General features: G+C 35.2%; 1 protein-coding gene across 5 annotated transcripts; it reads left to right on the plus strand.

The window, feature by feature from the left end:
* The first annotated feature begins 102592 nt into the window (after positions 1 to 102592).
* Positions 102593 to 463116, plus strand: CDH18 (cadherin 18). Of its 5 annotated transcripts, none has more exons than XM_055245947.2 (11): positions 102593 to 102877; positions 188568 to 188862; positions 214777 to 214896; positions 321943 to 322110; positions 343419 to 343606; positions 362896 to 363149; positions 391305 to 391441; positions 412877 to 412998; positions 430834 to 430951; positions 450834 to 451085; positions 460670 to 463116. In XM_055245947.2, the coding sequence occupies exons 1-11, from the start codon at positions 102650 to 102652 to the stop codon at positions 461158 to 461160; spliced, it is 2373 nt and encodes a 790-aa protein (XP_055101922.1). In that variant the 5' UTR covers positions 102593 to 102649; the 3' UTR covers positions 461161 to 463116. The 5 variants fall into 5 exon arrangements, with proteins under 5 accessions (XP_055101922.1, XP_055101925.1, XP_055101926.1 ...); XM_055245950.2 differs by having other exon boundaries at positions 450940 to 451085; positions 460670 to 460771; XM_055245951.2 differs by having other exon boundaries at positions 450943 to 451085; positions 460670 to 460771.
* Positions 463117 to 576716: the final 113600 nt, after the last annotated feature.

The following is a 576716-nucleotide window of genomic DNA, read 5'->3' on the forward strand; positions in this document are numbered from 1 at the left end:
GAAGTATTTTTTGAAACTGAAAATCACAATAATTACAGTACCTGTATCTATATGTACAATATTATTACATCTATATTCATTTCTAACCTATTTTTTAACTTATTTGTCAATTTCTATATTTTATTTTTAAATCTTGAAACATGAAATTTCTATTCACATAAAATAAGTAAATGAATTGCACATATATTTGAGAAGATTTTAAGAGGAGAGTGTTCTAAAGATAAGTTTAGGGCTATTTTGTTTAAAACTTCAAGAAATATATTCAGAATCTCAACATTTTACCCAAAATGTAAAATTTGTGTTATACCAGAGCTTCTAGTTTTTATTTTTTTCTTTAAAGAAAAACATGATATCTAAGAAGCAAAATTGTGGCATATTTGTAGTATCTATTAATTATAATGAAAGCCTTAGAGTACCTATTTGACAGCTCTTTTTGCAAAAGTGTACAGCACATTATTTTTAATCATTGTATTGCTTCAAAAATTTTAAATTCATGGTATACAGTGTTTAAAAACATAAAATTCAGAGTAGTTCAGGTTAAAGGACTTTCTGTTTGAACATTCCCATGGTTTTCCTCAACATTTTGTCCTAATTTTTAGCCAGAGAAACAAACATCATTTATAATTAATTATTTTTTTTAAAAAAGAAAATGCTCTTTAACTTTCAAAACATTTCTTGTTGAAAAACGAAGCTAAAACCAAAACAGGCTGTTGCACTTTTTATACCTAAGGGGAAATTTAAAAAACTAAGAAGGTAACAAATGACTCAGAAAAACACATTTTAAAATACACTGGAATCAATTGTGTGACAGAAAGAGCATAAGCAACTTTCGGTGTTACTGAGAATAACAGAATTATTAAAACTTAAAGCCTCAGTGTTACGATGCTGTGCTGTATCACGCTAATTATATATGGATTTTTTAAATATGAGTTTTCATCACTATGATTGTACAGAACTTCTTATATGTGATCTACAGAAACTGGGAAAATAACAGCTATTTCAATCATCCAATCTGGAACAACAGTGCTAACAGGTGTGACTAAACAATTAAGTGAAACGCATCAGGAACAAAAAAAAAAAAATCAGAAGTTTGGAAATGAGCATTGAGAAGACATTGGGACAGAGGGAGAGAGAGAGAAAGAGAGAGAGTTCCTGACTGTACTTAAAAGCTAGCTCAGTGCTTATGAACAACCAATACAATAAGATTCTTTATTTTCCGCAATAAAAAAATAAAAAAAGGTTTTAGATACAAAGGGGATAATGAGTCACTTAACAAAGAAGATACATTCTGAGAAATGCGTTGTTAGGTGTTTTTTTGTCCTTGTGTTAACATCACAGAATGTGCTTAAAGAAACCCAGATGGTACAGCCTACTACACACCTAGGCTATATGGTATTGCGTATTCCTCCTAGGCTACTGACATGTACAGCATGTTCCTGTACTAATTTCTATGGGAAATTGCTATACAATGGTATTGGTGTATCCAGATGTATCAAAACATAGAAAAAGTATGTACAATAAAATACAGTATTAATGCCATAATCTTATAGGACCACTGTCATATAAGTGGTCTGTTGGTGACCAAAACCTCAATATGGAGCACGGAAATGTAACTGAAATAGCCTAGCTTACTTAAGAATGTCTATAGAAAATATAGGGAAACATACTAAAAGTAGTCAAGTCAAAGCCTATTAATACTCATCTTTCCAAGTTGCGACAAGTAAATGTAAAGTTGCCTTGAGATGTAAGAAGCTGGTCATGAACAAGTGTACTTCTAATGAACTGTAAGAGTCCTTAAAGTTTTTGAGGGTATTTTCTTCTGGAGGTGCCAGACAAAGAGTCAGCTAACAATGAAAGAACATCCCCTGAAATAACAATTTACTTCCTTTTTCTCAGCTTCCAAACTAAAAGTGGTATTTGAAGACTGAGACATAATCATAGGCCAAGAAAACAAACTTTTCAAAACCTCCTTATACATAAGGACATATGCTAAATAAACATGATGTATGGATCCCATTGTTTTCCTCTCCTCTTTTTATCTGGGTTTATTTTAACAAAGCAATCAGGACTTAGGATAAAATAAAATATGAAAGACCATAACTAGCCTACTTTGATAGATCTAGAGCTTTTTGACTCTATTATTCTGTGCAAGGTTACTAATAAAATAAAATCCATTGTCTAAACATTTGCAAAAAGATGATAACTATAGATAAAGGCAATCCTCAGTGTGACCACATAGCATTGCTGAGGGAGTTAACTAAGACCCCTGTATCTTTACATCAAAGCCAAATTTAATCAAAGACCCCCTAGTGCATATTCTCAGTGCATGTAAAAGCTCTTTTTTAGTTTTATGAAATGGAAGTAAAAGTGGGCATTTAAAAAACGTTTAAACATGAGAACAAAGCTGGAGGCATCACGCTACCTGACTTTAAACTCTACTACAAGGCTACAGTAACCAAAACAGCATGGTACTGGTACCACAACAGAGACATAGATCAATGGAACAGAACAGAGCCCTCAGAAATGATGCCGCATAGCTACAACTATCTGATCTTTGACAAACCTGACAAAAACAAGAAATGGGGAAAGGATTCCCTATTTAATAAATGGTGCTGGGAAAACTGGCTAGCCATATGTAGAAAGCTGCAACTGGATCCCTTCCTTACACCTTATACAAAAATTAATTCAAGATGGATTAAAGACTTATATGTTAGACCTAAAACCATTAAAATCCTACAAGAAAACCTAGGCAATACCATTCAGGACATAGGCGTGGGCAAGGACTTCATGTCTAAAACACCAAAAGCAACGGCAACAAAAGCCAAAATCGACAAATGGGATCTCATTAAACTAAAGAGCTTCTGCACAGCAAAAGAAACTATCATCAGAGTGAACAGGCAACCTACACAATGGGAGAAAATTTTTGCAACCTACTCATCTGACAAAGGGCTAATATCCAGAATCTACAATGAACTCAAACAAATTTACAAGAAAAAAACAACCCCATCAAAAAGTGGGCAGAGGACATGAACAGACACTTCTCAAAAGAAGACATTTATGCAGCCAAAAAACACATGAAGAAATGCTCCTCATCACTGGCCATCAGAGAAATGCAAATCAAAACCACAGTGAGATACCATCTCACACCAGTTAGAATGGCCATCATTCAAAAATCAGGAAACAACAGGTGCTGGAGAGGATGTGGAGAAATAGGAACACTTTTACACTGTTGGTGGGACTGTAAACTAGTTCAACCGTTGTGGAAGTCAGTGTGGCGATTCCTCAGGGATCTAGAACTAGAAATACCATTTGACCCAGCCATCTCATTACTGGGTATATACCCAAAGGGCTATAAATCATGCTGCTATAAAGACACATGCACATGTATGTTTATTGCGGCACTATTCACAATAGCAAAGAGTTGGAACCAACCCAAATGTCCAACAACGATAGACTGGATTAAGAAAATGTGGCACATATACACCATGGAATACTATGCAGCCATAAAAAATGATGAGTTCGTGTCCTTTGTAGGGACATGGATGAAACTGGAAAACATCATTCTCAGTAAACTATCGCAAGGACAAAAAACCAAACACCGCATGTTCTCACTCATAGGTGGGAATTGAACAATGAGAACTCATGGACACAGGAAGGGGAACATCACGCTCCGGGGACTGTTGTGGGGTGGGGGGAGGGGGGAGGGACAGCATTAGGAGATATACCTAATGCTAAATGACGAGTTAATGGGTGCAGGAAATCAACATGGCACATGGATACATATGTAACAAACCTGCACATTGTGCACATGTACCCTAAAACCCTAAAGTATAATAAAAATAAATAAATAAATAAATAAATAAAAAATAAAAACGTTTATGTTTGCAGGCCAAAAAAAAAAAAAACGTTTAAACATTTCCTCTGGCCTGCTTTAGGCTTCATTGTTAGCAAGAATTGTTTAGGGAACCATCTGTCTGTGAATGGCCTCTCCATACCTGTTAGAAAGGTAAGGCTTGTGCATAAATATAACAGAAACATTTAGGAAAGGTAGAATGAGAACCCACTGGGTTATCATTATCCCTAAAAGAGGGATGCTTAGACCCAGAAATCTGAAATGCAGTTGACGGTTATATATAAACTCAGACTTATGTCATTGGACATCCATGAGGGATACAGAAATCATCCAGCACATTGTCTTTCTCACATCCAATGTTCATAAAATAATTCATTTATTCTTTTATTTCCTTTCTTCCTTCTTTTCTCTCTCTCTCTTTCTCTTTCTGTCTTTTGTTTCTTTCTTTCCTTTCTTCTCTTATTTATTGTATTCTTTGATAATACATTTGTACCACTTGTTGTCCTAAGTACTAGGATTTACAAGTGGGGAAAATAATCCTGATTGTCATGGAATTTATATCTTTTGGGACTATCGGAACTGGAATGAAGAATATTAAAATTTAAGATGCTCTTAGACATCCAAGTAGGTATGAATTGTTGCAAGTTGAACATTTTAGTCTAGTTCGAGGGATAGATCCAAACTAGAGATAAAACTGGCAAGTCAAACTATATGTTTGTTATTTAAAGCCACAAGAGTACATTTTATCTCTTTCCTAAATGACAAAAAAGGAAAAAACCCTAGAAAATGGTCCTCTTCACCATTTTAAGGATCAAGGGAGGCATCAGAAACGGAAGCTAAGATGTGCCAGAAAGTAAGAAGAAAATTCAGAGTGTTTCAATAACTAGGAAGAAAACAATAAGGAGAAATTTGAATGCTTCTATTTGGTCATAATGGATGAAAGCAAAAATTACGCCGGGCGCGGTGGCTCACGCTTGTAATCCCAGCACTTTGGGAGGCCGAGGCGGGCGGATCACGAGGTCAGGAGATCGAGACCACGGTGATAACCCCGTCTCTACTAAAAATACAAAAAAATTAGCCGGGCGTGGTGGCGGGCGCCTGTAGTCCCAGCTACTTGGAGAGGCTGAGGCAGGAGAATGGCGTGAACCCGGGAGGCGGAGCTTGCAGTGAGCCGAGATTGTGCCACTGCACTCCAGCCTGGGCGACAGAGCGAGACTCCGTCTCAAAAAAAAAAAAAAAAGCAAAAATTAACTATTGGATTGAACAATGGAGGTTGCTGATCTTGCCAAGAGCGTGTTAGGTGGAGTTATGATGGCAAAACACTGATTAAAATTGGTGCAAAAGAGAAAATTTGAGATACTAAATATAGGTAACTCCAAAAGTTTTGCTTTCAAGGAAAAAATTGGGACAATAGCTGGAGAAGGAATTTAGGTCAATACTGAATACATTCATATACTAGTAAAAATATGTAAAGAAAAGGAGAAAAATAATGATGGATGAGGAAAGGAGTACAAGTGATGGGATCCTTTTCTTGAGAATATAAGTGAAATGGAACTTAATGCACAAATAAATTACATGAAATTGCACAAGAGCACAGATATGTCTACTGGTAAATTTTTAAAAGAGGAAGAAGGCAGATAATACTAGAGGAGGTGTAAGGAGGTGGGCAAATGTGGTAGAGCAAGCTTATAAAAATTTCACTTATGGTTGTCTCTTCCTATCCTGGTTAAATGGGAAATACGATCATCAACCTAGAATAAGGATTAAAGGGGAGAATTGGTGAAGGTTTAAGATAGTTCAAAGCACGACAGTACCAGCCAGTAGAGAAGGATATTGAATAAAGACCTGCATTACAGTTATGATTAGGAATATATACCTATAAGGTATTAGGTATTATTATTACCTATTACTGTATGTAATACAGTATTAGAAGCCTATGTTAAGGGCCACATATTTAATAAGAAACAACTAAAAATTACTGTGTGGATTCTTTTTCAGTCATTTTCAGTTGTATGTACAGATACATGGAGTAGACAGAGTTGTACTTTATCAGTGTCACAATTTAGTCTAATGGTATATTTAGGTACGTAAAGAGTTAATTAGACAAGTGGTTTGAGCATGTATGCAAGGGAATATTTTTAATAATTAGGCATGGGATGAAGAAAAAAGGCAGACAGGATGGATATAAAGTACTATGAAAAGGTAGTAGGATCACTGGACTTTTGAGTCAGGGACGGATAAAGATTTGTTAAAAATTAGTATAACAAAGTGAATGAACTGCAAAGATTGGAGAAGGTGGGGAAAAGGTGATGCTTGTAAATTCAAGATGTGTGTATTGTGGGGAGAGGGGTGGATTGTAATTATTGTTAAGACAAGGCCTAGTGGATGACCGTTGTACTGTTGCAGAGAGGGAATGAGATAGGGGATAGACAGCTATCTTTGATGAAGAGGAAGTAAAGAAATTGAGAAACCCAGCGTGTTAGGAGGGGCATCTACATAGATTTATGATGGGATTGTTGGGATTGTTGTAGAGAATATCTGAGTGAGATTGTTTTTTAAAAAGGAGCTAAATAACATGCATACTTTAATAAGTTTAGATTCTCTGCAAAATATGTCTGCACGTGAGTATAAAACAACCTTTCCCATGTTGATACATTTCTGTGAAAAGCTTTGTGCATTCCAGTAGTGTGGGCTTGTGTGTTTATTGTTTTCTCATCCTCCAAGTGCCAGTGTGTCAATTCTCAGAGAACTATAAGATATCCCATATGCCACATATGGAATCTACAGTTCATTCTCATTGGTTTGGAAAGTGGTGTATTCAAGTTTTTCTTTTAGTTCATACATGTTCTTTCAATAAATTTAACTTCTTATAAAAATATACTTTAGTGGAGTGAAAGATTGAGTGAAGAGAACAGAGTGAGGAAGTTGGAGTGATCTTCGCTTAAAGATAGAGAGGTGGCATAGGATAGAAGGAAGAATGAGAGGAAAAGGGGAAAATGACACTTAAAAGGCAGGGAAATTTAGATATGTATAGAGAGAGATGAACACTCAAAAAGCCAGTTAAAGAGATACCTAAGCAAAGGGAGAGATGGATATAGGAGTTAATATAAAGCAGAGAGATATATAAAGGACTTGGAGAAAGAGAAAGAAATTTGGAGCAAGTCTTGTATTTCATTCTGTGTTAAGCAAAGGAAAATATTAGTTGTTGCATTTTCTCATTTCTATATATGAAAAGTTTTTTTTCACTTCTCATGCATTTGCCCAATAAACAAATATTAATAAGATAACCTTTGTATCTGATTTCTAACCAGACACCACCAACAATTTTTAGACTTTCTACTTTGAAATGCTGTGTCTCTGAGAAGTTAAAGGAGTCAGTACTTGTATTTATAGCAGAAAAATTGTTATTAGGTAGTAACAGCAATAGCCCTAAATATTTAGGGCTCAATTTTAACCACATTACAGGGAAAATATTTATTCCAATTGTTTTAACGCATGTTCACTTCAAAGGAAAGTAAAATTTCATTGTTGGAGTCAGAAATGACTTTTATTTCATTTAGGAACTGTAAGACAGAAAAAAATTAGCTGTAGATATGTGTTAGCATGTTAACTAAGTTGACACTATTTTGACAGATGAAATCACAACTGAGATTAGATTGAGAAGACATAAAATTGCCATTGAAGAATCTTGTATTTGAACTAAGAGGAAGAATTTTATTAATCAAATAGATAATATGAAGGGTTATGATATTCTTAAATCATTCTTAAATGTGACAAAATTAGTGATGTAATTTTTTTAAATGCTATACCTGATGTGAGCTCACTGGCATTGTTTGACTAATACTATTTATCTGCTTAAGTATTTCAATATTTGAGTACATCATGAACCAACCCATGTAACATATATCTAAATCATATCTGCCAAGATGTAGCAACTGAGAGTCTTGATCACACTTCCATTCTCAAGTTTATAAGGACTTATAATTCTTTATTATGTGTTTCCAACTGAGTTTCTGTTACTAAACTGCAGAAACATCTTAAGACTTTGGTTTATTTGGTTTGGCTGTTCCTTGATTTTTTAATTTGTTTTCCTTTGTAAGTGAAGACATGATCATCTTTAAATATATTACGGATCTTATGCACTACAAGCAAGGGCAGTTTCATAAGCTTAAAGATAGAGTTTATGATTCGTTTTCAGCCAGCTGTTTCCTTGACAGCACACTAGGCCTCTTGCTATTGAGCTGTTCTGAACTCTGCACTTGCTACCTTACCCTTTTATTTCTCTTCTCACGTAAAAGTGTCCCCTGGAGCTTTACGGAGCCTCTCCCATGGTAACCACATGATCAATATTTCCTCCTTGATTGATATGACTGTAGAACACAAAATGCTACTGTGGAAAATATAGGAGAGCCTTCTCTGTTGCTTTTCACATTTCCATAATGTGAGAGAGATTTGTTTTTAATTTTCATTTTAGTAATGGTTATTTCCATCTCCAAGTCATTTTTCTTCTCTTTTCACCTTTTTCTTTAGTCCTGTGTTGTAACTCTGCTTCTTCAGTGTGTACGCGTATGTTTCTCCTTGCTCGCTCTCCATTTAGCTTTTTAACACAGTCCAGAGGCAATATTTGATAGTAATTAAGAATGCATATTTTGGCAGTAGATTCCCTGAGTTGGAATCCCAGGGTTACTAATTAGGGATATGTGTATGTGACCTTTAGTATGTCACTTATCCTCCCTCTGTTCCATTTTCTTCATCCATATGCTGAGAATGATAATTATAAGCTGTGACCCTTAAGGTTCTTTAAAGATTAAATGAACTAGTGTTTCAAAGAGCTTTGAATATTTGCCTAACTTATGCTAAACCTTTTATCAATGGGTGTTAGCTGCCATTCTTGTCTTTTACCCTGTCACTGTCATTATACATCTGAACCTATTTTTTCTTAGTTTCTACTTCAGCCTCTACAGGAGCCTAAATAAACATTTTTCCTGCTGCAGAAAGCCATTGTGTTTTAATTTTCAGTAAATCATTGGAAATACAGTCATCCAATGATGACCATTTATGAATATAAAATGAAAGTTCAACATATATAAATAAGTTGGGCTGATTCCGTTTACTATAATGAATGCAAATAAGAGGTAAAGCCTAGCCTACAAAAATCAACTTAAGATGGTGACATTCACACACCAACATTTAAGGCATTGATGTATTGAGGCCTTTTTTTGTGTTTAAAGTCCTTGCGAGTCACATCCTAAATACCATGCAGAATAGTCCCAAATTCTGATTTCTATATATTATTAGGGAGGCATAACACATGTACATCAAAATTAAAAATTGTTTGACAAAGCCAGTTGCAAGGGTATGAAAATACTCCAAAGGTGTCCATAATGCCTCCTGTCTACTCTGGGCTGATACCATCTAAATATTTATTCTTCATCTCAACATTTCGTATTTCCTCCTTGTGATTTCTTGCACTAATTTTGCACAGAAAATGTTTGATTCAGTCTTGAAGAGTCAGTCTGTTTCCTAATGCTTGCTGTGTCCTCTGCATATAGTAGTGCTCTTCTATGGAGCATGGAGCATTTAGGTGCCATCAATACCTATGTCTGATGCCAAACTAAACCTAAGTGATTAAGCCATTTGATTAAAAGGACTGTCTTTTGTGTTGTCTAATACTGAGGAGAGGAAGAAGTGATGACTCATAACCATGAGATTGCTAGTCATGAAGATGAGTCAGGGCCAGTTTTCTTTTCCATTGATCATATAAAACATGAACACGTGTACTTTGCAGTCCTAGAGACTTTCATTAATTACGAAAAGTTAGAAAATTTTGTTTACAATATTTATAAACTCTCAAGGAATATTATGGAAGCTTCACTCCCATGATGTAATTAAGGTTGAAAACAACGTGTATGTGTGGCCAAAATCTGAAAAACAATAAAACGAAAATGATTTAGGTCTCTTCCAACCCTGTCTCCAGGAATGCCTCTGACTAAATTTCTTCATCTGTATAATGGGATATTGCTAGTCCTCATCTATGACTGTTGTAGGGACTAAATAAGATAACATATGTGAAGAGCTTAGCAGTGCCTGAGCCCCACTATGCAGCCAATGCATTTATTCAGAGATCCTGAGGGCCAAGATTTAAGTTCAGCTGATGATTTGCGACACTACACACTCTGGGCTGTTTTCTTCCTAGGTTCATTCCTGCCAATCCTCCCAGTGTTCTGATCTCTTTTGCCACTCTTAGCCCATTGTTCATTTGTTTCTTGTAACACATTCTAAAGCTCACACAGCAGTATTGTGTATCCTGTAAGGATATGCATGCTACATTCCTGTATTGTGTAGCATGTATGGATATACATGCTACGTTCCATGTACTGATAGAACTTTCAGGATGATCATTTATTTCTTCCAAGTGAAATTTATACATATTTGGTGATTTCTAAATCAGATACAAAAGTAAGTCATCTTGACCATGTGTAGGATTCCCATCTTTTATTTTGTTTAGCAAAGTCTCACATAGTTTTTGTATAATGCTTTCTGTGTGCCGGGCCTTGTTTTAAGTGTTTGCAAACATTAATTCATTAATGTCAGTAGTTTCTAGTACAAAAAATACAAATAACATGTGGCTGAGCAGCATATTGAGAAGAATTCTGTTTTAATAATACTGCTTTTAAATGTTTTGGCACAATTTAATTTGGTCTAAGTGTCTTTGGACTGCAGCCATTGAAAGCCAGGGCGACTCTCTGCAGGTAATTTGAGGGATCTTTTGTCCTCACAGTGTCTGGTTCTTGTTTGAGGTTCTCCATGACAGTGAATCAGGATGGAGCCCTGGCAGGCTGTGTTTTTCAGAGCTCTGCATGACCAAAGAGCAAGTTGTGTAAACTAATAGATTTACCTCAAATAAACACAACAAGATGGAATGGATTTAATAGACATGGAATCTCTTGTAGGCTTAGCAGCCAAATTCTCTATTTAAAGACTCAGAATCACAATGAAGCAAAATTTGGAAAAGGCTTATGCCATCTCCAGGGTCTGTCAGAACAGAGAGTGCAATTTACTTGCAAGCTCCCTAAATGAATAAATGTAACATCATATTGGTTGTTTGGTATTCTGGGAATAAACTGAGACCACATTTCTCAGGCTTCTTCTGACACATATTAGATTGAGAAATTTTTTCTTTAAGAAATGAAATATTTTTATACATAATCTCTAAAAAAATTACATGTCTGCATTAGAAAATAGCTGACCTGCAGTTACATTCATAAAAATATCATTTTGCTAAAATAATATACGTCATAATAATTTATATATGTATGCTTTCATACTTTATTTCAGAATCATACGTCTTTGTTATTAAAGGAAATATGTTATTATTATTAAGATACTGTCTATATACATTTAAAAAGTCAGTACAGTGTGGTCAGTTAAGAGTTCAGTATCTGGAGTTGGAGACTTTTGAGATAAATTTCTGACGCTTTGTAGCTTTTTGAATTTGGCAAGTTACTTAACCTCATCTTTTAAGTGAGGGCAAGAGTCAAAACTACCTCATAGAGTGTTGTGAGAATGAAATTAGTTAATATATTCTCACCCAAACATGGAAGAAGCTCATGCCGCCTGCTGTGTCCTGAGTAATGATGTCCTTGCTCTCTGAATGTCATCTCCTGTCTTGTGCAACCATTTCTAACACTTTATGAGCAGGTTAGCATAGCGTACAAGCAGGATAAAATCTCAAACCCTTCAAAGTTATTGACCATATGGTAAGCACCCAATAAATGTTATCTAGAATTACTATTATAAATATAATCAAAAGGAGTCATAAAACAAGAAGTACTTAACGTAAAAATTCTCCACACTGTCAAGACCAACAGTACGTACAGCAACTGACTAAAACAATTCTGTAGCAATTCTTTAATGCTTATTTTTTCTTTATAAATGACAGAATGTTTAATTTAATTAGACTATGGTTTAACTATTTGACTCCTTCATTGAGTTATACTCTTAGGCAAACCTTTTCTATCCTGAAAATACAAGTTATATATTTATACCTAGATACATATTTACATCTATATATAGGTATGTTTTGTTTCTAGGCATGAAATTGTGAAATTTCTAGGCATAGCTTTTCAGAAAAAAGCAAAATTGGAAATTGAAACACTGATTTGTATTTGGGTAGCAGAAGAAAATTTCATGCCTTACCAAATCACTTGTAGACTGTCTAATGGAAAATAAATCAAAACAATGAAATCATACGTGAGAGTCCATTTTATTACCTATAATATATATTACATTATTTAGTTAGAAAGATGAAGCTGTTTTGACTGATACGAAAATTAAATACTGGAATTTACGAATCAAAATGTTAGCCTTATATTAACTTCAGTCTCCTTTTGTTTTGTTTCACTTTCTTTTTACAAAATTGAGAATATTTTGATTACCAAAGATAAGTAAGTACATGTAGTTCCTGTTTTAAGAACTCACATAGCAAATTCAGATAGAAACACCTTTGCCCTGAGGTTTGTACAAAAGTTGGTTACCTGGATAATACAATGAATTGATGGTTGCTGATGTGTTAAAAGTTGTCATAAAACATATTTGACATTTTATTTGTTTTATAGTTTTAAAAGTATTTCAAGCACGTTACCAGTGAAATTAAAATCACTGATTTATTAAGCCCCTAAAGCTCATTCAGACTTCAGTGAATACACAGTTGACCCTTTAACAACATAGGCTTGAACTGTGTGGTCAACTTATATGCAATTTTTTTTCAATAAATACATGGAACAAATTTTTGGAGATTTGCAACAATTTGAAAAAAATTTGCAGATGAACCACGTAGCTTAGAAGTACCATAAAAATATTTTTAAAGTTGGTATGTCATGAATAAAAAAAAATTGATACTATTCTATTTTATTATTTGCTACTATAAAATAAACACGAATCTATTATAAAACTTAAAATTTATCAAAACTTATGCACACATGGACCATACATGGTGCCATTCCCAGTTGAATCAACAAATGTAAAGATACAGAATTAAATCATAACCGCATAAAAGAAATGATAGTACATACTGTACTACTGTAGTAATTTCAGAGCCACTTCCTGTGGCTTATTTCAGTGAGCTCAATTGTTGTGAGTATCCACTTAAAATACAGTGTGATAGGAGGCTGAGGTGGGTGGATCACAAGGTCAGGAGTTCAAGACCAGCTTGGCCAAGATGGTGAACCTTTGTCTCTACTAAACATACAAAAATTAACCAGGCGTGGTGGCAGGCACCTGTAATCCTGGCTACTCGGGAGGCTGAGGCAGAGAATCGCTTGAACCCGGGAGGCAGAGGTTGCAGTGAGCTGAGATCATGCCACCGCACTCCAGCCTGGGTGACAGCAAGAGTCTGTCTCAAAAAGGAAAAAAAAAAGAAAAATGCAGTGCGATGCTAATCATCCCCACGTGATGAGTTCGTCTCACCAATAAATTGCAGATCACAGTAAAAAGTGGTGTCTTGCGTTCTTGCATATTTTTCATCATTTTTACTGCAATACTATAAACCTTGAATAACACCATAAGATCCACAGGGAGTGCCACTAATGATCCTGGAAGTATTTCCAGAAACAAAGCCCTCACATTACAATGAAATCTTATATGAATTGCTTTATATGTACTGTAGCTTGAGGTCTGCTGCTGTGGGTGCCCTCCTCTTCAGGAAGACTCATCTTGTAAATGAGTGATGTAAACTTACCTTATCGATAAATGCAGGAAAGTACTGTACATGTGTCTTCTCTTCCTTATGATTTTCTTAACATTTTTCTTAGCTAGCTTTATTGCAAGAAAACAGTATATATTCCATATAACATACAAAATAGGTCTTCTCTGACTGTTTATGCTACTGGTTCACAGCAGACTGTCATTCGCTAAGTTTCTGGGGGTTGCAAAGTTATATGTGGAAATTTGATGGCTTAGCATAGGTACCCCAATCCCTGCCTTGTTCAAGGGTCAGTTGTATTTTAAATGCCAGTTTGTCAAATACAGAAGAGGACACAGGATGCTGAAGCTTAATTCCACCTAAAGTGCTGATCTATTTGCATGCTGTGGATGCTTCCTGGGCTCCACAGTTCTCCTTGGTCACTCTCTGCTCTGTGTTCTTATACTCAGCCAGGTGCCTCCATTCACATGACCTGTCTACTTCATAGAATTCACTGGCATTTTACCTTGTAGCAAATGATTCATAATGCCCTATCAGTCAAAATTTAAAGTCCTATTGTTTTGTTTGTTTGTTTGTTTTGAGACAGAGTCTTGCTCTTTCGCCCAGGCTGGAGTGCAGTGGCGTGATCTGGGCTCACTGCAATCACCGTCTCCCAGGCTCAAGTGATCCTCCCACCTCAGCCTCTGGAGTAGCTGGGATTATAGGCACCTGCCACCACTCCCAGCTAAACCGCAGAGATGGGGTTTTGTCGTGTTGACCAGGCTGGTCTTGATCTCCTGACCTCAGGTGATCTGCCCTCCTCAGCCTCCTAAAGTGCTGGGATTATAGGCATGAGCCACCACAACTGGCCAAAGTCCTATTTTAAAAAAGCTAAAGAAAAATAAAAAGTAATGCAAAAGAATATCTTAAAAAAATAGAGAGTGGCACTGAGGAGGAGAGGAGAGGACAGACTGCATGCTGCATTGTTGATTTAGGGACAGGATTTCTGTGCCAAAGGAGCTTGACTCTCAAAGCTTACCTTTCCCCTAATTGTTGCCCTTTTCAACTGAATATAGTTTTTGTTTAATAATGTGTTTATGATAAATTCATAGTTGAAAACTATGATATTTATAGCTTTACTCATTGTACGGGTTATATTCCATGCAATAAAATGTAAGCCAGCTATGACAATGCTTCCAAGAAAGTACCTGTCTCATAGTTTCACTAAAACACACACTCTTCTTGCCTTTTCAGCACACAGTACAGCTCCTCTGATTGCCGCATCTCACTGGGGGATGGCGTGGCACTTGATCTGCAGCCACTTTTCCACAAGAGGTGAACAACAGCTTTAGGCAGTTGTCACAATTTCTGCAGCCTAAATGTGAATCTTCCACAAGCTATCTTTTTGAGAAGAGTACATTTTGATATAATAGGAAATCCTTTAAGTTTGGGTGCAGATTTTTAAAAGAGCTTTGAGCACAATATTTAGGGCTTTACAAATAACCACACCGTCTGTTTACATATTATTTAGCTCAGTTGTTTGTCCTGAGTTAGAGATATTATTGTAAGAAATATAAGGAGGAGAGACTATTCAGCTTCTCCATGACTACTCCATAAGGATGTATTCTTATATTTTAATTAGATGCCAGAGTCTAGAATCGTATTCTCTGCATTTTTTCTGCTACCCATGTGAAATTGGAGGTGCACTAAGAATGGAAAAGCAAATTTAATCCGTAGGTAAATGACAAAGATAGTTAATGGAAATGATCTCTTCTAGATGTCTATTGATGTGTAACAACTGCTCCATACTTACTGGTATCAAGCAACAACTTTTATTTTTATGCTTAAAAGTTTCTGTGAATCAAGAAATCAGACAGGGCTCAGAGAGGATAACTTGTCTCTGTTTCATGTTTTCTGAAGCCTTATAAGGAAAAAATGTAAAAGTCTCAGGGTTATCTAATTGGTTGGCTGCTGAAATCTTCTGGAGGCTTCATCATTCACATATCTAGGCTTGGGGCTGAGATAGTTTGAAAACTGGGCTTAGATGTGCCTGCCAATTAAAGAGCCTCATGTGTCTTGGGTATCCTTACAACATGACAGTAGTAGGGTTTACATGATGTCTCAGGACTAAAAGACACAGTGTCACTTATAATGTACCCTATTGCTTGAAGAAATCACAGGTCTGACCAGATAGAAATAGATGGTACACAGACGTCTCTTTATCATTAGAGGATGATCACATAATTCAAATTAAAAATGCCATTGAATCTAAATTTTTTAAAAGGATATTGGAGAGGAGATATTAAACTAAGATATAATTTGTTTTCAGGTAAGTCAATTTCCTTCCCTTCCTCTAAAAATAGCTTGAAATGCAGGAGCGTCTTGAGTAGGCAACCAAGAAGAAGATGTATGATTTTTCTTGTTCAATTCTTTTATTTTTCAATAATTATTCATGTGTTCTCCAGTAGAATAATGGAAAAATAAATGTTTCAAAGGCTAGTAAAATTAAACACAGGGAGTTTAAACGAATGTCCAGGGATGAAAGAACAATTCCCAGGTATAGAAAAAAGATTAAAAGTAAATTCACCCAAGTACAGAGCAGCTCAGTGATTTGACATTTTTTCTGTCACAAGCCAACAAAGATCTTGTTAACAGCAGATAGAGAAAGGAGGTTTGGGTTGATTTTCATGTCAAAAATATAAATCTGACAAGATCAAGATATAATATTAAGCTGCATGATAGCATTTAACACTTATATGACAGGCTTACCTCTTGTAATATCCACAAAATTCTTTTGGTGAAATAAGTTTCATGCTCCTATATTTAACATTTGTGAACATTTTGATCATTTTTTCAAAAGCACTATTTTGTAGTAATTTCAAGCTAATTTAACCATTTCACAACCTGATGGATAAAAATATTAATATTGCTTCAGTTCACCTAGCTAAAGCAGAAACATGCATAACACAAGAAATGGTTTTGTTTAAACCCCTCTATTAAATTATTATCACTGGCAGTTTATTTTATATTAGAGGGATTGGATTAATCGCTCAAATGAAAAAATTCAGTCTCCTTGCAAACTGAGATTCGTTTTGACAACTGACTGAGAGAAAAATCATTCATTCATGAAACTTAATTCAGCAATGCTTTCCATTTTCCAACCCCTCCACCTTCACATTCTCAGAAATGATCTGATGTTGGTATTAACTTTCTCCATTACTAAAACCAAAGAGATGTGTGACAGACCTACCCTCTAGGCCAGAGGCTTTCAAAGGTTTTTGATTTAGAATCCTTTATACTTAAAAAAAAAAAAAAAAAAATCATTGAGTTAGCCTTTGGTTATATGGGTTATATCTGGTGATATTTATTGTATTAGAAATTAAAACTGGGGAATTATGAGAATTTCTCTCTTCATACTTGATTACCAACATAGTTTTAAAAATTATCTTTACTATTTATCAAGTGAAAAATATGCTAATTTTGAACTTTTCTACTTATGACTGATATTGCATATCCCTTTTTAAGATTTTGTGTTTCTTTATTGGTAAAATCTTATATACTTGTCTCATTTTTATATTGAGATTTGAAGTTTTCCTCATTTTTACAGGATTTATACTTTTCAATATAATTAACAATTGACTTTGATATGAATTACAGATATTTCTCCATTATGTCTTTAATTTTGGCTTTTTTTTTTTTTTTCTGAGATTGAGTCTCACTCTGTTGCCCAGTGCAGTGGAGCGACCTTGGCTCACTGCAAGCTCCACCTCCCGGGTTCACACCATTCTCCTGCCTCAGCCTCCGGAGTAGCTGGGACTACAGGTGCCCGCCACCACTCCTGGCTAATTATTTGTATTTTTAGTAGAGACGGGGTTTCACCTTGTTAGCCAGGATGGTCGCGATCTCCTGACCTCGTGATCCACCTGCCTTGGCTTCCCAAAGTGTTGGGATTACAGGCGTGAGCCACTACGCCCGGCCTGTTTTGTTTTTTTAATGTGAATGTTTTGAAATGTATATAATCAGATTTATCAGTCTTTAATTTGTCACATCCAGTTCATAATTACAATTTTTTTCTGACTTTAAGGGACAAAAAGTTTGTTCTATTGTTTCCTCAAGTGCATTTTTTTGTGTCTAGCTTTTTGGTCTTTCCAGAATTTATTTTCATATCATGGTTGAGGCAGTAATCTAATTTTATTTTTTTCTACATGACTAACCAAGTATCACAATACTATTTTTTAAATGACTCATCTTTCCCTTATTGCTTGGAAATGATATGTTTGTCATGTACTCAATCCCCCTGTGGTGATGTGTGTGTGTGTGTGTGTGTGTGCGCGCTCTTGTGGGTGTACATATATATTATGCTTACTTTGTCCTCTACCCCTAAACTTCAGAGATGAGAAAAGTAAGGTTAAATGGGGCTGGGCACAGTGGCTTACGCCTGTAATCCCAGCATTTTGGGAGACTGAGGCGGGTGGATCACGGAGTCAGGAGCTCAAAACTAGACTGGCCAACATGGTGAAACCCCTTCTCTACTAAAAATACAAAAATTAGCTGGGCGTGATGGCAGGCACCTGTAATCCCAGCTACTCAAGAGGATGAGGCAGGAGAATTGTTTGAAACCGGGAGGCAAAGGTTGCAGTGAGCCGAGATCGTGCCATTGTACTCCAGACTAGGCGACAGGGCAAGACTCCGACTCAAAAAAAATAAATAAATAAAAAATAAATAAGGTTAAATGTCTTGTCTAATCTGTGTCATTTAATAAACATCCTTTTGTAGGAATGCAAATCGGATAATTGGTGATTCTAAAGGAATTGATGGTAGTGACAGCAGTGACCTTACTGCATAGCTTGGGCCAAAACTGTTGTCTGTTCATATCCAGTTTTCAAGTCCTACTTGTTCCTATGTTATTCCCAATGAATTAACATCTGTTTCTGTTATTGATTATTTAGAATGGCTGAAATTAAATGATTGGTTTACTTATTAATTTCTAGTGTCTAAATTATATAATAAAGTCAAAATAGGATTTTCTCTAAGATATGAATTATAACTTTGAAATTTCAAAGATAGCATAATTTTAACCAGGTTTTAACAAAATAATGTTATAGTACTGAAAATATTATGGGATTCAAAAACAGTGTTTCCTAATGTTGTGTCTGCTATTACTTTAACATGTTCTTGAAAGATAAAAATTGAGCCATAAAGTGATCTGTTAATACAGATTTTGCAATTTATTAGGTCTTGTTCTTCCTTTATAGTATAGAAGTGACTACTATCTAGATATAGTACAAAAGAGAAGATAATTAACATAGATATGACACTTTAATATGGTTAGTCTTTTGCAGGACTGCCTCTTCTTTCAACTTTTTTTATTTGTATATGAAAAACCCTAATGCAGAAAGCCAATTGTATGTCCACACTATGTAATAATCCCTGTCTCTTTCTTATTATATGATCACCATTATTTGTTTGCTCACAGTGAATTGAAATTTCATCACATATTCAAAGTAGAAATGACTGTTATTTCTTCCATCAAATAAGTTGATATCTGTAAAATATTAAATAGTATAAGTGGTCCTCTACTACAAAGACAAATTCCGTATCTACTACCCTTATAATTTATTTCAAGTTACAACATTTCTGATATCAAATGTGTAGGTTTTCCACATCAAGCAATTCTCCAATCCTTTGCAAACATCAGCTGGATGTTCCACAGTTTAATTTGTTTCTGATAGTAGCTACCCGACGTTAGCACAGATCCCACAGGTTATGGGCTTAGTCCACAAAATTGCTCCAAACTTCAGATACCTGTCACAAGTAGTCAGTATTCAGCTGTCCAACTTGGCTGCAAATTGGGAGTTCCTACAGCCTATTCCTCAAGCTCAATAATTTGCTAGAACCATTCACAGAGCTCAAAGAAATATTTAATTGATGTTGACCTATTTATTATACATATAATAAGGATTATAATATCATAGATGATACAAATGAACAGCCAGATGAAGAGGGACATAGGGCAGGCCTGACTGGGTTCTGAGCACAGGCGCTTATGAGTCTGTGTAGTGGGGGTGCAGCACCCTTCTGGCACATTGATGCATTCACCAACCTGGAATCTCTCTGAACCCTTTCAGTTAGGGTTTTCTATGAGGTTTCTGTTACATAGTCAGAGTTGATTAAATCACTGGCCATTAGTGATTTACTCAATCTCCAGCCATTCAACCATTTCCAGTCTGGGTGGGGCTGAGAGTTCTAATCTTCTGTTCATATGTTTGGTTCCTCTGGCAACCAGTCCTCAATCTAAAGCTATCTCTAGGTTTTTATCCACCAGACATCTCATTAGCATAAACTGGGATGTGCATGAAAGAGGTTTCTTAAAATTATAAAGATACACTTATCACCTCTGTCATTCAGAGGTGAAATTCCAAGAGTTTTAGAAGGAAAGTGTGTCAGAAACCAGGAATGACAACTAAATATGTATTTATTATTATATCAAAATATCACAACTTACTTCATGCTTTTGATATCCCTATTTTTTCAAAATGGAATTTTAATAAAGTAGCTATAAAATACATCTCTCATAGCATTTAGTTGTAAGTATTTGTTTATCCATTATCTACTAGAATTATTGCAGTTCATTTTTGTTGAAGGACATAGTGCCACTATTAATGTCCTGGTGGACAAATGTGATTTCTGCATTAATATGTCCATGGATCTTAAAATATTACAATGTGACCTTAGCACATGTCATGATGTCATGATGAATTATGTTTATTCATTTGCAGAGAAATTGTCGTGGCATGTTTTATGTTACCTGGATTTTTCCAAAGTTCCTATGTATGATAAGTTTTGAAGCATTATTTCTTATATATAAAATAATTAAGTCTGATGATGGAGTGCAATTAAATTCAATCAGTAAAATGCTAATCCACTTTTTAAGATAAATGTGTGTTCACATTATCTTGAAGTGTATTAACTTGTGACAGTCAAATTGTTGTCATGTTGGAAGTTCTTCATTTTTCAAAGTTATCCTGTTTAAAGTCAGAGATTAAGGCTGATGTTGACATAATTTGACAGAGTACATTTGTGGCACAGGATGTGCATAAGTGTTGATCAGTACATAAAATTCACTTTGCCTGAAAGATCACCTGAAATACTAAAACATTAAGAGACATATTTTTTACAAAATTATAATATTGCCCAGTTTTCTAAGCAATAATGCTCAGAAAGAATGATGAGTTCCTGAAGACGGAGGTTACCTTACTCATCTGCCACATCTCACGTCTCTGCTTCAGCTACCCAGGGATTTATTGGTATTTGCCCAATAAGGATTTATTACTACTTACCTGTCATAGAGGTATAATTCAAATTTGTTGTGCTACATCAAGGAGCTAAATAATAAAAATGGAATTTTTGACCACATTATGTTATGCAATCTAGCTTAGCACATATTTTTAGAGTATCAACTTTCAAAATACTCTTCGAGTTACTGAGGAAGTGTGACAATAAATAATGCAATGCTCTACCTTTTAAGAGTTCACAATAGGTTCTTGCCTTAATATGATGTGTATTACTGTGCATCTGCATCCATTAGCTCTGGTTGACCCATGAGAGATACACGGAATGAATACCACTTGCTATCTTTATATAGATGAAGTTGCACCTAAGAGACTGGAAGCAATGCTTTCCACATCTCAGGACCATTAAGCAGGGACACAAAAATGCAAAACCAGGCAGTTTTACTCTTAATGTAGAGTGTTTGCTACTCTTTTAGACCATATTGCAAGAAACTAACATACCTAGTTGCTATAAGTAGTTTAAACTTTAAGGACCATGGTTCTAAAAGCACATGCAAATATGACTCTAAAACCTTCACTGATCAGAAAAGAAAAAAAAAAAGTTTGGGGGAAAGAAAAAATTGAGAATAGGAGGAGAACGTCAGAAAGCCCAGAATAACATTTTACACAAAAGATCCCCCAATGGTTAAAGTACATGGAAAAATGGATTCTGTTTACTATACACCAAAAGTTTTCCTTTTTTGAAAAATCCATGATTTGTGAGTTCTTAGAAAATAATTTTTAGAAGTCACTATGTATCACTTTTCTCAAACTGAACTCATTTACAAAAATATGCTATCATGAAACTAGTAAAATGAAGTTAATATTTAGACATGATGTATGTTGAGTTCAAACATGCAGTTAACAGATTTTTTCAAAATAATTGAAGGACAATTTAAAGAAATGTAGATTGCACCAGTTTTTAATGTATCATAATTTTAATGGAATATTTGCAAAAATGCTTATAGAATCAGTGACATCTTGATTAATGGGGCATGTTCCACAGCTCTTTAATTGGCCTTAACTGTATAAAACAGAATCTTAGCAGCAAATTTTGTTGAAGCCTTATTTATAAATATCCAAGTTAACCAAAGTAGCTACATTTATTTTATATGTTGGGTGAGAAGATCAAAAAATTAAACGCCCTTCACAGACTTTATAATCATTGCTAGAACTTAACAGAAAAAAATATGTAAGAATAAATGTCAAATTCCAATTTAAAAAATAAAACACTATTGTGTATCTACTAAATTTCAGGCATTATTGCAGAGACTTGGGCTACCTCAGTGACATAGGGGGCCCTACTGCTGCATTCACAGGTCACAGATCTTATGCTGTATCTTAGAGACACAGAAAAAGAAATGTAAACAATATTTGGAAGGCAATAGAGATGTGCAGGTTAGAAAATGTGGAGAAGGAAGAGGAGGATGAAGTTGGTTTTTGGTGTGACTGTGGATCCACAGGCTGTAGTCTTCAATATCAAGATCAAGTGATGTCTCACTGAGAAGGTGGGGATTGAGCAAGAACTGGGATGAGAAGAGGGCATAATCCCTGTGGATACTGGAAGTTTTCTTGCAAAAGAATAGCTACAGTTGTGCCTAAGGGGAAAGGACTGACTGGTAAGCATGGAGTTTTTAAGGAAACTAGTAAGACAGAAGGTCAGAGAAGTAACTAGAGGCCAGATCTTGCCGTGCTCTATGGGCTGGCATAAAGGACGTGTGGCTCTTGATAATTTTAAGCTGAGGAAGGATAGAATCTGATTTCTGGTAAAAGGATCCCTTTGGCTTCTGTGTTAAGATTAGACAGTGGAAGGGGACAAGGTGAAAGCAGAAAGGTCAGTTAGAAAGCTACTGTGAGGTGCCAGACAAAGAGGGAAGTCTAGAATCTGTCAATAATGGCCGGAGCAACTTAAAGGATTTGACATTAATACATCTGAGTATTAGTACAGAACTTTAAAATAAGGGAAGGAGTAATTTTTAGAGTCCAACACATACGTTCAGTTAGTAGATTAATTAGAAAATACCTGTTTATTGGATCCTAACTATGATCAGGTCGCTGGACCACGCATTTAGTAAGCGTTGCCTCCTTTAATAAACATATATACAAATAGAAAATTAGAAAAACAAAACATGAAAGAAAATTAAAAGAAAAAAAACACCTATCCATCTATCTATGTTGCCTGCCATTTCAGACAGATGATTTATCTTGTAAACAAACAATGATATAAATGTATGTTATAAATTCATTATAATACTGTAAATGAATTTTCTCTTCCTTGTGATTCAGTAACATTTTCTTTCAATAGCTTACTTTATTGTACGAATACAGTGTAGAAATATATAACATTCAAAAATGTGTTAATTTACTGGTTAAATTATCAGGAAGGCTTCCAGTCAACAGTAGGCTGTTAATACTTAAGTTTTGGAAAGTCAAAAGTTATATTAGGATTTTTGACTGTGCAGGGGTTGGCGCCTCAACCCCCATCTTGTTCAAGGGTCAACTATAAAAGCAAAGCAGTCTGAGGTCTCAAACTTTGCCAACAGAAGAAAGAATGTAAATTGCTAATGAGGGAAGAACTTGAAGAAAAGAAAGACAACTGAGCAATGAACTGGGAAGTAGTAGTGGAAGACAGCACTGTCTTTCAAAAGCAAATTAGTAGAAGAGTCTCTGAAGAGACTAAGAAATCAAAGACAGATTCAGGCAAAAAATGCCATTTTTAATATATTTCTTAAAAGAAAGCAGTATGTTTTAGTGGAACATGAAAATTCCCTCATACTACTTATTTTCTAAAAGAGTGTTAAGCACAAATAATTCTTTCCTTATGGAACTCTATCACATAGGACATTTAGTAAGGTTAATTCTTTCCTTCAGGGAGGAAATAAAGTAATTAAGGTTAGTAGTTGGAAAAAAACTATTTTGATAATATCACCACAAAAAAAAATTGTTAAGTTACCACCTTCCTTCTATTATCATATTACAAATTTTGGGGAGAAATTTTTTTTGTATTTGTGCGTTTCTTTCTAGAAGTGTTGTCTCCAGCTCTTAGGAAACTATTTACTTGATGTTTCATTTTGTTTCCTTTGGCAAATGGTGATGGATTCCTGGGCCCTAAAGAAGCCAATATTGCTAGGTGCTCAAAATGCATAAAATTCAAATTGATTATTTGATTCTTTTATCTTGCTAGAAATTCATATTTCTCACTACATTTACAATCAATCGCATACACTAAAAGCCAAACATTTAGTAGTGTGTGGATATATACATATACACTTACACATACATATATGTAAAGGGAGTATATATACACATATATGTACAATATAAATATGTATACAATTTAGTAGTGTGTATGCATTTATATATCCACACACGTATGTGTGTATATAGATAGATAGGTCCAAATATAAAAATAAGCAAAAAATTGACTACCTGACCTAATAATGTCATGCTAATTGCATTTTCTTTTTTTTTTTTACTGGGAGTATAGAGGGTGTCTCATGGCTCTGGAGAGAGCATATAATTTTATGCAGTTGATTTAGGCCCAGAGATTTTACATTACTGTAAATGCATACAATGGGATGGTTTTCTTTCATTCAGCAGTAAAAGATACTAAAGGTTATGCTATTTTTACCCTACTGCATATAAGACACTATTAAATTTTGTATCAAACAACATACATGTATCCTAGAACACCACTTTCCCCCATTGACTATATCATTCCATCTTATTTTGCATCTCAAAAAGGAAACAAAATAAGCTTAGTCACCTATTTTGTTTCCTTTTTGAGAGCTAAGTAACCTCAATACAAGCCTACTATCTGCTCTATGATTCTAATGGTCCCATTTTTTAGAGAATCATATTTGATAGAAGCTAAAAGAATTGCATCGTTTCCATATTATTTTTCAGCATACTTATTCCACTGCACATGAAGGTAGTTTTGCTTTATTTCTCATCCCTGTAATACTGTCAATTCCTTCCTCATCACCTAAATCTGCACCTTCCTAGCCTAATTGAGGAACAGAAGAGTTCTCAATGGTGGCATAATTATCGTGTATTAAGGAGATAACATTTTAATATGTTACTTCAGATGTTTCTCTAGAGTTTCAGACTTCTGGGCTGTGGAGGTCTCCCCTCCGTCTTAGCTCAGCATCACTCTCTTTTTTTTAGATACACATCATGTCTAATTTAAGTACACATATCTCTGAAGAACCACTTTCTATTCTTACAGGCACGTGCACCTAACCTCGTGATATCTTCTTGAACTGCCATGAATACATACCTACTCTCTGATTTCATATCAGATTTGCAACGGTGATAGAAAAACTGTTTAGTTTGTTACTTGTTTGTTTGTTTTGACCAAAGAGTCTGGGAAAAGTCAAAGTGAACTGAAAATTTACAACCTTGGGAACTCAGCATTTGTGATCGAAGTTTCTAACTCTTGTTGCAAGTTTAATATCTTCTTCGCTTTCCTGTTTTACCCCTACACACCAATTTCTTCTAAAAAACACAAGGATAACCATTACGTCAACAGATATGCTTTATTTGTGTTTTTCTTTCTAGAGAAAAACATATATGAGAAAAAAGAGTATGAAAAGCCTATTTATTAATCTTATCTCACTTAAATTATTCATGTTTTTAGAGGTTCTTATAATCATGACTAATATGAGGGCCTGATTCTTTTTTAGTATAAAATACAAAAGTATCTAGTGTACACACTCAATACGTCAGTTTTTGCTTTTAAAAAATCGGTACCTCTTTTCTATCATTTTTCTTGATTCTTTCTTTCTCTCCACAGTGATGGGTAGAAGGAATTGATTTTCTTTAAAATACCCATATTCTTTCTTCCCCTTTTCTGACCAAATGCTTCTAAGGCTCCTCACAGTCTCTAAGAAATGGCTAACTCCTCCGGCTGGCATTCAAGACCCTTGAGAATCATCCAGACCCCGCTGCTTCCTCAACCTCAGTGTCCTATCTTTGCTTTGAGTTGTCCTCATTGGCTAGTGTCTTCTCCCTCTTAGAAAGCCCTGCCCTCTCCTATTGTGACTCTTGACACAGAGCATTTTTAGCTTCCCTTCTTGCCTCCTGCATTTCATTTGATGTCACTATTCTTCAGGCTAAACTCAAATCTTTCTGCCTTTAAGCAGTTTTTCGTCATTCTTCTATGCACACATTATCTTTCCCATAGCATCAGTTGCCTATGAATTTGTAAGATGAAATAGCTCATTAGCAGAAAAATAAATAAATAAACTCTTCTTCTTCACTTGCAAATGGAATAACATTCATGGGGTAAAAAGGAAGCCCGAAATAGACAAACTAGTAGATTATCACTCAACTAAGTTTTGTTCAGAAAATGGTTTGATTTTATTCTCTACATTTGATAAGATTCCCCACTCCAGTTTGATATCTGGCCTCATTGCTCCAATACAATGATTCTGTTTCAGGGAAACATGTCCTCTGTGTCACTAAATCCATGGATGCTCTTCAATTTTTATCTCCCTTAAATTCCCAGAGCCTCAGTCCCTGATGTATTCATTTATCTAATTTAAGGAAACTTCATGTAATGTGAATGAAACACACCTCTCTTCCTTAGCCCCTTCCTCTGAGACTGATTTGTTTCCATTGGCTTTGCTTTTACGAAGCTGTTAAGTGTTTTTTTTTTTTTTTTTTAATTGTTAATAGCTAAATGATTTGCGTCTCTATTTTTTCTTCCTCTGTGCTCTCCTCCTGAGCACTTTCACACATGCCTTTAATTATTACCTGGAATCGATGACTCCCAAAGTGTAACATGTAACCTAGATGACTCCTCAGATTTCCAGAGCTGTCAATCTTGCTGCTTCAATGATATCACTACTTAACATCTCAACAGCAGCTTATCTTCCCTTTGACCACATCTAAAGGTGTAATTATCCTCATCCACCAACCCAAATATAGGCTGTTCCATGGTTCCCTGTTTTATGCCTTATGCAAAAGCTCAAGCAAGTTATCTAAAAATAACACTTTGAAACTCACTCCCTATTCTTCTATTCAGTTCACCTCTTTTATGGATATTGTCTAAGTAGGTGTGAACTACTATAACAAAATACCACAGAGTAGGTGGATTAAACCACCAACATTGATTCTCACAGTTCTAGAGAATCTCACAGCAAGAAGATGCTGGTGGATTTGGTTCCTGGTGAGGGCTCTCTCCCTGGCTTGTTGACAGCTGTCTTCTCTCAGTGTCCTCACATAGCAGGGAGAGGGAGGTTTGGTGTCTCTTCCTCTTTCCATATGGGAACTATTATCATCATGGGAACATCACCGTCATAACCTCATCTCAACCTAATTACCTCCAAAAGGTGCCATTTCCAAATATCATCCAATTGGCAGTTAAAACTTCCGCATATGAATCTGGGGGTGAGGGTGTGTGGATAGCACATGACCATTCAGTGCATAACAGATATTATCTCCTAATAATATAGTCTTTCCCCTTCTCTCTAACTCTACCATCAACACCCTCTTCTAAACCACTATTCTATCTTATTTATCTGGACTCATAATCCCCTCCTCTTCCCTTGCTAAACAGAGGGAAGGAAGAGCTTTTAATAAGAATGAGAATCGATCAGGATGCTCAGCCACCAAATACCTTTCTATGGCTTCTCACTGTTCAGGAAGAGGAGTATAATCCAAAATAGAAAGTCAGGCTGACACTCACTTAGGTCTCCATACTCCATGCCCAACTTACCCTCTCTGCCTAGCTCCTTGCTCTTTCAGTGGCAGCCATGGTAGCCCTTTTTCAGTTTCCTATTGTTTACAGGCGTTGAAAGATGATCTAATCTCTCTCTACCTGAAAATTTTCCCCTACCTCCAGTCCACTTACTCAGTAGATACCTACTTAGCTTTAACACATCAGCTCAGATGTCACTTCAGAGTGAATGCCTTCCCCAGGCCAGAGTAAGTACTACTTTTTATGTCCTTACTGTATATATCTTTTCCAGAATTTAGAGTATTTATAATAATTATTATTTATGCAGTTATTCGATTCATGTCTTTACCCCACCTCCTAGGCTATAGGCTCCAAAAGAGAAGGGCCTTTTTTCACTGGGTACCCATTTCATCTCTAATGTCTAGGACACATGGTAAGACTTAGATAACTATTTTTTGAATAGGTGATTATCATGTACAGCCTTCAGACACATTTTTATTTTTATTTGATGTTTGTGCTACAATGAATTCTTAGAGTACTTATTTTGTTTCATAGTTTCTTTCCCATAATGCCTATAAATCTTATTAATTATTAATAGAAGTAAAGAAAGATTGATTGATTGCCTAGAAATATCTCTGACCATATGCATTTGTGAATCCATTATAAGTGAACTTACATATAAGGGTGCAACTGAATAGAGCTAAATTCTGAAAATAGGAAAAGCAGATAAATCTCCACAACATCAGTTCATAATACAGAACTTAATGGAGCGTAGATCCCTGCTGCTGTGTCCTTAAGGAAAATGTGCTTGTTTGCACTCTGGGGTAATATAAACCTGTACAGAGTGGCTTTTGTTTAGGTAGCTGAGAAACTTTAGAAGAATGATTGTGGTGTTGCTGACTAATTTGGGCTCTTGTTCACTAGAATATATATCATAATATATTATATATTCTCAATAAATGTAAATAACACAAATTTGCAAATAGCTCTTTCCACATTTCCTCCTTATCACCTCCCATTTTGGCCACAGTTATTGAGCCACATTGGGGCTGATTTATTTCCTGAAAAGAAAAGAAAATATCCATTTTTGAAGGTTAACTGATACATTAACAGAAGAGAAAAATCTACTTGGGAGACCCATAAAGGATGTTTATTATGGCAAGAACGAACTCACAGACTAAACTGAAGTTAATCTATGTTCTTGGGTAAGAAAGATGAAAATGACATACAATTCAATGCATACGTATTTTTTGAGTTTGAAAGTGTAGTAATTACTCACCAAAAAAGAATAAAGGAAAACACCAGTAATCATCACATCATACTGATTTTATTTGGCTTACTGAATCTGTTACCAAATACATTTAATCTTCTTTGTCATTAGTATAATTTCCTGCAAACCTGAAGGAAATGATAGTGCCAAATAAGAATAATGATTGCAGACAGACATCAATATGTACAGATTTTTTTGCCATTTCACCTACTGGGCAACTTTGGCTTCAGACTTCTAATGCGGTAATAATTATTAATATAATAAAAGCATTCACCAGAAGTTTCCTACATAGCAGAAGTGGCTGGCTGGGCGCGGTGGCTCATGCCACTTTGGGAGGGTGAGAAGGGTGGATCACCTGAGGTCAGGAGTTTGAGACAAGCCTGGCTAACATGGTGAAACCTCATCTCTACTAAAAATACAAAATTAGCCGGGTGTGGTGTCATGTGCCTGTAATTCCAGCTACTCGGGAGGCTGAGTCAGGAGAATCGCTTGAACCCGGGAGGCAGAGGTTGCAGTGAGCCGAGATCACACCACTACACTTCAGCCAGGGCAAGGAGCAAGACTCCGTCTCAAAAAAAAAAAAAAAAAAAAAAAAGTGAAGGAAACTACTTTACTTGCATTGTTTTCTTTGCCTTCCCAAAAGGACACTTTTAAAAATATATTGTGGAGCTGCTGACTAATTGGGATTTCAGTTCACCAGGAAATGTGTCATAGCAGTTTGCATTTCCTCCATAAATGTGGAAAATGTAGAAAACACCTATTTCTCCTCTCTGCACTGTCACTATTCTCATTTTTTAGCTAATGAAAGTAATGTATCTGAGGATAGCAGATGTGCCCCCAAGGAAGTGAGCAGTGTAGAGCTTATATGGCTGGTCCTGTGGCTGGGCCAAAATATGAAATCAAGTCTAACCAACTGACTCCAAAAGTTTGGCTCTTATCCACTGCACTGATCTACATCTTAATGTAAATGTCCTAATAAAGAGACATTAATATTTTTATTCCATTTTAGATTTAGGGAAACCTGCACTTTACCAAGCAGATTTCAATATTAGATTCTACGTTAGCATTCAAGCCTGATGAAATATAATTAATCATTATGAATGTCCATCCTTATACCACTTCTTACTTGGAAGCAATGGAAATCTCAGCTCAGATGAAAATAGGCCATATGACAGATCACTTGTTTTCAACATATTTTGCATGCACAGATATTTCTTACTGTATAAGAAATAGTTGTCAAAACCTGGAAAAAGATGAATAAATTCTAAAACATTTTTCTAACAGTTCAATATCCCCCACTTGCCAGGAAGAAAAGTTTATAAAACTATACAAATTATTTTTAGAAGGATAGAATTTTATTGTGGAAAATATTAATGTTTCTTATAATTATTTGAAATTCAAGTTTGTCTATATTTTTCTTAGTATACCTTTTTCTCCCTCCTGCCTAACTCATCATAGTACATATCTAACTTTAATTTAAGATTATTGGAGATGTTCATATAATAAAAACATTTTTAATTGAATGAGATTAAAGTTTTCATTTCTATCTATAAACAGGAAGCATGTCATTGTCAATACTAGAATATGCCAAAATTCTCTTGCTTTGAAACGTAAAAGTGCCTGAACTTCACTTTCCGTTGAAAGAGTAATCATATTAGTTCCACTGGCTTTTTCCGCCTCAAAACAAAGTAAATGAATGATTAGGTATTTCTGATAATTTTTATAATGATAGTAAATAAGCCTTCTGAATATGATTTTTACTTCCTTAGCAAGAAGAATACAAACACAAAGCAAATAGAAGACTAGCCTTTTAATGTTGCTAGGAAACGTCATTGAGAAATAATAAAGGGAAATTATACATTAGTCAGAAATGTCTGATTAACTCTTTCATATCCCCATTTAAAGATTTTTAAAGTATATATACCAGGTTACTAAATGTAAGATGTTATTTTAAGTCAAAAGCTGGAAATATTGCTGCTAAATATTGAATGAGTGGTTGATGGAAAATTATGTTTGTAAAGATCAAGAAAGTAATCTTTGAATTTAGAAAATTCAGTAAATTAACTGCAGACAACATATAATGATGTGATAACATTTTATAGAAATTAATGTCATGAATATGTCTTTCCTAAATTTTTCAGATCAGCTGAAATTGTAGGTGAAAAAAGGTCAGTAAAAATATTATTTTCATTAGCCTTATGAGGCTATTTAAATTTTTATAACTCAGATTGAGCATCCTTAATTCAAAAATCCAAAACATGAACTGTTTCAAAATCAACTGTTTGAATACTGACATAACACCAGAAGCAGAAAATTCCACACCTGGACTCATGTGATCAGTTGCAGTCAAAATTTTGTTTCATGCTCAAAATTATTACCAATGTTGTATTAAATTAACTCCAGGCTATGTGTATAAGGTGTATAGAAAACATAAATGAATTTGCTGTTTATACTTGGGCCCCATCCCCAACATATCTCATTATGTATTTGCAAATATTTAAAAACAAAACCCCAAATCCAAAACACTTCAGTCCCAAGCATTGTAAATACGAGATACTCAACTTGTACTGTGATTTTTAACCCGAATACAAAGTGTATTGTTTCTCAATCTACAGACACGGGTTTGATGGACAGCATTTCTCAAACATACATAACCATGAATTTTTTTATATGGAGATATCTTTCATTATTGACATTTTAAGAAGCCTAATTATATAATGGTTGCCACAAAGATAACCATAAAACAGGAATTGTACTTTTTTTTTTTTTTTTTTGAGACGGAGTCTCGCTCTGTCGCCCAGGCTGGAGTGCAGTGGCGCGATCTCGGCTCACTGCAAGCTTCGCCTCCCGGGTTCACGCCATTCTCATGCCTCAGCCTCTCTGAGTAGCTGGGACTACAGGCGCCCGCCACCACGCCCGGCTAATTTTTTGTATTTTTTAGTAGAGACGGGGTTTCATGGTGGTCTCGATCTCCTGACCTCGTGATCCGCCCGCCTCGGCCTCCCAAAGTGCTGGGATTACAAGCGTGAGCCACCGCGCCCGGCCTTTACTTTTAAGTTAATTGACAATTTTCAGCAATCATCATGTTCTTTTTACATTTTAGATACCTTAGAGTAGACAAAACACTATTGTTTTATTATTTGTCATTTAACACTGAAAGTTATCTTTCTTTTCATTAAGCTCTATTTACCTATAAAATGATACATCATTTTGGTTAGCAGCTTATGATAGCTGATATATATGACAGCTTAGAGAGAAAGAGACACAGACTTGGGCAGGTGATAGTTGTGTCTTGATTGGTTGTGGGTTTTATTTATTTGTTATTATCATGGCCCAATCATGGGTATATTTATATTAGTCTTTAATAATTGACCTTAGAATGTTGCAGTGCTAAACCATATTTTCTGTTTACACAGCACTCTTGCTATTTTGAATAGGTGAATGAGCAGGTATACTTTTCTGAATACATTTGTCAGAATTACACAAGTTTGAACAGCACTTCAAACCATCTTGTACGAAGACTTTGTAACTTGGATTCTGTGGGTCCTTCGTTTTGATGCTAATATATGCGATAAGAAGAAGCCAAGAAGAAATGATTACAATGAGTATGTTATCAAGGTGCAGAACATCTTCACTAGTAATATTGTTACATTTAGGTTATATCTTTAATATAATTATTATCTTATACATTTTAAATAGATAGATGACATAAAAATAGATATAGATCCAGTATAGACATATTCAATTTAATAAATTGAAAATCATCATTAGGTATCTTTACATGAATCTTTAAACTTTAACCTGTATTACACATTTAGATGTAATATTAATGGGAAGGATCTGGGGTAGAAGGTGTTTATTTGAAGGCTCCTTTTTAAAATTATGAGACCTACGTAATTAATGTCTACGGATTGCATTTACTCGTCCTATGAAATCCCTGCTGTCATGGAATTCATGTCAAGTTTCTTTTTTTAACCTCTTTCACTAGATATGGGAACTGTGGACATCCAGTTTCCATTTTTCATATAATTAGCTAATCACTAATGAATGGATTAGTTTTTCACTATCTCTGCAGATTATGCAATTGAAGTTTGATTTCGGAAAACACACATTGTTGAAAAGTATGTTTGTTAATGGCTAGAGGAGAAAATGTAACTTGTTAACTAGCTTCAGGATATCTAGAAAGAAAAGATGGTATTACTGAGGATGGCTAGCTCACATCTAAAGTTGTTCTCAATTCAGAATTTTTTTTAGTATTATCCATTGCAGTAAATTCTGTATCAACTCAGCCATGACTTGTCAGTCTTCCCTTTGATTCTCTGTCAGCCTTCATTTTAGATCATTTGCAAATCCTCCTGATTTTTTTTCTGATTTTTAAAATTGATTTTAATAAAGTTGTTTCACAGCCTGAGACTCACATGCTCCATGCTAAGTCACCCCCAACTGACACTTCCTATAGCCTAACAATTATTTTAAAGGTTAAAAACAAGTATATATAAGTAAAGAAATAATATTATCATCATTTTTTTTAGCTTACCTGTAACTAGTGTTGACCAATTCTTTTTGATGAATGAAGGTAAGAAAGTTTTTAAAAAGTGGCTATTATATTAAACTACAAATCATAAGTATACATATAAATTATATATATTTTAATGAATTGGATATGGATCTAAATGTTTTATAAATCATTGATCATACAATTTCCCTTCCAATATTTTAAATAAAATATTAATAAAAATAAAGTATTTGCAAGCCATTTCCAAATTGCAATCAGGTTGTGCTCTACAAGTTCATTTGTAATCCACTGTTAGAATTTGGAACATATTTCTCCATAAAACCTGCATGATGAATGTGGTTAGGATACAAAGCCAACCTGCAAGATTCTACTTAAATCAAAATGTAATTAAAATGTAGCAACAGTATTATTGCAGAACTTAGTCATTATTTATCCAGCTGCTTCTTTGGAAAACAGTTTCCAGTTTCTAACTTGGAAATTGGAATGCTTGAACTTCATTTTTCTTTTCACATCTCTAGTTATTTGCAGAATTCTCCCAGCCTTACTCTAACCCCACCTTTCAGAAGCTCCTACTTCAATAATATAAATTGAGGTTCTTTATCAGTATGGAGAAACATCTCTCAGCAAGAAACCATTTGCAGTTACAAGATCCTCATAAATCCCATGGTTATCTCTCACACATGCGTTTAAGACTCTATTCTGTTTTGTGGTCATTTTTTGAATATCTGCATTTTTCAAGAAAGCAAATCTGCAACTGTCATGATATTTTTGGAGAAATTAAGGACCTTCCTCCTCCTGTTCCCACAATGTGAAGATATGTTTTTATAAATTTGGGAAAGTAATACATGTGCTAAGCTAGATCAAAATCAAATTATAATACTTCTGTATCAATATATGATAAAATTGAATATAGCAAGGTACTTCAAATCATAAATCCAACACTTGTTTTTTAGATGAGAAAAGCAATCACCAAATATAGTAGTCATTTAGCCAAGTTTATGTATCTAGTTAATTTACAGAGCTGCAGTTAAACACAGAGTGATGACGTTCTTTCACATTACCCAAGAACTTATGTATAAAGAGATTTGTGGGTTTCTTTTTCTCCGATAATAACATTTCCCTAAGGTAGGCATAGATACTTAAATCTTATATCCTCAAGTGTCTCTCCAATTCCCAGTCTTAACAACTTCCCACAAACTGTCCCCTCCCCTCCCCTCCCCTCCCCTCCCCTCCCCTCCCCTTCCCTCCCCTTCCCTTCCCATCCCTTCCCTTCCCTTCCTTCTTTTTTTCTTTTGATGGAGTCTAACTCTGTCGCCCACGCTGGAGTGCAATGGCGTGATCTTGGCTCACTGCAACCTCCGCCTCCCGAGTTCAAGTGATTCTCCTTCTTTAGCCTCCCGAGTAGCTGGGATTACAGGCGCCCACCACCACGCCCGGCTAATTTTTGTATTTTTAGTAGAGACTAGGTTTTGCCGTGTTAGCCAACCTGCCCTTGAATTCCTGACCTCAGATGATCTGCCTGCCTTGGCCTCCCAAAGTGCTGGGATTACAAACGGGAGCCACTGCGCCTGGCCTGATGTCTGATTTCGTATATGCTATTAGTTTATGTGGCTTTATTTTATAGGTCTTCTTATTAAACGGAAGCATTAAATTATCTAGTACAAGAAGAATCCAAGTATCATGTGTTGCAATTGTGTTATGCAACATATAAGGAAATCGCTGCTGAAACATTGTAACTTTTTCTGGAATGCAGCCGTAGTTGTCAGCACGCACTTTGGAAGTGCTGTGTCCCATGAAATAATAGACACATTTTTTTGTTTTTCTCCCAGAGACAAGTGGAATCTCCTTCAGGTGCTCGATTGAGTATTATCCATATGCTACAAAGTGCTGCTCAGAGGATTTATATTTATAGTCCTTGAGAAAAAAAAAAAAATAGCCACTTTGCTTGTTACTGAAGGGACTGGCATGAGGGCTGAGGCTCATCAAATATATATATACGTATATATATATATATATATATACACATATATATATGTATACACACACACACACACACAGAGTCATTATTTTGAGTGGTAACTACTAAAATAATGTTACATATTGATCTCTTTATACTAAGTATCAGCTTGTTCCTTTTCAAAAAGCACTTAGAAGCTCAGAGATAACAGGGTACTCTCTCTTCCAAGCATTATTCTGGAGGGAGGGAGGAAAGAACACTGTTTCAACTGGTAAGGTTAATAACCTACAAAAAAATTCTAATTTTCTGGTAGTAGAAATTCTAAAGCTAAAAATATTATGACCTAACACTTCCCCTTTAATTTAATTAACTAATTAAAAATTAACACTTCCCCTTTAATTAAAAATTAATTTAATTTTTAAATTTAAAATGTGGAATACTTTGTTATGATGTAGAGATGTTTGTCATTATATGACTGGATTTATAGTTTTGGCTTGTGTAAGTTTTGAACAAGTTTGGAAGGTATATTTAAATTGTTCCAAAGTAAACTGTGATTGGGCAAAGCTGTTGTATAGAGATATAGAATAATTATTTAAATTAAATAATGTATTTTTATATTTTGAATATTTTAACAAAGTTTTAAAATAATAATACTTTATAATGCAAATGATAGTAAAAACTCATAAGACTCTATATGTCACTTATATATATTACTTTTCTTATGCCCATTTACTTGATACAATACGGGGTGCTTCATAAGAGTTAAACAATGGAATTACCTTGCAAGATATAGATAGATAAGGCCCACTTTAGAGAGTGGGAAACCAAAGTTCTGAAATATAAAGTGACACATGCAGTGGCAAGTGGGCATCCAGCCAAGATTATGTTGCCAAATTCTGCATTCTTTCTACCTGTGTTAGTTTCCCCCAAACTTGGCAGTTTGAAACAATAATGGTTATCTCACACCTTTTCAGAGGGTCAGAAATCTGGCAACAGCTTGGCTGGGTTCTTGCTCGTAATCTCACACAAGATTGCCGTTGGCTGGAGTTGCTTGTCCTTATCTGGAGGTTTAGCTGGGGCTAGAGTATCCACTTCCAAGTACACTCACACGGTTTGTGTACAGGCTTCTGTTACTCACTGCTTGCACAGCCCCTCAGCACCTGAGCTCCTCTGTAGGGCCACTCCCACAAGGGCAGCTGGCTTCCCTGGGAAAAAGCCATTTCAAGAGGGAGGGAGGGAGAAAGGAAGAGAGACCCAAGATGAAAGCTGCGGTCTTTTGTAAGGATCCCAGAAGTGATTTGCCATCCGTTCAGCCATATTCTCTTATTAAAATGGAGCCACTAAATCTAACTCACACTCAAGGGATGAAGGATGAATCTCGACCATCTCAGTGAGGCTGGATTAAAAATGTGTCGTTCTATTTTTAAGGCTACCATGCTACCGTTACAGACTGCTTCCATATATGTTTTGTCACATGTAAAGTACCACATTTATTCATTGAGTATTACGAATATATTAAAATTGATGTCAGTATTGCTCTCACATTTTTATAAGAACAGGTAATGAATTAGCATGTGATGATGTACATGTTTTTTTGATACAAGAAAAAATGGTAGAGTTATTTAACGTAATGATACGCATGGTAAACATTTATTTAGAGTATCATGATGTTTTCAGAGACAAAGGAATTTAGTATTATTTCTATTAAAATAATTCTATTATTATTTAGTTAGCTATTGAATGAGATGCTGAGATGTATATTAAGTCATTTTATACATTATATATCATAAGTGAAAAAAGTATTCAATAATTGGGTGGTAATGGTGAGTTACTATTTATTTCACAAATTGCCATATATGGAAAATACAAATATTGAGTTTCATTTTGAGTCTAACATTTTATTTTAAAAATATCTGCATCTAATATTATAAGTTATATCAGGAAATATATTCTAACTTTATGGTTCATAGATATTTTAATGCCTATGTGAACATGTACTTTTAGAACATTATTAAATATATTTCTAAGATACATCACATCATACCTGAAGACTTATTTGTTCCCAACTCAGTGAAAAGTCCAGACCTTTTGAAACTTGGGACTATCCATAGTAGAGTTTTAAGACATTCTCAAAAGCTAATTTTGCTTCCAATGTAATTAATGTAAGGGATTCAAATGTAAGTGGATAAATTAAGGGATTATTAGTTTGGCTCATAAAGAAAGATGTCTTGGAGACAATGAACAAGAAAACTAGTCATGCAACAGAAATGACAATGTTGAATTATGTATTTTCTTCTGTTATTGATATTGAAATTTATAAAATTATTAAAAGTTTATTCTTCACTAAAATTATCAATGGCATTTAAAACATAATTACATAAGAGTAAAATAAAATATCTACTTTTAAAAGTATAATACATTGATTTATATTTAAAGTAGTCAGAATTATATCAAAACATCATTCCCAAAAGTCTCTCCACTATATTAATAATAATGAAAATAGTAATAATATAAACTACAATTTTCTCAAGATCAGATATATCATTGTCACCAAATCCAACGTGACAATTTAATTTTCCAAATTTTATAAAGAGTAAGTTAAATCTCAGAGAAGTTAAATAGATTTCCTAGGGCACAAGGCCACACTAGCCAAGTCAGGCTTTCGACCTGCTTTGCTTGACTCCTAAGTTGTTAGTTTTTTCTGCTTAGACCATGATATTCTTGGAAGGCTCATGTTTACTGATATTTTTAAAAATTCCTGTTTTTATTCAAAGAGGAGAAAAAGGCAGATTTCCACTGAAAACATAATAGCTTATAAAATCTTAGTACTAAAGTTTATTTTTAAAACTCAGGAGAACAAATAATTGAAAATAGTAAGACAAAAGTAACCATAAGCAAAACACTAATGTTTTATAATTGTTAAAAATTGGTATACATCCATTCATACTTTTAAAAATTATGTATATTTAAGTGGAATTATACCATACATAATTTTTGAAAGCTTGGCAATATCTTGCTTATTATTTCTCAACTTTTAAAATTTATTATTGACATATAATAAGTGTACATATGTATGAGGTGCAAGATGATGTTTTAATACATGTACACATTGTGTAATTGTCAAATTATTTTTTGATACATGTATACATTGTGCAGTGATCGAATCAGGGTTTGATACATGTGTACATTGTATAATCATTAAATATCCATCAGTTTAAACATTTATCATTTATTTGTTATGAGAACATTCAAAAACCACTCTTCTAGCTATTTAACATATATGCTATTGTTAACACTAGTCATACTACTATGCAATAGAATGTCAGAATTTATTTCTGACTGTAATTTTATATGTACCCATTGACAGATCACTTCCCTCCCTTGCTCTTTCCTCCCCTCCCCTTCCTCTGGTAACCACTCTTCTACTCTCTATATCTGTGAGAACAACGTTTTCGATTTCACATTTGAGTGAGATTACCTGATATTTGTCTTCTATGCCTGCTTATTTCATTTAATATCATTTTATTTAAATTGTGATAAGAATGCATGACTATAGTTCTACTCTTACCACAAATTTTTAACTGCACAATACAGTATTTTTACCTATAGGAACAGTGTTGTACAGCAGATCTCTAGAATGTACTCATCTTGCATAATTGAAATTTTGTACTTATTGAAGAGTAACTCCCTGTTTCCCCCTCTTCCAGGCCCTGGAAACCACCTTTTTACTCTCTGTTTCTGAACTTGACTATCACAGACACCTCGTATAAGTGGAATCAGGCAGTATTTGTCCTTTTGTAACTGGCTTATTTTACTTCCCATAATGTTCTCAAGGTTCACCAACATTGTGGCATATGGCTTTTCTTCTTTATGGCTATTATTCTGTTATATGTATATACTACATTTTCTTCATTCATCCATCAATGGACATTCATGTTGTTTTCACATATTGGCTATTATAAATAGTGCTGCAATGAGCATAGGAGTGCTATTATTTCTTTGAGATCATGATTTCAGTTTTGTGGTCCAGAAATGAAGTTGCTGGATTCTATGGTAATTGTATTATTAATTTTTGAGGAGCCTCCTCATTCTTCTCCATAAGCAGCTGCATTATTGGAAATTCCCACCAGCAGTTTACACAGAGTCCAAGTTATTGACATCTTTGCCAACACCTATTTTTTTAAATAATTATCATAATAGATGTGAGACAATATGTTTTGTTTTTTTTTTTTTTTTTTTTTTGAAATGGAGTCTCGCTCTGTCACCCAGGCTGGAGTGCAGTGGCACAATCTTGGCTCACTGCAACCTCCACCTCATGGGTTCAAGCCATTCTCCTGCCTCAGCCTCCTGAGTAGCTGGGACTACAGGCACCTGCCACTATGCCTGGCTGATTTTTCTATTTTTAGTAGAGACGGGGTTTCTCCATGTTGGTCAGCCTGGTCTCGAACTCCTGACCTCAGGTGATCCACCTGCCTTGGCCTCCCAAAGTGCTGGGATTACAGGCGAGAGCCACCGTGCCTGGCCTGAGACGATATCTTATTTTGGTTTTGATTTGCATTTTGCTGATTATTAGCAATGCTGAGCAAATTTTCTTATACCTTTCAGCCACATATGTGTGTCTTTTTTGAAGAAATTACCATTCTAGTATTTTGCTCACTTTTTAATTGGGTTATTTGGTTATTTGCTCTTGAGTTGTAGGAGTTCCTAATATATTTTGTAATGAGCCTTTTAACAGATATATGATTTTCAAATATTTCTCCTATTTCATAAGCAGTCTTTTAATTTTGTTGATTGTGTCCTTTGCTGTGCCAAAGCTTTTAAGTTAATGTATCCCCAGTTGTACACAATTTTATTTTTTTTGCTTATATTTTTGGTGTCATATCCAAGAAATCACTGCCAAGCCCAATGTCATGAAACGTTTCCCCTGTGATTTCTTGTAAAAATTTAATTTGTAACCTGCTGTTTCACTTAGTAATGATTTCTTCTTATTTTCCACATAATTAAGAATTCATATACTGAATGATTTTTACTCACTCCATATTATTCCTTTACATGGACATACCCTTTTTTTAAAAAAACTAACCCTTTATTAGTAATCCCTTCTGCTAAATTTTCAATAAGTAGAGCTGGATGAATCCCTCTAAATGTATTCATGAAGAACATCCTTGATTAATTTTATAAAAGGCACTCTGAAATTTGGAAAATATTGCCTGTATATCACTATTAACCAATTAGAAGACATGATAAATTAAAAAGTTTTTTTTTTAACTATAGGAACAATGATTGAACTACATGTAAAATAGGAAAATCATGTGACCACCAATTTTGTATGACCTACATTAAATAAATACTGAAAAGCTGTTCTTAAAGGAGTAAATATTACATAATGTAAAGATATGGCATACTCTTGGATATTAAAATACTATTGAGAAATAAATAACAGAGAAAATAATACAGAGATAAATAAAATAATATAGAGAAAAATAATTCCCAAGTATATAAATGCATTGCAATCTCTTTAGTATGATTTCCGGAACTAAAGAACATTCAGAATAGGTACAGAAAGAAACACATTTTTAAAAATTGAAGCATCACATGCATATAGAAAAGCATACATATCATAAGTATGGCTCAATGACTTTTCATGGAGTAAACTCACCCATGTTCCTTTCATCCAGATAAAGAAACAGAATTGCATCAAAATACAAAACTATCCTTTGCTAATTACTGCTCACCCCCTACAAGGTTCCTGACTTCTACTTTCATAGATTAATTTACCAGATTTTGAATTTCAAATAAATAGTCTTGTTCACTATGGACTCTCTTTTTTTCTTTCATTTAGCACCATTCATAATGGTGCATATAGTTGTAATTATTTCATTATTATTTCTGTATAATATTGATATGTATGAATACAGGAGTATTTATTCAAATGATGAACATTTGGCTTTTTTTCAGTTTAGTATTATTGTAAAAATTGTTGCTGTAGGTATACGTGTATGTGTCTTTGGAAAAATATATGTACTTATTTCTGTTGGCTTCATCAGTAGAATTATTGAATCATAGGGTATATGTATATTCAGTTTTATTAGATATTGCAGAGTAGTTTTTCATATTGCATACACCAACTTAAATGTGTGGGCAATGTAAGAAAATTATAGTTTGTCCACAACCTGACTAATATGTAGTATTATGTGACTTTTAAATTTCACCTGTTCTGCTGAGTATATAGTAGTATCACCTTGTGGTCTTCATTCACATATCCTTGATAATTAATCAATTTCATCATTGTTTTATATGTTTAGCAACAATTTGGGATATCACTCTAGTGAAGATATTTGGTTTAAACTTTTTGCCCATTTCTTTTTTTCATTGTGGCTTTTTAATTGTTTTGCAGAAACTCTTTATATGAGCAATTTGTCATATAAATTGTATGGCAAATATATTATTTCACCCTTAGATTGTTTTTTCATTCTATTAATGGGTGTTTCTTTTAAGGAATTATATTTCTTAGTTTAATATATTTTACCTTAACATATTTCCTTATGATTAATATGCTTTTCTGCATTGCTTTTAAGATATCTTTGCCAACACTAAAGTCATGAAGACATTCTACTGTTTGTTTCTAACAGTGAAACAGCTCTATCATCCTTTAAATTAAATTTTAATTTTGAGATAAGTATAGATTAACATGCAAATCTAAGGTAACACAGAGAAATCCCAAGTACCATTTAACCCATTTTATCTAATTTCCTAACCTTCTATCTTGTAAAGTTATAGTGCAATATGAAAACCAGAAAACTGGTAGTGATATAGTCCACCAGTCTAACTCAGATGTTCTTAATTTTACATGTACTCATTTACGTATGTATTTATTTGTGTTTCTATGCAATTTTATCACATATATAGTAAGTTAGTAACAGATTTCCATGAATTCAGTGGCTTAAAACGCTAGAAACTGATTTTCACTGTTCTGGATGCCAGAAGTCCAAAGTCAGTATCACTAAGCCAAATTCAAGGTGTTTGCAAGGCTGTGCTCGCTTTGGAGGCTCTAGGGAAGAATCTGTTCTTTGGCCTTCCAGCTCCTGGTGGCTGGTGTCATTGCACGCCAATCTCTACCTCTGAGATCACACAGCCTCATCTTTATGTGCGTACCTAGCCCCTTGCCTCTCTCTTAGAAGGATGTTTATGATGATATTTAGGTCTCACCCAAGTAATCTAGGATAAGCTTTTTATTTTATTTATTTATTTATTTATTTTTTTGAGATGGAGTTTTACTCTTGTCACCCATGCTAGAGTGCAATGGTGTGTTCTCGGCTCGTTGCAACCTCGGCTTCTCGGGTTCAAGCGATTCTCCTGCAGAGTAGCTGGGATTACAGGCTCCCACCACCATGCCCTGCTAATTTTTTTGTACTTTTAGTACACAGGGGGTTTCACCATGTTGGCCAGGCTGGTCTCAAACTCCTGACATCAGGTGATCTGCCCGCCTCGGCCTCCCGAAGTGCTGGGATTACAGGTGTGAGCCACTGCATCCGGCCAAGGTCTTTATTTTAAAATTTTTAATTTAACCACATCTTCAAGGACCTTTTTTTTTCCCCCAAATAATGCAACACAGGTTACAGGGATTGAAGCATGGATGTTTTCTGGGGACCTTTTTTTGGTCTTCCACGTTTAGATTTATGTAGCTACCATCACAGTCAAAATACAGAACAGCCCCTTTTACCATGTCTACCTCAGTCTCAACTGCTTTTCACCAGTCCCCTAACCCCTGGAAATTACTTACCTGTTTTCCAACTCTGTATCTTTGTCATTTTAATCATGCTATATAAGTAAAGTCATCTAATATGTAACCATTGGGGTTTGGCTTATTTCATTTAGCATAATTCTCTGGAGATTCTTCCTAGTGTTGTGTTTATAAATAGTCTATTTTCTTATTGCTGAGCCATTTTGTTGTGGTATGGCTGTATGGTTTATTTAGTGATTCACCTGTGGAAGGACATTTCAGTTATTTTCAGATCCAGGTTATAACAAATAACTCTGCTATCAACATTTGTGTAGAGGTCTCTGTGTGAACATAAGTTTTCATTTCTCTGGGATCAATGCCCAGGAGTGAAATTGCTGGGTCATTTGGAACTGCTGGGAGGTTTAGAACTTGATCATTTTTAACTCTCAGGCCCTTTGCTCTTTTAAGACTCACAGTCTTACAGCTAAGACAAATTCAAGTAAGCCCAATGCTTTCATCAGAAAAACTACTCCTTTATAAAAATTATGACCTTAAACAAGATCAAGCTCAGCATTTGTGGCTTCTTCTTATACTCCCTGGCAACACAGACTTTTATTGAAAGCCTTACCAGTTTGCAAGACATTCCATGAAAAATCTACCTATGTCAGCTCAAGTTTCTTCTCAGGGAGAATCTCAGTTCTGTTCTCTGATTGACACTATAATAATAACTTCAGCTGGATTCTTCCCATAAATTCAGCCAACATGCCTCTATCCCAGCAGTGAATGTAATCCAGATTTAGGCCAAAATATCTACTACGTAGAGCAGTGTTCAAGTGAGCATTTAGATCCAAGGTTCCATTAAAACGGAAATATTAAATAGGCAACCTAAAACCTAGGCATTTGCAATGAGAACAAAGACACAGGAGCAAATCTTCAGCAAAGACGGAATTATCTGTGTACATCAGAGAGAAAAATTCACCTTCAGGAAGTCTCAGGACTTAAAGACTAACCTCATCATTCTTCTTGAGACCCTAAGAAATTCTTCAGGCAAGTGTGACATAGAGATAAATTACTCTTTGGTGTTCACTAATATTGAACAAGTCTGAGAAAAGATAGAAATGTTCAGAGGTCAAATGTTACTGACTTTCTAGCCCCAAATGCTTGTACAAACAGCTACGAAGATAAATGGGAACTCATTTGTAAAATGTTGTATGACAACCAAAACAAATGCAATTTTATTCAGCTCACAATGCACATATGGTTCTTAATTTTCTATAATAATAGAAAACATCTTCACAAAAATATAAAGAATAAGTTGCTGTTACAGGAAGTTCAGTATATGTTTATTTTAATAATTTAAATAATCCAATTTATGAACTTAGAAGTCTTTTTTTTTAGGTAGCCAGACATTTACTTAATCCTAGTGACTTACTATCTTGTCATTTTCTTAATATGTCATTTGTTTACTATGTCTATTTCTCATATTAAATATGTATTAGAATACTCAGCAGACATGTGAAATGTATCTATTTAACTGGTTAAAGTATCCTGAATTTTGTAGAAAAATCTGTATTCATATGAACGTATCACTTCTGTTAACAATGGCATTCAAATATTCAAGTGGTTATTAACATTTTTTATATGTTTACATTGAAATACTGTAGTCTTTCACCTAAAAGAGGAAGTTTAAAAACTAAAATAGATCCAATTTTAAAATATCAGTGGATTTTTTTCTAGCGATTCTTGATTCTTTAATGTGTTTGAGGGTTATTAGAAATTATGGAGCCCTTGCATCTCTCTAAAAAAGAAATAAATATAAAATCTCTTACTTTTCAATCAGTACACTCAGTCTATTTTAAGATAAATAATTTTTAAAATGCAAGAAAAGCAAAAAGATAGCGGGTATGCAAGGTACTAATGATAGGTTTGACAATGCAAATTACTTCTGTAAAATCATAGAACATGCTTGTTTATTTTCCCACCTCTGATCTTTAATATAGGAGTTTTTCAATATGAGATAATGAGTTAAAAATAACAGAAGGCTAAATATATGTTTTCACTGCAAATCAATTTCCACCAAATTTTAGCAACAATAGCTTCCTAAAGGAGAATTTAGGTGAGCAAAAATAACAAACAAGTACTGAAAAGTCACATTAACTTCCATAAATCGTCCTTAAATATTCTCTACCACTCAGTACAAATAAGCAAGACTGAAGTTCCCCTACAGTTGTGCCCTCCCTCGTATTCCCCCTGAATCTGTTGTAATATGAGGCTCAAACAATCTTGTAGGAGAGAGAGAGAAAGAGAGAGAAAATGAATGTATGTACATGTGTGCAAATAACCTCTGCTTACAAACTAGGAATGCTTTTTAAAGTCATTATCAAGCTGTGTCGGTCTATGTGGTCCTAAACATACAATTTGTTCCTTTCTTTTTAAAGTCCCTCTGTGTGATTCAGCAATTTCTTCTGTCTAGAAATAATGTGGATATATGCAAATGCTGTTTGGGGAAAACTTTTCTCACTATGGTACTAATTCTAGTGTACTTATTAACACAATTTGTATCAATATTAACATACACAAATATATTTTATATTGTATCAGTTTCTTTTTGCTGCATAGCTTAGTACAATCAGGCTGCTATAGCAAAATGCCCTGAATTATCTAGCTTACAAACAATAGTAATTTACAGTTTTGGAAGCTGGGGTATCCGTAACTCACCTCCTGGTACCTTCTCCTGTGTCCTCAGAGGCAGAAGGGCAGAGGGAGCTGTTTGGGAGGCCTCTTGTATAAAAGCACTAATGCCTTCACTCTCATGACCTAATCACCTCCCAAATTTCCCATCTCTCACTGCTATCACTTTGGGAATTAGGTTTTAACATATTACTTTTGGGGAGACAAAAGCATTCAGGCCATGACACTGCATAACAAATTACTCCAAAACTTGACAGCTTAAATTACAACCAATGTTTAATATGTTGCATCACTTTTGTGGGTCAAGAAATTAGAAGTCACATAGCTGGGTGGTTTTAGTTCAGGGTCTCCTATGAGGTCACTTTCAGGAAGTGTTGGCAGGGAAGTCATTTTCTGAAATCTTGACTGGGCCTAGAAAATGAGCTCGCCCATATGTTCTGGGAGTTGGTACCTTTCTATCTGGGCCTCTGCTTGAATGTCCGTGTGATTTGATAGCTGGCTTTCCACAGAGTGAACAATCCAAGAGAACACAAGGTGAAGACATTTTGGAAGTCACCCTCCATGATTTCTACATTATTCTTGTTGGTCACAGGTTGACCCTACTCTATGTCAAAGAGGACTATGCAGGTATATCAATACCAGGAGGAAATGCACATGAGGGTTACAGATCGTTGGAGACTGTCTCTTAGCTAAACAAGTCATTCCAGTGTTAAGAATTTTAGACAATATAATTGATGATTATAAGGGTAATAACATTACAAAGTTGATGCCCTATGCAAATTCTTGTTTCCAACCCTCTCTCAATATGAAAAAGTAAAATTGAATTTCCTTATTTATTATTTTAACATATCAAAAAGTAATGAGTATCATATATCACAGCATTATTTTTCCTCCCAAAGGTAAACTAACATTAGCTAGAGCACTTTAAAGATATACTTGTCCTTTATTAACCAAGCAAGTAGAATTTTAGCTCTGTGGATACTTTAGCTACGTCAGACAGTGTCTTCTAACTTTCATTTTCAATAGTGTTAAACCTTAATTATTTCTATTGTTTCCTATTGCATTAAATTTTCAAATTAAATCTAGTTTTTCTTTTGCATTTTTATCATCCCTGACACCTACCAAATTGCACTTTTACTACTCATCCTCATTTCCCACAAAGTGCTAGGACTAAGAGAACAGAAAAGTGAGCTTGAAACACAGCCAAATACAAAGTCAGCAAGACAATGCCCTTAAAGACATCTCATCTGTGGCAACTCTTCATTCGATCTTTGTTTCTCGAAGTGTCCTTCTCTCCTGCTTTGCTCCTAGGAAACGCTTTTAAACATGAAATGTGTAATTACATTCCATTCTCTTAGTAAATGTGTGAGTCAGTTAGAAAGCAAACGTATATAATAGGAAGATGGGATCTGCCCAGGCTGGAGGTTTGTATCATTTCCAAAGCTGATGTTTCTATTCCGAAAACAGAGTATCTCAGCCTGGGGAGAAATTCAAAGGTTACATGGATCTCACACCAATCTGGGGCTGGAATCTTCTCCTAAATATAATCCAGTTAATGTTGTTTGAGGCACTTATAACAGGGAATTCATTATCTCCTGAGAGAGATAATGCGGGAATCTTGACCAATTTGGGGCTGTTATAAGTTGTTTTGTGAGTTATTACTTAAACTGAGTAAAAGAATTATAAATTATCTTTTACGTGATTATCTTTCATTTTGTGCATAACAATCGCTGAAGCAACACTAATTCAAGTTGAAGGGTTCTAGTTTCCACAAAATATTTTTTGTAAGGATTCAGGATTATGCTCTTAGCCATGAATCTTTGATTGAGGAAAGGTTTCTACTCACACGTTAGCCCTATCCCCATTCCTCTGCCATCCAGACAAGAATTCTGAAATAAATAAAATTATACCGATATTAGAAAGTGAAACTATAAAATCAGCACATTTTATTTTGGAGATGCACTGTCACTTTAACGAGATAGAAAGATTCTTAGATCCACAGATAAAGGCATATTGAAGACTATATCATTTAGAACAGGGATAGATAAAATGGAATGATACAGAGAGCAGACCAGGCCAAAGGATGCCAGTGCCAAGGGTAGAAATTCACAAGGAAGAAAGAATTACAGAATGAATTTTGGATATTATAATCTTACTAAGGATGTTATCCACTATTGTGGAAATAGATAGTTCACCCATTAATAGTAAAGTTTTCTATTATGTAACTAAATCTTCTTTTTCTGATTCCACATTCACTCAGAAACTGGTTTTAAATTGGTTTTCTACGCAGATCTATCTATAAGAAGTGACCATTGTGGTTATTCTGGAAAAAGTATTGCAACCTATACGACATTTAAAATACATTGATGTTCAGTCTGGCCGACATGGTGAAACCCTGTCTCTAATAAAAATACAAAAATTAGCCAGGCATAGTGGTGGGCGCCTGTAATCCCAACTACTCGGGAGGCTGAGGGAGGAGAATCACTTGAACCCAGGATGCGGAGGTTGCAGTGAGCCAAGAATGTGCCACTGCACTCCTGCCTGGGCAACAGAGAGAGACTTCGTCTCAAAAAAAAAAAAAAAAATACATTGGTGTTCTGGGCTAATGCTGTTCTGAGTTTGATTAATGTGAAACGTCTGCATTTTCTGTGCAGTGTCAAAATTGTGTTGTTTCTCAGCAAGCTGAGTATCTTTGAATGGAGCTTAGCCATTGGACATTTATGTATTCAATGAGACCATTGTAGCAGGCAGAATTATACTCCCCCAAAGATTTCCACATCCTAATCCTCAGAACCTCTAAATGCACTACATGGAAAAAAAGTACTTTACAGACGTGATTAAGGGTCTTGAGATGGGAGATTCTCCTGGTTTATCTGGGTGGGCCCGAAGTAATCACAAGTGTTGGTAAAACAGAGAGAGGAGATGTGACAGTCCAAGAAGGTGGAGTGATGTGCTCTGATATGGCAGAAGGGGCCACAAGCTGAGAAATGCAGGCAGCATCCAGAAGCTTGTAACAGCACAGGAAACAGGTGACCCCCAGAACCTCCAGGAACATGAATCTGCCAAGACTATTTAGCCTGTTAGACTCATTTTGGACTTCTGAACTCCAGAACTGTAAACAAATTAATTTGTTTTGTGGTAAGCTACCAAGTTTGTGGTAATTTGATTATACTAGAGATTGAAAACAAATACAGTAATTCATATTCAGAAGATTCTTAGATGGTAACCATTTGGCCTTTTCCTGTTAATAGCCTCATCTTGCATTGCAGGATTTTTCTCATGTGTACATATTTATGTGATATCACATGTAATTCTCTTCTGGAGACAACAGTATTTTGGACACAATCTGATATCTCTCCTTTATTGTTATTAGATAATGCATTTTATGAGTCCATTTTGAAATCACGACTTTTTTTGGCTGTGACCATATATGTCTTTAGGCCTTTTAAAAATTAATATAAATTGCTAGATCTCATTTTTCTAATCAGAGATCCTTTGATTTTAAAAGTCAAGTACTATAAAAACCTTCCCCTAAGGAAAACCCTAGGCCTGGTGGCATCAGATGTAAATTCTTTACAATATTTTAATTTAAAATAACAGCGTTTTAAGATAGATTCTTCTGCAGAATAGGACAATAATGGTTTATTGAGATTAACTGATGATATTATAACAAAAGAAAAACAAAAGCCAGAGTCTTCCCTAAATATAAATTCAAAAATCATAAAAAATATTAACACAAAAATACAAGAGCTATAAAAAATAGCTAGGCTGAACTTATTTCTGAAACACATGGTCATTTAAGTTTGAAACTCAATAAATTTCAAAAATTTTATAGGACATAGGAGAAAAATTACACATTTCTCTCAAGAGGTACAGAAAAAAATTGGCTAACATTTAATGTCAATTTATTATAAAATTATTAGCAAACTAGATATACAAATGGCCTTCCATATCCATGAGTAGTACATTCTTGGATTCAACTACCTATAGATAGAAAATACTCAAAAAAACCTGATGGTTGGCTTTGTACAGAAAATGTACAGACTTTTTTGCTGTCATTATTCCCTAAAAAATACAATAGAACAACCATTTACATAGTATTTATATTTATTAGGTTATAAGCAATCTAATGATGATTTGAAGTATACGGGAGGATATTCATATATTATGTGCAAATACTATGCCATTTTATATCACAGAGTTGAGCATGCGCAGATTATGGTACCCCTGGTGGGTCCTGGAATGAATCCCTCACAGATACCAAGGGAAGCTGTAAAACAGCATTTCCTTGTCCAGGTAAAAATGTGTTGAAAGCAAACTTATTTATTGGCAAAAATAACTAAAACATTCTTCTAGAAATCAAGAACAAGTAAAAAAAAAAAAGTCTGTTACCAGGACTTCTATTTAAAATTGTACAGGAGGCCTCTGCTAGTGCAAAGAAAATGAAATATGAGTGTAACATCTAACGAAGAAGAAATTTTTAAACGTGATATTTAAAGGAGGATGACTATGTACATAAACAATTCCACAGATTCTACAGATTAATAATTGAAATTAGTAAATAATTTTATCAGATTTTCTGTTAGAAAGCCACAATGCAAACACTAATTTTATTTCTATAGACCAGCCCCAAATTAGAAATGTAAAATTTAAAATACCACATATATATAAATTTATATACATTTATAAATTTAACACACCATATATATGTGTATGTTTATCAGGAAACATTAAATACTTAGAAATAAATCTAATGAAAGATATCTAAAACTTACACACATACAAAATTCCTAAAACCATTACTGAAAAAAACAAAGAAGACATAAATAAAAGGAAATATATACCATGTTAAGGATTTAAGTGTTCTGAAGATGTGAATTCTTTCAAAATAGTTCTGTAGCATCCATTTAAAAAAAATAAACTGTCAGTGTGTGTGCACATGTATGTTTTTGTGTGCAAGCTAATTGTAAGATGTATGTGAAAATGTAAATGGCCAAAGATAGCAAAAATAATCTTGAAGAAGAAAAGGTTAGAGGGCTAGCACTATTTTACATCAAAGCTAATTATAATGCAACATGGTAAAACAGTGTGATAGAAATCTCGGAAGAGACAAATAGAATAATGGAATAGAATGGAGAGATTAGAACCTACCTATACAAATACTGCCATATAATTTGTGATATAGGTGGTGGCCACACCATGCAATTGTGTATGCATGGCCTTTTTAACATACGTTTCTGAATCAACTGAATATTCAATTCACAAAAAATTGAACCATGACCTTTGTCTCATACCATATACAAAAGTAAGACCCTGGGTGTGGTGGTTCACATCTGTAAATCTCAACCCTTTGGGTGGCTGAGGCAGGAGGCTTGCTTGAGTCCAGGAGTTCAAGACTAGTCTGGGGAGCAAGGTGAGACCCAGTCTTTACAAAAAAATTAAAAAAAAAAAAAAAAAGACGTGGTGGTGTGCACCTGTAGTCACAGCTACATTGTGAGGCTGAGGCAAGAAGATCACTTGACCCCAGGGGGTTAAGGCTACAGAGAAATATGATCATGCCACTGCACTCCAGGCTGAAGACAGAGTTAGACACTGTCTCTAGAGGAAAAAAAAAAAAAAAAAAAGTCCCAGATGGATTGTAGAGCTAAAGGTGAATATTAAAAGAATACAACTTTTGGGGGAAAAGACACATGAGAATAACATCATGATTTTGTTTCTTAAATAGAACATAAATCACTATTAAAGAAAAGTTAATAAATCTATTTTAATAATCTATTCATCAAAACAGATCATGAGGAGAGGGATAAAGCACAGGAGACATATCATACACACACATATATATATAATATTATATATATTAGGCAATGCGGTTATCTCAGAATATAACTCAGAGAAACCAATGAGATAAGGAGAAATAGCTACATTGGAAAGCTGTTTGGGAATAAACTGGTAGTGAGTGTGCACTGTTATGTTTTTGGTATAAGCTAATTACACGTTGTATGTGAAAATGTAAGTGGCCAAGGATAGCAAAAAAAAAAAAAAAAAAATTCTTAGCCATTCTTCTCTTAGCTCTGTGTATGTATCACATAAATAATGCATATATGTGTGGGCATCCGAAGCCAAGTATATGTGTATTTATGGTGACCTTATTTATTGTGGTCCCCAACTAAATCAACCCAACATGCATCAATAACACTATGCATAAATAAATATTGGTAATTCGTCATATGCAATCATATATAGCAATGTAAAGATCAATCTACTGCTATGTTTTATGAAATGGATACATCCCACACACATAATGATGAATGAACAAATCCACACAAAAAGAATAGTGTATCATATGACATAATTATTTCCAGTTTATTGACAGTAGAGTTAGGTTACCTTTGTTGAAAACCAGTGACCGAAGTGGACACGTGTAGACATCCAGATACTGGTGATGTAATTTTTGAGCTGGATGCGATTACACAGATGTTCTCACTTTATAAACATCACTGAAGTGTATATTTAAACAGGTGTGGCCACCCTGCTATATATGTGGTATATTTCTATGAAAGTTTATTGCAATAAAAGATACATTACTGGAGTAACACACATACTCAAAAGAGAAAGATTGATTGCGAGGAAACACAGCAAATCTCAGGAACATCCTAAGTCAGAAAATAAAGATTTAACTGGCTTGTGGAGACTCGGACTGGATGTCAGAAATTAGGGTTGCTTCTTCATATTTGGCAACTGAAATGATTGCCTCTTGTCTCTGTTTCTGTCCTCTCTGTGATTTTGATTCTTTTTGCCAGCTAGCTTTCTTTGCTTACTCATGCAATCTCCTCTACTGCATAGCTTTTAGCTTGCATGTGGCTTTGACTCACCATGTCACCAAAGCTAAATCAGGTACTGGGTGCGTTTTCATTTTAAGTACTGCAGTCATCTAATGTACTTCACCAAGCAGAGTCTAAATTCTAGATCCAAGAAAGATTATTGTCAGCTGGCTTTATTCAGGGTCCAATTCTGAGCCCAGTGTCAAGTAATAAAGATTGAGTGGTGTGATAATTAGAGATGCCCCAACCAAAGTATGTGAGTTAATCAGTTTTATTGTTGTTTTACTTTTTTGCTTTAAGAAGAAACATGTGGTTGTGAAAAATTCATTGAAATTCTTTGCTACCTCTGTGGTCATGGAAATAAAATGGCATGATACAGAAGTTCTCAAACTTTTTGATCTCACACACTCTCAAATTTATTGAGGACCATGAAGAGATTTTGTTTCTGTAGATTAGATCTATCAACACTCACCATATAAGAAACTAAAACTAAGAAATTATAAACACATTCCATTTAATTTTCTAAAATAACAATAACAACTCATTGCATATTAGCATGTCACCTGTTGTTATGAAAAATACCTGTATTTAAAAATAATAGTAAGAAGAGCTGCATTGTTTTACATTTTTGCAAATAAAAATTAGCTGAGTGTCATGGTGCATGCCTGTAGTCCTAACTTGCTCAGGAGGCTGAAATGGGAGGATCACTTGAGCCCAGAAGCTCTAGGCTGCAGTGAGCTATGATTGCACCACTGTACTCCAGGCTGAGCAAACAGATCAAGACCCTGTAGAACTCTGTTTTCTAAAGCCAGATCTCTTGCTCTTAACTACAGTTTGTTATCTTTGTTTGGCAATTTAAGAGGTAAACAACAAATGTTAATGCATTTTTTAACCGACATATTTTACACTAATATAAAACCTAACGAGTTATACTTAGATGTATGAAATCACATTACAGATTTACTGTCCCTTTTTAGACATCATGCCAAATGCTGTATGCAAATCTGATTTGCTTGATAACAGCTAGTACTCTTGACAGCATTTAAAATAAACTGGATGTCATTATAACTTAACGGTCACACCAACCTTCCAAAGTACATGCTGTTTTAATATACACTGTACAAGTTAAGATGAAGGATTTAGAGATTAAGTCACTTGGCCTCAGCCAGAGAGATAGTCAAAGATAGAGCTAGATTTTGAACTTTGATATGTTGGCACCAGAGTTCATTCCCTTAATCACAAAGTTATCTAACTTTGAAATCATTTTTCACCTATACTATGGAAGGCAGTGGAAAAAGGAAGCAGAAGGTGGGATAAATGTATGTTCTTTAGTGATAAATTATTATTTTTTTGAACTGCTGTAACATCTCAAACTACCAATATCACTTTGCAAAAATGCATAATGTCCTGATAATGTGAAATATTAATTATAATCAATTAATTATAATGTCCCTAGCTTGCTTTTGTTCTGTTATTTATAAATGCTATTATTTAATAACCTCGCTGTACTACATATCATACTAGTTCAGGGGAAAGAGAAAGAGAGATTGTTTAAAAAATTTTTTTAAAGATTGAAATTTCTTACTTAAAGTTGCTAGAAATAATCCTGTCCTTTCAAGCAACAATAAAATGATAAAATAGCATAAAAGATGATTCACACCAATACTTTTTTTAAAACACAGAGTTGTTACAATTATTTAAAACGTTTATATTATTTTAAAACACAGAGTTGTTATAAGTATGTACAACATTTATAGTATTTATTTCCCATATTTCTTTTAATGTATGTATCTGTTATAATTTAAATAATAATATTGTACAATATACTTATATACTCTTTTGGATGATTTATGTATTTTTTATAATTTTAATATTTTGTATAGGAACTCTTTGTGGTAAGAAATGAAATGATAGATTTCAACTTAAAATAGAAATTAGCCTCAAGGGTAAAATAATGCTGTGTTAGGCAGTATTTAATAATTTTCCATATTTCTAATTTATTTCAGGACTGTTTAGTTCTCCTTTTATTGTTCTCATTCTGTTCCATTAATAGGTCTTAAGTTTACCTCAGAGACTCAACTGCCAAAATCATCAAAGTTTTAGTGAAAACAATTTTGTTAACAGTCTTTTATAGCAAGAAATGAGCTGAAGCAGGCGACCTTGCTGCAAAATTTGTTTTCAGACTTTTTAGTAGAACATGGGGCTCTAACTGTAGCTATAATTTTAACTTCCCATTGACTGTCAGTTGAAAATATATAGAAAAAGATGTGCTATTCAAAGAAATCTCCATAAAAGGCTTAAAGATTATACATTTCAACATATCCAACTGACAACCCGTGCTTTACTGCACATAAAAATAATCACACATTAAAAAGATTAAAAACACTTTATGGCCTGTAAAACACATATCAAATTGTATTCTTTAAGTCATGTTTCAGAAAGTAAAATGTAATTTAAACGAAGATGATATAATAGTTTAATATTATAGATTATATATTAGCATTATACTAAGAAAAAGTATTTTAATATTGAAAAGAGTAAGCACATTGCTTCAGTAAACTCTCATCTATCCTTGCATATTTACAAGTTGAGATTTAGTTCTGCATTTAAAAGTAAAAATTCAAGTAGAATACACATTTTGCCTTAAAAACAGAATGTCAAACCCCTTTTTATTTCAGATCAAATTCACCTGGCATTTTCAAATTCTAGCTAATATTCAGAATATAATCTTTACATTTAAGACATGATGCTGAACAAATAAAATGTAATATTTAAACTATATAAACAAATATAAAAGAGAAACAATCACTTTGAAAATGTAATACTGGACAAAACAATTACGGTTCTTTTTCTAAATCTTTAGAAATGAAAGGGCAAAACTCATGCTTAGAAGTCAAATATATCACAAAGCCCTACCAAAATAAATAAAAACATGTTGATGTAGTAAACAATCAATGGATAGTCATTGTGTGAAAACCTGTATGACCAAGAGTAGGTTTTAGTGTATAACTGCTTGTGATTTCGTCAAAGTGACTTGAGTGTTTTACTCTAATGGTATCACAGAGTCTAACACAAGTTGAACTCAATCTTCGTTTCAAAGAACTGTTTATATCATTTCACAAGACCAATGATGCTAAGCATTAGCTTCCTAACATTAGATTCCAAACTGTCATAAGAATCATCTGAAAAGCTTATTTAAAATGTAGTTTTCAGCCAATGCCAACAGATTTTGTTTCTGTAAGGCAAGGTCAGTGGTCTCGAGGCAGCATTTGGGGCTGTCTGAAGCATGTGGCAAGCAGAGTATCTTGCACAGATTATTTCTTCTGTTTCAGGGTTAAACTACCTTGAAAAGCCCAAGCATACCTTTCCTTTAAAGGGCTAAATATATTTAATAGCATATATTATTCTTGTTATTAATTTGAAAGTCATCTAGTCATATAAATATAGTAGTAATTTTATAAAGTTAACAAAAATGCATCCAAAGATGTCTTGATACCTGATAACTTACAGTTAAATTTCATATTTCTTTCTTGTTTCATTTATCAGTGAGGATGTAAATATAGTAATATCTATTCCATAATCATACATATGTATTTTTTCTGGCATTCTCTTAGGGCATTAATTCTAAGGTGACAGTGATTACATATTAATGAAAAATTTTCTGAGACTTCTTTCTAAGGTTTGGTATCTTCATTCACATCACAATTAGCACATACTGATGCCATGCCTTCACTGCAGTAATACTTCAGAGAGTTTGGATACAAAACTATTTTTGAAACTAAAGTAAAACAGTGAAATGAATCTTTGTCCTTAGTATTTTTAATATGTAATAATCCAAACTATTATTTTAATTTAGAAAATACTCAGAATATTTCCAATTTTTAAACAATGTGTATGAAATTCTTTATCTCTTAAGATTCATGTGACTTAATGATCCTAAGAAAATTAAACTTTCTGACATAACTTTAAAAATAAAACAGCCACAAGATAATGGGGCTTGTATGTTATGCTTGCATTTTATAATAAAAATGAATTTATTACTGAATGTACATCCACCTAAATGTTATATACAATGAATTACGAAAAATAATAAACTATTCCTATACTCAGAATATTTTCTACATGAAGTAATGAGACACAGAGTCAAAGAATCGCAAGGAAAGAATTGTAAATTGTGAACATCGCTTTTGAGTTGGCAATTTTCTTCCCAAAAATGAATAAAATAATACTGTAAGACATGTATTATGAGTTGCACAGATGACTTTTGAACATAGACTACTAATGGAAGGAGATCAAACCTGGCAATAATTCACAAAGATAATATGTTGTTGAAAATTTTAATAGTCACATTTGTATATGACATCATCTAAGTTGAGATATTCAAAATACATTACAATTAGTAGAGGTACACCATGAAGTTCCATGTAAAAAAATACCAAAAAATTGTTCCCCTGTTGAACTACAGGATAGTTCAACATGGTTTTAATAGAATACAGAATGAACATGTATAAGATGTAATTAAGCCCATCAGGTAGGGAACCAGCAGAATAATAAAGGTAATTCAAAAGGCATTTGAGGCCAGGTGCGGTAGCTCATGCCTGTAACCCCAGCACTTTGGGAGGTCGAGGAAGGTGGATCACCTGAGGTCAAGAGTTCGAGACCAGTCTGGCCAACATGGTGAAACCCTGTTTCTACTCAAAGTATGAAAATTAGCTGGGCGTGATGGTGCATGCCTTTAATCAGGTACTCGGGAGGCTGAGGCAGGAGAATCGCTTGAACCCAGGAGGTGGAGGTTGTAGTGAGCCAGGATCACGCCATTGCACTCCAGCCTGGGTAACAAGAGTGAAACTCCATGTCAAAAAAAAAAAAAAAAAAAAAAAAGGCACTTGAAGACCTGGGTATTTATCAGCATTTGAATAATGAACATTAGACTAGAGTAAATCTGTTTGGCCAGATACAAAACTGATGTTCTGCATGAAAATAAAACCATGACCTTTGATGTTATAGTTTCTACTAGGCTGAACCATTTGCATTTGTCTTGACAAAAAAAATCTATTTATTATTGTAACTCAACAGAGTATTGACCTTTAATCAATAGTGGGTAGCACATAAGACAAAGAAATATTTGTCTAGATATTTACATAACTTTTGGACCCTCTATTAAAATAAGGCATTGAAAGGACTTACTCTCTTCCCTTTTCCTCACTTCCAAATGTTAGTAATTTTTCTTTTTAATATTGTATCTGCCCTCTGCCTTTATACATGTCCCTTCATAATATGATTGTCTAGTTTATGGCACCATTTAATAAACTCTCTCACCTCTCCTTTTGCCAGAATAACACTTCCCTGGAGAGCAGGAAGTAATTAAGTGTGTGAATTCAAAGGGGCTCCCTGCAGGGCTATAGGCTTCACACTAAGTAAGAGTAAATAGAAATTGTTTGCAGTGTCAACAATTCCAGCCAACAGAGTCAATAAGAATTTAGAGATAAGATTAACAATAGATAAGTGACTAAATGGGAAACATTCCTTTTGAGAGTTAATGGCATCTTTATTTGGAAAGTTTCTGAGATTTTTAGTGTTTCTCTATGAGCATACAAGTGTTTCAAACAGATTTTTCAAACTAATTTTAGATTTTGGATGTTGCATTGAAAATCCCTTCATGCTTTGAACAGACATAATTAAATGCTATTTAATGTGCCCTTCAAAATGAGATACTTGAATAATTTACTGTAGTTCATTCCACAGTGCTGAAGTCCAGAGCAATGATTACACCAAATGGATCTCTTGACATTTTTCACAGCACTTCATTTTCAAAGTAGTTAGTCTTGTACACACGCGTATCAACCAAAAATATTGCAATTCAGAGGAGCTCTTCAACTGTCAAATCTATCCTTCTTCAATGCTTAATTCACTTGAAAGCTAAATCCTATAGATTTGATGGTTATCTAAATGAGTGTAATTACTCTTCATCTTAGGGTTTCTAAAAATGCTTCTTCTTGTTTAAAATTACTCGATTTGCATTCACCTCTGTATATGTAAATGGTATTTGTTGTTTGGAAGCCGAATTTAAATAAAATTTAATTTAATATACTTAAGTTTCTAATATAGCTAGGCCTCTGCTTGTGGACTTTTTTTGGTAACTTTTGAATGACTTCATGTCTTATATCCATCTAAGGGAGTTTCAGTGTGTGGTTTGTGGGTCAGTTAGATAGTTGAAAAGATAAGAGATAGAAGTACATATAGGGGTTTACCTGAACGTGATGATTTGTTTGAGTATTTTCCCAAAATAGAAGCCTGGTTCATACTACACTCTGGGAACATATTATTTCTACAATGTCAAATGTATGTTTACATGGTATATATAATGCCCCTAAATAGAAATACATTAGGATTTGGCTTTGTTTACATAGTTTTCTATAATTTGCCTGGTAGGACAGAACAGGATTTCAAGCAAACAATTCATTAAGTCACCTTTAAAAGATATAAATAAGTATTTTCTTAACATGTATATAGACATGACATCAAATGAGACCCTGAGAGGAGGCCACAACAGAATAATTCAAGCATGTTAGGCCCAAACTAGGAGACTCCAACTATGTCTTTGAAAGAAACAACTAATCAAACAAATCAAATAGATTTAATTAAATATCTGTGATCTCTCTCTGATGCACACATATCTCATTTCCTATATAAGCCTTTCGTATTTTGTTATTTCTAAATACTTCAACTGAAACTTACCAAGTGCTTGCTACAATCACAGTGTTGTTCCAATTATTTTAATGAATACTTTATATCTACTACTGTAGGTATGCTTATACCAATCCGTGTTTTTAAGTTTTATTTAATTCACACCCAAGGAAATAATAAAGCAGATATTTCAATGAATTTACCCAGTATCATACAAGTAATAGATATCAGAACTTAGATTTAAACAGTGAACTAGAACATTTAGGTCTTTATTTTTCCCTTTTCATCATTTCCTTATAAATATGGGAATTGCTGTAAAGTCAGTATTTAATGTATTAATACGTACTCCCCCATACTAGAGTTAAGAAAAACAAGTAGTTATTTGGCCAACTTCTTTTTAAAGGCTTACAAGTCTTGTTATTTACCTTAAGAATTGACACAACCTTTTGATCACTTAGGGCATTCTTACCACCCCATAAAAATCTCTCTTTGCAACATTACACTTGCTTTTTTAAAAAATTGATTCTGCTTAGATTAAAGCACTAAGTGTAACAAGCCAGTTAAGATAACTTTAGCTGAAGAAAGCTTAGAAAGCTTAGATTAGAGTATCGTTCATTGGACTTGAAAGAGGCTTTAAATTATATAATTTATATTTTGTTTATAAAAATGAGAGTATATAATGGTAGACATTTCAATGCATGAATAAATGAAAAATTCTTAGTAATAAGCTAGAGACATTTTTTAGCCTCTATTTGATCTCCTGGAATAGTATTTACTGTTTCAAAGTTTGAAACATTCGAAAACTAGTTCTAAAAATTAGGTCTTTAAAAATTGAAATTTTAATTTTTACTTTGTGCCACACAAAAAGATTTTTTTTATAAAATGACTTTCCGGTATGAGAGTACATTTATCATAGACTCATGTAATATAAGTTACTATTTCATTACATTTTTGTGCTACTTACAAATTATGTAGTTGTAGTTAAGTTGCTTAATGTTTATGAGCCTCGATTTTTTTCATGGATAAGATGAGCCTCTGTGATACCTCTCTATTTGAATAATTGTAAGGCTTAAATGAGAGAATGAGAGAATGGATATAAACTGTCTAGTACTGTGCCTGCCACACTGTAGGAACTTTGTTTCTTTTAGGTAGATAAATTATCTCCTTTCCATCAGCCACAGAAATAACTCAGGAAGCAGACAACATTCACAGGCTTTTCTTCTCTAGGTGGAACCATTGTACCAGGGCAGCATGAAAAGATCTATTGCCTAAGTTCCTAATAATTGTTTGTGTGCCGTATTTTTGTATTCTGACATTGTAACAAAGAATGATATAAATATGTTCTAGTAGTAACTCCAATTCGTATATTTTAGAATTATAGTTGAAGGTCTGCCATGTCATGTGTTTTAAGCATGTAAGTTTTATACAGTTAGCAATCTAATCACAATAGGATAACATCTGGCTGTCTCAAAAATATTGGCAATCACAGAAAATTAAAACAATTAAACTTATAAAGAATAAGTTGGAATTCCCCTCAAATTCCCATACTTAAAGGGAAAAGTATTTTGGAAAACCTTTTTTCTCCTTTTTATCCACCTAGGTTTTCAAAAATGGGAACGTATTGAACCCTTTGTTCTACAACTACCTTCTTACAACGAAGTTAGTATGCTGTGCTCTCCAAGTCAATAATGAAAGTGGTGATGAATCATCATAATAACATTATTAACAATAGCTAGTTTTACTGAGCACCTAATATATGTCAGATATTATATGAAATGCTTTACACGTATTATGATATATGAGATGCAAAATGATTTTGTGAATAGCTATCATTTTGATTCCTAAACAACAACTCCCAGATCTTAAGTGAAGTAGGTAGCACAACTTGTCCTCAAACATCTGTCTTTTAAGGCTGAAGAACATGCTTCTATTTTCCTACATTGGTGCCTTTGTATGACGCTGAAATTCTCTTTGCTGTAATCTCAGTTACATAATTCCATTTACTTGTTTTAGGCCCTACTTCCAAGCTGTAATGTTCTAAGAGGAAAGGACCAGTTCTATTTTTTCAATCTATGTTACTATAAACATAAATGTCTCACACATAGCCAGCTTTGAATAAGTCAATAAAAAAATTACATGACACCCTTTTAATAGCTACACTGAATTCTTTCATGTGCACATGCTGTGAAGTATGTAACTAGCCCCTTTTCATCTATACTTTTAGGTGCTTATAATCTCTACCTTTATGACTATCCTCGTATTTACATTCTTGTGCAATTGTTCACATTTTTCTTGTTAGGAAAAAAATCCCCAAATTAGAATTGCTCAATCAAAACATACCCCCATTTAAAATTCAAAGCATACTGTAAAGTACAGTTACTTAGGAAGATTTTTCCAGTATTGCCTTCACAATGTTGAATAAAAGTAACGATTTGCCCCACTTTTACCAACATGTAATATAGTGTTTTTTTTACAGTTTGAAAGTTTTTAGCCAAAATGAAATCTTACCAAAACTGTAGCACACTTGCTTCGTGGTACAGTAATACTGCTAAAAGGCAAATCTCCACGTCTCCATGGCTTAACACAGGTGATTTGAAGTCTGTTGCACATGGTGAGGGTTTTTGTTTTCATAGTTGTTGGGGGATTCACTCTTCTACTGTGTCTCAGCCTTCTTCAAAGGCCTCAATTTTTTCTGTGTGTTCATCCACCAGATGGGTAGAGCAAATGGAGGATTGATCACAAGGGAAGATTTTATGAGCCATGCCAAGAAGTGAGTTAATCATTTCCACACGGATTTCCTTGGCCAGAATTGAGTTGTATAGCCACTTTTAACTTCAAGCAAGGTTAGGAAGTTAGCAAGCTCTGTGCCCAGGAAAACCAGAGCATTGGTTGAGCAAACAATGAACCAATCCCTACCTGAGTTTTCCCTTCTGGTCAATAAATAACTGAATCTTCATGCTTTACATAACACCTACTTATGCCACCCTGAAAAAGACAAACATATATCCCATATGTAAAAGTTAAAGATTCTTGAATAATAGTCTTCTCCAAATGGTCAGGATCTAAAAGGCAATCCCACTCCAGCCCTACAGATATCCCAAATCAAGGGCAGAACTGAGACAGGGTAACCACAACAAAAATTCCCTCCTGGGAAAAGGAGAAATAAGAAATAAATGGATGTTTCCAGTTCATATCAATATTTAAATACTCCTGGGGATGAGACACTGATTTTTCCAGATAACAGGAACTCACTGGCCCATTATTGTTTATAAACCGTCTAGTTGTACCTTATAGTTGATATTTCTTGCACTTTTTTTCTTCCATAACTACATCTGGAGTAGGCAGTGAAAAATAAGCTGTTCTTTGGGACTGACTACTACAAGCCTCAGGATCCAAAGGTTTATCTGAGACTCAAGTTTTCGAAATGTTATCGTCCAGGATCATTATTTCTTTGTCAATAAGATTTCTTCACAAATGGGTAGGCTTTTGATTGATTTTTTAAAAAAATCAGTCCCATATGATAGTAAATGCTCCTGTGGGAGGGTTTTATGGACCACGCCTGAATGTAGTTTTTACTACTTTTAACCATGTTCCTTTGGCAAGGACTCAGCGATTATAGCCAAACCTGGATGGCCAGGAGCAGACAATTTTGGTAAACATCAGCCTATTGTTGCCTTAATTATTGGGGAATAAAAAAAATCTCTATATTAGGGAATTACTTTGATTCATTTTAGTTGCCCTGTTGAAATTTGGATGTAGTCTGTATATATAAAAAAAAAAAGTTACAATTAAAAAAAATTACCAAGGAATAAAACTTAAAAATATAAAAAACTTGTATCTTCCAGAATTCTTTATTTTTCAATGACAATTAAGAAACTATAATTTGGCTACAATATTTTAAAAATAGAAAGAATTGAAATGTAATTATGAATAAAACACTGATAAAAATTAAGGAAAAAGTTAACAAATTCTTTCTAGATTCAACAATTTAAAAGATTCAATTCTATTTCGATTACTTGTGTTTAAAAATAGGCAAAATTATGATTTTATGTGTATGTATATGTATATATGTATATATATATAAATTATTTCTGCTTTATGTATCAAAAATTATTTCTTATGTTTTGAAGGTACAAAACAAAAATGATAATGCATCATTTTAACTTGGGTTTCCAATGGCTTCAAATCTTTATAATCTATGTCTATATCTATCTATCCATCTATCTATAGACCTATCTATCTATCTATGTATACACATGGAAGAAATAGAAGAATATTTTCAGGTACAAAGCCTGGGATTCCCCAGTTACATAGGTAAAAGGCAAAAGTGAAAGCTAAGTTTAGTCACTTCTCTCTCAGTTGCTGACTTTTCTATTAGTTGGGGCCCATCAAATCCTATTAGTCAAATATTATTAGGTCGAAATATCAAACCCTTAATTACTTTAACACTTATGTAGTAAGCATCTCCCATATGTGAGACAAAGTGTGATTTAACAGGGATTCAAGAATGAAAAAAGTCAGGCACCTACTATTAAGAGGATTATGGTTGGATGCAGTGTCTACCAAATGGTGTTTCCAAGATGGGAAGAATTATCACCTGTGAACTCATTAGACCAGCATCCTCTCAGACTCCACTAGCCGTCTGTTTTTAACAAGCCTTCTGGGTGATGCAATCTAAAGATTGACTATGGCTGGTCTAGTGCTGTCCTTTTTTTTTTTTTTTTTTTTTTTTTTGAGACAGAGTCTCGCTCTGTTGCTCAGGCTGGAGTGCAGTGGCACGATCTCGGCTCACGGCAAGCTCTGCCTCCCAGGTTCACGCCGTTCTCCTGCCTCAGCCTCCTGAGTAGCTGGGTCTACAGGCGCCTGCCACCATGCCCGGCTAATTTTTTGTGTTTTTAGTAGAGACAGGGTTTCACCGTGTTAGCCAGGGTGGTCTTGATTTCCTGACTTTGTGATCCACCCACCTTGGCCTCCCAAAGTGCTGGGATTACAGGCGTGAGCCACTGCTCATGGCCTAGTGCTGTCCTTTAAGGGCACTTATGGTGTGTGACAGAATATGCTCCCCACTACCTCTTCTGCTCCATCCTAAGCATTTTTCTAAATTACAACCAGAAACTTAAAATGTGTAAAAACTGAACTACAGCACTTCATGCTCCATTTACTAGTGTTATGCCCTCTACACATTACAAAAATAAGTATTCCTATAAATGAGTTGCAGCAGAGAAGGTCTTGCGAGCATTCAGTAAGCAGACACATAAAAATAAAATGATATAGTAAAATTCAATTCAATTTACCTCTCTTTAAATCGGTTCTTTATTTTTCTAAAATGTATTAAAGACATTTTCTACTAATAAGGAACAAATCTAAATTCAAGGTCAAGACCGTAAGAGGAAGAAAGCAAGTCTATTATAAACCATGATGTTAAATGTAGACTATAGGATTGAGAAGGAGATTTCACTGTTATCTTTGAACAAAGATTAAAAACAAAGTATGATTAGTTATGTTAGGATGGTTACTATAGAAACCTATAAAAGGCTTTGTTATAGTTTCATGAAGTTGTTGTTGAAGATATTATTAAAGACCTTAGAAATCCTAAACTTAATAGCTTAAAGGAGTCAGGCAGATAACTTAAATAAGCAATTAGAATCAGATGTAATAAAATGAGGACTGCCTTATGTAGTCTGCGGTGATGTGGAGAACAGGCCATTCTGAATTCATAATGCATTTCCCAGGTCAGAGAGGTCAATGCCAAACAAAATATAGATCACATTTCACCAGATCTTAACATTTCTCAAGAGAAGATAGAAACTTGGACATTTAGGTAAAATCTACACATGCTTTAATATTTTAAAATAATTTATATTTTATAACATTGTGTTGGAGAAATGACATACTTCTGAGTGAATACATGCCCTTGGGCACCTGCCAGTATACAAATTACGTGTTGCAACATGTTCTTTGTGGAAACTGAAGAGAAAATTGTTTCTGCTTTGTGTATCAAAAATGATTTTTTTGGCCGGGCATGGTGGCTCACTTCTGTAATCCCAGCACTTTGGGAGGCCAAGGTGGGCAGATTCCCTGAGCTCAGGAGTTCACAACCAGCCTGGGCAACATGGTGAAACCCCATCTCTACTAAAATACAAAAAATTAGCCGGGCATGGCAGCATGTTCCTGTAGTCCCAGCTACTCAGGAGGGTGAGGCAGGAGAATTGCTTGAACCCGGGAGGCAGAGGTTGCAGTGAGCCAAGATCATGCCACTGCACTCCAGCCTGGGCGACAAAGCAAGACTCTGTCTCGAAAGAAAAAAAAAGGTTTTTTTGATATTTTGAAGATACAAAATGTAAAGTTGATAATGCATCATTTTTAACTTAGGTTTCCAAAGGCTTCAAATCTTTAGCTTCCGTTTTTTATCAACTACTAGGGAATGTATACGTCATTAAGGGTTTCATTCTATGTGCCTTTTCATTTTCAACTTCTTGCCTTTCCTATGCCTCTTCTCTTCCATCGTGCATTATTTTTATGTTGTGTTTTATGGTATGGTTAACACAACCAGAATTTCCCTCACCGACTATGTTTTTCTTCAGATGATAGTGCCTTCATTCCCTTTGCCGTAGCCACCACTGATGAGCTGTTACTATTACAGGCCCATTTTAGATTTTCAATGAGATATGAGATCAGGACAAAGATGGTACTTTAAGCTGAGCCGTGCCTTCTCTTGTTCTTGAGCCATGCTTATTCAGGCTTTTTTTTTTATTCTCACAAGATAATTACCTGAATTTCAAAGTCCTCTGCATCCATATACATGATCTTTTCCCCAAGTTTCCCATAAGGTACCATGGTACCTAGGTTGACAAAACTAGCCATGACATGTAACCAGAATAAACACTTCCTTGTGGCAACATAAAAGTTAGCACTTACTTTGAGTCCCAGACCAGATTCCCCTTCACTATTTATATACTTCTCTCTAGAACCTCTGTCCTTTGATAAGATTATCCTTCATTGCACTTATCCAATTATCTTAGATAGACTCTTAAATCTTTGGAACTCAGAAGATCAATACCATTGGGAAAGATTAAGTACAAACATCGGGATTCTCATCTCCAGAGAGGTCCTCTAGGCCTGTATACTTGAGGGATTGGGCATATATTAATTTTCTATTTTGTGTAACAAATCACCATGGTTTTATGCTCCTGAAACATATTTATTATATCTCAGTTTTTATTCATTAAGAGTCAGGCTTAACTGGCTTAACTGACTTAACTGACTTAACTGAAGCTCTGCTCAGGATCTCACAAAGCTGCAATCAAGTTGCCAGCTGGGCTGTGTTCTCATCTGGAAGCTTGACTGGGGAAGAATCTGCTTTCAAGCTCATTTAGGTTATTGATAGAATTCTTTTTTTCTGGCTGCAGAACTCATGGCAGCTTGCATCTTCAAGGCCAGTAGGATGCTTGTCTGACCTCATGGAGGGCCCAATCCTTCTTTGAATGGCTTTTATATGATTAAGCCAGGCCAATGAATGAGAATCTCCCTCTTGATTGCCTCAGTCAACTGATTTGAAACCTCAATTAAATTTGTAAAATTTTAAACATTTACTATATAAATAAACCGTTTTCATCACTTATTGACTAGAAGCCAGCTACAGGTTCTGCCCTTAGAGGAGGGAGAATATACAAGTATGTAGCTCACATACCCTAAGGTCACCTTAGGGTATTTCTTCCAAGGGAGCTTCTGATCTCTACCTGAATACATTTCGATACCTGTGATGACTAATCTCACTTGCCAATAGAATCTTAGCAGCAGGCTGTTTACCAAATGTAACTTAGTTTTTTATCTTCATTTGAATAAGACTTTGAACACATTATGGTATAGGATTATAATTAAATGATGACATAATAGTGTAAACTCTAAGGAAATATCTATAAAACAAAGAGTTTCCACTAAGTGAAAGGATTTGGTTCACCAGTTTCCAATGGGAGACAAGATTTCTCTAACACCAGATTGAAAAAGAAACTCACATGTCATTTTGTTGATAGGCATAAAGTATAGTGTTATTAACATTAATCCTAACTAAAGTGTATTGATACTTACTGGACCTCTTAGTAAGGTTCACACAAGCTTCATGGCTATAATTGCTGTGTTCTTGCCAAAGGAACATGGCTGAAAGTGCAAAAACTACATTAAGGCCTGGTCTATAAAAACTTCCCACAGGATCTTGCATCCTCTCTTTTCCCATCTGTTGGCTGAATGCGGAAGACATTCATGCCTCAGAGCAGGGGAGACATACAAGATGGAAGGAATCTGGTCTCTAATTGACAGTATGAAGGAGACTTATCCTTGTCTCATTTTATTTTTTATAAAAACCCAAAATAGCTTTTCATATTAGGAAATATTAATAGGTTAGAAAACATGCACACATTTAGGAATATGCTATATCCTAAAAAAGTTTGGAATCAAAGTTTCTTTTCTCTGGGGTCTACATTCAAACACTGTGTGCTACTTCATTTTGCTTTGCTTTGCTGTCATTGTGACAAAGAAATCAAAGGGGTCTTGAATAGAAGTTTATAGAAATAAAAAAAAATCTGATAAGCTTATGAATAGATAAAAATAGACTTTAGAATAGTGTATGAATTGAGCTACATAATTGTAAAACAAAGTAGAAACAGGCTCAGCTTTTTATTTGCTATTTTAATATTTGGTGAGTGCTGGTTCTATGACAGGTAGTGCCTTAAATTCTGAAAATACAAAAAGGATGCTATCATTCTCACTATTAGTGAATTTAAAAAAAAGCTTAGAAATTTGGATTTTGGAGGTACTTAATTCTGAGATACAACAGCAGCTCTTCCACTCACAAATTTTAGAACTTTTGATGAGTTATATGACCTCTGCACATCCATGGATAAAATATTAGTAGTACTCATCTCATAGAAATATTATAAAGCTTAGATAAGATAATACAGGTTAAGTGTTTAGTGTCCTGCATCTGATATAGTGATCAAATGATGTCAGCTAATGATGATGATAATAATAATAAATGGAAAATCTAAAATGTATGCTATGTTGTAGAAGCGCACAAAGAAAAGATGACTGAATTCACAGTGAAGGCCACAAACTGGTGGTCCACATGGGTAAATATCTGGCCCAGAGGTGTGTATTATTGAGCTAACATAATTTCTACATTTATGCAGAGTAACAATACACTGAACCCTTGGACCACGTAGCATGTAATCTCCACCGTCTACATTCACACTGCTGGTTTTTCTATATTTGCCTAGACCTTTAAGCATTTTGAGTTATAACTCTTGAAATAGAAGTCATTAATGGTTTTCAATGGTGCCTAGACCTCTAGCACAAGAAAACATAAACTTATTCAAGGGAGGTGTGGCTCCAGTTGAAGAAATCTTATTCTCTGCAAGCATTTGGGGAAGTCTCAGCATCTTATAACACAAGGATACTCTATAGATAAGCAAGAGAATATCATACAGATATCAAAATTAGTCATAGCTAAACATCAAAGGTGACATTAAGTGCACTCATAAAAATATATAATGGTGAAAAAATTAATATAACCTTCTGATTTTGCAATATCTACAGACAACTATCTTTTCTCCCCAAACTGTATTAGGATAGCACAAAGTAGAACAAGTTTAGAGCAACAAAATATATCCTCCCATGTGTAACTACTGACATGTATTTAGACAGTGAGAATCCACTGTCTTTTTTTGACAAGAATTACATGACCTGTAAGGGACTAAAATGATGTTGACATTCCTCACAGTGTTATGTAACTGACTCAAAGTAAGGACATGGAATATAATGGTTGTCAAAAAGAGCTGTGAATCAACTCATCTCTCTTACCTATTTAAGATCTCACACATATTTGTCTAAAGCGTATTTTTGTACTACTAGTAATGATATGTTCATTTGGTTTATAAAATGGCAAAGCTTCAGTCCTTTATAATACTGGAGCTTAATGGTAGAACATTTTATATGATGTTTACAACTTGAATTTCCCACATGACAAATTAGAAATAAATAACATTAAAAATTGTATAACTTTGAAATTGCAACGTTGATATGTTAGTTGTTCTAGTAAGACTTACAAGAACTGTGAACTGGTATGAAAAGTAGGCAGAGATTTGCCTTACTAGAATTTTGGGAGTTGGTATAACAGAATTATCTAGAAATGTGAATTGAAACAGAACTACTCATTAGCTGTCCCAAATACTTTAGCCCCAATAATGTAAATACAGCATCGTCTAATAATAGATTGAGCAAAGCTACTAATGCCTTATATAAAGTAACTTTGTAGCTGAAAAAAATGGATGATCTCATTTAATCCTCACAGTTTCTTCCAAGAACAAGAAGTCATAAAGTGACATTGGAAGTTTTTTTGAGGCATTTCTGTGTAGAATTATTATTATTCAAACAGTACAATTAAATATGTTGCAAAAGAAGATTTTTATTTTCTTGATAGAGAAAATAAAAACGAACTCATTGTATATAATGCTTATACTTAAAATATGCCTATTATGTTCATTTTAGTGGATCGTTTTATCCAGTCAAATTATAAGATGCTCAAAATTAGCCATTGGTTCTCAGGGTGGGTACAATGAAATTAACACCAACTTGTCTTGAAAACTGCGTACCAAATCTGTTTTGGGTAAATTATTACATGGTAGGGAAAAGTACCTGAGATACCTTATATTATTTGAAACTCAGATTATTTTTTTGAAAACAGGCATGATGATTAATGTGTTTACCCCTTAAACATGGGATGGTAATGCTGAGTTTTAATGCACGTGCTTAATTAATAAATTAATTAATGTCCTGCATATCTCCAGAAACTAAGAAGGCATTCTAGTGTGCATATGGCACAGTACAATAAATTAAACCAAAATTATTTTATTTTATTTAATTTCCTCCGTACATTGCCTTCATAATGGCTCTGTCACTTCTAACTATTTTGTCCCTTAATGATGTTATAGTCATATTTCATAAGTGTCTGTCTGCTTTCAGTTATACAATCTTTTATTTTAAAGTCCAATAGAAAATATCAAGCTCAAAAATGAAATGAAGTCTATTTTTCCTTAGCCCATCCTTGCTCCTCTGGTTTCTTCTTCTCTTTTCCCTCTCACATTCCCCACACTTGTAGCACAGACATGAGCTGGGACCTTCATTCCTTGGCTGAATGGGGAGTTGTATGGTCTTTTATGCTATTTTCTGAACTCCGTACACTCCAGGATTGAGCACTGGGGAGGAATGCGCATGAACATAGGGTTCATTTTATAGAAATGAGTTCCTTCTTATATTGAGGGATATCCCTAAGGTTTTTATGGTTCAGTCTCTTTCCATGTGAGGAATCTGAGGAGTTGGTGGTCTCAACTCATATGTCATGCGTATTTTCCACGAAGTGGTAAGTTTCAGTCTGACGTCAAACCATAATTTGTTTTTAAATCAATGCACTATAGGTAAGGGATAAAGCCCTATAATAAAATACAATAAATTCAATTTTAAGCATATGTTTCATAGTGTATTCTAGTATGCATCTCTCTGAGGACCTGGAGTATGACAGATTTTTATAGTATATCTCTTGATAGTGATTTTCTGAGTTTAAGGTTATTAATTATAATGGCTTCTGTAGTTTGTTCCACTTGGATCAGTACCCACTCCATCCGAAATAAAGCTGAAGAGCTGGATCCCCACAGAGATAGGAGGTGGTGGTGAAATTGGGAGAGGGATGGAGGAAACTTTGCAGATAATCATTCATTATTATATTTATTCCTCTAACACATACTAATATTATTCCATTTCACTTGAAATGTAGTAATTTATATATAGGTCTGTTAGTCCATTCTCACCCTGGTGTAAAGAACTGCCTGAGACTGGGTAATTTATAAAAGAAAGAGGTTTAATTCACTCACAGTTCCCCATTCTTACAGTCATGGCAGAGGGGGAAGCAAACACATCCTTCTTCATATGATGGCAGGAAGGAGAAGTGCTGAGCAAAGCGGGCAAGGCCCCTTATAAAACCATCAGATCTCGTGAGAACTCACTCACTATCACAAGAACAGAAGCATGGGGGTAACCACCTCCATGATTCAATTACCTATCACAGGGTCCCTCCCACAACATGTGGGGATTATGGGAACTACAACTCAAGACGAGATTTGGGTGGGCAAACAGCCAAACCATGTCAGTAGGTAACATAATTATAATAATATGGAACGCCAAAATGTGTATTTAGAAACACTGATTTTTTGCAATCAGTAAATTTGTGTTGGTTGTATCATTATATGTATATCTTATTATGCATTTAGAGTCTGATATTCTAAAATAAGACCCTTTCCAATAAAATTACATCAATCAAGCAATATGCCATTCATAAAATCAGCAAGTAAGTCATCATTGAATGGCCTATATTCCAACTTTTTGCTTTACCTAAAAGCTTTGAGGTATGTAGCAAATGTCACTTATTCTGTGATGCTTATAAGATGTAAAAATATAGATGGATAAGTAGATATTGATATAAATATTAAGTATTTCCCTTTTGCTTTATTGTGTGTTCTTTAGCTTCTATTTATTTTATATCTGTATATCTAATTCCATTTGATTCAATATAAACTTTATGTCAGTTATATTCCTGCCAGGGTCAGATTATGAAGGTAAGATTTAGTTCCTCCTAACGTGTCCCACATATACTTTTTAAATTGTCAAATAAGTGATAAGAAGTAAAATAAAATCTAATATTTTTCTGATATCAATTCAATAGTCTGTAGAGTTATTAAATGTCATATTATATTACAGAAATGTTTTCTTTGCAGGGGATGAGTGGGTGTTGGCTAAGAGTGCATTATTTATTCATTTATTTTTGAGACGGAGTCTTGCTCTATCACCCAGGCTGGAGTGCAGTGGCGCGATCTCAGCTCACTGCAACCTCCACCTCCTGGGTTCAAGCAATTCTCTGCCTCATCCTCCTGAGTAGCTGGGATTACAGGTGCCCACCACCACACCCGGTTAATTTTTGTATTTTTAGTAGAGACTGGGTTTCAGCATCTTGGCCAGTCTGGTCTTGAACTCCTGACCTTGTGATCCGCCTGCTTCGGCCTCCCAAAGTGCTGGGATTACAGGTGTGAGCCACCATGCCCAGCCAAGAGTGCATTTTTTTAATGCCCTAACTGCATGCTTGAATTGCCTATTGAGTGGAATGACTATATTGCCCAAATCCAGTTACTTTCAAGAGTGGAAAGGGGAGATATTAATCATTGTGCCAGGATGGTAGAGACAAAATGAGACTGTTCTGGACGAACTGAGATGTGAGTGCCCTACTGAGAAATCTTGCCCCAGAATAGGGATTTCTTTTTCTGCACCTTTCCCTGGCACTTTAATTAAGCTGCCCTCCTTACTTTGTGCCAGATAGTTTCGCCACGCCTTCTTGCTTTCTTCATCTTGTCTTTGCACCTGCAGTGTTCTCTTCCTTCTTTATCTGACAAATCCCAGTTGCATGTAAAGTTGTAAAAACTTCTTCAGAATTCCTTCCTTGATTCTTCACTTTCTTGTGCCCCTGAGCAAAAGACTGCCTTTCTTCTGCATTGAGGCTGAATGGAAAAGTCACTAAAAGCCTGCTGAGTTTTCCTAGATGCTGGGTTCTGTAAGGACACATTTTCTTCTTGACGGGATAATAATTTGATTATACTGATTATGTGTTCTTCATGCACAATCCCCATTCCAGGCTGATTGCTCTCAGAGTTTTATTATAGAAACGCCTCAAGGCATACTTCATTTTGTAGCGAGAAAATGCTTTATGTGTTTTAAGAGACTTGGTTTCTGTTTTCAGGAGCGATATTGGTGACCTCTAATCCACAAGTTTATGCCTTAAACAATGAGCAGGGCTTTTTTTGTTGTTTTTCTTTCCCTACATATCCAGATTTGACAAAAATATCGCTGGCCGAGGATGGGAGGCGAATATAAGTGGAGGCATCATGTTAGACATTGGTGGGAATTTGAAAAATGCTCCTGATCCCTGAATCAGGTCCAGACAATACAGCTAAGGAATCAAATACATTTAATGATCAAAAGCAGAGAGAACTTAATGTACTCCCTAGTTAGAACCTGGGGAAACAAGTTCTGTCCATGAAACACCACCACACCCTAGCAGCAAGAGAAAATAAATGGCAGTATTGCATAAACAACAAAGAGGGTTGGAGGGAACCGCCCTCTTCCCCAGTCTCCTGCAGCTCAAGAGAGCTGGTAGAGATTAACTGAATTTCCCAAACCCCTGAAAGGGGCAAAGAAGTAGCCCAGAGATGCTGATGAGCATTAAGCACCTGGGTGGTCCTGGGTGCTGGGACTGAATTGCCATGTGGGATTCTCAGTGGGAACGAGCAGGGATGGTTGTCTCTGTAGGGGAGAGATGACTTCCTGGGTACTGACACTCTTGGTACTCCTCCACCGCCCCCACCTGTCACATCTAGAAGAGTAAAATACTGAAATGACTATTTAAATTTGCCCGAATAGAATTTACCAGCATTTGAATAATTCAATATTGAAATAGAGATTGAGGTTTTTTTTAAGTAGCAAAACTATAATTTTTGTGCATCTTGTTGTAAAATGTACATCAAGCAGCTTTTCAAGTTGAAAGAGAAAGGAAGCATCAAGCACTCACAAAATTGAGGTACTTACAATTTGCCAGGTCCCATGCTTGGTATTTGACATCTATTATCTCATTTATTCTTCCAGATAACTCATTTATTTACAGTCTTATTCAGAGTTCCCACAGAAAGTGTGGCTTTATTTAAGGGCTTGCATGCAGTTGGTTTATTCTGGAAAGTGAAATCATCCTCAGGAACTTGGGAGGGCCCTGGGAAGAATGACCTAGGGCAGAAAGAAAGACAAGTAAAAAGGTATCTGTGCATCTGGTCATTGTGGGCAGCAGAGGTTTCACCCATTGAGGAGCTAGGAGATTGTGGAGGAAATTCTTCAGACTTGTCTGTCCAGGGAGCCAAAGAAGGGAGTATTTTCCATCAGTTAATGTTTCCTCATTGGTCGTTGGTTATGTAGTCCCTTGCACATCCAAATTTGTGCATGTACTGAGCTGGTTCCCATAGGGTCACACGTAAGAGTGGCAAAAAAATCGTTAGCTAGAAAATGAGATACATGCTGGGCATTGAAAGAAAGATGCTGCTTGGGTTACATTTGAGCACAGCTGGTTGCCATACATGAGCCAGAATAAAATTAGGCCTAGAGGATGTGAGGTGTGGCATAAAAGTCCCAAGATCCAGGCCAAGATTTGCACGTGTGTGACCAGGATGATCGCATGGGATTCTGTGATCAGAAGGGTCCTGCAATTGAGGTTTAATGCTCTGTGCAAAGTCTTATGAATGTTGTCTTTGAGTTTGTGTTTTGTAAGTGCAGTCAGATGGGATAATGGAGCCCGCACTGGGATTTGGATCATCTCCTCACACTGAGTCTCACTTCTCACAGCCTCCCTATGTTGTTCTTGCCTGGGTTGGTGGCTGCCCAGTCTCTTTCCTCTGGTGACCTGATTATTAGGCTTTATGCCTCCCTTCTGCATCCTGGGGCCACTGCCACCTGCTGCCAGGGGCAATAACCAGGTTGCATTGGTGGGTAGAGAAGGGAGGATCATGTTCTATTATTGCAGTTTCTCTTAGTGGGGGCTGAGCATGGGCGCAAGAAAAGTTCAGGGTCAAGCCCAATTAACGGTGTCGTGGGGAGGAGGATGAGGCCATGACTGTCCTCTCCCCTGTGTCAGTGCCATGGGGAATTTGACAGGAGGCTTAATGAGATCCTCAGAATACTGACAATCTAGATACCAAGTACAGCTTAGTGTGGAAGAGATTGCCAGTATTTGGGATTCACTCACCTGTAGTGTGTTGGGTCAATAGGAAAGGGACACTGACTTCCCCACTGTATTAACCTTGTTTTCTAGTTTGTGTATCTGATATTTTGACATCACAGACATTGTTGACTAGAAAGGGACAGCCCCTCCCAGGGTTAGCAGATTCTAGAGATAGCAAAATAGTCTCTGCCTTTTATACTTAAACTAACCAATCCCCCAACCCACATGCTTTATCCCACTCTCACACTGGGTAACACCAGTTTCTCTTTCCATACCTTAATTATCTCAGGGCCAGGCATAAGACCACCAGGGACAACCCCTATTCTCTGGAGCCCACTGAACTTATTCAAATTAGTCAATCCTAAATCTGTTTTGCCTGCTTACCCTGTTCTCCCATTTTTTCCCCCATTAGAAAAACCACAGTGCAATCTTTCCTATAGTTTTTCTTGCTTTCTCTCTGCCTGTGACCAACCAATCCTGGGGCTCTGTCATGTGACCTTGCCAGGGATGGCCTGGCATACCCCCTTCTCCTGGCAACTATGCATAATAAACTGTCTTTTCAGGGTCAGGTGTCTCCTCATCTGTTGATCTCACCATACCTGATTTAAAAAATAAAATCCCACTGGCTGGAGCCAGTTTGTGTTTTTATTTTGGACTAGGACCTGCGGTTAGTAGCAAATTCTTATTTGAATCTTTGAAGCTGGATAATACATTATCAATGAATTAGACATAGGTGGAAAATGAAGAGAAGCCCGTGAGATCAGTAGAAACATGTATATCAGGGTAGCCCAATAGAGCAATGAAGAACATGCCCATGGGGGACAGCAGCCACTATTTCAAATGTTGGTATTAATCTAATAAGTTGAGAGTAAATTATTACTATACATTTGAAATGAGACAAATACATTACAGAAACATTCAAAATAATCTAATTAATGATCGATTTCTTTGTTTGAAATGTTTATATATGTTTGTAGCACTGAGGAAAGTGTTCTGTCAGGTGTCTCACAATTCTTTTGCACTATATTTTATTATCTCAAAAACACACCTTTGTGTCCATAAGATGGGGAAACTGTATCAACTGTTCCTGTTCATTCAATCCCTCAAAAGCTGTGATGTATGCCAAGTTGAGCAGCGGTCATCTGTTAATACAAACATACGATTCAAAGCCACCAAAACAAGGTAATATACTATCCCACCAGAGGTAAAATCATAATGTTACATTTTACTGAAGGTCATTTATGAAATAGGAGGATTCTCACCTAATGGTGAACAGCTTACATTATTTAACTTCTTCTTGGGTAAACATACCTCAGTACTGCAGGCAAAATGGTATAAGCACAACAAAACCTCAGGGTTAGACAGAGTCTGAGTCCCGTCACTTAATAGAGGTGACTTTAAGCATGAGACTTAAGCCTATCTATATTCATGTTTCCTGAATGAAGAATTTGCTACTAACCGCATTCAGGAAACATGAATATAGATAGGCTTAAGTCTCCTGCTTAAAGTCACCTCTATTAAGTGAGGGGACTCAGACTCTGTCTAACCCTGAGGTTTTGTTGTGCTTATACCATTTTGCCTGCAGTACTGAGGTATGTTTACCCAAGAAGAAGTTAAATAATGTAAGCTGTTCACCATTAGGTGAGAATCCTCCTATTTCATAAATGACCTTCAGTAAAATGTAACATTATGATTTTACCTCTGGTGGGATAGTATATTACCTTGTTTTGGTGGCTTTGAATCGTATGTTTGTATTAACAGATGACCGCTGCTCAACTTGGCATACATCACAGCTTTTGAGGGATTGAATGAACAGGAACAGTTGATACAGTTTCCCCATCTTATGGACACAAAGGTGTGTTTTTGAGATAATAAAATATAGTGCAAAAGAATTGTGAGACACCTGACAGAACACTTTCCTCAGTGCTACAAACATATATAAACATTTCAAACAAAGAAATCGATCATTAATTAGATTATTTTGAATGTTTCTGTAATGTATTTGTCTCATTTCAAATGTATAGTAATAATTTACTCTCAACTTATTAGATTAATACCAACATTTGAAATAGTGGCTGCTGTCCCCCATGGGCATGTTCTTCATTGCTCTATTGGGCTACCCTGATATATATGTTTCTACTGATCTCACGGGCTTCTCTTCATTTTCCACCTATGTCTAATTCATTGATAATGTATTATCCAGCTTCAAAGATTCAAATATCATCTTCCTTCTGGTAGTGCAACAATGTGTCATTACAGCCAGAACTGTTTCTGAACCCTTAGTTCTAAATGTGATTTCTGCTTACTCATCATTTTCAATGCCTAGTCAAATAGCACAATTTTTGCATGTAGAATATTGAACTCTTCATGTTTCCTCCCACCCACTATAAAGAAAACCTTCACTTTCAGAAATTTTCCACAACTTAATAATTGGAAGCACAGTTTTTTCAGTTGTTCACCTCACAATTATTGGAGCCATCTTTGAATCATCTCCTTTTTTCACTCCACATATTGGATTTACTAATAAGCTCTCTTAGTTTGGCCTTTAGAATATATATATAGAATCTTTCCCTTCTCACTATCTCAAGTCCAAGGTACCACTGTCTCTACTCTGTCAATTGTTTTCCACATTTCTGCCTTTGTCCCTCTTTATTCTCAACAAAAATCCAAAGACTTCCTGAGGAAAAGTAAATGATGTCACCTCCCTGCTTCAGATCCATCCCACACAAAACCAAAGCAAAGTTCACACGGGGATCCTTCTCTGTTTGCCCTTTCTTACCTCTGGACTTTGTCTCCTTACACAGCCCCCTCTGGTCTACCCAGCCCAGCCTCCTCCCGGCTCCTGGGTACACCACTTGGGGCCTTTGCCTATTCCTGTCCTCAGCCTGGTTCTCTGTCCCCAGATATACAAAAAAACCCATCTGTACCTCTTACAGCACCTAAATTGATGCCAAAGGAAAAATTAAAGTCCAATCGTTAATTTATATAAATATTCTCTCGTCCAATGGGAGGCAGTTACTACTACTGAATTTGCAAGTTTGTACAGAAATGCATGAGGCGCTGAGACCTTCACTTGCTAAGAATCTAGATCCCCAATGGGAACACTTAATAACATTCTGTAAGATAGTATACTTTGTTTCTGTTAAAAATGATGAAATAATGATTTTCTTTACTCTTTTAGTTATCTCAACTCGTGCATTCATGAGATATAGAATAAAATCTTAGTCCTACATTCAGATGGAATGAACTTTTGGTTTTCATCAAGATTTACTAGACAAACTTAGAGGTATTTAGAGAGAAAATTATGAGTGAAAAAGAGAAACAGGTAATTTAGGAAACAATTTCTTTTAAATTGTATGCTAAGTATAATAAAAGATGTTCAGAAGAATATTTTCAGTTATATGTATTTAGGTTCACTTTTTTTTCAGTATCTCTTTCCACAAGAATCATGTATAATGGTAATTATCTTTATTAAGAAGCTAATTTATTTATAAATTACAGTGGGCTGTTTACATAACTTAAGCTAATATGAAACTAATACTGAAAAATATTGGTCTAAGTCTTTGAAAATCCTTCAACTTAAAAATTCATGTGCAGAGCCTTGAAGCATAGATATACTATGTACCTTAAAGTATATTATATATTTGAGGGACAAGTCAGACCAATATAAAAATGACATATTTTTTTAAAAAACTAAATGATATGAACTAAAACTATCCGCAAGTATATGGAAATTCCCAAAAAGTGCCATAATAGTAAAAAAAAAAAAAAAGAAGAAGAAGAAGGCAATGAGAAAGAATAAGGGAAGACTATTTAGAAGTGATGGGTTTGAGATAAACTTGGAAGGATTTGGAGATGTAGAATGAAAATAAGATAAGGATAAAACATAAGCAAATAAGTGATCATCAAGTGATCACAGCTCATATTAGCAACACTGGATGCAATGGACAGAGCAGAGCAAAGGGTCTGGTTGAGGAATATTAAAAAATAAGGCTATTCACTGTCCAGTCATATTCTGAAGGTTCTCAATTCCAGGCAAAAATGAATTTAAATTGCCAATGGTTGGAATCACTTAAAATTATTCAGTGGATGATAATAAACAAATTGCTATAAAGTTCCAGTTAGGACTGAAAATGTGAGAAATGCCTGATGGGATACATTTATTCTTAAGAATATTCTTAAACACACACACACACACACATATACACCCAAATCAAACAAATAAATTAATAAGATAGAAAGAAACCTTAGGAGGTGATGGATATGTTTATGGTGTGACAAAGAGTCAAACACTGTAAAGTATCTGAAGAGGTTTATTCTGGACCAAATGTGAATGACCAGTGGCCCAAGATACAGTCTCAGGACATCCTGAGAACATGTGCCCAAGGTGGTTAGGCTACAGCATGGTTTTATACATTTTAGGGAAACATGGACATTTATCAATACATTTAAGATGTATGTTAGTTTGGTCCAGAAAGGCAGGACAAGTGGAAATGGGGACTCCCAGGTCCCAAGCAGATTTAAAGATTTTGATTGGCAATTGGTTGAAAAAGTTATTATGTAAAGACCTGGAATCAATAGAAAGAAATGTCTGGGTTAAGATAATGAGTTGTGGAGACAGGTTTCACAGGCTTCAGAGCTCTTATCAGACCTAAAAAGTTGCTGGACCCAGTTATTCTCTCCTAGATCAGGAAAAAGACTTGGAAAGGGAAGGAGATTCTCTACAGAATTTAAATTTTCCCCACAAGAGACAGCTTTGCAGGGTTATTTCAGAATATGTCATAGAAATATATTTGGGGGTGAAATACTTTGATTCCTTTCAGGGCCTGGTATTTGTCATCTGATGCTATACCAGGGTCAGCTGGAATTTGGTGTTTTACTGCTACAAAAAGTCTGTTTTGTCAGTCTTAAGATCTGTATTTTAATGTTAATGCTACCCAACTGTGCCTGAATTCCAAAGGGAGGAGAGTATGAGGCACATCCCACCCCCCCACTTCCCATCATGGCCTGAACTAGTTTTTCACATTAACTTTGGAATGCCCTTGGCCGAGGTGAGCATCCATCAGTCAGTTGTGGGGCTTAAAATTTTATTTGTGGTTTACAATGGCATTGATTTTGGTGATGGTTTTTTTGGGTATATACTTTTCTGTAAACTCATCAAATTGTATGCATTAAATACAAGCCACTTTTTATACATAATTAATATCTCAATAAAATAGTCTCTTTTTTCATTTTTCATGCTCAGTTTAAATTTAGCTGTGCACCTTATATTTTATCAGGCAACCCTAGTTGTATGCTCATTGTGCTTTAATAGGTCTAATATATTGTATACTTTCTGAAGTAGCAATTAATAGAAAAAAGTAGTATCTAACAAATGAGTTTTTCTGCATTTTGTGACATTGCCATAATCTTTTGCTTTAATATTTGCACTGTTTGTCTTTAATAATTTCATTTTAGATCAAATGAATGAGTTCTATTGCAAGAACATTTTACAGTTTGGTAAGAATCATGGATTGATATAGTATAACTTAAAACAGGACCAATTAATTTTGAAATGTTCATCAAACTTTATCTTCACTTTCTCACAGCATAGACGTTACTAATTGTATGAATCTACTTATTTCTGATAACCAGAGATTCCTAATACAATACCCATGAGGAAAAAAATTAAAACATAATTTCCGAGTTTGTTTATATGCTCCTGATCTGTAATGATATTGGTGCTATCTAGCCACCACTTGATTTATTATTTAATTTATCAAAAAGTCCCTAAAATAGTTTATGACCAACCTAAACATCCCTTTGCAGGTCTTTTTCCTGATCTGGGAGAGAATAACTGGGTCCAGCAACTTTTTAGGTCTGATAAGAGATCTGAAGCCTATGAAACCTGTCTCCACAACTCATTATCTTAACCCAGACATTTCTTTCTATTGATTCCAGGTCTTTACATAATAACTCTGTCAAACAATTGCCAATCAAAATCTTTAAATCTGCTTAGGACCTAGAAGCCCCCATTTCCAGTTGTCCTGCCTTTCTGGACCAAACCAATATATATCTTAAATGTACTGATAAATGTCCATGTTTCCCTAAAATGTACTTTGCTTTGAGTTAACATTATCATGTATCGGAAATGAATAAGCCAGGAGAATTATGCAGTGATAATGTGAACTTGCTGCAGATTTTGAATTCTCACAAACAAGGAAATCAAATGACTATTAATATTATACTAACCTAAATATCATACCACTTAATATTAGATAGATTTTTAGGTATTTGTCTATTTATGCTCTTTAAATAAATTGGTCAAGATTTTAAAAATAATCTCCGACTTGAAAGTGGTTTTCTTTAACAGAGAAAATAACATTTTTCATGTAGAATTTTTATTTCCCTAATCGAACTGAGGTATAAAATATAGCATTGAGTCTGAATTTCTGAAGTTTGCTTAAGAGACACAGGAATTTGGAAATTGCCTTATTAACATATATTCTGTTGTTGATACTTTAGTTAAGCTGGTCAGATATTCAATTTATATACTTATTTATCATAAAGAAAGTCATGATTCACAATGCAGTGTCATTTATAAACCTGATCCTGAATGCTACTTCCCTAGTAGTCTGATTTATATTTTTTTGTTAACATTCTACCAAGCAGACATATATATGACTGTTTCTGAGTATGTCTGTGTCTCAACTACTGTACTATATGTGTTAAAGGCATTATTTTTTAAATGATTATAACATCCAGTCTATGTCAGCTATATATCATCATTTATACTGAAGAAGTTGAGATGCAAATAAGTCAATTTACTAGCCTATGGTCACATCTCTCATAAGTGGTAAATTGGCCTCACACACACAAAATCACACTGTTTAACTTTTATGCTTTCCAGTTGTGACTAGTGACAGAAATACTTGCTTCAACGTTTTTTTTTTGGTATTCATTTATTATTTTAGAGACGGGGTCTCTCTCTGATGCCCAGGCTGGAGTGCAATGGTGCAATCATGGCTCACTGCAGCCTCAAAGTTCTGGGCTCAAGTGATCCTCCTGCCTCAGCCTTGGTCCCAAGTGGCTGTGGATTGTAGGCATGCGCCACCACACCTCGCTAATTTTCTTTTCAAGTTTTTGTGGAGATGGGGTCTCACTGTGTTGCCCTGGCTGGTCTCGAAATCCTGGCCTCAAGTGATCCTTCTGCCTCAGCCTCCCAAACTGTTGGGATTACAACCGTGAGCGACCTTGCCCAACCTGCCTCAAGTTTCTAATTTGGAACTATTTTACTACTTTTAGAAAGAAAAAAATAATTGAGTTGGTGAGTATATTCATTTGCTAGGGCTGCCATAACAAATACCAAAGACTGGGTGGCCGAAACAACAGAAATTTATTTTCTCACAGTGCTTGAAGCTGGAAGTCCAAGATCAAAGTCCCGATGAAGTTTTCTCCCGAAGTTTCTCTACTTAGCTTGCAGATTTTTTTTTTTGCTGCCTCTTTACATAGAAAAACAAATTCCTTCTTTTTATAACACTCGTCAGATTGAAGTAGGGCTCATGCTAGCAACCTCATTTTAACTTGATAACCTCTTTGAAGGCTTTATTTTTAAACCCATTCACATTCAGAGGTTCTGGAGATTGAGACTTCAACATGTAACAGTGATACTTTAAAAATCTTTTTATCCATTACCCCAACATTGAAGTCAGAGTAATTCAAGGATATCTAATATTGGAAAGATGTGTAATCCATCGTCATTAGAAATTAGAATTCAAATTTGTACATGTGCCCAGTCTTTTATGTTTTCTTGATGGAATATTGCTCATAATTTTTCATCAAAACAGTTAGGGTACACTGTCATCTTGGGTGTATAAAATTTTAGGGCAGTACATTGTAAACATTAGTACCATAATCAACTGTAGAACTTGGAAAAACACAGACACCTAGCCCTATCTTCAGAGTTTTAGTAGGTCTTGAATTGAGCCTGGGAATTTGCATTTCCAATCAGCTCTCAGCTGAAGCTGATGCTGCTTGCCAAAATGTAAGTAGCACAGTTCCAAAGCATGCACGCTGACTCAAGTTACTTTTTATTGCTCTTTCTTCTGAGAAATGTGATGATTTCACTTAACATGTTTATTGAAACAAAGTAGAAGCTCTAGATAATTATTAGGAAGTCTTTTGCTGTGAGCATTCCCTTGGCTTTAACTAAGCACATGGAATTTCTCTCAATAGAGAAAATAACTGCCTTTTCTGCCATTTTTTTCTAAATCCTTCCCTTTTTCTAAAAACCATCTTGAAAATATCTTAAATGAGTTATTTTGAAAAAGATAAAGTTTTTTTCCCTTTGTTTCAAGTCTGACTTTCCAAATATAGTAACTTCTTAATCTACATAATAGTTGATAAGCTCTTATTTGTTTTAGTGGCATTAAATCAACATGCAATTTTATCTGTTGTAGCTAAAAAGGATAATAATTATTAAACCATTACTACTGGAAAACATATTGCATTTTGAGGATCAAGCACAGCTGGGAGCTTCTCACCACCTCAAGCACCAGCTGCTCCATTTTCTGTCATTTGTTCAGAATTATTTACACACATGGATGAGTGAGCAGAGGGATGGGGAGGTGCCAAACAGTCTTTTTATTTCAAATTTGTTGACTTTTTATAGATAATAAAAATGTATTACTTAAAACAAGGAAAAACATAAAAATAAAATGTACACAGAGAAAAGGCTCCTTCCTATCCAATACACTCTCCCTGATTCTCATCCACCCCCAAATCGAAGATACTATAAATTTATCATATATTCTTTTGAAAATGGTTATGCATAAAGAAGGAGATATAAATGGCTATTTTATCTCATTTTAAAAATAGTAGCCCACTAGATGGGCCTTGCAGTCTTTCCCAGCTCTGAAAGTCTGTGAATCATTGGTACCCAAAAGGTGATTCATTTTAAATCATCTTCTTATAAACACATAGGAAACAGAAGAGCAGAGGAACAAGATGAAACAGAGATATGAAATAAAGTTCGGGGAACAATGCAGAGATTCAGTGAATGCTACGTTCGGTCCTGGGACACACCTAGTCAATATCGGTTATTACTTAGCCACAAAAAAGAATGAAATCTTGTCTTTGCAGCAGCATGAGTGGGACTGGAGGACATTGTGTTAGTCGTAATAGCCAGGCATAGACAGACAAATATCTCATGTTCTCATTTATTTAGGGAACCAAAAAAAAAAAACTGAACTCATGGAGATAGGAAGTAGCATGATGGTTATCAGAGGCTGGAAATGATAGTGGGAAGAGGGGGATAAAGGGGGAATGGTTAATGGATACAAAAATATAGTTAGATAGAGTGAATATGATCTAGTATTAAGTGGCACATTAGGGTGCTAAAAAAATTAAAAAGCTAAAATAAATAAATAAAAATAGTAGCCCACTATACACTCTTATGAAACTTGTTATCTTTAAACAATGTCTTGGAGCTCATTCCATATTCATGAGGAGCTGCCTAGTATTCTATTAATGGACCCACTGTAATCCTTTTTACTAGTCATCTGTAAATGTTAACAGGTGAATTTTATGGTACCATAACATTTCCATTTTACATAGTGCTAACTATTACATAAATAGCTACATATGTCATTTTCCATGAATATGATTAAATATTATAAACATTGTTCTTCATGAGACATGAAAAGAACATGCTGACCACCTTTTATTCTTGTTTTCTACTGAAATTATATATTTTAGCAATCTGTAGATCAGATTCCTAGAAGTAGAATTTATTAGCCATCAAATATAAAGTTTGAAATTTTGATAGAAATAGATTTCCCTCAAAATGATTGGCCTGTTGTTTATAACTATAAGCCCTGTGTAAGGGTTCACATCTCCAGTCACAGTCTTGCCAAATCAGATATCAGACCTTTAGATTTTCTTATAATCTGTTGAATGAGAAATGGAATGCCAAAATTATCCTAACGTCCATGTCTTATGAGTAAGGTTGATGGTATTCGTAATATGTTTAAAAGCCCTTCCACAATTATCCTAATGTCCATGTCTCATGAGTAAAGTTGATGGTATTTGTAACATGTTTAAAAGCCCTGCATGCCTTCTCTGTGAGTTGTTGGGTGGACACTGCCAGATTTTGTAGGGTGGCATTATTAGGCACTTTGCCTACTTTGCTTATCATATTTGTGCCACATAGACATTTTCCGTTTTTATGAAGTGGTTTTTAACAATATTTTCTTTTATGATTTCATAGGCTAAAAAAGGAGTTCTCCCACGATCCACCCTCATATATTTATAGTTGTCCAGATCAGTTGGTTTACACAATGTAAGCATTTTCTGTCTTGTCAGAGAGAGATTGCTTTCAGTGAAGCTGCTGTGTTTGTGTTATTGTGGGTACAATCTTGCCTCCTCTGGTGAATGATACTAGGTCCAGAAAGGTTTGCAGCCAAACTTGTATCTCCTCCACTCACCTAATTTCCAACTGCACACAAGATTTCAGACCTGAGCATGCACTCTCACCTTTAGAAAGTGTATTTTTGCTGTGATTTACTCCTAATAACTTCAGTTGCTTCTGAAGTCTCTTTCAGTGGCTTCTTGCCCTCGTTTTGTTCCGTGTGGCACAATAAAAACTACTCTGGTTCATTTCTGTAGTTTTTGGAAGCCCTTCCATGTAACTTAGATTGTAAGAATAAGTCTCATTATGGACTGAGTGTTTGTGTTTTCCACAAATGTATATGCTGAAGGCTGAACCCCCAGGGTGGCTGTACTTGGAATGAGGCCTCTAAGCAAGTAATTATGGTTAAATGAAGTCATAAGATCAATCTGCTCTAATAGAATTGGTGTCCTTAATAGAGATACAGCAGAGAGCTTCCTCTGTCTCTGCCTGAGAACATACATGGAGGAAAGGCCATGTGGGGCATAGGGAACAAGTGGCCATCTGCAAGCAAGGAAGAGAGACCTTATCAGAAATCAAGTCAGCCAGAACCTTGATATGGGACTTTTAGTCTCCAGAAGAGTGAGAAAAAACATTTCTGTTATTTAAGCCACCTACTCTATTGTGTTTTGTTATGGCATCCCCAAAAGACTAATACACATGCCTCTCACAGTTTTACTGGGGGAAGCATTGCAAGTATTTTTTTTTATTCTTTATTTTTCACAATCTTGTTGTACTCATTGATTTTTAGTAAAATTCAATGGGATACGGAAGTAATGCTGATGTACACATCCAATTTCATATCAGATGTTTCTGGGATAATTCCATTTATAAGTGCAGTTTTCAATACTCCTGAAGGCCACTGGTTGCTCTGGATTATACAGGAAGAATACATGTGTTCTGTTTGGCCAAATGGATTCCTAGAAAACAGTATTCGAATTCTCACTTGTAAAAATCAGTTATTGGAGAATGAGTAGGTAGAGTATGGGTTTTCATAAGTGTGAACAGGACAACTCAGTAAGTTTTTCAGTGAGAAAATAAAAAGGGAATATTTGCAAACTCCCTAATTTATCACCAAAACAGTGGCATCATGGTATGTCATGGCTTATGCTATCTAGATAATGAAAAGTAGATAGTATTTGGTAAGAGTTTCAATAAAGCTATTCAGCGGATGTGAAACAGAAGGACTTTAGAAACCTCATGACTTTCTATTTGGATGTGTGTGCACACATATACATCCTCATGGCCCAGACCTACAAGCAAATGCTTCACAAATGTCTGGGTGCCCTCCCTAAAAGTAAACAATGAGAATGGTTACTGTTTTACTGTTGATGCTAATAATAATATTATTTCTAAGTACACTTCAGAGGCTGATGCAGGCTAGGCTCTTGGAGATATCTCATATAACAATTTATTCATACTGAGCAGTTGTCATTATGCTCTTTTCCAACATGAGAACTCAAGAGTCTAGCAGAAGTTTGACTTGCTTAGGTAACACCAGTCAACTAATAATGAGTGGTGAACCAAAACTGAAACGGAAATCAACTTGACCCCAAAGTCCTGGTTACTACCTGGTTAATCTACCACCTGGTCAATCCAGATAGTCTCTCCAGGAAGGACAAATTGTGTAATGAATGATTTTTCTATTTTGGTAATTTACGAAGTTGACATGATACGGGTGAGATATTGCAAATAATCCATTTTATTTCTATTTGACCTTTTCTGAGATGCATTTAATTATCCACGTACACAAAACAATGCTGTTAGAAACACATTCTATACATACATTTCCTTTGTTTCTTATGTACATAGAAAACTCTATTTTATCAGCTAATGAACTAAAAGCCTGGCTTTCTCTGGAGTTTAAACATGCAGATTTTAAGTTAATCTTTTGAACCAAAAGAGATTATTGTCTACTTGACGCTATATATGCTTTTCAAGGGGAATACACACACACACACACACACACACACATATATTCCCCAGTAAGATATTGAATATTAAATTATTTTACATTCATACAATATGTGGTATGTGGTAGTAAAAAATAAGTTAAGTATACAAGAGACATAAAATACGTTTATAACTGTGGCAAAAAACAATTAGATAATATTAATATGACTCAGTGTAAATAATGATCAATTTAGCTTTCTTCTTTCATTTATTCTGCTTGTTGATACAACTGTTAATTATTTTATTTATTTATCTCCAGGACTATATATGCATATTCATTTGGAAGGTAGAAGGGAAGAAGGGAGTTTTGGGTTTTTTGGGTTTTTTTTTTTTTTTTGGCTTTTCTTTTTATATTCAATTTTATTGTTATTTATTTTTTATTTTATTACATAAACTAGTAAAACTTTTATAATAAGAGCAAATAATAGAAACATAATAATAAATATTTTAAGAACAAAAATATAGACCTAGAGAATATACTTTTAATTCTCTGGAAAAGCAGATATAAAAACCTTCTAAATATTCCCGACAAAGTTATATCCCCTGAAAAGCCTTTATTTTTATAGGACCACAGTGCAGCAGTTATATTAACAACATGGCAAATTCCCCATGTAAATGGATCTTCAAATTATCTAATAATACTCTCGAGGACATTATACTGTTTTGTTGTTTTTGTGAATCTTATTATTACTTTTCACTAATATTCAACCAAGTTTTACCTTAATACCCAATAAAAGTTCATTGGAATATCCACCAGGACCTTTTTGCATCCAGGAGATATATTCAGTCTTTTGAATGACTATGTTATGCAAATATGTTGCCTTATTTTCTCCCTAATTGTTAAAAGCTATAAAGTAGCATGAACAGAATGATGTCAGAACTGGATATATGTACAGCACATTGCAAATAAAATCTCAATGAGTTCTCAGATAGGAAAAGTAAAAACCTGTTACTTTTCTAAGCCACCTCAGAAAATTAGATAGTTTATGTATGTCCTTCTATTAATATCTCAAAATTTAGTAACACCTTAAAAAATTAGGGTTAATTTTCCATTTATAGGTCTGGGAGACTGAAAGCAAAATAGATGACTAAGGTCCTCTACAATCTCCCTACTTTCTTTCTGTTTGCCACAGATCAATTTATCAAAATACAATTTATCGGTCGTATAAGAAACTTCACTATACGGAGGTTGATCCTAGAGTTTATCCTAGTTTGCAAGGACAGAAGAATCCGACTCATTTAAACTGTAAGCTTCTTATCTCATTGAGGCTATTAGAAGACATTTGAATATGCGTGACTTTGATTTTTCTAAGCTGGTGGAAAGATAATGATAATGTGGTAGAAATAAAAATCACGTCTACCCTAAACATTATTTGTAGTTGATTATAATCATGCATACATTTACTTTATAATTTTAAGATTGTATACTAGTTATAATAAAAGGTATTAAATTTCATGCCTCATTTTTATCTTTACATTTTATGAATGGGACAAAAAGTACCATGTAATAAAAATAAATATGAGTCAAATGCTGAAATGGTGTATCTACATAGCACAAATATTACATACATTTTAAGGGCTTATTATTAATCAGGAAGATTTATCAGTCTTTTATCTTCTTTCACTTCGTATAATTCTAGCTATGACTTAAATACTGTTGTCATATTCATTCAGCACTCAGGGAACTGAAATTTTTTGATATTAACTTATGTCTCAAAGGCCATGACACAAGGTTACAAAAGCATCATGATTCAAAATCATGTCAATTTAAATCCTGTGTTAGAAAAAGATGCTGGACTAAAACAGAACTGTACTCAAATTTCATCTGAGACAAATGACTTCAATGCTATATCTTAGTATCTTCAACTCGAAAATGGTCATAAAACAACTTTAGTAAGATAATGATTTTAAGCATCTAGTGGAGTATATGGAATATAGAGTGCCTCTGTGTGTGTGTGTGTGTGTGTGTGTGTATGTATATATATGTTTGAAATGCTAATTTGTATACTTCATACATAAATATTAACATAAATTCAACAAGAAGCGTACATTTATGGTGTCTGGGTATTGTATGAATAAATATATTGATTTAATTGGTGGTTCAATTCTTTCCTCCTTAAAACTCATTGTTCTCTAGGCTTCTATGCTACCCCATCTTTCCGAACCCCATTCACTGCACATTTCTTCTTTTTATTTATAGGCTCCTGATCCTCTACTATTAACTCTAGATGTTTAATGCCCAGAACTGTACCCTATGCCCTATACTCTTCGCTATGTTAATCTCTGCCAACATGATCTTGTTACTCCATGAATTTAACTTTGCAAGGGATCCTGCTGACTCTCATGCCAATACCTTCAGTCCTGACCGTTCCACTGAGCTGAGACTAGTTTAATTGGCTGCAAGCTCCACATTTCCTTTCAAATCCCTTATGAATAGCAAACATTTACTAAATTTGAAGACAGAGCTATTTATTTGTAAATAGTAGATTTATTTGTTACTTCCTACCTTTTCTGAGAGTTTGTGAGTTGTATTCGTCTTTTAATCCATCTATCATAAAGTTTAACACATAGCTTTAGCTTTTATATAGGCTATATTATATACATATATATGTGTGTGTATATATACACATATATATAATATAGCCTATATAAAATGTATATATACACATTATATACATATATGTATATAATATAGCCTATATAAAATGCTATATATAGCATTTTATATGCTATCATCTATATATATAGCATTTTATATGATATATATGTATAGCATTTTATATGCTATCATCTTTATCTTTGCTACCATCATTTCTCACCTGCACTTCTGCAGTAGTCCTCAAACCAGTCCTACATTACCTCTTTTAATCTTCTTGGTGCCCTATATTGCATTCTCCCCATGGAAGCTAGAATGACTTTTAAAATCATTTTATGTTATACACTTCTCAACCCATTGCAGTGTCTTCCTATTTCAATTAGCATGAAATCCATTATCCTGAGTTATATTAACAATATGGTAGAATAGAAAGCCCCAGGCTCTTCTTACTTCCCATGGAGACATTATTTCAACAATACATGGACCAATTCTCTTTCAGATAAATTTAGAAACTGGTTAAGAGGCTCCTCCTCCATATCAGGTGAGTGTGAAACCAGCTGAATCTAAGCTGATAGGAGTGTGTGGCACCCTCTCATCATAATACCTCACCCTGGTAAAGCATCATGTGGTCTGAAGGAAACTGTAACCTCCTGGTTTCACACCAGTTAAGGAAAGAGAGCTATTGGACCATGTGTCCAACATTCTAGCTTGTCATGGAAGCTACCTGAGAAACTGATTTTTGTCTCACTTGTCTCAGAGCACTGATGGAATTGGATGTACTTTTCATGCCTAATGGCTCCTGAGAAAATTAAATAACCAGGCAGTTTCCTGCCTGCTCCAGAAGACTTGTGCCACAGAAGACAGAGGCTGATACAACTCAGTGGCCTCTGCCTCAAGGGATAAAGAGAAGAGTAAAGAGTATGTCAAATATTCTACCCTTATCAAGGGGCTGCCTAAGGCCCTGCCTTTTGTATAGCCCACTGAAAGCACTGATGGGCCCACCATAATCTGGATGTATGGGAGCCAGTGAGAACAAAAGAGAGTCAAGCATTGTGCTGGTTCTTCAGTGGATGTGTGGTACACCATATAGACACCAGAAAGAGCAAGAAATTATGAGATCTCGAAAAAGGGAAATCAGAAGATTCCTCTAATTAGGAATATACACACATAAGTCAAAAGAAGACATGTCTACAGAGAAAGTTTGAGTGATCTGCAGAATCTCAGTTTAGTTGGAGAAAGTCGTTTTCTGTAGGAAACCATTTTGTAAAGACTGGAATATATTTATAAAAACACCACTCATGTCTTTTTCTGTTTGGAACATTTTATCAAACTTACCCAGTAATTGAAATTTAGGAGTGCAATGCCTCAGAGTTACACTTAATGTGGCTCCTATGGATTACATTTTTAAGAAAAACTACTTATAGTTTTAACTTCAAAGTTGGTCTCACTCAATATTTCACGTGTAACTCTGGAATATGTATGGCATGCTGAAAATTTTAACCCAATTTTCTTACAAATGTGAATAATGACATTAAGTATTATATTTTAAGCAAGCCACCAAGTTTCTATATAAATTAAGAAAAATGATTTATCCCAAAAAAGGGGAGTCATATTTCTTGTTTTATAGGAGAGGTAAGCTAGTATACTGTATAAATTATTAAAGAATACACTCTAAAGAAAAACTAAATTATTTCAATTCCATTGTAGGTTTATTATTATACCTAATATTGAATTTATTTGGGGGTATACATCAATTTGAGGCCGGCATTCATGTGGTTACTTTGTAAAATGTGTGTTTCCAAAAATGTTTTCAAAACTTATATGAGAAACATTTTAAAATTATACATATACTGTACATTACATGAATAAAAACCATTAGCCCTTACTAAGAAGAAATGCACAGTGTTAAATATTACCAAGATATTAATGAATACTGTCTCTTAATCATTTTTAGTTTCTTTTAAAAAATATAAATCTAAATTATAGTTAAGATAGTTTCTTTCTATCCAGTTCATGGAATAATTCAAAGAATTAAAAAAAATAACAAATACACATAAATGATGCATGTAACATTATATCTCTTGCAAAGAGCAGGCTACTCTTACTGTATTAGGACATTCTTGCGTTGCTATGAAGAAATACCCGAGACTGGATTATTTATAAAGAGAACGGGTTTAATTGGCTCATGGCTCTGCAGGCTATACAGGGAGCATGGCAGCATCTGTTTCTGAAACTGTCTTAGGAAACTTCCAATCATGGTGGAAGGTGAACAAGGAGCAGGCACATCCCATGGAAAAAGCAGGAGCCAAGAGAGAGAGCGGGGAGATGCCGCACACTTTTAATCAGATCTCAGGAGAACTCACTTATTTTTGTTAGGGTAGTACCAAGAGGATGATACTAAACCATTTATGAGAAACCACTCCCATGACCCAATCACCTCCCACCAGGCCCCACCTCCAACACTGGGGATTGCAATTCAATATGAGATTTGGGTGGGGACACAGATCCAAACCGTCTAACTTATTTAAGGGATGTACTTTGACTTTCATTTTTCCAGAACCTGTGGTATATTTTGACTGAGCCATCCAGGTACTCTTGACCCCCCCTAATTTTTGATTAATTCTTCCAAAGATTTTGTGAGGTTATTACACCCATTTTACATACGAGAAACTTTACCCAAAGTCACATAAGTAATAAATGGGAAATTAAAAACTTATACCAATGCAAACATGGGTTTCTTTGCTCATTCAATTTAGTCTTGACCATGAGCACCAGTCTGTGCTAATCACACAAGATATAGACATTTGAGTTAAATTTTGGCAGAGAGTTACAGTCTAGTTTGAAAGACAAACAAGTAAATGAATTTGTGCCATATCATGTGATCCATGGGACCACAGAGAGAGAACAAGAATCTTGGAAATAGATTGGATGAGCTCTGAAGGTTCACTTGGGGAATGGTAATGTAATGGCTAGTCATTACAACAGATAAATGAACTTTTTATTTAGAAGAAAGAGCTTATTCAAGTGCATAGAGGTCTGGAGATGAAGGCATAGTCAGGAAACAGTAAGCATAGTAAGTTATGAGTGGGTCATGATATTTCCTGGATAAACATTGATGAGTGGGGAAGTAGAAAGGAGTCAAATATTGAAAGGTTGTGAATTTCATATAAAAGATTTGGGGGTTCTATCTTGGAATTATTTAAAAAATTGGGAAACTTCAAGCAGGGATGTGATAATATTATATGTAGCTCAAGAATAGATTTAAAAGGGAGAGTTAAAATTTCGTATCCTAACACCACTCTAGCTGCACAAAACTTAAATTGATTTGTCTATTTCCCATTTACTTACTCTCTCGTTCATCGAGTGTTTACTTATTGGCTACAATATAAAAGACACTTTAACGGCCAATGCAAGAGATGGAAAATACACCAGACGTGGTGTGAAAACTGAAAAAAATCTGATACAAAAGAAAAATAAAATATTACCTATAGAAATAATTAGAATAATGATCTGCCATAGTAAGAAAGGATTAGATACATGCTATGGTAATTTAAAGGAAAGAACAGTTACACTGAGCTGTGTTACCTAAACTTTCAAGTGCAGAATTTGAGATTTTACCCTAGATGCAAGCTAACAAGTTAGGCTGCCATAGTTTTATGGATGCTTGCAAAAGATACGAGACTCCTGGGTCACAGACAGAAGATTTTATTTCCCATAGCACAGCAGACAGCATAAATTCTCCTTGCTTCTCACATCCTGTGAAGTAACATGAAGCAGCCCAGATATATGTCACACACACATTCTATGTAGGTGACATCTGAGAAACTCTGAGCTTTAGAATCCTAAATATTTACAGGATCTACTAGCACACTTTCCCCAGCTTTGTCTTGGAGGAAGATGTTATCTTTATAATCTAGCCAGAAAACAAATCTGCCCTCTGTCCCCCAAAAAGGTTCTATCTGTCTTCCAAGGCTGTTTGTTGTATTAACATCCTCGAAAAAAAAAAAAAAATGCAATAAAGCTGTCAATGCCTCTTGTCCAGAAGGTGTGCAGAAATGCAAAAGACCCAAGGAGAATTATCTCCCCAAACTCAGAATCCTTTGTAGACTGTGGAGGATATATTGAATTAAACGGAGTTTGGAGACTATGATTTTCAAGGCAAACATAGATGAATCAGCCATGCCAGAAAGTAATGCCTGCACATACACATGCATTCTTTTCATTGCTCTCTCCATAAAACTTAAATATTTCCAACAGGAAAACACAATATGCAAAAGTTCATGCTTTGTGATTTATTTATTGTTTTAACAGTTTATTATCTTTCAGAGAAAACCATGTCTTAAGATAATTTTAAATATATTTAGCTGTTTTATATATATGTATGCATGTGTATGTATATCTATATATGCATATATACATTCCTGCTTTCAGCAAATGTAATTTATTTTACCCAAATTAATCAAAACCCTAAGGTTATAACACTATCTTGAAATGGTCAAAATGAAATTGAACACATAGATTTGGAAATCAATCTGGAAATAATGCTTGCAACAAATTTAGATGAGACTCTCTACTATTCCATGTGGTTTATGGATATCTGCATTTTAACAGTAAGCAAGAGATACTTAAGCCAAGGGACACAGATGGAGAAGAATAAAATTAATTATTAAACTGACAAGTTGTTGATTGAGATTAAACAAAGCTATAGAGAAAATCGTAAAATTTGAGAGTAAAAGACAAGAAGGCAAAGCAAAAATTCAGAAGCCAATGCCATTGGAAATTGAATAAGAATTAATCTTAGAATGATAAAGTGATACTGTTACTGCTAATCATTAGGTACCAAAATAATGGAAACCATAGCTTCAAGGTCAGACACAAACCTGAGGATGTATCTTGCCATCAATGGGAGTTATGCCTGTAACCACCAATTCAAAGATAATTCTAAGCATTTAGAGGACAGGTATATAGGTTAACATTCTGAGGATGAAAAATATATATATAGTTTGGTAGCAAATAGTTAATTATTTGTTAAACCTGAAAAAAAAAACCTATGAGCTTTTATTCAATACCTTTTATTCAATACCTGTAACTTTCACCTTATGTAAGTACCCCAGCAATCAATAATAATGAAAATTTTATATATTTAAATCTGTCTGACAGTATGATGGATTTAAATAATTCATCCTGGAGAAAGTAAGTTTCTATTATTTTCAAAATTAATCATCTTCTCCAGAAAAACAGTCTTATCATTTGATGGATATACATTTTGACAGTTGACAAGTCACTTTCTGTATATGAGCCTCATGATCTCATTGGCATGTCCTTCTCCACATAAGAGGTCCTTATATATCTCATAATGAAGGTCGTTCCAAAAAGCAAGATCTTTCTATCAAAGTGTATCTTCTTTGACACTTTCTATTTAAGATAGGCCTGTTCTACACAAAACCAGCTAATATTCCTACCAACAATACATAATACTACATTTTAGAAGTTAATGGCAATTATAATTCTATGTTTGTTGAACAGGAGAAATGATACATCATCCCACCCATATGGAGAATGGAATGACCCATTCATGAAATAAGGTAGCCAGAATATTTTTTACACTGACAATTTTTAAATCAATAAAAAAAACAAGGGAAAACTGTTTTTAAAAGCCAGCAGAAAATATTCTCGAGATCTCCTTGAGTGTAGGGTTTATGAATTAGGAACCAACTGGGTAACAAAATTCAGTCGAGGACTCTAGTGACAAGTAATAACATTTGGAGTACATATGAGAATTATTTTTATTATTGAGAATGTTATTTCCTCAGAAATCTCTGAAGGAATGCCTGTACTGAAGAGCTATGTATAGCTAAGGATATAATCTTTAGTGATTTGAGTAACTGAGCACACTAAAGAAAGTCATGTGAAAGTGATACAATTATTAAATACTAAATACAAAGATTTAGGAAAGTGAACATTTTTAAACAGAATTCAGTGAAAAACCTTGATTTACTTATTTATCTATTTATTTGTTTATTTTGAGAGAGAGTCTTGCTCTGTCCCCCAGGCTGGAGTGCAAGGAAGCAATCTCGGCTCACTGCAACCTCTACCCTCCAAGTTCAAGGGATTCTCCTGCCTCAACCTCCAGAATATCTGGGCTTAACAGGCATGCATCACCATGCCCAGCGAATTTTTGTATTTGTAGTAGAGACGGGGTTTCACCATGTTGTCCAGGCTGGTCTTGAACTCCTTACCTCAAGTGATCTGCCTGGCTTACCTTTCCAAAGTGCCGGGATTACAGTCCTGAACCACTGGGCCCAGCCGAAAGCCCTTGATTTATAAACGAGAAATGTGAAACTCAGAGAATGAAGTGCTAATACAAGTGTGACAGTATTCCAGTAAATGAACAGTTGAGGTCACATCTCTTATCTTGCAGTACAGTTTTATTAACTTTACTAATGAAAGAGAATAGTTACAGAGGAAAGCGATGAGTCTCAGGAAGCAGTGTTGAATCACTTAGATTCATTACTTAGCAGAAAGCAGAGGTCTATATTATACATTATTTCACATAATGCATTATTTGGAAACTTATTTTTTGGATTATTATAATAGTAATGCTTTTCATTAGAGAAGGTTCTTTTCTTCAAACACCAGAAGTCAACTCTGGGCATAAAAAGCAGCAAATAAATTTGTTTGAACTGTGTTGGATATCTGTTGAATTGATGAGGGTGTTTACAAATCAGGTTTAGGGAGAAGTAGGAAACAATGGAATTTAGACAGCTAGAAAGCATATCAAGTACTTGCCACTAGAACAATGTAGCTAGACCCCTTTAATTTATGCCACTGGATTCTGTCTGTCATATCTGCAGAACTCACCACTACTATACTTAGGTCTTGAAATAATTGCTCGCTGCTGTGGAAAATTTCTCAACTGTTCCTACATCTTTCCATCGTTTGAGCATATCATTTATGTGCCTATGTCACTGATGAAATTTCTAATGAAAGGATGTAGAAAGAAAGAATTTGGTGCCTGTATTAGTCTATTTTCACACTGCTATGAAGAAATACTCAAGACTGGGTAATTTATAAAAGAGAGAGGTTTAATTGACTCACAGTTCCACAAAGCTAAGGAGGCCTCAGGAAACTTACAATATTGGTGGAAGGAGAAACAAACATGCCCTTTTTCACAAGTCTACAGGAGAGAGAATGCAGAACAAAAGGGAAAGAGCCCCTTATAAAATCAGATCTCATGACAGCGCATTATCATGAGAAGGGCATGCAGGACTAGTCCCCAGGATCCAATCACCTCCTATGAGGTCCCTCCCCCAAAATGGGGATTACAATTCAGATTGGAATTCAAGATGAGATTTGGGTGAGGACACAGAGCGAGACCATATTATTCCACTCCTGACCCCTCGCAAATCTTGTCTTTTTCACATTTCAGAGCATGATTGTACCTTCCCTACAGTCCCTCAAAAATCTTAATTCTTCCCAGAATTAACTCAAAAGTCCAAGTCCAAAGTCTCATCTGAGACAAGGCAAGTCACTTCCACCTAGGAGCCTATAAAATCAAAAGCAAGTTAGTTCTTTCATAGATACAATGGAGATAGAGTCATTGGATAAATGCTCCCTGAAATGGGAATAGTTTTGAATAAGAATCAGTCTTAGAATTTTTCTCCAATGGGAGAAATTGGCCAAAACAAAGGGGCTACAGGCCCCATGCAGGTCTGAAATCTAGCGGGACATTCATTAAATCTTAAAGCTCCAAAATAATCTCCTTTGACTCCATGTTTCACATGCAGGGCACGCTGATGCAAAGGGTGGGCTCCCATGGCCTAGGGCAGCTCCACCCCTGTGGCTTTTTAGGATACAAGCACCTACTCTGGCTGCTTTCACAGCTGGCATTGAGTGTCTTCAGCTTTTTTGATGCACAGTGCAAGCTGTTGGTGGATCTACCATTCTGGTTTCTGGAAGACAGTGGGTCTCATCTCACAGCTTCACTAGGCAGTGCCCCAGTGGGAATTCTATGTCGGGGGTCCGACCTCGCATTTCCCTTCTGCACTGCTCTAACAGAGTTTCTCCATGAGGGCTCCACCCCTGCAATAAACTACTGCTAGCCATCCAGGTGTTTCTATATATCCTCTGAAATCTAGGTGGAGATTCCCAAACCTCAATTCTTCACTTCTGTGCACCTGCAAGCCCAATGCCATGTAGAAGCCACTTGGCGCTTCCAAGCACTCGATGGAAGGTTTGGTGCTTGCACCCTCTGAAGCAACAAGCTGAGCTGTACCGTTGTATCTTTTATTCATGGCTGAGACGCAGGGTACCAAGTCTCAAGACTGCACAAAGCAGCAAGGCACTGGGCCTGGCCCAGGAAACCATTTTTTCCCTCCTAGGACTCTGGGCCTTTGATGGGAGGGGCTTCCATGAAGGTCTCTGACATGCCCTGGAGACATTTTCACCATTGTCTTGGTGAATTATATTTGGCTCCTTGTTACTTATGCAAATTTCTGCAGCTGGCTTGAATTTCTCTCCATAAAGTGAGTTTTTCTTTTCTATCACATTATCAGGCTGCAAATTTTCCAAAGTTTTATGATCTGCTTCTCTTTTAAACATAAGTTCCAAAGTCAGACCATCTCTCTCACGTTCAGAGATCCACAGATCTCTAGTACACAGACAAAATGGCACCAGTCTCTTTGCTAAAACATAGCAAGAGTGATCTTTTCTCCAGTTCCCAAAAAATTCCTGATGTCTATCTGAGACCACCTCAGCCTGGACTTCATTGTCCACATCATTATCCATTATCAGTATTTGGGTCACAACCATTCAACAAATGTCTAGGAAGTTCCAAACTTTCCCACATCTTCCTATTTTCTTCTGAGCCCTCCAAACTGTTCCTACTTCTTCCTGTTATCCAGTTCCAAAGTCACTTCCACATTTTTGAGTATCTTTATAGCAGCACCCCATTCTACTGGTAAAAATGTATTGTATTAGTTCATTTTCATGCTCCTATAAAGAAATACCCAAGACTGGGTAATTTATAAAGCAAAGAGGTTTAATTGACTCACAGTTCCACTTGGCTGGGGAGGCCTCAGGAAACTTACAATCAGGGCCAAAGGGGAAGCAAACATGTTCTTCTTCACAAGGCAACAGGAGAGAGAAGTGCAGAGTAAAGGGGGAAGAGCCCCTTATAAAACCATCAGATCTCGTGATAACTTACTCACTATCAAGAGAACAGCGTGGGGGAACAGCCCCCATGATCCAATCACCTCCCATGAGGTCCCTTTCCCAAAATGGGGATTACAATTCAGATTACAATTCAAGATGAGATTTAGGTGGGGACACACAGCCAGACAATATCAGTGCCTAAGTGATTAGTGGTGAAAGTTAGGGCTCAATTTATCAGAATTCACATATTGGAATGGTCCATGAAAGCAGAAGGGTCTTTGAACACTGCTCAGTCATAAAATGGAAAATGTCTACCATATATTTCTATTGTATTGGTCTCAATCAGTGGTTTATTTTATTATTATTTGCATTTCAATTTTTTCTAATCTATGCAGAGATGAATTTCTTGCAGTAATGCGGAAAAATTTTATATTTGGACTTTTGTCCTCTTATTATGTAGCAAATAAAATTATCTCCATAAGTACTGTAGTGATGTTTACATTTGTCCTTTTATTCTATAGCACAGTATGTATCTCTTTTTATAATTGTCATGATAGAGATTCATAAACATATAAAACATATGTAGATCAAAATGCATTTATATATTTTTGGAATAACTCACAATCAGTACTGTAAAGAAAACACTCGTTTTACATATCTGTAATGCATTACAAAAGCCACTGTCTTCACCTTGTACTCATAAATTATGCTTTGTTAAACAACTTAGCATGAAGGGCAATGATGTTAATTTTATTTGAAAATCACACCAAATGGTGTGAAAGTATTAAAATAACAACACCTTCTATGTCTTCAACAACTTGGCTTCTAAGAAGAAAAGCTAGATAAAGTTTCCTTTTTTTTTTGAAATTCATGATTTGAAAATAAGAATCTCTTGGGAAATAAAAAGTTTAACATAAATTTATTCGAATACTTTACTACAAATGTTGGAAAGAATGTTAAATACAGTTATTCCAGTCACAAATTTTAATAAATGAGGGCAGTGAGACTGAAAAAAAGAGATGGTTCACATAAATTCATATAGTAAGTAAACTATCAAAAAATAAAACCTGTGATTTCTGACTCTCTTTCCAATGCTCTTGCCATTTTGGAGCTAGAGTAGTATTGCTCTCTCATATTTTAGGAGAGTTTTGAAGTTGTTTTGATTTAAACCAGAGGGAAGGATACCTTTGCTTTCAGAAAACATTTGAAAACATAAATTTTATATTTGTCAAATGACAAAAATGAAATTCCAATTATTCTAATCCCACACAATTGTTGCACAATGGTGAAGTAAGCACTATTATTAACCCTCATTTAAGGAGAGAAATACTCAGAGAAAAATGCCCTGCTGTTGAGTCTCATGTGACTTTTTTCCTTCGTGACCAAATCTGTGTAGCATCTTTCCTCAACTGTGTAAGAGAATCATGCTGTAACCAATTATTTGTATTCAGTATTATAAATTAATTATACTGTCATGTCAATTTGTTATTTATTCAGATCTACATTTCAGCTTGTGCTGATTTGCACGGATGAATTGCATGCAATGAGAAAGTGGTTTATAATATTTTTTACTAAATGAAATATCCATATTCTTGAATCAATGTAATCTTCCTAAATATATATTCAAGCACACATATATAATACTACAGCAAAACTTGATGCAAAATTTATATTCTTTAAATAAACTTATAATTTCAGTCATTCTTTTTATTTTATTGTATTTTTTGAGATGGAGTTTCATTCTTGTTGCCCAGGTTGGAGTACGATGGCATGATCTCTGCTCACTGCTCACTGCAACGCCCACCTCCTGGGTTCAAGCGATTCTCCTGCCTCAGCAACTCCAGTAGCTGGGATTACAGGTGTGCACCACCACGCCCACCTAGTTTTGTATTTTTAGTAGTCACAGGATTTCACCATGTTGGCCAGGCTGGCCTCAAACTCCTGACCTCAAGTGATCTGCCTGCCTCAACCTTCCAAAGTGCTTGGATTACAGTCGTGAGCTACCGCACCCAGCCCAAATTTCAGTCATTCTTGTCTCTCCCATATCCTGTCATTAGTTTTTCAGAAATGTTTTTCATGTTTTACTTTGTTGCCCAATCATAGTATAACCTACACCCACGTCTTCAACGTGTTTTTTTTTTCTTCTCTTTTTTTTTTGAGATGGAGTCCCACTCTGTCTCCTAGGCTGGAGTGCAGTGGCGCGATCTCAGATCTCGGCTCACTGCAAGCTCCACCTCCCAGGTTCATGCCATTCTCCTGCCTCAGCCTCCTGAATAGCTGGGACTACAGGTGACCGCCACCACGCCCAGCTAATTTTTTTTTTTTTTTTTTTTTTTTGCATTTTTACTAGAGACGGGTTTCACTGTACTAGCCAGGATGGTCTTGATCTCCTGGCCTCGTGATCTGCCCACCTCGACCTCCCAAAGTGCTAGGATTACAGGCGTGAGCCACCCCACCTGGCCTTCAACTTTTTTTATTTTAAAAATCGAAACATTTTTCCTCTGTTTATTTACCGCTAATTTTTTTTCTTTCTTTAATCCTGTCTTTAGATAATTGCTAGAATTATGTGTACTAGAAATCAAGCCTAGTAATGTAATTCCCAAACTTGAAAATCTGCCTTGTCTGTGTGTGAAGTCCGGACCCCAGGTAGATATGCAGGACCTATCAAAATTTACACAATCTGTAATTCAGCCAATTGACATTGTCACTCACACTCAACTCTGCCAATCTGTTCCCTAAACCTGGAGTAATTTTAAGTTGCATTCATTTTATTTCGGCCACCTTTTTCTTTGATCTTTTATTTTCTTCCATTTTACTTATTGAGCACTTTAAATACCTATTTGATTGCTTTTGTGGTCTGTGTCAATTTTTCAGCCCTTGGGATATTTTGCCAAAATTTGATGAGTCTTATACAGTAGGTAATTAATGTGTAGTGTATATAACAAATTTGTATTATGTCTAACAAAAACAAGAATTATACATATATTTGTAATTGAGAATTAATGGTACAGACAGGAAGGTTTATGTAAAAATGCATGTAGACATATAGGTGTATAGGTTTGTGGATGTGTCCTAAAGATTTTGCATATGTTCTTTGCCTATCAGTATCACATTGCAAAATAGTATCATTTGTATTCAGAGCAAATAGTTTAAAAAAACATGTTTTGTAACACATATAATTTTCTCTTTCCATTAGGTTGAAAATGGTTGCTTGTGTTCAACTACTGTGAAGAGTTGGAATCAGACAACTACAGCTTTGATTTTCCAAGTGGTTCAGAATGTAAATATGATCTGACCTTTCCCTGATGGACAGTTAAATCATGGACATGCTAAACAATTTACTTTGGACTGTCCTTCCTAAAGATGCTCTGGCTTCTCTCTTGAATGCTCACTAAGCATTTATAGCTGACAAGGAAAGGAAGGAAAACTGTGAACTGGAAAGTTATCTTACAATGAAAGTTACGAGCACATCTTGCATCTGTCCAGTCCTAGTGTGTCTCTGTTTTGTGCAGAGGTGTTATGGAACTGCCCACCACAGCTCCATCAAGGTGACGAGAAACCAAACCAAACACATTGAAGGTGAAACCGAAGTCCACCATCGTCCCAAAAGGGGATGGGTATGGAATCAGTTCTTTGTTTTAGAAGAACATATGGGACCAGATCCTCAGTATGTTGGAAAGGTAAGTTTTTGTTTATTTTGCTGTTTTTTCTATCTTAGAAACTGTGGGGTAAGATGAGCTGATGTTGGAGATATATTTGAAGAGATAGACAAATGAAGAAAATTATGTTATAGAGCGAATTATGCTATAGAAACTACTACTTATACTAGAGAGCTCAAAATAATAATTGTAAAAAGAAAACATTATTCATCATATTATACCTCTCTAAACATTGGCCCGTACATACAAGACTGCATATTCATAACAAGCATATTACTTTTTCTGTTCTGTCTTGTAAATTGGAAAGACTTAATGGAACACACAATAAAGTAAGTAATTTTTTCTTTATTACCTTGAAGGTATATTGAAATTCACATGTCACTTATTGGCACACTGATATTTACTGCTATTTTCATATATTACTCCTGCACATGTGGCTAAAAAGAAGACACGAAAACATCACACATATTTTCTAATATCATAATTAAATATTAGAAAATATATAATATTCTCTATTAATTTTTAGAGATATACTCTTAAGTTAGCGTTTAAAATCATATGAATATTTTTCCAACCCCAAAGTTAATTTTCATAAAAACATTGAAATCTTTTAATATAGATTAAGTGTGCACTGGATATATGGGCTTTGAAAAAATATCACCATAGAATGAAGTTAACAAAATGATCAGTAATTTCAGGTCAAGTTCCCTTTCTCTCAAAAATGCAGACAAGAAAATTTAATGGCTGATCAAACTGTTCAGGAAATTTTGTGGTCAGTAACATGGGAGAGTTTAAGCATGTGTCATCTAGGCTCTAGGACTGAGAACGAAGTGGGTATTGGAGAGGCCTTCTTCTGATTAATTACTGGTCTTTGGAAGTAGCCACACTTTAGTTTGCTCAGAACCTATGGGAGAAACAGCAAGCACAGCAGTAGAATATCCATGACTGCCGGCTCAGTGGCTTCTATCCCCCGATTGATGATTTATTCTCACTTTAGCACTGTTAGTACTAAAAAAAATAGTATTCCATCTAAGCCGTGGTGCTTCCCTAATGTGTAGGCAGTACAGGATCACAAGCCATCTGTTCCACCCCTTGTCCAACAGGGACTGGGTTACAGCTGCATTTTCTATACAAGGCAGGAGCTGTGGAGTCAGAATATAGAACATAAAAAAAGATCTAAAACAATTGTATCATATTCGAATATGCATATTAAAATGAGACAGAAGAACTGTCTTCATTGTATGCTTTTTTTCCCTACCAAGTATTTCATAAAATAAATTTTTTAAAATGTAATAACATCAAAGCATAATAGATTAGTAGAAATTTGTCTGGGTTATGAACCTCAAAATCCTTTTTTTAAAAAAAAAATTATACCTTTACATTCTGGGATACATGTGCAGAACATGCAGGTTTGTTACATAGGTATACACGTGCCATGGTGGTTTGCTGCACCCATCAACCCGTCATCTACATTAGGTATTTCTCCTAATGCTATTCCTCCCCTAGCCCCTGACCCCAGACAGGCCCTGGTGTGTGTTTTTTCCCACTCTGTGTCCATGTGTTCTCATTGTTCAACCCCACTTATGAGTGAGAACATGTGGTGTTTGGTTTTCTGTTTCTGTGTTAGTTTGCTGCGAATGATGGTTTCCAGCTTCATCCATGTCCTTGCAAAGGACATGAACCCATCCTTTTTTATGGCTGCATAGTATTCCATGGTATAAATGGATCACATTTTATTTATCCAGTTTATCATTGATGGGCATTTGGGATGGTGCCAAGTCTTTGCTATTGTGAACAGTGCTACAATAAACATAGGTGTGCAAGTGTCTTTATAGTAGAATGATTTATAATCCTTTGGGTGTATACCCAGTAATGGGATTGCTGCATCAGATGGTATTTCTGGTTCTAGATCCTTGAGGAATCGCCTTACACCTTATACAAAAATTAACTCAAGATGGATTAAAGACTTAAACGTAAGACCTATAACCATAAAAACCCTGGAAGAAAACCTATGCAATAACATTCAGGATGTAGGCATGGGCAAAGACTTCATGACTAAAACACCAAAAGCAATGGCAATAAAAGCCAAAATTGACAAATGAAATCTAATTAAACTAACGAGCCTCTGCACAGCAAAAGAATCTATCATCAGAGTGAACAGGCAACCTACAGAATGGGAGGAAATGTTTGCCATCTATCCATCTGACAAAGGGTTAATATCCAGAATCTACAAAGAACTTAAACAAATTTGCCAGAAAAAAACAAACACCTCCTTCAAAAAGTAGGTAAAGGATATGAACAGACACTTCTCAAAAGAAGAAATTTATGCAGCCAACAAACACATGAAGAAAAGCACATCATCACTGGACATTAGAGAAATGCAAATAAAAAACACAGTGAAATACCATCTAACACCAGGTAGAATGGTGGTCATTACAAATTTAGGAAACAACAGATGCTGGAGAGGATGTGGAGAAATGGGAATACTTTTCCACTGTTTTTGGGAGTGTAAATTAGTTCAGTCAAAATCCTTTTTCTATATCCTTTCCATCCTTGAAATTAGCACAAGAAAAGAATCATTAAAATTGCCCTTTTTGGAATAAACCAAGAGGAAAACTATTTTATTATTTAAAATATTTTATGATGCATATTTCTTAAAATTTTAATATAACTAAGAAACAGAAAAAAAACTTTCTGGAAAAGGGAGGGAAATTCAGACAACTTGTTTTTCAGGCTCACCTAGTTTTAGTAAAAGATGAAGCCTCAACAGGAAGATCAGTTCTAAACAATCTTTCTGGAATTGAATGAACATATGGTGCCAATGAACATATGGTTGAGAGCTCCTCACGTATCAGGAGGTGATGGAGGTTTGTGATACTATTCAGGTTTGTGGAGGTTCTGTGAAACTGTTATCTATTCTGTTGTCTGTAGTATGGATGGACAAATGCACAGGTATAAAAGGTCAAACATGAAAGTGTGTCCTCTTATTCTTCATTTGACCCAGGGACACCTCACTCATAGTCTTTCTACTTTATTCTAATTTGCCTTTATGGGCAATTCTAACTTAATTGTACAGATTTTTTTTTCTCCCACACACCCCCTGTAACATAAATGCTTAACTAAAAATTAAAAACTAAAAGCTGCAAAGCTCAGCAATTACTATATGCTTAAAATAATTCCCTTCTGTGCCATTATTTTAACTTGCTTAGAAAATTAATTTAACCTCACATTTATAAATACATTCATAGTGAACCAATTATTTTCATAGTACTCTTTTTTATTTCTTCTAAAAAACAAAAACAAACAAACAAACAAACAAAAACGGGATACATGTGCAGAACATGCAGGGTTGTGCCATGGTGGTTTGCTGCACCTATTGACCTGTCTTCTAAGTTCCCTCCCCTCACCCTCACCCCCAACAGGCCCTGGTGTGTGTTTTTTCCCTCTCTGTGTCCATGTGTTCTCAATGTTCAACTCCCACTTGTGAGTGAGAACATGTGGTGTTTGGTTTTCTGTTCCTGTGTTAGTTTGCTGAGGATGATGGCTTTCAGCTTCATCCATGTCCCTGCAAAGGACATGATCTCATTCCGTTTTATGGCTGCATACTATTCCATGGTGTACATGTACCACATTTTCTTAATTTAGTCTATTATTGATAGGCATTTGGGTTGGTTCCATGTCTTTGCTATTGTAAATAGTGCTGCAATTAACATATATGTGCATGTGTCTTTATAGTAGAATGATTTATAGTCCTTTGGGTATATATCCAGTAATGAGATTGCTGGGTCAACTGGTATTTCTAATTGTAGATCCTTGAGGAATTCCCACACTGTTTTCCACAATGGTTGAACCAATTTATATTCCCATCAACAATGTAAACGTGTTCCTATTTCTCTAGGGCCTTGCCAGCATCTACTGCAATCAAATTAGAACACAGAATTTAAAAACTCACTCAAAATCATGCAATTTCAATTTCATGCAACCTGCTCCTGAATGACTCCTGGGTAAGTAATGAAATTAAGGCAGAAATCAAGAAGTTATTTGAAACCAATGAGAACCATGAGACAACACACCAGAATCTCTGGGACACAGCTAAAGCAGTGCTAAGAGGGAAATTTATAGCACTAAATGCATATATCAGAAAGCTAGAAAGATCTCAAATCGACACTCTAACATCACAATTTAAAGAACTAACGAGGCAAGAACAAACTAATACAGAAGCTAGCAGAAGACAAGAAATAACTAAGATCAAAGAAGAACTGAAGGAGATAGGGGCATAAAAACCCTCCAAAAAAAGTCAATGAATCCAGGAGCTGTTTTTTTTTTTTGAAAAAATTAACAAAATAAATAGACTGTTAGATAGACTAATAAAGAAGAAGAGAGAGAAGAATCAAATGGATATAATAAAAAATGATAAAGGAGATATCACCACTGTCCCCGCAGAAATACAAACTACCATCAGAGAATACTATAAACACCTCCATGCTAGTAAACTAGAAAATCTAAAAGAAATGGATAAATTCCTGGATGTATACACCCTACTAAGACTAAGCCAGGAATAAGTTAAGTCCCTGAATAGACCAAAAACAAGCTCTGAAATTGAGTCAGTAACTAATAGCCTACAAATAATAATAAAAAAAAAATCCCAGGACCAGATAGATTCACAGCTGAATTCTACCAGAAATATAAAAACGAGCTGGTACCATTCCTTCTGAAACTATTCCAAGCAATTGAAAAGAAGGGACTCCTCCCTAACTCATTTTATGAAGCCAGCATCATCCTGATACCAAAACCAGGAAGAGACACAACAACAATAACAAAATCTTCAGGCCAATATTCCAATGGACATCAATGAGAAAATCCTCAGTAAAATGCTGACAAACTGAATCCAGCAGCACATCAAAAAACTTACTCACCCAGATCAAGTTAGCTTCATCTCTGGGATGCAAGGCTGGTTCAACATATGCAAATCAATAAATGTAATCCATCACATAAACAGAACCAAAGACAAACACCACATAATTATCTCAATAGATGGAGAAAAGTCCTTTGATAAAATTTAACATCCGTTCATGTTAAAAACTCTCAATAAACTAGGTATTGATGGAACATATATCAAAATAATAAGAGCTATTCATGACAAACCCACATCCAATATCATACTGAATGAGCAAAAGCTGGAAATATTTCCTTTGAAAAGTAATACAAGACAATGATGCCCTCTCTCACCACTCCTATTCAAAATAGTATTGGAAGTTCTGGCCAGGGCAATCACGCAAGAGAAAGAAATAAAGGGTATTCAAATAGGAAGAGTGGAATTGAAGTTGTCTCTGTTTGCAGATGACATGATCTTACATTTAGAAAACCCCATCATCTAAGCCCAAAATTTCCTTAAGCTGGTAAGCAACTTCAGCAAACTCTCAGGATACAAAATCAATGTGCAAAAGTCACAAGCATTCCTTTACACCAACAATAGGCAAGGAGAGAGCCATGAATGAACTCCCATTCACGATTGCTACAAAGGGAATAAAATACCTAGGAATACAGCTAACAAGGCATGTGAAGGACCTCTTCAAGGAGAACTACAAACCACTGCTCAAGAAAATAAGAGAGGACACAAACAAATGAAAAAACATTCCATCCTCATGGATAGGAAGAATCAATATCATGAAAAACGCCATATTGCCCAAAGTAATTTATAGATTCAATGCTATTCCCATCAAACTACCGCTGACATTCTTCACAAAATTAGAAAAAAACTATTTTAAATTGCATATGAAATCAAAGAAGACCCTGTATAGCCAAGAGAATCCTAAGCAAAAAGAACAAAGCTAGAGGCATCACATTACCTGTCTTCAAAGTATACTACAAACCTACAGTAACCAAAAAAGCAGGGTGCTGGTACCAAAACTTATAGAGCAATGGAGTGGAACAGAGACCTCAGAAATAACACCACACATCTGCAACCATCTGATCTTCCACAAACCTGACAAAAACAAGCAATAGTGAAAAGATCTCCTATTCAGTAAATGATGCTGGGAAAACTGGCCAGACATATGCAGGAAACTGAAACCGGACCCCTTCCTTACACCTTATACAAACATTAACTCAAGATGGACTAAAGACTTAAATATAAAACCCTAAACCATAAAAACCTTAGAAGAAAACCTAAGCAATACCATACAGGACATAGGCATGTGTTAAGACTTCATGACAAAAAATGCCAAAAGAAATTTCATAGCACTCTTGTATAAAAAATAGAATTATTGTGATTACTGTGAACATGAGAAGGGATAACTCCAAAAAGCTGAAAAGTATCTTTTCTATTCCTCCCTGTCACAGAAATGCCAGCAAACATTTTGTCAACAGACATAAAATAATACTCATAAAATGCAGTTCTGGTATTAAAAGAATGTTTTTTAATAGATGAATTAGGTAAGATTGTTCCAAATTATCTTTGAACTTGATTGAAATTTTTGTATCTATAGTTATATATTTTACATTATAAAATAATATTAAGTAGACTTGAAAAAATTTCTACCTTTATTTTAGATTCAAAGGGCACATGTGCATTTTTGTTACATGTGTATATTGTGTGATGCTGAGGTTTGGGGTGTGATCAAACCCATTACCCAGGTAGTAAGCACAGTAATCAATAGGGAGTTTTTCAACCCTTCCTCCCCTTTCTACTTCACCCCCTCTTATAGTGCTCTGTCTAATGTTTGTATCTTTATATCCATGAATACCTTGTGTTCGGCTCCCACTTACAAGTCAGAATACATATTTGAATTTCTGTTTCTGTGTTAGCTTACTTGGGATAATGGCTTCCAGTTGTATCCACATTGCTGCAAAGGACATGATTTTGTTCTTTTTTATGGCTGTGTAGTATTTCATGATGCATATTTATCACATTTTCTTTATTTAATCCACCATTGAGGGACACCTAAGTTGTTGAATCCGTGTCTTTGCTACTGTGAATAGTGCTGCAATGAACATACGGGTGTATTTGTCTTTGTGTTAGAACAATTTATTTTGGGGGAGGGGGTATATATCCATTAGTGGGTTGGATAGTTGGAACAGTAGTTCTATTTCTAGTTCTTTGAGAAATCTCTAACCTGCTTTCCACAGTGGATGAACTAATTTACATTCCCACCAAGAGTGTATGTGTTCCCTTTTCTCCACAGTCCTGCTAGCATCTATTATTTTTTAACTTCTTAATGATAGCCATTCTGACTAGTGTGAGATGGTATCTTATTGTGGTTTTGATTTGCATTTCTCTGATAATTAGTGGTGATAAATATTTTTAACATGCTTGTTGGCTATTTATATGTCTTCTTTTGAGAAGTGTCTGTTTATGTCCCATTTTTAATGGGGTTGTTTTTGGTTTTTCTTTTATGTTCCTTACAGACTCTAGATATTATACTTTTGTGGGATGCAGTTTGCAAAAATTTTCTTCCATTCTATAGTTTGTCTCTTTACTCTGTTGATAGTTTCTTTTGTTTTGCAGAAGCTCTTTATTATGACCAGATGTTACTTGCCAATTTTTGTTTTGTTTTGTGATTGCTTTTCAGTACTTAGCCATAAATCATTTGCCAAGGCTTATGTCAAGAAAGACATGTCTGTGGTTTTCTTCTAGGATTTGTGTAGTTTGAAGTCCTGCATTTAATTCTTTACTTCATCTTGAGGTAGTTTTCATATATGAGAAGAGATAGGGGTTCAATTTTCTTCTTGTGCATGTAGATTGCAAAGTATCCCAGCACCATTTATTAAATAGGGAATCCTTTCCCCATTGATTGTTTTTGTTGACTTTGTCAAAGATCAGGTGGTTATGAGTGTGTGGCTCTATTTTTGTGTTTTGCATTCTGTTCCATTAGCCTATGTTTCTGTTGTTGTACCATTACCATGCTGTTTTAGTTACTGTAGCCTTGTAGTATAGCATAGAATGAAGTCGAGTAATGTGATGCCTTGGGCTTTGCTCTTTTTGCCAAGAATTGCTTTGGCTATTTGGGCCTTTTTTGTTATTGTTGTTCCACATACATTGTCTAGTAGTTTTTTTCTAATTCTGTGAAAAATAACATTGGTGACTTTAAACAATTTATGTTAAATCTGTAGATTGCTTGGGAGTAGTATGGCCACTTTAATGATAATAATTCTTTAAATCCATGAACATGAAATGTTTTCCCATTTATTTTGCATCATATCTGATTTCCTTCAGCAGTGTTTTGTAGTTACCCTTGTAGAGGTCATTCACTCATTCATTAGATGTTTCTCTGTGCTTTTCATTATTTTTGTTGCAGCCATTGCAAATGGGATTATTTTGTTGTTTTGATTTTCAGCTTGAACATTATTGGTATCCAGAAATACTACTGCCTTTTGTACACTGATTGTATATCTCAAAACTTAACTGAAGCCCTTCATCAATGGTAGGCACTTTTTGGTAGAATCTTTAGATTTTCTTGGTATACAATCATATGATTATTGAAGAGAGATGGTTTGACTTCTTTTCCTACTTGGATGCCTTTTATTTCTTTCTCTTGGCTGATTTTTCTGCTAGGAATTATAATACTATATTGAATAGCAGTGGTGAGAGTGGGTAGCCCTGTCTTGTTCCAGGTCAAAAGCTTACTGAACACCTTTTGTCTGTTCAGTAAGACATTGGCTATGGGTTTGTCATAGCCGACTCTTTATTATTTTGAGGTGTATTCCCTGAAGACATAGTTTCATGAGTGTTTTTATCATGAGAGATTTTGGATTTTATCAAAAGTTTGTCTTGTGTCTATTGAAATAATCGTATCTCTTTTGCTTTGAATTCTATTCATGTACTAAATCATATTTATGGATTTGTGTATGTTGAACCAATCTTGCATCTTAGGAATAAAGCTTACTTGAGTGTGGTGAGTTAACTTTTTGATGTGGGGCTGGATGTAGTTTACTAGTATTTTGTAAAGGATTTTTGCATGTAGGTTCATCAGGGCTTTGGCCTGTAGTTTTATTTTTTCATTATTTCTTTGCCGTATGTTCATATCTGGATAATGCTGGCATAGTAAAATGAGCTAGCAAGAAGTGTCTCCTCTTTGATCTTTTGGGATAATTTTTGTAAAATTGGTAGCTCAAAGCTCTTTATACATCTACTAGAATTTGGCTGTGAATCCATCTGGCCCACGACTGTTTTTGGTTGATCGGTTTTTAATTACTGACTCAATTTTGGGACTTATTATTGGTCTGTTTGGGATTAAAATTTCTTGGGAGGTTGTATTTCCAAGAATTTATCATTTTCCCATTGATTTTCTATTTTATTTCCATAAAGCTGTTCATAATAGTCTCTGAGGTTCTTTAGCATTTCTGTGGGATCAGTTGTAATGTCACCTTTGCCATCTTTACTTGTGCTTCTTTGGATCATCTCTCCTTTTTTCTTTCTTAATCTAGCTAGTGATCTATCAATTTTGTTTATCCTTTCAAAGAAGTAACATTTGGATTTGTTGATTCTTTGTATAGATTTTGGTTCTTAATTTCATTCAGTCCCGCTCTGATTTTATTTTTTATTTTTAATTTTTATTTTAGGTTTGTTATATAGGTAAATTGTGTGTCACATGGGTTTGGTGTACAGATTATTTCATTACCCAGGTAATAAGCATAGTACCTGATAGGTACTTTTTCAATCCTCATCCTCCTTTCACCCTTCACTCTCACAAAGACTCCAGTATCTGTTGTTCCCTTCTTTGTGTTTATATGTACTCAAAGTTTAGCTACCACTTATAAATGAAAACATGCAGTATTTGATTTTCTCTTCCTGCATTAGTTTGTGTCAGGTTATGACCTCCACCTCTATCCATGTTCCTTAAAAGGACATGATCTCCTACATTTTCAAGGCTGTGTAGTATTCCATGGTGTATATGTGCCAAATTGTCTTTATCCAGGCTACTGTTAATGGGCATTTAGATTGATTTCATAACTTTGCTATTGTTAACCGTGCAGTGATAAACATATGCATATATGTGTGTTTATGGTAGGATGATTTATATTCCCTTGGGCATATACCCAATACTTGGATTGCTGGGTGAAATTGTACCTCTGCTTTAAGTTTTTAGAAAAATTGCCACACTGATTTCCACAATGACTAAACTTATTTACATTCCCATAAGCAGTGTATAAGTTCTCCCTTTACTTCATGACCTTGTCATCATTTTTTATTTCTTGACTTTAGTAATAGCTATTCTGACTGTAGTAAGATGGTATCAAATTGTGGTTTTAATTGGCATTTATCTAACGATTAGTGATGTTGTGTGTTTTTTCATATGCTTGTTGGCTGGGTGTATGTCTTCTTTTGAAAAATGTCTATGTCTTTTGCTCACTTTTTAATGGAGTTCTGTGATGTTTCTTCTTTCTAATTTGTTTAGTTTTCATATAGATTCTGGATATTAGACCTTTGTGTGATGCATAGTTTCAAAATATTTTCTCCCATTGCATAAGTTGTCTGTTAACTCTGTTGATAGTTTCTTTTGCTGTGCTGAAGCACTTTAGTTTAACTAGGTCCCATTTGTCATTTTTTGTTTAGTTGCAATTGCTTTTGGCAGCTTCATCATAAAATCTTTGCTGGGACCTATATCCAGAATGATATTCCTTAGGTCATCTTCCAGGGTTTTTATAGCTTTAGATTTTATATTTAAATCCTTAATTCATCTTAAGTTCATTGTTGTAAATGATGTAAGGAAGGGGTCTAACTTCAACCGTCTTCATATGGCTATACCATTATCCTAGCACTATTTATTGAATAGTCAGCCTTTTCCCCATTGCTTGTTTTTTGTCGACTTTGTCAAAGGTCAGATGGTGGTAGGTATGTGGCTTTATTTCTGGCCTCTCTATTCTGTTGCGTTGATCTTTTTGTCCATTTTTTTGTACTTGTACCATGTTGTTTTGGTTACTATAGCCTTGTAGTATAGTTTGAAGTTGAGTGACATGATGCCTGCATCAAGCTATTCAAGCTCTTTTTTGGTTTCATATGAATTTTCAGATAGTTTTTGCAAATTCTGTGAAGAATGAAATTGACAGTTTGATAGCAATAGCATTGAATCTGTAAACTGCTTTGGGCAGTATGGCCATTTTAACAATATTAAGTATTCCTATCCATGAGCATGGAATATTTTTCCATTTGTTTATGTCATCTCTGATTTCTTTGACTATTGTTTTGAAATTCTCATTGCCAATACCTTTCACCTCCCTGATTAGGTGTATTCCTATAAAATTTATTATTTTTGTGACTATTTTGAATGAAACTGCATTATTGTTTTGGCTCTTAGCTTAGACATTGTTCTTGTATATAAGTGCCACTGATTTTTGTACAATGATTTTTCATCCTGAGATTTTGCTTAAGTTTTTATCAGACCTAGGAGCTTGTAGACAAAGACTATAGAGTTTTCTAGGTATATGATTATATCGTTTGCAACGAGAAATAGTTTGACGTCCTCTCTTTCTATTTGGATGGTTTTTATTTCTTTCTCTTGCCCGAATGCTCTGGCTAGGACTTCCAGTACTATATTGAACAGCAGTGGTGTGAGTGGTCATCTTTGTTTTGGTCTGTTTCTGAAGGGGAATACTTCCAGCTTTTGCTCATTCAGTATGTTGATCACTATGGGCTTTTCATAGATGGCTCCTGTTATTTACTTATTAATTAATTATTTTTTTTTTTTGAGAGGGAGTCTTACTGTGTCACCTAGGCTAGAGTGCAGTGGCATGATCTCCGCTCACTGCAAATTCCGTCTCCTGGGTTCAAGTGATTCTTCTGTCTCAGCCTGCTGAGTAGCTGGGATTACAGGCACATGCCACCACACCCAGCTAATTTTTGTATTTTTAGTAGAGACAGGGTTTCACCATGTTGGCCAGGCTGGTCTCAAACTCCTGACCTTAAGTGATCCTCCCGCCTTGGCCTCCCAAAGTACTGGGGTTACAGGCATGAGCCACAGCACCCAGCTGGCTCCTGTTATTTTGAAGTAAGTTCCTTCAGTGCCTAGTTTGTTGAGGTTTCTTTAACATGAAGGATGTTGTATTTTACCAGAAACCTCTTCTGCATCTATCGAGATGATAATTTGGTTTTGTATTTACTTCTGTTTCTGTGATGAATCACACTTATTGATTTGCAATGTTGAACCAATTTTGCATCCCAGCCATAAAGCCTACTTGATCATGGTGGAATAGCTTCTTGATGTGCTGCTGGATTTGGTTTGCTAGTATTTTTTGAATATAAAAAGTTTCTGAATATAAATTTATCAAGAATATTGGCCTGCAGTGTTGTTGTTGTTGTGTATCTGACAGATTTTTGTATCAGGATGATGCTGGCCTCATAGACTGAGTTAGGGAGAAGTCCATCCTCCTCACTTTTTTCAAATAGTTTCTATAGGAATGGTATGAACTCTTCCTTATACATCTTTTCAGTTGTGAGTCTGTGTGTTCATGGAGTTTTTCTGGTTGGTAAGACTCTTATTACTGATTCAATTTCAGATTCCATTATTATTGTATTCAGGGATTCAGTTTCTTTCTGGTTCAAATTTAGGAGGTTGTATATTTCCAGGAATTTATTCATTTCTTTTAGGTTGTCTAGTTTGTGTGCATGGAGGTGTTCATAGTAGTTTCTGAGGGTTTTTTGTATTTCTGTGGGGTCATTGGGAATGTACCCTTTGTAATTTCTAATTGTGTTTATATAGATCTTTTCTCTTTTTTACTTTATTAGTCTAGCTAGAAGTCTATCAATGTAATTTACTCTTCCAAAGAACCAACTTCTGGATATGCTGATGTTTTGTATGGTGTGTCACATATCAGTTTCCTTCAGTTCCGCTCTGTTTTTGGTTATTTCTTATCTTCTGCAAGCTTTGTGGTTGGTTTGCTCTTATTTCTGTGTCAGATTCTTAATTTGATATCTTTCTAACGTTTTGAAGTGGGCACTTAGTACTATAAACTTCTCTCTTAATACTGCTTTAGATGTATCCCAGATATTCTAGTATGGTGTATCTTTTTTCTCATGAACATCAAACAATTTCTTGATTCTGACTTAATTTCATTGTTTACTCAAAAGTCATTCAGGAATAGCCTGTTTACTTTCCACATCTTTGTATGATTTTGAGCAATTTTCTTAGTATTGATTTCTATTTTTATTGTGCAATGATCCAAGAGTGTGTTTGGTATGATTTCAGCATTCTTGAATTTGCTTAGGGTTGTTTTATTTTTTATTGTGTGGGCGATTTTACAGTTTGTGTCATTTGTAGATGAGAAGAATTTACAATCTGTTTTTCAGGGGGGTGGAGAGTTCTGTAGATATTTGTTAAACTCATTTGGTCAAATGTCAAGTTTGGGTCCCAAGTATTTTAACAGTTTTTTTTTTTTTTTTTTTTTGCCTTGATAACTTGTCTGATATTGTCAGTGTGGTGTTGAAGTCTCCTACTATTACTGTGGTGTTATCTAATTCTCTTTGTAAATTTTTAAGAACTTGCTTTATGAACTTGGGACCTCCTGTGTTGGGGTATTTATATTTAAGATAGTTAAGTCTGCTTGTTGAACTGAACCCTTTCCAATCACTTAATGCTTTTTCTTTTTGCCTTTTTTGTTCATTGGTTTAAAGTCTGTTTTGTCTGAAATTAGAATAACAACCCTCACTTTTTTTTCTGTTTGCCATTTTCTAGGTAGATTTTTCTCCATCCCTTTACTTTGAGCCTATGGGTATCGTTGCATGTGAGAAGGGTCACTTCTTGACTGCATGGAGTTGAGTCTGTTTCTTCATCCCACTTACCACTCTGTGCCTTTTAACTGGGGCATTCAGCCCATTTACATTTGAGGTTAATATCGATATGTGCAGGTTTCATCCTGTCATTTTGTTGTTAGCTGGTTATTATGCAGATTTGATTGTGTAGTTGCTTTATAGTGTCAGTGATCTATGCACTTAGTGTGGTTTTGTTCTGGCTGGTAATGGTATTCCCCTTCCATCCATGGCATTCCCATAAGGACCTCCTGTAAGGCAAGTCTGGTGGTAATAAATTTTCTAAGCATTTGCTTGTCTGAAAAGAGCCTTATTTCTCTTTTGCTTATGAAGCTTAGATTGGCTGGATATGAAATTCTTGGTTGTAATTTCTTTTCTTTAAGAATGCTAAATATAGTCACCTAGTCACTTCTGGCCTGTAGGATTTCTGCTGAAAGGTTCACTGTTAGCCTGATGAGTTTCCCTTTGTAGGTGACCTGCCTCTTCTTTCTGGTTGCCTTTAACATTTTTTATTTCATTTCAAACTTGGAGAATCTGATGACTGTGTCTTAGGGAATGGTCATCTTTATAGTACCACACAGGGATTCTCTGCCTTTCTTGGATTTGAGTGTTGGGCTCTTTAGCAAGGTTGGGGAAGTTTCTGTGGATAATATCTTCAAATCTGTTTTCCAAGTTGCTTGATTTCTCTTCCTCTCTTTCAGCGAGCCACTGAGTCATAGATTTGGTCTCTTTACATAATCTCATATTTCTTGGAGGTTTTGTTCATTTTTCTTATATTGCTTTTTCTTTTTTTTCATGCCTGTTACTTCAGAGAACCAGTCTTTGAGCTCTGAGATTATTTCCTCAGCTTGGCCAATTTTGCTGTTAATACTTGGGATTGTATTATGAGATTCTTGGAGTTTTTCAGCTCTGTTAGTTCCGTTTGGTTCTTTCTTAAAATGGCCATTTCATCTTTTATCTCCAGTATCATTTTATTATATTCCTTTGATTCCTTGGAGTGGGTTTCAACTTTCTCCTGAACATTGATGATCTTCATTCCTCCTATCCATGTTCTAAATTGCATTTCTGACATTTCAGCTATTTCCTCCTGGTTAAGAACTCTTGCTGAAAACTACCATGGTCATTTGAAGCAAGAAGACACTCTGGCTTTTTGAGTTGCTAGAGTTCTTGTGCTAGTTTTTTTCTCATCTGTGTTGGCTATTGTTCTTTCAATCTTTGAAGTTGCTGTCCTTTGGATAAGTTTTGTTTGCTTTTATCTTCTTTGATACCCTTGAGAGTTTGATTATTGTATAAGGTGAGTTCTATTGACAAACTCTGAATCTAGTTTGCCCCTGGGTCTTGAACATACTCCTTCCAATTACTGTCTCTGTGTCCATCTTTCTTTTGTTAGGTGTTCTGGTCTATGCAGCTCCCGCAGACAGGGGCAACAGTTGGCAGACAGGCTGTATCCTTGCGGTGTCAGCCCTAATCTGCTGTCCAGTGCTTCCCAGGGGAACGTGTGGTTGCACCTGCCTGCAGAGTTCAGGCAGAAGTGGGACTACTGGGCTGGAAGCTCTAGTGGGTGTAGCCCATCTAGCTTTGAGAGGCAGGAACGGATAGAATTACCCATCCTGCTGTCTGTGTGTTTTTGAGGCAACAGGAGGCTGTGTCCCTTGGCAAATATAAGCAGAAATAAGACCAGTGTGCTAGAAGCTATAGCTGGCATTGCTTGCCTGGCTCCAAGAGGCAAGGGTGGGTTGAGTCACCCACCCTGCCATCTGGATGCTTCCTGGGACAACAGGAGCCTGTGCCCACTTGCTGAGTTCACACAGAAGTGGGAATGCTGGACTGGAAACTCTAGCAGGCACTGTCTACCTGGCTACCAGTGGCAGGGGTGGGTGAGGTCACCTGCCCTGCTATCTGGGTGCTTCCTGGGACAACCAGAAGCTGTGCATTCTAGCTGAGTTCACAAAAAAGTAAAACCACTGGGTCAAAAGGTCTAGCAGGTGCTTCCCACCTGGTTACCAGTGCCAGGGATGGGTGTGATTATCTGCCTTGCTGTCCAGGTGCTTTCTGGGACAATAGAAGGTTGTACCCACTGTACCCACTGGTTGAATCCATACAGATGCAAGGACCACTGGGCCAGAAGCTCTAGCAAGTGTTGCCCACCCAGCTACCAGTTGCAGGGTTGGATGGGGTCACCCACCCTGTCATCTGGGTGTTTTCTAAGACAACAGAAGGTTGTGTCCTTTGGCTGGGTTCACACAGAAGTGGGATTGCTGGGCCTGAAGCTGGTGTGAAGCCCCATCCAGCTAGGAGGAGTGAAGCAATCTTACTACTCACAGGCACCAAAACTGGGGCCTCTACTGGGGATATGGTGCTGGTGCTCATCTGCTTTGGGACCCAAAGCTTGTAAAAGTTTCATTGAACTCCAAAGTTGCCATTTCAAAATTTCCGGGTGGCTCTCTGCCTGTCTAGAAAGCTGGTAGTGGGGAAGGCATGGGGAACTTGGGAGGATTCTCTCATTTCCAGTCTTATACAAGCTCCTGTGGAGAATACGAATCCCCTAGGAGCTCTGATCACTCACCCTTTCCCATACTGGGGAGGTTCTCCTGTCTCCATGGTGAGCCCAGACAGGCTGGTGTCTAGCTCTACTCCTCTCTGCTCTCTGTGTCACTTTGCTGCCTTGATGGGTCCCAACGTGGTTTCTCAGATGAGCAGCTTGCAGGGTCAGTATTCACTAGCCTGTTTTGCTCCCCCTCTGTGAGAGGAGCACACATGAGCTTCTTCTAGTCTGCCATCTTCTATCCAATTATTGGACCGTGTATATTATTCCACTATGCCTTAGCATCTACATCAAATGTGAATTCAACACACTGCAGAAACTTTTGATGTTAGCTATTTCTTTAGTTCTGTTAGTTTTGGGAGTCTTTTATTTTTTATTTTTTTGTATTTCTATTTCCTCTAGTTGTGATGATGAGGTTATTAATTAATTTTGTTATTTACTCAAAAGTCATTCAGGCGCAAGTTGTTTAACTTTCATGTAATTGTGTGGTTTTGGGAGATCATCTGGTTTTGATTTCTATTTTCATTCCTCTGTGATCTGAGTATATGTTTAACACACTGCTGATACTTTTGAATTGACTGAGACTTGCTTTATGACCAAGCATGTGGTTGATCTTAGAGTGTGTTCTGTGTGTAGACCAGAAGAATGTGTATTCTGTGGTTGTTGAGTGAAATATTTTGTAGGTGTCTATTATCTCTAATTGGCTCAGTGTCAAATTTATGTTCAGAATTTGTTAGTTTTCTGCCTCAATGATCTGTCTAAAGCTGTCAGTGGGGTGATAAGTCCTCCACTATTTTATTGTGGCTAAGTCTTCTCTTAGGTCTAGAAGTACTTGTTTTATAAATCTCGATGCTCCAATATTGAGTGCATGTATATTTAGGTGAGTTATGTCTTCTTGTTGAATTGTGTTGTGGGAAGTCAGGGACCCCGAACAGAGGGACCAGCTGAAGCCATGACAGAAGGACGTGGATTGTGAAGATTTCATGGACATTTATTCGTTTCCCAAATTAATACTTTTATAATTTCTTATGCCTGTCTTTACTGCAATCTCTGAACATAAATTGTGAAGATTTCACAGACACTTATCACTTCCCCAATCAATACACTTGTGATTTCCTATACCTGTCTTTACTTTAATCTCTTAATCCCACCATTTTTGTAAGCTGAGGAGGATGTATGTTGCCTCAGGACCCTGTGATGATTGCATTAACTGCACAAATTGTTTTGTAGAGCATGTGTGTTTGAACAATATGAAATCTTGGCACCTTGAAAAAAGAACAGGATAACAGCAATGTTCAGGGAACAAGAGAGATAACCTTAAACTCTGACCACCAGTGAGCTGGGCAGAACAGAGCCATATTTCTGTTCTTTCAAAAGCAAATGGGAGAAATATCACTGAATTCTTTTTCTCAGCAAGGAACATCCCTGAGAAAGAGAATGCGTCCCTAAGGGTGGGCCTCTAAAATGGCCCCCTTGGGTGCAGCTGTCTTTTATGGTCGAGCTGTAGGGATGAAATAAGCCCCAGTCTCCCATTGCGCTCCCAGGCTTATTAGGATGAGAAAATTCCCACCTAATAAATTTTTGGTCAGACCAGTTGTCTCCTCTCAAATCCTGTCTCCTGATAAAATGTTATCAATGACAACGCATGCCCGAAACTTCATTAGCAATTTTAATTTCACCCTAGTCCTGTGGTCCTGTGATCTCACCCTGCCTCCATTTGCCTTGTGATATTCTATTACCTTGTGAAGCACGTGATCTCTGTGACCCACACCCTATTCATACACTCCCTCCCCTTTGAAAATCACTAATAAAAACTTGCTGGTTTTGCAGCTTGTGGGGCATCACGGAACCTACCGACATGTGATGTCTCCCCCAGACGCCCAGTTTTAAATTTCTCTCTTTTGTACTCTGTTCCTTTATTTCTCAAACCAGCCGACACTTACGGAAAATAGAAAAGAAACTATGTGAAATATCAGGGGTGAATTTCACCCAATATCTGGCTGAATTTCCCCAGATAGAGTTGAACCTTTTATGATTATGTAATGCCCCTTTTTGTCCTTTCTTATTGTTGTTGGTTTAATCTGCTTTGTCTGATTTAAGAATAACAACACCTCCTCTTGTTTCCATTTACATGACAGATTTTTCTCTATCCCTTTACTTTGATCCTGTGGGTGTCATTACATGTGAGCTGGATCTTTTGAAGCCAAAAGATGGATGGTCTTGGTTATTCATCCAAATTGCCACTCTGTGTCTTTTAAGTGAGAGTGTTTAGAGCATTTACATTCAAGATTAATTTTGATATTACATTCAAGGTGAAGTTTTGATCCTGTTGTGATGTTGTTAGCTGTTTATATCATAGTCTCAAATTGTATAGTTGCTTTTAAGGGTCTGTCACTAAGTACTTAAGTGTGTCTTTGTGGAAGCAGGTATCATTATTTTGTGTTGATATTTAGAACTCTCTTCAGGATTTCTTGTAAGGCTGGTCTAGTGGTAGGAAATTCCCATAGCAGTTGCTTGTCGAGAAAAGATTTTTTTTTCTTTACTTACGAAGCTTAGTTTGCTGGGATATGAAATTCTTGTTTGGAATTAATTTTCTTTAAGGATGCTTAAAATAGGGCCCTGATCTCTTCAGGCTTGTAAGGTTTCTGCTGAGAAGTCCACTGTTAGCCTGATGGGGTTCCCTTTGTAAGTGATTGACACTTTTCTCTAGCTTCCTTTAAGATTTTTTCTTTCACTTTGACCTTGGAAACCCTGATGACTATGTGCCTTGTGGGTAGTCATCTTGTGTAGTGTCTCACAGAGATTTTCTAGATTTTATTTTACATTTGCTTGTCTACCTCTCTAGCAAGATTGGGAAAATCTCTGTTAACTATATCCTCAAATATGTTTTCCAAGTTGCTTACTGTCTCTTCATCTCTCAGGAATTGTGGGTTTGTTCTTTTTACATAATCACATGTTTCTCAAAGTTATTGTTCATTTTAAAAATTCTTTTTCCTTTTTCTTCTTTTGTTGTTTTTTGTTTTTTGGTTAACTGGGTTGATTTGAAGGACCAGTCTCTGAGCTCAAAAATTCTTTTCTAAGCTTGGTCTAGTCTATTGTTGTGGCTTCAAACTGTGTTTTGAAATTCCCTGTAGTACCTTTTTCAATGCCAGAAGTTCAAGTATGTTTCTTTCTTAAAATGGCTACATCATTGTTGTACTCTAGGATCATTGTACTGGCTTCTTTGGATTGGGTTTCAACTTTCTCTTGAATCTTGTTGAGCTTCCTTGCCATCCAAACTCTGAATTCTATGTCTGTCACTTCTGTCATCTCAATCTGCTTAGAATCCATTCCCGGGAAGCTAGTGTAATCTTCGTAGGTAAGCGAATACTCCAAAGATTAAATTAATGGAGTTTTTGTGCCAATGTCTTCTCCTCTGAGACGAGTAATGTTTCTTTATTTTTTTGAAGTTTCTGTCACTGCGATGAAGCTTTTTGGTTTTATTTTTATTTTTTTTCCTGTTGTGTGTTTGATTGAGATGAATGTTATGTATTATGGATTGGTTGTGTTTCTTTGTGCTTTTAGAGTCCAAGGCTCTGTATGGGTTCCTTAGTTGTAGCTGGCTCCCTGCCTTGGGTTTCACAGGTGATCCAGGTAGAGAAATTTATTTTTATTTGGTGGTACAATTCAGGGTGAAATCCAGTGATGAGACCCTCACCAACTCCATTCCTGGGCCTTGGGAGGACCCCTTCCAAACACTGGTGCTAGGTCCCCATTTTTTTAGGCTCAAACAGGTCCCTGGTAGGCTGCAGGGGCTACTTGAGTCAAAGGTTAGTCCACCAGGGGACATGCCATTCCCTGGGGACCTTTTGGTCCTCTGAGTTTGGCAGAGTCAAAGTGGGTTGTGGGATATGTCTACAAGTGGTCTGTTTATGCGGTGGGCCCAGGGTGGAGGATCCCTAGACAAGAAAGTGGTGCCATTGGTGTGTAGCTGTTGTGGCACTTATGGCCCAGGATATTTTGCCCAACAGATGGCTGTGGGAACTGCCCAGCTCTCACTCCCCCGTTGGTTTCTCCCTCTGTTGTCTACTCCAGGAGCAGATCTGAAAAGCTAGTTTTGCGCCAAACCTTCTGTGCCCGGATTTCTAGGTCATTCTAGGTGTTCTGGGCTCTAGGGCTGCCTTAGGGAGAAATTGCAGCTGGCCAACTTGCTACACTCTTTCTTGTCTGGTTTTGTGGAGAGAGGAATGACCAGCTCCCATGCCAGCACACAAACCCATACGTCAGACATTGGTTTCAACGTTCTGAGAGTGGGGGCTCATTGCCAACTTGAGCACAAGCCCCAGATCTTACCTCAATACTCCTGGGTGTTTTGCTCAAACCCTGGAGGGTTGGGACTAAGCCCAAAGCTTTGATAGCTTTGTCCTCTGGGACCCCTGACTCTACTGGGGAGGGACAAACTGCTCTCAGGCCACTGGAAAAACACTCAACTGGGGCAATGGAGGCTGTGCTGTGTGCCTCCTCTTATGGGAGTGGCCAGGCAGGGGCCTCGGGAGGGGCCAGCTAAAAAGGGCTTTTGCAAATCAGATGCACCGTGGTCCTGTGGGAAAGGCAGCCCTGTTCTCCCAACCTGGCCGTTCACAGGAGCCAGAGCCACTCAGAGCAGGATGGACAGCCTTGGGGTATGGACACCTATGGTTGTGTTTTGCAGCAGCTGCCACCCACACAAAACCTTTTGGGCTCTGTGCAAGCTTGAGCTCAGCCTCTGCCTCCTCTCTGGGAAGTTCCCCTTGCCAATTCAAATATCTATGGGGTTCATGGGATCTCTTATAGCTGGGATCCCAGAGGTCTACAATGGGAATGTGGTGCCTCACAGTTCCTTCACTCACCCCTTCCTTAGGACCTGATCAGGACTGGGAACCATTCTTGACACTTGGAGACTCCATATAGGCTTCCTAGCTTCGTCCCTATTCACTCTCAGTGTCCGCATCACTTCTCCATTGACTTTGAGTGTTTTCTCTCAAAAGATCTGTTCAGAATGTGATGGTTTACTCGATATTTTAGCTTTTCTTGTTGGAAGAGACATCTCCTGGCTGTGTCTAGTTGGCCATCTTATTCTACTTCACTAAATTTTTAATAAGAGTTCAAGCCCAAGTATTTTGATATGTACTAGCTTCCCTTATGTTTCTTATAATAATTTTTAAACATTTTCTCAATGATTAGATTTATTATGATATAATTAATTCTGTTGACATTAGTCAATATATATTATTCTTTACTAATATATATACATGTGGCTAAGGCCATGATTTTAGAGCACTTTGTAATAATAAATTATAAATTGTATACAGAGGCATAAACACATATATGTATATATACATGTATTACTTATATAAATATATGTGATAATCCATAAGTCAGATTTTTTTTTCCAAAATGTAATTGCCATTAGAGTTCAAGTATCCAAACTAGCAGAGGAATATATCTCATAGATCTGATTACTTGTTAAAGATCTTTTAAAATAATTGAAGGAATAGGATAAGAAAATAATAGTAGCAAATTTTGTAAAAAGTAACTGATTTTCTCCTGAAACGAATTATAGTCATGTGCCACATAACGACATTTCAGTCAACTATGGACAGCATATATGATGGACTATAGTGCATATTTTATTGTACTGTTTTTATGTTTAGATATGCATATACTTATTATTGTGTTACAATTATCTACAGTATTCAGTACAGTAACATGCTATACAGGTTTCTAGCCTAGGAGCAATAGGCTGCACCATATAGCCTGTGTGCCTGTGTGGCTATTGCATCTCGATTTGTGTGAGTATACCCTATGAAGTTCACGAAAATACAGAATTGCTTAATGATGCACTTCTCAGAATGTATTTCCATCATTAAATGAAGCACGACTGTATATAATAATTAGTCACTGTAATTTTAAAACAATTTGCTCGTTCCTTTTAAAAAATCATGTAAAAACTCACAGACTAGCTAGTCTATTTTTCATTTTTCAAAAGTTGAATAGTGCTGAATGAATCATGTTGTAAATAAGAGTATAATTTTACTTAAGGTATTACACATATCCTACAATTCATGTCATACACCATAATGATCATTATAATAGACTTGTCTTCATGAGATAATAATAATTACTGAGTGAGGAGCTAAGCTTGAGTTACAACTCATCTATTTACTTCCTGTATTACAATTGATGTCTCTTTAATTCCTTGCATCTTTGTAAAATTGAAAAATACTGTTGACATTTTGATTACTAATTGAAATATATTATAAAGTTTGGTTTATGGTTTAGATCAGGGTTCAGTTAAGCTACATTCTGTGTGTCAAAGCTAGCCTATTGTCTGTTTTTGTATTGCCTACACACAATTCTGTTTCCTTTTTAAATTTTGGGAAAAAAATGGAAAGAAAATAATATTTTGTGATACCTGGAATTTATATAAAATTTATATTTTAGAGTCCATAAATAACATGTTATGGGGACATAGACACACAAATTTATTTATGTATTATCTATGGCTAATTTCATGCCATAACGGCAGAACTGAGTAGTTGCAACAGAGGGAGTAAGACTCACAAATTCAAAAATATTCAGTATTAACCATTCACAGGAAATGTTTTTGAGCTCCTGGGTAAGAAGTCTACCTCAAAAAATATACTCTAAATGTCTTGGAATCAGGTTCTGAAATTACTGTATCTTTATACACACAGTACCTGTCATGGTGCCTGCCTAGTAGAATGATCAAATGTCGTAATCCACCTGAAAGTTTGCCACAAACTATAAACTTTGATAGTCACATTAATGATTGCAATGATTATTTAAAATGATTAAACAAATTCTGTCTTATTAATCAGTATTTTTATTGATGAGTTTTTGGAAGTCTCTACCTCACTGCTTTCACTGATGTACTCACCCCTCTCCCATTATTAACTTAATGAGTATTTATTGTCTCGTTGCTTTTTGCTGTGACATGCAATAATGTAATGAATGTCCTTGTACACATATAATATAGCACACATACTGGTATATCTGTAGGAGAGATTTCTGTAAGTGGGATTCTGATTCAAAGATAAGTACATTTAATTTTGATAGCTAGCACTAGAACCTCCTCCACAGACATTGTAGTATCTCCCTTTGCCAATGATGTGTAAGAGTGTCTGCTTCTTTACAGAGATAACAACACATAGGGTTGTTTTTAAAACTTGGAATTTTGCAAATATGATAGGTGAAAAAAAGATATCCCCATGTACTTTAAATTTATATTTCTTGTATTATGAGTAAAATTAGTGACCTTTTCCAATTTTGAGGAGATGCAATTATTAACTGGCTATTTATGGCCTTTATTTTACATTATTTTTCTAGTCTAACTTATCAACCCTATTAATTCTTTACATAATAGGTACAGTAGTTCTTTCTCAGTGATATAAGCTATCAATAATTTTTCACAGTTACCATTTGTCTTTTAACTTTGTTCATGATGTTTTGTTTAATAAAATTATTATTTTAATATAGTAATTCTTTGCACTCTTTTGACTGAAATTATATTTTCTTTGATCTAGAACTTTCTAAGACATGAGGGTACTGGTCTTCAGAGTTAATAGCAGTTGAGAAAAATGAATTCCTTAGCCCTTTTTATCTTCGGTTTAACACGTGTATTAGAAATTTTTTTTATTAAATAAAAAAGAATGATGCAATAGTGAAATTGCTTATCTTAGGGACCAGAAATTATAATTTAAAATACACCTGACTTCCTATTTTTAGTCATTAGCTATTGACTAGATTGGATTTATGTTTCATATTTACCAATGAAATATTCTAGAGGTGAAGGTTGTTATTGTGAAGAGTGTGGATTATTAATGTAATATGTTAGGAATATTTAAACATTTGTAATTGATATAATTTAACGAAGGAGACATTTAAAATTATGTCTGTTTTGCTAAAGCAAAGCTGCTGGCAATATGCTTCATAAATTTCAAGTGCTAAGTCCTTGTGATTAGCTAGATGTTGTGCTCCATAAATACATATTATTTTCATTTTAAAAACACCATAGATGATGTTTTTAACTGAGTAAAAGTCTTGCTTAAGAAAATTAAGAAAGTCTATGTTTATTTCCAAGTATTTGTAAGTGGATCTTGTCCACATTGCACTATTTGATCATTAAAGAGGATAGGAATAAAAATTAAAAAGAATAGGTAAGAGAACAAATAGTGTGCCACATTGTTTAGGCTAAAATATTCTAATCTATTACCAATGTTGCCTTAGAATCTTGGCTATATTGACATTAAAAATAGTTGATTAATAAAACTTAATAAAAACATTGTTTTCTGAATAAAGAAAAGAATGACATTCTCTATCTTCACTGTATTTATGGTGTATCTGTTTATAACTGTTAGAATTTTCTCTAGATGTAAATCATATGATGAAGATATTGCTTACATCTGTTAAGAACTTGGTTACTAAAATTCTCCCACTCACTCATCTCTTTACCTGTGTCCTATCATGTGTGAATAAATAGGTTGGATTTCTTTAAGGGTAAGGAAAAAATTCCAGTGAAATAAAAAAACTGAGAAACTGTTTTGCTGAATTCCTCAAGTAATAGAAAGGCACAATGCTCAAAACAGTTAAGAGGCCTCTTCGTGTTCATAGGATTAGATACGGAGGTGTCAAAAAAATTGAGATATCCAATTCTTTAATGAAAGTCAGTTTCCATTATAGAGGGCATGAAATTCCTCTCTCATCATCAGTATCACTGCCCTTATTCTATATTTTTCATTACTTAGAAGATAACCTTCACTTTTTAATATGAAGATATTTAATAGGTATTTTCAAATTAAAGAAATGAATTTTAGGTTAAAGAGAGAATAAATCATGTAAAAGGAAATAGAAAGTTTCAAGCTTTTTAGAAAAAAAAAAGATAGCTTTTATGTCATCATAAACTCTGAATTAAAAATTAAATGTACAACAAGAAAAGGTCCCAGTTGTCATCCAATATTGTCAAGATGATAACACATAAACATTTTTTCATAGCTTCCTTGAAATGGGAAAGCTTTTATATCAAAACATGACATCTGAATCTTATACAAATGACAACGTGATGATATGATGTCATGTAAAATTAATTATAGCACACAATCCTATGTCAATATATAACTTTTCCAGTAGTCATCATGAAAATTTAATGATTTAGATACAGTCCTCCAACAAACTGGATGCAGAGAAAATGAATTTTATTTGATGTATATTATATTTAGTTTGTAGTAACTTAGGAGATTTTTTAATAAATCAGATTCAATTAAGGTTAATTATGTTTTTAGAGGATGTGATATTTTATTTGAAAAATTTAGCAAATGTTTAATGAATGCATTTCCTAAGTCTACACTGACAAATTTTTAAAGTTCAACAATACACATTATGGGCACAGTGTATATATTTATTCACACTGTGAACTTTATATTATCATACAAACAGACTACTCTACCTGTTTGTGTGTGTGTGTGTGTGTGTGTGTGTGTCAATTTTGCTGAACCAGAGGTGACTTTGGTGCAAGAGGGCATTTGGCAATATTTGGAAACATTTTTTTTTCAGGGCTTAGTTGTCTATTAGTTACAATTGGCCTAGGAAAATGTTTTAATGCATTTTTATCAGAATAAAAAATGAAAATGAATATTATTCAACCTGCATTCTATTATTCTTTCTATCAGTTTTCTTTGTAAATCAAATTTATTTTTTAATTGATAAAAGGAACTACAAATGCAAAAGGGTACGGGGTTGGTGAAAGTTTTAACGCCTTCCTGGGATTTGGTTTTAAATGACTAAAAGTGTAGTGCTCCTGGTATTTAGTTTGTAGAGTCCAGGGATCCTGCTAAATATTCTATAACACATAGAACAACCAGCCACCAACAAATAATCATCCAGCCCAAAATTGCAATAGTGCCAAGGTTGAGAAATTATGTGTATATTGCATTTGTATGTATATGCAATTTGTGTGCATATGCAAGAGTGTATTTTTTAGAGCATAATTCATGCCTGGAAGGCCAAACCCAAACCAATAGTATTATCTATTGTTTCTGTGAGTGTGGGAGTAACATTCTTTAAGCAACAAGGGAAATATTTGATTTGCTCATATTATTGGGTATTTTTACAATGAAAGTTCATTTGTTATATTACTTTAATAATAAAATAATTTTTGAAACATAGTCTATTGAGAGTTGAATGTTAAAATCATGCTAGCAAGAGAGTCTCTTTCTTCTCCCATATTAAATTTATTTTTTTAAAAATCTGCACACACACAAAAAGACAATATTCTCCTATCCTCCTGATCCCTAAGGTTGTTACGTCTTCGAGATAATACACCTGGTTATACTACTAGAGGCTGGTTTTGACTTATTTTGGCTTATTTTATTTGTTCTCAATAGACAACACACACGTAAATGAAAGCTTCCAAAGAAATCATAGATTTTTCCACATTTGATAATATGAAAATTATATTTTGGCACATTAGTGTTAATAATTATCATAACAATGTAGTTTTGAAATAGAATTAGATATTCAAAATATGTATATTCAGTATATTTTAATGGTTTATGGCACTCTCAATTCAAATGTGTTTAAATATCCTGGCTTTCCCTTTGTGGAATAGATGATAAAATTGTTTACTATGACTACAGGTGTCAATATTCTTGTAATTTTGTAATTTCCCTTTCTGAAGTTAAGTTCTGAAATAGTTCAGAATTAGAGGTTCAGTCAGTTTCTATATTTTATTATAGAAAGGATTACCTAGGTATGGGAGAATGTTAAGTGCCCAATAGTTGTCAATTACACATTTTAGGATTTATTTATTTATTTAATTTATTTATTTTATTTATTTTGAGATGGAGTCTCGCTCTGTCAACCAGACTGGAGTGCAGTGGCGCGATCTCGGCTCACTGCAAGCTCCACCTCCCGCGTTCATGTCATTCTCCTGCCTCAGCCTCCTGAGTAGCTGGGACTACAGGAGCCTGACACCACGCCCAGCTAATTTTTTGTATTTTTTTTTTTTTTTGAGACTGAGTCTTGCTCTGTCGCCCAGGCTGGAGTGCAGTGGCGTGATCTCCACTCACTGCAAGCTCCGCCTCCGGGATTCCCGCCATTCTCCTGCCTCAGCCTCTGGAGTAGCTGGGACTGCAGGCGCCTGCTGCCACGCCCGGCTAATTTTTTGTATTTTTAGTAGAGACGGGATTTCACCGTGTTAGCCAGGATGGTCTCGATTTCCTGACCTTGTGATCCGCCGGCCTCAGCCTCCCAAAGTGCTGGGATTACAGGCTTGAGCCACCGCGCCCGGCCTAGGATTTATCTTTTAAGGTAGGTACTAGTTTATCAATCAACGTCTTTTGGTTGAAAACAATTTATTAGCTAGCTTAATCAGAAATATAAAATAAAATGTAAAATAAGAAATGTATTTTATTGACAGTGTAAACATTCTTGCTTTGCGTCTTACTGGATTACCTCGATGAATGACAGTCGACCTGTGCCAAATGACTGAAGTCTGGATTTCAGAATTACTCGCTGGGAAAAGGCTGAATTACCATAATGGGTTTAGACCAGTGCTCGCCAACATAACTGTCTGCAGTTATGGTCATGTTGTACATCTGCACTATTACGATAGTCACTAGCTACATGTGACTACTGCACGTTTGAAATGTGGCTAGTGCAACTGAGAGGCTGAACGTTTAGATTTCATTACTTTAAATTTAAATACGTGTCTAAGGTATCAGTTACAATATCAGACAGTACTTGTTTAGACTAATTAGGAAGAAAATGTAGCCACATTTGCAAAATGGATCTAAAGCTATGAGTCTGTAAAGGTCACATAAACTCATATGCGTGTGGGGCATTATGAATCTAATACCTAACTCTAGTATGTAAAAACGTTACGAAGACTGGGAGAGTTAAGCCAGACTCACTTCGTCTTGGTTTTCAGATAGCATGCATTGTTATTGTTCACTATATTTATAAATGTGCGAGTTTGTGAAGTATTTGCACCCAAAGGCATGGTTCAGTAGATCACCTTCTTGACTGTAACAGAATCCGGCTCTGAGTAATTTAAGCATAAAAGTGACTTTTTGGATGGATTTTGAATAGTTTTCACAACTGGCAGAAAGGCCAGTGAGGAAGGATGAAAATAAAACAGAAACCGAGGGAGGCTGAATAGCTGAAAGTGCAGCCACGCTGACACCTTAGGAACAATTGGGCCAGACCATTGCCCATGACACCTCTGTCACCAGACTTAAACTATTGTTGCTGCTACTACTTTGTTCTTGATAACACAACCGTAAATAATATTTTTCCCTTGGTCTTTGTGTCACTTGGTCAAATTTCAGAGCTCCAGACAAGAGCATTTTTTGGCCCAGCCTAAGTCATGAGGCAGTGATCTGGCAGCATTAAATAAGGAAGAGGCAAAATCTGCCCCTTGAAGGTTTCATACCAAAAGTTTCACAATAGAGTACTGATTTTTCAAAAGTAAGATGGGTGTACATGAAAGACACACATACACACACACACACACACAAACACATATGCCCAGCATATACCTAGTATAATGCCTAAACTCTTTGGGAAATTTTAACACATTTGAATTTTACTTTGTTATTTTATCCATTATGCCATCAAGATATACTAAATATAATTCATTTTATTTTAAAGTAAGCAGCATCTCAGAAGAATTAGAGGTCACTACCTTTCTTTTTTAAACTTACTCCAGTGTCCACCAACCTGTTTTGAAAAAGAGATTTTACGTGTCAGGTTATATATATAAAACTAAATGTAATGATTCATAAACTTGTTCTGGAACATCTTGTCTGCTCGGTAATTGCTTGTTCAGTTCATTAGCTACTTTGCATGCTTGAGTTCTTTCTATTGTTATATCAAAATTATGAGAAGTATTAAACACATTTATAGTATTTGAGGCAGCATAAAGTCTTTTTAATTAAAATAAAAGAACAAGCAGAAAGAAAATGATATGAGGGAGTCATATATATTTCGCTGAGGATTACATTTCTCTTTTGCATATGATTTATGTTATGAGTTTATGTTAATTTTTTTTACTTTTTAATGTAGGATTGCCATTGTTATGCTTGTTCTTTGAACCCTCTTATTAGTGTTCCATTGAATTAAATTGATGAGGGTGATTTTTCAATTTTGTTACTATTTTAGTAAACATTTAGACAGAATGATAAAATAATATCTAATTACATATCAATTATTGGCATAAACAACATTAAGTAAGTAAATATTTGTATGGTGTTGGGGGGAACTGTCAATACGTAATGCAGCTGTGGGAGACCAAAAGCTCTTTCTGGAGAGCTGTTAATTTGCATATAAGTTGTTTTTTATTCTGCACTTTGCAGCTGCAGTTTTCTTAGTGTCTGTAAAGAATGTTGAAAACAAAGAAATAAGAATATGCTAAATTTGGGCTGATATGTTAAACACAAAGCTCTGAGCTGGTGTATATTCCCTTGGGAAAAATATGAATAAAGTATGTGTCTGTTGTTTTCAACCTTGTTTGGATGTTAGAATCACATCAGGAGATTTAAAAAAATTCTGATGCCCAAATCGTACATTCAGATCAATTAAGTAAGCCAATCTGAAAATAGGAGTTGGATATCAGTATTTTCTAAAGCTACTGAAATTATACTGAATTAATATCTAACTTTGAGAACCACTGGTCTTTAGACTGATTTTATTAACAGTATGATATATAAGGGTACCTTGAATGAAGTGACACGGACCTTTGACAGTGTTAGACTTTACTACATTGTTTCAATGACTAACACCTGTAAAACACTGATTAACATAATGAAACGTACATGGACTTAGTCTTTTTGCCTGGTTTTGAGTAATGCTGAGGAAGAAATTTCTAAATGAAAATATTCTTTTAAAAAAAGATACTGTTAAAGGAAATCAAGGATTTTTTTTCTCTACGCATGTCTTCATGCCACCCTTATTATTGTATTATGTTAATTTTTATTTTTGTTGCTGTTGTTTTGAGACGGGGTGTCATTTTGTTGCCCAGGCTGGAGTGCAGTGGCACAATCTCAGCTCACTGCAACCTCCACCTCTCAGATTCAAGCAATTCTCCTGCCTCAGCCTCCTGCGTAGCTGGGACTGCATGTGCACGCTGCCACACCCGGCTAATTTTTTGTATTTTAGTAAAGACTGGTCTTCACCGTGTTGCCCAGGCTGGTCGCGAACTCCTGAGCTCAGGCAATCTGCCCAGCTCGGCCTCCCAAAGTGCCGGGATTATGTTAATTTCTATTCTTATGAATGTAATACATGCCTGTCGTGGAAAAATAAAATAGTAAAGAAGTACTCTCCATTTTTTTTCCTACCATTTTCTACTCAGAGCCCTTCGTTACAGATAAAAACCAACCTATAATAGTTTAGTATTTTTGTTTTAACTGGAGTCTATTTCATCTTGATTTTCTGCTGTGGTATGTGAGAATCCAATGGTTTACACAAATCCTACCTCTTTTTCCCTTGTCCTTATAGTGTTTTATCTTTAATTTTATAGTTCTTCCTTTGATTGCCTTTTCAATATGTATAAAATACTGATACATTTATTCTTGTCCTCATTAACTAATAGGTTACAATGACTTTCCATGTTTTTGGATGAGGATACAGAAAACCCCTCTTTGGGTTTATAGGACATTGAGATAAATGAGGAGAATTTGAGTTCCCTTCATCGCTGACTCCTTCAGTTATCCGAGACATCTTAATTAATATTGTTATTAAAAAAATTACATACTTTTTTTCCAAGAATAGGCACAGTTGTTGGCAGAGGTTTATGACTACCTGCTAAATGCTCTGGTTGGAGACATTAAGTACTTTTTCTATAAATATTTTCCATTAACCTTTATCTTTTAGAGCTATCTCGCCCCCACCTGCCATTATGCTTGGAATGTTTGACTCCTAAGCTTCTCAGGAAAAATGCAAAATGGGTCAAAGAGTTGCACAGCAGAAGCCTTTCAATAATGTTTTTAAGGATATGGTTTCTTTTGTCCTTCTCTATCTTTATCAATCATTTATTACTTTATTTCTAATTTGTCTTTGGGGAACTTATTGAACTATCTATTGTGTTGAGAGCAAACCCTACAAACTTTACTTTGTGGAATGTTTAAATCTTTTAAATCCTTTTAATAATTTAATGGGACTTCAGAAAGAAGAAAAAATATAAAGCTTGTGCTCCATCTTCCATCTTGAACAGAAAAACTGGGGAAACTCACATCAAGACGAATGTACCTGTTTGTGTTATAATGCTTCTTGAAAAATGGTAGTTGGTTTGAAAAGTTTGCATGTGCTAAGCATTGGGGCTATCAAGCACATAAAAGATAATGCATGATACGAACCTCATTTTCAGTGTCAACTAATCACCAATTTTAGCTAACATATTAAACTTCATTGTTCTTCATTGTGTTAGATATTAGACAACAGGAAAAAAATAATCCTCTGGAATAGTAGTGCAGCAGCAAAGTTATCTTTTTAAGGATTTATTGAGGTATAATAGATATACAAAAATTACTCCTAATGTATACATTTAAATAATTTTAGACATATACTTGTACCCATGACATCACCACAATCAACAGCAAACAAGTTACTAAACACATTCATCACCCTCAAAATTTTCCTTATGTGTGTGTGTGTGTGTGTGTGTGTGCATGTGTGTTGAGAATATTTAACATGGGAACATTCCTATTAACATGTTTTAAGGTGAACAATGCCATATTGTTAACTATAGATACTATGTTGTACAGTAGATCTCCAGAACATACTTATATAATGAAAACTTTATACCCATTGAACAAAACACTTCACACCCATTGAACAAAAACTTCACATTTCTCCCTTCCCCCAGCCCATAGCATCCACAATTCTATTGTATGCTTCTATGAGATTGATTATTTTAGGTATCCCATATAAGTGAAATAATGTAGTATTTGCTCTTCTGTGACTAGCTCATTTTGCTAAGTGTAGTGTCTTCTACGTTCATCCATATTGTTGCTAATGGTGACATCAGCATCATGAAGAGATACCTGCATGCCTATGTCCATTTTGGCATTATTTGTAATACCTAAAATATGGAAACACCCAAATGTCCATCAACAGATAAATGGATAAAGAAAATGTAGTATTAATATATAATAATGTATTGTTTAGCCTTTAAAAAGGTATCTTAATTTATGTTAATATCAGTACAACTGTGTTTACATATGCCATATAATAATTAAATATTCCACACAATTTCCCTAATTTCCAAAGTTATGTTATATCAGGTATGCTTTATAATCTATTTATCTAAACATCCAATAATATATTTTAATCAATATTTGAATTAAATAATTAGTGGAATAAAAACACTAAGCTTTAAAACACTAAGATTTATCTTGTAGTTTTAGAATGAGTGGAAATTGATTTTCAACATCTAATGTAATTTAAAATTAATTCTGTTAAAAGCATGGAGATAAATGGTAACTTTCTGAGATTTTTTTCTAAAACTTGCTTCATTATATGAAGTATGAGGGAATAAAAGCATTTATTTTTGCTAGTAAGCAGAGCCTCATTTTATTCATACCCCCCACACCCCACTACCCAAGTCCAATTCAAAGATAAAAATGCTTATCAGGTATGAGTATTTCCGAAGTTCTGGAAATTCATCACAGATTATTTACATTGTTTCAATTGAGCATAATTTTTAAATGAAGATTTTTATTGAGATAAATGAAAATTCACATTTATTTGTAAAATATAATATGCAGACAACCTTTGCAAATTTTCCCAATACCCCTCATTGGTAATATGTTACAAAACTAGATTTTAAGAGTTTGATATTACAACCAGGATGTTATCCTTGATAAAATCCAACAACCTTATTCAGATTCCCCCATGTCTCCTTGTCCCATTTTATGTGTATATGTCGGTATTAAATTGTATAACAATGTTATCTACTGCCTAGGTCCGTGTATCCCCAACATTATAGTTATGATACTGAACAGTTGCAACACCACAAGGATCTTTCATTGGCATTTTATAACCATACCCACTTGCACCTTTGTCAAAAGTCAGCTGAAGATATTTGTGGAGTTCTATTTTGGGTCATCAGTTCTGTCCCATTAATCTATGTTTCTCCCTCCAACACCACACATCTTGTTCACTGTAGCTGTATCACCAGCATTAATATCAAAGAGTAATTCTTATGATTTTCTTCCTCATCAAGAGTGTTTTAATTAATTGAAGGCCTATGTCTTTCCAAAGAATTTTTACAATAGACTTGCCTATGTTTATAAAAAAAAATTCAAGCTGGGATTTTGAAAGGCATTGCATTCAACCTATAGATTTAGGAAGAATTGACATTTTACTCTTTTGTGTCTCCCAGTTAATAAATATAATATCTTAATTTATTTGGTTTGTTTCTGATTTCTTTCATTAGTATTTTGTAATTTTCAGCATTCACTGCATAAAACATTATTTATATGTTTTATTACATGTGTCAGTAGTTCTTTGTAGTGATTGTAAATGCAATTGTTTTAATTTCAGTTTCTGAATAGTCATTGTTAGTATTGATTGTGTTTGATGATATTCTGTCCTACCAACTTGTTGAACTCACTTAGTTGTACGAGGTTTAGGTTATTTCTTTGTTTTGTTTGTTTGTTTGTAGATTCACTGGGATTTGCTATACGGAAAATAACATTATCTAAAAATAGAAATAATTTTATTCTGACTTTATGATCTTTAAGTATTTTATTTTCTTTTTCTGCCTTATAGTTGCACTGGCTAGAAGTTACTTTGTTGGATAAGAGTTACTAGAGCAGACATGTTTTTCCTTGCTCCAAATTGTATTTTGTCTGATATTAATTCAATCATTCCACTTTTATAAAAAATAATATTTACATGGTATAGTATTTTCCATTATTTTACTTTCAAAATCTACCTGTGTCATTGAATTTGAAGTAATTTTTTTAAAGGCAGCATACACTTGACAGTAATTTGTGTGTTCAGTGTGCCTTCTCTAATTATTTTATTTAAATCATTTATATTTAAGATAATTAGTGATATGTTAATGAGGAGTGCTATTTTATTATATGTCTTACATTTGTTTTCTCTGTTTCTCATTTCTTTGTTTCTTTTTTATGCTATTCTTTGTGTTATGTGAACATTATTAAAGATTCTGTCCTAATTAATTTATTCTGTTTTTGAGTGTACTTCTTTGTATATTTCTCACTGTGGTTGCTTTAGGGGATTCCACATACATAGGTGACTTTTAACCATCTACACATATCAACACTTTACTATTTTGAAGGAAGTATGAAAGCTTCACTTCCATTTTGGTTCTGTGACTTTCTTCACTTACAGCCTTGGATATCATACAGTGTTTTAATTTTTGTTTCAATATTTAAATATGATAGATAAAACTCATGAAGTAAAGAACAGCCTATTGCATTTTTTCACTTTTCTGCTCTTCCCCTTGTTGCTTCAGTTTCAGTATTCTTTTGTGTGTCATTTCCTTTCTATTTGAAGAACTCCCTTTAGCCAACCAATAAGGTATGTCTGATATCAACAGATCCTTTTAGTTTGCCTTTATCTGAGAATAGTTTTATTTTCCTTCATTCTTGAAGAGCATTTCTGCCAGATGCAGAATTTGTAGCTGACAGTTCTACTCTTTCAAAACTTGCAAAATATTGCACCAGGTTTTTTAAGTCTCCATGGTTTTACATGCGAAATCTACTGTCATTTGAATTGCCTTTCCTTTCAGGTAATGCATCATTTTACTCTGGCTGCTTTCAAAACATGTTCTTTTATATTTTTAGTTTTCAAAAGATTAATTATGTTAAATCTTGTTGTGTATTTGTTTGAATTTAACCTGTTTGGAATTCTCTCAGCTTCTTGGATCTGTAGGTTTTGATTTTCACCAAATCTGGGAAAAAGTTTTCGGTCATTATATCTTTAAAATTCTTCTAGCATCAATCATTTTTCCATTTTATCCCAGAATTTTAGTAATAGAAATATTGGAACTTTTTTATTGTCCCTTGTGTCCCTGAGACAGTTTTTCTCTCTGTTTTGCAGACTGGGTGAACTTTATTGTTCTGTTCTCAAGTTAACTGATTCTATTCTGTCATTTCCACTCTATTACTCAACCTATCCAGCAATGTTTTCATTCCTGTTATTTTGTTTTCTTGTTCTATAATTTCTACTTAGTTATTTTTAAAATAACTTTTATTTTTTGCTGAGATTATGTATATTTCACTTAGTTCAAAATAAGTTCTTAATGTATTAATGAAGCATTTTTACAGAAGCTGCTTTTAAACCCTTGTCAGATATTTCCAGTAATTGATCCATTTTGGTGTTGGCATCTATTGATTATTTTTTTTTCATTTAAGTTACAATTTTCTTGGTTCTTGGTATAGTAGATGATTTTCTTTTTAGTTCCCAGACATTTTTCTTATTATGATAGAAGATTCAGAGTCTTGTTTAAATTAGTCTTGTTAAAGCCTATTTTAAGTCACTCACCAAGTTTAGGTTTAGCATGTGGGGCTTGGCCTAATTCTTGTGGACTGTGATTTAAATGGCAGGATATTTTCAGTGCCTATGTGGTGTTATTTCAGTCTTACTAAGTTTATCTGGAGCCACTGGTGCTGCATGATGGCACAAAATGGGTTTCCCTTAGGCCGTTCTGTGGATGTTGCTTGGTGGAGCCATCATGTGGAGCAATTCCATTACTGCTGAACTTCAGTTTTCCTGCTGTACTTGGACAGGGTTTTCCTGGTGTCCTTGGACAGTTCTTGGACAGGGATGGGGAATCATGACACCATGAAGTCAAACATGCTCCTGGACCAGGTTAACTGTTGTCAACTCTTTCCAGCTAACCTGCCTCAGTAGTTCTTAGTGATAAAGGAAGTCTCATAATTTATGAAGAAGCAGAATGCTTCTACTGACTGTTTATTCTTGGTGGGGCTCCCAAGCAATGTCCCTTGTCAAAGTTGTCATGTTTGCCTGATGTTTTCAGAGACACTTCTGTTTGAAATGGGTAAGCTCATTTCTCTGCAAGAAACTGAGCTGCCTTTTGCTATCAGGTTGTGGGACAGGAAGCACTAGGCCTGGGTAGCCTTTTTCTGTTGGTTCTGACCTATTGCTCCAGATCCAAGGCTGCAAACAAGCTTGCCTTCTTTTTCATACCTTTCAGAAATCACTTACATTTGACCCTTGTGTGACTTCCAGGGTTTATAATTGTACTAGTCAGGAAGGAATAGGGAAAAATGAGTGTATATCATTTTATCTGAACTAGAAGTCTAGAACGTATTTTACACATTGAGTTATTATATTTAACAGTGTGAAGGTCTTATTTATCAAATTATATCACTGAAGGGGATTTATACCTGTATACTTCATGCATGGCTTTTAAAAAATAAATGGTACTCACATATGCTATTAAATATATTATAGGTCAGTTATAGTTTATATTAGGGTTCTACAGAAAAACAGAACCTATAGAATATTAGGGGAGAAGAAGAAAGAGAGAGAGGGAGAGAAAAAAAGAGACTGATTTATGGGAATTGGTTTACATTGTTAGTGGAGGCCAGGAAATCCCATTATCTTCTGTCTCAACATTGGAACCAGGACAGCTTGCAATGTCATTCAATACAAGTAAGAAGTCCTGAGAATCAGGAGTGCCAATTTTGGAGAGCAAGACTGATGGATGTCCCAGCTATGACATAAAGAACTCACCCTTTCTCCATCTTTTTCTTCTATTTGGTCTCTCAATTGATTGCATGGCTCCCACCCATGTTGAATTAAATCCTAATCCCAAATACTGATATAAATACTAATATCTTCTGGAAATACTCTCACAGACACATTCAGAAATAACATTTTACCACCTCTCTGGACATCCCTTAGCCCAGTCAGGATGATACATGAAATTAGTCACCACATAGTTAGTTATATTTCATGATGCAATGCTTTTGTAGCACTATTTCAAATAAAACAGAATTCACTAGATTATGGTTGAATCTTGATAATTTAACTTGAAATTTTCGAGAGGATATTAATTATTTAATTCATAAATAATCAAATATTTTTCAAGAGGGTATTTCAACTTGAGCCACTTTTTTATTTGTAGCATCTTGGAACTTAAGATATGGAAAATTATATTACCAAACTTATCATTTTTATACAGGTGATTCCTTCACACATGTACAGAAGTTTATCTAATCCTTCTCTTCAAATTGTATAGCTATAGAGATTAATCCCCTCCCAGAATATATTGAAGCTGGAGTCAGGTTATCTACCCTGCTTCCACAATCCCTTATTCTCAGGCCCTCTCTTAACTTTCAGGAGTACAGTACGAGGACCCTGGTTTTTATTTGTTTTGTTCTCTATCTTTCCAAAGGCTAAGCTGTACACATATTATATCTGTTTTCTTATCTTTCTAAGTTTCATTCATTAAACTCTTCATTTTCTTGTTTCTAATAGCAACAAAATCCACAATGAATTTTACAGTGTAAAAGGCAACTAGAAAGATTGTATTCTAAAATTTGTGTGAGTAAGCCATGATACGTTTGACCCCTGGCATCCCTGGACTATATCTGATTTCCCATAATAAAATACAATGTACATTTAATAATGAACCTTATGATAACCTTAGCTCTGGGGCAACAAATATTTGCTTCTGATGCAGTTCCAGGAATATTGATAAAAAAGGCTTAAAACGCCTCTTAATAGATTACAGATTGTTCCATACAACTGCTTTAATGGTTATACTACTTATTTTGAAATTAGAAAAATGTTAATTAGTGGTGACTACATTAGTTTAGCTCTAGGCTTAAGGTGGGTAATAAGTGAAATATTTTTACCAAAAAAATAACAGCCATGAATCACTATCTGAACTTAGACTCCTTTATCCAAGTTATGCACTTTGTCTTTAGAAGAAAACAGCAAAATATTGGTAGTAGGGTAGGTGAAGATTTATAGAATCATAGGGTTTTCTGTCATAGTAGATGGAGGAGGAGGAGTATTAGCTCTAGAAGAACAGGTATTATCATTCATTGATTACCCAGGGTCAGACTCTACTGTCATCAAATTATTTCACTGTCCCAAATGCCAAGCTATAAAGGCTATGACAACAATGGTAATACATTTGGAAGACTCATGCTTGCTATCTAACATAATCACAAATGCCTCTATGCCTAGTTGTCTAAATAACTTGTCCTTCTTTTAAAGTAGAAGTAAAGTTCTACCATAGCTGGTTTATCTTTATGGAGGAGTATAAAAAATGTTGGTCTGCACTATTGTACGGTTTTTTTGTATGTTATTTGTAACTCTATATTATGATACTTTTTTCATGCTTTTTGCAGTTGTTTAACAAATAAAGTTGTTATCATTCATTAATGGGTCAGATTGCTTTGGTGCAATGACAATACTTCTAAAAGCCCTGTAACATAAAATTACCTTTATTTCTAATTGAGTTAGGATTCTCCAGGGAAATTGAACCAAGGTATATATGGATCAACAGATAGATAGATAGAAAGATGGATAGGTAGGTAAGAGGAGATTTACTGTGGGAATTTGCTCACATGATTATGGAGACTGAGCAATCCTACCATGTACTGTCTGCAGACTGGAGAACCAAGAAAGCAGGTGGTGTCATCTGAACCTAGTCTGAAGGCCTGGCAACTAAGCCAGCCAATAATGTAACTCCTAATCCAAGGCCAAAGACTTGAGAGCCAGGAAAGCTACTGGTGTAAGTCATGAAGCCTGAAGGCTCAACATCCAGGAACTCCGATGTCTGAGGGCAGGAGAAGATGAATGCCCCAGCTCTAGAAGAGAGAGAACAAGTTCACCCTTCCTTTGCTTTCATTGGTCTATCTGGACCCTCAAAAGATGGGATAGGGCCTGTCCACACTGGGGAGGGAGGATCTTTTTTACTCTACTGATTCAAAGAAACATTCTCATAGACACATCTAGAAATAATGTTTTATCAGCTCTGTGGGCCCTCCTTAGACTAGTCAAGTTGACATGTAAAATTAGCCATATATCAATCAATTGAAACTCAGAAACCTAACATATTGCTGCTTACCTATCATCATATGTGGTAAAAAGAAATACATTTTAAATTTGGTAACATTCTTCTAAAAAGTAGTCTGTTGTGGAACACTGTGTAATAAAGCAAAAATGGAATAAGAGCTGTGGAAAGGTGGAAAAATATCTTAGTGAATTTTTCAGAGTATTAACTTACTTCAGCTAGTGTAAATGAATAAGTAAATCCATTTCTTTTCCTCCTATTTCTGTCACATTTCTTGTGAGAATCTGACTCACATTCAGAGTTTGAAATGGAAAATAAAAATAGAGCGCTGTTTGGCTTCTGCTGTGTCAGATAATTACTTTCCAAATTCTGTAACTGAAAGCCATTTGGGACTGGAACTGTGTTTTTGTTCCTGTGAAACAGAAATTCTGTCATGTGCAGCTACAGGATTTGACTGATATTGCTAGAAGTTACCTTTCCACTCAGCGAGCATGAGTGACTAGTTCATCCAGTTACAAGTGATGAGAAAGCTGCTAAAGGAAAGATATTTCCAGAAAGTTAACATATCCTTACATAATACAATTATATATGTAATACATTTCTCATTTTGAATATACGTACAGCATATGACTTTATCAAGAGAAATCTTTTTTCTTTCTACCCCTACTAAATATGTGCTGAACAGATGTGTGTGTGTGTGTTTAAAAGTCGAATTGCAAGAATATCATTAGTTTTCCTAGGAGCCCACACATCTATGTTCCGTGAGTACCTGCTCACTGTCATGTCTCTGGAATTTTACACATATTAATATTTACTACCACATGCACTGCCACTCTCATTTTCAAATGAGGAAACCAACTCTTTAGATGTGCTCTGTCTGGTGCTGATTGAAAGATTTATATTTCTAATCTCAAACTCTTTTATGAGGCTTCTGATTCCTGTAGTTTAGATAGACAGTATACATACTTGGAGGCTTTGCTGCAATCTCAAAATTAACCTGAACAAAACTGGACTCTAAGTTTTGGACTCTAAGTCACCCTCCCAGTAACTCATATCTGGTTTCCCCACAGCCTCTTCTTTCCAGTAATTATCCCTCCATCCACCTGGTGTTCAAGTAACACACCTGAGAATCGTTCTTGACACCTCCTTCATGCTCACCTCTCCCTAAACCCACTGTGTTAGTGAGTCTTGTCAGCTCCTCATCTGAAATGTATCTCAAGTCTGTCTGGTTCTTTTCTTTTCAACCTTCTCCACTCTAATTTATTTGCCATCGTTTTTCACCTGACACACTGCAATACGCTCTTAGTCGGTATCCTCCTTTCCCCTATGCACCATATAAACTCTTCCTTATCCAGCATCCAGATTGATCCTTTATAAACAGATACCTGGTCATGTCATTCTAGCACTTAAAATCCTTCAGAGGCTTCCAAGTGCATCTAGATTAACTCCAAATCCTCAACACAGATGAAGCAACATGAACCACTACTCCTTTTAGCTTTTAGAGCTCTACTTGCTCTTTATCTCTTCTCATAGACACTCCTATTGTTACTTTATAGAATTTACCAAATTCATATTTTAATTATCTATGTGTCAGAAGCTGGATTCATCACTAGATTCTAAATTGCTTAAATGCACATACAATATACCTTTCGTTCATCATTATGCCACTGTATAGACAGCAAATAGCCAAGCACTCGCACATAGTATATAATCTAAAAATCATTAAATATAGAGAGGAAGGAAGGAATGAAACAGAATTTCAAAATTTATACATGCAGTAATAAAAAAATCAGAATTGAAAGTGCATCCTTGTCTCCATTGTTTGTGATGTCATCCCTTATAGTATATTGACTAGGAAAGTTTAAGAAGATTAGATTTTTGAAAACTAGAAAGGTTTAGACAGAAGCATAAACAAGTCTCTTGATAGCATTGGTGTTATGAGCATATAATCAGCTCATGAAAGAGCTTGAAATAGTCGAAACCAAATATAGTGCAATGAGCCCTGTGATGGGGACATTTATGGTATATTTATATATGTATTACACACACAAATGAATAATAATAATGGCAATTATGTTTACTTGTGATATATAAAATTGTATATGTTATTTGCATACACATATTATATATAAAATGTATACGATATATACTGTATTATATACTGTATATTTGTTATTCATATATATAATTATTACTATTGCTTATTGTTTTTACTTACATTGCTAATTTATAACTCTAGATAGAGCTTTGAAACAAGTACTACTATTGGCAAACATCAATTCTAAGACAATAACTTCAGCAGTTCAAAGAGTGGGAAAAGGCCAGTGAGCTTGTGCTTTTTCTGTAATTTTTACATATATTTATTTGCAATAGAAGTTCATATTGTCTTCTCTTCTTGCCTATTTGTCAATTTTATATTCTTAATAATTGATGTATTTTTTGTTGTCATCAAAGGGATATTGCAAGCAATTTTTATTGTGTTTTGTCTATAAGATGTAGCCAAGTTCTATTGACTTATTTTTCTGTTTCCTTGACTTTTGGTTTCTACTTGATTAATGGCTGTGGAACATGGAAGAACTGAAATTATAAATTTCAGTTATTATTTCAGTTATAAATTATTAACAGTCACTTCTAGTCTAACATTTGCTGAGTAATTATCATATGCAAGGCAGTATTCTAATTCCTTCATATGCATTAATTCATATCTGTCTCATTGAAACACTTTGAGGGATGTAGTACCATTATTTTTACTTTACAGATAAAATAACTGAAACCGAGTAAGGTTAAGTAACTTGCCTAAGGTCATACAACTTACAAAGAAAGCAGTCAGCTTTTGCAGACATGGTGTGGCTTCACAGCCCTAGGAGATTAATATTTTGTAAAGGCAATTGCCCTGTGACAATTAGTGGGGAAAGAACAATCATCATTTCAACTTTACAACACTCCAGACTGTTCCCTTGATGCTTGAACTCCAGTGAGAATACAGAAAGGTGGAGAAGATGGCATGCACGCTTCATGTACAGGTGGCTCTTCCCTCAAAAACAAGCTCTTCGCCCTTGAATGCAAATTTACTGGCACCCCGAAAACAATCCCCTATCGCTAACTAATAAGGCAGCAACTACTAAAACCAGAGTTAGGGAAAATAGAAGAGAAAGGCCATGGTGAACCCTGGGATATGAATATATGTAAAAAATCGATTCCTAAGGGTTCAAACCTCCTTTAACAACAAGTCACCATTTCAAATTGTTACTATAATGTATTGGTATTTAATGCCATTCATGTGAAGGAGGGCGTAATCCTTCATTAACACCATTGAATGTTTTGGATATTTTCATTTTACAAAATTATGTGTCTTCTATAACTTGAGTACTGGACATCAATCTTGTCAATGATAGAACACTAATATATAATCTTGTAAGAAGCCCACCTTATGAAAGCCAACAGGACATGTGAGATGGATCTCATAGGCAGACATGCTAAGGGCAAGTTTGAGTGGATATACATTATGGCAAATTAACAGCATCCATTTCATAGTCAAGTGAAATGTGGAACTAGCCAAGAATATATTCTTAGATTAAAATGTTGTAAGAACCTCACATTCCACCAACTACATGTATTTTTAAATTCCTTTCTCATTAAACACTTGAAGTCTCTTTGTTTGTTTCAAGTTGTCTCCATTATTACCATCTTGAAAAGTCAGTTTATGTGTGTTTAATGTAGAAAAATTCCAACATTTACTGTAATTGCTTAATTACCAGTTCTCAGCACCTTAATAATAACAGGACATTTGAGGATTTGAAAATAACAACAATGTTTAATTTTTCAGCTGCTTATTCACACCCTGTTACAAGCAAAATGGCAAACACATGCAACAGGTTTTCCCATTGGCATTAGTTAATTTTAGGCAGAGATTTTTATAGATCCAACAGAGTAAGAAAGAAAGAGAAAGAAAAGGGGGAGATTACTTTCCACAATCTAGTAAGTATTAATAGGTGCTTTATCCAATAAAAGTAAATATTACTTATCTGATATACTTCTGAAGGAGTTAATTATTCTTTCTTCAGTGGTTTTATGAGTATATATAGACATGTATACTTATATATACATGTAAACATATATATATATGTAACTGTAAATTACTGCTATTCATTGGACACTTGGTGGTGGCATCTTACATCCATTATTTTTTAAATTCTATCTTGGATTTTCATCTGATTTTGCTTTTGTACTTGGTTTCTCTCTCTCTTCTTGCTTGATTTGTTTACTTTGTTTAGTTGTTTGTTTATTTATGTCTCATGATTAACTTTTATCTTTTCTGTTTGTTATGTGGTCTTAGATCCAATCTTGGGTCACAATAGCTTAGTCTTCTTATATACACATGTATCTTCCTATGGAAACACATGCATGTAGTTTCAGATAACTATAAAAATAATGCTGTTTTATATTAAAAGATTAAAAGACTTGCTCATTCATTAAACAATTTTTTTTTTTTTTGAGACAGTCTCACTCTGTTGCCCAGGCTGGATTGCAATGGTGTGGTCTAGGTTCACTGCAACCTCTGCCTCCCAGGTTCAAGCGATTCTCCTGCCTCAGCCTCCCTAGTAGCTGGGACTACAGGCATGTGCCACCACACCTGGCTAATTTTTGTATTTTTAGTAGAGACGGTTTCACTATGTTGACCATGCTGGTCTCAAACTCCTGACCTTGTGATCCACCTACCTCGACTCTGCCAGGCACTGTCCTAATTTGATATATACAAAAATAAAATGACACTGAGTTCACGCCAAAGCAAAGATATCTCAGAGTTGTGGCATAGTTGTGAAGAGACAGCTAGCTCTCCACAAAGATTCTTCTTCCTTTCTATAGAGGTACCTTCACAGCGGGCATTTCCCAGTCCTACTTCTAGTTGTATCAGTTTCTCTCAAATGACCCATCTGTAGGGGATCTTGTCCTCTCTCATTTCTTTCTTTGGCTTGTGAAATTTAGTTTCCACCTAAGGGTCTGGAGATCCCAGAGGTTAGCAAAGCTGCCAACATGGAGGTAGTTGGAACAGAATCCATTACTGTACAACCCCAGCACCCCTACCCCAACACCCCCCCAGCCATGTCTAGCACACAGACACTGGACTTTGTGCAAGTTAGAAGAACTGAAGAATGGCTTTCTGGTGGTAGCCCACTAAGATTCTAGGATTTTCTCTAGGTGCACATTAATACTGTGTCCAGTGTAAAATCTGTGGTTAAGTGTCATGTCAATGAAGAGTGTGGTGAGGACATGGAAGAATTAGAGTTCAAATATATATTATCAGAAACATTGAAGAATGATACTTTAGAGCTAGTGAAAGCCTATTCTATGATATTATTTTTATCTTTTAGGTCTAGTACTCTGTATATTCAAGGAAGCTGATTGAAGATATAGGTCAATATTTGTAGAGCTGATTTATCCATATTGGAATAGCAGCCTTAAAGCTCATTAACAAATTAGAAAATATTTTCACTTCAGTAGTTTAGCCTAAAAATGGAGGTGAAGCAATTACTTTATTTCTCTAAAACCAAATACAAAATAAACTAACATATCAAATAGCAAGTTTGGGGTGTACTGCTTTTAGAAGTAAAAAAATTGAATATTCATTATTGTTGAGTTATTGGACTTTACTGAAGTACAAAACCAGAAATTGAGAGGCATTATTGCTGAGTTTCTGGACTTAAATATAAAATTATTCATTATTGCTGAATATAAATGTGAGAACTATGTTAGTGATGGCATGCTACAATATAAAGATTTCTATTCATGCTATTCATTTTTATATCATGAGTAATATATGTATGCATTGTAGGAATGTTTTTAAAATTCAGAAATAAAATGAAATAATAGTTTGTAAATCACCTTTTGTGCCATTTCAGAAATATGTCTCATTACTGCACTCCTACTGCTACTTCAAAGTTCAATAGTTGGCCTAATTTTATTTTTACCATCACTTCCCTTGTCTCTCTTTAATCAGTCATTCAACTTAATAAACATTTACTGAACATGTAAATTAAATTAGTTTTAGTCTTTCAAGATTTTAACAATAACTACCATTTATTCAGCATCTACTACAGCCTAAGATAAGTGTTTTTATATATTATATACATTTTATTTTATATGTCAACTCATTTAATCTTCATGAAACCTCTATGATCTACCTATTTTATTCTGCATTTTACAGATGCATATATATGTGTATATATATATATATATATATTTTTTTTTTGAGACAGAGTTTTGCTCTTGTTGCTCAGGCTGGAGTGCAATGGCATGATCTCAGCTTACTGCAACCTCTGCCTCGTGAGTTCAAGCTATTCTCCTGCCTTAGCCTCCCGAGTAGCTGGAATTACAGGCATGCACCACCATGCCCAGCTAATTTATTGTATTTTTTGTGGAGACGGGGTTTCTCCATATTGGTTAGGCTGATCTCGAACTCCCAACCTTGGGTGATCCACCCACCTCGGCCTCCCAAAGTGCTGGGATTACAGGCGTGAGCCACCGCACCTGGCCTACAGGTGCATATATTGAGTGGCTACTATGTGCTGGGCAGTGTACTAATTGTGTAATTAGCTTTATGTCCCTCAACCTGAAAAATATTATGTGATGGCTCAGTCCTGAAAGCTAGAGACATGTATTCATTTAACAAATATTTATTATTTCATATTCTGTGACAGATACCATTCTTTTGTAGACTAAAAACTCAAACTCTGTAAAATATTTAAAGAGGTTTACGTTCAGCCAATATGAGTGACTATGTGCCCCAGGAATAGTCTCAAGAAGTCCCGAGAATGTGTGCCTGAGGTGGTTGGGTTACAGTTTGGTTTTATATATTACAGAGATGAAGAAAAAAGGCATGACATCTCCAAGCTCTAGGACTGGGGGACAGAAGCTTACAGGTCATTGGTGGATTCTAAGATTTTCTCATTGATGGTTGAATGAGTTAAGATTTATGTAAAGACTTGAAGTCAGTAGAAAAAAATTGCTTGAGGTAAGATAAGGTGGGTTGTGGAAGCCAAGGTTCTTCTTATGTAGATGAAGCCTCCAGGTAGCAGGCTTCAGAGAGAATAGATGGTAAATGTGTCTTTTTAGATTTTAAAAGGTGTCAGACTCCTAGTTAGTCTCTCCTAGATCCAAGAAAGGCCTGCTGTATTAATGAAGATTCTCCACAGATGCAAATTTCCCCCATAAAGGATGGCTTTGCAAGGTCATTTAAAAATATATCAAAGAAATATATTTTGGGATAAAATATCTGTATTTCCTTCAGTGTCTTCTATCATGTGATGTCATACCAGAGTCAGGTTGGAATTTGGTATCATATTGCCATAAAGAGTCTCTCTTGTCAGTCTTATGATCTCTGTTTTCATGTTAATATGGGTCAGTTGTGCCTGAACTCCCAAAAAAAGGGGATATAAAGAGATGTGTCTGATTTCCTTTTCCTTTGTGGCCTGGAATTTAGTTTTTTAGGTTACTCTGGGATCCTGTTGATCAAGAAAGGATCCATTCAGTTGGCTGGGGGGCTTGGGATTTCATTTTTAGTTTATACTTTCTATAGCAGTAAAGAAAATACAGGATATCTTTAGGAAACTTATATTCCAATAGGAAACAGATAAGAAACAAATAAAAAGCACCATATAGTATAACAAAAAATGATAACATGTGGAAAATATTAAGCAAGGGAGAGGGATATGTGCTTCTGGAACCAGAGATGCTATTTTTAATATGATGTTCAGAGAAGAATCCGCTAATACATGATCTTTACACAGAGATTTGAAGGGAAGGAGCCAAGCACATATTTGCCGTGAAGGCAATGCAGGCATATGAAATAGAAAGTTAAAAAGCCCAGAGGCTGGACTCTGATTAGAGAAATGTGAATTGAGACAAAATTAGGTTAGAGAGGCTGTGCAGAATCAGCTAATCTAAGTCTGCATTGAAAGTTATTGAAAGAAGCTACACCCGCCCCGCTTGGACTCTAACTTTGCTGAGATCTTTCATTTTTGAGCGCATTAATTTCACAGTTTAACATCTACCTTTGTATACCTTTATACAGTGTATAGCTTAAATCTGTAACAGCTGAAGAAATGGATTGGTATTCTGACGAAGGGAAAGGTACTACAGGGGAACAGTAAAGTGAAAGACTTAGTTAAAAACTGAAGAAAATAAGTCACATTTATTAAATGGGTGGTGGCCATGGTGGTTGGGGAGATGTGTGTGAAACTACAACCTCTCTGAAGTCCTTGACGTTCTTTTTCATATTTACCACTGAATTATAGGATACATTGTGAATATTTGCAAGCTCTAAAAAATGAAGTAAGATTACTTTGCTAGGTTTTAAATGTGGAATTTTGCATTATTTAATAAAGTTATAGATTCTCATGTTCTATAATGTACTTGTAAGAAAAAAATCACGTGCACAAGAATGAATGCATAAAAAATTTCAAGCATTGTTTTATAGCCAAAAAATTGAAACAATCAAAGAAAAGGAGATGGAATTTTAAAAAAGTGGCATGCCTGTGTAATAGAATGTTACATAATAGTCTTGGTATAGCAAAGATCATATCCAAGAGTCTAATTTTCATGTCTCAACATGACCAATATCGGAAAGATAGTGTTAACTAAAAATTTCAAGTTGTAGAAAGAGTTACTTTGCCAGATCATGGTAAGAGGATTTCTTGTTTTCTAGAACATAAGATTCTAACTTTTCTAGATGTTTCCAAGTTATCATCTGTTCTACAAGTTTTGAACATACTCATAAACCGTTTGAATGTTTCCCTCTTCTTATTTTTGTGTATATTTTTATTCATTTAACTATATTGTAATCTTTAAAAATCATAGGCTATACATTTCTAAAAACACAATTTTGCTCAAAAAGTTGTCCAGTTTTTTGCACATGGCATATAACTAAAATGTATTAAATGAATTATGGAATGAAGAAATGGATTTACTTTTTTGTACAAAATTTTAAAATAAAATGTTTTTACTCATCTATAAAATGAAGAAAATAATATCTACCTATGGGATTTTTGTATATAAAGGGCAGAGGAATGTATCAGGTACAGAGTAGGCATTCAGTAAATAATACAGGGCATTTTAATGTTGGTAATGTAATTTAAAATGTGTAGTAGCCACTACTACTCATGAAGAGTTTGTATGAGTCCCACATTCCTACAGTAAATGTTTTCTTGTCTTATAGAATATAAATGAGAATTAATAGTTAGTACTCAATATCAGACATTGTATTAATGTTGCAGGATAATCATAACACATGGCGATGAGACTCCACCTCATAGCAAGCCCCAACGAAAGACACAAATTGTTCCTTAAAAAATGTAGGGAGGGAAGAGGGTAGAAACTACAAACCACGTATGTCCCCATGTGGTGACAGAGCTTTCCTTGAGAGAAGGAATGTTTGGCTTTATCATCCAGGAATTTCTCGTTGAAATAAGTTTAGAATATAAGAGCAATCACTAGTGTGCTCAGGTGACTACGAGATGCAGTTATTTAAAATCCTGTCAGGCATATTTTTATTACTTTTGATGCTTTGAAAGCAGAAAAATCTAATATATTAAAATGGAAATACGTGACTTTTATAAATGTTAATTGATGTCCTTCATTATTTTATTCTGTTTGATCCATTCTTTCCACATCCACAGCTCTCTGTAGAACCCATTTCAGAGAGGTTAAGAGACTTCTTATCTAATTGTACCTTATTAATATTTGGTGGAACTGGGATGTGAAAAGAAGCCTATCACAATCTCAAGTTCATGTTCTTTCCACTGCTGTATCCTGCCTCGTGTTACATAATAATGCAGCAGATTAATTTCTAATTGTGACACATGGACCAGCAAAAAGGCTTTATCAGGATTTGTTCATGTTAATTAGGCAGAAACAAAGTTAATGCAGCTTAGAGCAGCAAAGAACTTTCATTCAAATACATTTTACATCTGTGAAATGGATGTCATATTTCAAAGTCTCAGACTACACAAAGTATTAAACTTCTCCCACGGGTGGAGAGACATTTGGTGAAATCAAATACTTTATATCCACAAATATTGATATATTATTGCTTTGTGTAGGCCACACGAAATAAAAATCTAGTCCTCATTAGCTTTTCTGATATACTGAGTAATGTCTTAAGTGGTAGAAAGATTTAGAATGTCTTCTCCATGCAGAGTTTTTATCAAAACAAGAAGAAACATTTACATCATGAGCAGTAGAATTTGGCCAAGTATACCTAAGAATTAGGGAGTATTGCTATCTTCTCATTTTACAGTGCAGGAGACAAATCAGAGAGTCTAAGCAACTCATTCCAGATCACAGCATAAATGAGTCTAAGTGCGCTCATGTAAATGCAGAAATTCTGCCACCAAAATTAGGCTCCCAGTCACCGTCGTGCTGCCCTGCCTCCATTGTAGACTAATTTTTCCTTAAGTATACGTCTTTTCATTACATACATTGGAATTTGCTTTTCTCCACATCACAATCCACCAAGCCACACTACACCACACAGGAAAATCCCTTTTGCCTTACTCATCTCTGTGGAAAAGTGTGATATGGTTTGGCTCTGTGTCCCCATGCAAATCTCACCGTGAATTGTAATCTCCATAATCCCCACGTGTCAAGGGCGGAACCAGGTGGAGGTAATTGAATCATGGGGCTGTTTTCTCCCACACTCGCCTCATGATAATGAGTGGGTCTCAGGAGATCTGATGGTTTTCTAAGTGTCTGGCATTTCCCCTGCTTGCACTCATTCTCTCTCCTGCCACCCTGTGAAGAGGTGCCTTCCACCATGATTGTAAGTTTCCCGAGGCCTCCCCAGACATGTGGAACTGTGAGTCAATTAAACATCTTTCCTTTATAAATCACCCAGTCTCTGGCAGTACCGTATAAAAGTGTGAAAACAAATTAATACAGGTGTGTTTGCTTTTTTTTTCTTTTTGTGTCCCTATGTCCCTATTATATCTCATGTTAGTCTAACACTTAAATTGAAAATAGATTTTTTGACCAGAACATATATTTTTCTTTCCAGAAAATAAATGATTATAAAGCCAAAGAGGAAACTGATTTACTGGATAGTAGAAATATGATATCTGTACATGTTAATTAAGGATGCCTTTGACACAGCAGAAATTATCCAAAAATTACGGATGTCAAAAACTTAATGTTTTCTCTCACTTTTCAGTCAAGACAAGGGACTGCCACCAATCTTCCCTTCTCCATTATTATCGTGTTTTCCATTTTCACCTGAATTTCTCTCTGGACTCAGACTATTGTGAGTGTTTAATTTGTATGCTAGAAACTCTAATGTTGAGAAAGAAAAAAAAATATGAAAATACCAAATCATTTAATAATCATTCTTTACTCAGTAATAAAACCTATTAAAGTGGTTTCAGTAAAACATAGTTTTATATAATAAAAAAAACCCCACAAGATTAGTTAGAACTTATTCCTCAATAATTTTGACTCTTACATAGTGCCTGGTTTTGGGAAAATTTCAATACTGCTTACACCTGCTCTTTGTTATTTTCTCTTTTGTTATGATTATAATTAATCCTTAAAGGAGTACACTTTTAGGTCATACACATATTTCCATTTTCTAATGTCTTTTGTAGGGCTAGTGGTACATTTTTTTTGTACTTACATGTAAATTTTAAATGAGTGTTTTTTTTCTCTGTGATTTTATTTCACACAGAAATTGAGGAAATTAAAAATGTCAATACTCTTATAATTGCATTCATCTTTGATGATTGCAAATAATTTACTATTTTTTTCTTTGCAATAACAATATTCACTTTATGTATGCTAATGAATGATGCATCATTTACTTTTGAACTATGGGCCTATATTTAGCCATAATTAATATTGTGAAAAATATTAGTGAACAAAATTTTAATTGTAGTTTTAAATTGGTTATAGAAATAAATCTAGCCTTACTCATATTAGATTCATTGGAATAACACATTTATTTGTGAGTTTTTCTTTGCTTCTACAGGCATTTTAAATATTTGACTTGCTGTATTTAATTTCATATTATTCTATAGGAAACCACTTCAGCAGGCCTTATTTGATCACCTGTGGCATTATTCTTTGCTAAGAAGTATAAACTCCTTTCTTAGTGTTATAACAGTTTCCATTACCAAACCTTTGTCCAAAGCCAATAGAAAATCTGACTTGAAAGTAAGGAGGCATTATTAAAAATCTGAAAATTGTGGCCATATACAAAAGTTAAAGAAGGGAAAAAATTATAATAAAACTAGAGGAAAATATAAATACATTTTGTCTCTAGTAAATTTGCAGCTGGTAATGGAAAATCATTTTGCTCTCAGGGAAGATTTTGAAGCAGACATGAAAAAAGAATCAACATGAACCAGGCTGTGATGTTATGCTGTTTGGGAGATTAGATAACCAAGGGGGAAAAAGAAGTATCTAGAAGCAGTGTAAAGGATTTCCAAAATATTTTTTTCTTGTCCTTTTTTGTTCCTAATTTAGACTAAACAGATATATTTAAATATTTTGTGAACAATAATGTAGAAGAAAGTGACAGTAGGATACAATTTATTGATAAAATCAAAACATAAAATTAACATATGAAAGTAAGTGAGATGCTGATTTACAAAGAATGGAAAAATGGTGTCAGGAAAAATAATAGCATAATAAGGACTCTTTGCTGTCTCTTATTGACAAGGAAATACATAGACAATTAGATTTATACAGTTAGGTTCAAGATCTAATACAGCAGGTAAGTTTGTATCCGTAACCATGTTTAGTTAAGTGATGAATACTTTCTGTATTTGTGAAGGTGGAGGTGGTGTATAAAGACATGAATGACTTCAGTTGAAGTTATGCACTCTTCTGTGGATGGAGCTCACTATATGGAATAAACAGACACTGCCCTATTCTAAGAAGGTTATAATGAAGGGTATATTAAGCTAAGAAGGTTACATAAGGAATAACAATAACAGGCCCTTCCTACATACTTGCCAAGAATGCCTGAATTCTTAGCATGATATATAATTTTAAAATTCACATTGTTATATGGAAGCATGCATTAATTGATATATTATTCACATAAAATGGACTAAACTTGTTAGTCTGTGTCTTATTTTGAGGCCAAATGAACATGGGTTCAAATATGAGCCACCTGTTACAGGCTAATGACCCTGATGAGAGACTGCTAGTTGTACCCAAAGTCTCATTGCCAACCGTTGAACATTTTAGTAATAACATCTTCTACACACTTGTCTGTAAAGAAGCCCCATGCAACCTTCTATGTAGCTGTGTATAACCATGACCAAATTTTACCCACTGGGATGTTGGTGTAAGTAAGATGTGCAACTTTGGTACAGGACATTAAGAAAAAAACTGTGGCAAATTCTGAATTCCTTCCACTTTGTCTGTGTTTCTTTTTCTCCCTCTTGGCTGGAACAGAGCAAAATCAGGAAAGAAAGTCTTACATCCAAACATGGAAGCCATGAATTGAGGATGGCAGATCTGCCTTGGTAACAATAGATTGCTTACCACTGCTCTCTAATGAGAGAAAGAATTCAGCTTCAATTGTATTTTATTGTCTATTTGTTACAATAATTTATTCTCCACTTAAAACAATAAAGTAACTCAATTTTCTTAATGTCTCCACTATTAGGTTTCTTCATTAGAAAAAATAAAAGATAAAACCAATTTGCAGTGTTGCAATAGTTAATCTGGGACATTATTCAACTTATCTTCAGTGATTATTCTATAAAATTAATATATAGATGCATGCGTTGTAGAATCCTCAATGTGAATCTCTCTCTGCTATTAATTTGTTATCCTACCTCGATCAGATTATTGATCTTTCCATAGTCTCAGTTTTCCCTCTATTAAATGGCATAGTATCTACCTCATGTATTAATATAAAAATTGTTAAAGTATTCTCACATATATTATTAAACTTATTTTATATAATGCAAATTGTATTTTATTCCTAGCCAGGTGGATGAAATCTTGTGTGTGTGCAGAGACATAATTTGTGAAAGAGAGTTTTGAATATCCTTCCTGGCCAGTAAACGAAGCCAGCCTCAGATCCAGTGCAAGGAGGAGGTATCTGAGCATAATACGTGTAGAAAAAGGAAACAGGAGCTGCAGAGCTAGGCTAAATTTCCTCACATTCTCCTGTCCAGGGATGAGATATCAGCATGAGGACATGGGCTCCTATTGGCTATCCAGTTCATGAAGGAACAAGGAAAGGCTTACATTTTTTTTATTATGGTTTTGTGGTGTCCACTGTATTTTTTGGGTCTCCATCCAAAATTATTCATTAGTTTGACTTTGCACAATAACAAGAGTCCATACCACATGGTGACAGTTTCCTGAGTCTTGTTTTAAGGCTAGTAAAGAGGAAAACCAGAGATTATTTATGTAGTATGTCTATCTTTCTAATTTTATTTGTTACTAGGATACAGAGATAAAATCATTTTTCATCTTGATCATGTATTCCATCATCTGGCTAAGGTCATTTATAAGTTCTTGTAGTATTTTTGTAGATTGAATACAATTTTTACATAGGCACTAGTATTTGTGAATTCGGGTAGTTCTGTTTCTTCTTGTCTGATAAAGACACTGTTAATTCATCTTTTGTTTTAGTTTCTTGGCTAAAACTTCCATCAAAATATGAAATACAAGAGGTGAAAGCAGATATCTTTGTTGTGTTTCAGATATTGGTGGGGCGGGGGGGAGGTGGGAAGTTCAGTCTCCCATATTTAATCATGTAGGTTCAGTGTAGTTTTTTCATAGATGCTCTTTTTCAGGTTAATTATGTTCCGTTTTGTTTCTACTTTGTAGTTTTTGTAACAAATGGAGTTGGGTTTGGCAAAGGTGTTTTGTGTCTATTGAGATTTTTGTGGGGGAAAGTTTAAACTATAAATTGATTTCTTAATACATACAGGGCTATTCAGGTTATCTTTTCCTTCTTGATTAAAATTTACTAATTTGGATCTTTCAAGGAATTTGATTCATCTGATTTGTTGAATTTATTAGCATAAAGCTATTCATATTATTCTCTTATTGCCTTTTTACTACTTATAGAAATTTAATGATCTTCTCTTTCTCCCATTCCTAATAGTAATAATTTCTGTTCTTTGTTTCTCCTGATCTGTCTGGCAAAAGTTCTATTCATTTTAGTAATTTTAATTATTTTCTCAAATAATCTTCATAAAAGCATCCAGGCATTCTGAAAAATTTCAGATATAAAACTAGCTTACTTTGAAAATCTCGGAGAAACTTAAGATCAATCTCCATGACAACTTAAGGCTGTAAGATATTTATTTGGCAGTTCTTTACCTACTTCTTCTTTGATCAAGGATGAACAGAACTTTCATCTCAAGGCTAGTTTGTTCTAATTCATCTGCAAGAATGCCAACAATTTAGGCCCTAATTCTCTTTCAAACTTAGTGCCTGATTCTTCACAAGCACAGTGTGGCCAGCCAACCCGTGTGAATCTTTCTTCTGTTGGTTGTCTCGGGTTATTTAGACAGTTTGCTGTACTGGCATAACAATCCATCTGAGCTCTATGTATAACTGCTAACCTACCCAAACTGGATTGCCTTCCATCTGTTATCTTGTGTCATTGTTAACATGCATTGAGGAGAGAGAGAGACAAACAAAATTCAGGAATACACATAAACTTGTCTTTGCTTTGTATTTGCATTTTCTTTTTTCTTTTATTTTTGAGACAGAGTTTCACTCTTGTTGCCCAGGCTGGAGTGGAATGACGGGATCTCGGCTCACTGCAACCTCTGCCTCCCGGGTTCAAGCAATTCTTGTGCCTCAGGCTCCTGCATAGCTGGGATTACAGGCATGTGCCATCACGCCTGGCTAATTTTTGTATTTTTAGTAGAGATGGGGTTTTACCATGTTGGACAGGCTGGTCTTGAACTCCTGACCTCAATTGATCCACCCACCTCAGCCTCCCAAAGTGCTGAGATTACAGGTGTTAGCCATATATTTGCATTTTCTTTCTCAACACTTGTATAAAAACATATGAGACTCAAGCATTATGTTGTGTAATATTTCATTGTAAAACACTTGTTTTTGTTACTGGACATAATGATGAGTGATTTATTGGCATTTCATTTTATCCCTATTACTACTTTGACTATTAGTTCTTATTATTTCTACTTTTCAAACGAGAAAACCAAAACTTACAGAACATTTACATTGTTCAGTGTTACAAAGATATCACACTCCAAAGCTCCCACTTATATAGTCTTATTTCACTATGGTGCCACTCAACTAAAAAAAAATGTATATAACAGTCATTTGAATAAAAGAAGTCTGTGGGCTTACTTTTGTTAATAAAATCCAATGGTTTTATATCTACTCATTTTCTAAGACAACCCACTGACAATGTATGACACTGTCATTACCCCCTTTTTCCTCTCATTTTAATTTGATCATAGTACTATCATTGCTCCCTGTATGAATTTATTTTCTCCTCTTTTACTGCCTCCCTACATTCATCCCTCTTTCTTTCCATCCCCTTCCTCCTTCTTTCTTCAATATTGAGTGCCTGTAAATACATAATTTGCATAAAGAATTAAACAGACCGTTATCAATGCTTTGCATCTCTTCCTGTATTCCCACTCTTGCCAATTGTCCTCCTTGAATAAAGAATGTGTCTCTTAAAATCTGAAATATAATGTTGTAGTGGCTGCCCAAAGTAAGAAACCTTTTCAGTAGGTAGAAAAGAAAACCTGCATTTGTCCTTTGATCCTAACAATTATGACCATAATGTTTGTTTACTCTAATTTTCTTTATTGTGTCAAATTTGCTGTTTAATCCATTCACTAAAATTTTGATCCCCTTAATGTTTATTATTCCCAGATAGAATTTTTTTCAAATTTCGGCTCATTCTTGATGGTTTCCTATTGTTTGAGCATCTTGTTAATTGCATCCATTATTTCTCTGATAATTTTCTGTACAGTATAATTCTCTTTAGTTTTATTGTACATCTGCATTTTTGGTGATCAAAATCAGTGGTTTCTCAACCTCGTTTCCCCTTATCATAATAATTGCCATCCTCCCATCCAGATATTCCTGCCCATGCTCCAAAATTTGTGAACCCTAGCTTATGAGTTCTCAACTTCATTCTCCCTTATCATGGCCTTCCTTTTCATGTGTTTCTAATCTGTTTTATTGTGAAGACAGCCTTAATTTTCATATGTAGTATTCCTGTGGGCCTTATTTATCTTATATTGCTGATGTACATCTGCCTCAGCTACTGATATAGTTTGGATATTTGTCTCCGTCTAAATATCATGTTGAATTGTAATCCTCAGTGATGGAAGTGGTGCGGGTAGGTGGTGTTTGGATCACAGGGCAGATCCCTCATGGCTTAGTGCTGTCTTACTGATAGTGAGTTCTCCTGAGATCTGGTCATTTAAAAGTGTGGGGCATCTCCCCCCTACTCTCTTTCTCTTGCTCCTGCTTTTACTATGTGAGGTGTCTGCTCCTGCCTCACCTTACGCGACAACTCTAAGCCTCTTGAGGCATCCGCAGAAGCAGATTCCGCATCCACAGAAGCAGATTCCGCATCGGCAGAAGCAGATTCCGCATCCACAGAAGCAGATTCCTCTATGCTTCCTGTACAGCCTGTGGAACTGGGAGCCAATTAAATATCTTTTGCTATAAATTACCCCATCTCAGGTATTTCTTTATAGCAATGCAAGAATGGCCTAAGACAGCTGGTAAAGGACATGTTCCTGTATCTGGACTACCTTCACTCAACTCTTTCTCCAATGTTGGTAGCGAGCTAGTAGTGTAAACATTCCAAGCATCCTCATCTTCACCGTGGCTTGTCATGGAAAACCACCTGCTTTTCCAATCTGGTACATTGCCTCCACTGGCTATTTGCTTTTCCCATTCACTGCTGCCCCTGCTGGGACTTCCAGCTTCTTCAGCTTTGGCTCTGGGTTCCTCTCTTGGTCAATTTGGGCTCTTATAACAAAGTACCATAGACTGGGTGGTTTATCAACAACAAAAAATATTTCTCATAGTTCTGGAGGTTGAAAGTCCAACATCAGGGTATTGCATGGTCCATTGGGTTCTGTCGTAGGTCCTTTTCTGAATTGTAGACTGCCAACTTACACTTGTATACTCTCCCATGGCAGTCTGTCTTTTTTTTTTTTTTTTTTTTTTTTTTTTTGAGACAGAGTCTTGCTCTGTCGCCCAGGCTGTAGTGCAACAGCGCAATCTTGGCTCCTGCAACTCCATCTCAATTCTCCTGTCTCAGCCTACCTAGTAGCTGGGACTACAGGTACACACCACCACGCACGGCTAATTTTTGTATTTTTAGTGGAGATGGGGTTTCATCATATTGGTCAGGCTGGTCTCGAATTCCTGACCTCAGGTGATCCACCCACCTAGGCCTCCCAAAGTGCTGAGATTACAGGTGTGAGCCACTGCGCCCAGACTGGGGTCCCTTTCATAAGCGTGCTTATCCCATTCTTTAGGGCTCCATTTCTACCTAATATCAGTATTTCCACTTAATATGATTTTTTGTTTGTTTGTTTGTTTTAGACAAGGTTTCACTTTTTTGCCCAGGCTGGAGTGCAGTGGTGCGGTTACACTCACTTCAGCCTCCACCTCTAGGGCTCAAATTATCCTCCTGCCTCTGCCTTCTGAATAGCTGGGACTACAGGCATGAGCCACCATGCCCAGCCCCCCTTAAGGGGACACAAATATTCAGTCCATAATAGTTGTCACCCTGCCACCCAGGTATTTCTGCCCAGGCTCCAAAATTTGTGAGCCCTAGCTTCTGAGCTGTAAAATGTAGGTGTTTATTTATGTTAGCTTTTTCATCACCTCTTCAGTGCACCAAACCCATGTTATTTTGGAGTACACCTCAAAGACCAGTAATATGTCCAAAAGTGATTAATACCCTGGATCTAGCTATATAGAGAAATAGTAATCCCTCAGAATTCTCCAGAAGGTGCTTCTTTGTTTCTCCCGTTCTTTCCTTTTCATAGGTGTGTGTGTGCATGTTTATCTTCTCTTTTCATAAATGTTTATGATTCCGAGTTTTTAAATGTGTTCTTGGTGTTCCCACCTGTTTTTTTTTTAACTTTAACTACAATGTATGAATCCTTTTGGTTTTATAGTTCATGTCTTTTATTTTCTGATGTCTCATTTATCTGTCAACTGCACACATCCACTGAATTTACAGGTAGCTCAAAACTCAGTTTTCCCCAACTATCATTATATTTATATCATTTTCTATTTTTAATCTCTCACCTACATTTTAGTGTCTCCTATATTACTTTTAACCTATAAAAGATATCACCTCCTCAGTCTCTCAGATGGTAAACAAATTGCCATTCTTGATACTTCCTTGACTCAACTACTTCCTTATGTTCTAAAATCAATGTTTCTAATTTCTTAAATAAAATGCCTATTTATTGTCTCTTTAATGTGCTCCTGAATGGGATTCACTTTTCTTCAGAGTCTCCTCTGAACCGTGAGGTTTTCTCCACACTTGCCCCTTGTAAGTCAAATTACAATTTGTTTTACCTTTCTAAAGTTCAGTTTTGCTTCTGCTATTTCGCTCTCTTTTCATCTCTCTTTTTAGATTAAAATAATTGCATGGATATATCTTTTTTAAATAAAAACTTTAAACTACAAAGCATGCCATTCAAGGCACTGAGCTCTACTTACCTTTTCAGACTTCTGATCTGATCTTGTTCTGAATGATATTCCATTTGTCTTTGGATTTCCACGTATTTTTATATGGTATAGTCCTAAATAGTATTTGCAGTTAGTTGGTTCTTAGTAACTGTTCACTATATAGCTGCTAAAATATGAAACAGAGATAAGAATCCCTTTATTTATCCTATGATTATGTATGCAGGTAATATCAATATAAAATTATATCAGAAATATTGTGAATATGAATATCAGAAGATAAATATAAGACACTTATAAATATCACACAATAATTCACCAGCTCTTAATTATTGATGTTTACTTAAGAAGGGACATATACATAATGTTGAATCTTAATTTTGGTCATTTAATATATAACCAATGCAGAAGATGCAAAAATGTATTTGCAGTTTTGTACATTTAGACTTTTCAGTAATTATGTCTGTGCATACACAATAATGTTATTTGGCTAAATTATAAGAGCCCAGGCTCTGACGTTAGCAGGATTCAAATCCACATTCTATTACTTAGCAGCTTTGTAATCTTGGACAAATTTACTGACAACAATAAGATTCAGTTTCTTAACTTAAAAATATGAGTATAATAATACTTCAAAGTGGTACTAAAACTATGTTAATGTTTTAGCAGGATATCTGACACAGTTAAAACAACATAATGTTATCATCTGACGGTTCTGGACGTCACAATTTCTAAAATCAAGGTGTGGACAGGGCTGAGTTTCTTTTGGAGACTCTTAAGGGAGATTCTGTTTCTTTTCAGCTTTTGGAAGCCTGAATTCCTTGCCTTGTAACTCATTCTTCAAGCTTTATGGCAAGTAGTACAGCATCTTCAACTCTCCCTCTCTCTCCCTCTCTCTCTCTCTCACTGACACCTGCTTATGCCTTCACAGGTTTCTTCTCACTCTCCTGCCTCCCCTTTTCTCTTATAACAACTCTTGGGATCTTATTGGGCATATCTGGATAATCCAGATTAACTCTCCTTAAATTATTCACATCAGCAAAGCCTATTCTCCATGCAAAATAACATATTGACAAGTTCTGTAGATTAAGACATAGACATTTTTGAGGAGACAGTAATATTGTAAATGCAAAATAAGTATTTTGGGGGATGGGTAGGAAAAAGAGTGACAATCAGGTTCTGAAGTTTGTTTGGGATATTAATTATTTTGTAAGGACAGGAGAGTAAAAAGTGTTCAATCATCTTCGAGAAAAATTCTGTCAGTGGTTCCCAAAAACATATAGAATGGAAAATAATTTGCACATTTCTCTATCAGTAAGCTATAAAAATATCATAATCCTTTTTTGAATGTAAATTTCTTCATCTTGATTTTATAGAGGTACATTTTGCGTTAATAAGTATATAATGTGGAGACATTTGAAAACTTTATAAACTGTCCCAAATGAAGTAAAGAATATATTGCAGTTAATTGGTACACTCCTGCCCCGACAACTGCCTATTTGATTTCTCTAACTACAGCTTAGTTTTGTTTGGCCTATAAATGTATACAAATGGAACCAAAGTCGATGTGCTTTTTTGAGTTCAGCTTACTTAATTCAGCATACTATTTTGAGATACATCCTAACGCCTCACTAGTGAATTTATTATTTCTCCAATACTCAGTGGCTTAAAACAACAAACATCCCTTATCTCACAGTTTCTGTGAGTCAGGAATTCAGTCATGGCTTAGCTGAGTGCCTCTGTTTCAGGAACTCTCACAGCTGTGATCAAGGTGTTAGCTGGGGTTGCAATCATTTCAAGACAAAATTTTGTGGAAAATCTCCTTCCAAGACACCCCTATGTCTCTGGACAGGCCACAGGTTCATATTGGCTGTGGGCTGGAGTCATCAGTTTTCTTGCCATGTGAGCCTCTCCTTAGGGCTTCTCATGCATGGCAGCTTTCTGCCCTGAGTGAGGGCTCCAAGATAGAGGGCAACAAAGAGTGATAGATGATAAGAGGGAGTAAGCATGACAGAAGCCAATATCATTTTATAACCTATATTTCAAAGTGACATCCATCACTTTTATCTTATTACAAGGCGTCACTATGTCCCACCCAAACTCAAAAAGACGACATTACACAAGGGTGTAAATGACAGGAGACAGTACACATTAGAGGTAATTCCAATAGCTGCCTACTAGAGCCTGCCCTCTGACACCTCAGTGATTCATGTTTCTCTCACAAAATACACTTCTCTTCACCCATGTACCCCAAAAGTATCATCCCATTATAGTGTTATCTCAAAGTCCAGAATCTCGTCATCTATTTCAAGCCCAGGTGTTGCTGTGTCCATTTTTAATTGGACTAATTGCCTTTTTGTTGAGTTGTGCTATTTATAAATTCTAGATATTTAAGCACATGTCCTTGTGTATAGTTTCTCTTCATCTGTAGTTCTGTGAAGCTACAAAGAAATGTTATTTGCCCCCCACAATACAAAATGCAATGCTGGGACAAGCATAGAAAAATGAATACAGCTATTCCTTTTCAAAAACAGCAAAATGGCAGACACAAAAGACTACATAGCAATTCTGAAATTCAGCCAGAGAAATATTAGAAGTTCACTGATTAGGGCTCAAGGCCTAGGAATAATTTTCATGACTACACTCTATGGACTTTTTTTTCTGCAGTCTGTCTTGGTCTTCCTTTTCTTTCTTTCTTTTTTTTTTTTTTTTTTTGGCATGGAAAGTTTGGATGGATTTGCAACTGAATAGTTTTCTTAGCTGGCATACTACCATTAGAATTCTGGGGATAGAATAATCTCTTTGTTTCTGTTAAATTATATTGTCACATTAAATTAAATTTTAAATTACATTAGAAAACTATGTTAAAATTCAAGTTATAGTTACATGTGTGGGGATACATTTTTGGACTCTAATCTGTCCCTTTAATCTGCATGTCTATATTTTATACTAATGTAATTTTCTTGTGAGACCTGAAATCAAGTACTGTTAATCTGTTGATTTTTTTTTCAAACTATTTGACAATTATAGGTCATTTCCATTTTCATGTGTCTTTTAGAATTAGCTTGTTAATTTCTTTAAAAAGTCCATTGTTATATTAATTGGAATTTCACATACTTTATGAGTGAATTTCAGGGAAAATATATGTGTAATATATTGAGCAATTGACAAATGCTTATCAAAATGGCTACACCACTCTTTACAATCTATCTGCAATGTATAATGTTTTAGTTTTTCCTTACCCTTGCCAATACTTATGTCTTTTTTTTTATTATTTAGGTTTTAGGGTACATGTGCACAATGTGCGGGTTTGTTTCATATGTATCCATGTGCCATGTTGTTTTGCTACACCCATTAACTCGTCATTTAGCATTAGGTATATCTCCTAATGCTGTCCCTCCCCCCTCCCCCCACCCCACAACAGTCCCCGGAGTGTGATGTTCCCCTTCCTGTGTCCATGAGTTCTCATTGTTCAATTCCCACCTATGAGTGAGAACATGCGGTGTTTGGTTTTTTGTCCTTGCGATAGTTTACTGAGAATGATGTTTTCCAGTTTCATCCATGTGCCTACAAAGGACATGAACTCATCATTTTTTTATGGCTGCATAGTATTCCATGGTGTATATGTGCCACATTTTCTTAATCCAGTCTATCGTTGTTGGACATTTGGGTTGGTTCCAAGTCTTTGCTATTGTGAATAGTGCCGCAATAAACATATGTGTGCATGTGTCTTTACCATCTCACACCAGTTAGAATGGCCATCATTAAAAAGTCAGGCAACAACAGGTGCTGGAGAGGATGTGGAGAAATAGGAACACTTTTACACTGTTGGTGGGACTGTAAACTAGTTCAACCATTGTGGAAGTCAGTGTGGCGATTCCTCGGGGATCTAGAACTACAAATACCATTTGACCCAGCCATCCCATTACTGGGTATATACCCAAAGGACTATAAATCATGCTGCTATAGTACTTATGTCTTTTAAAAATTTTAGATCTCCTAATGACTGTGAAGTGGCAACCCATTGTGGTTTTCATTTACATTTCTGTAATGCCTAATGGTGTTGTTTATCTTTATTTATTGTTTACATCTCTTCTTTTGAGAAGTGTGTACTCAAATTCTGCATTCCTTTTTAATTAGGCTATTTGCCTTATTGTTGAGTTGTGCTATTTATAAATTCTAGATACCAGATCCTTATCAGATATAATAATTTGTACATATTGTCTCCCACTTTGTGAGTCATACTTTCACTTTTTGGTAGCACATTTTGAAGCACAACAGTTTTTATGTATATAATTTATCTATATTTTTATTTGCCCGTGCTTTTGACATCATAGTTACAAAGCATTGCTTATTCTAATGTTTTAAAGATTTACATTTGTGTTTCATTTTAAGAGTTTTATTATTTTATCTATTACATTTAGGCTTTTGATTTACTTCCAGTTAACTTTTGCTTATAAGGCGTTGGAATACAACTTTTCAGCCTATAGAACTGTCTTTAGTATTTCTTGGAGGGCAGATCTACTAGCAAAAAATTTCTCAGTTTTTGTTTATCTAGGAACATTGTAATTTCTCCATCATTTTTAACAGCTAGTTTGCTAGATATTGAACTTTAGTTGATGGTATTTTGCTTTCAGCATGTTGAATGTATAATCCAGCTCCCTCCTAGCTGCTGTGGTTTTTTATTAGAATCAGCTGTTGATCTTATTGACAATGTCTTGCAGGTAACAAGATTCTTTTCTCTTGCTACTTTAAGGATTCTGGCTTTGTTTTGTCTTCCAGGTGTTTGATAGCAATGTGTATCAATATGAATCCCTTTTGGTTGATGCTACTTGAAGTTCCTTGAGCTACTGGAATGTAGATTTATGGTTTTTATCAAATAGAGAAAGTTTTGCAGCTTTATATCTTCAAGTGTTCTTTCTGTCTCCTTTTCTCTCTCCTCTGTTTCTGTGACTCCCATTATCCATATGTTCTTAGGCTTGGTGGTGTCTTATATGCTGTTTATTTTTTTGTCATTCTTTTTCCTTTCTGTTTATTAGACTGAATAATCTCAATTGATATCTTGTCAATGTTGCTGTTTCTTTCTTCTGCCTTCTTTTAAATCTGTTGTGCCCTTCTAGTAAGTTTTCAATTTCCATTACTATACTTTTCTTTTTCAGATATGTTAGTTGTGTCTTATAATGTTTATTCTGTTATTGATTTTTTCTATTTCATGAGATATTGTCTTTATACTTCTATTATAAATATTATAATGTGGCAAAGCTGGAAATCAGGTTCTCCCCTCTCTATGGTGTTTGTTGTTGCTGCCATTTGTTGTTATTGTTGTTGTTTGTTTAATGAATTTTCTGCAATAGTTTTGTAAAATCTTTATTTCTGGTTGTGTTTGCTTGTGGAGGTCTCAGCTTGCCTTAATTATCAGTGAGCTGATGATTTGTAAGAGATTTTTAAATGTCTGGAACCAATATATTTACTAATATTTACTGTGGGGCAGTGTTGTATATGTTGAGGTATACCTTCAACACTCAGCTGGGAAGTTTACAACTCCACCTTTGCTATACATTTCTGCTTGCAAAGACTCCAAGTTTAACTAGAAGTTAGATCTATGTTCTTTGTATGTCTTTCTAAACTTTAATTACTTCTCCAGATATTTGCAAAATCTACAAATGCATGTGACTTCTAGATTTTCTGAAATATGTCAGAGCTTTTGAAAGTTCCTTATAAACCTCTAATTCCCTAGCTTTTCCTTTTAACCTTTTTAGTTATTCTATTGTTTGTTTTGTTATTCACCATTTCAGGTAGCTTTGCTATTCAAGAATTTCCTCTGATTGTTTTTGAAAAACCTCTTTGGTAAAAGCTATTTGCATTAGGTAAATTCTGAGTCAGATCAAATAACAACAAACTTGAGAGTGGGATCTTCCAAGGAACCATCACAGAGTTCACATAATTAGAATTTTAGGGGCATGTAGCTTGAAGGAACTCCAGTTCAATTCTGCTTCCTCTGGTGGCTACCAGGCTGCTGATTTTGACCTTGCTTTGGGGATCTTGGTTTTCAAGGCTGCAGTGGAGGTGGAGGGATGGGAATAGAGCAAATTAACATACCTCAGAGCTCGTTGTTGAAGATGTGAAGATTCAGACATTTTTCTTTCTTATATACATTTTTCTTCTATACATCCCTGGAATGCTGCAAGATTTTGGTCAATTTCCCAAGTTTGGAAAAAGTTACTTATTACAATTTTTGGCAGTATTTTCATTGCTTTAATGGAAGAAATAATTTGGAGGTTGTTTTTCCACCATTTTTACTGAAGTCTCCATACAACTGTGTATAATATGATGATTTATAAGGCTTGGTAGATGTCTACAATATTGTTTTTATTTTAATTTTGTCCCCTCTGTTTTTGTTTTCTAATGTTTCTTTCTGCTTTATCTTGGTTTATTCAAATACGTTCATTATTCTGTTTTAATTTCTCTATGACTTTCTCAGTTATGCATCACTTCATTAATTTTAGTGTTTATTCAAATGCTAATAATATCCATTAATAAAATAATATATTGAAGTATATTTGGAGTAAATATTGTACCACTTCTCATCTGATACTTTATATTTGCTAGGCTATTTCTTTGCTTATTTCCTTCGTGGCATTTTCTACTAATTTTAATTTACCCTTCAAGCCTCCTTATTGACAAATACTCTGCTTTTATGACAATATAATTACAAGTTACCTATCCCTTCCATTTTTTCTATTTTTGTCATACCTATTATATGTGACCTTATAAAACCCAGTTTATAATGTTATTATTTTTGCTTTTAATAGTAGGTTGTCTGTTTAAATTGAGATTTACAAAAAAACCACATTTTTGATATTGACCTCTTGACTGACCACTTTAGAATTCCACTGAGCCAAGTTTTCTCCTGGTGTTATTTTAATATTTTTACGCATTTTTGTGATTTTTAAATTTTTGTTTACTTATTTGATATGCCGTATTGAAATTAATAATAACAATTTCAATTATATTTCATTTTTAAATATTTATTAAAAATCAGATGTGCATGGTTACTGGAGTTATGAAAATGAATGAAATTTGGCTGCTCCCCTCAATGAGAGTAAAGTTGGAAAGATGAAACCTTTAAAAGGAAAGATAGTATAATACGGAACTATTGAATGACAAGGCATTCTTTGGCATCAGAATGGAGTGGCAGCTTATTACGATGAGAAGTTCAGAAGCAACTTCACAGAGGATGGAAAACCACTAAACTCCGGGCAGATAAATAGAAACTATCTAGTTTGAAGGGGATTAGATGTGGATGGGTTGGCACTTTTAAAGCCAGATTATACAGTTTAGTTTGCTGAAATTCAGAGTGCATGAAGAGCCAAATGATTCTGTGAGAAACCTAGACAGGCATCAGATCAAGATGTCTTCCTTCTGAGACTGTGGGGAAGCTCTCAAATATTTTATGCAGAAAAGGATCAAACTCCAATTTCAGAAATAACACATTGACAAGCAGTGTGAATGGACTGGATGGAGAGATGAACAGGAACAGAGATAATGACACCACTTACAGGATAACTACGACAATCTAAGTAAGAAAGTATGATGTATGAATGAACCCAGTGGTAACTGTGATGGAGAGAAGGGGTGGATTTGGTAGACTTCTGAGAAGAAAGAGTCACAAAAACTTTGAAAGCTTATAGTGTGGAGAAATGATGAAAGAAAAATCAATATTAACCATAAAATTTCAATCTTGGGTTACTGAGAGAAGAGTAAGAAAGTGCCAACTTCTTACTCTGATACACACAAGAGAAGATACAGAATGAGTTCAGACTCGTAAATGAATACCTTGGACTTTAGGATTGAAAAAGCTCTGGGCCGGGCATGATGGCTGACGCCTGTGATCCCAGCACTTTTGGAGACTGGGGCAGGCAGATCACCTGAGGTCAGGAGTTTGAGACCAGCCTGACCAACATGGTGAAACCCTGTCTCTACTGAATATACAAAAATAGCCGGGTGTGGTGGTGGGCGCCTGTAATCCCAGCTACTCGGGAGACTGAGGCAGGAGAATTGCTTTAACCTGGGTGGCTGAGGTTGCAGTGAGCCGAGTTCATGTCATTGCATTCCAGCCTTGGTGGCAGAGCAAGACTCTGTCTCAAACAAACAAACAAACAAACAAACAGACACAACAAAAAAAAGTCTGAATAAAATTTCCATTTTTAATGAACTTAACTATGAAAAGAATTTGTGCACAGCAGCAGACTTTGCAGGATTTTTATTTCAATGTGGAGAGTTATATGGGCTCAACCCTGGGTTGAGTAATCCCACTCTCTAGCACAGGGAAAGTTTAAAAAGACACTGTTAACTGTTTTCCTTAGTTTGCCTCAACCCACAGCTTCTCCCCATTCCTTGAATTCCCAGAGTAAGGACTCAATAGGTCAGAGTTTTGCAGTTTGGTTTTTTTGTGTATTGAATTAGCTTCATTGTGTTTTTAAATTTCTCCCTCTTTATAAAATTATGTTATTCAATAACCAGAAGATGTTTAGTGACATTAGATTAGTTTCTGTCAAATAATATTTTAGTTCACAAGGTGGATAATTAAGAGAAAAAATGTGATGAGAAATCCCCAAACAAATAATTTTTGAATAACTTTTAGCTTTTTTATTTTGAAAAAAAAAAAAAAGAAACAAGACTATAGCTTGAGATTGTCTTTTGTTCTGGGAAAATTTTCCCTCAAAAGAAAGTGAGTTTCCCTTAATGCCTCTATTGGAATATCAACTATTCTGTGGATCTCACTCTTTCTTGCTCACTGAGCTAAAAACTTCTTGAGGACAATGGCCCCTGTTTGATTCAACTTAGCACATCACTTGATACATAGCGGGGATGCAGTTAATTCTTTCTTCCATTCAGTTACATTGAATTGGATTTTAGCTGAGAATACACATGAGAACATACTGATACAGACCAGAACTATGGCTGAATAAAGGTATAGAAATGACAGGGCTTAGGTGGGAGACATGAGAGATGGTCAGGGATACAAATCCAAAAAAAATTTAAGAAAGACTTCAGTAAGCCATGTAGTCATTTGAGAAAATATTAACTGGAAATACCTAGAAAACCTGATGAAATGGCCTAGTAATTATAGCTAAATGAAGGACAGAATTTAGCAAGAATGACCACAAGGAAAGTCAAATTCTTATGCAGTGCAGAATGAGAATCAAGCAAAGCTTCAAGACTGCATAGAAATGAGATTTTACCTTATTTTTCTGTTGACTCTTAATATACTGAAAGAGTGGTAAAACATTCTGACTTTTTCACATAACTGGCTCAAATAAAACCCATAACCTTTTAAAAGATAATAACTATATATATATATATATATATACACACACATATATAGTTATAAAGATATATATACATATGTGTATGTGTGTGTGTGTATATATATATATATGAAGAAATAGAATCCTACTTAATTAAAACTATGAAAGATGCATAAAGGGAACTAAGTCATTGCAGCATAGTTTTCTTCTCTACCTTCCTTCAAATGACTCATACCTTGGTTATATTCTTCTCTAACTTTATATGTGTTTATATTAATAAATGTGAATACCGCATATATGGAGTTTATATGCCTCCCATTATTTATAACTTTTAGCAAAATACAACCTTACGTTGTACATTATATCATATTTTGACACAATGTGATTTTCTCAATTACCAACAAATTATAGGTAGTTCTTCAGAGCTAACACATTTATACTATTACTTTAATAATCCTTGATATTTCCTTAAATATTTACCCTCCAGCCAGATCTTTACATTCTTTTTTGTCTCTCAAATAATCAACAATGATTATTCCTATATAACTCTCCTTGCATATATGTACTGTATTTTTTTTTTTTTTTTTTTTTTTGAGACAGAGTCTCGCTCTGTTGCCCAGGCTGGAGTGCAGAGTACAGTGGCACGATCTTGGCTCACTGCAACCTCCACCTCCTGGGTTCAAGTGATTTCTCCTGTCTCAGCCTCCCAAGTAGCTGGGATTACAGACATCTGCCACCACACCCAGCTAATTTTTTTCTTTTTTTTTTTGTATTTTTAGTAGAGATGAGGTTTCATCATGTTGGTCAGGCTGGTCTCAAACTCTTGACCTCAGGTGATCCACCCGCCTCGGCCTCCCAAAGTATTGGGATTACAGGTGTGAGCCACTGCACCCGGCCTCATGTGCTATATTTTTACTTCATTCCAGGACACTAATATGCTTTTGTTTTCCGTCTATTTCCTGGTTGCACGTTCTCAATATTTTTGTGGTCTCCCTGGCTTTTTAACTTTGAGGCATTACAGGCTTCTAAACTAAATTCTTCTCTTCTCACCTATTCTTATTTTAGTGTTCAGTTCATCCAGTTTCATTGCTCTAAGTGCCAACTTTGTGTCGATGTTCCCTAAGTTCATAAGGCCAATAAAATGTCTCTTGTGAACTTCAGGCTGCATATACAAATGACTTCTCTATATATCTGCTGAGACCTTCAACAAAAAATATCACATTTAGCATGCCTCAAATTGAGTTCTTGATCACTTTTAAACTTCCTATACCTGGATTCTTCCACATTTCAGTTGAAATGCAACTTCAATTATGCAGTAACTATGGCCAAACACCAAATATTTGTGCTTGACTCCTCATTTGTCTTATACCTCATATCTACTCTTTGAGAAGCCTTTGTTTGTGCTACTTTCAAAATATATTTCTGATTGGATAATTTCTTATTCCTTTCAAAAATACCACCCTGGTCCATGCTCCCATCAACAATCTTCTATTCACTGCTGTAGAATTATCTCATTTCTTATACATTAAGTTCTAGGGTACATATGCACAACGTGCAGGTTTGTCACATATGTATACCTGTGCCGTGTTGGTTTGCTGCACCCATTAACTCATCATTTACATTAGGTATTTCTCCTAATGCTATCCCTCCCCTATCCCCCGACCCCATGACAGTCCCTGGTATGTGATATTCCCTGCCTTGTGTCCAAGTGTTCTCATTGTTCAATTCTCACCTATGAATGAGAACATACGGTGTTTGGTTTTCTGTCCTTGCGATAGTTTGCTGAGAATGATGGTTTCCAGCTTCATCCATGTCCCTACAAAGGATATGAACTCATCCTTTTTTATGGCTGCATAGTATTCCATGGTGTATATGTGTCACATTTTCTTAATCCAGTCTATTACTGATGGACATTTGGGTTGGTTCCAAGTCTTTGCTATTGTGAATAGTGCTGCAACAAACATACGTGTGCGTGTGTCTTTATAGTAGTTTGATTTATAATCCTTTGGGTATATACCCAGTAATGGGATCACTGGGTCATGTGGTATTTCTAGTTCTAGATCCTTGAGGAATCGCCACACTGTCTTCCACAGTGGTTGAACTAGTTTACACTCCCACCAACAGTGTAAGAGCATTCCTATTTCTCCACATCCTCTCCAACACCTGTTATTTCCTGACTTTTTAATGAACACCATTCTAACTGGTGTGAGTGGTATCCACTGGTGTGATTTTGATTTGCATTTCTCTGATGGCCAGTGATGATGAGCATTTTTTCATGTGTCTGCTGGCTGCATAAATGTCTTCTTTTGAAGTGTCTGTTCATATACTTTGTCCACTTTTTGATGGGGTTGTTTGATTTTTTTCTTGTAAATTTGTTTAAGTTCTTTGTGGATTCTGGATATTAGCCCTTTGTCAGATGGGTAGATAGCAAAAATTTTCTCCCATTCTGTAGGTTGCCTGTTCACTCTGATGGTAGTTTCTTTTGCTGTGCAGAAGCTCTTTAGTTTAATTAGATCTCATTTGTCTATTTTGGCTTTTGTTGCCATTGCTTTTGGTGTTTTAGACATGAAGTCCTTGCTCATCCCTATGTCCTGAATGGTATTGCCTAAGGTTTCTTCTAGAGTTTTTATGGTTTTAGGTCTAACATGTAAGTTTTTAATCCATGTTGAATTAATTTTTGTATAAGGTGTAAGGAAGGGATCCAGTTTCAGCTTTCCACATATGGCTAGCCAGTTTTCCCAGCACCATTTATTAAATAGGGAATCCTTTCCCCATTTCTTGTTTTTCTCAGGTTTGTCAAAGATCAGATGGCTGTAGATGTGTGGTGTTATTTCTGAGGGCTCTGTTCTGTTCCATTGGTCTATATCTCTGTTTTGGTACCAGTACCATGCTGTTTTGGTTACTGTAACCTTGTAGTATAGTTTGAAGTCAGGTGGTATGATGCCTCCAGCCTTGTTCTTTTTGCTTAGGATTGTCTTGGCAATGTGCACTCATTTTTGGTTCCACATGAACTTTAAAGTAGTTTTTTCCAATTCTGTGAAGAAAGTCATTGGTAGCTTGAAGGGGATGGCATTGAATCTATAAATTACCTTGGGCAGTATGGCCATTTTCACGACATTGATTCTTCCTATCCATGACCATGGGATGTTCTTCCATTTGTTTGTATCCTCTTTTATTTTGTTGAGCAGTGTTTTTTGGGTTTCTGCAGTTAGATGCCTAATATGATTAGACCCAAAAATACTAAGGACTCTACTTCTAATAGTATGGAGAACACTGATAGCCCTTTGCAGAAACTGTTTAGAGAGTTACGCAAAATAAATGCATTTGAAACACCTGATTTACTGCTCATAAGAGGCAAGAAGTTTAGTGACTCTATACATAATACCTTTGACCATATATGGAGATCCAAGGAACATAATGAAGCTGGTTGTTTGCTCCTAAGTTCAGTGCACAAAGTGATGAAAGAAAATTATGAACTGAGAGATTCTATCTCCTGGCTTCAGAAGCAGATACTGAGCCTCAAATTTGCTAAGATTGCCCTGAGTGAGATTCTTATCTCCTGTAGAGAAACAGCTGAAATTGCGGAAAAACAGACATAAGCTCTTATCATATGAGTGGCTGACCTGCAATGAAAGATGCATGCACGACCTCGCCAGGTGTCTACTGTTAAATTGAGGGCATTGATTGGAAAAGAAGGGGACCCTGAAACTTGGAATGGGGACATGTGAGAGGACCCCGGTAAACCTGGGGATGCTGACTTTGTAAACTCTGGTGAATATTTTTTGGCCAGAATGAAGAGCTTCCCCATCCCCAGTAGTGGTGACATCCACTCCCCAACCCATGCTGTTGTCAGCCTTTCTACCTTTGGCTGAGAACATAAACTCTGTGCTGCCTGAGGCAACAGTGATGGCCTCCCCTGAGGTAGTTGACAAGCAAGATAATGTTGATCATCCTCAGGAGCCACCCCCATCATCTCTGCTTCTAAACCTATAACTAAAGTCCCGGCAGGCTGCTAGAGGTGAGGTTGAGAGTGTGACCCATGAGGAGATGCACTACACTTGAAAAGAACTGTTTGAGTTCTCTAATTTATATAAACAGAAATCTGTAGGACAGGCATGGGGATGGATATTAAGGGTGTGGGATAATGGTGGAAGGAACACAGAGTCGGATCAGGCTGAATTTATTGATCTGGGCTCACTAAGTAGGAACTCTGCTTTTAATGTTCAACTCTGGGCATTATGAAAGTTTCTAATGGTTTATTTGCATTGTTAGCCAAAATATGGATTAAAAGATGGGCCACTGTGAGCAAGCTGGAAATGCCTGATCTTTCCTGGTTTAATGTAGAGGAAGAGATCCAAAGGGCTAGGGAAATCGGGATTGTGGAGTGGATTAGACCGTTAGACCTACTCATCCCGGCTGGGAGAGTCCAGAAGATATACCCTTGACCAAAGCCTTGTGAAATAGATTTGTGAGGGCAGCACCTGCATCTTTAAAGAGCCCTGCAATTGCTTTTCTCTGTATGTCAGATCTAATGGTGGGGACCACAGTTATTCAACTACAAAATTTAAATACAATGGGAATAATTTGATCCCAAGGTGGCAGGAGCCAAGTAGCAGCACTCATCTGTCAAAGGCAAGGTGGGTGTAGCTACCATAATGGACAGCAGAGGCAAAGTGGCAATCAGAATAGTGTGACTCGTGTAGAGCTCTGGTATTGGCTAATTAATCACTGTGTCCCTAGAAGTGAAATTGATAGGAAACCTACTGCGTTCCTATTTAATTTATACGAGCAGAAAACTTCTAGGTTAAATGGACAAAAGACTAATTTGAATTATAAAAATAGAATCATGGCCCCTCAATTAATTTCCAGACTTGAGCAAGTTTACAGACCCAGAACCCCTGGAGTGAAGGAGAGGCGAGATCCCCTGGAAGAATGGTACGCCTAACGTAGGGTCCCCACTACATTTCCGACAATTTATGCAGTGAATCTTTTTCCCCTCCTTCCCCAAGGAGGCCTCCAGCCTTTTATCAGGTTAACCGTGCATTGGGGAAAGGGAAATGATCAGACATTTCAGGGACTACTGGACACTGGCTCTGAGCTGATGTTGATTCCAAGGGACACAAGACATCATTGTGGTCCTCCAGTTAAAGTAGGGGATTATGGAGGTCAGGTAATTAATGGAGTTTTAGCTCTGGTCTGACTTACAGTGGGCCCAGTGGGTACCTGGACTTGGCCTGTGGTAATTTCCCCAGTGCCAGAATGCATAATTGGCATAAACATACTTAGCAGCTGGCAGAACCCCCACATCGCCTCCCTGACTGGTAGGTTGAGGGATATTATGGTGGGAAAGGCCAAATGAACCCTTTAGAGCTACCTCTACCTATAAAAATAGTAAATCGAAAACAATATTGCATCCCTGGAGGGATTGCAGAGATTAGTGCCACCATCAAGGAGTTGAAAGATGCAAGGGTGGTGATTCCCACCACATCCCCATTCAACTCTTCCATTTGGCTGTGCAGAAAACAGGTGGATCTTGGAGAATGAGAGTGGATTATTATAAGCTTAACCAAGTAGTGACTCCAATTGCAGCTGCGGTACCAGATGTGATTTCATTGCTTGAGCAAATTAACACATTTTCTGGTACCCAGTATGCAACCATTGACTTGGCAAATGCCTTTTACTCCATTCCTGTCCATAAGGCACACCCGAAGCAATTTGCCTTCAGCTGGCAAGGCCAGCAATATACCTTTATTGTCCTACCCGAGGGGTATATCAACTCTCAGATTTTGTGTCATAATCTTATTCGGAGAGACTTTGATTGCTTTTCGCTTCTGCAAGATATCACAATGGTCCATTACATTGGTGACATTGTGCTGATTGGATCCAGTGAGCAAGAAATAGCAAACACAGTGGACTTATTGGTGAGACATTTGCGTGCCAGAGAATGGGGAATAAATCCAACTACAATTCAAGGACCTTCTACTTCAGTAAAATTTCTAGGGGTCCAGTGGTGTGGGGCCTGTCAAGATATCCCTTCTAAGATGAAGGATAAGTTGCTGCATTTGGCGCCTCCTACAACGAAGAAAGAGGCACAATGCTTAGTGGGGCTATTTGGGTTTTGGAGGCAACACATTCCTCATTTAGGTGTGTTACTCTGGCCCATTTATTGGGTGACCTGAAAGGCTGCCAATTATGAGTAGGATCCAGAACAGGAGAAGGCTCTGCAACAGATCCAGGCTTCTGTGAAAGCTGCTCTGCCACGTAAGCCATATGACCCAGTAGATCCAACGGTGCTTGAGGTGTCAGTGGCAGACAGGGATGTTGTTTGGAGCCTTTTGCAGGCCACCATAGGTGAATCACAGTGGAGGCCTCTACGATTTTGGAGCAATGCCCTGCCATCTTCTGCATATAATTACTTTTCTTTTGAGAGGCAGCTCTTGACCTGTTACTGGGCTTTGGTGGAAACTGAACATTTGACTATATGTCATCAAGTCACCATGTGACCTGAACTGCCTATCATTAACTGGTTGCTTTCTGACCCATCTAGCCATAAAGTGGGTCATACACAGCAGCATTCTATCATCAAATGGAAGTGGTTATATATATGATCAGACTTAAGCCGGTCCTGAAGGCACAAGTAAGTTACATGAGAAAGTGGCTCAAATGCCCATGGTCTCCACTCCTGCCACCCTGCCTTCTCTTCCCCAGTCTGCACTGAAGGCCTCATGGGAGGTTCCCTATGATCAGTTGACAGAGGAAGAGAGGACTCGAGCCTGGTTCACAGATGGTTCTGCACGATATTCAGGCACCACCCAAAAGTGGACAGCTGCAGCACTACAGCCCCTTTTAAGGACATCCCTGAAGGACAACGGTGAAGGGAAATCTTCCCAGTGGGCAGAACTTCAAACAGTGCACGTGGTTGTGCACTTTGCATGGAAGGAGTAATGGCCAGATGTGTGATTATGTACTGATTCCTGGGCTGTAGCCTATGGTTTGTCTGGATGGTCAGTGACTTGGAAGAAGCATGATCGGAAAATTGGTGACAAAGAAATTTGGGGAAGAGTTATGTGGGTGGACCTCTCTGAGTGGTCAAAATCTGAAGACATTTGTATTCCATGAGAGTGCTCACCAATGGGTGACCTCAGTAGAGGAGGATTTTAATAATCAAGTGGATAGGATGACCTGATCTATAGACATCACTCAGCCTCTTTCCCCAGCCTCCCCTGACATAGCCCAATGGACCCATGAACAAAGTGGCCATGGTGGCAGGGATGGAGGTTGTGCATGGGCTCAGCAACAATGGACTTCCACTTACCAAGGCCGACCTGGCTACGGCCACTGCTGAGTGCCCAATTTGCCAGCAGCAGAGACCAACACTGAGCCCTCAATATGGCACCATTCCTCAAGGATGTCAGCCAGCTACCTGGTGACAGGTTGATTATATTGGACCTCTTCCATCATTGAAATGGCAGAGGTTTGTCCTCACTGGAATAGACACTTACTCTGCATATGGGTTTGCCTATCCTGCACACAATGCTTCTGCCAAAACTACCATCCATGGACTCATGGAATGCATCATCCACCATCATGGTATTCCACACAGCATTGCCTCTAACTAAGGCACTCACTTTGCAACAAAAGATTGTGGTAGTGGGCTTATCCTCATGGAATTAACTGGTCTTACCATGTTTCCCATCATCCTGAAGCAGCTGGATTGACAGAACAGTGGAATGGCCTTTTGAAGTCACAATTACAACACCAACTAGGTAACAATACTTTGCAGGGCTGAGGCAAAGTTATCCAGAAGTCTGTGTATGCTCTGAATCAGCGTCCAATATAGTGTACTGTTTCTCCCATAGCCAGGATTCATGGGTCCAAGAATCAAGGGGTGGAAATGGAATTGGCACCACTCACCATCACCCCTAGTGATCCACTAGCAAAATATTTGCTTGCTGTTACTCTGATAATACGTTCTGCTGACCAGAGGCCTTAGTTCCAGAGGGAGGAACACTGCCACCAGGAGACACAGCAACAATTCTATTGAACTAGAAGTTAAGACTGCCACTTTGGGCTTCTCCTACCTTTAAGCCAACAAGCTAAGAAGAGAATTACAATGTTGGCTGGGGTGATGGACCCAGACTATAAAGATGAAATCAGTCCACTACTCCACAACAGAGGTAAAGAACAGCATGCATGGAATACAGGAGATCCATTTGGGTGTCTCTTAATATTATCATTCCCTGTGATTAAGGTTAATGGAAACTACAACAGCCCAATCCAGGCAGGACTACAAATGGTCCAGACCCCTCAGGAGTGAAGGTTTGGGTCACTCCACCAGGAAAATATCACGACCTGCTGAGGTGCTTGCTGAAGGCAAAGAAATATAGAATAGGTAGTAGAAGAAGGTAGTCATCAATACCAGCTATGACCACGTGACCAGCTGCAGCAATGGGGACTGTAATTGTCATGAGTATTTCCTTCTTCTTTTGCTAAAAATGTTTGTACATGTATACACTTGTATGAAGAAAATATCTTTATTTTATTTCCTTTTCCTTTATCATATGACATAAGATTTATTGACTTCATATCAGCATTTAAGTATTGTTAACTTTATGTAATATTGTTTGGGTTGGGGGTTGGTGTGTTTCCGGTTGTACAAAGGACAGTTGTATTATGTTAGGTGTAATTATGGCCTTATTATTGCCTTCATTTGAAGATTATGCATGATCTCAGGAGATGTGTATGGGTTCAACTTGACAAGGGGTATACTTGTGATGGTTAATACTGAGTGTCAACTTGATTGGATTAAAGGATACAAAGTATTGACCCTGGGTGTGTCTTTGAGGGTGTTGCCAAAAGGGATTAACATTTGAATCAGTGGTCTGGGGAAGGCAGATCCACCCTTAATCTGGTGGACACCATCTAATCAGCTGCCAGCAAATATAAAGCAGGCAGAAAAACATGAAAAGGGGAGACTGGCCTAGTCTCCCAGCCAACATCTTTCTCCTGTGCTGAATGCTTCCTGCCTTCAAACATCGGACTCCAAGTTCTTCAGTTTTGGGACTTGGACTGACTCTCCTTGCTCCTCAGCTTGCAGACAGCCTATTGTGTGATGTTGTGATCATGTGAGTTAATACTTAATAAACTCCCCTTTATATTTATATAGGATATATATATATATACCCTATTAGTCCTGTCCCTCTAGAGAACACTGACTAATATAGTAGCCTTGGATGAGCTTTTGTATTTCTCTGGTGTCAGTTGTAATATCTTCCATTTCATTTCTTACCGAGGTTATTTGGATTTTCTCTTTTCTTTTCTTGGTTAATCTTGCTAATGGTCTATCAATTTTATTTATTTCTTCAATGAACCAACTTTTTATTTCTTTTTTTTTTGTATTTTTTTTGTTTGTTTTTATTTCATTTAGTTCTGCTATGATCTTGGTTATTTCCTTTCTTCTGCTGGGTTTGGGTTTGGTTTGTTCTTGTTCCTCTAGTTCCTTAAGGCGTGACCTTAGATTGTCAGTTTGTGCTCTTTCAGTCTTTTTTATGTAGGCATTTGGGGCTATGAAATTTCCTCTTAGCACCACCTTTGCTGATCCCAGAGGTTTTGATAGGTTGTGTCATTATCGTTGTTCGGTTTGAAGAATTTTTCAATTTCCATCCTTTTGTTTTTGACCCAGGGCTCATTCAGGAGCAGGTTATTTAGTTTCCATGTATTTGCATGAGTTCAAAGGTTCCTTTTGAAGTTGATTTCCAGTTATATTCCACTGTGGTCTGAGAGAGTGCTTGATATAATTTTAATTTTCTTAAATTTATTGAGGCTCATTTTGTGGCCTATCATATGGTCTATCTTGGAGAAAGCTCCATGTGCGATTGAATAGAATGTGTGTATTACAGCTGTTGGATGGAATGTTCTGTATTTATCTGTTAAGTCCATTTGTTCCAAGGTGTAGTTTAATTCCAGTTTCCTTGTTGACTTTCTGTCTTGATGACCTGTCTAGTGCTGTCAGTGGGGTATTGAAATTCCCCACTATTCTTGTGTTACTGTCTGTCTCATTTCGTAGGTCTAGTAGTAATTGTTTCATAAATTTGGGAGCTCCAGTGTTAGGTACATATATGTTTAAGATTGTGATATTTTCCTGTTGGACAAGGCCTTTTACCATTATATAATGTCCCTCTTTGCCTTTTTTAACTGCTGTTGCTTTAAAGTTTGTCTTTTTCTGATATAAGAATAGCTACTCCTGCTTCCTTTTGGTGTCCATTTGCATGAAATGTCTTTTTTTCACTCCTTTACTTAAAGTTTATGTGAGTCTTTATGTTTTAGGTGAGTCTCTTGAAGGCAGCAGATACTTGGTTGGTGAATTCTTATCCATTCTGCAGTTCTGTATCTTTTAAGTGAAGCATTTAGGCAATTTACATTCAATGTTAATGTTGAGATGTGAGGTACCATTCCATTCATAATGTTGTCTGTGTATCTTGGTTTTTTGTTTTGTTTGTTTGTTTGTTTTGTTTATGGTTTTTAAATTGTATTTTATTTATAGGTCCTGTGAGATTTATGCTTTAGAAAGGTTCTGTTTTGATGCATTTCAAGGATTTGTTTCAAGATTTAGAGCTCCTTTTAGCAGTTCTTGTAGTGTGGCTTGGTAGTCACAAATTCTCTCAGCATTTGTTTTTCTGAAAAAAACTGTATCTTTCCTTCATATACAATGCTTAGTTTCACTGGATACAGAATTCTTGGCTGATAATTGTTTTGTTTGAGGAAGCTGAAGATACGGCCCCAATTCCTTCTAGCTTGTACAGTTTCTGCTGAGAAATCTGCTGTTAATCTGATAGGTTTTCCTTTGTAGGATACCTGGTGCTTTTGTCTCACAGCTGTTAAGATTCTTTCCTTTGTCTTAACTTTAGATGACCTATGCATTGGCATAACACATAACAATGTGCCTAGGTGATGATCTTTTGGTGATTAATTTCCCAGGTGTTCTTTGTGCTTCTTGTATTTGGATGTTTAGGTCTCTAGCAAGGCCAGGGAATATTTCCTCAATTTTTTTCCCCAAATATAGTTTCAAAACTTTTAGATTTCTCTTCTTCCTCAAGAACACTGATTATTCTTAGGTTTGGTCATTTAACATAATCCCAGACTACTCTGAGGCTTTGTTCATATTTTCTTATTCTTTTTTCTGTCTTTGTTGGATTGGGTTAATTTGAAGGACTTGTCTGAATTTCTTTCTTCTACTTGTTGAACTTTATTGCTAAGGCTTTCCAGAGAATTTTGCATTTCTATCTGTGTCCAATGTTTCCTGAAGTTTTTATTGTTTTTGTTTATGCTATTTCATTGACTATTTCTCCCTTCACTTCTTGTATCTGTTTTTTTATTATTATTATTTATTTCCTTGCATTGGGCTTACCTTTATTTGGGGCCTGCCTGATTAGATTAATAACTAACCTCCTGAATTCCTTTTCAGGCAAATCAGGGATTTCTTCTTGGTTTGTATCCATTGCTGGTGAGCTAGTAGGATTTTTGGGGGTGTTAAAGAGCCATGTTTTGTCATATTACCAGAGTTGGTTTTCTGGTTCCTTCTCATTTGGGTAGGTTATGTCAGAGGGAAGGTCTAGGGCTGAAGGCTGTGGTTAGATTCTTTTTTCCCATTGGGTATTTCCTTCACATAGTGTCCTCCCCCTTTTCCTATGGATGTGGCTTCCTGAGAGCCGAGGTGTAGTGATTATTGCCTCTCTTCTGGGTCTAGCCACCCAAAAAGTCTGCCAGGCTCTGGGCTAATACTGGGTGTTGTCCGCACAGAGTCCTGTGATGTGAACCGTCTGTGGATCTCTCAGCCATGAATACCAGCATCTGTTATGGAGAGGCAGCAGGGAGGTGAAATGGACCCTGTGAGTGTTCTTAACTTTGGTGGTTTAATGCTCTTTTTTGTGTGCTGGTTGGCCTCCTGCCAGGAGGAGAGGAACCCGTGGCGGGTGGGGCCCTAGAACTCCCAAAAGTATATGCCCTTTGTCTTCAGTTACCAGGATGGGTAGGGAAGTACCATTGGGTGCGGGCAGGGCTAAGCATGTCTGAACTTAGACTTTTCTTGGGCGGGTCTTGCTGCCGCTGCATTGGGGGATGAGTGCAAGACTTCCAGGTCAGTGGAGTTATTTACCTAGGAGGATTATGGCTGCCTCTGCTGAGTTGTGCAGGTTGCCAAGGAAGTGGGGGAGAGCCGGGAGTCATAGGCTTCTCCCAGCTCCCACACAATCCAAAGGGCTGGTCTCACTCCTACCATGGCCCCATCATAGCACCAAGTCTGTTTCCAGGCACCGAGTCTGTTTCCATGGGCAAGCAGGGCTGAGAACTTACCTACGGCTAACCCGCTTCCCAGTTGCAAAAGAAAGTATGGCTTTAGTGCTTCCACTGTCTGTGGAGTCTACACGCAGGATTTGCATCCTCCCCCGAGTCCAAGCAGGAATGGACACTGCTTCCTCTACCCCTGTATTTTGCTTGGCTTTCTAAATTCACACAGCTCCAGGTAAGATCAGAATATTCTCCCATAAACTAGACCTTCAGTTTCCCCAGTGGGGGTGTGTATTCAGGGGCAACGGATCTCCCTTTCCCTCTTTCACAGCCTGGGCACTTACAGTATTTGGAGCATCTTGAGGGCCCTGCAGGAGCAATCTGCTTCCTTCAGAGGGTCTGTGGGTACTCTCAGGATTCCTGATATTCCTGCAGTCATTCTGGGGCAAAATTAACGATGTGAGCCTCCACATCCTGCTCTGTACGTCTGAGTTATAGCTGCAATCCAGTCTTGACATGACGGATTAAATTTTTTAAAATAAAACTTTAACTGTTTAACATAACTTTTTACACATTTGTTGGTGTGTAATTAAAAATTATGGTTAAACATGTCCCTTTTTCACAGAGACTAATATATTATCAGTTAGCCAGAGACTGTTACTGCTTAATGTGTTTTATTTCACATCAGTTACTTATTAAGAGTTCGATTGATTTTTTGTTTCATTTGCTTATACTTTAAGAATATAATACATTCTGGAATGAAGGATACATAATACTTCTCAATCACATGCATTCCCTATGTTTTCACATTTCTTTCACATTGTGTCACATATGTTTATGCAAGTTTTGGAGATAATGATCAATCATAGTGGAATTACTATATTGCTGCCTTTATTTTTGGCTTTCACTGAAATATTATAAATATGTTTTCTACTTATAAACAAGTATATAAATTATGTAGCCCAAAATATTACAATTTTAAGTCAATGACCTATCTTTTTAACATAGCTTAAAGTCCTAATTAAACTCAACTTTGTAAATGAATGGCTCCACCAGCATCTTCTTAACCTTTTAAAGTTATTCTTCCCCAAGGAATAGAATATTATTTTATTGAGGAACTTTGCATTAGAGTGAAAGCTATAAATTTCCAGGTCCTAATCCTAATGTAGTCCAGGGTGAATAAACAGTTTTCTAGAGTGAACTAATGTGAGTCACATTGGCTTTCTAAGTGCCATAGGTTACTACTTAAGGCTAAGAAAGTGACAATTTATTAAAATAATGCTAGAGATTACTAGCATTTTCTTCACTAGGGTGACTGCATTTTCTTTTTCTTTTTTTCACCCCTCATTCCTTTGCTGTTCTCTAAAGAGCAGTTAATTTAGCCTACTTTATTATGTGATGAGATATCCAAATACTATCTCTTCTTGCTTTAGGACAATATAATGTCTGTCTTTCAGCATGAAGATACAGCCTACTTTGCAAAATCTCATGGCTCTAAAAGTATATATAAGGTGTTACATTCAGACCCTGCTACAATGCCCTTGGTATTACTAAACTGATAAAAAAAAAAGGGGAGACTCCACTGTATATGACTAAAATCAAATTTATCTTCCAAATATTTTTACTTATTTCACTGTAAAAAAAAAAAATCATGGACATCTCTCTTAAGTAGTATAGTGGCTAGCTAAGCTTGTAACCTACATTTAACTGGTTACTGAGTCACTACCATGTCTATATATGCAGTATTTCTAATTTCCAAGCTCTTTTCCAACCTCTTTCATTTGATGTCTCATTGGTGACCCCACTCAGAGATGACATATTTCTATCATCATAATATTCCTGATTATCTCTATTCAAGAGCTTTTTCTCCATTTCTTAAGTTTTCTATGTCTGCAACTACCCTTATTATTCACCTATGTCATTCATTCATCATTTTTTGGCTTACAAAAATTAATAAAATACTTCTCTAGAGTCTTAAAACCCTTTTATTAAAAAATTCAAGACAAAATACTCAAGGTTTCTCTCAGGCTCCATTCCTGTTGCAAAGTGTATATTGCAAACAGAACTGAGATTTGAGAATAGATGTGGTGGAGGAGAGGGAATCTTGAGAGTAAACCACTTTGCTATTTCATAGTGGTTATCATCATAATCATATAAACTATTAGTCAATCTACTAAATAACTACTACAATGGTTTCCCATTAGTGTTACATGGGAATCTGATTATTTCAAGATTTAACCAAGCTGGCCAAGAAACTAAAATTTCATTAATAAAATGATCATCTACATTATTTAAAAACTCATGCTAAATATTCTTAGAAAGCAATGTAATCTAAATACATTTTCATGATAATTTTGTGTAAGTTTCATAATATTTGGTGTAAGGTTATCCAAAAATATAAATATTACTGAATTATAATTCACTAATCGTATTACAATCTAGGTTAAAATTAGTCATATCTTCAGAAGCATTTATGCTGTTTATTAGGTATTATTAAAACTGCTTATTAATTATAAAAAGTGTATATGAATTATAATAATGTTATACATGTGGAGTCAGATTCAAGTGTTAAAACTGATAGCCCTAAAATTACTGAAATTTTTATTTTTATATCTGAATTACTAGAATCTATACAGAGTGTATAGTATATACATATTTAATAGATGCTAATAGATGCGGTAGGTTAAGAACTTTACTATTTCTCTTATATACTTAAGCCTATTCTTCTTTAAATATACTTAAGTGTCTGTAATACGAACCTAACTGTACACTTAGTATAATTTTATATTGCTACATTTTGTTAGTAATAAAAAAACTAAGTGATATCAAATTAATTTCACTGAACATATGTTTTTCATGTATATATATATACACACACACATATACATATCCTGAAGACAAATGCCAATTTTCATCATTGTTAAACTTTTAGAAATTGTTAAAAGACATTGCACATTCTGCAAAAATGTTTTATATAGTTATAAGTACAATATATAGATTTACAATTTATATATAATATAACAACATAATAATTACCAAACTATCTCATCTTTTGTTAGTTTAATGACAAGTATTCTAGAAAAGGTTTTAGAAACATTTGGTAAATGAATTTGTTGATTTACTTTGCTACGTTTTGGTCATGGATTGATGCAAAGTTGGAGAATATGAAATAGGTTGCTCTATTGATACTTTGTGGGTGTCTGCTTCATGAAAGATGAATCTTTTCTTCTAGATACTAAAATGATATGCTAAGAGACATAAATAAATAAACCCATTTTCATACAAGCATACAATTGTGTCACCCAATTCATTCTGCATTCTTCCTTTAGTACCCAATTTACTAATGAAGTGTGAATCTTTGAAAGCTGTGTATTTTTGCTCATTTTTATAAAAGATCTAAATAAGCATTTTTAAGTGGTTTCATCTGTTGAAACTTACTCTGTGATTCCTGTCAAAATTTTGTCCTGGTAATTTTTTACATGTTTTCAAGAAAGAAGTGAAATTATTCCCATACTATCATTTATGTTTCACTTGCCCTAATTTTCCCAGAAAAAGTGTTTTTCTCATATTCATTGTCTTTTTCTGTATTTTGTCTTTTCCAAATGTCTTCTGAGAGTTCAGAGACTTTAAAACCTCAAAAATGTTCATGTTACTATGGCAAGAAAACTGAAATGCTATGTGAACAAGGTTGTGTTTTTTCAATGTTTCTACGTGTCAGAAATGAGAAAAAGGTAAGTCATTGAGGTTATGTGCCCAGAAAGGTTTAATATAAAGGATAACTGTTCAGACCTCTTGGGAGAAACAATCCTTAAAAATATATTTGTGAACTGAGAAAATACTGCTGTTATTTCTATCTAGAAATACAGCACTGGCACTCTTGAAACTATTTAAGTGAATTTTGGTGTTATAGCAGAATCTTTAGCAAAAACTATATGCAGTTTAAATGACAACAAAGTGTATTATCTCAATATTTTAGGTATTTTTCTTATTGAAGACCTCTTTTCTAATTTATTGTTACTTTTCTAATATCTATTCAAATAGTATTTGATAATTTTAATTTTACTAAGTGTAGATTTGTTACTGCATTTCAATTAATTAAAATGAGAGCCTATTTATCAACTAAATATATTACTACTATTTAAATTTTGAGTTAAAGTTTTATAATCCCTAACTAAAAAAATACTCTATCCCTAAAAAAGTACTTTTCTTTTTTTTTTTGAGATGGAGTCTCGCTCTGTCTCCCAGGCTGGAGTGCAGTGACGCAGTCTCAGCTCATTGCAAGCTCTGCCTCCCGTGTTCACACCATTTTCCTGTCTCAGCCTCCCTGGTAGCTGGGACTACAGGCGCCCACCACCATGCCCAGCTAATTTTTTTTTTGTATTTTTTTAGTAGAGACGGAGTTTCACCGAGTTAGCCAGGATGGTCTTGATCTCCTGACCTCGTGATCTGCCTGCTCGGCCTCCCAAAGTGCTGGGATTACAGGTGTGAACCACCATGCCTGGCCAAAAATACTCTATTTTTTAATATTCTACATCAAAGCCCTTTATATTACAGGTGATTTCATTTTTTTTCAAATTATTAAACACATGACTGTGACTATTACTTAAATATGTGCCTCTTTTGTGAAAATTTTAATAATTAATTTGAACCTCAATTTGTCCTACCTTATATTTTTTTCTAGTCATAAAGTTGAAATAGAATGTCAAATAATTAAAACAAAATATATTATTTTCACAAGTATGGAAGGCAACAATAATCTACTGGAAATTGATTTTCCCAACTTTATGGCAGTTAGTGGAATGTGGATTTAGTAAAATTAAAAGGGATATTTTTGTTTCAATAAATATTATTTATTGGTTTTTTCTTAGATCAATAACTGTATCGCTTAGACAAATCATGATAGCAATATCCATATGATTAATCAAGTGAAAAAAAAACTGCAGAAAAGTAAATGATAGTAGTAACACACAGGGCACTGTAAATGGAAGAAAAGTCATAGCCAAAGTAATTATAGATAGGGAGTTTTCAGAGAACATAATGTGAGGTTGGAATATAAATATATGCTAAATTATTCCATGTGTATTTCACAGCTGCACTCCAATTCTGACAAAGGTGATGGATCTGTCAAGTACATCCTTACTGGAGAGGGTGCCGGGACTATATTTATCATTGACGATACCACGGGCGATATCCACTCAACAAAAAGCCTAGACAGAGAGCAGAAGACCCACTATGTGCTTCATGCTCAAGCTATTGATAGACGTACAAACAAACCTCTTGAACCTGAATCCGAGTTCATCATCAAAGTGCAAGACATCAATGACAATGCTCCAAAATTCACAGATGGACCATACATTGTTACTGTGCCTGAAATGTCAGACATGGGTAAGAAAAATCATTTTTGTGATTATGCAGTTAACATATTTCAAAAACCAAAAAGTCATCTTTAGAACACCAATTTTTACTTGTATATATATCTGGAGGGGATCTAAATACGAAGTTTCAAAATATTTTAGTATTTTTTGTGGCATAAAGTGTTAAAGACTATTGGGTCTAGCAATTATAATATTCATTGAAATTGATTTCTAATCATGTAAGTGTAGGTAATAGTTAGATCTCAAGGGGAAAGAAACATTTATAAATTTGAAAACACGTGGAATACTTGCTTAATTGATATGGCTCTTCTATCATGTGAATTCTACATGTATATTGTTAAGAATATATCAGCACATTCAATTTGATTATTTGCACAGAAGAAAGATTCTAGAATGTCTGAAATTTTTGTCTCCAGGTCTTTTAAGCTTTCAGTGTATGACCAAATTATAATACCATTAATAGATGTTGCTACATTAATCAATAAAACTTTTCAGATATTCCTAAGCATTTATATACCTTATTTATTTAAAAATACATGACAGCCCTGTTAAGTATTTTGAATATCATTTTTAAGATGTGCAAACTGGCATAAAGTATTTAAGTCACTTTTGCAAATTCACATATTTAGAAAATAGCCAAGGAGGCATTATTCCAGGTTTAGCTGAATGCAAAGCCTACACTGCAGCCAATAGAACCATGATCCAGGGCCTGAGCCACCCTAATGATCTGGGGCTTCTTCACCACTCACTGGTTTCTGTGGTGTAGCTATTTGAATTTATTTTTGTTTATTTTTCATTTCATGGGATGATTTTTTAAAAAGTAATTTAAAAATGGTTCTTCTATGATAATACTTTTCGACTATCTTTATGAGACTCTAAGCTCTGTAACACATTTATTGAGTAAAGATTTAATATATTTAATTTTACTGCATATGTATGAGTATTGTTTTAGATTGAGGTTCTTATAGTCATTTAGTCACTAATCAAATCAGTCTGTGAATTTGAAATATATGTATGTGTGTGTATATATATGTGTGTGTATGTGTATATATATATGTATATATATATTTTAAAAATGGAAGATAGTAGCGTCTTTTCTCTCAACTCCAGATTCCAGCTCATGTTAGTCTTCTTGAGCTAGGCAGGTAGCTCCTGCAGCCGCTGTAGGAGCAGGTAAGGAAGATAATGAGGTCTTCTTCTTTAGCTGAAGTCTCAGAGAAGAAAGCAGTTGCCAAACTTGTTCCCTCTGGACCACAGCAGAACCCAGGAACCAGCCTGCAGGAGCCTAAGAGAGGCCTAGAATACTCTCGGGCTTATTGATCTCCAAGGAGAGTCGAGGGGGAATTAAAGGCTTCAGCATTTTTTAACCCTGGTGGGTGAGAGTTTGCATGGGAACTCAAGGACAGAATTCTCTCTGTCACATCAAGGAACTGATACCCACAAACCTAATCTCCTCTGCCTTAGGAAGGCAAAGAGCTCTATGGTGCTTCCACCTGTGAGAGTGCTCCTGGTGAGCTATTTCCAAGACAAGTAAGATCCCCAAGGAGCACAAAGGAAACTGTCATAACCACAAGGGGTAAAGCACTAGAGAGAAAAACAGGCAGAGCAGGCATTACCCAGAAAGACAGTGTACTAAACAGTAGCCAATATGAGCATTGGAGGGCTTTTACGGACTCCACAAACAGATTTCTGTAACTCAGAGGCTTTTGCTTTAAACAAATAAGTAAATAACAGCGACAAAGAAAATCAATATATGGATTGAAGGCATGAATGGTAACTGATTAGACTTGAATTATTGTCCTGGTACCTAAAATCATAACTGACTGGAAGAAGTAGCTAATAGCCACAGAAACAAACATAAAATTGTGGATATTGTGGGAAAAAGAAAGGAGATTTAGAGAACATATTCATTAGACCTATCATGTGAATAACATGTGTCCTTAGAGAAAAATAAAGAGCAAATGGAGGAAAGGAGCAATCATAATTTTTCTTGAAGTGAGTAATATACTGACTTTACAAGTTTAGTAGACTTTCCAAGTTCCAGGAAGAGTAAATAGAATAAGAATCAAACATAGGAAAATCCTGGTAAAGTTTTAAAGCCTAATAAAAAAGAGAAAATTTTAAAAACATTCAGATTTTTAAAAATTAGATATGAATAAAAATGAATTTGTTACCCTCATATTTATTACATGAAATAGAGGAATCTGATAGAGAGTTGAGTACCATTTACAGCCTACAGAGAAAACACTGAAGCCCCAAATCTATTGTTCAGACAAATATGATCCATCAGCTAGGGCAAAATAAATATTTGGAGAATGATCTGGAAGGTCTATTATTCTCCTACCTAATTTAGAAAAACATTTGAGAAAACAGTTGAAATTAAAAATAGTTGAAATAAATCATAACAGAGATCTAAAAGTCAAGGAAAATGGCAGACAGGAAAAATGTTATTAGCAGTGAACTCTAGAATAGATGTGTGTGTGTGTGTGTGTGTGTGTGTGTGTTTGTGTGTGTACACTGAGTTAATATGAATGGATATTTTTGAAATATTGTAAAAGGATGCCACATAATCTATGTGAGAATCTTAAGGCATAAAGTAATTTTTGCAGAAAAGGCTGTGAGTTGAGGACTTGGGAACAAGTCAAAGTCCTCATCTGGGGTTACGGAAGACAGATGGGAATGGTGAAAAGTTAATATTCTTAAGTTCTCTTACTGAGATGAGTATGGTTGAGGGACAAAACTTTAATATCTGAAAGTAGTAGAGAAAAAGGACAAGACAGAGTAAGTTTCAACTCTTTGTACTACTGTGGTTTCAGGCAAGATTCTATTGAAAGAGTTATTTTATGGGAAACCTTAAGCTGAATATTGGAAATTATATTTTATCAGTAAGTTTGTGTGTGTGTGTATACACACTCATTACTGTAGGAAAACAAATACATAACATACATGGTAATAACATATAATAGATATTGTAACATGAATGCATAGAGGATGGTATGAAAGTGGAGGGAGAAACTCACTTTATATTGTGTTCGTAAGAATGGGTGATATTTTCATTAACTGATTTTTTTTTTTTTTTTTTTTTTTTTTTTTTTTTTTTTTTTTTTGAGACAAGAGTCTTGCTCTGCCGCCCAGGCTGGAGTGCAGTGGCATGATCTCGGCTCACTTCAACCTCTGCCTCCCAGGCTCAAGCAATTCTCATGCTTCAGCCTCCCAAATAGCTGAGATTACAGGCGTGTGCCTCCAGGCCCAGCTAAAGTTTGTAATTTTAGTAGAGACGGGGTCTTGCCATGTTGGCCAGGCTGGTCTTGAACTCTTGGTCTCAAATGATCCGCCTTTCTGGGTCTCCCAAAGTGCTGGGATTAGAAGTGTGAGCCACTGCGTCTGGGCAACTCTGATTTTAGAAACAAAAAGTTGATGATATTATAGGCAAAGATCTGCAGACAATGGCAGGGGGAACAAATCTGTCCTGCTCTCTGTTTTTGTGCTTTTACTGAAACACAGCTACACTCCTTTACTTGAAGATTGTCTGTGGTAGTTTTGGCACGGCAATAGCACAGCTGGGTGTTTGGGATGAAGGTCATATCGCTGGCCCACAATGCCCAAAATATTTACAGTGTTTTCTTTTATTAAAAAAAAGAGTTTGCCAGTCTTTATTGTAAGCTATTATAGGGAGATCAGAGGCAAGGAACAATTAGAGGATGGTGTCATAGTTTTGATAGACAAGTATCTGCTGATCTATGGCAGTTACTGTTCTGCCAGCCCTACTGGACTATATACATATAGACAGAAATATAGCGTTTGTTGCAAATATATGGGGTCATGCTTCTTCCCTTTGCGTAGATACTGTTAGTTATTTAATGACTATCCAGGCTTCCCTTCTGTGATACTAAGATAGCCTAGTTTTGTTAGAGAATACAGATGTGTTGCAGAATATGCATGTACATGCACAGAAAATATCTAAAGGAAATAGACACACACACATTGTTGAAGGTTTGCTTCTAAACACTAGGTTGTGGCTTTATTTGGTATGAAAGGAATAAGTGGTTCTAAATATGTAATAAAAATCATTTTTATGACACTAACACTTAATAATATACTGGTTTCTAACACTAACTGAAGACTAATAATAATGTAAGCAGGTGACAACAAAATTTTTATCGACATATGGTGTCTAATAAAATTACTTTTTTATCATATACTCATTAATTCAGTTTTGAATCATTAAAACAATCTCTCTCCTTATATTTATTCAATTCTTTCTTGAGTGAGAGAGAGAGTAAATGCACTTTATGTGCTGAGAGCTGTGATAGTGGCTAGTAATACAATGGTTAATAAAACAAGACCACTATCTTTGAGCAAACTGCAGACTTACAAATAGAAAATTTCAATATGGTGTTTGATAAGCACCAAAATAGGGGAACCATAGACTTGGACAGGGGGCCCCGCTTGTGGATGAGAGAAGATGTCCTCAGTGAATCTTAAATAATGCATGGTGATTTATCAGTTAGAAAAGGCAAAATCAATGGACATTTGACATACAGGATAAAATGATTAAAAAAAATAGTCCAACTTGGGATATGTGTCTTTGTGTCTATGTGTGTGTGTGTGTGTGTGTACCCATGTGTGTGCATTTGTGTGTTTTGGGGAAATAAACAGGAAGATCATGTAAATAATAGATTTTCTGTATAGCTTTGCAAATATGTTACAAGAATACAGAAAAGGCACCACCAGAGACTTCCTTGGTGTGCAAGATTTTATCAGATTATTGTTTCTTGCATCTCTCGCTAAATAATGATAATGGAGCCACTCCAAGTAATTGCAGTGCGCTATATTGCCAGTGAGAAAAGCATAATGTGGTTGTATATTTCTTGTCGGTGGGCAATAATCTGCCGACAAAATCTGAGACACTTTGGATAGCTCAGTACAGAAAGATGAAAAAATAAACTGAAGTGGTTTCTAAAGCATGTTTTAATGTAAGATTTTTATGTATCTTTTTGATCTACACAATGTAATTTCACCAATTATCTAGGGAATTATATTCTTCTAGAAACGAGTTTTTCAATCTTTCCACTATTGACATTTTGGTCTGGATAATTCTTTGTTGTGAGGGTCTTCCCTGTGCCGTGTAGGATGTTTAGTAGCAGTCATGGCCTGTACCTAATGAATGCGGTAGTGTTCCTCCCACAACCAAAAGTGATGATGTCTTCAGAAATTGCCAACTGTCCTCTGGGTGACAAAAATGCTCTCAGTTAAGAACTACTGCCCTAGGGAACCTGCAATAGAAAGAATTAAAAATGTCAAAGTAGAAACACAAATTGAATAATATATTTGTTAAATTTATAATCCTGTCCAGAGAGACTTTCATAGTGCCAGAATGCTCATGCCATGAACTTTAAAACAAAAATATGTTCTATCTGGCTAGGTAAGAAATTGCAGTGTTTAAATATTAATTGTCATCTTGAAGTGCACAATAGTATGAAAACACTGAGGAAAGTCCTGAAATAAAATGAAGTTATTTGCACCCATAGAAGGAAGAGTAATGGCGTGGCTACTTGGGAGACATGATGGCTCTCATTAAAAAAAAATTGTGTATTGTATAGCTTGCATTTAGAAGAACCCTTGAATTATGTTTGGTTCCTAGTAAGGTACTGGCTGTCGTGTGTGTGTGTGTGTGTGTGACATGCATATATACACATATGTATGTACATATATATACATGTATATATACATATGTATGTATATGTATATGTACATATACGTATATATACATATATATGTATATGCATATGTACATATACGTATATATACATATATATGTATACGCATATGTACATATACGTATATATACATATATAGTATACGTATGTATACATATTACTTGTTTAATTTACGTTTGTATACATATATGTATACGTATATATACATATATATGTGTATATATACATATATGACATATATACATATATACATATATACATAGATGACATTTACATATAGATTTACATATACATGTATATTTACATGTATACATATAGATAAGTATATATACACATACACTATATATATTTATCTAAATAATTAATTTCAACAGTAAACATATGTGAACAGAATGGCATTATAATATTATTGAGGGCAAATGTAACCTGGATTAATCCGTAATAGATGTACAATGCAAATTTGAGATTTTAAATTTTCCTTTTTTTGTGATTTGCAGTACATTATCATATCAGTCTTGATCTTTACAACCTTCTATCAATTATTTTATGGAATTACTTCTTTAATTTCTTTCTCTATAGTTACATTACATGTCTAATTTATATAGTCTTCAGAACTGACAGTTAAAATATGAGATAATGAGTTAATGTGTTTATCACAATACAAAGGTGAAAATGACCATGAGATTAAATGATACTTGGTTTTTCAGTCAGCCATCAAGTGAATGTTTTTAGAAATTAAGATGAATAAAATTGTATTTGTAAATGGTATTACACTTTTCAGGTGAAAAGCACATCATAACTGACTAAGAAATTTAGCAATAATACAGAGACATAAAATTAGCAATAAAAAGCTGGTAAAGGTGTTTGTCTTAATTGTGTGTACCATATCTCTTTTATTTAAAACAAGAATAATTTTATCTCTTCTCTTTTTGTGGATACATTCTCAAATTTCTGCAATTATAGTCTTGCTTTCACCTAGAATCAGGAGTTTCCATAATTGTATTAATTGAAATTTGTTTCTATTGCAGTCATTTTTTTTAAATGTTTTACATCTAGAAGTTGTTTCAAAAAAATCATATAACAGATCACAATGTAATTTGGCAGAACACAAATTTTACTACTTTCTTTTTCAAATAAATATTTCTGTATGAAAATGTACGAATTTTTAACTCTTCTGTGTATTAGTAAAGTATATCTACCGTTAAATACCATTTAAAAGCATTTAACAGGTAGTAACAGGTTATAGAAATAGTAATTATTGGGCCGGGCACGGTGGCTCACGCTTGTAATCCCAGCACTTTGGGAGGCCGAGGCGGGCGGATCACGAGGTCAGGAGATCGAGACCACAGTGAAACCCCGTCTCTACTAAAAATACAAAAAAATTAGCCGGGCGTGGTGGCAGGCGCCTGTAGTCCCAGCTACTTGGGAGGCTGAGGCAGGAGAATGGCGTGAACCTGGGAGGCGGAGCTTGCAGTGAGCCGAGATTGCGCCACTGCACTCCAGCCTGGGCGACAGAGCGAGACTCCGTCTCGAAAAAAGAAAAAAAAAAAAAAAAGAAATAGTAATTATTAATATATGAGAGAGAATAAAATATTATATTTTAACAGAATTATAAGGATACATTTAATAAACTTTAGGTTCAATATAACAAACTTACTTTTGCAGCTACGAAAAGGAGATTGTTTAACTGCAAAGTTCCTTTTTCTTGGAAATGTACTGAAACATCTCTAATCTTTTTCATGTCTTTTTTTTTTCACCTCCAATCTCTAAGGCCCCAGACCGTTCCATTTGCAGCTGTGTTTCTTGCTGCAGAGCAACAAGAAGAGACACCAGCTGTGCTGACTTTATTGTGCTTCTTGTTGGAGTGCTGATTTAGTTCTGCCCAAATATCTTGGGATGTTCATCCTGGACGTCTGCCAAGATTCTAGTAGCCATTTAAAAATCATTACCCTGGGGCATAATGTTCAGAATGGGATCATTTCAATAAAGTACAGCCAGCAACTCTAATTCTACGTGGAACATTGCAGTATTCATGAAGAGACACATTGGACAACTGACAAATCAGAAAGTAGACAAAATTTTGCAAGTTTCATAATTTTCTTCTTTATTTGCATAACTATTCTTCTGTGTAAGTTAGCGTGTGTTTTGTACAAATCAACCCGCCCACAATTTAGTGGCCACAGACAATGTTGTTTTATTTGCTCATGATTCGGTGGGCCAGCCTGCTCTTCTGCTAGGGTCATACATTGCGCTGTAGTCATCTAGGAGCTCGAGCAGTGCAGGTGCCTCCCTCACCTGCAGTGGTGGATGCTGGTTATTAGCTGGTTTTTCTGGGGTCTCAGTTGGGTGGCTTCTCTCTGATCCATGGTATCTCATCCTCCAGTTAGGGACCTGCTTCGTGTGCATTCTTAGGGTGGTAGTTCAAGAGGTAAGAGCAAAAATATTAAGGGTTTTAGAGAGGAGGCTCAGAAGTTCTGTTTTTCCACTTTTGCTGCATTCTATTATTGTATCCCCTCTCTTGAAGCAAGATATTCTGTAAATGTTTATTGAACAAGTACGTGACAACCCTTTCCACCTACAATTACGTCTAGAGGAAAGATTTTGTAGAAATATTGGCTCTTAATTTTTGGAACATAATTGTTCCAATATCTGTTTCATTGCGTAAAGATTCTTTTTTTTTTTTATATATCTTTAACTTTGTTGTTATAAATTTAAAAAAGGCCCAATAAACCAACAGAGTTTTTAACTTTATTCAATGATTGATGTGATTTACTAGGTTGCATTTTACTCAAGTGATTCCTGTCTTTCCGTTTACTTTTTTAAAACTTATATTTTAAGTTCAATGGTATATGTACAGGATGTGCATATACCTATGTGACACATAGGTAAACATGTGTCATGGGGTTTGTTGTATAGATTATTTCATCATCCAGGTATTAAACCTAGTAACCATTAGTTATTTTTCCTGATCCTCTCCCTCTTCCCACCCTCTGCCCATTGGTAGGCCCCAGAGTATGTGGTTACCCTCTTACCACTTACTTTTTATGAATGTAGGCCAGACTTGGAATTCCCTAATAAAACTGGTCAATTCGCAAGAGAAAATACTTGTCTAGAAGATACATATTTTTCTGCATAAATTGGACCACATTCGTACAGATTTAATTGGTACATCATGTTTTAAAAAATATGATAGCCAAAGAATGACTTTCGTATGTATAGGCCTCAATGTAGAAAACTGAAACACGAAACAAACCAGTCAGAGATTCTTGGCAGTTTAAAGAAGCAGGTTATGTGTAGGTAATTCTAAAAAATATAATAAGTGAAATTATTATAGTGATCAATGGATCATTGAGGTATATAATTTGGCTTTGGAATGTAGCATTTCTCTAAAGTAGAGAATGTCTTTTTTAAAGAAAATAAACAACAAAATTTTTACTACAATTGATCTTAGAGCAACCTTGGCTTATTATTTTAGCACCTCCCACCTTTAATTATAAATTACTTTGAAATCACCTGATATTATAGTGGTCTGTAGGTCCCCTAAAAATATATTTTAAAAATCCCAGTATCATGTGCACCTAACAAAGTGTCTAAAACTAAATAGGTAATAAATAAAATTATAGAATGAGTAAGCCCAAATTATATACATTTTCACAGAGACTGAGAGCTATTCTTAAATGTGACATTTTTCCTATATTTATCATTTCCATTCATGAATCGATTTTCTCATTAGAATCATTCTTATTAATTACATAAATTGACTGGAATGTCACATATATAGATCCTAATAATAACAATTTATGTTGTTTCTTTCTTACTGAGGAAATAGAATAAAGCAAAAAATCTCAAAATTGACACTTGTCATCATTCAGGTATCACTAAAAATATTAATCAGTCGATGTTGTTGTCCCTATCTTTTAATCAAAGCATATAAATTAAAATTGTTTGTATCATTTTATAAGTAGAAAAAGATTTTAAGCAAACGCTGAAATTACTATATTAGAACATATACTGAAATTTTATTTTATTTAAACAATCAGGATATGTGATAATCCCCCTCACTTTTAATTGAACCTGATTTCTAATTCTGTTGGGATAATTTTTTTTGGGGGGGGGCATAATTTTGGATAGTTTTGTCCATTTCCTAGGAGTCAGGTGTTCAGTGAATGTTCAGCGATCAGGCACAGAGAGAAAGCTCAATGTCAGGGATATGGAGTAGGCCCACTGATTAGATATAGAGTGAAGGCACCAAGTAATCTGAAAAAAACACACACATACAAAATGACCAGGTTTAGGGTCAAGGCATAGTGACCAGGCATAGAGTGAAAATGGCACAGTAGTCAGATATAAACATTGCAATCAGGTATAGCTGGAAGGTGCAATGGTCAGGTATAGACAGAAGACAAAAGGATCAGGTTTAGAGAGAAAGTACAGCATCAGATATAGTGAGAAGATACAGCAATTGGGTATAGAATGAATGCACAGTGATTGGGTATAGAGAAAATTCACCATGATCAGATAGAGAGTGAATGCACAATGGTCAGTTATAGAGGGGAGACACAGCAATTGGATATAGAAAAAAAACACCGTGAAGGTAGAAGGTGAGGGCACATCACGTAGAGAGAAGGCCCAGTGTGGAAGAGAACTGGCAGTGCCATCACGGGTCTCTACTGCTTTCTACCAGACTTCTGTGTTCCCACTGGTTTTCAGTGATCAGTTCTTGATCATGAATTCATTCTCTCTGTCGTAATTGCACATCTTCAAATCCTCTGAGTTTCTCTCAGCCAATTTCACTTCCTATTTTAGTATATAGAGAAATTTTCTTGTACTCATACTCTGGCAAGGAGAAAACTTTGAAATCCAGTTTGGATATTATTGTCCGGTACAAGCTAAATGCCAATTTAAATCTTCTGCTGCTGTGCCACACAGAAACACCATGGAATATTGTGGAAGTTGGGACCTTTCATAAAGGGGGTGCTACTCTCTAAGTTTATCACAATAGTTCATGTAGATACCAAGAAACAAGCACCCCACACATAGAAGCAAATGTGATGGCTTTTGTTATATGCAACTGTTTGGGGTAATTTATTATGTAGTATAGAAAACAAACACACACACAAAAACTAGAAAAATCTAAATACACAACAATAAGCAATGTGGAATGTAAAATAGCTACAGAAATTATATTAAACATCTATTTTAATTATATAAGAATATATATTATAAAAGAAGATATCAAAGTATTTGTTCTTTATCTTTCGAGATCAATAATTGACTAGAATATTACTCTGTAGTGATTCTTCTTTGTCATGTCTCCCCAACGTGTGAAGCTGTTTATAATTTTTTTATTTTTTTGACACAATATCTCACTCTGTCCCCCAGGCTAGCTAGAGTGCAGTGGCACGATTATGGTTCACTGCAGCCTTAATCTCCCAGGTCAAGTGATCCTCCCATCTCATCCTCCAACCTAAAGGCCTGTACTACCATGCCTGGCTAATTGTTGTATTTTTATTAGAGACAGGGTTTTACAATGTTGCCCACACTGAACAAAATTTTAGTTATTAACGTTCAAGTGTTCTTTATTAGTGGATTTTGAATTCTTGTGTTGTATCTTAATATAAATTTTCTGGTCCATTATTTCAAGAACTTTATTCAGAGATATCAACTTAAATTGTTCACTTAATTTTCATAGTTGTCATAAATACTCAAATCATAAATGTCTCCTGATTATTTCTAAAATTCTTTTAATTCTTTCCTCCAATTAAATTACCTGAATTTTCAAAAAAATAATCTTTTACATAATTCTCATGTAGATATCCATGACAAATTATTGGGTCGGGTAAAAATGCATAGTGTTTTGTTTAGTGTATGTATATATGTATAAAACTATATTATAGGCCTCTGAATGAGCAGTGATAGAGTTATAGAAAGGTATGCAAGACACTGTTAAGGTTGCTTTCCTTAAGAATAGCACTGGACTTGTATTTATTTTTCTTACCAAGTATAGGTGTGACTTCTCTAACTTGAAATATCCAATATCGGCCGGGCGCGGTGGCTCACGCTCGTAATCCCAGCACTTTGGGAGGCTGAGTCAGGAGGATCACGAGGTCAGGAAATCGAGACCATCCTGGCTAACACGGTGAAACCCCGTCTCTACTAAAAATACAAAAAATTAGCTGGGTGTGGTGGTGGGCACCTGTGGTCCCAGCTACTTGGGAGGCTGAGGCAGGAGAATGGCGTGAACCCAGGAGGCAGAGCTTGCAGTGAGTGGAGATCACACCACTGCACTCCAGCCTGGGCAACAGAGCGAGACTCCATCTCAAAAAAAAAAAAAAATCCAATATCATCAATACATTTAACAAAAAGAGATTGAATGGGAGTGGTTCCCTATTGTCTTTTCAGCAAAGAGATATAAGAGCAGCACTTACGTTGCGACTGCTTTATAACTAAAAATACACTTGGAATCAGATTCCATGTGGTTAAAGCAACCACTGAGACCAATTGACAGCGACATAAAGAACTTAGTGATTCCAAGCGACATTTCATGAACTCTGTTCCACCATGTTTAATTTTCTGTCTTAAATATACATTTATATAATGTAGTGAGCCAATAATATTCTACTGTCTATACTTTTATTTACCTGGTTAGATGCTTTGCAAACACTCCCCTGTGTTATGGAGGGTAGTGACTCAGCAGCATTTGCCTCCGAGGGAGGACACCTTGCAACAAAGCCACACCAGCCCAACCACATTTCAGAGTATGTGAGTGAGAAATCAACTTTTATTGCTTAAAGACCCTAAAATTTATGGTTTGTTTGTTATTGCAATGTAACTTACTCTTAGATATATCTTTCTGATATATCACCCCTTGACATGTCAGAGACCATATACCAAAAAGAAACCATAAATATTTCAAAAAGAAACCATAATAATAAGATAGGGTACCAACAGTGGATAAGAGATTCCAAAAATTCCTAGAGCACTGAAGACATTGAAATTGGATTACTGGGCAGGGGGTGGGCAGCACGGGGAGACAGATCAAATGTATAGCCCTAAATATTAAAGGAGAACATTATCTTGTCCAAGAAAGTCCTTGTAAATACAAGACACGGAAAAGAAACCGGGCAAGTCACCTGGACAACTTATTAAATTGAAGCTTTCAAAACAAGGAAGAGTTTTTTTTTTTTAAATCTCTTCTGTGCAATCCAAGAAAAAATATTTTTATTCTATCATAAGGCCTTTGGTGAATTTTTCTGAGGATGGCTCAAAAAAGGAATATTGTGACACAAGAATTAAGCAGAAATTAACTTCCAGTAACCAAAATGTCCACATCACAGGGGAACAAAAGTAAAATAAAATAAAACAGTTCTTATCAATAGACAAATATCACAAGTCCTCTCTCCTGATGCAGTTACTCCTGCTTTGGAAACAGAAGAGTACTCAACTAGTTTGGAAAGAATATCAATGCATTCCAGCCACACTTACTAAAAGGTAGCATTCCGATTGAAAGGGGAAAACATCAACTCAGTTTTTAAATGATAATGTGCTATTTCTCTTTCAATGAACCAGCTGGGTTTTTTTTCTTTCTTTTTTTTTTTTTTGGAAATAAGGCAACATAAAAGACATGGATTAAAATGAACAAACAATAATGATTCACTGCAGAGAACACTGTGAAATTTCATTGCATTCATTAAACAAGAACAGCATGAAGTTGACGCAGGACTTTTCTCTCCCCCTTTGCCAGACTTGCAGCAGGGAACACCCCACCTACTCAGCCCACTGTGCTTAGTCCCTGGCTGGAGGGAGCATGTAAGCGAGCAAGTGTGGAGTCTGGCCAACTGCTTTTAGCATCAACATGTGAGCAAGCTCTGTGTGAGGCTGCAGTCAGATCAGATGTGTTACCCTGAGGGGAATTTGATGATGCCCAGGCAGTGGTGCCTGCAACCCCCAAGCCCCAGAGGGGATGTTACAGTGTGCTAATTAGCTGTCCACTGTCCAGTGGAAAGAGGCATGTTAGCAGCTCAGTCAGCCTCTTGCCCTGCTCTGGCCCATGACTCCAGGACTGGCATGGCTCTTGGACTGGCTTGGACCCACTGGTGGTTCTGTCATGCGAGGCAGCTTCCCTCCATCGGCAAGGTCAGAGGGCCAGTGTTATAGACTTTCTGGGCACCCTCATTCGGTGGGTCTTGAGCTCTTGTCCCACATCCAAGAAGAATGAGGTCACACTTATAGTTGAAGGGTAATGAAGGCAGAGAATTTTATTGAGTGACCAAACAGCTCTCAGTGGAGAGGGGATGGGAGAGTTGGCTTGTCTCTCCTGAAGTCAGGTCATCTCTCTGTGTGGCTGAGTCTGCAGTTTTTATAGGCATAAGATAAAGAAGTGTGTACTGATCCATTCATGAGTTTGGAAAAAAGGTTAAAACAAAGGCACCAGTCAAAGGCGGGAACAGTGTAAAAACAATTAGGAAAGGGTAGGTATATGTAAAATAGGTGAAGGGTGAAGCTCAATCAAAGGAAAGCACTGCAAAGAGGAAGAGAGGTTCTCAATCTGGTCTGTGAATTTGACTTGTAGCTTGGTCTTCAGGCTTTAAACTGTCTTTGGCTTGAAGATGAGGTTTCATGGGATACCTGCCCCTGGTATGCCTAGGATTTCTCTGCCGCCTGCCTCTATCATTTCCTCTGAAGAGGTGCATCTAACTGCTGTTAGAATAGGGATCATGACTGATATTAGCTACTCCCTGCTGACAGGGGATGCTGTTTTGGGAAAACGGAACTCAGATTTCCCTCAGAGCCCTATCTGAGGGTTCCTGGTAAAAGGGAGCTATCATCCGAGGCCCCGGGTGTGTGACCATTTAAAGTTTGACAGCCTGTAGGTGAGAAGAAACAAATTTTACAAGGTTAAGTACGCATGGATCAAATATTGACTCCTCACACAAAAAGGAGTTAAAAGGAAAGAATCTAGTGCTGAAGATAACAGATATAAGAGATGAAATATACTAATCATTCTGAAAACAATATTATGCCCCAAGCTGTTTCACCCTGGTGAAAGAAATTAAATCTTAGATGGGAGCAATTAAACTTTACAAGAGAGATAACTGTTTAAGGAAGTAGATATTCTCATGGGTGTTCAGGATTAAGGAATCCTTCATAAAGATACCTTATGGGCTTAATTGCTATAAAGGCTAAACAAGAAATGCTTGATTTTGATGATATAGCTGTGTCACAATTTATTTTATTTATTTATTTATTTTTGAGACAGGGTCTCACTCTGTCACCTAGACTGGAGTGCAGTGGCATGATCATAGCCTACTGCAACCTTGAACTCCTTGGGCTCAAGACCTGCCTGCCTCAGCCCTCTGATTAACTGGGACTACAGGTGTATGCTACCACATCTGTATAATTTTTTATTTCAAAAACTTTTTTTTTGTAGAAACTAGATATCTCTATGTTGCCCAGGCTGGTCTTGAATACCTGGGTTCAAACTCCTGAGCTCAACTTGGCCTCCCACAGTTCTGTGATTATAGGTATGAGCCTATAATTTTTTTAAATTATAGGAAGGCACTAGGCCTTTCTCATAGTTTTAGAAAACGCATTAATTTTTTTTTTAATTTTTTGAGATAAGGTCTCACTCTGTTACCCAGGCTGGAGTGCAGTAGCACGATCGGGGCTCTCTGCAGCCTTGTCCTCTGATGGTCAATTGATTATCCTACCTCAGCCTCCTGAGTAGCTAGAACTGCAGGTGTGCACTACCAGGTCTGGCTAATTTTTGTGTGTTTTTTAGAAACAGGGTTTTGCCATGTTGCCCAGGCTGGTCTTAAACTACTGATCTTAAGCAATCCATCAGCCTCAGCCTCCCAGAGTGCTGCGATTGCAAGTGTGAGCCACCATGCAGGCTCATGCATTGATTCTTGATGGTGACACCATTGCTTTCAACTTCATTAAGTAAAATGGAAGCTTATCTCAAAGAAACCATTTCTAAAACATATCACACATTAGAGAGATAATTGATAGAATAGTTTGACAATTATTTGAGTTCTTAAACATTCTCTCTCTGTATATATGTATTTGTCAGGTTCTAATATGCTGAGTAATTCAAGTTTTTGAATGCAAAGGCATCCAGATTCTCATTTTAAAATGAGAATCTGCAACAGATTGAGTATCCCTAATTCCAGAATCTGAAATTCAAAATGCTCCAAAGTCCAAAACTGTCTGAATGCTCACATGATGCTGAAGATGACATTTGTGACATTTGTTGTTGTTGTTGTTGTTGTAGTTGTTGAGACGGAGTCTCGCTCTGTCACCCAGGCTGGAGTGCAGTGGGGCTATCTCGGCTCACTGCAAGCTCCGCCTCCCAGGTTCATGCCATTCTCCTGCCTCAGCCTCCCGAGTAGCTGGGACTACAGGCACCCGCCACCAGGCCTGGCTAATTTTTTTTGTATTTTTAGTAGAGACGGGGTTTCACCATGTTAGCCAGGATGGTCTCGATCTTCTGACCTCGTGAGCCACCCGTCTCAGCCTCCCAAAGTGCTAGGATTACAGGCATGAGCCACTGCTCCTTGCCGAAGATGACATTTTTTAACACTGAAGAAAAGTGCCTATATGATGAAAATATGTGATGGGTTCATTGTAGGACTAGAGTAGTGTGCATTTGTAACAGAACGAACAATCTTGTCCACCTATAAAATCAAAGATGTAGACCATTGCTAATAAGGCAAGTGACTCTAGAGAAAAAATTTTAAATAGCCATCCAGCAGAAAGCCTCCTCCTCTCCAGAGGAACCACTTCCTGGTCCCTCAATTGCTTCTGATGTTTATTCTCTCCTAAAAAATATACAGTAGACAGTAGCATTTTAGTTTATTGCTTAATGGCTAATGTATGTATTCTGGTGATGCTGTTCTTCTACTTAGCTACTACAAATGCATTACTTTTTCACTGCATTAATTGCATACTTTTTTTTTTTTTTTTTTTTTACCATTTAGTACTTCTGTGTGAAAATGATTGTTTATCAGTAGCAATATAAATTCAGAGTCAGAAATAGTGGCGATGCCAAACAACCACAGATTGTCCACATAGGTGGCTAAGATAGTGCTTTCTGATGGTTTAATGTACACAAATATTGTTGCATTCACAAAATTATTAAAAACATAACTTACTTTCAGTCCATAGAAATAAGATGCATATGAAATTTAAATGAATTTCATATTTAAACTTGGGTCCCATCCCCAAAGTATCTCATTAGGTATATGCAAATATTTGAAACTGAAAAGAATCCGAAATCTGAAATGTTGGTCCCAAGCATAAGAGATACTCAACTTGTACTCACTATATTAGCATCAAATATAGAACCTAACCTTTATGTTTGGTAGTGTGTAGTCATTACTTTCAAAATGGATAAAGGAGCATTGGGGAGAAATCTGTTAATACCTTCTGTGTCAATCAAAGTTCTAGCAGAAAAACAAATCAACTGGCAGTTAGACAAATAGAGAAAATTGAGAACAAGTTACTAAAATGGAGGGACTGAAAAGTCAAATAATACCCTATGAAACAATCACTGCAACAGTATGGCTCCCTTAAGGCTGAGAGGAGTAGTATTACCCAAGCCCAGAACCTCGATCTTATAGAATGGACCATGGTAGGGGGCAGCTGAAAGGGAGCTGGAACCACTGAAATACTGTAATCTTAGCCAGAGACATCATCCAAAGCAGAAAGAAGGTGGGAGAGAGAGAGAGAGACAGAAAGGCAGAGACAGAGAGATTGACTTATTCTTGTTTTTCGGTTTCCATCTATAACTTCCCCTTATTCTGTTGGTAAGGAAAGCGAATCAATGTCAATGACAGGTATTAAGTTTCTGCAAGCAGAGCAGAGCAGGACAGGGTAGGAAATCAATTTGAGATAATATGCAAATATACTTGTAAGATATGTAAGACTAATGGGCATACGATCAGTCCAGTCAATTTTCACTAGAGCCATTTACTCCGTACAACTATGAAGAGAATTATGAGCAATCTACAAGGCTGCAGAGGAGCACAACAGTGTTGTTGTTAGTACCTGGATATTACTCCCTTCTAAGTATTCTGCCACATATTCTTTTTTGACAAAATGGACTTACCACCTCCGCCTTTCACTATGGGAAATGTGATAGAAAGCTTCTTCTGCCCAAGTAGATGCATCTGGACTGTCCTTAGACATCATCAAGGACCACAAAAAACAAAAAGGCAGAACATATTGTAACTATTAAACAAGATTCAGCAGATCTTGACTGGGTCAAGTAATAGTGTATATGAGAAAGACTGCTACATATCAAAATAGATAGGGCTGGACTTGAATTCTGCCTTCTCCAATTGTCAACTATACAACTCTTTTGAACTTCAACTTCTCTGTGGGTAAAACAGTATTAAATGTCATTTTCTCAATAGATTAATGTTAGTTATTTTATTAAATTCAATGGCTTATAACAGAGGGCTTCCACATCATTGGCACTTAATACATATTATTTCCCTGATTATTATTTTTCCATTTATGGAACAGAATATAAATTGTACATGTGAATGTGAAATTTCACATTAGTTAGTGCCATAAATAAGATCTTATTGAAAGTGCACAGAAATGAACAATTTCTGTGGTTTTATAGTTAGTACACAAAATAGTGAATTTTGTTTTGGTACTCAGCCCAGATGTTTCATATGTGTACTTGCAGAAATATTTTTTCTTTTCAATTCAATGACTTGAGTTAATACTCAAAAATTAAATTACACAATGACTAGAATACAGTGTTATTGGTCTGTTGGTGAAATTACAGTTCTGTGTAGAATGAAATTTAAGTTGTATCTTGACGACTATTGCTTTTTCACATTTCCTGGGAAATTCTTCTGAGAATTAAGCCCTAAGAGATTCCTTCAGAGAGGTACTCTGAGCCTTCGTAAATCTCCAGCTTATTTTTACTCAAAGTTCTTATTCAACAGTGAATCTCTTGAGATTTTAACAGAGCTGTTAACCCTGACAAGTCATGCATAACAATTTGTAGTCTCGGAGAGTATTTGCTTGGTATAAAAATGCCTTATTAAATATTTCAAATTTGTCTTTAGAAACTTCCAGGAAGTCTACTCTTTCTGCTTCTCATTGATATGCATCTATGCAAAATACGTGCTATTTATAAAGCAGTAGTACCAAAAAACAAATGAAAAGAATGAGAATGACACAGAACAATCCCTAAAGAAAATAAGACTTAAGTTTTATTATAGAAAAGATATCTTGAAAGCATTCTCATGTACTTAAATCTTTCTCAGATTTGTATAAAACATCAGCTGAGAGAAACTATCCTCAGCATGGGAACAGCTAACTGTGTTCCATAGGAAATATTTAACATGAAAATATTGTATACTAAAAACCAATGAAACTTGAAATACAATATTTTTGTGATTATAGTTTTTAAGGGAAACAGTTTCAAAATTTAAGAATGCTTCTAAAGCACTTTCGAAAGATTTTCCTTTAATTGGGAAACCAATTATCTAGGGAGAGGAACTGTTGATTTAATATCTATTCATCAAATCCATATAATAATTCCCAGAGAAAATTAGATTCCTATTTTAATATTATGGTGGAATAATGGAATTTTAGACATTATATATTTCCATTTTGAAGTCTAGCACTGTAGAGGGTAATAATTTTTTTTTTCTTTTCTACTATGCAGAAAATTTGAGCACACAGTGTAAATAAAGGAATTGCTCAGACATAGAGATATAAATACTGATAATCTGTTTCACTTGAACTTTTAACGAGTGATAAAATTCTTTATTAAAGTGCCCAATATGATGCATTAACTAACTTTAAAAATGTCAGCAGGCAGATCATTAGTACTTTAAAAAAAAAAAAAAAGAAGTGCCTGATGTTCAAAAATATCAGATATTCATCTTTATTTACTGTAATCTACTTGTAACAATAACTTTTTATTTTATCTCTCTAATGATGTATCTGGCTTCAAATATAATACACAATTACACATATTTTTTTCTTGACTTGTAACTTCATAGTTTTGTCCAGATTAAAAAGCAACTATAAATTATGAGAATAAATGTCAATTTTTCCCACTGAAACTCTAACACACCATATTCATTTGCTACAGTTGCCCTACAAAAGTGCCACAGACTGGGCAGCTGACACAACAGAAATGTATTATCTTACAGTCTGGAAGCTAGAAGTCGGAGAACAAGGTGTCACCAGTTTGTTCTCTTTGAACAGAGAAGGGACCTGTTTCACAGCTCTCCCATAGCATCTAGTGGTTTGCTGACCGTCTTTGGTGTTTTTGGCTTGTAGCCACATCACCCTGATATTTACATTCATCTTCACATGATGTTATCTCTGTGTATATGTACCTTTCTCCACGTTTTTCATTTTTCTAAGGATGCCAGTCAATGTAGATTAGAGGCCCGCACTACTCCGGCGTGATCTTCTCTTAACTAATTTCATTTAAAAAGCACTACTTCTAAAGAAGGTCACATTCTGAGGTTCTGGGGATTAGGACTTCAACATATCAATTTTGGAGGGTATGACTTAACCCACAACATATACCTTGATTAGTTTACTTATTCATTTACTTTTTGTTTATTGGTTAATTGATTGTCTTAGTTTATTTGGGCTCACATAACAGAAAGCCATAGTCTAGGTGGCTTAAGCAACATTTGTTTGTCACAGTTCTGAAGGATGGGAGGTCCAAAATAAAGGTGCAAGAAGATTCCATGATGATGACACCCTTCCTGGTTCACAGAAGGCCATCTTCTTGCTGTGTCATCATATGGCAGAAGGAATGAGGAAGCTCTTTGTGGCCTTTTTAATAAAGTTACTAATCTCTTAATAAAGAGGGATCTGCTCTCACACGGTACTTGCAAAAACCCTACCCTCAAATACCATCACATTAGAAGTTAGGATTTCAACATATGAATTTGAGGGGCACATGAACATTTAGCCTATAGCATTAATAAAAGCACGCACTTTTTTCTAATATAAAGAATTACTGAAAATACTAAGTCTTATAATTTTTCCATCTAGATTTCAAATAAACAAGAATTTAAGATACGAATATATTTTTCTTTCAGCCTTAAGCTTTCTTTCCAGTCCTACCTAGTAAAAGATCCTTAAACAATAGGGCAAGAGATTTCTTTTCCATCCCTGCTATTTATGTCCACTCCTGTTCTGTTCTCTGATGGGTTGGCATTTAGTTGGGCTCTGCTATTCATGTGTGTGTGTGCTCCCTTCAACCAGCAATCTGTGTACTCAAAGTGGTACCCTGATGCCTTCAGGCACCACCGAAGTACAGTACACGTAGTACACGAGGCGATTTGTTGCTCTTTGCTTCACACACAAAGAGAATTGTGTGAGACTTCCTGTACAGAAATGTATGTAGCTGTTAATGACCATTCTTTTGGATCAGGGCAGTTACTATATATATTTTTTTGTCTGCTCTACTAACTTTCCTTTGTTACTTTAAACAATCACTTAGTCAATATCACCATGCTACCCTTCTTCCTTTTGCATCTCCTTTTCTTGTTTTTCCTTATTTAACTCGTCACTGCCTTCGTGTATCTCAACTCTCACTTAACAAGGCTGGACTTTTATAGACACCCCAAGCTAAACAGAGCAACTCTCCTTTCATGTGGCAATTTAGCCTATTACAGCAAATGAGGAATGATCTTGCACTGTTTGTACTTCTGAGCTTTTTCCATGAAATGGTTGCCCAGGGACTGCTATTTAGACATTAAAAACTATTTAGGCTTAAATTGCTATTTCAGGGCCAGAGCTAATTTCAAAACCTGAGGAGTTTATAAGCCTGGTTTTTTAATGGTCGTTATTCTACTGTTTTCTGTAGTTTTCCCTCTCCCTAGTCCCAGTAATCTCTATGTGCCTAGAACTGTTAACACTCCTCTTATCAGATCAAAGAAAGATTGTTGTTGTTGTTGTTGTTGTTGTTGAGACGCAGTTTCATTGTTGTTGCCCAAGTCGGAGTGCAATGGTGTGATCTCAACTCACCGCAATCTCTGCCTCCCAGGTTCAAGTGATTCTCCTGCCTCAGCCTCCCAAGTGGCTGGGATTACAGGCACGCACCACCACGCCCGGCTAATTTTGTATTTTTGGTAGACATGAGATTTCTCCGTGTTGGTCAGGCTGGTCTCAAATCACCAACCTCAGGTGATCCGCCCGCCTCGTCCTCCCAAATTGCTGGGATTATAGGCGTGAGCCACTGTGTCTGGCCTTCAAAGAAAGCTTTAATTGAAGTAATTTTATATCATTTTTAACCATATTTTAAGCTTGCTGCACATTTAAAGTCTAATCTGGGTACGTAACAACAGACTTTGTTTTGTTTTATTTTTTTCAGTGAGGTACCAGTGAAAATGTCTTCAAAACCAACTTTTAGTTGTAGATGCCTACCTAGTGGTATTCTCTGAATAAGTTGGAGGGTTGAATATTGGTTATGGATCAAGTGTTGTGCCATCACATAAAAAGTCCCTAATATGGGCCAGGCGCGGTGACTCACGCCTGTAATCCCAGCACTTTGGGAGGCCGGGGTGGGCGTATCACGAGGTCAGGAGATCGAGACCATCCTGGATAACACGGTGAAACCCTGTCTCTACTAAAAATACAAAAAATTAGCCGGGCTTGGTGGCAGGCGCCTGTAGTCCCAGCTACTAGCTACTCAGGAGGCTGAGGCAGAATGGCTGAACCCGGGAGGCGGAGCTTGCAGTGAGCGGAGATCGTGCCGCTGCACTCCAGCCCGGGCGACAGAAGGAGACTCCGTCTCAAAAAAAAAAAAAGTCCTTAATATGCTATGTTAATAAGTAATTATACTTTATAGTGGAAGAGATAGTCTATATGTGACCACCAGCTCAGGACAGTTTGTGGTGGGAATTGATTTAATCAAGCCAGAAAGCTTAGTGGTATATTGAGAAAACTCACAGGACACACAAACCTAAACTACCTCTCTAAGAATGGAGTAGCACAGAGGCAAGAACACATCTTTGTCTTTAATACTTGTAATTTTGAGACCGTTGTAGATTCGCATGTAATGGTAACATTTTGCAAATCTTTTTTTTTTTTTTACATCATGCAAACCTATAAAGCAATATCATAACCAGGTTATTGAAATGGTATGATCTACTGATTGTCAGTAGGTTTCCCTAGATTTACTTGTATAAATTTGTGTGTGTGTGTATGTCTGTGTGTACGAGTGTGCTCAGTTCTACAGAATTTTATCAGCTGTGCCTATTTATGCATCAATTACTATAATCAAAATATTGAACAACTCCAGTATATAAGGATCCCTTATGCTTCCCTGCTATACCAAACTTCCTTGCTCTATTGTCTCCCTAACTCTCCAGAAAATAATAACTTGTTATTCATTTCTAAATTTTTTTCATTTGAAAAATGCTATATAAATGGAATCATAGTATACAACCTTTTGGGATTTACTTAATTTTCATTTAGTTGATTCCCTGAAGATTCATACAAGTTGTTGCATGTACCCATAGTCTATTCATTTTTATTGTTGAGTAGTATTTTATAGTATGAATGTACCAGTTCATTTAACAAGTCCCTCATTGAAGGACATCAGGATGGTTTCCAGTGTGGGGCTATCATGAACAATGCCACTATGAATATTTGTAAGCAGGTTTTTCTGTGAACATCAGTTTTTATTTATTTGTTAAAATGCTACCCTGGGCACAGTGGCTCACACCTGTAATCCCAGCACTTTGGGAGGCTGAGGCGGGCGAATCACCTGAGGTCAGGAGTTCACAGCCTGGCCAACATGGTGAAACCCCATCTCTACTACAAATAGAAAAAAATTAGCTGGGTGTGGTGGCAGGCGCCTGTAATCCCAGCTATGCCGGAGGCTGAGACAGGAGAATCGCTTGAACCCGGGAGGTGGAGGTTACAATGAGCTGAGATTGCGCCATTGTATTCCAGCCAGGGCAACATGAGCAAAACTCTGTCTCAAAAAATAATAATAATAAAATAAAAATAAAAAATAAAATGCCCTATTCAATTTATTAGGTAAATGTGTGTTTAGTTTTATAAGAAATTGCCAAACAATCACATTTCTATCCACAGTGTATGAGTGACCCAGTTTCTCAGCATTCTAAACAGCACTTACTGTCACCATACTATTTTATTGGTCTATAATCTGAAACCTCTTTCAGACATAACACAGCTCTCATCCTATGAGGATGCATAATTGCAAGTCATATTTCTTCTTAGAGTCTCATTGTTAAAATACTATTTAGGGGCCAGAATCCTTAATATATTATACATATTTATGATATGCTAATAAGGATTGTTAGGTGAACTTGGCATATTAATTCTATTTTCTAGGATCCCTTGAAGACACAGAACAAGCTTTCCCTAAAGTTGTGTCTGAAGTTCAACATAGAAGTACAAATTTTTTTTTTTTTTTTTTTTTTGAGACGAAGTTTCGCTCTTGTTGCCCAGGCTGGAGTGCAATGGCACAATCTCGGCTCACTGCAGCCTCCACCTCCCAGGTTCAAGCAATTCTCCTGCCTCAGCCTCCCAAGTAGCTGGGATTACAGGCATGCACTGCCATGCCCAGCTAATTTTTGTATTTTTAGTAGAGACAGGGTTTCACCATGTTTGCCAGGCTGGTCTCGAACTCCTGACCTCAGGTGATCCCCCAGCCTCAGCCTCCCAAAGTGCTGGGATTACAGGAATGAGCCAGCACGCCCAGGCCTAGAAGTACAAATTTTCTAGGTGAACAGATATTAGGTCCTGAATCATTGACAGAATTACTAAAATAAAAAACTATTAATTGTCAGTGCTTCCATATTCAAATACCAAAATGAATACAAAATTCCATACAAGATCAATTGATTGTAAAAATATTTTTACTTGATAGATAACCCAAATTAGTAGGAAGAATTTTTCTAGTGATGTGGAATAAAATATCAAGTATGCACCATTAGATGATTCATCAGGTACATTTTATGAATAGATACGAACTCTTAGATGAGCATTCTTACTGACTAATTCTGCAATGAAATTGTATATCCCTTAATATATGGTTGTCATGTTATACTTAGATTAAGTTTTCATTTAGAAACAATTGAAATATTATATAGGTGTATCTAATTATGCAAATTGTGTTTTAAAAAGTAAGCATAAAGACACGAGCATACTAGATTTAATAATTACCCCAAAATACAGTATTTTAAATGTTATAAATGAATTTACAATTCATTTTCATTTTTAAAAATCCAGTGCAATGTTGGCACTGTGTACAAGACACTAAAGGAATGAGATTTGAACTTAGTAGACCAGTTGGCTGCGCGCAGTGGCTCACGCCTTTAATTCCAGCACTTTGGGAGGCTGAGGGGGGTGGATCACCACAGATCAGGAGTTCAAGACCAACCTGGCCAACATGGTGAAACCCTATCTCTACTAAAAATACAAAAATTATGTGGGCACCGTGGAGGGTGCCTGTAGTCCTAGCTACTCAGGAAGCTGAGGCAGGAGAATCGCTTGAATCTGGGAGGCAGAGGTTGCAGTGAGCCGAGATCGCGTTACTGCACTCCAGGCTGAATGACAGAGCAAGACTCCATCTCATGTCTCAAAAACAAACAAAAAAAACAAATAAAAAAAGGAGACCAGTTATGTGACTCATTAATTATGCAGGTAATAAATAAAAAGAATGTGTAAGACAGAAAATGACTTGGATGGAGTGTGGTGATGTCATTAATAATTTAATATGAACTCACCCACCTTCCCAACTTAATCACAAATCATTCCACCTCCAGTTTTCAGAACAGTCATGAAACATGCTATATACAGCTTTATCATACCTCTGATTTAACTGCACAATTAGTAGCAATTTGATACATGAGTACAAGCCAACCAAACCTTGGTTATATTTTATTGCTTTTTTAATGAAAATCAAAAGAGACCATCATTCACAATGTTACCAGCACAAGAAGAGCCATGTTAAAAGGTTTGAGACGAATATTATATTTTAGACTCTCTTTCATTACAGTTGATGGCAGGGAAAGAAAGCAAGTAATATGTTTTATACATAAATTTAATTAAATTTACTAGGACACAACCAGTACTGATCTCCATAGCTATTTCGGCATACCCATTTTCTGTGTTCAAATTAATCATATGCTAAATGCCATCACACACTAAAATTTGTTTTCCTGAATGCACAGGTACCTCTGTTCTACAGGTGACAGCTACTGATGCAGATGACCCTACCTATGGAAACAGCGCTCGGGTGGTTTACAGCATTCTTCAGGGACAACCCTACTTCTCCGTCGATCCTAAAACAGGTTAGTGCATTTACACGTAACTCGCATGCAAGCATTTGCTACAGTAAATTGCAAAGCAATGGTTTTTATTTCCATATGCTCTTTTCTATCAGATAATGTGATTTTAACACATTTTAAACATATCTTCACTTTTTCTAAAACAATGTAATGAAATAATTGAAAATAAATTAATGTACATATATTATGCTTTCCCTATTATGTTGATTATCCGTTATTTATACCCATGCAAGAAAACGTTACTTATCCTTCAGTATTTCTGTAATACTTATATAAATAATGTCTGTTTAAAACAAATATGGCATATTACAGACGTTGAATGAGATTTTCAAATATATTATTTGCTCCGCTTATATATTAGTTTTAATTCTTTGCTGAAGAGGGTAAATAGTTCTTTGAAATTTTCCTACATTGATTTTGCTTGTCACATAAATTGTTAAGTATATATACACACACATATATATAAAATTGTATTGTATTGGGGAATTTCTATTGCTTGAGTTGGCAATTTTTTCTAATGAGTAAATTATTCAGCCCTCAAATATTGTGTTACCAAAAAAAAAAATAAAATAATGCCAAAGACATAAATATTTTTTCAGGAAAAAAATATAAATTCTGCTCTCCTGTTATTTTTTGCTGGCCAAAACATATTATATAAATCGTATCATATGGCGTTATATCACATCAATTATATCCTGTCATATCAGGCCAAAATGGTAATGAAGGCTGCTTAATAATATATTACAGGATTTGCTACAGCAACATAATCCAAAAACCATAAAAGAATCACATGTCACCATTGACAATCAATTTGTTGCTAAAAATTTGGTCAAGTAAAACTTATTTTTAATTTAGACAAGTGTTCAGTGACAAATCTCGAGTTTTTCTAAAATTTTAAGGATGTACATATTTATGAGATGGATGAAGTAGAGAGAGATCTAGGATGTTCCAGCAGCACCCTACATCCTTCCTGACCACGAGATGCACTCTGAATCAGTTCAACATCTGGCATCTCCAACTAAATGGCATAGCCACATAACTAATGCAAAAAGGAGTTATTTTTAAATCATAAATATCTCTTTATACTTCTATAACTATATAGTATATAACCATTTTTCAGGGAACCTTGTTCCATAAGTCTACAGATTATAGATTTGTTCACCAATGGGTTATGTGAAGCACATCCAAATAAAAAGATGGTATAGATAAGCACTTTCTCTCTAGCTAATACCACTAGATTGTTTGCCAAGAGTTTTGTCATTATCATGTTTACAAGAGGGTTTGATTGGGTCACTTGCCTTCTTTCTTTTCCTGGAGTGCTCCAACATGGAAATACACTGGCATGAATGGATCTCAGACATACTTGCTTAACTAACTTTTCTTTCTTTCTTTCTTTCTTTCTTTCTTTCTTTCTTTCTTTCTTTCTTTCTTTCTTTCTTTCTTCTCTTTCTTTCTTTCTTTCTTTCTTTCTTCTTTCTTTCTTTCTTTTTCTTTCTTTCCTTCTTCCTTCCTTCCCTCCTTTCTTTCTTTCTTTCTTTCTTTCTTTCTTTCTTTCTTTCTTTCTTTCTTCTTTCTTTCTTTTGCCTTAAAAAGAAAGCAACATAGAACATATATAGATATAGAAATGAAGAATATACACATGAATATATATAAATATCCTTATACACATTATAATTATAGAATAGATTGTAATATGTAGTTAAAGTGAAAAATAGAAATTGGGATATAATAAAATAAATAACATAATGCAACTTAAAATGAGTATGAGACCTGCAGGTTCTGTTAGTTCCAAGGTAGCACTTAATATTTAGGAAAACATGCTTATTAATCTACTAATCTAAGTGGCGGCACAAAAATGTACGTATTTATGATTCCACATTATTATTCCATTAGAAGAGCTTAGAATTAGTTGAAAAGCTTGTCGTTCTTTGATGGTGATATTTCACATTTTGTTCTATTTTCCCAATAATAATATTTGCTTCAAATATAAAATCAATATAAATTCCTACCTTGAAATACACATCTCCCTAGAGGAAAGTAACAGGAATACTGTTTCAACTGCCTTGTTTAGGATTATACTAACACACATGCATGCACATGTCACAAAGGCATACATGCATAAAGACACATGCACACAAATATATGACATTAGTGCATTAATGATGCCATACAAAGCCAAACATTTATTTATAAATAATGTTAGAGTTACCTAAGAGAATATTGCTGTGATATAAACATCCTGTATAAATTTTTTTAAAAAATTATTTTACACTTTTTATGCATACAGTTGGTTAACAAACATCAATTTTGTGTGTTCATGTGTCTGAATGTGAATGTTTGCATATGTTGTGTGAATAAATACAGGTATGTGTATGCACTTGGATGGATAAATCAGGTCACTGAGACCAATTCTCTAATAGTGTTGGACTGCTGTAGTTTGTGACTTGTGGGAAGCAAATATATCAGTAACACAATATATAAATACAATGTGCATTCATTTATGTGCATATATTATAGTTTAATTGAGTACTTCATTAAACAACAAAAATAAGTTTATCTTAAGTGTAAATAGGCTGCTATTCAAATGCTACTCTACAAAATTTTCTTTGCTCTTGCATTTCTTTGTTACTTTCTTCAGAGCTTTAATATATTGAATAAAGTGCATGCCTCCACTTTGATATGTGTTAATATCAGTATTATACTGGCTATTGCATCATGGGAACCTATGGATATCTGTCCTACTAGGTCATTAAGGAACAAAAGTGTTTTTAAAGATCTTTTAAATATGCAAGTATCTTAGAGAGTTAGACAGTTATCAGTAGAAAGTGCTAAGTGGGATATAAAATAAGATGTTCATTAGTCTTCACAAACAACAAATTTGGCAATTTGTGCTTAAAAATCCAATTACGATGCTATTAAACATCCTCAGAACTAATGAATTTAGTTGAAATTGTGCAGAAAAGTGACTGGAATAAAATACAAACATACTGAAAATCAAAGAATCAGTTACGTTGGATGGCATGTTATATAAGAAGCATGGAAATAGTAGTCAGTTATACTGGTGTATATTAATAGTATCACTTAATTCCATTCCCCTAATTAATATGACTCCATCTCAGCGTGTTTCCAGTTATTTTCACTGAAGACCAATCATAATAAAACAACTTTTGACCCCTCAAAATGTGGACTTGTGAGTGCTTATGACTAAAATCAGTGTTTGGATTGCCTTGTTTCCATGAAAGACACATTTTATTAACCATTGTGATCTTCCTATTTTGGCTTCCTATTTTGTCAACCATCTCTGTGTAGCTGTATCCAGAAAATGAATTCTGTGGCTGTTGAGTTACTATGTGTTACAGAATTAAATTAATAATATCTGAATTTTTTTTACACCAAAATCTTATTTATCAGTACGGTGAAACATCTTGTGAAAAAATTTATTGTTTTTAATGACTTTTGTTAAGGTAATTACTGTATTATTTGTGTTCAGTGTATACCAACAAAGGACAAATGTGCATTAAAAACTGATGGTTTAACATTAACTGCCATTTAAAAGGTGCAGGGGACTATGATGGTAAAATATAAAATACATATGCTATTTCTGGCTAGATTCATAGGAAGAAAACATTTTTTATGGTTACTAAAGAAAACATTTTACTATCTAAGGAAACAGCTAAACCTAAGCAATGCGTTTTGAGGAAGGCCACTGAGTGAAAAAGTCTTTTTGAGTTATCAGAAAATGAAATTCAAGAGAAATCTGGGATGATGGTTGTTTATTAGCACAACTCGAATCTCAGTCTTCAGTTAATATATTGTAAACTGAGTTAAAAATAAATCAATATTTCAAGATGTCTATGCCTCTTCAGACACCATAAAATTTTTGTCAGGTGGTGACTACAAAAGCTGAATGATCAAATTCCTATACAAAGGAACTAGTTCCCATAACATAGGTTGGAGACAGAACCAGAAATCTACCAGGTATCATTCCAGGGCCTTAGAAACAAGAGTGGAAACATCTCATTTCATTACAGAATGGAAGACCAGTGTGTAGTTTTTAACTGGACATGAAAATCTCTTAATGCTCATTGCTTTTGTGGCCATTTGATGATTCTCTGATTGCTGTTTCATAGTTAACAACTTACGAACTACTTAATATTATTTTTGTTAGTGCATATAATTTAAGTCATGCCTGTGTCTATTTCATACATGTATACTGAATCTTCCTGATGACCATTTCAGGAAGCCTGAAAATCCAAATTAAAACCTGATGTCAGGAAAAATAGTGGAGTATACTGTTTTACAAAATCCTAGCCTCCCTTACAATTGTTTGTAGTAGTCAATATCAGCTCTTTTGACCATAATTAACATGAAATGTATAAATCATTGACAGTCAGTAATGGAGTTCATACATTTGTATAAATGATTCTCATAGTGGGTTTTTTTCACATGCCCAGTAAATACTAGTAAGCCATTTTTTATTTTCATATTTGCATGTTTATGTTTTAAACTCATGTATCATTTTTCATACAGTCTTTACATATCTTAATGTAAGAATATTTATTTATAAAATACAGCAGCTGAAAACATTTACATTGATACATTCTACATTTAATTGTCAGGTACATAAAAATAGTAAGATCAGACAGGCTATCTTTATTTATATACAAAGAGCATACCACATATTCTTTTATCAACACTCCTAATGTATTTCAGTATTTTAATTTTTTGTGTTACATGATATTAAAAAGGAGTAGACATTGAATTTCAAATATTTTGTCAGTCAGATTCTTTTGCATTAATAACATCTTTCTCACAGGGACAGAACACTTAGCATCAAGTAAAATTCCCTACACCTAATAATGACTATCAGTTTCAAAGACACAGTCAGATTATTATTTATTTTGACATGGCATTATTATAAATATAATGAAGAAACTGCTTACTTGGCCTTTCTACCAAAGATTAATATACTATTTGGAGTCACATTATAGTTTAATGTAATATAAATATAGCATAAATTGTAAATATTTTTTCAGAAATAGTAAGGTTTATTGCAAAAGAAGTTGGGGATGCTTTGTGTTCAAATCCTAGAATACTACTTAGTTGCTTAATAAATTAATCAAATTACTTAAGTTTTTTGCTTCTGTTTCCATGTGTATAAACTTAGAATGGTAATAATGCCTAAATCCCATGGGAAAATGAGAGCAATGCTCTTAGCCCAGTCCTTGGAAAAATATAGGACTCAAGTTATCTTGTCTCCTTCTTTAAGATTGACAAGAGGCCAGGAGCGGTGATTCATGCCTGTAATCCTAACACTTTGGGAGACCAAGGTGGACGGATCATGTCAGGTCAGGAGTTCAAGACTAGCCTGGCCAACATGGTGAAATCCTGTCTTTACTGAAAAATATAAAAATTAGTCAGGCGTAGTAGTGTGTGCCTGTAATTGCCACTACTCAGGAGGCTGAGCCAGAGAGAATCGCTTGAACCCAGGAGGCAGAGGTTGCAGTGAGCCAAGATTGCGCAACTCCAGCCTAGGCGGCAGAGTGAGAGACTCCGTCTCAAAAAAAAAAAAAAAAAAAAAAGATTGACAAGAATTTCCAAAATTACTACATTTTGAATGATTATGAGAATTTGAAATAGTCTTATCTGAAGTAGTCAAAAATGATTATTTTGTTTGAAAGAATTTTTTAGTCGAAAGTTATATAAATTTTAAAAAGATAAGATACGTTGTGAACTTATATGCGATTAAATTCTTTCCAAACATTTTCTAGAAATCTTTTACAAACACGGTAAATAAGAGAAATATACCATTAGAAAATTGTGAATGATAATCTATAACGAGATAAAAGTTAGACAATAAAATAACCAACCTTTTATCTTTGGAATTGACAGTCTTGACTCAGAGTAGTGTCTCTAGATGAGGTAAACTGTCATGCTCTGTCTGAAACAACCGTCACGAATGCGGGGCTCTTGACAGACAATAACTGTGATTCTTCAAGATGACCTTTTCTCAACATTTTGTAACAGAATTCAATCAGCTATAAAAATGAACTCAGTTGAAGACCTCAATGAATTTCATAGGATGTAATCGAAAACAAGGTTTTTCAACATTATTTCTTCAGTCTGCATAAAGTAATTAAATTCATCAACATTTTTTGGTTCTCTATTACCTCCCCAAATTTATTTCGTTTCATTTTTGCTCAGTGAGGAAAAATATTAAGTCTAGGAATGATTTCTCTATATGCTTAAAAAAACTATGTAAAGCATCTTTAGAAGTCCTATAGATTTTAAATTTCATTTTATATAATTTCATATGAAAATCTATTTGACAATAGTTTTCACTTTCCAAAGTCAATATTTTATATCTTTTAAAAGCTAAGACGATAAAATACTTAAATTGTGGTTTACAATATCTGCAGAAGATAAAGAAGATTTCACAATAGAATATGCTTTGTCAATTTATCTTTTTATAGCCCATTCCTATTGATAATAATAATAACAATAATAATTGCTTGCACAAACAATTTTGCAGTATATCCTCACTTATTCATAGATTCTTGGAAACTGTAATCTTTAAGCAAAATAAAGTATAATGGCAGTATATATTGTTTCCGTCAATGTTACAAGGAAATGGAGTAATGGAAATGACATAATTTGAGGACCTGCTGTATGTCCCTTCTCTTGCAATCACCATTTTAAAGAACCTATCAAGGACATTGAGAACTTATTGTAGAAACATTTAAAAATAATTCTTTTATAGCTGACTAACAGACAAAAATGGTTAGGTAGTCATCATCAAAGCTAGGTAATTTGTTCCTCTTGGAAAAAAAATAAATAGGTTCCATTTGCTGAAAAAAAAAAAAATCTCACTTTGTCTACTTTAGGGAAGAATTCCAAGTAGTTCCTGAACTGCAACAGATTATGTGAGGATAACAACACAGAAAAAAAAGTCAACTTTAGATAGCATTTAAGAAATAAAGAGTTATTAAATTCTAGTAGACATTAGCGGTTGTCTATTCAATATCAATTTCTCATTTTGCCTGTCATCATCATAACTCTGATTTTACTCAGGGTGGCAATATACGCAGTTAAAAATCTAGATTTTTCCAACTTCCTTGTATCTGTCGACACTGCTCTGGCCAGTGAGGCCACTGAGGTATTTTAGGAAAATTTTGAAATCTTTATAAAGGTGCCAATGTTCCCTCAATTGGCTTTCTCATCTTCTGGATTTAAACATGTATTTGTGATCATGTGACAACAAGCACACAAAGAGAAAGTTACATGGAGATTGCTGAAGAAAAGGATCTCAATGAGGTCACTCCGATTATGTTATTTTTGTATTCAGATGCATACCCTGCACTAACTGATACCTGGGACCTTTGTGAAATGCGCTTTGCAGACATATGAACCACCTTCATAGTACAGTGCACTTCCCAGGCAGGTGTTGAGCTGGCTTCCTGAGAATACTTTCATTACTTTCAACCTGAAATCTATGAACCAGAGAGAGCACACTGCTCTCTCCCCATGAGTAACCACTTTACAGTTTCAGTGCAATATCAAACTGCAAAAGGACATTTTTCACACTGATTTAAATGAAATTCAAAAGGTATATTAGGTTTGCTATTTGGGGGAATCAAAATGAAACTGAATGCATTTTGCTCTGATACTCCACTGAGAATGCATATTTGTTAAATAATTTTATTGCCAAAACAAAGTACCAAAGTACTTTACAGACACTATAGATATCAGATAACTCTCCTACTCCGTGGCAAGATCATAGTGTCTTTTGACATCAACAGAATAATATCTATCAAATTTAATTCCTCTGCATATAGTTCTAACAAAATGCAATTATAGATCAGTGTTCTATGCTAGTCAAACTATTCGTTGTAGCCCTAGATGAAACAATTAAGATGGAATTAGGTTGAACTGTACACTTAAGTAAATTTGATGGTATGTAAATTAAACTTACATAAAGCTGTTAAGCAAACAGAATAAGGAAATGAATTGAATGTACTTCTTCAAAAATATCAACTGTTTGTCAAAAAATTGACCAGCTGCTACCAGGAGAGTAAAAAAATCATCTAATTCGCTATAAAATGGTAGTTATACCTTTACATTTCAAAAAGATAAGAATCAATGTTGGTCAGTTGTAGCATGTCTTACACTATTTCTTCCTAATAAAAGATAAATTTACCTAATCTTCTTTTTTTTGTGACCTCACTCTATGCCTCCTGAATCTCAATAGTAACTACTGAGAAAAAAAAATACTCAGAATTATTGTTTAGCCAATAGCCTGGCAAATATATTAGCTATTAATACTAGTTAATTTATTGTCAAATATTAAATCAATAGATAATAGGAACCATTGCGATTGTGTTGTCTAGTCTTTAAACCTGATTAAACATAATTCATGTTATATAATTACCAAGCAATTTGATTTTTCTTTCATTACTTTAAATTTATTTTGAGGTCATTTATCCTACTGCCACAGGATTAAATATACTGCAATCCCATTGATTTCCCTAGATTCTTCCCTAATCCAGTATCTTAGATATGTACAATGAAATCTATAAAGCACTAGAATATTATTAATGTTCCATAATTTTTACCACTATATATACACATATATATAGAAAATACACATATATAATTTTCCTATTATATATACATATATGTAGAATACATACATATATATAAATATATGTGTGTGTGTATATATATATATATATAAATTTTAAGCTCATACTTACTTCTATATTTCAACCAAGCACTGCCTCTATGTTATTTTTTCACTTAGTCTGTTACTCTTCCTGGCATGCCCTTCCCAGGCAAATTTACACTTCAATGGTTGATTCCCTGGACTCTTGGAACTAATCTCTGATCTTTGAGTAACATTTTTACATTCCTCCTAAAACATAGCAGTAGCCCTTTTGTTCATATGGCATTTCTTCTCTACTCTGAGAGCTCTATAAGGGCTTGAATACCATAGATGTTACTGTTGCTTTCCACACCAGGCCTCCCTGAGTGCTTTACACACAGTAGCAAGTTTTTAATTATCTGTATTTTCTTTTATTTTTATAAATTTGAAGGATACAAGTACAGTTTTGTTACATGGATATATAGTGGTGAAGTTTGGGCTTTTGGTATAATAAGCACCCAGAAAATGTACTTTGTACCCAATAAGTAATTTCCCATTCTTCATTCCCACCCACCCTTCAGAGCCTCCAATATTTATTATTCCCCACTCTATGTCCATGTGTACACATTATTTAGCTTTCACTTATAAGAGAAAACATGTAGGATTTGACTTTGCATTATTTTACTTAAGATAATGGCCTCCAGTTCCATCTATGTTCCTGCAAAAGACATGATTTCATTCTTTTCCATGGCTGAGTAATATTCCACAGTGTATATACAGCACATTTTCTTTATCCAGTCATCCATTGGTGGATACTTACTGTATATTTGCTATTGTGAATAGTTCTAAACAAACATATGGGTATAGATATGCTTTTGATACAATGATTTCATTTTCTTTGGGTAGTAGTAGTAGTGGGTTTGCTGGATCAAATGGTAGTTCTATTTTGAGTTTTTTGAGAATTCTCCATGCTGTTTCTCAGAGATTGTACTAATTTACATTCCTATCAACAGTGTATAAACATTCCCTTTTCTCTGCAGTGTTTCCAACATTTGCTATTTTTTTTTCCTTTATACTAACAGCCATTCTGATTTGTGTAAGCTGTTATTCCACTGTGGTTTTAATTTACCTTTCTCTGATGAATAGTCATGTTGAGCATTTTTTTCAAATGCTTGATAGCCATTTTTGTCTCCTTTTGAGAAATGTCTGTTATGTCTTTTGCCCACTTTGAAATAGGGTTCTTTGTTTTTTGTTGTTGTTGTTGTAGTTTATGAGTTGTACGCATTCGTTGTAGATTCTGGATATTAGTCTCTTGTCAGATGCATAGTTTGCAAGTATTTTCTCCCATTCTGAAAGTTGTTTGCTTGGTTGATTTGTTGCATTTGCTGTGCAGAAGCTTTTTAGTTTAATATAGTCTTACTTGTCTATTTTTGTTTTTGTTGCATTTCCTTTTGAGGTTTTAATCATGAATTATTTGCCTAGGCCAATGTTTAGATGAGTTTGTCCCAGGTTTTCTTCTAGTATTTTTATAGATTCAGATAATAACTCTTAATCCACCTTGAGTTAAGTTTTATATATAATGAGAAACAGGTGTCCAGTTTCATTCTTCTGGATATGACAATCCAATTTTCCCAGAACCATTCGTTGAATAGGGTGTTCTTTCCCCAGAGTATGTTTTTGTTGATTTTGTCAAAGATCAGTTGGCCTTAGGTATGTGGCTTCATTTCTGAGTTCTGTATTACATTTCATTGACCTATGTGTCTATTTTTATGTTAGTACCATGCTGCTTGGTTATGATAGCCTTGTATGAAGAACTAAACTGAAGGCATCATATTATTTGACTTCAAATTATATCTCATTATCTTTATTGAAGGCCTACATTATCTAACTTTAACTACAAAACTAAGTTTATAAAAGTTTTGTAGAAGAAATGACTTGTGAATTATTATTTTTAAATAAATATTAGTAATATTTGTATTTTACATAACATTTGTCACGTCTCTGATCTTCTGTAAACAGTTTTTATTTTGCTACTTCTATCAATTTTGTAATATTCTAGTTTAGGATTTTTCCAAATGATTGCCAAAACAGTAGTATTTCAGCGCTCTTAGAAAATTAAATATTTTTGGAAACATGATAAATAACATAATTCTTGATTTAGAAGTTTACAAAGTAAATTATTTCTGAGAAATGAAAACAACATGATTTACATGTACATAACTAAAAAATAAATCTCTGGAATGCAAGCTCACTGAGACCTTGCATTACTCATTTTTGTATCTTCCATAATGGTTAGTGCATTGTGTGACACATGGAAGACAATATTTGTTTATATAGAAATAAAATCTGACTTTGGGAAGGCAGTTATTCAAAATAATACCATTTCTAATATTAATGCTCATGGTTTTTTAATTGTCTTATTTTATTTCTCAAAAATATTCCCGTCTTCCATATATTAAATTTAGAAAGGCTGAATGTCTGAATAAGAGAAGAATCATTAACTTATGAGTGTTTTGTTTTTGTTTTTTGAGATAGAGTCTTATTCTCTCACCCAGGCTGGAGTGCTGTGGCATGACCTTGACTCACTTCAACTTCTGCCTCTTGGGTTCAAACAATTCTTCTGCCTCAGCCTCCCATGTAGCTGGGATTACAGGTGCCTGACACCATGCCTGGCTAATTTTTGTATTTTTTAGTAGAGACAGGGTTTCACCATGTTGGCCAGGCCAGTCTTGAACTCCTGACCTCAGGCAATCCACCCACCTCGGCCTCCCAAAGTGCCGGAATTACAGGCATGAGCCACTGAGCCCAGCCAAACTTACAGTTTTAAGAAGATTTATGTTTTTTCTATTATTGTCAAAATCTCAATTTCATTTTCTTTTTGCTTTGGTCTTATGTGCCTAACTCTCCCAACATTTTGGGATATGCCTTTTCTTTCTTTTCTTTCTATTGTTTTATTTTCTTTTCTTTTTTCTTTTCTTTTCTCTTTTCTTTCTTTCTTTCTTTTTCTTTCTTTCCCTCTTTCTCTCCTTTTTTCTCTCTCTTTCCAACTTTCTGTCTTCCTTCCTTCTTTCCTTCTTTACCTTCTTTTTTTGTTGTTGTTTTTTGACAGAGTTTCACTCTTGTTGCCCAGGCTGGAATACAATGGCAAAATCTCAGCTCACTGCAGCCTCTGCCTCCCAGGTTCAAGTGGTTCTCCAGCCTCAGCCTCCTGAGTAGCTGGGATTACAGGCGTCTGCCACCAAACACAGCTAATTTTTGTATTTTTAGTAGAGACGGGGTTTCACTATGTTGATCAGGTTGGCCTCGAACTCTTGACCTCAGGTGATCCACACACATTGGCCTCCCAGTGTGCTGGGATTACAGGCATGAGCCACCACACTGGGCCAAGCCTTTTCTTTAAAATATAAATAAATGTCTCAAGTTCCCATCCTATGCAGTATCAGAAGAAAGTCCCCCAAACCCCTTCCGCCACATATTTCTGAGGTAAGTGCCAGGTGAGTGGTAAGTGCCAGTTGAGGGGTAAGTGCCAGGTGAGGTATCAGAGCCACTGCCATGGCAAGTGATTGGCTCATGGGTGATTAGAGGAATTTACCAACAGTACAAGTTTGAAAGGAAAGTTATTTATTTATTTATTTATTTATTTATTTATTTATTTATTTTGATACGGAGTCTAGTTCTGTTGCCTGGGCTGGAGTGCAGTGGCACCATCTCGTCTCACTGATGCTGAGACCAGCTCGGTCATGAAGACCCTAACCCAGCGGCGCTAGAGGAATTAAAGACGTACACACACTAAAATATACGGTGTGGAGTGGGAATCAGGGGGCTGACAGCCTTCGGAGCTGAGAGCCGTGAACAGAGTTTTACCCACATATTTATTGACAGCAAGCCAGTGATAAGCATTGTTTCTATAGATTATAGATTAACTAAAATGGGAAGCAAAGGGATGGGCTCTGGCTAGTTATCTGCAGCAGGAACATGTCCTTAAGACACAGATCGCTCATGCTATTGTTTGTGGTTCAGGAACACCTTAAGCGGTTTTCCGCCCGGAGTGAGCCAGGTGTTCCTTGTCCTCGTTCTGGTAAACCAACAACCTTCAGCATGGGCATCATAGCCATCATGAGCATGTCACAGTGCTGCAGAGATTTTGTTTATGGCCAGTTTTGGGGCCTGTTTATGGCCAGATTTGGGGGCCTGTTCCCAACATGTCCCCCCTTTTTTTTGCAAGATGATAAAAGCAAAGGCTTTATCTCCATGAGCTACTTCTCACAGGAATCGCGATCCGCATCTGCAGACTATATAAAGACAAAAAACACAATTTAAAAGCACAATCATCATTGAAATCACAGAGCCTCCAAGTGTTTTTATCCATTTCAATGGGTTAATAGCTACTAATCCATCTGCGGCTCCTTCAAGCACTCCAGTTCCTGACAGTAAGGTCTGGTGTGCCTGGGATGCTTTAAATATTTGTTCTTTTAATTTTGCAATATCCAAAGGCAAGTTTGTAGAGTGTCCTAGATGCTTTTTCACTCTTTCTCAAATTTTGATCTTACTAAGAGCCATTAATAGTTTCCACAAATCCTTATGTTTAGCTCCTAGAGTGGGCCATATCATTTGAGGTTGAGGTGCCACTATACCGCCATGTTTCCAGATAATAGGACCTCTTGCCATACTTCTTACCATTTCTACCATCTGACTGTTTTATTCAGACCAGCTGAACAGAGTATGGCCATGGCATGCAGATGGAGAGGTGCAATTTAAGCTAAACATCCCCTTAGGGGACCATTCGATAATGATTCCATGGGAATCACTGTGCAGCACCTCTGCCTGTTCTGCAATGCAATCTTCCCAAACAAGCACATTTATTTTTTCTGACCAGGTCCATTCCTGTTTACAAATAGGTTTGTGAGGTGGTATGCCTCAATTATAGAAGCAGATTTATTATGGTAAATACTAAGACCAGAAAGCAAGTGTAACTGTGTCATAGAGTGATTACATCCAGGCATTATTGCCAGCCAAGATTGGTAGTGAAGGGGTAGGCAACTAGTGGCCTTTCCCAAACAGATAGGCAGATGTTCAAATCCTAAAGAAATATTCATAACAGTTCCTTCCTCATGTGGGTGAGATGGGCCTCTATCATCTGTAGCACCGAACATCCAAGAGCTATCGTTAGTGTATACCTCACTGGGGGGTCCAGCCAAGTTACAGGCTGTAGAAGTGGTGGAAAAGGTAAATACACCCAATAAGTATAATTGTTCTCCATGTCAGCCCTTGTTAAAGGAATACTCACGGCAATGGTGATCACCACTATCATAGCTATCATTAAGTTATTCATTGTGACTGGTTGTCCTGCTTTCCTCAGGTTTTCTTCCATCATCTGTGACAGCTTCTTGATCTGTCCCTAGGTAGGTGGCTGCATTCAATGGGTGTTGCTCGTGACAGTTGGCGTCCTCCTCTGCATCAACTTGGACAACGCTGCCACTGGTGGGTCTTTGGGATCCTCCCAAAACCTCTTCCTGGGTATCTGGCTCATAGTAAGGCTTTAGATGTCTTGATGGTGCGCAAATTGGCTGTTGATTCAGTCCTGGAGAAACACAAGCATAGCCTCTACCCTAAGTTATTATTTTACCTATTTCCCAACTTTTTGTTATCGGATCTCTCCACCAAACCAGTTGCTCTGCTTCTGTCTTTACAGCTGGTTTCTGTAGATGCTTTTTAGCTGCTGACAGCATCTGGCCTTTAGGCAGGCTAAAAAAATTGAAAGTCAATAATGCTAGATTCAATTGTATATATGGTGTCCCGCAGTCCCTATTTCCCCCCTTTTGCTTTTGCAACTGCTGTTTCAGGGAGAGATTCATTCTTTCCACTATGGCTTGTCCTTGAGAATTATATGGGATACCAGTAATGTGTTTAATGTTCCATATAGAGAAAAATGTAGCTAAAGTTTGGCTAGTATAGCCTGGGGCATTGTCTGTTTTAATAGAAGCTGGAATGCCCATCACTGCAAAACACTGCAGAAGGTGACATTTAACACAGGCAGAAGACTCTCCTGATTGGCATGTAGCCCAGACAAAGTGAGAAAAGGTGTCCACACATACATGTACGTAAGCTAGTGTCCCAAATGAGGGAACATGTGTGATGTCCATTTGCCAAAGAGAATTAGGTTCCAATCCTCGACGATTAACTCCTCCTGGAAAAGATGAGGAATGCACCATTTGGCAAGTTGGGCAATGCTGGATAATAGCTTTAGCTTTTTTCCAGGTAATGCTGTATCTGCGTTTGAGACCAGAGGCATAAACATGGGTTAAATTGTGAAAGTGTCTGGCATTAGATATTGCAGTAGCAACCAGGCAATCAGCCATTTGATTCCCTGCAGTCAAAGGTCCTGGAAGAGGTATATGAGCCCTAATATGAGTGATATAAAAAGGGCACATTCTACTCCTAACTGCTGTTTGCAATTGGGTAAACAAAGTTATCAGTTGCTCATCTGTATGAAATTGTAACTGAGCATTTTCAGTTAATTGTGTGGAATGAACCACATATGAAGAATCAGAAATCACATTAATAGATGTATCAAAAGCAGTCAATACCTCAATTACAGCTACAAGCTCCACTTTTGGAGCTGAAGTATAGGGCATCTGGAAAACTTTACATTTTGAGCCAGAATAAGAAGCTTTACCATTACTAGACCCATCTGTGAAGATTGGTATAAATTTAGTTATTTTAGGGAGAATCCAATTAGTTAATTTCAAAAATTGAAACAGTTTCATTTTGGGAAAATGGTTATCGAGAATACCCACAAAGTCAGCTAAATGGGTTTGCCAAGTAAGACTACTTATAAAAGCTTGCTGTATTTGTGCCTTCATGTATTTGTGCCTTCGTGAGAGGGACAATAATTTTTCCAGGATCATATCCATGTAATTTAACAATCCGAGTTCTCCCATTTCCTATCATAGTAGTGATTTGATCCAAATAAGGAGTCAAAGTCCATGAATTAGTATGTGGAAGAAAAAGCCAAAAAGCAGGATCAAGAGATCCTGCTCTTGAACAATAACACCAGTAGGTGAATGCTGAGTTGAAAAAATTAGCAAATCTAGAGTCTTCTCTGGATCTGTTCTATTTATTTGAGTCTTATGCACTTGCTTCTCAATTAGCTGTAACACTGCCTCAGCATCCTTTGTTAATTGCTGAGGGCTACTGAGACTAGGATCTCTTCTAAGGATAGAAAATGGATTACTCATGGCATAGGTAGGAATGCCTAGGGCAGATCGTATCCAATTAATATCCCCTAGTAATTTTTGAAAGTCATTTAATGTTTTCAGTTGATCCCTACATATGGTTACTTTCTGTGGCACAATTGTAGTGTTATTTGCTAAGGTCCCCAAGTAGGAGTAAGGAGTAGTAGTCTGAATTTTGTCCAGAGCTATAATTAAACCAGTGTGAGAAATCAAATTTTGCAAGTAATCATAACGTTGGAGTAATGTTTCTCAAGTGGAAGCAGCACAAAGTATATCATCCACATAATGAATAAGGTAACACTGAAAATTTTTTACGAATAGGTTCAATAGCTTGTCCTACATAAGTCTGGCAAATTGTTGGACTGTTTAACATGACTTGTGGCAACACTTTCCAGTGAAAACGCTTATCAGGCTGCAGATTGTTTAGGAATTGTAAATGCAAACCATTCACAGTCCTGCTCAGCTAAGGGAATAGTAAAGAAACAGTCTTTTAAATCTATGTCGATTAAAGGCCAATTTTTTGGACTTATAGCAGGAGAAGGCAATCCTGGCTGGAATGCCCCTATAGATTGTATAACTGAATTAATGGCTCTAAGATCTGTCAACATTCTCCATTTACCTGATTTTTTCTTAGTAACAAAGACTGGAGAATTCAAGGGGGAAAATGTTGGTGCTATGTGTCCTTTTTCTAATTGTTCAGTAACTAAGTCCTCTAAAGCCTCCCGTTTCTCTTTACTTAGCGACCACTGTTCTATCCAAATTGGCTTATCTGTTAACCATTTTAAGGTATAGGTTCTGGAGGCTTAACAATGGCTGCCATCAAAAATAATATCCTAAACTTTGGCGGGAACTTTGTCTTTCTGCTTGATGCAATTCCTTCAAAACTTGCAATTTTTTTCCTAGTCCCATACCAGGGACATACCCCATTTCATGTATCGTATGTTGACCTTGAGGTCTGTATAATTGCTCTGGAATTAGAGCTTGTGCTCCCCATTGTTGTAATAAATCTTTTCCCCATAAATTGATAGCTACAAAAGTTATAACTGGTTGAATAGTCCCAGGTTGTCCATCGTGCCATTCACAAAGCAAAATATAACTACTTTGATATACTTCAGTAGCTTTACAAACTCCAACTATGTTAAACTGAGCAGGTTAAATTGGCCATGTGGATGGCCAGTGCTGTAGAGAAATGATTGAAATGTCTGCTCCTGTATCTACCAAACCTTTACATTTCTTTCCCTGAATAGTTATTTCACAGGTAGGACATTTATCAGTAATTTGATTCACCCAATAAGCTACTTTGCCTTGTTTATTTGTGCTTCCAGATTCTCCTGTTCATTTAATTTCACTTTTCTGATTTCCACATACGACACGATCAGGAGCTGTGCTATACACTCTCCTGGCTCTGCTTTCCAGGGAACAGAAGTAGATATAATAATTTGAATTTCCCCATTGTAATCTGAATCAATGACTCCTGTATGTACTTGCACTCTTTTTAAACTTAAACTAGATCTACCTAGAAGTAATCCTATAGCCCCTGCTGGCATCATCTGACTGGAGACAGCAGCATTCTTTAACAGTCCCATTACAAAAGGAGAACCTAGTCCATATTGATTAATAGCTTGTTTAAATCCTTTAAGTATTTTAAAAGGAAAAGGCTCAAATGGAGCTATAATATTTCCCTGTTGATTGGCGTGGGGCCGGGGGGGGGTGGTGTATCCTAATAGGGAACTACCAAGCCTCCATATCACCCTCTCTTCTAGCCTGCTGAATTCCTGGCTGAATAGAACTGAGAGCAGTCGCTTGAGGCACTGCTTGAACAGCCACTGGGGCAACTACTTTTTGCCCTGTGTCCTCCACAAAAGAAAGATCTGGAGGGTCAGACCACTCTTTTTCTTCAAAATAATGAGGGTGTGCAGAAGGGTAGGGACAAACCTCTCCCTCCTTTGCCGCTTTAGCTTTAGCTTTAGCTGGCAAACAAACCTGCTCTGTCACCTCTTCTGTTACTTCGTTATACTCTCCTTCCTCCTCATCATCAGTGTGAAAAGTTTCCAAGGTGGAATGAACCAGAGCCCACACTTGCCCATTGTTACCCTGATGCTTCCAAGCTCCCCTTCTTACTCACCGTGGGGATTGCCTAAGAGTACTTGGGTGTCCTCCAGCTTAGTTCCACGTTCTCCAACCATCACTCTGGCAACCCTTCGACCCAGGTTCGAGCCCCACATATAGGCACCACTTGCTGAGACCAGCTCAGTCGTGGAGACCCTAACCCAGCAGCTCTAGAGGAATTAAAGACACACACACACACAGAGAAATATGGAGTGTGAAGTAGGAATCAGGGTCTGACAGCCTTCAGAGCTGAGAGCCATGAACAGAGTTTTACGCACTTATTTATTGACAGCAAGTCAGTGATAAGCATGGTTTCTATAAATTGTAGATTAACTAAAACAGGAAACAAAGGGGTGGGTTCTGGCTAGTTATCTGCAGCAGGAAGATGTCCTTAAGGCATAGAGCACTCATGCTATTGTTTGTGGTTCAGGATTGCCTTAAGTGGTTTTCTGCCCTGCGTGGGCCAGGTGTTCCTTGCTCTCATTCTGGTAAACCAACAACCTTCAGTGTGGGTGCCAAAGCAATCATGAGCATGTCACAGTGCTGCAGATATTTTGTTTATGGCCAGTTTTGGGGCCTGCTTATGGCCAGATTTGGGAGCCTGTTCCCAACACACTGAAACTCCACCTCCCGGGTTCAAGTGATTCTCATGAGTCAGCCTCCTGAGTACCTGGGATTACAGGTGCGTGCCACTACAGACCCGTCTAATTTTTGTATTTTTAGTAGAGACGGGGTTTTACCATGTTGGCCAGGCTGGTCTTGAACTCCTGACCTCAGCTGATCCACCTGTCTCGGACTCCCAAAGTGCTGGGATTACAGGCGTGAGCAACCGTGCCTGGCTGAAAGGGATGTTTTGTTAGTTAGAAAGAATGCTGCAGCGGGGTGTGGTGCCTCATACCTGTAATCCTAGCACTTTGGGAGGCCAAGGTGGGCTGATTGCCTGAGCTCAGGCATTCAAGACCAGCCTGGGCAACACGGTGAAACCACCTCTCTACTAAAATACACAAAATTAGCCAGGTGTGGTGGCATGCACCTGTAGTCCCAGCTACTCAGGAGGCTGAGGCAGGAGAATCGCTTCAACCCGGGAGGCGGGGGTTGCAGTGAGCTAAGACTGCACAATTGCACTCCAGCCTGGGTGACAGAGGGAGACTCCATCTCAAAAAAAAAAAAAAGAGAAAGAAAGAAAGAACGCTGCAGAAGAGTGTAGCGGGGAGCTTCGGCAACACAGGACTGAGGGCACCGTGGTGGATTTTTCCTTAGGGGTATTTGTAGGCCTTAAAGCTGGAGCTTAAGGGTAATTTGGACCATATTAGCCACTTAGGTCATGATAAATGATTATATTTGTAGACATTTTGGTGCCTTGATGTGAGCAAGACTTGCACAATACGTTTCAACATGCATGCATTCCGTAGATGTATAGAAATTTTAGTTACTTATACTTTTCTGGGAAAGAAGCCTGGTACCAGATGCTGGTTTTAGATAATAGGGAAGTCTCATTATTTCTAAATTCCTCAGATAAAGAATTTTGTCTCTGTCTGGTCTGCTTGATGGCCACCAGGTGATCTTTGCTCTCCTCAGAAAGGAAAGCTGAGAAGAAACTTGTCCCCTGCTTGCCCAGTCATAAATCAATTTTATCTCTACAGGGTACTATATTCTCTTTATTCTTGCTGGACAATAGAGCCAATATGCCTTCATTGCCCCCAAACACTGTTAACACAGGACTTCGGGGGGAACCAGACTTTTTCTAAATGTTGAGGGAATATGGGAGATAATTGTGATCTATGAATGAAGGGGTCAACTTGAAACAATTAAATACCTCCAAATTCCTCATAACTCTGTGTAACAGGAGACTAAAGCTCCTGTTTTTATTTCATAAGGGTCTCATCTCCCTCACTCTTTGGGCCATATTTTTTTGTTTGTTTCTATCTTTTCAGTGTCTTCCAAAATGTTCACAGAAACTCAAATATTACTGTGCAGAGAAATATGAATCTTCTTTGCCTTACTCTTGTTCACTGACACAAAGAGGACATTTTATCCTTTATCAAGAGATATATACAGCAGGGTTTTTTTTTTCATCCAAGAGAAGTTGTCCTTCCTTCACAGAGCTATCTGATTAAACCTCAGTCATTTTTTAAAACACATAAATTTCCTATTTTGCTAACTAGAGATTTTCCCAAATAGACAAGATTTAAAATTTGATATTTTAGCCATATTTTTATATTTTTCTGTATCTGTATCCCCAGTTAATATTTTTTATCATTTACAATAATTTTACTGACCACAATTACTATTTGTCTTTTTGGGATTTCTTGATCCATGCTTATTTTTTTACTCACTTTTTTTCTTTTTTTCCTTTTTTTCCTCACTTTGTTTCTACACTTTGTTACTTAAATTTTTTGCTCTTCTATAACAAAATTTCTATTTCCTATTTTTTTTCTCTGAATCTGATGGTAACTAAAGAGTTACACAAGTATGGATTTTAAAGAAACTGTGATGGAAACAAGGCCCATCGACTCTTCCTGGGAGATAAATGAGAGCCCTTTCTACTGGGAATGTTTAGATACAAATACATATACAAGCCTGGGAGTCCACTGAAATTGACTGGCAGTCTGAATTTGCTATCAGCATACCTGTGCTTGCAAAAGACCCACAGGAGACTGTCATTCTTAGTTTGTGAAGCAGTCATCCAAAGCAAGAGCAAATGCACACATTAAAAGAGAGTGCTTTCTGCTCCCAATCCTTCTCTGTATAGAAACTGTGCATGAAAACCCCAGAAATTAAAGGAAAAGGTAATAACCATTTAAATAAGTTAAACAAAAATGAAATCTCTCTGTCTACCTCCCCAAACACTGTTTGTATACACAAAGAGACACACAGGCATATACACACACAATCATGTGCTACACAACTGTGTTTCAGTCGACAATGCACCATAATACAATGGTGGTCGCATAAGATTGTAACATTCTGATTTTACTCTAAGTTTTTTATTTGTAGAAATGTCTAGATACAATATTTTAGTTGTTTAGATATGTGCCGTTGAACACATTAATGTCGTTTGCTTCATGCAAATACAGCACAGATACTCTTATTAAACAAATGAAGTTTGGTTAGGAACCCTGGTTTGTAGGATAAGCTGTACAGAATTGTATTCACTCAAAAGCAAATTAATTTTTATGGAGTATAAGATGATTGCTACTTTACAAAAATATAATTGGATCTTACTCTTTCGAAAGAAGAAAGACAAAAGAGGGCATAAGTATTTCTAGAAAAAAGTTGTAATAATACATAAATATCTCAAATGAATTGAATGTATACTAAAGTTTGTATACTTTTAAGGGGTACAAGCACACTTTTGTTACATAGTTATATTTCCTAGCAGTGAAGTCTTGGTTTTCAGTGTAACTGTCACCCTAGTAGCGTACACTGTACCTAATAAGTAATATCTTATCACTCACCTCCATTTTCCAGTTTGGGCTGCTATTAATGATATCATAGACTGGGTGGCTTAAACAGCAAACATTTCTCACAGTTCTGAAGTCTGGGAAGTCCAAGATTATTGCACTATCGTGATGAGGAATCTCCTTCTGATTTATAGATGACTACTTTCTTGCTATGTCCTCACATGGCAGAAAGAGAGATGAAGAGATAGAGAGAAACACACACAACACACACACACACACACAGGAAGAAAGAAAGACATCATCTCTCTCATGTGTCTTCATCTTCTTATAAGAGAACTGATCCCATTCGCGAGGGCTTACCCTTATGAAATAATTACCTCTCAAAGACCCCGCCTACAAATACTAACAAATTTGGGATTAGGGATTTAACTTATAAAATTTTGGGGGAAACAAACATTCAGTCCATAACAGGTATAAAGTTGTATCTTAGAATATGAACTGTGTTGTATAGTCAAAAGAACACTAAAGTTGGATTCTGCACACTCCTTGGATCCTGACTACATATTTTTTGAAATATAGTTTGGAAACTCTAGCCTTTCATAGATCAATTGCAGGTTATTTGGGAACATTGAATGAGACAATATGGATGAGCATATATAACCTAATGAAAAATATGAGTGTAATAAGAGATTAATGATGTGCATATAATCAGTGAGTGTGCCTGTGCTTGTGTGTGTATTGAATAGATACTGAATTAACCTATTACATAAAAATTCTGATTACTTAAGTATTTTAGAATTAGAAATGTACACAAGGATCATGATGGAATATAACTCATATAATATTTCAGGACAGAAGAAATGCTGATTCTGTTACTGTAAAGGAGGGGGCCTCAATTATGTTTGGGAACCTGTAGGGAAGAGAAACAGACTGCCACAAACATCCTAAGAAATACTTATGCAAGAAATTATCATTATGTCTTATGCTGAGGGCCTGCAGTTGCTACTCAAACTTTGAATCAAACCTGAGATGGTGATCATTCCTGAAGTTTAAATGGTATAATCACCTATCCCAATCTCTCCAAGACACGGAAATATTGAATGTCTCTTTCTTTCTCTCTCTCCTCCACATCTTTTCTCTCCCTTTCCAAAGGTGTCATTTATGTATACATATTATTTTTATTTTTATTTCACACACAGATACCTAAACTATTCCATTTTTAAGAGTAGAAATTATGCCTATTTATAATTTTTATTGGATTGATTCCTATTTTACAACATTCTATCTACTTATTTCATAATTTTTAACTTATTGTGATTTTAAAGTTTTATTTTATAATTAAAACACATAGCTGTTTTAGAGATCACTATCAAATGTTTGGAGATTTCTTTTTTATTGAGCCAAATTACCTTTTGATATAGTCAAGATCTGTATATAATATTGAGACCCACCTCTCTCCTGACGCTTGGATTCCAAGGCCTAGTTTTATAGATTTTATAATTCTATGTATTTATTAAATTGTAACATACGGTCCATAAAACAATAGCAAGCCTTTGATCTCAATGTGCAAGCTCATAAAATAATAATGCTTTCATAAAAATAGATGAAAGAAATCATTTATTAAAAAAACTTCCATATCTTAAAATCACGGGAGAACATTAATCCTTTCCCTAAGATCATCTTATTATCAAGAATGTGACCTATTCTTGTATACAGACTGCACTTTCTGATTGCCATATGATACAGATCTTTGTAAAATGATTTAATGGAACCTGAATTTGCTAAGATAGGTGCATATAAAGTTATAGATATAATTTATCTGAGGCTGAGAAGCTGCAGCATTTACAGTATTTAGAAGTAGCCTCACTTGCCAGTGACGGAGAAAGATTCCATGTGAATTTCAATAAAGTATACCTGAATAAGAGACCCGGAGCAGGAAGACTAGAAACTGCCTTCCTAGACAGAGCCCATGTTCATCTGAAGAGGATAGAGGTGGATCCTTGGGCAGGCACTATGAACACTTAGAGGAATTAACTCTATTTGCTCTTTCTGAAATTCATGGGATACACCTAAGGCTGTCATTGGCCACTCTTAATGACATAGGTGTCATTAAGATGAAAGGCTTTCAATTTTTCTTCTTGTGACCCTAACAAAGTGTTTTTATATTCACTTATGCCAGAACTATTAAACTTTCCTTCTCGTATTTTCTTCCTTTATGGAAAGTCTAGAGCCTTTTGTCAGGAGTATTCAATCATGCCACTTTGTTAAACTTTTATTCTGATGATTTTTTATATGATTGTGAGAAAGTGTAGTCAGAGTTTATATGTAAACTTTGCATAAAATAATCTACATTTTGCAGATAGTACTCTGAGTTTTAAAATGAAATTCTTTAAATCATACATTATGGATTCAAATATAAACCACTTACAATAACCAATATGCCTACAGTCAAAATGAATATATTTTCAATACACAATTTAAATAATGCATCAGTTTTATGTAGTTCTATTTATATGAGCTATATTAAATATGCAACTGAGATTGATGTATAGCTAATTATTCTCATTCCAAATAGCCCATATGACTTAATTTTGTTTCATATTTGAAAAGTCAGAGAATCACCTGCAGCAACTGCAAAATATTGGGATATATGTGGGAGATAGGTCATATTTTTAGAACATGGAACAAAATATTTTCCACTTCTCTAGATATTTTCTGTTTTTCTTAATACAAGCATTAAATTATTTATTTCAGGTGGAGCTTCTGCTATTTTTATAGCTCGTGTAGAAGCAAACTCACTCATAAGATTTATTTCAACTGTTTCATTCATTGAGCTAGTATTTGTTGTTTGCATCTTATGTGCAAGACTTTCTGTTAAGTATTGTTTGGTTAATGGAATAAAACAAATGATTATATTGCAGACAACAATATCTCCCCTTCTTAGAACATTAAACAAAACTTCCAAACTAGCACTCACAGTTATTCAAATGAACTATGCCCGTCATATTTCTCCAGTAGAATAGGAAAAATGTGTTTGAGCTTATCATAAGCCACATTTATAAATGGAAAATGCATTCAGTCCTATGGAGAACAATTGGGTGGTTCCCATACTCTCATCATGGGTGATAAATCATATTCAAAACAGGATTCAACTGAAAAATATTTTTCGCCGGGTGCGGTGGCTCACGCTTGTAATCCCAGCACTTTGGGAGGCCAAGGTGGGAGGATCATGAGGTCAGGAGATCAAGACCATCCTGGCTAACGTGGTGAAACCCCGTCTCTACTAAAAATACAAAAACATCAGCCAGGCTAACTTTTTTTTTTTTTAAGATGGAGTCTCACTCTGTCACTCAAGCTGGAGTGCAGTGGATCAATCTCAGCTCGCTGCAAGCTCTGCCTTGTGGGGCCACGCCATTCTCCTGTCTCAGCCTCCCGAGTAGCTGGGACTACAGGCTTGTGCCACCACACCCGGCTAATTTTTGTATTTTTAGTAGAGAAGGGGTTTCACCATGTTGGCCAGGCTGGTCTTGAACTCCTGATAGAGATCGAGCCACTGCACTCCAGCCTGGGCGACAGAGCAAGACTCCATCTTAAAATATATATATACACACACGTGCGCGCACGTGTGCACACACGCACACACACACACATATATGTTATTTTGGTGCAGACTGCATATAAACGTTCAGCCTTCTTTTCCACTAAATCTTATGTTGGTTACATAATATGCCCATATTCTCTATAGCATATATTTGCCAATAAAGTATACCTACACAGTTCATTCTAGGTTTATCATGAATATATTTTCACCATCAAGTAAAGATATAAGTTTTAAAGTTTTTAAAAAAATTACCTGGAGATTTTTTTAGATGAAAACTTCGGAGAGATGAAAAAACCCTATGCTTAGGCTGATAGTTTTATTAAAAACTAATTAAATTCATTAATTATTACCAGCAAAATAGATCATCTTATTTGATAATAGAGCAGTGCAATCAACCTTATTTTGATTTTTAGGTTTGAGGCTGCATTCCAGTTTTGTTTTGTTCACTGAAGATGAACTTGCTCCTGAAGTTAATCACTCTCCTCACACACATAAAGCAATTTAACTTCTGGTTGCTGTAGCAGTCAAAGGTTGCTATACATAGTGCTTTCAATAAATTCTGGTTGGATCCTTAGAGTTGAAGTTATAGGAAGTGTCAGCTCACACAGCACTAACCCATTCCTGATTGCAGCCCCCCAGGATGCTGATTGCAATGTAGAAAACTTTGTAAAGGACAAGGGCTCTGTGTCATTGTCAGCGAAATTTGGAACAATAATTGTGATTTTATGACTATTTGTTATTACTGATTGTATGTCAAGCGAAAAAAAAAACCTCTAATGCATTTTTAGGCTCTTAATGCCTTCTAAATTTTACATAAAGTAGACTAGCTATTTTCTGCTGCATAAGCAGATCACTAATCATTCATTTGGTCCCTTTCTGGCTAGCAAGTTGATACTTAATATTCAAGAGCCCTGCATCCTCAGATTTAACACTGCAGTGACATTAAAAAAATTATCCTTTGCAGCAAAGAAACAACATAACCACAATTTATGCCGTTAATGTGTACTTGTTCAAAAAACAAATCACCAGTTTGGAGACAGAAGGTCAATGCAGAAAAAAATATGAGTGTATCCTTCCAGCAAATTACTGCATTATTTTCTATGCACACACACAGAAACCTGGAATGATAATTATATTTCCCATCCCCACTTTCACACATACAGGCATGCACTTGGTGCACACGGTCCTGCACCAGAAAAGAGAACTCGTGTGATCCCACAGGCAATCAAGTGGGATAGAGGGCAAAGCTGTGAGTTCAGTCCACACTAATTATGGACCCTCCCTCTGTTTCAGGGACTATCCTAGGTGCTGCTGTACACTGTTCCCCAGCTATGGAAAGGTCTGCTTTCATCTTAACATTTTCTAAAAATCCTTATTGAAATGGAACCTAAGCCATCTAACCTTATTTTTTTGAGTCAGAGTCTCACTCTGTTGCCCAGGCTGGAGTACAGTGCGCGATCTCAGCTATGATCTACCATGCACAGTTGTCCTTGTTGTTCATTTGTTCAACAAATCATCGCTAACATTCAATAAACAATTAATTTTTATCTTTTACAAAGTGCTGGAAACTCTAGGAGACAATAGGAGCAAAAAAATAAACACACACAGAGACACACACACACAGAGTTTAATTCTGAATTAACTTGAGAATCTGTGTATTGGACAATATAGTAATAAGATTTTAAAACTAGTGAATATATACATGAACTCAAAAATATTAAACATCTGTTATTATTGACTAAACTTTATAGTTAGCCTTAATTAAAGCTTTGTAAGTGTGATTTAAGATATGTCCAAATTGCTTTTCTTATTGTCTTGGTAGAGGGAGTCTCTGAAACAGAGGGAGGCTCCATAATTTCGCAATATGTGAGCCCTATGAAGACAATCCTATTAGTTACCATTTTATCATTAATACTCTTTTTAAAACATTCAGGTGCCTAAATAGGAATTTTGAACCCTATAGATTGGCTCTTTTATCTATTTTTCAGTAACCAAAACAGAGCTGAAACCAGAGTTTAAAATAGTAGAGAGTTGTGGAGAAACAAGCAGTTTGAGAAAGCCTAAAAAATTAGATTTGCCTTTATACGTATATAAAAAAATTAAATATACCACACACTATTGAGGAAATTAGATCTGTTGATGTTTTGGGAAAGAATTTTTATTTGTGGAGGCTGAATTTGTGTTTGTGAGTCTGTTTTTTGTGTATATACGTGCACACACATAATTATGGGTATCAAATATACAAAAGAGGTAAGTAGATGATAATGGTCTCACTGAGATGAATTAAATATAATGTGAGATGGAACTTGTCCCAGATTTTATCTTCAAGGTCCTTTAATATTATCTAGAGGCCTCCCGTCATAATTTTTTTTTGTTTGTTTTGAGACAGAATCTCACTTTGTCACCCAGGCTGGAATACAGTGGCCTGATCTTGGCTCACTGCAACCTCCGCCTCTCAGGTTCAAGCGATTCTCTTGCCTCAGCCTCCTGAGTAGCTGGGATTACAGGCACACACCACTATGCCCGGCTAATTTTTGTATCTTTAGTAGATACAGAGTTCCACCATGTTGGCCCGGCTGGTCTCAAACTCTTGACCAGAAGTGATCCACCTGCCTTGGCCTCCCAAAGTGTTGGGATTACAAGGCATGAGCCACCACGCTCGGCCTTCTTCTCATGATTTTTAAAGCATTTACAATGCATTAGTTGGTAGACAAATTTTGAGTACAATTTGGAAAAGATTAAAATAAGATGCCAAAGTCAGGCACCAAGAATTTTCTAGAATGCATATGAAGTGTGGAGCAGGTTACTAATCACATAGAAATAATGAAATGTTTCCCAATTAGAAAAGTCCAAGAAAGATGCACTTCAGTTGTTTTAGATGGTTGCAATAATTGAATTTTTTAAACTCTTCAAAAAATTAAGTTGATTTAATTCCTTCACATAATTTCTAATATTATTGTTTTAAATGTAAAATTATGGACTATACTTTTATTAATTCTAAAAGTGAAGATTGAGGAGTAGTAAGACTGTAACTAACGAAGCCTCTGATAACTATCATTGAACTCTCTACAATTACAAGATCAGCTTTTTTTAGATCCCACATATAAGTGAGCACATGCAATATGTGTATTTCTGTGCCTGGTTTATTTTGTGTAACATAATAACCTCCAGTTTCATCCATGTGGCTGCAAAAAAAAAAGGATTTTATTATTTTATGGCAAAATAGTATTCCATTGTGTATATAAGCCTTATTTTCTTTATACATTAATCCATTGATAGCCACTTAGGTTGATTCCATAGCTTTGCTATTGTGAAGTTATTTGCTGCAATAAATATAGAGGTGTAGTTATACCTTTGATATACTGATTTCCTTTCTTTTGGAAATGTATACCTAGTAGTGAGATTACTGAATAATATAGTAGTTTTATTTTTAGTTTTTTTTCTGGGAAATTTCCATGTTGTTGTACATAATGAATCTACTCATTTACACCCCAACTAAGAGTATATGAGTTCCCTATTCTCTGCATCCTCAACAACATCTATAATTTTTTTCCATTTTAATAATAGCCATTCTAACTGGGGTATGATGTAATCTGATGATCATTTTGATTTGTATTTCCCTGATGATTAGTGATATCTAGCATTATTCTTATACCTGTTGGCCATTTGCATATCGTTTTATTAGAAATGTATATTTTTCTCCTTTTTCACTTTTTAATTAGATCATTTATTTTTTTCCGCTGAATTATTTTAGTTTCTTACATATTGTGACTATTAGTCATTTGTTAGATAAATAATTTGCAAATATTTTATCCTATTAAACAGGTTGTCTCTTTATTCTGTTGATTATTTCTTTTGCTGAGCAGAGCATTTTAGTTTAATATAGTCACATTTGTCTATTTTTGATTTTGTTGCATGTGCTGTTGAGGTCTTAGCCATAAACTTTTGGCCTAGGCCAATGTCCTAAAATGTTTCACCTATGTTTCATTATAGTAGTTTTATAGTTTTGGGTCCTAAGTGTAAGTCTTTAGTACATTTTGAGTTGATATTTGTACATGGTGAAAGAAAGTGGTCTAGTTTCATTCTTCTGCATATGGATATTAAGTTTCCTAGCACCATTTATTGAAGACAGTCTCCTTTCCCTCAATCAGTGTTCTTGGTACCTTTCTTAAAAATCATATGGCTATAAATAAGTGGTTTTATTTCTGGGTTCTCTATTCTGTTCCATTGGTCTACGTGCCTGTTTTTATACCCATACCTTGTTATTTTGGTTACTGTTAGCCTTGTAATATATTCTGAAGTCAGGTAATATAATGCCTCCAGCTTTGTTCTTTTGGCTCAAGATTGCTTTAGGCCTCTTACGTGGTTCTATATGAATATGAGGATAGATATTTTTTCTATTTCTGTAAAAAATGGCAATGGTATTTTGATAGGAATTGCATTCAATCAAGATTGATTTTAGTAATATGGTCATTTCAACAATATAGATATTTTTCTTTCCAAGAGCTTGGGATATCTTTTAATTTGTGTGTCTACTATAATGTATCTTATTATTGTTTTGTGGTTTTTATTTTAGAATTCCTTCATCTCTTTGGTTAAATTTATTCCTAGGTATTTTTATAGCTATTGTGAATGAGACTAGCTTTTTAATTTCTTTTTTAGCTAGGTCATTATTAGTGTTTAGAAACTACTGTTTTTTTGTATGTTGAGTTTGTATCATGCAAATTAATTTTTTTAATCTGGCCTAAGTGTTTCTTAGAAGAATCTTCAAGTGTTTCTAAATATAAGATTACCTTATCAGCAAAGAAGGACACTTTGACTTCCTCCTTTCCAATTTGTCTGTCTTTTATTTCTTCCTATTTTCTGATTTCTATGGCTAGGACATTTAGTACTATGTTGAATAGGAGTTGTGAAAGTGGGCATCTTGTCTTTTTCCAGTTCTTAGAAGAAAGGCTTTCAGTTTTCTCCATTTAGTGTAATGTTAGCTGTGGGTTTGTCATATATGACCTATAGGATGTGTTTTTTTCTACGCCTGTAGGAATGTTAGGAATGTTAATTTTATCAAATTCCTCTTATGTGCCTCTCCGTTTTTGTCCTTCCTTCTGTTATTGTGATGTATCATATTTATTGATTTGCATATGTTAAACAATCTGTGCTTGCATCCTTGGCATGCCTTCCACTTTATCATGGTGTATTGTCTTTCTAATGCACTGTTAGATTCAATTTGTTAATATTTTATTGAAGATTTTTGCATTTATGTTCATTAGGGATATTAACCTGTAGCTTTTGTTGTTATTGTGCCATTTTCTAGTTTTGATATCAGAATAATGCTGGCCTCATATAATGTGTTAGGGAGCATTCTCTACTCTTCAATTTTTGAGAATAATTTGAGGAATTTTGGTGGTGTTTTATACATGTGGTAGAAGTCAGCAGTGAAACCTTTAGGTCCTGGGATTTTCTCTCTTTTGAGACTTTTTTATTACTTATTCAATCTTGTTAATTGTTCTTGGCCTGTTCAGGTTTTCTATTTCTTCTTGAATTAATCTTGGTAGGTTGTATGTGTCCAGAAATTTATCTATTTTCTCTAGTTTTTCTAGTTTTGTTAGCATATATTGATCATGTTATCGCTGATTTTTTTTGTATTTCCGTGGTATCGGTTGTAATGTATCCTTTTATGTTTCTGAATTTATTAATTTGTGTGTTTTCTGTTGTTGTTTAGCTAGTGGTTTACTGACTTTATCTTTTTAAAAGACAACATTTTCATTTGGTTGACTTTGTGTTATTTTGTCTCTATTACATTTCATTCTTCTCTGGTCTTTATTATTTCTATCCTTATATTAAGTTTGGGGGTTTTTTTGTTCTTGATTTTCTAGTTTCTTGAAGTGGATTATTAGATTGTTTATTTAAAATCTTTCTATTTTTTGATATAAGTATTTATTGATATAAACTTTTCTCTCAGCACTACTTTTGCTGTATCCAATAGGTTTTGGTGTGTTGTTTTTTCATTTTCATTTGTTTCAAAACTAGGTTTAAAATTATTTTTCTTAATTTTCTCATTGACCTACTGGTCATTCAGGACCAAGTTGATTGATTTCCATGCATTTGTATAATTTCCAAAGTTCCTCTTGTTACCAGCTAGGAGTTTTATTACACTGTGGTATATATATATATATATATATATACACACACACATATATATACACACACATATATATATACATATATATATATACACACATATATATATACATATATATACACACATATATATACATATATATATACACACACACACACACATATATATACACACACAAATATATATATTTGATCCCTTCATAATTTTATAATGACCTTCTTTTTCTCTTTTTACTGTGTTTGACTTATAGCCTGTTTTTATCTAAGTATAACTACTCCTGATCACTTTGGGTTTCCATTTGTATGGAAAATCTTTATCCATTCTTTTACTTTCAGTCTATATGCGTCTTTACAGGTGAAGTGAGTTTCTTGTAGGCAGCATATCATATATCACTTAAAAAACTATTCAGTCTAAATATTTTAAGTAAAAAGTTCATTTATATTCAAGTTTATTATTGATATTTGAGGACTCATTCATGTAATTTTGTTAAGTATTTTCTGTTCGTTTTGCATACCCTTTGTTTCATTCTTTCTTATTGTGTATCGTTTTGGTTTGGTGGATTTTTTGTAGTGGTGACATTGGAGTTCTTTCTCTTCCTCATTTGTATGTTTAAAACTCTATCACTGAGTTTTATACTTTCATATATTTCACAATGATAGATATAAGACTTTTGTTTTCAGGTGTAGGACACCCTTAAACATTTCTTGTAGGGATGATCTAATAGTTATAAATTCCTTCATTTTTTGCATGTCTGGGAAAGACTATTTCTTCTTCATTCATATGGCAAAACTTTGCTGTGTATAGTAATCTTGATTGCCAATTTTTTTTTATTTTCTTTTATCCCCTTGAATATATCATCCTATTCCCTCCTGGCCTGTAAGATTTATTCTGAGAAATCCACTGTCAATCTGCTGAGAGTTCTCTTACATATAACAAGACATGCTGCTCTTTGTTTTTAGAATTTTCTATTTGTATTTGCATTTGACATTTTGACTATAATGTGCCATGAAAAAGACCTTTTGAATGTATCCATTTAAGAATCTCTAGGTTTACTACTTCTGGATATCTAAATCTTGCTAGACTTAAGAGGTTTTCAGCTATTATTTTGTTATATAGGTTTTCTATGCCCTTTGTATCTCTGCCTTTGGAACACCCCAAATTTAAATATTTTATTGCTTTATGATGTTCTATATATGACATAGATTTTGTGTTTTCTTTTAAATACTTTTAATCTGACTGGGTTATTTCAAAAACTGTCTTTAAATTCTAAAATTCTTTATTCTACTTAATCTAGTCTATTGTTGAAGCTCTTAAATGTATTTTTTGTTTCATTTATTAAATTCTTAATTTCTGGGATTTCTATTTGATTCTTTTTTATGATATCTATCGCTTTGGTGAATTTCTCATGTAGGTCATGAATAAGTTTTCAATTTATTTGTATTATTTTGTCTGTGTCTTTTTGTTTTCATGGAACTTCTTTAATATCATTATTTTGAATTCTTTTTTTCTGGCATTTCATACTTTTTTATTGAAATCTGTTGCTGAAAAACCACTGGGATCCTTTGGATGAAACATATGTCCTTGCTTTTTTATTTTTCTTGAGTTCTTATATTGATATTTGTGCATATGGTGTAACAGTCACTTCTTCCATTTTTTGGGATTTGCTTTCTTAGAGGAAGACTTTTTTATAAAGATGTATTTATGCTGTTGGTTGAGCAGGGCACTTTAAATTTGATTATGGGTGCATTAAGTAGTATAGTCTTCGTATGGCTTCTTCAGCTGTAAAGAACGGCAATGATGTCTGTGATTTCCCCAGTAGCTTAGGTTTAATTATAAGGCTATAGTGAGGTTTTGCTGGGGAAGAGGATTCTGGATGGGTCAGTCCCTCAGCTCCAGTGATTCCAGTGATAGGATAAGCATGACTGTCACTAGGCTCCCAGGCAGTGTATGTAGTCAGTAGTGTTAGCCAGTCCAAGTGGGCCAGTTCTTGATCCTCTAGGCCACTTCCTTCTTTGTGCCTGTGACAGTGGTGGGCTGGTTGGGTAGGTGGATCTTTGGGTTTTGGGTAGTGTGCATGGCATGAGTGATGGCAGTAATGGTGATGGGAAAACCCTTGGGCTCCTAAGCAGCATGATCTGGTGTTAATGGTGGCTGCTGTAAGCTGGGTAGGGCCATCACCTCAGGCCCTCAGAAAGAGTGTTCAGGTGCCAGCAGTGGTGGATGGGGTAGGGTGATTCCCAGGCCCTTGGGCAGTATGTTTTGGTACTGGACAGGTGGTTCCAAACTGGGTGTGATTGTCCTCAGGCCTCCTGGTACTGTTCATGGGTGTCAGCTATGGCATGCAGGGTTGGGTAGACCCCAGGCCCACCAGCAGCAGTGGTGTGGACAGATAGAGCCTGTTATCAGGGAATGTGTGAATGTGCTGTGACCTTGCTTCTGAAGGACTGGGTCTTCTTTCTGTGTCAGAAGCCACAAGTAGTCAGCTCTCAGGCTGTGGGGAGTGCACACTTCATGCTCTGGAGATGGCAGCAGTGGCTGCAGCAGTGGCACCAACAGGGATGTCCAGTCCCCAAGGCATGTGGAACTGTACTGTGGCCCTGCCACTGCTGGTAGAGGTGGGCTTGCTTTCAGTGGCAGCAGTCTCAGGCAGGAGGGTTTCAGGCTCTGGGGAGCATGTGCTATGGCCCCCTTGTCCTATGACAACCAAGTTTGCTGCATGGCCCATTCCCCAAGATACAAGATGCTGTGTATACTAGAGGGCTGGGGACCCTACCATTCCAGTGGGTGTAACTGATGTCATGCCACTGTACACCTCCCTGTGAATGTAAGACAAGTGTGCAAGGGGAGGAATGTCAGTGAACTCCAGTGACATGGAGATGCAGGGGCTATTTGGCCTCAGAACAGGATGCATTCTGATGGAGGCTGGTCTTTCAAAATGGCTCTGGGATGCAACTTCTTATCTCTTAGAGGGTGTGTGGGACCAAGTGGAGCATCACTCTGTCCCGGAGCAATGCCATCACATTCTCTTTAGGCAGCTCCCCAAGCCAGTCTCAGAGCCTGCAGGCATCAAGGACCTCTCCACGTCTGGAACTGCAGGAGTTCATGGTGGGAATTTGGACTGTTGTGCATCTCTCACGTACACTTTCTACATACTGGGGAGCCTTCCCAGGCTCCCAGCTGATCACAGCCAAATTAGTTGCTTTGCTTCCCTCTCTTTCCATGTCTCAGGTGCTTCCTGTCACTTCTTTGCTGAATTCCAGTGTTACTTCTTAGATACTCTACTTAAAGTGATCATCCACTTGTTATTTTGGTTTTTCTTTGTGGAGGAGGTTAGTGCCAGATGTCTTAGTCAGCCATTTTGAAACCATTCCCGTGTTGTAATCTTATTAAATTCCAACACAGTTTCCTTCACAAATTCTCAATACTAGCATATAATAGTTTTTGATTTTTTTTTGGTTGGGAAGATATTTTGTTATATTTCTAGTTGCAATTACAAGTCCCATGTTTTACTGCGACATTGTGAAAAGTAGTGATTTAATGAACTTGAAGTACAATGAGTTCAGCTGTAAATCTTGTTCTGAAAACACAGTGTGTTCCACAGTTGCAGAACACAAAACACATTTGCCACAAAATTCTATATTTTTTTACACACAATTTCATCCATAAGAAACACTAGGTGAACACAGACAACTGCATCCCACTGAATACACAAAATGTATGTATTTGTATGTGCGCGCACACAAATAGGCATTTTAAACATCTACGCTGGCTATCTCATTGCATGTGTAATGAGCCACCAACATCCACATCTGGTGTTCCAACTTTCCATCAAATTTTGAACAACTTTCCTTCCATTACTTAACAATTCACAAGCTGTAACTCTTCTAAAACCTACTATCACATAAAAACTTCTGGTTTTTGCAAGGTAAGGTACCATATTTATTGTAATATTGATGAATTTTTAAATCATTTAACATGTGGAAACTCTTTTTACTAAGTTCTTAAAGTTTGTCTTATTTATCATAGTACAAAGTTTTTTAGTGTCATGCCCTTGACTCTATTTTTCCCATAAGTCCTATGATTTTTACTTTGAAATTTTTTATTGCATGCTGGTTTTTAAGAATTTGTATATATTTTGCATTATATCAGAACTAACAGTAATAATATCAAATACATATTAGTATGAATTAATTAATTTATTCATATTACAAGTATCCTGTCAGTTGCCTACCCACACTTCTAGGAATTTATTAGATACAGCATACAATATTTTATGCTCACCATACCACTTTCTTCTTTCTGGCAAATGTACAATTTCCCATTCTCCTTTGCAGTCAGTTTGGGGCTATAATTCAAATGGAGTGTGGAAGAAAGTCTGTATATTATTTCCGAGACTAGAACTTAAAAATATCATGTGTGATCCTCCAGCCACCTCTCCTGCTTCCATCGGTTGATTTGTCAGTGTCCATTCGGAGACTCTCTCTCTTCAAAAAGATGGAACTTAACATCAAACATTGTTTACACAGGTGATGTAATAGCACCAAAGCCAAATGGGACAATGATGTAAGAGAGAGCTGGAGTAACCAAGGCAGAAGGAGCTCATGAGTCAGGGAACTGGAAACTGGATCCAACCAGGGAATGCTGCCTGGATGCATCTATATCTGTGGAGGAAATGTGGCCCTCCTGAGGATGCCACCCAAAGCACAAAGAGATGGGGAAAAAATCCTGGCAACTAATATTTTCCCACACATCAGTCTTCTGACAGTACCTCCCAGGGGGGAAAGTGTGGGAGATAGTCAGAAAGGAAGTTGCTCCTAATAATGCACCAAGGCAGAGAAGGGCTGGAAATGAAAACAGCAGGAATAATAACCTGTACAGAGTGACTTTGGAACCAACCTGTCCCAGATTGTGTAGTCATAAAATAAAGACAATTATGGTCCCTGGAGGGAAGATGTCTAGTAGAGTCACCTGACCAGCACTGGACTGTGCTACAAATATATTTAAAAGCATTTATCATGCTAAGTCACTGAGGTTTCTGATTGTTTGGCTAAAGCTATTGTAATTCATAGAGATATTTCATTTTCCCTACTTGACATTTGTATTTGTATCCTAGTATAAATATCTGCTTCTGAGAGGGCCTTGATTTCTCTTTGGTTCCACAGAAGTAGGTTAAAGTGCAAGATTCAGTTATGGAGCACATGATCTTAATGAAGCCCATCAGTTGTTTCAGGTCAGGGCATGTCATGTAAGCCGTTCAATCAGAATCTTTAATTTATCCCTACAATATTCCTTCCTTTTGAACATGAATGAAAAAATAAGTGACTGGAAAATTTTGACAGCCACATTACAACCTGAGAAGTCTACAAACAAGCTGTAATAAGAACTGGAAAGATAAAAGATACTTGATGACATATTTTTGAGCTTTATAATAAAATAGGATCTACCTCTCGAAACTTCAATTGTGGGAAATCAATATTTTTTATTCTTTAAGGCAATATTCTTTCTTTCTGCCTCTCTCTTTCATTCACTTTTTGTTTCTCAGAGTAAAAATATATCCAATTCCAAATTATACGGTTTTCATTTTAAAAATTAACATTGTTTTTAAACATGTAGGTTTTTTGAAGAAAATCTAAAAAATGTAGAAGACTCTAAAAACTAAATTAAAAAATCTCTATCTGAAAAAAAGCTATAGTTTACATATTACTATTCTGTATTTTATTATTTCTGTACATATATTTTAATATATATTATACATATAAATTTAGTTATATTGCTAAGTTGAACTTATTTTATTATATCAAAAATAATATTTTATTAGTGACATTTTCTTTTTCCCTCAATTCTTTCTCTTTTAATTGGCATGTTGGTGTATATGTTGATACCTAATATTAAATATTAAATACAATTTTAATTCATATATATTTGGTAGAAAAATGTATAAATTAAATGCTGAGATTTTTAAATAAGATCATATATTGATAGGATTTTGAAAATGATTAATGGATATTTGTGTGAAATGCAGCTTATATCCTTGCCTAAATTCTCCCATGGTTAAAGTAAAAATAGTAGACATTTGTCTATAATTTTTTGCTAAAAATAAGTGAGATTTTTCAACTGGATGGGAAAATGTCATGAAAAACAAACAATTAGAAACTATAGAAAGGAAAATCAAATGAACTGGGGGCACGGAGAAGTTGATATAAAAGGAATTGATGACAAAGATATAAAACAACTCAGAGGATTAGAGCAACTCAATAATCTTTCCTCACTCATTCGTTATGTGCCAGTTCCTAGTTCTCTAGAGAGTCTAGTTGACCTACAGGCATTCAAGTTTCCTGGGGATGCAGGCACTGCCTAAGAAACCTGCATAGTGGTTTGGGAAATAGTGAAACAGGGGACACAGTGTGAACAATATATATAGAGTGGAATTATCTCAGAGGAAGATTAGAGAATGTGCCTAAGTAAAATTGTAATGAGTGTGTATTGGAAAGCTCTTACAGATGACATTTCAGATGCAAAGTTGAGGGTCATCAAAGATGAAGCCAGATGAATTCAAAGTTTCCAAACATATCAAATAATTTTAATAACTACCACCCATTCTGCTTTTACTATATGCCAATTATCAGATTACTCTTAAATAAACCTGAAATCAGAGATTTTAAATGATCCCCTTAAAATTACAAAACAAGTAAGGTTGAAAAGTGGAATTTTAAAACAATCTGACATCTTAAAGTCCATTAGCCAGAGTCAAACACTACCCTCTTTTATTTAATCCCCATCCTAGCAAGACCACAATCACAAACATATAATAAGGAGGAGAAAAAGTTAAACTGTTTTCAGGATTAAACCTGCATGGGTATCTATGAAGCTGCAGAAGAGGCCATATGGATGACAATAGTAATCAACTGTGTAAAAAACACAGCATACAGTAGAAAAATCGTGTATGGCAAAAACTATTAAAATACTACAGTATGGTTTTTGATTACATAAAATACGAAACAGAATTGCTAAGAAACCATGAGAAATTCCTTTAAGCAACAATATTAGATTAGGCTTTGTTCCCTATTTACACAGAGGTCTATTGATCACCTGCACAACACAAATTTCAGAAAATTTAAAGTCTAGATAGATAGATAGATAGATAGATAGATGGAGTTATATGTTGAACTTTGAACTTTTTATATATTGAATATGTATATATATATTCTGTAAAAATGGAGATAATATGTGCATATTGTTCAAATCTATAAAAAGGAAAGAACTTTCAAAGCAGTAAAGTATTGGAAGATATGATGAATAATACATGTATAAAAGATAATTAACTCCCATAGTAGTAAAAGCCACTTCAAAGCAACAGTGATGCATTTCTTCACCTATATAATTACGATCCTTTCACTTATCAATTTAGTTAGCTGATACTGCTTAAGATGGCCAGATGAAACTAACACTTCATGTCCTGCATATATAAAGGAATTTGATAGTATCAATCAATGCCTTCCTTTTTGGGCAAATATTATCTCATCAGTTATTTTAACAGAGAAAAAGTAAGATAAGGAGTCTGTCAAAGACATTTTAGAGAATTGAAAAGACCAACAACAACCAAAAAACACTGGGTAACTCACAAAGAGTAAAAGCAGAGACCAGTTATACTCTCTGCCCTCTGCTTCCTGGAGCTGGGAAACAACAAAAATTGACTGGAGTTAATAGAACATAAAAGCTTAGAAGAGAGAGGACTCAGCCCACTCTGTGACTCAGCAATGGGAAAAGGACGGGGTACCATTCAGCTGAAGGTGGTGTCTTAGAAGCAAAAAAGAAGGACCTCATGGAGGGTGACTTTGACCTCTAAGGACCAGTGCTACCTTACAGGGGCTGATGTCTTTGAGGAGTACGATGAGCTGGTTCTGAGAGTGCCAAAGGACAAAAACAAAAACAGAAAGGGAAATAGGAGGAAAGTAGTGCAGTCAAGATGCTAAATGATGCTGATGAGAATAAGAAACAAGAAGGAGCGAAGACTTCTCCCTCCTCCAGTGTTCCTTTCCCCCTCTAGTGTGCCTGTTGGCAGAATCGAGGAGGGAGCAGCTGTCAAAGAAGAAACATGGTTTACGAAGTCTAAGTCTTAGCTTCAGGAATCAAAGTATAAATAAAGGCTTAAATAAAGAGAGATTAGGAGTTGAGAAATAATAGCTTCCAAATGGTCATATGTATCAAGTGTCCTAAGTTCTTTTATACCTCTTCTAGGTGTACACCTCTTACACCACTTCTAGGACTCAATCTTAAAGAACTACTTAGAAACTTAAAGAAAATTTATGACCAGAGATGCTTTCTACGGTACTGAGTATAAGAGCAAAGACTTAAAAAACAGCCTAAATCTTTAAACAAGGGGAAGTAGCAAAATAATTTATCACACGTTTATATAATAGAATGCTGCATGATCATTAGAAATGATGACCACAGAGATTTTTTTTATGATATGACAAATAATTGAGGTAAAGGTGAATATTCTATAACAGATTAGGGTAAATATTTATATGATGCAGCACAGTAAGTGAAAAAAATAGCAGATTAAATAAGAGACGATTATCTCCCTCTCTCAGGTAACAACCCAGCTAGATTGGGTTTGTAGGGCTACTCAACATCAAGAGGTCATTTTGGTTCTCACATTTGTTTACCTTATTACTCAGTTATTTATTAAGGTATTTTCCTGGTTGGCATTTCAGCTATTGACAAGGTAAAAGATGTCATAATGTTGGAAAAGCAGCTAATCTTTGGGTTGCTTTTGAGACACTGCCACAATATAAGACAGTAGTTTTTAGTTATTAAAATAAATAATAAATAAAGAGGACTGCATTTGTAATAAAACTATTCAACTAAAAGGACTTTATTTTTATTTTTACTTTTGTTTTAGGCTCAAGGGTAAATGTGCAGGTTTTTTATATGGGTAAATTGCATGTCATGAGGGCTTGGTGTACAGATTATTTCATCATTTAGGCAATCAGCGTAGTACCCGATAGGTAGTTTTTTGATCCTCTGTCTACTCCCACCTTGTGCTCTTAAGTCATGTGTTCATGTGTACTCAGTGTTAAGCTTCCACTTACAAGTGAGAAAATGTAGTATTTGGTTTTCTGTTCATTCATTAGTTTGCTTAGGATAATGGCCTCTAGTTCTATCCATGTTGCTGCAAAGAACATGATCTTGTTCTTTTTATGGTGGCATAGTGTTCCATGGCGTATATGTACCATATTTTCTTTTTTTAGTCTGCCATTGATGGGCATTTAGGTTGATTCCATGTTGTCGCTATTATAAATAGTGCTATGACGAACATATGCATGAATGTGTCTTTATGGTAGAATAATTTATATTCCTTTGGGTATGTACCAAATAATGGGATTGTTTGGTTGAATGGTAATTCCTTATTAAGTTCTTTGAAAAATCACCAAATTGCTTTCCACAATGGCCAAACTAATTTAAATTCCCAGCAGCAGTGTGTGTAAGCATTCCCTTTTCTCTGCAACCTCATCAGCATATTTTTAGACTTTGTAATTTTTTTATTCTGTCTGGTGTGAGATGGTGCCTCATTATGGTTTTGATTTGCATTTCTCTAATGATTAGTGATTTTGAGTATTTTTTTCATATGCTTGTTGGCCACATGTATGTACTCTTTCAAAAAGTATCTGTTCACATCCTTTGCCCTCTTTTTAATAGTGTTTGTGTGTTTTTTGCTTCTTAAGTTCTTTATAGATTCTGGCTATTATACATTTATTAGATGCATAGTTTGCAAATATTTATCCCATTCTATAAGTTGTATGTTTACTCTGTTTATTTTGTTTTGCTGTGCAGACGTTGTTTAGTTTAATTAGTCCCACTTGCCAATTTTTGTTTTCATTGCAATTGATTTTGGCATATTAATCCTGAAATCTTTGCCAGATCCTGTGTCAAAAATGGTATTCTCCAAGTTTTCTTCCAGGGTTTTTAAAGTTTTAGGTTTTACATGTAAGCATTTAATTCATCTTGAGTTTTTTTTTATATATGGTGTAAGGAAGTAATCCAGTTTCAATCTTCTGCATATGGCTAGGCAGTTATCACAGCACCATTTATTGTATAGAGAATCCTTTCCACATGGCGTATTTTTGTCAAATTTGTCAAAGATCAGATGGTGGTACATGTGCAGCTCTCTATTCTTTTCCATTGGTCTATGTATCTGTTTTTGTAACATTACCATGCAGTTTTGGTTACTCTATCCCTTTAGTATAGCGTGAAGTTGGATAATGGAATATCTCTGGCTTTGTTCTTTTTAATTAGGATTGCTTTGGTTATTTGGGCTTTTTGGCTCCATATGAATTTTAAAATAGTTTTCTCTAATTCTGTGAAAAATGACATTGGTATTTGGTAAAAATAGTATTGAATCTGTAAATGGCTTTGAGCAGTATGGCCATTTTAACAATATCGATTATTCCTATCCATGATTATGGAATGTTTTTCCATTTGTTTGTGTCATCTCTGATTTCTTTCAGCAGTATTTTATATTTCTTTCTGTAGAGATCTTCTGCCTTTCTAGTTAGCTGTATTCTTAGGTATTTTATTCTACTTGTGGCTGCTGGAAATGGGATTGCATTATTCATTTGACTCTCAGCTTCAACATAATTGATATATAGAAATGCTACTGATTTTTGTACATTGAAACTTTACAGAAGTCATATATCAGTTCTAGGAGCCTTTTGGTGGAGTCTTTAGGGATTTTTAGGTATAGAATCACATCATCTGCAAAGAGAGATAATTGGACTTCCTCTAGTCTCATTTGGATGCCTTTTATTTCTTTCTCTTTCCTGTGCACTGGTTAGGACTTCCAGTACTATATTGAATAGGAGTCACAAGAGCAGGCATGCTTGTCTTGTTCTGGTTTTCAAGGGGGATGCTTTTAGCTTTTGCCTATTCCGTATGATGTTGGCTGTGGCTTTTTTCATAGATGGCTCCTATTATTTTGAAGTATGTTCCTTTAATGTCTAGTTTGTTGAGAATTTTCAACATGAAGGGGTGTTGAATTGTATTGAAAGACTTTTCAGCATCTATTGAGATGATCATGTGGTTTTTTGCTTTTAGTTCTGTTTATGCAATGAATCACATTTATTGATTTGTATTGATATGTTGAACCATACTTGCATTCCAGAGGTAAAGCCTACTTGATTGTGGCAGATTAGCTTTTTGAAGTGCTGCTGAATTTGGTTTGTTAGTATTTTGTTGAGTATTTTTACATTTATGTTCATCAAGGATATTGGTCTGATGTTTTCTTTTTCCATTGTGTCTCTGTCTGGTTTTGATATCAGGATTATGCAAGCCTCATGAAATTAATTAGGGAAGAGTCCCTCCTCCTGAATTTTTTGGAATACTTTCAGTAGGAATGGTAACAACTCTTTATACATTTGGTAGAAACTGTCTGTGAATCCATCTGGTCCTGGACACTTTCTGATTGGTAGGCTTTTTATTACTGAATCAATTTCAGAACTCATAATTCATCTGGTCAGGGATTTAATTTCTTCCTGGTCGAGTCTTGGGAGGTTGTAGGTTTCCAGGAATTTATCAATTTTTTGTCTAGGTTTTACAGGTTGTGTGCATGGAGTGTTCATAGCTGTCTCGGAAGGTATTTGGTATTTCTGTGAGTTTGGTGATTTTTTTTTTTTTTGTCTTCTGCCAGCTCTGTGGTTGGTTTGATCTTTTTTCTCAGGTTTCTCTAAATGTGACAGTAGATTGTAAATTTGAGATCTTTCTAGCTCTTTGATGTAGGCATTAAGAGCTATAATCTTCCCTCTTAACACTGCTTTACCTGTGTCCCAGTGATTTGAGTATGTTGTATCTTCTCATCAGTTTCAAATAATTTCTGGATTACCATCTTAATTGTATTGTTTACCTAAATGTCCTTTAGGTAGATGTAAGTTGATTAATTTCCATGTAATTGTATGGTTTTAAGTGATTTTCCTAGTATTTATTTATACTTTTATCGCACTGTTGTCTGTGAGTGTGTTTGCTGTGATTTCAGTGTTTTATTTTTTTATTTGCTGAGGATTGTTTTATGTCTGATTGTGTGATCAATATAGAGTATGTGCTATCTGCAGATGAGAAGAATGTATATTCTGTGGTTTTGGGGTGGAGCATTCTATTGATGTCTGTTAGTCACATTTGGTCAATTGTCATGTTTAGGTCTCAAATATCTTTGTTAATTTTCTGCCTCGATGATCTGTCTATTACTGTCAATGATGTGTTGAAGTCTCCCACTATTATTGTGTTCTATTCTAAGTCTTTTTGTAGGTCTCTAAGAACTTTCTTTATGAATCTTGGTTCTCCTGTGTTTTATATATATAACATATATATTTAATTTGATTTACACACACTAAGAAAAGTTAGGTCTGCTTGTCAAATTGAACCCTTTACCATGGTGTAATGCCCTTCTTGTCTTTTGATCATTGTTGCTTTACAGTACGTTTTGTCTGAAATTAGTTATCAAATATCTTTGTTAGTTTTTAGGTCTCAAATATGAGTAATTAGGTCTCAAATATTTTTGCTAACATCTGCCTTCTGTTTCTCTTTTGCTTGGTAGATTTTTCTATCTCCTTTTTTTTCAGTTTATGGTTGTCGTTGCATGTGACATTGGTCTCTTGAAGACAGGATACACTTTGGACTTGCTTCTTCATTCAACTTGCCACTCTGTTCCTTTTAATTGGGGCATTTACCCTGTTTATCTTCAACATTAATATTGGCATGTGTGGGTTTGATACTGCCATTGTGTTGTTAGCTGGTTGTTATACAGACTTGATTGTTTGGTTGCTTTATAGTGTCAATGGACTATGTACTTAAATGTGTTGTTGTGGTGACCATTAATAGTCTTTTTTTAAATTTCTGTATTTAGTACTCCTTTAAGGATCTTCTTTAAGGCAGTTCTGGTGGTAATGAACTCTGCTGGCATTTGCTTCTTTGAAATGGATCTTATTTCTTCCTAGCTTATGAGGCTTAGTTTGGCTGGATATGAAATTCTTGGGTGGAATTTCTTTTCTTTAAGAATACTGAAAATACATCCCCAATCGCTTCTGGCTTGTATGGTTTCTGCTGAAAGTTCTACTGTTAGCCTGATGCGGTCCCCTTTGTAGATGACCTTACTGTTCCCACTAGCTGCATTTAACATTTTTTCTTTCATTTTGGCCTTGGAGAATCTGATGACTCTGTCTTGGGAATGTTACCAGTGGCAAATATTTAAATTACCAGCGGCAAATCCATGTGTGTCTGCAGCAACCTCAGTTCTTGCCTAGTCAGGTTTTTTAATTTGACTGAGGGGCATAAGGGAGAAAAAGAGACCAAGGCAAGTTTCAGAGCAGGAGTGGAAGTTTATTTTAAAAGGCTTTAGAACAAGAAAGAAAGGAAAGTATGCTTGGAAGAGACTCAGTGAACGGCTTAAATAACAAGTGTGGTGTTTAACCTGGATCCTAGGACTCTATAGGCTGGCCCCTTTGTTGTGACTTTTCCCTTAGGATGGGCTGCCTGCATGCATGGTGTGCTTTTTGCCCTTGGGAAGTGAGCATGCACAGTGTGTTTAAGAAGTTGTATGTATGTTCATCTGAGATGCTCCTCACTTTTCCGGTGGATTGCTGACAGAAGGTCATACCCTGCCATTTTGTCTCTTAATGTGCATGCCTGGGCTCGCTAGCCTATTACCTGAGATTTTATTGGAAGCCCTTTTTGCTACTCCCTGGCACCTGAATTCAATTAACACTTCAACATTAACAGCTGTGGATCATCAGGAAATGGCCTCTCCCTGGTGCTGGTTGCCACTGTATGACTTTTTAGAGAGGCAATGTGATAATTGCCAAACCATTGCTGACATTCCTAGGTGTGGGGAAGAGTACTTTCCTGCACTGCTCCTGTCTGTCTAACTACCCATAACAGGAACAGTCATCTTATATAGTATCTCACAGGGATTCTCTGCATTTGTTCAATTTGAATGATTACCTCTTTAGTGAAGTTAGGGTAATTTTTATGAATAATATTCTCAAAAAAGTTTTAAAGTTGCTTGCTTTCTCTGCTCTTTCAGGGATGCCAATTAGTCATAGATTTGGTGGGTTTATGTAATCCCATATTTCTCATAGGTTTTATCTTTATTTTTTTTCTTTATTTTTTGTCTGACTGTGTTATTTCAGAGACCAGTCTTCAAGCACTGAGATTCTTTCCTCAGCCTGGTCCATGTTGCTTTTAGTACTTGTGATTGTGTTATGAAATTATTGAAGTGAGTTTTTCATCTCTATCAGATCACTGCTTTTGTTTCCTTTTTTTTAATGACTGTTGCGGGAAGTCAGGGACCCCAAACAGAGGGGCAGGCTGAAGCCATGGCAGAAGAACATAAATTGTAAAGATTTCATGGACATTTATTAGTTCCCCAAATTAATACTTTTATAATTTCTTATGCCTGTCTTTACTGCAATCTCTGAACATAAATTGTGAAGATTTCATGGACACTTATCACTTCCCCAATCAATATTCTTGTGATTTCCTATACCTGTCTTTAATCTCTTAATCCTGTCATCTTCGTAAGCTGAGGATGAATGTCGCCTCAGGACCCTGTGATGATTGCGTTAACTACACAAATTGTTTAAACAATATGAAATCTGGGCACCTTGAGAAAAGAACAGGATAACCGTGATGTTCAGGGAACAAGGGAGATAACCTTAAAGTCTGGCTGCCTGTGGGCCAGGTGGAACAGAGCCATATTTCTCTTCTTTCAAAAGCAAATAGGAGAAATATTGCTGAATTCTTTTTCTCAGCAAGGAACATCCCCAAGAAAGAGAATGCGTTCCTAAGAGGAGGCCTCTGAAATGGCCATTTTGGGAACGTCTGTCTTTTACAGTTGTAGATAAGGGAGGGATGAAATAAGCTCCGGTCTCCCGTAGCACTCCCAGGCTTATTAGGACGAGGAAATTCCCACATAATAAATTTTGGTCAGACCGGTTGTCTGCTCTCAAACCCTGTCTCCTGATAAAATGTTATCAATGACAATGTGTGCCTGAAACTTCATTAGCAATTTTAATTTCGCCCTGGTCCTGTGATCTCACCGTGCCTCCATTTGCCTTGTGACATTTTATTACCTTGTGAAGCATGTGATCTCTGTGACCCACACCCTATTCATACACTCCCTCCCCTTTTGAAAATCACTAATAAAAACTTGCTGGTTTTATGGCTTAGGGGCATCACGGAACCTGCCGACATGTGATGTCTCCCCCGGACACCCAGCTTTAAAATTTCTCTCTTTTGTACTCTTTCCCTTTATTTCGCAGACCGGCCGACACTTAGGGAAAATAGAAAAGTACCCACGTGAAATATCGGAGGCTGAATTTCCCCTGATAAATGACTATTTCTTATTTTATCTCTTGTATTGTTTTATTGCCATCCTTCAATTTTCTGGATTGGATTTTTACTTTCTCTTGAATGTCAGTGGTCTAGATTTGTATAACAGATAAACCAGTGTGTTAAAAAGTTAACAATCCTTCCAAATTTAAGTTTTTGCTACCAACAGATTATAAAATATTATTTGGAAGCTTTCTAGGCTTTTCAATTCCACAATAAAGTTTTATTTATATGCATATGTCTATACTGAATTATCAAATATTTAACTAAATTTAATGCATATTAGTAGTTGACACATCTTATGCCCTTTTTATGCCCTGTTGTATGTATAAAGTCTGTGATGCCAATGGATTACTTACCATTAGATTTCTTGTATTTAAGAGTCAATAGACTAGTGATGCATATAGTTAATGTTAAGACAAGCAGGTACAAATAATAACCTCCATCTGAGGCAAAAATTGTTAGAAAAAATTCCTAAACATTATTTTAAAAAAGAAAGAAAGTGAGACAAAATATTTTATTGCAGAAGCTAAGCATTTAGATAAATTGTGGAGAAATGCCAATAGGTTTTCTCTTTTTCTTTGTTATTTCCCTTTTTAAATTTCTTTGGTTTTGCAATAAATTTTTGCAAATTTTTTATTGAATCCTTAAGTGACAAAAAGTTTTAATATAGGTCTTTCATTTTGCAACGTCAACTTCTAATTTACTGAACTCTCATTTGCATATTCTAATGAAAAACTTTTCTTGTTTTTTATCCATTAAGTTTGGTCCTTATTCCTCACCAAATTCACTAACACATCAATGTAGAAGGTTATCATTGTTTTTTCTATTGCTACCTGGGACAAAAAAGAAATGAAGGTAGTAATCTAGAAAAATTATCTTTTTTCTCTCAATTTTCTATTCAGTTTGTGAGGGTTGTGTTAAATTTGATTTGTGTAGGTGACTTATTTCTTTAAAGATGTGATAAAAAATAAAGATGTGGTTTGTATAATAGTTGTGAAGTAAGACTGCTTGGACCCTCGTCTGAATTCACACTTTCAGGCTAGGTCAACTTAGCGTGAAACTTACTAACCTGTCAATGAGTCAGTTTTCCCTGTAAAAAGGAGACAATAATAGTAGCTCTTTCACCACTTTATTATGAGAATTAAATTTGTTTATAATTGTAAAGAGTATGTTGCAGGGTACATTATCAATACATTTTAAGCATTCTGATTACAAAAATATGATATGCTTTTGAAATTCAAAGAATGAAAATATAAAATACAGAAAGCTGGTTGAAGTTACTTGATTTAATTAAAAGAATATTCTAGTAAAACATTTTATAGAGATATTTGGATTTAATGTCCAAAGAAACAACCATTAATATATCTGGTGATTTATAATTCTTTCCAAATTTATGCTTTACGTTAGTTTAAAGATTTTATTTTTTTATTTTTGAAGGTTTACCTTAGTTTAGGCCTAAGTTAAGAAAGCTTAAAATCAGATAAACTCTGGATATAGTCTAGAACTATAACATTTCCAAACTATCATTATCAAGACTTATTAATAAAATATAACTTTATTTGCTAAAATAAATAGCTTACAAACATGTAAATTATCTGTTTTAAATGGTTATTGTGATTTTAAATATTTTATAAACCTATAAACTCTTAATCCTTAGTCAATAGTTTGGTTTCTGATGATATTTAACCTGACAATTCCTAGTAATTCCTGGCAGGCTAGTAAGTTTCTCAACAACAAAAACAGAGTAAAGCATGGTGCAAAGACAGCTCTCCCTGGATTAGCTCTCATTTCCTCAATGTCTCAAATCAGAAAAAAAGTAATTCACTAATGTCACAAACCATTGTTTTATCTTAAATGAAATAAATATTTTCTTTCCTTGATTGAATGCAGGTGAGCGTCACCTAAAGACATTTCTGATTTAATTATAAATGAATATGTGTCTTAAGGAAAAGTCATTTCTGAAAATAACTGGATTGAAAGGTCTTTATTATTGTCTGTGATGATAGGATTTAAGTTTCAAAATCTGACACTTAAAATATTCCTGACCAAGAGATGGAAAACAAACACTATCATCAAATATTATTATTGACAACATTTCTATCCCGATAAAATTATATTTTTATTTTTTAAAGCAGTTATTGACAGAATATTTCTTACAGCTTCTCCTCTCCCTGACAGATAATACCTATACTATTATTATTACATTGTTCTTTTTCACTGACATCACTATTCCTAGGGAGCTGATTTTTTCATAAACTCTTGTAAATTTTTTTTAAAAAGCTGTTAGGATATTAATACCATAGACCAGTAGAGAAAATTTTACTAAGTTACTTGGTCCTTCCTTAACATTTGTGAGGATTAGAATATCTACAGGAATTACATAGATAAAAAGGTGTGTGAACAAATCAGTTTATTTCAGAGAAAATGAGTTATAATTTATTCTTAAACTTTTTAGTCACGAAGTCATGATCAGGATAAGATTTATGAAGTAATCCAATTCCACTAATAAAACTGTTATTGTTAATTTACTAAGTCCTTTTCTAAGTGCTTTAAGTCAGTTCTCACAGAAGTTCTGTAAATGTTAGCAGATTATAATCTGTATTTTATTGATGAGTAAACTGGAACATAAAAAAGTGAGAACACTTGCTGGACCTCACTCAGCTAATCAGTAGTGGCTGTGCAGCAAACTCTGCCTTTGGCCTCTTATAACTAGAGGATGTTGATATTCTCACAAAGAAATCAGCCCAAATGTTGTTAGTTCTGTATCAGGATGCAGCTGTGGAATTGGATTCTGCAGTGGCTTTGTGAACACAGCTCCAATCACTGAGATTTTGCGAGTATTTAATGCTTCATAATCTTTTCAAAAACAACATATTGTTTAGCTTTTGGGGATGGAGGGCAGCTCAGTGTACACCATGAAATAATAATGTATCATCTGTATGTGCATTGACTGTAAATACCTAGGAATTGTTCCTACATGCCAGTATTTCTTGTTCCATCACTGGTGGTGACTATCTCGTGATACAAAGAAATCAGGTGCATTGTGCATAAAGGGCATCTCAAGTAATGCTTTTGGCCTGCCTTATGAATTGGGCTAGATGAATAGCCATTTCTAGGTCTTTGCATTTAATTTTCAAAATTAGGTTTCTCCATTGTACACATGACTTTTCTGCCTTTACTCTCTTTCCTAGATTGTTTTCTTTTTCATGATCCCGTTTATCCATCATATCCAGCCAAGGTAAATCTAGATATTGAGTTACTTAGAATTAAATTGATTAGGTTTTAAAAATCCTATTTGACAAATTCCCATGTCAAAATGATGTAACCTAATACTAAGAATACAAGATTCAGCAATTCTCATCAGGTGAATTTTATCCTTATTTGGAACTCTAAACAGAGCCACAGAGGAGTCAGATATGAAAAACACAATTAACTTAATATCAAATGTAGATAATTAGAATTCTAGTAAAATATTAGCAAATGAAAAAGCATCTTTTAACTAATTAAACAAATTGACTATCAATGGTATATTTATGTGAAATATATGGAAAACAATACTTTTACCCATTACAATATATTGTGTTATTTTTCTTAATTACCTTCTACTTTAACTGGAAGAGCAAATTCTATTTAAATAATCTTAGATTGGATGAAACAAAAGCACAGAAGGTGGTGACCTGAGAGCACATAAATTCTCATCAGTTTTCTCCTTAATTGACTGCTCAGTCCCTGTCCCTGAACTTTACCCTCTTCTCAGTTTGATAAATTACTTGAATAATATAATTTCTTAAACGAATTCTTATTTCCTGCCTGTAAACCTCTAATAAATTTCAGGTGGTGTCTAAGTGCTTACTACTTATCTCTACATACATATATGCAAATACTGAAACTCATGACATGCACTAAACTGAACTAATAACTAGATACTCATCATCTCCTATTTTTAAAATTTTCTTTTTCATCACTTATACATTTGATTTAGCCACAAAATAAACTAGACATTCTTCTAGACTTTTCCTTTTATTTCACTTCCTTATATTTAGTCTAGCATCATCAAAAATAGTGTAATCTCTGCAATGCATTTTGAGTCTGTCAACTCTTCTTTATTCTCGTTAATAATACATTAATGGTCATTTGTCATTTTGCTCCAGAAGTGCTGCAATGTTCCCCAATTGATCTTGTCGCTCAGCTTGGTCTCCTGAATTCATCTTACCTGGTGAGCAGAGGTCCTGGGATAGACTTCAAAAGTCACCTTCATTTCTTATTTTTCACGATTAATTAAGAAACATCATTCATTACAAGACTATTTTCAATTACTAAAATAAAAACTCATTCACACATCTTTTAAACCACACTGAGCTCTTTTGACTTTCACTTATTTTATTCAAAATGAAGAGAAGCTGATACATCTTTTTTATTATTTTATATGATACTGACTTGATAATTCTCTGCAGCCATGCTTGATAGACAGTAATCTCTTCTTAATTAAATGCATAGCATTTACATTTTAAATTCCTATAACAGGTCTTTTGATGATAGTGCCCTAGAACTGAGAAACTTTTAAAATAAGTGGATGTTTATTATCATCTTATTTGTTTTTTCAATGTTAATAAGAGTCATAGAAACTAATAGAATATAAATGAGGACTTTATGCCATTTTAGAAGTTTGAGTGAAAATAATATAAAAATATACATTCAAATAAATACTTTCACAAGAGCATTCAAATACCAGACACAGACTCACAGAGAATAGCTTAATATTGTGTCATTCAAAATGAATAGTTAAAATAAAACGTAATTGCATAGAATGCTGTTTAATTTGTAACTGCCCAAGCAATTATTTCAGATTTGTCCCATCTCAAATATGTGAATTTTTATTTTACAGTGAAAAAGATTTTGCCATTATCCCACATAAATATGTATACCAACTATGGTTTTTTGAGAAAATTAAAGAGTTTTTTTATAGTTTTTTTTATTAGTTCTATTATTACTGGTTAAATATCTGAAAATATGTTTAAACTTATTTTTTATTGGGCAGGCCACATGGCTAGAGAGTAAGAAATACAACTAAAATATCACTCTAGCATAGAAAATAAATGGTAAATGGCATTTGTTTGATGCCATTTGGTATATAAGATGATACCTGGTAATACTTCATTGGTATATCAGAAGGTTAGAAAATCATCAAACTGGATCTTAATATATTGGTAAAATATTTCATCATTATGAAGATATGAAAATATATAAAATTTTGTAAAACAGAATATTTGAGTAGAAAGATACCTAAACCTGTTGATAGTATAAACATTTGTATAATTTTATCTGTTTAAACTGGCAAATAATATATATAGATATAATCAGTTACAATATTTATGTAGCCTGTTTAACTACTTTGAATGTTACTCCTGTGGTTTTGTAGCTCATGATTAGCAAATCAGTTTATGTGTGTGTATGTGTATATATATATATACATATATATACATATATACATATATAAAACATATATATTCATTGTGATTATAAGTCTCATGAAATTAATTAGATTTTAAATTGCTTAAATATGTTTTTATAGTTTTAAGGAGCAAACAATACATAATCTATTTTAATAATTAACTGATTAAGTATTATATTTATTTACTACCACATAAAAGTTAATATTGACTACAAAGTATGCCATCACTAATTTGTTCAACTGCAATTTTACATAGTAAAGTATATTTTGATCAGTTTTGTACAGATAAAATATCATGTAATATTTGAGTCAACATAAAGATTACATCATAGTATTTATTTTTGTCATTTATAAATTTAGTTTTGGTGAATGAAATAATTTTCTTAGCTGAAATTTTAATTGCTAATTTATAAATAACATATTTAATAACAATTAAACATGTTAATATGTTTGGCAAGCATAATAAATTAAGAAATTGTAATTGAATTAAAAACTTTATTGAGATTATTTCAACACTTAAAAAACACTGAATATGTTTAAGTGCCAAATTCTCACCATAATTTAAAGCTTAATGATTTATTTGATGCTGAATTAATTTTTCCTTTGATACATTTGTCCTCTTTACATATCTTTTCTCCATTCTCCAATAGAAACTTAGACAAGGTCACAAATAACTTTTTTATTAATTATAATATAATAGCTTGTATAAGTTATTAATCTCAATTCTATTTCCCAGTTTATGCACCCATTTCTTGAATCTCTTCCCTGACCCTTACTGTTACTTCTGTGACACTGAAATATCCTAGTTCTCTTTGGATGAAGAACACTTTGGCAAAAATCAGTTGTCTTTTCGGAGGTTAGTTGAGTGAAATTGGTATTTGAAGGATAGACATAGTGCTGTTTCTGTCACTTATAAAACAACTATCTTAAAATTATTACCTATACCACAAATTCAACCTGTCCAGATTCAATGGCCATAATTTCCTCGGGAAATCCTTTTTTAGTCACGTGTTCTTCATTGGCTGGTGGTGTAATATTTTATCTATTCCCCCAGAGCTGACATCAGGAGATGTTTTATGATTTTCATCATTTTATCTTTTACAATGGATCATCAAAATTTACGTTATTTGCCAGGTGTGGTGGCATATGCCTGTAATCCCAAAACTTTGGAAGGCCAAGGCAGGAGGATTGCTTGAGCCCAGGGCTTCAACACCAGCCTGGGATACCTGATGAGACCCTGTCTCTACGAGAAAATCATAATAATAAAAAAATCATCCAGGTGTGGGGACGTGACTATGGTTTCAGCCAGTCAGGAGGCTGAGGAAGGAGGGTCACTTGAACCCCAGAGGCTGAGGCTGTAGGGAGCTGTGTTCATACCACTGCACTCCAGCCTGGGTGACAGAGCAAGACCCTGTGTCAAAAAAAATGCGTTTTATTTTCTGTAAAATACTGATGAATAATACTTGTGTCTTGTTCTAGTCCTGCTAAATGTCATTATTACATTCTACTTAACTTTTCTCACTAGGCAAAGATCTACTTGAATACAGTCTTTTTCTCTTCCTGCATAACAATACAATGAAAAATATTAAATCAGTGCTTTCTGTGTCACATATTCTGTGTTACAATATCTTATTGCTCAGTATTAAAAATCAAAAGGTCTGTGTTATTAAGAAATTAAATTTAAATGTTCTTAAACGTTCACCACAATATTAACTATTCTTCCCATTATAACAACACACTTCCCTCATAGGTCAACTTCCTCACGCTTCTCTTATCCAATTACCCCTTTCCATGAGAAATGATTTTCATTTCCAGAGGAATATCCTTTTTTATGTTAATACCCTGATCCATTCTCTCTATCCATCTATAACTTAGATACATATTTAATAACCTTCAACATTTTTAAGATCAAAGAAATTTACTCTTTTTAATTAAAACTTATGATCTCTTAATTGATAGCAAGGAATCTATTCTCAGATCTATTCATATATGCTAATACTGTCTAACCAACATGAATGAAATTTACTGATAAGAAGCAGCATTTCTTTAACTACCAGTTGTCTCTCAGTTTTCCACATACAAAAAATAACACTGAGCATGGAGTATCTATGTAGATATAGATAGATAATTTTAATATTAAAACATTTTAGACAATAAAGTACGAATGCATCTGGTAATTTTGCAACTTATTCCCAATTATTTTTTTACTTATACAGAAAATAATTTCTCCTCCAGAAAATAAACAGGAATCTAACATTAGGTCAAATGAGTCTAATAAATCTTTCATTTAGTTTTGACATCGTTTATATATTTTTATAATATATTATTTCATACTTCATAATGTTAAATATATAGTAATCATCGTAATGAAATAATGTAATATAATTTTTTTCTAAACATCTCCAACAGATATTCCTCTAAGGTTTTTTAAAATTATTTTTATAATTATGTTGACAATCGTTGTAGTGGAAAAATTCTACCAATTATTACTTATTATAATTGCTGTCTATGTGTGGAAGTTATCTTGCTTATATTCCTCATAATTGATTTCCTCAAGCCATGTATTATTTCAAATATATTTATAAAGTCCACAACTCTGTGTCAGTCCTTATTCTACATGTGGATATACAGAGATACAAATAAAACTGTCATGGTCCTTGACCTGCAGGAAAATTAAAGAGATTCTTTATGCCTTAGTTTGAAGAGCTCTAAAATGGAGATCATAATACCAACCTCGTAAGTGTATTTTGAGTAACAACTGATTTAATGCAATGAGGGGCATAGAATTTTATCTCATGCATAGAATACATTGAATAAATGTTAGCTTATTCCAATGCAACCTGAACTGGCACCAGGATTTTTGATGGCCAAATTATAGGGGAGACTCATTTGAATTTATATTTAACTAAATATTCTTAATGTCTTTGCATATATATTTGGGTTGTTAATACAATTTATGTAGTTGATTTATTTATACAAGGTTTTCATATTTCACAATATTTTTTGTCCTTACAGTCAGGCTTTTGTTTGTTTGTTTGTTTGTTTTTTACTGAGATTGAATTTTGATTTAGTGGACACAGACTTTCTCTCAATTTTGCTTAATATACATATTTGATCAGCTTTCTATCTATGTCAGTATATGAATCATATGAATCACAAATGCAATAATCATAAATTACAGGGGTGATGAGTTTATAGAGCGCTTCTAAATTTTGCTAGAAATTTATCTTGAGTTTCACATTAATTTTCCCATAGGATCATTTGATCATGGAGTATTAATTAAGGATATATTGAGTGTCCATGAATATTATATTCTCTGGAACAAATTTCTCTGATTGTTGAAAGGGCTACTATAAGTGAATGTCAAATAGAAATTTAAACTCATTGTCACTACATTTTTGAAGATTTCATGTTATATTATAATTACATTAACATGATTAATAATTTAGTGTTACTGAATCCAATTTAGTTCACATGGATTAACGCATTTTATAGACATTTTTGCACAGTATTATTTTAATAACCTACTCCACTGTTATATAAACCCATGTCATCTTCTTATAAAATATTTTTTCTATTTAAACTGTCTTTTTTCTTCTTAACAATTTCCTAAACTACATGTGTAACTTATGGTACTGGAATAACTAAATTGAAAAAAAAAAAAAGTCTTTTAAGTGTATCTTATGCAAGGATAAAGATAATCTTTCCCCCAAAGAAATAATTCCATCCTATAACATAGGATATCATTTTTAAAAATATTGCATGTGAAATATTAATGTTTATTTAAATGCAAAATATGTACACTAGTCAAATAAATTGAGAATTAGAGTTAGGCAACGTTAAACAGATTTCCTCTGTGCAGGATTTTCAGTGCCTGTAACAGTAATACAAAATGAAATCATCCAGCAGGAGATGTGGTACTTTCCATTTTCCTTACTGAACCCAGGAATCACGGAAAAACGTTCTCATTTTCATTCCTTCAGAGATTATCTCTCAGGATTTGGTTTCTCCAAATTTCACTTGGAAAATTCTGGCTTAGAAGAGTATTAACTTAAAATTGCCTTCAGGTCTTCTCTAGCAAGCGAAAAATATAGATGTATGTATGCAGACACTCAAACTCAAATCACTCTCAATGAATTTCCATCTATTTAAGAAGATTTGGGCCGGGCGCGGTGGCTCACGCCTGTAATCCCAGCACTTTGGGAGGCCGAGGTAGGCGGATCACGAGATCAGGAGATAGAGACTATCCTGGTTAACATGGTGAAACCCGTTTCTACTAAAAATACAAAAAATTAGCCGGGCGTGGTGGCGGGCGCCTGTAGTCCCAGCTACTCAGCAGGCTGAGGGAGGAGAATGGCATGAACCCGGGAGGCAGAGCTTGCAGTGAGCTGAGATCGTGCCACTGCACTCCAGCCTGGGCGACAGAGAGAAACTGTGTCTCAAATAAAAAACAAATAAAAAAAAAAGATTTGATCATTAATACAAAACTTGAAAACAGAAGGAATAAACAGGTTCATATAAATGTACAAATAGCAGTTAGCATCAGTATAGGTTTTATATATTGGAAATTATTGCAAAAATACATAATAAAACTTTAAAAATAGAATTTTGCAGGGGGATAGAACATTTTTTTTCTCATTAAAGCATTTTCCTGTGATAAAATTCCGTCGTTATTTGGAAGTTTCCACAAATGTCCATTAGCAATGTGAAGGGAAACATTTTTGAAAGCACTAATTTTATTATCTTTAATGCATAGTTGCATTATTGTAATATGTAAATATTTGGGAAAAAAGACGTTGTTAAATGAGTACTTTTGTGTAATTTCCAGTTTCTCAGAGTTTAATGTGACCTTTTCTCATCTGTTACAACAAAACAGGAGCTTTAAGCGGGCATATTTATTCTCCTAAACTTTTCTAACCAATTTATTCAGTCACCTTTGTTCACTTTGTATTGTTTCTTAAATTATAACAGCTTAGCTTAAATTATAAGCTAGGCCTACCTACTTATTATTCGCACGTACATAGTATTTTATTTGTTATGGAAATGAAAAAATTGGTACAGAGTGCTATAATTTTAAATTCAGTCATACATTGTTTTAGTCTGCACATTTTTGCCTTAATTTCACACACTATACAAGTCACGAGTAAAAGAAAAGCTCATAATTACTGCACAGATACAGAAAAATAGGCCAGATGTAGTGCTGAACATATGTGGTTTGTGGCTCATCAGATTGTTATTAATTGCATAGTAAAGACAGACTAGTTAGAAGAAAAGACATTTTAATTATTTTATCAAATAGGACAAGACATCCAAAGCTACTGGAACTAAAATGCAGAGATAATATAAACTGTACAATTATGTACTTTTCAGGTGATAAACTACATGTGTACGGTATTGAAGCATAAAGTCACAGCAAGAATTTTTGTATGGTTATATTTACCTTTTTTATGCACAGTGAGAAAAACACTCTGAGAGACTAGATGACCCAATTTTTCTTCTTTTTTATGCCCTCAAAATATTTTGTGCATTTCATCAGCACCCCTATTCATATGAAGTACATGTTGGCCTAAAATAAATGCCAGAATATCAAGATAAATTCTAAAGATGCAATATCAGCATCTCGAAAATGGGACACAAGTGCCTGTGTTTTCACAAGTAAAATGGCCAATTTTTAAAAGAATATATATCTTTGTTAGGGATTTAAAACCTTTGTACATATATGCTGTGTTTAAAAAAAAAAGCCATCCTTAAAAAATGTAAAAAAAAAAAATCAGTTAAAAAGGTAAGCCACATGGTGGCTATGTTTTAGTAGAACCATGTATTGTCATTAGTTCACCCTATGGGCATGGTCCTGTTAACACAGTTGAATTTCAGTTTGAGCTGAGACATGCTTGTTATAAATTATTTTGTTCTCTTGAGGTGAAGTAAATGTAAAAGGCTGACTTATTGTATCTTCCCCTCTGAGTTATGGCTTCTGACAAACCTGCAGTCTAGCCCCAGCACTTCTAAATGGGTGACCAAACATTATGTGATTCCCCAAATTTAAGGATAGACAGTGGAGGGTAAATTCATTGCTCACTGTTCTATCTGAGCTTGAGTGTATATGGGTCAGGCTCTTAGAAAGGTTTCATTTTTCCCTGTAGAGTTTGTCTCATCTCTAAAATATGGCATTAACTTTGATAAGATCTTTGTCCTCAAAACCTTGTTCCACTTTTTAAAAGAGAAAGAACAGGTCATTCTGGATATTACACTGTATTTTTTATTTTATTTTATAATATGAGAGTTTCACAAAATAGTAGTATTAGAATTTGCTTTGAAATCTTACTTTACTAATTATCTTTGTTTGCATATACTCTCTCCCTAGTTTTGTTAAAAGGCAATATGTGAAAAAGAGAAGAAAGTTAAATATTATTTTATTTTAAAAGAAAAGTATTCTGTTCTCTCAAGCATCATTTATATATTTAACATATTGTATTTCTTTTGATTTATGGGCACACAAAGATTATCACCAGTACATTACTATCACTAGTATTAGATAGATAAATACTATCACTAGTATTTATTTTTTACAAAAGTGCCTTAAAAAATAAAATTTGTCCAAAAATTCCAATCTTATTATAAACTTAAAATAATTGGTTCTTATATGTTTTGGGATGTTTATTTGGAAACTCAAAAGTAAAGGAAAATTAAAGGGATCAGAAAATAAGTGCTAATAAAATTAATTAGCTATGTAAATGTAATAGTAACTTTTTTTTTCAAAGCCTACTGGATAATGGTGTAATCGATATGCTTGTCACAATATCTACTGCTTTATCTTTGTCTTTTGTTTTTTTCTTTCTTTGATTGGTTGGTTGGTTTTTGTCTTCCCACTGAAAATGAGTTTTTTATTCTCAATTTTCTCTTTTTTCTTTCACCATTATTGTATTAGTATTAGTTTTCTATTATTGCTTAACAAATTACCACACACTTTCAGGCTTGAAACAATCCCATCTCTTACCTCACGTTGCTGAAGGCCGGAAGTCCAGGTGGCTACACTGAGGCCTCTGCTTAGCCTCTCACACAGCTGAAATCAAAGTGCTAGCTATGTATTATACAACACACACACACACACACACACACACACACATACACTTACACTGATGCATGTGCCTCAGTGATTTTAAAAATAAATAAACCAAAACACAGAAACTTCTACAGACTCTGCCTTCTTGGTTTAACTAAACTTGATAATTTTCCCAACGATTCTTTAAGCATTTAACTTCGTATTTGAGGAAGTCAAAAAAAAAAAACATTGAAGACAAATGAGCTTATAGTACAGCCCAAAATGTATATGCAATTTATTACACATTTAAGCACAAGCAAGTAAAATAAACTGTAACTAATATACATTGGCTTTGAGAATTTTCACTTCTTATGACAGAATTGATGGCATCCTTCAGTAGGCATGATTGAGTATGAGTTAATCTCTCCTTAGGGAAATATAAAATTACTGATTCTGGTAATTCTTTAGCAGGTTCACGTGTGTTGCCTTTTCAGCATCTTTATTATTCACTCTCAGTGTTTCACTGTAAAAAATGAGAAATGTTCATAATGAGGCAAAAAATTGTTTTAGTTACATTTTAAAACAACTTATAGAAACTGAAACAGTTGAATATACACGTATTCTTGTGAAAAGAATGATATAAATGCTTAGAAATTTGAAAACTGGTGTTTATTTTTATTCATGTTGACAGGGTAAAGGGTAAAATTGAAACATTTTAGCTTGTGATTTTGTTATAAGATTCTCAAATTCTTTTAACATCACTTCAACAGCATCAACAGCTTGATAATTTATAAATTTGCCAAAGAACTAGTATCATATTTGCCATAGTGCATTTGTGCTGCTATAACAAAATACCTGAGACCGGGTAATTTATTTAAAAAAAATTATTTTATCACCATTTTGGAGGCTAGGAGGTCCAAGATCAAGATGGCAGCAGGTGAAGCATATGGTGAGCACTCAAGTACTTTGCTTCCAAGATGGTGCCTTGTTGCTGCATCCTCACATGGCAGAAGGCAGAAGGGCCAATGAGGGAAAAGCTGTGTGAAGACACATTTATGAGGGCACTAATCCCGCTCATGAGGGTGGAGCTCTCATCACTAATCATCTCCTAATGGCCCCACCTCTTAATACTATTGTATTAGAGATTAAATTTCAATGTAAATTTTGGAGGGACGCAAACTTTCAAACCATAATAATTTGGCACTCTCATATTTAATACTTTCAACAGTGTTTAAAAATTTAGAATTGGTACTGCAGATACAGACACATCTCATACTGATCAAACTCTCGAGTGTTTTAGATTTTTCTTATTTACTATTTATTTAATATGAGATCCACATATAGTAATTTAACTATTTTGATAGTATTTGCTTTGATAATCATTTGACATTAATCCAAAGCCATGCCATAAATGTTTAGAATCATTTTAATTGAACGTAATTTAACAAGGCATTGAGAAAGGCACTTGTGTTTTCATTTTTTCCACAATTACTTCTCTTGATGGTGGTGGCAGTTATTATTTAATTATAGAATGTAGAAGGATAATTGATTTGACTTATAAATATAAAGGACTTTCTAAAATACAGAGGTTAATATATTTTATAAATATTTTAGAAGTTTAAAAGTATCATTGTTCAATTCCCACCTATGAGTGAGAACATGCAGTGTTTGGGTTTTTGTCCTTGCAACAGTTTGCTGAGAATGATGGTTTCCAGGTTCATCCATGTCCCTACAAAGGACATGAACTCATCATTTTTTATGGCTGCATAGTATTCCATGGTGTATATGTGCCACATTTTCTTAATCCAGTCTATCATTGTTGGACATTTGGGTTGGTTCCAAGTCTTTGCTATTGTGAATAAATGAGAACACATGGACACAGGAAGGGGAACATCACACACCGGCGCCTGTTGTGGGGTGGGCGGAGTGGGGAGGGATAGCATTAGGAGATATACCTAATGTTAAATGACGCATTAATGGTTGCAGCACACCAACAAGGCGCATGTATATATATGTAACACACCTGCAAGTTGTGCACATGTACCCTAAAATTTAAAGTATAATAAAAAGAAAAAAAAAGAAGTTTAAAAGTATCAAATAAGTGTGCTAGATAAAATCAGTTTACTCCTGCTTGGTACTTTTTATTATAAGCAGTTATAAAATTAAAAGTATTAACAACAACTACCACGGGTGCCTCAGATGTCTCAAACAGTTTCACACACGCTTTGAATACTTTATGTAAAGAAGTACTCTGAAGTATTGGAAATAGAATACTGTTATTCTCCTTTTAGAGTTTGGGAAACTAGATCTTTTTGGAAAACTTGTCTAGAGGCACACAGACTGCAATTCCAATGCAGTTTTTTAGCCTGCTTTGCTCAAGAGTCAGTGTTGCAGTAAGTCATCATTTTAACAAACCATGAGTTTTAATTAAAAATAATTTTTATGTGTTGACATAAGATAGACATGCTATAATTCTTTGAAGGAAAGATCATTGTCTTTTTAGCTCTTATGTTGCATATAAAAAGGATAATATCTATATAAAAATGCAAATATAGCTGCTAAATTTTAAAAATATACAAGAAAATTGAATAAAGCAATAATAAAGAAATAACTTTGATATATGAGATTAATCATATATTAATTTAGAAATCTTTGTAATATTAGCATCAATTTTGAATATAAGAATTGTTTTAGTGATCAGAAAGATTAAATTCTAGATACAAAGCATCGTCAATTTCCTCCAGTGTAATTTATCCTGGGGTGGCGCTCTTATGCCAGGACTAAGAGTTGTCCATTGAAGGAGGCCCTCACGTTCAAAATCTTAGCTGCTGGCACACAGTTCCTAAAGGCAAACTGCAGACCTTCTGTTAAGAATGAAGAGAACCAAACTCCTGCAGGGGAAATTACTATTCCTCACCTAGTCCAAGAAACATGTGCTTCTTAGAGTGACGGGAATAAGTTATGGATTTTCAGGTTGTTTTAGAGTCTCGTTCTTGTAAAGAGAAGATGTTTCATAGAAATTAATGATATTTAGCTTTCAATTGGAAAATACATTTAAATCTAATTCAGAAAAACTGGAAGTGCGTATATTTAGATCAAGTGTTTTCAATTTTACAATTTAAAAAAATGAAACCTTTAAATTACTTCAGAGACCATGGATTATTAGTAACAGCAACTGTATAAACCTATTTATTAAAAACAAATTGATAAATATTTCTATAAATTTCAAACTGTATTTCAAATAATATCTAAAACACTTCTTTTCTAAGGATGTATGAATTCCTTATAATGGTTTTATATTAAGACATTTGAAGACGTTGGTTCTACCGAATTTGGATTGTGTGATTTATTTTTTGAAGTTTTATTGGAGAGTTAATGTTACTGAAAAACTTACATATTTTTTTCTTCACATAATACAGATTAATTGATTTTAAAACTTTGAATGTTAAATGATTATTTATAATCACAAGTTTTTATTCTTCCTTGTTCTATCACGTTCCCTCCCAAGTGAAAAGCTTATATGTATACACATAAACTTTGAACAAATTTGGTAGCAAACTGTAATTGATGACACAGGAGAATATAAGTTTAATTAACTAGATTCTGATTAGATTTTATAAATGTTACAAGAAATGATTAGCACTGTCCTAACCTTGACTTTTAATATGTTACATATCCTATAAGACCTAAGACTAATACTATTTTCACCAAACCTCACAATATAGTTAATTGCCTGCTTCTTCGTTCCCATACCATGTTGTTTATATTTCAGTTTTATCCCAACTTGCTAGTAGGTAGTTATATAAATAAATGGTTTTCTCCCACCAGCACACACACAAACACACACAGAAAGAGAAAGACAGAGAGAGACAGAGAGAGAGAGTAAATTGGCATTTCAATCTAGACATATAATGTTCTACTTGGAATTTAACCTAGCACTGGGCACCCTTTAGTACTTCACAAACATACATTTCAATTGTTACTCTATGTATAAACATCAAAATTGAGGTCAGAAACCTGTATAAATATTTGTCAACAGAAACCTAGTGGTTTCCACAATATGTCATCAGTTTCTATTTTTCTTTTTTGCTTGTTTGCACCAAAAGTGCAACTTTTGGTCACTCCCACCTGACATTTTATATGTTTATAGACCTTTAACAAGTTCTAATTCTGGTTCAGCTGGAATAATTTTCTTAAACTCATCTACATTTCTAAGCTGTACAAACGAAATAAGAAAATGTATTTCTAAACTGACACTTTAGAGTCAGGCTCAATAATACTTGATTAAATGCCAGCATAATCCACCTATGTTAGTTTTAATTTTAATATGACATCTCTATCTACTACAAAAATTACAAAATTACATTTTAAGAAAAAAATGATTTAAAAAAGTTAAATGTTGATTCTGAATGTTTTCAATTTGATTAAAGAAAAAACACGAATTATTATTATCACTAGACTTTAGAAGATATGGTAAAATCAAATTGAATATGATATCTTGGCAGTCATTCCGGTTAAAATACTGAAAAGAATTGCCTTATAATTATTTTTTAGTGTGTTCAGAAATAAGTTACTCAGAAGTAAATTTCCTGCCTTCTTGCATGGAAGGTAACTCTAAGGGATATTGCATTCAAGTTGGTTATGCCTGAGTATATTTCACAGCCAGAATTTCAATTACTAAGGACCTTACATTAGTGCGGCAGGAGAAATCTGTCAGTAAAAAAAAAAAAAAAAAAAAAAAAGTGAGTATACTAAAAGTATCTCTTCTCTCGTGCTTCCTCTATGTATAAGCAGAATCAATTTGCTTTCATCTTAATCCCAAATAGAAGAAGCAATTGACTTTGGGGAAATCCTGTAAAATTTATTGCTGACAGCCTGTTAGAGAGTGCTTTCTAAGGATGACAGAACACATGAATTGATTTTGCTTCCAGAGACACCGGGATAACTGATTCTCTCAATCACAGAGTGTAGCTCTGGGGTTTGTTGTCACTTTTCCCTGCAGTTTGAAAGGCTTATATCAAATATTCAGGAGGAAAACTTAAGAGGAGACATCCAATGTGGCACTTAATTAGTGTGACATATCCAAATGCCATTGCCTGTATGTAGATGATATGCAGTTAGTTTACTAAATATGAGAGAAAGAAAACATTGACAAATATGACAATAGGATTTAAATATTTCCAAATATATTAATAAACAAAACAATACATTTATTCCACAAATATTAAATAAAATCAATCTTAAGAAAGGTAGTTTAGATAGAAACTCTGTTCCTTATTTTAAATATGTATATATTACTGATATATTAGTGAATATATATATTCACTAATGCAACAACTCTAACAATTCTAATGTCTATAATGCACAAATGCATATAATTATTAAAGGCAAAGGTTGATATTAAAAGATGATTTCAAATGCAATTCTTCTTGGGTAGATAATATTTACATCTTATCATCATGGAATGTGTGTATATAGATACATGTACATTTACACAGACATATATGCAGGATGTGGTATGCATATCCATATACATGTATCAATATATATTGAAATCTAGACACATATGATACAGACAAGAGGAAGGGAAATACTGGGTAAAAGAGGGCAGTTCCCTGGCAAAGGCCCCACCCTCAAGCCTAGAAAACTGCAGCCCTAAGTGGGAACTGGCATTCCAGCTTTTGTGCCTAAATGTTGCCTTTGGGCTTGCCACACCCCCCTATCCTGCACCCATATAAACCCCAAACTCCAGGCTCCATGAGCAGATGCATGGATGAACAGATGAGCACAGAAGCAGAAGAGCAGCATGGCAGAGGAGTTTCTGAATGTTGAGAGTAATTCAGCAGGGGATAGTTGGAGGGAAGAACCGCTGTGAGATGGTCAAACTCCAGTGGAAGATGATCTTTCTAGTCCATCTCCTTTCCAGCTCCCATTTATCCTGCTGAGAGCCACCTCCCTCTGGGAATAAAATCCCCCGCCTTTACCATCCTTCAGTTTGTCTGTGTGATCTGATTCTTCCTGGACACCAGACAAGAACCTGGGTACCAAGAGGGCACTGAGCTGGTTAGCACTTAAGCCATCAGTGAGCAGCAAAGCTAAAAGAGCACAGTAGCATACCCACTGGAGCTTCAGGAGTCATAGGCACCACCCTTTGACACTACCATGGGGCCGGAGCCCAAAAGCACTTTCCCCAGCTCTTAAACCCGCCTGTCTGCATGCTCCCTCTCCTGTAAGGGGTTTGAATGCACAGCAGCTGAACAGATGAGCCACATGTCTGTGACATGTCCTGCAAAGGGAGTCAAGGACCTCTTTCAGTTCACATATACATTTATACATGCATGCATGCATATAATCAGATTTCATATATTGACATATAACTTACATATTGTAGTTTCAAATATACTGGTATAGACAGGATTTTCACTTTTTAGTTATGTAATACAAAACAAGGAAAAGAGTATTATAGAAGTGCTATCACCTCTTCTTGCTCTTATCATCGTAACTCCATCAAACGTGCAATAATTAAACCCAACACCAAAATGCACCCATTCTATTTTTAAAATTCTCTGTCACAGGGCTGTACGTGAGTCCCATCCTTCTCCCTCAAAGCTTCTGCAGAGGCTTCTAAAGAAAGGCTGAGGACTAAACAAAATAATAGTGCCTTGTTGTACTTCCCTGTGATGAGAAGTATGAGATTTATACACATTATGGACAAAATAAATGACTCAACTCCAATTAGGGAAACATTAACCAGTCACACTCCAGCCTCTTCTATGAGAGATTATGCTTGAAAATGTGATCGAGAGGGCCTTACTGGTGAGAAGTGGCAGCATACTGCCCATCACTCACTCACTTCCTCTAGTCCCTTCTCAGGCAAAGGCATGGAATTCTCCTGTTTACCTTGAGCCAAGTGCAGGCCACCACGACAAGAATGTACCTTGCTCACTGGAGCTTAAGGATCCTAGGAGTTGATAGGAGAGGCTACACAGCACAGGCTATGGTGGAAGAGACAGAAAGCCCAGCCTTGACTTGCAACAAGATGTATGTGTTCTACCACCAGCAAAATGAGATGGCCTGGGGGGATCTTTCTCTAGGGGACTGCCTGGAAGTTTAAAAGAACCTTCAGTGAGAGAAGTGCCAGGTTTCTTTGATGTAAAAGATGATCAAGAAGTTCTAAGTAAGGTGCCAACGATGGGCTGGACATTGTCTAGGTGAAGGTGAATGCAGTCACAGGTCACTAGTGGGGAATGTCAGAATCCACAAAAATGATACCTGAGAAAGATTCAGCAAGGATGCATCAACCACAGAGAGGATACCAACCCGTGATTACAGTGAACTCGGCTATGTTTGAGTGTGCAGCTTTCAGCAAATCCTCCTCTTCTTCTAGGTCTGATTCTGGATGGGTCTGAAATAGCCGCTAACTAGGGATTAGAGAGAGAGAAAAAACGACTCAAGCTCAGGGTCTGCTATTCTAGACTGGATTGTTGCTATGCAATGACTACCCTGGTTCAGAATTTTTAATCCCTAAGCAAGGAAGAAGTATTATTAGGTTGGCGTAAATGTAATGGCGGTTTTTGCCATTTAAAAGTAAAGGCAAAAACCGCCATTACTTTTGCAACAACCTAACATATTGGTATCTAAAAAACTAAGAGATGTCTGAGGTTTTATTCAGAACCTGAAAAAAAAGTGTATTTTCCCACAAAGCATATGCAAATAAATCAAGGGGTTAATAGTAGGCCAGTTTCTGGTTAGAAGCCAAGTCAAGGTCATTCAGTAAACCAGCTAAACCTGCAAAGATTTTTTTACCCTCCAATATGAAGCCATTTCAATATCTAACAGCAGTCCTTGTAAATGAATGCATCATTTTTCTAAATTTAAAGAAAACATTTATTTATAATCTTAATTATAGGCATAGTTTGCCCCCCATTTGCCGTTTCTGATGCCTCTCTTAGCATCATGCCTAGTTTTGTTTCTTGTGGTCTCGGGGTTCTGCAATCTATACTCCACAATTCCTCCAGACTGGTGTTTTGAGAATTCAGAGTTCAATTGTTTCATTTTTTCTTTATAAATATCAATCTTCACCTCCTCACCACCCACCCCCAACACTTTCAGAATATAGGCCAACTATTTTGCAGCATTTTGTGATTAGTCTTCTTAACTACTTTTCAGGATGATGTATCCTCATTCTTAAATTCTTTTTTTAAAAAAACCTCTTTTTGCTGTAATATTCCTCATAAATATGATGTCTGCACATATCAATAGAATATAGCAGTTCTACTAGCTGACTCCTTCCCCATGATTTTTTGGCCAGCAAATGTCTGTTTTTCCTTTGAAAATGAGAAGGTAACCTCTGATTTCTCCTAGTGACTTCCTTAGCTTTTTAAAACCATCATGCTGAGGTAAATCCTCCTATTTTGCTATGTTATCCTCTTGCTAATTTCTTATAGCACTAGTTCTGTCATAGCAACAGTAAAAAAATAAATAAATAAATTAGACACACCTAATAACATAAAAATTCCCAGTAAAATATGACTTCTAAATAATATCATATTTTAATCATTTAGTTTCAACATGAGAATATAATAATTATATTAAAAAGATGAAAAAATTAAGTAATAACATTAATGATAATGTGTAACTATCAAATAAAAGGCTGTTCTATTTAACTGTATAGAAATTACATAAAATGTTAGTAGTAACATAAATAGCATTAATAGCTATGAATTGTTAATCATTTACTTAAGCCTGGATACGTTTTATATCCTTGCAAAGAAACTTACAAGTATTAATATGTATATATGGTATCTTTTTCTTTTATTTTCTAAATGAGGAAACTGCTATTCTGAGAGGTTAAGTAAATTCACAGAGCTAATAAAAAGTAAGACTAAGAGTGAACCCTATTTCTGATTCTTAAGTTTTTGCAGTTAAATTCTAGTTTTCAAAAAAATGATTATTTAGACTGATAATTATTGTTTTTACTATACCTGCTTATCATAGACATTTATCCCTTCAAATGAAAACAGAAATGCAGGTTAATACTTTTAGCTTAGTTTCTGAGTGTTCTCAAGGGCCTTTTCATGGTGAATTAGGGAAGCAGGGAAAATTTTATCTTATAGTTTCAATGAGATTCCCAAATAATTTCCAGTTTGGGATGTCTTTTAGATGAAATACTGTCTCTGATTAAACTTTTATCTGTCTCCCTTAACGTCTTCTTTGACAGAATTTGAGTTGTTATGCTTTTGCTACTAATAGGGTATGCTGACCTCTAACCAGTTATTGGCTGATCTTGAAGATCTGGAAGGCCAGGTTCATGTTATGAGATCTTTAATAAAGTTTCACAACTACGTATTCAACTACCTATGAAGAAATGTCTTTGACAAGCAATTCTGTTGAACACATTTTTTTAAATCCAGAGATTTTTTCTAGCAATTTTATTTCTACAGTATTTTCTGAAATTTTTAAATTTATTTTATTTATTCTTCCCAGACACATTTAGGAGGCACATACTAAAGAGATCATGTAAAACAGTGGTTACATAAAGAGTGATTTCCTAAAAAACTTGAACCTATGAATCCATAGTAACTTGTTTGAGAAATACACACACATAGGCTTTGATTGTAGACTGAGGCTAACTTACTAAACTATTATTAGGTATGCTAGAAAAATATATTAAAGCAAAGCAGTTGACATATGCTTTTATGTATTTTTAGCTTACTAAATATACTGTTTTTTGTCTACTTTTAGCATAAGCATATTGATAATAATAATTATTATAAGTTCAACCATTTAAATATGATAATTTTAAGATAAGTTCTATACTAGAACTGGAACAAAATTAAAATATATTTTGACTTGAAATGAAAATTCAATGCATTGTAATTTGTACAGTTTGTGTAAAACCATCTGAAAGGAGCTAATTCTCTCATTATTATTCCCTAGTACATTTGTGATTACTCCCATATAGGGCTTCTTAGAAAAGATGTGGAAATATGTTTAATTTCCCCCTAATTGAAGTCACAAGGGGTCCTTGTGACTAGGAGCCCTGTTACCTCTTTCATTGCACTATGGTACATGGTACTCAATGTCATGTCACAAAGTACGCCTGTACAGGGATTGGCCTGAGAAAATATGCTTCGCTTGCTTGTTGTGGAAATCCAACAGAGTTTTCCAAGTGTGAGTGTCCTCTTTATTTTCTCTTTATTTCCATCAGCTCAAACAATGTAGGGAGGAGGTTTGGTTCCTATTATTAACATTAGCTTTTGCTTTTCAATTTGTCTTACTTATTGAGCCCTATCAATTTGTACAGAAAGCTGTGAATCTACAATACAAATTTAAAAATGTTTTGACCAAAATTATTAGTTAACAAAAGTGACTGTTGTGGTTATTTATATTTCTAATATTAGTGCTTTATCTGTCTATTGTATCTATATTTTATTTTACAGAGATAGGAAATTTTAAGCCCACTGTTTTGGGAAAGAGGGATTTCTTCCAAAGTGTACTACATAAAAAGCAACCTTAATTAAACATTATATGATGCTTTTTCTCCCACCATCAAGAGGCAGCTTTTGTGTTCCTTCATTTTTCACATTGCTTCATGTCATACATATCATACTGCATATGTGTGTACAGTAAGTATTGAAAATCATATTAGTATATTGTTACATATGACAATGGAGTTAATATAGCAAAAATTCCAATTGCAAAAAGTACAATTTTTTTTTAATTTGAGCCATAAGTCAGTACCAGTTGTCAATCATTCAAGCATGTGTGTCTTTGGCATATAGCTTGACGAGATGAGAAAACAGTATTGACTCACAGTCATCCACCATTACTCAGTATGTCCACAAGAAAGCATAAAAGTTCTAAAATTCCTTGACCCATTCTGTAGAAAAAAAGTTAAGCGAAATAACAAATACATACATACAAGAACCCTGGAAGTTTTAGAAAAAAAAAAGGTAGCCATTTAATGTTGGACTTTATTATATAATATATAATGTAATAAAATACCATTTTTTCAAAAGCCTATATTTTTTATGATAAGACCTTTATGATGAGAATTTTAGAAGAACTGTGGGCATTGAAACCCAATATTTTACCTTGATATATTGACCATTTTAATCCTTTTTAAAGTGTCTATTGCAATTATTAGCAGCTGTGAAGGTAAAAACCACTTGTTTTGATGCCTTTTACCTCAGCTAGAATTCAAACACATAAGTCAATTGGTTAAAAGCTGTAAATAAGAACAGGAAATATTTACATATCAGTAAATATTTTTGGATATTTCTTAAATAGATGCAAGGGTAGAAAAAGTCTTCCAAATATTTAACCCACATGAAGCCAAATATTGAGATCTCAGAATGATAGAGACTGGACTGAAGCTGAACACGTATCTTTAACTTGGATGTATTTTGCTTCTTATGTTTAAAGGGGAGTATGTAAGATGACATCTCATGTTAGCCTAGTTCCTTCACTTAAGGGACAAACAAATACTATTGAGTTTATTGGCATCAAAGACTATTTCTGTTCTACAATTGCAAATATATTAGAGAGCACAGACATTTCTATATGACTATCTCAAGATTTGTGAGAAGCTGGTTTAATATTAATCTTTATTATTGTATGGATTTTTAAAACGGTTAGGTCTGAACAATTGATTTATAGATTCCTCTACTATGTCTATTTCTTTCCTCCTTACCTGAAATATCTTAAGAAAATTGTGAGTTACAGAAATTATCAGGGATGGATGAGAAATAGCTTCTGCCATAAAACTATCCTTCCTGGGAGAGGAAGTGAAATATGGAACCTATCAAGAATACACAACCAGAGCCACAAAATAAAGCAAATAACTTCATTACATTTAAATAAATATATAAATGTCATTTTTGTCTAATTCTACATGAAAAAAAATCTCTCCATATACAAAATTTAATGTACTGTGTGAAGAGTTAAGAGTGAGAAGGAGGATATTTGGGGTCATAAAAATAAAAGTATTATAATATTGGTTCTAAGCTAAACTTTTTTGATTCATTGTTAAAATGACTGAATGGAAATCGACACCTGATTATAAATAATTCAGCATCAAAGACAAAGAGATTTCATGTACAAAAAAGCTGTGAACATCAATAGAATAGCTAAGAGGTAAAAGACAAAAAAAAAGATAGAATTAATTAGGCAGACCCTGATATTTGTTTCAAAAGTTGAATTTGAAAACAAACAATAAAACAAAACATAAAAATTGATCACTGATATATAACTACTTAGGAGACATTCTAGATCATCTAATCTGACTGCTTCCCTTTATTATTATTATTTATTTATTTATTAAGACCAAATTGTGCTCTGTTGCCCAGGCTGTAGTGCAGTGGCATGATCTCAGCTCACTGTAGCCTCTGCCTTTTGGCCTCCTGTGATTCTCCTGCCTCAGCCTCTCAAGTAGCTGGGATTAAAGCTGGGCACCACCACACCAGGCAAATTTTTGTATTTTCAGTAGAGATGGGGTTTCACCATGTTGGCCAGGCTGGTCTCGAACTACTGACCTAAAGTGATCCATCTGCCTCAGCCTCCCAATGTTCTGGGATTACAGGTCTGAGCCACTGCACCCAGCCTGCTTCTCTTTTTAACTGAAACATTAACTGAAAGTCCAAGGCTGAAATATGCTTCAGTATGGTTGTAGAATCTAAGACTTTACCTCAATGGTAAGTTTGACAGTTCTGCCTTCAATTATCTTGAAAACAAATCACATTTTTATTTTTTTTTTCTGCCTACATAGCTGTGTTTTCAAGTATTTTTGGATTTCAAATATTTTTGATTACCAAGGCAGACCTAAACTATCTAATATAAATTGTTTCTCTGTTGATTTTCTCAATTTTTTTCCTACTGACAAATGAAAGTAGGGTTTTCAAAATAATTGATGGACACCTCCTCTATTCCACCTTCAGTCTCCTCTGGAGTGTATGCATAGTGAATAAAAGAGAATACAAATGCGGGGTGAGTATGAAGTAATCAATTTGCTGCATGGCGGAGCTGATCTAGGTTTTCAGACACAATGACCCTCTGATTCTACTGGATGTGGTTCCTGTGTAAGCTCCACAGGGAGTAGAGACGACATTACTGCTTTCAAATTGCCTCTATGTGCTTGTGGCTAGCCTCCAGAGTCCACTACAATAGGCATCTTTTTTTTTTTTTTTTTTTTTTTTTTTTTTTGATGGAGTCTCGCTCTGTCACCCAGGCTGGAGTGCAATGGCGTGATCTTGGCTCACTGTATCCTCTACCTCCTGAGTTCAAGTGATTCTCCTGCCTCAGCCTCCTGAGTAGCTGGGACTACAGTTCTGTGCCACCATGCTCAGCTAAATTTTTTTGTATTTTTAGTAGAGACGGGGTTTCATCATATTGGCCAGGATAGTCTCAATCTCTTGACCTCGTGATCCGCCTGCCTCGGCCTCCCAAAGTGCTGGGATTGTAGGCGTGAGTCACTGCGCCCGGCCTTACAATAGGCATCTTTAAATTACATTATTTTCTAATACCAGAAGGGATCCAAAATTTTGCATTTCTTGCCTTTATGTTAGGGATGTCTACTTTTATTTTTTTTAACCTTAAGTCAGTAAAGACCATAACTCCTGCATCTTTATCTTAGGAACTCATAGTTCTTTCCCGGACTGGTGAGTTTTAAATATGCAAAAATCTATGATTAACTTTGCAATTTAAAACAATGCAACAATGTGTTTCAGTGCTATTTCCTTCCATTATGGTTCTCCCTTCCAATTAACAGCATTTTTAAATCTGAACGGTCATTATTTTTCAGTGAAAAAGTTTCCTCCTCCACCTTATCCTCATCCATCTTTTTCTCTTCTATCCCTTCTTCTATCTTTGACCATTGCATGTTGTATTTTATTTTTTAAAACTTTGTTGTCATTTATAAGATACTGAAATCCATCCCCTGTATTAGCATTGCTGTCTCATTTCCTGCTTTATTTACTATTCTCCAGAATAAAACTTCAGTATTTTTCCTACATCCTTTTTTCCATTTAGATTTTTCAGTGTTGATTCTGTAGTATCTTACTTGTAATTTTTTGTTAAATTAATTTAAGGCCAGGCGTGTTGGTTCACACCTATAATCTCAGCACTTTGGGAGGTCAAGGCAGGTGGATCACAACGAGGTCAGGAGTTTGAGACCAGCCTAGCCAATATGGTGAAACCCCATCTCTGCTAAAAATACAAAAATTAGCTGGGCATGGTGGCGCTTGCCTGTAGTCCCAGCTACTCAGGAGGCTGAGGCAGGAGAATCTCTTGAACCTGGGAGGTGGAGGTTGCAGTGAGCCGAGATCACACCACTGCACTCCAGCCTGGGTGACAGACTGAGAGAGACTCCATCTCAAAAAACAAAAATAATAATAATAATTTAAGTTTATTGATGAATGTTGTGTTTTTTTAAAATATACTTTTTTCTCACATAGGCTGTGTGTTAATCTGCATCCAAGTCTTACCCATCTCAGTAAGTGCTGTAATTGCTCAGGTCAAAAAATAAAAATAAACCAACAAGCCATTCTTGACATTTTTATTTCTCTCCTCACTTTACAGCCAATTCACCAATAAACCTTCTCAACTTTCCCTTCAACATATTATACATCCCCAATCCAATTACTTTATTTTCACCTCATTTCCACTGTCTTAGGTAGAGACACGATGGCCTCACATTGAAGATCTCCATGTCATCATTTGTCATTTTCTTCTATTTATTCTTTTCTTGCTTCCATATATTGTATTCTTCACAAAACAACAACGGAAGGATTTTTGTAAAATGTTCACAATCACAATAATGTTAATAGATGATATTATTTCTATTCATCTACTTCTTCCTTTTTATAAGGTAAATGTATCTGTATACCTGTTACTTTAAGATTTTCAGGAGAAAGTTCACTTTCTCACCTCATCGATAGGGTTGGCATTATGGCTTCTAGGGTAATGAGATGTTAATGGCAGTCGCATGAGTCACTTCCCAGCAAATTTTATCCATCTTTCTTGTGTTTCCTTTCTGCCTTAGGACGTGCTTATTCAGCACTGATTCCAGAATGAAATGACACGGAAAGTGAAATTGCAGCTGACCAAAGCTCAAAAATGTATGATTTAAGCAAGAAATAAATCACTACTCTTTACAAAACAGCTTAGTCTATACAGGATAAGACCTCTTCTACCTCCCCACGAACCACCCAATGCTTCCTGCAGAATGGAAGTCAATAGCCAGAGCCTACAGGCCATCCGTTATTTAGCCCTCTCTACCTCTCTGCTTTCCTGTTACTTTACCTCCCATCCATTCCGCTCCAGCCACATTTTCTCCTAAGGTTCTTGGACACCACCGGCTCCCTCTAGCTTTGCAGTTTGCTTTGACTTTCACTACTGCCTGGAAGGCTTTCTTTACATAAGCATATGGCTCATTCCTTCCCCTCATTCTCTGATAAATACTACCTTTTATTAAATGTCTTTTCCTGTAACTGCACATAATATTCAAACTGAATCAACTACGTATCTCCTACTCCATTTTATTTGTCTTCATAAAACCCATTAGTTACAGCTTTGAAAGCAACAGCAGTATTAGATAACTTTTATTGAGTAGTTACCACATGCAACCACTGTTCTAAGCATTTTTGATGTATCACCTCATTTCATCTTCCCCCTAATACTGTGAAGGCATTACTATTCTCTTATTTTACAGAGCAGAAAGGTGAAAGACAAGGAGAGAAAGGAACTTAATCACAATCACATAGGATTAAGTGAAAGTCACTGGAAAAAACTGGGCATTCTCTTTTCAGGGAAGGCACGTTTAGCCAGTATGGTTGGCCAGCCTGAGCTTGTCTCGGATGTGCTGATGCCTTCTCCTTGGGGCTACACAGTATCCATCTGAAATCTATTGGGATTCTTTGCCCACATCAGAAGTTGCAACCTGGTTTGATGTAACCTGGCATTACCGTTTCAGAGGTTCAGCAGTCTGAGAGAGGTACAGATGCTTCAGGGGTCATACCAAGCCCCAGCACAGAAAACAAACATCCTGTTCAATTTTTTTTAGGATCAATATATGGAGAATATGCATTTAAGTAACTAGTCTGTCACAACTTCCTTAGTATAATTATATCAAAACTTCTTCCTAGCTACTACCCGCATTGTCAGAAAGAGCTCCACTGTACAAGGGGAAGGAACAACTGTTCCCAGAATTATCTACATTCCGTTCACTGTTGCTTTGCTAGCTCTAGGCTTTCAGACGTGGGTGCTTCAGAATGACTTAGATACACACCACAAGAAACAGGTTTTGAACACATTGCTTTTACATCTTAATCCCCTACTCATTTGTTTTTCTGTTTGTTTGTTTGTTTGTTTTTGGTGAAATCAAACCATGGGATCTATATGCTTCTCGTGACACAGACCACAGTATTAGGAAGTAATTCACACTTTGGTCCTAGGAACTTTTCCATTATTTGTTTTTCTAGCTTCCTTAAAGATAAATTACTAGCTTCCTTAAAGATAAATTACTGGAAGCTTATGCTGGTTGGATAACTTCTACCCAGCTACAATGCTGTGTAGATTTTCTCTTATTACAACATTCATTTGGTCAATTCAGTTGGGTTCTAAGTGAGTGGTTTGCTTAATTTGTCCTCTTTTCCAAAAGCCACAGCTAGAAGTCTCTTGCTCAAAATTAAATTTAGATCCAAATAGGGAATATAACTAGTTAATTGTTCCTCATCAGTGAAGTGAGAAGGAGAGGCACTATGTATATTTGCCCTCAACTTTATTAAGGAGGTATACTGAAAAATTAAAAACTGGATATATTTAAGGTATAAACTTGATAATTTGATGTATGTATACATTGTGAAATATTTATCACAATCAAACTAACTTATTCATCATGTGAAAGTTACCTTTTGTTTTTGTGTTTGTGTGTGTTGATAACACTAAAGATCTATCATCTTATCAAATTTTGAGTATACAGCATTTCAGCTATAGTCACATTGTTGCACATTAGGTCTCCAGAACTAATTTATTTTACATAACTAAGACTGTGTAGCCCTTGACCAACATCCTCCCATATCACTCCCAACCTGCCTGTGAACAGCCACTAGTAACCATCATTCTACTCCGAATGTGTGAGCTTGACATTTTTAGATTCCACATGTATGTGGGATTATGCAGTACTTGTCTTTCTGCATCTGGCTTATTTCACCTAGCATAATGTCCTCCAAGTACATCCACGTTATTGGAAGTGGCAGATTTCCTTCTTTTAAAGGGTGAATAACACTTCATTGCATAAATAAACCATGTTTTCTTCATGATCTATCAATAGACATTTAGATGATTTCTTTATCTTAGCGATTGTGAATTACGCTACAATGAACATGGGACTATGGTTATCTCCTCAAAATATTGATTTCATTTCCATTGGATTTATCCAGAACTGAAACTGCTGGATCATATGGCAATTCTATTTTTACATGTCTGATAAACCTTCATATTGTTTTTCATAATTTCTGTGCCAATTTACATTCCCACCAATAGTGTACAAGGGTTTCGCGTTCTCCATCACCTCGCCAATAATTATCATCTATTTTGTCACAGTGACTGGCCATTCTAAGAGGGCTAAAGTAGTATCTCTTTGTGGTTTTGATTTTCATTTTTCTGATGATTAATGAAATTAAGTACCTTTTTATTAATCTGGTAGCAATTTCTCTTCTTTTGAGAAATGTCCGTGCAAATCTTTACTTGTTTTTAAATCAGCTAATTATATATTTGTTTATATCTTTGTATTTTTTTGCTATTAATTTAGGTGTGAGTTCTCTATATATTTGGATATTAACCCTTTATCAGATATATAGTTTGCAAATATTTTCTTACATTCCCTAGGTTGTCATTTCATTCTCTTTATTGTTTTATTTGCAGCAAATTTTTAATTTGATGGAACTATATTTACCTATTTTGCTTTTGTTGCCTGTGTCTTTGGGGTAATTATCCAAAAAATTTATTGCCTGGACAAATAGCAAGAAGCCTTCCCCCTATCTTTTTTTTCTGTTATAGTTTCAGGTCTCACCTTTAAATCTTTAATCCATTTTGGGTAGATGTTTGTAAATAGTGAGAATAAGGGTCCATTTAAATTATTCTGCATGGAATGTCCACTTTTCCCAGCACTATTTTTCAAAGAGATTATAATTTCCCTGTATTTTCTTTGCATCCTTTTTAAAGATCAGATAGCCATAGATTACTGAATTTCTTTATTAGCTCTCTATTCAGTTCCATTGGTTTGTATATCTGTTTTTGTTTAAGTATTATGCTGTTTTGATTACTGTAGCTTTGAAATATATTTTGAAATCAGAGAGCATGTTAGTTCCACCTTTGTTCTTCTTACTCAAGATTGGTTTGGATATTAGGGTATTGGCAGTTTCACATGAATTTTAAGAATTTTTTTTCTATTTCTGTAAAGAAAGTCATTGGGATTTTGATGGGGATTACACTGAATCTGTAGACCACTTTGGGTTGCATGGACATTGTAGCAGTGTTGATTCTTCTAATCCGTGCGTATATGCTGTCTTTCCATTTATCTATCTATTTAGTTTCTTTCATCAATGTTTTTAACTTTCAGTGTACAAATATTTTGCCTCTTCAAGTCTATTCCAAAGTATTTTATTCCTTTTGTTGTTTTTGTGAATATTGTCTCTTCCATTTCTTTTTCAAATAATTCATTGTTTTTGTATAGCAACACAATTTATTCTGATGTGCTGATTTGGGATCCTGCAAGTTTACTTAATTTATTAGTTCCAACAGGTTTTTTGTTGTTGTTGTTGTTGTTTAGTACCTCTACATATATGCAGATGACCTGAAAATAAAGGTAGTTTCTGCAAATAAAGCTAATTTTTCTTTCCAATTTGGGTATCTTTTATTTTTTTTTCTTGTTTAATTGTACTGGCTAGGAGTTCGAGTACTAAGTTGAAAAGAAACAATGAGATTGGTATCCTAGCTCTGTACTGAATCTTAGAAAGATTTCAATTTTTTCCATAAATTATGATTTTAGCTGTGGGCTTTTCGTATATGACCATAATTGTGTTGAGATAACTTCTTTCTGTACCTATTTTGTTGAGAGAATTTTAGTGATTAATAAATCCTAAATTTTGTCAAATCCATTTTCTACATCTATTGAGATGATCGTTTAGTTCTTTTTCATTTTGTTAATTTGTTTTTTTTTTTTTTTTTTTTTTTTTTTGAGACGGAGTCTCGCTCTGTCGCCCAGATTGGAGTACAGTGGCGCAATCTCGGCTCACTGCAAGCTCTGCCTCCCGGGTTCACGCCATTCTCCGGCCTCAGCCTCTCCGAGTAGCTGGGACTACAGGCGCCCGCCACCACGCCTGGCTAATTTTTTGTATTTTTAGTAGAGATGGGGTTTCACCATGGTCTCGATCTCCTGACCTCGTGATCCACCCACCTCGGCCTCCCAAAGTGCTGGGATTACAAGCGTGAGCCACCGCGCCCAGCCTAATGTGTTGTATTACATATGTTAAACCTTTCTTGCAAACCAATTGATAAATCTCACATGGTCATGGTGTATGACCCTTTTAATGTGCTGTTAAATTACTTTTTATAGCATTTTATTAAAGATGTTTGCATCTATGTTATTTAAGAATATTGACCAATCATTTTCATTTCAAGCAGTGCCTTTGTGTGATTTTGGTATCAGGGTGATTCAGACCTTATGGAATGAGTTTAGAGGTGTTCCTATTTCTTCTGTTATTTTTGGACAAGTTTAAGAATGATTGATATTAATCCTTCTTTGAATGTTTGGTGGAATATAACCATGAAGATACCTGGTCCTGAGCTTTTGTTTGTTGGGCTTTTAAAAATTCAATTTCCTCATTTGTTATTGATCAATTCTGGCTTTTTTTTTTTTTTAAATTTAGATTCGGTAAGTTGTATATTTCTAGAAATTTTTTCATTTCTTCTGGATTATCCAGTTTGCTGGCCTATAATTGTGCACAATAACCATAAAAAGGATGCTTTTTGATCTCCGTCATTTCTGAGGCATCCATTGTAACATCTCCTTTTTTATGACTGATTTTATTTATTTGAGTCATCTTTCTTTTTTTCTTATTCCAGCTAAGGGTTTGTCAATATTATCTTTCACAAACTAATTTAGTTCTGATGATTTGGTCTATTTTTTGTCTCCAGCTGATTTAGTTATAATCCTTATATATTTTTTTATTCTGCTAACTTTAGGCTTAGTAGGTTTTGCTTTACTTTCTCTAGTTTTCTGAGGCTTAATGTTATACTGTTTATTTGAAATATTTCATCTTTTCTAATGTAGGCATTAACTGCTTTAAACTGTCTTCTTGAGACTGCTTTTGCTGTATCCCAAAAGTTTTGATACAGTGTGATTTTATCTTTGTTTGTCTGGAGATATTTTCTAAATTTCGTTTTGACTTCATTTTAACCAAATAGTTGTTCAAAAGAATACTGTTTAGTTTCCACATATTTCTGGTTATTTCTCTTTTCTTATTGTCTTGCTGTGTTCCTTTGCTATTTGATGATTTCTTGCAGTGGCTTACTTTGATTCTTTTCTCTTTATCTTTTTGTGAATTGATTATAGGTTTTATCTTTGTGATTAACTTGAGGCTTACATAAAATATCTTCTATTTTAAGTTGATAACAACTTCATTTCAATCGTATACCAAATCATTACACTTACTCCTCACCCACATAATAACCTTGTAATCAGAGTTGGATGCTTTCTATACTGTGTATCTATTAATAAATTTTTATATTTTAATGATTAGTTTTTAAAGGAAATTATGCTCCCCCATTACAGTGCTACATTAGTCTGCGTATGACTGTATGTTTAGCCACACCGCTAAAATGTTTGTTTTCATATTATTTCATATGCTGTTTAGCATGTTTTAGTTACAACTTGAAGAACTACCTGAAGCATTTCTTATAAGACAGATCTAGTGGTGATAAACTACCTTAATTTCTGTTTGTCCCAAAGAGACTTTATTTCCATCCATTTAAAAGATAATTTCTCTGGGTATAGTATTTTGAATGGTAGATTTTCTCTTTCAGTATTTTGCATATATTATGTCACTTTCTCCTGGCTTGGAAGATTTCTGTTAAGAACGACATTGATAGCCTTATGGTAATTCCCTTGTATGTGATGAATTGCTTTTCTCTTGCTGCTTTCAAAATTATACCTTTGTCCTTGGCATTGTAAAATTTGATTGCAATGCTGATGTGCAGCATTATAGAAAGATTGCAATAGGGTGTGGTATGTCAGCATGCCTGCTGCAATCGTGGCTGTAGCACGCAAGGGGCATGTGCCTTTGCAGCAAATGGCTGGAGCACAGGGCTATTCGTTGTGGCAGTGGCTCTGATGTTTATAGCACTTGTGTGCTCTCTGAAGAAGTGGCACCAGTTTTTTAGGTGCAGTTGCTCATGGAGAGACTGTGCCTCTGAGATCCCAGCATGCAAGTGGTTGTGGGAGGGACAAGGATGTGGTCGCTTTGTCCCAAGGTGATGCAGCATCAGTTCCTCTTCTCAAAAGATGCAGGGGTACTTCCCTTTTTAGAATGTTTGGGACAGCGATGGCCCTTGATGTCTTTAATAGCAAATATTGCTTGGGTGTTCTGTAGAGCAGGCTGTTAGGGCATCCACCCAGTGGCTGCTACTAATAACCTCTACTCTTCCTCTTTGTTTCTAGCCATCTTCACACTTCCCTACTATGTTAAACTTCCCAGCAATCAGGCCAGGTGCAGTGGCTGTAATCTGGCCTGTAATCCCAGCACTTTAGGAGGCCGAGGCAAGCAGATCACGAGGTCAGAGATCGAGACCATCCTGGCTAACATGGTGAAACCCCGTCTCTACTAAAAATACAAAAAATTAGCCAGGCGTGGTGGCGGGCGCCTGTAGTCCCAGCTACTCGGGAAGCTGAGGCAGGAGAATGGCGTGAACCCGGGAGGCGGAGCTTGCAGTGAGCCGAGATCGTGCCACTGCACTCCAGCCTGGGAGACAGAGCGAGACTCCATCTCAAAAACGAATAAAAAAAACAAAAAAAAGAAAAAAGAAAAAAAACAGCAACAAAAAACTTCCCAGCAATCTGGGGGGGAGGGGGTGGGATGAAAGCAGGTCCTTTGAATATTGCCCAAAAAATCTGAAGAAACTAATTGTTGACTGCTCTCCTTGTTCTTGAAAAGGAGACTTGTGGACTGGGAAATCCCCCTTTGCATTGAGCTGTGTAATGGGATGATGCGGGCAAAATGGAACTCCTTCTCCTATCCTTTTAATATAATTAGTCTTTTTTCTTTATTGTGTTGCTGCAGCTTTTTAACTGAACTCCTGAGCTATCCAGAAATAGTTTTCATTCATGGATGGCTGGATAATTGTTTTATGTGGGGCCAGGGGGAAGGCAGGAACCTCCTACTGTTCCACTTGCTGATACCACCTCATGCTCAGACAGGAACTGTTTTAACTTACGTAGCTCATTAAAAAAAAAAGAAAAAAAACGTAGTAAAGACTTAAACACATTAAAGAAACATTTGCATTCATCTAACTACCACCTTGGCTTCAATATTTATGGAAGATAGGATGAGGTGGAATTTCTTCCCACAAAACGTGGGAAAAGAGGAGAAAACTAACAAATAATCCATATTTACTGCATAACATGAGGAGTTGTGGTTCTATTAGACGGCATGCACTTATGGCAGGAAAGCCTTAAGAAAGTGCAGATTTTAAAATGTCTGTTTAAAATCCTCTGGTGAGGATTGAGGTCTGACTTTGATAGTTATAGTCTCAATGTCGTAATTCTAGAAATTTTAGAGAAACTATGGTACTTCTGACTATTAGGCTGTATGCAACATTAATGATCATCTTGTATTTTATTCAATTATTCTTTCATTTAACAAATGTTTACTGTCGACTTGTTATGTATTAATATGAATAAGCATTCATATAAGGTATTTGGGTTTTCTTAGCAAACAAAACAAACCAATATTCACAAACACCTGGCTTACATTCTAGCTGTCAGAAGTTGTGAAGAGAAGATGGGCAATAAATAATAGAAAGATAATACAAAAATAATTATAGAAAATGTTAGAAGGTGATGATAGAAAATATTTATGACACTTATCAAAGCATGGTACACAGATTTTATTCAGGATCATTATGATAGATGTAGAAACCATTTCACTGGGTTTTTGCAGCTTAGGAGTGAGATTAGGGTCAAGTCTAAATACCACAAAGAAAATTGGGAATTTATATCCAAGGAGTTGGGTGGGGAAAAGCAGGAGGTCACCGGATGGAAAATTACTAATAGGAGACATCAAGAGTAGGTGAAGTTTCTTGCTACAGGCAGGCCAGGATAAGCAGACATTGACTGGTGAGTGGTGAGTGACGAGGAACCCAGTGAGACAGTAAGGGTGATTAGGTATTGACTACAGAGGATTCAAGCGAAATTGACTTAGCAGTATTCTTGCTAAAACTGGGAAATGCAGAGACAAACATAAAGCTCAAAATCATTGGCTAGTTTAAAGGAGAGTTCAGGAGAGCTTAACCAGCTTTTGGCCAAGGATAGAATCTTTGTCAGTCGTAACTGCTGTGAAATAAAAGGTTCAATTAGAAGTAGAAATAGGAATCGGTAGTGTAGGGGCCAGAACAAGGAAATGTGTGATAGTAAATAGAGAGTCGAGTTGGCATGGCAGCCATGATATTAGAGTGTCCAATTCTAAACAATCCACCTGGTGAGGTAAATGCATATATTAATTACTTCAATTTAACCATTCCACAATGTATGCATATTTCAAAATAACATACTCTGTGCAATAAATATATGCAATTATAATTTATAAATTAAAAATCAAGAAAGAAAGAAGAAGGAAGAAAGGAAGAAAGAAAGAGATTATGTGAACTGAATATTTACAAACAATTGAAAATAAAGTACAACATTTTAGCCACAAGATTATTTGAATAAAACTATGTCATGTATTTTTGGTTGGAAAAAACGTTTTGGTGCATGTTTTTTTTTAACCATTAAAACAGGATAACTATGTGGTGTAATATATATGTTAATTATTTAGAGGTAGCCATGCCACTTTGCATATATCCTTCAAAACATCATACTGTACATACAATTTTATGTCAATTGAAAAAATAAAATAATAAAAAGAAGTGTAATTAATACGTATGAAATTCCAAAACTAGGTATACTTGCAAATTTAGTTTATAGTCCTTTTTCTGTAGCATTTATTGTCCTAACTTAATTAGACTATATAAACATCAGGGCAGGGCTTTTTAACTTAATAACTGAAAATCATTGATTGAGCCAAGTCTATTTCAGCAAATAGTGGTTTATGGGTAGTATTTCACAATTCATTGGCACTTTACTAAGGTAAAATTTTTCTTTACTTTCAACAACATTTTCTTGACTGCCATAACCTATAATAAATATACATGTTGAAGAAAAATTAACAGGAATGTCTACTTCTTCTTCTGCCAAAACACATACAATGATGTTTACATGGCAGTGCAATTACTTTGGATAATATGATCCTGAACAACTATGTTAAACTTGTTAAACATATCATTGAACTCTCAAAATTGTGTTTAGAAACAGTTTGTAACTAAAGAAAGTAAAATATATAAATGGATACCTAGTCAGATGAGTAGGTAGATAGATGATATGTAGGGAAATAACATATAGTCCGCATTCTAAGAATTTATACTCTTTGTTTATTTGTTTGTTTTGGTCAAAATACAGTGTAGTCACTTACCTCAATCACTTATTAATCATTTTTCACTACAAATTGCTACATGTTTCCAACCGTCCAATGCAACTACCAAAGATGACTTTGTCATCAAGGGTTTACAAAACAACCATCTCTCACTTCTGGTCTGCCAGAATGGTTCTGGTAAAAATGGTAACAATTTTGGCATGATAAATTAAACTATGAGAAGATGATTTTTAGAGTTTCCATATGTATTTTTGTATGTACATTTTGTTTAATGTAATTTAAGAACTCCATATTAATCAAACATCAGTAAGCATGTCTGATGTATCTATGTCAAAAAGGTTCCCAGTAGTAAGATATAAAGTACTCCTACAGGCAACTGTGATTAGATGGATTTTCTAATCCGTGTAAGGAACATGGTATACATGTTCTTTCTATTGAAAAAGCAAAACTAGCATCAATAGACAGTGGAAAATCACTAAGTACTTATTAGCTATTCTAGATTAGATATTTGATTTTCTTTGTCTTTGTTCTCATGAGTAAATTAGTAATAATGTGTAAACATTGTGTTCTATCACCTCACAGGAGTACTTTGAATTGAAAATGAGGTTATGTTAGGAAATTTGGTAAGCTTTAAACCACTATAAAAATTATGAGCACCCGCCAAATACATAAATACATTCTTTTTTTTTCCTTTTTTTTTTTTTTTTTTGTTTGTTTTGAGATGGTGTTTAGCTCTTACTGCCCAGGCTGGAGTGCAATGGCATGATCTCGGCTCATCGCAACCTCCACCTCCCAGGTTCAAGCGATTCTCCTGCCTTATTAATCATTTTTCACTACAAATTGCTACATGTTTCCAACCGTCCAATGCAACTACCAAAGATGACTTTGTCATCAAGGGTTTACAAAACAACCATCTCTCACTTCTAGTCTGCCAGAATGGTTCTGGTAAAAATGGTAACAGCCTCCCGAGTAGCTGGGATTACAGGCATGCGCCACCACGCTGGGCTAATTTTGTATTTTTAGTAGAGACAGGGTTTCTCCATTTTGGTCAAGGTGGTCTCGAACTCCCAACCTCAGGTGATCCACCCACCTCGGGCTCGCAAAGTGCTGGGATTACATGCATGAGCCACTGTGCCCAGCCTATCCAAATACATTCTTTGGGAGAATATTTCTTGCTAAGCTGATTATATTATTTAGTCATCTGGGCACACGATAACATAAAACAATAAGAAAAATGCTAACTTTTGCTTATGATGTTACTTGTGCTTCTCTAGGCAGTTTTCTTATGTGCTTTGCTTATACTACACTATTTAATCTTTATAATAGCCTTACGACCAAATGAGAACTCATAACCCACATTTTTCTAAAGGAAGAAATTGAGTCATAGGGAAGTAATTTCCTTAAGGCCACACAGTTAATCCAGTGAGAAGAGGATTTGGACCCCATCAGTCTGTCTGCAGAGCCCATGTTTTTAATCATTAAATATTTTCAATACAACCTAGTTATCTGGTGGGGAAATAAAAAGAAAAGAAAGCATCATCTGACTTTAGTAAATAACAACATTGTTATTCATCAAAATACAATTATTTACAAGCATTTTCTTTCACACATTTAAAACAATTCTGCAAACATAGCTTAATGTAATATTAGATGAGAAAAAAATAGGTTTTCAATTCAATTTCTACATGCCACCAGAAGCTTATTTTGGGGAAATGGGATTTCTCTTGAATTTGATCACTGGCAAATTCCCATTAGTTGGATATTAGGTGGCCAATGTTTCCAAAGTACAAGTAAGAAGTTACTAGAGTGATATCATTACACCCAGAATCTTCTCAACCATTTCTACCAGGGCCTACAAGGTTTGGCAGTGGCCAGGAATGGTGGCTATTACTTGTAATCCTAGCACTTTGGAAGACTGAGGGGGGTGGATCCCTTGAGCTCAGGAGTTCAAGACCAGCCTGGGCAACATGGTGAAACCCCATCTCTACTGAAAATACTAAAAAATTAGCTGGGTATGGTAGTGCGTACCTGTGGTTCCAGCTTTCCTGGGGGCTGAGGTGGGAGGATCGCTTGAGCCTGGGAGGCAGAGGTTGCAGTGAGCCGAGATCGCACCACTGTACTCCAGCCTGGGTGAGAGAGACCCTGTCTCAATTAAAAAAAAAATCAAAACAAATCAAAAACAAGTTTCAGTAGCCAGAAAAGTAATTTAAACATTAATTAGGAGAGACACTTCCCCTTCCCTCCCCACCCCACTATACCTCATGGTCAAGATAATTTTATAAAGAAATGTTTGTAATAATTTCTTTTGAATTAATATGGTTATATAATACAAAAAAGTAACACCACGCCATCGGTGAGAATATCCATTTGGGAACTGTTTTCTGTACTTATTTGTATTCTGAGCACTTAACACTTGATAATGCAATCAACGTTCACTGAATTAATGACTTCATTAAATGAAGTAACTGAATTATTTTGGTGATTTCTAATTTGTTGGAATTTTGTTCTTTTAACATGCAAAATGCAATTGGGAGAAATAAGCTGTATTTAATATTTGTGGACATGTACAGATTATGCTGATATCTGTATCATTATTAAATTCTGTTCCGTAGCAAGAATGAAGTGTAAAAGTTGAAGACACTATGTAATAAATCCACTATAGAAGAAAGAAGCATCACAGAAATCAGTATATATAGGAATTTTCAAACATTTTCTTTGAATACAACAAAGGACTAAATAAGCACGCTGAAGGCCAGTTAATGCAGTGTGAGTGAGCACTGCATTGGCCACTACTCACACCACCACACTGTATTTTCTAATTAGTGACCTCCTCCAAGAGTCTGAAAATGATCTTTACAGCCAGCTGATGCAAAACAGCAGCCAGTTGGAGTATGCAAACAAGAGCATGGGTGTGATGCTTCAGTGGAAGAGCAAGCACCTGTATAACACAGAGAGGGCACAAATAATATCAGTTTCTTCACCTGAACCACAGTACCCAAGTTAAAGAGGAAAGATAGAAAATGAGTAAGCTTTTAAGTGTTCTATAATCCCAGGTATTTATAACTAATAATATGGATCTCAGGATAATTAAATGAAATAGTTGTAAAAAGCACTTTAACATATTACCTGGTACATGGAAGGTATTCATAATTATGTGTATACCTTAGAGATAAATGGATGACACTCATGATAACAGATAATAAGGGTTTGATAATATAGTTAGGATTTTAGGAAAATATCCAAGAAAAAAAGAGATAGCCCTGTGTTTGGAAATAACAGTGACATGAAAACTTCAGAATCATCAGCTGGAAGAAACCCGGAAAGAATTAAGGCAAAATAACTGTACATTTGGGTAAGGAAAGTGTGGAGTAGTCAACCTGTGAAAAATGTGGTTATAAATGCATCCAACTGGAATTGTAGACAAAAAAAGACACATTTCTAGAACTATTAATACAAATAATGATATTGCTAACGCTAAGGTGAACAAAACAAATAGCTCACCATTCTTAATTCACTGGCTGGGGGCGAGGAAGGAATACAAATCAGAGAACGGTTCAGGAATTGTGAACTTTCAGACTTGTATGTCTGCTTTGGAGAAAATATGTCCATTTCTGAACAAAATTAAAAAACAGAAAGTACCCTTTATTTTTTTAAAGCAGATGATAATTATACTGGGCTTTTACCATGTGATACACACTCTGTTGGAAAATGTTTTCATAAACTGACTAATGTAATGTCACATTGATCATATAAATATGAATTATTAGGTGTTTTCATATAGAGTTGAGGAAAATTCTGTAATGAAATGGTGGAACCAAGGTTTCGTTGTAGACAATTGGCTCTACCACTCTAAACACTCAACTATACTGTATGACCAAAATAAATCATTTATGAAATTATTCTACAAGAATAACCTAGAAAAAATGGCTAAAACATGGAATTAATAACCAAAAAAAGTGGAGTTGCCAAGTAAAAGAGACAGAAATCCTTCCAAATAATAAAGGGAAATAGAAATTTTTAAATAGTTCATTACACATATAAATGCCAATGATAGGATAACATGTGATACTACCTTTCAGTGATTTTAAATGCAGTTATTGGGTGATGGTTGATATCTTCTGTAGTTCAAAATTACATTATTATCTTGTCTTTAATTTTTATAAATTAATATTAGGATTTTTAACAGACTTCGTAAGTCTTTCAATAAAGCTTTAAGTATTTGTGTGTGTGTGTGTGTGTGTGTGTGTGTGTGGCATATAGTAAACCTTCTTGACCAAGCCTGTAACTTGAAAATCGCTTCAGAGTTTGCCAACTGTTTGGTTAAGTGACCTTGCCAAAGATACCTCAATGGGAAGATTAAGAAATAAAAATATATTTCTTAAATGTAGGACTTAAGTAAATACATTGCTACAATTTAATACATGATCAAAGAAAAAATTGATAAATCAAGAATCAACTTGATTCTCAAATGCCATAACAAGGGAGCAAAATGGAAAAGCATTATGTTTCACTTATATTGTGTCGCTGCTTCCATTTTAACTGAGAATATGTAAAAATTCCCATTTGTTACATCTTCTCGATTATTCATGTGAGTGAAATATTTCAGGCTTATGATTGACTTGTACTCAAATGTGGTGCTCTTTCTTTAGTTAATTTCCTTTAGAATTATCTCTGAAAGGGAAATAGCACAGAGGAAGTTGCCTAAACTCCTGCTTGGTGAGATCATGCAATAACTTTGATAAATGGTGCTTGAGTCAGTGAAAAGACATTTATAGGTTCTCTGGAACCCTAAGAGTGAAGAGCATTAAAATAAGCAGTGAAAGGTGCTAAATCAACAAAAGTGATATGATTTCTGGTTTTATTTTAAGAGAAAAACAGTCTCTAAATAACTAAATCAATGCCTCATTTAGCCTTTCTTCCTTAGCCATTATTTGCCATGTTAATTCCCTTCCTAGTTCAGGTCTTGCTCTATAATCCTGTTGGGTTGTTCCCCTGTTCTCTAACAGAGCTCGTTCTTCAAATTTTAAATAACTCTATGCAAATTCCCAAATACATCTAGGGGACCCGTTCATTCTATTCAGTCTGCATTATGTTACTTTCTTTAATGCAGCCTTTGTTTTACGTACTTTATAGACTGCCTTAGGTGCCTACTTCTATTACTTCCTGCTAGATCCCCCTACTAAGAAATAAAATAGAAAAATATTGAACGACTAGTGAGTGGGTGAAGCAAGGCCTTGGCCTGAGAATTAGATAGTAGCCACTTCCAAACTCTAGTATCATGGACCACCTGACAAAATACAAGCCTTCTTAGCAGCAAAACGAAAATAACACATACACACACACACACACACACACACCAGTGGATCCCTAGTAAACCCATTATTCCATTTGCAACTTCAGGAAACGTTGAAATATTAAGAATGCAAAGCTACCATAGCAAATGTTTTATATAAAATATTAGTTCACATAGGATATAGATTAACAAAGGAAGGGCCACATTGATAAGGAGTAGCCAAGGGGAATAAGGATGGATATCTTAAATCAGTAACTCAATAAAAAATTTTAAAAATCTACATCCTGGACAGGCGCAGTGGTTCACACCTGTAATCTCAGCACTTTGGGAGGCCGAGGCTGGTGGATCACCTGAGATCAGGAGTTCGAGACCAGGCTGGCTAACATGGAGAAACCCTGTCTCTACTAAACATTCAAAATAAATTAGCCAGGCATGGTTATGGGCACCTGTAATCCCAGCTACTTGGGAGGCTGAGGCAGGAGAATTGCTTGAACCCGGGAGGTGGAGGTTGCAGTGAGCCAAGATCACACCGTTGCACTCCAGCCTGTGCAATGGAGCGAGACTCAAAATAAAAATAAAATAATAAAATTTAAAAAATCTATGTCCTCCCACTCTTTTAAATTAATTTTCTTCTACTAATTTTTTTCTTCACTTTTGTGATATGTTGTCTATTTTTCTAATTATATGTAAATGATCCGTATATAGTGAGAAAAGTCTTCCAAATTTGGTTGAAAAAAATTTATATAATCAACCTCTTATTTTGCTATCTGATTAAATTTGAAGTATACCTTGATAACCTAAAGGAGTAATTCAGCTAATTTGTTCAACCAATAGACATATTTATGTAAACAGACAAAGTAATAGATGCAGTCAAAATATCCAGTCTTTGATTGTTTTATATTCATTAAGATTAGATAGATTGACTTTTATCTCACTTGCCTCTTTAAAAAGATAACTCTTGCAGCCTGATTGGTAATTTTTTAGTATACGATTCAAGGAATAAAGATTCAAGAGGGAGCAATATAGACCATTAACTGTAATAAGTGGCCCTTTCTTCATTATGTTGGGGAAGAATGAGTTCATTTTCCTCTTTTTGTTCATAGTTCTCATTATTATCTTGACTCACCAGCCCAGACCTTTCTGTAGAGTGTCAAGTGTTCAACTTTCCATCAGACTTTCACATAGATATCTCTCTTAAGCACATGAAAGTCAAAATACCCCAAATTAACACTCTCTTCACTGATCTTTACCTGATACTTCTCATCTTGTAGAGGTCTCCCCACTGACCCAGATACTTAAGCCAAATACCTGAGTGTCATTAGAATCACTCCCTTTTCCTCACACTCTACTTCCAACCAGTCTTCTTATCCTTACAAATTCACTTAACATAACATTTTCTTCATTTCATATCCACTGTCAAATTCAGGGCAGACTGCCATAGCTCTCATTATGATGTCTCTGACTCCATTCCTCACACTGCTCAGGCCATATCGTACTTTACTTAGCAACAGCATTTGTCGCAAGAGAACAGTTTATATCCCTTGAAATACTAGTTGGTTTCTAGAATGCCACACCCTCTTAGTTTTTTTTGTGTGTGTGTTTGTTTTTTTTCCTTTCTGAATGATCAGTGGGCATCTTTTGCTTTTACCTTTTCTCTCAATCGAATGTGTCAGAATCCAGTATTTGAGCCTCTTTCTATACATACTCATTTCTATGCTAATTTCATTAGGTTAAGGGCTTTAAGTAGTATCTTTATGCTGGTCATATTTATATTACTATTTTAGCTTGCTCCTCTAAAAACCAGTATATGTTATGCCAACTGAATATGTCTGCTTGAGTCTCTGAGATATAATCTCAGAGTAGATCCAGAATTGAACTCTTGATTTCCAACCACCTCCCCACAAACAGTTCTTCTCACAGTTTTCTGTATTCCAGGTCAAACACTTTGGATCATCCTTCATTCCTGTTTTCCTTTCACACCACACGGCTATGACATCAGGAAACCCTACCGTCAACAGATATCCAGGATTTCACCACATCTCCTCACTTCTATTTTAACTAACTTTATTTCATTTATTCTACCATTGTCCCACACAATTTATTCCCAAAGCAACTTTCAAAACAATTATGTTAAAATATATAGAATCATATCACTTGTATTAGTCTGTTTTCACACTGCTGGTAAAGACATACCCAAGACTGTGTAATTTATAAAGAAAAAGAGACTTAATGGACTCACAGTTTCACGTGGCTGAGGAGCCCCCACAATCATGGTGGCAGGCAAAAGGCATGTCTTAGCTGGCAACAGACAAGAGGGAATGAGAATCAAGCGAAAGAGGAAACCCCTTATAAAACTAACAGATCTCGTGAGACTTAGTCACTACATAAGAACAGTATGGGTGAAACCACCACCATGATTCAAGTATCTCCCACCAGCTCCCTCCCACAACACGTGGGAATTATGGGAGCTACAGTTCAAATGAAATTTGGGTGGGGACAGCGCCAAACCATATCATCACTCCTTTGCTCAAAACTTGCCAATGGCTTCCCATCTTACTTACAACCAAAGCTAACAGCATGATAGTGATGTGCCTGCTCTTAATTACCTGGCCCATCATCATCATTCTGATATCATCACCAGTTCTTTCTGTTACTTTTACCTTAGATATTCTGGTCCCATGAATGTACCTGAAATAGCCTCGAAAGCACCCACATTAGGGCATTTGTGCATATGATTCTTTTTTGCCTAGACTTCTCTATCACTTCTTTTAAGTAAGCCTGTTTATTGCTAGCAGTCAGTGGCATGCCAGTAAATATTTAACAACCAGAAATATGTATGCATGTATATAAGTGTATGTTCATATAAATTTTACAGATATAAAAGATATGTAGCACACAATTTACAAGCAATTATAGAATATATATTACTGTTGATTGGAAATTCCACACAGTCAATTGATTTTTACAGAATATTTACATTGATTTTTGCTGAACTCTTGCATCCATAACCAATCAGTTGTTGCAATCTGTTGAATACTGACAATATTTTATTGCAAATAAATGCTTGATTACTATCTGATTCAGCAAAGAAGTTGCTCAGTTCGTTGACAAATAAGTTTAGTTTTGGCTTAGGTATTGGCTAGTATTTTTACTTACATAAATGTGTAGATAAATGATGTTTGTCTCAATTTCACTTGTTCATCAATATGAGCTGCGTTTTGCAAAGTTAAAAATCATTTTTATTATTTAGGATACTATTTCTTCAATGTTTCGCGTTCTTTGCAATGTAATGGTTACTTTGGGCTTTAAACTGCTTTAGTTGTTTTCTCCTTTACTTTCTCAAGTCTAGACAATCCCTAGATCAATACATCCACTGCCACTGATTTTCAGGTTACCAAGGTGACACTATTGAACATGGAGTTGGGAAAAGATGAACACATTATTTTATAGTATTTACACCATACAGATAAAGTAGACATAAATAACATCAAAATTATAGATAATGGTAAAATATAGTAACACAATTTGAAAGTAGTGAGTTTTCAGTATTTATTACTTTTTAAAGTGAAAGGGAACTTTAAGTTTATATAATTTAATGTTTAACAATAGTTATATCTATGAGCCAGCTCTCAAAATTTTTGAAAGCATAATAATCAGCCCTTGTGACCCAGAACTAGCTAATTCCAGCATATCACTATTATAGTCCTAGTTAGAACCATAAGCCCAAACGAAATGTTTAATTTTCCTCAATAATTAACAACATCTAATCTGCTATATATGGTGTTATTATGTATGATTTAATTATCTTTTTTTTTTTCCACTAATCTGCCCTTCCTAGAATGTCAGCATTACGAGGGCAGCAATTTTCTCCACCTAGAACAGTGCCTGGATTCAAGAGGGCACTCCATAGCTGCCAGTTGAAGGAATGAAAAACTGTTTATAGCTCTCAGGATAAAGGAATCCAAGGCCACTCTTCATGATCTCACACTTGCTTAACTCCTATCCTTAGGCAACCCACACAAAAGTCTTTCTCCGTCTCCATGTTTTCTCTGGCGTTGCGATCTTCCACACATCTGTTTTTCCTGTCTTGTGTGCTCTTCTTGAGTGACTTCAGGCCCTTTTTGGTCGAGTCAACACTTGTGATTTTGCGTTACTATTATCTTTAATATGGGCTGAAAGAACAAACTTACACAGTCAATATGTTTTTATTTTTTTCTTGGTGCTACTTGTTATTTTGCTTAGTGTTGTCACTTGAGTGGTGTCCTCTCCCCTATGAAAAAGTCGTATATTGAAGCCCTAGCTCCCAGTGACTCAGAATATGACCTTCTTTGGAGTTATGGTTTTTACAGAAATTATCAAGTTAAAGTGACATGCTGTGGTGTTACAGGGCTTTTCCTTGGTTCAGCTAAAGACAGAGGTCCTTGTCCCACAGCCTTGAAAGTTTAGGCTGGCAGACGCTTTTAAGGGTGAGTAACACAAGGCTTTATTGAGTGAAAAGGAAGAAAAGGGGGGAAAAGGGACTCTCTTCAAGGCCAGAGACACTGCTAGAGTGCTTTCTGCCTCATTGTTTGAATCCCAAGTTCCACCCAGGAAAAGGAGGGGCCAGGCTCCTCCTCCCTGCTGCAAATGGGGTGAACTTCTGTGGCTCTACCCCAGTGCACAGGCCAGTTGGCGTTTTGCCAGGGATGCCCTCCCATCTGACTGTCTAAGTGGGCCATAATCCATTATGATTGGTGCCTTATGAAAAAAGGAAATTTGAACATAGAGATACACACAAAGGAAAGATGATTTGGACATATGGGGAAAAGTCCATGTGAGTAGGAAAACAGCCAACAATAAGCCAGGGAGAGAGGCTTGGGACCAAAGAAGAAACCAACCCTGCCAACACCTTGATTTCAGACTTCTAGATTCCAGAACAGTGCAACGATACTTTTTTGCTTTTTTTTTTTGTAATCACTCAGTTTGTGGTATTTGAGGACAATTTGATTTGCAGATTGTTTTAGGCAATGAGGGCGCAGCAATGAAAACACAGAAAACAAAGATCCTTGGCCTTGTGGAGCTTTTGTTCTAGTGGGGAAAAAAAACAAATAATTTGTCAAAAACAAGAATTAAATTTGCATGAAAATCAGTAAATTAATGTAATGGCAATACAAAACAAGGCAGTAGAATTGAGAAAGACAAGGAAATAATCTCTCAGAAGGATAGACATAATTGCCTGGGGCCAGTATTACTGAGAGTGGTATGGGGACAGCAATTACCTGTTGGATTTGGCAACATGAGAACCACAGAAGATAAGAGCATTAACAAAAACTAATCTGCTATATATGGTATTATTGGTATTATTATGTGTGATTTAATTATCTTTTTTTTTTCCACTAATCTGCCCTTCCTAGAATGCTAGCGTTACAAGGGCAGCAATTTTCTCCACCTAGAACAGTGCCTGGATTCAATAGGGCACTCTATAGCTACCAATTGAAGGAATGAATAACTGTTTATAGCTCTCAGGATAAAGGAATCCAAGGCCACTCTTCATGATCTCACACTTGCTTAACCTCTATCCATAGTATTTTCAGTGTAGCATGCAACCTTAATCAACATTGGAAGGGTTTGTACTAGAGATTAAGGGGAACAAAGCAGGTTTGCTGTCTGGGAGACATAGAGATGCATGGTCCTGAGCTTCCTTTAAGGAAAAACTTGCTCCTGCAGCATGGGGAGTGCATTCAGCAGCACACTTCCAGCTGTCAGCTCCTTCAGAACTATATCAACCTTGCCTGTAGTGGCACCATTTCTAGGACAGCACTCATCCAGTGACAGAATGAAGGAGGGTGTATAAAGTTCTGGCTATTTTGGCCCAATTCTGGACTCTACTTAAAACTATATGCTAAAGGAACAAAGCATATACATACCCCTGAAATCTTAATAATTTTAGGAATCAGATACATGTGTTTGCTTCAGTGCTGCATATTTGCTACATGTGACATAAATAACATGTATACGATATGTAGGCATGCTTTAATATTCATATATTGTGTATATATATATAGCATGCATAACATGACAGCCAACTTGCTGGAAAATGGCCATGTCTTTTTAGATTATTAGAGTATGACAGCCAGGGTGGTGGCTCACACCTGTAATCCCAGCACTTTGGGAGGCTGAGGCAGGCAGATCACCTGAGGTCAGGAGTTCAAGACCAGCCTGGCCAACATGGCCAAGCCCAGTCTCTACTAAAAATACAAAATTAGCTGGGCATGGTGGTGCATGCCTGTAATCCCAACTACTCAGGAGGCTGAGACAGGAGAATCACTTGCACCCAGGAGGCAGAGTTTGCAGTGAGCCAAGATGGCGCCACTGCACTCCAGCCGGGGGAACGAGAGTGAAACTCCATCTCAATAATAATAATAATAATAATAATAATAGAGTGTGACCTAATGCATTATAAATTAAATCATGATATAAAAGAGAAATAAATCATTTTTTATAAATTAGGAAACCAGATGTCACAATAACTGAATTGGTAATGCAGGAGAAATCATCAATGTTCAATTACTTATGGACCTATGTTGTCATTTATATCATTACTAATGGAAGTAGATGGTCATTGATATATGTATATACTTATATAGTAGTGTTTTAATATATTCAAAATTATATGACTCTAAATATAGTTGTCTCAACAACACGTATTCCAAATGTTTTTGTGATATTCATATTAAATACCCTTTCTCTAATAGTAACTGACTAAAAAAATTACATATAAAGCATCTCATCTTTTGAACTCATTTAAACCATCGAAGCAAAACCCAAAAAAAAAGCAGAATAAGAGAAAAATATGCCAATGAATAAATAAGCATCATATGTCTATATGATAATATTTCTCATATGGGTTTGCGTTTTGAGCACAAAAATTTTTTATAAGCCACATGAAGAAGCTATTTTGGGAAATCATACTTAACTAGATCTAGAAATGAAATATAACTTGTATATGATGTTTAAATATTTTTAGTTATCTTTCTAATTTTCTTGATTAATAGTATCCCATAAATAGCATAGATAATCTCAATACTCCCCATAGAGTGTAAGTTTCCTGATGCTAAAAATCTTTATAACTATTCATCAATTACAGGAAGTCGTGTTCTATGTGTTGACTAAACAGCAATTATTTGTAGGTCAGGTTCATTTTCCTTTCATTTGCTTATCCTCTAAATACAACATTTACCTGAACTCATGAAATATGCTTACAATGGACCACAGCTGACATATTACATTTGTGAGTTATGTTTGTTTCTCTATATGTCATGCACTCCTTTTCTGGACAGAGACAGTGAGAGGAAGAGAGGCAGAAAGAGAGGAAGGCAAGAGGACATAGTAGGTACACAATATATAGTATGATTTAATGGTCTTAGGAATTGATCTAGAAAGCCAAACATCACTGGTTTTCCTTTGGGGTAAATGAGTGTGTGTGTGTGTGTGTGTGTGTGTGTATGTGTGTGTGTGTGTTTTCCAAATGTCAATGCCGTTGTTCTGTGTAGCAAACTACTACTGAGAGCTTTCAAAACAAGAATTTTGGAAGTCAGGAAATTTAGCAGGGGTTGTCCAGGCAATTTCTTAATCCATATGACGTTGGTTTGGAATACTGGGTAAAGCATCCATCTGACATATCAGCTTGTGTGGAGGTTCAAGGATGGGTCCAGGGAGGTTCAAGGATGGGTGCAGTGAGATGCCTAGTGCTTTAATAGGAACAGCTAGGAGACTGGGCCCAGCTGGATGCCTCATTTTCTCCATGTGATTGCAGAGCCTCTCTACATTGTGTCATTAACAATCTAGCTAGATCACTTCCAAGAAAGCTCACAGGCTAAAGAGATCTAGGCAGCGGCTTCTAAACCCCTCAAGAACAGAGCAAAAACTGCTAAGGTGACTTTCATTGTACTGCCTTGATTAAAGCAGTCACAGGCCAGCACAAATTTAAGGAGAGGGCAGATAGACCCAGATGACTGATGGGACTATTGTCAAAGAATTTATAGGAGGCTTCGTTAATCCCTCAAGCCATGATCATTTTCTCTAAATGGTAGCGATTGTAGCATTGATAGTTGGTTCTCTACAAAGAGAAGATCCTAGGGCTAATGGCCACTTGAAACAAGATGAATTCTTCCAATTCTCACTCTTTTTTCTGTTATGCAAAAGACTGTATCCTGAGCAGTTGGCATCAGAACTTTCAGTAACCCAAGTTTACTTATCATGTTTCTGCCATCTCTTGAAGGAAATTCCCTACAATGGGGACCTTTGATTCCAATGCTATTAGAATCTAACCTGGCCAAGAGAGGCTGCTTCTGAAATCACATTGCCAAGGTATAGACATCCTTTCAAAGTCTATTTGAGGGTCTGCTGGACAACAGTAGAGAAATATTTGAAGCAGGATCCCATAGCTGTTTCTTTCTTATTTTTTCATCCAGAAACAACAATTATTAAGACAAATGTGCAAATGATTTCATGAATGCACACATGCCAACAGAATTCTATATGCTCCATCAACTGTGGAAAGGGGAAGGAGGTGACTGAGAGCACAAAAAATAATGTCTCATTCAATGTATAATTACTGGCTGCATTATTTACTGTCTTATTTTATTTTATTTTTTAATTGTGGTAATAGCACTTAATGAGAACTACCTTTTAAACAACTTTTTAAGTGTCTAATACAGTATCATTAACTGCAGGCACAATGTTGTACAGCATTTAGAAGTTATTCATCTTGCACATCTAAATCTTTTTTTTTTTTTTTTTTTTGAGACGGAGTCTCGTTCTGTCGCCCAGGCTGGAGTGCAGTGGCGCGATCTTGGCTCGGCTCACTGCAAGCTCTGCCTCCTGGATTCACGCCATTCTCCTGCCTCAGCCTCTCCGAGTAGCTGGGACTACAGGCGCCCGCCACCACGCCTGGCTAATTTTTTTGTATTTTTAGTAGAGACGGGGTTTCACTGTGGTCTCGATCTCCTGACCTCGTGATCCGCCCGCCTCGGCCTCCCAAAGTGCTGGGTTGCACATCTAAATCTTTACACACATTAAACAGCAACAACTCATTTCCCTCTCACTCAGCCCCTGGAAAACCACCATTTATTCTATTCTTGACACTATGAGTCTGACATTTTCAGATTCCTCGTATAAGTAAGATCATGCAGTATTTGTTCTCTTACTGGCTTATTTTACATTACATAATGTCTTCAAGGTTCATGCAGCAGTGAACATAGGAGTGCAGGTATCTCTATGAGATCCCAATTATAATTCTACTGGATATGGGCAACAGGTATATAAAAAGATAATCAACAACACTAATCATCAGAAGAATATAAATCCAAACCACAAGGAGATATCACCTCATACTAGCTAGGATGGCTATTATCACAAAACAAAAGACAGGTGTTCATGAGGTTGGAGAGCCATACTGTTGGTGGGAATGAAACGGCATAGGAATTCAACACAATATTAAGAAATAGAACTACCTTATGATCCAGAAACATCAATTTCTATATCCAAAAAAAAAAAACCTGGGTTTTTGTTTAGGCTAAACCCACAGGGCTGCTGACTATGTGCAATGAGTTTCATATCAACAAGGAGTGGCAAATTATACCTCTTTAAGCAGAAAAGTGTTATTTTTCTGTGCTATCTCATGATATTTACTCACAGGTAAACCTATTGTGAAAGGCTACAGTTTAATTTTCTTTTTTGCCATATTTAGATGGTCTCTTACCCATGATAGTTCATCTTACCATTTTTCAGCTCTGTAATGGGTTTATTAAGATGCAATCCCATCATAAGTCAAGGAGCATCTGTTATGCTATTAGTAAATTCTCTAAATTTATTAGTAAATTCCATTTTGCGGAATGGAGTAGTTGTGCTGAAGGTTTGGCAATCTGGAGAAGAGTAGCCCTTTGCAGAATCCCTGGGCAGCCCTAGGATTTTATCAGTATGATTATTAAATATATCAGCAAGAAAGACAGAGCTTTTGAAAACACAGATCACATTGAACACTAATAACAGAAATAAAATGCAAACAAAAATAAAAAAAGCATTCTAAGTTTGAAACATCTGTAGCGATGTATTAAAATAACTACATCTGCCTGATGTATATTTTCAAATTCTTAGAGATAGTGACCACTTTTATGATCATGTCCCCGCTCTCTCTCTTTCATTCTCCCTCTTCATTTCCTCCTTATTCTCCTCCTCTTTATTTCTCTTTTCTCTCTATCTCTCCCTCTCAAAATACACCAATTCTGTCCTATAAACTCTGCAAGTTATAGGGCTAAATTCCTTGAGCTAATGCCACTGTGGCATTAAGATTTTAGTGTCAGGAAATCCCAGGTATGATTTCAAATTTTCCAAATTGGTAATCCTGTGATCTGAGAGGAGTTACTGACATTTCGAGCTTTTCTTTTCACATTCTAATAGAATGTGTGGAAATAAATACACGAGGTATATACCCTAAAGGAATTCCCTTAAGGACTTCTTAATTCACATTCTCTACACAAAACATGTAAATTATCCTTCCTTTTCTCCTCAGCAGAAATAAAATACTTCACCATCAATTTTCATGGTAGGAAGAGAAAAAACATGTAGAGAAGTATTGAATCTTCCTACTAAAGCATAAAAATGTCTACCTCTATGAATTTATGATTGCTAATTCCATGAGTCATAGCTTGCAGCTAAGTCTTGTGTTTTAAAAGAAATTTTAAGATGCCAGTGTCTCATATAATTTCATATATATTTTTCTTTATAAGTAAAATAAAATCTGAGGTTTTAATCCATCACCCACTGGAAGCTTGGAGTCACAAATGTGTTAAATTTACCAGTATAGATAGAGACAGCCATAACAATGACTGACAAATAGGGAAGTTTGGTCAATCTTGGCTTTCCACAAGGGCAACGGTAGAATTATTTAAACTTTCAGCCACTTGAGAAACAAAATATTGAATGTTTGTAAACATTAAAATGAACTTTTAAATTGAAGGTGTGTTTTAATCACGGAGTACCTAATCTCTGCCATTGTCTCACTAACACTTTCCACTGAAGCTAAATTTGTGCACTGTCCGATATTGCCATGCATATTCCAGACCCCAAGCATTGGTTCATGTCAAGTGAGTGTCCTTTCCATGAATACACTGCTTTCTCCATACAATTCACAGCCTACAAACATGGCCTTCCCCATGGGTACTCTTCATTCATATGCTTCCATCACTATGGCCTCTGAAGTCTGTGTTTTGTGTTTAGTAAAATGTTTTCTGTGTTACGTTACAGATTTGCATATCTGTTTCCATATCATTGAACATTCTAATCACAGCATTTCACTTCATAAGTTGTATCTTACATGTGTTTATACCCCACATTTTAAACAGAGTAGAAACACTTTCGGCACACATTGAATTGGCAATGATGAATGAAGAAAACAGATTTCTGGATTATGCTGCTGATGGATATGCATCAGTTAAATGTCTAATTATTTTTGTTTTCTATACAGAGAAGAATTTATGGAAGATGCATTATCTTCATAAAATCATTTGGGAAAATTCAGAATGTGTAATGTATATAGCATATAATATACTAAATATTAAAATACTTAAATATAAATTGTGTAGATAACATAAAGAATTTTATAGGTACCTAAATCACCACAATCAGGCAGTTGAAGAGAAGACTTATTACTGCCAAGATGTTTAGTGCCTTCATTTAGAAAATGGTTAATGAAACTTTTACATATATTTAAATCTCTTAGTACTCATATTAATTTGAATAAGCAGATCCTCCAGTGAAATATGAGAACCTTAAGGCCAGGTACCATATGTGGTTAAATAGGTAGGTATTTCAGATTTGTACATTCACAAGAATCTCTGGGGCAACTTGTCACAAAACTTATGCCTGGGACCCGCTGCCCTGGATTCTAATTCAGTAGGTTGAAGATGTGAGTAGATTTGCATGATAATGAGCACTTTACATGATTTAGTTATTAAGTGGTCCACATGTCCCATTAGAGAAACACTGGGAGTCCTACCCATTTTCTGTAGAATAATAGATGTTAAATGAATAAATGAAAAACTGAACAAATTAAGAAAAAGAACCAAAAGTAGGCCAGGCACGGTGGCTCATGCCTGTAATCCCAGCAGTTTGGGAGGCCAAAGTGGGTGGATCATTTGAGGCCAGGTGTTCAAGACCAGCCGGGCCAACATGGTGAAACCCCAATTCTACTAAAAATACAAAAAATAGTGGGGCATGGTGGCGCATGCCTGTAGTCCCAGCTACTCAGGAAGCGGAGGCAGGGAAATCACTTGAACCCTAGAGGCAGAGGTTGCAGTGAGCAGATATCGCACCTCTACACTCCAGCCTGGGTGACAGAGTGAGGCTCTGTCTCAAAAAACAGAAAGAAAAATAAGCAAAAGTACACATGTGTAGTTTAGACATAGAAGGAACCTTACCATTTTCTCTCATAAATATGTGTGTCTACCTTGGAGGTTTTTGTAAGAATTTAAATATGTAGGCTTGTTTATTTGTTCTAGCCTGTTAGGCATTTTTATTTTGCAGTCTTCTGTGGTATTATCTAATACACAAAATGTGTACATTTTCATCTTGGATTCTTTTTAGTGGGTAAAAATGCAAGAAAACATTTTGGAGGATCTACTGCTATATGAATATTATTAGTCAGGAGGCATAACCATATGGTAGGCTAGTGACTCAAGCTCAACAAGTAATGTTTATAATCACAGACACATTTTCAATGTTATGAACTTGTGTACAGCAGGGAGTAATTCCCAGTTACAAGCCCCTACATATCAAGGTGATTGGGAAACAGTAGTCAGAGGTAATTTGCAGGCAATCGGGCACCTACAATTGTTTACCAGGGAAGTAATAAGAAACAAAACAAAATGATACACAGGTAATCACATCTTGTTGATTCAACCCAGCATCACAAGAGAATAAGAGGCAACAATTCAAGTTAAAATTTTTGAAGTAAACATTGCCAGTGAAGCCTTTCCGACAAACATTTAGAATATGCCATAGCTGTTTACCTAGGATGTATTGAAAAGAGAAGCGTTTTCTTTATTTTTAAACAAATGCACAATGCAGTAATTTATGGAAATTAATTTCGCTGCTCTGTATTTTTGGCTTTAAAAATGTACTAAATGAAAAGGCTACACAGTGTTCCCTTAGTAAGATTTTATCAAAGACAAGAGTAAATTATTTTGCAAATACTGGATACATGGATACATGACAGAAATGGCCAACCAAACACATAAAACATACTTTCTTACTTGGACTATGTATATATAATTTATTCTATCTTTGTCCATTGGCTTAACTTTTACAATTGAGAAAAATGCACATCACTTTTTTATATTATGTGCCTATGTGATCCCCATACACATACATTTGTTGGCATGACATGATGAAGTTAAAATATGAAGAAATGCATGGAAACATAATGGCAGGACTTTGCCTTTTTAATTGTTGTCTATTCAGCATATGGCCTTGAACAACATGCACCTAAATCAAACTGAATATTTGTGTCTGACCTCCCTAGAGTTCATAAGTTGAATTCCTAACCCCAAATATGACGGTATTTGGAGATGAGGCCTTTGGAATGTAGTTAGGCTTAGATTAGGTCATGAGGATGAGACCTTCATAATGAAAATAGTGGCTTAAAAAAATTAAAAAAAGGAAATTCCCCATCCTCCTCTCAGTGCTTGCAAAGAAGAAAGCCCATGTGAGGACATTGTAAGACAGTGGCCATCTGCAAGCCAGGAAGAGACGCCTCATCAGGAATAAAATCATCTGGTACCTCCATCTTGAACTTTCTAGCTTCTGGAAGTGTGAGAAATAAATCTCTGTTTTTAAAACCACCCAGCCTACGGTATTTTGTTCTGGCAGCCTGAAGAGATTAATGCAATAGTCTATTGGAGATGTGTGTAAGCCAGTCCCACTTCAGATTACTAAATCAAAATTTCTGGGGACTGAATATGAGCAATTTGAGGAAACTTCAGGATAATTGTAAACACAAGTTTGAAAACCAATAGCAATATTCTAAAAATTAGAGTGACAAAATAATTGATCATCCAAATGGCCAAACTGTTTAAAATGAAAGGGAGTGTTGCAATAATTAAGCTAGGATAAGGTAATCTGAAAATTTCCTGAGAAAACCATTATATATGATCATTTTGCCTGTATAGCTTCACATTTAACCAATTTTTTTTATTAAAACGATCATTCTGCTTGATGTTTTCACCATGTTCAAATGTAGCTTCCTGCATAAAATTTGGGTGGGGGGGAATCAATGTAAGTATCTGTGTGGTGAGGATGTAAGCGTGTGTTTACTCATAAAATACATTTTATTCTGTTAAAAAAAAGACAGCTATTATGCTAAGCATTAAGAATGGAACGTAGGCTGTGAATTAATCTTGAATTTGATTAAAATAATTTTTATCACAATATTGGTAAGATAAATGTTTACCATTTTCCCCTAACTTATTTCAACATTGTTCACAATTTCAGATAAATTCATTATACAATCCAGAAACCGCACTTGTGTTTACCAAATGAGTTGAAAATTTGTGTTTATACAAAAAGCCATACTTAGATGTTTATGCAGTTTTCTTCCTAATCACTGAAACTTGGAAGCAGGTAGATGCCCTTCAGTAAGTGAGTAAATAAATAAATTGTGGTCCATGCAGAGATAATGGAATATTAGAGTTAAAAGGAAATGAGCTACCACACTTTGAAAAGACATGAAGAAACCTTAAATGCATATGACTAAGTAAAAGAAATCAATCTGAAAGGCTAACCGTATGATTCCAATTGCATGACATTTGAAATAGGCAAAACTATGCAGACAGTAAAAAGATTAGTGGTCGCCAGGGGTTGGGGGAGGGGAGGGATAAATGGTAGAGAAGAGACAATTTTTAGAGCAGTGAAACTATTCTTTTTGATACTATGAAGTAGTTTAATGTTGTCATAGCTGGCAAAACCCATAGAATATAAAACACCAAGTGTAAACCCTATTGTAAAATCTGGACTTTTGATAGTAAAGATGTGTCAATGTGGGCTCGTCAATAGTAGCAAATGTACCACTGTGGTATGGAATGCTGTTAGTGGGGAGGCTGTGCTCATGGAGAAAGTAAAGGGTATATGGGAATTCTTTGTTCTTTCTGCTCAATTTTACTGTGAAAGGACCTAAAACTGCTCTAAATATAGTCTATTTAAAAGGAGAAATAAGAAGTTACTGTCTATCAGTTGTACTTTAAGTGATCCCAGAAAATGCATCTGGGTTCCAGGTTAGAAAGTGATCATCTTTTACTGAAATCATGTTGCTATGGCAATTTGACTGTAACAGTTTCTGATTATCTATACGTCTCCAGGAGGGGTCATAGCTAAGCACATGCAGCTGCACCATCCTCAAGAGAGTTGTGATTTTTTTTTTTTTTTTTTTTTTTTGAGATGGAGTCTCGCTCTGTCGCCCAGGCTGGAGTGTAGTGGCACAATCTTGGCTCACTGCAACCTCCACCTCCCAAGTTCAAGCAATTCTCTTCCCTCAGCCTCCTGAGTAGCTGGGACTACAGGCGCATGCCACTATGCCTGGCTAATTTTTTGTATTTTTAGTAGAGACAGGATTTCAGCATGTTAGCCAGGATGGTCTCAATCTCCTGACCTCATGATCTGCCTGCCTAGGCCTCTCAAAGTGATGGAATTATAGGCCTGAGCCGCCGCGCCCAGCCGAGAGTTGTGATTTTAAGTTAATCCTGAGACAATCCTTTCAGAGAAGTGTGTCCATTTTGGATATGGTCTTTTCTATCCATGAGCAAATTTGGCTGGCAAATTTCTTCCCATTTCATCCAGGAAGTGGTTGTAGATATGTGTCATTCACTTCGTAATACTTGGTTTTACCTTTACATATCTATTTTACAAAACTTACTAATGATTTTATTGTAAACCTTTATCTTTGATAATAATCTCATATTTCTCCCCACCAAAAACAAGTCCCATTTATAATTAATTCTCCTTAGGAAAGACAGCTTTACTTTTTTCAAGTGGTAGAAAATATAAATTTCTTTCATAAAACAATTTCATAAATTCTTTGCTTGTTCATTTCTGTATCAATTCAATTCCTACTAATGTAATTATCATATGATAAAATATTGTTTTTTTAATAAGGGTGCTTGAGGCTTTTTCATATGCATGAGTTAGATGAATCATTTATTATCATATTATTATAATTTCTTTTGGTAAGAATAATTTTGATTTCTATTTAGCTTCAGGAAAATTTTTCTGAATTCCCTCAATTATATGTTCACAATATGTGAAAGTTACGGGATCTTCTTTCCTGATACTTGAGGCTCTCCTCTCAAAGTCATTATTACATAGCCAATCAATTCAGTAAAAAAAGAAAATAGTGATTTACTTTTTTATATTCAAAATAAGTGACAAAGCAAGTCATTGAATACTCCTTTCTTCTTTTAAAAGTCTATTTTAACATAAATATATAAATCCTTTCTTCTCATAAATTAAGATATTGTCTGTAAAAGTATTTGGTAAAGCCTATAGGTAACAGTTATAACTGACAACTTCTTAAGAATTGTACTGTAACTAATCAAGTGCGAGTTTGATTGAAAGTCATTGGTGTATTTATTAAAGATGACATGCTTCAAATATTTTTAATGAAAATACATTTATGAAAAAATGACATGTTTGAAGGATCAAATGTGTTTATATTTTATAATTATATGCATATATAGATGGACATATAAATACATATATATACATATATACATATATTTATACACATGTTTATAATCTATCTCATGGACATGAGGACAATATTCTATGTTATGGCACAGTTAGTATACCCTGAGTAAACTTTATCCTCCAGAATATGCATTTTTAGCTTTAAGATGTAAGACTCTATTAACAGAGCTATTTAATTTATGTATGTAGAGGTGGGTGTTTATGTATGCATAATCACAGATGGGTATTTAATATTTTTCATTTCTTTATTCAATCCAAGGGTTCATCATGCAAAAGTGTTAAATGTCCCTCTTTGCACTACTAAGATAAAAAATGTGATTTTTTTACAGATGATTTGTAGAATAAACCTTATCAATTTCTTTATTTTGCCTAAATACTTAGATCTAGTTCTCCTTAAAGTTGTTTTCTAACAAAAATAGTGAGTTTCTTAGTCTTTGATACTTGTTAATATGCCTCCTGCCTATAATCTCTGTTTAAGTGTCCAAACTCCTCAAATGTTTTCCATCATTAAGCATTGATAACTCTGCCAGGAAGCTATGTAAATTGTTCTATAAAGAGGAAAGTTAGCCTCTGCTTAAATCAATATGACCACCTTAGTTGACACTTCTGAGGAGCTCAAATTGCAAAATATTCAGCATACAGGACTGCCCTTGAGAGACCATGTACTTTTTTTTTTTTTTTTTTTTTTGAGTTGGAGTCTTGCTCTGTTGCCCAGGCTGGAGTGCAGTGGCATGATCTCCACTCACTGCAACCTCCGTCTTCTGGGTTCAAGCGATTCTCCTGCCTAGCCTCCTGATAGCTGGGATTACAGGCATGTGCCACCATGCCCAGCTAATTTTTTTTTTTTTATTTTTAGTAGAGATGGAGTTTCACCATATTGGTCAAGCTGGTCTCAAACTCCTGACCTTGTGATCCACCCGCTTCAGCCTCCCAAAGTGCTGGGATTACAGGTGTGAGCCACCGCATCCGGCTGAGGGACCATCTACTTTAAGGAATGCAGAGAGATAGGCATCTTAATTTACTTAATCGGATGTTTGGGGCATGGGATAATAAGTAAATTTTTCAGAGACAGTATTCATGCACTGGTAAGGTATTGTTTTTCTCAGACACGTGGCTTTATCCCAAAAAGATGCTGTTTTAACAGACATTTCTTAAAATATGTGTGTGTATGTTTGTTGATACTTGCTTATTATATAGCTCATACTGTTTATTAAACCATATCTATTACAGGAGTTATTAGAACAGCCTTACATAACATGGACAGAGAAGCCAGAGAACATTACTCCGTGGTCATTCAAGCCAAAGACATGGCTGGGCAAGTTGGAGGGCTTTCAGGATCTACAACAGTCAACATCACCTTAACCGATGTCAATGACAACCCACCACGCTTTCCTCAAAGTACGTATTTGTTTTCCATGATTTGAATTTATCATTATCTTTTTATGTAAAGTAAAATGAAATACTTCAACAATGTTATGTTACTGTTTTCTTAAGTGGAATCATTCTGGTTTTGTGCTATATGATCACCCTTCTTCATGTAAGACTCATGAAATCACTCCAGCTATTGTCTTCTGAACCTAGGAAATAATTGGGAACGTGTTCAGAGTCAGAGTTTCATTTGGCATCAAGTTAAATATTAAAAATGATGTCGTGGTACTGAAAAATGGCATCTTGCCTTTGGCGAAGTATCTGTGTATTCTTAAAGTATTCATGGAGATGTTGAAAAGGTATTTTGATGTGAACATTCTTCTCATGCAACATTATTCTATACATTCTGTGACTGATATTTTTTTTAAAATTCTTCATGTTATGAAGAAATGCTCTATACAGATGCATGCATGTAAGCACACACACACACACACACACACACACATGCACACACATCATCCAAAAGCAAGTTGAAGTTAATATGATAAGATGAGGTCTCAGAGTAAAATATAAGACTTGAAAACAGAAAGCATACTTCAGTAGGCAATTTTGGGGGAGAGGAGAGATATGAATCCTGTGGGTTTGGAGGGAGATGGTGCTTATGACATGTTCTGAATGTAAAGGATATAATTATAATATATTTCAGTTTTTAAAAATGGAAGATACTATAGATAACATTTTATACAACAGTCACTAATAATCACAGATATCCTACAGAGGAGTTGTCTCTTATGTTCATCTTACAAATGATGTTTAAAAACTGTCATAAGTTAGATCCTTTGGTGTGTCATAAAGGCTCTTCTCAAGTCAGCGTGAAATGCCTTTCTCAGCTTTATCTCTTGTCTCTTAATAGCATTTGCAGTACAACTCAGGCCTAGACACCGTGGAATACTGCCTCCTCCTAAAATATAATAACACTTTGTACATCCTTACTTCAACTAAAATTTTTCCTTATTCACGGCTGTTTGTTAAAATCCCTGCTACAAGTTTCTCTGAAATTCCTGTTGCAGAATTAGAAGAGATTTGCAATTAATTCCTGTTGCAGAATTACTCATTCTTTTTTCCCTCTTGCACAGCACTTTTGCATGCTTGTTCGTGTTATACTAATTTTCCCTCTTTCACAGCACTTTTGCATGCTTGTTCAGGTTCTACTAATTTCTGCAGGTACATAGATCCCCTTCCACTTATGAGATCCTCTAGGAAGACGCTAAATTGTTTTTGCAAACTTAGATGTTCAGCCCAGTGAGTGCCCAGCATTTGATAAATGATTCTTAGTGAGTAAATTAGTTGAATTTAAATACTCTGTCAAACCATCATTATTAAACGATTATTATTAAATACATGCAAATCATAGTCATAGTTAAATAAAAATCATTTTAAAATGTTGATGCCAGAGATAAGATATTACCTGGTGCATTCATGTGGCGTTTGCTCTATGAAGAAAGTATATATCATAGGTAAGTCCATATTTTATTGAGCCATAAAATATAATTAAATTTTAAAACATTTTCCAGATTAGGATGAACTTTTGTATCAATGGTATCACTTAGTTCAACAATATGCATATACATGAGGTAAATGTTATTATTTCACAGATTGGTACAATTGAAGTTGAAGATTAAAAAAAGATAATAAGCAATAATGCAGATTCAACAGAATATACACTTTATTATAATTTAGGATACCAACTTGCCTATCTTGTTTTCAGAAAGATTCTACCACCACTATTTTTAAGATGTACATTCATATTATAGCCTTAATAGACAGAAAACTCAGGTTGTACATCATAGGATTCAGTAAACGCTAGTCTGTAGTAAATATAGCATCTCCTACTCTCTCTTTTTCTCCAATTCTTCCTAAAATAATTATTAAAATTACAGGTTTATTAAGATTGACTTTATAGATTTACAGAAAATTTAAAATTTTAATTGTGATGGATATAAGGAATATTATTCATATAGATGAATATAGATACATAATAAAGAGGTATTTGTTCCTAATTTTATTATTTTGATCAATAATAGTGTCATTGTTGAAGCATCAGTATACAATGAAAATAATCACTTTACCTGACAAACAGAATAAGTGTATACTCTCTGAGTTAACTCATTGTGTCTAATGAATTCTTTCTTCCGTCAGTAACGTTCTGGCAGAATGATTGACAGATGTAAATACTGCTGCATTTCAAGGTGTTCTTAGAGTTTTGAAAAGGAGGCACTACACGTTCAGAAGCTTACACTTGGGGTTTCTTAAAAGATACTTTATTTTGCACTCCATTTGAACAAAACAATGCTGCTTTTGCAACAGTTTGCTGTCACCATGACAAAAGTAGCTTGTAATAAAGTGTTCTTTAATTTATCCATAAATCGCAGCTTATTAAACAGCTATGTACCTAGTGGGGAAGTATTGTAAACTGCTTGGAGAAAAGAAATGATGTAAGGACTTGTATTCACAAAATACCATGACATGTGCAAGTCTACACACAACTCAAATTCTATAAAGTTCATATCCTGTCATCAAATGGATCCAGTAGTTGAATTGTCTCTCTTAATGTGAGGTTTTTACAGTTGCCCTTTCTACTTCTTTCTCTCATCACCTGTCTGAGACAGTTATACTTCTTACAATTGACACTTGAATAAACATCCCTAACTACAAATTTTGCAAAAATATTCTCTCAAAGTGTTTTTTCCTCCATGCTTCATCTACCATGCTTGAAAAAGTGAGTAGGCTAGTTATAATGCATGGTACTTAGTTATCAGTTTATCTTGAAGTAAATAGGCTTTGAGTAAGTGTTTGAGAGGTAGTAAATTAGAGCTAATAATTTGCAATGTCTCTACTCTAGAGAGTTACAAACGCAGTAGCTTAGGATACAGGTCAGATAAATGTCTTGGAGGAAACAGGCTGCTTGTCAGTATCAGGAATGTGAAAAAGGAGCATAGAGACTGGATAATGCATGCCCAACTACAAGGGTAGCTACTATTTAATTCAAATTGATGCCTACCTCTGGGCTACATGGTGTTGGAAAAGGAGCCCCTGAAACAAAACAAAACAAAAAGACTCATAGTGAAAGAAAACAAATCAGCCCATCTATGGCTTGAAATTCTACTCAAAGTACACAAATGATGTGCACTTCTCCTTCTAGAGAAAATCATCTACCTAAAGATATAAAATTCCCTAGTGTTAGTTCTTTCATTAAAGGTAATCTATTTTATTCTGCCATTTCCTATTCTGGTTTTTAAAAACTGTATTCTGGATTATGGTTGTTGCATAACTTATTCTTGGATAGATAAAAGTCACTGACATTATTTTGCACAAACCATATGCATATAAAATTGAAGACCTTACATGAAAGTTTACAAAACAAACCTTCTATGTCCTAAATGGAAGGAATTATATTGTTGTATAGAGGATTGCTGTTGTAAGGTAAATCATCTAGTAACAGAAAGAAGCATAACGCAGGCCAAATAATCACAGTGCATCAACCTTTAGGGCTTGATCCTCCATTATTACATTGCACCAACTGCAGCCACAGTAAGCTTAAGTTTTCAGAAATTTGCTATCATTATGTTAGATTAAATCTAACATAACTTTCTCCAGAACTTAAATGATAGCAAATTGCCAAGAATGTAAACTCAGTTGTGACTGGAGTTGGTTTAGTGCCATGTAATATTGGAGGATCAAGCTCTAAAAATTCAATAGATGGCAGTATTTCCCATAAAGTTAGTAAACATCACAATTGTTTAACTGGTTTGGGTAATTTCTAATGTTAATGAGAAAGAAAATATTGCTGAAGATATTGGCACTGATGTGATTTTTTTTAGGGGGAGAGCTGTTTTTATTTTCATTGTTGTGGGTACAAATATGAATTTATATAATATTTTCATCATTAAAATTTTGTTTGAAACAAATTAAAGGAAAAAAAAGCTTCTCCCTTGACCCATCAAAATATGCAGGATTTTTTTTTTAATTATCAAAGAATTGAGGTCTTTCTAGTGTCTTTTGAAAATGATATCTGGGTCATTTTATTATGGTTGCAGGCATATATTTTGAAACATTTTGAGCATTTCTTTAAAATGCCAGTATATATTTGATTTTGCTAACTGTTCCTAATCACTTTAAAATAAGATAAATTCTGCAGCTGCATGTTTAGTATTCTACATATGTAAATTTCATTCAAGTTTATTCCTTGTACCATTCCAATTTTCTATATCCTTATAGAATTTTTGCTTGTCTGTTACTGAGAGAGATGTTAAAGTCTTCCAAGATGATACTGGATGTTTCCATTTCTCTTTTTTTTCCTCTGTTTAATTTTTCTTAGATGCAGTTTGAAACCATGCTATTGGATGCACACAGATCGAAGGCTTTGATATCTTTCTCTTGATTAAAATTGTTTTATTGTGAAATATATCTCTGTAGTGCTAATAATGCTGCATACCTTAAAGTCTAATTTGTCTCCTATAGCTATCCAGAGGTTTCTCTTTTTTTCTTCATTTCTTTTTGGTTATGGTTTGTGTGGTATAATGTTTTCTATAATTTTACTTTCAAACTTTATTGTTCTTAATTTTTTATTCTTAATTTATAAATGTTTCTTGTGACCACTTAGCTAATATTTTTGTTGTTTATTTTAAAATGACATTATAATTTCTCTAGCTTTTGTTGATTTACTACACTTATAATTACCTTAATTACTGATATAGTTTCATTTAGGGATATCATTTGTTATTTGTCTAATCTTTTCTTCTCTTTTTTTCTCCTCTCTCACATTCTTTGAATTATTAATTTCATTCATTTTGTCCTCCATTCACTTTTTTAAAATTTTACATTTTTATACTTTTTTCTATTTAAAAAAATACTGTAGATATTATTATTTATTTCACTCTACCTTAAATTATTTCATTGCTTGAAAATAGAACAACTTTAAAAGTGTTTAATGTCATTAACCCTTTGTTGCTTTTTTTTCTATTTTTGTCATCTTATACATTCAGTCCTATATGAAATTGTGATTATTGCTATTGTGTTAAATAGCAAATAATTATTTTTTAAGTCAATAATAATTTACCCCTCCTGGTACTATTTATTTCTCCTTGAATTTCTGTGTTTCCTTCTAGAATTATTGTTTTCTAAAGGGAATTATAAATTTCCGAAAAATCTTACATTTTCCCATTTTTAGTGATAGAAAACTGCCAATGAATTTTCTCAGCTTTTCTATATAAATTTACAATTTTGCCTTTATTTGTAGAGGGTATTTCCAATCAGAGTACAATTTTAGTTTGAAGGATTTTCTCCGTTTCAATAATTATTAATATAATTTGCTGTTTACCATTTTGTTCATTGAAAAATCAACTGTAGAATTGCTTTACAATAGTTTATTGTAGTTTAATGGACCTTTCTTCTATTAAGATATTCTTTGTTGTATTTTGTTTTCAAAAATTTAACCTACAATGCACCTAGGTATTTACTTTTTAAAAATCTGACTTACGGTTGTAAAGATGTTTTTAAGCTATCTTTTGTTAGTTTTGAGAAACACTTGGTCAGAATTTTTTCAAGTATTTCTTCGACCTCATTTTCTCACTTCTTTTCTATTAGTTCTACAAAATATGTCAGCTAGGTCTTTCAATTATATAACATTCATCTATTACTTTCTTTGCTGTATAATAATTATTATTCTACAGTTTTCTACAGTCTTCTTTCACCTGCATATTTTATATTAACCTATGTTCTAGTACACCAATCCTTTCTTCTGCTGTTTGTTCAGCAATTAAACCCATCTATTAACTCTATTAAGTACACACTTCAGCATTGACATTTTTGTTCTAAAATTTTTATTGGGTTTAGTAGATACAGATTATTGGTATCTGTTGAAATTCCCCACCCTTTTCTTTATTTAAACATATTAACCATACTTATTTCAAAACTTTTTGTAGAATTCTAATATCATAATCATGCCTGGGTCTTTTTAAAATATTTTCCTTCTTAGTTTTAGCCAATACTCATTTTTAATCATGCCTTTAAATTACTGATTGAACATTACATAAAGGAGTTGCAGAGGTTCATGATTATGCAATCTTTCAAAGAGGGGAGAGTTATTTCTTGCAGACATATAGAGTGTGGATTACTTAAATCAGTTGGATTCTGTTAGCACTAGCTTACTTTATTTCTCTCCTTACTTCCGGGAAGTAGCTCTTACTCCTGAAATCCGGATCTTTCTTCACTTACTCTCCACTGGTCTCAAGTGCTTACCAATTTCTAACTCCCCGGTACCTCATGGCTGCTGAAATCTCTGCCTAGCGCCTTTGCCTTCCAGATGCACTTTCTCTTGGTTTCTCAGAGCCTCCACACGTGTCAAAGTAGTGGGTGTGTCTACAATTACCACGAGAAAAATTACATTTGTTTTTTTCCTCACTTATCTGAGGTTTCTTCTTCTCTGTGCTTTTGTCCTCAATTTCTCAGCCCCTGTGCCAGCTCTGAACTCCAACCTGTCTCCAAAAGCTACGCAATTTTTGTTTGGACTGTTTCACCCAGCACTACATGTTTTTAAATGCCCTCAGTATATGTGCACATAAAATTTGTTTTGTTATGGTTTCTTTCTCTCAAGAATCATACTTCATCCTGAGTTCCCTACATTAATTGCTGTTCAATGCCTTAAAACAGTCATTTTCTGTATACTGTGCAACTTTTATAGTTGTTTCATATGACAGAGTTAGATATACCCCTCCATCATATCCAGATTTGAAAGATCATTCCACTTAAGTTTAAACAGAAAGGTTATGGAAGATAATTAGATGTATTCTATATCAATTTGTATTCTATGTGGCTAAATTGAAAGGATGAACTCTAAAATAAAGATGAAATTATTAAATTAACTTTAAATGAGTAATATTATTATTTTATTTTCATTTAGCCTTCATAAAAACACAATATTTTTATCTTACATCATGATATTTAGTTTATAAAGACTATTGAAATTAATTTATTATATACTTATTATATTAAATAAGACACATACACCTGTAGATCATATTCTTTCTGACAAAGTAACAGCTATAAATAAATAATAGTATTACATTCTTCTGATTTTAGAGTTGAATATTTTGAAATTTTATGGAGTTCTCTGTTTAGAAACGTACTAGTCATGACATTTCAATTGTATTATGATTTGTTTTTAATCTATATGGTTGTGTACTATAATAAAGTTACAGAATAATTCCTTTTCATTTACATAATATTTTGTTTAGGTAGGTATGTTTATGGTAGTAAGCATATATTTCTTGGAAATGATTTGATTCTTATAGTTAGGCATTACAAGTCAATTTGTACACCTTCAAGGAATGCTTAAAAAGTGGACTGAGTTTCAATTAAAATTTCTAATAGTCTTTCTTCAAGCATTTATGTGTTATTTATGATTAAGAGTGAGAGAAAACAAAGAAAGTGTTCCACTATAATACTTGGAAGAAAAACAAACCTTCTATAGAATAATCAGCTTTCCTATAGCGCCTGTTGACACATAGAAACAGAATGTATTGGGTTAAACAATTTTAAAGATATTTCTGAGAAGAGTAAAGATTCTGACAGAGGAAAATTGCCCTTTTTATTTATGGCATTCAAATGGCAGTAGTACTTAAATTTACTTTATTTATGTTTTAAAAAGCGTTGCATGTAGAGCCAACCACAATGCTTAATAATCAATATTCAATATAAGTCTCTTAAACGCAGGAAAATCTCAGAATACTTTGTGTGTGTGTGTGTGTGTGTGTTTTAATTTGAAATTAGCATTCTCAGCATAAACTGTATTTGCATAAACATTTAAAGTGGAGATTATAAAAACTCTCTGATTAATTTTATCAGGAAAGACAGGCAAACTCCGTTAAGTCAGACATCATAGTTTCTAACCTCTCACATGTCAGTCAGTTTTCCCTGAGCAGCATCTCACTTTGTCAAGTAAATACTATAAAATAGTGAATAGTTCTAACAAATGTAATGATTAAATTTATTACAGCTTTTGTAGGATAGGGCCTTGGGGTAATCATAGGGAATGACTTATTCAAGTAAATGACAAAATTACTGTAGTAAAGACACAAGGTCTTTTAAAAAGCAACTAGAATCAGTGCTGTCCTGGAGGAAAAGAAAGTATATTAAAAGGGACAAGCCTCAGTGAGACGAATGCCCTTTTATTATTCCCACCATGCCTTCCTTCCTTAAGTGTACTTTCCATAATCGGTAGTATTTTATGATGCAATCTAAGAAATTATGTGAGAGGATCACATATGGCATACAAAATTATGGTGCATCCAGATACAAAGCTATTCCACAGTGAAATCTGGATTCCTAAGCTGTGTAAAATTATGTCGTCTTAAAACCAGAATAAATTATTCTAGCGCTACTTGAAGAAATTAAAAACGAAAAAAAAACTTCTAATGAGTTAGAATATAATTTATAAATTATTTGCATATATTTGAAATACAAAAAAAAAGATTTTATTGACTATAAACAATTTGGTGCCTAAAATTGAAAAATGCACATTGCCCTACCTCATGTGTCAGAAAATCTAAGCCTCGCACACTGAAAATCCAAGCAAAACTAGCATTTTGAAGATAATTATATATTTTGGTAGTAATATCACTTTTTGTGATTTTGGTCAGATTTTCATCATAAATTCCCAGCATTTGTTGTATCTCTTCTTCATTTCTCTTGTTCTGAAGAACAGCTGAATTACTAGTTGTTCTCATTTTGATTTTATTTTTTGTAGTTAAAAAATACCTACAATAATATTTAGCCTTTTAACAATTCTAATGTGTGCATTTAAATAACACTACGTATATTCATATTGTTGTGCAACCAACGGTACTATTGAACTACAGAATTCTTTTCGTCTTGCAAAAGTAAAACTTTGTACCCAGCGTTTAATGGGTACTTTCCCATTTTCCCTCTCCTGAGTCTCTGGTTATTCACCTTTCTATCTCTATGAATTTTATTGTTCTAGGTACTTTATATAAATAGAATCATGCAATATTTGTCTTTCTGTGCCTGGCTAACTTCAGTAAAAATAATGCTTCAAGGTTCATCCAGGCTGTAAGATGTATCAAATTTTAACTTCTTTTGTAATGATAATTAATATTTTATTTAATGTGTATATTGCATTTTATCAATTCCTCTGTTGGTTCATGTTTGGGGTGATTCTACTTTTTGGCTATCATGAGTAAGGTGGCTGTGAATATGGGTATAACACCCCACTTTCAATGCTTTTAAGTATATATCCAGAAGCAGAATTGCTAGATCATATGGTAATTTTATGTTTATTTATTTATTTTTTTGAGATGGAGTTTCACTCTTCTTCACCAGGCTGGAGTGCAGTGGTGCGATCTCAGCTCACTGCACCCTCCGCCTCCTGGATTCAAGGGATTCTTCTGCCTCAGCCTCCTGATCAGCTGGGATTACAGGTGCCCTCCACCATGCCCAGCTAATTTTTTGTATTTTTAGTAGAGATAGGGTTATATCATGTTGGCCAGGCTGATCTTGAACTCCTGACTGCAGATGATCCACCTGCCTCGGCCACCCAAAATGCTAGGATTACAGACATGAGCCACCACTCCCTGCCATGTTTAATTTTTTTAGAGGCCTCCATACTGTTATCCACAATGGCTATACCATTTCACTGCTCCGCTAACAGGGCACAAGAATTCTAATTTATCCACATCCTCACCCACACTAGTCATTGTCTTCGTTTTTGTTTTTAATTTTTATTTTTTATCTTCTTTGGAGAGATGTCTATTCCAGTTCTTTGCCCATTTAAAAGATTGGATTGTGTGTGTGTGTGTGTGTGTGTGTGTTTTGCAGTGTTAACTTATAATAGTCTGCATTTATTTATGTCTTTAATTTATTTCCACAATATTTTGTCATTGTCAGTGCACACATTGTTTTTTAGATTTATCCCTAAATATTTTATCATTTTTATGGTATTAAAAATGGAATTGCTTTGTTTTTTTTACAATTATTCTTTATCTTGTAACTTTGCTGAATTACTTTATTAGTTCTAAAAGTTTGTGTGTGTTTGTATGTGGGGGTGTGTGTGTATTTGTGTAATCCCTATGGCTTTCTATGTATAAGATCATGTCATCTGAACAGAGATAATTGTATTACTTCCTTCCCAATTTGGATGCTTTTAATTTCTTTTTCTTGCCTTATTACTATGGCAATAGTATAATTTCAGCATTATGTTGAATAGAAGTTCAAAAGTAGGCATCCTCTTCTGTTCCTGGTCTTACAGTAAATGCATTTAGTCTTTCACCATTTTAATGATATTAGTTGTGGGGTTTTAACATATGGCTTTTATTATGTTGAGGAAGTTTCTTTTATTTATAGTTCTATTTTATGTTTTTTTAATCATAAAATGGAATTGAATTTTGTCAATTGCTTTTTCTGTAGAATTGACATGACCTTGTGATTTTTTTTCTTTATTCTGTTAGTGGAAATGAAAATTAATTGATTTTCATATGTTGAACTAAACTTGTATTCCTGGAAAAAAAATCCCAATTGCTCATGGTGTGCATTCCTTTGATATTATGCCAAAATCAGTTTACTAGTATTTTGTTAATAATTTTTGTATTAATATTCATAAGGAATATTGGTTTTTAATTTTCTATTCTTTTAGTGTCTTTGTCTATTTTTGGTTTCAGGAGAATGCTGATCTTATAAAATAAATTAGGTAATTTTCTGTCTTTTTTTACTTTTTGCAGGATTTTGAGAATTTGTGTTAATTCTTCTTTAAATGGTTAGTGGAATTAAAGCAGTACAGCCATCTGTTGCAGGGCTTTCTTTCTTGGGAAGTTTTTGATTGCTTATTGACTCTCCTTATTAGTAGTATGTCTATTAAGAATGTTCATTTTTTCCTAATTTTTTCATGGTAAGTCGTATTTGTAAGAATATATTCATTATTTATAGATTATCCAGTTGGTTGGTATTTGTTTGCAGGACTTCCTTGTAAAATTCTTTCATTTCTGTAAAATCAGGGTAGTGTTTCTACTTTCTTTCTAATTGTAATTATTTGAGAGTCCTCTTTCTCTTTCTTAGCCAATCAATTTTGTTTATCTTTTCCTAGAGAGAACAGATCTTGGAACTGGCTTGTCACCTTCTGCAGACCAAGATCTCCTTGCCCTGGGAAGGGAATGGGGCAAGAGCAAGCTGAAACACCACAGATGCTTAGTGCTTGAATTTATCTTTTCCTTAGTTGAGGATTTTCTTGCTTTCTGTACACATTTGAATGTTTCCAAGAGCTTTTATAAGTTTATTTCACCTTGTTTTTAGTCACTTTTTGATATTTCCATGAAGCTCTTGTTCCCTCATGGAAACATCAAAAAGCAACTTAAAACTAGCTGAGCTAAACTTACAAAAACTCTGGGAAATATTCAAATGTGTACAGGCTTGGAGCTTTGTAATCTGCCATTTTTCTAATGTAAGTACCATCTTTTTTTTTTAGGCATTTAAATCATAAGTACTACCAATACATTTAATTTTTCCAGATAAGAAAAGGATTCCACCTTAAAAATAATGTAAGGCATTAAAATACTACATATCCTATAGTGCATATTAGTATGGTAGATATTTCATTCAAGGAAAAAAATTTCTCCCCACGTACTTTCTATTTTTTTCATGAAAGTATTTAATAATTTTCAAGAATGAACAGACCTTCATGAAAACTATCTTCCTTTTTTTTTCAAGAAAAAGGACAGAAAAATAAATTCAAGTGTATAAATTATTGATATTTTACTGTTAAAATAATTAGGTATCTAGTATGAAAAAATATTTAGAGGAGTGAGGAGAGACAACCTTTAGTGACCCTAAGCATTGACTTTAGTATTTTAGAGAACAGCTGGCTCAGTAGATATAAGTTAGCTTAAGAGATTAAAAGCTGGTGCCAGCTGAAAAACTCTAGAGGCTTATTTTTTCTAACAAAGGGGCCTTTACAGTTAAAGAACTCCCCTGTTGCGTGGCTAAATAGGTGCTCCAGTGTTCACTGTCTCTCCCACCCTGAAAACATGGAGAACATTATGGGAATTGGATTCCTTTCTATTGAGGGTCTTTTTTTTTTTTTTTTTTTTTTGAAACTGTCTCACTCTGTCGCCCAGGCTGGAGTGCAGTGGCGCCATCTCGGCTCACTGCAAGCTCTGCCTCCCAGGTTCCCTCCATTCTCCTGCCTCAGCCTCCTGAGTAGCTGGGACTACAGGCGCCTGCAACCACGTCCGGCTAATTTTTTGTATTTTTAGTAGAGACGGGGTTTCACCGTGTTAGCCAGGATGGTCTCGATCTCTTGACCTCATGATCTGCCCACTTCGGCCTCCCAAATTGCTGGGATTACAGGCGTGAGCCACCATGCCCGGCCGGCTCTGTGTTTTTTTAGTCATTCTTTACTGCTACACAAATCAGATGAAATATCGTCACAGACCTGATGACTATTAATAACTGGGGGTGTTCTTTTCTCACTTATGTATATGATGACCAAAGTATACACTGTGAGTGTACTTGGCCAGCATAATAAATATGAATATTTGTATATTCATAAAAGCAGAGCTACATGTAAAGCAGCATAATATCTGTTTTACTTGGTACATACTTGAAAAATAAATTCTTGCATTTTGAAAATACGTGTTAAATGACTTGAATTTTTATAAAAAATATACATAATCCATTATATAACAGATATTGTTTACATCAATTTCCTCATTGTATCAACTAGATTCATGAGCCATGTCTTTTAGATTATCTAATCTTAAGACATCTATGAATATGTTGTGTCTATTATATAACACTGTGTGTACATATATTTATGTATGTAAATATATATACACACACATATGGAAATTATATCTGAAAGTTTAAAGTTATTATCTTTTATGGTAGAATACTAAATATGCTTTCACTACAATCACAAAGCAATTAACATTATCAATTGAGTCATACGATTTTTTAAAAGATTATTTTAGTGATAAAACAACTAATTGCCTTTTTTCTATTTTGTCTATTCCAATTTTTCATTAATAGTCACATATTATTGCGTAGTTATAAGTAACCCCTTGTTATAAATACAAATTTGACATTTTATTTGCAAATTTTAGTAATTCTGTGAAGTTGGACAACCAGATTCTAAAAGTTATATTACCATTACTGTTTCTATGTGGCTTAAATAGCTAGAATTCACTACAGGTAACACATCTCTTCATTGTGGGATGTCCTTTGCTACAGCCAACTTGAGTAATTTTTAATACTAACCATAATTATTTAACAGTTGTAAGTTTCATGGACATAAACAATTTTAGGGAAATGAGGAGATAATTAAATTTTGATATCAAATTGATATTTTAAAAATACAACTATCATTTAGTTTTTTCATTTCCTGTTTTTTATTTGTTTTGTTTTCAACATACTTTATATCAGCAAATGGGGAGTGTTATATGAAGTTTAACCTTCATATTTGGTTCATTCAGTTTCCTACGTCCTTCTTTTGTTGTAAACTTTAAACAATTTATTCTTTTTTCATTGGCCTACATTTTAAATTTTCCAAATAGTTTCAATTTACTTTTTTAAAAAAAGACTCAAGATTGTAGATGCCCAGCGTAAAGTTGGAGATGACCATCCTTTGAATATTTTAACAGAAACTCAGGATATGGTAGAAGTGACTATTCATTTGGGAGCCATAAGTTTATATGTTGATGCTGAAACCACAGGGACAAATGTACCTTTCTAGAGTGTGGATATAAGGAATAGAAATGAGGTACTAAGTTACGGACAATACTCTCTTTTAAGAAAAAAGTGAAAGATAAGTCTGTAATGAAACTAAGATATTAGCAAAGTAGTGATACAACCAGGGAAGGTCTGTGTTCTGAAACTCTAGAGAGGGCCTTTTTTATAGCTGTAGCCTAAGTAAATTCTCCTGCATGTGGATAAGGAGCTATGTAAAGTAAAATTCATTTGACTGTTTCTAAGTTAGAAAAATGTAGGATTAGATAACTTGTAGCACATTATTAAAATAAATACTACATTCTAATTAACGAACTAGAACTATATGCAACATCTTAGTTACATCTCAAATTATGATTTTGAATAAAAAATATAAACAAGATGAATATAAACATAAAATCTAAATAACTATACTGTTTGAATATGTATTTGTGGAAATACATTACATTAATATTTTTAAGATATGTAAGGGGATGATCATGGTTCCGGGAAGATGAGCTGAGAATTTGATTATAGCAAATGGCTCACTTAGAAGCATCACCTATGCCTTCAATAATATGTTACTTTATCAGATGAGAACTGAAGCAAATACACCAAAACATTAAGATTTGACAGCATACATGTGTGTTTCATGACATTTTTTATTTGTTTTTCTGTTACAAATATATCAAAGTATAAAATCATAGGAGGAGAAATAACCAGCAATAAAGGTGTAATAGAATCATGTTTTGTTTGTTTGTTTATTTTGGTTTTCAGTTTTCCTCAACATAACTCACAGTGCCCCAGGATGACAAGAACAATATCCATTTGAATTAGCAAATCACTGGCAACTACTGCAAAAGTGTGTATAGTTTATGCCTGTGTTGCAAAGCATGCCAATTGGCATATTAAAACAACTCATATTTATTATTTCACAATTGCTATAGGTCAGGAATCTAGCTATGGTTTAGTTGAGTGCCTTTGGTTCATGCTTATGAGATTCCAGCGTAGAAGTCTGCAGGGGCTGAGGTCTTGCCCAAAGGCTTACCTCAGGGCAGGTGGAGCTGGTTTCTGCTTCCAGCTTACTCACATGGCTTTTGGCAGGCATCAGTCACTTGCTCTATGGGCTGCAACAAAACATGACAGATAGCTTGCCCCAGAGAGTGATACAAGAGGGAGTGAGAAAGTGTTCCCGTGATAGAAGCCACAGTCTTTTTGTAACCTAGTCTTGTAAGAGATGTCCAGTTACTTTTGCTGAACTCACTTCATCATAAGTAAGCCACTATATCTAGCCAACATTCAAGAGGAAATGATTACTCAAGGACATGATCAGCAGGATGCATGGATAAAATGGGGCCACCTTGCAGGCTCTCTACTAAAACTTGACTAATAATTTACAAATTCTAATTCTCAAGTCAATGGAGAGTGTACAAAATATTAATCTGAATGTACTCCATTTTGTTTAATGGGACATAGTGAATGGGGAATTTACTATTCTTGCAATTCTTAAAATGTGTCAAGAATTATCAGGTTTTTTTTCTATAAACATAATCTGCCTGTACCAGGAATCTGTTTCATATTTTAAGACCCAGCCTAAATGTTTTCTGGGCTGTGAGTCTTTTGTGACCCATTTGAACAGTTTTTTGCAATCTGCTTTGTAAAAACAACCTTCTTTATAATGCTATCATCATAGTAATTCTATAATGTATTTATTTATCTCTGTTAACTAAGACATCTTTGGTTTTCTTTTATATATATATTTTTATTATACTTTAAGTTCTAGGGTGCATGTGCACAACGTGCAGGTTTGTTACATATGTATACATGTGCCATGTTGGTGTGCTGCACCCATTAACTCATCATTTACATTAGGTATATCTCCTAATGCTATCCCTCCCTCCTCCCCCCACCCCACAACAGGCCCCGGTGTGTGATGTTCCCCTTCCTGTGTCCAAGTGTTCTCATTGTTCAATTCCCACCTTAGAGTGAGAACATGCGGTGTTTGCTTTTTTGTCCTTGCGATAGTTTGCTGAGAATGATGGTTTCCAGCTTCATCCATGTCCCCACAAAGGACATGAACTCATCAAATTTTATGGCTGCATAGTATTCCATGGTATATATGTGCCACATTTTCTTAATCCAGTCTATCATTGTTGGACATTTGGGTTGGTTCGAAGTCTTTGCTATTGTGAGTAGTGTCGCAATAAACATATGTGTGCATGCAGACATCTTTGGTTTTCTAGTGTTACCATCCCAGTATTAACTATTTGACAGGTTTTTGAAGGCTTAAGTAATTGTGGGTAATTCTGGTTTAGTTGCACCTTGGAGACCACAACATCCAAAAAAATTGACTCCTTCTAGTCTCTGTCTCAAAATATTTTAGAGAATTTGTACCAATTTATTTTGTAATATTTGTATACATTTTGTTGAACAAAGCAGCGTCCCATTATAGATGTGACTTTTCAGGAACATCGTGATATTTTCAAGGCCAGTGCAGATCACATGGCTTCTCTTTGATGCTGATTTTATGGCCTCAGATTTGGCCTTTCAACACCAATTTTGGAAACATGACCATTGACAAAAGCCTCTTCTTAGTATTTCATAGCTGTGCCACCAAAGAGAGATGAAAGTTATTTTCTAGTTCCAGTTCAACATTTTTGAGAAGTATACTCTTTTTGGAGATGTTTGAAACAGCTGCCTACCCTTCACCAATCAACTGTGAGAAGGAAGGAGGGATCCTATAAACGTTTGGGTCTCATGCTCTTCCCATGCCAATTCACAGAATCGAGGAAGATAGATCTTTTGGTAATGGCAGATCTTGTTAAAATCATATGGTTAAGGTCAAGGGATTGTTTGTTTAAAAGAAGAGGGTGCTTTACACAGGAAAATATATGTTGGTTGAACATACAGTTTATTTGGACATTTAGTTTAGTTAAACTAAAAGCTAATGTTTTCCTGACTTTGCTGTGAGTTTATGTCAGGTGTATTCTCCAATGCTTGTGAAAGAGAGCTGAGAAAAGTATCTGTTGAACATCGAGTAAACACAAACACGTACATGAACATGTGTGTCAACCCTTAGTATCTATACATATACATTTAACATTATACATTTTTGTCTTTAGAAGTTTATCAAAGTTTTTTTTTTTTTTTTTTTTTTTTTTGAGATAGAGTCTCACTCTGTCTCCCAGGCTGGAGTGCAGTGGCATAACCTCGGCTCACTGCAAACTCTGCCTCCCGGGTTCAAGCGATTCTCTTGCCTCAGTCTCCCAAGTAGCTGGGATTACAGGCGTATGCCACCACACCTGGCTAATTTTTGTATTTTTAGTAGAGATGAGGTTTCACCATGTTGGTCAGGCTAGTCTCGAACAGGTCTGAAGCCACCATGCCCAGTTCGAATAAATATTTTAAACCACGAACACTGAATATCTTTCAGTTTATTTGTCTTTTTACATTTTTCATCCATGTTTTCTAGTTTACAGTGTATAAGTTCCTCACTTCCTTTGGCTTTTTACATTTTTCATCCATGTTTGATAGTTTTCAGTGAATGAGACTTTCACTTCCTTAGTTTATTTATACAGATTTTATTCATTTCAATGCTATTATAAATGGGATAATTTTTCTAATTTTTTCAAATAATTTTGTTAGTGTGTATAAATGCAACTAATTTTTTATGTTGATTTTATGTCTGCAACTTTACTGAATTTGTTTATTAGTTATAACGATTTTTGTTTTTTGTGGAGCTTTTTTATATGTATGTAATATTATATTATCTACAAACAAAGACAATTTTACTTATTTCATTATGATTTAGTTCCCTTTTATTTTATTTACAAGCCTAATTGCTCTGGCTATGTCTTCCAGTACTATTTTGAAAAGAAGGGGTAAAAGTGGGCATCCTTGCTTTGTTCCTGATCTTAATGGAAAAGCATTAAGCTTTTCTGTGGCACTCTCATAAAATGTCTATACTACATTTTAACTCTACAAGTACAGTAAAATCCCTATCAAAATCCAAATGGCATTTTTTACAGAGACAGCAAAGAGCAATTCTAAAATATATGCGGAAAGACAAAGGCCCGGAAGAACCAAAACAATGTTGAAAAAGAAGAACAAAGCTGGAGGCATCACGCTTGCTGATTTCAAAATATTTTAAAATGCTGCAGTAATTAAAATAGTATGGTAATGGCATACAGACAGATATGTGGGCCAGTGGAACAGAGTAGAGCCTCTAAATAAATCCAGACATAGGTAGCAAAATCATCTTCAACAAGGTTGCTAAGAATACACAATGAGAAAAGATAGTCTCTTTAAAAACAGGCTGGGCGAGGTGGCTCATTCCTGTAATCCCAGCACTTTGGAAGGCAGACACAGGCGGATCACGAGGTCAGGAGTTCAAGACCAGTCTGGCCAACATAGTGAAACCCTGTCTCTACTAAAAATGCAAAAAATTAGCTGCGTGTGGTGGTGTGGGCCTGTAATCACAGCTACTCTGGAGGCTGAGGCAGAATAATTCTGTGAAGCTGGGAGGCAGAGCTTGCAGTGAGCCGAGATGCACTATTCCACTCCAGCCAGTGTGAGACTCTGTGTCAAAAAACAAAACCAAACAAAACAAACAAACAAACAAACATGCAGTGAAAACTCAATATCTATATACAGAAGAATGAAAATGGCTTCTTTTTGTACATCATACACAAACACCAATTCAAACTGGATTAACAAGTTAAACATAAAATCTGAAACTGCACAACTCTTAAAAGAAAAAAATAGGGGTAAAGCTTTATGAGGTTAGTCTTGATAGTGATTAATCTGATATGACCCCCCAATCCCAGGCAATAATAACAAAAATAGACAAATGGTTCTATATCAAGTTATAAATTTTTAACGCAACAAAGGAAACAATCTACAGAGTGAAAAGCAGCCTATGAAGTGGAGTAAAATATTTGCAAGCCATGTCTGCTAAAAGGCTTATTTCCAAAATAAAACTCCTACAACTCAATAATAAAAAGAAAGGAGAAGAAGGAGAAGAAGGAGGAGGAGGAGGAGAAGGAGGAGAAGGAGGAGGAAGAAGGGGAGGGGGAGTGGGTGAAGGAGGAGAAGGAGGAGGAAGAAGGGGCGGGGAGTGGGTGAAGGAGGAGAAGGAGGAGGAAGAAGGGGCGGGGAGTGGGTGAAGGAGGAGAAGGAGGAGGAAGAAGGGGCGGGGAGTGGGTGAAGGAGAAGGGGAGGGGGAGACAGAGGTGGAAGAGAAAGGGAGGAGGAGAGGGAGAAGGAGAAGAAGAAGGAAGGAAAAAAAATCATCAATAACCTGATTTAAAAATGGGCCTAGGACCTGAATAGCTGTTTCTCTAAAGAACACATACAAATGGACAATGGGTACATATAAAGATGCTCAATGTCACCAGTCGTCATGGAAATGCAAATCAAAACTATAGTATGATAACACCTCATACCTGTCAGGATGGCTATTTATGAAAAAAGCCAATGACAGAAAAGTATTGTTGAGGATGTGAAGACATTTGAACCCTTGCACACTGTTGGTAGAAATGTGAACTTGTGTAGCATCTACAGAATATAGTATAAAGATTCCTCAAAAATTAAAAGTAAAATTACTATATGACCTAATGACCACACTTCTGAGTATTTATTTAAAAAATCGAAATCAGGATTACAAATAAATATTAGCATTCCTATGTTTATTGCAGCACTATTCACAATAGCTAAGATGTGGAAACAATCTAAATGTCCACAGACAGAGAATGTGGAGAAAAATGTGGTTTATCATACAGTGGAATAGTATTTAGCCTTAAAAAAAGACATCTTGCAATATGCAGCAACATGGATGAATACTGAGGAGAGTAGACTGAATGAAATCAACCAGTCACTGAAGGGCAAATATAGTACTGCATATTTCAATTAGATGAGGTATCTGAAATAGTAAAATTCATACAATCAGAGAATGGAGTGGTTGTGACCAGGGACTACGGAAGGTGAATGAGGAGTTGCTAGTCAACAAATATAAAATTGTCATTATTCAAAATGAGTCAGTCCTAAAGATCTGCTGAAAAACACTGTCTAGGAATAGCAATGCTGTGTTGTGTAGAAATTTGTTTATAGGATGGGTCTCATATTAAGTGTTCTTATCACAATAATAAAAAGTAGTATTTTCAACATTCACTAGATTAGACTTTTGTTTTCAGTATCATACCACTAATGACAAATGGTTGTCTCACTGAAATTATTTTTTAGGGATTGTGCATTCACTTATCTATATAGTCTAACTATATCCTTGTATAGCATTGAATCGCTATTAATTTAATCTTGATAGAAATTATTTTATCAAATTACATTTTAATTCAAGATTCCTGGGCTTCTGTTATTTATAATGTTTTGAATTTTCTATAATAAATTGCTCTAATAAGCTTTTTTAACTTGTCAATAAAACAATTATTAAAAACGTTCATTATGCTTCTTAATATAAGCACTATAGAAACGGTTCCATTCGACATTTAATATCAGGACAAACTTTGGAAAAATGATATTTGTACCTAGTAGACAATAAGAGTATAAAATTAACAGTGCTTTAAAATTGTTAGCATCTATCTAATCTGTCTATCTGTCTATCTATCCATCTGTCTAATTAGTTACTTGTGTGCATATACTCTTCTATTTGGATTGTATGAAATCTCGTTAATTCTTCTTCTAGTAATTACAATTTTATATTGATTAAAAATTGAATATTAACTTGTCTGTTGAATACTACCACAGGGGAGTTCTAAGAATAAATTGGTTTTAAACACTTAGAGGACAACAGTCACCACTGCTGTATATAAAATATCAATGTCTTCACCTAAAATATTAGGTGTCAGAATTAATGCTAATTCACAAATGCTGTTTAATTTTCTGTAGCCATTTACTTTCTCATACTTCAACTCTGTAATCGATTTTTAAAAATTTTAATAACTTTATGTTATTTAAAACTTTATTATGAAGCCACCTCAAATCCTTTTTAGAAGCTGATAGGGAATTTATGGTAAAGAAATATATAAATACATTCACTTTCTCTGACATGACTGTATATCTCACTATACTTGATAAAAATAATTATCTATATTCACAAATAGGCTATGGCATTTTATCTTGTTTTTCTGTTGAATTCCATATTTCCACACTTTTTGTTTCCACACTTTTATATTTGAACTTCACATGTTACAATGAGGGAAAGAATAAATTGGGATTACACTAATACTTGACTAATTCAGTTTGGGTTCAAAATCAGAATGAAAACTTGACCTCTCCTCTAATTGTCTGTAGCTTAAGGGTTTAGAGCTAATAAAATATTTCATATTCAAATATATAAATTATTTTCATGCAAAGTATTTTACATACCTTTTAAAGTTTATATAAATCTAGTATTTATGAAATAGTCTACTTTTAAAATCTAAAAAAGTCCATTTGATGCATTACCTAATATAATGTTCATTTGAATATGTGCTCTAAATATTTATTGTCTTTTTCTTGTAAGATTATTTCATGAACATTGTATTTAAATACATTTAATATGAAATGTCTTCCAGAACACTATCAGCTATATGTTCCTGAGTCAGCTCAAGTTGGTTCAGCTGTTGGGAAAATCAAGGCAAATGATGCCGACACTGGCTCAAATGCTGACATGACCTACTCCATCATAAATGGTGATGGCATGGGAATATTCTCAATCTCCACCGACAAAGAGACCAGAGAAGGAATCCTTTCTTTAAAGAAGGTAAAAAGAACATACTTTTTGTGATTCAGGCAACTCACTCATCTTTTCCTGAATGGAAATTTGGCAGAGGTATGAATAATCCATGCCGTCAGGCCATTAAAATGATACAATATTGTCACTTTGAGATATACTTACATTTTAATTACTGTTTGTCGACTGTTTAGATCTTTTCTTAAGAAAATATATTTTGCTAAGGTGGGAAGATCTGATGTAGACTACACTAACAATGTTGCTCTCCATCTTTCTTCGTTTTGTCTCTGCTGTAATCTTCCTGAAATGTCCCAATGATAATAGTCAAGAAATAAATAAAAGTAATTTCAATGAAGTGCAAAGAATCAAAGCATCATCATAATAAAGCTATGGTGATTCTGTTATGGCCAGAAAGGATGACCAAGGGGGCTGAGATATTTGCCATTTTAAAATGTACTCCAGGTGATTCTACAGTAGAACTATTTAGATAACAGGCTGAGATATTTTATTCTAATGTGCCTACTGTAGATGTTGATGTGAGCCTGTTGTCTGTCTATCTATCTGTCTATCTATCTATCTATCTATCTATCTATCTATCTATCTATCATCTATCTATCTATCATCTATCTATCTGTCTATCTATCTATGTATCTATCCATCTGTCTAGCTACTTGTATACATATACTTTTCTATTTGGATTGTATGAAATCTCATTAATTCTTCTTTAGTAATTTTAATTTTATATTGATTTAAAATAGAATATTAACTTGTCTGTTGAATACTACCATGGGGAAGTTCTAAGAATAACCTGATTTTAAACACTTAGAGAATAATAATCACCACTGGTGTATATAAAATATCAATGTCTTCACCTAAAATATTTTCTCATTGTAATTTTTTTTTCTCAAATTGTCAAACCTAGGTCAAGGTGATAATGAAAAGAGACAATTTGCATATCTTTATTTAACAAATGTATTTATTTTGAGTTCCTTCAATGTGTCAGTTGCTATGTTCCACACAAGCTATGCAAAGAATAAAAAGGATAAGTCTGGAGCAAAGGCAGACTCAGCCCCTACCTGCACACAGCTTCTTATCTATGGACGTGGACAGACATTAATCAAATATCACATACATTCCTAGATCAATAATATGTTTTCTATGAAGAAGAGTTATATAGTGCTACAAGGGAAAAATCTAGAATATTTAATCCTTTCTGGTATTCAGCAATAGTTAAAGAGAGAATTGAAAGAAGCCTAGGAGTGAGTTAGGTATAGACTGTAAGGATGACTATTTCAGGAAGACAGAAAATGTACCAAGTGCCTGAGGTGAGTGAAACATGGCACATTTAAGGTATCAAAATAATGTGACTGAATCCAGAGTAGAGGGAATGAGGAATGCAGTCAGTGGGTACAAGAGCACACAAGGCCTTGCTGAATTTTGCCAAATGGAAAGCCATTGAAGAGATGTAAGAAAGAAGTGACTAGGTCTAATTTGATGTCAAGATTTCTGATTGCTGAATTAAGCAACATGATGCCAAGGCTGTGTGTTAACTTATCACTGCATTCCCAAATCTAGCATTTTTTTTCTGACACAAAGTTGGCATTCAATAAATATTAGGGTAATTAATGGATGAGGATGTGGATACAAAGGTGAGAAGAGGATTGCCTGCTTTTCATTTTATGGGTGGCTTCTTTACTTAAAATAATTCAGGTAAACTGGATTAATTTTTTTCTAAAAGATTAATCTGACAACTAATTGTTTAAGAAACAAGCATGAAAACAAAGGAAATACAATCTTGGAGGAAGTCTTCAAATAACAGGAGAGAATGTTGGCATTGAATATTCCCAAGGGATGCTGTTCAGGAGGTAGCTAGTCATCAAAAAAGTGAACTGTTCTAGAAATTTAAAACAATTTTGGATTATAAACATTAATTGGATTTGGCTAAAGGAAGTACAGTTGATTGACTGGGTGATTATCATTAGCAGGTTGTATTTCATCAACTTTAGAGTAAGTGTCATGTGGCAATGAGGAGAATGTATATTCTGTTGTTTTGGGGTGGAGAGTTCTATAGGTAACTATCAGAATCTACTCAACAGATATCTTCTAGAGCCAGAGCTGAGTTCAGGTCCTAAATATCTTTATTACTTTTCTGTCTTGATGATCTGTCTCATATTGTCAGTGAGGTTTTAAAGTCTCCCTCTATTATTGTGTGGGAGTCTAAGTCTCTTTGAAGGTCTCTAAGAGATTGCTGTATGAAGCTGGGTACTCCTGTATTGAGTCCATATATATTTAGTGTAGTTACTTCTTGTTAAATTGAACCCTTTACCATTATGTAATTCTCTTTTATTGTCTTTTTCGATCTTTTTTGGTTTAAAGTCTGTTCTGTCAGAAACTAGGATTGCAACCCCAGCTTTTTCCTGTTTTCCATTTGCCTGGTAAATTTTTCTTCATCCCTTTATGAGCCCATGAGTGTCTTTGCACGTGAGATGGGTCTTTTGAAAACAGCATGCCAATGGGTCTTGGCTCTTTGTCCAGCTTGCCACTCCGTGTCTTTTTATTGGGGCATTTAGCCTATTTACATTTAAGGTTAGTATTGTTATGAGTGGATACGATCCAGTCATTATGATGCTAGCTGGTTATTTTGCACAGTTGTTTATATGGTTGCTTCATAGTGTCACTGGTCTGTGTATTTCAGTGTGTTTTTTAGGCCGATAACAAGTTTTTCTTTCCCTATTTAGTACTTCCTTCAGAAGCTCTTGTAAGGCAGATATGGTGGTAATGAATTCCCTCAGCATTTATTTGTCTGGAAAGGATTTTATTTCTCCTTCACTTATAAAGCTTCTAGCCAGGGCAATCAGGCAAGAGAAAAAAAAGAAAGAGTATTCAGATAGGAAGAGAGGAAATCAAATTTTCTTTGTTTGCAGATGACATAACCCTATATCTAGGAAACTTCCTCATCTCAGTCCAAAAGCTACTTAAGCTGGTAAGCAACTTCAGCAAAGTCTCAGGATACAACATCAACATGCAAAAATCACTAGCATTCCTATACACCAACAATAGGCAAGCCTAAAATAAATCATGAATGAACTCTCATTCACAATCGCCACAAAAAGAGTAACATACCTAGCAATATGGCTAACAAGGGAAGCAAAGGACCTATTCAAGAAGAACTACAAACCACTGCTCAAAGAATCAGAGATGACAGAAACAAATGAAAAAACATCCCATGCTCATGGATAGGAAGAATCAATATCATGAAAATGGCCATACTGCCCAAAGCAATCTATAGATTCAGTGCTATTTCCATGAAACTGTCATTAACATTCTTCACAGAACTAGAAAAAAATAATTTAAAATTTATATGAAACCAAAAAGCCTGAATAGCCAAGGCAATCCTAAGCAAAAAGAAAGCTGGAGGCATTATGCTATCTGACTTCAAACTATACTACAGTGCTACAGTAACCAAAACAACATGGTACTGGTACAAAAAAAAAAAACAAAAGACACACAGACCAATGGAAAACAATACAAAACCCAGACATAAGACTGCATACCTACCACTATCTGATCTTTGACAAACCTGACAAAAACAAGCAATGGAGAAAGGATTCCCTATTTAATAAATTGTGCTGGGACAATTGGCTAGCCATATGCAGAAAATTGAAACTGACCCCCCTCCTTATACTACATACAAAAATCAATTCGACATGCATTGAAGACTTAAATGTAAAACCCAAAACTATAAAAATCCTAGAAGAAAAACCTAGGTAATACCTTTCAGGACATAGGCACAGGCAAAGATACCATGACAAAGAGGCCTAAACAATTGCAACAAAAGCTAAAACTGACAAAGAAGATCTATTAGGTTGGTGCAAAAGTAATTGCAGGTTTTGGCATTTATTTTAATGGCAACGTCACAATTACTTTTGCACCAACCTAATAATTAAACTAAATAGCTTCTGCACAGTAAAAGAAACTATCAACAGGTTAAACAAAAACCTACAGAATGGGAGAAGATTTTTGTAATCTATGCATCTGACAAAGCTCTAATATCCAGCATCTATAAGTATCTTAAATATATTTTCAAGAAAAAAAAAACCTCATTAAAAAGTGGACAAAGGACATAAACAGACAGACACTTCCCAAAAGAAGACATTTATGCAGCCAACAAATATAGGAAAAAAAGCTCAAGATCACTGATCATTAGAGAAATGCAAATCTAAACCACAATGTGATACCATCTCACACCAGTCAGAATGGCTTTTATTAAAAAGTCAAATACAACAGATGCTAACGAGGTTGTGGAGAAAAAGGAATGCTTTTACACTGTTGGTAGAAGTGTAAATTAGTTCAACCATTCTGGAAGACAGTGTGGCAATTCCTCAAAGACCTAGAGGCAGAAATACCATTTGATACAGCAATCCCTTTACTGGGTATATACCCAAAGGAATATAATTCATTCTATTATAAAGACACATGCACGTCTATGTTTACTGCAGGACTATTCACAATAGTAAAGACATGGAATCAACCTAAATGTCCATCAATGATAGACTAGGTAAAAATAATGTGGTGCATATACACTATGCAATACTATGCCACAATAAAAAGGAACCTGATTAGTGTCCTTTGTAGGGACATAGATAGAGCTGAAGGCCATTATTTAGGCAAACTAATGTGGGAACAGAAAACCAAATACAACGTGCTGTGACTTATAAGTGGGAGCTAAATTATGAGAATAAAGGGACGCATGGGGGGAACAACACACACTGGGGTCTATAGGAGTAGGGGGTGGGAGAAGGGAGAGGGTCAGGAAGTATAGCTAAGGGATGCTGGGCTTAATACATAGGTGATGGGTGGATCTGTGTGGCAGACCACCATGGCACATGTTTACCTATGTAACAAACCTGCATATCCTGCACATGTGCCACTGAACTTAAAATAAAAGTTGGAAATAAAAAAATAAGATAAAATGCCTTTAAGAAGAAAAAAATAGTAGCAGCAACTAATATTTGTTAGAGTATTTCCTCTGTATCAAGACAGATTTTAAGCACATTGCAATGTCTTTATTGAGTTAATATACCCATAATTGTCCTTTTAATTCTTACTGTGACATTTTGGGAAAGAGAGTGTTATTATCCCCGCTTTATAGCTAAAGAAACTGAATCACAAAGCGATAAAAATAGTGCCCAAGTAGAAAGTTGACAGAAAACTGAACTGGGGTGTCTGTCTTCAGAGTCTGAACACTTACTCATGTTATATATTCAGATGGAAGACATGTGATTATTCTTTGCTACAATGGAGAGAGAAACTAATTGTGATGTGGTGGAGAGAGAATGGGAAGCAAAAATATGGGGGGAAAAAATAGAAAAACACTGTCTTCTTGGAGAAGGTTAGTACCTATGTGGTGGAGAAAGATTATAAAGCAAATAAACCAAGAACATAATGAAATAAATGTTTTAATTTTGAGCTGGGAGACAAGAGTGTTTCTATGCATAGGGATAAAAAGCTCAATACAGACAAGACATCAAGGATACTGATGTAGTCTGGGGATACTGAAGAGAGGATAAGTAATTTAAAAGGATTCATTGTGGATAGAGATGAACCTCAAAAGAATCTGAATCACAAGTGCAAGGAAACAGCCTAAGATAGTATGCCTCCATCTCTGAGGTTACCATAGGACAGAAGGTAGAAGCAAATGACTGTGGGTAAGTTTGCAACGATGTAGCGAGGATGTGTGTGGGTGAAGTGGTGGCATTCCTGTGTATTAAGTCCTATTGTCTTTATAAAATAGAAAACAACTTCATATTGGCAAAAAGTGAAAGTAGCAGTGGATGGTTTGATTACACAAGTAATCTGAAGTATAACTATCAATTGTAGAATTAAGGACAATGCACATATCTTACCATCTTACATGGCTACAGTTAATTAGAGGTCTGAAAAACAAAGGTAAATTTATATATGTTAATGTGTGTGCACATATTTAATTATTAATAGTTCATTCTATTTGATGCATACACACACAATGCATATTTTCAAGATCAGAATTGTTTCAATTCTTAAATGGTGATGATGTACTAAAAATATTCTTGACATTTAATAAGTTCAAATTGTCTTTCACTTTTTTCCTTGAATTTTTTTTTTTTTTTTTTTTTTTTGGAGATAGAGTCTTGCTCTGTCACCCAGGCTGGAGTGCAGTGGTGCAATCTCGACTCACTGCCACCTCCATCCCTGGTGCCCAAGTGATTTTTCCACTTCAGTCTCCCTGATAGCTAGGACCACAGGTGAGCACCCATGCCTGGCTATTTTTTCTTTTTTCTTTTTCTTTTTCTTTTCTTTTTTTTTTGTATTTTTAGTAGAAATGGGGCCTCACCATGTTGCCCAGGCTGGTCTCCAACTCCTGAGCCCAAACGATCTGCCAGCTTCCGCCTCCCAAACTGCTGGGATTACAGGTGTGAGCCACTGCACCTGGCCTCCCTTGAACATATTTTTTAATGTAGTCTAGATTTCCTCTGAGGTATGTACATGTTGCATTCATGTAATTTTTTGATACTTCTGATTAGGATTATCAATCTCAGAGTTATTTAATTGCTGTATGTTTTAGGGCACAAATAATTACAATTTGAAAAACCTATATACCTCAGTGGATTTTAACCTTGAAGAGATACTCATTCAGATGGCAGAAAAAAGATAAAACAGTTCTTAAAACCTATTCCTTATTTAATCTCTAAGGCAGTTCACTTTAGCCAGCTAGGCAGAACAGCTAATCTCCTCACAGATAGAAATCAGCACTGCTCTATAAATCCGCCAGCAGGACCGTCTGCACCTTCCTGTCTGTATCATTCCTTCATCAGAAAATTGCCAAATTGAATTCACTGGTACATGGTGTGGTACATTGTAAATACACTTTGATAACTTTTATTCATTGTTTAATGAAGCCTGGCTGGGTGGAAAGGGGAAAAAAGATAAGGATGAATGCAATTGGATGTACTCTCTTTCCTCTGACATAAACCTCTTGTAGCTAGAGATGTGCTTCTCCTTAGCAGCCTTTCTCAAAGTCTCTTCTTATATGGCTCCTATTTGCACACTTTACAGAAGTGGATCCAAATATTATGTTTTCTTTAGGTTTCTGATTCTATTTGGCCTTCTGATTTTCAGCAAATACTGTTGTGTTCTCATTCCCTTCTAACTAATTCAACTGTAAATACAATGCAAATTAACTTAAGCCAAAAAATTTTAAACTTGTCCTTCAAGTCAACAAAGGGTGCTTGAAGATATAAGCTTACTGTAAAATGAAATATAAATCTTAATCTTGTCATTTAGGAGATCTATGACATTATCTCAACTCTTTGAAGCTTCAGTTTTCTTATTTAAGCAGTTTACAGGGTGATTATGGAAAACATGAAACGAGGTGAAAATTGTGCTCTAAGCTATGTCTGGCTAATAATTACTACTACCTCAGTAATGACTACCATCTAATACTACCTCAATACTTCTTTTTCCTTGCCTTCTTTTCTTCCTATTTTTGCATCAGTTTTTAATTATACTTCCAGACCAATCCATGTGATGATTTTGCTGCCATCTTTGTTTCATGTTGTTTGATTTAACTGGAAGCAAACTAAGCATGAAATACCATGTGTATATTACAACACAACGTACATACTATCTTCATGTTTCTTGGCAATCAACTTCCTCTTCCTGCTTCTTCAAGAGAAGAATTTTTTTAAGTTTACATTAAATATCGTATTTGTAGTACAACATTTTCAGGTATATTTCAGTCATAAATATGATTTGGATTATCTTTTTGGTTTCACTTATCAAAATATGCATTTCTATAACTTCTCAGTGTAGAAAACCTATCAGTTTTATCTTCCTCTTAAAGTTGTTGCTTCTGATAGGATAAGATTTTTCAAAAATTAATTTACTGTGAATGTACTGATAATTTTCCTGAGTGTGTATCTATGTGTACTACAAGTGTATCCCTGCCTATAGGAGGCATAAAACACTTTCATAACCATGTACTGTGTATTTTTAAGATTTCCATACCCCACCAGGGGTAAAAGATTATTAAACCCTTTTATTTAACACATGATTTGAGATGGGTCATAAGAGTAAACACTAAAAGTTATAAATTTGTTTTTTAAAGTTTAAGTAAATTATAAGATAAAAACATGAAATATGTTCAGCTACAACCATACTAGGTTTATTCTACATACTATATTTCTGGTCTTTTAGTGGATTGTGTTTATTGAGGATTACATTGTCATTCCTTTCACTTGCATTTAGTAACAGAATAAGGATTGAATGTTGTTTACTAACAGATTTTAACATTTTTAGACTTTGAACCACAAAGAGTAGTAAATAAGTCATCCCAATCCATTGTGAATAATCACACACAGGCAAACACATGATCACAGACTGTAAATAAGAAACAGTAGATTTCTAATTCTAATGGACTGCTTACAAAATATGAACATTCCTTAGGGATTTCATTATCAAAAAAAACTCAACTAAGTTTCTGTTTTATATTCTTATAAGGTTCTAAAGTCTGAAAAGTTATTCTTTTCAGCCACAGCCGATAGAGAGAGGAATCCAAGCTTCACTTCAGTAATATCTATTATTCTATTTTGGATGACTTTGATACAGAAATGGTATTGGGTAAATTATTTTCCATGCTGTTCATCTATAGGCATAATGATGAGCCTGGAGTAATAAATCGTTTGAAACTTCATTGAAAGTTAATTGATTGTTTTGACACATATATTCCTAAAATACAGTTTAGTGCAGTATTTGGAAACTAATGATCTGATGAAACATCTTGATGAGTTAAGCTATATATATGCATGGGCTGTTGGTAAGTTTGCATATGTGTGGATATATTTCATTATTTTATTTATGTCATAGATACACATACACATGCACACATATGCACAAAACACATAGATATACATATACACACATATATGAGCTTGTGTATAATTATATATAAATAATAATAAGCATACTTTCTATATAATATAATGTATACTTAAGCTATTTGAAATGAAAGATCTTTGCATTTATTTGTCCAGTGTTCAAATGACAGAAAGCAAACATGTAATATTTATTTGTATCAATGTCCTTAGAATTATACACAATGAATAAGAATTGCTTTCTTCTGTATAGAGAAATATATGATGAGAAAGCTTATGCATATACTCCGGTTTCCACAGACTGTCCATCATCCAGGCCAGACCTCTGACAAGGGCCACAAAGCATATTATAATACAAGAGCCTAGCTGGAGAAACACTGCTTAAATTCATACAATTTTCCCTGTGTTTTGACAAAATACCATAATATGAGTTAAATACTTCTCCAGAAAACAAAAAATTAATAGTGATATCAGTCACTATTGCTGGTCTAGGCCATTTTATATAATGATTAAGATGACAATTTTATGTATGAAAATGTTGATAAGGACCCTATCTACCCAATCTTGGAACTAAAATCTAGATTCTGGTGCAGCATAGGAATGAGACAAAGAAGAGGTCATCAAGAGTCTCTTCTCTTATTACTTAGGAGAATAGAATTTTAGAACCTCTTTAAACTCTAAGAATAATTGACTCATGGCAACTTGGCTAAACAGTATTTTCAATATCCTTGTATTTATAATGGTTATATAGTTCCGGAGAAGAATATAATAGGGTGATTTAAGGAATAATAGAAGTGATTAATGAGAAACAATTAAAAAGTCCTGAATATGTAAATCTGGCAGGGAAATGATTGATGGGAAAACGATAACTAACTACAGTAATATGAAATGGATTAATATTAGAGGAGAAAGTACTACTTTACAAGTTAGAAAGAGCAATGATATGTACAAGTAATTAGTAGGAGTTACAGGATGAAATTAGGAAACTAAAATTTAAAATGAAAATCAGTGTCAACTCATTGACAGTGAGCTGTTAAATTAGGATATAGAGCAGTAGCTAAAGAAAAGTAAGAGAAGCCCAGTTGCCTGGGGAAGTAAAAAATTGTGCCAGAATACACACTTCTAGCAAGGGCTGAGAAGATAAACAATTTTATCAATAGCATTTTAGTTTCTTAACTTATGCATCTGTGAATTAAAGAAATTACAAAGGTACTCAGAGTTCTAGTAGTTAGATTTAGTGAACTTATCAGTTCATTTTTAACTTAATAATAAATACTTGAAAAGATGATGATGCAGGTCTCTTTTAGTGGTGAAGATAGTATATTCCACAGAACATTTTGTTTATCTTTATCATCAAAATGAAACATTATATTACACTACTTATTTGCTATTTAGATTTCCACCAGGATAGCATAGTGCTTAAGGACACAACTTACACTTACACACTTCCTCTGCCTGAGTTTAAATCCCAAGTGTATCACTTACAGACTGTTGTCCATAAGGAATTTCTTAACTTTCCTATGCCTTCGTTTCCTCATTTGTAGATGGGAACAATTATATCTCACAGAGGTGTTGTGAAGGTTAAATAAATTAATATATGTTAATTGTTTAGGGCATAGGTCGGTGTTAAGTATTATATTTCAAAAATAATATTAAATTTTTTATCCATCAAATCTAAACCATGTAATAGCACCTTTCTGTACTCTGAAAACAGCTGTATTTGAGATGGAGAAAGAGCTATTAATCAAATTCCATGTGCTAGGAATTATTTTAGATACATGAACTATGAAATGAATTAGATAATATTCTTTATCTTAGGGAAAACTGGGTAGACATGATATATTGTTATAATACAAGATGTCAGCCCATACCAACTGTAAATGATACAAGTTTGCCTTAATTGTTATGAGTTTAGAAATTAAAAAGAACCAACTTTTCAAAGATGGGAAGGGATCAGTGAAATATTTGCATGGGAAATTATTTTTAAACATGTGTTTACTTTGGATACTCAAGAAAATAAATTCAGCCAAAGGTTTTATATCCACCCACATTGTCCTTCAAGCATGGAAATTACAGCCAAAAATCTTTGGACATTACAATATGCTGATTACCTTAGTTTGATTATTACACATTGTATACATATGTCAATAGTTTACGTTTTATCCCATACCCCATAAATATGTATATTGTGTCATTAAAAATAAAATGAAACTAAAAAAATATTCTGACCACATGGAATAATCTACCTAAATATTAGTTAGCACCTTTAATTGGGATCAATGTAAAATTCTGTATTTAGAAACAATAAAAAATTATATTTCTTGGGGGTGTGGAATGAAAGATATTTTCTTGGGAAGTAATGTATCTTACCAAGAAATACTTATGGGTACTAATGGGTAATGACAGGCAGGAACACTGACTGTGATTAACATCAGCATCAGGGTAGTTTATCAGAATGTAAACATATGCCTTAAAAACTGTAGAAACAATACCTCTTTTCCTAAGAAAAAAAGACTGTAAGTTAAAAAAAAAATTTTATTAGTAATAACTAAGAAGGAAAAAATATAAGTCCAAGCTAATAAGTCAAATATTAGATCTATAAGCATTACTAAGAGTACAAAAGTAAACAAAAATTAAAAGTTACAAATATTTAAGTGAAATGGGAGGAGATGGAAACAGCCTATTTTATTTTAATTGCTGTTTATTGTATGGTGATAACACAATATTATCTAAATTTATAAGAATGGAGGTAGTCACTAGAAAAAAATATAAACAAAAATAGAACTTCACACAAGGAAACCAGATGTATCTAAAACAAAAAAAATAAGATTATAATAAAAATCCACATACGTAAAAAGGGAAGTAAGAGATACGATTTCAGCGCCCACAATGATGGGATCCAAACTGAAATAATGAAAAGAAGGAACAGAAAACACTTTACAATCCTAAAGTGAGCCATTCACTGTGAGTATGAATCTCTCTGTTGCATGTTATTCACCAACATTCACAAAGAAGAAATCACAATATATACAAAGAGCTATGTCTATAAACAGAATGGTAGAGGGTTATAGCTCACAAATTTCAGTCCATGATAGATAAAGTACTTTAAAATGTGAATAATCAAATAATGTAATTAATAAGGAGGTTGATATATTTAATAAATCATTCTCTGTATTCTGATGCTATATCATTTAATTCAAGTGCCTATAGAATATTTAGTGACTATGTATTAGTCTTCAAGACTATCTCATTAAAGGACTCAAAGTTAAAATAGTACAAATAAAATGCTCCTTTCCAAATACAACTAAAAATTAGTGAAAAACATCAGAAAAAAAATAATGACCTTGATCTGAAAATGTGTTAACTGCAACAACCACAACCTTCTACTTTAGGAATTCTCAAACCACAGAAAAAGAAAGGCACAACAAATTGCAGAATTTCTAGGAAAAAACTATAATAAGAAAGAACATAGATGGAAATTATGGGATACAAATTAAGTGCTTCCGAAAGTGTACTTGTAATTCTAAACATATCAAATACATAGACTAAAAAGAATAATATTAGATGAATTAAATATGTAACTAATAGTGGAGAATAAAAGAAGAAAATGAATAAAGAATAGTAAACAAAAATATAGATTCAAACCTGATTTTTTGGAAGGAAAGTTTAAAAAAAAAACCTAAACTAATCTTATTAAGATACATGAAAGACATAGAAAATAAGCAGCTTGAAAACATTATAACAGTATTTTCTTAATTCTACACAAATAAATTTAATATGAAGGATTTTGAGGGAAGGTTGCTAAAAGCAACTTCAAAGAAACAGAAAACACACATAAACTGATTTCTAAATAAGAAAATGAGAAGCTTGGGAATTTTCCCTAAATATATCAGATCCAATAATTCACTAAGGAATTCTATCAAACCTGAAAGAGCACATAACTGCAATTCTATTTGAAGCTTTCAACACACTGAAAAGAAAGAAAATTTCTACTATGTTTCTATATAAAGCAGACAAATTTACATTCATTTCCTAGGAATGCTCTTACAAATGACCATAAACTGAGGAACTCAAGAAACCAGTGTGCTGTCTCACAGTCCTGGAGGCCTGAAGTCTGGAATCAGGAGTGGATGGGACTGCACTTCCTCTCTCCTTGGTAAACTCTAAGGACCTGTCCATTCCTCGCCTCTTCCAGCTTCTGAAGGCTCCAGTTGTTCCTCAGCTCATGGCCACATCGCTCCTTTCTCTGCCTCTGTGGTCGTATGACCTCATCACATTTTCTCTGCCAAATCTCCCTTGGCCACTCTTATAAGGACCCTTGTCATAAAATTTAACACCTACCTAAATAGTGGAGGATTATCACCTCTTATAGTTTACTATATAAGTTAATTGCATGATCTGCATATTCATATTTGTTGCAGGGTTGCCATTAGGCCACTATAGCCTGTCTCTACAAAAGCCGTGTCCTTCCCATGTGTACAGTAGTATTTACCCCATCCCAACATCCCTAAAATATCAATCTATTACAAAATCAATTCTAAGTCCAAAACCTTATCTATTTATGATCAGGTCAACATTTCTAATCTCATCATCTCAATCTAAATCTCATTATCTTAATCAGGTGTGGGTGAAACTCTAGATAGTTTGAATCCTAGGACAAAAATCTTCATCTGTGGACCTGTGAAATTAGAAAACAAATTATCCTTACCTAAAATACAATGGTAGGAGAGGCATAAGATAACAGTTATAGACACTGACATTCCAACAGGGGGAAAATGGAAGAAATAAAAAAGTCACAAGTTCCAAATACGTTTAAAACCCAGCGTGGAAAATTTCATTAGGTTTCTTTTTTTCATAAGTTTTATTTAATATTTAATTGACAAATAATAATTATATATATTTATGATGTACAATGTGATTGGTACATATCTGTTACGTCAAATATTTTTCATTTACTTGTGATGAGAACATTTAAAATTCTCTCTTTGAGATATTTTGAAAGGTACAATGCATTATTATTAACTATAACCACTGTGCTGTATATGGAACACGAGAACTGATTCCTCCTACCTAACTGTAACATTGTACACATTAACCAATGTTTCCCCTTTTCCTACTCACCTCTCTATTCCTAGCCTCTGGTAACCACCATTCTACTTTCCGCTTAAATGAGTTGAACTTTTAGATTCCATATCTAACTAAGATCATGTGGTACTTGTCTGTCTGTGTCTGGCTTATTTCACTAAACACAATATTCTCTACGTTCACACATGTTGTTACAAATGACAGAGCTTTTTTTTTAAATAACAGACTAAATAGTATTCCACTGTGTATCTACACCACAATTTTTTAAAATCCTATTATTCGTTGATGAATACTTTTTTTTTTCCGTATCTTGTCTAATGTGAGTAATGCTGCAATTAATATAAGGGTGCAGCCATGTCTTTGGGATACTGATGTCAATTCCGTTGGCTATATACCCAGTCAGGAGATTGCTGGATCCTATGGGAATTCTACTTTTGGTTTTTTGAGGAACCTTCGTACTTTTTTCCAAAATGGCTGTACTAATTTACAACACCACAGTACTGTGTTTCCTTTTCTCCACATCCTTGCCAATACTTGTTATCGTTTGTGTTTTTGATGATAGCCACTGTAAAAGGCATGAGATGATATTTCACTGTGGTTTTAATTTGCACTTTTCTGATGTTTAGAGATATTGAGGAATTTTTCATATATATGTCGCTCAGTTGTATGTCATCTTTTGAGAAATGTCTATTAAGTGTTTTGCCCATTTTTAGAATAGAGTGATTTGTATTTTTTTGTTGTTGAGTAGTTTGAATTCCTTCATTATTTTGGATATTGGCCCTTATGTATGATTTTCATATATTTTCTTCAAATCATGTATTATCTCTTCACTCTATTACTTGATTTCTTTGCTCTGAAGAAGCTCTTTAGTTTGATCATTCCCACTTGTCTATTTTTGCTTACTTTGCCTATTTTTTTGAGTTATAGAGAAGTAATCTCAGCCTAGAACAATGTCATGAAGGTTTCCCCTCAATGTCTTCTTCTAATAGATTTATCGTTTTAGGTCTTACGTTGTCTTTAATCCATTTTGAGTTGATTCTTGTACGGCTCAATACTTTGCTCTCTGAGTCTGTAGCTCTGCTTGCCACTGCCCCTACGTTGTGCATAAAGTACCCAAAGTCTTCTATGTTTCCTCTGAGAGAAATCTTTATCACCTGTAACTGCAAAGTTATGATTTCTGGACATTAAACCTGGAGTTTCATCCTGCAAGTGGTTGAATTACAATATAAATTGAGTGTCCAATCATGTAGGGGTCTCTTTCTTCTGGGGCAGGCTAGGGCAGCCACAAAAACTGAAAAAAGTGAGGAATAGATTGTCTAGAGTTCCCAGAGAGAGTGTGGTTCTGCCACATTTCTGACTTAGTGACTTCGGAACTTCAAGGGAATTTCTGTTGTTACAACCCAACCTGTTTGTGGCAATTTGTTATGTCATCCCTACGAAACTAATATAGTAGGATTAACAGAAAATAATAAGCCAATTCAAATATTAAGCAACATTAAGCAGCTTCATTTCTCAGCACCCACAGGACAATTCTAAGCACCATTCCAGTAAAACAAAACACACTGCAAATGGGATGATTCCAGGAATGCTCAGATAGTTGAGGGATAGACAAATAATTATGCTAGACTGAACCATATGTAATTATCTTTTGTATATGTCATCATACATTTTTGATATCAACAATTTCATATGAGTAAAAGCTAACTTTTAAAAAATTTAAAGGACAGGAGTTGCGAATACATACCCATGTTATACTTGCTGGTAGTTTCTCTCTTCCCTACCAAGTGAGTTTGATACCAACCACCATCATCACCATGGTGAATGTTGCAATTCATATGCATGCATGCATTGTGCATCCTAATTAGCATTGTCAAATAAAGTACAGGACATCTAATTACATTCTAATTTTAAATAAATAACCAATTAATTTTTCTACAACTATGTTTCTTGTGATAATTGACAATTAATATACTAAAAACCCTACAGTTTATCCTAAATTTAAATTTAATTGGGCATCCAGTAGTTTAAATGATTGAATGTGGCAACACTGAAAATAGCACTCATTAAGTATGAGCATCAATGATATGCTTTGTTTTTTGTTTTGTTTTGTTTCGTTTTGTTTTTTGTCTCACTCTGTCACCCAGGCTGGAGTGCAGTGGCATGATCTCGGCTCACCGCAACCTCCGCCTCCTGGGTTCAAGCGATTCTCCTGCCTCAGCCTCTCAAGTAGCTGGGACTACTGGCATGCACCACCACGCCCGGCTAATTATTGTATTTTTAGTAAAGACGGGGTGTCACCGTGTTAGCCAGGATGGTCTCGACCTCCTGACCGTGATCCGCCCACCTCGGCCTCCCAAAGTGCTGGGATTACAAGCATGAGGCACCATACCTCACCTGGGATTTTTTTTTTTAACTAACAAAGCGTAGAAGACAACTTTAATAATTTATGCAACTATTTAAAAGGTGTGGAAGATGGGTACTTGAGTAGTTTTCCCAGAGTTGCAGTAATAGAAAAATAATCATTATAATACTAATACTATAAATACCATTTTTGATGGATAAAACCAAAGAATTAAATAATTTCTATTGTATATATAAGTCTGAAATATCCAGACACAAATAAATGAGTATAATTTTCTCCCAGTTTCCCTGTACCGGCAATTCAGCCTCACCAGCTTTTCTTCATAAATGAGGTTGTTAAAATATTTCCAGTTGTGTTAATTCAACTGATTCTAAATTCCTGTCCCAACCTAAAATAATGTACTCTTTTTCATGGCTCCACATGTTTCCATCCATCCATCTGTCAGTTCTGGCAAAGAAGTCCCTCAAAATGATTACCCCCACCCTGGAGTAGTAAAATATGTATTAGATGATCATCAACATGAAACCATATGTCTGCAGAAACAGCCTGCACCGTAGCAGTAGGTAGGTTAGTATTGAGGCAAATGACATCTAACTTGCCAGGGGACCTGCTAAGAAATGGAACAAGAGATGTGTGTCATCTTGGATGCAGAGCTTGATAATAATATCAGATAGGACTGGAGGTAGCCCAAGTCCCTCCACAAATGTCATTGAAAAGTCTAAAAGATGTAAAAGCCAAAAATAATAAATAAGTGGAGGTGATTGTTTTAAAATCCAGTGTTACCGTGAGAAAGAAATGTTAAGCTTTCCTAGAAAAGTATGTAACTCTGATTTTTAATTCTAAGGTCTTAAATACCCATACTCAGTGAGAAGAACCTTAGACATCATAATGTCTACCACATGCAGCAGGCTAACTCCAAAAATTATAGACATTGATCTAAAACTAACAGTAAACCTTCCAGGTATTCGTATTTCCGTGAGCAGGATGCACGATTCTGACTGTCCAGCTCTCATAAGCCAAGAGGGACCATTTTTGTCCACCCAATTGCTGATAGGCAGCAAGTATGTACCATTTCTAGGACGAGTTACTTAAATTTTGATAGAGCTTATTGATAAATTAGTCATAGACAAATTCTCACTTATTAATGTAAAGGAGGAAGGAGTCAAGGCAAGAGAAAGTTTAATGTGTGGATCCAATTAAGAGTATGCAAATCCTCGGCTGGGCGCGGTGGCTCACGCTGGTAATTACAGCACTTTGGGAGGCCTAGGTGGGCGGATCACGAGGTCAGGAGATCGAGACCATCCTGGCTAACATGGTGAAACCCCATCTCTACTAAAAATACAAAAAATTAGCTGGCCATGGTGGCGGGTGCCTGTAGTTCCAGCTACTTGGGAGGCTGAGGCAGGAGAATGGCATGAACCTGGGAGACGGAGCTTGCAGTGAGCCGAGATCTTGCCACTGCACTCCAGCCTGGGCGGCAGAGAGAGACTCCATCTCAAAAAAAAAAAAAGAGTATGCAACTCCTCAAAGAAGATAGGTATTAGTTATTTTGGCAATTTATTTCTAGTGTGATAGGTCGTAAACTTCAGAAGCAAATAACTCCTTGAAAAATACATAATCTGAAATTCATAATGTTTGTGTCATATATAAATGCATGTGTATTGTATATATGATCAACTTCTGATAATTTGAATTTTTAAGATCTAAAGATACATATTTTTTTGGAAACTGGTAAAATATTGTAGTGGCTTATCCTCATCAATGTCCCTGTGACCCTAGTTTTCTACATTCTTAATATATGGTTTGGAAATGAAATGATATTTTGCCTCTTGTGTAATCTCCAACCCCTGGGAAGGCCAATTTTCCAAGTCAATTCAGAAAAATTGGGGAACTTATTATAAGTATTATAGTACCGATCATTCTGTTTACAGGATCCTGATAAGGATCCTCTTTCTAGTTAGCTTTTGCTTGGTTGCTATGAACTGAAGGGATGTTTCTTCCCTCAAAATTCATATGTTGAAATCTAATCCCCAGTGTAATATGATGGTATTTGGAGGTGAGATCTTTGGGACATAATTAGGTAATTAGAGTGAAACCTTCATGAATGGGATTTGTGTCTTTATAAGAAGAGACAGAGGAGAGGGTTTCTCTGTTGTGTGAGGATACAGCAAGTAAGAGGCTGTCTGTAAACCAGAAATAGGATGCCTACCAGCCTTCAGAAGTGTGAAAAATAAATGTTGTTTAAGCCACCCGGTATATGGTATTCTGTTATAGCAACCTGAATTGACTACGATATTGACCCTTAATGTAAAGGACAATGCCTCAATTTCTCCGCAGGGAATGACCATTCTGTTCTTGCCAAAAAAAGGACACTTTGAGATTGAAGCAGGCTTGTACAAAATCAGTGGCATAAATAGAAATGAAAATTCCCTATTCTGCTGTTTCTCACAGATCTTTAACAGGGAGGCCAGCATCAGTGGATACTTCACCCAGTTTAAAATGGAAGACTGGTCTCTGAATCACCTTCACTCACCTCACCACGGGAGCTTTTAACTTTTAAAACTACATCCGTTCATCTTAGGTTCACACAGCCTTTTATATCCATCATGCTAAACACTTTCCAAATGTTTAGTTCTTAGCTGAAAAAGCACTTCCTCTTGAAAACATTACCTAGTAGTCCTCACACATTCCTGACTCTGAGTTTGTATTCTTCCTGTTGATGTCCATAACACAGAATACATATTATTGCACTAAATACAAAATGCTGAGGTTCCATTTATGCCTTAGATGTTATTATTAAAATAATCTTCATAGTTTGTTTTAGAACAAAGCTAGAATGACTTATCTCTATCTCAATTATTTTATTCTAAAAAGGAAAAAATAACGCATATTTGAAAAGTAATGAAAGTCATAATACTAATTTTTTTATGAAAGTCATAATCTTATTTTTTTCCCCACAGCCACTGAACTATGAGAAAAAGAAGTCATATACCCTCAACATAGAAGGAGCAAATACACATCTTGATTTTCGCTTTTCTCACTTGGGTCCTTTTAAAGATGCTACTATGCTGAAGATCATTGTTGGGGATGTAGATGAACCACCACTATTTTCCATGCCTTCCTACGTCATGGAAGTCTACGAAAATGCCAAGATTGGGACCGTCGTTGGTACAGTTTTGGCGCAAGATCCTGACAGTACTAACAGCTTAGTAAGGTATGGCATGCTTCAATCGTTTAGACATATAAAGAATTTTGTTGCCTCTCACATTAATTAAACATGAATAAAATTACACTTAAAATGTTTTATTTCTTTGTTGTTTTCTATGAATATAATTAAATTATAATATTAATTGATTTTTAACTGTGTAGCTTAGCAGATGGATTTTTGTCACATTAAGAACATATTTTCCTATCTCCATGAATGTCTTATTGACCACACGTTAATTTTTCCATTTGACTTAATGGATGTGAGCGTAATTGATTGAGAAAATTGTTGTAGAGCTATTTAATCACAAACTAGAGAATCTATTGCTCCCTTAATGATAGGAAGTATAGATATAGCACAAAACGTGATAATTTGGGGATAACACTCATCTCTAACTGACTCTGGTTCCTTTGGTCAGCCTAGCTGTGTGGCTTTCTCTTTATACGTGAAAGTGGAAAAAGAATGCCTATGTCTCAGAGCTATTGTGAGGCTGTATGAAGCAATGTGCGGAAAGCACTCAGCAAAGCGGCCAGCACCTAGTAGTCACTCAATAAATGCTAACTTGTCAAAGACAGTATAGGGTGCAAAAAACTCTGAATACAGGAAAATCAGTGTGGGAACTCTAACAATAGAGTTCTACTTACAAGCAGAATGATCTTTTACAGTCATTCGACCATGTGGAATCTCAAATTCCAAATATGTGAACAAAGAATAATAATGCTACATGAATATGTTGATACAATTCAGTTAGATTAAAATAAAGGACTTAACACATTGCCCAGCACATAGTTAGATTAAAATAAAGGACTTAACACATTGCCCAGCATATAGTTAGATTAAAATAAAGGACTTAACACATTGCCCAGCATATAATAAGTGCTCACTAAATAATATTTGTATTATTTTAGTACATCATGCTGGAGATATAATTAAAGCTTTTTTGCATTATCAAAAGAGTTTTTTTTGTGTGCCTCATTTATAACAAAATCAGAAAGGCTGTGTACATGTGTAAAACTTCTTAGATATCCTGTATTTATACACAGGGAAATCCTGTCTCTAGAAAGGTTAAAATCCTTAATAATCTTTCTAATTTTTACCCGGAAATCCTTGGTTTTCATTCACTTAACAAAAGCTAATGTACTAAATAGTCTCCTCAGTGTCTATGGGATATTTGTAAAAGCTCTGAATTTTCTTTTTCATAAGCATGACTGTTTCAGTTAAAAATAATCCCCCTAGCACCCATGCATGTAGTGAAACAATTTTCTGTGCACAAATGTAGATATTCAACAATTCTACTCCATCTGCAAATGCAGAAACTGTATCCTGTCACACTAACAGCAAGACCTAGATAATACTTGAAGAAAGAGGATCGGTAAACTATGCAAAATAATATGCATAAACCAAGTTACAGAAATCAATCTCTAACTAAGGAATAGAAATCAGAGTTAACATGTTTCATTGCTCAACCAAAGGAAAGCCCATTTTGCTTCAACATTCCATAGAATGCCATGTTTTTAATTATACTTTTGACCCCAAACAGTAAGTATAATTTGTTCAGGTTTTAAAAAAAATGTAGCACCATAAAAGATCTGTACAAATGAGGCTTTCTTTACCAAAAGCACCCAATATCTTTTGGGACTAGAGATAGATCATGATATAAATTTGCTGTGAAAATATTAAATAAACATTGACAATATTTTTTTAAATTAAAGTTGTTACTAATGATAATTTCTGTAATTCTTTATTTAAAAAATAGGAAGTACAACCATTTGTTTAATTTATTTTTTATTAATACAAAAAGTTGTACATGTGGCAGGATACATGTGATAATTTGACACATTCATATAATCAAATCAGGGTAGTTGTGAAATTCATCACCTTAAATATGTATCATTTCTTTTCACTGAGAACATTCAAATCGTTATCTTCTAGCCGTTTTAAAATGTACAATCCAGTGGGTACCAATATATACATTTAGATGGAAGAAGTAGAACCTAGTGTTTGATGGATCAGTAGGGTGACTATAGCAATCACTCTTAGACTATGTTTTAATCACTTGTAATGTGCAATATTATAGTAGTCCTCACGATAAAGAATTATACATGTGCACACACACACAGACACACACACACAACATCTTGAACTCCAGGGAAGAAATAGACTTGGAAAAAAATATGCATTGTGTATCATGCATAATTCTCCACAGAAAGAAAATGAAATACCTGGGCCCTGTGGCCCATCCAAGTTGACGTGTACAATTAACCATCACACTGTGTTTAGGGTAATAATGGTCTGAGGGAGGTGTGCATGGAGAATGTATTCCAAAACTTTCTGGAGGCAATGAGCTGAGGAAAATTGAATTGAGGCTCATAATCCAATTAGAAATTAGAGAAATGAAGAATGAAGGAAAGAATTGTAGTTTGTTGTACATGAGGAGCTTGGGTTACCTGTGGGAATAGCAAGTAATGAGATTGGAGAGATAGATTAGATACAGATCATGAAGAGGCTTTCTGCAATGGTAAGGTCTTTGAAATTAATCCTGGCAGCAATGCCAATAGGGAGAGAAATGAGAGGAACTTTGATAATTATAACCAAAACAATGACAAGAAAATCTGCATTTCAAAATAAACAATAACAAAATTTAAAATCAAGTGAAAGGTAAAATATATGTGGTGAAATTTAGGCCAAGGGCGAGAAATTGAGGTCAAGGACAAACATGTTTTAGCATTATTCTGTATGTTCCAACATATATGAAAACATCCCTTCCCACATAGGACTGTGATTCCCACATGGGGGCAAAATCCACCCCCCTACTAAGGGACAGTTGAAAATGTCTGGAGACACATCTAGTTATTACGTCTTGGGATAGTGTCTTGGTCACTTTATGCTGCTACAACAAATTACCTTCGACTGTGTGGTATAAACAAAAAACATTTATTTCTCACAGTTCTAGAGGCTGGGAAGTCCAAGATCAAAGGGCCAGCCTATCTGGTATCTGGTGAATGTCTGCTTCCTGGTTTGCAGAAAGCCCTCTTCTCCCTATATTTTCACATAGTGAAGAGCAGAAAGAAAGAAAGCAAACTCTTCCATTTCTTTTTATGAGAGCACACATCACATAATGAATGTCCCACCAATTTTCTCCCTTAGTCAGTTTGGCTGCTAAGAAGAATTATCATAGTCTTGGTGGCTTATAAAAAACTGCAATTTATTTATCACGGTTCTTGAGTCTGAGAGTCTGAGATTAGGTTGCCAGAATTGTCGGGTTGTGGTAAGTGCCCTCTTCTGGATTGCAGACTGCCAACGTCTCGTATTCTCACATCTTGGAAAAAGGTAGCTAGCTCCAAGCTCTTCTTTTAAGGGCAGTAATCCCATTCATGACAGTTCCATTTTCATGACCTCATAATCACCTCCAGAAGTTTGTACCTCCACATGCCATTACATTGTGGATCATGGTTTACTATATGAATTTGGGGGAGGGGGATAAAAGCATTCAGCTTGCAGCAGGTAGGGTGTTACTGGCATCTAGGGGTGGAAGTCATGGACGGTGCTAAACATTCTCAAACTCACAGGACAACTCCCACAGAAATTATCTGGCCCCAAGTCAATAGTGCTAATGTTGAGAAAACCTGACATAGAGTAAAACAAACTGACTGGCAAATTGGTAAAACTGGAGTACTAATTGTATTCACGGGAAGAAATTTTGAAAAGATATTTCAGAGATAGGTGTCTATATATACAAATCATATACATGAATAGTCATGTGAATGTTTCAATGTGTACTTTCAATCAATTAAAATATGTCACTAATTGTCTCAGTAATTGTCCTATATCATTGGGAGCACTTAAATGAAGACTCATATGAAACATGCACTCTCCGGGTTGTTGGGATGCAAAGATGATCGGTACATAGTTTCCAAATGCTAAGAAGGGAAGCATAAATCTATTAGCATATGAAATATTCTTTCTGCTTTGTTTTGGTTAGAGAACTAAAATGAATCCTGCTAAAGCTGCCTTAAAATAATTAGACTCCATAGCTGCTGTTTGGGGGCATAATTTACATAATATTTATTCTTGATTTTAATAAAAATGTGTCATTCACGTGGGCCTCTGGGTGCAAATAGTGAATAAAAAAACAGAAAACATTAACAAAAACAAAAGCAAGCCTATACTTCCACCTTTCTCAGGGACCAAATGTTTGTACTAATTAAGGAAAAGCACATTGAAAATATGTACTTTGCAATGTGCCCTGAAATGCAATTAACTCCAAGTTTGTAGAATTGGTAATGAAAGGGAGTTTGAGCTTTGCAAGCATTTGTGAAAAGCTTCCTGACTTTGGTCTTTTGTATTTTACTATTGTACTTTTGTACTTCAGTCTTTGTATTTTACCATTGTCCTTTTATAAATTATTAGTAAGACTCTTCAGATTTCATAGAGAATATAATGTCTCGGTTTTGTCTCTTTCAACTCTAAATAAGATGTGTAATTTGCAGCAATATAAAGTATATATATAATGTAAAATAAATTATTGTTGAATGTAATCACCATGTCAGGCTATCAAATACTAGCTGTTGTTCCTTCTAACTATATTTTTTACCCAGTAATCATCCCCAATTACCCGCCCCACCACCACTACCCTTCCTAGCCTCTGACAACTATTATTCTACCCCCTATCTCCTTGGGTTCAGTTGTTCTAATTTTTAGCCCCCACATATGAGTAAGAACATGTGACGTTTGTCTTTCTGCGCCTGGCTTATTTCACTTAACATAATGTCCTGCAGTTCTATCTATGTTGCAAACGATAGAATCTTATTCTATTTTATGGCGGAATTACTGTATTGTGCATGTGTACCACATTTTCTTTATCCATTCATCTATTGATGGACACTTAGGTTGCTTTCAAATCTTGGCTGTTGTGATTAGTGCTGCAGTGAATATGGGAGTGCAGATATCTCTTCAGTGTACTGATTTCCTTTCTGATATGGTTTGGCTGTGTCCCCACCCAAATCTCATCTTGAATTGTAGCTCCCATAATTCCCACATGTTGTGGTAGGGACCTGGTGGGAGATAATTGAATCGTGGGGGCGGTTTCCCCCATAGTGTTCTCATGGTAGTGAATAAGTCTCACAAGATATGATGGTTTTATAAGGAAGGGGTTTCACCTTTCGCTTGGCTCTCATTCTCTCTTGTCTGCCTCCATGCAAGACGTGCCTTTTGCCTTCCACCATGATTGTGAGGCCTCCCCAGCCACGTGGAACTGTGAATCCATTAAACCTCTTTTTCTTTATAAATTACCCAGTTTCAAGTATATCTTTATCAGCAGCATAAAAACGACTAATACATTTTCTTTTTCATATATACATAGCAGCAGGGTTGCTGGATCATAGGTAGCTCTATGTTTAGCTTTTAAGAAACTGTCACACTGTTCTCCATAGTGGTTGTACTAATTTACATTCCCACCAACAGGATATGAGGGTTCTATTTTCTCCACATCCTTTGCCATCAGTTGTTATTGCCTATAATTTTGATATAAGCCATTTTAACTGGGGTGAGATAATTTCTCATTGTAGTTTTGATTGGCATTTCTCTGATGATCAGTGATGTTGAGCACCGTTTTATATGTCTGTTTGCTATTTGTATGTCTTCTTTTGAGAAATGTCTATTCAGATATTTTGCCCATTTTTAACTCAGATTATTATATTTTTTTTCTATAGACTTGTTTGAGCTCCTTATATATTCCAGTTATTAATCCCTGGTCAAATGGGTAATTTGAAAATATTTTCTTTCATTTTGTGGGTTGTCACTTTCCATTGTTGATTGTTTTCTTTGTGTGCAGAAGCTTTTTAATTTGATGTGATCCCATTTATCTATTTTTTATTTGGTTGACTGTGCTTGCAGCATATTACTCCAGAAATCTTTGTTCAGATGAATGTCCCGGAGAGTTTTCCCAATGTACTCTCTTCAGAGTTTCACAGTGTGAGTTCATAGACTTAACTTTTAATACATTTTGAATTGATTTTTGTATATAGCTAGAGATAGGGATCTGATTTCAATTATCTGTATACGGATATGCAGTTTTCCCAGCACCATTGAAGAGTCATTTATTGTAGTTATTGCAGACTGGGCTTATTTGTGCCTGTCATTCTTGGGGACTCTTCCAAGTACTCCAAGGGGATAATTGGGTGTTGTGATCTAAGTCTTTGGTCACTGCAGCTGTATCTGCCTTAGGGGGTACCCCAAGCCCAGTACTGTTGTGACTCTGAAGACTTGTGGAGTTACTGCTGTAGTGGTCTTGGGTAAAATCTAAGATAATTCCCTGGATTACTAGGCAAAGACTCTTGTTCTCTTCCCTTACATTCCCCTAAACAAATGGAGTTTCTCTGTCCATGTTGATCTGCCTGGAGCTCAGCAGAAGAGTGACATAAGCATCACTTAACAGGACCAAGACTGCACTGGGTCAGAACTGAAATGAGCATATCACTGGATCTCACCTGTAGGGACCAGCCCCACAGGGTCGGTGGGTCTCTCCCTGTGTGCAGCGACGAGAGAGTGCAGAAATAAAGACACAAGACAAAGAGATCAAAGAAAAGGCAGCTGGGCCCGGGGAACCACTACCACCAATGTGCGGAGACCGGTAGTGGCCCTGAATGTCTGGCTTCGCTGTTATTTATTGTATACAAAGCAAAAGGGGCAGGGTAAAGAATGTGAGTCTTCTCCAATGATAGGTAAGGTCACGTGGGTCACGTGTCCACTGGACACGGGGCCCTTCCCTGCCTGGCAGCCGAGGCAGAGAGAGAGAGGAGACAAAGAGAAAGACAGCGTACGCCATTATTTCTACATATCAGAGACTTTTAGTACTTTCACTAATTTACTACTGCTATCTAGAAAGCAGAGCCAGGTGTACAGGATGGAACATGAAGGTGGACTAGGAGCGTGACCGCTGAAGCACAGCATCACAGGGAGACAGTTAGGCCTCCGGATAACTGCGGGAAAGCCTGACTGGTGTCAGGCCCTCCACAAGAGGTAGAGGAGCAGAGTCTTCTCTAAACTCCCCCGGGGAAAAGGAGACTCCCTTTCCCGGTCTGCTAAGTAGCGGGTGTTTTTGCTTGACACCTTTTGCTACCGCTAGACCACAGTCCGCCTGGTAACGGGCATCTTCCCAGATGCTGGCGTCACCGCTAGACCAAGGAGCCCTCTGGTGGCCCTGTCCAGGCATAACAGAAGGCTCGCACTCCTGTCTTCTGGTCACACCTCACTATGTCCCCTCAGCTCCTATCTCTCTATGGCCTGGTTTTTCCTAGGTTATGATTATAGAGCAGGGATTATTATAATATTAGGATAAAGAGTAATTACTACCAACTAATGATTAATGATATTCATATATAATCATATCTAAGATCTATGTCTGGTATGACTATTCTTGTTTTATATTTTATTATACTGGAACAGCTTGTGTCCTCGGTCTCTTGCCTCGGCGCCTGGGTGGCTTGCCGCCCACACTCACCCAAGACTGCTGATTACTAATGCCTGGCGACTGCTGATATTCCCTTAAGGCCCAGGGCTCTTCAGTTAGCAAGTAGTGAATCCAGCCAGGATTGTGTCCTTCCCTTCAAAGATGTTAGCTCTCATGTTCCACAGCCCAGGGCAGGTCTAGAAATGCTGTCCAGGAGCCACAGCCTGGATCTGAGAACTTTAGGAATCTACTTGGTGCTCTATTCTACTGTGGCTCGCTGACACCCCAGCCACAAGATAAAGTTCTTCCCACTCTTCCCTCTTCTTTCCTCAAGCAGAAGGAGTTTCTCCCCCTGTGGTATGTACTGACTGGATACCACCCATCTTCACTCAAGGCCCATGGGCTCTTCCGTCAGCTTGTGCTGAACACTGCCTTGACTGAATCTCTCCCTTCAGGGCACTTAGCTCCACTCTAGCCCAGGGCAGGTTTAGAACTGCTCTCCTTTGAGCCAACGCCTGGAATCAGGGACCCCAGGAGCCTGCTTGATGCTCCACCCCTCTGTGGTCAAGCTGGTATCCAAGCTGCAAGACAAACTCCCCTTTATACTTCCCTTTCCCGTCCTTGAGCAGGAAGAGTCTCTCCCCATAGCCACTATATCTGGGAATACCCTGGGTTACACCTGAGTCTCATTCTCATCAAAAGCCCACGGTGAGTAATGTCTGGCTACAGTTGATGCTTACTCAAGGTCCAAAGGATCTTTAGTAAGGAGGTCATGAATTCCACCAGGACTGGGTTCTTCCCTTCAAGGAAGCAGGTTCCCTTCTGGCCCAGGTGTGTCTAGAAATGTTGTCTGAGAGCTAGGGCCTTGGGATTCTGTCTGCTGCCCTATTCTACTGTGGCTGAACTTGTATCCAAGTTGCAAGATGAAGTACTTTTTACTCCTTCCTCACTTCTACTCAAGTGGAAGGAAGGGATCTCTCCCAGAACTGCAAGCTGCACTGCCTGGGGTTGGGGGAGGGGTGGCAGAAGCACTCCCTTGACCACTCTAGCTGGCTTCTCACTATGTCGCCTGCACTCCAGGTCCACTGGCTCCAAGCCCAGCACATCACCAAGGCTTACTCAGGAATTGCAGTCCTTCTGGCCCAGACTGCCTTTCAAGTTCATTTAGGACCCCAGAGTGCTTTAGCTCACAGTGGTGGGGCTAGCCAGAACTCAGGTTTCGACCACTGAGTTGGATTATTTCTCTCTAGCTTGTGCTGGTCTAAATTCTCACTCCATAGGTGCAGGCTGCGTTCTGTCCCTTTGGGCTTTCTGCTCTAACAGGGAAGTACTGAGTTCCAATGCAAAGTCTCATAATCATCGTATTCTCCCTCCGCAAAGTGCATAGATTGTCTCTTTGTGTTCTGCTGCCACTACCAGGGAATGAGGGAGGGGTTGTGTAAGCCATTCAAGGCTGTCTTTCCTGTGCTCTTCAGTGCCCCATTCATTAATATAATGTTAATACCAAGTACTGTGATCAGTCACCTGATTTTTAGTCCTTATGAAGGTGTTTTGTGGAAAGTTCTTCAATTCGGTGTTCCTGCAGGGTTGACAATCTTTGTAGGGTTCTATACTGCTATCTTGCTCCACCTTCTTCTCCAATCATCACCTTTTTGAAAAAATAAAATTAGAGGCTGGCTGTTTACCAGCAGTGAAGTCTTTCATTTAAACAGGCTACACCATTTGCTCACAAATTACAAATAGAATTCAGGAATTTCAAAGATTAGCTACTGAGAGATGAGCAATCCCATGTTGAAAACAAGAAGGTAGAGAGCTTTTGGGAATGTGGCTTTATGACACACAACTATTAAATAGTTACCATTCATTCTCTTCTGTCTGTTGGCCATGGACTTTGTATATCATTCCATAAACTGTTTTACAACTCTAAAACTGTCTGTATTATTGATTCCATTCTATAGATGAAGAAACTAAAATTCAAAAAATTAACTAACTTGATTCTGTTTTCAGAGCGATAACATGACATTTTAATGCAAATCCAATTTTGCTTTACTCTGAAAACTTTCTTTTTGTAGCCCAATATGCTCCCTCTTATATACTATAGCTAATAAAAAATAGAAACAAACTAAATGACTACATTTACAAAAATCAAATATCAAAAATTAGAAACAAATGTATGTTATAAATGCTCAGAGAGCCATTAATCAAATGCTATTACCTGGGGCCTTCCCTTTTATGGGTTTACTCCACACATTGAAAAAGGGGATGCTAACTGGCAAGTCTTTTTTTAACTTTAGCATCTTAGTAATAAACTTGCTCTTAATTTTATAGTTTCTCCATATTGTAGTTAAAGATGTACATTACTTGATTTAGTGTAAAAAAAAAGTTGGAGTCCCTGAATCAACATTTCTTACATGATGAAAAGCTTTAGCAGCGGAATTTATATGAATGAGTATATGCCCCATCTTTCCTTCTTTTGCATCTTGATTTATAACCTGAATTTATCTATGCGTTTACTTCTTTTTGAGGATGTGAATGTTTTCTTTGAATAATAACTTTAAAGCAATAAATAATTAAATATTTTGCATAACCGCTTCAAATGCTTATGATGACACTACCTATAAAATCAACTATAGCCCAAATGTATTGTGATCATATTGGAAACTTAGCCAGATTTAAAAACATTTTTGGAACATAAGGGATACTTTTAAAGAAATGGATGCAAAGTATTAAAAGTATTTTCTCAGCCTATTCAGAGATTTATTGTGACCTTGATGAGGTGAATTTATTGGTAAATAATGGTACAGTGAATATACTGGAAGCATTCCCTTCTTTTTGTTTTTTGTTTGTTTTCTTCTGTACTTTTGAAATTTTCACATAATTGATGATAAGTTGGGTTAGAAATACCAAATTATTTTGGATGTTATAACAGCAAAAAAAGAGAGAGATTTTAAAATAATGATAAGGTCTTTTGGCAACGTTCAAGAGGGAAAGTGAAAAGAAATTATTAAGAGTTCGAATGCAGGATTTAAACTTTTGAAAACAAAGATGAAAAATAACCAGTAAATATGTTTTAAAATATGTTCATGTTAAAGGTATCTAATATACAATAACTTTTTTTCATAGACCAAATTTAGTTATAAAAGTTTACCTTATTGATAATATAAAATTATTTCAATGTTCTCTCCATGGCAATCCTCAATGTATCATCAACAAAACTCAGCCATTGTGTTCTGATCCAAAGGAAACAGTCCATTATGGACATTTAATGCAAATCCATTAGAGACAGACAGAAAGCAAATTGTTGCTTAAAATCAGAAGTCTTTGTCTATAACCTGTGTTTTGAAATTGTATCACATTACATATTGCTGATATTAGAACACTGAGATTGATTAATGGTTTTATTGTTCAATGCCGTAAACACATGATGCTTGAGAACTCAAGTGGACATAAAGATGACTAAGATAACTCTATTCTTTCATAGATGAACATATCTTTAGACTTCGAAGGCTGAATGGTCCAAAAGCATATAGCTAAAGGTATTATCTGATATAATATGATTTTTTTCCGCAGGGCAAACTTAATTATAACACATTTAGTCATACAACTACTTGTTTTCTGTTTTGGGCTATTTAAAAAAAAATTCGATAGGTTTTTGGGGAACAGGTGATGTTTGGTTACATGAATATATTATTTAGTGGTGATTTTTAATATGTTGGTGCACCCATCCCCTGAGAAGTATACACTGAACCCAATGTGTAGTATTTACCCCTCACCCTCACACCCTTTCCCCCAGGTGCCCAAAGTCCATTGTATCATTCTTGTGCCTTTGCATCCTCATAGCTTAGCTCCCACTTATGAGTGAGAAAATAGGATGTTTGGTTTTCCATTCCTGAGTTATTGAACTTAGAATAATAGTTTCCAATTCTATCCAGGCTGCTGCAAATGCCATTATTTCATTCATTTTTATGGCTGACTAATATTCCATAGTATAAGTATACCATATTTTCTTTATCCCTACGTTGATGGGTGGGCATTTGGGCTGGTTCCATATTTTTGCAATTATGAATCGTGCTGCTATAAACATACCTTCGCAGGTATCTTTTTTGTATAACGCCTTCTTTTCCTGTGGGTAGATACCCAGGAGTGGGATTGCTGTTTCAAACGGTAGATGTACTTTTAGTTCTATAAGGAATCTCCACACTGTTTTCCATAGTGGTTGTACTAGTTTGCACTCCCACCAACAATGTAAAAGTGTTCCCTTTTCACCACATCCATGCCAACATCTATTATTTACTGATTTTTTGATTATGGCCATTCTTGCAGGAGTGAGGTGGTATCACATTGTGATTTCGATTTGCATTTCTCTGATAATTTGTGATGCTGCATTTTTTTCGTATGTTTATTGGCCATTTGGAATCTCTTCTTTTGAGAATTGTCTATGCCTGTCCTTAGCCCACTTTTTGATGGGATTTTTTTTTTTTTTCTTGCTGATTTGTTTAAGCTCCTTGTAGATTCTGGAAATTAGTCCTTTATCAGATGTATAGATTGTGAAGATTTTCACCTACTCGGTGGGTTGTCTGTTTACTCTACTGATTATTTCTTTTACTGTGCAGAATCTTTTTACTTTAATTAAGTTCCATCTATTTATCTTTGTTTTTGTTGTGTTTGCTTTTTGATTCTTGGTCATGAAGTCTTTGTCTAAACCAATTTCTAGAAGGATTTTTCCAATGTTTTCTTCTAGAAATTTTATGGTTTCAGGTTTTAGATTTAAGTCTTTGATCCATCTTGAGGTGAGTTTTGTATAAAGGTAAGAAATGAAGATCCAGTTTCATTCTTCTACCTGTGGCTTGCCAGTTATCCCAGCACAATTTGTTGAATTGGGTATCTTTTTCCCGCTTTACATTTCTGTTTGCTTTGTCAAAGATCAGTTGGCTGTATTTGGCTTTATTTCTGGGTTCTCTATTTTGTTCCGTTGGTCTATGTGCCTATTTTTTATACCAGTACCATGCTGTTTTGGTGACTATGGCCTTGTAATTTGAAGTCTGGTAATGTGATGCCTCCGGAATTGTTCTTTTCGCTTAGTCTTGCTTTGGCTATGCAGGCTCTCTTTTGGTTCCATATGAATTTTAGGATTTTTTTCTAGTTTTGTGAAGAATGATGGTGGTATTTTGTTAAGAATTGCATTGAATTTGTAGATTGCTTTTGGCAGTATGGCCAGTTTTACAATATTGATTGACTCCATCTGTGAGCATGGGATATGTTTCCATTTGTTTATGTTGTCTATGATGTATTTCAGCAGTGTTTTGTAGTTTTCCTTGTAGAGGTTTTTCTCCTTCTTGGTTAAATATATTCCTGAGCATTTTTTTTTTTTTTTTTTTTGCAGCTATTATAAAGGGGTTGAGTTCCTGCTTTGATTTTCAGCTTGGTCACTATTAGTGTATAGCAGAGCTACTGATTTGTGCACATTATTTTTGTATCCTGAAACTTTTCTTAATTCATTTACCAGTTCTAGGAGCTTTTTGCATGAGTCTTTAGGATTTTCTAGGTATAGGATCACGTCATCACCAAACAGCAACAATCTGACTTCATCATTACCAGTTGGATGTCCTTTATTTCTTTCTCTCGTTTGACTGCTCTGGCTAGGACTTCTAGTACTTGAAGAGAAGTGGTAAGAGTAAACATTCTTGTCTTGTTCCAGTTCTCAGGGGGAATGCTTTTAACTTTACCCTGTTGGCTGTGGGTTTGTCATAGATGGCTTTTATTACCTTAAGGTATGTACCTTCTTTAATCATAAAGGGATGCTGGATTTTGTCCAAATGCTTTTACTACATCTATTGAGATAATCATGTGATTTTTGTTTTTAATTCTGTTTATGTGGTATACCACATTTATTGACTTGTGGATGTTAAACCATACCTGCATCCCTGGTACGAAATCTACTCGATCATGATGGATTATCTTTTTGATATGCTGTCGAATTCTGTTAGACAGTATTTTCTTGAAGATTTTTTCATATATGTTCATCAGGGTCTGTAACACAGCCAAAGAAAAGAAATAACAAAGATCTGTGCAGAACTAAATTAAATTGAAACAAAAAACACACAATACAATAGATAAATGAAACAAAAAGCTAGTTCTTTAAAAAGATAAATAAAAATGATAGAACGTTAGTGAGATTAACCAAAAAGAGAAGCAAGAAGATCCAAACAAGCTCAAATAGAAATGCAACAGGAGATATTACAACTGATACCACAGACATACGAAAGAGAATTCTAGGCTACTGTGAACAACTTTGTTCATAGTAAACTAGAAAACCAAGAGGAGATAGATACATTCCTGGAAATATACAACCCTCCTAGATCGTATTCATAAGGGTCTGATGCATATATGTTCATCCAGGTCTTTGTGTTGGTCTGTAATATTCTTTTTTTGTTATGTCCCCGTTTAGTTTTAGTATTAGAATGATACTGGCTTCACAGAATCACTTAGGGAGGATTCTCTCCTTCTCTGTCTTGTGGAATAGTGTCAATAGGATTGGTACCAATTTTTACTTGAATGTCTGATATAATTCAGCCATGAATCTGTCTGGTCCTGGACTTTTTTTTGTTGTTGGCAACTTTTTAATGACCATGTCAGTCTCACTGCTTGTTATTGGTCTGTTCAGAGTTTATATATTTTTCCTTGCTTAATCTAGGAGGGTTGTATATTTCCAGGAATTTATCCATCTACTCTTGGTTTTCTATTTTATGTGCATAAAATTGTTCATAATAGCCTAGAATGCTCTTTTGTATGTCTGTGGTATCAGTTCTACTATCTCCTGTTTTATTTCTAATTGAGCTTTTTTGGATCTTCTTGCTTCTCTTTTTAGTTAATCTCACTAATGGTCTATCATTTTTATTTATCTTTTTAAAGAATTAGCTTTTTGTTTCATTTATCTATTGTATTTTATGTTTTCTGTTTCAATTTCATTTAGTTCCGCTCTGATTTTCTTATTTATTTTCTTCTGCTGTGTTTGGATGTGGTTTGTTCTTGTTTCTCTACTTCCTTGACATGTTACCTTAGATTGTCTATTTGTACCCTTTCAGACTTTTTGATGTAGGCATTTAATGCTATGAACTTTCCATTTGGCACCACTTTTGCTGTATCCCAGAGGTTTTGATAGGTCATGTCACTATTGTCATTCAGTTCAAAAAATTTTTTAATTTCTATTTTGATTTCATTGCTGTCTCAATGATCATTCAGAAGCAGGTTATTTAATTTCCATGTATTTGCATGGTTTTGAGGGTTCATTTTAGAGTTGATTTTCAATTTTATTCCAATGTGGTTTGAGAGAGTACTTGATATAATTTTGATTTTCTTAAATTTTTTGAGAATTGTATTGTGGCCTAACATATTGTCTATCTTGGAGAATGTCCCGTGTGCTGATGAATAGAATGAATATTCTGCAGTTGTTGGGTAGAATGTTCTTTAAAGATCTGTTAAGTCCATTTGTTCTGGGATAGTTTAAGTCTATTGTTTCTTTGTTGACTTTCTGTCTTCGTGATCTGTCTAGTGTTGTCAGTGGAGTATTGAAGTTCCCCACTATTACTGTGTTGCTGTCTATCTCATTTCTTTGGTTTAGTAGTAACTGTTTTATATTTAATAAATTTGGGATCTGCAGTGTTAGGTGCATATATATTTAGAATTGTGATTTTTTTTTCTGTTGGACTAGTTCTTTTATCATTACATAAAGTCCCTCTGTCTTTTTTTAACTGCTGTTGCTTTAAAGTTCATCTTGTCTGATATAAGAATAGCTACTCCTGCTTGCCTTTGGTGTCCATTTGCATGAAATATCTGTTTCCACTTCTTTGTTTTAAGTATATTAGTCCTGTGTCAGGTGAGTCTCTTGAAGACAGCAGATACTTGGTTGGTGAGTTTTTATTCATTCTGCCATTCTGTATCTTTTAAGTGCAGCATTTCGGCCATTTATGTTCAATGTTAGTATTGAGATGTAAGGTACTATTATATTCATTATACGATCTTTTGCCTGAATACTTTGGTTTATTTCATTGTGTTATTGTTTTAGAGGTCATTTGAAATTTATGCTTTAAGGAGATTCTATTTTGTTGTATTTTGAGAATTTGTTTCAATATTTAGATCTCCTTTTAGCAGTTCTTGTAGTGCTGGCTTGGTAGTGGTGAATTCTCTCAGCATTTGTTTGTCTGAAAAAGACTATTTTCCCTTCATTTATGAAACTTAGTTTTGCTGGATAAAAGATTCTTGATCGAGAAGTGTTTTGTTCAAGCAGGTTAATGATAGGACCTCAATTTCTTCTAGCTTGTAGGATTTCTCCTGAGAAATCTGTTAATCTGATATGTTTTCCTTTATAGATTACTTGGTGTTTTTGTTTGTTTGTTTTTCCACACATTTCTTAAGATTCTTTCCTTCATCTTGACATTAGACAACCTGATGACTATGTGCCTAGGAGATTATCTTTTTGTGATTAATTTCCCAGGTGTTCTTTGAGCTTCTTGTATTTGAATATCTAGATCTCTAAGAAAGCTGGGGAAGTTTTCTGCAATTATTCCCTCAAATGTGTTTTCCAAACTTTTATATTTCTCTTCTTCCTTGGGAGCACCAATTATTTTTAGGTTTGTTCATTTAATATAATTCCAAACTTCTTGGAGGCTTTGCTCATTTTTTATTTTATTTTTTCTTTTTCTTAGTTGGATTGGGTTAATTTGAAAGCCTTGTCTTCAAGTTCTAAAGTTTTTTCTTCTATTTGTTCAATTTTATTGCTGAGACTTTCCAGTGCATTTTGCATTTCTCTAAGTATGTCCTTGATTTCCATAAATTGTGATTTTTTTTTTATTTATGCCATCTATTTCACTGGAGATTTTTCCATTCATATCCTGTATCATTTTTTTGGATTTCTTTAAGTTGAACTTCACCTTTCTCTAGTGCTTCCTTGATTGCCTTAATAATCAATCTTCTGAAATCTTTTTCTGGCAATTCAGAGATTTAGTCTTGGTTTGGATTCATTGCTGATAATCTAGTGTGATCTTTTTGGGGTGTTAAAGAACCTTATTTTGCCATGTTATCAGAATTATTTTTCTGGTCTCTTCTCATTTGGGTAGACTATGTCAGAGGGAAGATGTGTGACTCAGGGCGCTGTTCAGATTCTTTTCTCCCACAGGATGTTTCCTTGATGTGGTGTTCTTCCCTTTCCTCTAGGGATGGGGCTGCCCGAGAGTCAAACTTCAATTATTGTTATTTCTCCTCTAGCTGTAGCCACCCAGTGGAGCTACCAGGCTCTGGGCTGATACTGGGGAGTGTCTTCAAAAAGTCCTGTCATGTAACCCATCTTCAGGTCTCTCAGCTGTGGATACCAGCACCTACTCCATTATAGGTAGCAGGGGAGTGAAGTGGACTCTGTGAGGGTCCTTGGTTGTATTTTTGTTAAGTGTGCTGGTTTTGTGTTGGTTGGCCTCCAGCCAGGAGGTGGTGCTTTCAAGAGCACATCAGTTGCTGTGGTATAGGGAAGATCAGGCAGTCAACAGAGCCATACAGCTCCCAGGAGATCATGTACTTTGTCCTGGGCTACCAGGGTAGGTACAGAAAGACCATCAGAGGGGGCACTGTTAGGCTTTTCTGAGCTCAGACTCTTGGCAGGTCTTGCTGTGGCTGCTGTGGAGGATGGGGGTGTGGTTCCCAGGCCAATGGAGTTATATTCCCAGGGGGATTATGGCTTTCTCTGCTGCATCACATAGGTCACCAGGGAAGTGGGGAAAAGCCCGCAGGCCCAGGCCTTACCTTGTTCCCATGCAGCCCACAGCCCAAACAGCTGGTCTCACTCCCCTCATGTCCCACCCAACAGCACCAAGTTTATTTCCAGGAAGCTGGTAACAGCTAAGAACTTGCCCCAGGCTACAAACCTCCCAGCTGAGAAAGCAAGCCAACTCACAATTCCTCAGCTATCCCACGGAGCCTGCAGCTGCAGTCCACCTCTTTCAAAGGGTCTGTGGATTCTCTTGGCTTTCCTGGTATGTTCCTGTTGTAGTCCTTGGAGCAAAAGTTCACAATGTGGGTCTCCACACGCTGCTCTGTTGGTCCGTGTGGGAGCTGCAAGTTAGTCCTGCCTCCTCTCCGCCATTTTCCCCGGCTCTAGTCATACAACATCTGGAGTACCATTTGGTATAAGTACAATTCTGATGCTTATTTCACACAGGTTAAAGTGAATATACAATGATAAGGGTGTTATGATGTTGTGTCAGTTATTATATTAGAGTAAATTTTGGATCTATTTGAACATTTCCTCCATTATAGTAACTTTTTGGACACATCTGCTTGTTGATTGTTCCAAAGTGTTAACTTGACACACCACAAAGTTGCTTTTTTCCCCCCTTAGATTCAACCTGAAGTCTAAAATAATTAAATAATTAATTAATAGTTGACACTGGACAAGAATGTGGTCACTTTTTCATGTTTCATTAAAGATATAGAAGACCTCTAAAAATCTTCAGTTTTTAGCTAAAATTTATCTAACAGCCTAATGTCACCATCTCATGACCAAACCAGGCTTAGTCCCAGGACAGGAACCTGTGTTCTGGGAAGGTGTGCATAATTAGGAAAAGTACCTTAGCCCTAGCTTAGTGATACTCTATAGATCTACTAACAGGGGAATAACATCCAAATAGCTTATGTATTTCATGCGAATTTTACAAAAAAACAAAATTTGTTTTTTGTTTTTGAGATGAAGTTATACTCTTCTTGCCCAGCCTGGAGTGCAGTGGCGTGATCCTGGCTCACTGCAACCACCTCCTCCAGAGTTCAAGGGATTCTCCTGCCTCAGTCTCCCGAGTATCTGGGACTACAGGCATGTGCCACCATGCTTGGCTAATTTTTGGATTTTTAGTAGAGACAGAGTTTGGCCATGTTGGTCAGGCTGGTTCTGAATAAAAAATTCTAATAAGGTTTTGTAGCATTTCTAGAACTCAGGATTAATGCAATTTCTGATATCTCACTTACTTAGAGTCATAAATACCAGGAAGAAACATTATAATTGCATGTACAGAGGTTTAGCTTAATTTTGCTTCATTGGATGGAAGTTTTGATTCAGGAGGTTAAAAAGCATCCGCAAATATCCATGTGCCATGTGTGCTGTCCATCTTATTAAGCACATAAGCACAATACTCACTTTATGTGAGAAATTATACCTTCTTTTTTTAGAAAGATTATTTTCTCAATGCATGGCTTGTGTATTAAATTGCATTCCCAATGTTAACAAAGAGAATCATAATTTGTAAAGTGAATCTAAGCTATACTTCAGGTGTGTGACTTTTTGTTAAGCTAAAGGTGAGTCCAAGGTCAGGCGCAGTGGCTCACACCTGTAATTCTAGCACTTTGGAAGGTCGAGGCGAGAGGATCATTTGAGCTCAGGAGTTCAATACCAGCCTGGGCAACATGACAAAACACTGTCTCTACAAGCAAATACAAAAATTAGGGTGGCATACACCTATAGTCCCAGCTCCTTCAGAGGCTGAGTTGGGAGGATCGCTTGAGCCCAGGAGGCAAAGGCTGCAATGAGTCGTGTTCCTGCTGCTGCAGTCCAGACCGGGTGACAGAGCAATACCCTGTGTCTCATAAAAAAAAAAAAAAAAAAGTATGAGACCGAGTTGTGGTAATATCTCACAGGGTATGTATTGATTAAACTTTATCCCAACTATTGATTATTCTCAATAAAACTTACAAAACAACTACTTGGGTGACAAAATCTTAAATAAATTTGCTTTACCATTCATGTCTTGTACCTGCAAATATTTACAAAGTGACAACTGAAAGAGGTCTTCTATACTTTATTTATTTATTTTTTTAATTTTATTATTATTATACTTTAAGTTTTAGGGTACATGTGCACAACGTGCAGGTCAGATGGTATTTCTCTAAGTAGGTCACTGTAAAAATAGATTTCTGTTATATAAGTTTTAAATTCTTGTAAAATGGACAGAATATAATGAAAATAAGTGCCACTGAGGACTGAAGAGTTGTTATTGAAATGAAAAATAACATTTCTAATACACTTTAATATGAGTATTGATTATCACGAATGTATACCTAATCAAAGGGAAGCTGAGTGCCAAATGATGACCTGCATAGTTTGTTTAAAGTAGTTTCTGTGGAAGAAAATATTTGAGTAAAGGTAATGATTATTGAGATTGAATTTTTACTATGGTCATAACTTTTCTGTCTGTTTTTTGGTCCCTAAAGTACTAATTTGAATAAGAAATTTTCATCTCACTTCAATATAATGCATTTTCTTTTTACTTTCATCATTGCTTTAAAACATATTTACTAGAGATATGAAATGGTGCAGAAGTTGAATGATAGAACAGAGAGCAGTGTAGAAATAAAAAATTATAGCCAGTATTTATAAGTTATATTGGGAACTTGGCAAGATCTCCTGTACTGGGTGAGGCATGAATTGATCCATTTATCTGCCAGTGTGAAATTAGTTAAGGTTTGCCTATGGGACTTGTCCAGTTAGAGGGCTAATAAAGACCACTGAGCAAATTTGAGCTGTCAGTGACTTAATTGCACTTTCTGTAATCTATAACTAGGAGACATCTTATTGACCATTAATCATACAACTTTCACAGTAGCGTTTAGTGAAGATACCATTTTGATGCTTATTGCACACATAATATAGTGAACATGTAGTGGTGATAGGGTTTGAATTATGTGTCACAATTATAAGAGTAGCCCTTGAGTCTATTTCAACATTTTCTCCCTCATATTAACCCTTTTGACCACATATGCTTGTAGATTAGTACAGGATATTAACAAGATGTATCACGAAGTAATTGCTTTGCTTTTTTCTTAGATTTAAACTGAAGTCTAAAAGATGGGCTTTCACAGTCAATAATTGTATGATATCTTAAAATTATTTCCAGAACTATGGTTCTATGAAGTTTTGGGTGAGGCGCAAAATTATTTGTTCTTTGTTCAATGTTTAAATATTAATGAAAGAGGGAATAAGCCAACTACACACCATAAAGAGAAAACAATTATTTCCCGAATAAATCTAACCAATTTTAAACATAATATTAGAAATCCATATGAAGGATGACATTAAGAATCTATAAATATCTTATTTAGATGTGAAAACATACTGGCCTGGATAGGTAAGACACGATTTCTTGGCATGATTAGTGCTACCAACATATTTACAAAAGAAGTGAAAGACTACTATCAGTTGCATGAAATATTATCAGTCTCCATTATAACTGTTGATTGATTGGTTGGCTTATTCATTCACTTGTGAGGCCAAGCAATACATCTATGTTATTACTGGTAGAAGTTGAAGAGCTTTCGTCTCATGCACCTTCCAATTAAAAATTGCTCTATGTGAATTAAGCAGTAAATTAAAAATTAATTTTCTGACAGAAACTTTTCAGAAACAGGCTGAAGTTCTGGCTATTTATATAGAGACTCTTGTTTATTCAGTAGTAACCCTATTCATATCCCAGTGTGTTTATAGTGCAGTCATAGGAGAAAGAAACAATGAGTACTTACAATTTGTGAACTGTCTTATCAAAATAGACTGAAGCTTCCCAAGAAAGAAAGGGAGAAAAACGTCTTCCTGAGAAGCCTTAAAACAAGTGATAGCTGTTTTCTATGAAGGCCTATCATTTAACCCTCAAGTATAAGTGATTTTCACATATCACTTCACTTAATCATCACAAGAAAATTATTATGTAAATGGTTCTCCATTTTGCTCATGGAGACAGCTCAGAGAGGCTAAATCTCTTAAGGTCACAATGCTAAGTGATACAGCTGTGATTAATAGGTTTGCTTGGTTTCAAACCTGGAGTGATTATCTTACTATGGCTTAATATAATTTTCACATATGTGTTGGGTCTATTTTGGAAATAATTTTTCCTGGAATTGATCTTTACATTCTAAATAAACAAGGCTAAGAATCGGTAACTTATTGTACACAGAGAGAAAGAATGTAGATGTTTTTCAGTGTCTTCAAAGAGGTTACTACCTCCGATATCTGAAAATTGGGAAATTTGTCCTTGGTAAGCAGCCCATCCCTCACCCTAATTTTTCTTGCTTCTTTATCTTTAAAAGTCAGTGCTCTTACAATCCAAACACTCTTGACGTTTTTCCCAGTCTATGCATTCTCATCTTCAAAATTTTACAGAGATTATCTTTCTCTACCAAGTATCTGTACTCCTTTCATCTAGAAAGAGAATAATTATATTCTTACATTTGCTATACTAGGTCTTACAGTTTAGTCAATCCTCATCTCGTACCTTAGAATATTTTATTTGAAAAAGAGAGCTTACTACTCAAGTCTAACACGGTGAATAAGGGCAGCCATATTTACTGGAATGCTGATGTGTGGGAGGGAGGAAATTGCTGTTTCTTTCCTATCTACTACATGAAGCTTTTTTTTCTTTTTTTTTTTCCTCTCTCTTTCTAGTGTAGCAGCCAATACGAGAAAGCAGTAGTTTGCAAAATGCTGTCTCACCTCTGAAGGAATTCCAAACCAGATCTAAGATCTTTCTTTCTCTCTGTTTTTCTCTGATCAAATTCTCTAATCAAATCACCAAATTCCATACTCTCTGGATGATCTCTGGTGCACATATCTCTATTTAACTGTTACTCATCTTTCAAGACTGATCAAATACCATGTCCTTCATGAAGTTTTTATGCCTTGGAATTTTATACTCTGATCTCTTCATTAAACTCTCTGGCATCCATCATTATAATCAGTTGCCTGTCCCTCCCTCTTTCTTTCTTTTTCTTTCTTTCTTTCTTTCTCTTTCTTTCTTTCTCTCTTTCTTTCTTTCTTTCTCTTTCTTTCTTTTCTTTCTTTCTCTTTCTTTTCTTTTCTTTCTTTCTTTCTCTTCTTTCTTTTCTCTCTTTCCTTCTTTCTCTCTCCTTCCTTTCTTCCTTTCTCTTTCTTTCTTTCTTTCTCTTTCCTTCTTTCCCTTCCTTCCTTCCTTCCTTCCTTCCTTCCTTCCTTCTTTCCTTCCTTCCTTCCTTCTTTCCTTCCTTCTCTCCCTCCCTCCGTTTTTCTTCCTTTCTTCTGTCTTTATTTTCTTCTTTTCCCAAAGTAAACCATTTGACATATTCTCTCTTTTTTAATATATATCTTTCATTCCTTTTCTGTACTCTTTCAAATGAGAGTGTTTTTGAATGAATGGACAAAGATTGTATTAGTTTGTGCTTGTGTTGCTATAAAAATACTTGAAGCTGGGTTATTTATAAAGAAAAGAGGTTTAATTGGCTCGTGGTTCTGCAGGGTATGCAGGAAGCATGGTGCCAGCATCTGCTTCTGGCCTCAGAGAACTTACAGTCATGGCAGAAGGTGAAGGGGAGCCAGCATGTCACACGGTGAGAGTGGGAGCAGGAGTGAGAAGGGGAGGTCCCAGGCTTTTAAGCAATTAGATTTTGCATGAACTAACTGAGTGAGAATTCACTTAACACCAAGTGGATGGAGCCAAACCATTCACGAGGGATCCACCCCCATAATCCAGTCACCTCCTACCGGGCCTCACCTCCAACATTGGGAATTAGCTTTTAATAGGAGATTCAGAAGGGAAAAACATTCAAACAATATTATCCCCCCTTTAAAATTTTCTCCTTTTAAAAACAAAGAAGCTGGCGAGGCGCAGTGGTTCACGCCTATCCCAGCACTTTGGGAGCCCCGGGGGGGGGCATCACCTGACGTCCGGAGTTAGAGACCAGCCTGGCCAACACGGTGAAACCCCGTCTCCACCAAAACTACAAAAATTAGCCAGGCGTGGCAGCAAACGCCTGTAATCCAGCTACTCGGGAGGCTGAGGCAAGAGAATTGTTTGAACCCGGGAGACAGAGGTTGCAGTCAGCTGAGATTGCGCCATTGCACTCCAGCCTGGGCAACAAGAGCGACACTTCATCAAAAAAAAAAAAAAAAAAAAAAAAAAAAAGCTGATAAATATTACTCAGTAGACCTAGTTGTATTTTAATCTCTTGCACTATCTCCTTAATGTTGGACAAATTCTCTATTACTCTGTCCCTTCATTTCTTCATTTGCAAATGGGAGCTAGTAATAGTACCTACCTCATGCAGCTGTTCTGAGTGTTGAATGAACTAATATTTATAAAGCACTTAGAACCCCATCTAGTATACTGCAAGTGCTCCATAAATGTTGGATTTTCTTACCTCTTACTAGGTAGCTTTGTTAAATAACTCATATACGCATTTAAGTATTTCCTCTCTGCCTCACACATATGGCAATACTCAAAGGTTTATATTAATGGCCAACTTAGAATTTGAAGAAATTGTTTAAAATGTCTTATCTGGCTATAAATCTTCTAGCCTCAATTTATTCTGGTTCATTTTTGGTAGCTGTAACCTAGAATTTTTTTTTTTTAATTTAAAATCCCAATTCCACAGGTTTTATGATTAGTCCTCTTTTAGGACCTATGTCACCTAGGCAAATGGTTACTTGATTTTGTATTTTCTAAATATTCCTGAAAATGTCAAATTAATTATTTGAAAAAAAAAATCTAAATATTGATATATACATTCATAAAGTATTAAGGTTTTTTTACTTAGGGCTTATGAAACAGATTTTATTATAAAAATTATTTGAAAAGTAATTTACTGAGAATATTCTCATCTCTTTTTAATAGTTTGATTAACAGTTTTATGGACCTATGTCACTTCTTAATTCTAAATAATTAGCATTGAATGATTCTACATTTAATCTTCAAAATAGTCTTGAATAGTTTCTCTTTTCTCACATTTCCACTTTACTTACTTCTGAGTTTTTATTTCCATGTCTGGGAAGAAAGCCAAAGGTGGTTAGGCAGAACTATTTAGTTCTACTTGAGTCAAAATTCAATTGCAACTTCATGAATAAGACTCTTTGGATCCAAGCATCGCCCACAATCTAGCCCTTAGGATGTTGATTTCCCTAGAGAGCGAGATAGCTTAGGAAACTCGGAAGCAAGTAACATGAGTCTAAAGATGCGTGCCTAGCATTATGCTCACCATTTTTCTAATATATAAACATAATTTAAAACTATATAAAATGTTTAACTCTAAAAATATTAAACCACTGATATTGGCACTTATGTTAGAAAGCCCAGTGTGAAGTGGCTAAAAAAGAGGAGATTGCTCTGGCAAAAAGACTACATATTTTCAGAAAACAAAACAAAACCAAACCTATTTTCTTCCAGACTGAGCGTTCTAAAGTGATCAGATTTCTAAAATGAGACATGCTCTGCCATATTTCATAGGGATCTACAGCAATATAATCTGAGCTTTTCTGATAGTTGCTGCAGGCAACTTTGAAGCTGAATAATAAGTTCCAAATTTGAATCCTCCAAATTACAGATACAGAAGCTGATTTTCTTACAGTAACCAAAAATGGACAATTTCTTAAAGACAGGTTAATATTAGATAATAAAATAGCCAGAAAGCCTACTGATTACATTTTAAAGGATGCTGTCCTTTCCACATGACAAGACATCTGTCATTTCCTAACCAGTTCAGCCCTTATCCTCAGCATTTTTCCTCTGGAAAAGGGATATAATAAGACGGGTGTTTTTTGTTTTTTTTCTAGTATAGACTCAACTTGAATAAAGTATAATGGTTTTATGTAGTGTGGCTTTATGCTTTGGGAAGCCCAATGACATACAGATTTCCCACTATTCTGTAGCATCTGGTTTTTGTGTCTCAGAATAAGATTTACTTTAGAGTTCTACCTTTTCTTGTTTAAATTTCTTTTTTATGTTAAACTTTTTTCAATTAACATATACTTATTATTAGAAGATTTAATGTACAATGGTTAGCTCCTTGTTTTGATCACACTGTTCCAAGTGATACAATCTGTCTCTTTTTATGTGTTTTTTACTGATAAGTTAGATTTCTTGGCATGCTCCTTGCTCTGTAGTTTCATTCTCCATGCTGCTATTAATGTCTTCTGCCATGTGTGCTCATGCCTATCCACAGGAGGTTAGAAGATTTCACACCTTAGCAATATGCTCTGCATACTCCTCTAACACCTTATGCCTATGAGAGGCATGGGGTTGGTTGTACTGCAATTCCACTTACACTCTGTTCTAGAAAGTATGATGAATTTTGTAATATTTACATAACCACACCTAGCCTATATTTCTACCCAGCTTTTCATCTTTTCCTCATACTAAAATGGAAGAAGCATCCCTGTTACTTTCAATGGGAAATTTCTGCATCTGTTTCCTGGAATCCAATTCTTTTCACCTTCTCATGAGTTTTACCGTTTTTGATAATCCCCTTTTTCAAAAGCATAATTTCTTTCAGCAAAGAAAATGCTTCTTATTTCCCATATAAAAGAAAATAATTTGTTGAACCCACTTTTCTGATGACATAAAATGCTTTTGTTTCTGCTGTTCATTCAGGAAAAGATATCAACAATTGTCTTGACTCCTGGTTTTTGTATCTTCACATTCAGTATACTCTTGAAGCCACTGTAATAAATCACCAATCCTTTGATATTTTTTCTGATGTTATTCTTGACAAGTCAACTATTAATAATACGGTCCATCTTGCCAAATCCAATTAACCCTCACTAACCTCAATCAGTCTCCTAATGGAATTCACCCCAGTTGTTAGCTCCTTCCTTCCTGGTAAGCCATTTCTTGGCTGCATGCCACTCCCCTTCCCAGTTTTGCCTCTCTCCTTTGGCTGTCACCATCTCTGAACAGATACTGGCCTGCTCTGTACTCAATAGGTTGTGTACTTTAGTGCTCAATCTTTTATTTCTTTTCTCTTACAATTCTATTCCAGTTGAGATTATACCATTCCCATTACCTTACCTTTATGCTGCTATATCATCTCAAAGTTATATTTCCTGTTTAGAAAGGACAATTGAATTCCATACCCATATTTGACTTTTGCTTTTTATTCCACATGGGTATCTAATGGGCATTTAAGGCGTAATCGTTCATTTTTCCCAAACTGCCTTTCCCTAGCTCTTTTTATCCACCTCAGTAAAGGGGCCTATCAATTAAATAGTAGGTCAAACACACATGTGCAAATGGAGTCACCTGTGATTTAATTGGCTTTACTAATGCCACTGCAACAAAAAGTCTATAAATTGCATTTCATATATAACAGTAGGTTGTACACTTTTTTCCATTATCTTCTATCTTTCCATCTTTGTCCAAGTTGACAATTTTTTTTTATAAATTGTTTTCAGCTTTCTACAATCTATGATAAAAAGTAGCCACTGTTGTTTTTCGGAACATTAATACATCTGTTTTTGTTTTCTTGAATTTGAAATTCTTCCCATTGCTTTCACAAAAGAGTAAAAAACTCTACCTTGTCCTACCTTGTCCTAACTCTTGGACATTCATGTCATTCAGTCTCCATAGCCACATTGACATAGATTTGTTTTCTAACCAATTCAAACTGTTTCTTTAATTTGGATCTTTGCATCTTGGTTTTCTGTTTCATATATTCTTCCCTAGCACTTTTCACATAATTAGTCAGTCCATTTCATCTTTCAGGTCTAGATAAAATATTACTTAAGCTTAGATTTAAGAAGAGAAAAAAGCATTAGATGCTTTAGGAGAGAAGAGAATATTTCTCTCCTTAAATAGTTGAAGAAATAGTCTGAAGCTTTTATAGAACATATAATAATTGTTTGATAGTATATATTCAGAGACATGTTAATCGGCTATTGCTAAATAACACATAACTCCAAAACTCAGGGGTCTTAAAAAAAGCTATGTCTAACTACACAGTATGTGTCGGTGGGTTAGCTGAGGGCTAGCTGAATTAGGCTAGCTTTTGATGCCAGCTCTGTTTATCTCTGGGGCACTCAATCATGCATCTGCACATTTACTAGGTTGATCTACGCTAGGTTGGGAACCCTAACTGGGACAACTTTGCACCGTGTGTTTCCCTTCCTCCTGCTAGGACAAGTTAATTAGCCCAAACATGCTTTTCTTGTGGCAGTGGCATAGCATACAAGGAAACATACAAAGTCTCATGAAACCTAGGCCCAGAAAGAAGACAGACACCATCACTTTCAGCTTAGTTGGTTACAAAAGTAAGCTGAAATCTAACCCAGTATAAGAGAATCCTACAAAATTACATGAATTGAAGAGGGAAAATAATTTGTGGGCTATAATTCAACCTATCTTTATTCATTTTTTATCTCATTCTTTGACTAAACAAGGGTTTAGTTGAACTGATGGAGGTACAATGTTAATAAATGTAAATGTTTTGTTTTTCATTTTGTATTTATCTTTAAACCTTAGCAACAATGAAATTTCAAGATAAATTCATCTCTGACTTCAAGGATTCTAATTTTTATATTGGATAATAGCAACAAGAAGTCTTACTATAGGTTTAATTTTTTTTTCATTAAATGTATTGTAGGCTTCCAAGTGGTGAGTTCTTTTGGTCTCTCCATTATTAATCACCATTTGTACTATCTACTTTTATTCATGGAATTTGGTAAGACCTTACAAAATTATTCTATGAATTAGTAATTGAACTTAGAATTAAAGACTGACAGATAAGAATAATTGATATAAGTTCTATAAAAATATAAAGTTGCCAAGTAATCAAATATAGAATTTAAAAATATATTTGAATATCTTAATGTATTTAGATATAATACTTCCCTTGGTTCAGTTGTATTCTTAATTATAACATCAAGTGAAAACTTCTCTTTTTTTCTCTAGATACTTCATCAACTACAATGTTGAAGATGACAGATTTTTCAACATTGATGCCAATACTGGAACCATTAAGACTACAAAGGTTCTTGACAGAGAAGAAACTCCATGGTACAACATCACAGTCACTGCTTCAGAAATTGGTAAACTACTTTATGTATCATAGTAAAAGATGTCACTTGTACAAGAAGACATACTGAAATTTCCTAAAGAGCAGGGCTCTCATAATCTTTATTTTTGATATCAGGATCTAGGAGAGTAAGTGGAGTGTATTAGATATAATTTCTCATTATCAGATAGCATGAATAAGTCTTATGCCTTCCTCCTTACTGTAATTCTGGCATGGTGATAGAAAAGTGGCATCACAGTACACTTATGCCTCATCCTTGAGTCAAGGGCATTTGGTTCTCCTTCTAATTGGGAGACTTGCTTTTTCATTTGCTTTTGCCTTACTTACACTATAAGTCATTGACAGAACTTACAGTAAAAGAATAATTCTTGGAATTTCAACAGCCAGGTCTAGGCTCTCTTCAAGTAAAGTACATGATCTACAGCTGAGGATGACTCTTGTTCTACCTTCACCCAGAATATTCCATTGTGATAAACACCTAGGCTCAGGAAACAACATACAAGAATACCTATCCGTAATACTTCTGGAATCATAAAGGTAGATATGATTATGTTAAATGAAAATAGAATATAACTCTAAGAAAATGAATCCATCTTCATAACAATAAAATTTTAACATATTTGTAAGCAGACCAAAAGTGCCAATTATCCTCACTTTAGAAGTGTAAGAAGAGGTTATACATACGTTTAGGAAATGTTTTGATGTGTTCATGAAAAAACCATGAATATATTAGAGATTAAGAATACTTCACATTTGAAAATAGTGCCATGTAAAGTAAAATCACGTTCTGTTTTTCTTTCAGAGGGTCTAAAACATTAAAAATTTTAACAGCTTCATTGATATAAAATTCACACAGCATAAAAGGAACCCTTTTAAAGTGTATAATTCAGTGGTTTCTAGAATATTCACAGAGTTGTACATCCATTACCACAACCAATTTCAAAACATTTTTATTACTACAAAAAAAAAATTCTGCGTTACTTAGTCATAATCCCCCACACTCTTTCACTTTAATTCAGGAAGCCATTAATCGACTTTCTGTCTCTATAAATTTGCCTGCTATTGCTTTATTATATAAAAGAATCATATAATAGGTAGTCGTTTGTGACAGGTTTGTATCATTGAGCATGATGTGTTAAATGTTTATGCATATTATAGTATGTGTCATGGGTACTTCATTTTTTTTATTGCCAGAATTATTCTATTGTATTGATATACCACATATTTATCCATTCTTTACTTGACAAACATTCATCTGGTTTCCATTTTTTTCCTACTATGAATAATATTGCTATAGGCATTGGTGTAAAAGTAGTTGTGGAAATGTTTCCATTTCTCTTGAGTATATGCCTAGGAGTGAAATTGCTGGTAACTCATATGGTAACTCTATGTGTAGCCACTTGATGAACTAGCGAATTGTTTTCCAATGTGGATGCACTGTTTTACATTTCCGACAGCAACAGGGTTTCCAATTTCTTCATATTTCCACCAACATTTGTTACTATATGTCTCTTTATTATAGCCATTCTAGTGGGTATGAGGTGGTATTGCACTGTAGTTTATGCATGCTTCTACATAGTTATGTAGCAGTCATGAGGCTACTTCAGTGTTTTTCATTCTACTTGGCTTTTGGTGTCTGCAAGATTAGCTCAAGTGGCTTCCATTTGGATTAGTTTTTCAACATGATATCTCTGTAAAAGCAACCTTTCACTAATTACTTTTAAAGGGGTTCTCTAAAGAATCCATGAGTGAGTTCAATTGTAATCATTTCTGGTTATTTTCATCTTCAAAATAGCCAGACGTTAGCAATTGTGAATCCTTAGTAATGTAAGAACAAATTAAATGGCGGTTAAATAATAAGGACTCATTAAAAATTAGTTAAGAAATAAAGGGATGAATGGAAAAATATATCCAAGAAAAAAATTATGAAGGTTAATATGGTTTGGTTGTCCTCACCCATATCTCATCTTGAATTGTAGCTCGCATAATTCCCACGTGTCATTGGAGGGACCCAATGGGAGGTAATTGAATCATGGGGCGGGTCTTTCCCATGCTGTTCTCATGATAGTGAATAAGTCTCAGGAGATCTGATGGTTTTATAAAGGGGAGCTCCCCTGCACAGTCTCTCTCTTGCCTGCCACCATGTAGTATGTGACTTTGCTTCTCCTTTGCCTTCTTTCATGATTGTGAGGCCTTCCCAGCCATGTGAAACTAAGTCCATTAAACCTTTTTCCTTTATAAATCACCCAGTCTCAGGTATGTCTTTATCAGCAGTGTGAGAATAGATTAATACAGTAAACTGATACCAGTAGAGTGGGGTAGTGCTGTAAAGATACTTGAAAATGTGTAAGTGACTTTGGAATCGGGTAACAGTCAGAGGTTGAAACATGGAGGGCTCAGAAGAAGATAAAAAAATGTGGGCAAGTTTGGAACATCCTAGAGACTTGGAGTGCTCGGAAGACAGGGAGATGTGGGAAAGTTTTGAACCTCCTAGAAACTTGTTGAATGGCTTTGACCAAAATGCTTATATTGATATAAACAATAAAGTCCAGGCTGATGTGATCTCAGATGGAGATGAGGAACTTTTTGGGAACTGGAGCAAAGGTGACTCTTATTGTACCTTAGCAGAGACTAGCAGCTTTTTGCCCCTGCCCTAGAGAACTTTGAACTGGAGAGAGATGATTTGGGGTATCTGATGGAAGAAATCTCTAAGCGACAAAGAGTTCAAGAGGAAGCAGAGCATAAAAGTTTGGAAAATTTACAGCTTGATGATGAGATAGAAAAAGAAAAACCCATTAACTGGGAAGAAATTCTAGCCTGTTGCAGAAATTTGCATAAGTAACAAGGAGCCAAATGTTAAACACCAAGACAATGGGGAAAATGCCTCCAGGGCATGTCAGAGACCTTCACAGCTGACCCTCCCATCACAGACCCAGAGACCTAGGAGGGAAAAATTGTTGTGTGGGCTGGGCCCAGGGCCCCCTGCTGTGTGCAGCCTAGGTACTTGGTGCCCTGCATCCCAGTCGCACCAGCTGTGGCAAAAAAGAGCCAAGGTATAGCTTGGGCAGTGGCTTCCTAGGGTGCAGGCCCTAAGCCTTGGCAACTTCCACATGATGTTGAGCCTGAGGGTAGATAGAAGTCAAGAATTGAGGTTTGGGAACCTCCTCCTAGATTTCAGAGAATGTATGGAAACCCCTGGACACCCAGACAGAAGTTTGCTCCTGGGGTGCGTCCTCATGGAGGATCTGTAAGGCAGTACAGAAGGGAAATGTGGGGTGCAAGCCCCCACACAGAGTTTCCACTGGGGCGCTGCGTAGTGGAGCTGTGAGAAGAGGGCCAACGTCCTCCAGACCCCAGAATGGTAGATCCACTGACAGGTTGCACTGCGCACCTTAAAAAGCCACAGACACTCAACGCCAGCCCTGAAAGCAACTGGGAGGGGTCTTGTACCTTGCAAAGCCACGGGGTGGACCAGCCTAAAGCATTACCTGGATGTGAGACATGGAGTCAAAGGAGATCATTTTGGAACTTTAAGATTTGACTGCCCCGCTGGACTTCAGACTTGCATGGGGCCTGTAGCCTCTTCGTTTTGGCCAATTTTTCCCATTTGGAATGGCCATATTTACTTACTTAATTCCTGGACCCCTATTGTGTCTAGGAAGTAACTAATTTGCTTTTGATTTTCCAGGCTCATAAGCAGAAGGGACTTGCCTTGTCTCAGATGAGACTTTGGACTGTGAACTTTTGAGTTAATGCTGAAATGAGTTAAGGCTTTGGAGGACTGTTGGGAAGACATGATTGGTTTTGAAATGTGATGACATGAGTTGTGGGAGGGGCCAGGAGTGGAATAATATGGTTTGGCTGTGTCACCACACAAATCTCATCTTGAATTGAAGCTCCCATAATTTCCACATGTTGTGGGAGGGAGCTGGTGGGAGGTAATTGAATCATGGAGCTTTTCCAGGCTGTTCTCGTCATAGTGAATAAGTCTCATGAAATCTGATAGTTTTACAAAGGGGAGTTCTGCACAGGCTTTCTCTTGCCTGCTGCCACCTAAGATGTGACTTTGCTTCTCCTTTGCCTTCTGCCATGACTGTGAGGCCTCCACAGCCTCAGATATGTCTTTATTAGCAGTGTGAGAACAGACTAATACAAAGGCGTTGACCTAATTCTTCAGAAAAGAGAATCAACTCCAGAAGCATTTCAATCAGAAGCCATGCTTTAGATTAATTTTTATTCACTACCTCACTCCAAATAATATTTGAATTAAGTAGAATGTAATTTATGAATATATGAGTTCATGTATTCATGAAAATTATGTTATAAGCAATCATCACCAAAATAAATGCCTGTTTTCACTAAGTAACATCCTAATTATATATTTACTTGGTAAAATATAGATATATTTGTATTATGTGCAATACTTTATATGGGGTTTGAGTTAATCTATATCTACTAAGTAAAGCAGTACAGTAAATTGTAATTTTCTGAGTTTTTAGGTGGTACTAAAACAACCTTGGAGAACACCTTAATGAGCATTACTAAAATATAATTTAATTCTAATCGTAAACAGGTGTATAGAAAGAAAGAGCACTAATAAAGATTTTATAGCCATGTTGGGAGACTGTATTTAGAAATGAAATGCGTGCACCGATTGCTAGGCTTAATTGCCTGTTAATGTCATTGGGAACATTGCCATGTACGATTGTTTGTCAACCTTAACCTCAACATCAGCCACGCTACCCAAGTATTTTCTTTTTTTTTTTTTTTTTTTTTGAGACAGAGTCTCGCTCTGTCGCCCAGGCTGGAGTGCAGTGGCGCAATCTCGGCTCACTGCAAGCTCCGCCTCCCAGGTTCACGCCATTCTCCTGCCTCAGCCTCTCCGAGTAGCTGGGACTACAGGCGCCCGCCACCACGCCCAGCTAATTTTTTGTATTTTTTTTAGTAGAGACGGGGTTTCACCGTGGTCTCGATCTCCTGACCTCGTGATCCGCCCGCCTTGGCCTCCCAAAGTGCTGGGGTTACAAGTGTGAACCACCGCGCCCGGGTACCCAAGTATTTTCTGATATATTCTGTTTTGGAAGGGTAGCTGATACTTTTTCAAATTGTATTTTAAAAAATCTTCTTAATGTACAGTTTCTGAAGAGCCAGTTGTTTTGTGAAGTGACATTTAGTAGTGAATGTTTGTAAGTACTTTTTTAAGGCTACCTAGGGATTTATGCCAGCAAGAGAAAGGTGCCTCCTCTGGGCAGGTGAGGCATTGCACTAGAATTTAGGAATGAATGAGGGCAAGGTAGAAACAGTGCTCCTTCCTTGTTGTGAGTAGGCCTTGTTTCAGGGTCATACAAGCTATCAATATAAATATTCCAGTTCCTAAATCTGTGCTTATTCTAATATGGCCCTCTAGGGAAGCTGATGTTTGGTGAGCCCAATCATTGATCAGGTTATTTTAGCTCACTAATGTTTATTTTGTTATTTATTTTTGAAATTTATATTGTGAAGTAAATTAACTTTTACAAGTGTAAGATGACATTATGAGTATGATAAATTCAAGATACTGTCTATGGTCAGGGACCTAGAAAGTGTTGTATTCTCATCATATATCACAGTTTTGGGAAAAAGTACTTTCTAAGTAAAGACCTACAGAACATTTCTGCGGTGGGTAACAACATCTTCCCTCTATGCAATCTATAATACAGCTATTTGGTAATTTGAATTAGTTTTCTGTTGTTGTGTAACAGATAATAATATGATGTCTGTAGGTCAGAAGTCCGGGTGGGCTCAACTGGGTTCTCTACTTAAGGCCTCAAAAGGCTGAGATCATGTGCCAGCTGGGATGAGCTCTTCTCCAATGGCTATGAGATTCTTACTGGATAATAAACTTTCCTTCAAATTTACGTGCTATCACTCAATTTTCCCTTTATGCATCCCTGGTATAATGCATATTATGCATATTTTCATTCCAACTCTTCGTTAGGAACTACAAATAAGGCATCAGTGACTGCCTAATAACCAAAACCTGTCTGTACTTTTTACCTTTTATCTTTCCCTCATTTCTTTGTGGCATTTGACTATGTTCATCATTCTTTTACTTCTTAAAATTTTCTATATTTTAGCTACCATTCCAGTATGTTGGTATTGGGTACTTTATAATCTTTATCCTGAAATATCTTTCAATTAACTCATGCAGAATATATTAATAAATGATACTTGCTAGTCAGTGTGGTATTTTAGACACTAGGGATATTGAGAATATTATTTTGCCTTTGAGGCATTTGAGTGTTATTCATAAGACAAGGTAAGTAGATAATTGCATTATGGAAAATTACTGCAGAAAGAGGATTTTTTAGGGATAAGAGAGATTTTTTAGGGGCTACGTAACTGGTAGTTTAATCACTCTAAGAGGATCAGTGAAGGTTTCATAGAGAGGATAATGCATGGATTCAGTCTTGAGGTGAGGGATGAGTAAAGGTTGCCCTGCATATTCTCTTCTGATTCCAAATGTGTCTGAATTTGTGTATTAGGATTCTCCAGAGAAACAGAGCGATAGGGAGGATGCGCGGGTGTGTGTGTGTAATGTGTACGTGCACATACACACACTTATATATGTGCATATATTGAGATATGGAAATAGATTGATAAATAGAGAAAGAGAGAAAGAGAGAGGGGGAACAGATAAATTTATTATAAAAAATTGGCTCACATGATTATGGAAGCTGTCACATCCCAAATCTGTAGATTCTGTATCCCACTTTGAGTCTGAAGGCAGACAGACTGCTATAGAACCAGAAAAAGCTCAATCAAAGCTGTGAAGCAGAATTCTCTGTCATTGGGGGGTAATTACTTTGGTTCTAGTCAGGCCTTCAACTGATTGAATGAGGCCCACTAACAATATGAAAGACCGTCTGCTTTCCTCAGTCTCCTGCTGCAAATGCTAATCTCATCCAAAAACACCTAGAACAATGTGTAACTATACATATCTGAGCACTCCATGGCTCAGCCAATTGACACATAAAATTAACCATCACAGTACCATATACTGTATCTTTCGCACCATTATCTGAGTTATCTTTCATAATATCTGGATCTCAAACCTGACTACACATTATATTTTTAAATCACCTCGAGTGCCATACCCACTGCTCATCTGAGATTCTGAGATTCATTTTTTCCTGGAGAGGGTCTTCAGCATTTTACATTCCAAACCAGTAGCTCTCAAAGTGTGTTCCATGGGAACTAATAAAGCAGATCCTCAGGCCTCGGCCCAGATCTAGTTAATCAGAGACTCTGTGGTTGAGGGCCAGCAACCCTGGTTCTACCAGGCCTTCCATGTGTTTCTCATTCATGCTAAAGTTGAAGGACCATTTCCCTATGTGAATCTAATGTAAAGTTAAGGTTAAGAAACATTGTTCCTAGCCACAATTTGATTTAAATCATAGCTCCATTTAGTTCCAATCCTATGACAAACACATGCACAGAGGTACATACACATTTCCTGATTGTCTAAGAAATAAACTCCACGTGTATCGATTTCCTTAACAAGACTCAGCCCTCTCTGTTTTCAGCTTAATCCTCTGAAAAATGTGTGTTATGCTTTTAGTCATAGTCCCCAAACAGGCCAGGTTTTTTCAATAATTTCATAATCCTTTCATCTTTCAGTGATCTGTTTTCATTTTACTCTGCTTTCCGAAGTTATTTACTGGTAAGAACTGTTTCAAATGTCACAACTGTAAAAGTTTATCAACAGCTTAGACAAATGTACAGTTTCTTTTCTTCCACAGTTGAATGTTGTGCATGCATTAAGTATAACACTTATCACATTTCATTGTAGTATTTTTTCACCTCTATGGGCTTGTAACCATGTCAAGTTTAGAAATCTGGTCTAATTTACCTTCGTTCATCATAGTATTGTCAAATACTTAATGAATGTCTTGGTGTATAGAACGTGGTTAGTAAATTTTGTTAAATACATAAATATATTTTGCTCCTAATTTCTCCACCCATCATACCAGCTCAACAACTTCATGATTCACTACACAATTTATTCTTCATTTAATGCACATATCCTATTTAACCTTGTTCTGTGCACTAAATGTAAAAATTTCTTTGACCTGATCAATTCACCAAAAGGAAACTCTAATCATTCATTGCTTGTATAATAGATAAATTTCCAAAAGAGCCAAAGTTTGGGAGATGATACTTTATTGAAACTTTCAATGTGTCTGAAAGCTTCTGCTATTTCCGGAATTTACAAATGAAACAACAAAAATTGCATATTGTATGCATTGCTTCAGCTCTCTTTTTCACTTTTTCTTTATAAAGATTATATACATAAGAGGCCACAAACCAATGTTTGTGTTTTCTTTATTCATTGAGTCTTTTTAGTTATTTTTTTGTCAACTCTCATGCAAACATATCCAAAGACTAGAATCCACAAATTTCAAATGTAATCCAACTGTTAATGTCAGATCATAGAAATGAAATTTAGTGTTTGTGAGTGTATTCCTTGTTGCCCTTTAATATGAAATTATTTTTGGTTAGCAGCTGCATCTTACAATATAAAAACCCATTACCTCGGAGTGAGTATTTTTAAGTCCCTGTAGCTTATAAACATTATTTTGTTATTATCAATATGCTCATTTTGATGTATGCAATTTGTCTTCCATGAATGTGTTTTTATTACCAGTTTCCCTTAGCACACAAAGAGATCCTAATTGGCACTTTTTCTTAGCTCGCGAAGGGAATAGCACAGAAAGAAATCAGTATTGCCTTAACCAATGATCAAAAGTAATCAAACAAAATGCTTTTCAGAAATGTGTATACATAGATGTATCAATCCATTGCCGTATAACAGATTACTTCATAATGTAGCAACAGAAAGCATCAATAAACAATAGTGTGTTACCCAGTTTCTTTGGGTCAGTAATAAGGGAACAGCTTACATGGATGATTCAGTTTCAGAGGAATTCAAGAGGTTGTCACCCAGATTTTGATTAGGGCTGTAATTATTTCAAAATGTGACTGGGTCCCGGGGAGACGCTTCCAACATGTCTCACTTACATAGCTAGCAAGTTGGTGCTGGTTTTTGGCAAAGAACTCAGTTTTTCACATCATGGACTCCTTCATAGGACTGCTGAGTGTCTTGATTGTCATGGCAGCTGGCCAACTCAGAGTGAGTTATCCAAGAATAAGTGACCTGAAGGTAACCATCTTCTTTATGACCTAGCCTCAGAAATTACACATTGTTACTTCTGCAATATTGTATTTAATATTATTAAATATGGAAAACCTTGTTAAATATGAAAAGCCATTACACGAGGATATGAATACCAGGCTGGAATAATCGGTGTCATCTTGGAGGTGGCTGCCAGAATTTGTTCGAATGTTTTCACTTATATGTAAAAAAGCACACAAGTAAAAATAATTGAATTTGTTCTCAAATTTAAAAGAGATTTATTGGCTCATGTATCTATAAAGTTCATAGGCAAATTAAGCTATGAGTTTGCTTTGATCAGGTGTCTGTCTCCAATTCTCCCTGATTTTTCATTTTCTGAATTTTTTAACGTCACCTTTTTCCTTCGTGTTGCTATATTATAGTAACAAGTAACAAATTGTGTGTTAACTTGTAACATGGTAATAAGATGAGTGGCTAAAGTTGGGTTCATGCATTCTTATTCACAACCTGGGGAGATAAATTGTCATTTTACATAGCCATTAAAAATGTTGCTGCTTTCAATTTTTTTTTTAATGTATTAATCTCCTTTCACTGCCTTAAAAAATGTATTTAATACATGAAATTTGTCCATAAGTGGATGAATTATTGTGGCAAAATGAAAGGCATGTGGACGCTGACTCAGGACCATCAGGCCTATGTTTTTATTACTCGTGGTTAACTCCTTTCATACCTTTTAGGTTCTACACAATAAGGAGCAATTTGATGAGACAATCACAGTATCTACCACATTTTCTTAATGTGCCAGTACATTTGATGATTTATTAATTGCAATATCCCAGTGTTAGTATCATATTGTAAGACAATTAGAACAAGTTTCTTTATTCAAAAGAAACTTTAAATCACTCAAATAATTTTATACAGCATTGCTAGATATTTATTTTATAGGTGTCCTATCATTAAATTTCTAATACCTCCTCCAATTTCCTTACATGTATCAGATAACATTGCTTCTCCAAAAACTTACAAAATAAGAACAATCAGAAAGGGGTTTCCATATTCCTGTGCCAACCCATCTATCACCCTAGCTAGTGGATGTTGATATCTATAAATATGGCTTTCTTCAGGTTCGTGAAATGCACTGTCCATGCCAAGTCTCTGGCCACTCCTTCACAGGACCTTATACTGTTCTTATTTGTTTGCTGCGAGACAGTGCTCTTTCCATTTTATCCTGTTTCCTGAATTCTTACTTTTTCACTGTCTAAAGCATGCTCTTGTCCTCAAAAACATTATTTTCTATCTGAAAATAAAATTAACTCATGCAAAGCAAACAAAACCTGGAAACATCTCTTAATCTAATATTCTCCTCCAAATACATCTCTGTTATCTCATTCTTTTGACTGAAAAACTCCTTGAAATAATTTACTCTGTTCACAGTTTGTACTCTCTTTTCTTCCACGCTGTTTTAAATCCATTCTAACAAGACTCTTGACTTCGCTACTTCAGCACAATCGTTCTCAACCTCCGTGTCGCAGAATCCAAAGCCTAATCCTCATTCCTCTACTCAACAAAGCATCAACATTTGATACGATTAGCAGCTCTTTCAAGAAAAAGATTCTTTCTTTGGCTTATGGACATATCTTTCTTTGGCTTATGGACATAATATTCTTTTGATTAACTCCATCCTTCATTGGCTCTTCTTTCTGCATGCTGTTTAGTTCCTCTTCACTTCCCTATGTATTGAATTGTGAGACACCAAGTTTTTTTTTTTTTTTTATACTTTAGGTTTCAGGGTATATGTGCACAATGTGCAGGTTTGTTACATATGTATCCATGTGCCATGTTGTTTTGCTGCACCCATTAACTCGTCATTTAGCATTAGGTATATCTCCTAATGCTCTCCCTCCCCCCTCCCCCCACCCCACAACAGTCCCCGGAGTGTGATGTTCCCTTTCCTGTGTCCACGAGTTCTCAATGTTCAATTCCCACCTATGAGTGAGAACATGCGGTGTTTGGTTTTTTGTCCTTGCGATAGTTTACTGAGAATGATGTTTTCCAGTTTCATCCATGTCCCTACAAAGGACATGAACTCATCATTTTTTGAGACACCAAGTTTTATACTTCAAATGTATCTTGAGTTGTTGCCAAGGTGATTTCATTTAGTCTCATGGATTTGATAGCTCTCAAATTTTAATCTGCAGCTGCAGTGTTATTTTTCCCCTGAATTCCATATTAGCCACTTTAATGTCTCCTCCTGGAGGTCTCAAACTCGACATGCTGCAAGTAAATCTCTGTAAAATCTGATTTCTCCCTCAATCTTCTTCAGATGCCTTATCTATCTTTGGAATGATGACTACAGTCCAGATTGCTTATATAAACCATGCAGTCATTTGTCTCTTCTCTCTCATATTCCACATCCAATCCATTGGAAACTTTTGTCAGCTATACCTTTAAAAACTATTTATAAGTCAACCATTTCTTATCATTTGTCTCACTTCCACCACACTTCGAACAACTTTCACCCCTTACCTGGGATATTTTAAGAGCTTTCTTTGGGTCCTAACCTCAGCTTCCTTTGGGCTTTGGGTCTTAATCTTAGCCTTCTTGTTATTCACCCAGCTGTCATGATATGCCTTTTAAATCATAAGTGGTACTACATACTACTAAGTCAAATCAAATACTCCCAAATAAACGAAAATATGACACTCATAATAAATGAACCAAGATACAAACCCAGGCACTCACACATATACAAATATCTTGTTGAAAGTTAAAGATAAGGAATGTCTTCTGTTTTTACCTTAGTTCTGGGTAGAGGAAATGAAAATATAAAAATGTTAATCATCAGAAATTATGTATAAGGTGCTTCTTAACTATTGCTTCAGATCATCTTGGTGTCAACAACCCAGTGACAAACATAAATGAGGAACATTTTCAATAATTTATAATATTTAGTATTTCAGTAGAAGCAATACATTGATAAAGTTTATGTGGTTACTAAAAGTTCATTGGAAAGAAATTTGTTAGAATGATGCATTAGAAAAATGTTGTCAAAGGGAAGTCTAACATTTTAAAAAAATGACCAAAAAATGACAAAAAAAATACACTGGCTACAAATTTAATGCCTCAGAATACATCACTCTTGTTAACAAGTCAGCTTTCATGGAGAGCAATTTACATAGTAAAATTACCATTTTAATGTGTAAAGTATAATGAATTTTGCAAAGGCATCTAGTCACTTTCCACAACCTTCGTCCACAAAAATTAAAGTTCAAGTGATTTCTCTTCTCTCACCTCCAAGTCCTGGTAACGACCTATAGTTTTGCCTTTTTCAAATGTAATGAGAATGACAAGTAGACACTGTGGACTCCTTTGAGTCATTCTTTTCAGGAAGCTTTTGTGTTAATGAGTCAAGCTTATGAGTCATTATTTTCAGGAAGCCACGCCTGGCTAATTTTTGCATTTTTTTAAATAGAGACGGGCTTTCACCATGTTGGCCAGACTGGTCTTGAACTCCTGACCTCAGCTGATCCACCCATGCCGGCCTACCTAAGTGCTGGGATTACAGGTGTGAGCCACCATGCACAGCCCAATTTTGTTTGTGTGTGTGTGTGTGTGTGTGTGTGAGAACACACATTTTAGCTTGTCTTGGGTAAATAGCCAGGTGTGGGATTGTTAAACAAAATACCATGTTCGAGTTTATGGAAACATGCCAAATTGCTTTCCAAACTGGCTATACAACTTTACATTACCATCAGAGTTGCTTCATGTCTTCTGCATATGTTGCCAGAGTATTTTTCTCTGTCATTCTAATAAGTATGTAGTGACATCTTATTGTGGTTTTTATTTGCATTTCACCACAGAGAAATGATGCTGAAAATATTTTCATGTGCCATCTGTATTTTCTTCTTTGGTGGATTTTCTGTTCAGGATTTTGCAAAATTTTATAAAGTTGTTTAGATTTTTATTGTCTGAATTTGAGATTTTAATATATGTAGATATATGAGTTAATCAGATGTTCTTTTTTTGAATATATTCACATATTTGTGTCTTATCTTTTCATTTTCTTAATAAACGCTGTATTACAATTTATTGGCTTTTTTTTAATGTTTTTTCTTTTGTGTTTTTTCTAATAATTCTTTGCCAAACAAAAGGTAACAAAAATTTCCTTTATTAGTTTTAGATATTTAAACTTTGAGGTTTTATATTTATATCTATGGTTTCCTTTGGGCCATGTTTTATATATGATGAGTGGTAAGGGTCAAGTTTAATTTTCTTTAATATGAATTTACAATGGATCCACCATTTGTCTTAATGCTATCATTTTCTCAATTAATTGGTATGGCTAGTTTGTCTATAAACCCTTGAGCATTTGTGTATTTATCAATTTCTGGACTCTCATTGGTACCACTGACAATGTATATACTAATACTACAGTGCTATGATTACTATAGTTTTATAATGACACAAAGTCAGACAGTGTGAGTTCTCCTACATTTTTCTTCTTTCTTTTTGAAATTGTTTGGGTTACTTTAGAACAGTTTTTGTTGCATATAACTTTTAGAATCAGTTTATCAAATTATTCAATAATATTGGATTTTTGATTAGTATTACATTGAATCTAAGTTTCAATTTGGGAGCATGGACACCTCAATGAACAACATTGAGCATTTTATCCATGAGTAAACACAGTATGTTTTCAGTTATCTAGGTCTTTTAAACATTTCTCAAAGCAACATATGTAGAATTCAGCATACAAATATTTCACATATTTGTTTTCATGTTTATTCATATTATATAAATTAGATGTTAAAATCTTCCTTTACTTTCATTCTTATAGAAATATATGTAAATACCAAACTTGTATCCTGCGGTACTGCTAAACTGTTTTAATAATTCTATTTTTTTGTATATTATGTGGTATTTTCTTCATAGATAATCATTCTGGCTCTGAAGGAAGATAAATTTGTTTTTTATTTTGCAATTTACATAACTTTTATTTCTTTTACTATTTACTCTAACTATAACCCTAAAGGTAGTGTTCAGGAGAAGTTCTGAGAGCGTATATCCTTACATTTCTCTTTATTTCTGATCCTTGGGATAAAGCGTTCAATATTCACTGATAAGAGTGATCATAGTTATAGCATTGTTCAGGTTGAGAAAGTCCCTTCTATTTGTAACTTGCTAAGTGTTCTTTATTTCTTGTTAAAAATTCATATTTGTTAACTTTTATTATGTGTGTATTGAATATGTGCAGTGAATTATATTCACTGATTTTTAAATGTTAAACAACCAGTCTTCTTTTCCTAGGATATCCCTCACTTGGTCATAATGAATGTATTATCAAAGCCTGAGATAGTCCTGGGGCTTAGCTTATGTAAGTCTCTTCTCCCAGAGAGCATTCTTCGCATTATCTATTTTCTATTTTATATATTTTATTCCATTTTACAATCCTTTGTGATGGCAGGCCAGTTTTAATCAGTTGCTCTTTCCTGACTAAGGTGGATTTTTTTTTAAGTTCTATTTCCAAACCAGTCAAACTTCTTATTGTAATTATGTAGTTTATTTAAATATTAAACAAAATAATGGGATATATGCACATAATAGATTCAGAATTTGTGTAACGTACTTTAAGTTGAAAGTTTCCCAAGACTTCATAAAAGTGATTTGCTAAAATTATATTCCAATTAAGGAGAACAGTTAGGCAATTATAAAATCTCAGGTAATTTTATAGAATTAGAAGTGTTGCCACGCTCAGTGTTTTGAAAGAATCTTCAAGTTCTTCCGTCACTTAGAATCAATCAATTTTGGGCTTCAAAAATAACTTCATAGATAACTCAGTGTGTTACCTTTGCAAGAATGGTGGCATTAACCCTGAACAGCAACAAATCTGTTCTCAGAGTTACATCCATACTCCTACACTGAGAGATTGCAGTTTGATGAATAATTATGCATTTCAATATTTTTATACAAACATTTAAAATATATATATCATTATTTTTATTAATTATTTTACATAGTAGCTGTTTTGCTTTAATTAACATTATTATTTTTGATGTCAATTTTATCTGATAAGGAAATTTTTATTATAATTAGATTGCACAGCCAGAAAAAGAAAGAATAAACTTATAATCCATTGTTAGCAAAGTTCTAAGCAGCATTAAAATTTGATTGTAATTATAAGTGCAAAAGATAGCATAAAAGTTCATCACAAGGTAAATCCTGTATACTCTATAAAGATGAAAGATAGAAAAGTTCACAGGCATTATAGACAAATAGGCCAAGATAGAAAAAACATGTTAAAACTGAATTATTACAAAAAGTAGAAAATGAATGTTATAGTTGGTAGATTTTCTTATATAATTGAGTGGGCCAATTGTGACATTTTCACAAGAGTAGAATACATATTTTTCATTTACTTTATAATAAATAAAATTTCTTACATTCTCTCAATGTAATTACTTTCAACTAGAGGTAAATTACTTTGACTTTGTAGTTCTGGTTAACGGAACGAAGTGTTCATTCCTAACAGCAAAGGCACAGCTTTAAATTTAAAGCTTCTAACTCATGTTACTCTCAGGTAATAATATTAACGATATATAAGGAATTGTTGGAGGATTTATAGGCAACTGGAACAAAACAATGTACTGAAAAGAGTCAAGATGCATTTTAAATAATCACTTCAATCTAGAATTTGTATGATAACTATGTAATAAATGAGAGCACTTACTGTAAACTGACAAAAGTTGAATAAATATATGGGATAAGTTTTGTGTGATGTGTTTCTAAATGCTTTGTAATTTTTGAAATATTTCTACACTTGTGTTATGCTCCTTCCTATGAAATAACAGACTTTAAACACAGAGTTGTTTTAATTTTCTATCACATAAAATTCACAGAATGCTTTATTTTAAAACTTTTTATGTGGATACAGTAAAGAGATATTTGAGGATTAATTTATTATATGTGATATACACCATTCATATAAATTATAGCAAATTATTTTGGATACAATATTTGATTTCTTTTTTTACTGATATTTAAATAATACTTAAAAAATAAAGAGAAAAAGAGGCATATTAGTGGCACTGGCATGTACCAGGCATTGTGAGAGTTTTACATATAAATTATTGTTTAAGTAGATTTAATAATATTATAGTTTATAATATGTATTAATTGATTTAGCTCACTTTTTTACCTAAAACTTAAATATGACTTTCATATACAAGATTTTACAATGGAAAAACTACTCTCATTTCAAATCAAACAAATAGACTTAAGTGGAAAGTTTGTTTTCATTTGAACACCTGTTTGCAAAACTTATTGTTACACATTTATTAAAGAAAATAATGGAAACATATTTGTTAACAAACAAAACATTAACCAACCACATTAAAATGTTCCAGCATCAGCCCACAGTAAGTATTCAAAAGAGTGAGAGTAATTTTAGTTATAAATTTTCCTATAAGGAAATATTTTCATAAAAATCTAAATCAGACAGACCAAAAATACAATTTATAAGCCACCTTTATTCTCATGGGCATTTATGAAACTTAGATAGCTATAAATGTGATCTTTTAAGTTCATATTCCCTGTAAATTGTAATTATAGTAGTAGATAAGGCTTTTCATTTTGAGTGAATTTTCATAATGAAAGCAATAAAAGCATAGTTTTAGGAAAATAATCCACAATATTACACTAACCTATTTATATATTTGACAAATATTTTTAATACTAATTTTAGAATATGAATAATCAGATTACAAATCTACCAAATTCTCTAGTAGGCATATACTAATAGACATGATTTAGATTGTTTGGGTGGCACATATTTAAATAATAATGGCTTTGGGCTAAAAGTAAATTAAACATTTAAGTCATGATATTTAAGAAAAAAATTAGTATTTATTTTTTTCCATTCAGTGTCAATAAGTGAGAAATCTGGAAGAATGGCATATTTTGTTGTTCTGTGTTCTCCAGAGCCCATAATAGTGTTACTCACATATCAGTCTTCCCAAAAGTAATCACTGGATAAAATGTATTGTTTCTCAAGTTATAAAAGATCTTCTACATATTGTAGCATACAGCTTCCACTTGCACTGGAATAGCACTTTCTCTGTATCATTATCTCTAGAGGGGGCACTCTGATGACATGAGTCCCTGTTGTATTAATGTTGCATAAAGCACAGTGGTTTTTATATAGCATGGTTGGTGCTGGAAAATAACATGCATGTATTTTAGCTTTGTTTCTATTTTAATATTCCGAAATTATTAAGATGTGCATTCTGCTTTTTTCCAGGCTCAGTGTTATAAAGTTGACGTAGTTACCGTTAATTGTTTCTCAAAAACACAACTTGGCAAGTTAAATAACTCTTATTATAGGCTTACAAATTAAATAATTAAGGCACATCAATAAATTGCAAATAATTTATTGAAGTTCTGCTCCTGACGAGTGCTGAGAATATGATTTATATTTAAGTTTGTATGATTTCAATATATTTTATTTACTCTGCTATCGAAAGAATATGAAAATTGTTTTCTAGACAAGAAGCATAAAAATAAAAATTATAATAACAATAACGGAAATAGTGTTTTAAGACCTTAGGGAATTATCCAATTTTGGCCTTAGCAAAATGCTTGTAAATCCCATGAATAGGTTTACATTTTGTAGGTAGAGTGATTGACATTTAAAGGGTAAAATACTGACCCAAGGACACAAGAAATAATATATGGAGACCCATGGGTAGTTTTCAGTTCACAAATACGGAAATATCTCATATCATAAAATACCAGAATGCTGCAAGAAGGCTGCGAGTGGCTATAAAGCGATAGTGAGTTTTCACCCCTAATTGTCTGAAATCACAGCCACATTTTTATACATCATCCTCCTTTTAGTAACAGACAGCAGTTATTGAATTTGCACCAGAAATTACTTTAAATTTACTCCAACATTTTGTTTTTCGTAATTCCTGTGGTTGCCCCTGACAGGGCAGGCAGTATCATGAGTCACATGCTCAGTAAGGTAAGATTAAATTCGGTTTCCTACAGGACACTGAATGATAGTAGATACATAGGCAAAACTGATATTAGCCTGATCCCACATGCTATGCTTTTAATCATTGTTACAGAATAGTGATTGTACATTAGGGATGTGAAGTAATATTGGGTCATAATGGAAAGAGTCTATTTTGAAGTAGAAGGATTTCGTTTCCTGTGCCCAAGTGTGGAATGCATGAAAACACATTCCAGTCCCAGGGCAAAGCTGCAACAAGGCAGAGGTAGGACAGTGAGAGGTGACAGCTGATGTCATCTAGAGCATGAGAGTATACAAGTTATTCCTTATAAGTTAACTTTATAGACCTTTCTTTGTCTATATTCAATCCAGCATTTGGAGAAATCTTGTCAAACTTCTTAATTGTGTTAGTCTGGCTTATGTTAAATGTTAACTTATTTTGATTAACCTACTGTTTTTCATACTAATGAGGCTGAATTTTTTTCATGTTTATTTTTTATTTACATTATCCCTTCTATTAACTGTTGGCCATTAATATTTGCCTATTTTTATATTGTGTTGGCTTTTAAAAGTGTTTCGATATGTTAAATTATATATTATAGATACAAGTCCTTTGTCAGTTATATGTGCCACAGATGTGTTCACCCAAATTGTAATATTTTTCCTCTTCATGATATATTTGGAGAAACAGAGTCAGAAATCACGTTTTAGTGCAATCAAATTTATCAATTGCATCCTTCGTGTTTTAGTGAATTTTGTGTTTTGAAATTGTGCATGGAACTTAGGTGCACATATTAATGCTAACCATTTTTCCCAAAATATGTATAATTTTGCCTTATATACTTAAGTCTTTAATAATTTAAAACATGTTTTTGTGTAAGTGTAACATAAGATCAATGTCATTATTCTTATTGTTACTACTACTATTATTATGTGAATAACAACTTGTACTATTTATTGATTAACCCATACGTTCACCATTGATCTGTAATGCCATCATCACCATATATTACATTTGTATGTGTGGTGGGTTTTTGGCTGGGTTCTGTTTTGTGTTTCTGTTCTGTTTGTCTATCCCTGTGACATAGTCATAGAGTGTTAAGTGTAAGAGGCCTTGATAAATGGTACAGCAACTCTCCTTTTTTTTTTTTTTTTGAGAAGGAGTCTCGCTCTGTCACTCAGGCTGCAGTGCAGTGGCGTGAGCTCGGCTTGCTGCAGCCTCTGCCTCCCAGGTTCAAGCGATTCTCCTACCTCAGCCTCCCCAGTAGCTAGGACTACAGGCATGCACAACCACACCTGGCTAATTTTTGTATTTTTACCAGAGACAAGGTTTCGCCATGTTGGCCAGGCTGGTCTCAATCTCCTGACCTCAGATGTTCCTCCTACCTCAGCCTCCCAAAGTGCTGGGATTACAGGCGTGAACCACCATGCCCGGCGTGCAACTCTGCTTTATTCCTCTTCTTCATACAAGTCTGACTTATCTTAGTGTTTATAAATATTAGAAGCAATTTTCAATTGCTATGAACAACTTTTATTGGATTTGTATTAGATTACATTGAAAATACCATCAAGCTGGACGGTATGTCCTTATTTGTGATATTTTGTCTCTTTAACCACAGACATAATGTGGCTCTTAATATCTTTATATCTTTTTAAATGAAATTCAGTAAAGTATTCTGCATACAGGTCTTTCATATACTTTGTTAGATTTATTCATAGGTTCCTTTAATTCTTAGAGTTTCACCATTAAGAATGATGTATGATGCAATTTTTATTCCCATTTGTTGTTTTTTGGATGGTTTTTAGAATATATGAATCTTGCATTTTGTTTTTTGTATTTCTTAATATGTTCTTGAGTGATTATGTATATGCTTTATCATCCTTCAATTCACTAACTTGTGAATAACTTTTATTGTATCTTTATAAAAATTTACTTCTTTTCTCTACCTCTTCCGTCTTTTATTGTTGAGCTAAACAAACATTCCTGGGACAAAATTGATCAAGAATGATCAACAACAACTCAGTGGAGTGTGTTTACTATTATTTTGTTTAGGTAGTTGACACTTAATATGTGTCCTGAGTGGCAGTGCCTAGTATTGGTTCCGAAGTTTCACAAGCCAAATAAATAAATAAATATATAAAAATTTTGAAATATTTCCTCTTTCTTATATTTTCTAGGGGAAAAATGTGTAGACTGTAATTACCTGTTTCTTTAAGTAAAAAACCTGGGACAAATTTTTTTCTCTCTTTGCAAAAATTAACTTTTTACTGAAGAATTTATTTTCTCTAGTTACTTTAATACAGCACTTCTTAGATTTTCTATTTATGTTAGAGCTACTTAAGATACTTTTTAACCCATCTATTTTCTTACTATCGTGAATAACTTCTCTATAAGTATTTATTCCCTTTTTCCCAATATTGTTGTATCTTTTTTACTAGTCTTATTATTAATGCATTAGTATGTTGTTACAATTTAAATTTGAATTGCTTCAGAGAATGACAGATAACATTAGCAAAGAGAAAGCCAGACAGAGAGATTTAATTTGTTCATTATGTATTCTGAATTTCTAGCTTGGACTTGTAAAATATACCAGACATTTACGTTTTTGTTACATCTCAGAATTAATAAACCCACTGAAAAAATAAAAAGACTTAGTTTAAGATGTTTTTGAAACTATTAAATATATTTTGATATCTACCAGACTTACATGTAAATTGCATGTGTGAATCTCATGCTAAATTTTGATTTCAATTATTCTTTATTTTTCCCTGAGTGTGACTTAACATCACACACTACATATATTCTGCCATAAGAAAATGATTCTTTGTGTAAGAAATTTATTTTTTGTTTTGAGTTTAGTTAGATTTGAACATTAAACTTTTTTAAAGATTATGTAATTTTTTTTACCAACTGCTATGTTTTTCTTAGATTAATGATGAAACCAATTGTTCATCCTGTAGACTCTGACAGCATACAATGAATTCTGACAACTTTCTCCCACTCAAGTTCCTGATAACATGTAATTTCCTTGATATGACAAAATATCATTTTGGCGTTCATGTCATGCCATGGTGTTCATTTTTCATTTTCTTGTAAGTTAATGAGTTCTAGCAAATAGGGCCTTCATAAAGTTGTCGTATGCCAAAAGTCCTGCTACGGCATATGGAACCAGTGACAAGCTACAGTATTAAAAAGATTTGTTTTAAACCGAGCCTCTAAAGTGTGCATGGAAATACTAAATACATTCCTGTGTATTTTGCAGATAATCCTGATTTGCTGAGCCATGTCACAGTGGGTATTAGAGTTCTGGATGTCAATGACAATCCACCCGAACTTGCCAGGGAATATGATATTGTTGTATGTGAAAATTCTAAGCCTGGCCAGGTAAGTCAATTGTTTCCTTCCTCCTCATTTGAATGGAATAAATGCAAGCAGCTTTATTTTTATTATTCTTAGGTATAATCCCCCAAAGCCCACAGTGTAATTTTGTACTCAGTGGAAATAATTTCATAAAGCTTTAAGTACCAAATAATTTTTGGAGAATCATAACAATTGAATTTTCTTTGGATCCGAAATGTAACTCAGAAAAATGAATTCATTCATGAATGCTGCACAAATTATACCAATAAAATGATACTGAATGCTTTATGTCTAACCCTACTTTAAGTGAGGAGGAAATAGCAAAGATTTTTTTCTTAATGAGGTTGATGGACTTGATCATGTCAGAGGGACTAGCTCTGTCTATTTTGGAGGATCTGCAGGAGTGACACAGGAATGATGATTGGGTGATGCTGCTGCTAAACGATGATTCAATTTTAAAAACATGAAGAGTATATATGTATTAATAGGGTGGTGAGAGTGAAGATGGATCTGGAACATGGGGCAAAAGGCTGGATGTCGTGTGCATCTAGTTAAAGAAGCATGGCAATTTGGAAGGCTGGTTGCCTATAGCAAACAGAGCAAGTAGGAGACTGAAAGGGGTTGTGCATTTGTTTTTCTGCTATATAAGAAATTATAGAAAATCCGCAACTTAAAACAAAATGTATTTATTATCTCACAGTTTCTATAGGTCAGAAATTTGTGCATGGCTTAGCTGGATCTTTGCAGGAGTCTTGCAAGACTGTAATCAAGGTGTCTGCTAGGGCTGTTTTCTCACCCGAGGCTCACGGATCTCTTCCAAGTTCATAGGGCTGTTGGGAGCATTCAGTTTCTTTCTGATACAGACCCGAGAAAGTCAAGACTTTCCTTTACTCCTCAAGGCTGCCCATATCTCTGAGATACCACCAGCAGTTGCTTGCCATTTGGACCTCCCCAATATGTCCAGTTATTTCATCAAGCAAATAAGAGGAGCAAGCCTGCAGGCAAAACAGCCTCATATAATGTAATGTAATCAAGTGAGTCATGCATCAACACATTTGCCATATTCTGTTTTCAGAACCAAGACACAGGTCATACCCACACTGAAGGCGGAGAGATTACAGGAAGGCATACATTCTAGGAGCAGCACTTTAAAATCTATCTGCTATGGATGAATCCAGAAGTGGAAAGAGTATATGTCAAAGTATACCCTTTCTGAGTCAAAAGCACCCTATTATTGTCTTTAGTGAGCCCAAATAAGTATACCTTCCCAAATCATCATTTTGAAACTTGTGCTGAAATTATACTCCTGAGAAGCATCCTTTTTTTGTATTTATGTATGAGGCACAGTCGTGGGGCTTGCTAAAGTAATCATTACTTATTTTTTTTTAGTACTGTCAGGGAAAAATATATGTATATCTCAATGGCTGGCTTTGTAACATAAAGCTTTTTTCATGTTCGCTGTTGTTAAAATAAAAAACTCTAGACATAATACATTTAAAAGGGTTTATTTAAGCAAAAAATGAGAAACAAATTGGGCTACACTCACAATCAGAAGAAGTTTAAAGAGCTCCATCCAGCAGTGTGAGCAACAGGCTTTCAAAGGCTGAACACAGAAGCCAAGTAGAGAAATTACCTGACCAGCTACAGCTAGGTGTTTGCTTTATTTGGGCATTAGTGACCAGTTGGCTGTCTTGTAATTGCCTGAAACCCAGCTATTTGTTACTAAAATTATATTCCTAAATTAGGTTTCTTTTAGTTGGCATAATGTATTAGTCAGAGTTCTCTAGAGAGACAAAACTAATAGGATAGATGTATATATGAAAGGGAGTTTATTAAGGAGTATTGACTCACACACCATCACAAGGTGAAGTTCCACAGTAGGCCGTGTGCAAGCTGAGGAGCAAGGAAGCCAGTCTGAGTTCCTAAACCTCAATATTAGGGAAGCCAACAGTGCAGCTTTCAGCCTGTGGCCAAAGGACTGAGATCCCCTGGTAAACCACTGGTGTAAGTCCGAGAATCCAAATCTGAAGAGCAAGGAGTCCGATGTTCGAGGTCAGGAAGGATCTAGCGCAGGAAAAAGATGAAAGCCGGAAGACTCAGCAAGTCTGCTCTTCCATCTTCTGCCTGCTTTATTCTAGCCTCTCTGGCAGCTGATTAGATGGTGCCCACCCAGATTGAGGGTGGGTCTGCCTCTCCCAGTCCACTGACTCAAATATTAATCTCCTTTGGTAACACCCTCACAGACACTCCAGGAACAATACTTTGCATCCTTCAGTCCAATCAAGTTGACACTCGATATTAACCATCAGACACATTTAGGTAGCATTTTGTTACACAGAAACTAAAAATACAGTGATAGCCTCAGGCTGATATGGCCTCCTACTTAATTAATTTAACCTTTCCCCATGAGAAAATTAGAAATATGAATGAGGACAAAGTAAAGTTATATTTGAAAGCATTGTACAGTTTACATAATTTACTCACTCAAAATATTATTTTATATGCTTAAATATTTTTCTATGCACTGATTTCAAAACCAGTAAATACTTTTATAGTATAAATATATTATTAAATATTCAGCAAATTTTATTAAAAGTGGATGCATATATCCTAACATAATGTTCTTGAAATACATTATAAAAGCACAGTTGATGAAAAAAATGTTAAACATTCTAACGGAAAATTTAAATTTAAGAAAATACAGTATCTCAATTGGTAATAACAGCAGCTTAGACATAGTGCAAGAGAAAATAAGGGAACTGGAAAGTAGGTCAGAAGAAAAAAATCCATGTTGAAGCATGGAAAGAAAAAGAAAATATAAATAAGAGTATGAGAGACATATGGGACATGCAAGTGTAATATACAAGTTATTCAATTCTCAGAGGCATATGAGAGAGAGAATGGGACTGAAATAATATTTAAGATGATTATAGCTGAAAGTTATTCCAAATTGATGGAAATATCAAGATAAACACTCAAGAAACGAGAAACAAAACTACCAAGCATACTGCCTACAAAGGTAAATTTGCCTCAGTGCACTAAAGTAAAACATTAGCAAATTAAAAGCAGCAAGAGAAAAAAGATATGATACCACAATCAAAATCACAGGACCTAAGATGAAGCAAAGCATTCCTTGACTGGCCCCCCAAAAGCATGATCCTTAAAAGGAAACAGTGATAAGTTCAATTTCCTCAAAATTTAAAAGTTTTGCTCTTTGAAAAAGTCTGTTAACGATGATAAAAAAAGACAAACTACAGAGTTTCTACTTATAGTCCTATAGTTTCAAAACTCAACAGTAGAAACAGAAGATAAAATCCAATTTGCAAATGGGCAAAATACAAGAACAGACATTTACTGACAAGGACATTGAAAGAGCCAACCAGCATATAAAAAGATATTCAGCATATTTTAAAAAAATTTATTTCTATTTACATTGGGTAAATAGAAATTAAAACTACAATGTGATATCGCTACAGGCCTATCATAAGAGCTAAACTTTGTTGTAAATTGTGGAGAAATTAGGTCATTTCTACATCATTGGTGAAAGTGTAAAATGGCACTGCTACTGGGAAACATATTTTGACAGTTTCATAAAAAATTAAATATGCAACTACCATAAAATTCAGAACTGCATTTTTGGGCATTTCCCACAGAGATATGAAATTTTTTGTTTATACAACAAAATGTGCACAATTATTTATAGCAGTTTTATTTATCATAAACCCAGACTGGAACCAACACAGACATCCTTCAATAGGTGAATGGTTAGGCAAACTGTGGTGAATTCATAGATAGAGACACAAAAAACCCTTCAAAAAAATCAATGAATCCAGGAGCTGGTTTTTTTGAAAAGATCAACAAAATTGATAGACCACTAGCAAGACAAATGAAGAAGAAAAGAGAGAAGAATCAAATAGACACAATAAAAAATGATAAAGGGGATATCACTACCGATCCCACAAAAATGCAAACTACCATCAGAGAATACTATAAACACCTCTTTGTAAATAAACTAGAAAATCTAGAATAAATGGATACAGTCCTGGACAATATACCCTCCCAAGACTAAACCAGGAAGATGTTGAATCCCTGAATAGACCAATAACAGGCTCTGAAACTGAGGGAATAATTAATAACCTACCAACCAAAAAAAGTCTAGGACCAGACCTATTCACAGCCAAATTCTACCAGAGGTACAAAGAGGAGCTGGTACCATTCCTTCTGAAACTAATCCAATCAACAGAAAAAGAAGGAATCCTCTCTAACTCATTGTATGAGGCCAACATCATCCTGATACCAAAGCCTGGCAGAGACACAACAAAAATAGAGAATTTTAGACCAATATCCCTGATGAACATCAATGTGAAAATCCTCAATAAAATACTGGCACACCAAATCCAGCAGCATATCAAAAAGCTTATCCACCAAGATCAAGTTGGCTTCATCCCGGGGATGCAAGGCTGGTTCAACATACGCAAATCAATAAACGTAATCCATCACATAAACATAACCAAAGACAAAAACCACATGAATATCTCAATAGATGCAGAAAGGCCTTTGACAAAATTCAACAGCCCTTCATGCTAAAAACTCTCAATAAACTAGGTATTGATGGAATGTATCTCAAAATAATAAGAGCTTTGTATGACAAACCCACAGCCAATATCATACTGAATGGGCAAAAACTGGAAGCATTCCCTTTGAAAACTGGCACAAGACAGGGATGCCCTCTCTCACCACTCCTATTCAACATAGTGTTGGAAATTCTGGCCAGGGCAATCAGGCAAGAGAAAGGAATAGAGTATTTAATTAGGAAGAGAGGAAGTCAAATTGTCCCTGTTTGCAGATGACATGATTGTATATTTAGAAAACCCCATCCTCTCAGCCCAAAATCTTCTTTTTTTTTTTTTTTTTTTTTTTTTTTTTTTTCTGAGACGGAGTCTCGCTCTGTCGCCCAGGCTGGAGTGCAGTGGCGCAATCTCGGCTCACTGCAAGCTCCGCCTCCCGGGTTCACGCCATTCTCCTGCCTCAGCCTCTCCGAGTAGCTGGGACTACAGGCGCCCGCCACCGCGCCCGGCTAATTTTTTGTATTTTTAGTAGAGACGGGGTTTCACCGTGGTCTCGATCTCTTGACCTCGTGATCCGCCCGCCTCGGCCTCCCAAAGTGCTGGGATTACAAGCCTGAGCCACCGCGCCCGGCCCCCAAATCTTCTTAAGCTGTTAAGCAACTTCAGCCAAGTCTCAGGATACAAAATCAACGTGCAAAAATGACAAGCATTCCTATACACCAATAACAGACAAACAAAAGGCCAAATCATGAGTGAACTCCCATTCACAATTGCTACAAAGAGAGTAAAATACCTAGGAATCCAACTTAAAAGGGATGTGAAGAACCTCTTCAAGGAGAACTACAAACCACTGCTTAACGAAATAAAAGAGGATACAAACAAATAGAAGAACATGCCATGCTCATGGATAGGAAGAATCAATATCATGAAAATGGCCATACTGCCCAAGGTAATTTATAGATTCAATGCCATCCCCATCAAGCTACCAATGACTTTCTTCCCAGAATTGGAAAAAAAAACTAAATTTCATATGGAACCAGAAAAGAACCCACATTGCCAAGACAATCCTAAGCAAAAAGAACAAAGCTGGAGGCATCACGCTACCTGACTTCAAACTATACTACAAGGCTACAGTAACCAAAACAGCATGGTACTGGTACCAAAACAGAGATATAGACCAATAGAACAGAACAGAGCCCTCAGAAATAACACCACACATCTACAACCATCTGATTTTTGACAAACTTGACAAAACAATAAATGGGGAAATGATTCCCTGTTTAATAAATGGTGCTGGGAAAACCAGCTAGCCATATGTAGAAAGCTGAAACTGGATCCCTTCCTTACACTTTATACAAAAATTAATTCAAGATGGATTAAAGACTTAAATGTTAGACCTAAAACCATAAAAACCCTGGAAGAAAACCTAGGCAGTACCATTCAGGACATAGGCATGGGCAAGGACTTCATGTCTAAAACACCAAAAGCAATGGCAACAAAAGCCAAAATAGACAAATGAGATCTAATTAAACTAAAAAGCTTCCCCACAGCAAAAAGAAACTACAATCAGAGTGAACAGGCAACCTACAGAATGGGAGAAAAGTTTTACAATCTAACCATCTGACAAAGGGCTAATATCCAGAATCTACAAATAAACAAATTTACAAGAAAAAATCAAACAACCCCATCAAAAAGTGGACAAAGTATATGAACAAACACTTTTCAAAAGAAGACATTTATGCAGCCAACAGACACATGAAAAAATGCTCATCATCACTGGTCATCAGAGAAATGGAAATCAAAACCACAATGAGATACCATCTCACACCAGTTAGAATGGCGATTATTGAAAATTCAGGAAACAGCAGGTGCTGGAGAGGATGTGGAGAAATAGGAACACTTATACACTGTTGATGGGAATGTAAACTAGTTCAACCATTGTGGAACACAGTGTGGCGATTCCTCAAGGATCTAGAACTAGGAATACCATTTGACCCAGTGGTCCTATTACTGGGTATATACCCAAAGGATTATAAATCATGCTACTATAAAGACACATGCACATGTATGTTCATTGCAGCACTATTCACAATAGCAAAGACTTGGAATGAACCCAAATGTCCATCAGTGATAGACTGGATTAAGAAAATGTGGCACATATACACCAGGGAATACTATGCAGCCATAAAAAAGATGAGTTCCTATCCTTTGTAGGGACATGGATAAAGCTGGAAGCCATCATTCTGAGCAAACTATTGCAAGGACAGAAAACCAAATACCGCATGTTCTCACTCATAGATGGGAATTGGACAATGAGAACACTTGGACACAGGGTGGGGAACATCACACACTGGGGCCTGTCATGGGGTGGGAGGATGGGGGAGAGATAACGTTAGGAGAAATATCTAATGTAAATGACGAATTAATGGGTGCAGCAAACCAACATGGCACAGGTATACATATGTAACAAACCTGCACATTGTGCACATGTACCCTAGAACTTAAAGTATAAAAAAAAACATATTGTAAATAAAGGAATGCACTTCTAAGTAACCTAAGATTCCATGAAGAAAAACAAACTTAAATGAAAAAACTAGTTACATGAAATGATAATGTAAATGAGTCCATATAAAAATTTCTAGGAAACAGTTCAGCCATAACTAACGGGAAATTTATAATTTTAAATGCATATAATAAAGAAGACAAAATAACGCAAATTAAAAGCCTAAGCATCATTCTTAAGAAGTTAGAAAAATAAATCAATTTAACCCAAATGAAATAGAATAACAATTTATGAGATGAATTTAATGAAATGGAAATGAACCAAAAGAAAACATTGAAAAGTTCACAGCTCAGTTATTTGAAAAGACAGATAAGTCCCTGGTAAACTGTTAAAAACAAAAGAGCGAGAAATAGAACAAATGAAAAATATTAGGAAAAAATCAAGAGGTGGTAACTATAGACCTTACAGATATCAGAAGCCAATTGTATAATACAACGTCATCTTTTACTAAAATTTGAAAGTTTAGACATAATGCATATATTTTTAGAAAAGTCAAGTTTGTCAAAGCTGACATAAGAATAGATTTAGCTGGACTTGATGGCTCATGCCTATAATCCCAGCTACTTGGGAGTCTTAAGTGGGAGGATCCCTTGAGCCCTGGAGGTCAAGTCTGCAATGAGCTGTGATCCTGCCACTGCCCTCCAGCCTGGGTAACAAAGTGAGACCTTGTCTCAAAAAATAAATAAATAAATAAATAAATAAATAAATAAATAAATAAATAAAGGACTGATTAAAGTTATATTTATTAAATTCATTAAATATACAAATAAAAACCTTTCCTTTCCACAAATAAATTCTCTTCTCATGGCTTTAATGGTGAATTCTACTAAAAATTTAAGAAAAATCATGAGAGTAATTGTAAAAGATATTCAAGAGTTCAGAAAAAGGGTGGCAGGATCATTTTTGTACACATTTTATGATGTCAGCGTAACTTTAACATCAAAAGGTATAAGTGGAATTATAGCTATTCTCTGCACGATCACAGATATAATAAATGTCATAAATAAAATATTTGTAAACCATATAAAGCAAAAAAGTATAGTATTTTAAAAAGAGACGATGAAAAATAAAAACCTACCTAATCAGGAGAATCCAAAGCATTTGTGAAAATTCAACACCCATTAATAATAGCAACAACCGTGACAATGCTGCTATACACAGGTAGAATTTTTGAATGGCATTAACAAATTTGCTAAATATCAGGTCAATATAAACATGTTATTTAGAGTTCTCATACCACAAACAATTAGAAAATTAAGTTGAAACACTAGACCATTTGCCATTACATTAATAATAAGACACCTATGAATAAATGTTACCCTTGTTAGCACTCAATTACTGTCTCTCTAGAGGGCAACTCTTAAAACTTAGGTCCTTTGCCTCAGTGGATCTTTATTTCCAAGATTTTTAGATTACTCAGAGATCTAAAAATTGATAAATTAAAAATATCATTTGAAATATGATTTAAAGAACCAAGCATGGGCTTATGTTTGCATCAGACATTGTTTTCTGACTAATTATAATTTTTAAAATTCATTTAAATAAGCATGTAGATTGTATTTTTAAATTTCAAGATCATTTCAAAGCTTTAAGGTTAAAGTATATTCTCATAATGTGGCACAACAATGGTTGCTAGTCCCATGCTACCTATGTAGTCTGCTGCAAATCTGGGCCAATAACACCCAGCCCTTGCTCTTGGCTCAATTGATTCTTACTTTCTCTGAAACAATGGCCTGAGCTGTGTATTGGTCCCTTTGAGCTATGGCCTGGATGCAGGGCACCAAGTCCTGCACAAAGCAGCAGGGTCCTGGGCTGGCCCACAAAAACAGTTTTTCCTCCTAGGCCTCTAGGTTGGCGATGGGAGGGGCTGCCGAGAACACCTCTGACGTGCCCTGGAGACATATTCTCCATTGTCTTGGTGATTAACATTTGGCTTCTTGATACTTATGCAACTTTCTGCAGCCAGCTTGAATTTCTCCTCACTAAATGGGTTTGTCTTTTTTATTTCATTGTCAGGCTTCAAATTTTCCAAACTTTTATGCTCTGCTTCCCTTTAAAACGTAAGTTCCAAATTCAAACCATCCCTTTGAAATGCATAAAACTGAATGATTTTAAGAGCACCCAGGTTATATCTTCAACACTTTGCTATTAAAAATTTCTTCCACTGGATACCCTAAATCATCTCTGTCAACTTCAAAGTTTCACAGATCCCTAGAACAGGGGCAAAATGCCACCAGTCTCTTTGCTAAAGCATAGCAAGAGTCACTTTTGTTCCGGTTTGCAACAGCTTCCTCAACTCCGTCCTCAGCCTGGACTTCATTTTAGATATCACTATCCACATTTTGGTCAAAGCCATTCAACGAATCTCTAGAAAGTTCCAAACCTTCCCACATCTTCCTGTCTTCTAAGCCCTCCAAACTGTTCCAACCTCTGCCTCTTACCCAGTTCCAAAGTCAATTTCACATTTTTTGGTATCTTTATATCAGTGTCCCACTCTCCGTGGTACCAATTTACTGTATTGGTCTGTTTTCGTACTGCTATAAAGAACTGCTTGAGACACGGTAATGTATAAAGGAAAGAGGTTTAATTGACTCACAGTTCAGCATGGCGAGGGAGGCCTCAGAAAACTTACAATCATGGGGGAAAGCCAAGGGGAAGCAAGGCACCTTCTTCACAAGCCTGCATGAAAGAGAAGTGCTGAGAGATGGGGGATGAGCTGCTTATAAAACCATCAGATCGCCGGGTGCATTGGCTCGTGCCTGTAATCCCAGTACTTTTGGAGGCTAAGGCAGGCAGATCACCTGAGGTCAGGAGTTCAAGACCAGCCTGCCCAACATGGTGAAACCCCATCTCTTTAAAAATACAAAAAAATTAGCCAGGCATGGTGGCAGGTGCTTGTAATCCCAGCTACTCGGGAGGCTGAGGCAGGAGAATCGCTTGAACCCAGGAGGCGTAGGTTGTAGTGAGCTGAGATTGCACCACTGCACTCCAGCCTAGGCAACAAGAGCAAAACTCGGTCTCAAAAAATAAATAAATAAATAAAATAAAATAAAATAAAAAATCAGATCTCCTGAGAAGTCACTATCAGGAGAACAGCATAGGGGAAAGGCACCCTCATGATCCAATTACCTCCACCTGGTCTCTCCCTTAACATGTGGGGATTATGGGGATGATAATTCAACATGATTTTAGTGGGGACACAAAACCTAACCATATCAAAAAGGTAATTACTACACTTAGCATTTGACATTACTACACTTCTAATATTTTGATTAAGTTTTGTAAGTTGATTATGTGGTTACTCCTTTTTGCGCTTTTAAACACTATACATTTAGCTACCATTGTTGCCTTTAACACTGAACAATTTTAGATGTGATTGTAAGATAATTGAACTTATTATGCTGTTGCTTGTGTATTTGTTTTCACCTCTTCCACCAAAATAACTTTAAGCTTTAATTGATGGGAGAAAAGATTGTAAGTGTAGCTTGTGGCACCCACATTTAGACAAATCATTACCAGTGTATGTGCTCTGCTTGTGAGATTAACCCATTACAGAGTGAAATGACCCGAATCTGTATTCTTTAGTTTCGTAGTGTTTGGCTTCTTTAACCATATATTGAAAACACTTTAGAAGAAATCCGATGCATTCTGATGCAGAGTTGGAATAAGAAACTCTATTTAAACAACAATTGGCAAAATCAGTTTTCTGAAGTGTATTTGTATTGCCAGGCTGTGTGACAGTTCCTCTTTCAATGACAATTGCTTTTCAAATTACGGATATTTCTATTATGAATGCTGCACATCTAAACGTATCAGCATGTAGCTATGGCAAAGAGACTGGCTTTTTATGAAAGTTTAAGCCCCATGTAACAGCAGAGTTCAGGTAAATTGTGATACTAATGTAAACTGCAACAATATAGTTCTCTAAGTTAATATATTTTCCTGTTCTGAAAAAAAAAAATCTTGTAGTATATTGCCTGAGAAAAATATCAAAAAGAAAGGCATGCATGCATGAAATTTGAAGACAGTTCCCAAAGTAGAATGAATTAAGAAAAATTTAGATATGCCTGAAGTGGAAACATTGAAAAAATAAAGAGAGTCTATTCTATTTTATGCATATTAAACTTCCTCTGTATTCTTTCTTTCATTAGAAATAAATGTACAAAAGTAACACATAAAAGAAATTTTATTGCCTAACATTGTCTGCTTCCACCACATACAATTATTAACCATATAACTTTGCATGAAAAAATTAACTAGGTCAATAGAAATTCTTTACTGTCAAAAATCAAGCTCATTTAAATAACAAAAGTTGATGTTATCAAATAAATGTATGCAGATACTATTAAAGATTATATTGTGAAGCAGATGCATTGATTAAACAGGACACTATGTATTTTTTAAAAAATTCTTTTAGATTGAGAGGTTACATGGGCATTTTTTGACATGGGTATGTTGTATGCTGGTGGGGATTGAGCCTCTAGTGTATGCATTACTCAAATAGTGAACATTGTGCCCAACAGGTTATTTTTCAACCCTTGGCCATTCCCACTCTCTGCCCTTTTGGAGTCCCTGTTGTCTATTATTTTCATCTTTATGTTCCTTTGTCCCCATTGTTTAGCTTCCATTTATAAGTGAGAACATGTGGTATTTGGTTTCCTATTTCTGAGTTAAGAACATTCTTGGCCAGGCACAGTGGCTCACACCTGTAATCCCAGTATTTTGTGAGGCCAAGGCAGGCAGATCACTTGAGGCCAGGGGTTCTAGACCAGCCTAGCCAACATAGCAAAAACCCATTTCTACCAAAAATACAAAAATTAGGCATGGTGGCTTCACCTGTAATCTCAACTACTCGGTGGCTAAGACACGAGAATCACTTGAACTCAGGAGGTGAAGGTTACACTGAGCTGAGATGGAGAGATGGTGCCTCTGGCACTCCAGCCTGGGTTGCAGAGTGAGTCTCTGCCACACATTAAAAAAAAAAAAAAAAAAAGAAAAAGAAAGAAAGAAAGAACTTCCTTTTTAAAATGCTTAAGCCAAGCAAGTTCATTTGCCAAAACTAACATTATAGTATAAGATTAGACAAATTTTATATATTTGTGATACTGACTTTTCCCTAATAAAGTACTCTAGTATTAACAGACAAGTGAAAGTATATTTTTAAAAGTGGACACATTTATTTGTAGATATCAAAAATACTCCCCGGTAATTATTTATAAATAGCAACTGTCTATTTTTTTCACCCTTTGCTTTTGTAATGTAGACTAAATTTGTAATATCATTTATTTGATATCTTTAAAAATAGATAACCATTCTATATACTAATTAGATCATGTATATATGATAAATAACATTTGGGTTCAATTAGAAGACACAGGAATCAAAAAAGATATTCTTAGGGATTTTACATTACTAAAGCAATTGGACAAAGAGATAGCAAGGTAACACAGTGGATATAAATCACAATTCTGACAAAGGGATAGAAAATATTGATGGTGGAAACCTGGCAATTATCTAGATATCTGCCAGAAGTTTATAACTTCTAAAAACCATAAACATGTTAACTTCTCAGGTATATTTTCTAAAGAAAGTCTAAGGTAACAACGAATGCAAATTCTATTACATGATGAAAGAGACAAGGTAATTTGTAAAACAGAAAAATTGAATATGCCAATACGGAGCACAGACCAAGCAAATATTATAGCATTTTGGACAATGTCAGACTGACATTCTAGTTTTTGGAAATTTTTTTTTTCAGAAATATGATTAATAAAAATTGAAGCTTAGATACATTATCAACAATTCTATGAGAGTTCAAGATGATTGGGACATTGTTAAACAAAGCATGATAATCAAATCCTCATTTTTTATGTAGAGACTAGGAGTTTCTTTTTTTTTTAAATTATACTTTAAATTCTAGGGTACATGTGCACAACATGCAGGTTAGTTACATATGTATACATGTGCGATGTCGGTGTGCTGCACCCATTAACTTGTCATTTAACTTAGGTATATCTCCTAATGCTGTCCCTCCCCGCTCCCCCCAATCCACAACAGGCCCCAGTGTGTGATGTTCCCCTTCCTGTGTCCATGTGTTCTCATTGTTCAATTCCCACCTATGAGTGAGAACATGCAGTGTTTGGTTTTTTGTCCTTGCAATAGTTTGCTGAGGATGATGGTTTCCAGCTTCATCCATGTCCCTACAAAGTACATGAACTCATCATTTTTTATGGCTGCATAGTATTTCATGGTGTATATGTGCCACATTTTCTTAATCCAGTCTATCATTGTTGGACATCTGGGTTGGTTCCATGTCTTTGCTATTGTGAATAGTACCGCAATAAACATACGTGTGCATGTGTCTTTATAGCAGCATGTATTATAATCCTTTGGGTATATACCCAGTAATGGGATGGCTGGGTCAAATGGTATTTCTAGTTCTAGATCCCTGAGGAATCACCACACTGACTTCCACAATGGTTGAACTAGTTTACATTCCCATCAGCAGTGTAAAAGTGTTCCTATTCCTCCACATCCTCTCCAGCACCTGTTGTTTCCTGAATTTTCAATAATCGCCATTCTAACTGGTGTAAGATGGTATCTCATTGTGGTTTTGATTTGCATTTCTCTGATAACCAGTGATGATGAGCATTTTTTCATGTGTCTGTTGACTGCATAAATGTCTTCTTTTGAGAAGTGTCTGTTCATATCCTTTGCCCACTTTTTGATGGGGTTGTTTTTTTCTTGTAAATTTGTTGGAGTTCATTGTAGATTCTGGATATTAGCCCTTTGTCAGATGGTTAGATTGTAAAAATTTTCTCCCATTCTGTAGGTTGCCTTTTCACTCTGATAGTAGTTTCTTTTGCTGTGCAGAAGTTCTTTAGTTTAATTAGATCTCATTTGTCAATTTTGGCTTTTGTTGCCATTGCTTTTGGTGTTTTAGACATGAAGTCCTTGCCCATGCCTATGTCCTGAATGGTATTGCCTAAGTTTTCTTCTAGGGTTTTTATGGTTTTAGGTCTAACATTTAAGTCTTTAATCCATCTTGAATTAATTTTTGTATAATGTGTAAGGAAGGGATTCAGTTTCAGCTTTCTACATATGGCTAGCCAGTTTCCCCAGCAGCATTTATTAAACAGGGATTCCTTTCCCCATTTATTGTTTTTGTCAGGCTTGTCAAAGATCAGATAGTTGTAGATATGTGGCATTATTTCTGAGGGCTCTATTCTGTTCTATTGGTCTATATATCTGTTTTGGTACCAGTACCATGCTGTTTTGGTTACTGTAGCCTTGTAGTATAGTTTGAAGTCAGGTAGCATGATGCCTCCAGCTTTGTTCTTTTTGCTTAGGATTGTCTTGGCAATGTGGGCTGTTTTTTGGTTCCATATGAAGTTTAAAGTAGTTTTTTTCCAATTCTGGGAAGAAAGTCATTGGTAGCTTGATGGGGATGGCATTGAATCTATAAATTACCTTGGGCAGTATGGCCATTTTCACAATATTGATTCTTCCTACCCACGAGCATGGCATGTTCTTCCATTTGTTTGTATCCTCTTTTATTTCATTGAGCAGTTATTTGTAGTTCTCCTTGAAGAGGTCCGTCACATCCCTTGTAAGTTGGATTCCTAGGTATTTTATTCTCTTTGAAGCAATTGTGAATGGGAGTTCACTCATGATTTGGCTCTCTGTTTGTCTGTTATTGGTGTGTGAGAATACTTGTGATTTTTGCACATTCATTTGAAATGGATAAATTCCTTGGCACATACACCCTCCCAGGACTAAACCAGGAAGAAGTTGAATCTCTGAATAGACCAATAACAGGCTCTGGAATTGAGGGAATAATTAATAGCTTACCAACCAAAAAAAGCCCAGGACCAGATGGATTCATAGCTGTTCTACTGGAGGTACAAAGAGGAGCTGCTACCATTCCTTCTGAAACTATTCCAATCAATAGAAAAAGAGGGAATCCTCCCTAACTCATTGTATGAGGCCAGCGTCATCCTGATACCAAAGCCCGGGAGAGACACAACAAAAAAAGAGAATTTTAGACCAATATCCCTGATGAACATCGATGCAAAAATCCTCAATAAAATACTGGCAAACCGAATCCAGCAGCACATCAAAAAGCTTATCCACCATGATCAAGTGGGCTTCAGCCCTGGGATGCAAGGCTGGTTCAACATATGCGAATCAATAAATGTAATCTAGCATATAGACAGAACCAATGACAAAAACCACATGATTATATCAATAGGTGCAGAAAAGGCCTTTGACAAAATTCAACAATGCTTCATGCTAAAAACTCTCAGTAAATTAGGTATTGATGGGACGTATCTCAAAATCATAAGAGCTATCTATGACAAACCCACAGCCAATGTCATACTGAATGGGCAAAAACTGGAAGCATTCCCTTTGAAAACTGGCACAAGACAGGGATGCCCTCTCTCACCACTCCTATTCAACATAGTGTTGGAAGTTCTGGCCAGGGCAATCAGGCAGGAGAAGGAAATAAAGGGTATTCAATTAGAAAAAGAGGAAGTCAAATTGTCCCTGTTTTCAGATGACATAATTGTATATCTAGAAAACCCCACCGTCTCAGCCCAAAATCTCCTTAAGTTGATAGGCAGCTTCAGCAAAGTCTCAGGATACAAAATCAATGTGCAAAAATCACAAGGAGTTTCTCTCCTAAGAAAACATGATTGTCATATGTGAGCTTTCTGTTTAATTCGCATTTGAAATTATATGTAAAAAAGTGAAAAAGATGCCTTACAAACACAATAGAGTAGGAATTATATCAGAGTTTCACAGGTATAATAAGCTCCTATTTGTAAAAAGATTAAGAAATAATTAAAATAATTTATATACTAACTGAAATGTATGGTAAAGAAAATAGTAATCCCACAGCAGTGATAACAGAAACGATAAACTGGCTCAGTTAACTCAAATGAAATGTTCTTCACTAATCTCCTCCAAAATTCGACTCTTGGATTCAAAAGTAAACTTGCAAATGTATCACTACGTTATGAGGTATGATGGAGAAAATAGGGTCACACACTGGAGAATCACTAAAATTCAAGAGCAAGGTGAGAGAACATTTGTTTTATAAAGAAGGGGAAAAAAAGAGGTAACATTATATATTTGTATGTGTTGGAGGAAGTGAGGGACTATGTAATACCTGCTTAAATATTTATTTAACCCTTAAAAGACTTAAAATATTGACATTTTATTTCAATTTTATATTAAGTAACTAATGTCTAGCCAATGTATGTATGTTCCTCAGATGAGGCAGCACTGGAATTGTCACAATACATCTGATTATCCATCAATGTATTCCCCTACTCTAAGTGAAAACAAGGGGAAAAACAATCTATCCGGAGACTAGTTGTACTTCAAATTAAAAAAAAAATAAGATTTTCAGCTTATAAATAAATATGGTGGGAAATCAAGAAGGATAGAGACTTATTTGGAGATGGAGGCAGGGGTAAGTAGCACATAGGATCTTGCTAAACATGTATCTTTCGAGCAGCGATGGAAAGGAGGTGAAAGAGTGAGCCCAGTACACATGATGAGGAAGTTGATCTCTTCTGTATCCTGAAGGACTTTCTTCACTGTCACTTCATGAAAACACATGCTTTTCTGGTGTTACTCTCACTCACCCCCACTTCTCAGCACTTTTATTTTCCTCCTCATCTTTCTGACAAACTAATGGGCTCAGAACATGGAGAGAAATTTAAGTTTTAACTGTGATATCCTTTGGTGAATTACCTCCCTTGTAAAATATTGAACTGGTTGAAATTAGGTATAATGTTCTAAGAAATGATATTAGTTTCTAAAATGGACACAATGTATTTCAGAAGTAGGAAATACTGTTTCCCAGCTCTGTCTTCTCTCTCTTTGTTTCTCGTTTTTCTAAGGAAAGAGTTGAATGAAGACACCTAAGCATTACGATAATAATTTTCAAAAGAGGAAAATATCTTTTTGTCTGTTTATTTTGAAATTTACTTTTTAAGAGCAGACTGGCCATACTTATTGAAATGCATGTTCTTCTCTTAGGCCACCATAAATTCTAACTTATTCTGCTTTTTAGTGTACATTAAGTCCAGATTCTAAAGAATTGCTTTCTCCTGAGCACTAGAGAGGAGAAGTTATTCATAAATCACTGAGGGTCTTGTTTTGCCTCTGCCATTATTTTAGAGATTTGGGGCACATCACCATCCTTCCAGGATTCAGGCTTCTCGTCTGTAACATACAGGGACTAGATCATGATCTTAAAGGCCTCTTGAAAAAAATAATAAAACCAAGACTCCATTGTTCTTGCATTTACTACTTAGACCAACATACAGTGATAAGCTGTTCTGAATCAACACTGGGATATTTATATTTGTGCAAACAATACCTTATGTCTCCTCCAACAGGTGTTCATGTGAAAACATTGCATCTAATTGACCCCGCAGTACCAGGGCTGATTAAGAAAGAAAAAATCAATGTGTGTGCAATGCTAGAAAATAAAGTGTGATGAATGTTTAGAAATTATATACCATGTTTTTCCTAAAATCTAATGTAGGATACAGCAATTTAATTGATCGTTTTATGACCTGAATTTGAAAAAATAACTCAAGTTGTAAGAAAAGATCTTTTAAAAATATTTTTAAACAGAAATAATACAATGTAATTAAAATCAAGAGAACAAGCAAAATTAAATTTACGATTTAGTGTTTGTCTTTTCTTTAGGTTATTCACACCATCAGTGCCACTGATAAAGATGATTTTGCCAATGGACCAAGGTTTAACTTCTTTCTTGATGAACACCTGCCTGTAAATCCAAACTTCACTCTGAAGGACAATGAAGGTGAACATATATACACGTATTTGTTTATCTATGTGCTTTCTGCTTTGACCTTATATGTAATAGGCTTTATTCTTATATACTCACAAACATCTTGCAAATCAGCATTCAAAGTCAGTTTGATGCTACTGTGTGATGATCTGGGAATAGCTTGTATTTAAAATTGAGCCATATGTACAAATAACTTTCATTGAATTTATTCAGAAGCATCTCTTTAAACAAGAAATGTACATGTAATATGCTCTTGGGCAAATTTTAAGAGAAATCTTAGCTGACAAACTTGTTTATGAGAGCTGCTGCCACTGCTTGGAGGTAGAAAATATTCAAATTAGGAAAAAATGAAAAATATATCCTAGAAACAGTTACTAAAGGAAATGCAATGCTTGCAATCATCTTGTATGAGCAAGGCTATCAAGATGTGCTTTACAAATTATATTTCCTCTTGTTATTATAAGCACTGTCCAAAATATGGGTAGAAAGATATGCACAAGTATGCAGCGTATTTTGGAAATTTTTGAATCATTTTTATTTAGCCTTCTGTACTGTGTGGTTAAAAATAATCCCATAATTTAGTAACTATGGAAGTTTTTTCATTATTTAGATGTCCTCTTTGGTACATTTCTCAAGGTTCCATATAAGTTATTCCTCATACATTAGAGAAACATTAAACCATACGGTATGTGCAATTTTCTGATTAGGATCAACTTTTTCTTTCTCCAAACTGTATATTTGATTATGTTTATCTGAATATGCTGCTATTTGGAATTTAACACTTGCCTCAGAATCACATGCAGAAAACAGTGGCACATACATTTTGAAGTAAACATTGAATTCCCTTTTTCTTCACTTCTGGGAGAAGATTTTCAAATGCAAGTCACTAAATGACAACCTGCCAAAAGCATTTTTCCCATTTTCCCTAAACATCTTTAAGCATAACAAAGTATCAAAATGTGCACAAAGCCATAAGATTTATATGAACATTTGAAGCTTAATTGTCTCTCATGTTTTAAGTGGCCCTATGTCAGCTCTGCTTATGGGAATCAATATTTGTGCATGTTTGTGTATGACAAATTGCATTTAACTGACTATTGTACATTTACTTACATTAGAACAGCCTGTCTTATAATTCAAATATACTTCGTATGATTAAATAAATATGTGAAACTTGTGAAAAAATCATATTTTTCCATATTTCAAAGAATTGTAAAATTTGGCAGAGGTTATTTAACTTGCTTTCTTAGGAGACTGGAATCATATGTTGATCCGTGTACTTTTGTTTCAGTTTCATTTTTTCTATTCCAATAAAAAATTTATGTTTTAAAATAATTTAAATTTGATAATATTACAATGAAAATTTGACTTCGATTTAAAGATGTGTTCAATTCAAGCTGTTTAACCTACATAGGTATAATTATGAATGTATTCAGGAAGACAGAATAATTTTGCTGTTGTTGAATCCCACATTCTTTTTTTTTCTTTTTTGAGAGGGAGTTTCGCTCTTGTACCATGCCTGGCTAGTTTTGTTGTTGTTATTGTTAGTAGAGACAGGGTTTCACCATGTTGGCCAGGCTGCTCTCAAACTCCTGACCTCAGGTGATCCGCCTGCCGCGGCCTCCCAAAGTGCTGGGAATACAGGTGTGAGCCACCGCGCCTGGCCAAATCCCACATTCTTAATGAAAAGTTCTTCATAAAAGGTAATTTTAGCTGGAATTGGTGAATTAAATTACAATTATATATATAATTATAACTATATATGTAATTATATATAATTGTAATTATATATAATTGTAATTATATATGTAATTATATATATGTTTTATATATATAATTGTAATTATATATATCTGTTTTATATATATAGACATATAATTGTAATTATATATATCGGTATATATTGAGATGGAGTTTCACTCTTGTTGCCCAGGCTGAATTGTAATGGCGTGATCTCAGCTCCCTGCAACCTCCAGCTCCTGAGTCCAAGCGATTCTCCTTCCCTCCCAAGCAGCTGGGATTACAGGCGCCCACCACCACAAGTGGCCATCTTTTTGTATTTTTTAGTAGAGACAGGGTTTCATCATGTTGGCCAGGTTGGTCTCGAACTCCTGACCTCAGGTGATCCACCCTCCTCAGCCTCCCAAAGTGCTGGGATTACAGGTGTGAGCCACCGTGCCTGGCCACTAATTACCTATTATATTTGAAATGTCTTAATTAAGTGATTTGACAATGTTACTAGTGTCAGAACTCACATATAGGTTTTCTCCTAAAAAGTATATACATGCTTTTAAAAGAGTTTGTGTCTACATTTTTTAACATTTAACTATGCAAATGAAGTTTACATCAGCTATAGCAGCTTGAGTATGAGAAGTCTGTGGATGGTTGTATAGTGGTAAAGATGTTTAAAATTTTTGTAAGAATATTTTTACAATTTTTGAGTATAGAAATTATAAATAACACAGAAATAATTTATCTTGGATAGAAAAAAGCAGCAATTCTTTTGGATGGAAACATTAACACATAGCTGAAAACATATACTTGAGTTAACAGTCTTGGTTGTCCTCCATAAATTCAGCCCCTAAACCTCCTGAGCCTCAGTTCTTAAATCCATTTTCCATGATTACAATCACTGACTTCCATTTTCCATGATTACAATCACTGACTTAGTACCCTCGGGAGAATTAATAATACCATATGTAAATATATTAGAATCAAATGGTCTTGCCTCCACAGACAAAGCAATTATAGATAATACTGTATAAAGATGAAATTAAAAATAAAATAGCCCTACCAAACTGTATACATACATGCATATACACATGCTTATATACGTATATTTATTCATGTACTCTGGAGATCAATTAAAATGAAAATACAGTGGAATAAGAGTCAGAAAATACAATGGAATAAGAGTCAGAAAATGCTGGACTGCAGGGTCTTGTGTGCTTGGGCTTTGTATTATGTAAGTTAAGTGACATTTACATACCCACAGAACATAAAAAAAAAACTAGAAGAAAATTTATCCTTTTCTGTGCCTATGTAAGTTAACTGACATTTACAAGCCCCCAGAATATAAACAAATAAATCCAGAAAAAAATTATTACTTTCTGTGCCTACTTCTCACATGACTTTCTGTGCCTACTTCTCACATGAAAGTCTGTATTGAGAGAAACAACAGAAATCAGACATAGCCCCCAAACCAGGACGAGCAATCAGGAAGCCATTGGTTTAGTGACATCTCCCAAATTGCTATATGGCAAAAAGCAAGGGCACAGAAACAGATTTTTCTGAAAAAGAGAGAGAGAGAAAGAGATGCATATTGTTGTTCATAATAAGCCTGAGAAACAAAAATTTAAAAGATAGTGAATGAATTGAGAAATAAATCAGAAAAATGAATTTACTCTGACTAATGAAAAATGCATAAATTATGACTAAAATGCTTCTGTAATTTCAAAATATGGAAATAAATTAATAACGTATTTACAAAAAGATAAAAAATTGGTTAGACAAAATAAGGCAACAGTAAAAGAAAATAAATATGTATAAAAATAATTAGGAAATTCATATCAAAATAAAATTATAGTTTTGGCATATATAGAGAACTATATAGAACCACATAGAGATATGTAGAAATTTAATGATATCTATGTAGCTACACATATATGCTCAGAAATTTTAATTTTAGTTATATATATGCACACATATGTATATATAGCACATATATATATAATTATAGCTATTGAACAACTACAAACTACATAGAATTGTATAAATATTTAGTACGATTGTATTTAGTATAGTTGGGAAAGAATCTATAGTTAGGTAGAAAAGAAGTGGGATCAGATAGAAAGCAAAGACTGTAAGTGTAATGTCTATGTCTTAAAAAGAGATCTGAAACAAATGTGGCATGATAATATGTTTCAAATCTAAGTGGTAATATTTTCTTTTAATTTCTACATGAGGGACAGAGTCCACTAAAACAAGTTTAGCATGTTTCCAGGCACGAAATTGGAGCTCACATATTCATTCAACCAGTGTGCACGTAAACACCATTCCTGTAGGTTCCTATGGCAAGTGATGATCTCATTACAGGTGTAGTCAGGACCTATTTCTTGTCCTCAAATGGAACTGAAATGGAATAAAGAATAAACATGCTGCCCAACCAGCATGTAAGAGATGTGTCTGTCCTGGAATGGGGAATTACGATCAGTTCCTAAAGATGGAGATATCTAACCTGACAACTGAATGATGAATGAAGCTTAACATGAAAAGAGGGAATGGCTATAATTTATAGGCAGGAAGTTAGGCAAGCCTAAAGGTCCTGAGGTATAGGGAAGAGTAGCAGAGTGAGCTTAAGGGACTGGCTAAAGTTCCAAATAGAGTCAACATAGGTATTGAAAGTGGAAATTAAAGTTAGAGTTGGCTGGAGAGGAAATCTATAGCCAACTTGATTTTTTAGGCCATGAGAAGTCAATCTCCTTTGTTTCCTAAAAAAAAAAAAAAATCAATCATAATTTCAATGGAAGATATGGAAACTAACTTTTTAACAGGAGTGATGTAGTACGATTTCTAAAGGAGTATTTTGGTTGATATGTAGATAATGGATTGTGAGCAGGGAAGTACAGTGGTATCAATCATCTTTAATTATAACTATTGTAAAATACCTTAAGACTACGGAACAGTTTCCCTTTGTGAACAATAATACCAGGACTTCTTCAGATCTTCAATTCTTCTCCTCAGGATATTTATGCTAGGGCACAATTTCTCATGCAACTCTTGCATTTCTTCATATCTTGCGAGCAGAGGCATTAATTTTTTATTTTCTTCCAGACTATCTCTTCTGCAATGTTTGTATAACAATCAGCCTTGGAAGATACAGTGTCTTCCTTAGGTTCAAAAGACTTATTTATTTGATGTATAGTATTAATAAGGATAATGATGCTCTCAGATACAGAGATTGGGCATGTTTCCTTACAATTTATTATCAAAGATCTAGGCCCCCTAAATTTAAGATTCCTTAGCTTGAGGCACAAACCCACTGTGTGCTGCACACCACCTGGGGCCTCCACATCACTCCTCTTCACCTTAAGGTAGAAGGAAACAAATCTGAAGAAGAACTGATGCTCCTTGTTGTGACGTAAGTAAAAAATCCTTTGTCTTTAACTCAGAAGGCTTGTGTTTTATTCCAGCATCTAGAACACTGTGTCAGGCTAACTGACTAGCATGTAAGTAGGTACGATCTCAGCTCACACCCTTCACATTTCTTGACACTTTATGGAAGTAACTCCTACCAGCAACTATTGTAAAAACACCTATGTTCTTATTATAACTTCTTAATGTATGCATTCTAAGTTCATACCAGAGAATACTTTAGCAGTGTTTATGCCTAGAATCACATAAGGTAGCTAATTTCCTCATACCAAGAAGATCTTCACCCATCTATACTCTGATGCAATTCTCTTATTTAATATCTAAATCTGCTTTGCTAAATAACTAAATGTAACACAATGTTCCATGTTTTTGTCAAATCTTTCCCATTCCCATGGGATCTTTCCTGACATATGTTCTAACCCTCTTGAATTTGGAATCTGATAATTCACCTGAACGTTGCAGAACAAATGTCTTCTTTAATGTTCCATCATGTTTATTTTTAAAGTTTCTTTATTTTGGACCTAGGTTTCATTACTGTGACATGTGCTGGGAATATATTGGTGGAAATACTAGCATAGATATAATGAACTGTTTAAGGAAGCAACAGTCCTATGAGAACAAATACATCCATTCAAAGAAAATGTGGTCTATACACACACAGCTTTGGTTGATATCCCTTTGATTGTTTTATAGACATGTAAATCACTAGTGAAATTCTTTATTTTTAACATTTTCTTTAGCATTTTATTCTTAATGATTTTACAATCATTGTCAGCCTTTTCTGATATCTAGAACAAATGCCAGTTTTTTGTTTGTTTGCCTTTTTTTTTTTTTTTTCCTGGTGGGGGTAGGGGAAAGGGGAGACAGGACTGGAACACATGGTCTTATTTCTTGATATATATAGAATTTTTTATTGAATGTCACGTGTTTTGTGCTGCTGTAGTGGAACACCTGAGACTGAGAATTTGTATAGAAGAAAAATTTATTTCTCACAGTTCTGGAGGCTGGGAAGTCTGAGATCATTTGCTGTCTGTAAGGGCCTGGTCTCTGCTTCCAAGATGACACCCTTGGACAGAAGGAACGCTTTTCTTTATGCGGCAGGACAGTGGAAGAGAAAAAAAATCTCACTCCTGAAAGCCTTTTGTTTTGTTTTGTTTTGTTTTTTGAGATGGAGTCTCACTCTGTTGCCTAGGCTGGAATGCAGTGGCGCAATCTCAGCTCACCGAAACCTCCGCCTCCCAGGTTCAAGCAATTGTCCTGCCTCAGCCTCCCAAGTATCTGGGACTACAGGCACTTTCCACCACACCTGGCTAATTTTTGTATTTTTAGTGGAGACAGGGTTTCACCATATTGGCCAGAGTGGTCTTGAACTCCTGACCTCAAGTGATCCACCTGACTTGGCCTCCCAAAATCCTGGAATTACAGGCGTCAGTCAATGTGTCCGGCCTGAAAGCCCTTTTTACTGTGGCATTAATTCCTTCATGGGACTGGAGCTCTCAAGACCTAAACACCACCCGTTAGGCCCCAGCTCCCAACATTATTGTGTCGGTGGCTAAGATTCCAACACATGAATTTTGGATGGGACAAAAACATTCAAGCTCTAGCACTAACAGAAGATCAAATGATAATATATTTCTCCAGAGAGTATTCACCATTTCTCTGGTAAGCAATTAGAGAGGATTGTATTCACTTTAATCCACTCAGTCTGAACTGAGTCACAGCTGATTTGCGGTTTCGTTTAGTTTCAGTTTGTCTCTGATTTGTTTCTGTTTCTAGAGGATGACCCTCTAGGGCTCTAGATGAGAGCCTCCTTGTGCATTCACAGTGGCCCTTAGCTTTCATCACTGCTCAACACCAAGATACAACAAAAAAAGTTTTCTTTGTCTTCCAGGGCTTTTCAGCTTAGAGTTTTAGCATTCTGTTAAACTTCCAATTTAACTTTCAATCTAAATTTTGAACATAACAAATGTCTTTAGGGAAATCAGTCATGTCCCTCAATTTCCAATTTAATTGCAGATGCAGGAAACTTCCAAAAACTCCCCTAGTTTCTCTTTCCCCAGCTTAGAATCCCAGCCTCTTCTTAGTTCCTAATATGACTAAATACCTATAGAAGAGAGGCTGTTTTGCAACCAACGGTTTCCATCTCCACAGTTTTTCCTTCTCTAGAATATTAACTCCTCTAGTTATCTCGCTTCAGCAGTTTTCTGATGCCCGTAAGTGGAGATATTCTTTTTTTTCTTTTTCTTTTTTTTTTTTTTTTTTTTGAGACGGAGTCTGGCTCTCTCACCCAGGCTGGAGTGCAGTGGCGCAATCTCGGCTCACTGCAAGCTCCGCCTCCCGGGTTCACGCCATTCTCCTGCCTCAGCCTCTCTGAGTAGCTGGGACTACAGGCGCCCGCCACCACGCCCGGCTAATTTTTTGTATTTTTAGTAGAGACAGGGTTTCACCGTGGTCTCGATCTCCTGACCTCATGATCCGCCCGCCTCGGCCTCCCAAAGTGCTGGGATTACAAGTGTGAGCCACCGCGCCTGGCCTTTTTTTCTTTTTCTTTCTTTCTTTTTTTTTGAGACAGTTTCACTCTTGTTGCCCAAGCTGGAGTGCAATGGCGCGATCTTGACTTTCGGCAACCTCAGCCTCCGGGGTTCAAGCGATTCTCAGCCTACTGAGTAGCTGGGATTACAGGCATGTGCCACCACACCCGGCTAATTTTGTATTTTTAGTAGAGACAGGGTTTCTCCATGTTAACCAGGCTGGTCTCAATCTCCCGACCTCAGGTGATCTGCCCGTCTCAGCCTCCCAAAGTGCTGGGATTACAGGTGCGCCTGGCTGAGATTTTCTTGATATTTTAAGCTTCTCTCTTTGTTTTTAGTGGGAGAATTCGTTGATCAAAAACTGCGTATTTTACCTAGACCTACGTTTTATAACTGAAGAACCATTTGGAAAAAGTTTCATTAAGTAATTGGAACATAAACGGAGCTTCAGAGAAAGGATGCTATTCAGTGATAGTCTAATTATCATGAAGATGATTGCTGCCTGGATATTTCCTTGAATGCTACAGATATCTGCTCTTTGAAATTTAATTAAAATTGGGTTAGAACCCCATCTCATGTACCGAGCAAATCCAAGTTTCTCTCCAAAATTTCTGAGGATTAGTCACCATTTCAACCAATATTCCCTGTTTCTCAGGCACTTGTTGCCTCTATTACTTTTACAGGCCTGCTACATATCCTTCCCAAAGAATTCTTCCCAAAGAATTATGTTCTCACAGTACAAACTGTTTACGAAAGTTTGAGTGTACAGACTGCAGGGAAAGGAAAGGCCAGCTTAGTAGCCATCTGAAAAGGGATATCAGGTGACAGAAATTATAGCCTAAGAATGGATTTCCAACTCATTCTCTTTTCCAAATCTTAACTGGGATAACGTGGACAGCTAAATAAACTTGACCTATGGATGGATCCCAAAAGTCACCTCCAAGGCAGAGAGACTTTGAGATTTACAGGAAGATATTTAGATGCTGACTCAATTCTACCTACTATCCCTTACTATGTTGGAGGAATCTCTGGGAATCAGAGCTCAAAACACCTTTCTTAGAGAAAGATCAGAAGACATGGCAGGGGTCAAGTTAGTTCAAGGACAGAGGCAGTTATTATGAATTCGGACATATTGAACATGATTATATATCTAAGTGAGACTTTTTGAGCTAACATGAAAATACTGTCAGTTAAAAAAATCTGGTAAGGTGATACAATTCAAATGGACACTATTAAAAACTGCATCAGTGAGCAGAAAGTTCAAAAGGGGAAGCAAATAGAATGTTTCGGAATTAGACTCTAGAAACAGCTTGCTACTGTTTGAAAGCTGGCTTCTCTACTAATTATAGGTGAAACTATGGCCACGTCCTTATGTTCACGGGATCTCTGTTTTCTCTTTTGTAAAATGGAGATATATAGGCAATTATTATTTTATCAGTGTACATAGAGATGAAACAATAAAGAATTTGAAAACACACATGCAGTGTAATGAGGCATAATAGGCACATTGAAGATAACTAAAATATAAATAAGTGGATGGAAAAACAATAATGGAATAACTAAAGAAATTATCCTGAGTGAAGAAAAATATAGATTTAAGAGTGAAAATCTTCTAACTTGACAGATGATGAAATGATGTTACAAATTTCCACACAGTGAATTTAAATTGTAAAAGTAGCAGATAGTGTCAAAATACTCATTTGTAAAATTAGAAGTGAACAGCCAATTGATCTTCTTTTAGTGATATTTGAAGGAACTACAATAAAAGCATCCTTTTCTAAGATAACACTCATATGACAATTAAGCAATGTATTTCAAAATACTGAATGTTACAGAAAACAACAACTATATTATTTATAATAAAATTCATTTGGCAAAAAGTTACAATAAGGGATTTTTCAATATTGACTATGTAAATGTTGGAGCTATTATTGCCAAATGAAAATAAGATGAAATAAGAATAAACATTTTTCATAGGTGAAGTGTAAAATAAACTTTATCTAAACTAATGTGATTAAACATTTACCAGAAACAATGAAGTGTTGAATATAATCACATATAAAAACAATGATAAATTGATAGAAAATATAGTATTTCTTATGAAATGTCTGTTAAATGCACTTTGCATATTGGCAATGTGAATATATTCAATTATTGGACCTAATTCAAAATGAAGACAAACACTTTACACACACACGTGCGTGCACGCGCACACACACACACACACACACACCCTGATTCCCTCAGGCTGACATTTTAAGCTATCTGTCTAGCATGAACCACTCTAGCCTCACATCAAATTATTATTTATCATCACCCTTCCTTATGTTCCTTGGAAAGAATGCCTTTCCTCTTAAGAGAAATTCTGTAGACGGTTCTTAACATTGTTTTTCTTCTGCTAGTTAATTTTTCCAGTGTTATGTACTGTCTGCTGGGTATACAGCAGTTATTTAAACTGTCCTCATTCAAGGAATTCAAAGACATAGGTCCTGCTTTCAAGGGGCTTGCTGTCTAGTTGGGAAAATGAGGATGATATGAAATGTAATTTGCAGTTGATGGAGATGAAATGTGAGCTACTTTAGAGAGATCACTACAAATTGTATTGTTAAAAGTGGTAGAACATGGTTCGACTTTAAGAATAGAGTTTGTTTCACCAGGGAGAGTGAATTAGAGATTACTTTTCAGTAAGTGGTGGATTAAAACAACATAGAGATGACAGAATGCAGCGTCAATTACTTGGTTGGAAAAATCTAGAGAGGGAAATGTAGCAAAGAAGAGACTCAATGGCATTTTAATTCACTCATGAGAACACACTAATGACTAAGCACTTTGCTTTATTCTGTACTCTAAGATACTCTGGCGTTCATTCTTTAGCTGCTTTAGTAACAAATCGTGATGGCTAGAAAAAACTGTGCCAAGAAATCTTCCATATTTATCTGGAAAGTTATTTCTCCCAATTTATTAAATATTAAACATTGATTCAGAGAATAATCAAGTGAAGGGTTTTTCTTTTATAATATATGTTGTAAAATACATAATTTTGCTTAATATTGACCTTATTTTTATCGTTAATATTTTGGTAATAACTTTATTTAAAATTTAAGAACCAGAGTTCAAAGATAATTTTTAAGTTAGAGCATTTAAAATTGTATTTTCTAAAACAACAAAAAAGTATGAAATGTTTTCTGATTAAAATGTAGTTTTTTTCTTACTTCTCTTTAAATTGTGATGTCAACTTTTAATTTTAACATCAAATAATTTCATTGTATAATTTTAACTGCTTAACTTCACATCTATAGCGAATAAACTATGGCCATATTATCACTAAATTTATGAATATAGGCTTGAGCCAGACTTCCAGGAATACGATAACCATGTTCATTCATTTGTAATATGCAAGTGTAACCTAATCCCCCAATATAAAATCATTAGTCTACAAAGATAAATCCGTTCTGTTTCAAGATCTTCATGCTATTTCTTGAGGGAATGTGCTTTATTTGATGTAAAGAGGTTTGCCAACCTAATTCTTAGGCTTAATTCTAACTGTAAAGTACATTTGTAAATCTTACAGATTTTATTAGGGCAAAAGATTATTAGTAATTGTGTGTGCATTTCTATCTCTATTTACAGGGTTCTAAATCACATTTCATTTGTCTTTTACATTTGAAAATGCTTATTATTTTTTGATGATTTGCTATCAGGAATATCTACTACTCACATTGGTTTTTATTATGTTCTCTTTTTTTGTATGTGTTTTCCATTCTCATAGATACTTGAATTCTTTAAAAATAAATGAGTCAACATAACACATTGTTTCTAAAACAAGAAAAAGTGCACTGGAAATTAATTTTTTTAATGATATGAAACAAGATTTCTTGGAGTGTCATTATTACTTTGTTGGTGGCATTCTGCAGATTTAGCGTTTTCTTTGGCTTTATTTTTATTATTTTTTGCAGCATTCGTTCTTACTTCTAAAAATGATCATAATGTTTATAAGTTGCTTTATACTTTTAACAAAACACTTAAAAGGAAACAGGAAAACTTTTTTTCTTGTGGCTATTTGGGGTTGTTGAAAGAAGATGTAACTTAAGTTACAATAAGGGATATTTTCAGCATTGACTATGTAACTGTTAGAAAGATGTCTTTTGGAGTCTTTTTCAAATTTCACACTCCATTGGTAGGGAAATGCAGGTATGTAGTTTGATACACATTGGAAATCAAGGGAATTTTTAAATGTTTATCTTGTATTTCTTTGGCATTGCCAGATTTGTAGCAGTCAACATTCCCGTAGTTTATTTTTGTCCTTCAAACAAGAACTCACAGCTGGTGTTGTAATATGCTTAATTTCTCTACAGAGTATAACCATTTAAAATTTTGTTTTTATCCACAGGGTTTCAAGAGACCATTTAGCGATTCCTCACATTCCTAAACAAAATAACGCACATATAATCCACCCTAAATTGCAAATCAAGCCTCATATATCCTCTAATGGATGTGGCTGCAACTGTTATCTAAGTCATTAGCTATCTGAGTCATTAGTTATCTAAGGTCAGGGATGAGGTTGGAACACATGGATTTTATTCTACAGTGGCTCTTCTTTCCCCTATCAGTCAAATACTAACATTTATCCAGATGCACCTTGAGAGAATTACACCATCCTTTACCTGAATGCGGACACTCAAGCTTGACTAGTGAGAAATTAAAGAGCATGTATACAATCTTGACCCCAAAATGTAAAAGATTGTGGATTAACTGTAGTGATCCATTTTAGTGGCTCTTTTGCTTTAGGTAGAAAGATATGCTTTTGTTCTCTCTCTGGTTATTTCAAACTCTATTAATTGTTGTTTTTTGTATATATGTAAAACATAGAAACATTGATTGTTGTTTTACCTATATATAAAATTATGTTTCCCCTTATGAATTTGCCAGCCCACACCGCCTCTCACCTTTTTACTCCTAGTCACGAATGAAAGAAAACTGACTCATATTCACTAAGCAAAAAAATAGAAGTAGAAAAACAAAACAAAAATATTGCTAATTTTGGCTGGCCACGGTGCCCCACACCTGTAATCCCAGCACTTTGGGAGGCTGAGGTGTGCGGATCACGAGGTCCAGAGATTGAGATCATCCTGGCCAACATGGTGAAACCCTGTCTCTACAAAAAATACAATAATTAGCTGGGTGTGGTGGTGCATGCCTGTAGTCCCAGTTACTTGGGAGGCTGAGGCAGGAGAATCACTTGAACCCGGGAGGCGAAGGTTGCAGTAAGCCAAGATTGCACCACTGCACTCCAGTACCCCAACCTGGTGACAGAGCAAGACTCCATCTCAAAAAAAAAAAAGATTTATATATATGTGATATATCATATATATATATAAAACTAATTTTATCACAGCACGTCACTTGCTTTCCTTTTGTGAAAATGTAGCTTCCATTCCTCTGCTTTAATTCTTTCCTTGCTAAGAACCGCATGGTGCTACAAAAGTCACCTGCTCCACCAGGTACATTAATGCAGGTGAAGAAAAGCTATTTTAAAAATAGAATTATACATTCACTTGTTAAAACTCTCTAAGGATTTATGCTTACAATTTTTTTTAGTGTTTATAAATCTAGTGACTCCAAACATAGTTTTTTCCACTTTAACTCATTTATTCTCTACTAAAAAAATACTGTTTATTAAAGGTTTGTGATAAATAACGGGTAGAAGTTTTCTCTTGGAGTTCATACCCCTATTTTTATTTAAAAAAAAACAGCTGTTCTTATCTCTACTTCTGCCGTTATTATATTATTGTTATATGTTTATGAATTATTTTACATTTTGTCTTGGACTTTATTTTAAAAGCTCCCTTTTTCTTCTTTATTTCCCTCCTTTCTAAATTAACACTTCGACAAATTTGTGTGTTATTCATAAGCACATTTCCTGATATTCTTCAAGAATCACATAGTTGTTTCATGTGTATTTGTGCTTATTTTGTAAAGCCCGAAATACAGTCTTGAATATACAGATGTAATGGCTTTCTTTCTACCTAAAGAAAGATTGAACGATTTAAAAGGCGTTTTTTTTTTTTTTTAAATCCTGGTAATAGATTGCAGCTTCTTTGCAGAAAGAGATGTTTTCATGCCGAAAGTGGAAAAACAGCTCAGAAGAAAAAGGACGAAAGAAACTTAGAAGAGCTACTGCGTAGTATCTGATAAAAGAACGAATATTGGCCAGGCGCAGTGGCTCACACCTGTAATCCCACCACTCTGGGAGGCCAAGGGGGTGGATCACAAGGTCAGGAGTTTGAGACCAGACTGGCCAATATGGTGAAACCCTGTCTCTACTAAAAATACAAAACATTAGCCAGGTGTGGTGGCGGGCGCCTGTAGTCCCAGCTACTTTGGAGGCTGAGGCAGGAGAATTGCTTGAACCCGGGAGGTGGAGGTTACAGTGAGCCAAGATTGCACCACTGCACTCCAGCCTGGGTGACAGAGAGAGACTCAGTCTCAAAAAAAAAAAAAAAAAAAAAAAAAGAAAACAAAAAGAAAAGAAAAAAAAAAAGAACAAACACAGATTGATTACTAATCTCCTCGGAGATTACAAAATAAGCACATTTATTTTAAATTTTTCTATATACTTGGTGGAATCAGTTAAGATGGTTATAATTTGTATCAGCATTATTTGTGAATCCAAAGCAGAAATAGACAATGGACATTGTATTTATCCAGGATTTTAAGATTATCAAGTAGGAAGGAGTGTGGCAGATGGTCAAAGGGATGACATTCCAGGGTGCAAATCAGAACATAATGACATATTGGATCATGCATTTGTAGTTTGGCAGAAAGACAAGTAAGGCCACAAGGATGTTTGCAAACTTAGATGAGCAAGCAGAATCCAGAGTCCGAAAATGGAGATTAAGCCACTGTAATATTCAAAGAAAGGGAAGTCAGAGAATACGAAGAAATAAACCTTCGTTAGACAGCATAGAGATCATGCTGCTGAAGTATTACAAGATATATTAGTTCATTTTGCTTTCAATTTCTTTCTACATGTCAATATAATAAAACTGTAACAGAAGACAAGTTCCTGCTGAGTGTAGTTCAAATCATTATTAATCAAGTACCGATTATGGAAAGGGTGCTTTGCGGGAATGCAAAACACCATCGTTTGATGAATGTGCTCTGATAATGGTTAAATTATGAATAGATTCTATTTCTGCTGCAAGACTGAAAAAAACTCAGAAACAATATGAAACCATGCCTATTGATTTGTCTGGTGGAAGTTGAGCTGTATTTCCTAGCTTTCTCTTCATACACATTAAAAATTTTTTTGGTCTAATTAGAGATCCCCATCTGAGGATTTCAAATGTTTCTGCTGTTAGATAGTTTTGGAAATATTACTTTAATGGTCTGGCAGGCTATGCTTGAAATAAAATATATCTTTGCCTGCATTATCAAAAAAGAAATTTGCTGATATAACTGAGAGTATATAGGTGTCTGATAATTTCAGTTTCAAAAACGCATACTTTTTCATATTTTCCAAGCTATAAGGTAATTTTGGACTAAAAAACAGGATTTATTTTTGCCCCAAAACCTATTTTACAGACACACCTTATTTTAAATTGAACTGTATTATAGTTTACTACAGTGGCACATAAAGTCTATCCTGCAAGGTCTTTCAAACTATTGAACAAAAAAATGAGACACATAATAGTAGCTCAAGAAAACTACATCTGATCTCCAGAAGCATGTGACTTGTATTCTACTAATGTATTCTGTGGCCTGTAGAAGTACAGAAGTTGAATGCATAACTACCTAACAATATATTTTAGGACAAATATTTTTGTGAAATAGCCCCACAAAATTATTACCAATTATAAACATCTTTGGAATATTTATTGCTAGAAAGATGGAGAAATTATATTTATTATTATGATTGCTTTTCAAATAAATGAAATTTCAATTATTTCACAGTCATCACAGGGTATTATTAGAGTGTAGGCATAAGCCTGACATTATATATGTGTGTGACAACCTCCCTGCTTCCTCCTATTTGTGTCCATATTCTTTTTGAACAAGAAATGGGATCATATAACAAAATAAATAATGCATTGTCATCTATTTTTAAATATTAAAATATATGCAAAACTATTTCTGCATTAAACTAAGGGTATGGTTTATGTAAATACTAAAAACGTATTGGTTATAATGAAAAAGATATTAAAAAGTTTTCCAAAATTTTCTGGACATTTTCAGGGGCCCTTTTGTCAACAAAATTCATATACGACATGTAAACATTCTGTTAATTCTTCATGTGAAATATTTTCCAAACTATTTTTTAATGTCCCAAAGTCTTCTAAACACATATTATTGGTTTAAAATTTCACTTTTAATGTAGTGAACCCAAAACTATGCCCAGTACTCCAGGGCAGCCGTCCTTTCAATAAAGAGAAGCAGGAATTTCTTATCTTTATTGAATGCTCTCAGATTGTTTAGCTTGTTTGACAGCTCTATAGACTTATGGCTATATTTCTCTATTTATCTATCTAATCTATCATTTACCTACGTATGTATTTACCTGTCTATCAATCATCTATCTATATTTTAAAATAAAGCTGCTATTCAAGATCCTCCCTATGTGATACTTTCCAAAGTCTACCCTCTAATATGCATCTTTATTTCATGTCTTGTTGTTAAATTTCTTTGTTCTAGCTATACAAAATCTCCTCGAATCTTAATCTAATACATTAGCTTTACTAGCTTGGCTTACAAATGTTCTATAATCTGCTGTCTTCATCCAAGCTATAGAGGGTTAGAATTAAGAACCCAGCTGTGGTGCACATTATTAGAGATTGACTTTGGCAATTAGTTCTTCTCATCCACAGATGTTCTATCCTGCTATGTTTTCTCTTTATTCAGCCTATATTAATTTTTCTTATTCATTTGGATGCCATTTGAGACTTTCTATAATATTTATTTATTTAGGGACAGAGTCTCACTGTTGACAGCCTGGGCTGGCATGCAATGGCGTGATCTCGGCTCTCTGCAACCTCTGCCTCCCGGGTTCCGGCAATTCTCCTGCCTCAGCCTCCCGAGAAGCTGAGATTATAGGCGCCCACCACCACGCCTAGCTAATTTTTGTATATTTTAGTAGAGACGGGGTTTCACCATGTTGGGCAGGCTGGTTTCGAACTCCTGGCCTCAGTTGATCCACCCGCCTTGGCCTCCCAAAGCACTGGGGTTACAGGTGTGATCCACCGCGCCTGGCCCTCATTTATTTTTTAACCATTGTATATCATGTTAGAGATTTGTTATTGGTCTTGTTGCCTAATTTTGCAGTTTCAGCAAGACGTATTTTATTGTGTCTAATATATATACATATATATATACATGTGTGTATTTGTGTGTATGGTGTGTTGTGTTTCTGTGTATGTGTATATATGTATGTGTGTATATATGTATTTCTATATAATATATATATTTCTATATAATCTATATATTTCTTCTTCCTTTCATGTTCTTCCTCAGTGTTCAAAATTTTATTTTTCAAGTTCAGTGAGCCTTCTGCCAAATACATTTTTTGCTGTTCCAGTGAGGTACAGAATATCCCTTGTCAAGAACTCATTATTCTGCTGTGCTAAGCCTTTCTAGGTGGGAAACTCTTTGCCTCCTGAACCATCCTTTCTTTTCAAAAGTCAAAACTTTAACAGGAAAAAAAAGAATGAACATTTTTATGTCTTTATGTCTTAGAGATTTCTATTTCAGGATTTTAAAATGCACTAGAAACATATTCTGGCATTTGTTTTGTTTCTGATTGCATTTCCAATAGTTTTCCTGAAAATAGCATGCTTCAAGATTATTAATATGAGATGTATGCTAGGCCTGGGCCATGAAAGAGCCGCCATCTACACTGCATGTTCTGTCATTTCACATGTTATTATTAGTGTTTCCTGAGATTCAGGGACCAGTGTCTCACATCTCTCCTTCAGAGGAGCAGCTGTGAGATTGTCAGACATGTTTGTGCCCATGAATACTTATTTCACGCATTTCCCATAGACTAAAGACTTCTGTTAATTATGATGCAACATCCTACAGCTGATAGATCTGCTTCCACAAAAGTCAGGTTTTCTGGGAGAGTAAACATGACTGACAAATTATTATATAATATACATGATGTCATTTCTTCACTTCTTCTTTCTCTATCCTATAACGTGTTTAAAAATAGACAGCTGGCTGGGTGCGATGGCTCACGCCTGTAATCCCAGCACTTTGGGAGGCCAAGGCAGGCGGATCATGAGGTCAGGAGATCGAGACCATCCTGGCTAACATGGTGAAACCCTGTCTCTACTAAAAATACAAAAAAATTAGCCAGGCGTGGTGGCAGGCGCCTGTAGTCCCAGCTACTCTGGAGGCTGAGGCAGGAGAATGGCATGAACCTGGGAGGCCGAGCTTGCAGTGAGCCGAGATGGCGCCACTGCACTCCAGCCTGGGTGACAGAACGAGACTCCATCTCAAAAAAAAAAAATAGAATAGACAGCTGATGTAGTTTTTAAAAATTCCTCTTTCACTAGGTAAGAAAATTTTCTTCGATTTCTCATTAGATTATTTATTTCTGATTTTCAGTAACTCAATCATATATGTATGTATATGCATATTTTCTTGTGTTTTATTATGTATAGTACATTGAATATTTGAAAAATTAGCTTTTTTATTATGTTAATTTAGCAATGTACAATAAATAATATCATTTTAGGATATTGCACTGTGACTGTTATAAACATACCTGCATAAAATACAATTTCTATTTTCAGAATAAAAGACATTGATAAGAGAAAAAGAAGCCCTAATTGTAATTGTCAAATGATCCACTTACTTTTTAGTGCAAAATAATTAACTCATAGATGTAGCTGCATGTTGAGTTCCCTGGAGTTGAGTTGGCATTTGGAGTGCAGGTGTTAGTGGAGTATGCCATTGGGATCAACATCTGCAGATCACAGGAGAAGGAAGAACGACTGGGTAGAGTGACAAATGGAGCTGCCATTCACTCTTAATGTCTCTTAATGGCTGACCCCATGGGAAAGCTCTGGAGCTAAAGTTGTCCATCAGTATTGTCAGTGCAGGAAGGGGGACGGCCCAACCTTTGTAACCTTTCAGCAGTGAGTCGTTAGTTATATGCTATTCCGGAAGTGTGACCTGGGGGCAGGTGGCAATCTATAGCTACGGCAACAGGTAATTTTATGAAGGGATCTGAACAGTACACCCAAGTATGGACCATGTCGGTTTTCAGCTATGCTTTCAGGGATGAGGAATAACAGTACAATGAAACATATACTATATGCACTGAGGACATCAATACCATTTGGCAGTGAATTGGAGATCAGGCAATGTGACATTGTGGTGTTGAGCAGGGTTCTAGAATAGAGGTTTTATCCTTATCATTTACTAGCTTTGTGATTTTGGGCCACTAACACTCTGGGACTAGGGTTATTTACTTTTAAATTAGTGTTTATAACAAAAATTATTTTCAGCTATGAATTAAAGAATTTAGCACCCTGTCCCTCATAAGGTTTTATAGATTGAACACAATATATCATGCAGGCATTTATTATAGTACATTACATTTAATAAACACATTTTTACAAAGATGGTTAGCTATTTTATTCATCATTAACTTCCCCATGGTCAAACAGTACAGCTTCAAATCACAGCTAAGTCTAAAAAAGTTTGTTCTTGACCTACTGTCTCCATAGAAATATTATCTAAACCAGTTGTTCTTATACCTGTTTTATGCATCAACTTCACCTCAGTAGTTTGCTAAAAATACAGATTTGTGCTCCTATTACATATATTCAGAGCCTCTAGGTTTGGAGAAAGTCTCATTGGCTCACTTCAAAGTATAGTACCCTAAGTGTATGACTTCAGGCCGTCTGCATCCCTTTAAATCTTGTAGCTATTAGGTCCATGTCCAAAATGTTCATTGCTTCCTCCTGCTTTGTCTTCCCACTGTTTTCTTTCATCTTTAGTGTGGCTGTATTAATTTTTCTAAATAGATTTCTCAATCGGAGAACCAATATTAGCTTCTCTTTAATAATTGCCCCTTCGTGTTCCCTTGTCCATTTCATAAACTGAAACAAGAAAGATACACATCCCCGTTGTATCCATTAAAGAAAATGTGAATCTTGAATGGCGGCTTGACTAAGTATATTTTGTTTTGCTTATGTCTATCATAGATAACACAGCCAGCATTCTGACAAGGCGGAGGAGATTTAGTCGAACTGTTCAGGATGTGTATTATCTGCCCATTATGATCTCTGATGGTGGAATCCCCTCTCTCAGCAGCAGCAGCACCCTCACCATCAGGGTTTGTGCATGCGAGAGAGATGGGCGCGTGCGGACCTGCCATGCAGAAGCCTTCCTGTCCTCGGCTGGTTTGAGTACAGGAGCCTTAATCGCTATTCTTCTCTGTGTTCTCATTCTCCTGGGTAAGTCATTCTAAACCCTCAGTTCGTATGATGGCAATTCTGAATGAGAGGGAATCATTTTGACAAATCTTAAGGATTAGGCATACATAATGTGGGTAAGGGAACAGCTGCTCCAATTTCCTATGAATTAATTTTCTCAATACTATCATTAATCTCAAAATAGTTAGATTCAAATGTGTTGAAAGAACTGAAATAACAGAAGAAGGATAAAATCGGAAAGAAATAGCTTTTGAAAGTGTATATTTTGGAAAGAATTAATATTAAAATATTCAGAATCCCATCTTGAAAGAGCTTTTGAAATTTTTTTGCAAGAACCAAAGTGGCATCATTCTAAATGAATCCGACCAGGACCCCAGCACACTTAGCTTCTGAAATCAGAGGAGGTCACCCATTCATTCAGGATGAGGGTGAGGGTCATATGGCCATAGGGTGAGTAAATGTAGAGATCAAATATACAACAAAAGGACTTTAGTTACAATATTGTGTTGTATTGGAAATTTGCAAAGATGGTTAACTTTAGGTACTTTCTCCCCTTCACGTAAAAAAAGAGTGTAACTATGTGAGATGACAGATACATTAATTTGCTTGACAACACTAAGCATTTCACTGTGTAATAATAGTGAAAACTATTATTGGGAAAACATCATCGTGTTGCACAGCTTAAATATGTAAATGAATAAATCATAAAACAAAATGAATCTGAAAATCAAATAAAAATAGATATCTTGTAGAAACTTCTACTAGTTCACAATAATTAGTTAATCATTAATGTTAGCTAGTAGTTATTAACATACTAAATATTTTTTGGTCTTAGAGGGATATTAAATTTTATTAAATTTAATTATATTCCCTTGAAAATAATAATTTTATCTGGGCGCGGTGGCTCACACCTGTAATCCCAGCACTTTGGGAGTCCAAGTGGGGGCGGATCACAAAGTCAGGAGATCGAGACTATCCTGGCTAACACAGTGAAACCCCATCTCTACTGAAAACACAAAAAAATTAGCCGGGGATGGTGGCAGGTGCCTGTAGTCTCAGCTACTCAGGAGGCTGAGGCAGGAGAATGGCATGAACCTGGGAGGCGGAGCTGGCAGTGAGCCGAGATCATGCCACTGCACTCCAGCCTGGGCAACAAAGTGAGACTCTGTCTCAAAAAATAATAATAATAATAAAAAAATAAAAGAAATTTTTATTTGAAATTTTCATTACAGTTTATTTAAAAAACACTTTCTCTAATTTTATATCATCTGTTGTAATAATCTAAATTTTTTCACAGCTGCATGAAAAGCTTGTATAACTATAAACTCTTTAGAATGCTCTTTGAAACAAGATAGCAAATCTGTATTGCAATAACAAGAAAGATGTATGTAAGGAATCTTTCTGCTTCATAAAGTGGGGAACTGTGTCGAAAGTCTTTTTTCTTTCTCTTAGCAGCCTGTTTTTTATTCCTTTTATGGTAGTGACATACATAAAAAGAGAATTGACTGTTCTTCTGAGAAAGAGGCATTCTTGCAAAAATATGTTCCTTGTTTTGTTCCTGGGGTCGAAGACAAATAAGTTGTATAGATGGAGTGGGGATTAAAGTGTAATGAGCCTGGAAAGGAGAAGGGATTTGTAGGAAAGGGTGAAAGCATCCAGAGACTTGTGGGACATGGCAAAGCTGGTGAGTTTTGTTTGAGGAGTGTAAAGAAAGGTTTAAAGCTAGAGAGTCCCATTATAAAATCTTCAATTTGCAAAAGATGACTGTGAATGAAATGGAGAATAGAACTCCTGGTGACAAGAGGGCATGTAGGCAAACCAATTAGGAAAACTCTGCCCTTATCTCCCTTCGACATAGCACGTATCGGAGTAGCATACTTATAACATACCTGAGGAAAAGTGAATAATGTCTAGGTACTTTCGATGGACTCAGAAAAATGATCTTTGGTAATGTAGATACCTGCATGAGTTAGAATGGCATCAAATACAACTTCTTATATCTTGCTGAATGTAGATCCTGAACTACCCTGAGCTAGGGGACATTGGAAGTTCACTTCATTGAAGTTGCCCAGCAAGAGAGTATATGTAGAGAGGCAATGGACTGGGATTGTGCAATGAGAAACTACAATGTGATCGCTAAATGAGAAGGATGAGATAGCAGAGGACAGTGAAGAAGTAAGAGTAGGAAGAAAGTAAAGTATAATGTCACAAACATCAAGGGAAAAGAGGGTGTCAGTGAGCATTATGCTGTGTAGTAAATCTTGTCAACAAAGTCAAAAGATGCCTACAAGTTCAATAAATTGAGCAGCAAAATGCTCAATTGCACTTAGCAACACGAAGGATGGAAGTTTGGTGCACCAGAGCAAGAACTATTTCATTGCATTCAAGTCATTTCTAGCTCGTCATGGTGGCACACACCTGTAGTTCAAGCTACGTAGGAGGCTGAGATGAGAGGATCCCTTGAGCCTGGGAGTTGGAGGCTGCAGTGAGCCATGATCACTCCACTGCACTTCAACCTGGGTGACAGAGTGAGACTCTGTCTGAAACATAAATAAATAAAAACAAATAAATATGTACAGTAAATGTATGGTGGAGAGGAAAGTCAGGAAAAGAGCCTTTAGAAACTTTATATGGACGGGCACAGTGGCTCATGCCATAATCCCAGCACTTTGGGAGGCCGAGGTGGGCAGATCACGAGGTCAGGGGATCGAGACCATCCTGGCTAACACGGTGAAACCCCATCTCTACTAAAAACACAAAAAATTAGCCGGGCGTGGTGGTGGGCGCCTGTAGTCCCAGGTACTCGGGAGGCTGAGGCAGGAAAATGGCGTGAGCCCGGGAGGCAGAGCTTGCAGTGAGCTGAGATGGTGCCACTGCACTCCAGCCTGGACGACAGAGCAAGACTCCACCTCAAATAAATAAATAAATAAATAAAATAAACTTTATATATTTATTGGTCAGAACTGCTATTTTCTTTAGATATCAACATACTTCTTTTTTGTGTGTATTTGAAAAGAAAAAGAGCACAAACACTCCAGAAAGAGAAAACAAGGCTGCACAACAGCAATTACCCTGGATCTCTCTAGAGTCCTAACTGAAGTGATAGAGAATAGAATGCAGGGATTTTAATGAGAGTTCTTCCAGCATTCTTACTCTTAAAAGTAGATCACTTAGGTGAAGCATGTTATCTTCAAATTTTGAGCTCGTTTATCATCATAAAACTGTTTTTGTTTACTAAGATAAATATCAAAAATGTAATTAATTTGTTAAATGTCTAGGTACATTTTGAGGTGCATTATTGAAAGAATATTTTATGTTTTCATGGAATGATACTTCATTTTAATTGGTTTTTATGAAAATGTTTTCTCATTTGGGGTAAGTAATAGAACATTTGTAAATTTTATAATATCCCTCAAGACTAATAAAGTTACTATATGATATGTTTACTTTTGCATTTTTATTAGTTGAAACTCAAATATGCTGTAAAAGCATATTTGAGCCGTGATCTGACTGGGACCTCTGCCAGCTCCGCTTTCAGTCCATACCTCACACACAGGAAGGTAACCTAGGTGAGGCCACCATAAGTGAGGCATGGATTGCTCCCTAATCTTAGATATAAATTTCCGGATAAATGGGGATCAAAGTGGATTTGGTGTGAACATGTGGTGGACAAAGAGAAGAAGATGGAATTGGTGAAAATATGCTCTAAAAGCATATCTGAGTTTCAACTAACAAAGTTAGTGAAAATATTTATTATAACTATAATTATATATTATAATGCAATGTTTGCTTTTCATGGCATTGATTAGTTTTTGTTATTCAGAAAGTATCTAGCCAAGGGATACAGGATATAGCCATCTGTAATTTTAAAATAATATTGAAGTTAATTTGTGAGATTATGATTTTCAGCATAAATATCGACAGAACCAAAGGTAGCAAAACTTTATTTTTGAACTCGTAATTCTGAAATAACGTTCAACCGTTGCAGCTAAACAAATTGTAAAATTAATATTTTAATATTAAAAAATTTTCCCTCTCAGCTTCTTGTTTGTGAAAATGACAATGATTGTACAAACCCAGCTCTAGTTTTGCCAATAACTGTGTGATCTCAAGCCACACAATCAGTTTTTCTTGTTTCTATTTCTAAACCTGTGAGAATGACATTTCAGTTGAAAGGACCTTAGAGTCATTCTGTAGAATTTTGAAATGCTTATCCTTGTTTTATTAAAGATTGCATATGGTTCAACATTTTACAACATGGTCGGAATCCATCTATGTATACGTTGAATGGTGCTTGTCAACTAAAGAGGCTAACTTTAAATGATAGATATAAACATTACAAGCTGGGTTACTGTCTGTTGAGGTTACCTTTTTCAGGTCTGCTGCATGTGATGGATGGAAGAGAATTTAGAGTGAGGCTTTATGATGCAATCAGAATTTACCATGACAGTAGAGGTAGCTGAAGTCCTCTCTCCCTCCCAGAGGCCTGACTTTTATTTCCCAACTTTACCCCATCTCTTGCCAGAGGGACTAGAGTAGTTGGCAAGGCAAATCTTGATCACACTTGGTATAAGTCATTGAGTCGGGATCTGATTGGGAACTCTTCCAGCTACCCTTTCAGTCCATAGCTTACATATAAGCAGGTGACCTAGGTGAGGCCACCATAAGTGAGGCATGGATTGCTCCCTAATATTGGATATAAATTTCCTGATGAATGAGGATCAGAATAGAGTTGGTGTGAACACGTGGTGAACTAAGAAAAGAAGATGGAATTGGTGAGGAGATAAAGGTCAGCCTGCTTTTCATTTGAGCTATTTCAAATGGTCTTGTGTGCCACCCTTGGTTTAAAAATCTAAGGTTTCAGAGAGAGATGCCACTCCCAAGTGTGGCAAGTCACACTCCATAAGTCAATAAAAATAACCTCCCTGACTCAGGCCACCTCAATTCTACCAAATTTAGTGGCAACATATGATGGTATGACAAAGAATCAAATGATATTTGAGGTTTAAAAAATTCTGCTATGCAAGCTACTTAGGGAGGAGTATGTTGAGTTTCAGTATGGAACGGGTGCAAATGCAAGTTGTATGACAGTTTATATTATGGGAACTGAAAGCCACTTAGTATGCCAGGCACTGGAATGATACATAATATATAGGAAAAAATATATATGATGAGAAAACAAATACAAAAAATGTTTCCCCATCTTTGAAGTACTTGATGATAAAATTAATTCATAAAACTCCACAAATTTATTCTAATTTATAATATAAAATGATAATCTCAAGGGCGTTTAAAAATTTACTAACCAAGGATAAAATATTTATTTTAGACTAAAGACATCTAAAAAATACTACAGCTTATTCAAGTTTCAATCCAGTTGGCTTCAAATTATATCAGAAATTATTTATTTTGTACAAAGAAAAACAAGTTCTACATCTTTTTTTTGTAACACCACCTTGGTTCTCTCATACTGTATTTTACCAGATGGCCCATTGTAAGAAGAGGTACCTTGCCCACATGTATAGTTTGATAGATTATCAGGGTCATTTGAACACATTCTTTTGACTGTCAGTTTTTAAATAAGGATTTGACTCTATTTATATGTATAATTATTGTCTGCACTCATTCTTTTAAAATATACTTTGGTCTTAGGATTTTTTTGGGAAATATTTCATTTGTTTTTCAAACATTAAGAAATATTCTCCAGTACAATTAGGAGTTTGATGTTATTAGTAACCATAAGCTAATTTTTAAAAAATATTTTAAAATTATTTTCCTAGTGAGGCTGTTACTGTTCAGGATAATTCACTTAACACAATGTCACATTACCACTTTCACAGAGACTTTTTTTTTGTTTGTCCACATGAGAATTGTTTATGGAGTATCTATCTGGTGCCATCTGCTCCGGAAATATCTGTGGAACCAACAGGAATGAAAATAAGTTCATCAGGAGCACAATGTATAACATTTTTCTCTGAGTTGATTTGAATTTACCTTTAACTAGAGGGATCCTATGTCTGTGTTTTCCCTGATGTCCTGACATAATTATAAACAACATCCCATTTCACTCAAAAGTGTCTCAGATTTTGATTTTTTATATATATATATATATATCATATCATATATGATATATATTATCTCCTTTTATTAAATAAGTACATAACAAGCCTAGGAATCACTGAATACTAGCAAATAAGTATGTAACAAGCCTAGGAATCACTGAATACTAGCAAATAATATCCAGAAAGGTAGCAAATACTACCTTTTCTGGGGAAAAGGTAGATGTAAACCTTCAATGTTCAAACGTAAATGGTCTCTATATTTTGAATCATAATATATCTGAATTATTTTCCTAACTTTTGAGAAATGAGAAACTATATGCCATGATAATTAAAAAGCCAGGATTATCCCTGTATTTCATTAAGTGAATACGATACATATGCAAAGATTGAAAAATTGCACAAATATTGAAGGATGCAAATTACCTCCATACTTCTATGGCAGTATTGATTACATATTCCCTGTTGTGTCTGCACATAAATTCCCTTGACATCAACCACCAACCAATTCAATGTAAAAGAAAATAACTTGATTTATTGGTGAAGGTAAGAAATTGTATTATAATAAATTAGGCAGTCTGTATAAACAGGTCTTTTGATCTAGAACAGCCTCCTCATTTAATTATAAAGATGAACAGAGATATATATCGTGCATGATAAATCTAAACTTCTGAATACAGTGGAGTGAACTACTTGAGGATGTTGTTTGGAGCTTTGAATTAGAAAACTGTAAGGTGGACTTATGCTAAAATACACAGGGAGTTATTAAATGCATATTTCCTATGTTCAGCAAAAGCCTTTTTTACCCCAAAGTAAAGGCATATATTAAGTAATGTCTTTGAAGTATAGGCAACATATATGGGAAAATCTGTAATTCTGTGCATAATATTTGTAGATCAGGGCATGTGTAGCATCAGCATTTCATTTTCAGCTTTCTGTAACCACTTCATTTTAAACAGTAGTAATTCAATGCTTCCCATGTCTGCTGTAGTGACCCTCATTGAATTTTCTCATTACCTTCCCAATGCTAATATCTTTTCATTTCACACTTTTCTGGATGGTTCTATGACCTTCTCTACAGACGCTTTTTTTCTTGTCTTTTTGCTTCCTTCATAGTCTCCCATTTGCCTTTCCTCTGCAAAACTGGGTACCTCCCAGTGCACAGTGACCATCCCTTTCTCTCATCCTTTCCATCTCTGGGTTTAGAATCTACTCTTCTTCCTCAAGTTTTCTCTAGTTTTATAACAGATGAAACTAGTCCATATCGATTAGAGGTATACATTAAAATGGTTAATCTATAAAGAAGAACAAAGTAACAATAATGATAAAAGTAAAGATGAAAGTTACTTTGCAGAGGTAAGCAGTAAAAGGGCAGTGGCTGAGGGGAAAGTATGTTCTTTATCAGAGTTAGATAACCTGATGTTTGCTTCACAACCATTTGTTGAAGTTCACATATAAGCAAGGTTGCCAGACACAATGCAGTATACCCAGATAAATGTGAATTTCAGATAAATAAAAAATATATCTATATCTATATATAGGTATATATGTGTATATGTAATATAAATATGTCACATGGAATAATATAATAATATGCATGTGTGCTTAGCACAATATTTGCCTGTGTGTATGTATCTCAAATATTTTATGGGACACAATATCTTATGTGTATGTGTGTGTGTATGTGTGTGTGTGTGTGTGTGTGTATGCGTGTGTGTTGCAGATGGTCTCCAACCAACAATAGTTTGACTTAAGATTTTTTTGACTTAACAAGGATGTGAAAGCAATATGCATTCAGTAGAAACCATATTTTGAATTCTGACTCAAAATTATTTATAATACCTTTATTATAAAATATGTTTTGTGTTAGATAAGGTTGCCAAACTGTAGGCTAATGTGTTCTGAGCACATTTAAGGTAGGCTAGGCTAAGCTATAATGTTTACTAAATTATGTGTATCAAATGCATTTTTGATTTAAGATATTTTGAACTTCAAATGGGTTTATAGGAATGTAAGCTCACTGTATGTTGAGAAGCATGTGTGTGTGTGTGTGTGTGTGTGCATGTGTTTTGTTATTGATCTCAAATTAATGTTTAATTGAGAATCCTGCCATTTATTTTTGTTTGCTAGATATAATAACCTTAAATGTCAACTGAAGGTACCTCCCTGATTATTATGAAGTAAAGAATGTTTAAAATATTAATGGGCTTCATTATCACTATCATAAAGCCTAGAATATCAGCTGAGCAGGAAAAGAGCAGTCTATAGAGCTGAGGTAAATAATACTCAGCCTAATAACACAGCCTGTAGCAAATTTGATGTGAGGGAACTATTTATATTTAGTAACAGTTTAATTTCATCAAATAGAAACAGTTGAAAATATTGATAAATGGCCAAAACAAAGTTTCCAAGATACATTTCTATCACATCTTCTAATGTTTGCAGCATTATTGGAAATAAAGACTAATCCACCATATTTAGCAAGAGCTATCCTAAGGCACATGTCCAATTGGACACTCAGTTTATTATTTCGTGTCTTTGAAATACTGAAGTGGAATATTATTATAGTAGAAATATCATTACCTGTGGTGCGAGAAATCACATTATGGTACAGGCTCTTCCATTTGCCATCTGTGTGATCTTATCTTTTGATCTTGGTTATTCAGATACTCTTTCCTGAGTCTCAGATTCCTCATTCTTATTTATGCCTAGTGTTCCATTATTGGAACACTAAGCTTGTGGGAGTTATTTATATCCTACTGCTCAAGTTTATCGCCAAAGTCTGATTTTTCACACACAAAAAAATTGCAACCTCAGGCATAAATGGGTTAAAAATAGAGGAAAGCCACAGCTCTGCTGTGAGAATTAAATAAATAAGTTATATAAAGAACATTCATAAATCAAAAAATTCCTATGAAACAAGTCGTGTACAAATAATGAAACATTATTTTGCCCCTGAATGGGAAAATGCAATTATTAATGCATGATAATATAATTTTAAAGGATAATTGACAAAAGCGATCAACATTAAAATATTTCTGCTTTGATTTTCTACAAAGCATCAAAATTTAAGGTGTTTAACGTTAAGGCTCCTTCTTCCAATATTCCAGAAACTTAAAACATCTTTAGTGTATCTACCTAGAAGGATTAAATATCTCTAGAGAGACCAGCTCACTACATTATTTTTTGAGTTAAAATTTCATATTATTTTTTCATCATGTGTTTATCTCACTTTAATCACTAAATGGTTTTACTGAAATATGAGCCAAGAAACCTACATCCTAGCACACTGAGAGTATTGTGGTTTTCTATAGAAGATCAGCAGTTCACAATGTCTCCTGGGGTAATCATCTTTTACATTATTTGAGGCATTACAGTACCTTACGGTGTTATTCAGGGAGCACAGAGAGGCTTCTGCTGCAATGCCAGCCTAACTCTGGAATGTGGTTAATGATGAATGGGAAAATGGGAAATTGCTGATGTAAAATCTCTAAGAATTTCCTGCCTGTTTTCTTACTTCTTCATCCTCTTTCCATTCTTCCTCAGCAATTGTGGTACTTTTTATCACCCTGAGGCGCAGCAAAAAAGAACCCTTGATCATTTCAGAGGAGGATGTACGGGAGAACGTGGTCACCTATGATGATGAAGGAGGCGGAGAGGAAGACACGGAGGCCTTTGACATCACAGCCTTGAGGAATCCTTCTGCTGCTGAGGAGCTCAAATACCGGAGAGATATCAGACCTGAAGTGAAGCTCACTCCCAGACACCAGACATTATCCACACTGGAAAGTATAGATGTTCAGGAATTTATTAAGCAAAGACTGGCAGAAGCAGACCTAGACCCTAGCGTTCCCCCTTATGACTCTCTTCAGACTTATGCCTATGAGGGTCAGAGATCAGAAGCTGGGTCTATCAGCTCGCTGGATTCAGCAACGACACAGTCAGACCAGGATTATCACTACCTTGGAGACTGGGGACCCGAGTTTAAAAAGTTAGCTGAACTCTATGGAGAAATAGAATCTGAAAGAACAACTTAGAGGGTCAGTTCTTGCAACCTTGTGGAATTTGCTTCCTGAGTAAGTGGAGATACAACCTCAGCAATGACAAGGAAGAAGTGTGGAAACAGTACTTGGAACTGAGCAAGCTGGACACAGCTCCTGTAGAAACAAGTGCCCTTTTCATGATCAAAACTGGGTTATTTAATTGGAAGAAAGTAAAAAAAAAAAAAAAAAAAAAAAAAAGACGATACAAAGAAAAAGTTATTGTTCCTTGTGTATATTTTCAATTGCTCAATAAAGTCTGTGGTACTGTTTATTAAGAATACCTGAATTAAGCCAAACAATGATATTTGTTTCAATATTTTGCTATTTATTTTTTTCAAAAGCAAAACTGAACAAAAAGGCTCAAGATCACTGATGGCTATGACTTATAGGGCTGGTAACACTAATATAGGAAACTTGTGAAGGTAATCACGACCTCTTTTATCACTTTTCTGGGTGAACCCTTGAGAACCACACTCTGTTATTGTAACAGATCTCATTAGCCTTGTCTTGTGTTTATATTACATGAGGTATTTCCACTCTATCATGGACTTGTATGTACCATTTCCCTTTGCCCTCCCCAGTTCTTTTCTCCATACAAAACTGATGGAGCATGGGGATTTGCTGCCTGCACTATAATGTATGCAACTTCAGTGCACCGGTTGTGTGCTGTACTGAGCACGAGACTATTGTCTCTATCCCGTATACCCCCTTTTATTATAATGGGATACTCCTATTTTTAAATGGACAGAAAGAATAGTTTAAGGTATATTATGAAAATCTGATATGTCAGGAAATAATTTAATTTTAAAAATAGCCACACACCTTATCTTCTACCAAATGTTGGGGAACTTTTTTTTTCCTTTTTTTCCATTTGTATTATTATATTTAAATCAGCAATTTTGATCATTTCTGCATTTAAAATTAATTGTCAAACATCTTGCTGGCTAGTTTGTACTACAGTCTAATTCATTTATTTTCAACACGAGCAGTAATAAAAAATAAGTACCTCACACAATAACAATGTAGTCTGAAAGACTATCCTCCAATGAACATAAATGCCATAGAATTATAGGTGACTTACATTTATTACTTACACAGGTTCAGATTTTTTCCATCTCACTGATAATTAGTTTTTCCATCTCGCTGATAATTAGTTTGGTATTAACAGGAAAATGTGGACTAGGAGCAAAAAAGGAGATTCACAGTTATTATCCTCAGATATGTTCCCCAAAGTCTCTGTGTTCAGGGTCCAAACCACAAAGTAGAGATGGCAATGACTTCCCTGCCCACCTCACAGGGTTGTTGTGAGGATTAAATGAGCATCTGTAAAATGCTTTGCCAACTGCAAAGTATTCAATTGCATAAAAGCTTGCAGACGCTTATCTAATTTTCTAGTTTCATTAGCTTATAAATATATATTTACATGCATCTGGCATAAAATATTATATCATGGAGAATTTCATGAAATCTTCAACAGTGATGCTATTTAAATATATAGTACACAATTCCAATTATTTTAATATTTTCATCAGCTAATTTCTGAGAATTTGGGTGGGGCTTTTTTTTTTCAAATTGTTTTAGATGATGTTTTGTTGTTGTTGCTATTGGTCTTGAAGTAAGAATTCATACCATAATGGTCCTATTTTCTAAAACTGACCACATCTATATATTTCAGAAATATTGGAATTCTTAAATACATGAACCAGGAATTAGTTGACACCGGAGTTTGTCCTTTGCTCTTTAAATTTATCATTATCTAGTGTCCCCAAAAGTTACATGACATTTTCTGTTTCTACCCATGTGCAAAATTTTGGATTTTACCTCTGTTTGCAATTGCCCTGTGCTATCATACTATAATTTGAGGTATGGGAAGTAAGTAAGCTTAATTTGAATAATTCTCAATTTGTGTTTTAAGCCTGAGGAATAAAATGTAATTTAAGCTTTTTACAACGTTTTAGTTTTCCAGATGCTGCTTTATCCTTTTTAATCTCATAATGGTGTGTGTTCCAGTGTGAGGCTAAATCTGAAGAGACACTGAGGGGTGTAGGGAGTAACCTCTGGATATACATGCTCTGATGATGCTACTTCTGGATTACATTCACCCTAAAAGGAGGGTAAAACATGGGCAACTATTGTGCGTCCGGGTGTTTGGACTTCTCTCTGCAAAGAGTATCAGGAATGTCAGGTTTTGAAATTCCATGAGGCTTTTGGATTTAAGCTTCAGATAAACTATCCACAGAAGAAAACTATGGAATCTCATATCACTAATATGTTTCAGCACATATTTAAAAAAATATTTACACAATAAATTTACAGACAGGGATTTGAAAAATAAAATGTGTATACATTTAACAGTTCATGTAACCTTTAAGGTCCCCTGCATGGATCTGAATACCAAAATATTTCTCTGAATTTGTAAAACTAAGCACTTTAGATCTATCTTCTTTTAATCACACATTAAAATAACTTCTAATTTGTGCTTCTAAGCTCCCTTATATCAAATCTAAATAAGAATGCAAAATGGAGCATCTGTACTCCAGTAGGTTAAAAAAATTAATGAAAGCGTTCCAAGTACTATTTTTATGTAAACTCTAAAACTAAGCAATTATATCATAAGTATGGGTTGCTTCTCATATTTTTTGTTTTGCTTCTTTGAGCCAAAAAGCAGTAACAGCATATAAATGCTGTGCAAATTGACCAGAGTCATTGAACACTCAATATCTTACTTTAAAATCTCTAGTTTTATCAGCATTAGAAAATAGTACGCTTAGAGTGTAGTGAGCCAAGAGTTGGTACGTTGACTTTGAGTTTCGCTGGCCACGAATAATCAGATATGAAATCACAAGTCATTAATGTGTTCCAGCACATTTTGGAAGCCTTCATTTTACAGACATAAATAAAATATAGCTTTGAAATCAATTTACTTCCTTCAAATAAGATACTCTTCTACATACAGACCCTGTACAAAATCTTGGATGCTAAATTTAAAAAAATTAATAGTATGATAGTATTTTTATCCAAGGTTTTTGTTAGCAGAATTTATTAATTGAAAATACTCCTTGCACAAACATTGAGAAATTAATAACTTTTGCAGAAATTACTTAAATATCTATATAAGATATTCTTCCTATGACAAATCTGTACAAACACAGACATGAAGAAGAGATTGGAGAGGAAAAGACAAGGCTCCATACAGAGTTAGGCTGTGACTTTTCTACAACATGGTACAAGAAGGAAAATATTCTGAGAGGAATTTAATTCGTTTAACCACATAGGTGGACACACTTTTATGCACGTATCTTCTTGAACAATATCTGGAGGGTAAAATGATATTCAAAACAGGGATTTAGATATTAATGTGATCCAAATATCTGATGTATATAGACTTGTAGAACCCAGCATATGGAACACTCAGCTAGAAGTTAATGATGACCTTTGGCCTTTATTTTGTATCCAGCCTCAGTCCAATCTTTCAGGATGTCAGTTGATTGCAGCTCAGATGTATTTACACAAAAAGTAGAGGAAATGATCAGAAATCTGGGTAGAAGGAGGGAAGTGTATTGAGTCCATCGATTTTGGCAATGCAACGAGCTTAATACAAAATTAATCATCATTTTCTTATAGAACTTTACTCGTAAGTCTGATTTGGTGCCTTCTTGTTAGTTTAGCTGAATATATATTTTGGATACAAAATATATCTGAACTCATATCAGAGTCATCAAGAAGTGCCAGTTAACCGAGCATGTTAATGGAACATGTTTGAATGCAAAATATTTGGTGTAAGTCTTTATCTATCTATTAGTGTGGGCAGTGGTTGATCAGCTGTTCAAAAATTGGGACTCTAGAGCTGAGTATTATGGAAAGAGGGAAAATTCCCATGTCTCAAGGTCAAATTGTACTTAGCCTTTATGTATGTTATGCCACTGACTTACTTGGCTTCCAGTTTCACAAATAGGTCAAATCTCAGAATAGTTCCTGGGAAATATATGACTCAAATTTGAATTCTCTCTCTCTCCCTGTCTCTCTCTCTCTCTCTTATCCCTTAGGATTAAAGCCAAATTAAATATTATCTGAAGAAAACAATACCACTGAAATTTTTATTTTCTATTTCATCTGCCGAAGTTAAATCTTTTTCCAATATAGGATTAGAAATCACATAAACCTTACAGCCAAATGTAACTCACAACCATTTGGAGATAAGACCAGCACTCAGAACCCAATCACTTTTTCAGTTTCTAAATACATAAATTTAAAACGAAAATATTAAATGCAGTGCTTTTTACCGTGTTCCCACTCTTTTAAAGACATATATACTGCTCTGACTTGTACCAATGGAAGATGTAGTGATGCATTTTTTTTAATAAGAGTTCAGAAAAAATAACATATTTTTTGAAGCACTGATGAAAAATGGAAAAATATTGTTAGTCAAGGGAGGAATGATTGCATTTATACATTTTGCTAAGTTCATAGAAATGAAAGATTTTTGCCTTTCAACACTTTAGAGACATGAAAAACTATTTTAGTAGTAATTCTTTTCTCAAACTCTTAGGTGAAAGTGAATAGAGAAAATGGGCATTGAAGGGCTCTTGGAATTATGTCCTATGAGGAAGGCATGTAACATTTGTGGATTATAATGGGTTCATCAGATGGTTTAGTCTTATTGCTCACCAATACTAACTATAGAAATTTTAAAATGGGTCATAATTATTAGAGTAACCCTAATAATTGTATCAGGGCCACTTTTCTTATGTCAACAATCAAATTCTTATTCTAAATTATCTACTGGCAATTTCAAAGTGCCATCTGAAATGCCTTAGTTTCAAACAGAAATTAATACATCCTAACATTTATTAACTGAGCAAGGTGTTGCAAATATGCAATAGATGCAACCTGCTGTTCCAGACATTCAGAAGAATGTTTAAAAAATTGTCCTGGCGACAGTTGTCATCATCAATGATATTAAAGCCTCATTTAAGAGTTACAACCTGCACGTAAAAAGCTGTGAACAATGCAGTAGAAAGCAAAAAGTGGTAAAAAGTGTTCTAAAAGAGATAGATACAATGAAATGAAAGGTTGAGGAACATATTAAAACTGTGTGAGTAATATGCTACACTTGTATCCTGTAGGAACAAGGAGTCATGCAAGAGGCAGGGGAAACTGCAGGAGGAGGTAGAAGCTTAGGGGACCATTTAATCAGACATCCAAATGTAGATTATTTGATATGGATTAGAGGATTCATGCATGGAAATTAAGTGAGATGTTAAGAGAAGTTGGATTGAGATTTTAGATAGAATAAAACTCATTCTTTAGCTAATGTCATTGAGTTTATTTTATCACCAAACAGGAATATGACCGTGGCCTGATCTCTGTTTTAGAAAACTGCATTTTTCGTTAATATCTACCTGTCAGTGACAATATATTCAAGAGTCTAGAGTTATGTATACCTACAGAGAAAATATTAGACTATTTTAATTATTTCTAAAAAATAATTACCTATTTTAGGAGTATACCTAGAGAAGTTTTTTAACTTCTCTAGGTATAGGCATAGTTATTATACATTTCAGCTTAGATTGTTGGATTCATAGAATTTTATTAATTTGTTCATCTCAACAAAAATAAAATGAAGACGACAATTTTAAGAACATTTATTCACATAAATTTATTCTTAACTGGATAAATGTGTCTATTTTCTATAATCATTGTTTTAGATATAAACATATTTTTGAACTAAAAAAATTCATATACCAAAGACCAGATTGATGCCTTAGTATAACTACATCAGTTATTTTTAATACATTATTTTTAATGCACATTAACACAAATATCACATACTCTCATGTTTCATTATATAATTTACATTCAGACTTATTTTCAAAAAGCATCAATCATACAATATGACGATGCAGTGATTTATTAATATGACAGGTATACTTAGCCTGAAATCCCAACTTCTATATCTTCTGTTTCTCACTTTTTCTTGTTTCATTTTTTACATACTTACTTTTTACAACCTTTGAAAGCTATGTTTGAACATTTTCTATATTTCATGTATTTTTCAGAACAAATTCAAGAAAATGTTTTTCAGAAATAGAAAGTAGTCATCATGTTGTTTTCAGAGTTTTTATTTTTCAACTCAGTTTCTTACCCTTTGTCACTAATCATGTTCTTCCTCACCAAAAAGTAATAAAAAATTTACATTCATAAAAATGCTCTGTGACAGTCACTTTCCTGTGAGCCTGAGGTTTTATTTAATAATGTGGTTTGGCTTTGTAGCTTTTGCAACAGTGCATATTTCTAATCTTCTGTAAATCATCCTGCTTTTAGTCTTCCAAAGATAGCTGGGGGGGAAGTTTTATTCATATGAAATTTATTAAATTTCGCATGAAAATTTAAAAACCAAAATGGCTTTGATAACCCATTTTGTAAGCCACTAAAATTATAACTGGAATTAAAATAGTCCTTTACTCTTTATAAAGCATTTTCAATGCCATGTTATAAAAGTTTTATTTATAACCGTGATTTTAAAAAATATGTATGAATTTACAGATGCCTATTTCTTTACGTAAAAGAAAATTTGCAAAGTTGTTTCTTCAGGAGTCCTAACACTGAATAAATTTCCCACGTTTCATCACCTAAGTGATGTTTTCTCTCTTCCATTGCACATAAATTTTACAACATTGAGCACACAATGATAAGTAAATGACTTATGATACGCCAATCAAATAACACAATTTAAAAAAAAACTGTAAGAGTGTATATTGAGTTCAGGAGCTCAAGACCTGCCTGGGAAAGAAAATGGGAAAAGATTTACAAATTAGCCAGGTGTGGTGGTGCACGCCTGTAATCCCAGCTACTTTGGTGGTGCACGCCTGTAACCCAGCTACTTGGCAGGCTGAGGCAGAAGGATCGCTTAAGACTGGGATGCTGAGGCTGCAGTGAGTGGTGATCACACCACTGCACTCCAGCCTGGGCAACAGAGCAAGACCCTGTCTCAAAAAAGATAACCAAAACCAAAACAACAATAAAAAACTGTATCTTCTAGTTTTGATTAAGGCACAATGCAAAACCTTCTTCTAATTTTTACAGAGGTAAATTCTCCCCAGAATATTATTTCCAAGCTGTGGAAAGAAATCTCCCCTCACCTGTGTCTTCCCATCAGCCTTCATCACTACCTTCTTTCCCTTGCCAAGTCTTAAGTTAGCATCCCCCTTGACATTGGCTATCTCAGTTTCAGATTGAGAGAATGAGTAAATACCGAAAAGTAGAATGTTTACTAGGACAAACAGTTTTGAAAAAAAACAGGTCATGATTCAGCTTCTTGATTCCAATCAGTGTCTTGAATTAAAATATGGAACAGGATAATATTAATAGAAATAATCTCTACTTAAATGGGGTTGTAGGGGAAACAAAGGTATGGGAGTCTGAGCTTCAGAACTTGTAGTCCGGAATCCGTAACTATAACTAATTTCATACCTTTAAATGTTAATTTAAACATTGTGTATACTTCCCCTCAATTTCAGATAGAAATAATATCTTTACATTGACCTCACAGGGTTGTTATGAATATCAGATATAATTGTGTGAAACACAGAAAAAAGTAAAGTTTTTGGCAAATTTGATAACTATATTATTATGGCTTCTTTATTGCTCCCTTAATCTTTCCCAGCCTCAAAAAATTGTGACTTTGGTTATATTTAACAAGTAATCAATTTTCTGCGAAGTGTAAGCAAGGAAAACAAGCCATTCAAGGATTAGGTCATTTGATTCATCTTTTCACCATGCTAAAGACAAAGGAAAGTATAAATTTTACAATTATACTGTATATATTGAATTTCCTTCAGACTTAGTAGACAAAATCTAAGTATAAAATTAGACAAACTAGAATTGTGTTATAAATTATGCTCTTTACATTTCATCTCTTTTTTAGCATGTATATAAAAATCAGTTCCACTTGCGATAATTATTTAAAAGCAAATGAAAATTCATTCTTGCACTTTAAAAATGTATATATAATTTAGCTGGGCTAAGCAGCTCATGCCTGTAATCCCAGCACATTGGGAAGCTGAGTTGGTAGGATTTCTTGAGCCCAGGAATATGAGACCAGACTGAGCAACACAGTAAGATCATGTTTCTCTAGATTTTTTTTTTTTTTAAAGTATCCGGGTGTGGTAGCGCACGCCTGTAGTCCCAGCTTCTCAGAAGGCTGAGGCAGGAGGGTGTCTTGAGCCCAGGAGGTCAACGCTGCAGTGAGCCACGATTGCACCACTGTATGTCAGCCTGGGTGACAGCAAGACCTTGAGACCGTGTCTCAAAAAAGAAAGAAAAATATAATTGAAATGTTTACAGCAATAATATTTGGGGATATATTAAAACTCTAAATATTAAAGAGAAAGAGGACTCATTAGCATAGTCATGAAATATATTTTGCATGTTCAAGGAAACATACTTCTATATCATTTGAGTCTGTTCTTCAGTTTTAATCAAAGAAATACGTTCCTATTTTAAATAGCATTTGGACAAAATGAAAATGGTTTCACCTGCTAGTAAATAAAACTTCATATTCCACATATAGAAAAAGAAATAATTTGTTTTCATAGAACATAGCTTTGTTTTGTTGAAGTACGTTTGTCAGCACACAGTGACTTACAGTAGGTCTTATCAGAAATAAGATTATATTTTTTGAAGAAATTTCAGTCCCTCTCTGTCAAATGACAGCTTAACCTTGTTTACTGAAAAGGCAGAAATCACAAGGTAAGTAAAATAACAGAATTCCACATCTTTGCCTTTAACCTTTCCAAATCTCACTTTGTTTCAATGAACAACTTTGACATCTACAAGGCTTCCTAGATCCCACTGAAGTCTGCTTCACTAGCTACATTTTTTTCTTTCACTTACTTAAAGAATTGTTCTGTCAAATTTTTATTCAGTCGTTACCCCAAGAAGACCACTGAAGATGTTAAAAATAACTACTTAAAAAAAAATCAGAGTATTGGTGAAATTGCACCATTTTCTAAGAGTATCACTCCCTGGTGCACTTAATAACTTATTTTTACCAGTGGTTTCTTAAAGATGATCAACAGTCTAGCTAGGTTATACTTAATTTCTTGAAGAACAAGTTTAAAAATAGCAGAACTGAATGTTTATCCTCAACATAAAGGTTATGACAATTTTATTTACTATGAAACAGACCATGATAGTAGGGAAGAGAAGTAAATAAAGAATTGTTTTATAAAATGCTGGACACCATGCCTGGAAGTTTAAGGCCGGGGGTAGAGAAAAAGAGGTTAGAAAATTTGAGGTTGAAGAGTTTTGTTTTATTTCGTTTTTTTGTTTGTTTGTTTTCAAATGGCATCGGGGAAACTTATTTCCTTCTGGTCAGTGACACTTTTAAGTAAGAATACATGCCTACCACTAAGCACAGAGACCAACGAAGGCCAGTTTGGCCAATCAAATGAGAAAAGGGGCATAAAAAGACCAAACAGCTGAAACACAGAAATAAATGCTTTATATTGCCCAAATGATTGCAACAAAACAGTCAATTGAGACTAAATGACTAATAGCAGTCATTTTCTGTATAACCTTTAGAAAACAAATACTTGGTAACGGGAAAAGGGACTTAGTGTGGGTTTCTTCTTAGGGAAGTTTACAATCGTTAGTTTTTCAGATAGAAATCGGCAGAAGAAATAAAACTACCCAAATATAATATGGAGGAAAATTTTCAGGGATCAAAACCAAATTAGTATAGGAGGAATAAATCATCAGTCTGAGGACATACAGCTAGATCTGAAGTCCAGGTCATAGCTTCTGATAAAAAACATGTTAAGGCAAGCATAGAAACAGTAGCAAAGTTTACCAGTCCCATATGAGTATTAGCTGCATCCCATGTGAAGTTGCGAATATATATATATATATATATATGTTTGCATTCCTGAGAACATTAAGATTTTCCAGAAAAAGATAGTTGAAAAATTTCAACCGTGGGTCAAAAGTACCTTGAGGTATTTCGAAATATTTTAATCTAGAAAAATAGCAGTAGATAAACCCTATCACAATTAAAAAGTTATGAATAAAAATTACCTCTCAGGTATCTATAGGTTGTGGCTAGAATGGAGGAGAAAATAGAATCTGAAGGAGTGGCCAGGTTTTCTTCTAGATTCTGCGTCATACCTAGTCTATGTCAGGATTTTCACATACGGGGTGATGTTTGAGTGTTTATACTTAGATGTTCATTATTAGTGATGGTATAATGACATGATGTTATTATAGAGTCCCTGTAATCTCTCCAACGAGCTCTCAAACTTAAATTGGGATTATTGTTTATCAGATGCATGTATTATCATAAAGTAGATCAATCTACAAAGCACGGCTGCTGCTGGATTATTGTCAGTGCAGTCATTGAATTCCACAGAGAAAAGAAGAAACTGTCTTTAGAGGAAAAACAAATCAACAAACAAACAAACAGAAACTACTACCATTGATGAAAATCAGATTAGTTTAATTATTTAGTCATAAAATTCACTTAAATTTTATAACTAGTTATGTATGCATGTATGAATTAAGAAAAATAAGAAAAATAAAATATTTGAATTTCCCTTTGAGCATATTCTTAATTATATTAACTTCTATTCTCCCAGAGATAGCCACTCTTTTGACTGTTGCTTTTGCTTACACTTCTGCAGTGTGTATTTTTGCACCTTATTTCAAGTGAATCATAGTTTAGGTATTCTTCTGTGATTTTCTTTTTCTTAGTCTTTTTTGAATTCTCAAATGCTTTGTCTCTAGTTGAAGCATTTGTTTCTGGATTTCATACGGTAGTATTAGTCAGTCATCTGTTGCTGTTGGAGAGTTCTCAGGAATCTCCCAGAAGAGTTGTTCATGTCAGTCTAAGACAATTATGCAAAAAAGGCAGGCACGACAGCCTGAAATAGTGCACCCACCAGTAAAGGGAATCTAGGTGGGCCACAAACAGTATCTGGCTTGTGAGTTCTCCTCCTTCAGACTGTTAATTGCCACATTTTCTAATGTTTATAAAACATTGCATTCCTAAAAAGGACTCAAATAGTATACATTATTTTAATAGAAATTGATGAAATCAATCTGCTGATATGCTTTGCCTTATTTTTTGTATCTGTGTTCATGAGTGAAATATAATTTCTCGCACTGTTTTTTCTAATTGTGGTGTCAAGGTTATTCTAGCATCAGAATAAAATTTAGGCACTTTTAGCATATTTTTATTCTCTGAGCTACTTTATAGATTAAAAAAATTGTTCTTTGAAAACTTCTTGGGGTTCATCTGAAATATTATCTGGGTTTACATTGTAGGAATGAGCTAAAGAAAACAAGAGTGAAATTACTAACTACAGTCACATGTTCAATGCTTAAAGGCACATTTAGATTTTCTGATTCTTTTTTAATCAATTTCTGTAAAATTAAACTGTTCCAGGGTTTTTTTGTTTGTTTGTTTTTGAGACAGAGTCATGCTCTGTCACCCAGACTGGAGTGCAGTGGCGTGATCTCGGGTCACTGCAACCTCCACCTCCCCGGTTCAAGCCATTCTCCTGCCTCAGTCTCCTGAGTAGCTGGGACTACAGGCACACGCAGCCACGCCCAGCTAATTTTTGTATTTTTAGTAGAGACAGGGTTTCACCATGTTGGCCAGGATGGTCTCGATCTCTTAACCTCGTGATCTGCCTGCCTCGGCCTCCCAAAGTGCTGGGATTACAGGCGTGAGCCAGGGCGCCTGACCGATATTTTTTCTTTTAAAAATATTTAAACATTTTTAGTTACTAGATATTATTATTATGTTACTATTTTTTCAATATCTACTACCTCTGTAATTAGTTCTCCCTTTTTATCCTAAAATGTTTTAAGCCTCTTCTGTTTTCTTTTTCTCACACATGCAAGAAATTTGTCAATTTTATCACTTTTCAATCAATACATTACAATATATATCAATCAATTTTGATATAATATCTTTTAAAAATTTTTCTGATTTCTTTTCTCAGCTTCACATACTTTCAACATCTTACTGCTTTATTTTGATTCTTTAATTGATATTTATTAAATACTTAGTTTGAAACAACTAATATGTTCAGATTTTCTTGGTTTCTAATACTAATCAGGGTACTAATTTCCCCCATCTCTTTGTAACTGTTTTATTTATATTCATTAAGTCGTTAGTATCTCCTATAACTCACAGGAGCCTAAGTCTCAGTGTTTATCAGAATGGAAGTTTATTTCTTGCTTGGGCTTGGTCTAAATAAGTCTTCCTGATTACAAATCAGGAAGTTGGATCTGCCCGAAGCAATGGTTCATGAATCCAGCTACCTTCCATTTTATATGTCTGATATCACCAAGGATCCTTTGCATCTATGGAGAAAATGTGGCCCACTGCTTCATCACTTCCACTCATATTCCATTTGGTGAGATCTTGGTATTTTGGTGAGATCAGGCTCACCTAGAGGCAAGAAAGAGTGTAAAATGTCGCTGATTATGTAGCTATTTACCAAAAATAAACTTTCTGGAAAAGAGAGCAGGAATATTTGACAGACAGGGCTTAATCTTTGCCACAATATGCACCAAAACTGTATGTATGGTAATCATCATGATTCACTTTTAAACAACTTCATTTGCCATTAGGCTTTTCTCTTAAACGAAGAGATAATCAAAACTTTAAAAAAATTGCTAAACTTTCTTCATTTGTTAATTGTATTTGCCATGTGTTTTTAATTTTCGTGCATTGTGTGCAAATAATTTTGCCTGAATTATACCACTTTTTAACTTTTTTGGAAATTCATTCTGTGCAAAGTATGGGCTCTGTTTAAAAAAGACACTGAATTATCTTAAAGACATGTGCATTCTTCATCTCATGAGTAAATGTTTCCAAAAATATCAATTATTAATCACACTTTTGCTTAAAAAAATCAAGTAGTGACACAAGTGGCCACATATTCTCACTCCAATTATGTATTTTTAATTTCTTTGTAATATTGTTCATTTTGCCACATACATTTTAATGTTGTACTACATTTTTACACACAGTTTTAGAATCATAGCTTCAATTTGGATATTTGTGTATAGTAACATTTTCTGTTTCTAGTAGTGGTTTTTATTTTAAAGTAAAATTTGTTTCATATTACATAGCTTTTCTACTATCCATTTAAGTGATATATTTTATGCTCTTCTGTGTTCACTTTTTTTCCCTTATATGTTATGAGTAGATCTCGTAAATTATGTATACTTATAATTACACATTCACTTCCATGCACACAAATATACCACTTCACTTTCTTTTCTTTTTTTTTTCTTTTTTTTTTTTTTTTTTTTGAGATGGAGTCTCGCTCTGTCACCCAGGCTGAAGTGCAGTGGCGCGATCTCGGCTCACTGCAAGCTCCGCCTCCCGGGTTCACGCCGTTCTCCTGCCTCAGCCTCTCCGAGTAGCTGGGACTACAGGCGCCCGCTAATTTTTTTTGTATTTTTAGTAGAGACGGGGTTTCACCATGGTCTCGATCTCCTGACCTCGTGATCTGCCCGCCTTGGCCTCCCAAAGTGCTGGGATTACAAGCGTGAGCCACCGCGCCCGGCCCACTTCACTTTCTTTTATATTTTATCAAACAAAATAATCACAAAACTATACCAACCTGAAGCTAATTACTAAGTTCATTCATCTGCGAAAAAAAGAGAACAAGCAACACTGATCAACAGCATATCTTGATTTTTGTCATATTTGGTTTTAGTTTTACAATCTTAATTTTTAAATTATTGTTAATGATAGTAATAACCTTTTAATTCCATTTTGTTTTGAATATTTCTTGCTATAATATTTTATATGACATATTTAGAAATCATAGCTTTAACTTTTAAAAAAAATATAATGACATTCTTGACCTGTAACATGTATGCTTTACTCAATGAAGTTGAAAAATGAGTAAAAATTATTATTTGTTGGCATAAATTTCAGAACATTTTATGAACATTACTATCCTAACAACTTACACTGTCCTGTACCCAATATTTACTTCTAGTTTGTTCTGTTGGTCATATTTAATCTTTGTCTAAGTTTGCACAATACTTACCTTATATTTTTCACCATGTTGGCCATTTTCCTTACAAAAAATTCACTGAATCTTAAATATATTCCTGGGATCAATTTTCTAAAAGATACTTATTTTTGATAAGTTATCTTTGACTTGTGTTCAGTATGTCTTAATTTTGCTGTGATTTTACAATCAAAGTTTTACCTTTTTTTTTTCTAGCTAGGGCAATGTACTGACCTGAAATTGTTTATGTAATATTTCTCTGTGTTTTTGCTTCTATTGCTTCTGACTAGAAGTGTGTTCACACTCAGCTTGGCTTTTTTTTTTTTTTTTTTTTTTGTAGTAACTTGCTCTTCTCTGACTGTTTTAAACTTCTTTATTTTTGTTTTTGGTGTTCCTGAATTATAAATTTTGAATTTCGCATATCATGTATCTACCTGTAAACATGTTTGTATTTATAACTTTGGAGACCTGCCATGCTTCTTGAATATGATAATTTATTCTTTCATTTATATAAATGTATTCACCGTTAATTATCTTTTCAAATATTGGCTTATTTGTATTTCTTATACCTTACCCTCTTGTATTTTAGATTTCACTTTCACTTCCCAGTGTCTTAACTGCTCTTTAATATTGTTTTTATATTTTATTTGTCTGTTCTGTATTCTGGATAATGTTTTCCAATTTATCCCTTAGTTCGTTAATGTCAACCTATGTGTGAGGGTAATCATTTTTGTTTACCCTCTCTGAAAGCCATCCTTTGAGTTCTCATTTGTATTACTATATTGTTTATTTTAAAAATTATTTTACAATATTCTCACAGTTGATTTGTCATTTTTATTTAAATAAACTATTTTTAGAACACTTTTTAGATTTATAGGAAAATTGTGGAAATATTACGGAGGGTTCTCATATATCTCACACTCTGGTTCTCCTGTTGCTGTAAACAGAATGTTGTATCCTCCACAAATTTATATGCTGAAGCCCTAAGCCCCAATGTGATGTATCTGGAGATGAAGCATTTGGGAGTTAATGCAGGTAGATCCCCCAGGATGACACTAGTGTAATTATAAAAGAGGAGAGAGACCATCTACCATCTTTCCCTCTCTCCCTTTCTACTCCCTCTCTCTCTTACTCTTTCTCCACCATGTAAGGATACATTAATGAAAAGTCAGCCATTTCCAAGCCAGAAAGAAGGCCCTCACTGAGTACTAGATTTTGGCATCTTAAACTTAGGCTTCTAGACTCTAAACGTGTAAGAAAATAAATTTATATTGTTTAAGCCACCTAGTCTATAGCATATTGTTATGCAACCCAAACGGACTAATACATCTATTTTTTTTTATTTTTATTTTTATTATACTTTTAGGGTACATGTGCACAACGTGCAGGTTTGTTACATATGTATACATGTGCCATGTTGGTGTGCTGCACCCATTAACTCGTCATTTAACATTAGGTATATCTCCTAATGCTATCCCTCCCCTCTCCCCCCACCCCACAACAGGCCATGGTGTGTGATGTTCCCCTTCCTGTGTCCACGTGTTCTCATTGTTCAGCTCCCACCTGTGAGTGAGAACATGTGGCGTTTGGTTTTTTTGTCCTGGCGATAGTTTGCTGAGAATGATGGTTTCCAGCTTTATCCATGTCCCTACGAAGGACATGAACTCATCCTTTTTTATGGCTGCATAGTATTCCATGGTGTATATGTGCCACATTTTCTTAATCCAGTCTATCATTGTTGGACATTTGGCTTGGTTCCAAGTCTTTGCTATTGTGAATAGTGCCGCTATAAACATACATGCGCGTGAGTCTTTATAGCAGCATGATTTATGATCCTTTGGGTATATACCTATAGATTGAGAATTCCTTATCTGAAACACCTAGGACCAGAGATTTTTGAATACCAGAATTTTTTTCTTATTTTGGAATATTTCATATGCAGGATAAAATATCTTGGGGAGGGGACTCAATTCTAACCTGAAATACATTTATGCTTCAGATACACCTTATACACATAGCCTGAAAGTATTTTACACAATATTTTAAATAATTTTGTTCATGACACAAAGTGTGTATACATTGGACCATCAGAAAGCAAAGGTGTAACTATCTCAGTCACTCGTGTGGACAATAGTTTACCTTTCCGTTTCCTAAGGTCATACACGGTGGTCATTTCAACATGAAACTCTCCTGGAAGATGTTTTACGTGGCCACCATTTCCCTGTTTCTCCAACAGCTTGACTTTCTGTGCTATAAACATAAATGCTGACTCTTTTTGTTGTCACTGTTACCCATATCACTGTTACTCATGTAATCATATTACGTGGACATACATGACTTAACCACCATTGATACTGACCTTGAGTGCTTGGCTGAGGTAGCACTTAACAGGTTTTTCTGCTGCAAGTTTACTCTCTTTTATATCTTTCTGTACTATACTGTTAGGAAGGAAGCCCATATTGAAGAAGTAGGGAGTCATACTCTACATTCTTGAAGATAAAGGAGATACATAAATTACTTGGAATCCTTCTTTATGAGAATTTGTCTTTTATCTCCCATGTATTTATATATTCAATCATTTATATCAGCAAATTTTATGACATTTATTTTATAATTTGTATTATAATCTATTTATTTTGTTTCTCAAATTGTTCCACCTTTGATCATCAGTTCTCTCTCAATAGGCTTCTGTGTGCTTTTGGCCTTCCACCATTGACGTGTGTTTGTTTTTGTTGTGGAGAATTTTTAGTAAAAAAATTATTTGTGGTTCTACACAATGCTCCAGACCCATCTTGTATATATCCTATATCTGTAGTAGCATTGGCACTTTCTTCAAGGACTCTTTTATTGTAAAATAGTATCAGAAATCAAGATTTGGGTGATAGGTTTTTTTGTTTTTTTTTCAGCCTTCTGAGTAGCTGGGACTACAGATGCACATGGCCACACATGGCTAATTTTTGTATTTTTAGTAGAGAAGGGGCTTCCCCATGATGGCCAGGCTGGTCTCGAACTCCCGACCTCAAGTGATCTGCTTGCCTCAGCCCTCAAAGTGCTGGGATTACAGGCATGAGACACAGTGCCTGGCCTCAAAGTATTCTCTTTCCTATTGTAATGCTATTGCTGCACAGCCTTCAGGTGTCAGAGTAAAAAAAAAGTACATTCAAATAATAATGTACTTATATATACATATACATAAGTATATGTATATGTAACCATCTCTATCAAGGCAAAATAAGTTAACATAAGTTAAGGGAATAAGTTAACACTGTTGTCTCAACTCTAATCCATGACCACATGGGTCAGTCTATTCTCCTAGCTTACTTAGCTATAAACTCTCCTTCTGACAATGAGAAATCTGACTTCCATTATTGCCATTCATTTACTTAATTGATTAATTCCAGTATACATGAATTGCAATATCATGTTAACACCTATACCTGCAGGAAACAACATTATTATCCAGAGTACAATGCTTAGCAGTATCCTTTGCCTTTTGTCTTACAAAACTCAAACCTTTCTCAAGCCACTTAGGTCAGTCAGCAAATTTTATCCCCTTGAGTCTCAGTGAGATTGCTTCATACATTTATAGTAATGTTAGTTTATTTTATCTATTCAACATTCTATCCATGGATTCCTTGAACTTCCTAAATGGTTTTTGTAATTAGCATCTTATTAAGATTCACACTTTGTGATGTAAAATTCTATAGGTTTTGACAAATATTTAGTATCATATACCTATCATTAGAGTGTTAGACATTATAGCTTCACTGTGCTGAAAATACTGTTTCACCTAGTAAACACCTCTCCCTGGAACTCTGGTAACCAGAGTGGGAATCCTCCCTAAATCATCCTAACAAGCCAGCATCACCCTAATACCCAAACTAAGAAAGACATAACAAGAACTAAAAAGAAACCAACAGACCAGTGTCTTTGATGAATATAGATGCATAAATCCTCAAATAAATATTATCTAACTGAATCTCATTCCAACAGCATCTCAAAAAGATAATATACATCATGATCAAGTGGGTTTCATACCAGGGATGTAAGAACGGTTTAACGCATGAAAGTCAATAAATGAGATACATTAAGTAAACAAAATTAAAAACAAAAACTATATGATGCAGAAAAATCATTTGTTAAAATCCGGCATTGGCCAGGCGCGGTGGCTCATGCCTGTAATCCGAGCACTTTGGGAGGCCGAGGTGGGTGGATCACGAAGTCAGGATATCGAGACCATCCTGGCTAACACGGTGAAACCCCGTCTCTACGAAAAACACAAAAAATTAGCTGGGCGTCGTGGCGGGCGCTTGTAGTCCCAGCTACTCGCGAGGCTGAGGCAGGAGAATGGCGTGAACCAGGGAGGCGGAGCTTGCAGTGAGCCGAGATCACGCCACTGCACTCCAGCCTGGGCAACAGAGAGAGACTCTGTCTCAAAAAAAAACAAAAAAAAACACAAAAAATCCAGCATTGCTTTATGATTAAAAACCATAACAAAATAGACATAGAATGGACTTACCTCAAAATAATAAAAACCATGTATGACAAACCCACAGTCAACATCATACTGCATGGGGAAAAGTTGAAAACATTCTCCCTGACAACTGAAACAAGACAAAGATGCCCACATTCCCCACTTCTATTCAACATAGTGCTAGAAGCCCTGGCCAGAGCAGTCAGACAAGGGAAAGAAAAAAGGGGCATCCAAATTGACAGAGAAAGTCAAACTGTCACTGTTCACTGATGGTATGATCGTATACCTAGAAAACCATAAAGACTCATCTAAGAAGCTCCTAGTTCTGATAAACAAATTAAGTAAAGTCTCAGGATACAAAATCAATGTACACAAATTAGTAGTGCTGCTATACAACAACAATGACCATTTTGAGAATCAAATCAAGAACTCAGTTTCTAAATATACTTCTTTAGAAATATACTTAGCCAAGGGTTGAAAGATCGCTATAAGGAAAACTACTAAACACTGTTCAAAGAAGTAATAGATGACACAAGTGGAAACACATCCCATGTTCGTGAATGGAAAGTATCAATATTGTGAAAATGACCATACTGCCCAAAGCAATCTACTGATTCAGTGCAATTCCCATTAAAATATTATCATGATTCTTCACAGAACTAGAAAAAAAAATTATAAAATTCATGTGGAACCAAACAAGAGCTCACATAGCCAAAGTAATACTAATTGAAAAGAACACATCTGGAGGCATCACATTACCCAACTTCAAATTATACTACAAGGCTATAGTTAAAAACACAAGATGGTACTGGTATAAATATAGGCATGTTGACTAATGGGACAAAAGAGAGGACTCAAAAATAAAGCCAAATGCTTATAGCTAACTGATCTTTGACAAAGCATACAAAAACATAAAGTGGGGAAAGGATACCCCCTTTAATAAACGCTGCTGGGAAAACTGGCAAGCCACATGTAGAAGAATGAAACTGGATCCTCATCCCTCTTCTTATCCAAAAATCAACTTGAGATTGATCAAAGACTTAAATCTAAGACCTGAAACCATAAAAATTCTAGAATAAGGCCAGGCACAGTGGCTTACTCCTGCAATCCCAGCACTTTGGGAGGCCAAGGAGGGCAGATCATGAGGTCAAGAGATTGAGACCATCCTGGCCAACATGGAGAAACCCCGTCTCTACTAAAAATACAAAAATTAGCTGGGCATGGTAGCACATGCCTGTAGTCCCAGCTACTCGGGAGGCTGAGGCAGGAGAATCACTTGAACCCGGGAGGTGGAGGTTGCAGTGAGCCGAGATAGCGCCACTGCACTCCGGCCTGGTGACAAGGTGAGACTTAGTTTCAAAAAAAAAAAAGTTCTAGACTAAACATCAGAAAAGCTCTTCTAGACATTGGCTTAGGCAGAGAATTCATGACTGAGATTCCACAAACAAATGCAGCAAAACCAAAAATAAATAAATGGGACCTCATTAAACTAAAAATCTTCTGCACAGCAAAAGAAATAATCAGCAGAATAAACAGACAACCCACAAAGTGAGAGAAAATATTTGCAAACTACGCATCTAACAAAGGACTAATATCCAGAATCTACAAGGAACTCCAAGTCCGCAAGAGAAAAACAAATAATCCTATCAAAAAGGGGACAAAGGATGTGAATAGATAATTCTCAAAAGATGATATACAAATAGCCAGCAAACATATAAAAGATGGCCAACATTACTAATTATCAGGGAAACGCAAATTTAAACCTCAATGAGATACCACTTTACTCCTGCAAGAATTGCCATAATTAAAAAGTTGAAAAACAGTAGATGTCATCATGGATGTGGTGAAAAGGGCACACTTTTACACTGCTGACAGGAGTATAAACTAGTACAACCACTATGGAAAACAGTATGGAGATTCATTAAGAAACAAAAAGAAGATCTACATTTCAATACAGCAGTTCCACTACTGGGCATCTACTCAAAGGAAAAGAAATCTTATATGCACAAGACACATGCACATACACGTTCATAGCAGCACAATTTGCAATTGAGAAGATATGGCAGAGCTTGCAGTGAGCCGAGATCGTGCCACTGGGCGACAGAGTGAGATTCCATCTCAAAAAAAAAAAGATATGGAAACAACCTAAATACTCATCCACCAATGAGCAGATAAAGAAAATGGCCGTGTGTGGTGGCTCACGCCTGTAATCCCAACACTTTTGGAGGTCGAGGCAGGCGGATCACGAGGCCAGAAGATAGAGACCATCCTGGCCAAGATGGTGAAACTTCATCTCTACTAAAATACAAAAAAATTAGCCAGGAATGGTGGTGCATGTCTGTAGTCCCAGCTACTTGGGAGGCTGAAGCAGGAGAATCGCTGGAACCTGGGAGGCAGAGGTTGCAGTTAGCCGAGATTGCACCACAGCACTCCAGTCTGGAGACAAAGCGAGACTCTGTCTCGAAAACAAACAAACAAACAAAAAAGAAAATGTGGTATATATACACCATGGAATACTACTCAGCCATAAAAAGGAACTAAATAATACCTTTTGCAGTGACTTGGGTGGAGCTCAAGGCCATTATTCTAAGCAAAGTAACTCAGGAGTGGTAAATCAAATGTGGTATGTTCTCATTTATAAGTGGGAGCTTAGCTATAAGGATGCAAAGGCATAAGAACGATGGACTTCAGGGACTGAAGGGGGATGGTTGAGGGGCTGAGGGATAAAAGACTACATATTGGATGCATGTACACTGCTTAGGTGACGAGTACACTAATATCTCAGAAATCACCACTAAAGAACTTACCCTGGCTGGGAATGGTGGCTCACACATGTAATTCCAAGCACTCTGTGAGGCCAAGGAGGGCTGACCACTTGAGTTCAGGAGTTTGAGACCAGCCTAGCAATGGTGAAACCCATCTCTAAAAAAAAAAAAAACCACACCAAAAAAATAAAAAATAAAAATTAGGTGTGGTGGCATGCACCTGAGGTCCTAGCTACTCAGGTGGCTGAGATGGGAAGATTGCTTGATCCTAGGAGGTGGGGGTTGCAATGAGCCAAGCTCATGTCAGCCTGGGTGACAGAGGAAGACCCTGTCTCAAAAAAAAGAGAAAAAGAAAAATACATATTTATGTAACTATATTAGTCCATTTCCACACTGCTTACAAAGAGATACTCAAGATGGGGTAATTTATAAAGCAAAAGAGATTTAATGGACTCACAGTTCCACGTGGCCATGGAGGCCTCAGAATCATGGTGGAAGGTGAAAGGCACGTCTTACATAACGGCAAACAAGAGAAAATGAGAGAGCTTGTGCAGGGAAACTTTATAAAATCAAATCTCAAGGGAGACTTATTCACTATCACAAGAACAGTATGGGAAAGACCTGCCCCCATGATTCAATTACCTCTCATTAGGTCACTCCCATGACATGTGGAAATTGTGGAAGCTACAATTCAAGATGAGATTCGGGTGGTGACACAGCCAAACCATATTAGTAACCAAAAATGGCCTGTACCCCAAAAATTATTAAAATAAAAATAGAAATTAATAAAGAATTTAAAAAAAAAATGGTTCACTGGTCAGGCTGCTGGATGTATTTTTAAGTTGCATGGGGCCTTAAGCCCCTCTATCTTGGCTTAGCAGCTACTAATGTGTCATGGAATAAGAAAAGGGACAACTCAAGAAGAAAGAGCAAGCCTTCCCATAACACTGTGGGCCTTACATCAAGAGAAAAATCAGGATCACAGCTGCCATAATCTATGTATTGATTTAAAAAAATAGATTCAACAAACAAATAAAATCTTTGACAAATATGCCTTCAGAGAGACAAAATTGTTTTTAAAATGTCTTATATAATTAAAAGTAGACAAAAACAATCTTAACTCACTCATTTTAAAATATCAAAAAGATAAAAAATTTATTCACAGTACTCTAAATTTATATAGTTTTAATAAACAGAATGTTAAAGTAAAATATATTTCCATTTCTAACAAAGATTTTTTAAGACATTCAAAGTTTGTATAAGTTTTAAAACATGTATGCATTGTGCTTATAAATATAAAAATATAAACTATTTAAATAAAGGTTATTTTATTCAGTATTTAAAATGCAAAATTTAAATTTCATTAAATGTTTAGATACTAGTGAATTTTTTTTACAATTTACAGTTCTATCTAGCTACCCATGTAAAGAATTTTATCCCACTTAATCTTTGCTATATCTAGATCTACGTCTGGAACCACAAATTAGAGAGAAAAGAAAAGAAAGTTGATAAATATTAAGCACTATTGGAACATATTCAATTATGAAATAACCAATGGCAAATAAGATATCTGAGAAGGATTTGAAAAGTTAATAATGCTGTCCTTCCTCCTACCTAAACCCTTCTGGCTCAAGTTATTTCTGCACTATGAAACAGTGTACATCTCTGACATCAGCACTGAGAGGAATAGATATTCAAATTTATCAAGAACTCTTTCTGCACATCTTGGGCACACATAATGTTTCTATTTTATTATGACAATGTGTTGAACTACACTGAATTTTGAATGTTAAATCAGCTTTGCTTTTCTGGAATGCATGTAAATTGGCTGTGATGCACCTTTTTTATATATCATTGCGTTTGTTTTGCCAAGATTCAATTAAAATATAAATGTATATATTCCTGAGTGATGTTGACCTGTAATTTTCCTTTCTTGTAATGCCCTTGCCAGATTTTGATTTCAAAGCTATGCCAAATCCCAAAAAATGAATTAGCAAGTGTTACAGCATTTTCTATTCTCTGAAATAGTTGTGTCATATTGTTGTTCACTTTTCAAGACAATTTGGTCAAATTTACTCATATTTTATTTCTATTTCAGATAAATCTCTTTGGATGCCATTTCCCATATGCATCTTTTGCATTTATGCTCAATTTTCAGGCAGAGGAACTGACTTTATTTTATTTCTAGCTTTCTTTTCAAGGATATTTCTTTTTTTTATTTTTTTATTCTTTTTATTTTTTTGAGATGGAGTCTCGCTCTGTCACCCAGGCTGGAGTGCAGTGGCGCGATCTCGGCTCACTGCAAGCTCTGCCTCCCGGGTTCATGCCATTCTCCTGCTTCAGCCTCCCGAGTAGCTGCTATTACAGGCGCCTGCCACCACGACCGGCTAATTTTTTTTTTTGTATTTTTAGTACAGACGGGGTTTCACGGTGTTAGCCAGGATGGTGTCGATCTCCTGACCTCGTGATCCGCCCGCCTCGGCCTCCCGAAGTGCTGGGATTACAGGCGTGAACCACCACGCCTGGCCTTCAAGGGTATTTCTATAGCAGTCAGCCTAGGAAAATGGAGATAATGCATGTCTGGAGTAGAAGGTATTTTGCTTTCCAGAGTAATAGAGACAATAACACACTCAAAGGCAAAGTTTGAGTAGGTTTGCTAACAGTTCCTTTATAACACTAAGGCTTTTCTAACTCAAGGTGCCTTGGTTGTGACACAAGTTCATCGTGTGTAGAGAGCTTCCTCCGGGATCATTCTGTATTGCTCCCCGCAGGACATGGGGAAAAGTGAGCCAATGTGAATGAAGCTCACGCTTCTTGCTATGCCATGAAGAATAAAGTCCTGTGTCTCCAACCCCAGAATCTTCTTCCAGAATATATAAAACAGTGGTGGGCTAAATGGTGACCTTTCAAATAAGGTAAAATGTCACACACTTTACAGAAACTGGGTAAAATGCAGATTTCTCTAGAAGCAGAGAGAATATATGTTGGCATTTCCTTGATTTTCAGATACAACAAAGATTTAAACCTTGGATATTTAAAAACAGTAATTGTCCGACAAAAAGCCTTTTAACAACGGCAAAAAAATGAATCTTCCAAGTAAAAAGAGAGAAATGCTATTTTTTAAATATAACTGGATAGTAAATCACAATAACTGTGTTCTACTTCTCATTTTCTGTCTGTTGCCTGTGTTGGCTTACTGGGATATAGTATTTTAAATTATAATAACCAAGTTATAACATCATTTTATAATTTACTTAAATAATTCAGTTAAATAACCTATCATAATAATTGTATACTTTATATTAGATTGTAATAAGCACTCATAAATTACATGTATCCCAATGTATAATTAAATGAGGTTTAAAAATTGAACATATTTATATACTTAGGACCCAGATCGATAAACAGATCCATCAACACTCTAGAATGCCTTTTGATTTCCTGTCCTGTCAATACTCCTTCTCAAGGGTAACCGTTTTCCTGACTTATATCAGCATAGATTAGTTTTTCCTAATGTGTATTTTTGAATCAAAGAAGGCATGTACTTGTTTATACACATTGTTAATTTTTGATTACTATTATGTTTGAAAGATTCATCATTGTTATTGTAGTTGCAGGTAACTCATACTCAGTACTATATATTCTCCTCTGTGAATATGCCACATTTGTTTCTATTCTACTTTGTTACAATATGAGAAGTTTCCAATTTAAAGCTATTGCAATACCACTGATGTGAACATTCTAGTACCTGTCTTTTGGTGAACATCTGAACTTAATTTTATTAGGTATAAATCCAGAGTAGAATCAATTGGCCCTCAGGCATACATACATACACACACACACACACACATGCATGCATAAATTTACCATAGTAAATATTGCCAAAGGACATTTCGAAGAGTCTAGTTGGCTTGGTTTACACTATCATAGGTGTAGAATTTTATTTTAAACCAATTTACACTCTGACACTATGGTAATTCTGGTAGCTCTACCAACTTGCCAACATTTAGTGTTTTTCTTCTTTATACATTTTCATCATTCTGGAGAGGATGTAGATGTACTGCATTTTGGGAAAAATTTGCATTTCTCTGGCAGCTAATGAAGTCAAACATTTTTTAATGTTTGCTGGCCATCTCCACATTCTCTTATGTGCAGTCTCAAAAGTTTAAAATTTTGCTAAGTTTTGATTGGTTTATCTGGTTTATAAAAGTGATTTATGCATGTTCTTTACACTAAATATGGCTATATTATAAAGATTGCCTTCCACTGTGTAGCTTGCATCTCACTACTTTAATATTATTGTCATAGTCTGAAGTGCTTATTTTCAGTATACTCTAATTTATCTGTTTTTTTTTTAATTAGAGAAAGTGCTTTTCGTCTCCTGTTTTCAAAATATTTGTCTACTTCAAGTTCACAATGATGTTGTCCTTTAAAAGCTTTTTAGTTTTGATTCTAATGTTTACATGTTAAATATATGTGGAATTTATTACTATAGACAGTGTAAGATATGGAACGTGATTCATTTTTTATATGGATGCCCAATGATACTTCCAGAAAAATTTATTGAAAGTACTATCCTTTTCTCATTGCACTATACTGTTGTCTTACTTGTAAATTAATTAATCATATATGTGCTTCTCTTTGGGATTCAATTCTATTCCAATGCTCAGTGCATTTAGGCTTACAACAATTACAACAATGCCACAATGCCTTCTATCCTGTAACTTTATAATAAGTCTGGATATCAAGTAGTGTCGGATCCACCACTTTGTTGTTGTAATTTGCCTTGATTAGTCGTGGCCTTTGACGTTTCCAGATGCTGAGAGTTAGATGGTAAATTTTAGCAAATGCTTGTTGGGATTTGATGAAGAATCATGTTAAGTATATTTATTTGGGGGAAAATAAATTATCTTTTTACAATATCAAGTTTTGTAATTCATGAACTTGGTATATTTCTTTATTAAAATATTTTAATTCTACCAATAGTTGTGTCGTTTCTGAGGTAAATATTTGTATTTTATCAGATATCTTTCTTAATATTTAATTTTTTGAATTGTTCATAGTAGCTTTATTTATGACAGCTGTAAGCTGGACACAAATTATCAGTAGCTGAATAAATAATAAAAATTGTGGTACTTCCATACAATAGAACACTATTTGGAATTTAAAAAGAACAAATTAATGATACACACGACAACAGAAATTAATCACAAAAAGTTGCTGAGCAAAGGAGCCTAGATAAATAAAAATGTGTACTCTATGATTCCATTTATAGAAAGTTCTAGAACAAGCAAAATCAGTTTATGATGATAGATATCAAATTAATGGCTGCCTGGAGTGGGGAGTGCAAGACAGTAGGGGAATTGACTGCAAAGTGGCAAAAGATAACTTTCTGGAGCAAAAAACTATTCTGTATATTTATTTGGGTAGTGGTGACATGGTGCATACATTTGTCAAAACTCATCAAACTGGATAATTTAAATGTTTCAATTTGTTTTATGTAAAGTATATCTCAACTATGTTGATCAAAAATCATAAAATTGGATTCAAGTTTTTAAGTGTGGAATCAGTGAGCTTTGGCAACAATGAACCAAATGGGTGAGATGCTACATATGTACGATGGAGTACTATGAAGTCATAATAAAAAATTAAATTAGGTCCTTTGCAGCGATATGGATGCACTGGCAGGTCATTATCCTAAGTAAACTAACACAGAATCAGAAAAGCTATATACCTCCTGTTCTCTCGTATAAATTGAAATTAAACCTTGGGTACACAGGGACATAAAGATGGAAACAATAGACACTAAGCACTATAAAAAAACAAAGGGGGGGGGGAACGAGAAACAGGGGACAAGGTTAGAAAAACTACCTATTTTCTACTGTGCTTATTACCTAGGTGATGGGTTCAATCACACCCCAAGCTTCAGCATCATCCAATGTACCCTTGTAACTAACTTGCACACAACTCCCTGAATTTAAAATAAAAATTGAAATTAAAAATAAAATAAATTGCTATGGTTGTTCTGGTAATTGGTGAGCACTCTGATTTGACACTTTGCCTCTCAGATTATAGTAAAATACTAAGGTTATGTCATCCAAATCAAATGGTTAATGCAACATGCTTATAATAATTTTTGTGATTTTGCCGATTTTCTCATCTGTATAACAAATTAGATTTTGCAAGTCAGCAAAGCCCACTAATGTTGTTCCCTATAGGCTGAGATTATTTCACATCTATGTTTAAAACTACTGAAAACTAATCCACTAAATTAGGAGGCAAAAGGGAAAAGGTGTATTTGTGTGTGCTATCCTAGATGGATTTGCATTTTTAATGTTACTGTAAATGGCATTATATATTTTTTTGTTATTGGACTATTTGTTGCTGGTATATAGAAGTAAAATTGATTTTTTAGAGAGCTTATATCCAGGAACATTACTAAACTGACTTATTAAAAGTAATAATGTATTTAGATTATTTTACATTTTTTAGAAACCCAATCACACTGTTTGATTAAAAGGAGCTTTAGTTGTATTTCAGTTCGTGAGGCTTTAATAACCCTTTAAATTTACTTATTTCACTAGTTAGAATGCCCACACAATGGGAAAAAAGAGACAGAAGATCATTATTTCACTACTAAACTATTTATCTTCCATCTAAAATTAAAGATTATCTTGTTTCACTATGGTACCTTCAAATTATGTGTGTGTGTTTGCATGTGTGTATATACATATACAACGTGTGTGTGTGTGTGCGTGTGTGCATGTGTATTTGTAATTAATACAATTTTTTCTATTTCTTGCAGGAGGAGCGTTGGCCTGCCGTGACCTACTTTATCTAGCCAAATGTTGAAGTATCTCTGATAAGTTTTTAAATTGTAAGAGATTGCAAATATCATCTCTGATACACAAGTAAATATATGTAAAACACAAATCTGTATCTACCATAAGTGGCATTCACTGATGGATTAGTTGATCATCTTTATGATCTGATATTATTAAACCTAGTTTTCATCTTCAGTTGCAGAAATGTATAGTTTATCTGTTTCTATATGATAGCTCTTTTATTAAGGAATATTTTACAGATTAAAAATTCCACAATGAGGATAAGATGAAAATGAGATCCAATAGTTTTGTTATTGTATAGGATAATCCATGCTGCTGTAAGAGATAACCTACAAGATGTATAATAAATAAAACATAAAAATAGTTTCAACTTTCACAGTCAAAATAAAATTGTACTATTTGACAGGGGTGACTACTTTCCTGGACACAGTTACTCAAGGACCAAGAATGACAGTGGCGCTGTCATCTTAAATTTATAATTATGATTTTTACCATAATTGTCCTGATTTCATTCAGCCAGAAGGAAAGAAGATTACAGAGACATGCTAAAGAATTTCTTGCACAGAGAAATGCAAAAGAACACAAATATGAACCCACCACTTGTGTTTAAATTTAATTTGGTAGAAATAATTCATATTATTATGTGTAATTGTAAAAAGCCTGAAAAATTGTATCTACTTATGTTCCCAGGAAGAATAGAGAAGCATGTTTTGTTGAGGAGATGTATTATAGAAAGGCATGTATAAAATTATGGAAAAATATAGCTGCATTTTCCCTAGAAGTTCTGGAAAACCTTAAAAGGATAGCTGTCTTTTTTTTTTCCAGGAGATTGAAAGACAAATAAACTATTCAACTCTATTAACTGAACAAGGGCAGGATGACAAGATTTCAGTCAGATAAACCAGAAACTTTCCAGTTCAAATACGTGAAATAAAATGGATTGGCATGCAAAGAAGTTTTAAATATAGTATTCTCAGTAGTCAAGGATTTGATATTCAGAGTTTTGGCTCTGTGGGCAAAGGTCAGCAGTAAAAAGATTAAAGCACGAATTTGAGTAACTTTTTTCGGCAAGTTTTAGGTTTGGAAATCTAATGACTATGCTTTGATATTGTTTATAGTCCCCCAAATTTCAAATTAATTGATTGGGAAGATTGTACATATTTTAATATAATGTTGCATCATTAGACAATACACAAACATTTATACGTCAACTCATTTCTAGAATTTTACCTCCCTGTATTCAAGTAATCGTATCCTCTTTTGGATACAAAAATTTTCTCATTTAGATATCCATACAAATAAATGTAATGAACATTTATCAATTTGCCATTTTATGGCATATTTCCTATACACTGCCATAAGAGGAAATTAAGTTTATTCATATATGCTTAATAAACTAAAGATGTGGGGACCTGGAGTTTATTAAGTATTAAAAAATAAGCTTGCCCAATTATCAAACCGTATTTTTTGTTTATACAAGAGCTAAGAGCCTTTTCTAGCAAATTTATAAATCAATATACTTTATAGCAATATTCTATTAAATATATAATTTATAGAGATGTATTTTACCTAAAAACCAAATTTGGTGTCAATATGCAAATATATCTAAGAATACACATACACAGAGACACACAAATAATTATAATTTTGTATTTATGTATATGTAACTGGGCAGCTTTACTTCACGATGCATTTTAAAACTTGTTTTTTCCTTTCTCTTGGGTTTCAACATACAACCTTGAAGTAAACTGCAGAAGCGTTTTCCTTTAGCCTTAAAATAGACTCTGCCTCCCTCCCTTTCTCACCATATATACTCCCTTCACATTTATCTGACTGTATGCTATTGTCTAATTATGTACCTTCCTAGAAGTTCCAGGGGCTAATCATGAGACAGAAGGAACAAGCCTAGAGACTCAGGGCCAAAATTCCTGAGATGACTTCAATGTGGCTAGTCATCAACCTGGACATTGTTGAGATGAAGCTAGCCCGAGATCTAAGTCCATGGAGGACCCCAAGATAGCCACTAGAACAGGACACATGGTTAATTTGGATGAGAATCTGGCTACCTCCCCATTACTAGTTTTGGTAGTTAATAAAGTCACTTTCTTAGTTTTGGTTAATAAAGTCACTTTCTTTCTAATATATGCCACTCTTGTTAATTAGACTCTGCAAGTGGTGAGGGACTGAACCTGCATTCACTGCTATATACAAAAGACTGTTTATAGTAATTAAAAGTACTAGTTTCCCCAAAACAACAGTAAAAGCCATGATGCCTATAAACAGTTATCTTCCATTGTTTACAAGTATTGTTTTTTAATGAGTCACGATGTAGTACATTAATATTCAGGAAATGTTGTAAGTGATTGTTATTGCCATTTTTTTTCTGTTTTTATCTTTCTAGCAACCAGCAAGTAGAGCAAGAACCCCAGGCGGTCTGATTTCTAATCCAACTGCATTTTCATTTTATAATTTTTTCCTTATTTTTTTTTCTGCTTGCATTTAGAGTATTTTATTGTTTTTTTTTTTTTAAAATCATATATAATAGTCTTCATCATTATTGCAAATAAATACATACAGGTCATAATAGTCAGTGGACATTTACACCCTTTGTCACATATACACACACATATTCCACTCTATTGATATAATCACAGTGCTAGTGATCTCATTAGTGATTACTGGTAAGAAATATTTGCAGATGAATAGATGGAGCTTGATATATAGACACGGAGATATTATAGATATATAGATGTTCAACATGGAGCTTGATATATAGGTATAGTGCATATATAAGGGAGAAATATATACACACAAACATACAGTTGATCCTTGAACAACATAGGTTTGAACTGCCTGGGTCCACATATATGTGAATTTTCTGCTGCCTCTGCTGCTCCTGAGAAAGCCAGACCAACTCCTTCTCTTCCTCCTCCTCCTTAGTCCACTGGCCTTGAAGACAATGAAGATGAAGATATTTATGATGATCACCTTCACTTAATGAATAATATATATATATATATAGTCTTCTATAGTCTATATAGTCTTTATATAGTCTTCTATAGACTCTACATATATATATATATATAGTCTTCCTCATGACTTTCTTAGTAACATTAGATTTTTGCTATCTTGCTTTATTGTACAATAGTGTATATAATACGTATAACATACACAATATATGTTAATTGATTGTTAAATGTTATTGGCAAGTCTTCTAGTCAACAGTAGGCTATTAGTAGTTAAGTTTTGGGAAAGTCAGAAGTTATAGTGGATTTTCAGCTTCACAGGAGACAATGTACCACCCCCTGTGTTGTTCAAAGGTCAACAGATACCTATATTTATACCTATCCGGGACAAAAATTCAAAAATGATAAGTATGCCTTTATATGATTACTTCCCCCCCCTCCACATACACATACATACATCAAAAAGTCTGTATATTCATGAAAAAACATGGATTCATCTGCTTTCAGCTGCTGGTTCTACTCCTAGAAGATCTGAGATATTTAGGTGACTAAACTCTGAGCTTTCAATTACTTAATCAATAGTCATAATAGTCACTGGACATTTACACCCTTAGTCACACATACACACATGTATTCCACTCTATTAATATAATCACAGTGCTAGTGATATCACTAGTGATTACTGGTGAGAAATGTTTGCAGATGAATAGGTGAGCATGATATATATATATATATGGAGCTATTATAGATATATAGATATTCAATATGGAGCTTGATATATAGATATAGTGCATATCTATACCTTATCTTTTACATAGCTGTTTTTTTACTACAAGGAATATGCAGTGTGGTTCTGGCATCAAGTCCATATACATGCTCCTAGGCAGAAGTCTTCCATTCCTAATATCACTTGGAGGATTTTATTCCAACCTCATTTTCAGTCCTAATTATCCAGTAAGTTATGCTCTACTCCTCCATGTGATCTACTGCTAGAGCAATTGACAATAAAATGGCCATTTGCTTCTATCACTCTCTCTCTATTCATTAGGAAAAATGATAAGTCCCTGTAATTCCTTGGTTGATATTTCGAAGCTTTTTGTTGCTCATCACTTTTAAAAAATTTTCTACTCTAGAGATGATCAAACATGTCACAGTGAATTTACTGTCTATCCATTGTGAATGGCCTCACTAGCTCTTTCTAGGTTGTTTCTCACTCAGGTCTCACTCACTATCAGAGTTACCAAGGGGCTGTAAGAGTTTACAAAGCCTGCAAAGTCTTTTGACAATGGAAAAGCAAATTTAACCAAAGTACAACCTGATAAAAAGCCATCTCTGTGTATTCCTCACAAATCAACCCTTGGTTCCAGCAAGGAACCGAGGTTAACCATTTGTACCCATCACATGTAGGAAATGGCAGTTTCATAGTGAGAAAGAATCTCAAATTATGTATTCACTGACTGTAGCTACCTCAATTATAGTAAAGCCTATGGACAACTGGAGATAGATAATTACAAAGGGTTTGCATTTACAAATAGAGTTCCAATACTTAAAGATCAGGGTTTAATAGGAACTACTTTGAAATAAACTGCCACAAGTGGATATATGCTAAATTATCCACAAAACTACCAGATGGCTAAAGATGTTTCAATTTTATTTTACAGAATATCAAGTATAAAACTCCAAATGGCACAGCCAAATTTAGAAGGAAAGAGAATGCATATTCAAGCCTTTAAAGAAATGCTCAGTCAGTTTTATAGTATTTTGAAATTGATCTTACTCAAACAGATGAACTGAATGTGAAAAAATTCTAACCAAAATTATAAATAGTTCATATTAATAATATTGAATTCCAGACCAGTTTCTCCACCAAAAACATATTGAATCTAACTAAACTTTTCAATAGACGTATTTTGAATTCCATACATTCAGACTGCAGAGTACATTTGCTCCAGAATTACTTCTATTCTATTGATCTAGTAAGAAAATAAGCAAGTCAGACATGGATTGTAGGAGCCTAATTTAAAAGCAAGAGATACAGCATGGTGTTGTCATTCCAAAATAACAAATCAGTTGGAATTTTTAGTTAGAAGGTGACAGTAATATTTCCAAGTGAATCAAATGGTAAATTTCTGACATATCCATTACGTGAACTCTTTCACTTAATACATCAATTTTTTTTTTTTTTTTTTTTTTTTTTGAGATGGAGTCTAGCTCTGTGGCCCAGGCTGGAGTGCAGTGGCGCAATCTCCGCTTACTGCAAGCTCCGCCCCCCAGGGTTCATGCCATTCTCCTGCCTCAGCCTCCCGAGTAGCTGGGACTACAGGTGCCCCCCACCACACCCAGCTAATTTTTTGTATTTTTAGTAGAGACGGGGTTTCACCGTGTTAGCCAGGATGGTCTTGATCTCCTGACCTCGTGATCCACCCGTCTCGACCTCCCAAAGTGCTGGGATTACAGGTGTGAGCCACCGCGCCAGGCCTCAAATTTTTGTGTATTGGAAATGATTGTGGCTGATCCATGGAGATTTACTTTTACTAGATGTTTTAGTTGTGGGCTGTTTTATTTCTCTTCGTGTAAAAGAGCTCTTCTACTAGCAGATCCACTGGCTAAATATCCAGTAGTAGTCATTCATTTTTGTAATTTGACATATCCCAGTGGATGTCCAGAAACTCAGGTGGAAACAATAATAAAGTTCAAGTTTCAAGACTTTGCCATGTTACAGCTAAGTTTCTGATCAAATGTATCTACTCTTCATCTTACTCCTTATCTCTTCCTCACTGCCACAATGCCCTAATAAGCAGATCTTTGTAACAATAAGCTCATCTTTTGTTTTGGCTCTACCCATTTACACGAGTCTTTTCTAATGCCATGATGCCCGACTTGTTTCTCTTTTGAATTTGGTGCCCTTGGTTTTACTGATGCTGTTAACTGATCAATACATTAGTTTAACTGCTATTGGTTTAAACACAAAACCTTTTTTGTTGTTGTTGTTGTTTTTTTGAGAGAGAGTCTCACTCTGCCACCCAGACTGGAGGGCAGGAGGGCAATGGCGCAATCTCGGCTCACTGCAGCCTCTGCCTCCCAGGTTCAAGCAATTCCCCTGCCTCAACCTCCCGAGTAGCTGAGACTACAGGCATATGCCACCATGGCTGGCTAATTTTTGTATGTTTAGTAGAGATGGGGTTTAACCATGTTGGCCAGGCTGATCTCGAACTACTGGCCTCAAATGGTCTGCCCCGCTGGGCTGCCCAAAGTACTGGGATTACAGGCGTGAGCCACTGCACCCGGCACAAAAAGTTGTTTTTAATTTCTCCTTCATTTCTAATAAGTAGTATTTTGTCTTAATAAATCTCAACAGTACAGGCAAAACTCACCATGTATGCTTTGATTCTGTTACTTTTCAGTCCTTCACAAAGCAGAAAAATATGTCAAATAATATGTTAGAGAATAGGTTTTTTCTAGTTTAAAGCCACAGAGCCAGTTTAAAAGGCAGTGTTTTCTCTTAATATGCTTGTGGCAATGTTTTGCTTTTATCTGGAATTTAGGCGCCATGAAAAGAAGTCAAGGTATTAGAATCATCTTATTAAAATGACTGCGTAGCATTCTTTGCCAAGCATTTATTTAGGATTTTAAAATGTATAAAGGGATCACTCATGGATTTTACTACGTGTATGCAGCTGGAATTTAGTTAAGTTCTTGAGTGTCTAACTTGAGAGAAAATTCTCCCATTAACCTTTAAAATTGGATTTTTCTGTTACTATAAATATATTATCCACTATGACAGAACGTATTTTAAGGCAACATCTCCTTAAGGATATTGCTTACTTTCTTTTCCTATTCTAGGCATTGAAATCTTAAAAAAAGATAAATTACTGATTGCTTGGCATAGAATTTAGCATCTGGCTTCCAAAAAATATTTAATAATTGCTCAATAAGTGCTTGTAGAATAGATGAATGGAGGTGCTTTTCAATGACAAGAAATAACTACTGCAACAATATCAGTAATTGTTGACATGTATACACAGACAAAACAGTAATTATATCACACATAAAAAACAGATTAACTATATATCATTTATATATAAAGTTGGTTTAATTTTAATGTCCAAGCCCTCAGTAGAGGGACTCAGCAAAATTAATTGCCCAAGTGATATATATTGATTATGTACCTGTGTTTTTTAATCCTATTTAGTCGTTTTGCACATGAATCAGGTTTTGTTGCATCCTCTGTGGTTTATTTTTTTAAGCACATATAATTTTAAATTTTTTAAAATTTTACTTTAAGTTCTCAGATACATGTGCAGAACGTGCAGGTTTGTTATATAGGTGCACACATGCCATGGTGGTTTGCTTCACCCATCAACCGGTCATCTACATTAGGTATTTCTCCTAATGCTATCCCTCCCCTAGCCTCTCACCCCCTGACAGGCCCCGGTGTGTGATGTTCCCCTCCCTGTGTCCATGTGTCCCATCTGTTCTCATAAGTTCCCACTTATGAGTGAGAACATGTTGTTTGGTTTTCTCTACTTGTGTTAGTTTGCTGAGAATGATGGTTTCCAGCCTCATCCATGTCCCTGCAAAGGACATGAACTAATCCTATTTTATGGCTGCATAGTATTCCATGGTGTATACGTGACACATTTTCTTTATCCAGTCTATTATTAATGGGCATTTGGGTTGGTTCCAAGTCTTTGCTATTGTGAACAGTGCTGCAATAAACATACATGTGCATGTGTCTTTATAGTAGAATGATTTATAATTCTTTGGGTATATACCCAGTAATGGGATTGCTGGGTCAAATGATATTTCTGGTTCTAGATCCTTGAGGAATCGCCACACTGTCTTCCACAATGGCTGTGTTTTCGTCCAGTAGCAATCTCCGTCAGCATGGCCACTTCTGTTTGATATTAGGGTTTTGATCTCAGTCCCTGAACATTTTAATCCCTGTTTGTTTAAGTAACACATTTTATTAATGCTTTCTCTAGTACATACCATACTGACATTTAAGACAGTTATGTTGTGTAAAATTCATGGTTCCTTTTTTCTGTGGGACAGAAAGCTACTACTTTCGTTGTGGCTGACCTTCTCTTCCTTCACTCTCTGTTTTTGTTCAGTATTCTCTCTGAGCTTTCTAGTCTTGTAGAATACTTAATTCCTTCTTTTGCAAGAAAAGATACATTTCCTGGATGAGTGTGATCTGACTAAAAACAAGACAGGACAAGACAAAACAAACAAACAAACAAAAAACAAAACAAAAACACAGAGATAAACTTACCTTCTGCATAGATATCAGGCTTCACTTCCCCCAAGTCCCAATATATGGTTGAAGTAAACAGGTCTGATGGTTTGATTCAATCCTAATCTAGGCGTTCTATAATAAACTTTATTATGGGTTAAATCTGTTTTACCCAAATTCATTTGTTAAAGTCCTCCCTCTCAGTATCTCAGAATGTGACCTTATTCTGAAATAGAGTCATTGCAGTCATAGTTAGTCAAGTTAAAATGTCATTGAGGTGAGCACTAATCAATATAACTGGTATCTTTACATAAAAAAAAGGCGGGGGAGAATTTGGACACAGAGACAGTTACATATAGAGGGAAGATTATGTGAAGCACACAGGGAGAGTATCACAGGAGGATGATAGGAGATTGAAGTGATATTTCTATCAGCCAAGAAGCCAATCCAGCTAACACCTGGATCATGGACTCCTAGCCTCTACAACTGTAAGACAATACATTTTTGTTGTTTAAACCACCTAGATTTTCATAGTTTGTTACGGCAATCACAGAAAACCTATATAAACACAATTTCTATTTACCATGCTTTTTATAAATATGCTACTGTGAGAATGTAGGCTTTCAGAAATACCTGGAAATGATTAGTTTTTGTTGCAAAATAATTGCAGATTCAATGTTTTGTTTTAACTTTCTGCAGTCTTTCTGATTTGCTTCACAAGAGCAAACATTTTTGTGTTTTTATTCACTGATACAATCCAAGTGACCTGAACAGTGGGTTTGGCATATGGTTGGCAGTCAATAAATATTTTTTGCATGAATGATTGAATCCTCTTTTGAGAATTGAAGGGTCTAACCATTACTTCTCCCTGAGTAAACTGCTATTCAACCATATTGCGCAAGTGGGCCAAGGGAGTTCTTATCAGCAGATCCAAAAGATTTCTTCAGCAAATAATTATGGGTCAGCTCCATAAGGAAATACACTAAATTGAGCCTCTAAATTTGTATATTCAACAGAACACCAGAATCATTTTATGTTGGTGTTACATGAAACATTTGATGATCTTTGGACTCTGACATAAAAATGAATACAGAGAAATAAAAGCCACAAAGGAAGGCAAGCCTGGAAAATTTCTGAAAATACCTTTATATAATCATTTAGATGCCTGAAGACAGACTTTTTACACATCTGTCTCTCCAGAAGTTATAGAAATGGCTGGGTTTACACAGTCTGGCAAATCATCAAGAAGTACATGAAAAGCAACTGTTGTTATTTCATTCCAAAAGAAAAGAATGAGTGCTCCCGACTTTGGCACAGTCATTAAGCAGAAAACAGAAGAGCAATCCACACATTTGGTTTCTAGAGTCACAGTTTTGTAATAGAATGGAGGCGATTTGAGCAGCTAGTGAATGCTAATAGCTCAACATTTTGACTGTGACTCTGTCTAACGTGGGAAGGTATCTAATGGAAATAAACCTATTCCAAGTTTTACCTGTTACTATCTAATTTTCTGATTTGTTGAGGGACTGTTCCTGATAACCTTGATTGATGATTTGTTTCTCTTTAGAGAAACTTCTACTTAAGGAGTCAAGGCAGAATTGATATAAAGCAATGCCTGTCCAGGAGGACAAAGATTTTTTTAAAAACATAAATGAATGCTGAAAATAATATTATGTTGTCATTAACAGGGTTTGGCAGGTCATAATAGAAAATTAAAGTGGTTTAGGGTAGATTAACATGCATAAATCTCATCCGCTCAATTAAAGTACTATAGTCATGATGTTGTTAGCAATAGTTTTTATCTGGTTCTGAGTAAGAGTTCTTAATACTTCCAAAACTGTTCAGAAAAAGTAGTTTACTGACCATTAAAATCATCAAACTATATAGTTTATTTATTAACTTGAAAGGCATTGCGAATTTGTGGAGGACAGTAGAACCTGTACACATGTATTTTTCATGTAAAACACTATAAAAAATCCAAACATATCTAAAAAATCATTTTTCAGTAATGCAGACTCTAAACATGCAGAAAAGTAAAAAATATATTTAAATGCTTTCAATTTACATGTAAAAATAAGAACAATAAATATATTATTATTATTATTACTATTTTGCGACAGAGTTTCACTCTTGTCACCCAGGCTGGAGTGCAATGGCACAATCTCAGCTCACTTCAACCTCTGCCTCCTGGGTTCAAGTGATTCTTACGCCTCAGCCTGCCCAGTAGCTGGGATTACAGGCATGGGCCACCACGCCTGGCTGATTTTTGTATTTTTAGGAAAGACGGGGTTTCACCACGTTGGCCAGGCTGGTCTCGAACTCCTGACCTCAGGTGATCCGCCTACCTCGGCCTCCCAAAGTGCTGAGATTACAGGAGTGAGCCATCGTGCCTGTCCTATATTGGCCTATATTGTCCAGGTGCAGTGGCTTACGCCTGTAATCCCAGCACTTTGGGAGGCTGAGACAGGCAGATCACGAGGTCAGGAGATCGAGACCATCCTGGCTAACACGGTGAAACCCTGTCCCTACTAAAAATAAAAAAATTAGCAGGGCATGATGGCAGGCACCTGTAGTCTCAGCTACTTGGGAGGCTGAGGCAGGAGAATGGCATGAACCCAGCAAGTGGAGCTTGCAGTGAGCCAAGATAGTGCCACTGCTCTCCAGCCTGGGTGACAGAGTGAGACTCCATCTCACAAAAAAAAAAAAAAAAAAAAAAAAGATACTATTATAGACAAGCATATGATTTGGAATTAGGCAGAGGTGAGTTCAAATATTGGCTGTATTTACAAGTTATTCAGCTTGGTCATATTATTTTACTTCTCTAAGCCACTTTTTTCTCTTATGAGAAATGAGAACAAATACAGTGTTCTCCACTTGTTTGCAGGGCAAATGTTTCAAGGTCTCCAGTAGATGCTTGAAACCACAGATAGTACCCAAACCTATATATACAGTACTATGTTTTATTTTCTATTCATATATGCCTATGATAAAGGTTAATTTATAAATTAGTCACAGTAAGAGATTAACAATAATAATAAAAAACAGAACAATATAACATATTATAATAAGAGTTATGTGAATGCGCTCTTTTCCTCAAAATATCTAATTGTGCTGCACTCACTTATTTTTAGACTGCAGTTAACCACAAAAATTAGCTGGACGTCTTAGCAGGTACCTTTAATCGCAGCTACTCAGGAGGCTGAGGTGGGAGAGTCTCTGAACCTGGGAGGCGAAGGTCATAGTGAGCCGAGATTGGGCCACTGCACTCCAGCCTGGGCAACAGAGTGCACTCCATCTCAAAAAAAATTAGACGTGAAGTGGACAACTTTAATTTGAATATTTATATGTAGACAAAATCTTGGCTACCTCTGTTCTGTTCCTGGAATTTCTACTATGCTCTCAGTAATAAGGTAAAGACAGAGAGGAAAGTAAACCATTCAATTTACAGCAGCACTTTGTGCATTCAAACTCCTTACACAGTCACCTCATTCATGGAGGGATGGAATGGCATATTTTGTATACTTTTAAAAAGGTATGTTCCAAAATTAAGTACATTGCCTAAATTTGGGTTTTCTTAGTTTCCAATGACCAATGATCAGTATAGAATGAGACATTAAAAGGTTCTAAGAATTTCCCTGTAAAATCTAGAGATGATATGGTGATCTAGTTTTAGGCAGAGCTGGCCCATATTTGCATTTAGAAGAGGAATTCAGTAGCAGAATCAGTGACCACAGTATGGGAACACAGTCACTCCTCATTCCTACTGGTGTCACTTACAACAAGTTGCCGAAAAGAATCACTATACGTGAATTTCCTCTCGGGTCCAGAAGGAATAATGAAATCAAAGGAAATAATATATTAAAGCATTTATCATAGCCCTGCTATGCAATAAACATTCGATGAACACTAATAATAAGTAATGAGTAAGCATTTAGCAATTAACAATTATTAAACTCTTACAATAAAATATTTTTATTTATATTAATCTACTCTAATCAGAAATTCTTAGGATGTGTAGGATTTTTTTCTGTCCAGAATTCCAGAAATTTAGCATTATTTTACTTAAAAGCATATTTACTCATACCTGTGTAAATGGGGCATGATTTTTGAAATCTTTCTAAAGTGGTGTCTACAGCCACAGCAAACATAAGTGTGCTGCTGGTAGTAGGACATAGGTAAAAATTATAAAAGAGTTAATATGTGAATTTATGATGGAAAAGTCTTCCAGAGTACAATTATCACATGATCTTCCAAAACAGGAAAATAAATAATTTTTAAATTATTGCCAGAAAATGCATTAACATGGTGAGATGAAGTCTCTCACTGTTAGAGTAGGTAGATAGGCCGACATGAACCAGGCAGGAGATGTCCTCCCAACCAGGAACATCAGGTGACTATCAGGTGATGGTTAGGTGGTTGTTAAACTGTCTCTCTAAAATAATAATTGGTTATAGCTGGTGGTACGTAAAGACAGTCTCCTAATAGAAGAAAAACACCTGAAGCTGGTGATCAGCAACTTTCTGATAAGATCGCAGGAGTGAGATGAGTGGACTCAAGCATGAGCACTAAGAGGTAAAATGGTGGAGTTTAACTGGTCAATGACATTCCTCTAGGGATACTCGGCTGGTAAGGGAAAAACACTGCAGATGAGCATGCACACAACTTCCATAACCACACTGTGCATGTGGCCCCTCCCAAGTGCTGGCAGGCCACCCCCTGTGCAGATAGCCCACCTCAAGGGAAGAACAAGGGGAGAAGAAACACAACCCCAGCATCATACCACTGTATAATACCCCCAAGTCAAAAACTAAATGGCATATTTGGAACACTCAAGTTTCCTGCTTGGCCTTCTTCCAAGTGTACCTAACTTCCTTTTGTTCCTGTTCTAAAACTTTTTGATAAACTGTCACTCCTGTTCAGAAACTTGCTTCAGTCTCTCATTCTGCCTTACGCCCTTGGACAAATTCTTTCCTTCGAGGAGGCAAGAATTAAGTTGCTGCAGACCCATATAGATTTGCTGCTGTTAACGCCACTATAATACAAAGAAACCTGACGTAGAAATGTAGGGGCCGCTTTTGGCCCAATAATTTTCTATCTCTTCAAAGATATATAACATGTTGTTTGCTAAAATGTTATATACAAAAGGTGTAAAGAGTGTCTGTCACTATGTGGACACTAAAAATGACCAGCTATTGTCATTGTTATAATGCACTCAACAAATATATGTTTAAGGAATAAATACATACATACATACATACATACATAATGGTTGGCTAGGTATTGTTGAAAAAATTTGTTTATTATATTTATGTTTTGGTGCTGTCCACTTGAGCAGAATAAGAATTAATTTATATTTTGTTTGTTATATCAAAGGGCTTTGATGGAGGCATAATTAAACTGCATCACATTTACAATGTTTAATTTAACTCTAAGCTTGGTGACTGTGGAAGAGGTGGTGGAATGACTATAATATTTGCATTTCATTTCTTGCCAAAATATTCTCAAATATGCTTGAAGTTTTATTGTATCTAAGGTGACTCTTCCATTCCAGGATTTTCCAACATCACTTGCAACTTGAGATGGCTAGAGGACATTATTTTGATATGCTGGCCAGTGAATCCTAGGATGAAATGTTCTGTGGGGCATGTGAGAAAGCATAATTTCTGGTAAAAGGGGATAGGCTTGATTTCCAGTATCCCTTTCATTTTTCTCTCTTTCCCTTTCTTTTACCTTGAGTGTGATTACTAGTGTAAATCAAAATGTAACTGAAGTAGACCTCAACTGATTCAAGATTATTTTTCCAATGTTGAAGATGTGCCTAGGAAAAAGAAACACAGGTTACAGCAGGATCTGTGCACTGTGTTTTTCCAAAGAGGGTTTTGGAAATTTCAATATTTAAAGGGAAAAGAACAAGCTAGAGGAGGAAAGCGAAAGCGAAAACATAAATAAATAAGTATAAATAAAGAGGGCAGAGGGTAGGTACTGAGGCAAGTTTTTACGTTCTTCCGAGGCTTTGATTAGCACCCAGTGAATCTACATTTTATATATGAAAAGAAAGGGGTGAGGGGAGTCGATTATTATGCACTAGTCTCATTGACAGTAGATCTACATTTTACTTAAGATAAACTAAGCATGTAAAATTATAGCTATCTGTTTGGGAACAAAAAGAAGGTAGTTTTCTGCATGACACAATTCCCAAGCTTAACTTCGTCTTTGGCACAGTGAGTTTAGGATTTTAAGACTTTATTCTTCATTCACATTAGTCATTAACAAGCATCTAGAGAATATGAGGCAAAGATTTTACCAGAATCATAAGGTGAACTGGTGAGCATTTTCCTCTTTTATGTATACTGAAATAATTTTATAAGATTAGGATTATTTTTATTTGATTATTTTATAAAATTGACTATTTGAAATTTTTGGTGTCTACTAATGAAACTGATGATTCAATGTTGTCAAGAAAATAAGGAAATTAGGTTTATATTTTTATTGAAAAGGTGTGGAAATTTATACATTCCTGGAAATTACTCACTTACCAATTTTAAGTTTACTATTAGAGGTATTTCTATTTAATATCTATTCATCATTCAATTCTCTTTTCAATACTTATTCTTAAATTTGTCTTGAGGTTTACAAATGTTACTAATCCTTTCAAAGAACCAAATTTGGTTTATTTTTGAAAGAGGAGAAAAGAAAAATCCCAGTCAGGCAGGCAGTTAGGGTGGGTCCTCAGTGGAATCTTTTCAAACAAAAGAACAGCCTCCAAGCACAGATAAGGGAACTTGCACAGCACTTGCCTAAGACATGCCCATAGCTGCACAGATAAGAAAGTCTACATAGGTGACTTTTCCAGACATGCCTGCAACGGAAAGTCCATCCCCTGACAATGCTCAGTAAGGGGAACAAAGCAACATGGAGTAACTCATGCTAAGGGCCTGCATGCACATTAGGTGGACAGGGTGGAGCTACCAGAAGTTTGTGCCTTATGCAAATGAGATGCCCAACCCTCTGTGGTCTCCTGTAAAAGTCTTTGCATTCAACTTCAAAAACAGCAGCCCATTTGGGCCCCCTCTCTGCTGTGGAGAGCTTTCTTCTTTCGCTTATAAAACTTTCACTTCGAGCTTACACTTTGTGTTCATGCTCCTTACTTCTCTTGGTCATGGGACAAAGAACTCCAAGTAATACCTCATAATGAGAGACTGCTACATTGTGGTACATTGGCGAGACTGTAATATTTTTCCTTCTCATCTTCTTTCTCCTTTTTTTTTCTTCTCCTCCTCTTCTCCTCCTTCAGCTTTTTCTCCATAATTTTCTATTTAAATAATTTATGCACTAATGTGTTGTCTTTACTTTTTCTGTAAGTTAATTTGTTGCCGTTTCTCTAACTTCTGAATATGAACCCTTAATATTTTAACTTAAATTTTATATTTAAAGTTAAAAATTATTTTCATACATTATATTATTTGTATCACACTAGTTTCAAGATGCAGTATTGTATCTTCATTGTCATGTGATTCAAATGTATTAAATATTATATTTATCTACCTGTTTATTATTTAGAATAATTTCTTTTCTTTATGTTTAATAATATCTTTCACTGACTAAATACCAGGTATTCATGGAAATGTCATGTTTGTGATAATAGTGCCACATAATTCTGAAATATTCTGTACATTGCCTAAGGTCTTGTAAATTTTTATGGTGGTGTATATTAGATAATTTATGTAACTACATAAAAGTATAGAATTATACAAAAACAAAAGCAAAATCAAAACATCTGGGTGATATTTGGCGTGTTGAGTGTGACAAGATACCATTAATTAACTGTGTTCTTCTGACTATGTTATTACACTTTTGAATCTCATAGTTTTCTTAGCAGAAACTAAGATAATATTCCTCAGGATTTTACAGAAGTTTAAATTAGCTAATTTACATAAAATTACTTTTCCAGCTATAAAATATTATGCAACTTTTAATATAAGAAAATCACAAGTTTCAGAATGATGAAAAGCTTGAGGTCTTAGTAATTACAGGAATTTTGTGATGGACATTTAACTGCTGATATCAGAGTGAAAAATGGAAAGTTATCACCCTAGTCCTGCCTGTCATATAGTGTGACTCAGAAAGTGCACACTGAAACATGAATGAAATGTTACGTAGCAAGGATCTTCATAAGAGGGAGTTATCAATACTGCAAACAGTCTAAGGTTTTACATTATTTGCAAGATGACAATTAGCTTCCCACAGTTTCATAGAGGCTAGCAAAAAACATGGCACCAGGACCAGAAGAAAAGTTAGTTATTACTCACTGAAAGCAGCATAAACTTCATGTTCATATTACTTTCCTTTGTCCCTGCCTCTAATTTCTTTGGAGGCAATGAGGGGCACCCCAGTTGCTATACATATGGTGGGATTGGGTCACAGCTGGGGAATACTAAATTTAGGAAAACATGAATTATATAGGGGTAAGAGCAATCTTGCCCAACGTTTCTCTGGAGAAAGGGAATATCTTTATTATCCTGATCACGAAACAAAATTATGGTTTTTGTCCAAGAAGGACGTACTATGTTTATGTTCCAAGGCTATTTACTATACAAACAATTTTTAGATAAACGGTCTGAAAAAAAAGCTGCCAATGGCTTTTCACAAAATATTTGGAAGTGCAAGACACACAACAAGAATTGTCCCTCAGCAAGAGTATTCAGGACACACATGCTCATCAATAACAATAATAATTTTTATTGTAAATCTTATGTGTGCTTTTCCTGGGAAGTATAAAAAATTAATAATGGCTATGTAAGAAATTTTCTGAGAATTAAGTTTTGATATTTATTTCTGTTTACTAATAAGTATGAGAATCTCATATATGAATTAAATTACTGGAGAGTTAAGAAATAATCACGATTTATGAAGAAGTTTGACATTTATTTGTAATTTCTAAATGAAATGAGATTCACCATTACTCGTGTGCTACTTTTTTATCTTGAAATAAGATTCCATCATCTATGACATTTCACCTCTCAGAGATGGATTAAAAACAGTCTAACTGAATGTATTCTACTTGTAAAATCTAATAGTAAGTACCAATTAGTATAAAGGACACATTTCTAAAAAAAAGTTGATGGCTTAATAAGAGCATTTTGGACCTTCTTAGTGCATAGACAATTAATCTATATTAAAATATAAATCACTGACAAAAGCATATCATCAGTCAGTATAATGTGTATTACTAATTGCTCATTTCAAGAGATGTTCCAACTGTAGGAATTTCTTTGATATTTTCCTCAAGCAAGGCAAGTGAGGGAAATCTACTTAGTCTCTTTTAGATTTCCCTTTTGTAGAATTTCATTTACACCTGTTTTATATAGTAATCTCACTAATTCTCAAGCTAGCTTGCCTCTTTTATTTGCTGTTAGAACCTCATAATTTTTCTTTCAAGACTATTATCTGGTGATTATTTATTCTTACGCTCCCTGATCACTAGTTCAGTTACCACATGAAGGAAGAGATATATTCAAAGTTTCCTGAAGTAAGAAGCTCTGAGATACTTCCAGGGTGCAGACCAGGGTAGGACTCTAAGCTTGACTTTGCATGGTTTTAGGGTCTTAAACTGAAACTAAATTAGGTTTGACAGTAAAGTTCAAACTTGAATGACTGTAGACTTAAATAATTTTGAAAAGTGACCTTTTTCAATTAACAGTTCTAAAATGCCCCATGGCATTTATGTCACCCAAGATTTTAATCTAGAATTTGAAACATCGATTGCTGAAAGCTTTGAGAAATGTATCAATGTTAAAATCTGAATTCAGGTTTACATAATGTCACATCAATTTTGGCATGAATTTATAACAATGTTATTTAGTAGGTATATATATTAAATTAAAAACAAACCGTCCATGTTCAAGAACAACCTACGTTATTTCCATAGTGATTCATGTAAAATAGACCTAGAATATTAAATGGACAAGAAAGATTTCAGCAAACAATGTGTTGGGAAACACACCTCATCTAATTGAAACTTATGTGTCATTATTAAACTCATAATGTGCTGATAATCTTTGATACATCTCCAGTGGTCACCAACCCTGAAAAATAACATTGCCCTCAATTGTTTGTATTCCAGTTCGTCTTGGAAGGAAGAAAATATATACAAAGAAATGTTATCTTAAAGTATTTGAAGCCAGCAGTAAGGAAAAAAGACAAGATTTAGTGTAAATTGCCCTCTGGAGAAAAGTTATGGGGAAGCAATTTCCAGCTAAAAATTATGAAAACTACTGTAACTAAACATGAAAGATGAAATGGATCACTTACTTAGAAGTTACCATCCCCAGTTACTCAAAATATGCTGAATTATTACTTGCCAACATCAAAAATGACTGCTCCTTTCCAGAAACAAATCGTGGAAATTCCTTTTCAACACTGATATTGTGTAATTCTGTGGCTGATATGTAGAGTTTTTATTTCCTTCTTGCTATATATTTTTTTAATTTTCACAGGAAGGATATAAAGGAATATTTTTTCAAAACAAATCTGAAAATAATGGTAATTGGTAAGAAGAGGATATAAACATAAAAATATGGCTTGGAGAGCGATTTTAAAATTAATTCACTTTTTGCACTTGGGTTGGTATTCCTGAATGACACTAAGATGGCATTAAAATAGTCAAATTTCAATTGGTTTATTGTAAAAAAGTTATCAAGAGAAAATTACACTTGTGGAATATAAATGTTTTAATGAGTTTTACATTGTGATGGGTAAGTTTAGTATTAGTGATCTTTTAAAAAGTCTGAATTTGTAAAGATAAGCAAAAAGAATATCAAGACATATTCTTGGAAAATGATATTTCCATACCTGTATGGCAGCATAAATTCTTCACTTCCTTACAGAGGTTGACTTCCTGCTAGTCTCTGCAATCACTGCTTTTCTTCATGGATAGCTTCTGGTGCTGTTATATAAAGATGTTAGACCGTTGTCCATGCTCTCCATGGATACCACTTGCTGTTTACCATGAGGTAGGGAGTGAAGACTGAGGAAAATGGCAAGAAGCAAAATCGGCATAGTGTTCCCTCTATAGCACCTGACTGACAGATCAAAAATATCTTTGTTTTAATCGATGGTTGCATTAGTTATTTATTACCGCATAACAAATTATGCCACAATCTAGCAGCTGAAGACAATGAATATTTATTATGTCAGTTTCTGAGGGTCAGGAGTACAAATATTTAACTAGCTCCCTCTGTTTCAAGATATCTTATTTTAGGCTGTTTGAAGGATATTGTGTTAGGCCATTCTTGCAGTGCTATACATACCTGAGACTGGGTAATTTATAAATAAAATAGGTTTAATTGGTTCAGGGTTCTGCAGGCTGTATAGAACGCATGGTGCTGGGTATCTGTGGGGCTTCTGGTGAGGCCTCAGGAAGCTTAGAGTTATGGCAGAAGGTCCTGGCATATCACAAGATGAGAATGGGAGCAAGAGTGAGAGAGAAATAGAGAGAAAGAGAGAGGTCTCAGACTTTTAAACAACCATATTGCACATGATCTGACTGAGCAAGAACTCAGGGCTTAGCACCATCACCAAGGGGATGGTGCTAAGCCCTTCATGTGAAGTCTGCCTGTATGATTCAATCACCTCCCAGCAGTCTCCACCTCCAACACTGGGGACTGCAAACGTTAAATCTATATCACGTATGTAGACACAACTAAAACATCAACTGGAAAAGGATTACCTGCTTCTAACCTCACCCTCATGATTGTCGGCCAGCTTCAATGTCTTGTCCACATGTGCATCAGCATGGGACTATTTCATGACATGGCAGCTAGATTCCATGTTGCCCCACTCCACAACCTGACAACTGTCTTTGATCAGGGCAGGCAATCCAATAGAGGAAAAGAGAGAAATCATGTTTAAAAAAACACATATTTTTATATTACTGAATCTCAGCACTGACATGGCATCACTGCTATTCTATTCTATTGGTTAGAAGCAATAAGTAAGTCCAGCCCACACTCAGTGTTACAGGGAGTAGACAAGGCTGAGAGTATCAGGAGGCGGGGATTATTGGCATCTGTCCTATAGCCTGCTCACCACAGTAGCTTCTGCTTTTTAAACTCTGGATTACTATTCAAAGTAGTCAGGGTCTGCATACATAAGTACACACCTTTCCATGTAATCTATGTTTCATTAGCAACAGGAACTCAGCATTTGTAATTTCTTCCTCCAGGAGACCATGGCCTCACCCCATTGCTGGTGTTCTTCTAAATTCATGTGTTCAAACATATCCTATTAAGAATGCCCTGTATTGTCATCCTCTGACATCAGGTGATAGGAAATCAAAATAGACATTTATACACAAAGATTTATTTTTAATACTAAGAAAATATACTCCATTAAGGTGACTATTTTTTAGACGTCTATCTCTACAAGTTTTCTATTCTCACACAACTGAAATTTGCTTATGTCCAACTGAAATTATCAGGTCCATTCGCTTTACAGATAAATAAGGGATTTAAAATGCAATGGGGAACAGCTCTCCACATTCTCAGTTTTGCAGCTGATCTCTCTTAATTTGATCCTAATTCTAAAAACCTAAGTGGTGCTTTGCACTTCTTTGTGCCCTACTTCCCATATATGCTGCCTTGGCTTGATACATGTTTTAGATTCCAAATTTTTTCTAGCAGATTTGTTACCTGCTGCTAATTGGTCAATGATTACGTTCCTTCACCTGGCTACTTGAGTTCCTATATTTTGCTTTAATGACTGACATATTTTATTTCTTCTACACACACCTTAAAAAGTAGACTATTGCCAGATGTTGAACAATATTGCTAATTTGTGGTAAATCTTATCATAGTTTGCATAGCTTTAACACTTTTAATATTTAGTAACTAAAATAACATTGAGAATTTGAGATTACCATTCTATAACTGAGTAAATTAAACTTGAGAATGTTACATGATTTGTCTGTATTGCATGGCTATTCAGTGTCAGGACCAATACTTAAAACCAGATTTTGTTTACTGCATTTCTTGAGGTCAATATAAGATTATCATAAGGAATGTTATAGAACTCTTCTGTAAGTAAAGGATGATTTATAAGTTTGTTTTTTCTTAATAAACTAGGAAAAACTGGGAGGTAACATATTTCAGAGATAATTTGGTTGAAATAAGGTGTCCACAATTATATACCCTGTTTTACTATTGGTAAGCCTACATGTTAACTTTCTGTACTGCCAAATGTGATGAACATGGTCTTTGGGTATTTTGCTGATGTTTGGAATGGTGAAACCCTGTGTTTGTAGCACTGTGTCTTGTCACTCTGTGCTAGGAATCTGAGCATGATGTCCATTAATGATAGTGCTAGGGAGAATAAAAGCTGAGGCAGGAGTCTCAGGATGAACATTAAGGAAATGCACTAACATGGTGAGCAGCAGACAATTTAAATTGCACAAATTGACTTAATAAAATGGGTACTGGAATATGGTATTTAAACAGTGAATGAATCTTTCCAAATGCACACACACTTTTTAAATGGAGAACTTCTTTGTATGTGAGAGATGATTCAGATTTATTTTCCTTAGAGAAGAAAAAGCTCTGCATCTCCATTGTCACGTAATGCTTTCATCCCTCAAGCTTCTTATACATAAAATAACATTGCCTACATTTCAAATCGCTAATTTTATTTCTTTGATTATATTCCATTAAAGGAATTATGGCTGTGAAACATTGCAGAGGGAGATAAAAGAGATTCATTTATTACCTAATATTTTTCTTCTTTTTCTTTTTTTCTCTGTGTTATTATTTTCAATAATAAAATGTTAGACTTAGTTTCTTAAACAATAACAACCAAAAAAACTCAGTTTAACTCAAGTTGTTCCTATAAAACTATGATAAGAAAATTTGCTTTTGATGATCCATTCCGCCAGGAGCCCTACATATATTTTTCTATTTTATTTTATTTTCACAGTAACTTTGCCAAGTAGATATTATTTTACAAGCTAGAAAAGTAAAGATAAAAAATGCTTGAATAATTTGTTTACAGAAAAGGTAATTATTAGTAGGGCTGCAAGTTCAATATCTTTCCTTAATGCTTCCTTATGTTTTATGAAATAATACCAAAAAGATAATACAAATGTTAGTGGTGAAAGCCTTAGGTGGGTATCCATGGTTTCAGTTTTGTGGGAGATATGTTGTTTGCTTTATTTCTAGTGGTATTCATTTTTCAATTATGTATTTATCTATGAGGAGTGCCAGGAGAAATAACATGAATTCTAACAAATTAAGAAAACCCTGACATTGGAAACATTTTGGTTTAAAATGGAAACTAAATGCCATTCACTACCTTAAAAACCACTTACATTGCCTCATAAAGCTGGCTATAGCTAATGAGATAATAAAAATTAGTAGAGAATAACATAGGCACATTATATTTGAATGACACTTTGAATTCTCACTTTTTTAAAAAAATTTTTACATGAGATGTTCTATTCTCAATGGCTTGGCTTCAAATGATTCTTTCTTTTCTTCTATGTACCCACTTCCTCTACTCTTCCTTAGTACCTCTCATCAACATATCAAGCTCCAGTAATATCAAAGTTGAAAGCTTTCATCATTGCTTGGAGCTGGATTCTGCTCTTCTGTGTTCCTTTTGCATCCTGTCTACACATGTATTTCCCACCTATCACTTCACCAGTAAAATAGTTATCTTCTCATTTACCCCCACTTTCCCCACAATTTTTTTCTTATCAGCATGCAGCCTTGCCTACTTTTCTGTTTTACAGAAATGCTTCTATCTTGGTTTTAGGCTAATCGACTTTTGTTTTATATCCTATGTTCTCTATTTCCCTATAAATTACCCTCCTCATTGTCTTAAATTCCATCACGATCCTGGCTGTACTCTAGTATCAAAATTGCAACAGAAAAAAAATTTACTGATTACATTGCATCTCATTCAGTCACCCCTGTCTCTCTTCTCTCCGTTAACGTCAAGTTAGAAGGGTGGCATGTACTCACTACATATTCATTCCCCCAGATCACTCCAACCTGACCAACAATTGCCTCCACCACTGCACTGAGGCAATCCTAACTTAGGCCACCAATAACTTCCTCACTGATAAATCTTGATGCTGACTTTTATTTCTTATGTTCATTTTTAAAGTGTCCACCACATTTGCCATGATTCTCTCTTTACTATTCTCTCCTCTTGTTTTTCTGTGATTTCTTACAACTTATATTTTTCTTTTTCCTTGTACTTTGGTATTCTTTCCCAGTATTCCTGTTTTTCTGAATTGTAATCGCCCTTTCTGTCCCTCTAATGCAATATGGTGTACATCCGGATTATGATTTTAGCGTACTTCTTTTCTTCTTGGATTCAAGTATCCTCATTATAAAATCTAATCTGGTGACTTTAAATGCATAAATTAATTATGTACTCATAATTTAGGTATATATATATATATATATCTGCAGTTTAGAGCTGTCTTACTTTGACTGCTTCATGAATATCTTATTTGTAAATTTTACCACTGTTATGACCAGAATAGACATATTTCCCTATGGTGAAGCCAATTTTCTCTTTGTTTTTTGGTGAGTGATATTACCATCTAAGGCGATGTGCTTAAAGAGAACACTGAGTGTCCTTCCTCTGTGGGTCCTCGAAGCCCTACAGCTTTCCTCCAGTAATTCCCAACACTTTAGTTTCTCCCTTTTGTCCCAAGATCTGCATTTTTCCTCAGTTCATGACATCATTTCACTGTGTCATGTTCAACTAATTCCTAAATGAACTCTCTCATTCACCCCATCCCGTTCATTTGCAAACTTTTCAAATAATTGTACTAAGCTAAACATACTTAATTCATTATACATTATTTTTGACCTCCCAGAATGGCATTGAAAATATATATTAATATAAATGGGGTTTATAACTTAAACTTTTTAGATCACCATTTCTCCTATAAAGTTAATGAACCATACTATGCTTTCACTATTTTCCCCATCATTTGGTAAGTCTTGATTTTTGTAATGAATCCTTAAACAATACCTAGCATTTGACTAATTTTATAACAATTGGTTGCACTTAAAAGGATACTTTTTATATCCAGTACAAATTGCAAATGTTTAGCCTAAAACTAAAGGTGGCATTCTACTACTAAACATGGATGCATCTCATTCTCCTTGAAGGACTGCATGTCTTCTATTATTATTTATATACTTTGTATTATCTGATATTGAATAGGAGATACAGTTATGCCTCAGTATCTGCTCGGGATTGGTTCCAGGACTCACATTTATACCAAAATCTGCAGATTCCCAAGTTCCTTATATAAAATGGTGTAGTATTTGCATATAACCTATGCTAATCCTTCTATATACTTTAAATCCTCTCTAGATTACTTATAATACCTAATGGAATCTAAATGTTATTTAAATAGTTATTATACTGTATTTTAAAATTTGCAATACATTGTATTGCATTCAATTGTATTGTTTTATTTTATTGTTTATTTTATTTATTTATTTTTTTGAGACGGAATCTCGCTCTGTTGCCCAGGCTGGGGTGCAGTGGCGCGATCTCGGCTCACTGCAATCTCCACCTCCTGGGTTCACGCCATTCTCCTGCCTCAGCCTCCCGAGTAGCTGGGACTACAGGTGCCCGCTACCATGCCTGGCTAATTTTTTGTGTTTTTATTAGAGACGGGGTTTCACCATGTTAGCCAGGATAATCTCGATCTCCTTATCTCGTGATCCGCCTGCCTCGGCCTCCCAAAGGGCTGGGATTACAGGCATGAGCCACTGCGCCCGGCCTGGTTTTTTTTTTTTCAAACATTTTTTATCTTTTTATCTGATTGAATGCCCAGATGGAGAACCCATGGACGCAGAGGGCCTACTGTAATTCTCTTCTGCTGCAGCTGATAGTGGTCTAGTATCTAATGGGAATGTAATTTTGAGCTCAAACATTCTAAGAGATTCATAGCACCTCTCCTGGAAATAAGTAGCACTGTTCATTGGGTGCTAAGAGAGCAATGTTCTTTGTTTATCCTTTGAGTTCTGTGATAAGGTAATGTGCTAAGGGTTAATTGGAATATGGACAAGCATTCAATATAGACAATTAGTAAGAAAATCTCTCTGATGAGAGTATGTTTGATGCAAAGTTCTTGAGTTGTTTTTGAGGGAAATATTATTCTTATACGGTCCATTGTAAAGATGAGAAAACTGTCCAAGGATACAAAAAGTAGTTTTGGGTATCACAGGTTCTTCGTAGCCCATTTTAATTTTATAATTAATTTGTCAATGACTACAAAAAGACACAAAAATGTCTTCTGGAATTTTTGTATGGAATTGAGTTGAATCTACAGATTAATTAAGGGAGAACTGACACCATAGCCATACTGAGTCCCCTCAATATATCTCTACATTCTATTTAGCTCACTAATTTTTTTTTACCAATGTTTTGTAATTTTTAGTACAAAGTAGTCGTTTTCCATATTTTGCAGGAATTTACTCAAGTATTTCCAATTTTTCTTTTGCTTTTATAAATTGTTTTTTATTTAGATTTGATTACATCCTTCTAAAATTTCTTTATAAATTTTGTGTTTTCGTCTGACAACTTTGCCACACTAATTCATTACATCTAGCCATCTTAAGAGATGCCATTGGATTTCCTATAACAATGGTTATGTTGTGTGGAAATAAAGACAGTTTTGCTACTTTATATACATTGTGGGGGACCTTTTATTTGTTTTTTTGACTATTGTACTGGCTACAGTCTCCAGTATGATGTTAATTGTAAGTGTAAAAAGAGATGAGAGACCCACGTCTTATTCTTAAATATGTGAAAAGCCTTCACTTTTTCACTAGTAAGTATAATATTAGCTATGGATTTTTACTCTATGTAGATGCCTTTTGTTAGGCTGAGGAGGTTTCTTTCTAGTTTGAGTTCACTGAGAGTTTTTTTTTTGTTTATCCTGAATGAATGTTAGATTGTGTTAAACGAATCTTCTACAGCTAAATAAGTAATCATGTGAGCTTTTGATAATTTTTTTAAAATAGTGAATGACATTGATTAATTTTCAGGTGTTATATCAACCTCATATTCCTGTGATAAACTGCACTTGGTCATGATTCTTTATATATTAATGGATTTGATTAAATTTTCAAGATAATTTTCTACCTTTGGTTTCATGAGGAATAACGATGTAAGTATTGAATACATTTGCGTTTGGAAATAATGCTAAAACAAACAAGTATCCTTGAGTGACAGAATAGAATAGCCCCTGGATGCAATGACTCCTAAGAAATGATGCAACTAGTAAAATCATGAGGGGGAATAGAAAATAAACATGTGTTGCTTGGGTCTGTTAATAGCTAGAAATCAAAGAACATTGCTGCATGTTGAAAAATCAAATATTATAATATCAACATGTTAAACACTGTAAGGGAAGTCCTATGATAAATAATTTAATTGGAAGAAACATTTGCTCCTTTCTCCTATCAGGAAATAAATATAAAGAGCTTAATCCTAATAGACAAAGGTATTATATAAGGCATAATTATACAGTTTACTACTGGACAACAAAGCACAATGTGAAAGTTAAAAAATAACATACAAGTATAAAAAGAGCTAAAATCAAACATATTGTCATATAAATAAATATAAATGTATTGAATACACTGTCAGTACATTTCTGCTGCTATAACAAAATACCATAGATTGGATAATTTATAAATAATAATAATTTATTTCTGACAATTTTGGAGGCTGATGAGTGTCAGGTGAAATCCATTACCCATAGGTGTCGTCATGGTAGGAGGTGGAAGGGCAAAAGAGAGCTAGCTAGCAGTGAGTAGTGGCTCACGCCTGTAATCTCAGCATTTTGGGAGGTCGAGGCAAGTGGATCATCTGAGGTCTGGAGTTTGAGAACAGCTGACCAACATGGTGAAACCCCATCTCTCTTAAAAATACAAAAAATTAGCTGGGCATGGTGGCGCATGCCTATAATCCCAGCTACTTGGGAGGCTGAGGTAGGAGAATCCCTTGAACCCGGGAGATGGAGGTTGCAGCAGTGAGCCGAGATTGCGTCACTGCACTCCAGCCTGGGCAAAAAGAGCAAAAAAAAAAAAAAAAGCCAGCTAGTTTCCTCCATCCCTGCTAGAAGGTGGTTAACCCCATTTATGAGAGTGCTGCCCTCATGATCTAATCACCCCCCAAAGGCCTCCTTTCTTAGTACTATCAAATTGTGGTTTCAGTTCCAACACATGAATTTTGGGGCACATATTCAGACCAGAGCACCTACAAAATTTAGGTTCAGATTTGAATAAGACAAATCTTAAATCTTTGTCCTATATAAAAGTGGGCCTAAGACAAACTAACTTATAAAATTTGAAAATGAAAGTATGAGCAATTATATATTAAATATGAACAACATTATATCGGAAAACTGCAGATAAAAAAAGGAGCAGTAGCAATTTTCCTATAAAGGTGGATGTAAAACATAAAGCTTAAGATAAAGAAGACTTATAACATTGATATTGTGCAGCATATTCAAACAATGAACCACTAAATTTGCTTCTAAGACAGAATAAGGAAGATCTCTATGCAACGTTTTTTTTTTTTTTTTTTTTTTTTTTGAGACGGAGTCTCGCTCTGTCGCCCAGGCTGGAGTGCAGTGGCGCAATCTCGGCTCACTGCAAGCTCTGCCTCCCGGGTTCACGCCATTCTCCTGCCTCAGCCTCTCCGAGTAGCTGGGACTACAGGCGCCTGCCACCACGCCCGGCTAATTTTTTGTATTTTTAGTAGAGACGGGGTTTCACCGTGGTCTCGATCTCCTGACCTCGTGATCCGCCCGCCTCGGCCTCCCAAAGTGCTGGGATTACAAGCGTGAGCCACCGCGCCCGGCGCAACGTTTTTGAAATAGCTCCCAGATACAATTTTAAGGGAAAAACACGTTGGGGAACTGTATCCCTAGCAGGCTATCTTTTCTCAATTTCAGTAAATTCACTATCATATTCTTACTCGGAGATGAATATAAAACTATTTTATAAATCTTAAATTTAGATTCATAATTGATTATTTAAATGTATAATTATAATATGTTATTTTATTGTATTTTATTATTTTCATTATTTTTTGAGATGGAGTCTCACTCTGTCACCCAGGCTGGACTGCAGTGGTGCAATCTTGGCTCACTGCAACTTCTGCCTCCTGGGTTCTAGCGATTTTCCTGCCTCAGCCTCCCGTGTAGCTGGGACTATAGGCACGTGGCACCATGCCTGGCTAATTTTTTTTGTATGTTTAGAAGCGATGGGGTTTTGCCATGTTGGCCAGGCCGGTCTTGAATTCCTGACATCAGGTGATCTGCCCACCTCGGCCTCCCAAAGTATAATATTTTATTTTTTAAGAATATACTTTTAAAAATAAATATTTAGTTCAGATTAAAGCATGACTTGAAATCATTAAGTACATAAAGCATAACATGTACACACAAGTACATAAATATGTCACAGTTTAAATTGAGCTTCAGTATATGAGAGTGAGAACGTTTTTCTTTCAGATAAATACAATGCTGTGATTTGATACTTTAAAAAAGAACTATAACTTTGCTTTGAAATTCCAGTTACGTTGTTACGAAATAAATATTCTTTTGTATTTAGTGCTTTGTACTGTCATGGCAATAGTTCTCACTCAGTGATTCCAGGCTGAAAGTTTAGTACATAAAGGATATTAAGTACATATTTAGCACATAAAGCCTGTCTTCTACATGATTAACTTCTATTTTTACTTTTCTTATTTTCTTATCTTTTATTTTAGATTCAGGGAGTACATGTGCAGGTTTGTTACCTGGGTATATTGCATGATGCTGAGGTTTGGGGTATAACTGATCTCATCAGCTAGCTACTGAGCAGAGTACCCAATAGACATTATCAGCCTTTAGCTCATTACAAAATTATATGTGCTGAATAATTATGTCTTCTTGAATTAAAGAAAATGTTTACTTTAGGCCAGGTGCAGTGGCTTATGCCTGTAATCCTGGCACTTTGGCAGTCAGACGCAGGTGGATCACAAGGTCAGTAGTTCCAGGCCAGCCTGGCCAAGATGGTGAAACCTTGTCTCTACTTACAAAAATTAGCCGGGCATGGTGACAGGCACCTGTAATCCCGGCTACTCAAGAGGCTGCAGCATAGAATTGCTTGAACCCAGCAGACTGAGGTTGCAGTGAGTCAAGATTGCGCCACTGCACTCCAGCCTGGAAGACAGAGCGAGACTCCATCTAAAAAAATAAAAAGAAAAAGAAAATGTTTGCTTTCAAATATATTAAAAATAACTCTAAAGCAAAGAAAGATTTAGTATCTTTATATTGTTGGATGTTTGGCAATACATGTATTTCTTCAAGTAATTATTCAATGTACTACATTACTTATGTTACCATTTAATTGTTAAATGTTTATTATTTATGCTACTATAGCCAGAAGTAGAAAATATTAATAGGTTAATGTGTATGTTTAGAAAATGGAGGTCAAAATGCCTACAAAATCCAGAAATACTCCCATCTTTTAAATATTTGGCCTTCATCTTTTATTTGGTTTCTTTTGCATTCAGTGCTTGAATTATGTTGGGGTAAAAATTGATAGGATGGCCTTCCTCTAATTTCACTTTATTCAAAACATCTTAATGTGACTGAATAAAAAAGATTAAGTTATTTATCAAATCCAATTTGCCACACTGTAGTAGATTCCAGGAAATATCAGAGACGTGAGTGTCATTTAAAAGGCTGTGTAATTTACATCCAACAATAGTTGAATAAACTTAAAGTAGTAAAATATTATGAATATATATATACATATATATATAATATATATATGTGGGTGGGTGTGTATATGTGTGAGCGTATCAGATGCACTTCTCCTGAGCACGTTATCCATATTTTACTCACCCTGCTTTCTTCTGAATTCTAGCTTGTCGAATTCAAACTGGATTCAACAATCTCCTACTCTTTCTCAAATTTTCCCCTCCATTTCTCCCTCCTCCTTTTCTTCCTCTTGCTCTAAGCACTAGCAGTAGGTTGGAATCAAATAGTGACCAAGATGTTGATCGTCCTTGCCATTGTGAGTCCATTTTATCAGGATTAAGTATAGGAATTGATCCATATCAATGCACTCATGAGTATGTGTGTCCCTGTATGTATGTATGTGTGCTCAGGCTTGTATGTCTGTGTATGAAGAGACAGAGAGCGAGTGGGGGAAAAGAGAGGAAGAGAGAGGGAAAGAAAGAAAGAGGGAAAGAGAGAGAGATTTGAGGATCAGAAATTATTTATTTTGATTTTCTTTTTGCATGATATAACACAAGAAGTAAAAAGTAATTTTGCAAAAGCTTTATCTCCCATTAAAAACAAGTTATTTAAATAATGCTAAAATTTTCTTTTTCTTACAGGAAGTGAATAGGTTCAAAGCACTTATAAAGATATAGTATTACTGATTTCAATAAAGAAATGTTTCTCCTTTAATATTGGAGGACATTAAAAACATGAAAATATGCTCAAGTTCAATGTATATTTGGCAATATAAACTGTATATGCTTTAAAGAAGTTCCATGAAATACGATGTAATTGAAATAGAAAAATGTGCATATGAAATATGACATTTTCTATGACTGAGTGAAAAAAATGAGTAATTACGTGATTACAAGTTAAAATACTTTTATTAAAGCAGAATTATAGCCTAAATCCAAAATTTAAAAAGTAGTTTGGATTATTTAAGTTGTTATTCTACTGTAATAAACAAGCTCAAGATTTCAGTATCTTAAAAAATATATGCATATACATTTTTTTTCTCTGCTTACACATGTCCGATGAGATTGGCTTAAGTTGCTCTGTTCCACCCATTTCTTCCTACAGGACCAAGTCTCAGAGGGCATAACACTCCATGCACCCATGATTTCCTAGGCAGGAAAATGAAACCATGGAAACTCAATGGTGGCTCCTCAAGCTTCCATCTGGAAAACATAAGTTGGCCCTACATATCCATGAGTTGTGCATCATGGATTCAGCTAACTGCAGATTGAAAATATTAGGCAAAAAAATCACAATTAAACATAACAATACAACAATTAAAAATAACAAAAATGAAATATACAACATATTATTTACATAGCATTTACATTGTATTAGATATTTTACATCAGAGACTTGAGCATCCATAGACTGGTCTCCATAGCGATCTTGTGACCCATACCCCATAGAAACCAAGTGACTACTGGAGTGCTTCTGCTAACATTTCATTTGTTAGCGCAAATTTCATGGTCCCACTAAACTTCAAAAGTGAAGGGAAGTAAAATATAGCCATGAAAAATGGAAATCCTGAAGTATCATTGAAGAATACATATTACTATTAGAGTAATAATATCAATTCAAGCCTTGGAGTATCAAAAAGTCAATTCGTGGATGGGGCACAGGCCAACAGTAGTTGGTATGAAAAATCAAGCTTAAGATAGCTCAACAATGTGAGACATGAGCTGACGAATGCTCATGTGTCCTGAATGCACGAGTACACTATCATAATGAGAAGTCATATTCTCCTTTTCTCAGGGCCACCAGTGCCCTCTCCAAGCTCTATCAGCTGTGGGCCAGGAGTCTTAAGGTTGAATGATCTGTCCATTAGGGTTCTGAGTCCACTCACCATATCACACTTGGCTAGAAATTGATAACCTCAGACTCACAAGAGGGGGACATTCTTTATTTAGGCTTAGTCTTGAATTTTTTTAAAAATTTTTTATTTTTTTTGAGACAGAGTCTGTCTCTGTGGCCCAGGCTACAGTGCAGTGGTGCGATCTTGGCTCAGTTCAAGCTCTGCCTCCCAGGTTCACGCCATTCTCCTGCCTCAGCCTCCCGAGTAGCTGGGAGTACAGGCGTCCATCACCACGCCCAGCTAATTTTTTGTATTTTTAGTAGAGACAGGGTTTCACCATGTTAGCCAGGATGGTCTCGATCTCCTGACCTCATGATCTGCCCACCTTGGCCTCCCAAAGTGCTGGGATTACATAGTCTTGACATTTTAAAACCTGTATTTGTGCTGTCGGTATGCTGTAAATTTGTCTATGCAGGAGCCTCTGATGTGATTTTGTATTTGAATGCCAGTTATTAGCCTGGAAGGCAGATTCATGCCAGAATCCCAGCCTGGACTTACAGACTTCTGATATCTCACAGCATTTGGTAAATCCCTTTCCTTAGGGCATTGTCCCTGAACTCAAACCTTAGCAACAGGCATAGATATTACTTCAAATTGCATCCACCCCTAAAAATTGCTTTATAATTTTCAATATTCAATCATCAACTGTCCATAAAACATCTTATGCCATTAAATATGATCTGTCCAGCTTGTGGAAGATAATGTTCATATTGTGTTTAAAGTTAACATTATTTTAATAAACTAACGTTGTTTTGGCTATCTTCCACGGGAGCCCATTCCTTCAGGCCTGTTTTTCCCTCCCAGTTCCCGACCTGTCTATTACTCCAGCTTATTACCTGTATTAGTTTCCTGTGGGTGCTGTAAATACATTGCTGGCTTGAAATAGCAGAAATTTATTCTCTCCCTGTTATGCAGTATCACTGAGAAGAAAGGAAGGTGTTGGAGAGTTTGGGCAGGCTCTCCAGAGCAAGAGGATAGAATCCACTTCTTTGTTTTTTCCAACATCTGGAGCTACTTTCTTTGTGCTCCTTGGCCTCTTTCTGTAACTTCAAAGCCAGCATATACAGTCTTCTTGGGCTGCCATAACAAAATAATAGAGGTTGGGTGGCTTAAACAATGGAAATTTATTGTCTCACTATTCTGAAGTCCAAATATAAAGATCAAGATGTTAGCAGGTGTGATTTCATTTGAGGCCTCTGTCCTTGACCTCTACGTAATTAGTTGCCCTCTCATTTTATTCTCACTTGGCTGTTCCTCGGGGCATGCACCTGTCAAACCTCTCCCTCCTTATGCCCTAACCTCTCTTATAAAGATGCCACACATATTAAATTAGGGCTCACTTTAACAAACCCATTATAACCTAATTAATCTTTAAAGCTTCAGTCTCCAAATATGGTCACTTTCTGAGGTTCTTGGAGTTAGGACTTCAACAAATAAATTTGACAGAGTGAGGCAGAATCTGGTTCATCGTTCTGTGGCATAGCATCTTCTCTCCCTCACTCTGCTTCTTTCTGTTTCTGTCACATGGCTTCTTTCTATGCTTCAGTCAAATATCAATTTACCTCCTTTCTATAACAGTGCTTGAGATTTTAGTTAAGGCACTCCTGTATAATCCAGGAGAATCTCCCTGATCTTCAAATCCTCAAGTTAATATAATAGCATTTGCAAAGTTTTTTTTTTTTGCCATATAAGGTAACATTAACAGTTTGGAGGGAGTGGGCTGTGAATATCTTTTAAAGAGTTATTATTCAGCTTCTCGCACACCTATCCTCCACTATCCCAGACTTGAGGTTGTCTTGAGGACCATGCATAGTTTAAAGACTCATTGAATGTCCAAATCTGAACATCATATTTTTAATAAAACATAAAATGCATAAAGGTGAAGATATATATGGTATTTCTGAGGATCAATATTGCACTCTTAAACATGTTGCATGAGACACAGATAAACACATTTAGTCCTTGTAAGGAATTCTTAGATAAAAAAGTGAAAACTTGAAATATACTGCAATACAGTAATATTCAACTAAGGGAACAAATGAACGTCACATGTATTTAAAGAGATGAGTTAGGACAAATGGAAAAATTTAAAAAGGAGGAAGATATCTTAACATTAGATATCTTTCAATGCTCTCTAATATTAGAAATGTATGCTTCTTGAAATCATACCTCCTGACAATTATATTATCTTAAAGGAAAACCTGGTGCTTAAAGGTCAAAGATAATATAAAAGGTTTTACTGATATGGGAGAATGGTCTGCCCTAATGATTGATAAGATTCATTCCAATTCTAATAGTCTATAAATATTGTCATCCCATATAATTCCTTTAGTCAGGATATATATATGTATATATATGTGTATATATATATATATGTATATATATATGTGTATATATATGTATATACACATATATATACACACAAAAAAACAAACAACACATACTTACACACATATACACAAGTATACACAAACAACATATATATAGAAGCAGCTTTTATTACATTAAAATAATCCAATCAGTTTTCCCTTTGATCATCCAAAGTATGCATTAATCTAACACAATGAGAAACAGAAGATATTACCTACTTTGTTTTCATTCTTAATTATCTAATAAGTGTTTGTTTACTGTACTTTACTTGAATTATAGAAGGGATATAGAAAGTTTCCTGGATAATATCCTAAAGCAATACCTCTGTGCTGCAAAAATAGTTAAAATATTTGACCACCAAATTATGTTATTTCTCTAATACAAATACTCAGAGAAGTTTGACTAGGGTAACTCCTGGTTAACATTTGAATGTAAACTCTTTAATAGGCCCTCCTCCAGTTTCATTTTTATTGAAATGACTATAAGCATGTAGGAAATAAAGTAATATCAGCATTGCAAATCAGACAAAGAATGGTATACTCTTACACATCAGAAATGTGTTAGTGAAGGCCAAAATTAGAAAGAACAGGTTTTACTATTAGTGAAGGCGAAGATCTTCCTGTGAATTAAAAGAAATACACATGTAGCAGAAACTCACAAACTTCTCCAACTTCTAAGTCTCAACGTTTGGATACAAAGGGTTGCCAGAAATGATGGGGAGCAGGATCACAATTTCGGGAAAACCACTGGACAGATACAGCAGCCTATTGCTGTGTTCAGTCTGAGTTTACCACTGACGTGGAAGATGAACTTGGTCATGTTGGAGGTTTCCAATGAAAGCAGCCATGAGATTTGAAAAAGGGTCCCTCCACGAACATATGATTCCAACAAGTCTACAAACAATTCCTCCTTCAGGGCGTTTACTCTTTGAGGATCCTCAGGCTCCAGCTCTAGCTCCCTCTCTCTCTACCTACAGTATGGATCCAACACTCTGATCTGGCCATGTAGCTCTCCAATATTAAAATAATTTAAAACTTCTCTATACAATTTTGTTTATATGTTCCTGGATTCTACTTGTGTAGGTTTAATACCTTCAACAAGATATGAATTGCCTTTCAAGCCCCAGGGCAGAATTGATATATGGACTTCTACAACTGTGTTCATTGTATTGAAAAATGTTAAGACGCAAAGAAGTGCTACAATGAAATCCTTCCATCCTCTCTGAAGACAGTTTATAGTTCCTATTATAATATCCCAAAGATCTTTGAATGCCCCTCTCTGGAAGAGAATACAATTAGTTACCCTTTATTATATTGGGATTGAAATCCAGACACCAAGAGATACAGACCAAGCAAGTGGATTTCACAAACCTACTATTCTCTTTCAGCAGCTGTTCTTAACAATCTCCAGACATTTTCTGCACTCCTGCAGTGTTTTGTCTAAGGGAGAAAAGGGATTTTTTGTTTGTCTTTTATTTTTCGTTTGTTTTTAATTTTTTGAAAGTTCTTGAGACTGAGCGCTAACACTTAGCAATGATCAAGGTGATACTAGAAAAAAAAGCTAATAGAAAATTAATTTTCAAATCTGCAACTGAGTCCCTTGAGAGAATATGGGGTGACTGTTCCCACAATTTGAGAAAATTTTTGGCCATGTTATTGTACGGTGGCATCAGTTTGAAATTCATGAAGATAATCATTTACAATTTACAATGTAATATACAATTATATTACACCTTTGAAAATACATAGATATGTATTTTTGCAACCCACGAGTATGAAAAAGAGCAAAAAAAAAGATGCTCCTTGCGAAATGAAATAATACAAAACTTAAAAAACAAAGAACTTTAGATAATATGCTTCAGTCCCTCAGAAGGGATATGGAGAGGAACAGTGTGCTGGGCATACCTTGTTCAAAAACAATCATTGTTGAGGCAAAGCGAAATTGACAATAAAATAGCAGAAACTCATTTAATTACAGGGAGCATATTAAATTTACACCCACATGCCAAGTAAGATTGCTTAGTAAACTCATCCACTAATCACGTATCAGTTACAGTGATATGTTAATATCATAAATTGTCAATAATTACTAGAATGGCCTCTTGACATTAGAACTAGAAAGGGACTTCAGTAGAGTCCTGAGAGTTGGTACTTAAGACTTAAATTCTTATTTTTGCAACTCATTGCTGTAACCATTTTAACTGTTAGTGATGCTAGGCAGAAAGGAGACCCCTAAAAGTAGAGGATCAGCAGATCATTGACAGTAGTCATGATTTACCAGTCTCATTTGTTCTTGTGAAAAGGAGAAATCAGCATGTAGTGTCATTACAGATCTCAGGCCCTATGGATTTCCCATACCAATTACCTTAGGGTTAGAAAGATGTTTTATCCATGAACAATTAGGACAACTGTGAACAAAGAATGCTAAGTTCAACAAATATATTAACTACGAGGTTTATTCACAGATGTTGTCCCATTCATTGCATATCTGTTCAACCACATCCAGTTACTGTAAGAGCACACCACACACAGCCACTCACAAAAAATACACAGGAGGCTGCTGACTCACGAGTTGCGATTCTGTCACTCATGTTGCATTTATTCCTTTATATGGAGAATATAATTTCTTTGATTAATTTAAAAATGGAGATACAAATTAGAGTTGAGTAGTCTCCCTTTCTGTCGACTCTACGTTTACCACATTGTACATTTTATTATGTATTTTGTTATCTGCATAACCATAACCCTATGGTTGCTTTCACTTTTACTCCACAATGTAAAGATACTGCTATTATTTTGATTATCTCTAGGTAGAGTAAAGAGACAGAAAATAATATTTCTTGAAGAGGAGTTTTCACATTTCTCCCTATCACCTTTACTAATATACATGGTAAAATGTCTGGATCCTCATGTCAAACACACTGTTAATTGTTTGCTTTGTCACACGAGAAATTTGCAAAGTTTTGCCCTGGAAAAGTGCAGTGGGAGAAATCACCCCCAGTCTCTAATTTCAGTTCTGACCCCTTTCGATCTCTGTTCCCTTCCCTCCGCCATGGTTTCTCATTACGTTTCTTCTACACTCAGTGTTCCTGTGACTTTTTCCTCTCCCTCCCCCCTATAACAATTGCTCTAGGGAAATTAGATGAAAAAGGAGATAATTCATTTTCAGGGCAGACATTTGCAGAAGAGCTGCATGTCAAAGAACCTGGAGCCCAGGGGTGCAGGATGAAAGAACATATTTAAAGTTGAACACTATCTAAAGAGTTAAATTTTAAAAAGTGCTTGCCTCTTCCCAACTAAATGGAATAAAGTATGATTTTCTAAGCTGTGGGAAAATAATCTGAATAGAAACATTTAATTTTCATTTTTCCCTCCCTTAATTCTTACTTTTTAAAAAGGTCACAGTGTCTTTATAACATACAACAGGCCAATTTCCAGTCTGTAAAATTAGTAGTTTTTTTTTTTTTTGCCAAGTATATAATACTAGCTTAATCAGAATGACCCTACAATATGTTACATTAGATTATTTTGGAGCCACTAAAGAAAGTGGAGAATAATAACATATATGTCTGATTTAAATTAACCCCAAGCAGGTACAGCTTCCAAGTCAGATCTTCCTTGTTTACCTGCAGTTCTCTGTGGGTATTTCAAACAAAATATTTCTAAAATAACTTCATCTGGACATCATCTCTCCATCTTTTTTCTTCTCTTTACCTTAAAGCTCATTCATAAGTCAGCATTATGTAATTTTATTTTCTTACTCTGTCAAAAGCTATTATGGGTATTTCACAAGTAATCAATTTCTTATTAAGGCAGAACATTAGATCCACTCATTAAGATTGACAGAACCACTTTAAATAATGTGGAACACAGACTCAATTAAAACCTGCAGATGTCTAGCAAAGAAGAGAGGTGACAGAGGAAGACAAATTCATGTGCTCTCACCCAGTGCTTTCTCATTTGGATGTTAATATTAGACATCAAACATTCTGAATGCTTTGAAATACAATAGTTGATAATATTCTTCCTACCTCAAATTGAGTACTGAATAGTTCTGTCCAATGATAACCTTAGATTTCTATATTTTTTGAGGTTTAGTATTACTCCATAAAGTTTATAAGCAGTTCTACTAATAGGCATATTGACACAGGATCATTTTATAAGATCTGCCACGTGAGGTGGCAGAGAAGAGACGATGCGAAGCTGTGTCCTTCACAGCATTTATGTACCTATCAATATTCTGCAAGTGTCTCCTTGAAAGTTCATTCAGAGGGGGTGATGGTAACTTGTTTACAACAGTCTTGCACACACCTTGATAAATAGAACTAGCAGATGAACCAAATGGGGAATCAAATCCTTCTAGAAAGTATTAAATTACAGTAAAGGACTTATTATAGTGCATCCAATCTCTATTTGAAAATTGTCATTTCTCTAAAGCATAGCCATAAAGCAAATTAACTCGAAATGATCCTCCAGATGAGAAGCTGTGTGTGTGTGTTTATGCCTAATAATGTCTTCAGCTCTGGCTGAAAACACCCACCTGAGCAAACTCATTTCCACCTCTGCCTCTTCATGTAAGTTAATTATGTAAGTAGGGTAAAACCTTACAAACTGTTATGATGAGAATATTTACCTAAGTGAACATCACATCTTTTAAATTTCTACCATCTTCTAATTTCCTGTTGTTGATTTGCAAATGTAAATCCTGCTAATCATGTCTTTCAACTCATGCAATTTTTAAAATTTTATACAACTATTCCTTGATGCAGTAGACAAAATTTGCAACTTTGTTTTCCATTTTAAAATCTTTGTTCTTTGTTTGGCAATGTAAAATTGATACATACATATTATAAAATTTACACAGTTCAGAATCCTATTGAGAAGAAAATCTAAAGCTCCTCTTTTCCTTCCAATTGAAGGTATCTCCTCCTCTTACTGTGTTTTTTCTTTCGAGTCATGAAATTTTCCTGTGATTTTCTCTGCCAATATCCCCCTACTCCTTCTTTCTCTTGCTCTCTCATTTTCCTCTTTTACATATTTTTCTCTCATAATGTGTCTTAGACATTTTTTAATTCATTATGGCAGATTCATTGTGAGTGTTCCCCTCCCCCCAGACTCTACACTTACACATTGTACTAATCAGGGTTCTCTACGGGACAGAAATAATAGAATTGATGTATATATGTAGAGGCGCTTATTAAGGAGTATTGACTCACAGGATCACAAAGTGAAGTCCCACAGTAGGCCGTCTGCAAGATGAGAAGCAAGAAAGCCAGTCAGAGTCCCAAAACCTCAAAAGTAGGGAAGCCAACAGTGCCACTGTTAGTCTGTGGCTGAAGGGCTGAGAGCCCCTGGGAAAAAACTGGTGTAGGTTCAAGAGTCCAAAGCTGAAGAACTCGGAGTTCGATGTTTGAGGACAGGAAGCATCCAACGCGGGAGAAAGATAAAGGCCGGAAGATTCAGCCAGTCTGGTCCTTCCATGTTCCTCTGCTGCTTTTATTCTAGCTGCACTGGCAGCTGATTAGATGGTACCCGTCCAGATTGAGGGTGGGTCTGCCTCTCCTAGTCCACTGACACTAATGTTAATCTCCTTTGGCAACACCCTCACACACACACCCAGAAACAATGCATTGCATTCTTCAATCCAATCAAGTTGATACTCAGTGTTAACCATTATACATATACAACACACACACACAGACACACACACACACACACACACACACACCACATTGCTATCTCATATTGGAGAATTATAGTTACCTTCATAAGAATCCTTAATATTTCTTCCTTGGGTTATACTTAGATATTTAATTTTTTTTCAGTTGGTGTTTGTAGGAGAATATTTTCCCCCATATGTCCTCTAACTGTATTTGCTGATATATATAGAAACACATGCTTCTTATGCAATACTACTTGTTTCCTTTTATGTAATGTTAGTTACATTGAGTAACCCTAACAAATGGAAACTAGACTGAATACAGTAAGTACATTCATTTGTTATCAAATTCAAAGAAATGTTGCCAGTATTTCACCATGATAAGGACTGTTAGTCTGGAGCAATTATGTTTTTGAAGATTAAGGAAGAAGCTTATATTATTAGTCTGTTGATTTATTCACTTACTTGTTTATAGCTGTAGATTTGGGGATTAATTTCATATGCTTCAGCGTTAATTAAGAATATTTTGAAATTATTTTAGCTTTATGATAAACATATTCTAAATATCACTATATCCATCATAAGTCCTTTAAAAAGTTATATAAAATCTAACTATTATTCATATTATTCTATATAGAATTTTCATATATATTCTGAAGTTTTATTTTTATCAATCCTTTTTATCTTTCAAGTTTATAGTTATAATTTTTTTTAAAAAATTGGGATTAGACTAGTATATAAAAGATTTTGTACTATTATCCTTTTTTAGCTTCTAAACTATGATTTTGAGGTATAAGTGAAGTGTTCAGTAGAATATAATTTTGAGTTGTTACTTTTATAACTATTTAAGCCAATCTAAGGTTTGTTGACGTAAAGCATATTAAATATACACATGCACACACACTCACAAGGTATAGTAGATTTAAAATATATAACTTTTTATTTGTTGTGTTGCTTGATATACTTGTCATTATTTTTATAATTTCATTTTGCATTTACAAAACTTATTTTTTGTCTCTTTTCCTGACATTTATTAGGCATCACCACACTCGACTACTTTTTGTACTTTTTTGTAGAGACAAAGTTTTGCCATAATACCCTGGCTGATCTCAAACTCCTGAGCTCAAGCCGCCTGCCAGCCTCAGCCTCCCAAAATAGTAGGATTATAGGCATGAGTCACCTCACCCAGCTTCTTATAGGCTTTTAATAAGAGCATCATTGTGAATGCATGTCTAAAATACATTGTCTTTCTATATATGTTTGAATCTACCTTTTGCTTATTCTTAATTGCAAATGTAATAAATGCAAAGTCAAGGAGGATATCATAGTAAGATTCTCTTCATGTGTCTAAGTATTTTTGATTAAGAGGATGTTGGAAGACTGTAGGCAATTGCATTAGCTCCCCATTACTGCTGGAACAAATCACCACAAATGTAGTGGCCTAAAACAACACAAATTTGTTATCTTGTAGTTCTGTAGGTTAGAAATATCACTAGGCTAAAATGCAGCTGCTACAGTCTAAACATTTGTGTCCTCTCGAAATTCTTAAGTTGACCTCCTGACCCCCAATGTAATGATATTAGGAGTTTGTGCCTTTAAGAGGCGAGTAGGTCATGAGGTCAGAGCCTCCGTGAATGGGATTAGTGCCTTTATAAAAGAGGCCCTAAAGGGATAGATCCCTATAGCCCCTTTTATTATGCAAGGCACAGCCAGCAGATGGGTCCTTCCCAGAAATCAAATCTGCCTTGATCTAGGACTTTCCAGCTCCCAGAACTGAGTGAAATCATTTCAGTTATTTATAAGCCATCTGGTCTATGGTATTCTGTTACAGGTGTTCGAATGGACTGAGACACCAGGTACTGGCAGAGCTTTGTTGCTTTTTTAGAGGATTTACAGGAGAAGCCCTTTCTTCTAGAGTTTAGAGACTGCCTGCATTCCTAGATGGCTCTCTTCCTTCATCTTCAAAGTCAACCAAGGTGGCTAGGTTGCTTCTCACAGGGCATCATCGCTGTGACCTATGCTTCTGGCTTCATGTCTTTTCTGAATCTAACACTTCTGCCTCTCTTTGCCACTTATAAGAACTGTTGTGATTATATTAGACCCACCAGGATCATTCATGATAATCTCCTTATTTTAAGGTCAGCAGATTAGCAACCTTCATTTCCTTTTGCCCTGCAACCTAGCTTACCCACAGGTTCTGGGGATGGAGACCTGGGCATTTCAGCAGGGCCATTAATCTGCCTACCATGCTGGTTTTGAGATAACTTTAAGTTAGAAAGCACAAGTCAAATACTTTTGTTTTGTGAAGACAGGAATTTCTTAATGCCGTATGTATACTATTTGAAAACTACAGATTGTATAAAAATAGCGTGACTGCTTAAAAATGGGAAGTAGCCTTTTAAGGAATGCTCCTTAAGAAAAGATGGTACTGAGAAAATCTTACAAGGATGTAATTAAACTACTATAAAAAATTGAATTTTGAATGTGGATGCACATGTGTGCCCATGAAAAGGGGAGGGGAGAGGCTGAATAAGGACGAGAGTGAAGGGTGATAAAGACAATGTATAATATGTATGATATTTGACAAAAACATTTTTTTCATAAAATCATTTCTGTATAAGATAATATTTGTTCTCTTAAAAATTTCTCTGAGATTTCTTTGGAAAAGATTTGTTTAGACATGGAATCATTTACGCCATTCGTTAATGGCCAATTTCCTTTTACTTAAAAGCCGCCGTTGCAATTTTCTAACCAAAGATAATGACTGTGCTGAAATTATATAGCTCCCTTCTTTATCCTTGCATTTTTATCTTTCCTGTCTGTGACACCATCACACTATTGAGCTATAAGCAATAATTTTCCCTTCCAAGAGTGTTTTATTTAAAGAGTATCAACAGGAACTATTTTGATACTCTCACTTTCTTGTTCAAGTTGATTTGCTGTAGTCCCTTTACGTTCAGTTGTCTTACATGTTTTTGTTCGTAGAAGGTACTGTGTTGCATGTCCAACACTTTTACAGAGCCCATGTTTAAAACAACAAACACACTACCCCTTTGCATTAATAATAACATTCTTTCCTACTGATAACCAGTGGTTGAAACCTCTTTTAAAATTTCATGATGCTGACCTTACTCAGAAGATAGTCCATCCACATGTTTGTTCACAATACTCTGACTTTTGCCCCTTCACCATTTTTCCCTCAATTTCAGAAAAGATGGTGTATTATTCATAGTTTCTTTTGAACTATAACTGCTGGCAATACTTCTCTGGACTTAACCTGACGAGACAATTTTAATCATCTCCTGCCCTTCGGGGAAACCTTCTACTTTCCATGCTAAGGAAGCTGGATATGTTCTAAAATTCTTACATTATTAATAAACTTCCAGAGACACTATTAATCAAAGTTATTTTGGTTCTACCTCTTACCAGCCTATGAACTCATATTTACCATGTCACCCTCAATGCATTAAAATCGAGCATTTTCTACCACAAAACCTAGAGTTAAGTCAAATAAGTTCTGATACGTTGTGTTGCCTTTTATGTTTTGCACAATACTTACCACATTTATGACTGTATTTTTATTAGCATCTTTCCTTTTCCTGAGACTGTGGGCCCACAAAAAACTGGATCTATTTTGTGGAACATCTTTCTCTGGACTTGAACTCAGTGCCTGGAATAAAGAAAAGCTCAAAACATTTTGAATATTGAAAAAGTGCAAGTTGATCCCTATTTCCTATTACATGTTTAACAAGGTTTTGAATAGATATTATGAGACTAGAGACTGATAACCCTTGTCATTATTTTTACATATTTTCTAGACTCTATGAACCAGTATTTATATATATATGTATATATTTGCATATACATACACACACATATGGTGACTGCAATTATAAGCTCTAGTTCTATAAATGCAAATTAATTTTATGCCATGGGAAGGCAACAGAGCTTTGGAAATCACATCAATTTCTGCATCTGTGACACCTGAGTTAGACTCCTGCCCCTGCCCCTCTGGTTACATGTTGTTGAATATTGCACTTAATTTTTTTACTGCCTCAATGTCAGTCTCTAATGCACAAGAGAATCGTATTTTAGGAAATGGTAACCAAGATAATATAGCTCATATATTGAGTGTCTGGTTTCAATAAAAATATTTATTCCAGTGCTTCTGACCATTTTTTCATATCTACTTGGTTAATATACAATTTTGTTGTTTGACCTACTGTTCCTGTTTATGGATGTTATTATTCTATTATCTCTTTATATATCCTGCAATAAACTGGAGTCTTTATGAACATGTCTTAGACTTCCTTTTTTTTTTTTTTTTTTGAGACAGAGTCTCCCTCTGTCACCCAGGCTGGAGTGCAGTGGCAGATCTCAGCTCACTGCAACCTCTGTTTCCCAGGTTCGAGTGATTCTTGTTCCTCAGGCTCCTGATTAGCTGGGATTACAGGTGCACTGCATCAGGCTAATTTTTGTATTTTTAACAGAGACGGGGTTTCACCATGTTGACCAGGCTGGTCTCAAATTCCTGACTTCAAGTAATCTGCCCTCCTTTGCCTCCCAAAGTGCTGAGATTACAGGCATGAGCCACCATGTCCAGCTTAGATTTCATTTTTAATTAAGTAATTTCTCTTATTTGTGTTTTTTGTCTATTTTTTTCTTTCATTTTGACAAATGACATTTGCAAGCTTTTTTCTGAGTGGGAAATGTATCTTCTCACTTACTTTTCCATCCGATGGTTGTGCCCAACAAACCCCTTTTCCAATCAGATTTTTTGTTTGTTTGTTGTTGGTTTTGGTTTGGGGTTTTTTTGGTTTTTCTTTTTTTGAGACAGGCTCTCATGATGTTGACCAGTCTAATCTTGAAATCCTAGGCTCAAGAGGTTCTCCTGCCTCAGCCTTCCAAGTAGCGAGGACTGCAGTTGCATGCCACCGATCCCTATTGAACCATATTTTATACTGGGAGTTCTTGTCTACCATTCCAAAGTCATATAAAGACCCAGTTACTAGAACACTGTAATGCTTGCTCAGGTTTGCAGGGACAGCCCTCCAGCCACCTCAGGTAAGCGTGAAGCTGTGGAGTTAGCAGCTGCAGGCATGGTGGTAACCCTCCCTGTCTTGTTCAGCCTCCTCTCAACAGACAAAATCCCATCCAGATCCCGCCTGAATGTGGAAGTTCCTGTTCTATCATTGCAGTACATCCTCTTACAGGATTTCCTTTCTTCACTATAGTTTAGTTTCTGGACTCAGAGGCCAAAGGGCCATGTGAGCAGCCACTGCTCATCACCAGATGTTTTAATTCTATTTAAACTCTGTGAAGGTACTTAGTTTTTAAATGTAATTTTACTACTTCTGCTGCTGTGTTTGTAGTGATGATGGTGATGCTTGTAGTGGTAGAAGGACACAGCACAATAAAAGGAACAAAGATGTCACTTAATTAATATTGCCTATTAGGATCCTCCTTTTCCAACCAGGCATCTCACAGAAATGTTAATTTTACATGTGCACAAATTTAAAAGCAAGGCATTTTTCCCTAAATTATGCACCTCCTGTTGCATTGGCACCCAGAATTACCATGCACCCACTTATAGAACCTGGAACCTTGATCTTGCCCTGAACTGCTGTCTTTCCTCCTGCAGCATAGCAAAACAGTGACCAAGTATAGAAAACCCTAATTCTGAAACTTGTTCTATATCAAAATCTTTCTCAATTCTCTATTTCTTATACCTAACTCAGGTATAGGTTGACTGAATTCAGGTATGACTGTTGTCGTGATGAAAGTGATTTTTACAAGGGTAAATATACAAGCCACCTGTAGATATTTAAAAGTAAGTAGACAATGAGGAATCACTGAAATGTCTTAAGCAAGAAAATATTATCTAAAGCTTATACTGTTATGATACTATAAAAGACAGACTTGTTATTCTTGCCTCTATGTATGACCCCTCCACCTGCCTAGCAGCTTTGTCGGATCTACATGTTGTTTACACACATTAGCAAAGTAAGTTTGCACTGCATGTATGAGTCCTGATAGTGTCTCTTACCTGTTTGGAATGGAGTGGTCAATAAATCATAATAACTGCTTTTTCCTACTATTTACCATTATAAAGATGGTGAATATAATCATTCTTGTAGACATTAGATAGGATATATTTTATAAATGTTATGAGCTATAAGGAGTGGGAGATGACTGAATTTTTTTAAGTTGTTTTGAGCTGAGTGAATCCTGGTAAGTGGTAGATACATACCAGTTTTTAAGCTATATGCTGAAGATCTAGAAATATCAGTTTGGTTAACATTTTTAATATTTGCCACAATAAGCCTTTATTCAGGTTTGGAATATATGACTTCCGTATATTTGATACTGATCTGTTTTTTCCTTCAGAAATGCTACAATCCACAGGAATGCTCTTAAAAATATCTATATGTGAATTTACAGCTGTATCTGTATATGTATGTCATATATATGTGTTTATGTCTGTCACTTTACTTGTAATTACTTTTGATATGAGCAAAAACAAATACATGAAGACTTATTAGAAATGCAGAAACTGAAGTAGAGAAGAGACTTTCTACAGAAAAACTTGAGAAAATGTGCTGTTGTTTCCTAAAACAGCAACAGGGAATGTTTTCAAGTTTGATGTTTTACAAGACACACTTGCACATACACACAAAAAAAAGATTTTATCTGACTTGGTTTGAAGTTAACTAGGTTTAGATTTCCAATGGCTTAAGCAAATGTTCCTTTAGGAAATATGAGTATCAATGATTCCTTACATATTGCTTGTTATACAAACTACAAATATGCTTTGAAATTTGCATGCTGGCTTAAGCAACTCTCTAAAATGATCAATTATACTCTCAACTATTTCCCATATAATATAATATCCCTGAGACTATATGCAATAAAGCTGTGTGAAATGAGTAAATATTAGAACACCTACATATATTTTAAAATTTCTACTTGAGAGTATACAGTACAGCATAAGTATAACAATAAATAATCAAATGCTGGTGATTACTATTAGTATTTCTACTATTAGGGCTGCAGTGTGCAAGAAGGTAGAGTTGTTTGGTCTCTATCATTTGTCCTTTATAATGCTCTGTAACTTAATCTTATTTTTTATATGATACTAAAGTAAAATCAGGGTAAACCAATTGATTCTATAATGTTTTCTCCCAAAATCGATAATAAAATCATTAAATCTGTTGTGAAGGCTATAAGTGAAATTATATGTGTGTGTGTGTGGTATACATACTGACTTTTATATATGTATATTGATTCTGTGCATCTTATATATACAGACATTTACTTGAGTTTTACCAGTTAATGTACGTATCTCCCCTCACATACACATATGATTTTTAAACGCTTTTTGTGTGTATGGATTCAAGAGGAGGAGGTTTTAGGTATGTGATACCTTTGTTCTGGGAAAACAGCTAAAATAGTCATTATGCTATGCAATTTCAATATAAATACCTTCTTTAAAAATTGAGATAGATCACCATGATGGATTCAGGGTACTGAATTCGTTTTGGGTGGTAATTTTTTAAAGTTTCTAAGGTAACATATGGCTACAACTTTTTAGGTTAGATTATTTTTAATAAAAATGCATTTTATTTCCAGCTAATGTGGAAAAATACATAAAGAGAGTAGCTATGATTCTGCATCATGTCCCCTATCCCTGAAGGGGCTCAAATCCCTATAATTAGAGTAAATTATTTTCTTTAAGGTCTTTGTACAGAACTGCTTCAAGGGAGGATTACATAATTTGAAGAAACAGAACTGATGGTTATGCCATACCTATGCATATAACTCTGATATTCTGTACTGAAAGAATCAGTATCTATGTGAAATAGCATCTTCTTTGTAACATTATCCAAGTAGTTAATATGCATATGCAAGAGATGTAGTGATTAATGTTAGTTTATTTTTATCTGTCCACCTTAATCCACTCTTATTAATCCATGATGTCGGAGACCAGGTTTGGAAGTTTCAGCTTCTGCTCTGCAACTCCTCTGGATGTCCAGAGACCCACTTTGCCTTTGCAAGATGATGAAACGTCCTAAGTCATTGCAAAGGGGAGATTTTGACAGAGGGTCAGATTTACAAAGTGACTTTTACTTGAAAGATTGATGGGAATCTTGCAAGCAACAATCAGACGCCTGTGTCAAGAAGAACTGGTTATCTGTGTGGGCAATGTGTGGTATTCATAGACGTGAAAATCTCCTACTATTAGGACATATCCCCAGATGGTGTGGTCCAGCTTGCAAATTCTAACTCTTCTCCTTTCAACGTTATCCTCCAGTGTCTACTATCTTACTTCTACCATCCTTTCTCTAGTGTTACCCACCATCTCCCTTTCCCATTCCTTAGGATGTCTCTCATTTAGCCTTAGTGTGGATAGAGAATACAAAGGATTAATCTTGCTCTTAATTTTTATTCTTTCCAGTTCTATGGCTAAGGTCTAATCTATGCCTGGAACTTCCTTTAACTTTATCTAGAAACAATTTTGTTAATTACTGACTCCTTCCCTTTAAATCCCAACAACTGGAATTTTTAATTATTCTAGAGGCTGTACTCATGACTCTCAATGTTGAAGACAGAATTATCTCTAAGAGATGAGAAAATTAAAAAATCCCAAACATTAATACTTCTATCTTACTAATAGATTATACGTAATTTCTACATGGCTTTCTAAGTAAGCAGTCATACTCTATTTCAAATAAACTCTGCTTTCAAGAGTTTATTTCAAGGAAAATGTCTTATATAGGTTAAAATTTTAATTGTGAGATAGTTTTAAATGCTCTCTGGTGTATATATATAAAATTAATATTTATTAAGAAACTGTTAATTAATTGATTGATATTAATTAATAAATGTTATTTATTAATTCAAGGGAGGTATGTGTATTATTAATATTTATTAAGAAACTGTTGTATGCTGAGTTTTGTGAGGATAGTAATAAAAAGACAATAAAGAGGTCTCCTCCCATGGGGCTGACATTTTAGTGGAGAAGATTCAAAATTAAGTAAATCAGCATTATAGATAACTTCAGAGAGAAATAAGTATGATAAAGACAATAAAAGTAGAATAATAAAAGAAACCTAGCCTAACTACACCTGTCACCTCCACCAACAAACTGTCGACCTTCAGAAGCAGCGCTGCTTGGTTAATCTTTAGATGAACACAAATGCACTGGTGAGTCCACCTAAGCCACCAACTGATTCCAGCTCTAACTGCCAACTGACAAATCATGGGTGAAATAAATATTATTTAAAGCAAAAGTTTTTGGATGGTTTTTATCCAGCAAATCTAACTGTTCTATTTCCTGTTATGGGTTTGTGTCCACCCAAAAATTCATGTAACAAAGTCCTAATCCCTAGGATCTCAAAACATGACCTTATTCAAAAATTAAAAATAAAAAAAAAATAGCCTTATAGCAGAAGTAATTAGTTAAGTAAGGGGACGTCATCCTGGGGTATATTGGTCATAATAGCCCTTAACCCAATATGACTAATGTTCTTAAAAAACATGAAAATTTGGACACACACAGGAGAATCCCATGTGATGATAAAGGCAGAGATCAAGATGATGCTTCTACATGCCAAGAAATACCAAGATTACTATCAAGCCACCAGCAGCTGGGGAGAGGCAGGGAACTAATTCTTCCTCAGCTCTCTGCAGGATGCAACCTTGCAAACACCTTGTTCATAGGTTTCCAGCCCCCAGAACTGCACGACAATACATTTCCTTTATTTTAGCCACCCAATTTGTGGTACTTTGTTATGGTAACCATGGCAAGTGGATACATATGCTAAACTCATTTTACCTTGAAGCCTTTTTCTTTACTATTTTATTTGTTGGGAGAATAATTTTCTCATTCTCTTTTTTTTTTTTTTTCTTTTTCTTTCTTCTTCTTTTTTTTTTTTTTTTGACAGAGTCTCGCTCTCTCTCCCAGGCTGGAGTGCAGTGGCGCGATCTCAGCTCACTGCAAGCTCCGCCTCCAGGGTTCATGCCATTCTCTTGTCTCAGCCTCCAGAGTAGCTGGGACTACAGGCGGGTGCCACCACGCCCGGCTAATTTTTTTGTGTTTTTAGTAGAGACGGGGTTTCTCTGTGTTAGCCAGGATGGTCTCCATCTCCTGAACTCATGATCCACCCGCCTCGGTCTCCCAAAGTGCTGGGATTACAGGCGTGAGCCACCGCGCCCGGCCTCTCATTTTCTCTTGAATTAAATTCTAGTTCTAGTGTTTTTGCATCATAGATTCCATGACCACATAATCCAAATTATTCTTCCTCCAGTCAGACTGGAGGAAGAATAGGCTAGGTTTCTTTTATTATCCATCAGGAGAACCAAGAGATGTTCACATATTGTTAACAGTTTCCAAGAGCAATAAAAGAAAATGTTCAATGTACACTTGCTTTCTAAACCCCTGTTTGTTTCATGCTGGCTAATTTCTCATTAGTCCAAGGAAGTCACACCTAGTTGCAATGGCTAGAGAAATGGCTCCCCAGTCTTGAGAAGACGATCTGTAGCTTTACATTGCAAGAGGCTGGGTGCAAGGACATGGATAATTTGTGGTCATTTTTACAGTTTACCACATTTATCTGAAGACTTTTTTTTTTTTTGAGACGGATTCTCGCTCTGTCACCCAGGCTGGAGTGCAGTGGCGCAATCTCGGCTCACTGCAAGCTCCGCCTCCCGGGTTCAAGCCATTCTCCTGCCTCAGCCTCCGGAGTAGCTGGGACTACAGGCGCCCGCCACCACGCCTGGCTAATTTTTTGTGTTTTTAGTAGAGACGGGGTTTCACCGTGGTCTCGATCTCCTGACCTCGTGATCCGCCCGCCTCGGCCTCCCAAAGTGCTGGGATTACAAGTGTGAGCCACCTCCCCCAGCCATCTGAAGACCTTTGTATGAATATTTGAATTTTTAAATTGAATTATTTTTCATTGGCAATTTTAAAAGAAATTTTATGTTTCATTATGTACATGAATAAAAGGGAAAGCATGAAAATGGTAACAAAAGCATAGAATTTATTTCCTCCATCTTTGCTTCTATAACCCTTTTTCCCATCTCCATGTAGATTATTTTCATGATCTGATTTCATGATTTCCCTCAATGCAATGAGCCTGATTTATAATATATGGGGTAACAACCATTTTCAAGGCCAAGAGAAAGCCAAGGTTTAGAATTCTAATTCTCAGTATCATGACAGAATTACAGATGCAACCAATTATAGTGGCTATCAATCATGATAGCTCACATCTTGAGCAGCTGTTCAGATATTTATCATGATCCCTGTTTAACCTCAGTCCATTACCACAAACGAACCTACTTCTAAATTTGTCCCTTTTCTCCAAGGCTATTACTTAAAAGTTGGAGTTTTTAGATTTAATTGGCTCAGTTCTATATTTCAGGAAGATAATTCACGTTCTCTTTCCATATAATAAAACTTCTATGTTTTTGGTGTAATCCAGTGTCCATTTTGTCATATTTTGAAAAAACTAGTCTGATTTCCTTCAAGGCAACGTATCTTCCCCGTTGACTAGCATGTTAATGCCTTCACATAGGATAAGAGGTGAACAGGCCAGGAGCGGTGGCTCATGCCTGTAATCTCAGCACTTTGGGAAAGCGCAGTAGACGGATCACAAGGTCAAGAGATTGAGACCATCCTGGCCAACATGGCGAAAACCCATCTCTACTAAAAATACAAAAATTAGCTGGGCATAGTGGCACACATCTGTAGTCCAAGTTACTCAAGAGACCGAAGCAGGACAATCTCTTGAACCCGGGAGGTGGAGGTTGCAGTGAGCCGAGATCATGCCACTGCACTCCAACCTGGTGACAGAGCGAGACTCCAACTCAAAAAAAAAGAGAAAAAAAAAAGAGGTGAACAACTTAAATTAGGTCAATCTGACCATGGTTCTGAGACTTTTAATCTGGAAATACATGATCCATTGATGAAGCAAATAAAACAAGAATTCATTACTTGTGATGGAGGCTTGCTAATTGAGGGTGCTGAACATGTTTTTATGAATTGTCCCTGGAGCTGCCTAATGCCGTGTACTAAGCTTGGCTCTCCAGTCTTTCTCTGACTCTGTAAAATACCTAATATTTTTCCATCTTACTATTTTTCAAATAATTTTCCATTGCTTGCAACAAAATACTTTAACTCATATACTCTTATGAAGTAAATAATTAGAATAATCTTAGAGAAAATAAATACACATGGAAATTCTATTTTGTGACATTTGGGTCATATACATTTATATTTAAATCATTATTAGATATTTTGTCAAAACATAGTCATTTCATACAATGTACACATCATCTGGTTTTGTTTGTACTTTCGGTCAGATGAAAAACCTACTTATTTATCTTTTAATTTCAACTACAATGATTAGAAGCTTCCATAGGATATACAATATATTTTGGAACTCATTATTTTTATTTCCTGAATTGTCACACGGTCCATATGATATAAGCTTTATACTGAATAACGAAATTGTGCTAAATGTTTGAGCAATTAATGGGAGTGATTTGAAAATATATAGGCTAGAGGCAGAGTGAATGCCAACAAGTCTTATCATAAAGATATAGCAGAGAAATAATCTTGATTAAAAAGAAAAAAAAAGACTAGACTATTTCACATATCATAAAATTTTCTCCAAGGCTTCAAATCTACTTTTTGTCATCCAACTAGCAGAGATCAGTTAGCCAATTACATATGTTAATATATAACAAAATTTCCTAGAATGTCTTCAAATGAATAATAGTGGTTAAAAAATCTCAACCCACAGATAATTTAAGAAAGTAATATAAGGAAAACCTTCTAATACATTTAAGTTTTGTTATATTATTTTTGTCTGCAATTAATTTTTCCTTTTTCCGAAACAACATATGTGTAGCAAATACCTGTTTTGTTAATAAAAGGCATACGTAGCCAGTACAGGTGGTGCCCTGCTCCCATCACTTTGGTCCTTAGCATTCATTGCGCTGACTTTCACATACTAGCATCTGCATTTCTTTAACTGCAGACTTCCATTGGTGTCAGAAATCTGCTTTAGCAATGCACACAGCAGGTCAGAAATGCTAGAAGATAATATTTTGGGGCCATACCTCAACCTAACACTGATAGGAAAGGCCCCTACTGTCCTCACTCATTGGCTGGGAAAACTCCAAGGTACATGTATTAAGTCATTCTCACACTGCTATAGAGAAATATGTGAGACTGGGTAATTTATGGAGAAAAGAGATTTAATTGGCTCATGGTTCTGCAGGCTGTACAGGAAGCATAGTGGCTTCTGCTTCTAAGGAGGCCCCAGGAAACTTACAATCATGATGGAAGGCGAAGAGGAAGCAAGCATGTCTCACATGGCCAGAGCAGGAGGGACAGACAGAGAGAGGTGAGGTGCTACACACAGTTAAACAACCAGACCTCAGTGAGAACTCTATCATGAGAACAGCACCAAAGGGGGAAATATACCCTCATCATCCAATTACCTCCTACAAAGCCCCACCTCCAAATTAGGGATTACATTTCAACTTGAGATTCGGGTGGGGACACAGATCCAAACCATGTTGTATATATTTTAAATTGTCTATTACTGTTTTGTGTGCAAGATTAAGATCCAGTAACTTCCTTGATGACACATTGCTATGGGCTTCCTCTACCTCACTTTTCATGTCAGCAATCCTCTACCTTTATTTGAGGTTTCCTGGGATGACCCCCAGAATATATTCATTTGAATCTTTGTCTGATGATCTGCTTGGGAGAACCCAACTAAGACCAAGGAGAAATAAATAATGTATAGGAAAATAAAGATAAAAGGCCTGGAGGCACTCCCAAATAAATGACCAGGTAGAAGAGCATTAGACTCCAAAGGGGACAAGCGTGATGCATAGACCAGTTATCAGCCTAGGGCGGGATCACTTATTCCCATGAAAAACAAGAAAGCAACAAATGCGATCATTCATTTTATCCAGACCTTTCTGTTCCTACTCCTTTTGGCATAGGAAGATATAATTCCATGAGAATGGAATTATTGTAAGTAGTAGAATTTGAGTAAATAATGAACAAATAAATATATAATGAGTGAATTAACATAAAAAATACTCCAAAGTATATTTTATAGCTGACAAGGAAGTATATTGGAAATACTGAACCTACATAAAGGAAAACTTATTGTCAATGATATTTTTCCCCAATAAGAATTTTATTTCTTAAAAAATGTTAAGATAAGAAATATTAAAGAGTTTTAATATTGTAGCCTACATCATGGATATGTAAAGAGTAAAAATCGTGTTGCTATTAATACCTGACTCTAGAAATCATGTACACTATATATTTAGGAAGAAGTGAGAGATGTCAGAAGCTATATTTTAAAAGTGTAGCTTGGGAACTTGGACTAAAATTTCTGAATGTTGGCTATCTTTTCCATACAACTAAAAAAGAGTACTTTCCTTACAGCCAAGATAAAAAATAAACCTATTCTCAGACTTAGGATGGTAAATTTTTAGTTGATATCAGAGCCACTTACCACATCATATGTAGGTTGAAATCATTTAGCATACATATGAACTTGGTATGAGTGCACAATTCAAGCAGCTCTAAATGACTAAAGTAGCTTTAAATAGGTTCAGTGTAAGAGTACATATTAAAGTCATTATGTCTAAAAAGTATACATCTCAAAAGTTTCAATAGTTCAAAGTTCCTCAATATTCATAAATCAATGTCAGGTGACAAATTACCAAATACATTAGTAATATATGTAATCCTAGCCAGTATTTTATACATTACTACAAACAAGAGTCCTCACTTTTCTCTTAAGGCTAAAAAATACATTATTTAAATACCAAATTATCTTTTGTGTCATTATAAGCTACAGCATCACCTAACAACACTACAGAAGAAGAGAAAATCATACAAAGTCATTTTGTCATTGCGTTTAGAAAACAATTCCTTCTCTTCACTCCAATATTTGTTTCCCATTTCCTTTATTTAGTAATAGAAAGAAAAAAATATGTTATTTTGGGTATCCCAATATTTAAATGAATATTATAATATTTTGATTCGACATATCCTGAGCTTTCCAAGAATGTGGATGACAGACATATTCATGTCTATATACAAAATCCCTCAAAGGATTACTGGATACTACAGTAAATCAGTCACTATTTATAGGACTGTAGGTGTCAGATCCCCTGGTACTGAAAAGGAAAGGAAAGGAAATTGTTACATGGCAGCAGAGAGTCATGGTGTGGAAACAAATTTGAACTTAGGATAAGCCTTAATCAGTTGTAAGCAACCTCGGGCACAGGCTGGCAATAAAGCCCTTGGCCCCACCTCCTCACTGGCTACCATTTGGCCAAACAATCAAATATATGATTTCCCGCACAATGCTCTCTAAATGTCTGGTGAAATAAAGATGGAAGAAATGAAGACATTTGCATCTCCCTTTAATTTATGAATAATGATTATTTCTGTTCACTTTCCAGCAGTACATAGTAATATGTCTGCTCCTTTCCTTTTTGTCTCTTATTATAATTCCCCTAGAGTTGGTTGAGAATCTGAAAGAATACCATATCCAGGATGTTTTCTGAAGTGGCAATTTTATTTTGGATGGCAGAGACTCTTACCTGATAGTCTTAGCAGCTGCACGACTGTCTGCTAAGCATGGTAGAAACAATAAAATTTGTCTCCTTAAACAAGAAGTCACAGTCTTCCTAAACTTAAAGTATCTTTGTCTATTTTGTTAGCAAGTATGTGAGTGAGAAGGGCATCATTCGAGATCCTAAGGTAATTACTCTGAATTATTTAGTGAAATAATATGAGGTGGATGAAAACGTCTGAGTACTTGGCACTGAATTATTAACTTAACTCCAGCAATCCATAGCCATAGAGTAGCCAGTTTAAAGTTAGCATACAGGAAGATTTTTCTTTGAAAGCTACAGTATAAAATAAGTAATGTTGGGAAGACTAGGCCAGTTCGTATGTGATTCAATGCACCTTAGCGCCTAGCCAAGGTGGTAAATTTGGGGTAAATTCCAGCAGAGGCATAGTTTAGTAAGCGCCTGTACTAGGACATACCAGGAAGAAGTATCCTTTGCAGTTTGTCCAAAGAGGCAATTCCTTTCTTCTCATAATAATACAGAGAGCACTTTTTTTCCAATCTGTAAGAAGGCATAAATAATAGGAACTACAGGTCTTTCCAGGAATTAGTGAAAAATGTAAGGGAATCTGAAAATAGGGCTAGAGAGAATTCCTACTCTAATGGTAAAGAAACGTGTGGATTTATAATGCCTGAAGACTGCAAAGCCGAGAAACTAAATTCTTAATTGTGAATGGGGCACTTATGCTATCTAATATCTCTAGCAGACAAAGATAAGCTCCTTTAAAAAAATTACATCATTTCTTGAAATTAAAGATAAGAGAAACTATAATACAATAAAACGAAAACATTTTCTGTCCAAGTCTAAGCTCCTCATCTTAAGGCCAAGCAAAAGGAAATGAGTGCAATGAAGTGAGACTCTGAAGAAAAGTCAAGTTATTACTTCTTCCAAAGCTTCAGGTTATTTATAATCAAAAAGCCACATCTACTTGAAGATAAAAAAAAGTCAGTCAACCATGTATTCAATAAGAGAGAACAGAGCTATTCTATTTAAGACAGACTTAATAATATGGAAAACTATGAGGTCAGAACTTTTCTGATTTGTTTTTTATTGTTTTTATTATTATTTTGTTCTAATATAGTCCTTCTTGGTAACTGGTAGATGAGTTTACTTTATGCTTAGCTCTCCTACAATCGAGAGTTCATATTTATTGGTGAACTTATTTGATTCTTAACATAATCAAAACCAGATTAAAGGAATATAAAATATAAAATGTCTTAAGACATCATTAAACCCACATTTCTGCTTTCTAATTTTTACTTTCAGGACAGTAATTTGAAAGAAAAAATCTTTCCTAAGAATGAAAACGTATTTGGAAATCACTTCTCATTTAGATTATTTTTGAGACTCTAAAGAGAATCTAAAAGATATTTCAAAATCACTTATCATTTAGATTATTTTTAGTCATAACATTGGATATATTTTAATTTAGTTACATTGAGTTACTATTAACTCAGTAAATATTAATAATAAAATTGAAGTAAGCCATTGTGCTAGTTAAAAAGCAAATTTGTCTACATTTGAGAGATACTTCACAAAACATCTTGGTTTCCTAACTACATGATAACTTTACAAATTGATCAAGGAAAGATAAATGAATTCTGTGCTTCTTCCTTCCTTCCTTCCTTCCTTCCTTCCTTCCTTCCTTCCTTCCTTCCTTCCTTCTTTCTTTTATAGAGTCTCGCTCTTGTTGCCTAGGCTGGAGTGTAGTGGCGCGATCTCGGCCCACTGCAACCTCCGACTCTGGGGTTCAAGCGATTCTTCTGCCTCAGCCTCCCGAGTAGCTGGGATTACAGGCATGCGTCACCATGCCCGGCTAATTTTTTTTTTGTATATTTAGTAAAGACGGGGTTTCACCATATTGGCCAGGCTGGTCTCAAACTCCTGACCTCGTGATCTGCCCACCTTGGTCTCCCAAACTGCTGGGATTACAGGCGTGAGCCACCGCGCCCAGCCTTGATAATGTACATTTTCCACCAGCCATTTTTGCTACTTATTCTTCACATTTGGATACATTTTATTGTTAATAGTGAGTCGTTCCTGAATTGAAAATTAGAATTGATTACATTCTTACCTTGATCATCGATCTTAATTAATAGCTAGAAGGAAATTAAATATTTCATAAAAGGAAGGTGAAAGAACATGGAAGATACTTGTAACTTTCCTCAAAATATAACTTTTCTAGTTAAATGAAAATTATATAAATCGTATAACGTGTTCCTGATTTTTATAAGGAACAACACACAACGTCAGTTAAAAACGAGTTGGAATTTAATCACAATGGAGATACCGATATTTTCTATTTACCTCTGGAGGTGACACAAAGCTTTATACAGGGAAAAATGGCGATGTTAAGTCACCACCACCGACACCAATAACAACATAACTGAAATGAGAATTTTTGTGAAATGATTTTAGGTGTCAGAGGAACTTTTAATAAATCGGAAAATAAGGCATTGAGTGTAGAAACACTAATAATAATAAAAGGCAGCATGGTGTTACAAGCTGGGAGAGGCCAAGTACTTTGGATGTGTTTGGTGGAAAGAGATTTATGCTAGCTGCTTTAATTAGGAATAGCTTCATGAAGAAATTGAGATATGATTTACATTTTAAAAATGGTTGGCAAAAACCAAAAACTAAAACAGAAAGAAAGAGTATCTGTCATTTTTTAGTATTGGGATTGGAGTGATTGAAATATGATACAGAATGATGTGAAGCGCCCCACCATACAAGCGTTGGTGCCTTACCTACTGTCCTTAAAAGTCAACAGAGAAAATGTGGCACATATACACCATGGAATACTATGCAGCCATAAAAAATGATGAGTTCGTGTCCTTTGTAGGGACATGGATGAAACTGGAAAACATCATTCTCAGTAAACTATCGCAAGGACAAAAAACCAAACACCGCATGTTCTCACTCATAGGTGGGAATTGAACAATGAGAACTCATGGACACAGGAAGGGGAACATCACGCTCCGGGGACTGTTGTGGGGTGGGGGGAGGGGGGAGGGACAGCATTAGGAGATACACCTAATGCTGAATGATGAGTTAATGGGTGCAGGAAATCAACATGGCACATGGATACATATGTAACAAACCTGCACATTGTGCACATGTACCCTAAAACCCTAAAGTATAATAAAAAAAAAAAAAAATTCAGAAATAATCTTTAAAAAAATCTTTTATCTTTGAGAAATTAATAAATTTCCTATAAAAATAAAAAAAAATAAAAAAAAAAGTCAACAGAGAAAGCTACCTACAGTCATCTCTACCCAGCAGAGGGACCAGAGCTCTTAGCAAATGAAAAAAAGGCATGTCTGATTAATAGACTTCATTAAGACTAATATCAAAAGGAGTTGCTTAAAACTGAATACAGAGAAGATGTAACACCCAAGAAAATATAGTAAAGAAAGTGAAAAAAAAATTAAATATAATTAATATCTGGGAAAAGGCCAAAATAAATCTATATAGATACATGAAATTAGGTATTTGAGCATTTAATATAATTTTTAAAATAAAAAATTGAGCTGGGCATGATGCCACAAACCTGTAGTCCCAGCTACTTGGAGGCTTAGGTGGGAAGATCATTTGAGCCTAGAAGATTTAGAATAGCCTAGACAACATAGCAAAACCCTTTGTCTCAAAAATATAAAACTTCAAAAATAAAAGCTATTATAGATTACACTCATTAAAAAAATAACATATGGCTAAATAAATGTATCAGCTGACAAAAGGATAGGCAGGAATTTCACAGAAGGGGAAAAGTAACAATTCTTGAAGACAATTTTCTCTTTAGCAAAATTGAAGACACACAGCACACAGGAGCAAACTCTTAGAATATTCACAGCAATATTACTGATAAGAACTAGGCACTTTAACCAATAACACTGTTCTTCGTCATTTGAGTAGGTAAATAAATTGTAAATATTCATAAAATCCTAAGCATAATAACACATCATATGCTAAGTGGAAAACACTGGTTAACCAAGGAAATACTCAAACTTACCCATGTAAATTTTTACAACTTTTAAAATTAAATGCAAAGTTTAAGAATACATACATATTTGGTGACTGTAAAGAAAATGAAGCTCTGATTAGTAGAGAATACAAGATAGTACTTATTTTTGAGGGTGGGTAAATGCAACCAGATAATAGGAAACAGGGAACTTCAAAATTATTAGTAATATTTCTTTACTTATTCTGAATTATGGATGTGATGAGTTTGATAAACAAATTTGGTGCATTAAAATTGAGATAAACTTTTGATTGCATATTTAATGTACATCTAGAATTTTCTAAAGTAAATGAAAAGAATATGATAAATTGAAAAATATATTACGTATATGAAGATGGATTCTAATAAGATATTCAAGCTAAATGAAAAATGAGTGAATAATTGTGTGGGAAATTTAGAATAAAATAAATCAAATATCTAATGATAAGAGTAACTTACTCGTGTTCCTAAATCTGAAAAATGCAAATTCATGAAAAAATAAAATATTTTCTATCACCTGTCAAAATGGCAAAAATGAAAAAAAATACTAAGCTCTTGCAGAGATAAGGAAAAAGGAGGAAGAAATATGATAAATTAAATAATTTTGGAAAGCCATTTATCACTATTTAATTAAGTTATAAATACACCAAATGTTAAACTGAGTAATCTCATGCCTGGAAATCAGATTCAAAGAACTCAATCTACCAGGTTATAGTAAAAATGGGGAGCTACATACTGTGCTTATCTAGAATGCAGGTGGTAGAATCCAACACTTGTTATATATTTGGTCTTGGAAAATGCACTTATCCTCACAATATCTCATCCCTTTATCTGTTACGTAATTATAGCACTTTGTGAACAAATTTTAGTATTTCATTTTAACACTGTTGGGAGGAATATATATATTCCTAAATATATATATAAAATGATATTACACATATACACGATGTTGTTAATGTTGATCATAGAAATGGGGATTTTGATAATCAAAAACAGATTTTGATGATTAAAAATAGCAGGTGTAATAGCATTTATAAATGTTACATAGTCAAACATGACATGTGTTTATGTACACATATGCATAAATGAGATGTACAAAAGGGTAGTTACCAAGAAAGATAAAAGTAAAAATAATACAAACTTAAAATAAATAGATAAGTTTTAAAAATTGAAAGATGGGGGATATGATCAAAGCAAAATAATAAATAGAGGCATGGTTTGTTGAATGATGTGCTTGTAAATTTTTAATTTTTAAAAACATGTACCCCACAAATATGTTTAATTATCATGTACCAATAAAAGGTTTCAATTTATTTTAGACTGCTGTTTTCTTTAGTTTATGTGATAGCTGACTACTATATAGCAATTCTTTTCCTGTGTTTCCTCTTTTAACGTCTCTGTCTAACCAACACAGCAAATCATTTATTTCTCCTCACCTCACATTCTTCGGAAAGACTTCTCTCACTTTCTCGCCCAATGCTTTTTAAAATTTCTTTTCATGACATCATTTTTTTGAAGAAAACCTTAAAACAATAACCATGAAATTGGCTAAAACAAAGAAAAAATTACGATTAACAAATAGTAATGGTCCGAAACTGTGCTAGAGCCGACTCGTAATGGCTTGTGAAAGACAATATTTAAATTTTCAGAAATTTTGCAAGCCAGTTGATGTCATAGTGGTAGCTTGAAATCAACAATAGTGAGTATATTTATTTCCTAAGGCTGGTGTCACAAGTAACACAAATTGAGTGGTGTAAACAACAGAAATTGATGATCTTACAGTTCTGGAGGCTGAGTTGATGGTGCTAGCAGAGCAACCCTCCATCTGAAGCTTCTAGGAAAGGACTAGTTCTCTTCCTCATTCCTAGCTTCCTGTAATTCCTTGTCTTGTGGCATCGTAATTCCAAACATTACACGGTGTTTCTCTGTGTATATATCTGTTTCTGTGTCAGAATTTTCTTTTTTTTTTTAATAAGGACAGCATTCATATTGAATTATGGCCCACTCGAATGACCTCATTTTAACTTGATGATTGCCCTAAACACACTATCTACAAGTAAGCTCACATTCTGAGGTGCTGGGGGAATGCGCTCCAACATGTCTTTGAAAGGAAATACAATTTGACCCATAAAGGTGAGAATATTTGCTTTCTGTTCTACCAAAGCTGGTTACACAGAGTTAAACATGCTTTTATTAAGCATTGGTTTTCCTCCTGGGGCAAAAAACAATACGAGGAACAGAGAACAGATCATGTATTAAGAATATAAAGCCACTGGTCTGGCCTTCACATTATTTAGGAGCACATTCTGTGAGAGTAACTGAAGAGTCAAATATCTGTAGATTAAACAAGTGTCACACAATTCTTGTATACATAGTCACTTTGTATTCTGATTGTAAAACAATTATATTGGATTTTGATATATTATAAATTGGTCCTGAATTTCAACAATATACTTACCTGGTTTTTGTAAGTTTGTGTTGTTGTTGTTGTTGTAACCCTCTTGGCTTTTGACGCACAGCATTAGACAAGTTTATTAAGCTAGAGGATATATAATAAGGGTGAAATAGAATAGAATACAATAGACAGAATAGAATCGAATAGAATGAATATAATATAAACCAACAAAACAATGAAGTATGACAATAACTGCTTATATTTCTATTACAACTCATTTTTTATGAACACAATTTTTGTGTTATTAGTTACAAAATACATTGTTGACATGTAAGAATCAACACAATCTCCTCTTCTCAAATAATTTTTTACAGGTCAACACTTGAAAATATCTTATTTTCTTCAATTTCCTTCAATTTTTGCAGTAGTAAAAGATTGACACTATGCAGCCTTCTTGTTAACCTGTTAACATTAATCATGATTTTTAAAAAAGGTTGTGTTTTCCACATTTCTTTTAGGATATACATATAAAATTGTTAAGCTGGAGGTATTCTTGATTTATCAGAATATTGCTCATATGCTACTTCAAAAATGCCTCCAACTAAGAAATGATTGACACAAATTTCATTGTTTGCTGAACTATGTGGAGGAAGACAAGAAATATAGTCTCCTGTGGAGAATAAAATGTAAGTATAAGTGCCAAAGTTTCATGTTGGTTGCCAACAAAAGCAATTTCCTAGTAATGTATTTTCTTCCTTATTTCATCTCTTCACACTCATATCTTATGGATAATAATCTACTTTTTTTCTTTCATATAAAAAGATATTTAAATGAAACTCCTAGAAACAAGATAATATATAAAATGAATTTGCGAATTTATAAATAGGATGACTAACTTATTGCTTCAATAAATATGGAATAAACACCTTCTATTTGAACACCCTGAGCTAGTTCCGTATACACCAAAATAAATGAGATTATCTTATTCATGAGAAACATACTGTCAATTTAGAAGGGTAAACAACAAATAATTACAATGTAACATAAAACAAAATAAGTACCATCAAGTAAAACATTCTATAATGTATGCTGATTAAATAAAACCAATAATTCAACAGGAAGCAAAGAAATTAAAAACCAGATGATAAGTCTCTTTATTAACTCAAAAATAAAGATTTATGGCTCTTATTATACCATAGTGGTGATCATGGTGGCATTTATTCTTCTGAAAAAACATTTTTGTCTTCTTAAAATTATTTTCCTTAGCTACCATGTTAATTCACACAGGCTTCTCAGTATGGGTTTTAAAGAAAGTCAACACAAAACAAAAGATTGTAATAAAAGAGCTCTTTTTCTTCTATGATTTGTTTTCAAATGCATGAAATAGAGATAGACTGAGAAAAGATGCTTTATAATCAGAATATCCGTATGAAGAAACTAGGAAGCTGTATGGAGGGAAGGAGACCTCTGGGAAATAGCTAGGTGCTCATTCTTGCTCTCACCTTTACTCTGCACCTCTTAGAGTTACGAGATTTGTGACATTTATCCACTGAAATTACAATTTCTTCCCATACTCCCACTTAATTATCTGCTCTTCACTCAGCCTCCGTCTGTTATTCATGGTTCACACTTCTTTCTAACTATAGCCGGCCACATATCTATAATGGCTACTCTGGCCTTTCCACTTATGAAGACTAGTTCTCTCCATCTCTCACTTCCAGAAAATACCCCCTTTATATTGGAGGGCAAATTCTAGAAAAAAGAAAATCAGATTTATTCTGCCTTCAACCAACCTTCACATTTTCCAGTATTGCAATGTGCTTCTGGCAGAAACAGATTTCATTAAAATGGAATGTGAGCCTAGGAAATAATAGATACTTCCCCAATACAATACTTCAGGGTAATCTTATTTATTTTAGAAATATAAGAAAGTATGTTATTAGCATGTACTTGAACAAATAAAAAAGAAGTTCCAAAGTATAACTGGAAAACTTAAAAAGAGACATATTAGAAAGAATACATTCTTGTAACTACAGAGCCATGAAATCAATACCAGTTGGACATACATTTGGAATTGACCAAAAGATTCTTCGGAGGACATATGTTCCTTACACTAGCTTAATTAGCTAAAAGAATATAAAGAAGGCAAAACAACCCAGAGCAAACAGTTGTGTTTGGAGGTCCCACCTTTGTCAAGCACAGCCTCTGCAGCCCTCCACCCTACTGGTCCCCTTATTTTCCTGAAAGAGATGAATCTGAAGCAGTTACAGACCACTTCAGCTTAGGGAAGCCACCTCTCCATCTACTAACGTTCTTTATATGCCACGCTCATCAGGGAGCCCCTGTAGGCACATGAGCCAAGATCATACTACCAGTGCAGCTGCAACTCCTTGATCAGGAGTACTCCAGGGAACGATTCTAAAAAGCAGAGAAAAACTCATGGTGGTCATTCCACTTTTCATTCATCTCACTCTATTCTTCACATCAGTTCTACAAGCATGAAAATTCAGGGACATCCCACGCATCCCTGAGTCTAGGGATAAAACTTTAGACCAACTATTAGCACAGGTTTAAAAACCAGTTGTAGCCACTAACTCCAGGATTTCTGTAATGATACATGGACGAACTTCGTGGATTGCTGGCGAACCCACTGAGACTACCTCATCAAAGGTGTGTGAGTATTTTGACTTGTCTGGGGAAAGAAGAAAACCTTTCATTAGTTTTTCAAAGGGATTTATTAAGAAAATGAAAAAACAAAACCAGCAGAATTCTGCATTTAATACTGAAGGAACTGACACAAAGGTTTATAAGAGGCAGTCTCAAAGGAGCCAAAGAGCAAGCTCAAAAGTCCAAAACGCTTATCCACCTTGCTTTCTGGGAGAAACACAAGCCCAGATAGAAATTAAGCAAACACTTCTCATTTCACACCTAACTAGTACAGTGGCTCCAAATCTCTCTGGAATTAACACTGGCATGCAAGATAGTAATGTCATTTAATTGTAATTCAGAAGCAATTGCCTATGGTGTTGATTTTTGAAATTTCTATATATCTTCCTTTTTCCTACAAAGGGAATGTCTGACAGTAAGTTAATTTCTTAGCCACAAAAGGCCCATTAATATTTACTTCTTCTATGCTCATATTGAAGCATGATTTAATAATGATGTTTGTGTCTTCAGAATTCTCTAGCCCCCTGTCAAAAAGACCACATCTATCATGTTGATTTGTCTCTAACAACCAGAGGTTAATGAATAGAGGTACCAAAGGTGATACAACTTCTAGTGTCTTGTGTTGCAACTATTTTCATTGAGGGCAATTTAGCAACACAGATTTTGTTGATTTAAATTGCCTGTAAAAACTCATTATTCTTCAACTGACTGAACTCATTTGGGAAAATTTACAAAGATAAAGCCTGGCAAAATGATGGATTACCCTTTTTCATGGAGAAGACTTGTTGATGTTTTTAATGAACAAAAGTTATGCATATTTTATAGAGCACGTTTGTGATTTAAAAAAATCTTTTTGATTTTTTTGAATGGCACTAATATATTTTTAATTAAAAACCTAAATTATTAATAGTTATTGAAACCTTGAAAACTAATATATGCATCTAAAGTTCATAACACCTCTATGTAAATAGACATATTGAAAGTCTAACTTGTGACATTTTACATCATTGAATAAATTTTATTCAAATAGGTTTGGATATGAGTGCTTTAGCGAAGTACAATTCATTGAACATTTTTTCTAAAAGTTTTCCTATTTAATTTGTTCAAAGTTTAGAGATATACTTTTTCTAAATTTACAAATGACAAATTAGGAAACATTCACATGAATGCATACAGGATGTGAGGAAGACTCTTTAGGGTGTAATTTTGTCATTTTGTTACTCATTGTATTATCTGCTTATTTCTATTATTCTTAGACGCTATACCCATTTCCTAAATTATGATACACAAAATATATTACAATAGCATGCTTTATCATATTTAATCTAAACAAAAAAGAATATTAATTTTTAATATTTTATGTGCAAATCACTGTGCCATATAATATTCAGCTTAAGAAGGAACTGGAAACACGGGCTTATCTAAATTTATCAGACTCAGTTTTATAGTGATGCATTTATTTGAGATTTGGGAATCTTTCTGATGATCAAAAGTTTTACACGCATTGTTATTAACTTTTTAAGGTATGATCTCAGTTCATCATGATTGGCTGAGTTATGGTATGACAATAAAGCAATTTCTAAATTTAAAACATTAAAGTTTACAGAGTATACATGAGGCATACCCATACCATGTCAGCTGAGGACTCACCTTGCTGAAATTACTGAAGAAACAAGGCTGATGGGGCTGCAAGTAGCCACAGGCTTCCATGATCACAGGTGGGAGTAAGGGGACACACGGATGCACAAGGTGCCTCCGTAAGGCTTCTTCCCAGAAGTGGGATATTTTACTATTGTATATATTTTATTGATAGAAACAAAACATGTGATCCACTAGGATGGGATGAGCAAACTTTCCTTATCAAGGAACATCTAATAGTTTATTTTTTTCATGGAAGTACAGTCCATCCCAGGTAAATTACTAGAGAAAATCATCAAATTCTTTCTACTTGATTAAAATAGTAAGTTTCTTTCCCCACTATTAAGAAAAGATTATTGTAATGATTCCCATGCATGTTTATCCGTAGTGAATAATGCAAGGAGAGCTGCAAAGTGAAATTATGAAATGATCACTGGATTTCATATGTAATATCCTAGTTTGGGTCATAGCTATAATACATATAAACCCATGATTTTGGAAAACCGGGTTATATTCTGTAATCTTTGGGTTCTTATATCTAAAATGTGATTACTTGTATTTATCATATAGAGTTGTCCCAAAGACCACATAAATTGATGCGTACAAAGCCAGAAACTCTAAAGACATATAAATTAGGCATGGTGGTATATTTTACCATTCAGATACATATATATATATATACACACACACACATATACACACACACATTCACATATACATATATACATATATGTGTGTATATATATATACACGTGTGTTTGCATATATATATATATATATATATATACCTCCAGTTTATCTTGAGAAAATTGAGAATATTTAACTGAATCCTATCAGAAAAAGAAAAATGTGTGTTTCCAATCCTAGCTGAAATACATAAAAGAAAAAAAATTTGATATGCTATATGGACATGATGTGGTTCATAAATGATTGCTTGATGTCATATAAGAGCAAAACCAGTCATCATTCTACCAGCTTTTTTCTCTACAGGGGCTAAAATCCTAGTGAAAGAAGTATTCCAAATTTCATAATGGAATGAATGATTGGAAGCTGTGAAGAGTCAGAATGGCATTGAGTGATAAAGAACAAAGGAACAACTAAAGCAATTAAGAAAGTACTTCAGGGACTAGATGAAATATGTCTTCATGTCACTTGGTAATCACTTCAGTGAGATGCACCACTTTCATACCGTGGAAATTCTAGGAATGACAACTAGAAAGAAAATGAATCCTGTAGAAACGGTTGCAGGTATACAGTATCAGAGAGATTCCCCAGCTTTATTTTCAGAGTAAAAGCAATAAGTAATGTTTTAAAAACTGTTCAAAAGTTATGTGGGTGCAGGAATGTTAATAATGTTAGCAGTGTGAGGAATAGCCACTGCCATTAAAGGTCTTAAACTCTAAATGTGGAAATAAAGTTTAAGCACATTTAAATTTAAATGAAATGTAAGACTCACATTGAAGAGTTGTTCTAATACATTGCTAACTTCTACCTGAGATGTGTATATGCATATGTATTCATATATAGAGATATTGCCATGAAAGGGAAGATTTTTTCAATTATGTATTACATTAACAAATATTTTTGCATATCTGCTATGTACCAGTATATGTGTAGATTTTAGGATCACAGTGAGAAGGAGGGCAGACTATGTCTTCATTGAGCATTGAAGCTAATGGGTGATAAAGTTAAAATAAGAAATACACAAATGTATAAAGTAATTATAAATCTGAGTAAGAACTATGCCTAAAATAAGCAGACAAACCAAAAGATACAACGTAATGTGAGAACCCCCAAAAAAATCACAAATGGGGTAATGTATAAGAAAGGTGTTTTGTTTTTGTTTGTGTTTTTTTGTTTTCTTTTTTTGCAATTACAGTGGATACAATCACAGACACTCATCTCCCACTCATGATTCTGCAAATTGGCAGTGGCTCTATTTGGCTCTGCTTATTGTTTTACATCCTAGATTTCAGGCTGAAGAAGCAGCTCCCAGCTAGTACACGGTGTTCTGATTGCAGAAGGCAAGAAAAAAAGGCTGAACAAATGCACAGAGGTGCATTGAAAAGTTTAGATATGAAATACATATAACCCCTCGGAAAAAGACAGACACATAGTGAAGGTCAACAAGGGGCATGCCAAAGGTGGTATGTAAAATACTCTTACAGGAGAAGATGACGACAATTGGAGAAAATTGTACAATATACCACTCTGCTCTATTAGTCCTAAATATCCATGTATCTCCCATATGAAAATGCAATCTTCTTCTCGGCAGAAATTAACCCAAAAAATGTCTCATTTAATCATGATATGAGGCTCAAAGACCAGAGATTTTTAATATTCCTCAGTTCCAGATGCAGCTCTTCCTGCTCTAGCTGGCTAACAGGTAATAATACAAGTTACATAACTCTCCTCAAACACAGCATTCAATAATACAGAATAGCCAAAATGAGCACATTCAGAAAAGAGAAGAAGCACACCTTGGTTATTGGTCCATAACAATTCTGAAATCCCTCTGGGATAATACAGTAAGTCTCTCCTATTTGTGGCTAGGGAATGTTTTCCTATTAAGCTCATTGCACTCCCAGGGAGCACATACTCTGTTCATTTTTCTCTGTGGCTCTTGTTTCTGCCTCTGGGAGACAAGTTTTTCCTTTCATCTCCTTGGTAACATCTGAATTTGAGAGACTATGTTATTTCTGGAAGCTAAGCAAACTTTTTAGGTGAAATTCTTATAGTTAGAAATGAATGAAAATAAAGTGATATGTTTTTCTGAAACGGTCACAGATATTCTTAATCTGCTGGCAGTGTGAAATATACAATAATGCCAAAATGTTAACTTTTTAAAAAATTAATAAATTTTTGGAAATTTATTATTATTTATTATATTTTTTTATTCCATGCAGCCCCATGTGCCAGTCGTCATACCTATTTACACATTATTTTTGTAGTTCTCCTTGAAGAGGTCCTTCACTTCCATTGTTAGTCATACATATGATTCTTTTTGAGAATCTTGTCACACGCTTTTTCTATTTTTCTCTCAACTTGGTAAAAAGTATGTTGAGCCTATCAGGTTTCAGTGGAAGTATGGCAATGCTCTAACTTCTCTGTTTCATTTTGTGTAACTGAAATATTTACTGGAGACCACATTAAGGTAATTTTGTATCTTAGAAAAGGGGATACTAGCCAGCCTTTTGAATTTCTGTTTTTCCTGAGTCTAAGTTTCATTCTAAATCTTAATAGGCATTTGTAAACAGTAGCACTTAATTACTAATAATTTTAATTAGTCATCATAGGTATGACTAACATGGAAATGAAGGACCTCTTCAAGGAGAACTACAAACCACTGCTCAAACAAATGAGAGATGACACCAACAAATAGAAAAACATTCCATGGTCATAGATAGGAAAAATTAATATTGTGAAAATGGCCATACTGCCCAAAGCTATTTATAGATTCAAAGCTATTTTCATTAAACTATCATTGACATTCTTCACAGAATTAGAAAAAAAAACTATTTAAAAATTCATATGGAACCAAAAAAGAATCCATTTAGCCAAGACAATTCTAAGCAAAAAGAACAAAGCTGGAGGCATCACGCTACCTGATTTCAAACTATACTACAAGGCTACAGCGACCAAAACAGCATGGTACTGGTACAAAAACAGACACATATACCAATGGAACAGAATAAATAACCCAGAAATAAGGCCACACATGTACAACGATCTGATCTTCTACAAACCTGACAAAAACAAGCAAGGGGAAAGGGGGAAATAATTTTCTATTTAATAAACAGTGTTGGGACAACTGGCCAGCCAATATGCAGACAATTGAAACTGGACCCCATCCTTACACCACATACAAAAATCAACTCAATATGAATTAAAGACTTAAATGTAAAACTCAAAACTATAAAAACCCTAGAAGAAAATCTAGGCAATACCATTCAGGACATAGGCACAGGAAAAGATTTCATGAGGAAAATACACAAGCAATTGCAACAAAAGCAAAAATTGACAAATGAGATCTAATTAAACAAGGATCTTCTGCACAGCAAAAGAAACTATCATCAGCTTGAACAGACAGCCTACACAATGAAGAAATTTTTTGCAATCTATCCATCGACAAAGGTCTAATATCCAGTATCTACAAGGAATTTAAACAAATTTACAAGACCCAAATAAATAGCCTCACTAAAAAGTGGGCAAAGGACATGAATAGACTCTTCTCAAAAAAAAGACATACATGTGGCTAACATAAAAAAAGCTCAACATCACTTGTTATTAGAGAAGTGCAAATCAAAAACCACAATGAGATACCATCTCATACCAGTCAGAATGGCTAGTACTAAAAAGCCAAAAAAGCAACAGTTGCTGTAGAGGTTGTGGAGAAAAAGGAAGACGTTTACACTGTTGGGGAGAGTGTAAATTAGTTCAATCATTAAGAAAGACAATGTGGCAATTCCCCAAAGACCTGGAGGCAGAAATACCATTTGACCAAGCAACCCCATTATTGGATATATACCTCAAGGAATACAAATTATTCTATTATAAAGATACATGCACACGTATGGTTCATTGCAGCACTATTCACAATAGCAAAGACAAGGAATCGACCTAAATGCCCCATCAATAATAGACTGGATAAATAAAATATAGTCCATATACAGCATGGTGAAACCACCTTTGCAAAATTAAAACTGAGACAGCAAAAGAGATCTAACTTAACCAACTCCATCTTGCTTCTTACCTGCAAGCTGTCTTTGTTCATTCCTGGGTGGAGGCTGAACTAACTTTGGAAGAAACTCAGTTTACAGTTTATAGTTTAAAACAAAGACAATAATGGCTCTTTCCCAAAGCAGACCTCCTTCTTTCCTGGGGACTAGATTGCCTTTGTAGGACCAACATTATCCATGAGATTAGAAATTATGGTTTAGGAGTCACGCAGCTGGAGACTACAAGATTCTGATCCTCCCTTAACTGATCCTGAGATCAATGTTTGAGATATTTTGCGAACTCTGCACTTGACAGATCAGTTGGCACCACCCACATGGATAAACTGGCTCATCTAATCTTGAGACCCCCACCCAGGAACTGACCTATTGCAAGAAGACAGCTTCAACTCCCAGTGATTTCATCTCTGACCTGACCAGTCAGCACACCTGGCTCACTGGCTTCCCTTACCCACTAAGTTGTCTTTAAAAATTCTGTTCCTTGAATGCTTAGGGAGACTGATTTGAGTAATAACAAAACTCTGGTCTCTGGTATAGCCAGCTCTGTGTGAATTACTCTTTCCGTATTGCAATTCCCCTGTCTTGAGAGATCAGCTCTGTCTAAGCAGAAGGCAGAATGAACCCATGGGGCAGTTACAATGGAATACTCTGCAGCCATAAAAAGGAAAAAAGTCATGTCTTTTGCAGGGACATGAATGGAGCTGGAAGCTATTATCATCAGCAAACTAACATAGAAACAGAACACTAAACACCACATGTTCTCACTTATAAGTGGGAGCTGGACAGTGAAAACACATGGAAATTTTGGGAGGGAACAGCACACGTTGGGGTCTGTCCATGGCAGGGTGGATGGGAAGAGAAAGAGCATCTGGAAGAATAGCCAATGGATGCTGGGCTTAATTCCTAGGTGATATGATGATCTATACAGCAAGCCACCATGGTACACGTTTACTTATGCATTTACCTATGTAACAAACCTGCACATCTTGCACATGTATCCCTGAACTTAAAATAAAAGTTAGAAATCAAAAAAAAAAATAAAAGTATTTACAAATAATGTATGAGAATCAATTATTTTTCCAATCACAAAATATCCAGAATTTCTTGTACTTATCTCTACTTTTCTTTTAATTCTTTCCTGCAATTAGGCCAATTACTATTTGAGCTCATATTTTTACAGCACTTCGTTACATAAAGTAAAGAGAGGTTTGTTAGTAGGTTCAAAAATACAGTTAAATAAAAGGAATAAGTTCTAGTGTTTAATAGCTCAGCAGGGTCTCCAGCTAGCAATCATTTATCATCTCCAGTTAGCGATCATTTATCATATCATATATCAAAATAGCTAAAAGAGAAGATTTGGAATGTCCCCAACACAAAGAAATGATAAATGCTTGAGGTGGTGGATAGTCCTATGACCCTAATTTGACCATTACACATTATATCTATGTTATAAATTATCACATGTATCCCATAAATATGTACAACTATTATGCATCAATTAAAAAATGAATCCATCAACACTCACTACCAGCATTCCACCAGCATTCAACACTCACTACCAGCATTGATATTACAGGCAAATTGTATTCCTGGTAGAGATTTATGTTTAGTCAGGTTTCAATACAGAAACAACACACACATGTGTTAGCTTACAGGAATGAAAATTCGTTTCTCATTCAGCTGTTGCCGGTAACTCTGCTAGGTTCTGGTTATGTGTGGCTCCACTAGGCTTTACTAGACTCTAAGAAGTTGACCCAAATCATCCAAGCTCATTTAAAGTGCCCTCTCAGAAGGGATGGCATGAAGTCTGTTCCAGTTTCATCGCATGCGACAATCAAATGGTAAACACATATGATGAATGTAGAGATATAATCTGCCTATAGGAAGGTACAATGGAATAAATGTCATACCAAATCCATGACCTAAAAATTATTCATGTATACTTAAAATTTGTTCAGGATAAATCATCAAAACGAATTTTATGTAAGTGTATTCATAGTTAGTGCAAGGTGTTAAAAATAAAGTATTAGCATTTTAAAATAGAATGCGCAATTAAATTAAATGAGTGCAAAGAAAGTTAAACTTGCATTTTTTGAAATAATAAAAATTCTGTCACTTTGTTTTTCAAATGTTTTGACCTAAAAAACAGTAAAGTATATTATTAACATTGTGATGTAAACTATACACACATGTATATGAATGTATGTATGAATATACATATACATGTAATTCAAACAAAAACATTACAAAATAATACTTATTTCTACTATATGTGATGTATTCTATTTTATTTTACTCTCTTTTATGTTATGCTTTATTTTATTATTTAATAATTTTGGATGAGTGCCATCAAATTGCAATGCTCACCAATGGGTAAAAATCAGCAGTCTAAAACTCTTAGATTTTGATTATAAATTTATAACACACACTGCTACCCCTAACCAATACTCTCATGTATGAGACAAATGTTTTCCTATTCAATTTTATATTTTAGTAAAAATGGGCTGAAAAATTACGTGTTTTTCTGTGCATTCTAGATGACTCTCATACTTAAAATCATTAAAGACCATCTAATAAAATATTATGCTTTTAGTTCTTTAAATTACGTGAAAAATTAAATATTTCATGTATTAGTCCAAGTAAAATCAGAAAAATAAATACATTTTAAAACAATTAGTGTAAATTAGCTTATTTATATTTTATAAATTAATAGTGACTTGCAGAAAAAGTTTAACTTCTTTTTAATGTCAGCCTGTCAGCATTACAGATGCTGACTTAGGTGCTGCATTGGCACTTATTAGTTAATTTTTAAAATCTGTACCCAAATTTTGAAAAGTCTTTTTAAAATCATATATTCTTATGCATTTATAGTCCTTATAGTTTATATAACCTTTAATGATATAAAGAAAAATTATTAATTTTGTAAAAACAAATTGGTTAAATATACCATAAGAAGAAAATAATTATATTAATTATCTAAAACAAAAAGTAAATGATATTAAACATTTAAAGAATTAACTTTTCTTTTTAATATTTTGAATTGGCAAATTAATAGCATATCTTTACCAATCATTATTGCTACCTATGAATCCTGGTTATATTAAGCAAGAGCATAGTATTCCAACTCTGCTCCTAAAGAAATAATTTAAATGGTAATAAAGTCTTTCATTTGTCTAAATAAGAAGTCAATTAGTTCTCTTAGAAAATAAATGAAATTTTATTTTGAAAGCATACTGCAGTTAAAAAATCAAGAAGGGAAATAATATAGTTTATTATCTCAGCGGTAGTGTTTATGAAGGAGCATACTAAAGATACATCAAATGGTTAGATACAAGGATATAAATTTGTATCCTTACAAATTTGTTAGGTACAAATTCTCAGATACCAAGGAAGAATTGTATCTGAGAATTTATCTCTCACTAATGGACACTCCTGAATCCCTGTGTTCTGACATCTGAGCACAAGTATTATCAGCTTCTATAATAGGAGTGTTTATGCTTGAGTCTCATTGCTAAATTTATCAATTCATGCCTTCTGCATCTTTTCCAGAGTGAAGAGGTCAAAAGGTTCAACAATGATTCTAGGTATCCAAATTGCCCTAACATCATAGTATTTTGCAAATTTATCCAATATAGAAAAAATAAAACTAAATCAAATTTCGTGGGAGAATCTATTTTTAGGAATAATAATATTCAAAAATACTCAGTTATATCTAATCAAAATAAACAGCTCTCGATATGACAGTACTTTCAAGAAGTTAAATAATACAGAGATATCTGGTATATAATTCAGTGCATACAAGAGACAGGATTAATGCTTCTAGAGAACATATGATATGATGAGATGTAATTTTGGCAAATGTTATTGTATTAATTCCAAGTGCTAGAACAAAGTATCATAAACTAGGTGCTTTGAGCAACAAACATTTATTTCTCACAATTCTCATGGCCAAGAGTCTGTGATGAGGATGTCAGTTAGGTCAGGTTCTGCGGGGGGCCAACTTCCAGGCTGCAGACAGCCAACTTTTTGTATCTTTACATGGTGGACAGAAAAAGCAAGCTAGCTCTCTGGTTTCTCATGTGGATACTAATCTCATTCATGAAGGCTTTAGCCTCATGATCTAATTACCTCCCAAAGACCCCACCTTCAAATATCATCACTTTTGTGAATAGATGTCAACATTAAATTTGGGGAGAAAGACACAAATATTCAATTTATAAAAAATTATCTTGGTAAGTAATTTTGAATTTTCTCTTCAAATGCTAGCCCCTGAAAATATTTAGTATATGTGAACAAAGAAAATTTGTAGAGAATTAAGTTCAAACACACCTGACAAATCTTGAATTCAACACATTAAAATTATTATGCTTTTTTTTAGTATATAGATTCCTTTGATATTAAAGCCCATTATTAATCTCGGAGAGTGAAACACGTTTCTTTGGATTAATTTGTTCACACATTAAACACACACACATACATACACAGTCATATTTTAGTTGTTAAGAATTGGATGCAAATGAATGTTTCCATCAAGATCCACTGGAAAGATGAGTAAGTACAAATAAAGCTGTTTGAAGGAATTGGCAAATAAGGCAAATGACTGGCAAATAATCAAGGCAAATGACTGGCAAATAATCAAGGCAAATGACTGGCAAATAATCAAGGCAAGACTTCATAAATATAAAACACAGAAAGCATGCTAATATCCTACAGATGCATTTTCTCTCATGGAATTTGCCAACTTTGGACAGAGTAGAGGATCAAGAACTCAAGCCAAGGTGCAGTACTGAGAAGGAGAGACAGCAAAAAGAGTTGTGCGCTTTGGACTGAAGAGACGACACCTAGTATTTGACATGGGAGGCCATGGGATGGTCAAGTTCCCAATAAAAAGACACGGAAAAGTGAGTATGAGTGTTTGTCTTTTTTTCTTTGTTTTTTATTATTATTATTATTATTATTTAACTGGGCAGAAATCTAGACCAGCAACTAGGGAAAAAAGCCTCTAAAATCTGAATGTTGTCTGGTGAATTTCACAATCCTGAAGAGACAAAATTGACATTTATGATTCATAAAGTGGTCAGGCACTAATAAACAATGCAAGATCTCAGTTGGGTTCCATGAACACTGGAAGCAGCGAAAGAGTTAGGTAAATCTTTGTGAATACTATAAACCCAGCCATGAGCTGACTCAATCTCTAATTGAAATAAGACATTTACCACAATTCTCTGCTGAACAGAAGAGAGAGTGAAGGTTCTCTGACAGAATTAACATCATCGAGCACCTACAATATATAATACACAATGGCAGGATTTAAGTAAAAGTTACCAGACATGACAAGAAATTGATTATACAACCCCTCTCTTATAGGAGCACATGTTATCAAGAGGAAGACAAGTGAATAAACAAGAAATATCAGTGAATGATTATATATCTTGCCCCACAAACAGAATACATAAAGTTGACATGTAAAGAAAAACATCTTGGTGGAGATTAATTCTAAGTTTATGAATAGGGCCTTGCCATATCAGGAAACCTGTAAGAGAATCCTAGGTAAAATTCAGGATTCAAAGAAAACATGAAGCTCGGTATGGCCATGAAAGTGAAAGCTGGAGATGGAGGTGGCCTCAGAGGAGAGTCTGGAGAGGTAGGATAGGTGGAGACATCTATGTAAAACACGCTGAGGAGGTTTAATTTTATCTGACTGTCGTGTAGATGGGCGTAGGAAGAAGTTAACAACGCTGAAGGAAGAAATGCTAGTACAGTCTTGCAGCAATTTTAATAGGAGATGGAATAGTCTGAATACTTGTGTGCCCCTGTGCACCCCACCACCCCAAATTCATATGGTGGAATCCTAACCTAAGGTATTGGTATTAGGAAGTGGAGCCTTTGAGAGGTTATTAGGTCATGCAAGGAGAGTCCTCAAGAATGATATTTGGTGGCCTCGTAAAAGAGACTCTAGAGAGACCCTCACTTTTCTGCCACGTAAGGTTAGAGTGAGAGGCAGCATCTGTGAACCAGGAAGTGGGGCCCTCACCAGCCACCAAATCTTCTGGGATCTTCAGTTGAACTTCTCAGCCTCTAGAACTGTGAGAAATAAGTTTCTGTTGTTTAGATGCTACCCAGTTTACATTATTTTATTATAGCAGCCTGAATAGACTGAAACAAGAGACTATGGTAGTTTTCATTAAGGTAGTGGTGACGTTACTTGAGATCAACAAGGAGTTGAAAAAGGCCAGGCTTGATCAATGACTCAATGTAGGAGTTGAGATGGGAGATTCCTATATGACCTCTAAGTTTCTTAAACAGTGTTCGTTTTATTATACTTTATTACTTACACACATTTCACATCTATTATTTCATATGTATAAAATATTACCTCCTGAAATCTTTAACCCATTTCCCATTTATAAAAAAATGCAGCTCACTGCCAGTGCTTATTTACTTTTACATAAACGTGCTCTTTGAGGCTGAAGCAAATCTGAGTGATTATCAGTGTGAAAATAAAATATAAAAACTGTTCTTGGAGTTATTTCTAAACAGAACTTTAATCCTAATGCAATAGAAATGTATCAGATGTTACATTAGGATTAGAGACAAGAGTATTGTTGGGGCAAATGGGAAATTGGTTAAGAAAAAAAAATGATAATCAATTCATGCAGATATTTTTTTCTCAACTTAAAGGAAATATTTAGGTGGATGCTACATAGCCCCAAGCAAAATAAAGCGCCAGAAAAGTACACCATCCTTTCTCCTTGAGTGTGGTTCATTTCTTCCCCTTCACCTTTTGGTGGCTGTCTCATTTCTCTGTGCATAAACAGAATCCTGAACCCGATTTGAACACACAAAGATTATCAGTCTTTTGATCTTATAAGGGTGTTAATGGGAAGTAATAGAATGATGGAAGGAGTGGGTGGGAGGAGATAATTTAACTGAATAGACTTTGACATCAGTACCACAGCTTAAAAAATTAAATACATGAAAGTTTGTGTGGGGTCTAAATAGATAAAGTAAATCATGAGGGTAGTAAAGTAATTAAAGACAGAAAAATAGATAAATAGGGATAATTGTATGGGGAGGAAGTTAAATATTAAATGGTTATATTTATTGTATCAACATAAGAAACTTAATAGTAAACTTTACACATTGAGTGGATTTACATATTATAAAATCACAATTCAAAGCCAATGAAGAATTTTTGTAAAATTAAGAAAAATAAGTTTTGTGGCTACTATGTCTTCCATGATTCTAACCCCTGATATTCGCACCTCGGTGTTTATATAATGGTATCATCCATCATGATTGAGTATGGACAGGAACTGTGACTTGTGTTGAAAAATAATATATCTGCAAGTTGAAATGACATATGTCATTATGCATTTATGATGATGTAATATAAGATTGTAACACTTGTATAATGATGAACAGATCATCATGTTTGGTGATTGTGAGGAAGCAAGCCACTGTCCTTGAAAACCTCAAATGGCAACAAACTCAGGTTACCTCTAGGAGCTAAGACCAGCCTCCATCTGACAGCCAGCAAAGAACAAAATCTCCCAGTGCTATGATTAAAAGAAACTGAGTGCTACCAGCAATGATGTGAGTGAGGAAACAGATCCTTCCCCGGTTAAGCTCCAGTTGAGAACCCAGCCCAGGCCAACATTTTTTAGCCCTCTTTTCCTCCTTATTGTTTTTATTTATATAAATTTAAGGGGTACAAATGCCGTGTTGTCACATGGATATACTGAGTAGTGCTGAAATCTGGGCTGAATAGTGTACATTTTACCCATTAAGTAATTTCTCAGCCCTCACCTGCCTCCCGCCCTTTCAAGCCTCCAATGTCTATCATTCCACATTCTATGTATATGCATACACATTATTTAGGTTCCACTTACAGGAGAGAACATGTGGTATTTGACTTTCTGAGTTATGTCACTTAACATAATGGTCCTCTGGTTCCACCTACATTGCTGCAAAATACATGATTTTATTCTTTTTTATGGCTGAGTAGTATCATCCCATTATATATATGAATATATATATGAATATTATATATGTATATCTTTATTCAATCATCCATTGATAGATATATTTGCTATTGTGAATAGTGCTGTGATAAACATATGAGTACAGATATCTTTTTGACATACTGATTTGGTTTCCTTTGAGCAAATTTTCAAAAATCGTATGGCTGGATCAAATGGTAGTTCTATTTTTAGTTCTTGGAGAACTATCTAGTAAAGTTTTAGTATACAAAATCAATGTACAAAAATTAGTAGCTTTTTTGCACATTAATAGTGATCAATCTGAGTACCAAATCAAAAAGTGAATCTAATTTACAATAGCTACAAAAAATACCTATGGCTATATTTAACCAAGTAGGTAAAAGGTTTCTACAAGTAAAAACTTTAAAACACAGATGAAAGAAATTGTAGATGACATAATAAATGGAAAAAATATCTCATGTTCATAGATCAGAAGAATCAATATAATTAAAATTGTCATACTGCCCAAAGCAATCTAAAAATCCTATGCAATTCCTATCAATGTCGTTTTGCACAGAATTAGAAAAAAAAATCCTCAAATTGATACAGAAACAAAAAAAAAAGTTTGCATAGATAAAACGATCCCAAGCAAACATACAAAGCTGGAGGCATCACAGTACTGGACTTCCAAGTATACTAACAAGGCTACAGTAACCAAAAAAACACAAGGTATTGGTATAAAAACAGGAAGAAAGACGAGTGGAACAGAATAGAGAACCTAGAAATAAGACCACATAATCACAACCATCTGAAATCTCCATACTGATTTGAGATTTCTCAAATAACATTTTTTATTGTAGACTTCCAAGATCTTAACTAGAGACCAAAGCTTGACCAGACTCAAGAACCAGGAAAAGTGTGAGATAATAAATGTATTCTTTAAGACACTAAGTTTGTGGCAATATTGATACATAGTAATAGAAAACAAATGCAAGTTTTCAGAAATTTCACAGATATATTTTTCCAAAATAAGTAATTGAGTTATTATTTTTCTTAAATTATTTAAAGATATGTGTTCATATTGTACCATTAAAGTTGAAAATAGAAGTAATTAACCAGATTGGACTATTAATTCCTGTTCAGTATTGTGTGAACGGTTCTATTGCATTCCTTTTCTCTTGAAGTTTAATTTAATTTTTTTGACATGGAATGAGAAAAAAAGTGATTTTTTTCCAAGTTCATCTGGCATTTTATTGAGGATCTTCTTCCTTTTTTGGAAAGAAGCATAAGTTAACCAAAATAATGTTATTTTAGCTTCCAAGTTTTCAGGTAGAAAATGAGATAAACATCTATTTTTTCCCAAGAATTCTCTTGATATTGAGCATAGAATTGCGGAATAAATACTCCTAAATTCCACCAAGGTAAAATAAAATATTAGTGTTTGATTCCAATGATAAACATCTTTTTCTTCTCTTCCCAACTTTGGAACTAATGAAGAAATAAGACAAGACGGTCCAAGGAAAACAAAATACCATTTTTCAATGTTGATAAAACTAGTAGAAGAAGAGATCTCTAGATTTTCAGACAGTGTTTTCTTAAAGCCCATCAAATTATAGGAGCAACAATGCTATTCTGCATGGAATAGAAAAGAAGATTGGCTCCAAAAATGGACCAGAGGAACTGAAACTCCTAGGTTCCTGTCCTGTCAAATTTCTGTCTTGTGTGTAAATCACTTTGTGCTTCATATAGTATGAAAATTATACATAAACAAAATTACCTGCACTATTATGAATTTTAAAAACTTCAAACAATTGAGATATTACTGAAAATTCAATGCACTCTGAAAAATTTTAGCAAAGCTAAATATTATGTCGTATTAGATTTTCCCTTTAAAATAAAATGTATTTGAAGATTATTATTTGAAGAAATTAAAAACCAGAAATAGAAGAAACTGGTAAATGAAAACACTAATATAGACCTTATATATAAGGCAATGGATTGACATTCCAGGTTTAATTTTGTGTTGATGGTTTTATCTTCACATTAAGTCAGTCTAATTTTCTTGGCTGAGGAGATAGCCAAAGACAACCGAGCCACAAAGTTGCTAATTTTATTGTCCTAATCATCGCTTTCAATTTAAATTAAATCGAATGACTGGAATAGAAATTTGAAATGGAATCTAACCATGGGTACTGCTATTTCTAATCCTATAAAGGGAAAGAGTGGGACTTAGTTTCTGTTAATATAGCCACCAAAAAAAACCCTTAAACTTCCTTTTAGATGTATTACTGCACAGAGAACATTCAAATGCTAACTTAAAGCTTGTCTATTGCATACCATTAATTAGAACTTAATTTGTGCAAGTTCATTAAGAAAAGGCAACCTCTAGATTGACTTTGTTTTTTTAATTGCAGTAGCTATAATAGAAAACATATTATCCTGCATTTTTAATTACAACATATCTTTATGTAGTTTGAATTAAAAAAATGATCAGGAATGCATGTAGCTTTTTTAATTGTCAAGACTTGTTATGCAAATCTGTTATGTCACATATTCTTAAAGACAGGTTCATATTTTACATCTCATTAAATTAAAAATACAAAGGCACAAAACTATCAACCAAGAATAATGATTCTTATTCTCTAGTTTCATCTGGATAATAGATATTTATTGTTTACTTTCTGTTTTAAATTACAATGTGCTGACTTGAATATTACAATAGGCTTCATTTAATTTGGTTATGTGCTACCAGACGTAACAATAGGTACATGATTTAATACCTACTCTGACAGTTCCTCTTATGATGAAACGGTTATTCCTAGATCAGTACAGGTAGGCCAGATTCTGATTTAGAGGTCTTAAAGAGACAAAAATGACAAATTAAAAAAAAAAAATCACCCTTACTAGAATTCAGCCAAAAACCATCCTGTAATATTCTAACAGAATATAAACAGGCAATATCAACCCAATATAATTGTATAAAAGTGGGGTAATTATATCAAGAAAGCATGCTCTTCTGTTTTATTGATTCCTATCAAATTTATTAATGGAATTTATACTTTAATTAAAGGGTGATCATTGTCAGTCACTTTGTTTCCCAGTTTTGGGAACTACAATTCAGGTGAGATTTGGGTGAGGACACAGCCAAACCATACCAGCCTATTTTAAATTAATATACTTCATTCCATGTTTCAGATAGAGATTTTTTAAATCCATATGTGATAGAATAAAAAATTGTTCCAGTTTATTATAATAAAAACTTACAATGAGTTCTGATGAATATATAATATGTATATGTTTTAATGCCTTATGCATTAAACATTAAGATGTTGCTCTCAATAATCTGTATTTGCTTACTCTTTGCTTGATTGTTCAAGCCTATATGTGAAAATACCTTCATAAACATCGGAAAAGACTACGAACTGTGTAGGTTTATTATAGTCTTGCTTCATTAATCTATTTGAAAAAATAGACCTGAACAAAATTATGCTCCATGCAACATTGATCATCTGCAGTAGCTGCCCTCTTTCTGTTTTAAATTTTCTATTTTCATTTGTAGTTTATCTTAACTAGGCATGCACAAGCTTTATTTTGTCCTCAATGACCTTCTCTATAAGGACTTTGCTACCTCCTCTGCATACCTGTATTATGTTCATTTCTGCAAAGTTTCATCCTTTGCTAAATACGATTTTTTTTTTTTTTTGAGATGGGTCTCACTCTGTCACCCAGGCTGGAGAGCAGTGGCATGATTTCGGCTCACTGCAACCTCTGCCTCTTGGGTTCAAGCAATTCTTCTGCCTCAGCCTCTCGGGTAGCTGGGACTACAGGTGCACACCACCATACCTGGCTAATGCTTGTATTTTTAGTAGAGAAGGGATTTCACCTTGTTGGCCAGGTTGGTCTCAAACTCCTGACCTCGTGATCCGCCCACCTTGGCCTCCCAAAGTGCTGGGATTACAGGCATGAACCACTGCACCCAGTCTAATAATGATTTGTATTAGGTGTTCTCAAACCCTGAATTAACATTTAATATAGATTTATTCTTTATTTGATAATGTATTGCTTTATTCCAATGAAAATAGACAACTTATTTATTCATGCAGTATGGTAGATATTGCATCACATGGAATCTGACATAGCAGCCTATCCCTGAATAAACCTCTTCATTCTGTGCTGGAGGGTTATCTTACATGTATGCCAATTTTCCTAAAAAACATAATACTATACTCTACGGATTAAAAACATTATCCTATATATTACATAATGTTATGTAATCATAACGCCACGAATATTTTAACCTGGCCAGTGTGACCTGTCTCCTCAAAGTTTTAACAACCTCTGTGTTACAAACACCATGTCCTAAATTTATGCCTATAATAAATTTAACAGTGTTACTTTTACACTTAGTGATTAAGATACTGATTGTTCACATGTTTTAGTCTTAGATTCTTAATGAAGGAGGCAATTAGCATCACAAAATTATAATCAATTCTACAAAATATAAAATGCATGAATATGTAAGTACCGTGTTAATGGAATTAGAGTTTTCCAGTGCTTCTTGCGTATACTTAATGGATTTTATATTATTTGTAACATTCACAGTTACTTCAGGAGCATGATTCACATTTTTACATTTTTCAGAGCACCATTTCACTTTGTTTTATAGAGTGTGTTTGTATCCGTGTGTGTTTTCTGTGACTGTGTATTCATCTATGTGTGTCTGTATGCTTGTTTTTCTGGGTGTGTGTTTGTGTGTCTTGGTGTATATTTGTATATTAGAATTACCTACACTAGATGCCAGAAAAGGATGTGTACACTCAATTACTAAAATCAAAACACACACACAAACTTGACGCCCCAAGATGAAAATAAATCTCAAAAATAAATTATAAAATTCTGAAAAATAAAAGTCTTTGTGTTCTGATTCCTTTGTAAAAAATGTTTCCACATTAACCATTCTTCTCTTTTCCATTGATTTGTGTGTTTCTTGGCAGTTGTTTAATTTTCTCAAAATATATCAAATGATAATTTCCTCCGAGATATTTGGAAAGAGAACATCAAATATAGATACTTTGTGGATACCACCATCTGATGCAGTTACGCTTTTCTTTCTCCTTCAACTTGAACATTGTGTGGCAAATGAGTCCCTGAACACTAATGGGACTTGCACTGTGCTCGATACCCCAGAGCATTGCTTTTAGAATTGACACTGTGTGTAGGAAATGAAGCAAAAGCTCACTGTGAAGCAAATTATACAATTAAAGGGAAAAGTAACAGCTGGGCAATGCAAAGATTTTATATGAAAATCATAGCAAACACTGCTTAACTTTATGGAACCAGATTTGCAATGGATTTGTTATCTGCTGTGGAGGATTTAGCGGAACAACACAATTGCTAAGACTCACAGGGAACTCGCATTTCTGCAATACTTTTCTCTTGTGGGTTGAAAGAGCACCTCAATTATGACAAAGAAGTAGAAAAAATGTATTCATTTGGAAAAATATATGCATTATAACCTGATAATGTACACTCTAAAAACTCAAAGTTGTTTATTAGAATTTAAGCAGAGCATTATATATTATTTTAAAATTCGATATATTCAAACTGTTTATTGTTAAAGTGGTGTTTAATAGGAATATTTACTTAAGATCAGTTGAATATATATAATACCTATATACACACATATGTTCATATATATGGCTATGTATACATTATTGCAAATATAACATACCTCTATCTCAGAGTTCTTACAAAATATTTCATATGAATGTTGCTGTAAGTACTTGTATTTTCTAATACAAATTGCTCTTCTTTTATTTGGAAATATAACATAAAACAAGATTCCATATTGATTGAATAAAGCTCATTTTTTCTTCTTCTTTTTTTCTTTTTTGTTTTTTTTTTGGACAAACCTCATGATAGTAATAATACTTTGATTCTAAAACAAACTTCTTTGGATTTGAATATTTCTGAAACGAATTTGCAATAAATTTTTTATAAAAAACAAAATTATTGGCACTTCTCTTTTATCCTTTCATTATAAAATAATAGCATAATAAAACCAGTATTGGTAGTTTGTTTTCTTAATAAAAACATGGTAAAATAATAAAAACATTTTTTTCTTTCCTTTTTTTTGATTTTTTCTGAGATGGACTCTTGCTGTTTCACCCAGGCTGGAGTGCAGTGGCACAATCTCGGCTCACTGCAACCTCTGCCTCCCAAATTCAAGAGATTATCCAGCCTCAGCCTCAATCCCAAATAGCTGGGATTACAGGCATGCGCCACCACACCAGGTTAATATTTTGTATTTTTAGTAGAGATGGGGTTTCACCATGTTGGTCAGGCTGGTCTCCAACTCCTGACCTCAAATGATCCACATGTGTCTGCCTCCCAAAGTGCTGGGATTACAGGCGAGAGCCACCGCACCCAGCCAATAATAACATATTTGAAAACACTTTCACATTCATTATATTTAATTATCTTAAATTATCTTTAATTATTTCATTTAGCAGATTGTCCCTGAATATTTAATATATAATCTGCACCAAGTATAACAATAAATTTGGCAGACAGCCAGCTTTTATGAAACTCTGAAACCAGTGGCAAAAATATTTAAAACAACTGTTTAATATAATACAATGCTATAATCCAATATAATTTGTGGCTCAATCTATACCACACAAAAATGATCAGAAAATGATTTTTGGAGGAGAAAACAGTTTAGTCCTCAGAGATGACTACGCATTAGTAGCTTAGGGCTTGACATGTTGATATTACAAAGGTAAATAATATTGGTCCAATTGTTTACTTGAAAATTGGCAAGAGAGCAGATTTTAAGTGTTCTCACGGCACACACACAAAACAGTCACCATGGGTAGTGATAGATGTCTTAACTTGACTGAGGTAATCGGTATACCACATACACTTTTTAAATCATCACATTGTCCACCTTGAATATATACAATTTATTTGATTTTTAATTGAAAGATAAAATTGCATATATTGATGGTGTACAACATGGTGCTTTGTTCTATTTGTGCTTTGTAGAACGAGTAAATCCAGCTAATTAGCATATATATTGCTGAACATATTTATTTATTTTTGGTAAGAAAACTTAAAATCTACTCTCTTAGCAATTTTTAAGTACACAATATATTGTTATTAACTGTAGTCACTGTGATGCATAAAATAATTATTTTAAAAAGGCTTGGAAATGAGAAAGATTACTCAAACAAAGCAGTTTGGGACAACTGAAGTTAAAGTAAGGGGAAAAGATAATACTAGAAAAGAAAGAAGGAAATAGAGCATCGAGAGTGTTGCACGTTCTGACAAAGCGCTTGGACCTGACTCTTCGGACAACTGGGAACTGCAAAGCTCGTTGCTTCGTCCAAATAAAAAATTTTACTGGATCTTGACCCTCAGATAATTTTTCAGTCTTATATCCTTTCATAGGACAAGACAGGCAATGATTTCAGTCTCATAAGGCCTTCCATTTCTGAAATCTATTTTCTTCCTTTTTTTTTCCCAAAAACTAGCCAATTCTTGTATGTGCTCACCTTGTAATACCCAATAATACTAGACACTATTATTTTCATTTTTGTAAAATCACCGCTATCTAGAGGCTTCAGTTTTACCAGTTTTTTTTTGTATTTTCAAGTTTCTAACATGAATCTCCAGTTTTTCAAACTCCAATTTCATTTTTCTGTCTCTCATCTCCAATCTCCCATATGCTATACTATATATTTTAGGGTTTGGTTTATGAAAGAACCCAAGTATATGTTGATAAATATTCAACAGATAGCTATCTAAAAAGTCAAAAAGCATTTGATTGTTTCTTTGGTGTAAATATTCCCACCATAGGTGATTTGGTGCTGCCAGTTTTCTGTCTATGAATGAAGAGCTGGGGTTTCCAGAACCAGCAACACAATGCCCAATCCAAGACACCACTTTCTGTATGAGTTAAGGTAATGAGAACAAAAGTTTCGATTCCTCATCCTGATTATATTAGTAGATTGAAAATGGTCCTACTTTTTTCATGCCCTTTAAAATATAACTTGACTATAACTTTGTTCTTTCTCCCATGAAAAGGGAGTTTATTTCTCAGTTGCTTGAATTTGAGCTGTCCCTGTGATTTGCTTAGCCCTCTGGAAGTTACTCTGTGCTGTAGAAGTTACTCTGTGTCGGTTCTGGTTCTGAGCCTAGGTCTCAAGAGTCTTTGCGGCTTCCATCCTGTACTTCACTCCTGCCTTCACCTTGAGAGCAAGCCCAGACAGGCCAGATGAGAGATGTTAGAGACAGGAGAAGAGCTGAGTCATCAGCTAAGAATAAGCAGGAACAGCCAGTTTCCAGCAAAGTCACCACCCAGAAGCCATAGCTAGCGCTGCTGGGTCCAGCCACACTCGACTCACCTGAACAAAACCACACAA

This window comes from Symphalangus syndactylus, chromosome 16 (assembly GCF_028878055.3).
Source record: "Symphalangus syndactylus isolate Jambi chromosome 16, NHGRI_mSymSyn1-v2.1_pri, whole genome shotgun sequence".
NCBI lineage: Eukaryota > Metazoa > Chordata > Mammalia > Primates > Hylobatidae > Symphalangus > Symphalangus syndactylus.

Bases quoted from the DNA above. Each gene is read 5' to 3' on its own strand.
- CDH18 (XM_055245947.2), top strand. From the start codon at position 102,650: ATGAAAGTTACGAGCACATCTTGCATCTGTCCAGTCCTAGTGTGTCTC. The intron at 102,878-188,567 runs GTAAGTTTTTGT...TGTATTTCACAG, and splicing joins ATCCTCAGTATGTTGGAAAG to CTGCACTCCAATTCTGACAA. The intron at 343,607-362,895 runs GTAAAAAGAACA...TTTTCCCCACAG, and splicing joins GAATCCTTTCTTTAAAGAAG to CCACTGAACTATGAGAAAAA.